The sequence below is a fragment of the Brachypodium distachyon genome, chromosome 2 (assembly GCF_000005505.3).
Source record: "Brachypodium distachyon strain Bd21 chromosome 2, Brachypodium_distachyon_v3.0, whole genome shotgun sequence".
Classification (NCBI taxonomy): domain Eukaryota; kingdom Viridiplantae; phylum Streptophyta; class Magnoliopsida; order Poales; family Poaceae; genus Brachypodium; species Brachypodium distachyon.
This window is the reverse complement of record NC_016132.3, coordinates 26,965,296-27,533,906: the sequence shown is the minus strand read 5'-3', so window position 1 is coordinate 27,533,906 and position 568,611 is coordinate 26,965,296. Positions and strand designations below refer to the sequence as shown.

General features: G+C 47.4%; 31 protein-coding genes, 8 long non-coding RNA genes, 2 other non-coding genes and 2 pseudogenes across 67 annotated transcripts; 20 read left to right on the top strand and 23 right to left on the bottom strand.

Annotated features, from left to right (window-relative positions):
- The first annotated feature begins 23,369 nt into the window (after positions 1-23,369).
- LOC104583184 (angiomotin-like) lies at positions 23,370-24,525 on the top strand. The gene is made up of 2 exons (XM_010234965.1): positions 23,370-23,913; positions 24,164-24,525. The coding sequence occupies exons 1-2, from the start codon at positions 23,370-23,372 to the stop codon at positions 24,523-24,525; spliced, it is 906 nt and encodes a 301-aa protein (XP_010233267.1).
- A 13,843-nt stretch (positions 24,526-38,368) lies between these two features.
- On the top strand, positions 38,369-39,236 carry LOC112270987. Its single transcript, XR_002963737.1, has 2 exons — positions 38,369-38,817; positions 38,909-39,236. It is a non-coding gene; the product is annotated as an uncharacterized LOC112270987 (long non-coding RNA).
- TRNAK-CUU lies at positions 39,056-39,128 on the top strand. Its single transcript has one exon. It is a non-coding gene; the product is annotated as a tRNA-Lys (tRNA).
- An 8,229-nt stretch (positions 39,237-47,465) lies between the features above and the next one.
- On the top strand, positions 47,466-48,176 carry LOC100838898 (metallothionein-like protein 1). The gene is made up of 2 exons (XM_003568587.4): positions 47,466-47,627; positions 47,741-48,176. The coding sequence occupies exons 1-2, from the start codon at positions 47,575-47,577 to the stop codon at positions 47,910-47,912; spliced, it is 225 nt and encodes a 74-aa protein (XP_003568635.1). The 5' UTR covers positions 47,466-47,574; the 3' UTR covers positions 47,913-48,176.
- A 4,822-nt stretch (positions 48,177-52,998) lies between these two features.
- Positions 52,999-54,378, bottom strand: LOC100838587 (60S ribosomal protein L29-1). 2 transcript variants are annotated; one of them, XM_003568586.4, is made up of 3 exons: positions 54,267-54,378; positions 54,038-54,166; positions 52,999-53,281 (listed from the first exon to the last, which is right to left on the bottom strand). In XM_003568586.4, the coding sequence occupies exons 2-3, from the start codon at positions 54,137-54,139 to the stop codon at positions 53,201-53,203; spliced, it is 183 nt and encodes a 60-aa protein (XP_003568634.1). In that variant the 5' UTR covers positions 54,140-54,166; positions 54,267-54,378; the 3' UTR covers positions 52,999-53,200. The 2 variants fall into 2 exon arrangements, with proteins under 2 accessions (XP_003568634.1, XP_010231510.1); XM_010233208.3 differs by having other exon boundaries at positions 54,038-54,163; positions 54,267-54,375.
- A 21,433-nt stretch (positions 54,379-75,811) lies between these two features.
- Positions 75,812-78,001, bottom strand: LOC100837166 (annotated as a pseudogene).
- Positions 78,002-81,544: 3,543 nt separating this feature from the next.
- On the top strand, positions 81,545-83,677 carry LOC100836857 (annotated as a pseudogene).
- Positions 83,678-84,836: 1,159 nt separating this feature from the next.
- LOC100838289 (cation-chloride cotransporter 1) lies at positions 84,837-94,504 on the bottom strand. 3 transcript variants are annotated; one of them, XM_014899093.2, is made up of 14 exons: positions 94,312-94,504; positions 93,958-94,151; positions 91,993-92,142; positions 91,772-91,850; positions 91,255-91,346; positions 90,755-90,869; positions 90,407-90,507; positions 89,838-89,899; positions 89,303-89,551; positions 89,098-89,212; positions 87,865-88,059; positions 87,051-87,451; positions 86,525-86,686; positions 84,837-86,431 (listed from the first exon to the last, which is right to left on the bottom strand). In XM_014899093.2, the coding sequence occupies exons 2-14, from the start codon at positions 94,140-94,142 to the stop codon at positions 85,332-85,334; spliced, it is 3,006 nt and encodes a 1,001-aa protein (XP_014754579.1). In that variant the 5' UTR covers positions 94,143-94,151; positions 94,312-94,504; the 3' UTR covers positions 84,837-85,331. The 3 variants fall into 3 exon arrangements, with proteins under 3 accessions (XP_014754579.1, XP_014754580.1, XP_003568633.1); XM_003568585.4 differs by having other exon boundaries at positions 84,974-86,431; positions 93,958-94,154; positions 94,312-94,503; XM_014899094.2 differs by lacking the exons at positions 93,958-94,151; positions 94,312-94,504 and having other exon boundaries at positions 91,772-91,842; positions 91,993-92,135.
- Positions 94,505-96,433: 1,929 nt separating this feature from the next.
- On the top strand, positions 96,434-100,151 carry LOC100836545. The gene is made up of 2 exons (XR_730601.3): positions 96,434-97,555; positions 99,733-100,151. It is a non-coding gene; the product is annotated as an uncharacterized LOC100836545 (long non-coding RNA).
- Positions 100,152-113,105: 12,954 nt separating this feature from the next.
- LOC100836241 (glycine-rich cell wall structural protein 1) lies at positions 113,106-114,851 on the top strand. Its single transcript, XM_014899095.2, has 4 exons — positions 113,106-113,398; positions 113,543-113,667; positions 113,765-114,359; positions 114,541-114,851. Exons 1-4 carry the CDS (start codon positions 113,326-113,328, stop codon positions 114,657-114,659), a joined length of 912 nt encoding a protein of 303 aa, XP_014754581.1. The 5' UTR covers positions 113,106-113,325; the 3' UTR covers positions 114,660-114,851.
- Positions 114,852-132,584: 17,733 nt separating this feature from the next.
- Positions 132,585-135,984, bottom strand: LOC100835934 (putative receptor protein kinase ZmPK1). Its single transcript, XM_003566295.2, has one exon. It carries the CDS (start codon positions 135,392-135,394, stop codon positions 132,794-132,796), a length of 2,601 nt encoding a protein of 866 aa, XP_003566343.2. The 5' UTR covers positions 135,395-135,984; the 3' UTR covers positions 132,585-132,793.
- A 29,152-nt stretch (positions 135,985-165,136) lies between these two features.
- Positions 165,137-166,350, top strand: LOC100835321. The gene is made up of 4 exons (XM_003566294.4): positions 165,137-165,310; positions 165,397-165,452; positions 165,552-165,798; positions 165,884-166,350. Exons 1-4 carry the CDS (start codon positions 165,229-165,231, stop codon positions 166,129-166,131), a joined length of 633 nt encoding a protein of 210 aa, XP_003566342.1. The 5' UTR covers positions 165,137-165,228; the 3' UTR covers positions 166,132-166,350.
- Positions 166,351-167,539: 1,189 nt separating this feature from the next.
- LOC100837989 (nicotinamide adenine dinucleotide transporter 1, chloroplastic) lies at positions 167,540-172,461 on the bottom strand. The gene is made up of 9 exons (XM_003568584.4): positions 172,000-172,461; positions 171,799-171,894; positions 169,682-169,788; positions 169,476-169,524; positions 169,278-169,387; positions 168,813-168,910; positions 168,630-168,718; positions 168,410-168,504; positions 167,540-168,258 (listed from the first exon to the last, which is right to left on the bottom strand). The coding sequence occupies exons 1-9, from the start codon at positions 172,127-172,129 to the stop codon at positions 168,010-168,012; spliced, it is 1,023 nt and encodes a 340-aa protein (XP_003568632.1). The 5' UTR covers positions 172,130-172,461; the 3' UTR covers positions 167,540-168,009.
- A 6,684-nt stretch (positions 172,462-179,145) lies between these two features.
- Positions 179,146-180,682, bottom strand: LOC112271029. The gene is made up of 3 exons (XR_002963808.1): positions 180,578-180,682; positions 180,444-180,497; positions 179,146-180,370 (listed from the first exon to the last, which is right to left on the bottom strand). It is a non-coding gene; the product is annotated as an uncharacterized LOC112271029 (long non-coding RNA).
- A 5,334-nt stretch (positions 180,683-186,016) lies between these two features.
- On the bottom strand, positions 186,017-193,156 carry LOC100837681 (exonuclease mut-7 homolog). Of its 3 annotated transcripts, none has more exons than XM_024459733.1 (10): positions 192,847-193,156; positions 191,701-192,382; positions 191,531-191,615; positions 191,167-191,254; positions 188,568-188,752; positions 188,161-188,293; positions 187,863-188,035; positions 187,690-187,764; positions 186,567-186,680; positions 186,017-186,473 (listed from the first exon to the last, which is right to left on the bottom strand). In XM_024459733.1, exons 1-10 carry the CDS (start codon positions 192,992-192,994, stop codon positions 186,432-186,434), a joined length of 1,725 nt encoding a protein of 574 aa, XP_024315501.1. In that variant the 5' UTR covers positions 192,995-193,156; the 3' UTR covers positions 186,017-186,431. The 3 variants fall into 3 exon arrangements, with proteins under 3 accessions (XP_024315501.1, XP_010231509.1, XP_024315502.1); XM_010233207.3 differs by having other exon boundaries at positions 187,899-188,035; XM_024459734.1 differs by having other exon boundaries at positions 193,013-193,145.
- A 31,393-nt stretch (positions 193,157-224,549) lies between these two features.
- LOC112271137 lies at positions 224,550-226,323 on the bottom strand. Its single transcript, XR_002964057.1, has 2 exons — positions 226,171-226,323; positions 224,550-225,843 (listed from the first exon to the last, which is right to left on the bottom strand). It is a non-coding gene; the product is annotated as an uncharacterized LOC112271137 (long non-coding RNA).
- Positions 226,324-226,382: 59 nt separating this feature from the next.
- LOC104582701 lies at positions 226,383-229,628 on the top strand. Its single transcript, XR_730600.3, has 4 exons — positions 226,383-226,893; positions 228,317-228,472; positions 228,564-228,748; positions 229,308-229,628. It is a non-coding gene; the product is annotated as an uncharacterized LOC104582701 (long non-coding RNA).
- Positions 229,629-232,286: 2,658 nt separating this feature from the next.
- Positions 232,287-237,195, top strand: LOC100836452 (protein trichome birefringence-like 33). Of its 2 annotated transcripts, none has more exons than XM_014899540.2 (3): positions 232,287-232,924; positions 235,953-236,333; positions 236,488-236,901. In XM_014899540.2, exons 1-3 carry the CDS (start codon positions 232,290-232,292, stop codon positions 236,759-236,761), a joined length of 1,290 nt encoding a protein of 429 aa, XP_014755026.2. In that variant the 5' UTR covers positions 232,287-232,289; the 3' UTR covers positions 236,762-236,901. The 2 variants fall into 2 exon arrangements, with proteins under 2 accessions (XP_014755026.2, XP_003568627.1); XM_003568579.4 differs by having other exon boundaries at positions 232,293-232,924; positions 236,496-237,195.
- LOC100834399 lies at positions 237,103-242,164 on the bottom strand. Of its 2 annotated transcripts, XR_730599.3 has the most exons (6): positions 241,782-242,159; positions 241,521-241,629; positions 241,014-241,122; positions 239,814-240,270; positions 238,198-238,414; positions 237,103-237,423 (listed from the first exon to the last, which is right to left on the bottom strand). It is a non-coding gene; the product is annotated as an uncharacterized LOC100834399 (long non-coding RNA). The 2 variants fall into 2 exon arrangements; XR_002964056.1 differs by having other exon boundaries at positions 238,198-240,270; positions 241,782-242,164.
- LOC112271138 lies at positions 240,271-241,001 on the bottom strand. The gene is made up of 2 exons (XR_002964058.1): positions 240,745-241,001; positions 240,271-240,674 (listed from the first exon to the last, which is right to left on the bottom strand). It is a non-coding gene; the product is annotated as an uncharacterized LOC112271138 (long non-coding RNA).
- Positions 242,165-243,596: 1,432 nt separating the features above from the next.
- Positions 243,597-248,637, top strand: LOC100834096 (CAAX prenyl protease 2). Of its 2 annotated transcripts, XR_002964055.1 has the most exons (9): positions 243,597-244,088; positions 244,202-244,264; positions 244,375-244,566; positions 244,994-245,105; positions 245,304-245,372; positions 246,132-246,194; positions 247,377-247,495; positions 248,045-248,125; positions 248,223-248,279. XR_002964055.1 is itself a non-coding variant. In XM_003566292.4 (8 exons), exons 1-8 carry the CDS (start codon positions 243,858-243,860, stop codon positions 248,417-248,419), a joined length of 1,008 nt encoding a protein of 335 aa, XP_003566340.1. In that variant the 5' UTR covers positions 243,617-243,857; the 3' UTR covers positions 248,420-248,637. The 2 variants fall into 2 exon arrangements, 1 of the variants encoding a protein (XP_003566340.1); XM_003566292.4 differs by lacking the exon at positions 247,377-247,495 and having other exon boundaries at positions 243,617-244,088; positions 248,223-248,637.
- A 481-nt stretch (positions 248,638-249,118) lies between these two features.
- On the bottom strand, positions 249,119-255,043 carry LOC106866282 (egg cell-secreted protein 1.3-like). Its single transcript, XM_024460178.1, has 2 exons — positions 253,809-255,043; positions 249,119-249,541 (listed from the first exon to the last, which is right to left on the bottom strand). The coding sequence occupies exon 1, from the start codon at positions 254,866-254,868 to the stop codon at positions 254,416-254,418; it is 453 nt and encodes a 150-aa protein (XP_024315946.1). The 5' UTR covers positions 254,869-255,043; the 3' UTR covers positions 249,119-249,541; positions 253,809-254,415.
- A 2,200-nt stretch (positions 255,044-257,243) lies between these two features.
- LOC100836765 (lysophospholipid acyltransferase LPEAT1) lies at positions 257,244-261,563 on the bottom strand. Of its 2 annotated transcripts, XM_003568580.4 has the most exons (8): positions 260,919-261,562; positions 260,374-260,493; positions 260,235-260,272; positions 260,010-260,074; positions 259,269-259,337; positions 258,528-258,661; positions 257,717-257,857; positions 257,244-257,568 (listed from the first exon to the last, which is right to left on the bottom strand). In XM_003568580.4, exons 1-8 carry the CDS (start codon positions 261,423-261,425, stop codon positions 257,464-257,466), a joined length of 1,179 nt encoding a protein of 392 aa, XP_003568628.1. In that variant the 5' UTR covers positions 261,426-261,562; the 3' UTR covers positions 257,244-257,463. The 2 variants fall into 2 exon arrangements, with proteins under 2 accessions (XP_003568628.1, XP_010231506.1); XM_010233204.3 differs by lacking the exon at positions 259,269-259,337 and having other exon boundaries at positions 260,919-261,563.
- Positions 261,564-264,687: 3,124 nt separating this feature from the next.
- Positions 264,688-265,646, top strand: LOC100837381 (ubiquitin). Its single transcript, XM_003568582.4, has 2 exons — positions 264,688-264,876; positions 265,009-265,646. Exons 1-2 carry the CDS (start codon positions 264,774-264,776, stop codon positions 265,323-265,325), a joined length of 420 nt encoding a protein of 139 aa, XP_003568630.1. The 5' UTR covers positions 264,688-264,773; the 3' UTR covers positions 265,326-265,646.
- A 354-nt stretch (positions 265,647-266,000) lies between these two features.
- On the bottom strand, positions 266,001-271,068 carry LOC100836146 (protein DEHYDRATION-INDUCED 19 homolog 2). Of its 5 annotated transcripts, none has more exons than XM_014899658.2 (6): positions 270,771-271,068; positions 270,517-270,674; positions 267,918-267,995; positions 267,428-267,769; positions 267,187-267,234; positions 266,001-266,543 (listed from the first exon to the last, which is right to left on the bottom strand). In XM_014899658.2, exons 1-5 carry the CDS (start codon positions 270,844-270,846, stop codon positions 267,214-267,216), a joined length of 675 nt encoding a protein of 224 aa, XP_014755144.1. In that variant the 5' UTR covers positions 270,847-271,068; the 3' UTR covers positions 266,001-266,543; positions 267,187-267,213. The 5 variants fall into 5 exon arrangements, with proteins under 5 accessions (XP_014755144.1, XP_010231504.1, XP_024314887.1 ...); XM_010233202.3 differs by having other exon boundaries at positions 267,501-267,769; positions 270,771-271,067; XM_024459119.1 differs by having other exon boundaries at positions 266,001-267,234.
- A 12,334-nt stretch (positions 271,069-283,402) lies between these two features.
- LOC104583182 lies at positions 283,403-284,425 on the bottom strand. The gene has a single exon (XM_014898396.2). The coding sequence runs from the start codon at positions 284,329-284,331 to the stop codon at positions 283,825-283,827; it is 507 nt and encodes a 168-aa protein (XP_014753882.1). The 5' UTR covers positions 284,332-284,425; the 3' UTR covers positions 283,403-283,824.
- A 9,917-nt stretch (positions 284,426-294,342) lies between these two features.
- LOC104583181 lies at positions 294,343-297,344 on the top strand. Of its 3 annotated transcripts, XR_001406404.2 has the most exons (5): positions 294,343-294,538; positions 294,812-294,927; positions 295,140-295,426; positions 295,519-295,632; positions 297,010-297,344. It is a non-coding gene; the product is annotated as an uncharacterized LOC104583181 (long non-coding RNA). The 3 variants fall into 3 exon arrangements; XR_001406403.2 differs by lacking the exon at positions 294,812-294,927 and having other exon boundaries at positions 294,350-294,538; positions 297,010-297,342; XR_002963501.1 differs by lacking the exon at positions 294,343-294,538 and having other exon boundaries at positions 294,556-294,927; positions 297,010-297,342.
- Positions 297,345-298,188: 844 nt separating this feature from the next.
- On the top strand, positions 298,189-298,800 carry LOC106865381. The gene has a single exon (XM_014898574.1). The coding sequence runs from the start codon at positions 298,189-298,191 to the stop codon at positions 298,798-298,800; it is 612 nt and encodes a 203-aa protein (XP_014754060.1).
- An 18,390-nt stretch (positions 298,801-317,190) lies between these two features.
- On the top strand, positions 317,191-348,891 carry LOC100835842 (serine/threonine-protein kinase TOR). Of its 2 annotated transcripts, XM_003568577.4 has the most exons (58): positions 317,213-317,783; positions 317,904-317,959; positions 318,548-318,886; positions 318,953-319,027; positions 319,643-319,815; positions 320,939-321,037; positions 321,234-321,393; positions 321,533-321,676; positions 321,751-321,923; positions 321,998-322,193; positions 322,262-322,459; positions 325,449-325,601; positions 325,939-326,060; positions 326,138-326,237; positions 326,324-326,419; positions 326,629-326,759; positions 327,732-327,834; positions 327,911-328,093; positions 328,171-328,263; positions 328,367-328,402; positions 329,028-329,129; positions 329,216-329,326; positions 332,251-332,413; positions 332,495-332,616; positions 332,725-332,777; positions 333,099-333,222; positions 333,294-333,476; positions 334,515-334,667; positions 334,737-334,889; positions 334,975-335,046; positions 335,145-335,279; positions 335,358-335,419; positions 335,748-335,845; positions 336,173-336,282; positions 336,360-336,533; positions 336,607-336,672; positions 338,192-338,260; positions 338,339-338,449; positions 338,529-338,669; positions 338,761-338,889; positions 338,986-339,151; positions 339,229-339,443; positions 340,685-340,891; positions 342,044-342,157; positions 342,232-342,423; positions 342,663-342,743; positions 342,823-342,897; positions 342,972-343,038; positions 343,388-343,548; positions 344,932-345,105; positions 345,203-345,331; positions 345,433-345,516; positions 345,594-345,655; positions 345,741-345,813; positions 345,967-346,101; positions 347,835-348,008; positions 348,096-348,361; positions 348,661-348,891. In XM_003568577.4, the coding sequence occupies exons 1-58, from the start codon at positions 317,738-317,740 to the stop codon at positions 348,677-348,679; spliced, it is 7,401 nt and encodes a 2,466-aa protein (XP_003568625.2). In that variant the 5' UTR covers positions 317,213-317,737; the 3' UTR covers positions 348,680-348,891. The 2 variants fall into 2 exon arrangements, with proteins under 2 accessions (XP_024316092.1, XP_003568625.2); XM_024460324.1 differs by lacking the exons at positions 345,203-345,331; positions 345,433-345,516; positions 345,594-345,655; ... (3 more) ...; positions 348,096-348,361; positions 348,661-348,891 and adding an exon at positions 344,202-344,359 and having other exon boundaries at positions 317,191-317,783; positions 344,932-345,070.
- A 137-nt stretch (positions 348,892-349,028) lies between these two features.
- On the top strand, positions 349,029-351,824 carry LOC112271188. The gene is made up of 2 exons (XM_024460325.1): positions 349,029-349,408; positions 350,659-351,824. Exon 2 carries the CDS (start codon positions 350,819-350,821, stop codon positions 351,575-351,577), a length of 759 nt encoding a protein of 252 aa, XP_024316093.1. The 5' UTR covers positions 349,029-349,408; positions 350,659-350,818; the 3' UTR covers positions 351,578-351,824.
- Positions 351,825-352,158: 334 nt separating this feature from the next.
- LOC100832854 lies at positions 352,159-358,097 on the top strand. The gene is made up of 8 exons (XM_003566289.3): positions 352,159-352,528; positions 352,607-352,737; positions 354,924-355,001; positions 355,101-355,145; positions 355,278-355,322; positions 355,434-355,485; positions 356,877-356,973; positions 357,513-358,097. Exons 1-8 carry the CDS (start codon positions 352,213-352,215, stop codon positions 357,676-357,678), a joined length of 930 nt encoding a protein of 309 aa, XP_003566337.1. The 5' UTR covers positions 352,159-352,212; the 3' UTR covers positions 357,679-358,097.
- A 722-nt stretch (positions 358,098-358,819) lies between these two features.
- LOC100832542 (protein NRT1/ PTR FAMILY 2.3) lies at positions 358,820-364,427 on the bottom strand. Its single transcript, XM_003566288.4, has 4 exons — positions 364,238-364,427; positions 363,898-364,115; positions 363,220-363,791; positions 358,820-359,813 (listed from the first exon to the last, which is right to left on the bottom strand). Exons 1-4 carry the CDS (start codon positions 364,362-364,364, stop codon positions 359,000-359,002), a joined length of 1,731 nt encoding a protein of 576 aa, XP_003566336.1. The 5' UTR covers positions 364,365-364,427; the 3' UTR covers positions 358,820-358,999.
- Positions 364,428-375,026: 10,599 nt separating this feature from the next.
- On the bottom strand, positions 375,027-378,580 carry LOC100835533 (probable protein phosphatase 2C 48). Its single transcript, XM_003568576.4, has 3 exons — positions 377,839-378,580; positions 375,899-376,316; positions 375,027-375,774 (listed from the first exon to the last, which is right to left on the bottom strand). The coding sequence occupies exons 1-3, from the start codon at positions 378,040-378,042 to the stop codon at positions 375,371-375,373; spliced, it is 1,026 nt and encodes a 341-aa protein (XP_003568624.1). The 5' UTR covers positions 378,043-378,580; the 3' UTR covers positions 375,027-375,370.
- Positions 378,581-392,489: 13,909 nt separating this feature from the next.
- LOC100835221 (probable protein phosphatase 2C 48) lies at positions 392,490-395,807 on the bottom strand. The gene is made up of 3 exons (XM_003568575.4): positions 395,153-395,807; positions 393,773-394,190; positions 392,490-393,657 (listed from the first exon to the last, which is right to left on the bottom strand). The coding sequence occupies exons 1-3, from the start codon at positions 395,351-395,353 to the stop codon at positions 393,254-393,256; spliced, it is 1,023 nt and encodes a 340-aa protein (XP_003568623.1). The 5' UTR covers positions 395,354-395,807; the 3' UTR covers positions 392,490-393,253.
- A 17,857-nt stretch (positions 395,808-413,664) lies between these two features.
- On the bottom strand, positions 413,665-415,388 carry LOC100831938 (pectate lyase). The gene is made up of 3 exons (XM_003566287.2): positions 414,518-415,388; positions 414,286-414,415; positions 413,665-414,044 (listed from the first exon to the last, which is right to left on the bottom strand). The coding sequence occupies exons 1-3, from the start codon at positions 415,318-415,320 to the stop codon at positions 413,829-413,831; spliced, it is 1,149 nt and encodes a 382-aa protein (XP_003566335.1). The 5' UTR covers positions 415,321-415,388; the 3' UTR covers positions 413,665-413,828.
- A 1,014-nt stretch (positions 415,389-416,402) lies between these two features.
- Positions 416,403-422,369, bottom strand: LOC104582700. Of its 9 annotated transcripts, none has more exons than XM_010233200.3 (14): positions 421,565-422,261; positions 421,278-421,467; positions 420,987-421,058; positions 420,393-420,445; positions 419,767-419,841; positions 419,597-419,692; positions 419,415-419,510; positions 419,233-419,328; positions 419,061-419,132; positions 418,879-418,974; positions 418,697-418,792; positions 418,512-418,607; positions 417,243-417,437; positions 416,403-417,167 (listed from the first exon to the last, which is right to left on the bottom strand). In XM_010233200.3, exons 2-14 carry the CDS (start codon positions 421,454-421,456, stop codon positions 416,662-416,664), a joined length of 1,728 nt encoding a protein of 575 aa, XP_010231502.1. In that variant the 5' UTR covers positions 421,457-421,467; positions 421,565-422,261; the 3' UTR covers positions 416,403-416,661. The 9 variants fall into 9 exon arrangements, with proteins under 9 accessions (XP_010231502.1, XP_014753719.1, XP_014753718.1 ...); XM_014898233.2 differs by lacking the exon at positions 421,565-422,261 and adding an exon at positions 420,531-420,747 and having other exon boundaries at positions 420,114-420,445; positions 421,278-421,345; XM_014898232.2 differs by lacking the exon at positions 421,565-422,261 and adding an exon at positions 420,531-420,747 and having other exon boundaries at positions 421,278-421,345.
- Positions 422,370-429,795: 7,426 nt separating this feature from the next.
- On the bottom strand, positions 429,796-433,296 carry LOC100831630. Its single transcript, XM_010234960.1, has 4 exons — positions 431,937-433,296; positions 430,978-431,122; positions 430,644-430,731; positions 429,796-429,987 (listed from the first exon to the last, which is right to left on the bottom strand). The coding sequence occupies exons 1-4, from the start codon at positions 433,294-433,296 to the stop codon at positions 429,796-429,798; spliced, it is 1,785 nt and encodes a 594-aa protein (XP_010233262.1).
- A 4,813-nt stretch (positions 433,297-438,109) lies between these two features.
- Positions 438,110-452,049, bottom strand: LOC100831328 (phospholipase D zeta 1). Of its 3 annotated transcripts, none has more exons than XM_010233198.3 (20): positions 451,553-452,049; positions 449,807-449,908; positions 448,967-449,085; positions 448,680-448,821; positions 448,380-448,547; positions 448,038-448,211; positions 445,884-446,123; positions 445,681-445,797; positions 444,897-445,036; positions 444,657-444,806; positions 444,398-444,554; positions 443,784-444,317; positions 443,518-443,628; positions 443,103-443,249; positions 442,840-443,037; positions 442,534-442,635; positions 440,269-440,400; positions 439,129-439,194; positions 438,914-438,975; positions 438,110-438,789 (listed from the first exon to the last, which is right to left on the bottom strand). In XM_010233198.3, the coding sequence occupies exons 1-20, from the start codon at positions 451,826-451,828 to the stop codon at positions 438,540-438,542; spliced, it is 3,387 nt and encodes a 1,128-aa protein (XP_010231500.1). In that variant the 5' UTR covers positions 451,829-452,049; the 3' UTR covers positions 438,110-438,539. The 3 variants fall into 3 exon arrangements, with proteins under 3 accessions (XP_010231500.1, XP_014754998.1, XP_014754999.1); XM_014899512.2 differs by having other exon boundaries at positions 449,807-449,903; XM_014899513.2 differs by lacking the exons at positions 449,807-449,908; positions 451,553-452,049 and having other exon boundaries at positions 448,680-448,850.
- A 19,602-nt stretch (positions 452,050-471,651) lies between these two features.
- On the bottom strand, positions 471,652-472,776 carry LOC100831023. Its single transcript, XM_024459906.1, is given in 4 exon segments — positions 471,652-472,104; positions 472,106-472,315; positions 472,318-472,343; positions 472,464-472,776. Coding segments are annotated over 4 exon segments (576 nt in total). The 5' UTR covers positions 472,594-472,776; the 3' UTR covers positions 471,652-471,894.
- A 735-nt stretch (positions 472,777-473,511) lies between these two features.
- On the top strand, positions 473,512-473,608 carry MIR7772 (microRNA MIR7772). The gene has a single exon (NR_127063.1). It is a non-coding gene; the product is annotated as a microRNA MIR7772 (primary transcript).
- Positions 473,609-506,808: 33,200 nt separating this feature from the next.
- Positions 506,809-507,453, top strand: LOC112270734 (E3 ubiquitin-protein ligase EL5-like). The gene is made up of 2 exons (XM_024458798.1): positions 506,809-507,177; positions 507,412-507,453. Exons 1-2 carry the CDS (start codon positions 506,809-506,811, stop codon positions 507,451-507,453), a joined length of 411 nt encoding a protein of 136 aa, XP_024314566.1.
- A 6,499-nt stretch (positions 507,454-513,952) lies between these two features.
- Positions 513,953-515,388, top strand: LOC100830716 (RING-H2 finger protein ATL39). Its single transcript, XM_003566285.4, has one exon. It carries the CDS (start codon positions 514,294-514,296, stop codon positions 514,924-514,926), a length of 633 nt encoding a protein of 210 aa, XP_003566333.1. The 5' UTR covers positions 513,953-514,293; the 3' UTR covers positions 514,927-515,388.
- A 17,368-nt stretch (positions 515,389-532,756) lies between these two features.
- LOC100830406 (pectinesterase) lies at positions 532,757-536,100 on the bottom strand. Its single transcript, XM_010233196.3, has 2 exons — positions 535,107-536,100; positions 532,757-533,630 (listed from the first exon to the last, which is right to left on the bottom strand). Exons 1-2 carry the CDS (start codon positions 536,098-536,100, stop codon positions 532,930-532,932), a joined length of 1,695 nt encoding a protein of 564 aa, XP_010231498.1. The 3' UTR covers positions 532,757-532,929.
- Between the last annotated feature and the right edge of the window lie 32,511 nt (positions 536,101-568,611).

The window sequence follows — 568,611 nt, the reverse complement described above, 5'->3', positions numbered from 1 at the left end:
ATGATCCACACCTTTCTGGAATCCTTAGTAAATGTAGAATCTTTTTGCACTGTCCAATTTCAAATTTGAATTTTTGAATCACAGTCAATTTAAAGAATTGGGTTTTATGCCATTTAATTCATAACTAATTATTGAGAGGCCCTTTTTAAATGAAACAAGTGCCCAAAATTTTGTTTTATTATCCTCTATCCATTAGGAGAGAGAAATAAATATTTTGAATTAAATTGCTTTGCAGATGCAAATAAAACCTTATTTTAGGGTTTAAACCCTAGCTTTTGCTTTTTGTTTAAAACCCTATGCATGTGTTTATTTTTTTACCAAAGCTTAGAATTAGTTGATCACCCAAACAAAATCAACCCAAATCATGACACATGTTTTGCATTGCATCATGGCATACTCTTTTCCATTTGATTGTATTGTATGTTTATGTATGTATTGTTTGTTTTTGATTAGTTTTCTCGGAGAGCGAACTGTGTGATTGTGAAGAGTGCTTGAATACCAACTGCTATCAAGGCAAGTTCACTTTGACCATCATCCCATTATTTTATTATGCATTAGATTTTATTAGTTGCATTGTTAGTATTATTATTGTATCTATGCTAGCTATGATCTCTTCTAGTAGTATAGGATACCCTTGCCATGTTCTCACCACCAATTGCCATCGTAGTAGTAAAATGCTATGCGATGATAATATACGAGGATGGTATTATTACAATGTGATACTATTGAATTACAATATGATTTTTATAGTGTATGGCAAAACAAGTAATTCAATGAACCGTCCTGGGTGGGCTGCTTTGAGGAAGTGGAGATGTATGCGACGTTAGGTCCATTTCTATGGGTCCATTTCTATGAGTCGTCTCGCCATTTTTATGGGAGCGCCTGCGTTGCAACTGAGGAATGCCACCCGGGGTAACCAGAGACTGGACTAGTTTCTTGTTTAGTACCTTCCAATACAACCACATGGTATTATGGGGTCTGCCAGGATGGATGTAAGAAATATGAACCTGGATCCGAGGTGACATCGGTATGTAGCAATGTAGGTTGGAACGCGTCCCTCAGGTGGTTTGGGGGAATATGTTCTGAAAATTCCTATAATCGATGCCGTTGCTACTCCATCTGGAGGACAGCAAGGGATTAACACGTCGATTTCTTGTGGGTAAAGTGTACCACCTCTCGAGAGTGTCGAACTAAGTACTTAACCGTGTCCCCGGTTATGGATAATTTTGAGCAACTAGATATTGGGGCTGTAAGGAAGGTCTCACTCATTCCAATTTCCTAATAAAATGAATGGTTTGAACTGGGTAGAGCATTGATGTTTCTACTCAATGGGCCTAGGTTAATAGAAGCATGGGTGTTTCTATCCCGTGTCCAATAGAATTCAAAACTACTTGTTTAAACGTGATAGGATTGAACTATGATGCTTTTATGCAAACAGCCAAACTCCACATAGCCAAATTATGCATGTACTTTGGTAGGTCCTTTATAACTCTGGTGAACTTGCCAATACATTCAAATGTATTGACCACGTAGTGGCTGCAATTAACAATGCAGGTGGATCTGACGATGAGTGAGTTTCGTCGTTTTGTCGTGGGTCATGTGCTTACATTCCAACATGCTCTCACCTTGGAGTAGTTGAGGCCCTTTTTGTTCTACCCTTTTTCCGCTGCAGTTTTGAAAACAATGTTTTATGATGTTGATACAGTATTTGTTTATGCTGGCCCAAGAGGTCATGCGAGGTTGTAAGTACTATTTATATTCTGGATGATGTGATGTAATAAAGTACTTTTGACCTTTGTTTCTATATATTTCATCATGAAACTGTGTGTGCTAGTGAGTCGATCCAGGGACTAGCACAGTAAGCACAAAGATCGAACCCTCGCAAGGGGGAGGATCGCTTCAGGAGTACTGGTCTTCTCTTCGCGTGACACCAGCTTCTTGAGGAGTACTTGCTGATTCTTCAACAGAGCGGCCTGCTTCTCAAGGATATCCTGCTAATCTTCAATCTTGCGGGAGAGCTTCACAATAAGATTCTTCAAAGAACCATCCGTGCCGGAGCTGGTCTCATACTGAGAGTCAGATGGACGAAGTGCTTGCTTCAGCTGCGGTTGCGACGGGATGGGCTGTGAAGACTCCGGGCGATCAGAAACTGAGGTAGGAGGAAGCACAGACGGCTCTGGATCTTGAGGCTTCAGCGAAAAGTACTTGTGCTGATGCTCCAACTCAAAGCGCTTCTTAGACAACTGCAGGATGATCTTCAAAATCTCTGGGGTGCATAGGGCGGGGCACGCACACGGCTTGTTGAGGCATGGGTGATGGTCTGAAGAATATAGTCTCCAAAATCTTTCTTCTCCCCCTTGAAGATGGCAAGCAGCAGATTGCGGTGAAGACCGGCTATCTCACTGGAGCTGCCTTGCTTGGGAGAGAGAGTGAAATGGAGAATGTCATCAAGAAACTTCACTTCAGGCTTCAACCCAGCCAGTCCTCCATAGGCACCAGAAAATTCTTCTTCATAGAGAATGGCAATGTCTTCATCTGAGGCAGCCTGTTCTTCATGGATCTTGGGTTGGCCATCGAACTCAGCGAGACCAAGGAAATCCTTGAAGTGCCTGGAGGTGCAGCTGTGACTGTCACCATCTGTCATCCAGTAGATGTTGTAGCCCTTTGGGTTGTCTTCAAATCTGCAGACCTTTCTGCCGAAAGTAGCATAGAACTGAAGAATCAGCTCATCATTCCAATTCTGGCAGGTCTAAACAAACTTGAGCAGATGCATATCATTAAGAGCATTCGCAGCAGTCATGACTCCACTCTGATGGCGAACCATTCATCATTGATGTACTTCATCTTGGCAAAGTGGGTTCATGGCAGAAGAATCTGCGCATAGTAGTCCTGCTGCTCAAAAGCCCAAAACCTCCGGTCTTCAGCTGGTCTCTCCTCTTTGTACTTCAGCCCATTCTATAGCCTCATGAGGCGAAGCTCAGCGTTCTTCAGGGCCTTGAAGTAAACCTTCTCTCGGTCAGAGGATATACGCATCTTTGGCTTGGGAGACAACAACTCGCGGTTGTCTTCAGACATAGATTGTGATCTCACAAGCATTCGTGAGAGTCTTCTATCTTCACGATCCTTAGCGATTCCGGATCATCTCTTTTTTGGCGCAAGCTTCAGCAGATCTTCTGGCAGACGGTCAATCTCCATCAGATCATCAGATGCTTGCGCGGGGTCTTTCTCTTCTTCCTTCTTCTCTTCTTCCTTCTCTTCTTCTTTCTCCTCATCACACGAGGAATTTGGGTCGGACGGGGCAACATTCTTCTTCTTCTTAACAACTTTCTTCACACGAACTTCCGACGTTGGCACTGGGGCATCTGCATCAGTTTCTGCGTCATTGGCATGCAAATCACGAGTGGCTTCAGCTTCGAAGTCACAAGTTCTTCCTTCTTCGGCAGAGGCATCGACTGATTCAGTGCGAGGCAACGAGCTGCTGGTGGGGAGTTCTTCAGGACGGGTGAGGTCTTCTTGGTTCTTCCCCAGCACCTCATCTCCTTCTTTCTGTTGAGCGGTGTGCTCAGACAATATTGTGGGGGATGAAGCAGCTTGTCCCTATTCCTCAGCAAGTGAAGTAAGCTTGATAGTTGATGTATCTGGCACAAGTGTGTCAATAGCTTTCTTCAAAAGAACTGCTGCAGATGATGAAGTGGAGGAACTTCTTCCGGCAGGAACTTTGATCTTTAGACCAAACTCCTTGGCAGTCTTCTTCACTTCGGCGATCTGAGACGCCTGACGAGTCATAGTGATCTTCTTTGATGGAACAGTCTGAGGTAAATCCTCACTTTCTTCAGTGTCAGAGGGGGCAGCTGAATCATGTCTGGCTTTGAGACCAATCTCACGACGGGTCTCACGAGCTGCATCCCTCGTCTTCTCATACTCTGTCTTCTCCCGATCAACTTCTTCATTTCCGCCCTGTACTTCAGGCGTTTTCTCGGCAGCTTTCTTCCTTGCTTCACTCTTAGCCTTATCAGCCTTCAGGCTTTCGTCTGCTTGTTTCATCTGCTCAGCGAGCAGAGCCTTCTTCTTCTTCTTCTCAAGCTGAGCTTCAGTTTTCAACGCAAGTTCTTTTTCTTTCTTCAGGGCGATGAGGTCAGCCCTTTTCTTTTCTTCGGCTTTCTTCTCAGCCTTTTTCTTCTGCAATTTAGCAACTTTCTTCTCTTTCAAGGCAGCTTCTGCCTTCTTCTTCTCAACACGTTTCTTTTCAGCACGTTCTTCTTCTTCCAATCTCTTGGCAACACGCAAACTGCGGTTCTGCTCCCATTCTTCAGCCTGAGTCTTGGCAACAATTAGGCCTTCAGCATGGCTCATGAGGGAATCCGGGAGCGTTCCTTCATTGAAAGCAGTAAGAAGAACTGGATCAATGTGAACGACTTGAGAAGGATAAGAAACTTCTCCAGAGGCCATGGCGGTAGCATCAGCAGCATCCTTTGATGAGGAACTAGGTCCAACAGCAGAGGCTTTCTTCGCTTTCTTCAGATCCTTCTGGAACTGTTTCTCTGCGTCTTCATCGGCTTTCCTCTTCTCAGGCATCTTAGCCTTGCCCTTGGAGTCTTCACTGGGCTTGTTGCGAGGCGCAAGAGGAGGCAGTGAAGAACCTCTGATCCTGGATGCTTTGGCTGGACCGCGCAGTTCAACGGCTGGTTCCGAGAGAAACATCGCTGTCTTCAGTGTCTGAAGTTTTCTTGGACTTGGGCTTCTTGGAGAGGTCAACATAGTTGATATCTCTGATGATCTGCAGAGCTCTTTTGTTAAATTCCTCACGGTGAGATCCGCCTTCCTTGCGAGCAATCTTGAAGTTTCCCAGCTTGGGAGCTGGAAAATACAGGTTGGCACTCTCCGCTTTTTTCGTTCTTCGACGAATCTCAGCGGCTAACACATGGGAGTGCTTGCGGATTATGTGCTGGAGACGGTGCTTTCTCTTCATTCTTGTCTCCTCTTCCACATCTTCTTCTGAAGAATAGAAGACAAAGATTTCTTCAGCAGTGGGAGCAGGCACATCCTTGAACTTCTTCACCTTCCCCTTCTTCTCTGCCTTGGGCTTAGACGCCACTTTCTTTCCATGACTTCCATGACTGGGCAAAACTTCACCAGGCCGTGGGGAGTTGATGGCATTCTTCAGGCGCACACCGGGAGAGGGTGTCACTCTCAGAGGCACGGGTTCTTCAACCTCTTCATCTGAGTCCTCAATGTTCACGTTGGGGGAAATCGGCGGTGAGGGCTCAGGCGTTGAGTCAAACTGGTACCGTTCTTCTCTGTCAGAGTCATTGCTGGAGCGGGTTGACTCAGACATGGTGACACCTGTGAAGTAGAGGATACGAAGAATAGGCAAGAAGTACACAATTTCTCAGCAACAAAACGATTTTGACAAAGAGTTTTTAGTTGAAACAGATTCACTACATTTGTGAAGAATGACAGCTCTGTTCTTCAACGAAGAAAGCTACACAGATCTAAACTGAAAAACTACTAGAGAGCTTCAACCTAGATCTGTTTAGCTAGAACTTCAAAAATACGGAGCACATCAATCTACGCAAACATAGCAATCTACAGGAGTAAGGATTCATCTAATGAAGATTTGAAGGGTACCTAGGATGAGCTTTGTGAAGAATCAGAGGAATCACCGAACCCTAACCGCAAAGCCCTAACTAGGCAAGAGCGGTCAATCTACTGCAGCAAACGAGGATTTTAGATGAGTTTGCTACGCGGAATCGGTCTAAGAGGGGAAATGTCGTAGCACGGGGCTTTGACACCGGGGGCGTGCGGACACCCCCTTTTTAGGTTTGGCAGGGGCGACGAGGATCGCTCCGGCGATCGCCGGCGTGGCCGATGGCGTACGTGACCTGTGGAATTCAATTCAAGCACATGCACGCACGTTTTTACCCAGGTTCGGGCCACCCGGAGGTGTAAAACCGTACGTCCTGCTTGTCTAAGCTTGTATTATTGAGAAAACAGCTGCTTACAGGGTTCCCGGGGAAAGACCCCGGGGTGATCTCTTTTTGGCTAAGTGTTTCTTTCTATTTCAGGCCACTGCCTGTGTGCACTACGAGTTGGCTCTGCAAACGAACCAACGAGCTAAACGGAAGAACCTAGCGAACCCACTGAATTGGCTGAACCGAACCGATCCGAACCGAACCGAACCCTTTGACCGTTGGCGGGGGTACTCCTTTTATAGCCAAGGGGATACCACAGATGCCACGGCGCATGGTTTACAAGTGGCGAGCGAGGAGCTAGGGCAACTCCCCCTCAGTGCGCTGGCATGCATGCATGAGCGCCAACCCCGTTGCGAGGGGGCTAGGGCTTAAAAAAATAGGACTGGACAGCCACTGTTTGTCCGACAAGACGGATAACGTCCCTCCTGTCGGCTCATTGAGTGCGCCATGTGGCTCACTCCTTGCTCTGGCGAGACTGCACACTAGGCGCCCAGCGCGCGCCCGCGTGGCGTCGCTGCTCTGCCCGCTGGGCCCCACCCTCACGGGGCGAACCTGCGCCCGGGAACCCCTCCTCCCCGGCAAGTGACTTCTCGGGAGGCGCCCCGGCGGGAACCTGCGCCCGGGAACCCCTCCTCCCGGCAAGTGACTTCCCGGGAGGTGTCCAGGCGGGAATATTCCCCAAAGCCCCGCTAGTCCTTTAAGGCTGGTAGCCCTCCGGGCGCCCTTTAGTTGCCGCCCGGGGTGAGATCCTCCCGAGAACTCGGCGACGAGACCCACACGTCGTGCAACAGTGGTACCCCGGGTGCCACTGGTGCAACAGTAGCCCCCGAGTGTGGGCCGGCAACACCTGTTCCCGGACGAACTTTTCCCAGGTCGGTTGCCGGGCTACGCCCCAACCGACGCGTGGGCCCTGACTCGCCTCGAGCCCGCGTCCCTTTGCCACCCCAAGTACCATGCCATTACAGACAGAGTAGTGGGCGCGTGATTTCCGCCGTAACCTCTCCCTTAAACGGGGAAGTTAAGGCCACTCTTTGCATTATCTCTTGGATTGGCAGTTATCCCAGTGCGCCCGTAGGATGCGGAACCGGCCGAGTGCTATAAAGTTTTTACTGCTGTTCCAAGGGGAAAACACTTTGCTTCCCAACCTTCGTCTTCCAACTTCTTTGCATCTTGCGCCCAAGGGTTCTTGCTAACTTCCGCCTCCGTTCTCATGGCGCCCCCCACCACCAGGAAGGCTCCGAAGAAAGCGGCGGCTAGCAAGAGCGAGGCGGCCGCCAAGGCCGCCGCCGACAAGGATCAGAAGAAGCGGGCGATGAGAGACACGCTAGCCTTCTACCGGCCCGGCTACAACGGCGAAGCGCTGGCCAAGATCCGGCACGCTGTTTCCTCCGGATTCAACGAGCACGGGGAGACCCGGATCCTCCCGGCAGGCGCCGACCACCAGGACAACGACTTTCGGGTGTTCGAGCGCTTCCTCCTCTCCGGGCTGGTGCCGCCGTTCTCCCTGTTCCTCCATGCGCTGATGGAGTCGTACCAGCTGCGGGTGGCATAGCTTCACCCCACATCGCTCTTCCTCCTCTCCACCTTCCAATTCCTCTACGAAGCATTTGTCGGGGTGATGCCGTCGGTGGCATTGTTCCGGCATTACTTCTACCCCTGGATCGATAACGCGAATGCGGTGTCGTCGGGGGTGGTGTTCCGCGCTTGCGACCGGGTGAAGTCCGAGTTCATCATCCGGTCGGGGAAGAAGATCGAGAAGGAGTGGCGAGGCAACTGGTGCTGGGTCCGGGTACAAGACCCCGAGGAGTTCATCCTCTCGCCCATTGAGCTACCTCAACCCCACAACGGCTGGCGGGACGGGTACCACCGCGAAGCCGACCTCCTCCCCATCTTGGAGAAGATCAAGGCTTTGCGGCTGGCGGGGCTCACCGATGTGGACGTGGCATGCACCTTCCTAACCCGGCGCGTGGCGCCGCTCCAACTGCGTTCCCGGCCCGCGTGGATGTACACGGGCTCCGGGGACAGGACACACCTCCACTGCGAAGGCATGGACCGGGAGTCTCTTCAGGTCTGGGTGAAGGGGATCTCCGGCAAGGACCTCCCCGCTACGGGGTTCCCGCATGGGGTTACCTCCCTCCACGCCAACGTTGCGGGGCTCAACGACATCGCCGCATCCTTCCCGCCCTGCAACGAGTGGGGTTAATGGACGACACCCCCATTCAGACCCCGTGCGCCCTCCCACCGGCACCTCGCAGGAAGCAGGTGCTTGAGGAGACGGGGGGCGAGTCGGAGGTCAGCTGGCCTTCGCTGCGGTCGTCGGACGACGAGGTGGGCCAGCCCACCGTTCCCGACATGGTCGTCCCTGCGGACGATGACTTGGAGGACAGCGACGACGCACCCCTGATCGTGCCAAGATCAACGGCGCACGCAGCGGCCGCGGCTCCTTCCACGGCAGCTGCGGCGGCATCCGCCCCAGCGGCGGCCCCCAGCTCCGCGGCGGCAGCCGCCCTAGGGCCGTCCGCCGGCACCTCGGCAGCGACCACACCCATGGCGGTTGCCGGACCTCCGGCGGTGACCCCCCCGGCGGCGACCGCCCGTGACCCGGCGGCCCCCCCGGGGGCCGTCCCCGACGCCACGGTACCTCACGGGCACCCACGGCCCTGCCCGCTCGAGGGGTCTTCCGGGGCTTTGCGCTCCGGCGCAATCCCCCGAGGGCTGATTCGCCGGCGAGCGCCCGCATGAGGGGGAGGGACGACTCCCCGCCCGTCGCGCCGAGCAAGAAGGCGCGCGCGGACGCCGGCAGCGCTGCCGACCCTGCCGTCACTCGCCGGCGGCTCAACTACAGCGGAGGTGGTGCCGGCAACAGGTACGACTCCTTCCTATCTCCTTTGCTACATTTTCGATTGTCAGTTAATCACACAATAGTATCTTCACTTTTCCGTAGGTAGTACTTCATCTTGGGCAAGCCTCTTGGAGGCCCCTGCCGGGACGGACGAGGAAGAGGAAGAGGCTCCCCCCGCGAACCCAACGGTCCCGCAAGGTAACCATCCTGAGTCCCCTTGTCCGTCTTTGGGCAACTTTTAGCTTGCCGCTTCTCACGCTTCTTGCCACTGCAAGCCCAGGCGCATCCGCAGCGGGAGCGGGCGCTACCGTGGTCGATCTCGAATCCGACGTAGAGATCACAGGGGTGGCAGAGGAGCCGTCAGTGGCTCTCGCACCAAGCCCTGCCGCGCCGGCTACACCAAGGACAGAGCGGCCAGGCTTGAGATGGAGCTGGCCAAGGACAGAGCGGCCAGGCTTGGCGAGCTGGCCAGGCTCGAGCGGATGCAGCAGAAGTCGGACCCCGAGCCTTCCCCGGAGCCCCCGGCGGAAGACTCTGGCCACTAGTTGCCGCTGCCTCCTGACGGTCCCTGCTGCTTTCCTGTTTATCTTCCTTTGTTTTTGCCCTGCAAGTGTGGCGCTTGGCGCCGTTTGAACAATTACATTCCCATATTTCATGTAATCATTCGCTACTTAATTAAGCTTTTCAGTTCTGCTTAATGCTTGCTTCTTGTTCCCGGGGCTGCCTCGGGGTGGATCCCTTAGCCTTTGTGTGTTGTGCTTTGTGTTGCCGGGGACTACCGCGCCTCACTCTTGACCAGACCAGAGACCCAGGACGGACCCGCAGTGCCGACCTGGGGTCAAGCAGCAGCGGCGAGCCACTCCACTTGCGGGGTAACTACTCCAAGCCATGCCCTCCCGGGACGGACCCGGAAGCTGCACGGGGAGCGCACTCCCCCTCGCAAGCGTCCTTCTAACACCCTGGACACACGCAGGTTCCAAGGGCACCCTTGGCGAGGCAGCGTTCAGTTATGTCCAGTTCTCAAGGATTTTATCGTTCAAGTTCCAGCACTTAGCTTCTCGTTCAGTCTCGTGCTCGGAACGTTTGCTGGTGATGTGCGCCTGGCACGTTTCCCTTGAGAGAGTCCGCTGGAGGGATGCGGTGGAGATGCCGTGGCAGGATCGCCGTCGGCGACAAGCGCCGACGCCGATGTTCCCACCACGCCTCCACAACAACCCTCGCCTTTGAAAAGAAACCCTTGCTTCCGGGGGAACCTGTCCCGAGGGGTGCGGCGGGGACGTCGTGGCTTCCTCGCCGCCATCGGCGAGCGCGGGTGGCGAGGACGCCACGACGTTCCCGCAGCAGCCCTCGTTGCTTGGGGAAAAAATCTGCCTGAGGGCCGCAGCAGGGACGCTGTGGTGGGCCGGAGCGAACAGCGAACGCCGGCACCGACGCCATCACAGCGTCTCGCGACGACCCTCGCCTCTGGAGGGGTGCGCAGGGACACTATGGCAGTGCACCCGTCGGCGCTGAGCGCGGATGGCATGCACCGCCATAGTGTCTCCGCGGCAACCCTCGCTCCTTGCGGAGATACCCTCCAGAGGGATGCGGCAGGGGCATTGCAGTAGTGCACCCGTCGCCGCCGCGCGCCGATGGAATGCACGACCACAGTGCCTCCGCGGCAGCCCTTGCCCCGGAGCTGCTCGCTAGAGGAGACGTGGCAAGGGCACGGTGGCAGTGCACCCATCGGCGCGGAGCGCGGATGGCATGCACAACCACCGTGTCTTTGCGACGCCCCTCGGAGTGTGCTCGGTGGGGTGATGCGGCAAGGGCGCGATGGCAGTGCACCCGTCGGTGCTGGGCGCAGATGGAATGCACCACCATCACATCTCCGCGGCACCGCCCGCCTTAACAGCCTCTTCCTTGGCTTCGCTCTGAGCCGTTCCATGGCTGGGGCGCACTTTTCATAGGCGCGGGGGAAGGGCTTGCCACCGCGCGTGACGGATCAGCGCAGCACTCGTGGCACCCCTCCCCTTGCAGTGCAGTACAGTCTTCGCCACTCCGCATGGCAAGTTGCTGTGGCACATGTGGCGGCTCCCTCCTGGGTCAAGAGCCTCAGAGTGCGGCGAGTCCCTCGTGGTGCGGTCGCTCCGCACCACAAGGCGCTGCTACATGCCACGACCCGTGGGCGTCCCACGGGTATTACAGTGCGCAAGATTCCAGTTTTCCTTGCAGATTAGATTCTTACCAGGCCCGAGATGGTGCCAAAAATTTCGAAATTCAAGAAAAACACAAAGCAACACGTGTAATCTCCTGCCTCCCAGCCCCCGGGCATGGAAGGGTCGATGCCAAACTTGGATGTGAGCACTTCATTTCCAGACGCAGTAACCGCGTGGTGCACGCGGTGGGGAGGCCGGCAACCGCACGTCCCTGATGCACGTTGCGGGGAGCCTGACAACTGCATGTCCCGTGATGCAAGTGGGGGGAAAGCCCGGCAACTGCATGTCCCGTGATGCACGTTGTGGGGAGCCCGGCAACTGCATGCTCCGTGCCGGAGCGATCCGGCAACGGGTTTGTGTTTTCGAGGCTCCAGCAGCCCCCTGCTCACAACCAAGTATGGAAAGACACTTCCGTGCACCCAAAGCAGGAGACAGAAGGAGAAACACGCAAATAAATGAGGCAATCTTAAAATTTCAGGAAAGAAGTACTTATCTTTATTCACAATAACCAGTGGTTTACACACGGGGGTTGCCCGGCTACACTAGTTCGAGAGGTATCCATTGGCGGCATCACCTGATGGTCGGGCTCCGCCGCTTCACGGGTAGAACTTGTGCAAGTGCTCAATATTCCAGCTATTTGGCACCGGCAAGCCATCTTCGGTTTCCAGCCGGACATCCCCCGGTCTGGTCACCTGTACTACCCGGAAGGGGCCCTCCCATTTCGGAGTCAACTTGTTCCCGGCCTTCGTTCCTTGTATCCAGCGCAGGACAAGGTCTCCGTTCTCGAGCCCCCGGAGACGGACTCGCCTATCGTGATAACGACGGAGTCCTTGCTGGTAGCGCGCGGCTCGCACAGCAGCCTGGCATCTAAGCTCTTCGATGAAGTTCAGATCGTCGACCCTTTGCTCGTGTTGGCTGGAGTTGCCGTACGCGCGTACTCGGGGAGATCCGTGCTTGAGCTCAAGGGGCAGCACCGCTTCTGCCCCGTCGACAAGGGTGAAAGGGGTTTTGCCCATTGCCTGACTAGGTGTGGTCCTGATCGACCACATCACGGGCTGGAGTTCTTCAACCCAGTTTTTCCCGTGGCCTTTGAGCTTGTCAAAGGTTCTCATCTTGAGCCCCCGCAGCACTTCTGCGTTGGCTCGCTCCGCCTGCCCGTTACTCCTTGGATGAGCAACGGACGCAAAGTGCAACTTGGTGCCCATGTCCTCGCAGTAGGCCTGGAACACTGCGCTCGTGAATTGCGTGCCGTTGTTGGTGATGATGCCGTTAGGCACACCAAACCGGCACACAATGTTCTTGAAGAACTTGATGACCGCCTGGACAGTCACCTTCCGCACTGGTTCTACTTCCACCCACTTGGAGAACTTGTCGATGGCCACGAACAAATATTCATAACCGCTGACTGCTCTCGGTAACTTCCCGACGATGTCCAGCCCCCAGACCGCGAACGGCCACGAGGCCGGGATGACATGCAGGGCTGGCACCAGCTGGTTGCTCTTCTTCGAGTGGAACTGGCACACTTCGCACGTTTTCACCAGCCTCTCCGCGTCGGCCAGGGCCGTGGGCCAGTAAAAGCCGTGCCGAAACGCCTTGCCGGCCTGTGCCCGGGAGGCCACATGGTGGGAGCATGTGCCTTGATGTATCTCTTCCAACAGCGCGCGCCCTTCGTCTTGTGGCACGCAGATGAGCTTGACCCCCTTTGCACACCTGCGGTAGAGGTTCCCATCCACCACGGCATACATTTTGGCTTGCCGGGCCACTCGTTCCGCGGTGACTGTCGTCTTCCAGGACGGTCCCCTCCTTCAGGTAGTGGGCGATTTCCATCGCCCAGGGAGGGTTCTCCCTGCCAACACATGCCGCTATGCCAGCGGCATGGACCCCTGCTGTTGCGGGGTTTCCTTCAACTGCCGGAGGGGCTTCCCCGGCAACCGGCTTGGGGGCGACCGAAGGAACCGCTTGCTTGTGGCAAAACACCTCCGCCAGAGTCCCCGCGAACGACCATGGGCTTGATGTCGAGGGCGATTGCCGCCCGCAACCCGGCGAGCAAGCCCTCGTACTCTGCCGTGTTATTGGTGGAGTTCGGGAAATTGAGTTGGACAGCGAACCTCAGCTAGTCCCCCATTGGTGAATCGATGACGAGCCCGGCTCCAGCTCCCTGGAGACTAAATGCACCGTCGAAGTAGAGGATCCAGTGGCCTTCGTCCAGCTTGCCGGGCAGGCTGGTCTCCGGCTCCTCCTCCTCTACGCTCGTCGACATCCACTCTGTGACGAAGTCCGCCAGGGCCGCACTCTTGATGCTCTTCGAGTTGGTGAAGTGCAGATCAAACTCCGACAGCTCCATCCTCCACTCGGCCACCCTTCTGGTGGCTTCACGGTTGGTGAGGGCTCGCTCAAGGCAAAACCCCGACACCACCGTGACGCGGTGCACCCGGAAGTAGTGGCGCAGCTTGCGGGACGCAAGGAGAATCCCCAAGAGGAGCTTCTGTACTTGCGGGTATCTCGTACGGGCGTCGCGCAGCACCATGCTGACGAAGTACACTGGGTGTTGCACGAGTCGCTTGCGCGGTGCTCGGGGGTGGTCCCCAGGTCCGAGGCGGTTGCCGGCGGCCGCGCCGCCCCCTGCCCCACAGCCTCGGTCCCCGGAACATCTTCCTCCCTTTCGGCAACCAACACTGAGCTGACCACCTCGTCAGTCGCTGCTAGGTAGAGTAGCAGTGGCTCGCCCGGCTTGGGGGCAACGAGGACGGGCGGCGACTTCAGGTACTGCTTGAGATCCTGGAACGCCGCCTCGGCCTCGGGGGTCCAGTCAACCGGACCGTTCTTCTTCATCACCTTGAAGAAAGGCAGGGCACGCTCGCCCTGCCGTGACATGAAGCGGCCCAGCGCGACAACGCAACTGTTGAGGCGCTGGACATCGTTCACCTTGCGGGAAGCCTCCATCTTCTCGATAGCTTCTATCTTGCGCGGGTTGGCCTGTATCCCCCATTGTGAAACCAAGAAACCCAGAAGCTGGCCCGAGTCCACACCGAAGGTGCACTTCTCAAGGTTCAGCTTGAGTTTGATCCTGCGGAGGTTATCAAACGTCTCCTGCAGGTCATCAATCAGCGAGTCCCCGCGCTTTGATTTGATGACGATGTCGTCCATGTAGGCCTCCACGTTCCGGCCTAGCTGGGGTCTCAAACATTCACGCAACGCGCGCTGAAATGTTGAGCCCGTGTTCTTCAACCCGAAAGGCATGCACGTATAACAGTAGCAGCCAACCGGGGTGATGAACGTCGTTTTCTCCTCGTCTTCGACTGCCATCTTGATTTGATGGTAGCCGGAAAAAGCATCCAAAAAGCTCAGCAGATTGCAACCAGCAGTGGAATCAACTATTTGATCAACGCGGGGTACAGGGAAAGGATCCTTGGGGCATGCACGGTTAAGATCTGTGAAATCTACACACATGCGAAGCTTGATGGCGAAGGTGTTGACGATGGCGGCAGCCTCCGCTTCCGGGATGGAGTAGGAGAGGCTGGAGAAGCGGTTGACGAAGCTTGGCAACGTCTCTCCCGGCTTCTGCACGACGGTGTGCAGCTCCGCCGTGGTTCCCGGGCACTTATAGCCGCCCTGGAACGCGCTCACAAACTGCTCGCGCAGGTCCGCCCAAGTGGCGATGGACCCGGCGGGCAGGTGGCTCTGATCTTGTCGTCGGCGCGGCTGGCATGCATCCCCAACGTGTAGGTCAGGAGGAAATCCTTGGAATTCACGGTCCCATCGTACGTACCGAGCGCGGGCGCTCAAAACATCCGGGGCCATGTCACCCGCCGCAACTCGCGCGTGAACGCGGTGCAGCCGTCCTCAGGGCCCATGTGAGCATCCTCCTGCTCCTGCGGGCGTTGGCACTCTACCTCGCGCCGACGTCGGCGCTCTAGGCGCTGGCGTAGATCTTCTTGCTGGTGGGCATTCAAGATGCCGCGTGCGTCACCCCGCGTGACAGTGGGTGACGAGTCCGAGGACCCCTCCGGGTCCCCGTCTCCCTGGTCTCCCAGCGGGAGAGGGCTCTCCCCTTATCGTGAGGCACGGGGCACGTTTCCGCGCTCCGGGTTCTGCCCGCGGACGGAGCCTGCCGGGACGCCCTCGCCTTGCGGCTGTTGGGCGGCAAGCGCGAGGAGCGCGTCCAACCCCTCGCCCCATGTCTCATGCGCCGGCGTGCCCTGCTGCGGCTCATACCTCACCATGACCCGTGCGGCGATGATGGCTTCCGCCGGGGTTCATGCGGGAGGCAGCCAGTTTCCCGAGCGGCTGCTCTCCGCTCTACCCCCAGACGCATCGGGGTGCGCGGCGTGTGACCTCCTGGGCGTCGCTCGCAACGCGGCATGCTCGTGGTGCAGCTGGCGCTGCGCGTCCTCGGCCTGCGATTCGACTTGCTGGCCGGGGGGAGCGGCACCATGCCCGCTCGCGTGGCTGGCCCCCTCAGCCGGTTGTCCGCCGACGGCTGAGGAGGTGGAGGAGGCAACTGCGTGTAACATCCCAAATTTTTCAAATTCGGATGTTCACACCTTTACATTTCTTATGGATATCACCTTGATCATATCTTAAAATATTGGTGTTTATTATGATGCATTATTGAAAGTGTTTGAAATGCTGTTTTGGAACGTGATAGGTTGTTAGAAATTGATTCGAGATTTTTCTAGAGTCTAAAAATGTATTCTAAGATTTTATTTGGATTTGTTTAAAGCTTAGAAACATTAAAACTATTTTTTACAAATTTATTTTTGAGTGAGAATAATTTTACTGGACTCTAAATGAAATATATTATTTTACAAAAAATTTGGGAATTTTTCTGAAGCCATTTGATATTTTAAATGATTTAAATGGAATTTCGGGTGAATTATAGATCCTGAAAAGTATTTTATAATCTTTTTCTTTTATTTTTTTTCTCTTAGAATACGCTTTCTCCATAGGGAAACGTATTCTCGGGGAATACGCTTTCAGTCTGCGGAAAACGTATTCTCGGGAGAATACGCTTTCAGTCTCTCTCTCTCTCTGACAGGTGGGGCCCAACTGTCATCCCTCACCTCCGCCGTCTCCAACCGCCGTCCCGCCCCCACCCGCGCGCCTGCGCTCGCGCGCGCCCGCGCCTGGCCACGCCCGCGCTCGCCCCTGGCCACGCCCGCGCCTGGCCACGCCCGCGCCCGCGCCTGGCCACGCACCTCAAATTCCGGCCAAAACCGCCGCCGCCGCCGCCCAACTCCGGCGAGCAATCGCCGGAGATTCGCCGGACGATTCGCGAATCCGCTTGACTCCCCGCGACGCTGTGAATCGCCCCCAAGCCTTCTTCTTTGTTCCCGCGCTTCGATTCTTCGTTTCCGTTCATCTCCGGGAAGATTTGGGTATGAACTTGTTCAAGTTCACTGCAGCTTTTGTTCTTCGGTTAGCTCTGTTTAGGCATCGTTTGCTACCAAACCAATGATCATTATGTGCTCTAGATTTCACCATTGTGTAGAGTGAATGTTCCTCTACAATTTCTATGCAGACATTAGCCGTAGATGGTTCATCTCGTGCTTTGCATCGTCGTCACAAATTGGTATTCTAATCAGTTTCTCTGCCGTATCTCTGCCGCGGCAGAAAGTTGCAGCACCTTTCTTAGGGGGTAGCCTTATTCGCAGTAGTTCCCGTTGTTGTCCGTAGGATCATTTTAGTTGTTTATTTTTGTAGATTGAACTATAGGAACACCCCTTCACATCCATTTCCTAGTTGGACCATTTCAACTCCACCTTCACTAGCAGCACGACGGTAGAAGTTCATATCCTGTACTGTCCTGTTTTAGAGTAGCCACATTCACCTGTTCATAGCTACTGCCTCATATCTCCATAGTTAGTGAAACCAGTGCCATTTGAAATAGTAGATCGTATTCTTGGATTTCTTTGTTTAGTTCTCTGTCATTGGAATAGTTTAGCACCAGTAGCTTTTCTGTAGAAGTTAGTATTCTTTGTCTGTCAGAATCTGACTAGCCACCTTTGCAAGCCAGTAACTTCTAATCTGTTTATCCAATTAACACTATACTGTAACATAAGTTTCATGTCATGTTCTGTACTTTAGCACCTATTACCTGTCAATCCTAGTTGCTATCTGTTAACAGTAGCATATTTCTGAATTTTCAGACTTAAGCCACACTAGCCTTAACCTTAGGCTTTAGAACTTGAATTGTTAATACTATGGTATTACTTAGATGATGTTTAGGTTCTGTTTTTGTATGCTTGTGATACATCCTTTATCCGAAGTTCATTGTTAATACTATGGTATTACGAGTTATATTTGGATTTTGAGAGATGTTTGGAACTATGCATTTATTGTCGTTTCGTTCTACGCGTTAGATTATTCGGATTGCGATTGCGAAGAGTGCCAGGGAGTGGACGACCGCAACAACTTCTCTGATCCAGGCAAGTTACACTTATTGACCATGTAGAACCTATATTTTTGCTTATGCTATTTTGTTTACAACATCATAGGGATGCATGTTAGAGTTATTTCTTTATGAAGTATTTATCAAATGCGTTTTCAACATGTTTAGTTATTCCTAGTAGATTGCTTATAGGATATATTGCCATGCCACCAAATACCATAGGTTATGTATATACATTTTTCCAAAGCATGCTATACTATTATAACGGGACGGGACCCAAACTATATTGCAAAGTACTAAGTGCTCTTTATGAGCGAGTATGTTTTTGGAAAAATGTTTTTGAAACAAAACCAAAATGTTTTATCTGGATGGAGTGGTATGATGGAGGACAGTTGGCTGTCGGCAAGTGTTGTAGCCCCGTAACGGGTACCGCTGTCCAGAAATCAAAGAGTTCAAACCTTCTCATGTACCCAAAGGCTTCATGTGCAACCACTTGCTATTATGGGCTCTGGCTTGGTCGACTAACTAGCAGGAAACCCTTACCTGGGTATCGCCATCCGGAGAGGAGCCAATGTGCTCATATGGGGCGGGCGGTGCCAGAATTAGGTATCAGGGGGCTTCTAGTGAAAGACTTCGTCACAATCTTTACCTGTTGCGCACGCTTGTCGTCAGGCAACACTTTGGACTGATTGTGTCAAGTGGGTAAAGTGTACAAACCTCTCGAGAGTGTCAATCTAATCGATTAGCCATGCCCCTGGTTACGGGCGACTTTGAGTCATTAAGTCAGGAGAAGTGGAGATCTTCAAGTTTTGTTTTCAAAAACCCCAAAACTGTTTTGACTCGATGGAAGGTTCCACAGAATGAGTGCATAGCTAGGTCGTGGAGTGAACATCCACATAATGACCATACTATTGTTCAAACCCTGTTTTATCAAAACTTCAGGATAGAGATTTTCAAAGGAAAATACTATGAGTATTTCGAAACCCCAAAAGCAGCATTTTGCAAAAACAGCCCTAGTAGCCAAACTAGGAAATCCTTCATCATTTCCATGCATTCCTCCTAACCACACAGGTGTGACTTGCAAGTACATTCAATGTACTGACCTGCACCTATCATGTGCAGAGAGTGACGCTTAAGAAGAAGACGCAGGGTCGCGAGTCTACACTCAACTTGCCTGTGGCGTTGATGGGACTCCCTCTTTATCAGTGTGTTTATTTGAACTTCCGCTTGGCTTGTATTAAGTACTCTGGATTTGTTAATCGAACCGATGTAATAGAAATGTGTATGGTATTTCATCAATGGAACTGTGTGTGCTAGCAATTGATCTAGGAACTAGCACAGTTTACACAGAGGTCCGGATCCTTACGGGTCTGGGCTACCACACTGCGACTGCTGCACTCGCGAGGGTTCAGGGTTCTCCTAAACCCGCGACGCTGGTTGCGCGTCATGCGACCGCGTTTGTGCCGCTGGGGCCTCACGCGGGTCAATCCAGGGGTCACCAGCCCGCTTGGGGGGCATGGTGGCAGGCTCTTTCGGCGAAGGAGACGACGCCGACGTTGGTGTAGACGCTGCCGCCGGCAGCCACCGGCGAGCTCTCCTCACGCGACCCCTACCTGGCGTGCCAGATGTCGTAGCACGAGGCTTTGACACCGGGGACGTGCGGACACCCCCTTTTTAGGTTTGACAGGGGCGACGGGATCGCTCCGGGGATCGCCGGCGTGGCTGATGGCATATGTGACCTGTGGAATTCAATGCAAGCACATGCACGCACGTTTTTACCCAGGTTCGGGCCACCCGGAGGTGTAAAACCCAGGCTTGTATTACTGAGAAAACAGCTGATTACAGGGTTCCCCGGGAAAGACCCTGGAGTCATCTCTTTTTGGCTAAGTGTTTCTTTCTATTTCTGGCCACTGCCTGTCTGCACTACGAGTTGGCTCTGCAAACGAACTAACGAGCTAAAGGGAAGAACCTAGCGAACCCACTGAATTGGCTGAACCGAACCGATCCGAACCGAACCCTTTGACCGTTGGCGGGGGTACTCCTTTTATAGCCAAGGGGATACCATAGGTGCCACGGCGCATGGTTTACAAGTGGCAAGCGAGGAGCTAGGGCTACTCCCCCTCGGTGCGCTGGCATACATGCATGAGCGCCAACCCCGCTGCTAGGGGTCTAGGGCCTAAGAAAATAGGACTGGATAGCCACTATTTGTCCGACAAGATGGATAACGCCCCTCCTGTCGGCTCATTGAGTGCGCCGTGTGGCTCACTCCTTGCCCTGGCGAGAGACTGCACACTGGACGCCCAATGCGCGCCCACATGGCATCGCTGCTCTGCCCGCTCGGCCCCACCCTCGCGGGGGGCGCCTGCGCCCGGGAACCCCTCCTCCCGGCAAGTGACTTCCCGGGAGGCGCCCAGGCGGGAACCTACGCCCGGGAACCCCTCCTCTCGGCAAGTGACTGTTGAGAATATGCCCTAGAGGCAATCATGGATGATGTAATTCCCAATGTATTCATAAATATTATTAAGTTGTCCTTGTTTGAACATCTGATATGTATCATTGAATATGTGATTTGATTCTGGAACTATGTATTCATGTTGTTCATACTAAATTGTCCTTAGTCATTGAGGTTGTGCTGGACACATAACCTAGACTAATGTGAAAGTTGGCTGATGACTCGGTTCCACTTGTCATGGGCATGGTGATGTCATTCCAGCTTACACGGACTCGGCTAAAGAGTTTAGCGAGTCGGACTGACCCATATTGAGATGCAACGAGTAGGTCGTTATTTGAATGTCTCAATCAATGTAATTCATAGACCTGAGGTTATCGCACAATCCGAGTTGTGGATTACCAACTTAGGTTCTGTCAAACGTTGTTCCGTAACAGGGCAGTTATAAAGGCAGAGTTCGGGTTGACTGAGAATCAAGCTGTGTGATGTGGATAACCAAGATGGGATTTTGCCCCTCCGACTGGAGAGATATTCTCTGGGCCCTCTCGAGTGATATGATTCGGGAAGCATGGCCATGCGCGACTTGGTTAACTGTTAACCGGGTCGATCGACTAAGAGTTAGTCGGATGAATCGTATATCACAGATCGAGAAGAGAGTTGAACTATTAAAGGGATGACGATTAATCGCCTATAGTTCGACAAGGTATATCGTGAGGCAAAAAGGAATAAGACGTATGTCACATTGGAAGGTACGTCGTCATGACTCGATGGTACTTGGGAGTTGCCACGTTCTGCTAGGAGCCGCTACCGATTGATCGATTGTGAGTCGGACTCCAATCGTGTCCAAGTCGCCATGAGCCTACGGGGTCACACACTTAAGAGCGGGAGCAAGTATTTGGTCGGGTTGGACCCGAACTGAAATTGGGCTGACAATGCGAGTTGGACTCGCAGGGTGGATGGGCCACAAGGCTTGGAGCCCACTTCCACTCGATATATAAGCAGGGGCGTGGGATGCCTAAGGGGCACGGTTTTTCCACTCTCATGCGTTGAGAACCCTAGCCCGATTCAGTTCAACCGTCGTACCGGACCTAGCAGTCCGCCGCCGGAGCTCCTCCTCGCACGTGTGGATACCGGCAGAGGTGCTGTACGTTCAGCACTTCGACGATCGCAGGATTGGATCGGCTGGATCGGATCGAGGGACTGCACTGCATCAAGGCGCCGCATCGATAATCTGCAACTACGCGTCTAGTGGTAATCCTCGTGGCCTGCTACCTCGGCTAGATCTTGGGAGTTCGCGTAGGAAAAGTTTTTGTTTATCTCTACGCGCCCCTTCAGTGACTTCCCGGGAGGTGTCCCTGGGTGCCACTGGTGCGACACCCCGGGCGTGGGCCGGCAACACCTGTTCCCGGACGAACTTTTCCCAGGTCGGTTGCCGGGCTACACCCCAACCGACGCGTGGGCCCTGACTCGCCTCGAGCCCGCGTCCCTTCGCCGCCCCAAGTACCACGCCGTTACAGACGGAGTAGTGGGCGCTGATTTCCGCCGTAACCTCTCCCTTAAACGGGGAAGTTAAGACCACTCTTTGCATTATCTCTTGGATTGGCAATTATCCCAGCGCGCCCGTAGGGAGCGGAACCGGCCGTTACCAAACAGGCGAGTGCTATAAAGTTTTGACTACTATTCCAAGGGGAAAACACTTTGCTTCCCAGCCTTCGTCTTCCAACTTCTTTGCATCTTGCGCCCAAGGGTTCTTGCTAACTTCCGCCTCCGTTCCCATGGAGCCCCCCACCACCAGGAAGGCCCTGAAGAAAGCGGCGGCCAGCAAGAGCGAGGCGGCCGCCAAGGCCGCCGCCGACAAGGATCACAAGAAGCGGGCGATGAGAGCCACGCTAGCCTTCTACTGGCCCGGCTACAACGGCGAAGCGCTGGCCAAGATCCGGCACGCCGTTGCCTCCGGGTTCAACGAGCACGGGGAGACCCGGATCCTCCCCGCAGGCGCCGACCACCATGACAACGACTTCCGGGTGTTCGGGCGCTTCCTCCTCTCCGGGCTGGTGCCGCCGTTCTCCCTGTTCCTCCACGCGCTGATGGAGTCGTACCAGCTGCGGGTGGCGCAGTTTCACCCGACATCGCTCTTCCTCCTCTCCACCTTCCAATTCCTCTGCGAAGCATTCGTCGGGGTGATGCCGTCGGTGGCATTGTTTCGGTATTACTTCTACCCTCGGATCGATAACGCGCATGCGATGTCGTCGGGGGTGGTGTATCGCGCTCGCGACCAGGTGAAGTCCGAGTTCATCATCCGGTCGGGCAAGAAGATTGAGAAGGAGTGGCGAGACGACTGGTGCTGGGTCCGGGTACAAGACCCCGAGGAGTCCATCCTCTCGCCCACCAAGCTACCGCAACCCCTCAGCGGCTGGCGGGACCGGTACCACCGCGATGCCGACCTCCTCCCCATCGTGGAGAAGACCAAGGCTTTGCGGCTGGCGGGGCTCACCGATGTGGTCGTGGCGCGCACCTTCCTCACCCGGCGCGTGGCGCCACTCCAACTGCGTTCCTGGCCCACGTGGATATACACGGGCTCCGGGGACAGGACACGCCTCCACCACAAAGGCGTGGACCGGGAGTCTCTACAGGTGTGGGTGAAGGGGATCTCCGGCGAGGACCTACCCGCTACGGGGTTGCCGCCGAGGGTTACCTCCTTCCACGCCAATGTTGCGGGGCTCAACGACATCGTCGCCTCCTTCCCGCCCTGCAACGAGTGGTGGTTAATTGGCGACACCCCCCCTCGGACCCCGCGCGCCCTCCCACCGGAACCTCGCGGGAAGCAGGTGCTTGAGGAGAGCGGGGGCGAGTCGGAGGTCAGCTGGCATTCCCTGCAGTCGTCAGACGACGAGGCGGGCCAGCCCGCCGTGCCCCACGTGGCCGTCCCTATGGACGATGAGGAGGAGGACACCGACGACGCGCCCCTGATCGTGCGAAGATCAAGGGCGCACGCAGCGGCCGTGGCTACTTCCACGGCAGCATCCGCCCCAGCGGCGGCCACCAGCTCCACAGCGGCGGCCGCCCTAGGGGCATCCGCCGGCACCTCGGCGGTGACCACACCCGTGGCGGTTGCCGGACCTCCGGCTGTGACCACCCCGGCAGCGACCGCCCGTGACCTGGCGGCGGCCACACCGGGGGCAATCCCCGACGCCGCGACGGCCTCGTCGTCGGTTCCCGTGGCGCCCCAGGCCGCGGCACCCCCACGGGCACCCACAGGCCCGCCCGCTCAAGGGGTCTTCCGGGGCTTTGCGCTCCCGCGCAATCCCCCGAGGGCTGATTCGCCGGCGAGCGCCAGCAAGAGCGGGAGGGACGACTCCCCGCCCGCCGCGCCGAGCACAAAAAGAGCAAGCTCGCCATTGGATTCTTCATCAGACGAAGATGATTCTTCAGATTCTTCACTGGAGCTGACAATCTTCTTGGACGATTTCTTGGCCTTGAGTGCAACATTGTTCTTCTTCGAACTGGATCCCGAACCATGGATCAATCTCTTTTCTTCTTGGTCAAGTTCATAGGACACAATTCTTATGACGAGGTGGGCCAGTCTGCCGCGTCCCGAGAGGTCGTCCTCGTGGACGACGAGGGGGAGGATGAGGAGGATGACGCGCCCTGGATCGTGTGCAGATCGAGGGCGCCCGCAGTGGCAGCGCCCACCTCCACAGCGGCCGCCGGTGCCGCAGCGGGGGCCTCTTCTGCAACGGTCACCGGCGCTGAGGTGGCCATGTCGGCGGCTCCCTCGACGGCTCCTATGGCGCCCCGGGCTGCGGCACCCCCACGGGCGCCCACGGCGCCGCCCGCACGGGGGCTCTTCTGGGGCTTCAAGCTCCATCTCAACCCCCCGAAAGACGGCTCGCCGGCTGGCGCCGGCAAGAGGGGGAGGGCTGATTCGCCTCCTGCCACGCCAGGCAAGAGGGCGCACACGCAGGCCGGCAGCAGCACTGACCTAGCTGACGCGGGGGCCAGCGGCGCCGCTGATACGCCTGCTGCCGACCCGGCCCCGATGGAGGTGGCGCCGGCAACAGGTACCGCATCATGCCCTGCTCCTTTGCTTCCATCCCCTTCACTAACTAACCCGGCACCATGCGGTCCTCTCTTCCCGCAGGCGGCGTCCAGCCCACGGTAGGCGTCTCGGCAACGGCGGCCAGAACGGAGGAAGATGAAGATCCTCCTGCAAGCCCGGCAGCCCCGCAAGGTACTCGTTCAGAACCTCCCGCGTCCACCTCCGGGCAACCTAGCCAACACTCCGGATTCTAACCCTTCTATCTGCTGCAGGCCCGACCGTGCCCGCATCAGGAGCAGGCGATGTGGTGATTGACCTGGACCCCGTCGCTGGGGTCGCTGGGATGGCGGAGGAACCGGAGGTAGCTCTCGCGCCGAGCCCCACCACGCCGACCGCCGCAACGGCGGCAACCATTGCCACCCCCAAAGCAGCGCTCGGCGACGCGCCAGCTCCCACAGAGGCTGCCGGGGCAGGCTCTCCGGCTAGCCAGCAAGAGGCAGCTCCTGCCGGGGGTGCGGCAACCTCATCATCCCCGCAGCCCTTCGGCGCAGGCGCGGGGGAGGCTGCGGCGGAGGATCAGCAGAACGTCCGCCGCAGGCAGACGACCCCCTGTCCGGCCAGACGGTGGCGGTGAGCGCCTCGTCGTCGTCGGTCGCTACCTCCAACACGAGCCTCGGTACCCTCGCCGGGGTTGCTTGGAATCCCATCACCTGGGACCCAAGCATCTTCGATAGGAGGCATCGGTTTCTTGACGCCATCAAGGACCAGCAGCTGGCCTTCGTCACCTCCTTCAACCAGGTGAGCGAGCACCACGATATCGCCAAGGTCCAGCTCGGCGAGGTGCGACTGGCCATGGAGAAGGAGCGACAGGAACTCTCTCGCCAGGGAGGAGGCGCGCCTTGCCCGGGAAGCCTTGGAGGAGGTCGCCACACCGGTCGTCCCCGAAGAGGAGCTCTACCGGCGAATGGAGGCTCAGCGCGCCGAGCTCCAGGGAACCCTGGATTCGCTGGTGGCGGCCCAGGCGGAAGCCAAGAAGGAGCACGTGGAGGTGCTCGCCGCGGCTCAGGCTCGGATCGATGAGAAGAGCGACCTGATCAGCAGCTACCTCGGTGAGATCCAAGGCCTGCGCGTCAAGCTGGAGGTGCAGACCAAGGCTACCATAGACGCGGTAATAGCGGCTGCGCGATGGGAGGTAGAGCTCAATTCTGCCAAGGACAGAAGGGCCCAACTCGAGACCGAGCTAGCCACCGTCCGGGAAGAGCTCGTCAAGGCGGGTGAGGACAATGCGGCCAAGGCCGCACAACTCTCAGCGTAGGCGAGCCTCCTCCGCAAGGCCAAGCACGCCGTGCATTTGGTTCGAACCAACCACGGCACGCTGATCGGGCAGCGGGAGCCGGAGACCAAGAAGCTGCTTGGGATCGCCCAATCGCTGCGCGACCTACTGCCGCGGTTCGAACTGCGGGCCGCACGGCTGGACTGGACAGACGTTACCATGCTGATCCCATTCTCTCCGACTTGGTGGGGAAGCTCGCGGCGCTTGACGTGTGGATCTCCAAGTTCTGCACCAAGGAGATCGCCAACTGCGCCCGGGGGGTTGCCGGGACGATCCTTCTGAGGGTGCACCTCCGGCACCCTGAGTTCTCCTTCGAGACGCTGCTGGACGCTTGGTCAGACAGCGAGGACGCCCCCACCCACTGCCAGGCAATGAGCGGGTTCCTCAACGAAGTTGTCGAACGGATGAAGCAGAAGCCGGACCCCGAGCCGTCGCCGGAGCCCCCGGCGAAGGGCGCCGGCCCCTCGTTGCCGCCGCCTCCAGCGGACGCCGCCTCAACCAGTTGCCGGGGCCCCCTGCCGGCCCTCATCGTTCCTTAGTGTTGTTTTCTTTTGCTTCTGTTCCCTACAAGTGTGGCGCCCGGCGTCGTTTAAACAATTAATGTCTTATTGGTCCATGCAACTGTTCACTATGTTCGTTAATTTAGTTCTCAGGTTCTGCTTGATTCTTGTCTGTTGTTCCCGGGGTTGACTTGTGGGGTGGATCCCTTTGCCTTTGTGTGTTATGCCTTGTGTTTCCGGGGACTCGCGCGCCACGTACTCAACCAGACCAGGGACCCGAGACGGCCAAAGTGCCGACCTGGGGCTAAGTAGCGGCGACGAGCCACTCCGCTTGCGGGGTAGCTACTCCCAAGCATGCGCTCCGGGATGGACTCGACAGCCGCACGAGGAGCGCACTCCTCCCGCAAGCATCTTTTCAACACCCTGGCTACACGCAGGGTCTGGGCCACGCTAACGAGGCAACGTTCAAGTTCATGCACTTAGCTTTTCGTTCGTTCCCGTGCTTGGAATGCTTGCCGGAGGGATGCGGCAGGGACGCTATGGCCGTGCACCCATCGGCACTAGGCACGGATGGAATGCACCCCCACAACGTCACCACGGCAGCCCTCGCCTCTTGGACCCGCCTGTTTGAGGGATGCGGCGAGGATGCTGTGGTTGGGCAGCCGCCGACGCCAAGCATCAGAGGCTGCGCCACCACAGCGCCCCCGCGGCAACCCTCGCCTCTGGGGACGCTCTTTTCGTGGGATGCAGCAGGAACTCTGTGGCGGGGCCGCCGCCGGCGTCAAGCACCGGGGGCGGCGCCACAACAGCGTCTCCGCGGCAACCTACGCCTCGGAGATACTCTCTTGGAGGGGTACGGAAGGAACGCTGTGGCGGGGCCACCGCCAGCCCCGGGCACCGGTGGTGGCGCCATCACAGCATCTCCACGGCAACCCTCACCTCGGGATAGCCTGGTAGAGAAGTATGACAAGGGCGCGGTGGCAGTGCACCCATCAGCACAGAGCACTGATGGCATACACCCACACCGCGCCTCTGCGGCACCTCTCGCCTTCGCGGCCTCTTCCCCGGCTCCGCTCTGAGTGGCTCCATGGCCGGCACGCCCTTTTATAGGCCCGGGGGAGGGGCTTGCCACCATGCGCGCCGGGTCACCGCAGCACCCGTGGTGCCGCATCCCCCCTTGAAGTGAGGCCCGGTCTTTGCCACCATGCACGCCAAGTTACCCTAGCACACGTGGCGGCCCCCTCCTGAAGCCGAGGCCTCGGAGTGCGGCGCGACCCTCTTAGTGCGGTTACTCCACACCACAGGGCGCCACTAAACGCCACAGCCCGTGGACGGTCCACGAGTGTTACAGTGCGCTGGATTCCACTTTTACCCTGCACGTTAGATTCTTACCAAGCCCGAGATGCTGCAAAAAAAAATTCGAAATTCACGAGAAATTCACGAAGACACATAGCAACACGGATAGCTCTCCTGCCTACCAGCCCCCGGGCACAGAAGGTCGATGCCAAACTTGGGTGTGAGCACTTCTTACATTCCAGGACGTAGCGTCTGCGTGATGCACGTTGCGGTGAGCCCGGCAACTGCATGCCCCGTTGCGGAGTGATCCGGCAACGGGTTATTGTTTTCGAGGTTCCGGCAGCCCCCTACTCACAACCAAGTATGGAAAGAGACTTCAGTGCACCTATAGCAGGAGATGGAAGGAGAGAAAACACGCAAATAACCGAGGCAACTAAAATTCAGGAAACAACACTTATCTTCATTCGCAACAACTAGTGGTTTACAATCGGGGGTTGCCCGGCTACACTAGTTCGAGAGGCATGCATCGGCGGCATCACCTGTGGGTCGGGCACCGCCGCTTCACGGGTAGAACTTGCGCAAGTGCTCAAGGTTCCAGCTATTTTGCACTGGCAAGCCTTCTTCGGTTTCCAGTCGGATAGCCCCCGACCTGGTCACCTGCACTACCCGGAAGGGGCCCTCCCATTCCGGAGCCAACTTGTTCCCGGCCTTTGTTCCTTGTACCTGGCGCAGGATAAGGTCTCCGGTGTCGAGCTCCCACGAACGGATCCGCCTGTCGTAATAACGGCGGAGTCCCTGCTGGTAGCACGCAGCTCGCACAGTAGCCCGGCATCGAAGTTCTTTGATGAAGTTCAGATCGTCAACCCTTTGCTCGTGTTGGCTGGAGTCGCCGTACGCGCGTACCAGGGGAGATCCGTGCTTGAGCTCGAGGGGTAGCACCGCTTCTGCCCCGTAGACAAGGGCGAAAGGAGTTTCGCCCATTGCCCGGCTAGGTGTGGTCCTGATTGACCACAGCACTGGCTGGAGTTCTTTGACCCAGTGCTTCCCGTGGCCTTTGAGCTTGTCAAAGGTTAGTGTCTTGAGCCCCCGCAGCACTTCTACGTTGGCTCGCTCCGCCTGCCCGTTACTCCTTGGGTGAGCAACAGACGCGAAGTGTATCTTGGTGCCCATGCCCTCACAGTAGGCCTGGAAAACCGCGCTCGTGAATTGCGTGTCGTTGTCGGTGATGATGCCGTTAGGCACACCAAACCGGCACACAATGCTCTTGAAGAACTTGATGGCCGCCTAGGCGATCACATTCCACACTGGTTCCACTTCCACTCACTTGGAGAACTTGTCGATGGCCACGAACAAGTACCCGTAGCCGCCAACCGCTTTCGGCAGCTTGCCGACAATATCCAGCCCCCAGACCGCGAACGGCCAGGAGGACGGAATGACTTGCAACGCCTGCGTCGGCTGGTTGCTCTTCTTCGCGTGAAACTGGCACGCCTCACACGTCTTCACCAGCTTCTCCGCGTCGGCTAGGGCCGTGGGCCAGTAGAAGCCGTGCCAAAACGCTTTGCCGGCCAGGGCCCAGGAGGCCACATGATGGGAGCACGTGCCCCGGTGTATCTCTTCCAGTAGCGCGCGCCCCTCGTCCTGGGGCACGCAAAGCAGCTTGACTCCATTTGCACGCTTTCGGTAGAGGTTGCCGTCCACCATAGCGTACATCTTGGCTTGTCGGGCCACGCGCTCCATGGCAACGTCATCTTCCAGGAGGGCTTCTCCCTTCAGGTAGCGGGCGATATCCACCGCCCAAGGCGGGGTCTCCCTGCCAACGTATGCTGTTGTGTCGGCGGCATGGATCTCTACCGCTGCGGGGTTTCCTTCGGTTGCCGGGGGGGCTTCCCCGGCAGCCAGCTCAAGGGCGACTGAGGGTGCAGTCTGCCTGTGCCAAAACACCCCTGCCAGAACCTTCCGGCGCTCCGCTGCCAATTTGGACAGCTCGTCAACCGTGAAGTTGTCCTTCCGCTTGACGTGCTCAAATCGCAGGCCCTTGAACTTGCGTTCTAGCTTGCGGACCTCATCCACGTACGCTGCCATCTGTGGGCAGTCGTAGTCCTTGTTGACTTGGTTGATCACGAGTTGGGAGTCCCCGCGAACGGACAGGAGCTCTATATCTAGAGCGATTGCCGCCCGCAACCCGGCGAGCAGCCCCTTCTACTCTGCCGTGTTGTTAGTGGAGTTGGGGAAATCGAGTTGGTGGCAAACCTCAACTGATATCCCGTCGGTGACTCGATGACGACCCCGGTGCTTGCTCCCTGGAAGCTGAATGCGCCGTCGAAGTACGGGATCCAGTGGTGCTCGTCCAGCTTGCCCGGCAAATTGGTGTCCGGCTCATCCTCCTCTATGCCCGTCGAGATCCATTCTGCGACGAAGTCCGCCAGGGCCGTACTCTTGATGCTCTTGGTGTTGGTGAAGTGTAGGTTAAACTCCGACAGTTTCATCCTCCACTCGGCCACCCTTCCGGTGGCTTCACGGTTCGTGAGGGCTCGCTCAAGGCAAAACCCCGATGCCATCGTGACGCGGTGCACCTGGAAGTAGTGGCGCAGCTTGCGTGATGCAAGCAGAACTCCCAGCATGAGCTTTTGTACCTGTGGGTACCTCGTGCGGGCGTCGTGCAGCACCGTGCTGACAAAGTACACCGAGTGCTGCACGAGCCGCCTGCGTGGTGCGGACGTTGCCAGTTCGTGGGTGGTCCTCGGGTCCGAGGCGGTTGCCGGGGACGGCTCAGCCCCCTGCCCCACACCCTCCGTCCTCGCGATGTCCTCCTCTCTCTCGGCAACCAGCACCGAGCTGACCACTTCGTCAGTCGCCGCTAAGTAGAGTAGCAGCGGCTCGCCCGGCCTGGGGGCGACGAGGACGGGTGGCGATTTCAGGTACTGCTTGAGATTCTGAAACGCCACCTCGGCCTCGGGGGTCCAATCTATCGGGCCCTTCTTCTTCATCACCTTGAAGAAAGGTAGGGCGCACTCGCCCAACCTTGAGATGAAGCGGCCCAGCACGGCAACGCAACCGTTGAGGCGCTAGACGTCCTTCACCTTGCAGGGCGTCTCCATCTTCTCGATAGCTTCTATCTTCCTTGGATTGGCTTGAATTTCCCTGTGCGAAACCAAGAAACCCAGAAGCTGGCCCGAGTCTACACCAAAGGTGCACTTCTCAGGGTTCAGCTTGAGTTTGATCCTGCGGAGGTTATCAAACGTCTCCCGCAAGTCATCAATCAGTGAGTCCCCGCGCTTCGACTTGATGACGATATCGTCCATGTAGGCCTCTACGTTCCGGCCTAGCTAGGGTTCCAAACACTCGCGCAACGCACGCTGAAATGTTGAGCCCGCGTTCTTCAACCCGAAAGGCATGCACGTGTAGCAGTAGCAGCCGACCGAGGTGATGAACGTTGTTTTCTCCTCGTCTTCGACCGCCATCTTAATCTAATGGTAGCCGGAAAATGCATCTAAGAAGCTCAGCAAGTCGCAACCAGCAGTGGAATCTACTATTTGGTCTATGCGAGGTACAGGGAAGCGATCTTTCGGACATGCACAGTTGAGATCAGTAAAATCCACACACATGCGCCATTTATTTTCCCCGTTGGGCACTACAACAGGATTAACTAGCCAAGTGGGGTACGGTACTTCCCTGATGGCCCCCGCAGCTTTGAGCTTATCCACCTCTTACTTGATGAAATCCTTGCGCTCTTGCGCTTGCCGGCGGATCTTCTGCTTGATGGGGCGGGCGTCCGGGCGCACCGCGAGTCGATCCTCAATCACCCCCCAGGGACTCCGGGAAGGTCCACGGCTCCCAAGTGAACACGTCGGTATTCTCCCGGAGAAAAGTGATGAGCGCGCTTTCTTATTTGGCAGTAAGGTTCGCACCGACGGTGACGGTGCGCTCCTTGTTGTCGACTTGGAGGGGCAGCTTCTTCACCCTGGCGGCCTCCTCCCAGAGCTTCTGGCCCTTGTCGGGGCACGAGCTCGAGCCGGCGCTTCCCCCAGCAAGCTCTTGCAGGGCAGCACGGGCCTTCTTAGTCGCTGGGCCCTCGCCCTGCAACCCTTCACTCCCGGCAACGTCGTCGTCATCACCGGCGGTGGCGGCGGCGGCGGCCCTGACGACCTCGCCAACGCACCAGGCTGTGTCCTTGAGGTCACACCTGATGGAGAGGACTCCATACACGGACAGCATTTTCATCACGCCGTAGGCGCAATGAGTCGCCGTCATGAACTTGATTAGCGCCGGCCGACCAAAGGATCCCGTTGTAGGACAACGGGTGTGCACGACGTCAAACACTACGTGCTCGGTCCTGAACGCTCCCGGGACCCGAAGGTCACCGGCAGCGTTATGCGCCCCAGGGGGCGCACGACCCCTGGGTTTACTAACCGGAGCGGGTCAGTGGGCTTCAGCTGCTCCACCGGCAACTGGAGTTTCTCCACCAACCTGGCGGAGAGGAGGTTCAGCCCCGCTCCGTTGTCCACCAGCACTTTGGTCACCGTCATGTTGTTCATGATCGGTGAAACAACGAAGGGTATGACCTCTGAACCCAGCTGCCGCGCCGGGTGATTGTCGGGGCTGAAGGTGATCGAGACGTGCGACCACTTCAGCGGCTGCTGCGGCTCCGCATCCGGCAACAACGCACAAACCTCCCGGGTGAGGTGCTTTACCGCAGCGTGGGATGAAAGAGCGTAAGCTCCCCCATGGATGCAGGCGACGCCACGAGGCTCCTGGAAGCCCGGCTCGTCGTCCCCGGTGCAGTCGGACTCGTGCTGCTCCTCCGCGCGAGCCCTGTCTCGTCCCCGGAGAGGGCGCTCCCTGCCGGCACGGGCCTGGCCGCGTCCCCCCTAGGCTTCCTCCCTGCCGGCGCCACCGCCGGCAGGCTTCGGCCCCGCTCTGCGGTCGCTCGGGCAATCTCGGGAGAGATGCCCGATGTCGCTGCAGTTCAAGCAGGCGGTGCTGCTTGATACCCTGATGCGGCAGTCCTGCACGTCGTGGGTAGAGTTGGCGTGGATGGGGCAGTGGAAATCGTCGCCCTGCTTGCCTCCAGACCCGCCACCGGGCGAGGCCTTCTTTGTGGGCCTCGTGGTAGCCCCCGACTCCGCAGCGAGGACTAGCTTCCCGCTGCATTGCGGGAGCTCTTCTTCTGTGAACCCTCGCCTCGGCTCGCGGCAGCTTTAGCTGCAAGTTCGGGCGCTAAGCGGCCTTCCTCGGCCATGGCACACTTGTGCGCCAGGGCTTACAGATCATGCGTCGTCCATATCCGATGCATGCTCAGCTTCTCACGCATCATGGGGTCGCGGACGTTGATGGCGAAGGTGTTGATGATGGCGGCAGCCTCCACCTCCGGGATGGAGTAGGAGAGGTTTGAAAAGCGGTTGATGAAGCTTCGCAACATCTCCCCCGGCTTCTGCACCATGGTGTGCAGCTCCGCCATGGTTCCCGGGTGCTTGTAGCCGCCCTGGAAAGCGCTCACAAACTGCTCGCGCAGGTCCGCCCAAGTGGCGATGGACCCCGCAGGCAGGTGGAGCAGCCAGGTTCTCGCTGATCCCTTAAGGACCATCGGGAACCAGTTGGCTCTGACCTTGTCGTCGGCGCCGATGGCATGCATCCCCAATGTGTAGGTCAGGAGGAAATCCTTGGGATTCACGGTCCCATCGTACGTACCAAGCGCGGGCACTCGGAACTTGTGGGGCCATGTCACCCGCCACTACTCGCGTGTGAACGTGGTGCAGCCATCCTCGGGGCCCATAGGAGCATCCTCCTGCTAATACGGGTCCTGGCGCTCCACGGCGCGCCAACGCCGGCACTCCAGGCGCGGGCGTAGGTCCTCCTGTTGGCAGGCATTCAAGATGCCGCGTGCGTCCGCTCGCGTGACGGTGGGTGACGACTCCGAGGACTCCTCCGGGTCCTAGCCTCCCGGGCCTCCCTGCGGGGGAGGGTTTTCCCCTTATCGCGAGGCGCGGGGCGCGTCTCCGCGCCCCGGGTTCTGCCCACGGCCTGAGCCTGCCGGGGCGCCCTCGCCCTGCGGCTGTTGGGCGGCGAGTGCGAGGAGCGCATCCAGCTCCGCGCTCCGTGCCTCGTGCGTCGGCGTGCCCTGCTACGACTCGTACCGCACCATGACCCGCGCGGCGATGATGGCTTCTGCCGGGGTTTGGGCTAGGGGCAACCGATTCTCCGACCGGCTTCCCTCCGCCCTTTCCCGGGGCGCACCCGGGTGCGTGGGGTGCGACCCCGTCGGCGTTACTCGCGACGCGGTGTGCTCATGGCGCAGCTGCCGCTGCGCGTCTTCGGCCCGTGATTCAACTCGCTGGTCAGCACGGGCGGCACCGACTCACGTGACTGGCTCCGGCGCTTGGGGCCGCCGGCCCCCTTAGCCGGTTGTCCACCGACAGCCGAGGAGGCGGGGGTTCAAGGATTGCTGTACCCGTGAGGGTTCAAGGTTTTCCTGAGCCCGCGACGCGGGCTGCGCGTCGTGTGACCGCGTGTGTGCCGCTAGGGTTTCACGTGGATCGATCCGGGGGTCACCAACCCGCTTGGGGGCATGGTCGCTGGCTCTGTCGTCGAAGAAGACGAGGCCTATGTTGGTGTAGATGTCACCGCCGGTGGTCACCGGCGAGCTCTCCTCACGCCCTCCTACCTGGCGCGCCAGATGTCGTAGCACGGGGCTCTGACACTGGGGATGCGCGGGCACCCCCTTTTTGGTTCGGCAGTGGGCGACGGGGATCGCTCCGGCGATCGCCGGCGAGGCCAATGCGGAGCGCTACAGCATGCAATGAGCACGGGCACACGCTTTTACCCAGGTTCGGGCCACCCGGAGGTGTTAAACCCTACGTCCTGCTTGTCTGAGCTCGTATTAACCGATGAACAAGTGTTTACAAGTTGCCGGGGGGAGTCCCTGGGGGCTCCCTCCTTTTGGCTGAGTGCTACTTACTACTTTGAGCTACTGCTAGCGCAGAACTATGAGTTGGTCCGACGAACCCACGAGTCAACCATGCAACCCTCTAACCCCTTTCACCCCTAGCGGGGGTCCTCCTCTTATAGCTAAGGGGATACCACAGGTGCCACGGTTCATGGTTTACAAGTGGCGAGCGGGGAGCTAGGGCAGCTCCTCCTCGGTGCGCTAGCATACATGCAGGAATACTAGCCTTGTAGCTAGGGGTCTAAGGTTTAAAAACTACTTTTGGACAGCCACTGTTTGCCTGACTTGACAGGGAACCCACTCCCTGTCGGTTCATTAAATGCGCCGTGCGCCTCACTCCTTGTCCTGACGAACCTTACGCGTTGGGCGCCCGCCGCGCGCCCACGTGGCGCCACAGCCCTGCCTACTCGGCCCTGCCCTCGCAACGGAAACCTGCACCCGGGAGCGCCCCTCCCGGCAAGTACCTTCCCGGGAGGTGCCCAGGCGGGAATTCTCCCCCGAAGCCCCGCTAGCCCTGCCGGGCTGGTAGATTGCCGGGCGGCTCGTATACTGCCACCCGGGGTGTGACCCTCCCGGGAAGCAGGCGAGGCGACCCGCGCATCGTGCAGCGGTGGTACTCCGGGTGCCACTGGTGCGACAGCTGGGAACCAGTTGGCGTCGCGTGCGACGCACTCTGGTCATGGCGCGACGGTTGTCGCTCCCCTTCAGCCCGCGATCGGCCTCGCTGGCTGGCATGTCCGACATTGACGTCCCCCGTGCAGCTGGCTCCGGCGCTTGGCGCCGCAGGTCCCCTCGGTCGGTTGTCTGCCGATGCTCGAGGGCCTGGCGGTGGCAGCTGCGGCTGCTGTTGGGGTTCTTGCTGCTGTGGGGACCCATGGTCCCCGTGATCCTAGGACGCCCTGGTGGCGTCATGGGACCGACTGCGCATGGCGAGCGGATCGCGCAAGTCAACCCTGGGCTCGTCTACCTTCTTGGGCGGCATGGCGAGCTGACGAAGATGTTGGTGAAGATGATGACGCCGGCGGTCACGCAGAGTTTTCCGCACACCCCCCTACCTGGCGCGCCAAATGTCGGAGCCTGAAACTCCGGCACCGGAGATGTTGGACACCCCCTTTTTGGTTCGGTGGAGAGCGAAGGGGATCGCTCCGGCGATTGCCGGTGACTAAAGACACGAAGTGTCGAGACGAGATTTTACCCAAGTTCGGGCCGCCCGGAGGTGTAACACCCTACGTCCTGCTCTGAGTTATATTCATGAGTTTGAGTTTGTACAGATTTCCGGGGGGTTCCCGGGCTTTGCTACTTGTCCCTCTAAGGGTTGGTCTACTTGGATGAATTCTGAACTAAACTCTACTGGACTCGAACCCTTTGACCGGTGGCATTGGTCCTCCTTTCATAGTCAAGGGGATACCACAGGTGTCGATGCATGCAATGTGACACGTTAACTAAACGCGTGTCAACGCCACAAGTTCTATCCTACTGTTGATTCTCGTTGGGCTTCATGCAGCGCCCAGGCCACTGTACGTGATAAATAAAATGAACCGTAGGGCAGCCGATGTAGCCTTGCTAAGCAAGACTAGACCTTCCGATGTGACTCCTGTCGGTGCATTAACTGCACTATCTTTGTTGTCTTCACTGTTCCGCTGTCCCCACTTGTAAGCCAAAGCCTCAGTAGCCGGGAAGCACCCTAGTACCGTTGCCTGGGCGGTTGTGGGGGCAGTGAGATGTTACCTTGCCGGGACGAGGCTTCCGGGGTAGCTATTGCGGTGGTTATCCTTCTTATCCTGGATCTTGGGCTTGACGTTGTCAACGGTGTCAGAGCTCTCAATCTCTAATCTAATGGTCTTACCAGTGAGTGTCTCCTCGTAACCCCATTGACTATTGTCTCGGGGGTAGGAGGCTTCCCGGGTTCACCCCTCCCTGGAAGTCGTCCTTGCGAGAGCTCTGCCGTCATGACCCACGCGTCCAGCATCAGTAGGACCCCGTGGGCCACTGGTGCGACAATCTCGACTGTCGTAAGCTCACGGCCCCTCGGCACGAGCTCGTGGGTGCGTATCAGACATACTGAAAGCTCACACCGGCCTTGTCCGCCGCTTTCGTTATTCAGAACCATGGGGCGTTGGATCCTTTCCAGAAAATTGGTTCCTCGACTCTTCCTTCGATCACCTTCGTGAGCTCACGCTGGAGTTTTACCCATCTGGTGGTTGGCCGCGACATTCCTCCCGGCTTGGCGAACTGCGTGTCTTGGACCTTCAGCGTTACGACCTCAGCAGTGTATGTAAATTCGCTTGAGTTTCCAAATCTTAAGCAGCTCTTGCTTTACGAGGTCAGCATCTCGGAGTTCTTGTTGCATGGCATGGTTGCCGAGTGCACGGTTATACTGGCGTGCTTTGTATTTCGGTCTCTCCGGATTAATTCCCGTACTCTCAATAGCATTTTTTTTTTGACAGTACCCGTTCAAAGCTACATCGGTTTGAGGAATTCGTTGTTCAGAGTGCCCCATCCCTCGAGATATTGTATCATGTAAGTTCGTATGAGGGCCTGAGGGTGTCGGTGCTCTCCGCTCCAAGACTCGAGTCCTTGGGTGTCAATACTCTCTGCGCCTCCTGGTGGACCAAGTTTTTGTTGGGTGTTCAGGTAATTATGACCTTTGTGTCTACCAGTTTATGTTGATTTACGTTTCCCTTTTGTCCAGAGTTTTGTTGTGCGTATATAACGACAACTGTGACATTTCCGCCTGTTGTTGGTCTAATATTGTGTTTCATGCTCCATGAAGGGAATACGTAACGATGATATGGCAACGGTGCTGCCGCGCACGCTAGGGACCTTGTATATCAATCTGTGTGCTGTTTATAATTTGGATGTTGTTGTTGAGTTGATGAGACGCTTTCCGTGCTTGGAGAATTTGCACGTTTTCTTCAGGGTGATGGTTCTGAACTGATCAATCCGTGTTTGTCTCCTTTTTTGACGTAGTTGTTCTGTAACAAAGTGTTGTGTTTTTGACATTCATTTCAGCGCGTTTCGCATGAACAAAGGAACCAGTGGCGCCGTAAATATCGGCATGTTGGGGAATATCGTCTGAAGACGGTGACACTTAGAAATTATCAGTGGACGAGGTCGGATATTGATTTTATTTCGTTCTTGATCTTGTCGAAGGCTACACGGTTAGAGTCGGTGACATTCACGGTGACTGAGAGAAATTCTTGAAAGACCAGTGTATGAAGCTTAGCCTACATGAAAGGGCCTCGACAAGTGCCCAAATTCATTTTACTAGCTATGATAGTTACGCCAGTGAGGCGTATTCGGCTGATCAGTTCGTGCAGTTTCCGTATCCATGACGGCCCATGTCTCGTGTTTGCTTGTGGAACTTTGATTTGTTTTCTGTTGCCATTAGTGTTGATACGGTACCAGCATGGAGCATCGTAGTGCCACAGTAGCCAACTAAGGTGGTGTTGTTGTAACGTGTTCTGTTTCAAATGAAACATTTGTGCCATTGTGGCTGTGGCTGTTTCACCGGGGGTTTCTCTGGAACAGTTCGATCGCCTGCCCACCCTGGGAACGCACGCTCGACGGGCCCCCGGGACCGCCCGCTCGACGGGCCCCTGGGAGCGCGTGCTCGGTACCTCCGACGGTGCTGTTAGTTTGCGTGTGTGTAATTGTCTCTCCGCAACGCGCGAACATCTACTCGCTTCTGCCAGCATGAAGACTTTTTATTTAGGGTGCTGGTTACATGTTAGTTCGGGTGACGAACACTGGCCTGCCGGCCCAGCCGCCGTGCTCCCAGCTGTTCCGTCTTAAAAAAAGAGAGAAATTTGCGTTTCTTCCGTCGGTGCCGCGAAGCGCACATGACGCGCTCGCCGCGCCCCCAGGGTGCTCGGTACCTCCGCGGTGCTGTTAGTTTGCATGTGTGTAATTGTCTCTTCGCGACACAGACACCTACTCGCTTCTGCCAGCATGAAGACTTTTCGTTTAGGGCGCTGGTTACACGTTATCCCGGGCAACGAACACTGGCCCTGCAGCCGTGCTCCCAGCTGTTCCGTCGAAAAAAAGAGAGGAATTTGCGTTTCTTCCGGCGGCGCGGCAAAGCACGCATAACCAGCCAGTAAAGAAAAATCTAAAGCTTTTTTTTAGGAAATTGAATCCAGAGCTTTTTTTTTCGAGCAATTGAATCGAGAGCTAACCGGTTGGGCTGAGAACCGGGATAAACCCTATGGGCCTGTAGAGGTCACCCGGCCACACTACCACACGAGGCCTGTGGCTGTGCTTCGCTCGAAACATAAATACTTTCTCCGTTCCATATTTAGTGACTCAAATTTATCCAAATATAAATATATCTATGCTTAAAATACGTCTACATACATGTAATAAAAAGTCACTTGACGTGGGAAGGATGGAGTATTGGCTAGGCCAAATCCCGAAGCCTTGGAGAAAATTCTCAAGCTTTTCGAGCCAGCGCAACATCGTCCGTATGCCGACAAAAGCCAAGCCAATGGAAGAAGCGATTGTGAATTGGCTTTAACTAGAAGTACTGCGACAGCATCAAAGCTACCTGTGTTTGTACGGCAAGTACTTGGGGAAGCAATCCTCGAACTCCTAGTATGAATCAATCGCTTCTTCCTTTTGGCTTTTGCTCTTGTTTCATGTGGAGGATTCTTAGGATCGCAAGACGGGGGAGCTCGTGCGAACTCCGAACAGAGCCGACGGAAGCTGAGCTGGTGCTACTGATTGTTTCTGAGGTGGCAGATCTCCAGCGCAGGCGAGCAGCTTGGTATGGCGTGGGTTGGAGGCTCGTGAGCCACTCCGGCTTTCGGGCCATTGGCAAGCCATTTGCGGCACCTCGATCCAATGGCAAGACGAGTAAGTCAAATCTGAGTCTCCGTTGCCTGGCCGGCCGTGATCTATCCTTTTCTAGAAGGGAACTGGAGTTTATTTTCGCATCATCATGCAGGATCCATCCAACTCTGGGGAGGAACTGCCAATCGTGCTGCATCCACTATCGTGCCCAGTCGATCTGTAGCAAGTAGCAGTAACTTGCAGCTCTGCGAGTAATCTAATATAGAAATAGTAAAGCTATTTACCCCGATGTCAACCAAAAGCCCGTCTAGCTCAGTTGGTAGAGCGCAAGGCTCTTAACCTTGTGGTCGTGGGTTCGAGCCCCACGGTGGGCGATTATTTTTAGGTTATTTTGACTTTACCCGTTTGCATGCGTTGGATTTGATTCTGTCAAGTAAATTTGCTGCTCAAAATTTCAAATCCAAGGAACTCCTTTCGGAATAGGGAGCAAGTTTATGTACAGGAAAAGGCTGACAGAGAAAACTGCTCCTGACTCGTGGAAGAATTCCCTATCTTTCTCCCGCACAACTCGATCTGGTCGTTCGATTCCATGCCTTCCACCTGAGATTGAATCGCGCGATTGCCCACTAGCCGCCGCCATAGAATTCCGTGTCTCGTCGTGACGTCGAAGACGGCGGCGTCCTCGCTGTCGCTGCCATGTGCAGAAGCTCGAGGTGCTTCAATGGCGGTGGAAGATCCCATGTCCACCCTGTAATCTCAACTCGCGCCCCACGTATCTACTGGAGCAGCACCCGAAGAAGAAAGCTCTCCGCAGCAAGATCGAGCAAGCCGCAGAAGGTTCGGCATCCGCAGAAAGCATGAACAGCCGTGCTCCCCGGCCATGGTCGTCTCTGTTCTCACTTCTCAGTAACAGCGGCCATCGCCTCTGCTTCGATTGGTGAAGACGAAGCATTTCTCCTTGGTTGACCTCGCCTCCGTTTCCCTGCCGAAGTGCCAAATGATGGCGAGGATTGCACCGTGGATTCTGATGTGCATAGGAAAATCCTCCCATGGTTTCTGTCCCTGGAAAATCTCTCCCCGGCATCCAAACAAAGCATAACCAATTTTTATGTGCACAGGTTTGACAAATCTGTAACGAATCGTTTTTCACCCGACAGAGAAAAGGCGTCTGCCAGATCGATCTTGTCTCCCGGCAGGCAGGCCGGCCGGCCGGGGAACAACGTGCTTGCTTCCTCTACGTACGTCTAGTGTTTTAGCAGGTCTTCAAAATTTAGAGTTTGGTCAACTAGCAGTCGAGGTATGATGGTGATGGCGGCATTGTGTGGATCAATAATAAGGTTTTCTTGACTCATCCACCTCGTCGACGGCGATCCTGCCGGTGGCGTCGAGGAGTGCGGGGACGTTTAGTCGCTACTTGTGGATCTGGTTTTGTGTTTGTGCTTTGCAGGTCTTCTATGCGTGTCAGTTTATTAGTTCCTTTTCCGATCGATGAGACTCGGCCAGTTTCGACCTCATCGTGAAGTTAGTGCGGCCAGGTCTTCTCGGATCTGTCTAGCCGGATCTGGGATGGTCATCCTGGCCGGATCTGGGATGGTCATCCAACCCTCTTCGTCGTCTTGTTCTCCAGGACGGTGGTCTGTTTCTCAGATCACTGTCGTCGACGTCTTCTGGCTCCGACCGGCGACTTCCCGGCTGCTACGTCAACAACCGTTTCCTCGTTCCGACGTGGTTCGAAGGTCCAGAGACAGCATCGAACTTCGCTCACAGCACGCCACCAGCGAGTGCAGGAGGAAGACACTGACGTTTACCTAAAAAACTTGCGTGCAATTTTATTTTATTTTAAAGATGGTTCTGTAAGAGTATTGATTTTAATACATGGCATCGGCCTTCTCCAAAAAAAGTTTTGACAAATCTGTTGGGTTTGAATCAAGGCACCAGAGCTATCTTCTGGGCAGCACTGTAAAACGCTAGAATATTTTTGATTGGCTGGAGGCCTATGAGAGGCTGACGGCGGGGCCCAGTTCTCAGACGCACTAGCTGGCATGAGCTGCCGGACGCTTAGGCAAGGATTGGTGATGGGCAAATCTTTTTTTTTCGGTGGGCAAATCTTCCACCGACAACGATCACCAATTTATTTGGGAACTGGCTTAATGAAGTGGATAAAAAATTTAAAGCTCATATTCGAATGGGAGTTTCGGATTTTTGTTGGGTTATTTGGAACTGCAAAAATGATGTTGTTTTTAATCGATAAGAGTTCCACATTTCTTGCAGCTTACCTACGAAGCCACGCACTGGATTCGGCTATGGGCGTTCCTAGTCCCTGCGCACGAGCGGGAACCTTTGGCTATTGGATGCACCCGGCTGGAGAGGATCTCACGGGATATCTTCAACCATGCTTGCTGGCGGCCTACTCGACGACTTAATGCATAAACTCGCTATGTTTGATTTATTTCGCTGGCTTATCTTTGTATCCACGATCTTCGATCGCTGAATTATACAACTCATTACAACTTTGCAATAACATTGCTTGTGTGCATCACTTGATGCAGAGGCCGAGGACCTCCCCTTTTTGGAAAAAAAAAGGAGCACATACTCTGATGTGAAATTCTTGGTAGCTCTCTCCACGCTGGACAAGTTAATAAGTATTTGACATAATCTTCTACTGCGAATAGATAACATTTTCTATGTCCGGCATAAAAGTAAGTGATCCGCTTCTATATTCCTGACGTAGTGGCAGTGATTTCCTTTTCTCTGCCAAAACACTAAAACAAACAAGTGGGCAGTCCGCATCAAGCCTGCTGATAATTACTCATATGTGTTCTTCTTGAAATGCTGTGAGTAATTATCAGACTGCTGTACAGGAAGACATGTTTTGAAACGAGATGCATGAAGACAAACATTAGTCTTATGCTTCTTTTTGGTATCCACGCATTATATATAGTACTCCGTACCATGGAGTGGAAATAATATTTGCTTGATAATACACATACATAATGACAGAACTAAGAGCCCAGAACTTGACATGAATAATGAGCACTTTTACACAATTGTGAATGATGAAGGCAAACACCAAAAAAAATATGCATGCACTATCCTATATTTGTGATGCCATTAGACTTTGTTTTTTAAGAAACAGAACAAAGTTTCCAGGAAGAAAACAGATTTCCCCAGGGAAACGACCGCCGATCTTTGTCTTGACAGGCAGGCATCAGTTTAGCGATGAGAAGTCTAAAATTCAGGAATTCATCAAAAGCCTCGGAGGAAAGAGGAAGATGGAAGAGAACTAAAGGTTCCTTGCAAATGAGCACTTCTTTGATGAGAGAAGACATCAGCGGTTCAGTGCAAACGAATGCAACCAAGGTGACATGTCCATGATTTTGGTAGGGTGCCAAGGATTAAACCAGAAGAGAGCGAATCGCCTAAATGGTTTAATGCAAGTCAAACCATTTTAGGCGACGATGGTTTGACTTGCATTAGACCCTGTTGGTGACGAGGTCAAACCTGAGATGATGGTCTCGTTGGAAGTCAATCTTCTTGAGTACAGGGTGCTTGTCCATCTCCTGCGGGTGGAAGACACGACGGCTTCGACCGATCGTCCTTCTTCGGATGATTGGCCGTATGACGGGGACAGTGGTCACAATGGTGACCCTGGGAGAGACTACGGGGATCGGCGACCTGCGCAGGGAACGAGGCAAAATTTCTTCAGCTGTTCTCGTGGGCGCGTAGATGAGGATGATTTAGGCGATCATCCGGGTGGTTTCAGGCGTCGGACTGCGGGTGGCAATGTCGACGTGCGGCGCGTGGGCCTTTTGGAGACGGCGCCAGAGTTCAGGCCGGCGCGACTCTGCAAGGTTCTGTCTCCGGATCTCACCCTCGATTGGCGCGCTCCCTCGTTCGCCGTTGTCGATGATTGGGACCCCATGCGGCTGGAGGCAGCCTCCTTGTCCCCGCCCAGCCGTTCCTTGTCTCCTACGCCTTCTCTTGATCTGCCGCCGGTGGACTTTGAGGCGGTGGCTTTCCCTTTGCCTCCGTCGTCATCGTTGGCTACGATGGATCAGTCGCTGCTGAGCATGTTCACGGTGAGCCTCTCGGGTGATGCTTCACTGGTGTTGTCGCCGGTGGCCTCTCCGGTGGTGGATTCCTCGGAGGTGTTGCCTTCAGCTGGTTCTCCTACCACGCCGGTTGGGGACTCTGTGGCGGCTGCGGCCCTGGAGGTCGAGGCCTTTAGCACGCGGGTGCAGCGCACTTCGTCGCCGGTGCTTGCCCGGCCAACGCAGCGCAGGCGGAGGAGGAAGGTGGTGCAGCACCATTCCCCGCGGCGCTACTAGGCAGCAGCGCGCTCTCATACACCGGATGGGCGTGTCACGGGAGGGTGATTGCATTGGGGATGAGGCTCTGCAGGCCTACATCAAGCTATTCGAGCGTCCTCTCTCGGCGGAGCACATCACGGCGATTCTCTCACTCTTCGGGTGGGAGAATGTGGCTCTTCCTCTCGAGGAGGGGAATGAGGTGGCGGTGACTGGATAGCCGTTGGTTATCTAAGTATCGCGGTGGTTCAGTGGGCTTGTCAATGGATGCAAATGTAAGCTTATTAGTGTGGAATGTGCGTGGCTTAAATTCCAGAGCCAAACGCATTCCGGTTCGTCAAGTAGTTGCTTCTTCGGGAACTTGTATCGTTGGATTTCAGGAAACTAAATTGAGTGTGGTTTCACGGTACTTGCTTGATGAGTGTTTGGGGTCCGATTTTGACTCCTTTTTCCATTCATCGGCGGCCGGGACACGTGGTGGAGTTGTGCTAGCGTGGAAGAGCTTGGTCGTTCGCTTGCATACCCGCATGTCACGACTTGTGCAGTTATTGCGAGTGTTTCAGCAGGCCCTAACACGCCTTGGTGGGTTACGATAGTCTATGGCCCACAGGACCATGCTGACAAGCTACTCTTTCTCCAAGAGTTGCGTGACATCCGGGGCCTCATTGTGGGGCCGTGGTTCGTCGCGGGTGATTTCAACCTTATTGTGGATCCGGGGGACAAAAGCAATGAGAACTTAAATAGGAGGATGATGGGTAAATTCTGGCGGGCTATTCGGGATCTGGACTTGAAGGAGCTCTACCTCAATGGACGCCGTTTTACTTGGTCAAATGAGCGTGAGAATGCGACTCTTGAGAAGCTTGATCGGGCCTTCTCCTCCGTGAACTAGGAGACCTCTTTCCCAAATGCCTTTATGGCGGCCTTGAACACGGCGACTTCCGATCATTGCCCTCTTTTGGTGACTTTGGAGGCTCGGCTTGTGAGGGGGAGGCGGTTCCATTTTGAGAGTTTTTGTCCCAAGGCGGATGGATTTCTTGATGTGGTCAAGGAGGCTTGGGACGTGGGGGAGTTCATACTCAACCTGTTCAAGCGTTTGGATTCCAAGCTTAGGCGCACGGCGCGGAAGCTTCGAAGCTGGAGTGACCGGTTCATTGGCAACATCCGGCTCCAAATTCTCGTGGCGACGAAGGTGATACTCCGTCTCAATGTGGCTATGGACTCGCGGCTCCTTTCGCCGGAGGAGAGGGGTCTTCGCAGAACTCTTAAGCGGAAGTTGCTTGGTCTTGCTTCGCTGGAGCGCACCATTGCAAGACAGAGGTCACGGCCCTTGTGGTTGCGGGAGGGTGATGTGTGTACCAAGTTTTTCCATCTTCATGCAAGTCATCGGAGACGGAAGAATTTCATCACCCATCTCCGTGTGGACGGTGTCATGGTGGCGGAGCATGATGAGAAGGCCTCCACGGTGGACGGTTTCTTTGTCGGGTTGCTGGGCTCGGCACCGGATCGGGAGTGCTCGCTTGATCTGGACTTCCTTGAGGTGCCGAGCTACGACCTAGCGGTCCTGGAGCGGGACTTCTCGGAGGAGGAGATTTGGGCCGTGGTGAAGGCCCAAGAACTTGACAAAGCTCTTGGGCCAGATGGTTTCACAGGCAGATTCTATGTGGTTTGCTGGGATATCATTAAGCAGGATGTGGTTGTGGTCTTTGAGGCTTTGGCGCAACGGGACGTGCGTGGTATGGGTGCCATTAACACGGCCTTTATCGCCTTGTTGCCCAAAAAACCGGATGCGCTGGACGTCCAGGATTTTAGGCCGGTTAGCCTTATTCACAGTGCCGCCAAGCTTGTTGCGAAGGTTTTGGCGACACGGGTGGCGCCGATGCTGCCCGGGATGGTGGGCCCGCATCAGAGTGCTTTCGTCAAAGGCCATTGTCTCCATGATAATTTCATGTTGGTCCAGAGCATAGCTCGGCGGCTTCATCGGGCAAAGATTGAGGCTATTCTTCTCGAGCTGGACATCACTAAGGATTTCGATACGGTGGATTGGGCCTTCCTTCTGGAGACAATGGTGCGGCGTGGGTTTGGGCCGAGATTCAAGGCGTGGATTTGTGGCCTCCTCTCCACGGCCACGACACGAGTCCTCCTGAATGGCATCCCTGGTGACTCAATTGCACACAGGAGGGGACTTCGTCAGGCTGACCCACTGTCCCCGATGCTCTTTATCCTGGTGATGCATGTCCTCCATTGCATGATCGAGAAGGCAACAGAGGTGGGCTTGCTCTCGAGGTTGGCGAGTCGTGGCTTTGACCATCGCACTTCTATCTTTGCCGACGACGTGGTCACTTTTCTTCGACCTACATGGAAGGAAGTGGTGGGGTGCTCCACAATTCTCTCGGATTTTGGAGCCGCCTCAGAACTTCGCACCAACCTCGCCAAGAGCTCCGGCCATCTCATTCGCTGCTCTGATGACCAGAGCCAGCTGGTTGGTGATTTTCTTCAGTGGCGGGTTCGGGGATTTTCGTGTGCTTACTTGGGGCTTCCTTTGGGCCTGCGGAAGCAGACGGCGTGCCAGCTGAGACCGTTGGTGGACAATGTGGATGGACGTCTAGCTTCGTGGAAGGCCCTTCTCCTTTCCAAGGGAGGATGACTGGTGCTGGTCAAGTCCACCCTGACAGCGATGCCGGTCTACTCGATGATGTCACTCGACCTTTCGGACAAGATCATCAAAGGGGTGGACAAGATCTGTCGTGGTTTCCTTTGGCGTGGTCAGAAGGACGCTAAAGGGGGGGGGGCATTGTATGGTGGCTTGGGTCGTGGTGTGTTCGCCGAAGCCTTTCGGTGGACTCGGAATTCCAAATCTTCGCATGCTCAACGAGGCCTTGAGGGTCCGCTAGAGGTGGCTTGAGAGGGTGGACGATTCCAAACCATGGGTCGGTTTCAAGGTTGAGACGCCCAGAGGTCTATGTTATCTTTGAGGCGGCCACTTCCTCTTTGGTGGGCGATGGCCGGAAGACCCTCTTCTGGACCGATCGTTGGCTGCATGGCGTCTGTTTTCGAGATGCGTTCCTGATCCTCGTGGGCCATGTTTGCCACAAGTTTTTGCGCACGCGCACAGTGCGGGAGGCTCTGCATGGAGCGTGGACTGGCGACATGGGTCCAGACCTAAAGGGAAGCTACTCTTGAGGAGTTCCTCACTCTCTGGGACTGGCTTCGTGGGGTCCAACTGGAAGAAGGGAGGGCCGACTCTCTTCATTGGAACTGGTCTCGTGGTGATAGTTACTCGGCAAAGACTGCTTATGCGAATCTCTTCACTGGCCGCATGGTTGACCCGTTAGCGGCTGAGATCTAGGGCTTCGGAGAGGTGTCGTTTCTTCGTCTGGCTCGCAGTTCGAAATAGATGCTAGACGGCGGATCGCTTGCGAGGCGTGGGCTTCCCCACCCTGACAAGTGTCAGGAGATGGAGACCATTTCCCATCTACTCTTGGGGTGTGTCTTGGCGAGGCAGGTTTGGGAGCGCTTGTGGGCGGCTTGGGGACACGTGGAGTGGGCTCCGAATGCGGATGCTACTCTGCGGGAATGGTGGTCTTCTCTTCCCTTACCACGGCGAGCCCGGAGGGACTTCCGGACGGGGATCATACTTGTTCTTTGGACCATTTGGTGCCATTGGAATGATGTGGCCTTCCTTGCAGCTTGTCGTGCTTCGCCTCCAGGAGGAGTTTGGTCGGTGGGCGCACGCCGGCCTCTTTAGGGGTAGAGTGTCTATTCCAGCCTTGATGGTGAGTGGTTGGATAGCTAGCACATAGTCTTTTTTTCTCTTTCTTGCCACTTGGTGATGTTGTATTGCCGCTTCGGCGTTGTACTAGCCTTCTGGCTCTTCTTATTTAATCGATGATGCACCCGCTGGGTGGCATTCTTGAAATTTTTTTGAGAAAATACTCCTACAAAGGAAGTACAGTAATTTGATACACAATGCTTTCTCTAAATACGAAAATACAAACATCCTAATGTTATTCCAACTATGCTACTCCCTCCGTTCCTAAACTCTTATCTTTGTTTTTGTTCAAATTTGTACCAAACAACGACAAAAATTTAGTAACGGAGGAAGTATATATACGAAGTGATACCAAATAAGGTGTTTCTTTACTTGAAAGCTAGTTCCTCTGAGGTAAAAGAAATGATGAGGATCAAGGAAGGCCCATTTCTTGCCGGCACGCAGTTGCCGAAGTCAGTAGATTTAAAATGACCTCACATACTGAAGAAGGAAAGGGAAGTTAACCACGCCATTGTTGCTTTAGCAGAAAGCAACCATATCCTAATTAACATCACAGTACACGTTGAAACGGCAGGGCACGATAATTGGTGAAGACTGATTCCAGGGAGCATCGTGGCACGCAAAAACGCCCTTGCCTTGTTCCCTTATAAATAGTGGTGCAGAAGATACATTTGTGATCACCATCTCAAAGCGCCTCTTTATTCCCCTTTCATCTTGAGCTTAAGTACTAGAGAAAAATTAAGGATGTCTTGCAGCTGTGGATCTGGATGCAGCTGCGGCTCAAACTGCACCTGCGGGTATGTATAGATGCTTAATTCTGTGTTGCAGATTACTACGTAGCTGCTAATACCATCTAAGTAATGACAATGCTTTCTCATGATGATCAATTTTCATTTGCTGTGTGGTTCAGCAAGATGTACCCTGACTTGGCAGAGAAGAGCGGCGGCACCCAGCAGGCCACCACCATGATCCTCGGCGTTGCGCCTGCTAAGGCCCAGTTTGAGGAGGCCGCCGAGTCCGGTGAGGCCGGCCATGGCTGCAGCTGCGGCGCCAACTGCAAGTGCGACCCGTGCAACTGCTAAGATGCACGCGACGCGCTGCTGCTTGTGGTGTGTGTTTGTGTGATCTCGACTGAATAAAAGGGACACGGTACATCCGGGGTTGGTTGGTGCTCGAGTCGAGTGTGCAAGGTTGTGTGGTTTGCCAGCTCTTGGTGTGTGTCTCCTTGTGCTCATGTGACTTGTGAAACCATTAATAGTAACCACTTTGTGCTTGTGTGTGTGTGGGCACCTGTGTTTCTGTAATGGTCTATCTGGAGTGAATATATACAAGACAGGTTTGCCTAACCATGCCTTTTCCTTCCTTGAGGTCATCGCGCCAACACGAATGACGAGAACCAATGATCTTAGGACTATCAAATAGACAATATAACTCAGCATGGAGCAATGTACTGCTAATGAACGGTCCTAATCAATACAGTTGGGAAGCAGTAATCGATGGAAAACACTTCCTCAGTTCAGAAGGGAACATGTAGATGGGAAAGTAAACAGGATATATAGACACATGCAGTTAGGTCTACCACAAGAAGACATGCCACAGGACTAAAAACAGAAGCTGGGTTTGGAACAACTTATGCAGACGCTAGCTATCCAGATAAACCTTAGAGAAACAGCTATGAGAATAAGCGTCTGAAATTTGTAGTTGCCTGTTTGGAATGGCTTATGGACGACAAGCTTATTTTCTGGAGTAGCCTACAAGTACAAGCCAAGGCACATGCTGTTCCAAACTGGCCCATATTTTGCACAACCAAAGGAAAAGAGACAGTGACATAAGAGCATCTCCAGTGATTCAGTGAGATACCCCAAAGTCATCCAAATGTCCGTTTCGGCCGAAATGGACATGCTGGCCAGAAAAACATCTCCCAATGGGTTACCCCAAATAGATATTTTGTATGTTTTGTCCGGCCCAATCCCCAAACATCTCCTAAATTTGGGGCAACTTTGCGGTGTCCAGTGTCCGGTGTCCGGGCCCACTTCTTTTTCTCCCAAGCGAGCATCTTCCTCCCGAAGCACGAAGCCCCCGTCGCCCCCGTCCTTTCCCCAAAATCGTTGTGCCTCCAACGACTCCACGAGTCGCCATGGACGGCAAGGGAAGGCTGATTCCAGCCGCCACCCGGCGCGTCTGATCTCCTCCTCGCATCCCAGGCGCCATGGACGCCAAATCCAGCAAGACGCTCGTGGGCTCCGACGCGGTGGTGCGACCACGGCCTCCCCGGCACGCCGCCCGTGCTCCGGTAGAGATGAGAGAGAGGAAGATGGGGAGATGCCGTCTCGACCGGCGGCCGCCGCCCCTGAAATCCCCCACCTGCGCGCGGATGCGCATGAGCGCCTGCGGATCTTGACCGCGGCTACGGCCGGTCATCGCGGGTGTCTTCTTCGGTGGCCATGGGCCCGTGGCTGGTGAGCCGCACGACCTTCGTGGTGGCGATTGCGAGGTCGGGCGCGGGGCCCGCGGCAGGGGAGACGAGGTGCTTGTGTGGTTGGTGCGGCGAGCCGAGGAATCGATGGCCGGGAAGACGAGCGGGTGGTAGGCGCGATGGCCGCGAACTCGCCGGCGGCGGACGCGTCAGCAGGAGAGCAGCTAGGCGGAGGTCGTAGAAGCCGGGGTGGCATCCTGCTGCTCGTTGTGCACGAGTGGCACGAGGAAGAGGAACATGGAGATGGGGAAGAGAAAGATGGAAAAGAAGAGGAGAAAGATGGACAAAAAGATTTGGGAGAGCAGTTTGGGGACATCATTGGGTGTTGGGGGCGGACACGCGGACAGATGTCCGTTTGTTCTCCCAAACAGACAAATGTGTCCATTTTTGGACAAAATTTGAAGACTCCTATTGGAGATGCTCTAATGAGGGCACAGCAGTTATAGTGTGCCATCATCCTTAAATTACCACCATGCTGCATCCTCGTGAGTCAATTGTAGGTCCCTTTGTTTAGGCTACAACTTGTACTTATTTGACTTCCGGTGACCACAAGCCAACAAGCTAAAACAAACACCTCATCTGCAGCTAGCTGGAGAGAAAAAGCTCTAGCCGAATTTGTACTAGAGAGCACAAGCACCTATTTCGGTGCTTCTACTCCTCGCTGGAGCTTGTGAAATATCCCACACCCTTTTACCCTCGTCACTTATTCCGTATTTACATCCAAATGCCACTCTGTGACTCGAATCGTTTTCTTGCCTTATTCCCCTTTCCCTCCCCTCGTTCTCTCCCCACCTCGTCTCCCGAGAGAGCAGCCCAATGCAGCGCTGCCTGCGGATGCCGCCGGCCCGCCTCCCCAGGATCCGTCTCCTCCGCCGGCCCCCGAACTTCTCCTCTGCTGGCCCGCATACGCCAGACCACTGACCGACGCCCAACACCTGAAGCCTCCACGAATACGACGGCGACTTCGTCTCCATGGATGGCTGCGACCCCCTCTCCACGGACGCCGGCCCGTCTCCTCCTCCGCCTACCCACGCTGCTTCCTCTGTTGGCCGACGCCTGAAGGCTCCCCTGCGATTTCTCCATCGAGGCAGACCCGCCCAAGCAGATTTGTTCTCCCATTCCTCCCGATTTGTTCTTAATTTTCCTTTTTGGGAATTTATGATTTCTGCTCTTAGTGTTAATTGTAGCCTGCTCTTTGCTAGATCCGGACCCCGCTTCCTCTTCCTTCCTCGTTCACGAGAGGCAGCCGCGCGAGGGGTCCGGCCGGCTACGCCGCCGTCCGGCCTCGGCCCCTCCCCTTGCATCGAGCTTTTTCAGAGAGTAGAAGAGCACAATTGGTTTGTTTGGTGGATGGATGTTAAGTGTAGCCTGTGGTTATCTTTTTTTTCTTCTATGTAATTGTGTTGAAACAACGACTCACCGATGCTACAATGCTACTCGATCCCTTCCAGCTTATCACAAAATTTCATGTGTATGTTTCATGTAAATCTTGTCAAATAGATAGTATATCACGCTGAAAACAACGGTAAAACTCCTCATTTGCACTTACATAAGCAAACACAACACTTATCAAAATTTACAGTAAACAGGAACATTATAAACATTTCACTCACATCCAGCTGCGGCCAAAATTTCACTGCCACACAATTTTGGGCCAATACCGTCAAAATTAGGTATTTTACATCGAAAACAACTCTTAAACTTGCGATCTGCACTTATATCAGCAAACTCGACACATAATTAAATTTTGCAGCAAACAGGGACATTTCAGACACTCCACACCCATCCAGCTGCAGCCACAATTTCATTGGCATCTAAACGAACAGCAAGTCAGGTTCCAGCTCCAGCCTTCCAGCTCCAGCAGAAAACCAGCTTCTTTCAGCTCTAGCTAGCTTGGGTTCAGCTCCAGCCTAAACAAAGGCAGCCGTAGTGTGCCCGCCACCGCCACCGCCACCGGCACCACTGGCGGATCGCAGCCCCTCCCTCCGCCAGCCGCCAAATCGCCCCGTGGCCACAGCAGCTACAGGAGAACGGGAGAAAGCGATTCTGAGGAGCACCAACATGCCTAATCTCATGCCACTCCGCTCTCTCCCTTTCCTTCTTCAGCAGCGTCTAAGCCATTCAGTTCTCAACACAAGAAATTAAACGCATAGCTTCACGGGGTCACACCCCCACTCTCCCCATACCTTCTTGATAATTTTGCCCTCCCGATTCCGTCTTTGTGAAAGCCTCAGAATTCCATGATCCATCTCTACGAAAGACTCCAAAATTTCCTCCTGGTCGTTTGTAGCCCATTCTAAGCACAGAACGTTCGTATTTGCTGGTGTCTGTTTGGGGGAGTCAATCAATCGTCAAAATTCTGAAATTTTGAGACGATATACCAAACATGTCACTCACATCAGCTATGGTAGTGTCTGTTTGCGAGAGTAAAGAGTGTGTTTGGTTGGTGTGGGAAGGATGGGGTGGCCCCAACCAAATTTTAGGGGTGGCTTCAACTAATTTCATGTTTGTTTAAAAAAGGCAGGGCCGACCAGTTTAGTGGTTGCTTCGGTTAAGAAAAAAGGAGAGGTCCTCTTCCTCTCATCCTCCTCCTCTGCCTTCCATGTGGGGATTGAGACCACCGTCGCACGAGGCCGCCACGCTCGCCTGCCGTCGGGCTCGAGGCCACCCAGCAGTCGACGGCGCCGCCCTGCCCTCCCTTCCCCTACCCGCCGTCAAGCCGCCGCGCTCGTCGTCGGACTCAAGCGCTCGCCCGCCGCCCTGCCCTCCCGTCCTCTACCTGCTGTCCCGCCGCCGCTCGTCCTCCACGACGACGGCGGAGTTGTCGGACTTGGAGGAGACGCGGGCGAGCTCGGGCTCGAATCGCCCGAGAGGAGCTCGAGGTCGCGTCGGGCGGGAGGAGCTCGGGGACGCGTACGACGGCGGACGGGAGGAGCTCGTAGTAGTGGAAAGAAAGGGGACGAGCCACCGGCGCGAGCGGGATGAGACAAGCGAGAGAAAGAAGGGAGCGAGAGGAGGACGACCCAGCATGAGCCGACTGATGCCGCATATCAGGCGACTCCGCCAGCGACTGATGCGCTGTTGGGCCGCTCCGCCAGCGCCTCGCCCGAAACAAAACGCACGGAAAATTAGTTTTGGGCCAGTCCAACCCAAGTGGTGCGGCCCGCTCATGAACCAAACGCCACCTAAATGGGCCCAATTCATAGAATAATTCTAATCAACTACTATCCATATCATAATGATTCGTTGCCTATCGAACGTGTCTGTTGTGTTTATATAATGAATTATTTTCAGAAATATTTTTATGACAATTTTCATTGAATTTTAGAACTTAATTCTCACGAGCCAGTGCCCATTTTTTGCCTATCTGGATTCGTCACCACAGCAACTTAAATGCTTATGCTTGGAACGGCCAAACATTTGGCCATGACCAAACTGTTGGCATAGAAAAAGTGACAACAATGGACATCTTGTGGCCAAGTAAAACATAACCAAAGCTAGGGCTCAAACCAAACATGGAGATCAAAGGGTTACAAGTGAAAGACCTATAGAACTGCTGCCAGCATCCCAAGACCAACCAATGGGAATAAATGTTCGACCTCAAAAAAAAAACCAATGGGAATAAAGAATAAAGCACATAAAAAGCTTGACAGAAGAAAAACACAGGCATAGACAGTATAATCATACATAGCTATATAACAATTTCAAAAAAGCTGCAAATATCATTTCTAATTCAAAAGTTTGTAGCAGGTTGTAGAGATCCAACTTGACATCATGATAAAACTTGGGTAACCAGCAGAGATATCCTTTGATCATACAGAAAACTAGATAAAGTTAAGAACAGTAGATCCTAGCGATACAAGAGACATATCCATCACCAAGAACTTGCCCATCTTACTCCTCAACCTCAGCCTCCCCAACCTTCTTGTTGTGCTTCCTTGAGTACCTCTGGTTCCTCAGGAACTTTGGGTCCATCTAAGAAAATAGCATGCATTGATCAGTAGACAAACATAGAATCAGGAACCTAATCTGAAGGTCGTTTAAACACTATTTGACAGAAAAATCCTATAGAGGTCACTGAAGATCCCCGATTACAAAATCAAGACACCGATAGAAACAAAATGCAGGTCATAATACCTACATTATAGCAAATGGTTTGGGAGCTATGCAATGCATGAAGACAACACTGATCTAACACAAGCAAAGAAATTATCAGCACACTTATATGACATGGCATACATATTGACAAATTACAGGGTACACGCATGGTAATAATCAGATAACGTAAACAATATGGACCCTCGTGCTGCCGTGCTCATACCATAAATCAAATGCTCAAGGGACTGATTAGCACACAACAGTGTGCACATACCACTTTTCAGCGATAATAACTAAACGACGGCAAGAAAAAGTAGAACTAGAATAGCGCCAGTAATTTGCACAAAATACAGCGGCATTCACGGATCACATTGTAACATAGCCCTAACAACCAAATCTAACAGGTGTCCACAGGGAACTTCAACAACGATTATCATACACACTGACATGTCCACAATACCAACGCATTTCAGGCCCAACTAAATAAATTTCCAAGAAGAAACTCATAATTTTGGGCTCCAAAGACTGATCGTTCGTAACAACAGTAAATCATACTAGTAACTACCGAGATCGAACCCTAGATTATAGTTTTAAGTTTGGATCTTGGAGATTGCGAGTAAAGGGGGAACCTACCCCCTTGGTAGAGGTCTGGCGCTGGCGCTTGGGCTTCTTGATGCCGTTCCTGTGCGCCTTGTACGACTGGTTGTGCGCCGTGTGGTTCTTCGACTTGGCCATCTCCGACCTCTGCTCGTGCTGCTCCTGCTGATCAGAAGAGGGAAAGAAAACGGCGAGCGAATCAGTGGCGATGAAGGGGTGGCAGCGCGACAAAGACGGGAGAAGATGAAAGTTTCGGAGCTCCCACCGGTGACGGCGGCGGCGGAAGAAGGACTAGGGTTTGGAGTAGTGGCCTGGCATCGATGGCTGGGATTATATAGACGAACTGACGAAGGGACTCAGAGCCCGTGTATCGATGGGCCGGGATACGGTCCATTCAGGGCCCACTAACCGTAGTATTAACTAGTGTAGGCCTGTGAGGGCTACGTTTCATTGACGTCTTCAGCCGAGCCCGCATCGAGATTGTTTTTTTTTTCTGACGAAAAGAGACAGCGTGATTTTCATTGCCAAAGTGGTCTAGAAGAACTCAACCAAGAAGTAAATACAGTACAAGATTAAAATGAAGAAAAAGAAAGGGCAACAAAAAAAAGAAACAACAATCTAAGGAACTCTCCATAATCTAGCGTCGAGCCTGCCTTTTTAGGGCATCTGCATAGGCTGATTTTGAACCGGAGATATTGTGATATTCGGATTCCTTCGTCTCTTGATCCTGTGAAAATTAATGGACAGGAGACGTTGGCCTGCATTTTTAGGGCATCCACAGAGGCCGATTTTAAAGGATCACTAAGAGTCGACCTGTTGGTCATTTACATCACCGCATTTAATGCTAACGAATCATTTATAGTAAGTTTAAAGACACAAATATTACATGTGTTATTTTGTCGTCGATTCTAGATGACGCGTAGAGTCAATGTCGACTTGGTGTCGGATTGCTGAGAGTGGTAAAGAGTGCAGCAGATGGCAGACATAGCAACTCTAAATGGATTAGGAGTGTTGTAATCTAAACTTTGCTACAAATATACTTGTCTCGATTGTGGTAGTTTTTTTAAAGAGAAAAAAATACATTTTTGTACTTCTATTTGTCGAAAAGTACGCAAGTGGTTCCTCAATTTCTTAGTACACTTTTCACCCTCTAACCATTGAAATCGGACACCAATGGTCCCTCGTCCCATCCAAAGCGGTATTAGTACCACATTTCATGGTTTTGGCCCAAAAATTGTCATGTTATCCTATCAAAATTAGCATCACTTTTCGTTTTATCCCTCAAGTCAATTTGTTTCCGTCAAAAGAAAGAGAAAAAGCCTAAGCTAATGTGGTATTTTGAGGCCAAAATCATGACATATCAGCACTAATACCACTTTGATAGGAGGACCGAACATTGTGATGGGTTCGTTGCATGGAAAACAAAAAAATTTCTACGAGATGTGCGGAAGAAACCCAATATCATATCTAGTAGATGTAAGTAACGAGAGAGATAATGAGCATCATACCCTCGTAGACCACAAAGCGTTACGATCACGGGATCGTTGTTGGCGTAGTGGAATTTTCGATGAGATCAATCTCAGTGCAGAAACGACGGCACCTCCTTGGTATCCACACGTTCAACTTCACGTCGCCTCCTCCTTCTTGATCCAGCAAGCGAGGAGAAGAGGTCGATGAGATTCCAACAGCACGACGGCGTGGTGCTGGCTATGGTGGAGAGCTCCGCGGGCAGGGCTTCGCTGCGCGCTAGAGAGGAGGAGGAGAGGGGCTCAGGGGAGAGAGATCCAGCTGAGCGCTTGGTGTGTCATCTCCCCCTGCCCCTCACCTCTATTTATATAGGGGGTGATGACCAGGGTTTGCCGCTCCTCCAAGAAAGAGCTAGGGCCGGCCAGGGGAGGGAAAGGAGTCCCGGGAGGACTCCCTCCCCACGAACTCCCCACGTACGGTTCTCCACCGTACGGTGGAGTTGTTCCTCTCCTTTCCTAGGCCCCTTAGGGGATAACTAATTAGATTGGTCTAATTAATTACTATAAAGCCCAATTAAATTCTCAGGAATATTCTGGAACTTTCAGAACCTTTTGAGAACTTCCAGAACCTTCTAGAACATTCCCGGTCGATACCGGAAAATATCCCGAACTTTCCTAAACCCTGAAACAGCTTTCTCATATATAATTCTTTATCTCCAGACCATTCCGAAGTTCCTCATGATGTCCTGGATCCAATCCGAGGCTCCGAATCAATATTTGATATCACCATCTATTATCTCATCAAACCCTAGAGACATTAAGCGTTAAGTGTGTGACCCTACGGGTTCGAGAACATGTGGACATGACCGAGACACCTCTCCGATCAATAACCAATAGCGAGACCTGGATGTCCATAATGGCTCCCACATATTCCACGAAGATCTCATCGGTTGAACCACGATGTCGAGGATTTAATTAATCCGGTATTCAATTCCCTTTGTCTCGCGATATATTACTTGCTCGAGATTTGATCGTCGGTATCACCATACCTAGTTCAATCTCGTTACCGGCAAGTTCTCTTTACTCGTATTGCAATATAATATCCTGTGACTAAACACATTAGTCACATGCTTGCAAGCTCATTAGGATGTTATATTACCGAGAGGGCCCAGAGATATCTCTCCGTCACATGGAGTGACAAATCCCAGTCTTGATCCACACAACCCAACAAGCACCTTCCGAGATACCTGAAGAACACCTTTCTGATCACCCAGTTACGAGATGACGGTTGATGTCCACAAAGTATTCTTTTGGTACTAGGGAGTGGCATGATCTCATGGTCTAAGAAAATGATACTTGACATAATAAAAGCATTAGCGATTTAAACTTAAGTGACACCATCAAACGCTATGCTTAGCTTTGGGTCTGTCCATCACATCATTCTCCTAATGATATGACCTCGTTATTAAATGACAACACATGTCTAGGGTTAGGAAATGTTAACCATCTTTTAATCAACGAGCTAATCTAGTAGAGGCGTATTAAGGACACGGTATTTGTTTATTTATACACACATGTATTTAGTTTCCTGTTAATACAATTATAGCATGGATAATAAACATTTATCAAGAACAAGGAAATATGATAATAACATATTTATTATTGCCTAATGTGTTCTCCCTTAGTATGCACCATTGCAAAAGTTCGTCGTTTTGAAGCACCACCGGATGATCGGGTGTTATAAACTCTACGTTCGCATACAATGAGTGTAAGCCAGTTTTACACATGCAGAAATACTTTGGTTAACTTGATGAGCCTAGCATGTCCAGACATGGCCTCGGAACACAAGGAACCGAAAGGTTAAACATGAGTCATATGAATGATATGATCAACATGATGATGTTCACCATTGAAGCTACTCCATCTCACGTGATGATCGGACTTGGTGTAGTGGATTTGGATCATGTGTCACTAAACAACCCGATGGATGTTGATTTTAGTGGGAGTTCATCAGTAATTTGATTAGCATGAACTAATTATCATGAACATAGTCTAATTGTCTTTGCAAATATGCTGTAGATCAATGGACCGTACTACGTTCAATACGAATACTCTCCTAGAGAAAGATAAACTGAAGTCCAATGGAAGCAACTTTACGGACTGGTTTCGTAATGTGAGGATTATCCTCAAAGCTGCCAAAAAGGTGTATGTTTTTGATGCAGCGCTTGGTGCAGAACCCGCAGCAACGGATTCTGCTGACGTTAGGAACGTCTGGCTGACTCAATCTGAGGGCCACAATGCAGTTAGGTGCTGCCTCTTGCTTGGTATGGAACCTGAGCTCCAAAAGCGTTTTGAGCACCACACGCCATTTGCTATGATTGGGGAACTGAATACTTTGTTTCAGACCAAAGCCCGTGCGGAGAGGTATGAAGCCTCCGAAAAGTTCTTTAACTGCAAGATGGAGGAGAATAGCTCCGTTAGCGAGCATGTGCTCAGAATGTCTGGGTACGCCGACTGCCTGAGACAACTGGGAATTGGGATTCCTAATGAATTAGGCATTGACCGGGTTCTTCAGTCACTACCACCTAGCTATAAAAGCTTTGTGGTGAACTACAATATGCAAGGGAGGGATAGGACACTTCCTCAGCTCCTCGAGATGTTAAAAACTGCGGAGGTGGAAATCAAGAAGGAGAATCAAGTGTTGATGGTCAATAAGATCACCAGTTTCTAGAAGGCAAAGGGAAAGAAAGGAAACTTCAAGAAGGGTGGCAAAACTGTTGCCACTCCCGCGAAGAAGCTCAAAGCTGGACCTAAGCCGGATACTGAGTGCTTCTACTGCAAGGGGACTGGCCACTGGAAGCGTAACTGCCCCAAGTACTTAGCAGATAAGAAGGCTGGCAATGTCAAAGGTATATTTGATATACATGTTATCGATGTGTACCTTACTAGTACTCGTAGTAGCACCTGGCTATTTGATACTGGTTCGGTTGCTCACATTTGTAACTCGAAACAGGAGCTGCAGAATAAACGAAAACTAGCAAGAGATGAGGTGACCATGCACGTCGGGAATGGATCAAAAGTTGATGTGATCGCCGTCAGTACGCTCCCTCTACATTTACCTTCGGGATTAGTTTTAAACCTCAGTAATTGTTATTTGGTGCCTGTGTTGAGCATGAACATTATATCAGGATCTTGTTTAATGCAAGACGGTTATTCATTTAAATCAGAGAATAATGGTTGTTCGATTTATATGAGTAATATCTTTGACGGTCATGCACCACTTGTGAATGGTTTATTTCTATTAAGTCTCGATAGTAGTGATACACATATTCATAATGTTAATGCCAAAAGGTGCAAAGTGGATAATGATAGTTCCACATATTTGTGGAACTGCCGTCTAGGTCATATTGGTATAAAACGCATGAAGAAACTCCATTCTGATGGACTACTTGAATCACTTGATTTTCAATCATTTGATACATGTGAACCATGCCTCATGGGTAAGATGACTAGAACCCCGTTTTCAGGCATAATGGAACGGGCGAGTGACTTGTTGGAGATCATACATACTGATGTGTGCGCACCAATGAGTGTTACAACGCGCGGTGGATATCGTTACTTCCTAACCTTCACAGATGACTTAAGTAGATATGGGTATATTTACTTAATGAAACACAAGTCTGAAACATTTGAAAAGTTCAAGGAATTTCAGAATGAAGTGGAGAACCATTGTAACAAGAAAATTAAATTTCTACGATCGGATCGTGGTGGTGAATATTTGAGTTACGAGTTTGGCACGCATCTAAGACAATGTGGAATTGTTTCGCAACTTACACCGCCTGGAACACCACAACGTAATGGTGTGTCCGAACATTGTGATTGTACTTTATTAGATATGGTGCGGTCTATGATGTCTCTTAGTGATTTGCCACTGTCGTTTTGGGGTTATGAATTAGAGACAACCGCATTCACTTTAAATAGGGCACCATCTAAATCCGTTGAAATGACACCGTATGAGTTATGGTTTGGCAAGAAACCTAAGCTGTCATTTCTTAAAGTTTGGAGATGCGACGCTTATGTCAAAAGGCTACAACCTGATAAGCTCGAACCCAAGTCTTCATAGGATACCCTAAAGAAACAATTGGGTACACCTTCTATCACAGATCCGAAGGCAAAGTGTTTGTCGGAACGGGTCCTTTCTAGAGAAGGAGTTTCTTTCGAAAGAAGTGAGTGGGAGGAAAGTAGAACTCGACGAGGTTCTTGAACCTTCTCTCGGATTTGAGAGTAGCGCGGCGCCAGAAACTGTTCCTATGCAGCCTACGCCAGCTAGAGAGGAAGCAAATGATAATGATCATGAAGCTTCGAATGAGACTACTACAGAATTTCGCAGGTCGACAAGAACACGTACCACTCCTGAGTGGCACAATGATCATGTCATGAATGTCATGTTGTTAGACAACGATGAACCTACGAATTATGAGGAAGCGATGATGAGCCCAGACTCTGAAAAATGGTTAGCCGCCATGAAATCTGAAATGAGATCCATGTACAAAAACCAAGTATGGACTTTGGTAGACTTGCCCAATGACCGAAAGGCCGTTGAGAACAAATGGATTTTCAAGAAGAAAACTGACGCTGATGGTAATATTACTGTCTATAAAGCTCGACTTGTTGCAAAAGGTTTTCGGCAAATTTAAGGAGTTGACTACGATGAGACTTTCTCACCCGTAGCGATGCTAAAGTCTGTTCGGATTATGTTAGCAATTGCTGCATTTTTCGATTATGAAATCTAGAAGATGGATGTCAAAACCGCGTTCCTTAATGGTCACATTGAGGAAGAGTTGTACACGATGCAACCCAAAGGTTTTGTCGATCCTAAGGATGCTAATAAGGTATGCAAACTTCAGCGTTCCATTTATGGGCTGAAGCAAGCACCTCGGAGTTGGAATCTCCGTTTTGATGAGGTGATCAAAGGGTTTGAATTTGTCCAAACTCATGGAGAAGCTTGTATTTACAAGAAAGTGAGTGGGAGCTCTGTAGCATTTCTGATACTGTATGTGGATGACATATTGTTGTTCGGAAATGATATAGAACTTCTTAAAAGTGTTAAAGGCTATTTGAATAAAAGTTTTTAATGAAAGACCTTGGTAGGCAGCTTATATATTAGGCATCAAGATTTATAGAGATACATCTGAAGGGGCGCGTAGAGATAAACAAAAACTTTTCCTACGCGAACTCCCAAGATCTAGCCGAGGTAGAAGGCCACGAGGATTACCACTAGACGCGCAGTTGCGGATTATTGATGCGGCGCCTTGATGCAGTGCAGTCCCTCGATCCGATCCAGCCGATCCAATCCCGCGATCGTCGAAGTGCTGAACGTACAGCACCTCTGCCGGTATCCACACGTGCGAGGAGGAGCTCCGGCGGCGGACTGCTAGGTCCGGTGCGACGGTTGAACTGAATCGGGCTAGGGTTCTCAACGCATGAGAGTGGAAAAACCGTTGCCCTTTAGGCATCCCACGCCCCTGCTTATATATCGAGTGGAAGTGGGCTCCAAGCCTTGTGGCCCATCCACCCTCCGAGTCCAACTCGCATTGTCAGCCCAATTCCAGTTCGGGTCCAACCCGACCAAATACTTGCTCCCGCTCTTAAGTGTGTGACCCCGCAGGCTCATGGCGACTTGGACACGATTGGAGTCCGACTCACAATCGATCAATCGGTAGCGGCTCCTAGCAGAACGTGCCGACTCCCAAGTACCATCGAGTCATGACGACGTACCTTCCAATGTGACATACGTCTTAGTCCCTTTTGCCTCACGATATACCTTGTCGAACTATAGGCGATTAATCGTCATCCCTTTAATAGTTCAACTATCTTCTCAATCTGTGATATACGATTCATCCGACTAACTCTTAGTCGATCGACCCGGTTAACAGTTAACCAAGTCGCGCATGGCCATGCTTCCCGAATCATATCACTCGAGAGGGCCCAGAGAATATCTCTCCAGTCGGAGGGGCAAAATCCCATCTTGGTTATCCACATCACACAGCTTGATTCTCAGTCAACCCGAACTCTGCCTTTATAACTGCCCTGTTACGGAACAACGTTTGACAGAATCTAAGTTGGTGATCCACAACTCGGATTGTGCGATAACCTCAGGTCTAAGGATTACATTGATTGAGACATGCAAATGACGACCTACTCGTTGCATCTCAATATGGGTCAGTCCGACTCGCTAAACTCTTTAGCCGAGTCCGTGTAAGCTGGAATGACATCACCATGCCCATGACAAGTGGAACCGAGTCATCAGCCAACTTTCACATTAGTCTAGGTTATGTGTCCAGCACAACCTCAATGACTAAGGACAATTTAGTATGAACAACATGAATACATAGTTCCACAATCAAATCACATATTCAATGATACATATCAGATGTTCAAACAAGGACAACTCAATAATATTTATGAATACATTGGGAATTACATCATACATGATTGCCTCTAGGGCATATTCCCAACAGTCTCCCACTTGCACTAGAGTCAATCATCTTGACATCATATGTCTAGACATCTAATGCCCATACCTCTCATGTGCGCCTCATGCTTAGGCTGTGGTAGCGCCTTTGTCAACGGATCTGCAATGTTTGCATCCGTGTGTACCTTGCATAACTTGATATCACCTTGTTCGACGAACTGGCGAATGAGGTGGTAACGCATGAGTATATGTTTGTTCTTCTGGTGTTGTCTAGGTTCCTTGGCTTGTGCGATAGCACCATTGTTGTCACAATATACGTCCAATGAATTGGACGCGCCCTGAACCACACCAAGATCAATCAGGAGATTCCTGATCCAAACGGCTTCCTTTGCTGCCTCCGAGGCAGCAATATACTCAGCCTCTGTTGTAGACGCAGACACAGTATCTTGCTTGGAACTCTTCCAGCTCACAGCCCCTCCGTTCATCACGAACACATATCCAGATTGCGAACGAGAATCATCTGAGTCGGTGAGATAACTCGCATCCGTGTAACCCTTTACACTGAGTTCATCCTCACCTCCATAAACTAGGAACATGTCCTTAGTCCTTCTCAAGTACTTAAGGATGTTTTTAACTGCTACCCAGTGGCTTTCGCCAGGGTCAGCCTGGTATCTGCTTGTTGCACTTAGAGCATAGGAAACATCAGGCCTAGTACAAATCATGGCATACATGATGGATCCGACTGCCGAAGCATACGGGATCGCACTCATCCGATTTCGCTCATCAGTTGTCGAAGGACACTGAGTCTTGCTAAGCTTTACACCATGGGACATCGGTAAGAATCCCTTCTTAGACGATTCCATGTTGAATTTCTTCAACACTTTGTCCAAATATGTACTTTGACTCAATCCAATGAGCCGCCTAGATCTATCTCTATAGATCCTGATTCCCAGTATGTAAGTTGCCTCACCCAAATCTTTCATTGCGAAACTCCTTTCCAATGATTCTTTGGTTTCTTGCAACATCAAGACATCATTTCCCATCAATAATATGTCGTCCACATATAAGATTAGAAAATTTACTTTGCTCCCACTAAACTTCTTGTACAAACAAGAATCATGATCGCTCTTGATGAAGCCAAAAGATTTGACTACCTCATCAAAGCGAATGTTCCAACTCCGAGATGCTTGCTTCAGTCCATAAATGGATTTCTGAAGTTTGCATACCTTGTCAGCGTTAGCCGGATCGACAAAACCTTCGGGCTGTATCATATACACGTCCTCAGTTAAATTTCCATTGAGGAAAGCCGTCTTGACATCCTTCTGCCATATCTCATAGTCGAAATAGGCTGCTATAGCTAACATGATCCGAACCGACTTAAGCATCGCTACGGGCGAGAAGGTCTCGTCGTAGTCAACTCCTTGAACCTGTCGGAACCCCTTCGCGACAAGCCGTGCTTTATAGACAGAAACATTTCCATCCATGTCAGTTTTCTTCTTAAAGACCCATTTGCTCTCGACGGGTCTTGCACCGTCTGGCAGATCAACCAAGGTCCAAACTTGATTTTCATCCATGGACTTTAACTCAGATCTCATGGCTCCAAGCCATGACTCAGAATCAGATCCCACCATCGCTTCCGAATAAGTTGTCGGCTCATCACTGTCTAACAGTAATACTTCACGAGCACTTTGCAATCTAGCAGATCTCCGTGGTTCTGGCGCTTTTACCGGCATAGATACCACGACCGGCTCAGCCTCTAAGACTGTAGCTGACTCGCCTCTAGCAGGTTCCTCCCGAATTTCTTCGAGTTGCACTGTGCTCCCACTGACTCCCCGACTGAGAAACTCTTTCTCAAGGAAGACACCGTTCCGAGCGACAAACACTTTGCCCTCTTCTCGGTTGTAGAAGTAGTACCCTAAGGTTTCCCTTGGATACCCCACGAAAATACACTTATCCGACTTGGCCGTGAGCTTGTCCGACTGAAGTCGCTTGACGAATGCTTCACAGCCCCAAATCTTAAGAAAAGACAAACTCGGCCTTTTGCCAGTCCACATCTCATGCGGTGTCTTCTCTACCGATTTCGATGGTACTCTGTTTAGTGTGAACGCTGCAGTTTCTAGACAATATCCCCAAAATGACAAAGGTAGATCTGTTCGACTCATCATTGATCGTACCATGTCCAACAAGGTCCGATTCCGCCGTTCTGATACACCGTTCCTCTGCGGCGTACCCGGTGGAGTAAGCTGAGGAACTATTCCACAACTCTTTAGATGGTCATCAAACTCATGGCTCATGTACTCGCCTCCACGGTCCGACCGTAGAAACTTTATTTTCTTGCCGAGTTGATTTTGTACCTCACTCTGGAATTCCTTGAATTTCTCAAAGGCTTCCGACTTGTGTTTCATTAAATAGACATATCCATATCTACTCAAATCATCAGTGAAGGTAATGAAGTACTCATAACCACCTCTGGCTGTCGTGCTCATTGGGCCACATACATCACTATGTATTAGATCCAACAAGTCAGACGCCCTTTCACAACTCCTTGCAAAAGGCGTCTTGGTCATTTTGCCGAGTAGGCATGACTCGCATGTCTCGAACGACTCCAAGTCGAACGAAGTTAAAAGTCCATCATCATGGAGCTTCTTCATGCGCTTCCAACTTATATGACCAAGCCGACAGTGCCAAAAGTAAGTCATATTCAGATCATTTGGTTTTAACCTTTTCACATTTATGTTATAGACTGATTCACTATCAAGATTCAAAATAAATAACCCGTCCAGGACGGGTGCAAAGCCGTGAAACATATCTTTCAAATATAAAGAACAACCATTATTCTTAATATTCGACTCATAACCTTGTCTCATTAAACATGAGGCAGAAATAATGTTTCGACTAAGCACTGGAACATAATAACAATTATTCAGCTCCATTAAGAATCCTGAAGGTAAATGAAGTTGCATCGTGCCGACTTCCAACGCAGCGACTCTTGCTTTGTTGCCGACTCGAATATCAACCTCGCCTCTTGCCACGCTCCTAGTTCTTACCAGCCCCTGCAACGAGTTGCAGATGTGAATTACTGATCCGGTATCATATACCCATGAACTGTTAGGTGCATCAGCAAGATAAATGTCTATAACATTACAAACAAGCGTACCTGAGTTAGAAGTCCCACTTCCACTCTTGGCTTTGTCAGCCAAAAACTTGCTGCAGTTCCTCTTCCAGTGCCCATCCGTCTTGCAATAGAAGCAAGTGGATCCAGCTGCAGGAGATGGCTTAGTCCCTGAGGCAGCGCTCGGGACAGAGTCCTGAGTTTTGCCTCCTGACTTAGCCTTCTTCTTCTTAGTCCAAGAACCCTTCTTGAACTTAGCCTTATTCTGCACCATCAACACTTGACTGGTGCCTTTCTTGAGGTCAGCCTCTGCTGTCTTGAGCATCCCATGTAGTGAGCTTCTGATCCATACCATGCATGTGATAGTTCGAGATGAACGGAGCATATGCACTAGGAAGAGAGTTCAGAACTATATCTGTAGCGAACTCATCGCTTATGGGAAAACCCAGCCTATCCAAAGACTGCACGTAACCAGTCATCTTGATCACGTGCGGACTCAGTGGATCGCCGTCTTTGAGCTTACAGCCAAGCAAAGCTTGAGAGACTTGATACCTCTCGGTCTTTGCCTGAGCCTGGAACATACTTTTGAGGCTTTCGATCATATCGTAGGCCTCAACATTCTCGAACTGCTGCTGCAAGTCCGGTTCCATGTGTGCAAGCATAAGACAGCTAATTTCCGTAGACTCATCTCTAGCCTTACGGTGGGCATTCATGACAGCGACTGTCGCATCTTCATCAGGCTCATCTGGGAGTGGAGTGTCTAGAACATGGTCCTTCTTTTCTTGCTTGAGGACTATCCTCAGATTACGATACCAGTTGGTGAAATTAGTTCCATTAAGTTTATCTTTCTCTAGGATCGACCTCAACGCAAAAGTGGACAAATGAGGAAGGTTGCTAGGTGCCATTGATCTACAACAGAAAATATGCAAAACACTTAAGACATGTATTCATAAAAGAGCAGGAATATTAAACGCTTTAATACTTATGCTCCCACTAGAACCAACATCTCTCCGATGGTTACTAAGTGATTCAGGATCCTAAATAAGCAAAACGACTAGTGAGCTTTAGCATCACCGCTAGCCGCCAAGTGATCTAGGTAGGCAACACCTTGCCAATCGCATCTCATACGACTCCTGTTAGTCGGGTGGCATCACATGCCCCGGCTCCCGACCTACCTCGCCCCGAGCCCCACAACCGTTGTGATGGACTCGTCTAGCTTACCAAGTGCTTCCGCTGTAAGAGTCCGACTCAAACCCACCTAGTTGGAAAGAATTGGTAGCACCTCAATTTCATGAGCCCACTACCAAGAATGTCCAACTTGTGATGGTGCAGCACTTGGCGGGGCGACCGACTAGACCTTCTTTGAGAGATTTAAACTACCAACTATCTAATAGAGGTAAAACTGAGACATAACAATAACACAAATAAAGCAATTATAATGTGAAATGGTATGGCTCTCTTCATGGTGATCTCCATCTCCACAAAGCTTGTAAGTAGACTCGTGCCAATTCTTGTCACGTGCCGCCTTACTCCATGTCGCCGACTTGTACATCGGATTGCATGTCCTCCAGGTTCTCCAAGTAGCTACACTAGCTAGTGAACGGAAATTACATGGAAAATTCGACACGCAGGTCGTTATACAATAAATGACAGCACCTAGGCTCCAGCCGGCTGACAAAAAACGTGACACGCAGATCACGTATGGATTACACACATCACATGCACATAAGCCATACCATTCACAACATCCTGCAAAACAAGTTATGCATAGAAACGATATCTATCGGCGTTGTGAATCTCGCAACGACATCTAAGGCGCTACGACAGGGCGCTACGACATCTGTGTTCCGATTCGACCAAACTCTTTGATCTTCGATCACCGCAACTGGATTTACGTGTCACAGTATACCCCGATGGCGGAAACCGACCGGTAGGGGTATGTCGTTCCACGACCTTAGCAGTATGATCACGGACAACAGATCATCCATATCCCCGAGTATGATTGATCCAATCAACCTTGTACAAAACCGATCTATCTCATAGACCGACCACCAAAACAGCAACTAGATCCAATCTAATGCCTACTGCATATCACATATGCGCGATCAAGGGCCTAATACCAGAAGCTACCGCTCTGATACCACTGAAGGGGCGCGTAGAGATAAACAAAAACTTTTCCTACGCGAACTCCCAAGATCTAGCCGAGGTAGAAGGCCACGAGGATTACCACTAGACGCGCAGTTGCGGATTATTGATGCGGCGCCTTGATGCAGTGCAGTCCCTCGATCCGATCCAGCCGATCCAATCCCGCGATCGTCGAAGTGCTGAACGTACAGCACCTCTGCCGGTATCCACACGTGCGAGGAGGAGCTCCGGCGGCGGACTGCTAGGTCCGGTGCGACGGTTGAACTGAATCGGGCTAGGGTTCTCAACGCATGAGAGTGGAAAAACCGTTGCCCTTTAGGCATCCCACGCCCCTGCTTATATATCGAGTGGAAGTGGGCTCCAAGCCTTGTGGCCCATCCACCCTCCGAGTCCAACTCGCATTGTCAGCCCAATTCCAGTTCGGGTCCAACCCGACCAAATACTTGCTCCCGCTCTTAAGTGTGTGACCCCGCAGGCTCATGGCGACTTGGACACGATTGGAGTCCGACTCACAATCGATCAATCGGTAGCGGCTCCTAGCAGAACGTGCCGACTCCCAAGTACCATCGAGTCATGACGACGTACCTTCCAATGTGACATACGTCTTAGTCCCTTTTGCCTCACGATATACCTTGTCGAACTATAGGCGATTAATCGTCATCCCTTTAATAGTTCAACTATCTTCTCGATCTGTGATATACGATTCATCCGACTAACTCTTAGTCGATCGACCCGGTTAACAGTTAACCAAGTCGCGCATGGCCATGCTTCCCGAATCATATCACTCGAGAGGGCCCAGAGAATATCTCTCCAGTCGGAGGGGCAAAATCCCATCTTGGTTATCCACATCACACAGCTTGATTCTCAGTCAACCCGAACTCTGCCTTTATAACTGCCCTGTTACGGAACAACGTTTGACAGAACCTAAGTTGGTGATCCACAACTCGGATTGTGCGATAACCTCAGGTCTAAGGATTACATTGATTGAGACATGCAAATGACGACCTACTCGTTGCATCTCAATATGGGTCAGTCCGACTCGCTAAACTCTTTAGCCGAGTCCGTGTAAGCTGGAATGACATCACCATGCCCATGACAAGTGGAACCGAGTCATCAGCCAACTTTCACATTAGTCTAGGTTATGTGTCCAGCACAACCTCAATGACTAAGGACAATTTAGTATGAACAACATGAATACATAGTTCCACAATCAAATCACATATTCAATGATACATATCAGATGTTCAAACAAGGACAACTCAATAATATTTATGAATACATTGGGAATTACATCATACATGATTGCCTCTAGGGCATATTCCCAACAACATCAAGGCGCATGATACGGCTTACACAAAGTACATACCTTGACAAAGTTCTGAAAAAGTTCAGAATGGATCAAGCAAAGAAAGGGTTCTTGCCCATGTTGCAAGGTAAGATATTCAGTAAGACTCAGTGTCCAGTTACGGCAGAAGATAAAGAAAAGATAAATAGTATCCCCTATGCTTCAGCCATAGGCTCTATTATGTATGCTATGCTGTGTACTAGACCGGACATGTCTCATGCTGTTAGTTTGACTAGCAGGTACCAAAGTGATCCAGGAATGGAGCACTGGACAGCGGTTTAGAATATCCTTAAGTACCTAAAGAGGACTAAGGAAATGTTTCTCGTTTATGGAGGTGACGAACAGCTCGTCGTAAAGGGTTACGTCGATGCTAGTTTTGACACTGATCCGGATGACTCTAAGTCTCAATCCAGACACGTATTTATTTTGAATGGTGGTGCTGTTAGCTAGAGGAGTTCCAAGCAGAGCGTTGTGGCAGCATCAACAACTAAGGCGGAATATATGGCTGCTTCAAAAGCGGCGCAGGAAGGGGTTTGGATGAAGGAGTTCATATCCGAACTAGGTGTGGTTTCGAGTCCGTTGGATCCTATGGACATCTACTGTGACAACACTGGTGCCATAGCCAACGCCAAGGAGCCAAGGTCTCACAAGAATTCCAAGCATATTAAACGCCGGTTTCACACTATTCGTGAATATGTCAAGGATGGTGACATAAAGATTTGCAAAGTACATACGGATCTGAATGTCGCAGACCCGTTAACTCAACATCTTCCACGAGCAAAACATGATCAACACCAAGACTCCATGGGTGTTAGATATATTACAATGTAAACTACATTATTGACTTTAGTGCAAGTGGGAGACTGTTGTAAATATGCGCTAGAGGCAATAATAAATATGTTCTTATCATATTTCCTTGTTCTTGATAAATGTTTATTACCCATGCTATAATTGTATTAACAGGAAAGTAAATACATGTGTGGATAAATAAACAAATACCGTGTCCCTAATACGCCTCTACTAGATTAGCTCGTTGATTAAAAGATGGTTAAGGTTTTCTAACCATAGACATGTGTTGTCATTTAATAACGAGGTCAGATCATTAGGAGAATGATGTGATGGACAGACCCAAAGCTAAGCATAGCTTTTGATCGTGTCACTTAAGTTTAAATTGCTAATGCTTTTATTATGTCAAGTATCATTTCCTTAAACCATGAGATCATGCCACTCCCTAGTACCAAAAGAATACTTTGTGGACATCAACCGTCATCTCGTAACTGGGTGATCATAAAGGTGTTTTTCAGGTATCTCGGAAGGTGCATGTTGGGTTGTATGGATCAAGACTAGGATTTGTCACTCCATGTGACGGAGAGATATCTCTGGGCCCTCTCCGTAATATAATATCCTAATGAGCTTGCAAGCATGTGACTAATGTGTTTAGTCACAGGATATTATATAGCAGTACGAGTAAAGAGAACTTGCCGGTAACAAGATTGAACTAGGTATGGTGATACCGACGATCAAATCTCGGGCAAGAAATATATCGCGAGACAAAGGGAATTGAATACCGGATTAATTGAATCCTCGACATCGTGGTTCAACCGATGAGATCTTCGTGGAATATGTCGGAACTATTATGGACATCCAGGTGCCGCTATTGGTTATTGATCGGAGAGGTGTCTCGGTCATGTCCACATGTTCTCGAACCCGTAGGGTCACACACTTAACGCTTAATGTCGCTAGGGTTCGATGAAATAATAGATGGTGATATCGAATATTGATTCGGAGTTTCGGATGGGATCCAGCACATCACGAGGAGCTTCAGAATGATCCGGAGATAAAAAATTATATATGGGAAAGCTGTTTCAGGGTTTCGGAAAAGTTTGGGATATTTTCCGGTATCGACCGGGAATGTTCTAGAAGGTTCTGGAAGTTCTCAAAAGGTTCTAAAATGTTCCGGAATATTTCTGCGAATTTAATTGGGCTTTATAGCAATTTATTAGAGCAATCTAATTAGTTATCCCCTAATGGGCCATTAGGGGGAAAGGGGAGGAACAACTCCACCGTACGGTGGAGAACCGTACGTGGGGAGTTCGTGGGGAGGGAGTCCTCTCGGGACTCCTTTCCCTCCCCTGGCCGGCCCTAGCTATTTCTTGGAGGAGGGGCAAACCCTGGTCACCACCCCCTATATAAATAGAGGTGAGGGGCAGGAGGAGAGGACACACCAAGCGCTCAGCTAGATCTCTCTCCCCTGAGCCCCTCTCCTCCTCCTCTCTAGCGCGCAGCGAAGCCCTGTCCGCGGAGCTCTCCACCATAGCCACCACCACGCCGTCGTGCTGCTGAAATATCATCGACCTCTTCCCCTTGCTTGCTGGATCAAGAAGGAGGAGACGACGTGAAGCTGAACGTGTGGATACCAAGGAGGTGACGTCGTTTCTGCACTGAGATTGATCTCATCGAAAGTTCCACTACGCTAACAACGATCCCGTGATCGTTACGCCTTGTGGTCTACGAGGGTATGATGCTCATTATCCCTCTCGTTACTTACATCTAGTAGATATGATCTTGGGTTTCTTCCGCACATCTCGTATGAAATTTTTTGTTTTCCATGCAACGAACCCTTCAGTGGTATCAGAGCTAGATCTATGCGTAGATGTTTTGTACGAGTAGAACACAACTTGGTTGTGGGCGTTGATGTTCATGTTGCTACCTCTTTTGTGCACTTCGGATTTTGCGGGATAGTGGGATGACGCGGCTCGGACCAACCTTACTTGTCATCGCACAAGAGACCGGTTCCGCAATTGACATACAACTTGTATTGCATATGCGGCTGGCGGGTGTCCGTCTCTCCCACTATAGTTGAAATCTGATTTGCAATGGGAGGCCTATATGGTTAATAAGCAATTTGTATATCACCGTTGTGGCTTTTGCATAAGTAAGAACGGTTCTTTTAGTGCAGCCCCTAAAGCCACGTAAAACATGCAACAACAAAGTAGAAGCGTCTAACTTGTTTTTGCAGGGGCATGTGATGTGGTATGGCCAAGATATGATATAATATATTTGATGTATGAGATGATCATGTTTTGTAATATTTCACAACTTGCATGTCGATGAGTTTGGCAACCGGCAGGAGCCGTATGGTTGTCTCATTAATTATTGTATGACTTTCGTGTCAACGTTTTAATTGCCATGTAATTACTTTACTTTATCGCTAATAGCGGCAATAGTTGTACTAGCAATAGTTGGTGGAGGCAACTATACTTGACGCCCGAGGACCTAGGCGACAGGCTGGTGATGATGGAGATCATACCCGAGCTTTGGAGATGGAGATCAAAGGCACATGAAGAAAAGCCATATCATGTCACATTATTTATGCATGTGATGTTTATCCCTTCTATGCATCTTATTTTGCTTAGTTTACGACTTTAGCATTATAAGATGATCCCTCATTATTAATATCAAGATAATAATGTGTTCTCCCTTAGTATGCACCGTTGCAAAAGTTCGGCGTTTTGAAGCACCACGTGATGATCGGGTGTTATAAACTCTACATTCGCATACAACGGGTGTAAGCCAGTTTTACACATGCAGAAATACTTTGGTTAACTTGATGAGCCTAGCATGTACAGACATGGCCTCGGAACACAAGGAACCAAAAGGTTAAACATGATCATATGAATGATATGATCAACATGATGATGTTCACCATTGAAGCTACTCCATCTCACGTGATGATCGGACTTGGTGTAGTGGATTTGGATTATGTGTCACTAAACAACCCGAGGGATGTTCATTTTAGTGGGAGTTCATTAGTATTTGATTAGCTTGAACTAATTATCATGAACATAGTCTAATTGTCTTTGCAAAAATGATGTAGATCAATGGATCGTACTAGGTTCAATATGAATACTCTCCTAGAGAAAGATAAACTGAAATCCAATGGAAGCAACTTTACGGACTGGTTCCGTAATGTGAGGATTATCCTCGAAGCTGCCAAAAAGGTTTATGTTTTTGATGCAGCGCTTGGTGCAGAACCCGCAGCAACTGAGTCTGCTGACGTTAGAAACGTTTGGCTGACTCAATCTGCGGACCACAATGCAGTTAGGTGCAGCCTCTTGCTTGGTATGGAACCTAAGCTCCAAAAGCGTTTTGAGCAACACACGGCATTTGCTATGATTGGGGAACTGAATACTTTGTTCAAACCCAAACCCGTGCAGAGAGGTATGAAGCCCCCGAAAAGTTCTTTAACTGTAAGATGGAGGAGAACAGCTCCGTTAGCGAGCACGTGCTTAGAATGTCTGGGTACGCCGACCGCCTGAGACAACTGGGAATTGGGATTCCTAATGAACTAGGCATTGACCGGGTTCTTCAGTCACTACCACCTAACTATAAAAGCTTTGTGGTGAACTACAATATGTAAGGGATGGATAGGACACTTTCTCACATTGTTTTCCCGTATCAACAATTGAGAGACGAAAAATATATGAAAAAAAAGTTAAGACATCATTTGCATACTTTTGGACATTTTAAAGGATGAACGATACACTTTTCTTCTTTTGTAATTTACTCTAAGTATAAACCATATGCACATTTTATTATAGTCGAACGAAGAATATGTGTAGTCACACAGATAGCTGTCGAGGTCATGTCACCCCAAAGGATCCTCCTGGTTGGTCCAGCTCACGAGCATTGAGGTCGATTCATGGATAAAGTAAACAATTTGATTAAAATGGACGGCAAATCCTCCGTGCTAAGCAGGAAAACAGTACTCCGTATTATCTTCAAAGCAAAAGAGCCACTTCCCGAAATGGCACATCATGCTTGTTGATCATGAAGGAGCGCCACTAAAGCCAGCACAGCAAGACCGTTGCCATATTGAGGAAACTTTTCACGCGTGTTGCGTGTTGCAATTTCCAACTCTTAATTAATGAATCGGTGCTGTCATTTTTGTCAAATAAAAATCTTAAGGAGCAAGCTAAAGAATGGTGACCCTGCAACATGCAACGATACCCAGCAAAAAAAAAATCACTCATTGTGCTGAGCCTCTCTGGCTCTCTGCACTTAATCAATAAACTTGTTATTTTGCCAGATTTTATTTCTTGTATACTCTGCACAATACTTATACTAATAAATGGGTACCAGTTGATATAAAGTAATAATATTAAAAACAAATCATCTAACCCCATTGAAAAATTCAATTGGATTTTCAGGGAATTTTGGAATAAGAGAGAAATAAACAATTGAATTTGAAAAAAAAAAGCTTCTTCCTATTTTGGATTATTTCTTTAGGATTTAACCCTCTTTTTTGAGTGAAAGGTGGAATTTCCCCCTATTCTTTCTTATAGCTAAGCTGTACATACTAATAAAAAGGGATTGGCTAGGGCTCAGTCGGCTGAGAAATAGTATTTCTCAGTCGACCGGCCAGCTCTCCACTGCTACATGCATAATGTCCGATCAGTACTTTGCATGTGTGCGTGCTTGTTATGTGTGTGTCGATCAGTACTCTGTGTGTGTGTGGGCGCGTGCGTTGCGTTGCGTGTGTGTGTGCGCGTGTGTCTGTGTGTGTGTGTACGTGTGTGTTTTAAGAAAAGAAAAAAGGCAACAAAAATAATAGCAATTAAATTTTAAAAATTGCAGTTAAAACTTTATGTGCGATTTAAAAATTGCAGGTAAAACTTTATGCGTGATTCTAAAAATTGCAGGCGAAATTTTATGTGCATTCTAAAAATGCAGGTGAAATTTTGTGTGCGATTCTAAAAATTGCAGTTAAAAGTTTATGTGTGATTCTAAAAAATTACATGTGAAAGTTTATGCGCGATTTTAAAAATTACAGGTGAAATTATGCGCGACTCTAAAAATTGCAGGTGAAATGGGAGGGACATTTTAACAAAAAGAAAATGTTTTTTAAATGAATTTTTTTCACATTGTTGACATACGAATTGCAACGTTTAGAATTGCACCTAAAATTTCTCGTGCAATTTAAAATTTCACTCTTATACTGCTATTTTACGTCTGTGCAAATATATAAAATATGTAAAGTTGAAAAAAGTAAGAGAAACAAAAATTACAAACAAAAACGAAACGAGTTATAAATTAGCAAAAAGGAACAAAAAGCAAAAAAGAAAAACAAATGCCAGGTTGAGAATCAAACCTCCGTCCTCTGCAATAGAGGGACCACACACAAACCATAAGACCAACCACCGTGTTGCTGATGTAACTTGGTCGTTCGAGTACTTATCTATGTTTCTTTCGGCCGTCGGTTGAGAAAACAAATTTCTCAGGTGACTGTTCCCTAGCAAATCCGTAATAAAAATGTGATCGGCTGGACAAAATCAAGTGCAAGCTAGATTATATAGGTGGTTACATCAGTAGGAATTTATCAACAACTAAACACGGCGATCTTGCTTTGTCTGCCATGAGAGAAGGGAGACTTGCAAGATGACGCTCCAGGTTTTTCATCATGCATGCTGACATACGGAGCTTGTGCACGCCGCTTGTTTGATGAAATGGAGCTGTGCGGAGTGATCCCAGACCATGGAGCTCCCAATGTGCTCATGGGGACCTATGTGAGACCAAGGGATTTGTAGTCGGGGACGATGGTGATGTTCGAGATGGATCAGAAGGGAATTGGTCTGGTTGATGTTAACTACAACACATTGTTGTGTGGGTTTCGTGGGGTTGGTGACTTGGAGGGGATCTAGAAGGATATATAGGGAGCAAGATGATTTGCTCAGGGTTCATGCCAAGGGCCAGGACGACAATGTTGCTCATGAAGGTCTTCTGTTTTGCTACAGGTACGTATGAATATTTGATGTTCTAAGTCATACTCCCTCCAATCCATTAAAAGTGTCGCCCATTTGTACTAAGTTAGTACAACTAAATAGGCGACCCTTTTTATGGATCGGAGGGAATAATTCACAAGGGCATATTTGATTATCTTGTTTTACTACTGGTACCTATATATATTAATGTATTTTCTTAATTTAGTTGGCCAGAAAATTTGTTCGGGTGTGCTAGGGTGTATTTGCATCAGTTGATGAGTGTTCTTATTAAGTTGCAGTGCAGGGAAATATCATACAGTTAATGTTTGAAGTACAAATTAGGGTAGATCCAACCTTTAGTTTATTTTTCTGAAGAAAGCCTCTCTGGAGGATAGTAACTTATCCTTTTCTGCCTTATATTGGATTATATTACACTAAACATGCAATTTTTTTAATTTGTTTTGCACCGCAACAAAGGTAATAAGGTATGCACCCCAAAGAAGCCATACCAACAACATCCTTCACTCTCATTAAACCTTTCCAAAACAGAGAATCTCTTGGTTTACTCTCCCCTTGGGACACATACATGTGTACATGTTAGAGCAGAACAATCACCAACACTGCCAATAACATCGTCCTCCAGAGAAATCAGACATTGTGCTGAAGCTTGACATCAGCTGGGGATAAGACGTGACAGATAGGTTGAATCCACTGTCTTGCATCAAGCCTTGTATGTCCGTGCTCAGCTGTGTCGGCCTCAGCTCAGGTAGTGGGATCTCACCGTTGAGGTACTGCATAACTTCTCGCATGCAAGGCCTTGAAGAAGGAAATGGGTGCAAGCATAAAAGTCCTATCTTCAGCACGAGGCATGCTTCACCAATGTTGTAGTCATCATGGAGCCGTGTATCCACTGTTTTGCTAAGCAATTGATTGTTCCAATGTTCTAGGACCCAATCAACCAAGAAAACTTGATTTACCTCTGTATCTTGCTTGATGGTAGGTTTTTGCCCACATGTAACTTCAAGAAGAAACATGCCGAAGGTATACACATCTGTGTAAGGAGATGCCTTGCCTGTGCGTGCTAGCTCAGGGGCAAGGTACCCCATTGTGCCGACCATATGAGTGGTTTGTGGATCAGTACCATGATCATATAATTTTGCAAGGCCAAAGTCACCAAGCCGCCCATTCATTTCATTATCGAGGAGAACATTGCTTGCTTGCCTTGATGTCTCTGTGGGCCACAACTTTCTCCCACTTTTCATGGAGGTAGAGCAAACCAGTAGCAATACCTCTGATGACTTGAAACCTCTGAGCCCAACTTAAGGTGGGCTTGTACTGATCTTCACAGTGTATATATTTGTCAAGGCTACCATTAGACATGTAATCGTACACCAATAGAAGTTCATCTTTTCGCCTGCAATAACCAAGTAGCTGCACTATATTGCGATGTCGCAATCAGCCAATGCTAACGACCTCAGTAATAAACTCCTTCATCCCTTGTCTTGACTCATGAGAGATCATCCTCTTCACGGCAATCTCCTTCTTGGACAGCTGAAGCACCCCTTTATATACCTTCCCGAACCCTCCTTCTCCAACTAGGTTCTTGTTCTTAAACCCTTGTGTAGCATAGAACAAATCCTTGTATGAGAATCAATGTGGACCAAACTCTCTCTCCCAATCCTCGCGCACCTCTCTAAACCTTTGCCATCTTCGCACCATCAGAATGACAAGACTGACGATACAGAGGATCAATGCAGCAGTGGCTATTGGTAGTATGATCACCAAGAGCTTGGACTGGGCCTTTGGTCCAACACGAGGTAGCTTAGGAAGCTTGGAGATGTCGATGGATGGAGCTTGCCTGTTCAAGCCAAAGCTCCATCCAAGAATATAATGGCGAGCGTTCATAAGTTCCGCCGTGGATGAGAAGCCAATATATGCCGTTTCTGTGAGTACTGTTGAGAGGTCGCAGGTTGCAGACAGTAGTGGCTTTAAGGGCTTTGTTGCCACATAAACTGGAGCCAAAGTCACATTTATCCTTGTTTCTTCCTCCTCATAGTCCACCCACAATTGCAATTCCATGCCGCTATTCAGCGTCAAGTTCTTGAAGGCACCACTGGAGTCCTCATAGAAGCCAGCCATGTGAGATTGCAAGGAGAAGGTGCTGTTGATGTCCATGCCAATGTGGTTGTCATTGATGTCTTGCATCTCAGGGTTCTGGAAGGTGTCAAACTCGATCACCAAGAGGTTGTCATTGCTTTTCTGTTTCAGGATCCCAAAGAACTGCATCGGCAGCGCATCTGAGAAATTCTTGCTTGGACCGATGAAGAAGGCCATGCCGTTAGCATTCACGTCGGGATATGTACCGACGATGCTGAAGATTATGGAGACCGAGAAGGATTGCACTTTGCCGCTAGATGAATCACGGAAGTGCAAAGGAGTGGGGTAAATAGCATGCATGACCTTTGACGTTGTTGGTGCCGTCGGACATATCAAGGAGGCTGCCTTGAGTGACCACGGCGCTGCCGTCGAGTGTTAGGCTGGATTGTGTGAAGCCGGAGAAGACGAATTGGTCGTTGCCGGTGGCAATGGTTGCGACAACAACGGTAAGGCCAAACATGGGGAGGAGGAGGGACGGAAGGGACGACGCACGCTTCTTCATATTGGTCGTCGCCGGAAGTTGTTTGCGACTCAGAAGTTGGAGCTACTCAATGAGTATATGCTGGATGAAATGAGGTGTTTCGCTGCCCATATTCAAGTTCGTTTGAGGTTGCACACAGAAGAGTGCTTGATTTTCACACCAAAAAGCTCCCTTCCAAGCCTTGTCATGTTTGTGTTGAAATTTATTATGCCCTGGCCTTACATCAACAGCAGTGGACCGAATCAACTTTTCTAGTCTTCTGTGAAGAAACTTTGCATCGTCCGACTTAAAAGTGAACAGCTACACCTAAAGACCGACTGTTTGACGCAAAGCTTGAATGAGTGTACGGATCTGGACAGCTTGCCCAGAAATTATTGCTCTCCGACCGTGACATGTGGAGAGTGGATACTCAAGAAGTCACTAGGGAATAGGGGTGGATGGAGGAACTTGGCAATTCAGCCATCAGAGTGCCAAGTTTGGGTACAGAAATCCTAATGACATAGCTCAATAGGCTCACATGGGTTTTAGGAGTTCAACATAAAAACAAAAGATCATAATGCCAGGCAACCTCCCGGACAGCAGCAAACTCTTCACTCTCTCCAGATTACAGACCAAGAGCAAGCAAAATAGCAAGCTCAAAGAATACAGAAGTAACCTAGGTGGTTAAGAGTAAATTACAGTGTCGATCCTCAAACTTTTTTGAGGGAAGTTAAACTTGCAATGTTGTTTCATTTAATAAAACTTGCAATTGCAAGACATCATACAAAAACGCACCACTGGACAGGTGACACACACCGGTCGCTCGGATAGGTTTGATATTGACAAGTCAAGTCAAGACCACGGTCCCCTGGCACCCGATCGTGGGCTGTTTGGAATATAAGTGAAACTATTGCGGTGCAAGTTTAAGGTCCTGTTTGTTTGGACTTCTGCTTCAGCTTTTGGTCCTTTTAGCAATCTCAAAAGCAATTCTCCTGTTTACACATGAATTTGAGAAGCATCTCCGGACGTGCTTTTGGTGCTTCTAACTGAGAAGCACCTTTCTCAGCTTCATGTGTAAACGGGAGAAGTGATTTTAAAATTGCTAGAAGCACCAAAAAGTGAAGCAGAAGTCCAAACAAACGAGGCCTAAGGATCATCTTCCTTAGCAGAGCGTTTTTCCCTCCGGACTCCAAAGAACCATGGCTAGTCTTGAGACCAGAAGTAGTAATCCTGTATATAATTTTTCATGGTTAAACTTCCTGTACAACAGAGCTAGCATCCACCCTTGTCCACCAATGCAGTGGCACTTTGCTTTTGCCTTTCGATTATTTGAAATTAAGTTCGCTTTTCATATTAATGTTGCGTCATGGCAGCAATGGCGGGAGCTCCATCAGGGACTTTTGTTAGCGGGCATTTGCCCCTTCTGCCTATTGTCTTATTTAACGAGAGGAGTTGGAGCTCCCCATTATATCGCACGTAAAATTGAAAATTAACAAAGAAGTTATAATTCCTGTTTATATATGTGGTCTATATTTGCAATGTGCTTTTTCTTCGCCCTGGTGTGCAACCTATGGACCGGCGAGCCGACAGAGAGGCTGGACAGTAAGTTTGATCGAGATGCCCTGAAGTTTCTGCACCTACAATTTTCAGGTTCTCTAGACGGCAGAAGTTGGCGCTGGACACAGATGGTAGAAAAACTGGAAAACGAATGGACTCTGGTCCAAGTCGACGGGTGTCTGATTCATACTTATTTACTTGACACAGGACTGCGGATATTGGTTGAGATTCCCTGCCGTCTCTGCCATGCACAACATTAACGTCTGGGGCCAATGGTGGTTGGGCTTTGGCAGTGAGTCGCTGCTTAGTCAACAAACACTCGTTGCGTACGTACGATACTACGATCCTTACGTAATTCTTGAAATCTTACGTGTATCTATCTAGACAATTTTTAGATACATTCGTTTTATTTTTAGACAAATTTGAAACAAGAACTATGCAACGGAGGGAGTACAAACTAAGATTAAGGTCTTGTTTTTCTGCGTCTAATTCACCCGGCTCCTTGATATGCTGGAAAATGTTGCCCAAGCTGAAGGTCAAGACATATGACTTACATTTGGAATAAGGACTCCTTCATCCCTGCAGAGGCATATAAGGCTCAAATTAATCGCTTGAATTTACCACCTGATTTTGGATGGCTCTAGGAATCCTGCTAGTTGAAGCACAAATTTTTCTTCTGGATGCTCCTCATTAATCGCCTCAATACTAGAACTATGCTTCAGAAGAGGTCATTTCAACTCCCATCATATGAATGTGTCTTATGTGGTGTGCCACATTTAAAAACAAGAGATCACCTGTTCTTTCACTGCGCATTTGCAAAATCTTGCTGGGCCTACCTATGTGACAGCTTCACTCACTCCAGTCGCAAATGTTCATTTAAATGTGTAATCACTTAAACAAGCTCAAGGTTCCTTTCTTCATGGAGATTATCATCTTGGATGCTTGGAGCATTTGGAAAGTTCGAAATGATTTCATCTTCAACCAGCGAACCCCCAGCCTCTACAGATGCAGGCAACTTTTCAAAGAAGAGATGAATTTGGTCTTTCATAGAACTAAAAGAAAGAAATACTCCAACAGCCTCTTGGCTGGCTAGCTTCAGATAGCTCTCTCTTGTTTGTTTTTTTGTTTTTTCAACTGTACAGTTACTCTCTTTTTTAATATACATGATGCCTACAGTCCTTGCCCTAAAAAAAAAATTGTTTGCCTGCGTCCATAGATGGCGCCACTGCAGATGCAGAGACTTCAACCTTACGTGGTCGGTTGGTGCCAGTAAGAGAGATGGAGAGGTTGGAACGAGGAGATGAGCTGATCTGTTTCCATTTTTTACCCGGTTTTAGTAAAATCGTTTGATAAAAAAGTTTTGTCAAAACATAATCAAGTCAAAGCTCTCATCGTGACAAACTCAACGATGAAGACAAATCGTAAATCGGCAGACGGTTTGTATTGAAAATATTTTGATCATACGGAATGAGTATTCAATTTTAAGAATTTGCTTTTGGCTGTCTCGTTTACACTAGACTAATGATTTTTGTAAAAGAAAATCTAAAATACCTTAAGAAACTGATACTTTCAAACAAGGTATGAATTTCTTTTCTGGAGGCAATATTTTTCTGTAGGAAAACTTGGTAGACACGCCGATGGCTGAATGAATTGCCAAGTTCCCTCCATCCATCCCTAGTTAGTGAGCATGCGTCTAAGATCATACAGTCATTCAAGCATGCGTCAAACAGTCCATCTTTAGGTGTAGCTGTATACATTTAAGTCGGCTGATCCAGAATTTGTTCAAAGAAATGATTGGGCCTCAGTGCCGTTGCTGTAACGGCATAATAAACTTTCAACACAAACATGACAAGGCTAGGACGGTTGGTGGAGATCCTTTGGACTTGGCACTCCGAAATGTGATCGAGCTGCCAATTTCTCATCATTCACAAGACAGAAGAGTAGACTACGAAAAGGTTGACCTGTAAGGCAAGCAAACTACTCCCAAGTCCCTTTGCACTCTTACCTTAGAAAGATAAAAGCTGGATCAAATCAAAGCTCCGTTCTTGCGGAAACCTAACCAAAAGGCCCAGTGAGAAAACTGAGAGTCCTCTCTGCCGACATCCAGATATATACATGAACTTGCTTATTCCATTTTTCATGGACATGCCCGAGATGAAACCTATCTACCTTTTCCTAGTCTTTCTTACCCTTAGTGTGGCACCACCATCCATCGCCCACCGCCAATTTAGCTGCTCTGGCTTTTCCAATACAAACCTAACCCTTGATGGTGCGGCCTCGGTGACGCCCAACGGGTTACTTGAGCTCACCAACGGCACGGCCGGGGGCATGGGCCACGCCTTGTACCCTACTCCGTTATGCTTCCGCAACCTGTCCGATGGGGCTGCGCTGTCCTTCTCCGTCTCCTTTGTGTTCGCTATCGTCTCCACCTACAAAGACTTGAGCGGCAATGGCCTCACCTTATTCATTGCGCCAAGCAAGAACTCATCAGCGGCGGCGATGCCGATGCAGTACTTGGGCAACCAAACGAACCACATCTTTGCGGTCGAGCTAGACACCTGGCAGAACCTGGAGTTCCAAGACATGAACGGCAACCATATTGGTATCGACATCAACAGCCTTCAGTCCATACAATCCCATGACGCCGGCTTCTACAAGAATGGCACCTTCCAGAGCTTGAGCCTCGATGAGCAAGAGGTGATGCAGGTGTGGGTGGACTACCACAGAGACAGGATGCAGATCGACGCCACGATGGCTCCTCTTGGCATGGCCAAACCTGCAGCACCAACAGTATCAGCCAAGTACAACCTCTCAACCGTGCTCACAGATGTGGCATACATGGGCTTCTCAGCTGCACAAGGCAGATTGCACACGAAACACTATGTGCTTGGCTGGAGCTTTGGCATCAACACTCCTGCTCCAGCTATCAATGTCACCATGCTGCCAAAGCTACCTCCTGGCCCAAGGATAGACCACGATGTCTCCAGGTATTGGAGATCCTTCTGCCAGTAGCAACGGCACTACTCATCCTGTCCGTGGCTGCCCTTGTCTTCATGCTTGTGCGGAGGCATTTTAGGTACGCGGAGCTATGTGACGACTGGGAGGTCAAATTCGGCCCACACCGGTTCTCGTAAGGATTTGTACCGTGCCACACAAGGATTTGACAACAGAAACCTTCTAGGGGTTGGTGGATTTGGAAGAGTGTACAGAGGAGAGCTGCCAAGGTGCAAATCAAAGGTAGCTGTGAAGAGGTTCCAGGCAAGGCATCAAGGAATTCATCGCAGAAATTGTTAGCATTGGCCACCTTCAGAATCCAAATCTGGTACAGTTACTTGGCTATTGCCGGCGAAATGGTGAGCTCCTGTTAGTATATGAGTACATTCCAAAGCAAAGCCTCGACAAGTACTTGCATGGTGGTGAGGCGGACTGCTACTCCACATTAAGTTGGGATCCAAGGTTTCGGATCATCAAGGCCATTGCATCCACGCTGATTTATCTCCACGAGGAGTGGGAGAAAGTGGTTGTTCATCAAGACATCAAGGCAAGCAATGTGCTCCTTGATGACGAGTTGAATGGACGATTGGGTGATTTCGGCCTAGCAAGGTTGTATGATCATGGCGTTGAACAAGAAGGGACTACTCGTGTTGTCGGCACCATTGGTTACATTGCTCCAGAGCTAGCACGCACAGGGAAGGCCACTCCTCTGACCGATGTATTTGCCTTCCGTGTTTTCATTCTAGAGGTCACTTGTGGTCATGTTGGTCGATTGGGTGCTTGAGCATGTGCAACAAGGATCACTGGCTGATGTAATAGATGCAAGGCTTGAAGGGCTCTACCATGTGGGCAAGGCACACCTGGCGCTGAAGCTAGGACTACTATGCTCACACCCATTTGCCAATGCAAGGCCTAGCATGCGGCAAGTGATCCAATACCAAGATGGCTATACTGAACCGCCAGAGCTAATACCAGAGTACCGGAGCTTCCGAGCACTGGCCTTGATGCAAAATGAAGGGTTGGATTCCTACATCATGTCATATCCTTCATCAACCATTGGCACAGTATCAAGCGTTTCAGGAGGAAGATGAGCATTCTGTTTAATAGTGCTAGCTGAAAGTGCTACTTTTATCTATGATGTAGCCTAAATAATAATATATTGCAAGTTAACCAGGCATGGATATGAAAGCCTGTATTTTCTTAACTTCAATAGTCTAGATTTGTTGCCTGATGAAAATTATTGATACGTTTGGTAGAATGGTAAGTACCATCCGAATAAGCTTAGCCTCAGGTGCCGAGCTATTATCGATATAAATTTCATAGTTTTGTGGTTTCTTCATAAAAGTGTTGGACGGGCCACTTGGTGCTTATACCTCTGTCTTCTCTTCCATGCCTACTTACCAGATGATTTCGTCGCAACAGCTACATTGGTTCGACCAGCAGGTAGAAAAGTTGCGGCATGCGTTCTTGTGGACAGGGAAGGATACAGTTTCAGCTGGGTAGTGCCTGGTTGTTTCGCGCAAGGTTTGCTCCCACAGGATCTTCGGAGTCTGGGGGTGCCTACTCTCACTATGCACGGTTGAGCATTGCGGCTCAGATGGTTATGGAAGAGATGGGGTGACACTGATATAGCTTGGAATGGTTTCCAACACCATGATGACAGCTGCTCGGCTGCGCTTTTTCGTGCAAGCACAGCCATTCAAATCGGCAATGGAAAGTGTACTCAATTCTGGCATGATCACTGGTTCCTCACATTCCTCTAAAAGATCAGTTCCCCTTAATCTTCAAGGGAACCAGGAACCGCTCAGCATCAATCTGTGAGGCGGTGCAGAGAAGTGCGTGAATTTCTTCAAGCCAGGATTTAGCCTGTGTTTGGTGATTTGTGACCATGTGGGGGATCGTCAATCAGATTTCCCTATGTCAACCACAGGACAGCATCACCTGGAAGTGGACTGTTGATGGAAAATACACTACCACAAGTATTGCTTACCACGCTCAATTCCTGGTATGATAAGCTCATACCCAGAAATTATCTAGAGCATGCAAGTTCCCCCAAAGGTCAAGATTCCGGCTTGGATCACGGTGCAGAATAAAGCCCTCGCAGCTGACATGCTAACGCTACGTGGTGTCAACTATCACCTGATATGCAGCCTCTGCATGTGTCACTCATGAAAAAGTTGTCATCTCAATAGCTCACCACAGGTGGTTTTAGCAAACACGACCGTGATGAGCCCCAGTAGTGTTTTGACAAAAGAAACACCAGGGGTGGTCCTTTTGGAGACCATGAGAAGACACATGTGTTAGCATCTCGGATACGGATTAAAAGCAGGGGCAATTTAAATAGGTGGTTTAAAACTATGATGTAGGCCAAAATAGTTAAATGTGGAATTAATGATTGTACTGATTTTATCAAGATTAAGCGCAAGACCTAATGCCTAGACTTCTAAAATGCTATGCCCTGACAAAGCTACTCCCTCCTTTCCAAATATCAGGCACATAATTATTTGTGCAGTCAACTCTAAACCTTTGACCACTATTATGCGACAAAGTACAACAATTGGCTACAAAATTTGTAATGACCAAGTATACATTTGTTGTGCTGGTGTCCAGAAAAAGATTGAAGATACTTTAGTTCGCGTACCTAATATGGTGATAACAGCCCAGCAGGATCACATCTCAGGTATATGATGGCATTGTTTTTTTTTTCGAAAAGGAGGGAGTACCCCCGGCCTCTTCATTATGATGGTATTGTATCTCAAGGTATACCCAGGTGGGGCCTTCCAACTTCAGTAGTGGAATCTGCATATCCATTCTGCTATGATGGTACAACAACCAATCTCCCAAAGGTATATATCTAATCAAGTGAAAAATGTGACAACATCTCGTCTGTATCCCCTAACTATCAACATGCGTGGGACGTTCTCCACAAGCAGATCCATGTACTCCATGTAGAAATACGCAGGGTGATTCAGTGGTGGCGGAGGGAGGCTCACTAGCACCACAGCTGCCATTCTGGAGTACCTGAGTATTGTGGAGTTTAACTTCAACATTGTATAGAGGAATTTATCTACCTTTTGTTCGTTCACAACAACTCGCTTCCCATCGTCCATTTGTGGCCGTCCTTCTCTTTGTGTGGTTTCCTTCATCTCAGAAAGGTATGTGCTAATCCTCTGCCGTGCACTTGTGTAAGCCTCTTGGGAGTCATCTGGCTGAGCAACACTGCTACTGCTCTCCACGTGAGATTCCCATGACTTCATAGTCACAACAATGACCTCAGCATGCATTCTAAGATCATACAAGAACTTTTTGACATCAGTCTTTAGCTCCTCAGCGTCATTGTCCTCTTCAGCTATACAGAAGACTTGGATCTTGCAGCTTTCAAAGGTCTCTTTCGTGAGCAGGAGCTGAGACAGAAGAAGCATCAATCCTCCATCTCTCACAATCCAGTAGAGGTCAATAGTCCCATACTGTCTCTGGAACTCATTAGGCCACTCATCAAGGCCCTTCACAATAACAACTGCTTTGTTAGCAATAATGCAGTCATTTATAATACTCACAAATGTCGATGGTATCTCTGTCAGATTCTCACGGCGCCAGATCTCAGGGTATCGCACCACAACAATATTCGGCTTCAAGTTACCTAGGCCCATCGTTTGAACAATACTGCGAAAGCCCTCAGACATTGAAGGTGCTACAATGATCTCCGCAACACCCTCACAGCGTTTGTATTCAATGTACGCTTCCAGCTGATGACAGGCAGTCTTAGCGTCCTCCGCCAGTTCATGATAATCCCCGTCAATAGTTGAGACAAATATGGACATACCACGGCCCTTCTTCTTCATACAATTGGCAAAATCTGCAAGTTTTGGATGGCAAGGGACATTTTCTGGAAGTTTACCCCAAGGGCGGCATAATATCAGAGGAATGGGGTACCAGTTCTTAGGATGAACTTGATTTGCTGTGAGGAGAATAGTGAGTGCTACTGTGTTAGTATAATGAGAGTTTGCAAAATTTACTTATGACTGCTTATTAGCCATGCAGAAAATCATACCTCCTAGCGATCTGAGACTTCGCAGTGCCAACTGAAAATAAGCACTCTTGAACCCATCTCCCCAGTCTCCAGCCTTCCCTTTTATACTCACATAGTAATAGATGAGGCTTGCAAGAGCAAGGGAGATAACAGTGAAAGACCAAGAGATCAAAAACATGATAACTGAAATTTAAGAGAAAAATCCATGTAAGTGGAAAGCCCTATCATAAACACAATGTGAGGATACATTTCAATTATGTCAGGAGAAGCTGGTTCTTCATGTGAATAGAATAACATTCTTTGAACAAAATAATATACTCCCTCCGATTCATATTAATTGTCAAAATATTACATGTATCTAGACGTTTTTTAGGCATAGATACATCCATGTTTGGGCAAATTTGAGACAACTAATATGGATCGGAGGGAGTACAAGTTAAGTATAAATGTTAAAGTACATAAATCAATATTCAGCAAAAGTACTACAGGCATCCCAGGATGAATGTCATGAATAACAAAATAAACTGGTACGGGTCAAGAGGCATACCAATGCAAAGCAATGCACCAACAAGTGAAAGGCTCCAGTGATGAAATTTCCATCGAGGGCGCCAACTAGGAGCATCAAGAAGGTCAAGCAGAAAGCACGACAGGTTCACACCAGCATAGCACAGAAGAAAGAACATAGTGATAGTGGGTGTAATTAAATCTAAGTTCCCAATAATGACACATCCAATACAGATTAATGATGTGAATAAAGTGGCTGTGTGAGGCTCGGCTCCTTCAGAAACCTTAAAGTAATTAAGAACAGGAAGGATGTCGTCATTCGCTATTGCTGCAAGTAACCTTGGAGCTCCTGTCAAACTCTGCAGCGCTGCACCTAAAGTGGACAGGATAATACCAATATAAATCACTGCTGGAGAAGGCCATGCCACGGTAGCAGTAAGCAGCCTGCAAGTATTAAGGATATTTATGGTCTGACCACACAGTAAATCAGTAGCTTAGCAGCTTATGGAACTAAGAAAAAAAATTAAACAGTATTCTACAGCCATGTTGTCAGAACGTAGTTGTATGAAAACAGAATACAGACAAAAGGAGGCTCAACAATATTTGCTTCATACAAAACATGAATATTGAGTGTATAAAGTACATTGGTCAATAAAACTTTCTGTTAGCTCAAGATGAAAAAAAAAGAACATATTTTTTTCTGATTGTAAAAGCATGGAGTACGTAACCTCAAACAGCATCTACCCATACAAAGAAGACAAACGTAAAAACAAGAAAATGACTTTTAATGTGCCCAATGACCATAACAGCCAGAAGAATAGCTGTGGTGGGACCGTAATCAAAGTCAGAGCACAAACCTATCAGTTAGAAGCTCTTCTCTTGTGGACAAGGCTCCAAACAGAAGCACAGAAAACAAGTACATAGCAGTGGTTGCAAGAGTTGCAGATAATGTTCCAATTGGTATTGAACGTTGTGTATCTTTCAGTGAAGCAGATCGATTTGAGCCAGCCATAATTCCAGTGACGGCTGGAAAAAAGAGACCTACCAAAGCACTGAAAAGTATATAAGAATCTATTAGCAAGTTGCATCTGCACAGAGAGAATTGAATAAATTGTCGTGCAGGTCCTCCAACTTATGTTTTCAATAACGTAGATAATTTGATACATCTCAGGCCTTCAACATTGCAAGTTCGACAACAGTTCCTAAACTAATGCAGGTCCCCAAAGTACAAGCAAAGTCCCTATTGCCGCCCTAAGTGAAATAGCATCAAGAGCCTGTGACTTAAAATAAGTTGCTGATGTCGAGGCAGGCAGGTGGATTTCATCGATTCATTAAAGATGGGTGGGAGCTGTGGTGACCTTTTTCTGGCTAGAGACTATCCCATCAAGTAGATTGGAAATTTACTGCTTGGGTCTTAACAACTAGGGTCAATGTTGGTATTATGATTCCTATGAATGGAACGTAGAATGCACTCATCAAGTTTCATTTACCAACTGGGTCTTAACAACTACTACTTCCGTTCCTAAATGTAAGATGTTCTAGCTTTATCCTAAGTCAATCTTCCATATGTTTGACCAAATTTATAGAACAATCTACCAACATCTATAACTCTAAATTAGTTTTATTAAATCCGTTATGATATATATCTTCATAGCATACTTATTTGATATTGTAGATATTGGTAAAAAAAATCTCCAAACTTGGTCAAACTTGAAGAAGTTTGACTTAGGACACATCTTACATTTATACACGGAGGTAGTATGTCAGGAAGTGTTTACCGTGTCACCCTCTAAATAATCTGCTGTCCATGTCAACTTATTCTGTCAGTTAGACCTACTTGACAACTATCAAGTTGTCCTAGAAGTTGGATAGTGACTGAAACATTGATTGAAATTCAGGGACATGTTGTAATTTCTCTAAACAAATGACCATGTTTTTGAGGAAACTCTCGCCCCATAGCCTTGCTCCTATTAACAGGAAATAATGGGAGTGGGGTCATTGCCATGATTGACCAAAGTTTATAGGGGTGAAAATTGTCTAAAATGCCCAGAGTATGCTTGAGATCCATCATAATTATAATATAAGCTTACTTGAAATCCCAATATATAGAACCATTTGGATCAGGGACTCCAGCATTGTTTGTACGTTGATATTCTGAACCCCAGTTGTCTCTGAGTGAAGCTATACTCAACCCGGTGATTCCCTCTAGTTAGGAAAGCCAACATTATAATTGAGCACACAAATGCATAATGATGATGATCCAACATATAACTATATAACACATGTGGTACTTACTCGGAGCATTGTGTCTTGGCGCAATGAAGACGCCAAGATAAATGCACAACAGCGAAAAGAGCACGGGTATTAAGAAGGCAGGTGCAACCTTGTTGATGATTTTGACACCACCGAACACAATAAAACAGAGCAGTATGGTCACAATAACACCATATACTTGAAGGTCATGCAAGCTCGGTGTTGCTATAGTTGCTGTGCCAGCTGTCGCTGTGCCGTTTAATAATGTATTGTTGACCACTGTTACACTCTCTGCATTTAAAAAGGGCATAACTTAGACAAAATATATATAAAAAACTAGCAGTACAACTTAAGAAAAGTACTAAGTATTGTCCTTCCGCTTGATTTTCTCAATTCCTCACATAACATGCACTCAAGCTAGCAATGCAAATCAAAGTAAATATAGGCATTTTCTATGCAGTAACAAAGGTTTGAAGTACAAGGGTCAAAATTTTGGATATTTGGAAATAATAAGCATTTCTCTTCGGCACTCGTGAATATAAACTAGATTTATCCAGTAGTATCACTTGTACCTTACCTTGGAATAATCCGGCAGAAGGAACAGCATCCAAAAAGGTTTCGACAGCACCCAGCACATACCTGAAATGACAGGTAAGTTCAGGAGGGAGGGAGGGACGGAGAGCAACAACATACATGCCAAACTGATAAGTAGCAAGTGATAACTAAGAAAAAATTGTATCATTTGAAACTCCAATAGGCAGCAGTACGAGTTTATATTAGCAACTCAATTGTGTTCGACCATTATTTCCAATCAAGACATTTTTCTTTCTAATATAATTGCTTAATTTTACTTTTATACGGAGATTTCATAAATATTCAACCTTTGGAACCTCCACAAACCAATCATTAATTGGTCGCAGGGAAGGCCAACAAGCATCCAAATATAGCAGAAAAACCTTCAATTTGCCACTTTTATATTTACTTTAAACCATTCCGCTCATCACATACTGACTTAAAGAACTCATATGATGCCAGCTCCAAGCAGCAGGTGTAGAAAACTTGATATCAAATTGCCCACAAGCAAACAAAAGATAAACGAAATTTGAGAAGACCTTCAAGAACTTGGCTACTACAGTGTATACTCACATGGATCCAGCAACCGCATTTCCAAGGAAGAAACACAATCCAATACTAACTCCAACTTCAGGGCCAAGTGCACGACCAATGAGATAATATGGCCCGCCACCCTATGGATCATACAGAATGTATATCAGCTAATTTGTATTTAAGTTTATTCTGGTAGCAGCATCAAACATCAAACAAGTTCTAGAAGTACTTCTAGAAATGAATCTAGATAATTTAACTATACAAAAGAAATTTGTCCATATCCTGCACCAGGTTCCACAAATGAAATTAAGACAATCAACCAGCAAAAATAAGGTTTATTAGGTGTCAATCCAAACTCATCACCAGTAGTTCAAGTGTTCAGCATACCTTCATTGCCCCATTCGTTGCAATGGCACTTAATGATAATCCGGTTAAAAATGTGCAAGCACCACAGAATGAGACTAAAACAAGTGACTGCCATATGCCTGCCATACCAACAATCCTGCAGGAAGGAAAAAAAATAATGGTCAGTGTTGAATAACCCAAAAAGAATCAAGACCGTGAAGAGAGAGACATGCATCACAATTTCTGAAATACCACTCCTATCAAGGCTACAAAAGCGTTCCATGTGCCAATGGGATTAATACTGCAATTGTAGTTAAATATGTCCACATTAGATAACAATACCCTTTACAGAGTCTACAGCAACTTTTACTTGGTTCTACCATGGGTATCAAAATATTACAGGTGGAACTTTGCCAAAGAGTAACAATAACACAATGGTGACTAGCATGTTAGCGTAGCAAGTTTATCGTGCAAAAACCAAATAGGAATGAAACATCGATGTGCAGTAGCAAAAACAAGTGCACATAATACCCAATACTTACCAGGTAAACCGGATATAATAAATGATTCCCAAGATATTCTGCAAGCATGGCACAAAGACACCCATCATGGTACCGAACTTAGGTGCGGTTTCCTGTGTACCAAATAAAGGTGATGGGATTAATAATATAGCTTTTACCAAATAAACAGAAAAAGAACTGGTCAATGAAAATAAATGAAACGATTCACAAAGTTTGGGAGACCAGGCATGAACCTGTTGATATTCCAAGGAAACTCAAACATAAAATTAGAATCAGCACCTGAACTACAGATGAGTGAATATATCTAGAGATGTAGCAAATTGTCAAATAAGATAGGTGAAAGCATCAGCAGATACATCTAGTCCAAGTTATAAACGCCGAATAGATGAAAATGTATGCTATGTATACTGCAGAACTACTATTTTCTGTTCATCAAGCACAAATATACTAATTCCGAATTATTCACCATTAACTAGGAAAAGTGCGGTGAATTACAAAACAGATGACTCTCATCCTAATTGTTAGAAGTGGAGATAACCTTCGGACGTCCAATGGTAATTGCAACATCCTCTCCATCCCTAGGACTCGAAGGGGCCTGAATCTGTTCTCCTGTCATGCTGTCCAGATTCATCAGACACTGATGTTGTCGAGTAAAACCAATAGTTCATAAAGCATATGCTTAATACAAGTCAAAAACTATGTGTGCATAACAAAAGGAGACAGATCTTGAATTCTTAATCAACCTAAATAAATTATTACCTCTTGAGGCCCAAAATATTTACAAGTGAGTCAAAACCAAAAAGCTCAAGCTTTGAATCCCCTCGAGATCCACTGGATGTTGTATCATGATCACTAGAACCTTCTTGCATGCTTGGATCAATAGTCAGATTAGCACCAGGCTTAAGGTTCCTAGAGAATATAAATAGAAGAAAATGTGAGCTCACAAAAATCATAGCTAGACAATTTGTGTTCCTCTAAATCATCTTGCTAGCTATAGTGACCATCGGAAGAAACACCAGAAAGGAAAATTTCTGTAGAAATCATGCCTAATTACTCATAGAATATGCAATCATGATAGCAAATGAAGTAATATCCCAACCAAACTAGCAAGATCAAAAGTAAGAACTGATAAAGGAAAAACAGTAAGTGCTTAAAGTGGTCATATGTGGCATCCATAGCATTCTAAGTAAAGAACGTTAAAAAACACCTATAAGAAGCACGACATGAGATCTCAAAATATGAGTACACATGGCAGTACCAGATGGCAAAATAAACTAGTTTGACTCTAAATATGACCAGCAATTATGGCTTGTTCCTACTATTAACAGGAAAATAAAAGGTACTCAATTTTATAACTTGAACCCAGAAACAACTTCACAGCCATTAAAATCTCCTCAAAACCAAAGAGACTATAGTAATATGAATATTGTCACCAATTTTTCCCAAGTGCTGGTCATGGTCTTACATTGCAGGATATCCCACAAACACGTAGAACTCATGTGAATTTCACGACCCATGGATCGGCCTATCGCCTAGTGGTGAGAGCGAGATTGTTCGTTCTCGCCCACCTGGTACAATCCCCTATGATTGATACAGTGTACCATATTTATTCTATTCACACGAGTGCACGTTAAAGTGGGAAGCGTGTTCCACACTAGGTAAGTACGGTGGCACCTCCAATATTTTCCTAGTATGTGTGCACGTGTGGTGGCGTGAATGGTGGTGGTGTGTGCAGGTTTGTGAGCGTCTACCTTCTACTCCCGCAAAGAAAAAGGTGAATTTCACAATCCCGCTCCTTATGCCTTGAGCTCTAAGTAAAACTAGATAAGAGCAGGTGCATTGCTACAGAATTAAAATATGTAGCAGATGAGTTCTGTAAATGATTGTCCCTTCATATTCCCCAATTTTGTTCTAAATAACATTTATCACAAAATATTTTTCTAAAAAACAACTATCTGAAAATATATGTGAAACCAATCAATTGAAATGTACTCCCTCCGTTCCTTGAAAGAGGGCATATTAGCTTTCGTTAAGACAAGACTTCGACCACAAATTACTATGTTAAAGTATCCTTTATATGACATGAAACCACAAGTGTTATGAAGTACTTTTGATAACAAATCTAGCGATACAGATTTCATGTCATATAAACCACACTTTAACATAGTAATTTGTGGTCAAAGCCTTGTCTTAATGAAATCTAATATGACCTCTTTCAAGGAACGGAGGGAGTAATCAAAAGATTGTGATGCATATATCTACCACATAAAATGGGAGGCCATTAGATGATTCCCTAGCGATGTAGGGAGTATTCTCGGGTAGAGTGAATGGACCACCACAACCTCAGATCTTTGCAAAAGTGAAATAAAAATAAACAATTGAAAAGGGCTATAAGCCTAAAATAGTAGTACCTGCTCTCAAACAGTCCACAACCAATAACATAGTTAAAAATTGATATTAACCTCCCATGACTTCATGGTGATTTCTCGTTAGCTCCTAGCAGCCTACCATCTGATTCCGATTGGTCAGTGAAACACTTCATTTGGCTTAATGACGCACGGTCATGGCAATGCACATACAAATTCAGGGCAACTACGCAAGTATTTCATCACATATAAGTGCAATCTCTACTAAATCCGAAGCCCTTATACGTGTTGTGAATGAAGCAAAAGGGCAAAAAAAATGCTCAGAAAATCCACAAACACGAGATGAGGTCTGCATCACCTTGGTGGCTGGGGCGTTGCTGCACCGTCGGTAGTGGTGGAGGTGGAGGAGGAAGGGTCGGTCTCCATGGACGTCATCTGGATTACAGCGCGGTCGTCCGAACCGACTGGCCTGTAACGTCGCCCGTTGGGTGGTGCTGGCACGGGCAGCCCGTCGTCGGCGCCCTCGATCTCCCCATTCTCCATCCCAGGGAGCTGCTGCAGCGGAGATAATAAGGTAGCGTCGTCAGATCTAGGATTTCGAGCATATGCTTCCCCCCAACCAGCGGCGGGGCAGGGGCGTGGTGGGCTTGGAAGGCGTGGATTTAGATCCGAGGGTCGGGCGGGGGGTGGGCCGTGGTCAATGGATTCTTACCAGGTTCAGCAAGGAGGTGGTGATGGTGAGCTCGGTGGGGGGAAGCCGGTCGCCGGCGGCGAGGAGGGCGGAGGAGTTAACGGGAAAGCTGGGCAACGGTCAGAGGTAGCACGGGGAAAGTGGGCAGAAACGGGTTTACTGCTCCGTCGGTTTTGCGCTTTGCACCCCCGATGAAACGTGGTTCCGGCGTTGAGTTCGGGACACGGTGGAACCCAAGTCGGGTCCTCGTTGACACGGTAGAACCCAAGTAGGGAGTAGGGACGCGCTCCAGATCTGGGTGCCGCTTGTGCCGTGCAGCGTGCGGAGACTGCAAAGCGACGCTGCAACACGCATGAGTCAAGATGGCACCCGCAGGCCACGGGCACGGGTATTGGCCACCCATCCTGCCTGTCGTCCATAACCGACCCATTACCCATATCCATATTCGTGACCGGGTAACAACTTTTGTTCATATCCGTACCCGTCAGAATAGACGCGTACCCACAGATAAAAAATGCCCGTATATTTTTTTGATCGTATGGTTATAAATAGCATTATATTTGACATTTGCTAAAAACAACAACAATTTCTCATACAACAATAGCATATGGTGCACAAAAAACAGCAGCACTTGAAGCATACAACACATATAGTGAGAGGAGAAACTGACAGAAACAGGGAGCACAGGGAGTTAGGGTTTTCGTGGCTGAGGGCCGGCACGGCCCATCAATTTACTGCGTCCAGCAAGGTCCAACCAAGGATTCACTTGAAAAAAAACAAGGCTATTAAGTGTACAGAAACTCTAGAGAACCCACTTGTCAGCCCATCTTACGGATACACGGGTAAACAGGTATGGGTATTAACTCCTCATATCTGTACCCGTCATACCCGCCGGGTACAACTTTTTCCCCATTTACGTACCTACGGATAAAAAATTTGCCCATACCCGTACCCTAATGGGTATCTACTCACCAGGTAAACGGGTAATGGGTACCTGTTGTTGTTCTATAAAACAACAGGAGTACGTGGTGCCAATGCTAAATGGCTCAAGTGCGAGAATAGTATGTAGGGCGTGTACGCCGACCTTATAGCGAGGGTCGCTGTACACTTGGACAAGTTGACACGTCGATATTTTTTGAATAGGTTCAGTCGCCCCTGCGGGCACGACTTAGTCCTATGTTAGGAGAGGCTTCGAGGGGGTCGTTAGCTGGGTGTTTGGGCTGAACTCGTCTTCCCAAATCACCTATGGCGAGAGATCTCCAGGGGCCGCCTCGAACTTGGGCCGAACTTGTCTTCCCAAGTAGCGAGATTGAGATACCCTCGAGACTCTAACCTGATCCCTCTATTTCGAGTCGAGGTCATACTAGACGGTCCGGAACCTCGAAATTAGATTTCCTAAGTCGCGTCCCCGAGGTCGAGTCGAGACTAGGCTCGACTCAAGCACTCGAAAACGGGCTCCTTAGGTTGCTCTAGCTCTCTCCCCTTTTATCTTATTCCAATTGAATGTGTATGATACATGTCCCCCATGGGGGGTATTTATAGGCTAAGGGTCCATGACAAAAGACCATGGCTACTCTTGAGAGAGAGAGAAAGTGAGAGCAAAGTGGTAAACTCATCCCTATACTTTTCTTGGCCCCTACTCAAGCTCCTCTTCTCCTTTGACCATGACATGAGAGGCTTGACTTGTTGACTCCTTTGACGGGCGCCTAGTTGGCATGGCTACGCCTTGTTTGCAATTTGATCGGTATTTAGGATTTGTTGACTTAGTCGTCGCCACGTAGCATTATGGTCCGGCCCATGTAAGAATTTTATTATATTACAACAGTACCCATTGCCATCTAGACGCATGAGCCACTGGCGGCGGTGGCGGCGGAGTGATTGTCATGAGTGAGCATCATGAATGAGTAGTAGGTGTCGGCGTAAAAAGATAGTAAAAACCGAAACCGATTTAGCCAGAAGAGAAACCGAAATTAACAAAACCTGAATAAACCCATAATTTGGGTGGCTAAGTGTTATTAACCAAACTTAGTTCGGTGAATTCAGTTATGTTCCTTGGTTAATCGAGTAAATTGAGCTAATACTAAATAAAAAAACTTCCTAAATGCTCAAAGCGCTTATGCACTTCTTGGGGTCCTCGGGCGCACACAGTTCTGCACCGTCCAATCCACCCTGGGCGAGGTGCACCGTTGATTGAGTTAGGACAGCTCCCCATCTCTTTCCACGTATATACAATAGACCTCATCAGCGCCTGGCTGTCTTTCCCTTTCCCCATTCTTCCCCGATTTCCTCTCACGCTCGTCATCGAGTCTTCTCGCGTGCGATTTGCTGGCGGTCAGGCGATGGGGTTTCGGCGGCTGAAGCGATGATGGAGAGAGAGGTCCAGCACGGAGCGGCTCCTTGGGGGCGACGGAGGTAGGCAGCGGACGGGGCGGAGCTGTCGAGTTCACCATCGAATTCGCCATGGGGTTTGCGAACTCCATCGGTGATGGCGGGTGTGGGGGCTTCTGCGTTTTGAATCGAGGCTTCTGAGTTTTGAGTTGATTAGGTGGTTCTCGATGTGGGGTCGCCGGGCGAGGTAGTGAGCGCTTCACGGAGGGGGTTCCGCATTCTGAATCGGGGCGGCAGGCCGCTTCGCCCTGCCGATGAATTGACCACAGTTAGCGCATCGAGTATATACTATTGCATCAAGTTTTACGGTTAGTTCCTTCTCACATCCTCCCCCAAACCCTCTGATCTATCCTACCCCGTAATATTTTCTGTCGATTTTTGGGGCTCTAGATTCGCGCCATGATTCGATTTGCTGCTGTGCTTTGTTGTAAAATTAGAGCCGAAATGCAGATCAGGTCAAGGTTTTGCTAACTGTTTCACATCAGACTGGTTAATTTGATGGGGTGATAAGTAACTATAGTATCTAAAATAGCTTGCTATTTTTACTTCTGTCATGAGGTATGCTATGCAAGTTTGCATGCAAAAGCACCCTAATTATATCTGCTGCAATGCTCCATGGCAAGGACTCTTTGTGTTTATGGGTGTAAATTCCCTAGGTAATTCATTTATTTGTTGGTGAACTATCGACTTGCGACTTGTTTTCTAGTACGATAGTACCTAATTGTTGGCTTCTGGTTCCTGGATGTCGCATGGCGTGGTGCTGGGAGCCTAGGGAACTGGGTTCGACCGGCAAATCGATCGCGAGAGGTGGATCGTCGACTGCGGGGGCACGGGGCAGAACGAGCTCGACTGGCGCATCGACCACATCGATTTTACGGTTAGTTCCATCTTCAAGCCGGTATCTAGGCATGCGATGTTGATTTGTAGCTCCAGGCCCCGTGATGCCGTGTATTTTGATCCCTCGAACGCGCTCGATTGTGAGATTGCCCTGAGAATCTGAGATTTTGGTTCTCGTGGGCTGTTTTTGTGCACTAGGGGGGCCTTCCGCGCGGGTGGAGGTTTCGCTCTGGCCCTGTCAATTTTTGTTCTTGCAAAGTAGAGCTAAACTGCGGTTTAGTTATTGGTTGTTGGTGTTGGCCCGGTGCACTGATTTTGCCACCGTGCGATGGGGTTGCAGGGAGCTGTTTGCCTGCCCTTGTGTTGTCCTTATTTTGGTTGCAAAAGTAGTAGAGTTAAACTAGGATCGATGCTCAAATCAAACAATGTAATTCTATCTAGAATTAGATGCAACCTGTTTCTGCTGGCTGGCTGTTTGCTTTGTTACAAGTTTTGCTCGGTAGCAGATACTCTCAACATGTTGGGAGTTTTGTTTCCCTGTTTTACTTGATTTTACTCTTCAGTTTAAAGACTTAGTTTGCCGTAAGAACCTTTGTGGTGGTTTCTATAAAAGAAATCGATGGGGGAGCCCATTGTTTCAAAATAAAAAAGATCCAACTTATTTGGTCATTGGGGGAATTGAGCTGTCCATTTTGTTGCTACTCATCTTAGGGTTGTTTGCATGCAAACTAGTGGATACAGTAGTTAAGTTGATTGCAAGTAGCATGAGTGATCTTATGTTTTTGATGAATATGGATTTATGTATGTAAATTACGGGCTATATTATCTTGCATTTTACTTTGTTACCAGGTTTGAATTACCTGGTCGTGCATTTTTTGCATGTAAATCTGATGCAATCCACTGTCTCCAAGGGGGTGCCTCACAGTTCTTGCTTGACTGATTGTGGCAAGCTTCGATTTAGGAATTCTTCAGCTTTTGCTTCACTGACATAGCTCTGCCAAAGGGGATGCAGTGCAATTTTTTAATACAAATGTACACTAATTAAACTATCCCAATCCTCCACCGGGATTGTGCGATTTGTTTTTGGGTTCTAGGCTCTGATTCGATTCACTCCGGCCTGTTGTTGTAAACCCGGGGGAAGTTAACAAGCATTCATTTTCGTTGGGTATAACACAGACACTTTCCACAAGTTGATGTAGTAATCAACTATTTTCTAGTAAAAGTTGTGTCCCCTAGCTAAATTTTGAATTAGAAGTTGCAACACTATTTACCCCTTTTCTGCTTTTTAGCATATAGTTGCTTGATATGGATGCATAGTAGACGATTTAGTTGCTCTTTTGTTTTCGAATACATGTGCCCACAACACCCATAGCATTTTCCTTTTCTGATGTTTTTTTGCTTTTCCTAATAGCATAATAGTTGCTTGACATAGTTGCATAGCAGTCGATATAGTTTTTTTTTCTGTTCTCTAATAATGACAATGTGCCCATAACACCCATCGTACATGCATTTTTCCGATGTACTTGTTTTTCCTAATAATAGCTATAAATAGTTGCTAGACATAGCTGCATAATGGTTGATATAATTGCTTTTCTCTTTTCCTTCTTCTAATAAATGTGCCAACAATATAGTTTCCTTTTCCATATATATATGCTTCATATAGATGCATAGTATAGTCTACTTAGTTGCTTCTTTGTTTTCCGATACATGTGCTCACAACACCCACGATATTTGCATTTTCTGATGTTTTTTTTTTTTGCTTTTACTAATAGCATAATAGTCACTTGACATAGATGCATGATAGTCGATATAGTTGCTTTTTTTCTCTTTTTTTTTCTAATAATGGCAATGTGCCATATCACCCATAGTATATGCCTTTTTCTGATATATTTAATTTTCCTAATAGCTATAAATAGTCACTTGGCATAGCTGCATAACGGTTGATATAGTTGATTTTCCCTTTTTTCTTCTAATAAATTTGCCCACAATATAGTTGCTCCATATAGATGCATAGTAGTCGATTTAGTTTCTTTTTTGTTTTCTAATACATGTGCGCACAACACCCATAGTATTTGCATTTTTCTGATGTATTTTGCTTTTCCTAATAGCATAATATTTCCTGGACACTTGCAGACTTGCTTGACATAGCTGCATAACACTAAGGTTGATACTTGCCACTTAAATTGATTTTGACACTTGCTTCTGTCTTTTTTGCAGCACTAAGGTTGAAAGAAATAGAGCATCACATAATGTGAATGTGAAGCATCATTTTGGGATGGGCAAGCAATTTTTTGATGCATGTTAAAGCAAGAAACGCCCGTTGGCAATTGACCCGGCGGATGCAACAATGCAGAGCTTTTGTTGAAGGGTTGTCTCCTGTGGGTGTGTGCTCTTAATCATGTGTGTATGTTTTGACAAACACAGTGCATGATCCTGACATGCTGTCCCTTTTGTGTTGCTTGTGTTGCTACATGCAACAAGCGGAGGAAATGAAAACTGACATAAGCAGACACAAGTTGCTTGCCTGATCATTTTTCTGCCTAGCTGCAGTACGCCCAGTTTTCTGGAAAACATGCAAAATTTTGTCCAATTTTGTATGTTTTGTGACCTCTAACCCACATGTGCTCTTTGTGCTACCTGATTAAACACATGTGCTCTTTTCTAGTCTGGGGTAGATATCATTTTTCTAGTCTATTTCTAGGGATTTGTTTTGGGGAAACACCGCAAATCCCCTGTGCGGAGTAATTAACCCGTCAGCAACTTTTGTGTTATGTGCTTTTTTTTCGAGAGAAGGAGGCTGGAGTTTGGGGGAGTCAGCTTCGGCAACTTTTGGTGGCTTTTCCCAGGAAGCATTTGTGGCGCTTCAAGACGTAAATGTTGCTTTTTTACGATCTAAAAAGGGCTCTGGAGCTAGCATGTTCTGTGTTGCCGACGGGCGCGGCCGCGCGGGGCATTGCTGGGGAACGCGCGCGGGGCGCAGGGCCGGGGGGACTAAAACTCTTCATATGTAAGCTGTGCATCCTTATTAGGGGAAAAGTGCACGGGCACCCCCTAGTCCCGTCCAAAAAACTTATATTCGATGATTTATTGTTTCTTCCTTCTTAGGTAGTAAGATCGGTGCCATCGATTTTTAAGAGTGTATATATGTACAAGCTAGACAATCAATTATTCGCAATGATGCATGCATGAGCTATATACTCTACTACTCATAATTATTTTCTAAAATAAATACTACTCCTGGCTATACCACATCATGATTTAACACTAATGTAAACCATGAATCATTTAACAACGTTGCTAGTAGTCATATATGTGTTGAAAGTTTTGCTAAAGTTCATGATTTGTTATTGTTTGTTTCTATGGGAGGAGTGGCGCCGTCATCAAGTAGCAAATAGCTCAGTAACATATAACACATTTCTTTCCCTCTCTCGCACGGAACTGAACATAACCCCCCAAACCTGGTCCAATAGGCCCATTTCGCGAGGAAGCGTCCAGATTGTATTGCGGAACAAGAACTCATGTGACGGTTATTTGGTCAATTGGTGTGAAGTGACGCGGTGAGGAAAGCAGACCCACAAAACGTGTTACCAGAAAAAGTACATCCCCAATGTCCATGTTCATTTAAATGGTCAAGATTGCTTTCATGAGTAGCAACCTTTTTATGTTTGGCTATCTAGGACGATAGTCACAGCTTGCGCTAAAATGGATGGAAATTCAATTCAAGATCGGCAGATCCAGGCCGCCGTCCGACTACACTGTTGTACGGTTGACATAGTCGAACCACTGTGCAACTCTTGGGTAGTTTAATTTTACCATCTCTCAAAATATAAAAAAATACCCAATCACTCAACTTTTTTTATGAAAACAGAAGTTTATTACTCCATCCTATTCATAATAACTATATCAGATTTAGTAAGACACGAGGATCAACGATTAAAACTTGGTGTGATGCTATAAACTAACATCCGATGGGTAGAAATGACCCTAACATGTTGGATGGCTCGGTAAAACGGATGCATGAGAGGGCTCCTAGGAAAACCAATCTTGATGTTCTAAATAAATAAATTATGCCTCGCTGGCAATACGCACGGGTTAGAGCATCTCTAGCCGCGCCCCCCCCCCCCCCCAATTGGTGTACAGCGCAGCCGTTTTTAAAGCCGTTTAGGGGGGCACCGGCGCAAAAAAAAATTAGGGTTCCGCCGTGACCCAGCCGCGGCCCCAATACCAACTCCCCAAAAAAATGAAAATAGGCAAAATTTAACTAAATTCGACGAAATTTAACTAAACTTAATTGAATTTAAATAAACATGGACGTCTTCATTACATAATTTTAAAATATAAAAAAACGGGCCGCTCCTTCACCTATGTCTTCGGCTTCTTTCCCTCCGCCTTCTCGGCCATCTTCTCAGCCGCCTCCCTCGTGGCCTCGCTCAGGCTCCATGTCGAGGTCGAGGCGTGCTGCCTTCTTGGCCTCTCGCTTGCTGGCACTCTCCGCCGCCACAACTGTCCGGGGAACTCCTCGGCATTCCTCGTACACTTGCTCCGGCGCCCACTCCGGCTCCGGCTTTGGCCGGACCAATCGGAGGTGGCCGCGAGGCAGCGAGGGCACCCGGCGGGAGGAGAACGATCCCGGTTCGTCCTTGATGCGCAACGCCGCCGAGGAGGCGCTGCGGGAGGACGAGCCGGAGCCGGAGGAGGGTCCGGCCAGGTACCGGTGGCGGCCGGCCGGAGGCACTGCGGGCGTCGGAGTGTGCAGATGGGGGTGGTCGGCAGCGGCGATGTGAGCCAGCAGCGCCGCCATGGGCGCGCCGCCCAAAACCTCCTCCGCCCGTTGATGTTGAAACGACCCGGCAGAGGGCGCTCGCCTTGGCCCTCGTACTGCGCCATGCCGGAGACGTGGCGGTCGGCGAAGAACGACGCCCAGTTGGAGCCAGTGGCGTGGTTCCACCCTGGGTCCTCGCGCTCCTCCGCCGGCAGGCCGTGCCACCAGTGGGCGTTGATGGCGGCGGTGCGGGCACAGCCAAGGGGCACCGACGGCGTGGGGAGAGTCATGCTCATGGAGGGTCTCAGCCTCCTCGAGCATGAGTGTCCGGCGCGGCCAGTCTCATCGCCGGCGGCCGTTGCAAGGAGAGGAGAGGGCGAGGGCCGGTGAGAGGAATGCCGTGCACCGCCGGGGGCAGACCCTTTTTATAGCGGCGGAATGCGTACTGGCGGGTGGAAATGCGGCGAGATTTGGCGTTGGTAAGGTGCGGGGGCGTTGCGGCATTTCAACCGGTGGGCCTTGACCCGGTGAACGCCATTAATTGCGCCGGGCGCCGAGGAGAAGCCGGTGGGAAACCGGTGAGGGCAATTAATAGCCGCTGACAAGGCGGGCCCGCCGGCGCCCCCGCTCACCTCCCGATGGGCTGGGTTCGGCCTGAGGGTGCCGGCTAATATTTTGGACCGTGCTGGCGCAAAAAACATTCTGAAGAGACCGGCTGGGTTGGTTTTTCCACGCCGACGTCCCCCAAGCCCGTTTAGAGGGCCTTTGGGAGGGGGAGGGGGGACCCTGACGTGATAGCCTCGAGGGTGTCCCGATCTTTCGATGAGATACCTAATTATCGATTTGGTAGGAGGTGACGTTGACGATCCGACTACAACCTAGGAGGCAGCGCCTTAGCGATCGATACACCAACTCCAGAAGGTTATTGATCCCGCGGGGGCACGATCAACCTGACCACGAAAGTCTTTGTTCCTGCAAGCAATCGAAGAACAAGCAAGAACAAGATGAAAAGCAATCTGAAATTGCGAATAGGAGATATGAAGGTTCACGAATCTGAATACTCAATATAGTTGGAGTCTTGATGACGGTAAAACAGGTGGTCTAACCGACACACGCGATTACACGAAAGTAGCAAAGGCTAAACTTTATCTAATCAAAACCCCAAGGCTCCATGGGGGGGGGCACATGGGGTATAAATAGGAGGGGAACTAGGTGGTTTTCGGACAGGTCCTTGAGGGACTCCGAAACGGCCTAGGAATCCTCCTAAAACACAACGAAAACATCTAAAAATTGGCTGGACCCTATTACATGGCCTTAGGCCCAATAAAGCAAGGTTATAACCCTCATCTTTGGCCCATAGATACCCATTGGAGGGAGAATCCTCCACTTGGCCGAAATCCCATTGATGAAGAGGATGCGGCCTTCTTCTCATCTCTCGTTATGGCGGTTTCAATGTTCTGAAATCATCACTTGAGCTAGCTCCCGCCACCTTGCTGCCACCTCCATGGTTTGCTGTCCAACGCTGATCCTTGAGGTGCAAGCTAGGTCTTTCATTCCTAAAACACATAAAAGAACCCATCTTAGGCAGCAGCATGTTCTCATTAATATTAAATGAAGTACCGAGGAACGAAAGTACCTGATAATTTAGTTGTCGTGCACGAGCTCTAGTAATTGGTCCATGTATCTCCGGTACTTGAGGTGTATGTGCTGTAGGGGCTGTGGTTGTATCATTAGTTGGGATGTCCTCATATTAAACGTGGGACTAACCCCAAAATCTGCAGGTAGCTCAAGTTTATATGCATTATCAGTAATTTTTGCTAACACCTTAAAGGGACCATCAGCTCGTGGCATTAACTTAGACTTGCGCAAATCAGGGAAACGATCTTTGCGCAAATGCAACCAAACAAGATCTCCAGGTTCAAACACAATTTGTTTTCTGCCCCTATCTCCCGCAAGTTTATACTTAGAATTCATGCGCTCAATGTTCTCTTTAGTCGTCTCATGCATTTTTATTATAAGTTCAGCACGTTCCTTAGCATCAAAGTTAACTTTTTCAGAAGTTGGCAAAGGTAACAAATCAATTGGTGCACGAGGCATAAAACCATAAACAATTTCAAAAGGGCACAATTTTGTGGTTGAATGCAGTGAACGATTATAAGCAAATTCAATATGAGGTAAACATTCTTCCCACATTTTCAAGTTCTTCTTTAAAACAGCCCTAAGCATAGTAGATAATGTTCTATTAACAACTTCAGTTTGTCCATCTGTTTGGGGATGACATGTAGTACTAAAAAGCAGTTTAGTCCCCAACTTAGCCCATAAACATCTCCAAAAGTGGCTAAGAAATTTTGTGTCACGATCTGAAACTATAGTATTGGGCACACCATGCAAGCGAACAATTTCACGAAAGAATAAATCAGCAACATTTGTAGCATCATCGCTCTTATGACAAGGTATAAAATGTGCCATCTTAGAAAATCTATCAACAACAACAAATATGCTATCCCTCCCCTTCTTAGTTCGAGGCAATCCCAAAACAAAATCCATTGATATATCTTCCCAAGGAACATTAGGAACAGGGAGAGGCATATATAAACCATGAGGATTGAGTCGTGACTTAGCTTTTTGACATGTAGTGCAACGAGCGATAAATCTCTCAACATCCCGTCTCATCCGAGGCCAAAAGAAATGATCAGCGAGCACATCTTCGGTCTTTTTCACACCGAAGTGACCCATCAACCCTCCTCCATGTGCCTCCTGTAACAACAAAAGACGAACGGAGCTATCTGGGATGCAGAGCTTGTTAGCACGGAACACAAATCCATCATTAATGACGAACTTGTTCCATGTTCTGCCCTCTTTACAATGCTGCAAAACATCCTTAAAATCTGCATCATGTTCGTATTGTTCTTTTATAGTCTCCAATCCAAATATCCGAAAATCAAGCTGAGATAACAAGGTATAACGACGTGATAACGCATCAGCAATAACATTATCTTTACCCTTCTTATGTTTAATAACATACGGAAAAGACTCAATAAATTCAACCCATTTAGCATGACGACGGTTCAGCTTTGCTTGACTACGAATATGCTTCAAAGATTCATGATCAGAATGTATAACAAATTCTTTGGGCCATAAATAATGTTGCCATGTTTCTAAAGTCCGAACGAGAGCATATAATTCCTTATCATAAGTAGAATAATTCAGACTAGGCCCACTCAATTTTTCACTAAAGTATGCAACAGGTTTTCCGTCTTGTAACAACACACCTCCTAAACCGATTCCACTAGCATCACACTCCAACTCAAAAGTCTTATTAAAATCAGGAAGTTGGAGTAAAGGAGCATGTGTCAACTTATCTTTCAATATGAGAAAAGCTTCTTCTTGTGCAGCGCCCCATACATATGGAACGTCCTTCTTTGTGAGTTCATTAAGCGGTGCAGCAAGGGTGCTGAAATCCTTTACAAAGCGGCGATAAAACCCAGCGAGTCCAAGAAAGCTCCTCACTTGGGTGACCGTTGTTGGAGTTGGCCAGCTTTGAATTGCGTCGATCTTGGCCTTATCAACTTCTATGCCCTGTGGAGTGACAACATAGCCAAGAAACGAAACTCGATCGGTGCAAAAGGTGCACTTCTCAAGGTTACCAAACAAACGTGCATCTCTCAAAGCATCAAAAACAGCACGTAAATGATTCAAGTGGTCTTCTAAAGAGCTGCTGTAAATCAATATATCATCAAAATAAACCACCACAAATCGTCCTATGAAAGCACGTAAAACTTCGTTCATTAACCGCATGAAAGTGCTAGGTGCGTTAGTAAGACCGAAAGGCATGACTAACCACTCATATAGTCCAAACTTAGTTTTAAATGCTGTTTTCCATTCATCGCCTAATTTCATTCGAATTTGGTGGTAACCACTACGTAAATCAACTTTAGAGAACACGGTAGAGCCACTTAATTCATCTAACATATCATCAAGTCTAGGAATTGGGTGACGATAGCGAATAGTAATGTTATTAATAGCTCTACAATCTACACACATACGCCAAGAACCATCTTTCTTTGGTACCAAAATTACAGGAACAGCACAAGGACTAAGGGATTCACGAATATAACCTTTGTCGAGCAATTCTTGAACTTGTCGTTGAATCTCCTTCGTCTCCTCTGGATTGGTACGGTAGGGCGCACGGTTGGGCAGCGAAGCACCAGGAATTAAATCAATTTGATGTTCAATCCCTCGAATAGGTGGTAATCCTGGTGGTACGTCTTGTGGAAAGATGTCGGAATACTCCTGCAAAACGTGAGTAACAGCAGGGGGCAAAGAGGGAGGCATATCCTCAAATGAAAACAAAGCCTCTTTGCAAATGAATGCATAGCAAACAGAATTATTCGTATCTAACTCAGAAATATCGGATTTACTTGCAAGCAAGCATGCACCTTTCAATTTAATTTCATTAACATGTTTCGGTTCAGATTTGCTAGTAGACGCTTGGTGCTTAAATTCTTTAGCGACATTATGGTTCTCACTCTTATCCTTCTCTTTGCTCTTTGCTCTACTAGATCTAACAAGATCATCTTTCACAATTTGTTCAGGAGTCATAGGTTTCAAACCAATTTTCTTACCAGCATGCATAAAAGAATAATGATTAGTTCTACCATGATGAACAGAATCTGTATCATATTGCCATGGACGACCGAGTAACATAGAACATGCTTGCATAGGTACCACATCACAATCCACAAAATCAGAATATGTACCAATAGTAAAGTGTGCACGGACTGTTCTAGTTACCTTGAGCTTACCGCTGTTGTTAAACCATTGAATGTAGTAAGGGTGGGGGTGCGGCCTGGTGGTAAGAACAAGTTTTTCCACCATCTCCGTGCTGGCCAAATTATTGCAACTTCCCCCATCTATGATGATACGAACAGCGCGTTCCTTGATGACCCCTTTTGTTTGGAACAAGTTATGCCGCTGATTTTGTTCGGCGTGGCTCATTTGGACGCTCAAGGTGCGTTGTGCAATCAAACTCAAGTACTGATCAGCGGCTTCAGCTCCCATTAACTCCTCGTCATGGTGGGCAGCGGGGTCTTCTTGCTCTTCCTCGACAATGAGAGCATAGGTAGCTTCGTCAAAATCACTGGCTGAATCATATACTCCGTCTTCACGTATGATCATAACGCGTTTGGTTGGACAGTCCCGCTGAAAATGCCCGTATCCTTTGCACCTACGACATTGGTTATCTCCGGTCCGTCCGGTGGAAGCAACGGACGCTGCTGAACTTTGTGCAGAGGCAGCGGGTGTATTTCTTGTTGCTGCTGGTCCAACCTTTGCGGATGTAGGTGTAGAGGTACTTTGCTTGTTGGTGGAAGTAGTCGGAACAGCCGGACGTGTAGGGGGTGCAGCTGGGCGTGTGGAAGGGGCAGCGGGGCTGCGTGCTGCCCATGAGGAAGTACGACCTGCAGAAAAGTTAGTCCGCGCGTTCGCGTGTCGTCCCTGCACTTCCCTTTCAGCTTTGCAAGCAATGTGAAACAATCGATTGATAGAATTATACTCCTTATAATCAACAATGTCAGCAATTTCACGATTTAAACCACCAAAGAATCTAGCCATAGCAGCTTCCTCATTCTCAACTAAACCACAACGTAACATGTTCTTTTGCATTTCTTGATAATAATCTTGGACAGAATTACTACCTTGCCTTAATTGTTGTAGTTTCTTTAACAAGTCACGTGAATAGTATGAAGGAACATATCTAGCGCGCATAATTCTTTTCAAATCATCTCATGTTGGTGGTATAGCGTTAGGATGTGCAATACAATACTCATGCCACCAAACAGAAGCAAAATCAGTAAACTCACTAGTAGCAGCCCTAACCCTCTTATTAGCAGGAAAATCATGGCAAGTAAATTTTTGACTCAATTCTAATTCCCATGTAAGGTAAGCATCAGGGTCATATTTTCCATCAAAAGGAGGAACCTTAAGTTTAATAGAATGCAGCGAGTCATGTTCCTCTCTGTGAGGTCGTGTCGGTCCCATACCTCGGCGGTTGAAACGAGTTCGGCGATGATCACGGTCGTTGTGATGGTTTACGGCCCCGTCGTGTTTCGTATCCGCGGAGTAGTCGTCGTCGTTCTCCTCAACCTCGCTTGCGAAGGTACCCTTATTAGCGGTCCGCTGGTTGTGTGTATTGTTTCCTCCCGGTGTAGCGATGGTCGTTGCAGCAATTGCCGCCAGTTGCGTCGTGATTTCTGCCAGAGAAGTACTAATGGTAGCAACAGAATTCTGTAAAGATGTTAGCTTGGTATTTGTTTCAATGTGCACGCTCTCCAAGGTTCCAAGTCTCTCATTCGCAACCCGAACGTCCTCATCCAGCTCCTCGTTACGGAGCCTAAGCTTGCGATCAAAATGTGAAATAATGCCCTTTGTGCGTGGAGAGTGGCCTTGTAAATCATCGTCAGAACCTGCCATCGTTAGGAGAAAACAAGAAACAAATCACAAGGAAAAGTCCCTATGCACTACTAGGATGTGGGGTTCCAAAGATCACTCCACTCAACTTTTAATCAAGTTCTTACTCGTTCTTACCCCGCAAACAGGAAGGTGATGGCCAGCGGCGAGAACAAGCCCTCCGAAGATTAGTGTATCGATGCCTCGAGGCAAACCAACCTAGGTGTAGAATCTGTGGAGCTTGGAGGCTTATGTGAGTAGCAAGGAAAAGCGAATAATCAAATCAGCAATGCAAAGTTGAAAATATGCTCAAAAATGCTAGTCCTAGTTGCTGGAGTCGACAAGAACGAATTACAGAAATTAACTAAGCCTAGATACTGAAAAAGGTAGAAAGGAAAGATCAAATGAAAGGTAAAACAAGTAAATCTCTGGGGAATATTTTTTCTCTCTTTTTTTCTTTTCTTTTTGTGGCCTTCTGTTTGGCTTCTTATTCTTTTCTTTTTTTTTTATCCCCAGAAACTCACGCAAAAGAAGTTAAGACCGGAAAGCTGCACGTCGGTCTGTAGGAGAATATTAAAGGCTGTAGTAAGGAAAACTCAGAAAAATATGAGAAAATATGGGTTAGAAGCGTATCAAAACAAGCTTTCCAACAAGTGCAAGATCACTCGAAACGGAGGTCGGACGGTGGAGAAAACTGAGATATACTGCGCTGCCCCGGTGCCGTAAAACGGGTGCAGAAACTTTGGAGCTCGAAAAGTCCACCTTAGAGGCCGAATTTGAGGGTCGTACAGGGCGTTGCCCTGGATATTTCCTGATGCGCCTCGTCGTGAGCTTTCCAAAAAGTCCAAGAACGTCCAAATCCGAGTTGGTATGCAAAAGATACGTCCGTTTTACTGAACACGGGTCAAACCCACCCGAAACTAAAATTCTACTCGGACTCGGGTCCGAAACTGACTCGAACTCTTTCTCTCTTTTTTTTTCCGTATTTTTTTTCTTTCTTTCTTCCTTTTTTTTTCTTTCCCTTCTTTTTTTTTTCACAACTTTCCGAACAACTTGATCTCTAAACAAAAATCGATCTATTATGAAACACTTTCCAAAAGCACTCTTGATTGGACTCGGACTCGAACTCGCGGCTGAAAACTATAACTTGCCGACTCGATGTAGGACTCGGTGTAGGACTCGAAGAGGGACTCGGTGTAGGACTGGAAGAAGGACTCGGTGTAGGACTCGAAGAGGGACTCGGTGGAAGATATGGTGGCGGCGGAAGATTATGGCGGTGGTGTGGCAGGAAGTTTTGGCGGCGGAAGATTGATGAAGGAAACCTGCGTCACACGAAGAACAAGAAAACCAAAAGCAAGTTCGATCTAGTAGAAAAAATCTGAAAAACGATCCAATCTAATCCAGCAACTCGACACGATTAATGCAGCAAAGATTCAACAATGCAAATACTAATGTGAAAATTGCAAGGCTCAGATTGGTTCTAGGACAAGGTAACTAATTCTAATTTTTGTTTGGTTTTTTCTGGACGATAGGTAAAAACAGATCTAAACTACGGATAAACTGGAAAAATCTCACCGAGCAACCTTAAGCTCTGATACCACGTGATAGCCTCGAGGGTGTCCCGATCTTTCGATGAGATACCTAATTATCGATTTGGTAGGAGGTGACGTTGACGATCCGACTACAACCTAGGAGGCAGCGCCTTAGCGATCGATACACCAACTCCAGAAGGTTATTGATCCCGCGGGGGCACGATCAACCTGACCACGAAGGTCTTTGTTCCTGCAAGCAATCGAAGAACAAGCAAGAACAAGATGAAAAGCAATCTGAAATTGCGAATAGGAGATATGAAGGTTCACGAATCTGAATACTCAATATAGTTGGAGTCTTGATGACGGTAAAACAGGTGGTCTAACCGACACACGCGATTACACGAAAGTAGCAAAGGCTAAACTTTATCTAATCAAAACCCCAAGGCTCCATGGGGGGGCACATGGGGTATAAATAGGAGGGGAACTAGGTGGTTTTCGGACAGGTCCTTGAGGGACTCCGAAACGGCCTAGGAATCCTCCTAAAACACAACGAAAACATCTAAAAATTGGCTGGACCCTATTACATGGCCTTAGGCCCAATAAAGCAAGGTTATAACCCTCATCTTTGGCCCATAGATACCCATTGGAGGGAGAATCCTCCACTTGGCCGAAATCCCATTGATGAAGAGGATGCGGCCTTCTTCTCATCTCTCGTTATGGCGGTTTCAATGTTCTGAAATCATCACTTGAGCTAGCTCCCGCCACCTTGCTGCCACCTCCATGGTTTGCTGTCCAACGCTGATCCTTGAGGTGCAAGCTAGGTCCTTCATTCCTAAAACACATAAAAGAACCCATCTTAGGCAGCAGCATGTTCTCATTAATATTAAATGAAGTACCGAGGAACGAAAGTACCTGATAATTTAGTTGTCGTGCACGAGCTCTAGTAATTGGTCCATGTATCTCCGGTACTTGAGGTGTATGTGCTGTAGGGGCTGTGGTTGTATCATTAGTTGGGATGTCCTCGTCATGACGTGCCGGAGAAGGAGGTACGACTCTGCAGGGTTCCAAGGGAAATCACCGACCATGCATGCTAAAATTTGTTTCTCGGCTACGGTCGATCTATAGATGGGTTAATTATTAGGTGATCAGTATGTGCGATGTGCACTTTTGTGTCCAGGAAGTTACTTGCCCGGCCTCGAAGAAGCAGGTAACCTACTTCCTGGACGGGCAGTCAAAGGTGAGCTCAACGATATATGCATATAGACAGTGTGGTTGAAGGAATAAACAAAGATGTTTCCACTCTCGACGTGCAGACTCAACCGCCAAGATCTCCGGAGCAGCTAATTAACACAGCTTTAAACAAGCGCTGACACGGCCTGTAATTAAATAGGCGTGGAACATATCAATTAAAGTTTATTGTACAACTGCCGCATGCAATTTTCAAGCATTCTCACGCAGCCTGTGTCTCGGTGTGTGACGATCTTTCGTTGTTCAAATGTTACTACTATATGCGTACATGAGCTGCAAGCTTACTAATTAGCATTAATTTGTTATGCGCCTCAATTTCTTTTTTATTCAAAAATATCACTGCAATTTTTATCTTCCTAAAAATACCAGCGAATTGTCCCATTTCGATCCATTGTAGTGACATTTTCAGAGAATCTCTAGATTTGCAGCTGCATCTTTTTAATATGAAAATTACTCTAGTGGAACTTTTGAATACACAAGAGTGTAGTAGCATGCATCAAATTAAACTTACAAACTAATGTGGCAGACATGTTGAATTCTTATATTCTTTAGTATTTAGAACACATATATTTATCTTTTTTAACAACCAGAGAGGAGATGTTTAATGCATTATATTACTTGCGTATGAGATACATATATATGACAGTGTCTATTTCTCAGTCGACTTAGAAATAGTTATTTCTCAGTCGACGATCATGACCGTCCGATTACGATTTTCTCATCATTTTTTTAGTTATATTAATCTTGCCCAAATCTCAGTGATTGAATCAGACGGTTGTTAGCATCGATTTAGAAATAGTTATTTCTCAGAAACCTTAGAAATATCAAACCTCCATTTTTAGAGAAACGGTAGATCAATGATCTACTGCAAATATATTTATCCTTTTTAATAACCAGGATAGGTTGGAGTGTTCTCTTCATTATTAAAAGAGATACTTTCCTTCATTTTTTTAAATATCTATGTGTTTGAGGTTATTATAAGTAAAACACTGTCAAATTTGATCGAGTTTTTAGAAAAAAAACATAAACATATGCATCACCGAACTAGTGTCTAAAACTACTATCAAACATATTTTCGTATTGCACTTGTTTAGTTTCGCATATGTTGGTAACTTTTCTACAAAACCAGATCAAAATTGACAAATGACAACCCCAAAATATAGACTTTAAGAAACAGAGGGGTGTACGGTGAAATATCTTGGTTCAACTGAACCGGCTTCAGCAGAACATTAAGCTAAACTAAGTGGGACGCTTGTACTTAAAAGAATAAATTAAAATTGAATATATCAAAATGTTCCGATGTGGTTGGAACTGCAGGATTTCAACACAGTCAGTTGGACCTGGCTATTACCAATACTGCCTACCTGACGCATCAGGCATTTGGTCCCCGCTCACTGAACCGAAGCATCCGTGTTAGCAGGTCCAATATAGTCACCAGAACTAGGCCGGAACCAAACCCCAAGCCAGTTTAGGTATGATTTATGCAACACTTCACAGGTCTAGGAAACAAGTGAAGAGTTGTTGGTTCTTGTATACCAAACACTGGCGCAGACCCTCCATTTTAATATAGACCGGAGCTCCCGATGAGTTCCCAAGTCCAAACCCCCATTGATTCATGCAGCCACAACTCACAGCATGCCAGCATATATATAGCCTAGCATGCATCCTATGTCCCCCAGGAACTAAGCAAGTCACATTCCTTTGTATTCCACGGTTGTTTAGGCCATCTTGCTTGCATATCTTAAGATTTGTAGCCACAGACCCACTCACAGCTCAACTTAACTGCAGCAAGCAGTGCGAGTAAACAGGATTTCTGTTGCCATGGCTTGTTTCCAACTGAGACACATGTGCTTCACAGCAGTGCTGCTCTCTGCTGCCTTCTCCTTTTGCACAGGTAAAAAAACCTTACCTCTGCTTTGCTTAACTTGTTTCTTTTTTCTTTCTTTTTTTTGCGGGTATGCTTAACTTGTTTCTGCTGATCTGCACCATGCATGGCTTGTAGAACATTAACTTTTCTTGTTTCTTTGAACAAATGCAGGGCAGGGAGGTGGTAGTGGTGGTGGAGGTGGGGGCGGAGGATCAAGTATCGGTGCAGTAGTACCAGGGACACAGGATTCAGTCCAGATTGTGGCACAAGCGGCTCTCTGCTTTGACAACAGACCAGTAGTCATCTCTCCTCTTCACTCACTCGGCCTGCACAACAACGTGCAGTGCAGTGTGGCTAAGGCTAATTTTCTGTGCTAAACGTTGCATATGGCAGGTGCTGAACGGGTGCCTGAAAGCGATGGGTATCAACGGCACCGGCACCGGCCCGAACATGCCGCCGCCTCCAGGGTCAACGGCAGTCATGTGCAGCGCCCCGTGCTTCGGGCACGTGACGATGATGATGAGCTGCGTCAACAGCATCTTCGGCAACTTCGTGAGCTACAACCCCGGACTCATGCAGGGCGTCCAGGCCATCTTCCAGATGTCCTGCGGCAACGTCAACGGCCAAGGAGGCCCTGGCGGCCCTGCCGGACAAGGCGGTAGCGCCGGAGGAGTCGGTAGCGCTGGCGGTGCTAATGGTGGAGTTAGAGGCGGCAGTGGCACTACTGCTAACGGCGTCGGCGGTGGTGCGGCTGCTGGTGGAGGCGGCATGGGTGCTACGAACAGCATCGGCGGGCCCGCTGGAGGTTCCGGCGGAGGAGCCGCTGCTGGTGGAGGGGGCATGGGTACTAGTACTACTAACAGCATCGGCGGAGGAGCTGCCGGCGGTACTAGTGTCGGAGCTGCCGGCGGCAATGGTACTACTACCGGCGGCGGTGCCGTGAGTGCTATTGGCAGCATTAACGGTACAAACGTTTCAGCCAACGCAGGTAATTAATTGGTAAGAGTAACATTTTGCGGAGCAAAAAACAAAGTTCAGCTGTGTAAACGTAGCTAGCATGCCTACACGAAATTCTGCTCCATCAGTCCATAAATAATCCCTCCGTTCCAAATTCAAAAGCTACGAGATCAGCCACCTAACATTTTTTTTGCGTCCACGTGTACTTGCAGGCTCGCACGTGGCGGTAAGCAGTCCAGGTCAGCTGGCCAGCAGCGTGGACGGGCCCACTTTCAGTCTCAAGGGCGTCGTGCTAGTAATCTGGGCCGGCTCCTGTCTACTGCTGTTCTAAACTTGATCAAAACAGCGACGAGAACGATGTGCAGCGAGTTGTGAACTTATGAGATTGATTTTGGTTTCAGATAACTTGGTACAGTAGTATTGATCCTTTATCACCATCGGTGAAGCTCTATTATATGTAACCCTGTGTGATCTCCGCGTTCTGATGAATCATACATATGCAAGTGTTGTTCAGCTTTTCCACTGTTTTGTTGTTCATTTCTTCTAACCGAGTCAGTTTTGTCCAGCTACTTGCTTCGTGATCCAACAGTGCGGCACCATGGTGACCGTAATTTTACCAACTGGTTATCACAAAAATTAAAATTTAAGTTTAATTTTTCATAATGACCGGTATTTTTTACCGGTAAATCCATTTACCGTGGAGGCCCGGTAAATGCAGTTACGGTGCGGTACCGTCCCGTAAGCAAAACTAAACCCCGGTGGCACCTACGTACGCCATTCGAACAATCTATTAATTACTAAGTAGGTCCATTACTAACTGGAGAGAATATTTTTGGCTCATCACTTAGCTAAGAAATGTGGACCCCTAAAATCATCTTCCTGTCATGTTTAGTGTTGTAGTAAAATAAAATAAAACACTTGTATAGGTCGGACCGTAAATCCTACGTGACGACCAAGTCAACATTTCGCAAGAGCGAGTCAAGACGCGTACATGACGCGGTCAATCCTACGTGGCAAAATAAGACTAGTCAACGAGTCAAGTCTCTCATGCCATGATCAAAGAGTCAAATGAGCTAGAGTAGGGGGCAAGAAAAGTGTGACGAGAGGGCCCGAAGGAGAGGGAATCGGGTTAGAGTCTTAAGGGTATCTCGACCTCGCTACTTGGGAAGCCTCGTTCGGCCCAAGTACGAGGCGGCCCCTTTTGACCTCTTGCTAAGTGATTCGGGGAGTCTCGATCGACCCAAACACTTGGGCTAACGACTCCCTCGAAACCTCTCCTAACATAAGACTAAGTCGCACACGCAGGGTCGACCGAACCTATTGAAAAGATATCGACGTGTCAACTTGTCCAAGTGTACGACGACCTTCGCTATAAAGCCGGCGTACACGTCCTACTTTTATACTCGTACTTGTGCCATCGAGTTTTGGCACCCCTTACTCCAATTGTTGTCAAGAACAACAACAGTGGCGCCGACCGTGGGGAACCCTCGCCGCAATTGAAAATCTAATGGCCTCGATGAAGCCTACTTCATCGGGTCTCCAACTTGCCGCGAAGTCTACACGGTTGCAAACAAAGAAAGCAAGTGCTTCGGGGGCTCCCGAGGAAGAAGGAAACCTCACCAATCCGGACGTCGCCGCAAGCATGGTCGCCACGACGGAAGTCGCGGTCACCCCTCCACTACCGACCGTCCCGAAAGGAACCGAGGTGCTCGAAGCCGTCGTAGGCGGTCCCTCGACACTCACCAACGTAGTGGCAAGGATCGGCGAGCTGCCTACGGTTGCCGCCCCCGCAAGGAATACGGAACTCGGCATGCCTCGCTCGATGGGCTTCGCGCCACCTTCCCTACAACCGGTGGTGACCCTGCCCTCGGAACCTACAATAGGAAACGATGTGGCGTCGGGAGGATCCGTGCAAGAAAACCAAGGAGTCCCGGCTTGCGACCCCTCCAACCCGAGATTACCTCCACTGGCGCTCGCCGCGATCGCCCAAGTAGCTCCTTGGTATCATCCTTATTGGAGGCTTCTGCCGTAAGGCGCTCTCCAAGTCGCACACACTCAACATCAACCTTGCTTTGTGAGTGCCCCGCAAGCACCCCTTGCTCCTCCCGTCGGGGTCGAACAAGGCAGCCACCAGGTACCACCTCAAGCCGCGCCTCGTGGGGAACGAGACCCCAGCGTGCACGGAAACGAGCAAGTGGCAGAATCCGGAGCTCGTGCCGGCAGCGAAAGGAATTCCTGTCAACGCTCTGACCCTCTGAGAAAACGCCGAGATCATTCTGCAAGCGGCCCCTCCAGCGACGAGGGAGGACCTCACCACCAGAGGAACCAAAAGAATCGGCCGACTTGCAATCCGCTCACGCGGGAGATCCAAGACGCGCCTTTTCCGCTAAGGTTCAAGCCACCCACAATACGGCCGTACGACGGGGAATCAAATCCTCTTCAATTCTTGGATGTCTACTCCACCGCCATATGAGTCGCTGGGGGAGGTCCCGTCGAGATGTGCAACCTCTTTCCGCTCGCGCTCACCAAGATGGCGCAAACTTGGTTTTATAACCTGCGGAAAAACTCCGTGCACTCGTGGGAACGCCTCCAAGAGGTCTTCATCGCCAACTTCCAAGGAAACTTTAAAGAACCCGTGCAGGCTCACGAGCTATATGCTGTGAAACAAAAGCCGGGGGAATCCCTCCGAAGCTTCTTCCATCGCTTCGCGAAGGTACGGAGCCAAATTGCCAATCCGCCATCAATCATCGTGATCGATGCGTGCATGTAAGGCCTTCTCCAAGGAGAAATGAATTGGGCCCTAAGTCGCAATCCTCCGAAGACGACCGAGCAGCTCTATCGGATCTTGCAGGAATATGCTCGGGGCGAAGACGGGGACATTGCTAAGAAGGACACGCCACGCGCCGCTCCCGAAGGAACTCCCTCGTCCGACAAACCCCCTGCGTCCGCTTCGTCTTCCAAGAAGAAGAGGAGGTGGGGGAAAAAGGGCGCGGGTGACCAAGCCCGGAAAATCTTCGCCGTTGAAGGACAAGCACCGTCCCAAAAGACTTGGCAACCCAAGAAGCCACCTCCTCCGACCGAGGAAGGAATTGAAAGATGCCTCATCCACAACTCGGCAAGCCATACCACCGAGGAGTGCAATACTCTCATCGCGGCCCGCGAAGAATTCCAGGCGCGAATGCAAGCCCGGCGCAAGGATGAAAAAACTGCCGAGGCTCCACGCCCCGCCAACATCCTCGTAGCTGACCCAGCACCTAAGGAGGAGAACCTCCCGATTCAGGAACCCGCGCATCACATCAGAGTGATACTCGGGGGCTCCGCCACAGGCCGGGGATCGAAGCGACAGCGCAAGGAGTATGCTCGCGAAGTCAATGTCGTGGGAACCTTCACCCCGACACCACCCCGAAACGGGCAAGCATGCCAATTGCCTTCACCGAGGAAGACGCCAAGGGGATACGCTTCCCGCACGACGACGCCCTCTTCGTGACGGCGATCGTCGCCAATTGTGAGCTCAAAAAGATTCATGTAGATGGCGGAAGCTCCGCCGACATCATATACCTAAGCACTTTGAAAAAGTTGATGGAACCATAAGGGGGATATAAGAACGGCTCGTTGTAGCCATCCCTTTATCCTCTCACCGGCTTCGTACCGGGGAAGTCCATTCAGTCGCCCAGACAGATTAAGCTCCTTACGACCTTCAGGGACACCATAAATCATCGAACCGAGCTCGTGCGTTTCAACGTGGTGGACATGGAAGCCTCCTTTAACGCCATCCTTGGGAGGACTACGCTAAACCGTCTCTGCGCCGCCGTTCATCACAGCTTCTTTTGTATGAAGATCCCGGGTCCGAAAGGCGTGATAACGGTCCGCGGCGAGCAATCTTCCGACAGAAAGACCCTCTACTGCCATGAGACCAAGTGCGCCGAAAAGGGAGAATCATCCAAGAGTATCAATATGCTTTCGAATGCAGGAGCATCCGCGACCGATCGCCCGGAGCGCTACATCCCTAAGCCCCTCCCCGAAGGAGAACTCAAGGGAGTAGGCGTCTCCTGAGAAGACGCCACGCGCACGGTGAAGATCGGAGCCGACCTCCCGAGTAAACTCGAGGAAGAACTCCTCGACCTACTTCGCAAGAATTTCGATCTCTTCGCTTGGTCTCTTTCCGACATGGGAGGAGTCCTGCGCGATGTCATGGAGCATCGCCTCGCCGTAAGGCCCGACAAAGCTCCCGTAAAGCAAAAACTTCGGAAAATCTCCACCCAGCGATGCAAGGTCATCAAGCAAGAAATCACCAAACTTTCCGACGCCGGGCTAATCCGAGAATTTTGGCACCCCGAATGGTTAGCAAATCCTGTCTTGGTGAAGAAGGCCATCGGCAAGTGGCGAATGTGTGTCGACTTTACCGACCTGAACAAGGCGTGCCCCAAGGACGACTACTCGCTCTCTCAGATCGACCAACTGGTCGACTCCATGGCGGGATGTGAGAGGTTAAGTTTCTTGGATGGCTATTCAGGATATCACCAAGTCCACATGGCCAAGAAAGACGAAAAAAAACCCAGCTTCATCACTCCCATCGGCACCTTCTGCTATCGTAGGATGTCTTTTGGTTTGAGGAACGCCGGCGCAACTTTCCAACGCCTCGTCAGCCTCATTCTCAAGGAACAATTGGGGAGGAACGCCGAAGTGTACGTTGATGATGCCGTCATCAAAAGTCAAATTGCAGGAACTCATCCCAAGGACCTGCAGGAAACCTTCGACAATCTCTGCAAGTACGGCGTGAAGCTCAATCCGGAAAAATGCACATTTGGAGTTCGAGGAGGGAAACTCTTAGGCTCCTTTGTGTCCCAGTGGGGGATCGAGGCCAACCCGGAAAAAATTCGGGCCATCCTGGAGATGGAACCTCCTCGCCCGTCAAAGATGTGCAACGCCTGGCAGGAAGAATGGCGGCCCTAGGACGATTCGTCTCCCGGTCAGCCGAAAAGGGTCTCCCTTTTTTCAAAGCCCTGAGGAGCCTCAACAACTTTGAGTGGACCGACGAAGCCCAAAGGGCCTTCGAAGAGCTCAAGACCTACTTGTCGACCCCTCCACTTCTCATGAGCCCAAAACAGGGGGAGCCTCTGCTTCTATACCTCGCCGTGACCCCGGTCGCCGTAAGCGCAGCGCTCGTGAAGGAAGAAGATGGGTCACAACGCCAGGTGTACTACGTGAGCGAAGTCTTGGGAGGAGCAAAGGGTCGATACACCCAGATCGAGAAGATCGCGTACGCCCTCCTCATGGCCTCTTGAAAGCTCTGGCATTACTTCATGGGCCACACCATCATGGTGCCAACTACCTTCCCACTCAAGGAAGTCTTCGGCAACAAGGAGGCCACCGGAAGAATCGCCAAATGGGCAACAGAATTGGCACCTTTCTCGTTGAAACTCACGGCGAGAACGGTCATAAAATCCCAAATCCTAGTTGACTTCGTGGCCGAGTGGCACGCTCCACCAGCCTTGCCCGAAGAAATCACATCCAAGACCGAGCTCCCCGAACCACATTGGACAATGAGGTTCGACGGCTCTAAGCGCCTCGATGGTGCGGGGCCTGGGGTTATACTCATCGGTCCCGAAGGCAAGATCTTGGAGTACGCCGCCCATCTTGACTTCAATGTCACCAACAATATGGCAGAATACGAGGCGCTGCTTCTCGGACTTCGGCTGGCCAAGGCCATGGGAGTCCGATGCCTCCTCATCCAAGGAGACTCCCAACTGGTGATAAACCAAATGGACAAGTCATATCAATGCCTTAATGAAAGGATGAAGAAATACATCGAAGAAGTTCGCGAAATGGAACGGTATTTTCCGGGCATGGAGGCGCGGCGCATTCCGTGAGGAGAAAATCACCTGGCTGACAGGTTAGCCCAAACGGCCGGTTCCAAAGAACCGCTGCCACCCAGTGTATTCTTCGAAGTAATTCGCGCCCCATCCATAAAGGAAGACGCCGACACCCTTGACGAAGCTTCAAAGACCAGCATGGTTATCGACGCTCCACCCTATTGGATGACACCGATTATCCGCACCTTGAAAGGCGAGGTGGACGAAGAAGCAGAAGGCCCAAGCGCCAAAACTCTGCTCGCAAAAGCAAAGATGAACGTCCTCCTCGACGGCATCCTATACAAAAAAGGAGTGGCTGCGTTGCTTAAGTGCATAACTCCTGACCGGGGAGCCGACCTCCTCCTAGAAATCTATTCAGGAATATGTGGCCACCATCTTGCGCTGTAACATCCCAAAAATTTCAAATTCTTACATGTGCATTGCATCCATAAGCATCATGCCACAATTGCATATTTGAATTCAAATTTGAATCACAAAATGCTTTAAAAGATTTTATTTCAATTTAAACCTAGGGTTTACACCAATTTGAGCTTTGGATCTTCAAACCAATAGGGTTTATTTATAAAAGGGGTTTATTGCATAAATAAGCAATCCCATAATTTTTGGATAATTATTTGGAGTTAAAAAACTATTTTATTTAAATAGTTATATAGCCCTAAAGGCATTTATAGGGAAAATGTATTTTTTATATATTTTATTTTGACGGGAAATTACTCCCAAAAGTTGAATCATGATAAAACATGATTTTACAAATTTTCTGGAATTTATTTGGGCCAATTTGGAGTTCAAAATCAAAAGATATCAAAGAAATGAGAAAATGGAAAAAAGAAAAGGCTAAAAGAAAAAAAGGGGAAGAAACCAGACCGGTCCGACCAAATGGGCCGAACCGGCCCAGCTTCACCCGCGCGCGAACTGGACCGAGCCGGCCCAGCCAGCTGCGCGCGCCTGAGCCACTGACGCGTGGGACCCACGCGTCAGGGTCGTCCCCTACCTTGGGCAACCGCCCGCGATCTCATCGTGACGCCCGCGCGCCGTCGCCGCCGCCATCGCCGGGATCTCCTCGCCCCATCCCTTATTCGAGACCCCGAGCGCGTCTTTTTAAAGCCCTGAGCCTCCTCTCTCTTTCCCCCATCCTTGGCCACCGAATCGTGCGTCCACGCTGCCGGATTTCTCCCCGAAACCCTAGCGCCGCCCGCCGCCGTTTTTCCTCCGTCGCTGACGAACCAAGAGGTCCGTGCTCCCATCTTCCGCCCTCTCTTCTTCTACTTCTTCGTGCGCTTCTTTTGACGCGCGCCGTCTCCGTTTTCGTGGACCGCAGCCGTCGCCCGTAGCTCGCTGGAGTTTTGCGGCCGCCCGCCGCCTCGTCTTCGTCCTAGGCAAGCGCACCGTTCGCCCCGAGCCTCGCCAAGCCCGTCTCCATCCTCGCCAGGCCGAGCCGCCCCCGACGCCCGTTTCCCCGAGCCGCCAGCTTCGCCGCCTCCCGTGCCGCGCCGCCGTCTCCTCCTTCTCCGACGAGCGCCGCCGCCGCCGGTAAACCCTAGACCTCCGCTCGTCTGTCCGATCCAGATCCAAGGGCTAGGATTAGATCCCGTGTTTAATTTTAATCGAGCCGGTACGCACCAATGAGATCACGCCACGTGGCACTTTAGTAGAAAATAAAATTTTAATCCCGGAAGTGATTTAAAGGGCACTTTTGCAGAAAAGCCCCTGTATCTTCAAATGCTTATAACTTTTAAACCATTTAGCCAAATTTGACAAACTTTACCTTTTTGAAAAGCTCTCAAGCTATAGAATCGTTTGGTACTGTTTAAATTTAAATTTAAATATTTGAATCACAACCAATTTACAGATTAGGGTTTAATGCCATTTAATTCATAACTAATTAACTAGAGATCCTTTTTAATTGAAACAAGTGTCCAAAAATTTATTTTATTATCCTCTGTCCATTGGGACAGAGAAATAAATATTTTGAATTAAATAAATTGGCTGATGCCAATAAAACCTTGTTTTAGGGTTTAAACTCTAGCTTTTGCTTTTTGTTTTTAAACCCTAATGCATGTGTTTAATTACCAATGCTTAGGACCAGTTGATCACCCGAATAAAATCAACCCAATCATGTCACATGTTTTGGATTGCATCATGGCATATATCTCTTCTTGATTGTGTTGTGTGTTTATGTATGCATTATTTGTATTTGATTAGTTTTCTCGAAGAGCGAACTGTGTGATTGCGAAGAGTGTTTGAATACCAACTGCTATCAAGGCAAGTTCACTTTGATCATATCCTATTATTGTTGTTTTAAAAATACTTATGCATTAGAGTTGGTTTTTTTAGAAATGTATTGATAGGACTATTACTCGTACTTATGCTAGCTATGACTTGACCTATTAGTGATAGGATTTCCTTCGCCATTACCCTTCCACCAATTGCCATCATAGGTAGTTGATTTGCTATGCTATGTTAGTATACGTGGAAGGGAACCTCAATTACCTTTAAACAGTTATTATGAAGTATTTTGGAAACCCGGCAAAAACAACTTTAATGAACCATCCTGGGTGGGCTGCTTTGAGGAATTGGAGATGTATGCGACGTCAGGTCCATTTCTATGGGTCCATTTCTATGAGTCGTCTCACCATTTCTATGGGAGCGCCTGCGTCGCAAAAGAGGAATGCCACCCGGGGTAACCAGAGATTGGACTACTTTCCTGTTTAGTAGCTTCCAGTACAACCACATAGTATTACGGGCTCTGCCAGGATGGATGTAAGAAATATGAACCCGGATCCGAGGTGACATCGGTATGTAACAGTGTGGGTGGGGGCGCGTCCCTCAGGTGGTCTGGGGAATTATGTTCTGAAAATTCCTGTAGTCGATGCCGTTGCTACTCTACCCTGAGGACAGCAAGGGATTAACATGTCGATTTCTTGTGGGGAATGTGTACAACCTCTCGAGAGTGTCAAACTAAGTACTTAGCCGTGTCCCCGGTTACGGACAATTATGAGCGACTAGATTTGGGGCCTGTAATTCCTAAGAAAATGAATGGATTGAACTGGGTAGGAGCATTGATGTATCTACTCAATGTGCCTAGGTTAATAGGAGCATGGGTGTTTCTACCCCGTGTTCAATAGAATTCAAAACTATTTGTTTAAAAATGATAGGATTGAACAATGATGCTTTTATGCAAATAGCCAAACCCCACCCATCCATATACTGCATGTACATTGTTAGGTCTGTTATAACTTTCAGGTGAACTTGCCAATACATTCAATGTATTGACCCCCTAGTGGCTGCAACGTTTAAATGTTGCAGGTGAACCAGGTGAAGAGTGAGGTACGAATTGTTAGGGTTGCGAGTTTACATTCCAACATGTTTCGACTGTGGAGTTGTTATGGGACTCCTGTATCTTCTGCCTTCCGCTGCAAGATTTTATTTTCTGTTGAGCTAACCCATGAGGTTATGCAATATGTAGGGTACTATTTAATTCTGGATCAATACGATGTAATATACATTTGACCTTTGTATCTTGATATTACATCGTGAAACCGTGTGTGCTAGCGAGTCGATCTAGTGACTAGCACTGTAAGCACAGAAATCGAACCTTGTAAGGGGGGGATTGCTTCATGCGCCAAGGGCCACCGCGGCAAAAGCCTTACGCCAGGGATTCTATTGGCCCACCATGGTGCAAGACGCAATCACCATATTGCGGAAATGCGAAGCTTGCTAGAAAATGGCTAAGTCAATCCATGCGCCCGTGACTTCCCTGAAGAATATCCCGATAACATGGCCATTTGCACGCTGGGGAATGGACCTCCTCGGGCTTTTCCCTGCATGCAACGGGGGCTGCAAGTACGTCGTGGTGACGATTGATTACTTCTGCAAATGGATAGAAGCAGCGCCGCTCGGCAAGATCACGTCACAGGCCGTTCAATTTTTTTCCTGGGAAAACATCATATGCCGATATGGCATCCCGCGAGAGCTAACCGTGGACAACGGCAAACAGTTCGACTGTGCGGAATTCATCAATTCTGTGAATGCCTTGAGATCAAGCTGCACTTTCCGTAGCTTACCCCAAAAGCAACGGCGCATGCGAAAGGGCAAATGGATTAATCCTCCAAGGACTCCGCCGAAGGGTAGAGCACACGGTTAGCAAAGCAAGGGGAGCATGGGGAGATGAACTTGCTAGCATGGTCTGGGGCATACGCACCTCCGTAAGCCGTTCCACAGGCCGAACACCATTCTCTTTGGTGTATGGAGCCGAAGCAGTTCTTCCCGCCGAGGTTGAGTTCCGCTCGCCTCGGGTCGAAAGGCTCCAAGAAGCCAACCCAATGGCCTTCATCAAAAATGAAAAGTATCACAAGACAGCCGTCGATCTTGTGGAAGAAGCTCGTGACAAAGCTCTCATGAGGCACGCCGTCTACGAGCAAAGCGCAACACGCTTCTACAACACAAGGGTGCGCTGAACGAGCCTTCTCCTAAGGAAATCTCGTCCTGAAAAAGAATGTCGACCCAAAGCTCCAGCGCAAACTCGACCCTAAATGGGAAGAACCGTACCGCATCGCCACAGTATTGGGAAATAGTGCATACCACCTCAAGAACATGAAAGGGCAAAATCTTGTCCATGCCTGGAACGGCGACAAGCTCCGTCGTTTCTACGCCTAAGGAGGATCTTCAAGGGCAATCCTTGCCGCTCCCAAAAGGAGATCATCAGCGCCCAACCGGCCTCTTCCCTACAAAACTTCAAGAGATCATCAGCGCCCAACCCGCCTCTTCCCTACAAAACTTCAAGGGATCATAAGCGCCAACGAGGCCATGTCTACATAAGACTTGTAAGTGCCCATCGGGCCATACCTTAAGACAAAGAAGCAAGGATGAATAAAGCAAGTCCTTGAGGAAAAATTAGGAGTGACATGAGACACTCACACGACTCATCGTCGTAAAAGAGCCGCTGCCCCTGTGCCGCTCATCGAGGAACGTGAAAAGGCCTCCGTTGGCCTGAGCATCCTCTAAAAATGTCCACGAACATAGGTCGCTACTAGCGACTTGTTCCTTGGTGGATCCTAGCATGCCTTGAGGCCATCCACCAAGTAGAGCCAAGTCCCCCGAGGGCCGGAAGCTCCTTAAAACGCATTTAAGAGGAACCGTAAATAAGCGAGTTATGCATGAGCTTACTTACCTCGGAGAACCATGCTACCCGTGTGCGAGACGTTGCGCGCGGGCCTGCATAATAGTAACCGGGTTAAGGCTTCATAATAATCGCGGGAAAGCATAACTTCCTGAAGTTTGAATTGGGAAAATTCCGCATGAAATTTCTCGAACGGCAGGTCGAAGTGTCCGGATCACTACCGGCATATCGATAGCGACCCTCATAAGGGTAGTAGGACCCATGGCTCGTAACCATGGCCTAAGGCACCGAAGCCAAGTCGTATCCCAACGGCGACAGCAATTGATGACACAAAAGTGTAATCATAGCGAACGATCGTGAGCTGTATAAACTGAGGAAATATAGTAGTTCACAAGAAGGAAATATAGTACTCCGAGAAACACATGTTGAGCCAAGTTAACATTTCCGATAATGTCGACTACATGGTGAAACATGAGAAATACATGCTGAGCTAAGCTAACATTTCCGATAATGTTGACTACATAGTGAAGCATGAAACACAACAAAAAAGCTGCCTTACAACCTCTACCACTAAAAGCCTAAACATGCTGGCCATGAGGCTAAGTCAAGTGGAGATATGCAACATCGCATAAGTAAGCAGCTGATGTACATCACCACCTCCGAGGGCAACGAAGCTCATGCCTCACCATCACCTTCCTGAAGAGCGGGCTCAAGGCAATGCACGAAGCTTCGAGCCCGAGCGCGAAGAGGAGCACCCTGGTCCGCCAGAAACCTCTTCGCCCCGTGAGACATCTTACCCTCAAGCCCGCTCATCTCGGCACCGTCGTCTAGGACTGCCGCAACGCCGATGAAACAAGTCGAGCACCCGTACTCAGGAGGCACTTCTTCACGGTAGGCTCGATGAGCTCCACCTGGGAAGTAAGCACCCTGCTCGCCTCATCCATCGTGCGACACGGAGGAAGGTCCGGCTGGGAAACGCTCCTCAAGCAAATCATCGTCTCCCGAATCTCGGTGGCCTGAGCAAGCAAAAGCGAAACCACCTCGGGACGACGATCCGAAGGAGGGCGAGCACGAGAAGCGAGCATCGGGCCGTCACTCGCTGCAGCCAACTCCACCTTGAGGGAAGCAGCCTCCGCTCGAGCGTGCTCCCTATCAAGGTTGGCCACCACCAAGTCCTCCTCAACTCGACGAGTCTTCGCAAGCTCGTCTGCCTGGCGCTCCTCAGCAAGCTGAGCCCTGGTCTCCATGGCTGCGAGCTCCACCGAAACGCGGGAAAGCTCGGTCTCCATGGCCTCGCGCCGCACCCTCTCCGAAGCCAACTTGCTCAAGCCAAGGGTAGACTTGGACATCTCCATGTCCAAAGCGGCAGAAAGCGCCCCCACCTGACTCTTGAGGGCAGGAAGGGCAGGAAGACGGAGTTAGCCCAAAAGCAAAACCGAAGGACCGAGGGAGACATGTCACGGACGCTCACCAGCTCCAGTGTCACGAGAGGGTCTCTCACCCCATCCTCGGTCGTCGGAAGCTCTCCGCCCCTCGCTTGAGTCGGGGGCTCGCCCTCGGGAACCTCGGGTGCCGCGACCCTTGTACCTGAAAGCAAACCAAGGAAACCATGTTAGAATCTTCAAAGAAGATCGACACCGCCAAGGAGAAAGGCACTCACCTGAGGTAGGAGCATCCTCCTCAGGACGCTCGCGACCAATGGAGAACACCGGGACACCCGCACCGCTCGCACCGGTCGACAACTCCACCATCGGGAGCCGAAACCTTGTCTCGCGAGTGAAAGCCTCAACCTCATGCCTCGAAGGAGGAAGCACGTGCTCAAGTCCAATCTTCCCCTTCATGTGCAGGTCCAAGGTCACCATCAAACGGGATCCGCCGAATCCGCCGGGGCGTAGTCGTAAGAGGGAGAAGGAGTCAGGGGAGCCTTCCTCTTGCATCCGCTCGACGGACGAGGTACCTTGGGGACAGGCGCAACAGGCACCGCCAGGTCCAGCACCGCTGTCCCCATCTTCACCTTCCCGCAGGTGTCCTGCAACTTGGACCCTACCGCCAGCATCGACGATGTCGCCAAGCGGGAGTAGCGATCGCCCACTCAAAGGAGGCGCCCGAACTTTAGATCCTGTCGCATTGGCACCATCTTCCCGAAGCACTTCGCGATGATGTTGTGACATCCCCCACCGCTGATCTTGGTCTCGTAGCCACGGTGCTCCGGCCCGCCGTACGGACCTATCAGCTGCGCAGCCCACAGCGCCGCCCCCTCCTCGGAAAACGTCGCTGAAAAAAGACAAGCCAAAGTTGTTAAGTACCTCCGCAAGGGAAAAACAACCAAGGCTCGAAAGGAAAAAAGAAGCGGCACTCACGTGTGGTGACGGCATGCGGAGGACGGAAAGCCCGAGGAATCCGAAGCTCGGACCTCCGACGACTCCTCATCAGGAGGTCACGGAAGCTCCTCTCGGCGGACACCTCCTTGATCTTGGTCACCTTCCAATGGTCAGTCGACCGAAGCTCGCCGGGGTGCCTCCTTGAGGCCTCCAGCCCCGAGTGTCGAGGAAGATCATCTGAGTGTCGAAGTCGGGTCTTCGAAGCCCGAAGGAAAAACCACTGGGACTCCCACTTGTCGAACAGCTTCACCGTGCTCATCCCCGGCATGAGCAGAAGTCATCTCCAAAGCTGGAGCAAAGCCTCAGGTTCACCGAACCAAAGGCGCTCAAGGTAAAGCCGTCAGGAGTGAGCGATTCCCTCACCTCCACGGTGAAGTAGAACAACAGCAGCTTCATCGAAGGCTCCTCGTGAAGCGCCGTCTCGCACAGCCAACGGAACACGTTTAGCTTCACAATCGCCGAAGGGTGAAGCTGGGCCAACTCAATGCCGTACTTCTCCAAGAACTCCATCAGGAAGGGGTGGACGGGCACACACAAACCGGCATGGAACCAAGCCGAAAACACCACGATGCACCCTGGACGCCACTTGTGGTCGAGCTTGTACTCCTCCCCGTCGGGCAAGACACCGTCCCCCTTTGGAAAGTATCCCGCCTCCTCCAGCTGGACAAGGTCCTCGGGGCTCGTCAAAGACTGGAGAAGGTAGTCGTGAGCCCAACCGCCCTCCATCGGAGCCATCGGGACCACCGGAGGATACCCACGCGGACGAAAGGCGACCTTCTTCTTCCTCGACGGTCGGTTCGCCGCACGCTCCGCCGCGGAGCCCTTGGACGCCCCCCTCTCGGTCAGGACCAACCACCTCACCTACGCAAACAAAGATTCAACAATGGTTAGAAGGGATACGAGAAAATATTCAAAGGGATTAGCAAAAAGAAAAAAGAAAGGGGGAGCCAAGCTCCCTGGGCCGCTCAGCCCGCGCGGGTGCAGGAAGGAGGCCGAGCCTCCCAGCCTTCGGTCGGCCCAAGAAAAAAAAGAAGCTCGCGGAGTGTTCAACGCAGTGACCGCCGCGCCGCGCGTGCCCGCGCCGTGCGCGTCCCGGCCAAGCGCCCGTGCCGCCACGCGCCGCACCCCCTGCCGCCGCGCCACCCGCCCCCTGCCGCCGCCGAGCACCTGTGCCGCCGTGCCGAGCGCGTCTCGGCCAAGAGCCTGTGCCGCTGCGCCGCGCACACCCTGCAGCAGTATCGCGCGTCCGCGTCGCGTGCCCCGCGCTGCTGCGCCGCGCGCGTCCGGACGCCCTGCCACGCGCACTCGCGCTGTGCACGCCCTCGCCGCGCGCCCCGAGCCGCTCTGCCGTGTGCGCGCGTCCAACCACAGTACCACGCATGCACTGAAGGCGCTCGACGGAATGCCTCAAAGGGCTCGCTGGCGCCCAAGGAAACCAAACTCAAGCGTGAGTGCCCTCGCCTCACCTTCACACGAACAAGGAAGAGCCGGCCGGCGTCGAGGGTCTCCCGGGAAGACTTGAAGGCAGCTCCTACACCTCTCTCCGAGGGGCCTCGCGCGCGCGCCTCGTCCCCACAATGCCTCGACGATGACAAGCCTCCGCAGCGGCTCCCTAGCAGCCAAGACGATCGCCGTAATGGCCAAGGCGTGGCTAAAAGCCCCTACAACCACCAAGCCCCGAAGAAATCTCGGACGCCGCCGAAGGAGGCTTCGGGGCCGGAGAAGTCGGACAAGGCCGGTGTGAAGCTCAACCACTGGTCCTTCGTTCCATTTTATAGGCCTCAGGGGGTCCTTGGCATTCGGGCCGGCCAACCCAAGCTCGACACATCGCCGTCCTTTGTCACAGTGCATCAAGACAAGGAGGAGGAAAGATGGGCAAGGGGAACACCTCCTTTCCCCAAAAGGAGACCAGCCTAGCCAAGGGAGGGCGCCCCCCCACGCGGGCCCGGCGTCCCGGCCGAGCCGGCGTCACCGCTGGTGACAATGTCGTCTGCGAAAAGGAAAAGGAGACATCGGTCCCTCGTCCTCCCGTACAGAGGAGGAAGATGACCGAGGACCATCCGATCCAGGGCATCCCTCCGTCCGGAACCGTTCGATTTCACTTAAGTGAAATCTGAACCGGTATCAGGCCTAGGTGGTTCTTGGCCCAGCAGCAGCCCATGAAACCAGCCCGTGTAAAACAAGAAAAAAAAAGAGGAAACCCGCTCGCGCCGCCCCAGAAACCAGCCCAGCTCGTGCCCGTAGCGCGCGCGGCCGGCCAAGCCAGCCCCCGCGGCCGGCTGGGGTGCGGGAAATTTGCAAATAAGCCCATAAATTTGGGGAAATAACAACCGAGCCCTAGGAAATTTTGGGGAGACCCTCAGGGTCCTTGATTTTTGCAAAATGGTCCCTCGGGACACCGGTTTTCTCGCCGAGAGGCCCCTAGGGTCCCGGTTTTTGCTGAAATACCCCCCGAAATCCGATTTTTTTCCAAAGAAAACCAACGAAGGCATGGAATCTCCTCGAAAACAACTCCAGGGCTCCTTTTTTGCAGGAAAGCCATCGAAGTACTATTTCTTCTCGCAAACAGAAGATCTCGGGAGTCTCGCATCGAAGGTTGATCCGAAGGCATTCTCAATGCCTCCCGCTCAAGGGGGCTACAGTTGTAGTAAAATAAAACCCTTATATGGGCCGGGCTGTAAATCCTACGTGGCGATGACCAAGTCAACATTTTGCAAGCGGGAGTCAAGACGCCTACGTGGCGCGGTCAATCCTACGTGGCAAAGGAAGACTAGTCAACGAGTCAAGCCTATTATGCCATGGTCAAAGGGTCAAATGAGCTAGAGTAGGGGCAAGAAAGGTGTGAGGAGTGGGCCCTTAGTCCATGGTGGACCATGGACCAAGTCCTACTTTTCTCACATGGTGCACACAAAAGTTATGAACCAAAGGAGCTACTTTTACCATTTTGCCCCCACTTTTCTCTCTCCCTCAAGGGTAGCCATGGTCATTTGTCATGGACCCCTAGGCTATAAATACCCCCCCCATGGGGGCATGTACCATTCATTCTCACTTGAATAAACTCAAGGGGAGAGGGCTAGAGAGCCGCTTTGAGAGGAGCTCTAGTTTCGGGATCTCGGGAAGCCTCGTTCGGCCCGAGCCCGAAGGAGAGGGAATCGGGTTAGAGTCTTAAGAGTATCTCGACCTCGCTACTTGGGAAGCCTCGTTCGGCCCAAGTACGAGGCGGCCCCTTTCGACCTCTTGCTAAGTGATTCGGGGAGCCTCGATCGACCCGAACGCTTTGGCTAACGACCCCCTCGAAGCCTCTCCTAACATAGGACTAAGTCGCACCCGCAGGGTCGACCGAACCTATTCAAAAAATATTGACGTGTCAACTTGTCCAAGTGTACGACAACTTTCGCTATAAGGCCGGCGTCACGCCCTACTTTTATACTCGTACTTGTGCCATCGAGGTTTGGCACCCCTTACTTCAATTGTTGTCGAGAACAACAACATTTAATGTTAACACCATTATCAAAATAAGCTTTCACAAAATATATAGTTTTCGTTATGACAAATATCCAACGAGAGGATCCAAAGCTTTTTGTTGTTGTTCTTGACAACAATGAATAAGAGGTGTCGATGCTCGTGGGCACAAGTGCGTATATAAAAGTAGGGCGTGTACGCCGGCTTTACAGTGAACGTCACCGTATACTTGGACAAGTTGACATGTTGATATTTCTTTAATAGGTTCGGTCGACCCTGTGAGTACGACTTAATCCTATGTTAGGAAAAGCTTCGAGGGGGTTGTTAACCAAGTGCTTGGCCGAACAGATCTTCCAAGACACTTTTAGCGAGAGATTCGTCAGAGCCGCCTCGTACTTGGACCGAACGCGCTTTCCAAGTATTGAGGTTAGGATACCCCTTCTCCTTCGTGCCCGCGCTAACCAAAGTTAGCGTGGAGACTCGAAACTATAGTCCCCTAAAAGGTTTTCTCGAGGCCGGTCGACGTTTAGTCGAAAGCGGAGCTCTAGAGAAAATGTTAGGGAGAGCACTCTAGCGCTCTTTCCTTGAGTTTATTCAAATTGAGAGTGGATGATACATACTTACATAGGGGTATTTATAACTTAGGGGTCCATAACAAAAGTGCAAGGCTATCCTTGAGAGAGAGAGAAAATTGGAGGCAAAGTGGTAAAAGTAGCTTCTTGGTTCATAAATTTTGTGTGCACCAAGTGGAAAATGTAGGAGTTGGTCCATCCTCATCTCAACATTTTTATTGGCCTCTACTCCACCTCTTTACACACTTTTTACCATGGCATGTGAGACTTGACTTGTTGAATTTCTTTGACCGGTGCTTTGTTGGCATGACCGTGCCTTGTTGGCGTCCTGACCAGTCTTTGAAAATGTTGACAAAGGCATCGCCACGTAGAATTTATGGCCCGGCCCATATAAGTATTTTATTTTATTACGACACTTTTCTTTTTATAAAAGAGACCTGAAGCTAACGTATGTGATCACTCTATTAGATGAAAACATATATGCAAACTCTAAAGCTAATTCGTGTCAAGTAAAATAACGTTGCAAATTTGATGTGTGGGCAAAAAAAAAGAGCCACTCCTCCAATGTACTGAATCAACATAGAAAAAATGACGATAAATCTTGCCGAGACCATCAGACACATCTCAACAACCGCGTCATGGCCGGTCCGGCCATTGGCATCGGACCGTCGCCTCGTGATCTCGTGTTTACCCTATCATCTTTTTCCTAGTCTATTTTCGCTATTCGTGGTGCCTTGTATATTAGGCCCCTAGTTACACTTGTTGTAACTCAAACACTTGATCTTTTGCTAATTACAGGTCCAGTTGTAATCAAACACGCACACAAATTCGACACATGCTTGTGTTCCATAAAATTTTCAACTTAGCATTTGCCATGTTTCATTTAATTTCTCACTTAGCCCTTGCTTGCTACAAGGGATACAGGCGATTTGGACATAATTTGCAGTTAATTTCCCTAAGATTGCACACTGTGATTTTGGACTAAAAGTGCAAAATTAGTGGAAGGTCGTCTGTTCCAACAAGAGCATGTCAGTGATGCAGATCACCTTGTGTGCTCATCATGCGTCCTCGACAGAAACGAGCGCCTGCACGACGGAGCTCATGCTGGGCCGCCGGCTCCTATCCTCCTCCAAGCACGACAAGGCCACCCCGACCACCGCCCTCACCTGCGCGCGGCTAAACTCGCCCGCGAGCCGGCCGTCCACGAGACTCTCCACGCCTGCACCAGAACGCGTCATCTCGCGCACGGCCGGGACGTCCGTGTCCCGTCCACCTTCATCGTCCGCGCCCTGCAGCCTGGCCCCTCTCACCAGCTCCAGCAGCACGACGCCGAAGCTGTACACGTCCACCTTGTCCGTCACCGCCACGCTCGTCACCCACTCGGGCGCCATGTACCCCCTCGTCCCCCTGGTCCCCCGCGACGACATGTCCTTCGTGGGCCGGCCGGATGAGGGTCCGTTGTTGCCAACCCGATCCAGGAGCTTGGCGAGCCCGAAGTCGGCGATCTTGGGCTCCATGTCCCGGTCCAGCAAGATGTTCTCGGGCTTCATGTCGCAGTGGACGATCCGCTGGAGGCACTCCGTGTGCAGGTAGGCCAGCCCCCTCGCCACGCCCACCGCGATCCGGAACCGCTGCCTCCACCCGAGCAGAACGCCATTGCCGCCGCCCTCGAAGAGCCCCGCGGCGAGCGAGCCGTTCTCGACGAGCTCGGACACGAGGAAGCGGCGGGCGCCGTGGGAGCAGCAGCCGACGACCCTGGCCAGGTTCATGTGGTAGATCTGGCCGATCGCGCCCAGCTCCGCCTGGAACTCCTCCTCGCTAATCCAGCGGCGGCCGCTCACCGTCGTCAGAGCCTTGACGGCCACGGGCCGGCCGTCGTCGAGGACGCCCTTGTACACGACGCCGGAGCCGCCGCGGCCGAGGACCCGGTCGGCCGCGAAGTCCCCCGTGGCCTTCTTGATCGCCGCGTAGCTGTACCGCCGGAAGTGGGCCGTGAGGAGGATGAGCTTGTAGCCTTCGTCCACGGGATACACCGGCGAGGAAGAGGAAGCCGCCGTCAGCGGCCCGTTCTTGGAGAAGAAGAGCCACCAGCCCAGCCCGATCGCAGCGGCTTCCACCACGAGCAAAGCCGAGAGGAAACCATAAAGGTACGGCCACACCGGCTTCGCGTCAACGGCGTTCTTCTTGCTCGACGCGTCGGAGACGTTGACGAGGACGACGAGCTCTTGGTCGTTTGGGGCGCGGCAGCCGGTGCTGATGTTGTCTTCGTCGATGGCGAGGCCGGCCCCGTGTGGCTGCCATTGGTGGATGCGGAACCCCGGCACGTGGAAGTCGGCGGGGACCTTGATGTACACGGTGCCGGTCAGGCCGGGGAAAGTGCGGCCGTTGAAGAGGACGCTCTTGAGGTAGCACTCCATGTCGTGCTCCTTGTGCTGGAACCCCACGCACGCGCAGTTTTCCATGCACCAGCGCGTGCACTCCGCCAGCGGGAGGATCTCGCCGGCGTTCAGGTCGTAGCCCCAGAAGTCGCTGTGCGGCAGGGCCACCAGCTTCGTCCCCCTCGGCTGCCGCGGGCACAACTCGTGCGGCTGTAGCCGGAACGCCGGGCGGCAGCCCCGGCTCCAGTCGCGGGTGTCGGCGCGCTCGTGGCCGGGCGCGCACGCGCACGCCGGCGCCGGCGTGTAGAGGCACACGGCGTTGGCCCCGCACACGCCGTGGATGGTGCACGGGTTGCCGAACGCCATCCACGTCACCGCCCACGTGGCGTTCTGCAGGCTGTAGAGCCGGAGGTTGCCGTCGGCGTCCAGCGTGAGCCTCCTCATGACCTGGCCATATTCTCCGGTGGCGACGCCGAGGTCGGCGGCCAGGAAGTTGGCGTTGTCGCTGGAGAGGAAGCTGCCGCGGGCATCCATGGCGGCCACGCGGGTGAAGTTGTAGATGCGGCGGTTGTTGGCGACGTAGTTGTTGTAGGGGTTGGGCCAGTAGATGCTGGAGAAGTTGCCGTTGTCGTAGAATAAGGAGAGCATGGCGTAGTCGCTGAAGCCGAGGCTGTAGTAGCCGGAGCCGGAGGAGACGAGCCGCGTGGTCGCCGTGAGCCGCTGCGTCGGGAGCAGCGTGTCCGTCGGGAAGTCGAAGCTCTGCCACAGCGCTCTCCCGGCGGCGTCCTCCACCACCAGGTTGCCGGAGTCACGGAGCACGGCGCGGGAGGCAGCCGCTGCCGTTGTTGAGGAGGCTGAACTCCACACAGGCTCGCCGTTGAAGTCGGTGAGGACGAGCGGGCCGCCGCGCTTGTCAAGGGCCACGCGGGAGCCCTGGCTGTGGACGGGGTGCGCGGGGGCGGCGGTCCAGACCACGGTGCGGTTCCTGGCACGCGCGAACCAGATGGAGAAGGTGAAGACGGTAGGGGAGACGGCGTAGAAGCCGCAGGCGAAGGCGCCGTTCGGCGACCGAAGGATGTTGGTGGCGTGGTCTTCCACGGCGATCGACGCGCCGCGGGCAAGGCTCTCGCGGGCCGCTACCACGGCGGGTGGGCGTGGCAAGCTGCTGGCAGTGAGCAGCACTAGGAGAAGAAGGAAGCAGCTGGGAGGTGCCGGCGTCATGGCATCAGTAGCCAGCTTAGGATGTTGGTGAGTTGGAAAGTGAACAAGATTACTGTTCATGTGTAGTTAATGACAATTCAAGTCAACTGCTCAAAGCACAAAGTCAGAAGCTGATGAGAGATAGAATTTTCTTGGGAGATAATTACTAGTTCGGCATCAGTAGCAAGATTAGGAATTAGGATGTTGGTGAGTTGGACCGTGAACAAGATTAGTAGTACTACTGTTCATGTCATCATGTGCAATGGCAAGTCAAGTCAACTGCTCGAATGCAAAGTGAAAAGGTCATGAGATAGAACTTGCTGGGAGATAATCAGGCTTCCACAGTATTTTAGGAAAAAAGATGAAGTGGCACTGCAGTTATCGTAAAACTAGGAAGAGTCGATTCTCATGTAGAGAACGATCTTTAGCTCGTATCCCAACACACGCATTAAATTTCTCGATCCCGTGCGGACGCTGTGTCTCGTCCCTTTCTCCCCCGATGTGGTCTGGCAAAGCTGCAGCTCCCCTCCACCTGATGTACCTTGGCCGCCTCCGCTCCCGCTTCACCTGCTGCTGCACCCTGCCCGCATCTGCTTCCCAGCGCACTCCATCTTCGTTGCCACCGCCGTCAAAATCGCCCGCTCCGTCGACATCTCCTGTCCGCTGCCCCTCTCTGCCACTGGACGCGGAGACGGAAGCGAACGCCGCAGAGGGCACGGCTGGGCGTGGAGGAAGCGGATGCACGTGGTGCTGGCGGAGGAACTGGCCCAGGCGCTGCGCTGGCACCGGCCTCCAGCAGGCGCCGCCGCAGACGACGACGTGCGTGTGGGCTGCTACTGGAAGAAGGCCATGACTGGCAGCTTCGCCAGGGTGAACAGCGAGGTCGTCGGGGGCGCCGCCGCCGGGCTGGACGCCGACGGGATGACTCACGCTCCCGGACCGTGGGGGTCCTCCGCCTGCTGCATCCTCCTGAATTTCTACGGTTCATGGCCAGCATTCTCCAATTTCTGATAAATTTCAGAGTTCTTCCTCTTTTGTAATTGGTGCTCTACAGATTATCATCTTCAAATTATTCTTTTTCTCGTACTCCAAGCATCATCATGAATCCATTTTGCCTTTGCCAAGCTCTACAGTTTTCATGGATGCAAGATCTTGGATGATAGTTTGTCTGATATGTGTGTGAGAGAGAGGCAGGAGAAGATGGCAGAGAGAGGCCTGAAAGCTGGAGTAGAAGATCCAAACGGTAAATTTATTACTTGGACTAAATGAAGAGACGATGCGCTGGGTTGTCCGTCCCTTCAAACTGACGTGGCGTTGTTGGGACGACTAGTAAGCGATAAGAATTTTTTCCGTCCAATGCAGCTATGCAAGGCTTGGAGATAGTAATTGTACATGCATCACAGAGGAATTTTGTTGGTTGGGCGCAGTGCCGTTTGAATCTCCACTCTGGAACTCTGAAGATTGAGCTTAAAGAAAGCTGACGAGGAAAGATCGGCTTTTTAAGATCGTATTATAATGTACTGCTAGCTTCAAATGTTAGTTATATATTTGCAAAAATGAAGTTGAGTCAACTCTTAGTTTGCTGATCTGTACGTTGACTCTGTCTATACACAAATGGTCTAGGTAATCTCACACCACACCACAGTATAAAAAACACAAATTTTATAGGATGTGCCTCGCAAACTCTGACACATCAGCCAACGGAAAGGTCATTTCAGATTATTATTTTTAAACAGCTTCGAAAATCTCAATGGATCATGAGCTGAGTTCCAACATACCACCCCGTAAGTTTTCACCATCAGTTGACTAATCAACACAGTAAGTAATGATAGCTACCTCAAGCATCTTGCTCACACTGCAGCTATATGCTACAAGCTACAGGTGGAACAACAATAGCTAAGAGGGCCAATCTACACAACTCTTTTCTTTTCCTTTTTTCTGATCTAAGCTTTGGGATCCATAGTTTGATTCCAGATGTTTTCCTTGGAGTGAAAGTTTCGATCGGAGAGGTTGCCGACCCGGATGATGATATCATGATATAGATGAGGTTGCGGTCGACCCAACAACCGTCCCTGATTTTGTTTGGGCCAAAGCAAGCGTCCCATCGGAGATTCACTACTCCCAACAATTGATGGGCCAAGTAGGTCTCCAAAGTGGTGGAAGTTATAAGAGGTGAACTGCAACACTCCGATGGGTATTTTGGCCGGGAAAGATCTCTCTGACACAAGATATAAAACATATCCAGGACATTCCCCCTTTTCAAAACAAGAAGATACGAAACAAATTAATACACAGACAACGCCTCTTGTTGTTCCAAAAAACAACAAGAGTAAGGGGTGCCAATGCTTGATAGCACAAGTGCGAGAATTGTATGTAGGGTGTGTATGCCGGTCTTATAGCGAAGGTCGCCGTACACTTGGACAAGTTGACACGTCGATATTTTTTGAATAGGTTCAGTCGACCCTGCGGGCACGACTTAGTCCTATGTTAGGAGACCCCATCGTTAGCCGGGTGTTTGGACCGAATTCGTCTTCCCAAATCACCTATGGCGAGAGATCTCTCGAGGCCGCCTCGGACTTGGGCCGAACTCATCTTCCCAAGTAGCGAGGTTGGGATACCCTCGAGACTCTAACGCGATCCTCTACTTCGAGTCGAGGCCGTACTAGACGGCCCGGAACATCGAAACTAGTCTTCCTAAGTCGCGTCTCCGAGGTCGAGTCGAGGCTAGGCTCGACCCCAGCACTCGAGAGCGGGCTCCTTAGGTTGCTCTAGCCCTCTCCCCTTTGATCTTATTCCAATGGAAAGTGAATGATACATGCCTCCCATGGTGGGGGATATTTATAACCTAGGGGTTAATGACAAAAAACCACGACTGCCCTTGAGGGAGGGGGAATGTGAGGGCAAAGTGGTAAACTCATCCCTACACTTTTCTTGGCCCCTACTCAAGCTCTTCTTCTCCTTTGACCATGCCATGGGAGGCTTGACCCATTGACTCCTTTGACCGGCGTCTAGTTGGCATGGCTACGCCTTGTTGGCAATTTGACCGGTCTTTGGGATTTGTTGACTTGGTCGTCGCCACGTAGGATTACGGCGCGGCCCATGTAAAGATTTTATTATATTACAACAGTAGCCCCCTTGAGACGGAGGCATTGGGAATGCCTTCGGGTCAACTTCAACATCGATGGCGTGCTGAGATTCTTCTTCCGACACCTGGATCGTAACTCTCCTTGGGACGAGCCACCAACTAGGTAGGTTTTACAAGGAAACCGGGCCTAGGTGGGCTGCCTTGTGAGATACTTGTAGTTCCTGAAGTTTTCCCAGTAGACTTGAAACCTTCCAAGCATTGCGTTGGGGGAGCCACCGGCTAGGTAACCTTCCTCGAGGAGGAAGATAGACCTAGGTGGGCTTGTTACACAAAACTTATGGTTTTGTGAGTTTTGGCGCATCCAAGGGCTTCTGGGAATTTTCCTGCGGAAAATGAGGGCCTTAGAATCTTCGGTATGGAGAACCACCGGCTAGGCAAGTTTCTCGATGAGAAACCAAGCCCAGGTGGGTTCCCTCGCAAGGTTTCGCCGGTCATGAAGTCTATTCCCGAAGAAACGGACATTTTTAAGGTCTTCCTTGTGAAAAACCATGGCCATGAAGGTCTTTCTTGCAAAATTTCGAGAGCTGGGGACTCCTTTTGCAAGATAATGAAGCTGTAGGGGGTATTATGTGAATTTCTGGCTTTCCGAGGGTCTCGGAGCGAAATTCTCGAGCCGCCAAGGGGCAGCTTGCGATTTTCCGCGTCCTGGGGGGCTTTTCTGTAAAAAATGCTCTCCCTGGCCGTCCAATGCGCACGGGCGCCTGGGCTGCGCTTGGCTTCACGGGCCTCCCGGGCGTGCAGGATGCACCCGACCGGGCTGGGGAGGCTTCTTCTCTTCATTTTTTTAATTTGCGCTCCTTACTGGGCCGAGGCCCACTTCACCACCCGCCCTGCATAACGGTTCGCTGGCTTAAGTGAGGGGATCGGACGGTGGTGGGCACGCCTGAGCCCTAGATCGGATGGCCGGTGTTCTTCTTCTTCCTTCGTACGGGGCAAAAAGGGGGCCGTCCTCCTTTCCTCTTCTGTCGACGACGCCGTCACCATGGATGACAGCGATGGCCACGAGCTTCGCAGGGGCAGCGCGGACCGGTCTTGGGCGACCACCCGACCACCTCTACCCTCTCCCCTGCGCTCCTTTTTGCCTTTCCCATAGGTTTTTGTCTTCGCGTTCGGACAGTGGCTGCCCCACAGCCGGCGACGTGGCCAGACGTGGATGGCTTTGCCCGGACGTCGAGGAGGCTCTTTCGCCTATAAAACGGAACCATGGGGTGCTTGGGGAGCTGTGCCCACTCTCGTTTCCTCCCCTTCCGGTGCCGAAGACGAGTTCGGCGGCATCCGAAGGACGGGACGAGACCGGTGGCGTTTAGGAGCCCCTTGGGAGCGCGTAGCTCGTCCAAGAACTTGCCTAGCCCGCCACGGGTGCTGAGGATCGTCAAAGCTTCATGGGGAACGCGATTTCGCCGGGCGCTGGGCTTCGAGCGTTGCCGTCGTTGTTTGCAATTCGAGCCGCGACATGGTGGTGCTCGGGGTGCTTTCATGTCCCTGCCGAGGTGAGCCACGGCTGTGGATCCCTTCTCGCCACCTTTGGGTGCTGTCAATGTGGGTCTTGGCGCGTCACGGGTTGAGCCGTGGGAGGTCGACGGCGTCGGTCGTTTCGTCAAGCACGTGGCGGGCGTGACCCGAGCGGCGCGAGTGTGCTTCGAGGGCGTTGCGAGCGATGCGCCGATTCATGCTCTAGGAGCTGGAGGCGTTAGGTGGGGGCGCGAGGTGCGTGCGAAGGACGGTGTCGGCGGGGCCACAACGAGCGCAGAACGCGGCGCTGCCGCGACCGGCACGGGTGAGGCCGCGACACGTGCAGCGCGGGGACCGCGAGCACAGCGCGCGGGGTGCGACGCGGGCGCGGTCGGCGCGTGTGGGGCATGCGTCAGGCGGAGTGCCAAGGGCGTCGTGGGTGCAGGGCCGTGTCGGAACTTGAGGAGCAGGGCGAGCCCAAGGTGTCGGTCATTTGGCCGAACATCTTGCGGGTCTTTCCCAGGCGGCCTCCCTTTTCTTGCTCTCATTCCTTTTTTTTTTGCTTTGGGATGGACCGGTGGCCGGGTAGTGGGCCCTTGGACAGCTTCGGGGGGAGCTGGGCTCCCTTTTTTTTGTCTGCGCGTTTTGGGCCGGCGGCCCTGCGCGCGAGGCTTCTAGGCCCTTTCTCCGTAGGCTGAAGCGAACTGGAGGTCGGCGGGAAGGGGGCCGTGGGGGTAGCCGGGCTCCCTTTTTTTATTTTTGCTTTGCCGCTGAGGTAGATCCGGCCGGTTGGGCCGTACTCGGGCTTGGTCTTCGGGGGGATTCTTCCCTTCTCTCTTTTAACGGCGATTGTGCGTGACCTTGCGACATAGATTTTCCCTAGTTGCTTTCCTTAGGAATTTATGGCAACTTATACTAATCTTTTGGCGCCTTCTTGTAGGTGAGATGGTGGGATCCGACGTGGAGCGTCGCGCCGGCGCCGGCAGGAGCGTCGAGAGGGAGGCCTCCCACGGGAGCGGTGCCGAGGCACGGGCGCCAGGGGGCAAGCCACGAAGATCGAAGAAGGTCACACACCCGGAGAGAGGACCTCGGCCTGAGCTGTATCCGGCCGTGCCGGGATGGATTCCTGACAGTCTTCCGGCGTCGGTGACGACCGAGAAGGACTTGTCGGACCTTGTGGAGGCGGGCTACTTCCGCAAGGGTCTTGCCGCGCTTCCTGACGAGGGCGAGCTTCGACTGGAGCCGCAAAGGCGTCGCGGGCACATCGTCGTGGTCACCAGCTGGTTTCACGCTGAACTGTGCGTGCCCGTCCACCTGTTTCTACTGGAGTTCCTGGATACCTATGGTATCGAGTTGGCGCAGTTGCTTCCTTCGGCGATCCTGCGTCTGAACGTGTTCAGATGGCTTTGCGAGACTGCCTTGGGGGAGCCTCCGACCATGAGGTTGTTCTTGTTGCTGTTCACTGTCCACGTGGAGGAGCGCCGCACCCCCGACGAGAGTACTTGGAGTGCCTTTGGGTCGGTCGCCGTGAGGCTCCGTCCCGGCTTCCATGACGAGTTCCCCCTGATGCTGGCCAAGAGCGCGGTGCGCCTGTTCGACAAGTGGGACTTGCAGTGGTTCTTCCATGACGTTTCGGAGACGAGCTTTCGTCACTCCGGTAGGCTCCCCCGACACTCTGGGCCTGGGGGGCTTCGGGATGTCGTCCGTCCCATGGGCACGTCCTTGGTCGAGGAGTGGGAGCTTGCCAGGATCAAGTCTGCTCGTTCGTAGCGTAGCTTCCACGACCTTCTGAAGGAGATGGTGATGGCGGGCCGCTTCATGATGAGGGCACGACCACAAGCGGAGCTGGGGATCCCCTTAGCTTTTCGTCACCCACGCCGCGCGGCTAAGCGTGAGTTTCGCGACACTTGAGTCGTCGCTTGAAGTATTCTTGTTTGCTTGACACTAACCCTGACTAGTGCTTGTGCTTGTTTTTCAGCGGCTTTCTCTCGAGAGAAGGCGGCCGAGTGTGCTTCCCAGATGGTCGGGCTGTAACTCGGTGGAGCATCGGGCCTACATCGATACCTTCAACGAGTGAGGAGGCCACAACCTCGTTGCGGCGTGCTTCGACGACTCGGTACCAATGCGACTAGACCCCAAGTACGGGAAGCTCATCAAGGCCGGCAAGCGGTACTCCCGTCTTGCGACTCCGTTGATGATCGCCGTTGGCTCTCACCTTAGAGATACTTGTGGGAAGGTGAAGCCTCAGGTCGTACTTGGGTTGGGTGTGCCAATGGCCCCAATGCCCAAGATCCCTCGTCCTCCGAGTTCACGCAAGAGGAAGGCTCCTTCTCCTGACCTTGCCGACGTGGCCGAGTCGAGGTCTCCCTTGAGAGAGTCCATGGACATGCACCTAGCCGGGAAGATCGACATTGAGAAGATCCTGCCTCCGTCGCCTCACGAGCGTGCGATTTTCGCCCAGAGGACTGGGCTTCAGCTTGTGGTGGATACTGTTGGAGATATGCCCTAGAGGCAATCATGTGATGATGTTATTTCCTATGTATTCATGAGTTATTTGTCCTTGAACATCATCACTGATATGTATCAATAAATACGTGATTTGTTTGTGAAACTATGTATTCTATGATGTTGTTCTAATGGTCCCTGGTCATTGAGGTTATGCGGACATATAACCTAGACTAGCAATGTGAATCAGTGTGATGACTATGTTTCACAAGTCATAGGGCAAGGTGTTGCCGACTGATAGCATGGACTCGACAATGAGATTGTTGAGTCGGACAGACCCGCACTGAGACACAACGAGATGATTGTCATTTGTTAGTCTCAAGTACGATGTATATGCCAGTCCTAGACCTGAGGTCATCGTATGAGCTTGGGATGTGAATCGGCCTACTTAGGGGTTGCCAAACGCTACTCCGTAACTGGGTGGTTATAAAGGTAGCTTTCGGGTTTGCTGAGAAGCATGCTGCGAGTCATGGTTGATCAAGATGGGATTTGCCCCTCCTGTTCGGAGAGATATCTCTGGGCCCTCTCGAGTGATCAGATTCGGAAAGCATGGCCATGCGACTTGGGTTGAGTGTTAACCCGTTCGGGAATCTGTATCACAGGAACGAGAAGAGACTCGAGCTATCCACAAGGATGACACGCACTCGCCTTGAGCTCGACACACATATCGCGAGGCAAAAGGAATGTTGCATATGACACATTGTATGGTTCGTCAATATACCTTGTGGTTACTCGGGAGTTGGCACGTGCTGCTAGGCGCCGCTACCAACTATCGACTTGAGTCGGTGCCAGTGGACGAGCAAGGTGTTACTCGGGCCCGCAGTCCGAGCTCGTAGTCGTGGCCGACTGACCGCGAACCTGAAGGGTCACACGCTTAAGGGGTGGGAACCGAGTTGGATCGGATCCAACTCGTATCGGGCTTGGACTCCTAATGGGCCTCAAGTGTTGAGCCCACTAGGGACGTCTATATAAGTGGAGGAGACCAACCCGTCTAGGGTTAACTCTAGTTCAGACGCGAGTTAGACTCGGCCGTCGCACCTCCACGCCCAAAGCCTTGCGATCGGATCTAGCAGTCCGCCGCACGGAGTTCCTCCCTGTACGTGTGGATACCTCGGAGGCGCTGCACCTGCGGCGCTTGGACGAACTGTTCGTGGGATCGGCGAGGAGGAGCAGGCTGTTCGACTACTCGGCATCGACGCGCTACATCGACTCTACTTCCGCTACGGGTCTGCGCGTCTAGTGGTAATCTCGTGATCCATTATCTACAGCATTGATCCGGGCGGAAGCGGTAGAAAATTTTATTTTGTGCTAGCGTAGCATACCGCGTTCCCCAACAGATACCTCCTCGGAAGCCAGCGGCGGGGGTGTTCCGGTGTTCTCTTTGGCTCGTGGGCCTGTCGAGGAGGAGCTTCCCGCCACCAGTGAGTGCGCGCGTGTTGAGCGCTTTAATTCCCTTTCGGGAATGTTCTCACGGGGTTTTCTTGTCTTGTTTCAGGTACGGGGCCTGCGGCGCCTGATGCTCATGAGGCCGAGCCCCCCATTCCGGAGGAGGGAGAGGTGCTTCCGAGGACCGAGGGAGGAGTGAGAGACCCGCTCGAAGCGCTGGAGCTTGTGAGTCTGCTTTTCTTGTCTCCCTTCTTGCTAGGTCCATTTTGTCGGTCAGCGCTCATGATTTCTTTTCCTTTGCCAGGTGAGAGGCTTGGTCGAGGCTGTGGGCACTCTTCCCTCTCTCAAGGTTTAGGTCGGGGCGCTTTCGGCGGCCTTGGACGCCGAGACTTCGAAGGCTACCCTTGCCCTGAGTGAGTTGGCTTCGGAGAAGGCACGCTGGGTGGCCGTTGAGACTGAGCTTTCTCGGGAGTCGGCGGAGCTTGCGGCCATGGAGGCGAGGACTCGCCTTGCCAAGGAGGGCCAGAAGGATGCGATCGTGAAGACCCGTTGTGCCGAGGAGGACTTGGTGGTGGCTAGCCTCAACGTGGAGCACGCTCGAGCGGAGGTCGCTTCCCTTAAGGCGGAGTCGGAGGATGCTGGGTTCAGACCGGTGTTCGCCCCTCATGCTCGCACTCCGTCGAATAGCCGTCCAGAGGTGGTCTCGCTCCTGCTCGCCCAGGCTTCAGAGATTCGAGAGATGGTACTCTGTTTGAAGGGCCCTTCTCAGCCGGATCTTCCCCCGTGTCGTACGGTGGACGAGACGAGTAGGGTGCTTACTTCGCAGGTGGAGCTTCTTGAGCCCGCCGTGAAGAGGTGCCTTCTGAGTACGGGCGTTCGACTTGTTTTGTCGGCAGTAGCAGCGTTCCTGGATGGCAGTGCCGGGACGAGCGGACTTGAGGGTGAGATGACTCACGGGGCAAAGAAGTTTCTGGCGGACCAGGGAGCTCCTCTTTGCGCTCTGGCTCGACGCTTGGTGCGTTGCCTGAGCCTGCTCTTCAGGAGAGCGACAGTGGGGCTCGAGTCTTGTTGCCTTTCGAGGCGACAAGGTACTCCAGCTGCTTATTTATGCGATGTTGCATATCCACTTAGGGCATCTCCAATGGTGGTTGATACTAAAATTCTTCTCTCTCTATTTCAATATGTGTTCTTTTTTCTTATTCGTTTCTTTTTCTTGATGGGCCCATATGTCATCTTCTTTTCTGTCTTGGTATCCGTGTAGTACCTGTTACTTCTTCAAGTAACCACTACTTAGATGTGGTATTCATCTCTCCTCCACATTGGTCATTTGTTTCTTGGTACCCGTGTAGTTCTCCTTGTTGAGGATGCTCTTATGACATAGCCTCAAGACTCGCATTTTCTAGGCTTAGACATAAAGGTTGTAAGGCAGCTTTTTTGATGTGTTTCATGCTTTGCTATGTAGTCAACATTGTCAGAAATGTCAACTTAGTTCGGCATTATTATGTTTTCACCATGTAGTCAACATTATCGGAAATGTGAACTTGGCTCAACATGTGTCCTTTGGAGTAATATATTTCCTTCGTGCGAAGTACTATATTTCCTCAGTTTATACAGCTCACGATCGTTCGCTATGATCACACTTTTGCGTAATCAATTGCTGTCGCCGTTGGGATACAACTCGACTTCGGTGCCTTAGGTCATGGTTACGGGCCATGGATCCTAGTACCCTTGTGAGGGTCGCTATCGATCCGGACATTTCGACCTGCCGTTTGGGAAATTTCATGCGGAATTTTCCCTCTTCGGACTTCAGGAAGCTATGGTTTCCCGCAATTATTATGGAGCCTTAACTCGGTTACTATCATGCAGGCCCGTGCACGATGTCTCACACACGGGTAGCATTGTTCTCCGAGGTAAGTAAGCTCATGCATAACTCGCTTATTTACGGTTCTCCTGAAATGCGTTTTAAGGAGCTTCCGGCCCTCGGGGACTTGGTTCTATTTGGCGGATGGCCTCGAGGCACGCTAGGATCCACCAAGAAACGGGCCGCTGGTAGTGACTTATGTCCAAAGACATTTTTGGGTGACACCTGGGCCAACGTAGGCCTTTTGGCGTCCCTTGGTGAGCGGCACTGGGGCAGCGACTCGGTTTTGGGGATCGTCCCTTCGCGACATTTCCGCTCGACGGGGTTGTCCCTTTAGGACGGTGCGTCGTGTGAGTGTCTCGTGTCACTCTTATCAAGGGCTTGTTTTATTGATCCCTCGCCTATTTGGCTTAAGATATGGCCCGATGGGCACTTACAAGTCTTATGTAGACGTGGACTCGTTGGCGCTTACGATCCCCCGAAGTTTCGTAGGGAAATGGCCGGCTGGGCGCTGATAGTTTTCTTTTGGGTGCGGCGAGGGTCATCTTTGAAGTTCCTCCTTAGGCGTAGAAGCGCCGGAGTTTGTCGCCGTCCAGGCATGGATGAGGTTTTTGCCTTCCATGTTCTCGAGGTGGTATGCACCATTGCCCAATACCGCGGCGATGCGGTATGGTCCTTCCCATTTAGGGTCGAGCTTGCGCTGGAGCTTTGGGTCGACGTTCTTTTTCAGCACGAGGTCTCTTTGGGAGAAAGCTCGTTCCCGCACCCTCGTGTTGTAGAAGCGTGCGGCGCTCTGCTCGTAGACGGCGTGCCTCATGAGGGCTTTGTCACGAGCTTCTTCCACAAGATCGACGGTTGTCCTGTGATGCTCTTCATTTTCGATGAAGGCGAGTGGAGTAGCTTCTTGGAGTCTTTCGACCCAAGGTGAGCGAAACTCTACCTCGGTGGGAAGAACTGCTTCGGTGCCATACAACAAAGATAATGGTGTTCGGCCCGTGGAATGGCTCACGGAGGTGCGTATGCCCCAAACCACGCTGGCGAGTTTGTCCCCCCATGCTCCTCTTGCCTTGCTGGCCATGTGTTCTACCCTTCGGCGGAGTCCTTGGAGGATTAGTCCATTGGCTCTTTCGCATGCACTGTTGCTCGTGGGGTAGGCCACAGATGCGAAGTGCAGCTTGATCTCGAGGCGTTCACAGAATTTGATGAATTCTGCACAGTTGAACGGTTTGCCGTTGTTCACGGTTAGCTCTCGTGGGACGCCATATCGGCATAGGATGTTTTGCCAAAAAAAATCTGGATGGCCTGTGACGTGATCTTGCCGAGTGGCGCAGCTTCTATCCATTTGGACAAGTAATCAATCGTCACCACGAGGTACTTGCAGCCCCGATGCATGCGGGGAAAGGCCCGAGAAGGTCCATTCCCCAGCGTGCAAATGGCCAAGTTATTGGGATATTCTTCAGGATCGTCACCGGCACGTGGATTGACTTAGCCATTTTTTGGCAAGCCTCGCATCTTCGCAATATGGTGATTGCATCTTGCACCATGGTTTGCCAATAGAATCCATGTCGTAAAGCCTTCGCCGCGGTGGCTCTTGGTGCAAGATGATGGCCGCACACTCCGGAGTGGATATCTGGGAGAGCTCAGCCCCCGACATGCACTTGAGTAGTGTGGCCGCACCCTTGTTGTAAAGGATGCCGTCGAGGAGGATGTACATCTTTGCTTTTGCGAGCAGAGTTTTGGTGCTTGGGCCTTCCGTCTCCTCATCCACCTCTCCTTTTAGGGCGCGGATAATCGGCATCATCCGAGAGGGTGGATTGTCGATGACCATGCTGGTCTTTGAAGTTTCGTCAGGGGCATCGGCTTCTTCTTTTATGGATGGGGCGCGGATCACCTCGAAGAATGTGCCGGGTGGCAGCGGTTCGTTGGAACCGGCTGTTCGGGCTAATCTATCGGCAAGGTGATTTTCTCCTCGTGGAATGCGTCGCGCCTCCATGCCCAGGAAGTACCTTTCCATCTTGCGAACTTCTTCGATATACTTCTTCATCCTTTCATCAAGGCATTGATATGACTTGTTCATTTGGTTTATCACCAGTTGGGAGTCACCTTGGATGAGAAGGCGTTGAACACCCATGGGCTTGGCCAATGGGAGTCCGAAAAGGAGTGATCGTACTCCGCCATGTTGTTGGTTGCGTCGAAGTCGAGGTGGGCGGCGTGCTCCAAAATCTTCCCTTCGGGGCTGACGAGTACGACTCCAGCCCCTGCACGGTCGAGGCGCTTGGATCCATCGAACCTCATTATCCAATGTTGTTCGGGGGCCCCGGCCTTGGATGATGTTTCTTCGGGCGGGGCTAGTCGTGCATGCCACTCGGCCATGAAGTCGGCGAGGACTTGGGATTTTATAGCTGTTCTCGCGGTGAGCTCCAGCGAGAAGAGAGCCAGTTCCGTTGCGCATTTGGCAATTCTCCCGGTGGCTTCCTTGTTGCCAAAGACTTCTTTGAGTGGGAACGTCATTGGCACCAAGATGGTGTGGCCCATGAAGTAATGACGGAGCTTTCGTGAGGCCATGAGGAGGGCGTACGCGATCTTCTCAATCTGGGTGTATTGACCCTTCACTCCTCCCAAAGCTTCGCTCACGTAATACACCGGGCGTTGCGACCCATCTTCTTCCATCACGAGGGCTGCACTTACGGCGACTGGAGTCGCAGCGAGGTACAGGAGCAGAGGTTCTCCCTGCTTCGGGCTCGTGAGGAGTGGAGGAGTCGACAAATAGGTCTTGAGCTCCTCGAAGGCCCTTTGAGCTTCGTCGGTCCACTCAAAGTTGTTGAGGCCCTTCAAGACTTTGAAAAAAGGAAGACCCTTCTCGGCTGATCGGGCGACGACTCGTCCTAGTGCCGCCATCCTCCCCGCTAGGCGTTGCACATCTTTGACGGAGCAGGGAGACTCCATCTCTAGGATGGCCTGGATTTTTTTCGGGTTGGCCTCAATCCCCCTTTGGGAGACGAGGAAACCAAAGAGTTTTCCTCCTCGAACTCCGAATGCGCACTTCTCGGGATTGAGCTTCACACTGTATTTGCGGAGATTGTCGAAGGTTTCTCGCAAGTCTTCGGGATGGGTATCCGCCACTTGATTTTTGATGACGTCATCATCAACATAGACTTTGGCGTTTCTCCCCAATTGCTCCTTGAGGATGAGGCTGATGAGGCTATGGAATGTTGCACCGGCCTTGCTCAAACCAAAAGGCATTCTGCGATAGCAGAAGGTGCCAATGGGAGTTATGAAACTGGTTTTCTCCTCGTATTCCTTGGCCATGTGGACTTGGTGATACCCTGAATAGACGTCCAAGAAGCTCAACCTTTCGCATCCCATCGTGGAGTCAACTAGTTGGTCGATCCGAGGGAGAGGGTAGTCGTCCTTGGGACATGCCTTGTTCAAGTCGGTGAAGTCGACACACATCCGCCACTTGCCATTGGCTTTCTTCACCAAGACCGGATTGGCCAACCACTCGGGGTGCCAAACTTCTCGGATGAGCCCGGCCTCGGAGAGCTTTGCAATTTCTTACTTGATGACCTTGCTTCGCTTCGTGGAGAGTTTCCGGAGTTTTTGCTTCACGAGCGCCGTGTCGGGCCTCACGGCGAGGCGATGCTCTATGATGTCGTGTGAGACTCCTCCCATGTCGGAGGGTGACCAAGCGAAAAGGTTGGAGTTCTCCCGGAGTAGGTCGCTGAGCTCCTTCTCGAGTTCGCTCGAGAGGTGGGCCCCAATCTTCGCGATGCACGTGGCGTCATTGCCGGAGAGGCGTATCTCCTTAAGCTCTCCTTCAGGAAGGTGCTTAGGTATGTAGCGCTCCGGGTGGTCGGTCGTGGACTCCCCCGCGCCCGAAATCACGTGGACACTTTTGGATGATTCCCCCTTCTCGGTGCACTTAGTCTTGTGGCAATATAGCGTTTTCCTATCGGAAGATTGCTCGCCACGGACCGTGATCATGCCTTTTGGGCCCGGGATCTTCATGCACAGGAAGTTGTGGTGGACGGCAGCGCAGAGACGGTTCAAGGTCGTTCTGCCAAGGATGGCATTGAAGGAGGCCTCCATGTCCACCATGTCGAAGCGCACGAGCTCGGTCCGATGATTAGTGGCATCCCCGAAGGTTGTGAGGAGCTCGATTTGGCCGAGCGGTTGGATGGACTTGCCTAGGACGAAGCCGTTGAGGGGTAAAGTGACGGTTGCAAGGATCCGTTCTTGTATCCTCCTTGGGGCTCCATCAGCTTCTTTAGCGTGCTCAGGTACAAGATGTCGGCGGAGCTTCCGACATCCACAAGTATTTTCTTGAGCTCGCGGTTTCAGAGGATGGCCGTCACAAAGAGGGCGTCGTCGTGTGGGAAGCGTATCCCCTTCACGTCCTCTTCGGTGAAGGAAATGAGTACACTCACCTACTTGGGTGGTGGTGTCAGGGTGAAGGTTCAAACGACGTTGACTTCACGCGCGTATTCCTTGCGTTGCCTCTTTGACCCTCGGCCTGTGGCGGAGCCCCCGAGTATCACCCCGACATGGTGAGCGGGTTCTTGAAACGGGAGGTTCTCTTCCTTGGGCGCAGGGTTGGCAAGGAGGACGTTGGCAGGGCGCGGAGCCTCGGGCGTCTTCTCGTCCCTGCGTCGGGCTTGCATTCGTGCTTGGAACTCTTCACGAGCCGCAATGAGGGTATTACCCTCTTCGGTGATGTGGCTCACCGAGTTGTGGATAAGGCATCTCCCGGCGCCTCCCTCGGTGGGGCGAGGAGGCTTCTTGGGCTGCCAAGTTTTCTGGGACAAGGTTTGCCCCTCGACGGCGAAGATCTTTCGAGCCTGATCACCAGGCGCCTTCTTCCCCCGTCTCCTCTTCCTCTTGGAAGATGATGCGGATGCCTGGGGCTGATCAGAGAGGGAGTCCCTTCGGGCGCGCCGCGTGGCGTGTCCTTCTTGGCGATGTCTCCATCTTCGCCCCGAGCATATTCTTGCAAGATTCAGTAGAGCTCTTCGGTCGTCTTGGGAGGGTTGCGACTTAGAGCGCGATTCACTCCTCCTTGGAGAAGGCCTTGCATGCAAGCGTCGATCACGGTCGTCGACGGTGGGTTGGCGATTTGGCTTCGGACCTTCGCAAAGTGATGGAAGAAGCTTCGGAGAGACTCCCCCAGCCTTTGTTTCACAGCGTAAAGCTCGTGAGCTTGCACGGGTTCTTTGAAATTTCCCTAGAAGTTGGCGATCAAGACCTCTTGGAGGCGCTCCCACGAATGTACGGAATTTTTCCGCAGGTCATAAAACCAAGTTTGCGCCATCCTGGTGAGCGCGAGCGGGAAAATGTTGCACATCTCGGTGGGACCTCCACCAGCTGCTCGTATGGCGGTGGAGTAAACGTCCAGGAATTGAAGAGGGTTGGTGAAGAAGATGTGACATCGACAATGTCCATATTGAGGGACTTGTATCATGGAGATTTCGAGTGTGTGTTGGCGAACTCGTCGGCTAACAAGGACACAGGGGACACGATTTACCCAGGTTCAGGGCCCTCGATAAAGTAATACCCCTACGTCTTGCTTGTCGGATCTGTATTGCTGAGTCGATTACAATGGGGTGCCATAGAGTCTAGATGCACAGAGTTGATGAGTGCTTCTGGGTGACTTGTATCTAAGTTGGATGTGTCTTCTTGGCTCCCCCTCCTGGTCCTTTATATATGCAGGAACCCAGGTCTAAGGTAGAGTCCAAGTTGGTTACAATGTGAAAATATAATCTAATTAATCTTCCTCATCTTGAGTCACAAGATTTGGCATGTAAACTCCTGGAGTTGTAGTAGGCTTCCTTGTGGGGTCCCAGCTGGGTTGTACCGGGTATGCTCGAGTCGAGTACGTGGTTAGTCATAACCACGTCAGTAGCTCCCAAGTGCCTGGTTGAGTCGAAGACTTGACTAGGAACTTTTCCCGTAGAGAGTGGACCCAGTTTGCTGTTGAGCCATCTGCATAGTGCCGCAGACTTGAAGTTTCATCGACTTGTACTTCGAATGAGAAGTATTTTCAACTCAGAGAGTGTCTGAGCTGATGCTTTAGTTCTTGACTGTTAAGTAACAGTTTCACAATATGATTTTGATAGTGGATCAATGCGATGAGTAGAAGTCATAGGGATATATGCTTAATGTGCCCAGATACTCGAGAAGTCGAGTCCAGTTAATCGCTCTAGAGCAAATACAACACTAGTTTTCATCAGCATTCTTGTCCCCGGGCTCGAACCTGGCGACCGGCAAATTTTGACTTAGCCTGCTGGGGTCTTATAGAGTCAAATTCCAGTTTTTAAGTACTCGACTCGTTCGTCAAGATTGTATGTACTAGAAATACGCAGCTGGTACATTTCCAGGCCCTATAGTAAGCCTACGGGTCTTATCTTCATGTAATGAACATGGTTGTAGGGAGCGACCCTTAAGTTAGAATTATTACTGGAGAGATGCAGTCGATGCATTTCCAGGCCTAACTCTCAGGACTTACCTTCGTACAATGAGTACGGATTCGACTGGAATGATGTAGGTGGTACAATTCCAGGCCCGATAGAGATTTTTCGGGTGTTATCTTCATGCAATGAGCATGGTTTGTTGAAATAATGCAGTTGGTATGATTTCAGACTCCATGGAACGATCCATGAGACTTATCTTCATGCAATGAGCATGGATTAACTAGAGCAATGCAGCTGGTGCGGCTCCAGTCTCTTTAGACGAAATCCAAGAGACTCACTGTTATGCGAATGAGCATAAACAACCAAGGTGATGCAGCTGGTGCGACTCAATTGAGTCGATTATATGAAATCGACTGTTTTGTGTCAGGGTAATTACCCTGTTTTTACTGTTGTCAGTAAAGAGCAGACAATAGTTGACTGTATGAAGTCTTTAACTAATATAAACTAAGAGTCGGTTAGTTAGTGACTAGAACGAGAGTCTTTACATTCACAGTCGAGACTCAAGACGAGTTTCAACATTTATGATAAACTCCGTCATCCTGTATGAAAGATAGTTTCGAGTCATGATATTCGAGTCAGACTTCGACATTGATGACGTACCTGTTGGAGGTGAAGAGCCGTTTGTTCAGCCGATGTGACTGGACGCACAGCCTAGCCTAACAGCTAGGCGCACTGTAGGCGTGCGTCAGTGGAGAAACGATCACACTTCGCGTAGTAAACGAGACATAATGATGATTTCATTGATTCTCGCGCCCACGAAGTAAGCAGTTATTTTCATCCTTGCTGTTTCATATTCCGGTTGATGCGGAACATGTGGCCACGAACAAGATCGTGCGTCCCGGATTTTTTGCCAAGGTAAGGATAAAAACAGAGGTAGGGTAAATTAGTTTAACCCTTCTTCCTCCCCGCACCTAGAGCTCAAGCGCCCAAGGTTTTAGCTTCCATAGCCAAAACCCATCGTGTTCCCTGACAAGAACGTCTTTCAACCCAGTAAAACGGGGGAGAGCAAGAAGAGCGCGGAAGCTTGGCCGCTGTCCTCCGTGGAACGCGAGAGGGTGGCCGGCATGCAAGAGGAAGCGTTGCTGTCCCCGCGGCCTGGGCATGTCGTTTTCCCAGCGAGGAGGTAATCCCTCTCCCCATGCATGGAGAGCGAGTGGTGCATACGATTTCATCACCCGCGGCTTAGCATTCCCAGTCCATCATTTCCTTTGTAGCTTGCTTTTGGCCTACGGGCTCCAACTTCATAATCTTTCTTCAAACTCCCATCTCCACCTCGCGTGCTTTGTGATGTTCTGTGAATGCTTTCTTGGTATAAATCCACACATGGGTCTTTGGAAGAGAATGTTCACAATCCAGCGCCAGGGCAAGGATGCGATTGGATGTGTGGACATCAAAACTCAGGCAGATGCCAAAGTCTTCAACCTCCGAGCGAGGGAATCACTCTCTCAATGGAAATTGAGATGGTTTTATGTCATGGATGTGCTGGCCGAAGGGCGTGGCTTCAGTCTCCCGGAATTCTCTGCGACAGCTTCGATGAAGAAGACGACTGCCTGGAGTCATAAGTTAGGCGGAAGAGAGTGCAAAGAGGCCGAGACTCTGATGGCCCAAGTCTTGTCTCTCATGGAGACTCCTCAGCTGAAGGTGAATGGAATTCACCTCATTGCTGCTTTTATCCAGAGAAGAATCCAGCCTCTGCAAGCTCGTGCTCATCCCATGTGGGCATCTCAAGGGGTTCGTGACCCGACCCGGATATCCGTGGAATTTCGTTTGACTGAAGTGTGTCGACGGGCTCACTGACTTGGGTGAGTCAGAGCCAAGCGAGATTGACCCTCCAGTGGCTCCCCATGGACCTGGACCTGATAGGCCTCGGGAAAAGGTAATCATCGAGGCTTCTAACAAACCTTGCAGTTGTGACATGAATTGTTTCTGATCATACTTTTTGATTCCAGGACCCGACAATGAGCCGAGCAGTGTTTCTCCACCGGCAAAGAAGTGTGGCAGAGAAGATGATAATCTGCCGGTACAGACCCGACCGACAGGCACGAGGGACCCGAATATCGAGCCATCGGTGTCTATACCTGCGTTCAAGAAAACCAAGACCGACGGGCCTATTGCGGCTCGTCGTTTTGGCCTTCTTGCTCGATTCGACCGTGGCAGGTGAGCACTTTGGCGATCCTATTTCAGCATTTTAGAGATTTTATTGAACCTCTAAACATTCTTGCACAGCCATACTGGTGCCTCAGTCGAGGGCAAAAAGGCTCCCGAGACTCAATCGACTGGTCAGGACTCGAAAGGGTCGGACCAGCCGACTAAGGAAAAGGAAGCTCACGCCGAAGGAGCCTCAGCGGCTAATCCTTCCGAAACGAGCAGAGGGAGTCACCAGATGAGTCGACCATTCCTCAAGCGACGACTCCTGCATCGAGTCAGCATGTGAACAAATTTGTCTTTTGTTGTTGTTTTTGCCTCCCGGTGGGAGTTATGCTCAAGAAATTACTTGAGACTGCTATTTGTTTCTAGCTGATCATCCGTTTCATGACAACTCTTATTGAAGAGTTCCACGAGATGAAGGCAGAGCAGGAGCGACTCCGAGCAGAGCTGGATCAGTGTCATGAAGAGCTGAAGGAAGCAACTGTCGAAAAGAGTCGTCTCCAGCAACGTTTGGACTCCTGTCTTTCCGCGAAGAAAGAGCGAGAAAAGATTTGGATCGAGCGACTCGAAAGTGCTACTTGATCTGTTGCCGGTGAGCGTTTGTGTCTATCACACAGGGGGCTTTACCTCTGAATGCAAGGTTTTACTGTTTCTCTATCCTTTTGCAGGAGTTCTTGATTCCTCTGCTGAGGTTCAATTTAATAAGAAAAGCCAGAACTTCAATGAGGCTTCAGAGAACGTCGAAGTTATCATGCCGATGCCAAAGGCAAGCTCCGGAAGTGATGAAGATTCTGACCACTGTAATTAGCAAAATGTTTCCTGATGGGTCAGTGCCAGAGTCGTTGAACGGGCTCATCGACTTCTTTACTGCGAGTCAAGATCCGATAGAGAAGTACTGCTAGCACCAGTTGACGACCAACGCTGAGTTATTCTTCACGCTTGCTCTTGCGCATGGCGTCGAGGAAGACACTCTGCGTCGAGTAGCCTCTCAGTCGACTCGATCGATGGCAGGCGACACGATCAGCCTAGGACCATTTATGGGAAAAAGCAAAGAACTGGCTGAGGTCTCGTTGCGGCAACCTCGTAGATCAATCGAGGAGATAAACCTAGCTTCATTTGGTGGCCCAGAGGTGGGCGGTCTCTCACTAGATATATTCGATTCTCTTTCTCCCTTGTGAATCTTCTTTTTCTGTTCTTTTGCTTTGTAAAGAACTGCTCTAGCTGAACCTTTTTTGGAAAGAAATCCAAGGTCTTTACCTCCTCCCTGAAGGAGGTTTTAGGAGAAATGATGAGGCAATTTGAGTCTTTTTTTGCGCAGAGGGAAAAAGGACAATCAAGTCACCCGGTTCCAGCTGCAAAGGCAGCCTCTCCCAACGATGCTCCAGCCAACCCTAGCAAAAAGGGTCGAGCTCAGACGACTCTGTCCCCAGAGCAGTTGCAAGAAGCTGAGGCTCGTCTCGCTAAGTTGAAGCGTGACATGCTGAGTGACGCTCAAAGTAGCAAGGCTAGCCTGAAAGCTGCAACCAACCGGGATGAGTGTGTCTTTGGAGAACTTCGTAACCTGAGCTGTCAAATCCAAGGTATAGATTCTCAAGACTTTGCCTTTCATGTCGATTTGCAAAGTAATATTATCGTCTTCTGTGCAGCTGTTCGCTTTGACCTTGATGATGAGAAGGTCAGAGTGAATGCTGCAATTCAAGCTCGCCGAGCTCATGACCCATCACCCTTTTGGCTGGATCAGTCGAGGAGCTACGACTTGATGTTGTTGATCGAGCGGATCAAACAGGTCAAGACGTACTTCACTTCCTGCCGTGACATGCTAGCTTCGACTCATCGGGCCTTATGGCCACGAGAGAAGGTGCCTCCTGGACTGGGCAGCCTAATGGTGAAGTTTCACGGCAAGGAGAAAATGAAGGAATTGGTTCGACTCCAACTGGTGAAGGGTGCCCAAATTTCCCTCGCATTTGTGTGAGTCAACTGCCCAGAGTTGGATTTCTGGCGAGTTGCCACCCTGCCAGCTGCTCTCACCCAGAGTATAGGGTCGTTCCTGGAGGCCGGGCAAGCGGCCGCGCTACAGATGCTCCGACAGTGGGAAGTAGCCTCGGAAAAAACCATACCTCATAGTAGATAGTCATGTAGTTCTTTTTTTGTAAAGAATATTCTACCGGGTGCGCGGTCAGCGCTCCCAGTGGGAGTAGCCCCCGAGTTCGGTTGCGACTGTGTGTAGTGGTGACCGAACTCAAGTTTGTAATTTGATATCCTTGTATTTCTTAGCGAAGTTGTTCCCCTTCTTTTTTTGGAAATGGAACGATATGACTTGCTAATCAGCACCGAGTCGAATTCTGACTTGTTGAAGTCGAATTTAAGTCGGAGTTTGAGTACTCCCGTTGGGAGTGTCTCGCAATTGAATATAAATAACCGAGTGCGGACTCGAGCGTACTAACCAGCGCAAAGGATTTGCCCTGCTGATTAGCACTTAAGTCTAGTGGGTAGAGATGGATCCTCCGATGCACTCGAGGTTATGCATATCCGTCTGGGACATGCTGAATACCAACTTGCGCAAGCACGGGAGGAGATCTCCTTGCTTAAGTCGGAGAATCAGGCCGCGTCGGGCCGAGAAGATTTTCTTCTTGGGGAAATCGTGAAGCTGAGTTCTGATTTGTGAGGTAACGGTTGATTCGTCTGCTTGAAATTGCTAGGTCAACTGAATTTTGACTGATTTGGATGCGCCATCTTTTGCAGACATGACGCCAGAACCATATGTTGAAACTGAACGCGTAAAGAGTCGTCTTGATGGTGTAGCACGGTCTGGTTCAGTGACCCCATCCTTCTGGTCAAACCGCGACAAGGGTTATACCCTTGCACTGCTGCATGATCGAGTTGCAATAGCTGTGGTCTGCTTGAGGTCCTGCAGCCACTGCTTGACTGAAGTGCACCATAACTTGTTGCCGGATCTTCCTATTCCCGTGGACCTGAAGGGATTGATCGAGAGATTTTGCGAAGGAGCAGTGGTGAGGGGGGCTACGCATGAACAATTGGTGGAGGGGGTTGTTCTAGCCCTCTCGTTTGTTCGTCTTCGCTGCCCCTCATTAAATCTGGACTCCCTGCATTTGACTCCCTCCAGTGTTCCAGACGATGCTCAGCTTGGACCAATTTACGACATGATGGAGAACACGGCACGTCAGCTGGTGACTCTTATGGCTTTGGAGTAGAGTAGTCTTCGATATCCGTTAAAGATATAGGTGTAGTTGCCTTTGTAGTATTTTTACCGGGTGCGCGACTAGCGCTCCCAGTGGGAGTAGCCCCCGGGTCTGTGCATGACCGGTTTGCAGTCATGTGGAGACACAAACACTTTGAAGTCCTTTGTAACTGGAAGCTGCTAGCATCTTTGAAAGAGGTCACACCTTTTGTTCTGTAACTTCTTTGATCTTGTATGAGAAACAGTGTGACCCCAATTTTGCATACTTGGAAATCGCCGACTGTTGAACGATTTTTTTGCTGATGTTCGTTACGAGATAACCCATGAATGTCGGGTGCGTCCAATGAGAAGCTTAGGGTCGATTGGACGCAGCCCCCGAGTGTCGGGTGCGTCCAATGACAAGTTTAGGGTCGATTGGACGCAGCCCCCGAGTGGCAGGTGCGTCCAATGACAAGTTTAGGGTCGATTGGACGCAGCCCCCGAGTGGCAGGTGCGTCCAATCACAAGTTTAGGGTCGATTGGACGCAGCCCCCGAGTGGCAGGTGCATCAATGACAAGTTTAGAGTCGATTGGACGCAGCCTCCGAGTGTCGGGTGCGTCCAATGACAAGTTTAGGGTCGATTGCACGCAGCACCCGACTGTGCGTCCAATGACAAGTTTAGGGTCGATTGCACGCAGCCCCCGAGTGTCGGGTGCATCCAATGACAAGTATTAGGGTCGATTGGACGCAGCCCCCGAGTGTCGGGTGCGTCCAATGACAAGTTTAGGTCGATTTCTCAGCTTTGAGTTTGATGCGACCGTACCAGGGCAGGTAAAAAAAGACTCTGAGTAGAGAGGAGAGTAAATACTTTTTATTGAGTACCGATGGTACAAGAGGGTGTTTGCGGAGAAAAAGGGAAAATAGACAAGAATCTTGAGAGAAAAAATCAAGCAAAAGCCTGGCGCGTTGGCGGCGCAATTGCGTGGCGTTCCACGTCTTGCTTCTTGTGTCCCCTGCTCTAAATTGGAGTCTGAGGTGGAGGTTTTTGTTTTTCATATCCCGCAGTCGAGTTGGTTGAACAGCCATGTCGAGGCGTGGATGAGCTCACTGGTATGTGCTTGAATTGACTCACTCTTCGGCAGGCGTTTTTTGAGTTACACTCCATGGGCTGCGAAACCGGCTTGGTGTGCTCGTTGTTTTAGTGCGCCTGCTAGAGGGGCTCCCGTTGTTGCGATTAGGGGAGCCTAGATAGCCAGTTTTCCTTACTTGATAAAGCCGCTGGCTGAGTCAGCGTTGGTCTCCTTTGATGAAGAGGCCTACGCTTCCTCTATCTTCGAGTCTATACCGCCTGTGGCCTCAATGGCTCTTTTCTTAAGGACGGGATTTTGGTCGTCGTCTGTTAAGAAGTAGGCCTGGCCAACATGGTCCTGCGTGGCGGGTGACTCGGAAATTTTATGGAATTCGCGGTCGCAGTGGTCGGACCGCAGGAAACTTCTGGAGATAGTTATCACGCCGTTGGGTCCAGGCATTTTGAGCTTAAGGTAAGCATAATACGGGACTGCCATAAAGCGTGCTAGCGCGACGCGACTCAAGACCACATGGTATTGGGATGGCCAGTCGAGCACTTCGAAGTCGAGTCTTTCGCGTCTGAAGTTATCGGGTGTGCCGAACACCACGTCTAGGTTAACTTTGCCCAGTGGGGTGGCTGTTTTTCCTGGGATAATCCCATGGAAGGTTGTCTTTGTGGGGGCTAGCTTTGTTGTTGAGCAGTTCATCTTTCGTAGGGTGTCGGCGTAGATAATGTTTAGCCCACTTCCGCCATCGATGAACACTTTGTTTAACATGTAGCCCCCGATCTGTGCGTTGAGCACCAATGCTGCGGTTCCCAGTTGCGGGATGCAGGGTGGGTGATCTACTCTGGAGAATGTGATCTCCACTTCAGACCAGTCGAGGTACTCCGTTGAAGAGGGAGGTGACCTCATGGCCATATGGACCTGCCGAGTTATGAACTTCTGGACCCGATTAGTGGGTTTCCCTTTTTGAATCATGCAGATGTGTTCGACCGGAGTCAGATATGAATTGGCGGCCGTTGTCGGCATTTCTGGTGGCGGTCTAAATGCCACTGGGTGCACTGCGCCGGCAAAACTGGCTGGGCGCGGAGGAGGAGGAGGAGCACCAATGGCGAGAGCTCCTGGTATGGGAGGCGGCAAAGGCGCATTGACTCCTTCGTTAGGGTACGGGTGAGACCTAGGTAGCGGTGAGAAGCCAGCGCTGGCTGCCGGCTGCTGTGTCCTGGCCAACTCAGCCTGTAGTTCCTTGAAATGCCGGCACTCTGCTAGAGGGTGACTTGGCTTGATGTTGCCTTGTTCATCCCTGTAGACGTGAAACTGGCAAGGGGAAGTTAGCTATTGAGATAAGGTGGGTTGGTTCCCTTTTCTCTGCCATTGTTGCTTGCGCTTGTCACACCATCGAAAACCTCCACCGCGATTCCTGTTCAACCGAGAGCCAAACTCTGACGGAGAGGCGGCTGTGATGAAGTCAGGTGGGTGTGATTCTTTGAATGCTCACTTTTTGCGCTTTCTCCTTCGATCGTGACCACGATCGCCCTCTTCTTCTGGAGATCGGTGGCATTCATTGTGAACTGAGTCTTCACCGTCGGCCCAATGATTGGCGATTTCCATCAGGTAGTTGATGGTTGCGAGCCGGACACGACCCAATCGTTCCTTGAGTTCGACTCGTCGGAGTCCTCGTTTGAAGGCGTCTATGGCGATTTCATCGGAGACTTCCTCAGAAGCATGTTTGGTGTTGGTCCAACGCTGGATGTACGAACGGATAGATTCTCCCTCTTTTTGAATGCAAGCTCGGAGTTGCTCGAGGGAGTCAGGTCGTTTGTACGTGGACCTGAAATTGCGAGTGAAAGCTTGGACGAGCTCATCCCACGAGTCAATGTCGTCTCGTGGTAAGCCGGTTAGCCACGTGCGTGCAGGGCCTCTGAGTTGCAACTGCAGGCATTGCATGGCGGTAGTACAAGAACTGCCTTGGCAGCGAATCCCGGTGAGGTAGTCCTCCAACCAAGTTTTGGGCTCTTGAGTACCGTCATACTTGTCTAGATCAGTCGGCTGTTTGAAATTCCTGGGCATCCTAGCTTGGAGGATGTGACGGCTGAAGCAAGGCGCTCCACATGTCTCGGCCTCGAGGTCAGAGTCCGGCGAGCGGTCGTGATACCTGACTCGCCAGTCGTGGTTGGCAACTCGGGGGGACCCTTTGTTTCCCTTGAGTGCGAGTCGCGCTCCCTGCAGCCTCGAGGAGGCGGGTCGAGGTCGTGCTGGATTTCTCCTTCGCGGCGGGATGGAGTCCTGTCCCGTGGCGGCCTTCGGTTGTTGAAATCTTGGCTGATACAAGAAGCCCCTGCCCTATTCAATCCTTCCAGAATCTGTTTGTGAATCCGCGAGCGCGGGTCACTGTCGGGTCATTGGATTGTTTGGAGGTAAGTATTAACTACAAGCAAGGCAGCCTCCGGGGCTTCTGGTATCATATCACCATTGCCGTCGACCGACATGAAGCTTGGAGCCAAGTTTCGGGTCGTGTGGTCACGACGCGAGACGTTTCGTCTGGGGAGGGCTCTAGGAGGGGTGGCCCCATCAGAATCGCTGGGTGATCCCGAGCGAGTTCTTTTGTGTGCCTGGATATCTTCATCCAGTTTCTTCAACCTCTCAGCTTCAAGCTTTTGCTTTTTGACGAAATCTTCTTTCTCTTTGTTGAGGTCGCGTTGAGCCCTGGCAAGAGAATTGGAATACAATTGCAATTCAGCGGCGGTGGGATCCTTCATGAGGACTCCCGACTCAAGAGCTGCCTGGACTCGAGCCTTCTCTGCCGCTGAATATCCAGCCGGTGGATTTGCTAATGCACTCACAGCTGGAGGAGTCAGCTTCGGGGCGACAGGATTTGTCATGAAGACATGAGCGATGGCGCATTTGGGCGCAAGATCGCTGCTGCTATGGCAGCCTTCCCGCTCTGAGCAGTTGCCGGCGTCGACTGGGACGGGGCTTTCTGCAGACTGGGGTGGATTGCTCTCCGAATCGCAGTAGGTTCCAAGGGAAACCTGTTCTGTTTCGTCGGGTGAACCCGACAAGGTGAGGTCGTCATGGAAACTTCCTTGTTCCGAGCGGTCGCCAGCGTCGCTAGGGGCGGGGTTGTTCGCACGCGGGGACGGATCGTCTTTAGAATCAGAGCAGGTCCTAGAGGAGACTTGCTCTGCTTCCTTGAGTGGCCCCGTCGAGCCTGTCGGTGGGTCTTTCTCTGAGGGAGAAAGGAGAAGCAACTCTTCCAGAGTTGAGACAGTCGGACACGGTAGTCGAAGGATACCAGATCGGACGTGGAACTCGCCGAATATGAGATCCAGGCGGGCATCAAGCTTGTCGAGGACTACGGGGTTGGCTTGGAGGCGAGCGGTAGAGGACTCGAGGATCCTCGACTCCGCCTGAGTCGATGATGGTTTTTCTGGATCTGAAACCGCTAAGATCGCGACTCCAACACACGTCTTTCCCACAGACGGCGCCAATGACGAAGATGTGACTTCGACAATGTCCATATTGATGGACTTGTATCGAGGAAAGATTTCGAGTGTGTGTTGGCGAACTCGTCGGCTAACAAGGACACAAGGGACACGATTTACCCAGGTTCAGGGCCCTCGATGAGGTAATACCCCTACGTCCTGCTTGTCGGATCTGTATTCTGAGTCGATTACAATGGGGTGCCGCAGAGTCTAGATGCATAGAGTTGATGAGTGCTTCTAGGCGACTTGTATCTAAGTTAGGTGTGTCTTCTTGGCTCCTCCTCCTGGTCCTTTATATATGTAGAAAATCAAGTTAAGGTAGAGTCCAAGTCGGTTACAATGAGAAAATATAATCTAATTAATCTTCCTAATCTTGAGTCGCAAGATTTGGCATGTAGACTCTTGGAGTCGTAGTATGCTTCCTTGTGGGCCCCCAGTTGGGCTTACCGGGTATGCTCGAGTCGAGTATGTGGTTAGTCATAACCACGTCAGTTGGACTCTCCGTCGTACGTCGTTGGCTTGAACCTCGACGGGAAAGCCGCGTCTTGGATCTCCCGCGTGAGCGGGTTACGAGATGGTCGGCCCTTTCAGTTTCTTCGGCGGCGAGATCCTCCTTCGTCGGAGTCGCTTTCGTCGCTAGAAGGATCACTTGGAGAGTGATCTCGGCGTCTTCTTGGAGGGTCGGAGCATCGGCGAAGGTTTTTTTCACCGCCGGCGAGGGCTCCGAACTCCGCCACTTGCCCGTTTCTGTGCATGCTGGGATCTCGTTCTCCGTGGGACGCATCAAGGGGCGCTTGCGGGGTTGGTGGTGCTTGGTTGCCACCTTGCTCGGCCCCGGCGGCGAGAGCAAGGGGCGCTTGCGGGGCACTCACAAAGCGAGACTGGTTTGGAGCGTGTGTGACTTGGAGAGTGCCATGCGGCAGAAGCCCCCAATATGGGTGGTACTAAGGAGCTCCATGGGCGATCACGGCGAGCGCTAATGGAGGTAGTCTCGGGTTGGAGGGGTCGTAAGCCGGGACTCCTTGGTATTCCGGCGCGGATCCTCCTGACGTCACATTGTTTCCTCTTGTAGGCTCCAAAGGCAAGGTCACTACCGGTTGTAGGGAAGGTGGCGTGAAGCCCATCTAACGAGGCATGCCGAGTTCCGCGTCCCTTGCGGGGTCGGTAACCGTAGGTAGCTCACCGATCCTTACCACCACGTCGGTGAGGACCGAGGGACCACCTACGACGGTTTCGAGTACTTCAGCTCCTTCGGGGACAGCCAGGAGCGGAGGTACGGCCACGACTTCCGTCGTAGCGCCCATGCTTGAGGCGACGTCCGGATTGGTGAGGATTTCTCCTTCCTCGGGAGCCCCCGAGGCATTTGTTTTCTTCGTTTGTAACCGTGTAGACTTCGCGGCAAGTTAGGCACCCGATGAAGTAGGCTTCGTCGGTGCCATTAGATCTTCAATTGCGGCGAGGGTTCCCCATGATCGGCGCCACTGTTGTTGTTTTCTAGAAAAAAACAAGAGTAAAGGGTGCCAATGCTCGATGGCACAAGTGCGAGAATTGTATGTAAGGTGTGTACGCCGGTCTTATAGCGAAGGTCGCCGTACACTTGGACAAGTTGACACGTCGATATTTTTTTGAATAGATTCCGTCGACCCTGCGGACATAACTTAGTCCTATGTTAGGAGAGGCTTCGAGGGGGTCGTTAGCCGGGTTTTTGGGCTGAACTCGTCTTCCCAAATCACCTATGACCAGAGATCTCTCGAGGCCACTTCGGACTTGGGCCGAACTCGTCTTCCCAAGTAGCGAGATTGGGATATCCTCGAGACTCTAACCCGATCCCTCTACTTTGAGTCAAGGCCATACTAGACTGCCCGAAACCTCGAAAATAGGCTTCCTAAGTCGCGTTCCCGAGGTCGAGTCAAGGGTAGGCTCGACCCAAGCACTCGAGAGCGGGCTCCTTAGGTTGCTCTATCCCTCTCCCCTTTGATCTTATCCCAATGAAGAGTGAATGATACATGCCTCCCATGGGGTGGGTATTTATAGCTTAGGAGTTCATGACAAAAGACCATAGCAACTCTTGAGGGAGGGGGAAAGTGAGGGCAAAGTGGTAAACTCATTTCTACACTTTTCTTGGCCCCTACTCAAACTTTTCTTCTCCTTTGACCATGGCATTGGAGGTTTGACTTGTTGACTCCTTTAACCGGCGCCTAGTTAGCATGGCTACACCTTGTTGGCAATTTGACCGGTCTTTGGGATTGTTGACTTGGTCGTCGTCACGTAGAATTACGGTCCATACCATGTAAAGATTTTATTATATTACAACAGCGCCGTAGAAGAAGCGCGAAAAGAGAGACATGCCGCTTGTCGCGTCCACGAGACATTTTGGCATTTGGTTTCCACTTTCCTAAGTGTTCAAATTTTGGAAAATCCACTTAATAGGCAGATGGTTAAAAACGTAAAAATACTGCAAATTAAACATACGCATTGGAGACGGTGGTCCAAAATTACGTTCTATGGCAGCAAGTAAGCATGCCAAAATACTTTGATCCGTTGGTGCACCTTTCTACTACTGCTGCTCCTCGATAGGTATTGGCAGTGGTTGGCTACAGAATAGGCAAAAATTACACGATTCATGTTCGCGTAAGAAGCTGCAGAAGTTGTCGTGCAAGATAGCGTTTGGACAAAGATTGGTTTTCCCGGCACAATTGATTTGGGCAAGACAATTAGGTTCGAATCTTGCCAAGGAATGAACAAATATTTTTCAGCCCTAGAAACTGTTGGTTAAGTATACTAATGGCACAAGCCAAATTATGAAACTGCCATTTCATCTCTAGATACGTAGGAGAAGAAAGTTCAGGGAAACAGGAATAGTTCATCTGTTATAGGAGCAGCATTTTGGTCACAGTTCCAACGGACCTCGGATGTAATTTGTTACTGTACATCTTAATCTGCAACAAAAACTGCACAAAGTTAGACCATGAGCAATTCTTGTGGGCGAACTTAACCAAAAGTGATCGATTTGGCAACCTCTGGAGTAACTGTTGGACAAACAAGGCCGGCTGGTAATTACTTTTGATATTCTTAGCACCAATCTTCATATTTTCTATTCACAGACGGACGATATATATAGAGTCGATCAACCAACACAGCCTGATGCAAAGACGAATACGAGACTGTCCCAAAACGTCACATCTCCCTGCTCAACACACATTAATTTCACTAGGCAATGGCAATATCTCACCGCTCCGGCAGTGGCAGCTTAGCCCTGGTCGTCGTTGCCATTTGCATCCTCCCAGCCTGCATCTCCAGTGAGTATATAGTATCTGTTTTTATTTCATCGCACGGCTACGCAATTGTGCAGAACTTGAAGCTTAATTAATTCCATCGTTTGTAGACAAAATTTCGCTGGAGATTTTCGACAGGGCATGCCATTGCTTCGATGATCACAATGTAAGTCATGTACACCAAGTACATGTATTCATGTAATTGTGGGTGATGGATGGTTGGAGTACTGAAAATGGATGCATGGAACATTGGAACTGAATAAAGGTGTACAAGGAGTGCGCGGAGGAGCTGAGGCTGGGCGTGGAGGGTGCGTTCCACGTGGGTAGCGGGAGCGTGGAGGAGTACTGCGGCGGCGCGTGCTTGGCGGAGACGGAACTCGCGCTGCAGTGCGTCGAGGAGATTATCGCCCACGACGAGGGCGATGGCTACAGCTTCAGGTTCTCCAACGGCGCCTCGCTACCGGCCGTCCAGGCAGCGCTCCACACCAGCTGCAGCTACACACCCGAAAGAGGTTACTTGTGACATCCTCGATCGCATCGCATGGCTGAGAATTGCTAAATGATTTTTGGCTTTTTGCGTGATGTGCGGGCGTGCAGGGACCTTCGAGATACGTGGTGAGCGCACGGAATGCGGCGACCAGGACGGCGCGCACGAGGAGACGCAGCTCGGGTACCACGAGGAGGGCGGCCAGCAGCAGTACCGGGGCGGTGCGTTTGGTGACTACTGCTCCGGCGCCGCTGCGCCAAGCTTGGCGCACATGACGCTCCTTTTGACCATCTTCGTCCTTTCCGCGTCGACACTGCTTGATAATTTCGTGATCGATGATGTGCCGTTCTTGTTCTAGAATCGGATTAAATTATCTTGACGACATATCAGTTGGAAACCTATGTTTGGTGAAACTTAAAATAATTTTCACTATGAGTGGGCGTAAAAAATCAAAACCGACGGGTACAAATATCGGTTGCTAAGTGTGATTAGCGAATTTAATTTGGTGACTTCGGTTATCGTCTTCGGACCAAACTAATACTACCTCCGTCCATAAATAATAGGCATCTTAGCTTTATTTTGACCGAACGAACTACTTCTTTAATATAGGACTAATGTGATCAAATCATCGTCATAAGAAATTACTTTTGTATACGAATACAATTATAACAATTTTGTGTCGCATAAATTATATTATAATGAAGCAATTTCTGTTCAAAAGGTAGTCAATAAAAAGCAAATAGGTCTACAATTGCTGGACCGAGGTAGCGTATATGTAGTCTAAAATCTGTTTTTTTTGACAAGTCATTTTATATATAAGGTGAATGGTATATACAATGGGAATATGTACAGATAAATGGTAAAGGTTTTACAAGGATCACGCCAAGCAGACATTTCTTTCAAACTAGGTTTTGCACACGTATGATGCACCGGGATACGCCTAGCTACCAAACAAAAAACATCAACCAAAGTGTTGATTATAAAATCAGGACTTTTTCCTAACGCAATCAATCTGACCGGAAGTGGTTCAATCTTCAGCCATTTGAATAAGAACATGCCTGTATTCAAAGCAGAATTAGAACAATATAATGGAATGCTTTGTTGGAGTAATACATGGCCACTTGGGCAGTGCTAAACCAATCGGCCCCCATCCCCACTCCCTGATTTACTTTCACGGTGGCTAATGAACTTAGAATGTGGCCTGGATGTCATTTACTGATTTATGGATTAATAAACATACCACACGAATGTGTTGGAAGAATACATGGCCACTTGGGCAGTGCTAACCCAATCGGCCCCCTTCTCTCTGTCATTTATGGAGATGAAAGGACATACAACTTACTTTAACCAATTGCTACAGTGGTGGAAGAATTTTAGGAAGAGTGGACTTTGAATCTAGCCGTGAAAATATTAGAGGTGCGACCTAAGAATGTGAAGAACAGCGCGCTATTTAGACAACTATCCAGAGGAACTGAGGAAGAAGTCGGACACACGAAGAGGCAGAGTAACATGTATAAGCGCAAAACAGATACGTCGAAGCACAACAAAAAGAACAGGAAGCCTACACACAGGTGAATAGCAGGGAAGCGGGACAAATATGACACAACTCTATTGGTCACACAACAATTTATAAGAAACAACAATTCCTCGGACAGCTAAGACCAATAAACGCCTCAATCTGCAAAGATGACAGGACAGGCTAAACCAACTAAATTTTATTAGCACACGGCAATATGAAAACGTGAACTTGGGCAAAAAGATGTGAATTTAGTGAAAAAGGAATTTGCATCAAATCCGCATATGCACATGATACAGTATATCCTCAACTTGTGACGTACCACCCTCCCAGATAAAGGTATAGGGTCACAGATCTCAAAAGTAAAAATAAAAAAATAAAAAAAATAAAAAAAAAAACACTCAGGTAGATTATTCATGTACCTACAAGTGGCATTATTATTTTTTTCCTTTCGTCATCATCAAGCAACACCCACCAATATCACCGTTCATCCACACCTCATATACCTCCCAATGCATGTTATCGAAACTAGTACATACACAAGTGTTAATTCATGTCCTACACTATGATTTGAGCTTTGAATGACAGCTACTTGTTGCATTACCAAAATCTCTGTTATGAGAACCTTCTGTCAAGGTAAATGGCGCCGCTGGATAGGTACTCGATTTCTAGTTTTCTACTCTCGGATGACAGCATGGATAGGACACAGTAACGATACAGTCAATGCTTCAGTGGCTGGGGATGCTGTTCAGATTCTGGAGGGCATAGATCGAGAAGGAATCTGTGAATCATCTCAAAGCTTGTGAAGGTTATAACTGCAGCAGGTGTTGTCCGCAACAGATTTGTGGCACACCCACGGTAGAAGCCAGCTATACCCTCTCCATGATAAACCTTTCTAACACAGTCTATTACCCCTCGATATCTTGCTTCAGAGTGTGCTCCCTGCTCTTGCAACCTTGATCGAACAACCTAAAACGATTATCAGGAGTGATAATAGTCTCAGATATATAACCAAGCCAAGAAGAACTCATGCATACATTGTTCTGCATGCGGTCGTTCACATTCATCAACAAATACGAAGACCGGAGTAGAACAAAGTTGCAGAGAATCGACTCCATACCTCATGAGGATATGTCAAGGTTGAGGCAGCTAGTTTTGCCAGAGATGAAGCTACAGCGACATCGCCAAAACTTAATGCTTCAACAGTAGTATTGTCTGTGAAAGCGTAACACTGTCATATGTAGAAGTAGAAATACACAACAAGCCATCCAGTCTGGCCTCTATCTAGCAGCCACTATCATGCATATGCATTTTTATGTGGAAGAAGATCACTGTAATACCTCGCTCAGCCAGGTAAGCTTTCATCTTCTCATATACAGGGAACTGAATGGCAACATGAGTGATGCCAGCCAAGGCAGGGACGAGTCCACTTTTGAGATAACAAATATCAGCAATTATACCAAACACAGAAATATAAAATCAGCAAAGATGGTTAAATGTGTTATCATTCCATAGAAAGATACCTGTATAGTCCACGGATGCCTTCCTCACGTGCTATTCTCGTCAATGCACCAACTGTACCTTTGTATGGGATCATCACCCCAGATCTTATTCCTTGGGTCTACAAAACAAAATGTATAGCTATTGTTGACAGGAATCCTGGTATCGTAGTGGGATTCGGTGGGGCAATATTTATTGGGGCAGTACTCGGTATGACTGCTCAATACAAATTAGGTGAACCAGGACCAAAAAGTTTTTCATATTTAGAAGCATGTTAGTTAATGATGTTTCCATTACAAACTGGATGTATTCGACTATGTACAGCAACCCCTCAGTCAATTTCATGAACAAACCAGAAACTACCAAGACATTTTGAATAATTGCATATTTATTGGTCATTCAAATTGTTTTGGTAGCAGAAATTTTCTACATGCAGTTGTGTTTCTCGTGTCTATTTCTGCCAATACCAGGTATGAAGCATGCCATACCTGAAACCTTGTCTTAACAACCCAGAGTGGATTTGTTACAATTGTAGTTGCAGCTCCAGCACATGATGCAGCTATAACATTTGCCCCTACGGAGAGTTGATGGCTTCCTTCTACAATATTAACGTATTTATGTATGGTGCCACTTAAGAACTGATACAATATTCTCCTAATAAGTCACTGGAAGGGTAAAACACTAACCGTCGGAAGAAAGTAAGCTTTTAAGCTGCTCATATACAGTAAAGTAGACCTACAATCCATAAGGAAATTGTTAGCTCCATAACAGATATAAGTGCTTCTGGTTAGTAGTAACGACACCATACATGTGCAAGAAAAACATAACAGTAATTATTATAATCATCCTTTCTTTTTTGCATCATTGTAGTAGACTAGTAGTAAATACTCACTGCCCAATTAGGCAAAAGCGCCAAAACCGTCGGGGAGAGACCACGATACAATCCCCGGAAACCTTCCCGCCTGGTAATCTGTTGTAAGCTCCCAATAATGACGCTACCTAGTCAAGATAGAACAGAGAATCCTGTCAAAAAGATAGAACAGAGAACTGATGTAATAAACTTCAGCTTTTTAAGGAAGTAAATGCAAGCAAGAATGGTACAATAGAAAGCAATTCTAGGCCAGCACACATTTGTTATGTGTGCTAAAATTCAAATTCTTAGATGCAAAATCAACAGTAATAAGCATCAATAAAGGCATCATCCATTTACACGACGTTCTCCACATGCATGGTATGAGCTGATGGTGTTCTTATAGTATTGTTAGGCGGAGCTATGCTCATAGCATCACTTAATCATACTTTTCCATCGCTTCACAGCATGCATTCGAGCATAAGTTCTAGGAATTAGGATATGTAATTGTAAGCTCAGCACATCTCAACATTGGGCTTGGAAATATTAATTATGCCATCCTTTAACTATATTGTGCACAACATGAAATAATCCTAACCAATACATATTTGGTTGCTATCTAATGCAAAGGGATATGGTAAAACTTAGGGATGGAAATGAGTCAAGGAAACCCGTTGGGTCACTGGACGGACCCAAAAATCCAGACCAATGGGTCTCTTAGGCGGCCTTGAATATTTGTTGGGGCAGAGGAGATAGGTCCCACAGACCCATTGGGTCTGGTGGGTCGACCCAAGCAACACAGTCAAATGCCTCGAACACAACCCTGAATTTCCCTTCAACATACCGTTGGTAGCTGGATCGAGTTGTTTATGATTGCTTATACAACCAATTGGCAGACTATCTTTTAATAAGATGTAATTTCTCTACATATACATACAGAAATAGACGGATACAAGTAACGGAAGCCTTTTCCTGAATCTCGCCACGATTTTTCTTCTGGCATTTGTTTCATGCGAAGGGATCACGGCGTTGTTTATTGCTTTCTCAGTGTTTACTCATTGTTGGTTCTTTAGGCATAATTTGTATCAATGCATGCCTAAATTGATCCGGCCCATGAGATCCAATGGGTCAAGAGAGCCACATAAGCTACTGTAATGGGTCGGCCTCAGCCTTTAGAAATGGCTCTGTGGGTCACAGTGGATTGATCTACTCAGATCAGCTGGACAATTTTCCAACCCTAGTAAAACTAGCTGCAAAGGGAAGTCCAACCATTAGATGAAAAGCATGTGCACGAGATCAATTACACGCGCCCAGTAACCCCATAGACCCTTTTTCCTGTTCTTCCACACTGACATCGAGATGATTTCTCATAAAATCGCCTTCACAATTGTTCTTTCATGATATTCTCATGTAACATGTTTCATTGTTGAACATCCTGCACATCCAACCCACCTCTTGTCCATTCGTACTGATTCTACTGAAGAGGGAAGATGGCAGGATGTTCTCTTTAATTGCTATTATTTCCATTCTTGAGTACAGAACACTTTTTAAAAACTTTTCTCTTGAAGAGTTTGAAAGGTCGAGCAACAAATACACAGTTGGCAAACTACAGGAAAAATTGTGGAAGATGGGGAAAGAGGTCTGTGGGGGTGGCCTAGATTATGCATGTCTTTTCACTCAACATGCAAGATTTGACAGGTCAAAACTCCAAGCTCAACAACACAAGGATTACCCTCTTAGCCCCCCTGGAGCCAAATCCTGGCACGGTGGCAGCAACCATGCAAGTGATGCATCCCATATGATACAAATGACAAGTGACCAGCAACTCTTAATATGGGACGGAGGGAGTATTACACAAGACACGAGGCAATAAGGTTGGGGATGATATAACTGGGCAAACAAGCGATTGAACAGTTGTAGCATCTTAAACCAGATATACCTTTACTGAAATGGATTCTATCTCAATTCCTTGAATCTTGGATGGTCAAGACTCGACAGACGCCGCAAACTAGTACTACACAACGTCCCCTCCATACAGGCACTCCGTTCTCAACAGTAGATGCATTCAAGCCAAGCATAAGAACTTCGTATCCAGAACAGTCTCATGTAGCAAGAAACTGAAGCAAAATTCGCAATAGTTCCTCTGAAGAAATGCTCACCTCCTATTGTTCCAGGGGCTAGCTTGGGCCAGCCGTGCACCTGGAACCTCGTCTTGATCACATCGAGTGGGCACACGAAAGTCGCCGCTATCACACCTGCGCACAAGCCCCAAATCCAGCACTTCCTTCACATAGATACACACCGCCAAACCGAAGAAACCCACTAGACCATAATGGATAAGAGCTGTCGCGCCAAATTACCAGCGGAGGCGCCGGCGACGGCGTTGGAGAGAGCACGGAGGGAGGTGGCGGAATGGTGGTGGTGATGCGAAGAGGACGCGGACGGCGGCGAGGTCGCCGTCGCCGGCGAGGTCGAGACGTCCACCGTCATCTCGCGCGCCTCCCCGATCTGCGCCTGCGGCGGAGGTTCCACGGCTAGGGCTTCCCCCTCCCACAACAGAAGCACCGGGCTAGAAAGCGCGACGGCGCGGCCGATCGCATCGGCAGTCGCGGTCGCCGGTGGCCGTGGGCGGAGGCGGGGGGCGGCGTCTAGGGTTAGGATTCGGGATCTGAGGAAGCGGGAGGGGTGGTGGGGGCGGGCGGGCAGGAGGAAGGGGGCTATACGTAAGCTGCTCGCTTCCTTCCTCAGCAGAAGACAGAGCTCGCTCGCTCGCTTCGTTCCCTTCCTTCCCTTCGTCTCGTCTCACGACATCTTCGCCTGCGCTTCACATATAGAGGACACTCACTCCTTCACATATCCTGCTTCCAGCCTTCCAGGCGAGGAGGGTTACAACATGCCCGGGGGACCGAGGGACCGGGAGGGGGTGGGCCGGGGACCGTTCTTGGTGTGGCCTCCTTTCACCGACGTGTGGGACCAGAATATATGCTTCGGCCCACGTGTCACTGTCAGGGTTGGACAGGATTAAAGTCTGCATAATTGCTTTGCCCTTCGTCCCTCGTCGCCGGAGAGCACCGCCGGTTGCGGTGGCTGCCTCTGGCCCCAGGCGGCTTCACACGGCTGTCAGGCTGCGTGTCCTTGCCACCGGCTGCCTGAAATGGTGGGACCGCGTGTCATAGGCACGGCCCTTACGTGTGCTTGTAGTGTAGAACAGCTAGCTTCGCGAGGTAAAGCCACGTTTCCAGTTCAAGCCCGTCAAGGGACACGTCACTGTCTGTGGGCCTCACTAAATCTGGACCCCCGTTTCTATAGACACTGGCTTCGCAAGTGGTAGCTGGCGTGTTCTTGTGAGCTAGGCACACGGCGATGTCCGGTCGCCGCTTATTGGAGGCGTGGTGGCACCCTGGCCATTCGTCGCGGCGAGCTGGAATTGACTGGACGGTTCCGATGGGTTCATGGATGAACACGCAGCTGCCTCCGTGGGGCCAAATGGGAATCTGACGTTCGCATTTTCTTTTCTTCTCCCATTCTTATCCTTATCAATTTGCATATGATCTCTATAAAAAATTATTCTGTATTGTCACCACGTTTCATTCAGCCAAGCAAACAAATTGGAAGTCTTTGGGTCGCATTCAACTTTTTTCTATTGTGTCAAACCTGTTACTCGCTCCAAGTGACTTCTTTCTTAATTTAGTATTCTCTCCGTTTTATAATTCTTGTCTCAAATTTGTCAAAAATGGATGTATCCATTCCTAAAAAATGTCTAGATACATGTAATATTTCTACAAGAATGATGGAACGGAGTGAATATCGTTTAAGTTGGTTTGCCACGTTAGGACAAAAGAAAAGATTTTGTATACTACTCCTTTCTAGTGCAACCACGATAAGTATGTATGAACAGAGTGAGTAGCATAATTCTAGAAAAACCAAATCGACCCTTAGTTACATACTCTCCCTCCTTTATAAAATACATGTTGTATAATTTGTTGACCGAACTTTCTGAACTTTGACCGATCATATAATAAACAAAACGTATCAGCATCTGTGGTGGCAAATGAGAATGATCTCCATGGTATCTTAGTTTGAAACGTACATGCTGATACATTTTGCTATATGATATAAGTTTGGTCACACTCTAGGAAATTTGACATCTTATATTTTAGAACGGAAGGAACTATATACTTACGGATGCATTATACATAGCTTAATTTTAGTCTTCAAACGTGATCTACACTTCAAATTTCCTTTGTTTGAAGTGCAAGAATGTGACAGGTTTGCATTTGCTAGTCAAAAATTTGCGAGATTTCATAAATGTATTTTTATACATCTTAGACTTGATTTTTTTTTGTGGTTATTTGGATCACCTCGCTCCTAGGACGGCTCGAACGAACCCTAGCTGTCGGAGGAGGCCGACGGGTGAAGCCCGCAGATGGCGGTGGTGGGGCTTTCGCACCGGGTAGTTCTGGAGCGAGAGGGGGCAACACGGGCCACAACAAGAGCAGCCGCACAGGTTGTGGCGAGCGGCACGGGCTTTTGAGCCCTATCCTCGCCTGTCGGAGGGGATGACCCCAGGTAGGGTCATGACGACACATATTAGCCGAGATAGCGATGGCAAAGCCGGCACAGGCAAGTACGTCGGCATCCTTAAGCCGAATTGATAATAGACCGGCATACCAAGGGTATGTCGGCATATCTATCTTGTCTTATGTGATTGCAGGATAAGCACAAGTAGTTTGATCTCGACCAATGCCGAGATGCGTCAACGATCTTATACTGAGCACATGGCGCAAAGTAAAGCAGCGCCCCCTGTAAGATCCCGGGACCGGAATTATACAATTTAGCCTCAAATTGCTAACATTTGCATAATTCAAGCCTCAGGTGCTTAACCTACGATAAACACCTCAATACATACATGCATTAATGTGCTCATCGCAGGATTTTGCAACATGAATATCATTACCAAAACTCTACAGAAGAGAGTAATTACAAAGCTCATACAGGGAGCAGAATAACAATTATTACAAAAAGAGGACACATGTCCCAACATTACATCATTACATCATTACATCAGCGGAAGTCGAATTATGTCCGAGTACAGACAAGAATACAGCATGGCCTGAAGAGGCTGGAAGCTGGAAGGAAACCCGCCACGAGTCTCAGAACCCTTATCTGGATCTCCTGGCTAAATTCAACGTCGTGCTCCCCGAAGAAGCTAGCAGCTCACCTGCTCTGCTGGAACCTCTAAAGAAAACAACGTTGCAAAGCAACCGAGTACAAAGTACTCGCAAAACTTACGGGGAGAACTAAACTAAATATGCAACAAGTCTCAAAGAAGGGATATGGTGGGGTTATGCAGCAGCAACAATATCTGGAGAGACACTCTAATAACAACATCTAAGTAGAGGATGAGAAGCGTCTACTAAGTGAGGTGATTAACCTATTTACTAAACACCAAACAACACAATCCTCATATCACCCCCTCAACACCCTGTGAGGAAGCAATCCAAAGGACACTCACACTTAAGCAGTTTAAGCATATCCATGATTAAGGCTAATTACTACTCAAGTTTTTGAGATTAAGTTGGTTAAGTTCTCTATGATCAAGTAATGACCAACCAAGTCGTCCATAACCGCGGACACGGCTTTCCGAAAGATTTATCCCTGCAGGGTGTGCCAATTTACCCGTACACGTTCGTCCAACCCTTGTTGCCACTAGAGTAGGAACACACAAAGACGTGTGTCGGCAGAATTGGGCGACACGACGTTTCCAAACCCCACAACTAATAAAGGGGACCACCCAACTGAGTCTAATCCGAAACGAGAGCCCGGCCGAAGCGTCGTACGGACTTAAGAGTTGTGAGGATAGATGGTAGTGGTTCAGTGTCCGCAGAATGACCACTCCAGACTAGTGCCCCAATCCTATATGTATGCAAAGTACCAACAAATCTCCAAACACAACACCAGTGTGTATGCGATATGCCAAATGGAACGCCCGAACTATGTGGCTCCTGGAAGAGCTATGAAACGAGTACTAAGCCGAGGGGGAACCCATATATTCTCCCACGAGCGGTTAGTGCGAAGTTTCTTGGGTCGGCGAAAACGAGAACTCAGTCCTTAGGTCGGTGCCAATGGGACAAAACAACAATGCGTTAGCACGGCCTCCCATCGTTGCCTTGTGCAGGTAATAACAAGTCACAGTTTAATAATCGCAATTAAATACAGAAAGTAGCATGTGGATGTAGCAATTGTGTAACCCCAAGTAAGGACACTAGACTAGCAAGCTAAGCAAACTTCGAATGACCAACTAGGGCAATAACAAACATGTGACATGGTAATAGGCATTTGAGTAGAACTGACTAAAGCTATGCAATCCTAAAGGCACAGTGATACGAACTGAGAACGTAACTTAATGCAAGAACGAGAGAGAGGTATTGGGTATAAACAACATGTTCAAGGAATGGCTGCTTGCCTGGATTCTCGGTCGCTGGGCACTGAGAGAGGGGATCCGAAGAAGTGTGGGAACCCGGATCGTCGATGGAGTAAGTCGGAGTCGCTAACGTAAAGAACCAAATCACCGAATACACAAATAAGGTAACAATCAATAGGTGCAATGCACAATACAACATGAAATGGCATGTGACATCATGATGCAACAATATGCAAGCGAATTGATTCCATTAGCAACAAAGTTAGCCATTAGGTGACTTAATTAAAGTAAACAACAGCTTTAAAGGACTCAAATGGCCTAACCAAGAATGCTACTGTGTTCTACCAGTTACAGGGATCAACTTTGATGTTTACATTAAATACAGATGAGCTACCAGTTTTAAAATAGAGACTAGACAAGTTCATACGTTTGAATTTTGAAATTTGAAACCCCAAAGTGTAAATCTAATTGCACAGTTAAATTCCTTGCATTTTTCTAATTCCAAAACATATATGGTTCGCTCACTTTGGTTTTAGCATGCATTTACTAGGATTTAAACAAGATAAAACAACTTCTGGAATTCCAAAACAAAAGAAAACACACAGAGAACTAAATCTACTCGAGCGCAGCTAGCCTGTGCGGCTGACAGCGGGCCTAGGAGAGCTGACGAGGCAGGCGCGCTGCGCTGGCTGCCCGCGGTCACTGACCAACGGGTCCCACTTGTCAAGGTCGGTCAAGAGGTAAAAAGGTTGGTTCTACCCTTGCAGCCGAGGGAGATCGAACGGACGAGCAAGGTAACCAGACGGGCTGCGGATCGGATCTTGCTAGATCTAGGGCACAAACCCTCTTAAACTAAAGAGGAACGCTGGTGGCTCGCGGGCGCGTGCGGCGGCCACGGCAGCGACTCGTCGGCGGCGACCACGCGTCACGGCGGAGCACAAGGCGATGCCTTTTCTCGTTCCAAGTTCGAAGGGGAGCAAGTTGCCTCGAAGGACAACACACAAGCTCCGCTGGAGCGCTGGCGCGGCATGGAGCAGAGCTCGCCGGTGGCGGGTTCAGGGCACGTCGCGGCAACCTAGGGCTACGATGAACTAAAACGGGCGCGGAAAGGAGCGGGAGAGAGAGAAGCTCACCCTGAAGCCGTAGGAGGAAGCTGACGGGGATGCGATGGAAGGTTCATCGGAATTTCGCCGGAGAAGTGACGGCGGCCGGAGTCGAAGAAGAGGAGCTAGGCGACGACGTAGGCGATCTCGATCGATTCCTTGCGTCCAGAAGAAGAGCAGCTCCGGGCAAACAAGGTGACGCGTGCGGTTCTTCTTGGTTCGGGCTGGAACGGCGGCGCGACGTGAAGGCACCTGCGGCTCGGAAAAGGGGGCGACGACGGCGCGCAGAAAGGGGGGAGGAGAGCCTACCTAGGGTTTCTCCTTGAGCTAGGGTTGAGAGGAGGTGCGGGGCTTGCTTAAATAGGCGGCGCGGAGCTTCCTGTCGTTGTCGACGTCGACGTGGCGCGGGGAGGCTCCATTGGTCAGGAGGAAGAAAGCAGAGGAGGACGAAGCCCCTATGAGAGAGATGGCATAAACTGGGAAAGGCGCCTTCGCGGCTAGGAGGCGGAACACGGGCGCCCGCAGAGAAGTGGGGCCGTGGGGAGGCGCGTTGCTGGGCTGCGGCGCTGCGCGGGGAAAGCTAGGTCGAGGCTGCTGGCGCGCGCGAAGGAAAAGGTGGGGCGAGGTGGCTGGGCCGACTCGGGCCGAAAGGTAAGCAGGTAGGTTTTCCTTTTTCTCTTTCCTTTTCCTTTTTCTGTTTTCCCTTTTGCAAATATCTTTGGATTCAAAATTCAAATAACATTTTTGAAGAGCTGAGGAATAGGAGAATTTAATTATGGTACTAGTATTTGGAAAATATTCAAATGGGAATAAAAGATTGTAAAAACCATTTGACTCTCTATTGTAAAATATAGGAAAAGGAATTCAAACTCAAAGAAGGGAATGATGATTCATATTTGAATCTTCTAGCAAATTCAAACAACAAGTTGAATTGTAAATTTCAAATTTATGTGAAGCAAAGAAGAGATGACATGGCATGGATGCAAAAGTAAAATGTTATGCAACAAGAAATAAATTACAAACAAGTCCAACAAGGGCTTAAATGTAAAATGTTGCTCTTGGGCTGTTACAACTTTCCCCACTCAAAGGAATCGCGTCCCGAGATTCCAAAAGAAGGAAGGGAAGGAAGTGGAATACTCGTTCCGACGATGGTCTTCGCGTTGCGATGGTTCATCCTTGAAGAGCTTGACGGTCTTGTCGAACAGCGATATTCGGCTTCACGAAGGATGTGAACCAAACGCTCCGGATAGAAAGGTCAAGGACTAGATATAGAAGCGAAGCAGAGCATAGGACAAGTGAAAAACGAGTACCTTAGAGAGGTTGGAGGAAGGTTGAAGCAAACAAGAAACTTGAAAAGGTGAATGTATCGCGGAGCGAACATGTCCTTGATACCTGAACGATGTGCACCTCACAACAAGGTAACACGAAGAAAAGATTGGTCACCGGGTGCATATACCAAGACTAATGTCCTGATTTTAGTGCAACTGGGTGGAAAAGGAGAGGAGTGCCATGAGCATCTTTGAGAAACAAATCTCTTAGACCTTGATGATTAGGAACAACGATGCATCCTTACAGAACACAGTTCCTTCGTCATCAATCGTGAAACTCTTGGACACGGAATTACCAGCAGTAATCTCATAAATGAGCTTATGGGCAAGGAGAAACAAAAAGTGGAGCATTCCGAATTTTGTCTTCCAACGTTGACATAACAATCAGGTCGGCAAGATAACCTTGTGGAATGAGAGCAGGTTGACAAACCTTAAACATGAGGTTGTTGCAAAAAGAATTGCGACTAAGGCGTCAGCCATAACAATAGCTTTGCCCGAAGTGTGAAATTGTCAAAACAAAGTCTTCGATGTTCTCAATTCAACGTCACGGTCTGAGATTAAGATCATGTGGTGAAAACATACTTGAGGCTTTGGTTCTCGAAAAGGATTTCGCAACGGTTGCCGAGCAAGTAATGTCACTAGACTTTGAGAGAAAGAAACAAGTGCAAGAATTTAAGATCATGAGTCGGATAGTTGTATGTTCGTGAAAACGAAGTTAGCGAGACGCATACGCCACAACTTTATGATCTTGTAAGAGAATGGCGCCTAGACCTTAGTGAGAAACATCTCAAAATATCCAAAAAGAGCTTGAAGAGTCTAAAGGATCTAGAACTAGAAAAGGGTATCAGAGTTAGGTTACCATTCTAGGAAAACTGTGGGTTAGGAAGCTTATCTTTCAAGATATGGAAACTCATCGCACTGTGAGGTCCAAAGGAAACAGTTATCCTTCTTGAAGATAATAGCGAAAGGAAGGCGACCTTTGGGTCTGATATCGGCCGCCTCATCGTCCGCGTCTGATATCGGACCCTCCACAAACTTATGCACGTCGGCATACTGGATGAAGGAGTAGGCCCGTTCTTAACGTCTCGCAATGAGCTCCGGGTCCGAAAGGAAGGGCGAGCCGACATGCATGGACTGCAGCACATCAAGGTTAATGCCGTCGTACGAGGAAAGTATGAACGACAGTGCCTCGTCGGCGCCGACACGAGCGGCCGACTCTCGCCACTCGCTCAGCCAGTCCTCCACCCCCAGGAGACGCTTGGCTAATTCCGGGATGCCACTCGGAGCTTCTTCTCCCGGCCACAGAGCTCGTAAGGCGCGGATGCTAGCATTAAGCATGTCGACCCCGAAGGACTTCAGTGGCTTGACGTGGGTCCAGATGCTGATGAGGTAGTCCTCCACATCGTACTCCGAGGGCAATGCCTTGGCTGAATCCCTTTTTCCGCGAGCTCTGATCACGGCAGCTTGAGCAGTCTCGGTAGAGTGTGGGAAATTTTTTGACAAGGACAAAGAAGAAATAATGAATCTCGGCATACCATTGTTGTCGGCTTAGTGATCAACGGAAGAGATTTGAGTTAAGGCAACTTACTGGCCAGCAGTCCATCTATCTTGCCGAGATCCTTAGCGCACAGGTTGAGCGTGTGGGCGCTCTCGGCCTTCTCCTCCTCAGCAGACTTGGCTCGAGCCTCGGCTTTGGCGACAAGATCTTTACATTTCTGCACTTCGCCTTCCAGGCGTATCTTCTCGTCGGCTTGAGTGGAGAGGGCCGAGGTAAGTTGAACTACCTCGGCCTTGTGCGCCTTGGCTTGCGCTTCAAGTTGCGCCCTCAGCCGGGCCACCTCATCTCGGTGCTGGTCCTCCAACCGAGTTTTCTCCCCTGTTTGAAAGACATTAATGACAAGAGTCCAAGATTGAAATGGATGCAACACGAGATAATGACTAGGTCATACCTTGCACTTCCGCGACGCGCTTCAAGAGCTCCGACACTTGAGCATCGTTCCCGGCTGCGTATGAGGGCACATATCAGTCTTCACAGTACATAGATAGTTGAACATAGCTTTTATGTCGGTGGAAATATACTCACTCTTGTTTTGCTGTTCAGCCACCAAAGCTTTGTCCTTTGCCGCCAATTTCTAGTGCGTTGCGAGCAGGACTTTGAAGGTGGCGTTGCGCTTATTCATGCAGCTCTGCAAGAAGGTGATCCACAGTTAGTTCTATTACAGTGACAAGTCAACAGTTATCAGCTTCAGGCCGACTATTCTAAACTCGGCCTGGATCTCGGGGAATAGTGTTTGAAGTTTTTAAGCTTCAGGACGGCTATTCTAAACCTGGCCTGAATCTCGGGAAATAGTGTTTGACGTTTTTTAAGCTTCAGGCCGACTATTCTAAACCCGGCCCGGCCTGAATCTCGGGGAATAGTGTTTGAGGTTTTTTAAGTTTCAGGCTGACTATTCTAAACCCGGCTTGAATCTCGGGGAATAGTGTTTGAGGTTTTTTAAGCTTCAGGCCGACTATTCTAAACCCGGCCTGAATCTCGGGGAATAGTGTTTGAAGCTCCTAAGTTTTGCAGAGTGTTTGAGGCTTTCTAAAATGAGCTTCAGGCCGACTAATTCCTACTCGCCCTAAACCTCGGGGACTAGGAGTATGCATACTAGAGATAGAGTAAAAAACTTCAAGGAATTTTGTGTACCTCGGCTGCTCGGCTGGACTCGAACAGGGTGACCCTCGTCTGGAACATCCGGGCCGCCACCGATTCCGGAGTCGCCGCCACAGGTGGTGGCCCCACCAGAGCGTTCTGTTGCGCTGCCTGGATGGTGCCAGAGTTCACCTCGTAGCTGTTGGCGCTGTTCCAGTCCATCATGTACTGGCCAAGTGACCCTAGCTATGCCCGCTCGCTGTCCTAAGGGGAACTCCTTGAGTACCCCAGACGGATGGCGAGCCGGAAGAACTCGGAGGTTGTTGTCCCGCCGGGATGGCGGAGCTCCTGGTCTTCTTAGGTCGTGCAGCCACTAGTTGAGTCGCTTGCGGCTGCGGCGGCGGCGGCGGCGAAGTTGTTGTTGCTTGGGGTCCTTGGGGTCCTTGGGGTTGTGTGGCCGGCTGTTGAGAATCCATGGCCAGCGGCTGTGGCTGCGTATTAGGCGCTGCTGCCAAGGGAGCAGGCTCGGTCGCCGAAGTCCCGGCCACAGATGTCCCGGCTTGTGCGACGCTCGAAGCGTCGATGCCAGGGCCGACATCCCGGACGGGGGATGTCGGATCTGCGGCGGTCTCGGTTTCTCCCGTGGCCTGAGTTGAAGGCTCTGCACGTGGAGACGAGGCTGCTGGAATCTCCGACGCAATGCAGGTCTGAGACTGTGTAGCCGTTAGGGCCTCCCTGCAAGAATGAAAGTTTGTCACCTTCATGACGATTAAGAAAAATACCGACATTGGAAGATCGAAATGCTATAAATCTTACCCGGCGACCATGGGCTTCGGCTTCGGTTGCCGCCCAGCGGTTTTCTTCCGCTTCAAGGTCCTGGAAAGGTCGGTCTCGGCGATGCGCTTCTCACCGGCCGACACTGTAGCAGCAGCTGGACCCAACGCCACAGCAGGGGCTGGATCATCCGAGTCAGTTGTTCCCGGATCAATGCAGGCATGAATATTTTGGTGATAAGTATTCTGATATCTATGAGAAGATGTCGGGAGTCATTACCTACGGCACGACAGGGGCCGGCATGAGATATCGGCATGTGGTCCTCTGAGTCCGGGTCCTCCTGGTCAGCTACCAAGCGCTCGCTTCCGAAGCGCTTATCCGGCAAATACCCGTCCTCATTGTGCTAAAGGGTAAATCTCTGCACAAAGTATAAGGTTGCGCCGATATAAGTCATTGTCGGATGGAAGCCGGCATAACAATCATGTCGGATGAAAATCGAAGACATATACAAATAAAGACTTGCCGGGGGCGCACGGTTCTTCCGGCTGAACGGAATCATGCCCTAGCTCCAGTTCTCGGACAGGTTCGTCTTGGCGATCGCTTTAACTCGGCGCCGGACTTCGAGTTTGTCCAGCCTGATGGTCGAAACCCGGTTCGGGTCGAAATGGCCTCTATAAAAACACATCTTGTGTGTTCGGCGTTGGAACGGGCATACCCGCCGCAACACAAATGTCGCCAGCAGGTCATCGGCCGTCATCCCATTCTCCTTGAGCTCGATGATGCAAGCATGAACCTCATTGATCTCCTGAAGAGAGTCTTTGGGGTCATATTTCCAGTTCTTCTTTTCCTCTGGTGGACCGACTACGAATCAGGGCAGGTTGATCCTTTTGGTGTCGAAGGAGTTCTTGATGTAAAAGAAGGTCTTGAGCCATTTCTCGCAGGACTCAAGACCTTGGATCCGAGAGAAGATGGAACCTCGGCGGGGTATAAAGGTGGCGGCGGCATTGGGTCATGGGCTTAGCGGCGCCGAGATTGTCCTTATCGGGAAGGACCTGGGGCCAGAACATAAAGTACTTGGCCCACAAGTCAACAGAGGGCCAGAGGCCGAGATAACTCTCACAGCAGCTGACAAATGCCGAGAGAGTGAGGATGGCGTTAGCCGGAAGGTGGTGTGGCTGGAGGCCGAAATAGTCTAAGAACTTCCTAGTGAAGTCGCTAGCCGGGAACCCAAACCCGCGTTTGAAATGAGCAACGAAGACGACACACTCACCGGGCTCAGGTGTTGGCACGACCTCATCGCCGGGGATCCGGCATTCCACCCCCTCCGGGATCCGCCAGGTGCGGCGGAGCTAGTCGATGTCCGCCGGCGACACGTCGGAGCCCTCCCATCCGGCGCGCTCCGAGCCAGTGTCCTCCTCTGCGTGCTGAACGGCGGGGTCGACGGCGGCAGCATCGCGGGAAGAAGAGGCCATTGCTCGAAAACAGATCTAGGTTTGGGGTCCGGCGAGGAGCTAGTGGCGCAGGACGCAGGCGAGCAAGAGAACGGCGGCGGAGAGCCAGGCAAGCGCGCGCAAGGGTGCAGCGGCGAGCTAGGCTGCTGGAGATTAGGACAAGCGGTGGCAGAAAAGCTTCGAGCTCGCAGCAATGGCGGGGCGCGCGAGAGCAGAGGGAGAGCAAGGGTTTCGGGGGAAAGTGAAAGCTATTTCACCCCGTCCCCCTATTTATAACGGGGGCGCACTAATGGGGCGCGGATCTTCCGTGCCCACGATCCCCGTGGCCAACGGTAAAACCACACACGATCATGGGGGCGTTTAACCTCGTAAACGGCGCACGCGCACGATTACTGGACGACGTGGCGTAGTAAATCCCATCGAATCCGGGGAGATAAGGCTTTGCGTGGAAACTGAAATCCCCCCTCTTAATGGCCTGCCAGTTTTCCTGTCTGATGGGACGACACGCTCGCCTCAAAAGGCGCGCCGGCAGTACTTCTGGTCTTATCTTCCCGTTATCTAAGCGGAGCGCAGTGTATGAGCGACAAGTGGCATTAATGTCGGCACAAACGGGTTTTCTATTGTCGGCCGCGATGAAGAAAGGAATCTCGGCTCAAGGCTGAAAATACCGCGCCGACTAAATATGTCGGAATTGCCCGATCTTGGCTAAGAAAGCTCGGGGTTGTCTCGGCATTTTCCTTGGCTCAGCCCTACTAGGCTTTGGTTGCCTGAGTTTTGGAAAACTGTCGTGGCCCGACATCTTTTCCTGTTGAACCACAACAGCTTCAGGGACTAGTGTCGGGGGGATGACCCCGGGTAGGGTCGTGACGACACATATTAGCCGAGATAGCGAGGGCAAAGCCGGCACAGGCAAGTACGCCGGCATCCTTAAGCCGAATTGATAACAGGCCGGCATACCAAGGGTATGCCGCCATATCTATCTTGTCTTGTGTGATTGCAGGATAAGCACAAGCAGTCTGATCTCGGCCAATGCCGAGATGCGTCAACGGTTTTATCCTGAGCACATGGCGCAAGGTAAATCAGTGCCCTCTTTATCACGGGAAAGCAGTCGTTACTCACGTCGTGGTGCCAGGCGACTGCACAGTGACACGCCAAAAAAGGACCGATGACGAAGGCCGGCGCGTGGCTACAGTGCGCGCCGCCTGGCGCTACGAAAAGTAAAGCTGTTTTGTCCCCTGCCGTGCAACCTCAAGGGAACCATGGGGCGTACCCGGCGAGCCCCGTAGAAGATAGGGTTTGCTTTTGGTCCACATGTCAGTGTGACATCGGCGGCCTATAAATAAGGACACCACCCCTCCTGGGAGAGGAGTTCTTCACTCAGTCATTTAGGGTTTTCCCCTTCTTCTTCCTCCTCAAGAAACAGCTCAAGGAGCACCATTGTAGCCCTCGGTATCTCGAGTAATACTACAAAGTAGGAGTAGGAGTTTTACCTCACTTGGAGGGTTCCGAACCTGGGTAAACCGTGTGTGTTCTTGTGTTGTGCGTGGTTCTAATCACGTCCTCCCTCCTCCGGTTCCTCCTTCGTCCATCAGCCTCAACATAAGCCATCCTATGGCATCTGCCGTGACACCACCACGACATCGTCCCTGGGGTGGCTAGTGGTGGCTCATCCAGCATCGCCGCCGCCTGCAATTCCTCGTCACGCCCTATCCTCTGTCACATTGTCGTCAAAACTGCTTTCAACGAAGCAGATGATCAAATCTAGATTGTTTTGACATACTTGTGGGACCAAACTTAGACTTTGGCCATATTTGGTAGACCAAAATTATAGCTTTTTCCTTATGAAACGCCGAAAAGGAAACGGAACCATTACAAATCTCAAACCAGCAAACAGATAATTTCATTTCATTTCGTGAAACGAAGCCAAGTACATTGGACCATCCAACTATCCAAGACAGGATGATCTTGTGGTGAAACCATCCTGAAAAGAATGCATTGTTGCAGAAGCAAGCGTTGACTTATACAACATGTGTCTTTTTTTTTCAAGCTTATCACAGATTGATACCCTGCCTCACCACACTGGCCACACACCACTATTCCCCTGGATATCGATTCCTTGCAACGGAGATTGCAACATGCAACTAGAAATGATTCCCGAATGCGTAGAATGGAAAAAAAAAGTGGAAGCAACAGGATTATATTGTGAAGCTGAAAGCTGAAAAAGGACAGAACCATGGCCTTTCTTTCTAAGGATGTCCTAATCTTTGTTTTTCCCACTCACTAAGAATTGTTGGTGTTGCTAATGCCACGTAACAGTGAAAGATAGCAGTGCAGATAGGAAATTATCCATAATTACATGTCTCCATCTAGCATAATGGGCAACTTTGCCTTTATAAGCTGACATCACTTTCACCTAATAAATTTCTTCAGATGTCTAATCATTACGGAAATTAGCTAACCACAAAATAAAACGGGAAGCTGGGAATCTGCTCTAGTGCCGTGCCGGCAGAGTCCATGTCAACCTGTGCCGTGCCGGCAATTTGCTGGGATATTTCAGTGTGAACGATCCAACAAGAAAAAACAATTACTTCCACAGAACAACAAAATTGTTTAGTCAAGGATTAGTTATGCCACCTTTTTTCTATTAACCTATTGCACAATGGAAGGAAACCTCGTAAGATATGGATGGAAAACAAAGAAAGCAGCAGCACAAGTACTTGAAGAAATCTCATTCTCCAGCCTTTAGCCAACTCCAAGCATGCTGTGCAACTCAAGAGACTGTCGCCCATCACTAATCCATAGTTTCACTATTCAACACCAAAGAAAAGATACACCTCAACTGGTAGCAATTGCACTAACTTCGATGCGAGTATGCGACAGGGGAGAGTGTCGAACCATATTTACAAGAGGAATTGCTAATGGGTCACAGCAACAGCCAGTGCACTGAAATCAGCTAGGATGAGAGACAACTATGGAAGAGGCTATCAACAGGTTGGTTCCTTAGAAGATGAAGCTGACCAGTAGGTGCTTGTATATGTCAGAACTCAGAGGTACTTTGCTCTCCGCACAACCTAGTTCTAGAACCGTAATGGACTACACGAACGGTTCACTCGAGACACCTGACAAAGAAAGTTTATTTTATCACATAATGTCCAAGGTTAATTTTATACACACCTATTCTTTGTCTCTTGATGTTTGAAGCGAGAACTTACGATATGTGACTTCCATTCAACTTGGCGTCCCTCGGTGACACCAAACTGAGGTTGCCCCCTGACATGATGGAAAATATGAACAAGGACCACGGCATCAAGAGCAGCATACTCTTTCTGCAAAAGGAAGCATGCCGATCTCTATATTAGTAGCCACACTTTATGTCCATGATAAACAATAGTATGCCTTATCAAGTACTCCCTCCGTTCCTAAATTCTTGTTATGATTTTAGTGCAAATTTGAACTAAAACCACGTCAAAAATTTAGGAACGGAGGGAGTACACAGTACTAACAACTTTCAAGTTACAAGGTAAAGCATATTTTGACAATCTGAACTCGCACTTTTGGTCGAGGTAAGCTTAACTCGAGACCAAACTGAAAATATTGCTTGTACATAAGAAAAGAGGTACCACGATAACTGACAAGCTCATTTTTCCAGCAAAAACTTGTATGGATTAGACTTGTATGACATAAACCCTACCTTCTATGTCTTCATGTAAAAACTGTACTCCCTCCATTTCGGTATACCGGGCTGATCTCTCAAATCATCGTAACCAAGGCAGGTCTCACTTAATGGCGTTATTAATGACAGGCTAAAAGGAAAATCGCATTAAATCGGGATTACCCACTCAAAAGCCGAAGCAATTAACTGCTTGTGCGCTTTTTTGGTTTGCATGGCAACAGATGTCACGATTTAACTGGGAAGGTCCTATGTAGGGGGGAGAATTAGGATAGTATTTAATCAGGAAGTTATGACGCGGTGGTATTCCTTCTTCCTGTAATCAATGGGCGTTGCTGTTTGTGGAGTAAACAAGGCGGGCGCTCGTTTGGTACGAGAAGAATCGGGAGATCGGCCGGGTAAACTGGAATCACGAAATCAGCGAGATCAGCCCGGTAAACCGAAACGGAGGGAGTAGAAGTTAATAAAGGGCGCACTACCATGTTCTTTGATTGATTCCTTAAAAAAATGTCCTTTGGTAGCAGTCTATTCTTCTCGAATAGGCCAATTTTCCAACGGCATATATCAAATTAATCCTTCTTATTTATGCAACCCAGATGTGTGTGTGAGAGAGAGTGAGAGAGAGGGGGAGAGAGAGAGAGAGAGAGAGAGAGAGAGCAACAGACCTGATTCTGGCTGAGAGGCCGCTTCTCCCAGTTGCTATTCCGGCGTGTCTTGTTCAAACCAGCTCCTAATATTTTCTGGCAGCATTAGGTAATAGAATAAAGAATATATAAGTGAGATAACTTGTCATAAGCTTTACTCTAAACTCAGGAAATGGTCAAAATCAGTTGGATACCAGTTGACCGGGACATATTTGTGCTATCATGAATACCTTTGACAACCCAGAGAGACCACCAGTAGTTTCTTTAAACAGCTTCTGGATATCAAGCAGCATCTCATAGGACTGAAAACATTGCAATTCTCCATAGGACTGTGACAGTTGATGGAGATCGCATTGCAGGTTATAGCCTTTGGTTTTCAATGGCAAAAAGGAAGTTAGTTCTTCTCTAACAAGCTAAAAAATAAGGAAATGTCCTTGCAAGGAAAACAAGAATATGGGAAGTCTGGAGTGTTTGATCACGTTAATGCAGTACCCAGCTTTAGTAGGTTAGATGAACACATAATTCGCCTGAAGCAGCAGTCCAATGCTTTAGGATCATCTTCGTACAGCTTAATCAGATCAAAGATGAATGCTTTCTTATCTGATGCAATTTGGATGATAGAGACCTGACCATGTACGAAATCTGTCAAGTGAAGAACTAAAATATGCAGAAAGATTAAACGGTTATCCTCTAGCAGTGAGGACTCAAAATATCACGAAACTTAATTGCAACATTGTATTCCCAAAAATTGTCATTGGAAAAAAATTTAGCACCCATATGACATGATGGCACCAATTGGCATAAATTACATCATAAGCTTACAGTAAATTTGGGAGGGGTTGGCAATAAACCAAGCAATCATGGAGGCTGAGAGCAATTTAAACTGAGGCATCACTTACCTTATTAGGTCTGCTGCCTTTCTCAAAATTAGGTTTCCATTCACAATCCACGCCAATGATTTTACAAGCTTCAATATAACTCGTTGCATTAAGTAGTCCTTCAATCTCATCAACCCAGACAATTTCTTCTAAAATCAATGTCTTCAGGTCCAAGTAGTCAGACCGACAGAAGACTTCCTCAGGGACTGCGTCGTGCATAATTAGTGGAAAGAACTCAGTTAGGTTAAACAAATTAGGGTGAGGGTGCGATGCTACACAGTGGGATGCCATCAAAACTGCATAAAAAAATAACACTTGGAACATTAAACCAACAGGACTAAATGGCTCAACTACCACCACACTTACATAATCCGCGTCTGCCAGGTTCCCTTAGATAGTATTATCTGAAATCAGGATGCATAAAATCCAAAGACCATATCACTCTCATTCCGATGACTTGTAGGATAACTATGCATTCACCATCAGCATACTTGTAGAACTGGAGGATGGAACAGCCCCCAACCCCAATCTCAGGTCGTATGGGTGCTTGATGGACGATGGCAGGCCAGGGTTTGAAGCCGCGGCGCCCAAAGCAAGAGATTTTGGAAAGAACAAGGAAGCTGGGACATAAATTCACTTTAGGTTTAATTCCTTGCTTGATTCTGTATAACGTCTGGGCCATAATATAGCGTACAGATTACAACTGACTTGGAAAAGATGAAGTCCTAACCTACTTTTGACTAATAGATTTGGTAATAGCAGAGAAAACTTCTACAGGACGAAAATTCTACCATATCCAGTCTGACTCCTTCACTTATATTTAAACTTCCTAACTTGTCTCAATCCACAGCTCCTGTAGGATTCTTGGACTTGGTACAACGCTGGTAATGTTGGCCCCACATAACACATGCGATCTCATTATCTTTTAGGATTGGTGCTGAGGTATTCTTAAAAAACAGTTGGGAAGCAGAACTGAGCCAAGATGATACGGATTGGCTCGGCCCTTCTTCTCGTGCCAAAGATCTTACAATTTTTTCCAATTTCCATTGGAGTTCTTTATCTCTTTTAGGAACACATAAGAAAAATATGACTCTTCCTTTGTTGGTACTGGTAACTACACTAATGATAAATATTTGCTCTTCTTTTCGGATTGGTTCTCGATTGTACATCTCTTGATGCATTTTTCTATTATAAATGATACACTTAAAAGAAAAGATAAACCTAGTTAAGATGAATTGAGTAATTAAAATACATGCCAAACTTCTAGGATTATATCATTTATGAATCAACTTCTCCATAATTGTAATACTGTAGTGCCGGATGTTAGCCAACCGGACGTAATACAAAGTTGGCACATCACATGCATTAAACTTCCCTATAATATTTTTCTTTCCTGTTGGATTTTAAACTATACAACCTACAGTGAGAAATTAAACCTCAAGGTCATTAATCTGAGAGTACACTACCAGAAACCCCATTTGGCTCCTGAGATCCAGTGAACCCTATAGTTCAAACATCATGAAAATCATGTTATGAAGTTCCAAAAAAATCTGAATTTTTTTTGTACTGTTAGTATAGATGTATACTACATATCTGTACATTTTCGCGTAAAGATTCATTGATTTGTGGTCTGTGTAAAAATACCAAATCTGGGGAGGAAATGGATACCTCAATAGCGCTATTATACATCCCTAGATTTGGTATTTTTACACAGACCACAAATCAATGAATCTTTACACGAAAATGTACAGATATGTAGTATACATCTATACTAACACTACAAAAAAAAAATCAGATTTTTTTTGAAACTTCAAAACATGATTTTCATGATGTTTGAACTATAGGGTGCACTGGATCTCGGGAGCCAAAAATCCTACATGCTTTAATGTACAATTATCAAAAACTACACCGCAGACCTACAGGTTTTAAGGTCGATCTGTCTGAAGTACATTGCCCACATTTTCTCATCATCTTAGGCTTTTCAGTGAATTGTTTCGTGCATAAAAGCCAAGAGGCCCTGAGTTCAAGATCCGACTTATGCGATACTAACAAAATATTGGTTACCCATTCAAGTCAATGTCTTAGGCCTAACAATGCCTAGACATGATGAGGGTGGGTGTTGAAGTATATAACCCACCTTTTCTCATCGGCTTAAGCTTTGCGGTGAATTGGTTTGTGCATGCAACTCAATAAACTGAACTTATCATTTGGTCAGACCACCTGGGCCCACAAGGTAGCGTCTTGAATTGTGCAACCGATGCATGCAGTAAACAACGCATTAGATGACTAGACTACCGACTCATCACACGTGGATTAGAGCCTAGCCTGTAGGTTAGTGATAAAGCTGTTCCGCGATTTGGAGTTCTTTGAATTGATCCTTAAATCAGCAACTTTGCGGAGTTTATACATTAAACCTGTAGTTCTGCGAAATATACTCTTAACTCGATCGTTCTAGTGAGTAACTGAGTACTACTATATAATCCTAAGGAGATATCATTGGAGTGTCTTTTAAACACATAATGCAAGTGTAGAGGCTGTCTTAAGTGTTTACACAAATGAATAGTAAAATCTAGATCTATAGCTTACTGCTGGATTAATGACATCATAGGTGTCAGCTTACCCAAAGAATTGGCATAACCTTCAAGAGAGTATCGTTGGCAAAGCTCATCAACCTTCTCCATATAACCAGCTTCCATAGCTAGATATACCTGTGCAAGAGTTATCAACAAGAAAATGTAAGCATCTAAAGTAGCTAAGGATCAGCTCCCCAAAAAACATCATCTATGCCCCACACCTAACAGAAAAAAAAATTCTCCTACCCACTTCATTGCATGAACAAGGATAATCCTGTATATGAACCTAGGCCTTAATCAACTGAATTGACCTTCTATTGACACAAATATCATCAGTCAATCATGATATAAGGCATGTAAGAACAAAAGCATGTCCAAAAGGCTGATTGTGATAATGTGGACAGAAGTTACCAGGTACTCCATTAGTTTTGTTTCCTTCTTGGCACGGACTTCTGCAACATCCCAGCACCCTTTCTCCGCCAGCTTCTTTAGTGAACTGCAAACACAATAAATTCACAATTCTAAAGAAAAGTAAATAATATAGTCTACAACTAATTTCCATTGAGCGACAGGAAAGTCACCTCTCTTTATACAAATAATTAACATCTGGGAACTCTTCTGTAAGGTCATATTGTTTCACCAACTCATTTGCACCTTTTAGCATTTTAATATCTAGATACTTCTGAATCAGCACAACTATCATTTCTTTTCCCATGAAAGCAGCCCACTCCTCTGCCTCCTTGAATTGATTACTTCCCATAAGTGTTATGAGAAATGACTCGTCACAACATTGGATGGAAAATCGCGTTATCAGGGCCACAGCAGTCACATAAGATTCTGATTTCATAAAGCACTGCACATACTGTTTGAGATGTTCTCTTGTTTTCTCTACATCTCCAAAATCTAACTTTGAACCATACAAAGCATGGGCCATATCTTTCAACTCAATATCAAATGTCTCAAGAAGCTTCACCAATATGCGTTCCTCATGGGGTACAACAGAAGCAAGAATGTCTAGAACAAGTTGTGCAGCAAGACACTTTGCATCAATGAAGTCTTCCTGTACCGATTCCATCGACTTCAAATGCCTCAAAGAAGATATCAACATATGGCTGAACCCTTCAGCATGACTATGGCCCAGCAAAGGTACAATGTACATGCATTGAACAATGTATGTGAATGGGCCGGGCTGAGGAGCATTATGCAATGCGCTTTTAACCTGCTGCTGAAGGATCCTGAACTTCAGGGTTGCTTTGTGGGTTCCTAAATTAAAGCTTACAGGAGGTCAGGTATGAAAAGCATAAACGAGAAGATCGAGGATCAAGTTGACATGAAAGCAAAAGGCACATAGTAATCTATGATGGAGTAGACAAGTACAGCTTTTCCTTACCTAAGCATAAATTGTATAAAGTTTTAAAAGCAAGAGAATCAAGACCCTGTGCTATAGCAGAAATCATATTGCAATAATAAATTTAACCTCATCCCAGTCATACATTCACAGGATCTACTCTGAACTAAATCTGAAACGACCAATGTTCAAAATGTGATGTTTAATTTCTACCACAAGTTATGTTTGTTTTGGAATATTCTGTTTCCGTAGCCAAACAAAACTAATTGCAGCGGGCCTTAGAAAAGAAAAGACCTTCAACAAAAAAAATGTAAATATTGAACCACACAAGTACATTATACACGAAAACTTTAGGATAACATGAAGGAAATAGGTATACCATATAGGTAGCTGTCCTTCAAAAGATACATAAAAGTAGCCGCGGAAACATGTGACAGATCTGAAAATGAGTGTAAGCATATGGAGCGATATTCACTATTTTGACTGCTTTCATAGTCTTCCTGAATCACTGCCTTGAGACAACCCATACTTTAAATTATACCTACCCTGTGCACCAACTCCTTCTCCGCGCTCTCTTTTGGGGATCAGAAGATTCCTGGTACCATGAGATTCTAGGGTTTGTGGCTTCGAAGGGGGGAGAAAATGTTGGGAGGGGGGCGGAAGCGGAACCGAGAGAAGGACTAGCTCACTAGCGCCACGCCAGCACGTGAGCCTGGAAGAACCACGGCTTGGTCGGTCCTGATCCGACCCCAGGTTTCCGTTTTCGGCTCTCTTCTTTTCCGATGGGCTGCTCGTGTCCGTGCAATTTTCGCATCCGGGCGTGTCGGTTTCGGTTCATCGGGTTCTTAAATTTCGGTTCCTGAGAATTCATGACCGGTTGGTTTTTTGAAAAAAAATCATGACCGAATGGGAAACGGCGTCGTGGGGGAATGGCTGTCCGACGGGTTGCTCGAACCTGGAGACGGCGTGTGATGGCTGACGGCTGGCGCCTAGCAGCCAAGGTTGCAGCTGTGGGCTAGGAATCGGGAAGGAAGGGTCTAGACAGGTAGGGCTGGGCATCGGTTGAAAACCGAAATTTCGGATTTTGTAATTCGGTGTTTTCCATATTTCGGTCAACTTGTTGCCTTAATCAGCAAAACCAAAATTTTGGTTAACCGGAAATTCGGTTTCGGTTTCTGGTTTACACCGAAGTCGTTGATGTCAGCAAGGCAGGCGGACAGCGATGAGGTCCGGTCGTCGAGAGCAACGGCCGCAGCAGTTCCGGCGGACTGGGACGGGTTCCGGTCGTTGAGAGCGGCAGCAGCTGCTACTCCGGCAGATAACAGCGCTGGCGTCCTCCCGGTTGCACTACTAGAAATCACAAGTTTCCCTAGGGTAGATGTGTTTCCCTAGATCCGATTTTAGTTAGTCTAAGTAAAGTAAAGATGCAAATAGTGTAGGTAAAGAAAATTTGCATCCAAAAATAAATATGAAGTAAACTTTACCTTGAGTTTATTTGACCCCGGGAAAAGAATGCCACCTGGCTGAGGAAAAAAAGCTCATGGCGGGCAATTTGCTTCCCTTTTCGGGTCCATCCCACGCTTTTTCATCGTCACGCGCGCGATGCTTTGCAAGGGGCGTGCAATGCACGGGCCCAGTCGACAGCGAGAGAGTCGAGCGAAAATTTTATGTTCTGTGGAGAAGGACCGCTCGGGTTGCTTCTCTTTCCCCTCTCGCAGTCGTCCTCCTCTCGCAGCCCTCCTCCTCTTGCTGTACCCACGCCGCCCCGCCCTCCTCCTCTTGCTGTACCCACGCCGCCCCACCCTCTCCGGCCAGCCCCGCCCTCCCCCTCCGCCGTACCAGCGCTGCGCCACTGTTCCCTTCTGTCTCCGCCCCTCCTTGCCATACTCGCAGTCTCCGCCCCTCCCCGCCATATCCGTGCCACGGAGAACTGCCTCCTCCGCTGTCAAGATGGGCGTGCCGCCTGCGAGGATGCGGTCGCGGTGACCGTTTCTGGAGGGATTCGCCGAGGAATCTTGGTAGCAGCGGGCTCCCTGTGGTGGCTGCCCCTTGACCACCCCCCTTTTGGTTCGTGCTCTCTCATCTCAATTTTCTCCAGCACTCTCTCTCGCCCTCTCTAATTTCTAATTTTATTTGCTATGTGTCATGATCTATCTGTCTTTGTAACGATTTCAGTCGATTGATTTGGTTGTCTGAAGCAACGATTTGCTTTTGCTAGCTGTGATATCTCAATGATTTGTGAAATCATGAAGTTTTTATCAATTGATATAGTTCCGTCTGCTACATGTGTTATCTAAATATCTTATAAATTGTAGGAGCATTGTTTGTGTGGCACATGCTCAGTGGCAGACCTAGAATTTGGTCATGACGGGGGCTAAATTTCAATGGCCAAAGTATATAACTAATTTATTGATGCTCTTGTATGTATTTTGAAGGAGCAATTGTGTGAAGCCTGCTGTTCAGAAGTAAATGTTTTGAAAGCTTGGTGTTTCTGAAGCTTGCTGTTCAGAGGTATGTATAATATAGATACAACCAAGTGCAGTACTAATTATAGCATTATTTTGCTTTGTCTAATTAATTTGTACATCGATTCTTTTCAGAGAAATACAAGTTTTTGCTGGCCATATTGAAGGAATAAAGAACAAACTGGTCTTCTATGCTACAAAGCAATCAAGTAAGCATTCCATGTCTTCTGAACAATTCCGTGACTGGATGTACAAAGGTTGGGATGAAAGTGGAAGGCATTCTCAGGAATGGATTAGAAACACCAATGAATTTGTGAATCATGCTTTTGATGGGGTTCGTAGTGCCAAGTATGGAATTCGCTGTCCTTGTGCAAAATGTTGCAATGATATTAGAAGAACAAAAACTTTGATGACCTCTCACCTCTGCCAATGGGGTTTTATGCCCAACTACTATAGATGGACATCTCATGAGGAGCAGCCTAGAAGTGAACCTTTAAATCATAATACAGACCCTGCCAACACTTTAGAGGAAATGTTGTGTGACTTTGGGGATTCTATGCATGTTGATAATGATGATAATGTAGAAGCCGAGCCTACACTTGATGCCAAAGCCTTTTATGCAATGTTAGCTGATGTTCAAGACCCCCCGCATAATGTAACAAAAGTATCACGCTTTAGAGCAGTAAAAGAATTGATGGGCATCAAGTTAGACTTCAACCTTTCAGGAGAATGCATCAATAGAATACTAAACCTAGTAGGGGGCATTCTGCCTGAGGGTCACACATTGCTATCTTCTTTGTATGATTGCAAGTCTTTGTTAAGTGGTCTGAAAATGCCGTATATTAAAATAGATGCATGCATTAACCATTGTATGTTATACTACAAAGAAGATGAGAAAAATGTAGTGTGTGATTTCTATAAGGAACCAAGGTATAAAGAAGTTCCATCTGATGTCACTCAAAGGAAGCGTAAACCAATCCCAAGGGCTGTCTTTCGTTACCTTCCATTGATTCCAAGATTGCAAAGATTGTTCATGGAGCCAGAAATTGCAAAGCATATGAGGTGGCACATGGAAGGCATGAGGGAAAATGCTAACATCATGGTTCACCCAGCAGATAGTGAATCATTGAAAGGTTTCAATGAGGATGGATTTGCAGACGATCCCAGGAATGTGAGGTTGGTAATGTGTACGGATGGCTTCAATCCATTTAGTTTTGGGGCAACAACATACTCTTGCTGGCCAGTATTTGTTGCTCTCTTAACTTACCCCCCCGGTCTTTGCTTGAAAACGGAAAACATATTCCTTTGGTTCAGGCAAAAACTTCAATGTGTACATGCAGCCTCTAGTTGATGAGATGAAAGAGGCGTGGAGGGGGGTATAAACCTGGGATAGTTTTCGCAAGGAAAATTTCAATATGAGGGCAGCCTTCCATACATCTGTGCATGACCGTCCTGCATTTGGAATGTTTGCCGGGTGGTCTACCCATGGTGGTTTGGCTTGTTATGAATGTGGGGCAGATCCACAAACAACTTGGCTTGATGATGGACACAAATGGACATGGTTTGATAGCCATCGTAGATTTCTGCCATCTGACCACATGTTTCGAACCCAGAGACATGCCTTTTCCAAAGATACAACAATACATGATGTAGCTCCACATAAGTTAACAGGAGAACAAGTCTTTGCTTACATGAATGAATGTAAGGAAAATAACTTTGCTAGTTATAATGTCACACATAATTGGACACACATTCCATCCTTGTGGGAGCTGTCGTACTTCCCAAAGCTTTTGCTTCCTCACAACATAGATGTTATGCACACTGAAAAGAATGTTGCTGAAGCTATATTCAATACCGTTCTTGACATTCCTGGTAAGACTAAGGACAATGCTAAAGCCCACCTTGACCAAGCAAAGCTATGTAGTAGATCCAAGTTGGATCTTCAAGAAAAGCCCAACAACAAATGGGAAAAGCCTAGAGCACCATTTTGCTTGACTAGGGACCAAAAAAAGGAAGTCATGTTGTGGTTTAGTAAGCTCAAATTTCCAGATGGATATGTGGCCAATATTAAGCGAGGTGTTAGCTTAGAGCAACTCAAGATACATGGCCTCAAAAGTCATGACTACCATATTTTTATGGAGCGGCTGTTGCCTGTCATGATGTGAGGGTATGTAGATGATGCTGTGTGGGAGGTTTTAGCTGAGCTCAGCTATTTCTTTAGATTGCTTTGTGCAAAAGAAATCGATCCTGATCAAATGAGAAATATGGAGGCAAGCATTCCAGTCATAATCTGTAAATTGGAGAAGATATTCCCACTGGGGTTCTTTGATTCTATGGTGCATTTAATGCTGCACCTCCCTTACCAAGCTAGAGTTGGAGGGCCTGTTAAGTATCGTTGGATGTATACTTATGAAAGGTATGTTCCTTGTCATGCATTTTCATCGAATTGGTACTATCATTTCCTAGTAAATACATTAACTCGCAGCATGTACATGTAGGTTAATAAAAAGGGTTAGAGCTAAGGTTCGTAACAAGGCACGTGTGGAGGCTTCAATATGTGAGCCCTATCTTGTTGAAGAGATAGCAAATTTTATCTCTTTATACCTCCCTGATTATGTGTCTACCTCAAGAAATCGCCCCCCACGTTATGTGCAGTCTGACCTTCCTAGTAAAAAGTACCATTTCCTTGTTTAAAGAAAGAGGTTGGAAAACTGGGAGGGGGAGTCTAGGACATTATCAATTGAAGGGTACAAGACAGCAATGATTTTTCTCTTAACAAACATGGAAGAAATGGATGACATTGTCAAGTAAGTGATATTTTTCACTAGTTCCTTGCTCATCAACAATTGTATACATTGCCAAGTAAGTTCCTTTACAGTACCAACATTACCAAATGCAAGCAATTCGAACTTGAACAATGGAGACGTCCTCGACCACCAACTCAAAAAGAATTAGACAAGCTAAGGCGTAATGGTGCTGGTGTAGGCAAACTAGATTTGCTAGATTGGTTCAAAACCCTGGTAAGGATCTAAAATTGAAACATCTAAAATTAAATTGTATAATACATAAACTTTACTAATAATATGTTGTGTTGTACAATTGTTGCAGTGCATCAAGAATGCCTCTACTCATCCCGAATTACGCAAAATTTCACGAGGTTGTAGTATGCGAGTGAAATCATATGACATGTATGAGGTCAATGGGTATAGATTCCGGTCAGACAAATATGAAAAATCTAGAGGAGACCTTTCAACTACTAACACTGGGGTACTTGCACTTGGAGTTGATGATGCTACTAATAGAGAGCTAGAATACTACGGTTTATTAAGAACATTGTAGAACTGAAGTTCGATGGTGATGATGAATTGGCGATTGTGATGTTTGACTGTCATTGGTCTCACCCAACTAGAGGAATCAGGCACTTGAATAGATTTGGACTAGTTGAAGTTGCACATGAATCCAACAATCCAGCAAATGAGCCTTTTGTTATTGCCAACCAAGTATCCCAAGTATATTTCGTGCCTTATTCTTGCACCTCTTCCAATCTTAATGCTTGGAGAGTTGCGTACAAGGTTCCACCGCTAGGCAGTCAGCCAATTCCATCAATTGATGATTACATCGAAGCACCAAGCGCTAGTGGAGATGTCTTTCAAGAAGATACTGATAATGCAAATGGTTTTGTTGCCCACCTAGGAGCTGATCTTGATAACATGACTGTTAGTGGTTCGGATGAGGTGGTTGATCCAAGTGAGTTATCTGACATAACCACAAGGCACGGTGTTTCTGGTACAAGGGCAGGGTGGCATGTGGTCGAAGAAGAAGAATGTCCTGAAGAGATCATAGAGCATATTGAAGAAGATGTTGATGATTTTTGAACATTATATGTTCTTGTATCCCTTCTAAACAACCTGTGTGCTTTTATTATCCGTTGTGAACAATCTGTATGCTTTTATTATCCGTTGTGTACAATCTGTGTGCTTTAAGTATCCATTGTAAACTTCTGAATGAATGTGTTCTTGTATCCATTCTCAACAATTTTAAGTATTTTGGATTGTGTTTCTTATCTTACTGTACCTCTATCCTTATTTATGCATTTTCATCCCTATGTTAATATGTGAAAAAAATTGCAGGACGACACTTGGGAGAATAGCAAATCGCTCTGTCCTCACCGTTCAGAACCCAGCTCCTGCTGAGAACAGTGGTAATGGTAATGTTTCTTATGATGGTTACATAAGAGGGCTTTCAGATCTGCCACCTACTATTCAAAACAAGGAAGATCGTCCATTGATTCGACCTATTGGGAAGACGTAAGTTCTGTCAACTTGCACAATGTCATATCTGCTTACATGCATGTTGTTTTCTTTGTAATATAGCATGTATGTGCCTTCGTAGGCATTGGAAGGATATCCCTAAGATAAGGAAAGGAAGACGACCTTCAAGTGTCCTTACATGTCTTCTCAAACGTCATCATCCGGGTTATTGATTATGAAGGTAAGCAAGTACTTGCAACAACATGGGAGCACTATCAGGCAGTAAAGGACAATCTTCTTCATTCAGTTGCCAACAAAGTTCTAGATGCTTTTTGGGTAAGATGATAATCAATATTCATGATTTTTTAGCACTCCTGAATGCTATCCTTAATTACACACATTTTCGCAGCTGAGGTACAACTATGAAGATGATTACGAAGACATGGCAAATCAACATGTTGGAAGGTGCTGCAAAGGCCTATTGACAAGTATCTTTTATTATGCAAGAATACAAGCAATAGTTGACCACTTTCGGAGCATCGAGAACACCAATATTAATGACAGAAATAATTGGCTGGAAAATACTACTTGGAGAAAGATGAATATTTGGCACAAAGGCCAACCTGGTGCAGCAAGGCTGCTTGGGCTACTCTATCTGAAGAATGGTCAACTCCAGAATGGGTTGAGAAATCAAAAACAGCTCGTGTCAATCGTACCAAATCCACCTTCAAGACACACAAAGGTGGCTCGAATTCTATGACAACCATTTGCCAGAAAATGGTAACCAGCTAACTAAACTTATCTCTTCTCAATGATCGTAATCACCATTACATATAGCTACTATTAACTAAATCTTCTCAATGCAGTCTGAACAGAAAGGACATGAAGTAAACCAGATTGAAGCTTGGGTCTACACACATAGAGGAGAAGATGAGAACAATCCTGATATTCTTAACACATCAGAATCTACGGCATGCCTGGTACGTGCTTATGGGCCCTATTCTGAACATGTAGTTTGTTTAGATTGGAGTCAATTTAAATTTCTGAATCATGTGTTAGATTGCATAGGAACGTTACACAAAAAAGACTAAAGAGTTGCATGGTCCAGAGTTTGATTGGAAGAAAAATCCCATCAGCTCTAGAGCCCTGCATGACTGCTCTTTGGGGAGGCCCCATGGTAAATGGGCGCTTTTCAATGGGGTTGTTAATGACACCGACGTAATTGCTGATGTTAGAGGTGGTCTTACATCCTCAGCAGCCTTTAAGCGTCGTCGTTCAGAGCAAATGGCAGATGAGCTTAGAAGGGAGCGTGAGAAGTCTAAAAGGGCAAAGACTTATGCCAACAACATGATGTCATGGGGTATGGGCATGTATGACCATTGCAGTGGCGTACAAAAGCTTCTTAAGGTGCTCTAAACCTAATATCAATGATTCTAGTTACTAAAATTGTCACTTTTGCAAACTGACCACTTGTTCCTTGTTTTTCAGACTTTGGCTACTAAGCAAGGTGTGCCCATCAACGAAATTCCACTTCTTCCACCTCCACCACCTGCTCTTTCACCATCTTCGCCTTGTCGGTCTCCACTTGGATCTCCAAATCACGTATGTAATCATCTTTCTCAATCTGATAAACAAAGAAATAGCTATTTTCAAAGCCCATCTCTTGTGGCGCAAATTTCGAATGGCAACCAAAATTCTCCAGTCTTGTGTGCTCCAGAACAAGCAAATAATTCTTTTGTTCAGGTATGTCTTCTGAAATAAAACCCATCCCAAAAATGTCATAACCGAACTTTCCAAAAATTATCATTGTGGGCATCTTGATCAGTGTTATATAGTTTAGAGTATCAAAACCGACTACACATCATGTAAGCAATAATCTGGTGTAACAGCCCAAGAGCAACATCTTACATTTAAGCCCTCGTTGGACCTGTTTGTGATTTAAATATTGTTGTCGTGACATTTTACATTTGCATCCATGCCATGTCATCTCTTCTTTGCTTCACATAAATTTGAAAATTACATTTTAACTTGTGGTTTGATATCTTGTTGTTTGACTTTGCTAGAAGATTCAAATATGAATCATCCTTCCTTCTTTGAGTTTGAATTCTTTTTCCTATATTTTACAAATGATATTCAAATGGGTTTTGTTTTTAAACCTTTACCCCATTTGAATATTTCCCAAATAGTAGTACCGTATTTGAATTCTCCTACTTCTACTTCTCAGCTTTTCAAAATGGTATTTGAAATTTGAATCAAAAACTATTTGCAAAAGAGAAAACAGAAAAAGGAAAAAGGAAAAAGAAAAAGCTTACCGTCCCTTACCTTTCGGCCCGAGTCGGCCCAGCAGTCCCGCCGCCCGGCGCAGCCCCGCTTCTCCGCGCGCGCCCGCGTTCCGTTTCCCCGCAGCGGAAGCGTAAACTCCCAAAGGCACCATCTCTAACAGTCTTCTTCCTCCCTCTGCTTTTCGTCCTTCTGCCCGGTGGGCCCCGCGCGCCACGTCGACGCCGATAGCGACAGGAGCTCCACGCGCCCCCTTTATAAGCCGCACCGCGCCCCTCCTCGCAGCCCTAGCTCAAGGATAAACCCTAGACGGGTCCTCCTCTTCCTCTTCTCTGTGCCGCCGCCGTTGCCTTCTTCCCGGGCCGTGCACACCGTTGCGCCGCGCCGCCGCCTCCGACCGAACCGCGACGAACCGTGCGCGTCACCGGTTGCGCTTCGTCGTCCTCTACGCACGCGTGCAAGGAATTGGACCGGGATCACCTACGTCGCCGCCTAGTTCGTCTTCCCCAACTCCGGCCGCCGCCACTTCTCCGGCAAAATTCCGGCGGATCGTCCATCGAATCCTCGTCAGCTTCCTCCTACAGCTTCGTGGTGAGCTCCTCTTCCTTCTGCTTCTTTCCGTGCGCTAATTGGTGCTTCGTAGCCTCGTAGCACGTGCACGCGCTCCGGCTTGCCGCCGACGAGCTGTTGCTCGTCGTCGTGCCGTCGATTGGCTAAGGACCGTGTGGTGGCCTTCGTGCCATCTAGATCCTCTCCACGTGCTACTGTTTTTTCCACCGCTAGTTAGTTCCTCTGCTATGCCGTGTGGTCGTCGCCGGTGAGCCCTTGCCGCCCGCAAGTTGCCAGTTTTCGTCGGGTTAAAAGGGTATGCGCCCTTTCTATGTTAAGATCTGATTCACAGCCCGACTAGCCGGTTGCTCTGTCCGTTCGCCCAGATCTGCGCGTCGCGGGTTCGATCCCTCGTTGGTGCGGAATAAAAACCCCAATTTTTGGAGTTTCGCCGGTCACTGACACGTGGGCCCCATGGACCCACCTGTCAGTTGCCTGGTGCATCGCTGCACCCGGTGGACCGAGTCCATGCGCCGGATCCGCGTGGGTTTTTCCTTTTGGTTTTTGTTTAATTGCAGAAAATTGTTTTATCTTGTTTAAATCCTAGTAAATGCATGCTAAATCCAAATTGGGCAAACCATATATGTTTTGGAATCAGAAAAATGCAAGTAATTTATGTGTGCAATTAGATTTACACTTTGAGGTTTGAAATTTCAAATCAGTCCCATATTTGAAATTCAAACATAAGAACTTGTGTAGCTCCTAGTTTAAAATTGGTAATGAATTTGAACCTTCTGTAAAAATGTGAATTAATCCTTGGAACTTTTACTTTATGACCATGTTACTGTTTATTATATTTGGGCAAAGTGTAACCACTGTTATCATCCATCTTACTAGCTAATGGATCATCTATTTCACTAAATGCCTAAAACTCTTGGTTAAATTGTTGCATCATGATGTCACATGCCATTTCATGTTGTATTGTGCATTGCACCTATTGATTGTTACCTTATTTGTGTATCGGTGATTTGGTTCTTTACGATAGCGACTCCGACTTACTCCGTCGACGATCTGGGTTCCCACACTTCTTCGGATCCCCTCTCTCGGTGCCCAGCGACCGAGAATCCAGGCAAGCAGCCATTCCTTGAACATGTTGTTTATACCCAATGCCTCTCTCTCATTTTTGCATTAAGTGACGTTCTCGGTTCTTGTCACGATGCCTCTAGGGTTGCATAGCTTTAGTCGGCTCTACTCAAATGCCTGTTGTCTTGTTCCTTATCCCATTACCATGTCACATGTTTGTTATTGCCCTAGTTGGTCATTAGAAGTTTTGCTTAGCTTGCTAGTCTAGTGTCCTTACTTGAGGTTATACAATTGCTACATCCACATGCTATTTTCTGTATTTAATTGCAATTATTAAACTGTGACATGTTATATTACCTGCACAAGGCAACGATGGGAGGCCGTGCTAACGCATTGGTGTTTTGTTCCATTGGCGCCGACCTAAGAACTGAGTTCTCGTTTTCGCCGACCCAAGAAACTTCGCGCTAACCGCTCGTGGGAGAAGATATGGCTTCCCCCTTAGCTTAGTACTCGTTTCATAGCTCTTTCAGGGGACACATAGTTCGGGTGTTTCATTTGGCATATCGCATATACACTGGTGTTGTGTTAGAGATTTGTTGGTACTTTGCATACATATAGGATTGCGGCACTAGTCTAGAGTGGTTATCCTGCAGGCTCTGAACCGCTACCAGCTGTCCATGCAACTCTTGAGTCCGTACGACGCTTCGGCCGGGCTCTCGTCTCGGATTAGACTCAGTTGGGTGGTCCCCTGGATTAGTTGTGGGGCTTGGAAACGTCGTGTCGCCCAATCCTGCCGACACACGTCTTTGTGTGTTCCTACTCGAGTGGCAACAAGGGTTGGATGAACGTGTACGGGTAAATTGGCACACCCTGCAGGGATAAATCTTTCGGAAAGCCGTGTCCGCGGTTATGGACGACTTGGTTGGTCATTACTTGATCATAGAGAACTTAATCATTTTAATCAACTTAATCTCCTAAACTTGAGTAGTAATCAGCCTTAATCATGGATATGCTTAAAATTGCTTAAGTGTGAGTGCCTTTGGATCATTTCCTCACAAGGGGTTGAGGGGGTGATAAGAGGTTGTGTTTGTTTGGTGTTAGTTGTTAGAAGATCACCTCACTTAGTAGACGCTTCTCATCCTCTACTTAGACGATGTCATTAGTGAGTCTCTTCAGATATATTGCTGCTGCATAACCCAACATATTATCCATCTTTTGAGACTTGTTGCATATCTAGTTTAGATCTCCTGTAAGTCTTGCGAGTACTTTGTACTCAGTTGCTTTGCAACGTTGTTTTCTCCAGAGTTCCCAGAGGAGCAGGTGAGTGGTTACTTCGTGGAGTTCGACGACGACAGCTTCGACATTTAGCCGGAAGATTCCAGAGCAGGGTTCTGTGAACTTGTGGCGGGCTCTCCTTTCAGTTTCAGCCTCTTAGGCAATAATTGCAAACTTGTCCGTACTCGGGCCTAATTTGCTTCCGCTGGTGTAATGATGATTGTGGACATGTGTCCGTGAGTTGTAATAACTTAGTATTTCGCTCCTTGTATGAGCTTGACTTAATCTTGCGTCTTAGAGTGATGTAATGATATCATTTTTGTTCCAACCTGCGGTGAACACATTGCGTGTATGTTGTGAAGTGTTCATCGTAGGGAGGCGTTGGGGCTTAATTTATGTGCGAGTTAGCATTTGGGGCTAAATTGCATAAATTCGGTCCCGAAGTCTCACATCTGGTCAGCATAGCATGTGATAAACACAATATACAGAGTGATTCGGGTTTGATATAAATAATAAGATTTCAGAAAGTAGATGACATGATCAGAGTAGAAGCATGTGAGCATCATAATTAAGAGTGTGGTTCAGCTCAGATGCAAATAATTAATCAGGTTCTCACTGGAGCTTGTTCAGTATGGACTTTTCCTTACTCATGACATGCTCTCTGCTAAATGCACAAAACTTCCTTAACCTGTAAATATAGTTCACTTTTGATGTACATAATCAGGTTTCACAACCAAGTCTCATCAAGTTTTATCTGACACACAACAGTTTTGAGCGTTTTATCTGACTGACAACAGTTATGAGCTTTTGATGTAAAAGATAGTTTGATTGTAAGCCAAAGAATTGAATCTAGCTTCAGCCTGCATTGTATAGGGTAGTTCAGTACGAGCATGCTTGAATATATTGATGCTACCACATAATTACTCCAATGCATCCGAACATATGAACAGAGTGAGTACATGTAGAGTTGCTTTTAAGTTAAAGGTACATACTGACTAGATATCTAATGAGGTGTTGTTAATTACTACCGTTGTATATATTGATGTTACCACATGATCGTCGTCTTATTTTCAGGAGCACAATGCCAGCTCAATTTTTTCTGCCAACGAGCCTGCGCATGCTGCAGATCAAGATGCGTTTGGAGGTTTCTTCAATGAGATTGCAACAGGCGCAATTACGTTCTCACCACTACTCATGAGTAGCCATAGCAACTGAATAGGTCTTGGTTATGAAGTTTTTTGGAGTAGCAAAATCTAGCTACCTACTGATATGTGACAATAGTTGATATGGGACAATAGCAGACATATTGTGTCATATTTTTTGGCCATAGCTAACTCTAGCATGCATGTACTGATCTCATGTACTGATCTGTCACGGCTGTAATCTGATCAGACATGTTATTTGAACGAAGACTGAGAATGAGTGAATATAATGTCTCCTGTGAAGTTTCTGTTGGTTATTAATTTCTGCCCCATTCGAATATATTTGAATTATGGTCATTTCAAATTCAAATATTGTCAATATGAATTTACATATGGTCAAGATGAATTCCATATGGTTCCCTAGAGTGTAGTTTTGATCTAACTAGGTAAAGTCCTCTAGGGGAAGATGATGATGTGGCAAATCTGATTCAAATATTGGTCACACACCTTTCCCTAGAGGTAAATTGATCCTAGAGATCATAACTTTCCACGTTGGCACATAGCTGTCATGTGATCTCTTTACCTAGAGTTCCAGCCATTAGGGAAAGAAATATTCTCTTAGAGTTGTACAAATGCCCTTAGGTAAAGCCTTATTTTCCTACCATACTATACCTATGGTTCTTTTCCTAGTGCGGTCACTAGGTAAAGTTTTTACATAATGTTTTTATGATAAACCTGTGATTTTTGGCAGTGTTGTCGAGGTGGAGGCATGGGGCGGAGACTGCGGAGCGCTTGGCCGCGGTGTGGTACGGGGACTATGGAACGTAAGAGAGGGAGAGAGATCGACAGAGCAGGAGGCGTTGGCTGCCTGATCGATTAGTAAATTAGGTTTTCCTTAGTTAATTGGCCCATGGGCCACGCTGGGTGCTAGGTGCCAGGCCGGGGGTGCAGCCTAGTAGCCCACTGCTGTTAGGTACTGGCCCATGGATCGATCGGTTAACTCGGTTAACCGATAGAAAACCGAACCGAACCAAATAAATTCGGTTAGCTACACTAGAAACCGAAAAAGACAGCCAAACCGAGAAAAACCAAGGTTTCGGTTTATTCTGTTTCGGTTTCGGTTTCGGTTTTCAGTTTGCGATTTTTCTGCCCAGGCCTATAGAGAGGGGCTAATGGGCCGGTAGGACCAGTAGGCTTTTCTTTTTACATTTCGTTTTGTTATTTCTGGTGCCGAAGGGTCAAATCGAATTTTTCAAACTAAATTCGGTTTTTCGGCTAAAAAAACTAAATTCGGTTTTTTTATTCATGACTGAATATATTGATTTCCGTCTATTCGGGTTTGCTCCTGGTTGTTGCGGTCTGGGTTATTTTTTCCCTAGGTTATATGCCTACCCGTACTTGTATTAAATTACTTCTTCTTTCTTTTTCTTCTTCTTTCATGATCACCAAACATCACATAATAAAATGATACAATAATTCTACGTAGATGTTTCATTGTAGAAATCACAGGGAATTTTTAATTTTTAACTGAGAAACATGAATAGATGTCAAATGACCCTTACGCATTTGACAGCACTATGTTCCGAATAACAAACAGCCTCCTCAGCATTAGCAGAAGTATGCCCTAATAAAGCCATCTTATACGACCGTCGCATTTTGGCATCAGGATTCATGAAGGCTTGTTTTGAGCATTGTCCGCGGGAAGCTAATGTGGTGGCACATGAGTTAGCTAGGAATAGTTTTCGTTTGAAGTTATCTTGTTTTTGGGACGATGATCCCCCTAGTTTTATTTTGCCAATAAAACTCGCCGAATGGCTTCCCCTAAAAAAAAGCATCATGAAGATTTCTGATGAATTAATCACGATACTCAGCCGGTAATGACATGAAAGTCCCACCCATCAAGATGAACTCGACCTGCAGAAGTACATTCAAAATATGCACTTGGCAGTTGGCACACATCAAACCATATCATCCATTTTCCTTCCTTCTCCAACTACTGGCCCAGATATTCGAGCCGGAAAGAGCCGCCTCCGAACATAGCCTGCACGGTGCCGGCGGCGGTGGGGCCTTAGGAGATTTCGAGATGGAGCCGTTCATCGTGTAGAGGCTCTGATCACAAGGGCTTCATGGCAGATCGCACGAGACAAGACAGGAAGGTGGGGGAGAGGGTCGACGGGCAGAACATGTTGTTCTTCGTGAGAAGGCGTCTTCCTCCAGATAATCGCAAGGGATGCCTTGCCGGAAGGTGTCACGGATTCATCGTCGAGCTCGTCGGCGGGAGGCTGCAAATTGCCAGTGAGTTGCAGATCCGTGGTCGTGTGCTTCAGTCGGTGGAGGCCGTGCGCCCGTGCCGTGTGATTTGGCGGCTGTGGCGGGAAGATATCCCACCTTGCATCCTGCTTGTCCATTCTAGATCCAACGGTCCTGAACAGAAATTTTCGGATTTGCACCAAATTCCCATTTTCACCTGATACATTGCCTAGCATCCCAAGGACAACCAGATGGGAAAGATGCAATTAGGGATCGACCTGATCTGAAGAACTCCAAGAATATCTAACATGTCTGCCCTATTAAACAGAGGCTATAAATGTAAATGTAAGGACCACAAACATCCCACATATATCCTGTGAATTCCTTGGATGGAAACATAGCTATTCTACTGTATATATACCTGATAGATAGCAAATGGTCCTAACATAGATCAGCCTGGCATGAACTAAGCTCTAATAAATGCAAACTTCTTTGAGGACCCTTTCCCCCTCACCTAGCAATCTAGCATATATAGATCATCAAAGGAAACACCATGAATACCCACCAAAGCACTACATGGAAATTCTCCCGACTGAATACCGCAAGTTCAGAAACTTGAGTTTGCAGAATCAAGTTTATGGCGTCAGGTCAGAAACTTGTGTACATAGATATCCATGACATGATTCATAATATAACACCTAGTATAAGCATACAGTTCAATGTGACTAAAAATTAAATGTATAGTGAATCACAACATGTCAACAACCTATAACTCTAGGGAAGATACGGAAGTATGAAATAACCGAATTTGCCTATAATTGTTCAATTCCTCAGTAACCACATTTTTTGTTTAGTCATCTGCATTTTTATACAGCATACACATGGGCACGCACTCTTTTTACAGCAAACACAATGATCAAATTATTACCTTGCTTGGAGGGCGGTGGGTGGCGGATGGCAGCGGGACTGGTGGCGGATGAGCCACGGCGTTAAGTGGGCATGTTCGATTCGATCATGTAACATGTTAGACTATGTACTATTTTTTGCCTCGACATTCAATTGGTATTTTTTCTATTGGAAGACAGTCACATTATTTGAACAATGCGATTTATGCTGCCCTGGTTAGATAAACTGGTGTACTCATGCTGGAGTTTTGGGTCAGTGAGATCTGTTATTACTTCAAGGTTAAATAGATTTCACCACCAGATTTGTATAAGAACAAATAAAATTGTAGAGTTTGTAAACAAGAAAGTTTTATATTATTGCAATACGGATTCTGAAGCCGTATACAAACAATTCAATTTCACATGCGGCTGAAAAATATTTGGAATATGATATGAGCTTAAGTAGTAAATATGTGACCAATTAACAACATTAAGTATGAGTGACTGACTGCAACAGATGCTTGAGACGTGCCACAATCTATTTCCAACGACCAGCATAAGTCATCGACCAAACAGGTGTATCAAAATAGCTGCTCAAAAATAAACTGAGCACTACTTGTGGTATTAATCCACCTATACAAGGAAATTTGACCTGCTGGGTAAAGGAATTGTTACTGAAAGCAAGATATTGGCGGCTCTTCTATTCTCAGCAAATGGTTCTAAATATATTATGGTCGTTTCAATGTAATTTGTGAAGCAATGTTGCAATGTAAAGCATTTCTGGAGCTTATCGATATATATATGCAAAGAGAAAAATATGGAGAACAATATACAGGAAGACACACTGAACAATTAGCACGAAAAAATGTTGATATTTCCTGATAGTGACAGAAAAAGTCTACTCAAAAGATAAGGCATGAACTGGGGAACATGAAATATACAATCTGATGGGATGATAGTGGTCGTACGTATACAACATACTTACTAACGAGAACTAAACCATTCGAAATGAACTAATGCAAAATATGGAGGCATCGAGAACATCATCATCTCCTTATTAGCAAGCTGAAGGTAATGAGTCTAGGTGTAGTTTCTTCTTTGCCAAAGAGGATTTAATTCTTTCAGCTACAGTCTTGTAGTTCATATGTGCGCTTAACAAACAAGCAATTGATAGTTATGAAAATAAATATGGATTCTAAATTGACATTTTTGCCGGATTTTTGGTTGAGCTATTTGAAGCATTTGTGTTGGCACTGTCCTCGTTGGTAGTGGACCTATCATAGGGGAGTGGTTTATAGGTTACTCAATCAGGGTAACCAAATAGAGTCAAAATGGTGAGTTGCATGTAACTAGATTAGTGTCAACAGAAGGGGGGGGGTCAGAACTCATGTTGTATATAGCCTGGTAGTCATGAATAGTCAGGAAATATATTTAGTAACTTAATACTATGTGAACGATTAAGCAGTACTCACATGGGTGTCTGTTCCAGTTGACTGAACTGATGTGTTGCTTGATCCAGAACTAAGTTTGTCGAATTCAAATATATTAGTCTTCCTGTGAATTGCCGTTACAGCGTTTACTTGGAAGGTGATTTGCCCATAGTGAAGGCTTTTTCATTCACAGTGAAATCAAGAGTAAATTTTAGGACACAAGGGCCAATATCTCAGCGGGTACAACAAATGGGCGAGATGATGCTGTGCGTTACAACTTCAATCCCCTTTCCAATAACTTGCCCAGCAATTGCAGCAAAGAATACAAACTCAACCTCTCCTGTTGTATCAGCACCAATAATACGCACTTCGAATTCAAAGAATACATGGTTTAGTTAATAATAACTTTTTTATTTATGTATAAATATGATTGCTTACCTAGGAGTAGCTGAGGTGCAGCTGCATTTTTTATTGCTGCATACAAATCCAGTTCGAGATTGATATGCCTTTCTGCGACACATCTGGCATGAAAGGAACCACCATTGTTCTGATGCCAATTTCACAATTGTGGCAGTGCTTACCATACTCTTCCCCTATTAGAAATAAGTAAAGAAGTTAACGGGTATGCAGTAGATGTTATGAACTAATGTTGGGCGACGTATCTGGTGAAAACCTTCATTCGGTGCAAACTTCATAAAAACCAAGTTTAAAAGTTTCAAAAAAGTTCTACAAAAATACCATATGTTCGGAGTGTGATGTTTCTACAAACCTGCAAAATTTCAAGTTCAAAGTCAAAATCATTTGGAAGGAATTAAAAAAAAAGAGAAATTTACGATTAATAGTGTCAAACATTGAAAGATCACTATTCATGCAGAATTTGTTTTTTTCGCTGCGACCAAATGCCATTGAGTTTGGACTTGAAATTTTGCACATCTATAAAACATCACTATTATAACATATGTAATTTTCGAGAATTTTTTGAACCATTTTCGATGGAGTTTTCACAGTTTGCACCGTAGAGGTGGTTTTCATCGAATATTTTGCCTTTGTGCTGAATTAGCTCACAAGAAATTCATTAGGATCTGTGGAAACCAGGTAGTCAATGCTAACAGTCTCAAGTTACGCCTTAAATGATATGTTATAGTGATCATCATTTTCTGTTATCAGTCTAATAGCAGACATTTGTAGACCAAAACTGTACATGAAGGTAGCATGTATGAAATATGTAATTAATGGACATCTGGTGTGTTGTGCAAATGCAAGGGGAGAATTATTTTTGTACCGAGCGCAATATTCTCTCTTCTCAGGAATATCAGGCTTGATGTAAAGGTTGGCAGCATCACTGCAGCTTATTGTTTGAATTATGTGACGCTCTTATGTACAATAGAAGGCAATGTGTGAATTTATTTACTGTTAGAAGCATACCTATGTAACTCTTCATCAATGTACCAACCACATTGATGACCATCATGTTTATAGCATTTGAGAGCATACTTTGAAGTTTATTTGGCATAAAAATCTAGTTTTATTGATCAAATTTCTCAATTAGAGAGTACAAGTACTTGCAAATACATTGTATGAGCTACTTTACAGCCTGGGGCTCACATTTGCAGGATGGGTGCGATTAGGCACCATATTTCTTCTCCAAGGCTTACGTGTGGTTCATTGCCAAGCTCTATAGCTGCTCTTGGACCTGCTGGCGACAATTACAGAGAAGACAGGGAGCAATACAAAAGAAAGTCAGATCAGCCAGGGATCAACTTGAGAAGAAAATACAGAAGTTTGAAGACTGGAGTGCCAAAATCTCACCTGCCCCAAAACACACACGGCTGTAACACCAAGAGGGGACTTTGGAGAGGAGGAAGGCCATCACAGGGGGGAGAGGGCTGGAGACTGAAGAACACGGCGAGGCGAGAGGAGAAGGGAGGATGAAGAGGCAGCACCGCTGATCTGCAACCTCGCCCCCGATCTTTGCTGAAGCTCTACGGCGCGACAACAACTCTGCCCCATTCTTCAACCTCTGCTTCCACTACAACAAGCTTTTTCCCTTCCTTTGTTCATGTGCTTGGTGATGAAGCTTACATCTCTACCCAACTCTTGCTTGTTGCAATAATCTCACTTTATTTACGTTTCAGAATAGTAGAACTAATTAGTCTATCTCCTGTGTGTTTTCTTTTTGTCTGCAAAAATCTGAGATCCATCCAATCCTTTGTAGTTAGTTAATCTAGTTTCTAGAGTTCAGTTTGTTTTGCATTATAAATGAGTGTATCCTTTGCTCTGTGCTATGATCTTTTTGCATGAGAAAAATCATAAAATTCAGTTACTGTTCACTAGATTTCAGAGTTTAACTAGTGCTTATAATCTGTCCCATTCTAGTTACTTTTCTCCTATCCAATTCTTAGATGTTTACTTGTGATCATGTTGAATCTTGCTTTTAGTTTTGCTGTTCTCATAAAAAAATCACCAAAAAATATTTTCTCTTTGTCATCTTAAGTTTGAGAAGCTCTGTCCCATTCTTGCCACTTGCTTCCTTCCATTTTCATGTTTTTGCTAGCTCTATTGCTTGACCTGTGTGCTTTTTTTGTTAAGTGAAGTAGTGCAGCTTATTTTTCAGAATTGCATTCTTGCCAAACTTGCTTGTGTGAAACGGTACTCTGTTTCAGTTTAGAGGCATTTAAATTTGCGCACCCAAAAAGCATTCTCATTTGATCTAGCTGTAAGAAACTGCTAAAAACTTGTAATTTGGTCCCAGTGTAGTGTAAGAACGACAACCCTATACTTTACAGTGATCACACATCATTAATATTCTCAATGGCAATCAACCGACATGCTACCAGATATTATTTATCACCATTTTCCTTCCCAACTTGGCACTTACAAAACCCGAACAAACACATCACAAGACACCGGCATGTAGTAGAAGGCATTGAAACTGACCGAGAAGAACGAAATGAATTCACCGTCACACATCCATGAGTGCCCGTGCAAGATTTCGGCGTCGTCACCAAACCAGAAGTGGACAAAAATAGCATCATTAGGTCGGGGACGAATGCAGTAGCAAGACTGATGAAGACGTGTTCACAGGAAACGCTCCATGGGGTCCACACTATTGCACCTATTGGTGTGGATGAAGCCACGAACCAACTTACTTGGCTGTACAGCTCGAGGAAATAGCATGTCCAATGGGATCAGACAAGGCCATCTCTCTACTACTCAAGTTACGTGGTCCAAACAGTTCCAGTGATGGATATGCACAATGGGTGTCTCCGTACAGTTTATATAGAGGAAACTTGACTACAGACTCATCTTGGCTTTCCCATAATCCACTTCCCCATGATGCACCATTGAAAACTAAAAACTACCGATTAACTAGCTCAACTACACTCATAACACAATTAGCAATTAACCCCTATAAGTAAAAGCGATGAAAGCCATTGGGCTGTAGGCCTCCCCACAACTGATGCCAAATGTTACTAACCAATACTCCATCAAAATTTAAAACTACTACTCCCTCCGACCCATATTACTTGTCGAAATATTACATGTATCTAGATGCTTTTTAAACATGGATACATCCATATTTGGACAAATTAGAGACAATTAATATGGGTCGGAGGGAGTAATTATTTCCTCTCATTTGTGCACTACTAATGTCTTTCAATAAAAACAAAGCTAGCTTTCTCCAATTCTGCTACTTACTACCTATATTTTCACTTGTTATTGTATTTTCTTGATGGAGACAGCTGTTGCGACTCAACTACTGATGTCAATTGTGATCCGTGTGGTGGGCAATGTAAGATCTTTCCCCAAATGGATCTGTATCTGTGATGCAACATTTTTGGAATTGTCTTTGCTGCCAGGATGCTTGGTATTTTATTAATGTTGTAACGAGTTCGGCGATGATCACGGTCGTTGTGATGGTTTACGGCCCCGTCGTGTTCCGTATCCGCGGAGTAGTTGTCGTCGTTCTCCTCAACCTCGCTTGCGAAGGTACCGTTATTAGCGGTCCACTGGTTGTGTGTATTGTTTTTTCCCGGTGTCGCGATGGTCGTTGTAGCAAGTGCCGCCAATTGCGTCGTGATTTCTGCCAGAGAAGTACTAATGGTAGCAATAGAATTCTGTAAAGATGTTAGCTTGGTATTTGTTTCAATGTGCGCGCTCTCCAAGGTTCCAAGTCTCTCATTCGCAACCCGAACGTCCTCATCCAGCTCCTCGTTACGGAGCCTAAGCTTGCAATCAAAATGTGAAATAATGCCCTTTGTGCGTGGAGAGTGGCCTTGTAAATCATCGTCAGAACCTGCCATCGTTAGGAGAAAACAAGAAAAAAATCACAAGGAAAAGTCCCTATGCACTACTAGGATGTGGGGTTCCAAAGATCACTCCACTCAACTTTTAATCAAGTTCTTACTCGTTCTTACCCAGCAAACAGGAAGGTGATGGCCAGCGGCGAGAACAAGCCCTCCGAAGATTAATGTATCGATGCCTCGAGGCAAACCAACCTAGGTGTAGAATCTGTGGAGCTTGGAGGCTTATGTGAGTAGCAAGGAAAAGCAAATAATCAAATCAGCAATGCAAAGTTGAAAATATGCTCAAAAATGCTAATCCTAGCTGCTGGAGTCGATAAGAACGAATTACACAAATTAACTAAGCCTACGTACTGAAAAAGGTAGAAAGGAAAGATCAAATGAAAGGTAAAACAAGTAAATCTCTAGGGAATATTTTTTTCTCTTTTTTTTTCTTTTTGTGGCCTTCTGTTTGGCTTCTTATTCATTTCTAATATATTTTTTATCCCCAGAAACTCACGCAAAAGAAGTTAAGACCGGAAAGCTGCACGTCGGTCTGTAGGAGAATAGCAAAGGCTGTAGTAAGGAAAACTCAGAAAAATATGAGAAAATATGGGTTAGAAGCGTATCAAAACAAGCTTTCCAACAACTGCAAGATCACTCAAAACGGAGGTCGGACGGTGGAGAAAACTGAGATATACTGCACTGCCCCGGTGCCAAAAAACGGGTGCAGAAACTTCAGAACTCGAAAAGTCCACCTTAGAGGCCGAATTTGAGGGTCAAGGAGCTGTTAATTTTAGAGGATGCGCCTCGTCGAGAGCTTTCCGAAAAGTCCTGGAACGTCCAAATCTGACTTCGTATGCAAAAGATACGCCCATTTTAGTGAACACGGGTCAAACCCACCCGAAACTCTAATTCTACTTGGACTCAGGTCCGAAACTGACTCGAACTCTTCCTCTTTTTTTTTTCGTTTTTTTTTCTTTCTTTCCTTTTTTTTCTTTCCTTTCTTTTTTTTCACAACTTTCCGAACAACTTCATCTCTAAACAAAATTCGATCTATTATGAAACACTTTCCAAAAGCACTCTTGATTGGACTCGGACTCAAACTCGCGGCTGAAAACTGTAACTTGCCGACTCGATGTAGGACTCGAAGAAGGACTCGGTGTAGGACTCGACGAGGGACTCGGTGTAGGACTCGAAGAGGGACTCGGTAGAAGATATGGTGGCGGCGGAAGATTATGGCGGTGGTGTGGCAGGAAGTTTGGCGGCAGAAGTTTGATGGAAAGCCTGCGTCACACGAAATCAAAAGACAAAACCAAGTTCGATCTAGTAGAAAAAATCTGAAAAATGATCCAATCTAATCCAGCAACTCGACACGATTAATGCAGCAAAGATTCAACAATGCAAAACTAATGTGAAAATTGGAAGGCTCAGATTGGTTCTAGGACAAGGTAACTAATCTAATTTTTTTTTGGCTTTTTCTTGATGATAGGTAAAAAACAGATCTAATTTAGGGATAAATTGAAAGATCTCACCGAGCAACCTTAAGCTCTGATACCACGTGATAGCCTCGAGGGTGTCCCGATCTTTCGATGAGATACCTAATTATCGATTTGGTAGGAGGTGACGTTGACGATCCGACTACAACCTAGGAGGCAGCGCCTTAGCGATCGATACACCAACTCCAGAAGGTTATTGATCCCGCGGGGGCACGATCAACCTGACCACAAAGGTCTTTGTTCCTGCAAGCAATCGAAGAACAAGCAAGAACAAGATGAAAAGCAATCTGAAACTGTGAATAGGAGATATGAAGGTTCACGAATCTGAATATTCAATATAGTTGGAGTCTTGATGACGGTAAAACAGGTGGTCTAACCAACACACGCGATTACACGAAAGTAGCAAAGGCTAAACTTTATCTAATCAAAACCCAAGGCTCCATAGGGGGGGCTCATGGGGTATAAATAGGAGGGGAACTAGGTGGTTTTCGGCCAGGCTCTTGAGGGACTCCGAAACGGCCTAGGAATCCTCCTAAAACACAACGAAAACATCTAAAAATTGGCTGGACCCTATTACATGGCCTTAGGCCCAATAAAGTAAGGCTATAACCCTCATCTTTGGTCCATAGATACCCATTGGAGGGGGAATCCTCCACTTGGCCGAAATCCCATTGATGAAGAGGATGCGGCCTTCTTCTCATCTCTTTTTATGACGGTTTCAATGTTCTGAAATCATCACTTGAGCTAGCTACCGCCACCTTGCTGCCACCTCCATGGTTTGCTGTCCAACGTTGATCCTTGAGGTCCAAGCTAGGTCCTTCATTCCTAAAACACATAAAAGAACCCATCTTAGGCAGCAGCATATTCTCATTAATATTAAATGAAGTACCGAGGAACGAAAGTACCTGATAATTTAGTTGTCGTGCACGAGCTCTGGTAATTGATCCATGTATCTCCGGTACTTGAGGTGTAGGTGTTGTATGGGCTGTGGTTGTATCATTAGTTGGGATGTCCTCATCAGTATGTATGAAGATTTCTGCACGCAAGCAAATGTTCCTGTCAAAAAAAATTGATGACTCGTTCAGTGGTGTCCTTTGAACGGGTGGTGCGGATACTGCCGATTAACCGGAATCCGGTGGAGTTGCATGGTCGGGCGATGAGTTGAAGTTGGCTAATGAGGCACTCCCTTTACTTTGTCCTAAGTGCCACTATCATTGGGAATCTAGCAAGAGATAATAGGAAGGGAATTAAACGTATGAGATAAATGGTAAATTAAAAATGGCGTTCTACTATGGGAGCATTTGCTATGCAATCAGGAAACTGGTGCAATCGTGCAAACAAAATAACGCGAGCCATCCGATCAAAGACCCATGGCGGAGATGCACCTACGGACCTCCCACCCCCACTTAAGTTGATCTTTGCGGAAAAAAACCCACGCCTAGGCTTCATTTTTGCGAAAAAAAACCCTCTCGTCGATCTCCTCGTTCTTCTTCCCCAACAGATGGTTTCTTCTTGTATCGATCTTCTAGGTCGCCTCGGTGCGTCTTGCTGCCGCCGGCCGGCCACACGACACTTGGTTTGTCTATGCGCCCATCCGCCTATCCTGCACAGCAAGGCCCCCAATTTGATCTCTAGTTCTCCAAAGAGAAGAGTTCAACGTCACAGCGACCTGCAGCCCTCTTCTTCCCTGTCTCTGCCTCCGTCTCCACTCAGAAGAGCCCAACTATCAATCTACGGTACTCTCTCAGCTAACAGCACAAAAACCAATGCATGCATAGTGGGGTTCCAACTCATAAGGGCACAGACTTTAACCATTAGGTTCCATGAGATTTGATTCACTTATGAATTTTACCTTCTGCACTAGCTAATGTTCAAAAGATCCCTGCAGATTATGGAAGCTAGCAATGGTAGTAGCGTGCCTGCACATGCGTCTGGTGACCAATCACATGTCAACTCCTCACTGAATAATAAGGATGGCTTCAGTACACCCAAAAGAAAAACAAGCATACCCATATGTGTGAGTTTGTACTCACTACAATCCATGCAATAATTTTTAATTAAGAACGATATGTAATGTGGTACTGATCAACTTGTCTTTTTATGTTGTTCCGGTGTTCAACCATATGTGTGAGTCTGATGATGATGTGAAACCAGTGGTCAGGATGACATTTGATGATGTTGAATCCGTGGAAACTTTTTACAAGTCATATGCACATCACGCTGGTTTCGGAGTTCGTAATGGGCAGTGGAGGCTAGTAGATGATGTAGTTATTTGGAAGCGCTTTTTATGCGCAAGGCAAGGATATAAGTCAGAAAAAGGTACGAACACTACTAATCCCTTGAAAACTGGAAAGAGGACCGTCGATCCCTCAAAAAAGGATAAAAGTAAGAAAAAACGTAAGATGAAAGAATCTAGACGTGGATGTGATGCTCGCATTTTTGTCAAGAAGACCAGTGACAACAAGTACAAGATAGCTTCATTTGTTGAGCATCACAATCATGGACTGGTGACACCTAGCAAGCATCATCTAATCAGATCCAACCGTCGAGTCAATGAGAAGGCAAAAACCACTCTTTTCTCATGCCACAAAGCAAGCATAGGCACTTCACAGGCATTTAGATTACTTCATGTCAATGCTGGTGGTTTTGAGAATGTGGGATGCACGAAGAGAGATCTGCAAAATTACTATTGTGACTTCAAAAATAAAATCAACAACTGTGATGCTCAAATGTTTGTCGACCAACTTGGTAGAATGAAGGAACTCAACCCAACATTTTACTTTGATTATGACGTGGATGAAGATGGCAGGATGTTGCATGTTTTTTGGGCAGATGCCACCGCGAGGAAAAACTATAGTCATTTTGGTGATGTGCTTTCTTTTGATTCAACATACACCACTAACCACTACAATATGATTTTTGCACCTTTCACCGGAGTCAATCATCATATGCAATCTGTTTTTTTTTTGTGCTGGGTTTGTAGTAAATGAGAGAATTGCATCTTACAAGTGGTTATTTGAGAGACCTTCCTAAAAGCTATGGGAGGGAAAGAGCCTAGGCTTATCATAACTGACGAGGATGCCGGCATGAGGGAGGCTATGAGTGTTGTTCTTCCAAATACCAAACACAGGTTGTGCATGTGGCATATTATGAAAAAACTTCCCGAAAAGATAGGTCCCCACTTAAGGGAGGAGCCCCTGTTTTGGTTGAGGGCGAACTCATGTGTGTGGGGTTCAGAAACAGCAGAGGAATTTGAGTCAAAATGCCAATCTTTGATTTCTGATTTTCAATTGGAGGACAATGAGTGGTTGGCTACTAGGTACGTTCGCAAGTCATGGATTCCGGCCTACTTCATGGACATATTCTTGGCGGGGGTTCTTAGAACTACGTCAAGGTCAGAGAGTGCAAATTCATTTTTCAACCGTTTTATTGGTCGGAAGCTCGCACTCGTGGAGTTTTGGCTTAGGTTTGACACAGCTTTACAATGTCAGCAGCAAGAGGAGTTGATAGCTGACAACACAGGCATGCATACAACACCTGAGATTTTAACGTCATGGGGAATAGAGAGGAAAGGCAGCGAGCTATTCACACATGAGGTGTTTGATGAATTCCAAAACGAGGTAGTTGCTGCTAGAGAGCACTGCGATGTACGGGGTGCTGAACTTGTAGATGGGGTGAAAATTGTTTCCATCACCGATGCTTCGAATAAGGTCAGAGAAGTCTCTTGTAACACCTCAACCATGGTAGCAAAATGTTCTTGCATGCTATTTGAGTCCTTAGGAATCCCATGCCGCCATATTGTACGCTTCTTGAGGGGTGCGAAAGTTGAAGCCAGTAATGAATTGCCGAGCCACTATGTCCTCAAAAGATGGGAGAAAAACTGCAAAAGGTGACATACATATATATAAGGTGGTATTTTATATTAACTAATGACTGACATGAACTATCTTGCATGGATTGTGTGTATGATACCGAAGGCAATCTACTTGGAGAGAAGCCAATCGATTCCGTTGATGCAGCTAAGAGAAGAAAGATTTTAGATGCAATCTATCTTGGATGTTCTTCGCTTCGTGGGCTTTAATGACACTTGGCGAGGATGGGTGAGTTCCATCCTTAGCTCGGGCACCTCGGCTGTCCTCCTAAACGGTGTTCCTGGAAAATTCTTTCATTGCAAGAAGCGGGTTCGACAAGGCGATCCGCTCTCTCCTCTCCTCTTTGTTCCGGGCGCTGACCTGCTTCAAGTCATTGTTAATAAGGCGTGCGACCTTGGGCTCCTTCGGCTTCCAATTCCGGTGCATGATCATCATTTTCCCATCATTCAATATGCGGATGACACTTTGATGGTTATGGAGGCGTCCAGTCTGCAACTTCTTTGTCTGAAGGGCCTTCTTGAGACCTTTGGTCAATCTACTGGTCTCAGAGTTAATTATTCTAAGTCTTGCTTGGTCCCTATTAATATCTCCAATGATCGTGCTAAGGATCTTGCTGGTGTTTTGGATGTCAAATCGGTAGTTTCCCTTTCACTTACATTGGGCTTCCACTTGGTATTTCCAAGCCCAGATTGCAACAGTTTATGCCCCTCATTGATAGAATTGATCGGCGACTTGCTTTATGCTCCTTCGCTCTTTCTTTTGGTGGTAGGCTCCAAGTGGTCAAGTCGGTTCTCTCTGCTCTTCCTACCTACACTATGGGAGTGTTGCAGCTTCCCGAGGGAACTAAGGCTGCTATTGAGAAGAGGTTAAGGATTTGTCTTTGGCAGAAATCGAAATTCACGGGACGCTGCAAGGCCCTGGCTAATTGGGACATGGTCTGTACTCCGAAGAGCAAGGGTGGCCTGGGCATCATGAACCTCTCGACGTTCAATCAGGCGCTTCTTCTCAAGCATCTCTACAAGCTCTATAATCGACAGGATATTCCCTGGGTTCGCTTAGTGTGGAACTCGTACTATGGTAGTTCAGTTCCTCATGGTGGGAATGCTAGAGGTTCCTTTTGGTGGCGTGACGTTCTTCGGCTCAGCATTGTCTTCAAGGAATTTGCTTCTGTTCAAACTAAAGATGGCAAGTCGGCTCTTTTCTGGAGAGATGATTGGGGCCATGGTATTCTCGCCACCCGTTTTCCCCGTTGCTTCTCATTCGTCAAATTTGACATCCTCTCTGTTAGGAATGTCAAAACTGCAGTTGACATGCTGTCTCTTTTCAACCTGCCACTTTCTGTTGAGGCTTTCCATGAGTTCGAGGGCATCAGAGATATCATTCGCTCTCTTGATCTGGTTGATTTGGAGATGGATTCTTGGAGTTGCAACTCGGGGAGTGCTGACCGGTATTCCTCACAGATGGTTTACAATTTCTGTTTCCGTAATCTTCCTCACGACAGAGCGCTCGGATGGATTTGGAGAAGCAATTGTGTCCCGAAGCTCAAAGTTTTCCCTTGGTTGCTTCTGAATGATAGGCTCAACACCTTCGACATGATGGACAGAAGGCACTGTAATAGGTCCAATATCTCTACCTGCCGCCTCTGTTCAGTTGGTATGCTTGAGGACTGCAACCATCTTTTCTTTAGTTCTCCCTTTAGCGCCCGTTGCTGGAACAAGATTGGGATTCAATGGAAACTTACGGTGGATCTAAAGGACATAATTATTCATGCTAGAAATTCCTTCAGGGGGCCGGCTTTCATGTTGATCTTCACCTGTGCCACTTGGCATATTTGGAAGCAGCGCAATGATCTTGTCTTCGATAGGGAACCCTATTCTTTTAGACGATGGTTCATCTGCTTTAGGCAAGAACTGGTGTATCATTATCCTAAGCTTAAGGAGAATATCCGGCTTGCCATCTCAGATTGGCTAAACCTCATAGATAATGTAACTTGGGCCTCTCTTCCAGTGTGCTGTGTCTTGTGTAATGTGTCTTGGGGCTCTCCCCCCTTGTTATACACTGTATATATATTTCTTTTTTAATATATTACTGTCAGAGCCTCTCCTACAGTTTCTTTCAAAAAAAAACTCTGATGAAGGCATGGACTTCCTCACAACTAATTTGCTAAACATGGAGGCACATCTATCTCAGCTTGCTCCTGCTGTACCCATTACTAGGCAAAAGGAACAAGAGGAATTTATTGGTTGTACCATTCCGACTGAAGTTGTTGTCCTCCCGCCAACTGATATTCGTACTAAGGGAAGAAGCAAGAGAATAAAGGGACATGGGGACATAGGTAAAAAGAATGAAAGTAGACACGAAAAGAAAAGGAAGTGCAGGACTTGCCAGGAAGTTGGTCACGATAGTCGTAATTGTCCGGAAAAAAAACTTGTCAATTGAGTTTGCTTAGTTTAATTATTATTTCAGTTTCTGTCATATTTGTGTTTTAGTTTGCATCGGATTTTAATTTCAAACTGGCTTACCATTATGGTTAAAAAGCACTACTCAGATTTTATTTGTTGTGGTCGATTTTGGTTCACAATGTAAAGTAAACTACTGTTCTATGTATTGAAAAATGAATTAGTCTCTTGAACAAGAACAGAGGAACCGTGGTGCTCTACTGTTCTGTGTATTGAAAGGCATAACCTCAAGTCTCAATTCTACATGCAGTGGTCACTGCTCTACTCGTCCATATGGAGAGAGAAAGCGGGAGGAGGATGCAGCGAATGGAACTACTTGTTGTTCTGAACGTAGAGAGAAAAGAGGGATCGGGTGCAGGCCTGCACATGACATTGAGCTCTTCTCTTTGGAGAAGAAGGGACCAGATCACTTGGGGGCCTGCTGTGGAGTGTACGCGAGTCGTTCAGTCGGTAGGCGCAGGGACGAATCCGGTGAGGCCGACCGGCCAGCCGGCGGCGGCATGCAAGTCACACCGAGGCGACCTAGAAGATCGATACAAGAAGAAACGATCTGTTGGGGAAGAAGAACGAGGAGATCGACGGGAAGGGGTTTTTCGCAAAAATGAAGCCTGTGTGTGGGGTTTTTTTTCGCAAAGATCAACTTAAGTGGGGGTGGGAGGTCCGCACGTGCATCTCCGCCACAGGTCTTCGATCGGATGGCTCGCGTTATTTTGTTTGCACGGTTGCACTGGTTTCCTGATTGCACAGCAAATGCTCCCACTATGGTGGGGTTTTCGCAAAAATGCTGGGGTTAATTGTTCATGGTGTTATGATTGTATTGACATCATTCGTGTGGAGGCCTAGAGCCGAAGGGTTTCATCAGTTTTACTTAGAGGGGTTAGTTGCTCATGTTGTTATGAGTAGTTGAGCTAGCTAATGGGTAGTTTTCAGTTTTCAATTGTGTATTCACTTTCACAAATATTTGGGAAGCTGAATACGTCTACCAACGCTGCTATCTTCATCCATTGACTTCATAGATTACACCACCAACAGCTTTCACCAATAGAACCCAATAGATTCTTTTGGCTATGACATTGCTAAGTTCGCATCTCCATTAGAAACCTCCCATTGCACCTGTGGGTGCACCCCGTCGTCGAGCACATCGTTACTCTGTATTGTGCTCTAGAGTGTGTCCAAAACGACTTTTAATCAATGAGCGACCTAGCATCATACATGGGCACAAAACACAATCCCTATTCCTAAAACCATTCTAATACACCTTCCTATGGAATTTCAAGATAGTCCGGCCCATAGAAGGCTCTATACGTACCGCATACTCATTGACACCCAAAGATACAACTCCACCACCTCAACCTATTACCCCTACATGCTAGTACCAATAGCCACAAAGTATGAATAAGGTTATAACCCAGATTTTGCAACATGTTTTCTGCTTCAAACTTGGTCGATAAAAGCTTAAAGAGTATCCTGACAAACGCTTTCATCGCCACAGAACTACAACAGGGTTACATGGATGTATCTCCTAATATCACCTGAAATATAAATTTAATGCACCAAGTCCATCTTAAAGCAAGGTATTTAAATTCCGACCAGTAGCGTGTTACGCTGCCTTCTTCCACACGTGAAGCCATGTGTCTAAAAATAAATCTCAATCCAACCCTCATGAATCCTTTTGGGCCCCTCCACATTCAGCCATGGTCACTTGATTTAAACTCCGCGGTTCAGCTGATTGATCAACATACCCCAATCACCTTGCAAAAGGTTCCTCCAAACTTCTGCACGAAAATATAGTACAATACCTTACGAACCCATTTCGTCGAGTTGAAGTTCCAGTAGGTGTTGCAGAACTAGATAACACTTCAGAAACATACAGTTGTTTGGTGTGGTGCTGCAACGTTAATAAAATACCAAGGATCCTGACAGCCATGACAATTCCCAAAGATACAGATCTATTTGGGGAAAGATCTTACACGGGCCACAGCGCACCACACGGATCACAATTGACATCAGCAGCTGAGTCCCAACAGTTCGTCTCCATAAAAAACAATTAAGAGATGTAAACATAGGTAGTAAGTGGGAGAATTGGAGAAGGCCAGCTTTGCTTTTATTGTTAGACATTACCAGTGCACAAGTGAGAGGCAATAATTAGGAGTTTTCAATTTTGACGGCGTATTGATTAGTAGCCATTTGCCCTCAGGCCTACCAATGGATTCCGCCAGTTTTATATTTGGGTTTATTGGCATTATTCTTGGGGAGGCCTACAGCCAACGGATTTCATCAGTTTTACTTAGAGGGGTTAATTGCTCATCTTGTTATGAGTGGCGGAGCTAGCTAATGGTTAGTTTTCAATGGCACATTGTGTGGAAGTGGATCATGGGAAAGCCAACATGAATCCGTCGTTAAGCCTTCTCTATATAAACTGTACAGAGTAACCCTTTGTGCATATACATCACAAAAATTGTTTGGAGGACATAACTTGTGAGTAGTAGAGAGATGGCCTAGTCTGATCTCATCGGACGCTATGCGGGCGGTACAACCAAGTAACTTGGTTCGTGTCTTCATCCACACCAATAGGTGCAATAGAGTAGACCCCCTGGAGCGTTTCCTACGAAGACGTCTTCATCAGTTTCGCTAATGCATTCGTCTCCGACCCGATGATGATGTGTTCGTCCACTTCTGGTTTGGTGAAGACGCCAAAATCTTTGTACGAGCATTCATGGATGTGTGTCGGAGAGTTCTCGTTCTTCTTGGTCAGTTTCATTGCCTTCTACCACATGCCGTTGTCTGGTGATGTGTTTGTGCAGGTCGCATAATTGTCAATTTGGGAAGGAAAATGGTGAGAAATAAGTATCTAGTAACATTTCGGTTGAGCATGCATGAAGATGCCTATTACCTCGTGTTTAATGTTTGAGTGTGTTTATTTCCGTAAACAAAAGTTTTTACTTCCAACACATCGCAGTTGTCAATATTATGTTGGTGAATCCTATTTTGGTTTGTTTTTTTAGATGGGTTTGTAAGTCTTATTTGAATGGATTCGTCAAATTTTTGGTCCATCATAACAAATTTGAGTTTATTGATGATCTTATCCAATTTGCCTACTTTCTGTTATAACTATAATTCGGTAAAATACGTTTACTCTAAGGTTTGTCTTGCTATTGGCAAGCTTTTGTAACATAAACCTCTTCTGGCAAAAGTGCATATGTCGATTAAAAAAAAGTAAAATGCATGTAGTAATTAGAAAATTCGACAAATGTTGAGACTAAGGACATTTATCTACCCAAAGACAGATTTACCATGGTCTCCTGGTCTTATATTTAAGATGTCCTATCTCTGTTGTTTTCTTACTTTCAGATTGTAATCTCTTTATAACAGATAAAAATCTAGGGAATAAAATGAAATGGAAGAAACATAATTACACATGGAAATCTAACTTCTCTAAATTTATACAGCTGTCTTCAGATTCAATAAAAAACACTTCAGCCTGTTGCAATAGCAGTACCCGTGAAAGGAAAATATTTTTTTAATACATAATTTATGTATCTAATCAGTTGTAGCATGATAAGGGCTTCATATAAATGGCAAGTTCCTAGAATATTGCAAAATGTGTTAGGACCAGTTCTTTGTAAAGCTCTAATCCCATGAATTTGTTCACTGCCTGCATATTTATGGACACATTTAGTTGTACAATACAACACAATGGTGATACTCAATGGAACAATAATACCACGGGGCAAGCAGTACCAAACACAACAAAAGCATGACAAAAAAACACTTCTCATGCAAATTACCTGGACCTCCAAAATTACCTGAAAGAGGCAAGTCATGTTTACATTTTGTGCAACCAAGACGGGAATTGGGGCTAAAGAAGCTGCTCAATTTCAATGCTTATCGTGAGGAACAATCTAACGGGAAGAATAAGCGCCAACCACAGGGCAGGAGAGGCGCTGGAGTAGGGGGCAGAGGATGCCACGGGAAAAACTACCTGTATGTATTGCCACCCCTGGGACACGCTGTCGTGTGTCGACCGAACAACGGAAGAACACGGGAGGCTTGGAAGTCTTCCTCGCCCTTTAGCCGCCGCCGCCGTCCGCGGTCAGAGCCTCATCCGCCCATCAACCGTTGCGCTCCCGTAGGTCACAGCGTCAGCCACCGCTTCGATTGGGGGCAGGGGGCTGGGCTGCTCCCTGCTGCAGGTGGAGAATTGCCGACGAGTCCTGGGAGTTGGAGAGCTCCTCGCTATGGCGGGCTAATTAGGGGCAAAAGATCCGGTACATGTATTAATTCTGCGTGTTAACAAAAAATGAGAAGATAGCGTGATTTGGGGGAGTTGGGCCGTGTTGTACTCTTGTGAGTCTCTTGGGCCTGCAAATCGTTGCGATGCGGTGCTGCGTGGGCCGCTCGGTCGATCGGGACTCGGTCGGGAGAGTGGATTGGGATCGATCGACTGGCTCGTCATTCGTCGCCTCGTGCAATCGCCTCTGGTCTATGGAGCCTGGCGGCGGCGCTTGGGAATTAGGGAGCGGGGCCAGCGCCAGCGCCCAACGGGGAGCCAGTGTGCCACCGGGGGATTCTGGAAGAGAGGGGGAAGCGTAGATCGGAGGAGCACTGACCATTGTGCGGAGGAGGGACGGCGGGCGGCCACGCTGCACCGGCCGCCGGCGGGGATTCCACGACTGGTCTGCTGCCTCGCTCCCAGGGCGCTGGAGTTAAGTCCGTATAACCCCTCAAATTTTTTGAGAATGAGACTATTTCATCCCTTAACTTCAAAACCGGATACTTAGGGCGTGTTCGGGAACGCCCCCGCTTCTCAGAAATCCATCCATCCCGCTTCTATTTCGTGCTCCTGCTTCCGATCGAGAGCGAGAGGTGTTCGGGACAGCTTCTCGTTTCAACTGGGCTGGAAGCCATGAAGGAGCGGAGGAGGCCGGGTCGAGGCAGGAGCGGAGGAGGCCGGGTCTTGGCAGGGGCGGAGGAGAACGGGGAGGAGGAGGAGGAGGAGGAGGAGAAGGACTGCCGGCTGCTGCTATGGCCTCGTCGGTGTGGGGGTCCTTCGGCCCGGCTGCTGCTCCGGTGCGGGCCGCGTCGGACGGAGACGGGGACGGAGATGGGGACGGAGGCAGGGGAGGCTACCGGAGGAGATGGGGACGGAGATGGGGACGGAGGCGGGGGAGGCTACCGGGGATGGGGAAATAGAAGGTCGGGAAGAGAAAATTTGGGGGCACGGGAAGCGTTTTCAATCGGCGGTGGCACGTCGACTGCTCCGCGTTTTGTGAAGGAATTTGTCTGGCTTCTTAAATCTTAGATTTTTTGTGTCCGGGGCTGTTTCATGGTGGATTTACGGGAAACTAGAATCCAAAGGGTTGCCGAACACGTCCTTAACCTCCTAAATTTTGCAAAACCAGACAAATAACCTCCTTAGACCAACCTAAGCGGTTTTTCTAGACATTTTTGTTGATGTGGTGACTGACAAATTCTATGTTGTCAGTTTTACCCACATGTCGGTCACCACATCAACCCCGACTGTAACCCAACCCGCGTGGATCCCGACCAAGGACTGTGTCGCCCCGATCACTGGGTCCAGGTCGGTCAATGCTGATCTTTTTTTTTTGCGACCGACATGTGGCCCCACCTATCAGGATTCAAGCAAAAGCACCAGTATAAGCAGTTTTGGGGCTTACTGACTCAAAAGGTGTGGTTTTGCAAATGGTTTTTCATTAACTGTGGTTCCGCGACACAGCTGTCCCAAAAAGTGTGGTTTTGTGAAATTTACTCTTATTGTTGCAATGTATCTTTATCAAAATTTTGCTGCTTTATACTCCCTCCGATTCTAAATTCTTGACTCAAATTTGTCCAAATATGGATGTATCTATTCTTAAAAGGCGTCTAGATACATGTAATATTTTGACAATAATTTAGGATCGGAGGGAGTATGATTTTAATGGTTTCTATATGATTATATAATTTACTTTTGCATGCCATGGTACCAGTATAAGGACAATAAACTGTTAAAGTGTTAACAAGAAGCAAACATTCACTTTCACAAAAAGGTTCTTTGTCCTTGTTCATGCTATTCGTCCGTTCATCTTTTCCGTGAACTGAATAAACCCACTTCTGTGTGCCATATGAAGGTGATTCTGAACAGAGAATTGGAAACGTGCCCAATTTTCAGCAACCTGAAGGCATTATCCCTTGGTGAATAGTGTATGGTTCCGGACTTCGATCCATTAGTTTCCCTCCTACAGGATGCTCCAAATCTGGAGAGGCTTTTTCTTGAACTTAAAATGGTATGTACATATACTGCTTTTATATTGAGTTGTATCTTGTATGGATTAACTTGGACATATTTCATAAACATTTATTTTGTTATGCAAAAAGGATCATGTCAACAGAATGGTAACGGAAGATAATATCAGACCAGAGGGTAGATCATTTGCTTGCAGAAACCTTACAATGGTGAAGATACACTGTCCTAAAGGTCATGTTGGAGTTCATGTGTTGGCACAATTGTTCATGGCTAATGGGACACCAGTTGAGAAAATATATGTCCGTCCCCGGAACTTGTGAGTCATATATTCTTTCCATATCTTAGAAATGTTGTATATGAGTTATATGAATACTATTCCCTCTTATTCTAAATTCTTGACTCAAATTTGCCCAAATATGAATGTATCTATTCTTAAAAAGCGTATAGATACATGTAATATTTCGACAACAATTTAGGATCGGAGAGAGTATTTGGTTAAATGATAAGGCTGTTCTCTTCAAACTTGGAGTTCGTTTCTATAGCATGATCTTAATCTATAGTACAAAGTAAACTTATCTTACTGACATTTCCACCAGTCCTTCTCACCAAACCTTAGTAGTCTGAAATCAGAAAGATGCCATGTAGGAACTCTAATTCTGGTAGTAAGATGGTATATCTGATTACTTAGCTTTTCATTTACTCTAATATATATGCATGGATCTTATCTGTTAATTGCAATCAGCACTTTGTAGTTTACATATTCAAGGGACTAGACTTTACGCAGTCATACACTGTTCATGCAGCATGGATCATGCATAATTATTCCGTACTTTGGAACTGTGGAAGGCTCTCGTAATGTAACGTTGCTCTTGCAGATGATTCTCAGTTTATCCCGCGACATAGACTATGCCTGCAGAACTGACGGAAGCTTCAGACACTTCTCTTCGATTAGCTTGGAACTATGTGTGGCTATATGAAATCCGGAAAATAAATGGTTTTCCTAGTGTCACAAGTTAAAACTAGAACTTATGTAGTTTCGTCCTTAAGCTATCCATATTATTGTTACTGGTTATTTTGTTTCCAAGAATCCAGGTTTGAAAACTATGACAACACTCTGTTACGTTTGATAATACTTGTCGAAATCTTAGATGTATGTAGACATTTTTTAAGAATAGATACATACATTTTGGAGCAAATTTGAGACAAAAATTATGAAACGGAGGGAGTAATTATTATGTCAGCACTCTGTGTCAGCTTCATCTCCTCGTCTCTTCATTCCATTTCTTTTCCTTCATTTTTCTTCTTCTAAAAACCCTGTTGAAAAAAGCCCACGTTTCTTTGTAGGAATACAGTATGAACCATCAAAATTGTGTAAAAATGTTTTCGTTTGTAAGCATGATGAGCTAAAATAGCGAGTAATTGCTTTGGTTAGTTTTAGCTCACCGTATTTGTTTTTCTATGCAATAATCAAATGAAAAACAAAATTTGTCATGCACGTAATAACAATTGCACTTGTGAACATATTGGGCGACGTGCCATTTTGAGCTATAGAGTCAAATGGTTGAAATGTGGGCCGTTTTGAATCACCCATCGATGGACAACCAACAATTATCAAATATTACGAACCGAGTGTAGTAGATCACGTGATCAGATTTCTCGTGGTAGAACCGGCTCTTATACAATATTCCTAAAAAGAAAACTCTTATACAATATTCCTAAAAAAACTATTATTCAGTATCACCCATAACATGGTTGCCCCGCTTGATTTTGTAATTTGGTTATGTGTACTGGTAGGACATCATGCACTACACAACTAACTTGCCAGATGAGTACAAACAACCGAGTGGTGATTTGCTCGGTTTAATCTGATTCACACGTACTAATATCATGTGCACTACCTAGCAGGGGCGGAGTTAGGGGAAAATACCCCCTTGCACAACTTTGATGTTCCCACAAAATTAGATGCAATTTCAACAAAAAAAATCCATGATCCTGGTGTCCTGCTGGTGCTAATCCCTGGTATCAAAAACTAGGTAAAATTAACACTAATTTTTTTACCTGCTCCGCCCCTGCTACGTAGCACTCCATCCATCCCACTATATGTGGCTTGTTTCATTTATTTTGACCAAACCTTTGACCGGCAATTGTTCCATATACATGTGGCTTATGTGATTTAAATAATAAGTATATGTATAAGTAAGTACCTTTAAATATGAATGCCATAATGTTTAATAACGTACTTCATCTGTTCCATAATCCTTGTCGAAATATTACATGTATTACTTTTTAGTCAATAGCTTGGTCGAGCAAATCGTGATGCAATAAAAGAAGCAGTGCAGGGCCATTAGTTGCCTTCGAAATTCGAATCCATCAGACGATCATTTCTGGTACCGAGCTGTTGAGACTAAGAAGAGACTACACCGTGGATAAAAGCAGAAAGCGAGTGGCATACCGGCATGACAACACGGCTGTTGCAGATCACGTACGCTCGTAGCCTCGTAGGTTTTCACCTGTTGTCGAGTACTCTGCTATCTGCTCCATGGATGATGGACGTTTCTGGCGGGAATGTCCTCCCAACAACATACAGGAGGGTAGGACATGTATTTCCATAACTATATGGCATTTTAGCCAGGGGTGGCAGCTCCTTTTTTACTAGGATATATGGAAAAGAAAGAAAGGACTGATCTTTTAATCTAGCCTTCAGAAGTGGGGCATTGAATCTTCAGGCCACTCATCACATTGGGTGGTTCCTTGCACAACACAGATAGGCGCTTCATGTTTTTCCCTTCAAGGACAATGCAAACCAGTAACTCATGTCAATGAACAATCAGTCACCCGCTTTTGCCTCTAAGCGTCTCCTAATCAATCCATTCATGTAGTGCTGAAGTGTGAGCAGGAGAAGCAAAATAAGAGAAGAAATAAAATAATAAATAAACATAAGAAAGGTGAGAACACATGAAGAGATGGAAATGATGCCGGCCTGTTGGTCCAACCATCGGAACAACCCTTCTGACATGGCCTAGAAGGACATCTGATGATCAATCTCAATGGAATTATGTGATGGCCGCAGCTCTTTCCAGCTCTCTTGGCTTAGAATCCAAGCAAAAGGTTGGTTTATTAGGATTACTGTGTGAATCACCAACTACACTTGTTCTGCAAGCCTTGGTGTGAATTAGCTTTAATTGGTAGAGCCTGGTACACTGGTGGAGACCAAATTCATTTCCATCCTGTATTTCAGACTACTACTCTTAAGTTAGTTAGGATGAATTCTAACTCTCAGGTTTTTCTCAGAGGTAGGTACCCCAAAGAACTACTAGAACAAAAAACTGCCAGATGTTTTCGTCTATGTGAAGTAGAAAACTAGAAATATAAGAAAGAGAATAAGTCAATTTGTTTTGCACATCAATATGTGATGGAACATACAGTTGCATACGTTTTATTTTCGAAACAAAGTTTGCTTTTTTTTTAAACAAAAAAAAACCGACAAAGACTATTTGATATTTTGGTTGATCCATGTACATATAGGATACAGATTGCAAGAAAGGTACTCCGTACTTAATTAGGTTCAGACTCAGCAGAGCCAGTGATGAAACAAGCCAACACGCTTGACATGATACGGTCTTGTTGGTGCATGCATATCAGTACAACGCTTCTCCTCAGCTACTGAACAGTTGAGAATCGGCAACATTCGGTTTTCTCTTGATAGTGATTGTAAGATTTGGGATTTATCCAGTCAGAGTTGAGAAACAAACATCCCTTCTGATCTGCGCACGAACAGTTTCTAAGGTTTTAAATTCTTATCAGTCATCACCACGACACCAACCGGAGGCACTTGTGAGACAGCGACCACAGAACGCATGCATATAAAAACTTATGTGGGCAACCAGTCCATCCTACTACTCTATAGTTCGGTACTAGAATCTTTGTTTTGCTGCCATCAACATCACACACTGAAACTTGCGAGCAAAAGGAGATCAAAGGAAGAGACCATCATATCAGCTGGGGAGATGAAGGCACCTCTGCACCCCTCCTCACCGGCCTCCGCCGCCTTCTTGTGCAAGAAGGCGCGGTTGTCGCCGTTGCTCCTGGTGTCTCTGCTCTTCATGCTCCTCTTCTCCTTCCTCTACGGAGAAGAGCTCACGGCGCTCATCAGCCAGCAAGCTCGAGCTTGGCCACGCCTCAACATCCACAACGACGACAGTGATCATCAGCCCGTGGCACCACCGCCGCCGGCCCGTCACAACGACGACAGTGATCATCTACGGAAGAAGAAGTGGGAGGGGAGGCTGCCGTTCGCGGTGAACGATGAGGACGAGGACGAAGAGTGCGAATTGTTCTCGGGGAGCTGGGTGTGGGACGAGGAGGCGCACCCACTGTACCGGGAGGAGGACTGCCCTTACATCCAGCCGCAGCTCGCCTGCCAGGCGCATGGCCGCCCGGACAAGGCCTACCGGTCCTGGCGCTGGCAGCCGCACGACTGCACACTCCCAGTGTACGTCCTTCTTCATCTTCTCGTTTCCGTTATTAATTGCTCGATCGCCACACTAGGACTCAAAATCTCCCTAGCTACATGCGCGCGAAGCGAAACTGTCCCAACAAATAAAAAATTGGTCCAGTTCGCTCGACCAAACAAATCCTGCAACTTGCTATTTTCAGCTACCCAACACTCTTCTGAGTAAAGCATCGTGCTTTGGAAGATCTCTGTGACTACAGAAACAGCGTAGGCTTCCGCAGAATTTGCTTACCAACAACATTCCTAACAACTACTCCCTCCGTCCCATATTAAGTGACTCAAATTTGTCCAAATATGAATGTATCTATGTCTAAAAAACGTCTAGATACATGTAATAGAAAGTCACTTAATATGAGACGGAGGAAGTAGATTACTAGAAACGTTATGTACAAGATTCTATGGTCTCATCAGGTCAAGAATGCTGATCAAAAGGTGGCCACAACGTCTTGGCGTCTCGGGACGCAACTTCTCCCGTTTGAGTAATGATATTAAGGTGGAGAATTCATCCCCGGTGATCTCTCTCTAAAAAAACATCCAAGCTTTATTGAAAATTTGTCATGGAAGTTTTTTTTTATCTAACCAACTCCCAAAATGCTAGAAGCGTGCTTTCATTTTTCTGAAGGAAACTTGCTAAATGCACGTACGTTTTTGTGAATAAAACAAATTACACCACTCGCTAAAGATAAATTAAACTAAAAATGACTATTCTATATTACTGGCATTTGCAAGTAATTTTATGCCAACTTTGATGTCAAACATCATCTCTATCTGAATCCTTAAATTTAATTATTTGCATTAAAAGGAGGAGAGAATATTGTTTTACAATTGAAGTAGTGGGGAGTGAGGGACCACCACCAATTAACTCTTTCATAAGAGCAAAACCATATACTCCCCCGGTCCCGAATTAACTGACTTCAAGTTTTACTGGAAACTTCTAATATTTGAGGAGTTTTTGGTTCTCTTAAGAGTGAAGTTTTTGATATTTGAGAAGGAGTTTTTGGTTTTCCGACGAAGTGAAGTTTCGAAATTTTAGATGGGATTTCAACAAAGGTTGACAAACTTTCAGTTTTCTAGGAACAAACTTTTTTTTGACAAACTTCTAAATTTCTGGATGGACTTCCAATTTTTTTTTGACAAACTTCCACATTTTACAGGATGGGATTTCAATTTTTTGGATAAACTTTCAGATGTTTTCATACACACTTCCATTTTAAATTTTCAAAATTTGAAGGATAAACTTCCCTTTTTTTGACAAACTGAAAAAAATCTGAAATAGACTGAGTTAGGCTGCTTTGCATCACAAACTTCTAAATTCTGAAATGGACTAATTAAGCTGGACTACATCGGACTTACCTGAAAAGAAAGGAAGACTACATTGGACTGTGCTGGAAAGCATCGACATCACGCGGCCATGCCCATGGCCCAAGTGCTCGAGAGGGCAATGCGGGTGCCCGCCACTCTTTTCTCGATAGCCCAAAGGATGCCGTAAAATAAATTGTTCAAAGAGGTTCAAAAAAATTGTTCAGCGTATTCTCTTTCTAATAGCGAGACATGATTTTTTGCACTCCATCGATGGTAGAGACCTGTGGTGACAGAAGCGACCAGTCGTGCGGAGCGCTTCCCAAAAACCTTATTCGCCCTCTCCCGTACAGGATCGCAAAGGCGACAGGTTCCGGAGACCTGCTCTCCCGTACGCTGGTGCACGCCGGCGTTCGGGATGGAGTAGACTACGACAATGGTGCAAAAGCAAGAGACAGGCGAAACCCTAGCTCGGTTGTGTTGCGTACCGATTAAGGGACGGGACGACTGTATAAATAGTCACGCAGGTATAGGACGGTTCGGATTAGGAAACCTGAACCGACTATACAAAATCTGCACATGTCCTCGCGCGTGTGACAAAAAGATAGGAAGCCCGGTCCCGCACCGACACGGCACGGCTCGGCTCCAACTCGATCCACGAGGCAAGCGGAGGAGGAGCGCGCGTGAAGATTTGTCTTGCTCACTTGCTTACTAGGTGAGAAGCAACATACCTTATATGTTGCTCTCACTCACTTTAAACTAACAAGGTGGGACTATTCCCACTTCTCTCATCCTACTTCATGAATGGGCTTTTAAAGTTTTCAAAATTATTAAAGTTGGGCCTTTGGGCTCATCAGTCACACCCAATTCTAACAATTTCTTCTCTAGAATATGTGTTTTCTCTTTCCATTCGATTTGAACAAAATTTTGCATTCTAGTCGTGCACACACACACACGTGTATATATAGCACACATGACCTGACACCTCCATAGCCATGATATTCACTTTTTTTTAAGAAAGAAAATACCCATTCATTCCGGTCAACAAAATATGCATGTAGGTCACATGTACTGAACTCACTGTAGTCCATTGGGTGGGAGCCTGGGGGAGCCTTAGGGCGTGTATAATGGGGTAACGTCAGTTTTTTCTTAACGATGTCACATAAGATAAAATCTGACGTGGAAGAGAGAGAAATGGAAAAAAAGGCACAAGCCTTCTCTTAATTAAGAGATGATCTCTTCACAAGAATGATAAGGGAAAGATATGGCAAATTTCCCATTGTACTAGATTTTGTCTTTTCTTAGCATTTATTTAGTTAATTTTATTCATCTAAGCATTAATTCTAAGATATAACACCAAAAGATAACTCATTGTACAACATGTTTTGTTGTCTTTTCTAAATGACATGGAACACCCAACATAAGGCAGTCTTATCGACCATTATACATGCCCTTAGGTCAGCGACTCAGCGGGAAATCTGTTGGGGCAGCGGGTCCATGTGGACTGTGGTGCACATCGCCTTTATCTGCTAGAGTGCAGAACGCTGTAGGGTCTAGACTGTACGATTTCCGTTTCATGCCGTCTGCGCCGCAGGTCGCTGTCTGCGGAGTTTGCAACGAGTAACTCGATGGACTGATCTTTATGTAATTTTCGAATGGGAACAATCTAAAGATGTTTGGGGGATGCAATGCGATATATGCAACACAGGTTCAACGCGACGCTGATGCTGGAGACCCTTCGGGACAAGCGGATGATGTTCGTGGGCGACTCGCTGAACCGCGGGCAGTTCACGTCCATGGTGTGCCTCCTGCAGTCGGCCATCCCGTCCGCCGACGCCAAGTCCTTCGAGATGTCCCCCGACCAGCAGCACACCGTGTTCACCGCCAGGGCCTACAACGCCACGGTGGAGTTCTACTGGGCGCCCTTCCTGCTGCAGTCCAACGCCGACGACGCCGTCGTGCACCGGATCTCCGACCGCACCGTGCGCAACGGCTCCATCGCCCACCACGGCCGCCACTGGAAGGGCGCACACGTCCTCGTCTTCAACACTTACCTCTGGTGGTGCTCCGGCCTCCGCTTCCGGATCATGTATGCTAAACCGAAATATCCTACTTTCTCTGTTCGGAAATAAGTGATTCGGATTTATCTAGATTCAGATACATGTGAATTTAGACAATCCAAGTCACTTATTTCTACATTATTCATGCGTTTGCAAGCTAATGGATGATGATTTCAACCGAAGCAATGTAGGAACGGGCCGATCGAGGAGGCGGCGAACACGGAGTCGACGGTGTGGGTATCGACGGAGGAGGCGTACGGCATGGCGTTCCGGGACATGCTGCAGTGGACGAGGGACAACATGGACTTCAACAAGACAAGAGTCTTCTTCACCAGCATGTCGCCCACCCACGGCAAGAGCCAGGACTGGGGCGGCGCGGCAGGGGGCAACTGCTACAACGAGACGGCGATGGTCCAGGACGCGGAATACTGGGGCACGGACAGTCGCCGTAGCGTGATGCGGGTGATCGGGGACATCCTCGACGGCGACGGCGCCGACGTGCCGCTCACGTTCCTCAACATCACCCAGCTGTCCATGTACCGCAAGGACGCGCACACCTCCATCTACAAGAAGCAGTGGAACCCGCTGACGGCCGAGCAGCTCGCTGACCCCAAGAGCTACGCCGACTGCGTCCACTGGTGCCTCCCGGGCCTCCAGGACACGTGGAACGAGCTCCTCTACACCAAGCTCTTCTACCCTTGATAATCACTACTAGGTTGCACTACTAGCTAGTTACCATTCGAGATCGACCTTCAGGTAGAAAGAAACTGTCAAGAGAGTAGTTCAAGTGGTAAATGTTTACTAGACGGAATTGCGCGCCTTGCCGCGCCGGTTCTTTTTTTTCTGTAAAGAATAAGCATTTTCAGAATACACTGCTACAAAGAATACACATGTTTCTCTGAAAAATCCACAGAACGACACCACCTTGAATCAAGGGACATCAACAAAACTTTTAAAGAACTTCTTCAATGATGACATGATAATACACCAATTCCTAGTCTAATAATGACTCAAGACTTCCTTGGGCATATTCAGCATCCTTTGAAAATGCTACGGAGTTGAGAAATCTCTCCAAATATCTCGTCCTCTTGTTTGAACCTCCCTCGGCTCCCTCGTTTCCTGCAAATAAGATAGTCAAATTCAGTACTCCTTCTGATCCTAAATTCTTGACTCAAATTTGTCCAAATATGGATGTATCTATTTTCAAAAAGCGTCTAGATACATGTAATATTTCGACAACAATTTAGAATCAGAGGGAGTAGCACCTATTGAGCCACATTATGAGAGAGAGAACTACTGTGTTGTGCAGCCTGAGAGGGCAGACTTAGTGTGTTGTGGAGCGTTTATAAATCAACTTCACGGATAATAACACATGCCAACTACTAAAATGAGGGAAAAGTGAATCATTCGGTTCCTTACAATTAGAATATCAGTGTAAGAACAGTAATTCAATGAACGTGCACCAAAATGGCCATTTAGAATGGTAAACTCTTTAAATCAAGGTGAGGCTACACATGATTGCACGTACTTGAGAGATAAATGGACTTAGCAATAAGTGTAATTATTCAGAATAGGTAGGCAGCAATTCAGGGGGTGTTACCTACCACCTAGGTAAGTGCCTTTAGTATACTCGTAATAGCTAAACTTGTAATACTTCTTCTGCACAAGAAAACTATACTTATCATACTATGATACTGATATGCATGCTCACTAATAGCCTGGCATGTTTGAGCCTGATGTTAGCATATGAGCCCATATGCTGGAGGTCAATCAAAGCTAAAATTAACCCAAAAGATTACTACATCTTAGAAATTTTAAAAATTGCAGAAGGATAGGCCAGGCCTCACAGTGTAGAACATGTTACTCAAAACAACTTTGAAATTATGGAATTACCAGAATTTCTTCTAGGAGTTGTTATGTGAATTGGTCGACTGGAGCAATATACACCGTTTATTTCAGTCATGACATCCGGCTCCGTCATTATCGTCTCCAAACCTAACAAATTCATAGTATGATCAGGCATCGACCTCCCCTCCTCCCGGTGATTTTATTCTCTTTAGTATCATGCATCAGTGTGACCTATAGCGGTGGCATTTGGAGCAGCTGAAATCTGTGCATATAGAAAAATAATCAACTTGAAGATTTCTCTATCTACGATAAATTACTATACTACATAAGTTTGCGAGTAAAATACACTGTAGGTCCTAAAACTATTCGAGGTGTGCCAAGTGAGAACTAATTCTTTCAAAGTGCATATTTTTGGATCCTAATTCTTTGTAAGTTGTTCACGCGTGGTCCTATTCGAGCCCGAGCCGCTGCTGCCCGGCCAGGTGGCAAGTTGACTGCCACACTAGCTAAATGTCGGGTCGTTGGAAATTGCAAATAGGCCCAACCTTTCAATTTTACTCATTCCGCGGTCCTTTCCCCCGATTCTTCCTAGCCTGCCCGAAGCAGAGGTGACACGGAGGGCGATTCTAGGGTTTCCCCTCCGGCGAGCTTTGAAGGGGGGCGGCAGCACGGGCGGCTCAAGCGATGGGAAGAAGAAAGAGAGAGAATGAGAAAGAATTTGCCAACTGCGGTCTCTATTCTTATAAGGGGGTTTCTGCACACTTCGGGACCACATGAACGGCGGGAAAACTACCGCCCAACGACCTTGGCTGACGTGGCAGCAGTCAACTTGCCACCTGGCCGGTCAGCAGCGGTTTGGGCTCAAATAGGACCACGTTTGAACAACTTACAAAGAATTAGGATCCAAATATGCACTTTGATAAAATTAGGACTCACTTGACACACCTCGAATAGTTTTAGGACCTGTGGTGCATTTTACAAAGAAACCATTACAGTGACTTGCTATTTAAAGATACATGGTGGAAGAATTTTAGATATTAGCCATGAGCTTGCAACTCGGGCAAGCTTGGCCATATCACAAATAGGAAAAGTATGAACAAAGGAGAAATATCCCAATTTGTTCTATGATCACCAAAGACAGTAGTCAACTCAAATCTGGATGGAACTCTGTGATGGTGAATTGGTGTTCAACTATGTGAAAAGATTTATACAATCAGTTAAGGAAAGACACAAGATCTAGTGCTAAAAACCAATTGTAATAATTTTGTATGTGCAGTGCATATACAAAAGTATTCTTGTGTGTGTAGTATATATACAAAAAAAAATATTATCATGGCTCTGTACCTGATAACAATCATCAGAATATACCTCAACAGAGGAGAACCAACCATACTATAATACGAAAAAGAACAACAAAAGACTAAAAAGTATTTGATATAATTTTATCATCTGATAATTGTCCCGCTAATTAATATGAGGATTGCAGACTATGAAAGGAAACATACTATTTTTTACCCCTGAGTTTTTTGGTTGAGGAGAAAATGTGAGGTAACTTCCAAGTATGGTTGGAGTTTGGTAGATATTGTAACCACCCAAGACTATATAACATCAAGTCTAAACTGCTAGAAACAGGGAAGTAGGATCATGAGTGAGAGACATACTTTAATGTAATAGTAGACCATAAACATTGGCATAAGATCTGCTATGGGTATTTGCCTGACACGTTCATAAAATCTCAATCAATTAATTGGCTATAATGATAACACGACAGTTTGTATCAGGGAAAAAACTGTCCTCTCAACTTTGATCCGGTATCCAGTTTTCCTCTAGATCAAAGCAGGAGAGCTCCCAATTTCCACAACCTACGCTGCAGCACATATATACCAGTCTTCCCTAGCAAAACATCAACTGACGAACCACGAAGTAGTGACATCTCTCGACATATCTCAAAACAGAAATAGTTGATACCAAATGCAACTGCACCAAGAAGCATAACAGTAAACCCAATCTTTGGCCGTCCAGGAAAACGAAATAAAATAACTACCCTAGGTAAATCAAGGATGGTTGCAATGACACGCTCTGCTCCATGCTCCAATTCTCCATGAAGAAAAAATGAACCTAATATTCAGATTAACACACATTATGAAGATATAAGCAACAACCTATTAAACAAGAATCTAGGTAAAAAAAGAAGGGAAGAAGAGCCATCAGAATTCCAACCCAACTTTGGTGAATGTAAGGTCATACAAATTCCATGTATAGCATATCCACCGGGTTCTTCAATGGGCCCATACTTCGCAAATTTAGTCCTCAAATTTACAATACTAAGCATGCATGGAGTTACAGTTTATCAAGCTCTTTTCTTTACTGTATTAGCCAAGTACTGTAAATAATACACTCGTTTCAGGTGTTCATTGCATTGAACTTTGGTAACTACAGATTTAGTAGTACACTAAGGCCCTGTTTGTTTGGACTTCTGCTTCAGCTTTTGGTGCTTCTAGCAATCTCAAAAGCACATGAAGCTGAGAAGCACCTCCGGACGTGCTTCTCGAGAAGCACGTCCGGAGGTGCTTCTCAGCTTCATGTGTAAACATGAGAAGTGCTTTTGAGATTTCTAAAAGCACCAAAAGCTGAAGTAGAAGCCCAAACAAACAGGGCCTAAGTTCTCCAAGAAACATTAACATCAGAAGAAAAATTAATAGACTGTTGCCGGAAAGGTCGTTGCTACACCCTACAATTTCTCCATAATTATGCATAGCAGGAAAAAAATTAGGATGTCAAAATAGACTACTCGTGCGTGTAGAATGGCCAGGATGGATCTGCTATCAACAAAAAAAATATCAAGGTAGGTGCTAGCAAACCTTGTTCAGATTGCGATGGGTAAGCCAGGCGATGAATCCTCATGCAGTCTGATGGTAGCTCCAATTTCTTGATTCCAGCTCCCAAGTACAAAGAAGAAACCAACAAGGACTGCCACCAAAAGTTAATTTCACATTTGGGCTGAAGACACCTCAAAATTTTGTAGTTGTAAATTTGCAATCGTCCCTTACTTTGCAAATTTAGTTCTTGAATTTAAAATACTAAGCATGCATGGAGTACAGTTTAACAAACTCTTTTCTTTATTGGATTAGCCAAGTACTGTAAATAGAACAAGATTTATAAGTAGCACACTAAGTTCTCCAAGAAATAATAACATCAGAAGAAACATTAATAAACTGCTACCGGAAAGGTCGGTACTGCACCCTACAATTTCTGCATAATCGCATAGCAGAAGCAAAATTAGGATGTTGAATTAGACTACTCGTGCATGCAGAATGGTCTGGATGGATCTGCTACCATACAAGAATAATGTAGATGTTCCTGCAAACCTTGTTCAGATTGCCATGGGTAACACAGGCCATGAATCCGCGTGCTTTCTGATGCTAGCTCCAATTTCTTGATTCCAGCTTCCAAGTATAACGAAGAAACCAACAAGAACTGCCACCAAAAAAATTAAGTTCACCTTTCAGCTGAATAGCCCTCAAAATGTTGTAGTTGTAAATTTGTAATTGGTGTGGATAAAAGAAAAGTGAAAAGAGAACAACAGAGGACGAAATCAAGAAGGGAGACATATGCCTGTGAAAACTTACCAAGTCATCCTTTCACCCACGTGCAGGCGAGGCTGGAAGCTTCCGCTTGGGATTCCGGGTCATCTTGTCGGTTGCAGCGTAGAGGCGGCTGTCGGCGTCGACGCGCGTGGGGAAGGCGAGGTCGTTGTAGGCCGGCTGACCTCGGGCTTGAGTTGAGGAAGCCGGAACAGCGTATACGGCGACGCGACCTAGGGGAGCGGCGACCGGCAATGGATAATCGTGCAGGGGCAGTGAGGGAAGCGAGCGGCGGACGGCGGAAGAAAGGCCAAGGCCCGAGGGCAGCGGCGCCGCCGTTGGACGCGAAGAGGGGGAGGCTGGCGGCGACGGGTGCGGGTCTGTGCGGGTGCGGTGGCACACGGCCGTAATTAGAACGCATACGAAGTTAGGAACGGCGACCCATACGAAGTTATGAACGGTGACGGAAGTGGCCACGTAACGCAAAACCGACGGCCGGTCGAAGTGGCAACGTAGCAGCAGGCAAATGGTGAGAATTCTTCGCCCTTCCATAGGGGTAATAGATAGATGTGTCCGGCCATGTCCATGTGTCTCGTTCGTCGTTCTGGTTCATAACCTTGAGTACTGCAAAAACAACGTCGGAATCTGCCTACTCTAGTCCTTCGTTCCAAATGCTAGGTTGCGGGAGATCATCCGATTGGTTTCCCCTGTTTTTAGGCGAATGTTTTTTTTAGAACAACGATCTCTCTAAAAAAAAATCAAATAAACCAAAAAGTTACAGAAAAAATAAAACTTAAACTCAGATTATGTGTTGCGCCGATCTTGATATTTTTCCAAGTCTTTACTGTTAGAAATTGCAGGAAACCAAAGCTGTAAGAGGTGGACTAACCTCTTAGGAGGCTTTACGGAGACACATGAGTTGTTTACCTCAAAAAGGTGAGTAGGTGACATGTGACCGGAGATACACCCATCACAAGAAAGACTACAAACCATTAGATTATCACCAAACCAATGAGAAGGAGAACCAAAATCACGAATTTACAAGCTATAAGAGAATCATGAAGTCCGTATGATAGAACATAAATGGAGAGAGGGGGCTTTTATTCTGCGCAAGACACCACGTCCACCGTCAGGACATCATCAACACAACAAACCTTACATCGTACTCCCTCTGTTGCTAAGCAGGCGAGGGAACAAGATAATGTTTTCCTTCATGCCAAACAGCCCTGAGTTCCTCGCATCCTGGCCCTTTACCTGCTTGATTGCTCATATGTGATTTGTGGCCCATTTTCTTCCTATTATGCCCAAATTTTCGTGGAATCGAAACCTTTGACATGTGTAACCCAAACATTGCTCAAATTTCGGAGCTATACCGCCCCCACCCCATCTCTCGGCCTCACATCTGGTGGAGGAAGGACTAGCGGCCGGCCCCGATATTATTCTTCTCCACCCCGCTCGCTCCATCCTTCCCGGACAACCCTTACTTCTATTATTTGTCCACCGGTGAATCGCAATCCTTTGGTCTACATGGTTATATGAATAAACTTTAAGGAAACAATCGACCGCCACCTGCTGGCTTGCTGGCCCTCTAATATGACACGCATATATATATCAATGGTAATGTTCGCATTCTATGTTAGAAGGTCAGTCAAACTTCTAAAAGTCGAAGTTAACAAAAATTATAGCCTTACATGTGGACAAAAAAGAGCATATGTAACAACAGAGAGTTGCAATATGAAATACATTTGATAATAACAATATTTGTTTGGTGTTGTATATATTGACTTTTTCTACAAATTATAACAAAGTTACAAATTTTGACTTAAGACAAAACTTAATGTAGAAACAGAGGAGTGGAAAGCTTACTGCTGACATGTTCGGAAAAATTGCATCTGAAGCTGCTATCACCGTCACTTTCCGCTTCAACGACGTCCTGGACAGATTCCTCGTGCCAGCAGTAGCAGTAGCGAGACAACGCGAGCGAGGGGAACACCGTATCAATTCGTCGTTCGGAGCCTTCTTCCGCCCGAATTTCTGTGTCTGTCGCTCTTCTTCCTCTCGCTCGAGTAAAACCAGTTCGCCGGAGCTCCTTTTCAAAATAAAAAAGGTCCGCCGGAGCTAATGGCGACGCCGGCGTACTCCCAGCCCGCCTCGCCGCCGGTGATACCCGGAACAGTGGCAGTGGCTGCGTGCTTTGCCATGGCCGTCTCCTATGTCGCCGTTCTCTACGCCCCCACGGTCCTCCTCCGCCTCCCGCCGGCCACCTCGCTCCGCGCCTTCTTCCACCGCCGCTTCGTGTGCGCCGCCTTCTCCTCCACCGCCTCCGTCCTCGCCACTGCGTCCCTGCTCCGCGTAAGTGCCCCCCTTCTCTCCCCTCCCAAGGTTCCAACCCCTTCTAAACCCTAGCTTTTGGTATTCGGACGGGATCCCCTAACCAGCCTGGCTACCTCCTACTCTCTTCCCAGTTATGGAGCCCCAGCAACACTTCTAAGGCCCTCGCGGTGTTTGGCATCCGTCATGATCACTTGGTAATCAAAGCGATATCTCTAGCATCATCATTTATTTTTTCTGTCTGTAGTAATAGAGTAAGAAGTGTTGAGTTATTTATACTTGGACTGAAATGCTGGTGCTGGATCAGCTTGAGGCAGTAGTGATTCCACTTCTCCTTACATCCCTAGTGTATGCTGGATCCTTCGTCGCAAGACTCTCGGTTATGTCAAGCTGGTGTGGCAGGGATGATGGTGAGGAGGGCATCAGCTGCACAGAGAAGCTTGCTCGCTGGATGCAAACCTCCTTGCAAGATGTAATGGTGTGGCGGAACTACATAGTGGTTTGTTCTGATTCCATTTCATACTATTGTTTCACATTCCTTAGCACATGTTTTGGAAATTTCACAGAATAGTACTGTAGAAGGGAACGAGGGTTGTTGATTGAGCATCTACTTGTACGACTAAATAATCAGCTTCCATTTCATGTCTGCAAGCTGTAGCCTTCAGAATGCAAGCAGATCCATGAATTAATGATGATAGGGATCAAATAAGCCATGCAACACAATTGTATCTCATGCGGAAGGCCAATTATTGGTGCCTAAAACTAATTTGAAACACCAAGGACGAGGAGTATAATGACTTCTGTTGCCCATGGCCCCTACTGGCTCCCTTCTCCATCTGCCACTGTATTATTGTTACCACTGAGCAGTGAGAACAAAATGTCATTTCTATTTTGATGATGTTATTTGAGGATGATCTTTTGGCCAGGCACCATTTACAGAGGAGCTGGTTTTCAGGGCGTGCATGATACCTCTTCTTCTGTGTGGAGGATTCAAAATGTCTTACATTATATTTCTGAGTCCAGTCTTCTTCAGCTTAGGTAAATAGGTATAATATTGCACCAAATTTTCACTCGAGAACCAACCTGGCACATATCCTTTAGCTCATGTTATGTCATTTGTCCTTTGCTAACTTGCAATTGATGTATCAGTTCAGAACTGCTGCATGACTGCATTCAGTTTTACCTGTATGTTTATGGTCAGTCTTCTTAATAATAACTGGGCCTTTCTGTTGACAGCACACTTAAACCATTTGTTTGAACTACACCAACAAGGATGCAATTTTGTGAGATCTTTACTGATTGTAGGTATTTTTCTTGCACTGTCTGGTTTTCTCCTTTAATGTAGTATAATCTTCCTGTAACTTTATTGCCACTGTCTGGAATTAAGGAAAATCGTAATATCTTAGTTCATCAGTTTGTTTCTGCTAGTGATATAACTGTTCCTTTTAGAGTGCCCCAATGTGTTCCATATGGCTATACCTGTAAGGCTGTAAGCCTGTAACTTCTTGAATTTGGTTTTGGTACATTTCAATGTCCTACCAAAATGAAGCAGTCATTCGTATCAGCACCTCTGTTATTTCCTTACCTTTTATTTAGTCACATCATAATCTCAAAATTCTCCTGTTAAACATTGCAACATCATTATATGCATTATTTATAGTGTGAGTAACACTGCTTATGTCCTATTGTCCACACAATTACTTGTACGTCAAATAGTGTGCTATCGATATTCTATTATGCTATTTACTTCTTATTCTTTACTTCTAGTACCGATTTACTTGCTTGCGCAATAAAATTACAGGCGCTAGAGAATCGTGATTGCTGGTACAGGTTATATTCATTAAATTACATGGACATGCTCTGACCTTTCGATATGCTCATCATATTACAACACATAGTCTTCTCGTTGTCTGTAGTTCTACTTCTATGCCTCTCTTTTAAAAAAAATTGCTCCACTTGTTCAACTTTGTTTAAGAGATTGTGTAATTACTTTGTTTGACCAAATGCGAACACCTTTTGCTTCACTTGTTTGATTTGCCATAACTTCTTCTCTTCCATTCTCAGGTATCCAGTTAGGCTACACCGTAATTTTTGGGTGGTATGCAGCTTTTTTGTTCATCCGGACAGGTCTTACTGTTTCCTTTTTTGTTTGAAATTAGAAAATTGTGCACTTTTTTTACAGCTATATTGTTGATGGTTGCTGTTGTGTCTTCCTTTATGTACTCCTTTTCCAATTGGATCTAACATTTGACATTTCTAATTTTTCCTATTTAAGGAAGTAGCTTTGCTTGTGGTTAGTCCTAGTTCATGCTGGCTCGAATACTAGTCATAACTCATAATAGCGTTCAAAGTATGGACCTCTATAATGTTCTGAGATTTGTAGTGCTTAGTCCCATATTGCTAAAGCAAGGTTGGTTTAGTCCCATATTGGTAAGGCTAGCAGCGAGGAGAAGGGAACATATAAGGTCCTATTCTTGCCCTTCCTTAACTTGGACGCATGGCATGATAGAACTATGGTTAAATACAGACTCTGTTGCGTACATTCACGTGCTTCTTGTGAAAATTTGCATGACTGGCTAGGACATGGCGCCACATGGCAGACCAAGTCCATTTTATTTTGCTAAACTGTGCTTCGGTCTGGTAATTCAAATAGAATGCGATTTAAACATTTGAATTGGAGACATAAATTGGGTTGATTCTATGAATTACTACTTGCGAGTGGGCGATTGAACTAACTTATATGACCAATATGTTATGGCTCTTGATTATAGCAGTTTCTGTGAGCTAATGCTGAGTGCATGAGGAGTTGAGGATCAGGAAACGACCAAGAATGTGCTGGACCAAATTTTCGCCTTGCATTCCTTCTTCATCTTTGTTAATTGTGCCTAGAAGCTGCACTGTTACACTACTAAACTTAACCGTCCCTTCTTGTTGTGGACCGAGGAGTTAGAATAGCCAAACCATTGCTGCAGAGATCCTCTGCATGGAGTGACAATAAGCTTGCTGGGTAGTGACTTCCACTTACTGCTTGATGTGTCCTCTACATCCGGGGTGTTCAAAAACTGCATTGCTTTCCTTTTGGCATGAACCCTGCAAGTTGTTGAATTATCCTGTTGAAGAGGTTACAATGGGGCTGGTGCCAAAAACAAAGCATTACAGATGCAGCGCGTGTTCACATGGAATTCGCTTCCCCGAAACTTAACCTAGGAGTACTATTTTGATTCAATCACCCATTATTAATTGACAGAGTTAATCTGAATGGAAGCTTGTAATTCAACCGTTTTAATTGCGTTCAATTTAAACTAACAGTGATGCATGGTTCAACAAGAAAGAGGGTTGGGAAGCGGAGTGAGTTACCGTTGTCCAGATCGACCACAGACCCAAAAGGAGTGCAAAATCGAGGAAAGAAGGGTGCTAACTGCTAAGAGGTGGGAAACCTAGCCCTGGATTTCTTTCTTCCGGAGGACCTAGAGATTTATGCCGGACACTAAAAGTAGGCTTATATGTGTAGTGCACTATATGACTTGAAGTCCTGCAGCATGCCTTCGTAAATACCCTGTTTTGTAGGCCTGACTAGTTTATTAGTCAGTGAGTAGTCAGCGACTAGTCACCTAGCCAGTTGGGAGGCGACTTGACTTGACTCGTCGACTTGTAAACCTTGGTTGTATGGTTGAGAATGTGCCACAAAATGTATTTCCCTTGAGATTCTAAAATGCTTGGTTTGCTAAATAGTGATACAAAAGAAATTTTGTAAAACTACTCGGTAATATATGGTTTTGATAAATTTACTCAAGTACTCTTTTCGCTTATGGCTTGTGAGCTGGCTTAAAAAAAGCATGAGATTTTACTTGTATGAAGTGCCATTATGTGCCATTGGTAACGGGTAACATGCTGAATGGTTTAGCTAGTTCATATGTTTGACTGGAAGTGTATTTTAGTTTTGTCTTATTAAATTTGTCATATTGATCAACTTGCAGGTAATCTTGTGTCTCCTATTGTTGCTCATATATTTTGTAACATGATGGGTTTGCCTGTTTTCTCATCGACGCAAACAAGAGGTGTGTATATAATGTTTTCTCTGAAGAAAAGAGAGTCATGAAGCTGTAAAATATGCCCAACTTCTTACATTGGGTTGCCTGGTGTTTTTTGTCCCAGGAATGGCTTCGCTGGCATTTCTGGTGGGTTCAATATCCTTCTTTTGTGTCCTTTTCCCTGCTACGAGTCCAAGACTATACAACACACGATTAGATGGATGCAGTTGCTGGCATGGTTACTGCAGATGGAGCGGAATCGGTACAGAACAGCATGTAGGCAATATTACATACTTCGTTCCTGTGGCTGAGATGAAGTAACTAGAAAGAAATGAATTACCAATGGGGCAATGGATTGTATATTTGAATGACCGTTAGGTAGGCACAAACTTCTAAAAGATCTTTTCCTCGTTTCTTTCACTATTGTAACATATCGGAAGCAGGTAGTTTGCCGTTCCCTTGATAGCATCCAACTTTTGTTTCGCTGGAAGGACTTATCGGAAGTTGCAATCCTATGGCATTTCAAAGTTCAAAGTATATATGGTCTCAAGATGTAGTTTAATTCTATAGAATCTGCTTTGAACCGTGCAAAGTGCAGAATACATTTTTACAACATGCAAGTTTGTGTTGTATTTGGCGACTGTCCCAGGCTGCGGTACACTGCAGTGCCAAGGAGGCCTAGTGTGCCATGAAGACTGTCACTCCGAGAAAGTTTGTTTGGGCTACTTGCAAATATGCCAGGCATAAGCGTAGGTCCATTGTCATCTTTCCACTTGCATTAGAGGTCACCACAAGGATGCTCCCGGAACTATGGCACATGAACAAAAAGTTTTATGCCCAAATTTAATGCAAATATTTGGTCTGTGTCGTGAATAGACTTGATATGAATATGCTGGTAAAATAACACTCCGTATAAATATTGATATTCAAAATATTGTTCATGATAACTGTGCTGATTTTTTTTTTCACCCGACCAATCTAATAACTTCCAATTTGTCATGAATAAAAGTGGAGTAGAAGTTTGGCATCATAGATTCTATAAAACATAATCCTTTTTTTTAGAACAGAGGATATACCTCCGGCTTCATTAAAGGAAACCATGAGTGTCTTACATAAATATCCCAATAAAACAGTGCTGGAAATACCTCTGGACACAACAGACAACTCAGCATTTTAACAGAACAGCTGCAGTGCCGTTGCTCCCACCATGAACAGCTCCCTAATGAAGCAAATTCAAACTACTACAACCTCAGACTACAGCTAAGAAACCAGAGAGAGCTAAGGCGTGGATCCACTGCATGACATCTCCTATCGCCACCTGAAAGCTTATGTTGTCAGATGAAGCGACACCGGAGCCCAGCCCAACGAGCGATGGAAGACTTCAGCCGAGACTCGCCACAGCTGCCGCGAGCCGCCATGAAGCACCTCCTTCAAATCGCCTTTCTGCAGACCAGCCCAGTAATCAATGGTTGAGCAAATTACAAACATGACAGCAGACGGATCATTCGGCCATTTGTTCTGAAAACAGGCATCGTTGCGTGTTTTCCAAATGATCCAAAGTATAGCCGCTACCCCAACTGAAATCAGCTTGCGCACACGCCCAGTGAATTGCAACAACCAAGTATCGAACAGATCATGTACTGAGCAGGGGGTTCGCAAGAAGTTAAAGCAAACCTGAGCGACACGCCAAATGAAACGGGCTAACGAACAGTGGAAGAATAAGTGATCAATAGTCTCTTTTCTGGCACAGAAAGGACACAGATCACTCCCCCTCCCCCCTCTTTGTTTAAGCACATCCCTAGTCAAGATACTCTCCTTGCTAACAAGCCAAAGGAAGACCTTAATCTTTAAAGGAATTTTGATTTTCCATAAGAAGCTATAAGGAAAAGGAACCTTTGCTCTTTTCAGTGACCTATACAAAGAGCCAACTGAAAAAGTGCCGCGGGCCTCCAGTTTCCAAAACAACTTATCTTTTCTGGCAGACAGAGAAACTAAACTACAGCTACTCTTAAGGGCCTCCCACTGTCTGAGAGTGTCACCCACCAGCGTGCGTCTAAATCTAATAACATTCCATCCTTCAGTGAACACTCTATGCGCAGAGATATCAGTACTAAAGGTAAGATTAAACAATCTGGGAAACTGAACGGCAAAAGGTTTACCTCCCCACCAATCATCCTCCCAAAATCTGATTCTCTTTCCATTACCAACTATTCTTCTACAAAAACTCAGGAAAATGTCTCTAACATGCAAAATACCAGTCCAGAAATGTGAATCTCCTTGCCTGGGAGATATTTGAGATAGTAGCTTGCCTTTGCAATACTTCCTTCTCAAAATTTTCTGCCACAGGCCTGAGGAGTTCTCAAGCTTCCAAATCCACTTACAAAGCAAACAAAAATTCATTGTTTCCAGATCATTCACACCCAAACCCCCTTGATTTTTTGGTTGACAAACAGAAGGCCAATTAACCAGGTGGATTTTCTTTTGATCTACCCCTTCCTGCCACAACATCCTTTTCCTAAATAAGTCTATTCTTTTAATCACCCCTTTAGGCATTTCCGGAAAAGACATCAAAAAATTAGGAATGGAGCTCATGCAGGAATTGATAAGAACAATCCTTCCACCTCTAGATAACATCTTGCTTTGCCAACTGGCAAGTCTTCCTTCAACCCTATCCTCTATTGATTTCCACTCTTTATTAGTAAGTCTTTTAAAACTCAAAGGCACCCCTAAGTATCTAAAAGGGAAAGTACCCAATTTGCAAGTAAAAATCTCTTCAAGCTGGCATCCTATGTCTATTGCATTCCCCAAACAGTATAAATCACTCTTGTGAAAACTAATCTTAAGTCCAGACATCTGCTCACATTTCCGGAAAAGACATCAAAAAATTAGGAATGGAGCTCATGCAGGAATTGATAAGAACAATCCTTCCACCTCTAGATAACATCTTGCCTTGCCAACTGGCAAGTCTTCCTTCAACCCTATCCTCTATTGATTTCCACTCTTTATTAGCAAGTCTTTTAAAACTCAAAGGCACCCCTAAGTATCTAAAAGGGAAAGTACCCAATTTGCAAGTAAAAATCTCTTCAAGCTGGCATCCTATGTCTATTGCATTCCCCAAACAGTATAAATCACTCTTGTGAAAATTAATCTTAAGTCCAGACATCTGCTCAAACAAACAAAGTAAAAATTTCAGATTTCTTGCACTTTCTAAATCTGCATTCAGCATAAAAATAGTGTCATCTGCATATTGCAGAATGACACAACCACCAGGAACTAAATGGTCTGCCATGCCCTTAATCAAATCTTGCCTTTTAGCATCATTGACTAACACAGTTAAAGCATCAACAGCTAAGTTAAAGAGAATGGGGGACAAGGGATCTCCCTGCCTCACCCCTTGATAAGTTCTAAAATAAGGCCCTACCACATCATTTACTTTAACTGCCACCTTACCTCCCTTAACAAAGCTCATTACACACTTTATCCATTCACAGGAAAAAACTTTTTGTTGCATCACTTTTTCCAAAAAATTCCAATCAACCTTGTCATATGCTTTCTCAAAGTCAACCTTAAAAACGATCCCAGGCAAATTAAATCTATACACCTCATTCAGAATTTCATGTAAAATAACTACTCCATCTAATATATATCTTCCTCTAATAAATGCAGTTTGCGCCTCATCTATGATCTCATCAGCAAGCTCAATCAGTCTATTGTTTCCAACTTTAGTTAAAAAATTTAAACTGACATTCAAGAGACAAATTGGCCTAAATTTCTGGATAATATCAGCATCTGGTGTTTTAGGTACCAGTGAGATAATTCCATAGTTTAGCCTACTCACATCAAGATTACCTACAACCAAATCATCAAAGAGATCTTTCAGAGAAAATTTAATAACATGCCAGAATCTTTGGTAAAATTCAATGGGAAAACCATCTGGGCCATGTGCCTTATTCTTTTCCATAGAAAAAACCACATTTTCAATCTCATCTAAAGAAAAAGCCTCTAACAAGCGTTTATTCTCAGCTGCACTAATTGTTCTTTCAAAATTAAGAGAAACAGAGATGTCAGATGGAGTCCTACTGCCAAATAACTTTTTGTAAAAGTCAGTTATATGAGCAGTCAGCACAGCCTGATCTGAGACAAGAACACCCGCAATAAGAAGGCTAGAAATTCTATTTTACCTCCTTCGACCACTTGCTTTAGCCATAAAAAATTTGGTATTTCCATCCCCAAAAAGAAGCTCCTGCTCTTTTGCTCTCTGCCACCACTTTACATCATTTTCTTTATCAATTTCTTTCAATCTATATTTAAGAAAACCTCTGAACTCCCAATCTGGAGCAGTAAGACCAAAAGTCTCACTAAATCTATCAATCAAGTCAATTTGAGCAAGTATTTCTTTTTTCTCCTTCTTATACAAACCTTCTACATTTCTATTCCATCCTTTCAACCTTCTCCTAAGCAACCTCAGTCTAAACTGCCAAGCATCTAAACTACTGAGATTACTCGCATCAATAGTCCATACCTCTCTAACAAGAACTTCTAATTCAGGTCTTAAAAGCCAACACAATTCAAATTTAAAAGAAGCAGCAACAAAACCACCACTCCCAGTATCAACTAATAAAGGAGTATGGTCAGACAATTCTCTCACCAAAGCACAAACAGATACTAATGGGAACATTTCTTCCCAATCTATACTCATCAAGCATCTAACTAATTTCTGGAATAAAGGATCCTCATGATCATTCGACCATGTAAACATCCTATTTCCCAGTTCCAGATCAATCAAGTCCAGGCTCTCAATTACCGCATTCAAAACATTAGACCATCTGCCTAGCCCCCAGGTTTATTCCTCTCTCCAGCATGACTAATAATATTAAAATCCCCCCCAATGAAATAGGGACCAGTGCAAGCTCTGCAAAATGTGACAAATTCCAAAAGGAAAGCTTATTTTCCATCAGGTTGAGCATCACCATACACAACTAGGAAAGACCACATCATTTGACTTGGTTTATGGAACACCTCTACCTTTAAAATATAAACACCTTTCTCTACTGCAACAACATCAAATTCAGATTCTCTTACTCCAAACAAAATACCTCCAGATCTTCCAGCAGCAGGCACCCAGTTCCAAATAAACTGAGTCCCCCCCCCCCCTGAATGGACTGGATCAAAAAAATCATCAAAGTCTACTCTAATTGTTTCCTGAATGCCCACAAAATCTAGCTTATGTCCAAACTCTCTAATAAATTTTCTTTTACTATTCCCCCCAATCCCCCTACAATTCCAAAATAAACCTTTCATAATCAAATTCTCCTGGCTCTCCTACCCCTACCCCTAGCAACAGGTTTTACACTAAAACATTCAGAAGCTACCCCCTTTTTCTTCTTTCTGGCACTATGAGCAAAAACTCTGGGAGATAACTCACCCTCATCCTCATCAATAGTAAATCATCCAGTTCCCCTACCAGTTCCTGGAATTGGTCAGTCACAACAGCAGAGGGCTGTTCTGTCAATATCTCATGAACTGGTGATGAAGAGGTCTGTGCTGCCTGCAAATACATATCTAAACCTACTCTGTTCTAGGCATTTAATAGCATCTAAAGAAGCAGAAACACTATTCAAATTATCACCTAAATTCACATTCAACTTACTAGCAAAGCTAAATAAATCAGCATGAGAAGATTCTAAAACTGAGTTTGTAGTATGCATACCTTTGGGTATTTCCAGGTTCCTCACTCTTGCATTACGAATAGCTCTATCTTCCACCTTGTCATCAGTTGTCCCCAGCCTCTCCAATCTCAAGCTTCTTCTCAGGTCCCCTTCCTTGGCATCTTCTTCTTCACCCCCAGCTTCATTCTCAGCTCCCAACACTTCATCTCCCTCCTCATCAGATTGTTGAATTTCCATCAGAGCCAATGGGGCACCTTGAACACCCATTACTTTAGTAGCAAAGGAAGCTCCAGATCCATCCTCCCCACTCAGACTTGGTAAAGATTTACTGCCCCCTCCATCAGAACCATAATCCTGTTTTTTTTAGGGAACATAATCCATTTCTGAACGGAGGCAGTGTCAGGAAGCAATTGATCTACAATACATGATAAAGCTTTGCTCGTGGAAGAGCACTAGACACTCCACATTTAATCTTTTGAACCTCAGCTGGACGTGGACACGACACACAGAACACACGCCGAAAAACACTGCAACGTGACGTACGTAATCTAACAATCGAACGGCAAACCAAGTCCCTTCCTTCCCACCACCGAAGAAGCAGCCACGGCACCGGCGCCAGTGGGGATTATACCGTCAAGAGCACGGTGATCAGGCGCGCGGCGGCGCTGCCGTGTGGTGCCCCTGGCCGTCGTCGTCGCAGTAGCCCTTGAGCATGTCCCCTTCCTCCGGGGTTAACCCGATGACGGACAGCATGGCGTCGGCGGCCCAACAGAGCCGTTCGATGGCGCGGACGGCGCGGCAGCAGCCAGGACCCAGGTACGCCTCGCCGTTGAGGAAGAAGAGGACGATCTCCCCCGTGCACGACCTGATCTCCATCAGCGATTCCCAGCAGTACTGCTGCTGCCCCTCGCCGCCGCCCAGCCGCTCCGCGAGGCCCGCTGCTGCAAGGAAGACCGGTCCTTCCGCCGCCGCTGTCATCACCGTTGTCGTCGTTGGTGGCTGAGCGCCTGCCGACACGGTGTCGACCGCGAGCAACACCACCGCCAGGAGCGACACGGGGAGGGAAGCGCGGGGAGAAGCCATGGAGGACGGTGATGCCATGCTCCTGAATCTTGGTTGGCGATATAGTGGGCGAGAACGATGCTGATGAATGGGTGGACATCGTGTATGTTTATACAAGAGGCGAGTAGTAACGCTCAGGTAAGCGAAAGGGTTTAATTAAGTTTCAACTCAGAACGTCGTGGGAGGGCCATGTTAGTGACCCTAATCAATACGGCGACGGGGCTCGGGGGAGGGCAGCCGGCGGTGGCCAACCCTAGGGAGGAGAATACTAAGAGACCTGTCGCTCGTTCAGCCCAAAAAAATCATATTCATTCCTATGACACATGCCCATCAAACCATCTAACAGGTGTTAACGAAAATAAACCAATCATCTTCCTGTGCTTATTTGTGAAGGAGATCGAGGTGCTAGTTAGGCATCCGTCTAGTATAAATAAACATCACTGCTTAAAAAGACCGGTTAATTTTTTTAAGCAACTATCTAAATATCTTGCATTGTACATACTCATCGCTGGTCAATTATCTTGTAATCCCGTTGTTCTTTTCCTTTCCTCTCACTATGATTCCCACGTGATGCTTTGAGATTAAATATAAAAAGTTTTGGCTTTGTCCTGAGTCAAACTTCTTAAATTTGACCAAATTTATTGAATAGTAACATATAACGCGAAGTATCTGGTGAAAACCACCTCTACGATGCAAACTGTGAAAACTCTAAAAATTTCAAAAAATTCTCACAAAAATCACAAGTGTTAGAAAAGTGATGTTTTATATATGTGTAAAATTTCAAGTCCAACTTCAATTTTGTTTGGTAGCGGTGAAAAAAACAAATTCTGCATGAATAGTGGTCTTTCAGTGTTCAACACTATTCATTTTAAATTTCTCTTTTTAATTCCTTCCAAATGCTTTTGATTTTGAACTTGAAATTTTGCAGGTTTGTAGAACATCACACTCCCAACATATGGTATTTTTGTAGAATTTTTTTAAAACTTGTAAACATGGTTTTTATTGAGTTTGCACTGTTTGCACCGAATGAGAATTTTCACCGGATACTTCGCCTACATATAAAATATTAAATAAGTATACCGATCTGAAATTTTAAATGAATATACATATGAAATATTGTGTCAATTTTAATAAACTAATTTAGAGTTGAACATGTTGTCAGATTTTTCTAGAAATTAAATTAAATTTTAAGAAAATAATATATGAAAGTGGTACTTATTGATCCACTCTTTCGTGGTTGGAAAAGATTGCTCGGAGCTTTAGAGCATCTCCAATGGAAGATCTCAAAGTTATCCTAAATGTGCTTTTGCAGAATATGGACATTTTGGCCCCTAAAATCAACCTCAAACGGCATAGCCAAACAAACAAAGTGTCTTATTTGTCCGGCCAGCTCCCCCGAACTAGCTGGTGATGAGACATTGGTCGGGTGTCCTCTTCTAGTCCGCTCCGGACCCACAAGAGGATATGGGAAAGGAGAGAAGAAAAGAAAAAGTAAAGAAAAAATAACAGGAAAGGAACTCGAGGGATGTTGTTGGATAGGGACGAACACGGGGTGGACACGTGTCCACTGCCTCCGATATGGACAAAAATCAAACATTTACAGACAAAATGTGGGGATCTACTGGATATGTTCTTAGTAGCCCAACATACCCGCGAAAAAGCAAATCAAGTGCATAAGAGATGCGGCGCATCACAACCCCACTGCCGAGTGCAGCTTCCTGAGTACGGATATGGGTATTCAACAAAACTATATTGGTCACTCAAAAATGGAGAAATGCCAGACCGACGAGGCAAAAAGATGAAGTAGTGCACAAATTTTAGACTTCATCCCATCTCGACCTACCCAGTGTTACTGTGCAACCAGTAAGCACCATAAAATGTTTCAACAAGCTTAAGAAACAGCTTTAAACATGTTGACAATGCAGACACACAATAGCCCACATCTTCAGCAAACAGCTTGTTGGACAGAAAAAGGAAAAACTATCACATTTGGTTGACAAATCGTGCGTTTGTCGGGTAATAAATTTGGTAAAATAGTGGCAAGTCAGAAACATATTTCAACATGAACTGTGATTCGAAGGAAATGGCACATTGGCTGATTTCTCCCCTTGATTCCTAAGTACTAATTCCTTCTGGACTAAATGCCTAGTTGATTCTTGCTGCAAAATTGTGTGGTCATCTACAAATGGTCCTCCCTTGATGAGAAAGGTTAGGGACAAAACTTCGGTTTTTGTTTGTCTACAACAATAGTATAGGCACAAAAAGCAAAATTAACAGCACACATCCAAATTAGCTTTGACATAGTAAGCCTGCAGGGAAGACCAAGTAGATGATTCAGTTTTCAGAACAAGCAGTATTTAAAAAAAAACCATGGACTGACCATATGGAAGGGTGTATGCTTGCCTCGAGTAAAATAAGTTGTGTGAAAGCCCAAGTCATGTAAATTTATAGCTGACATAGTTACTGAACCACAACAGTTAGTTGGTTGCTTTTACAGTTAAAACTCCAGAAAATATTCACAACGGCCTCTCAAGCCCAAGGATATTACACAACACACCAACTTGTATGTATGGTTACAGCCAAGTCACTTAATTGTCAGTATACTGATTACTGAAATGCGATGGTAAATACATTTCAATCATCTTTCTGATGTAATGCACGAGGTAGACTATTACCATTCAGTGCCTTATGATACACTCTCTTCTCTGCTAACCCAACATCTGAAAGAATTAAGTTTCCCTGAAAATGGAAAGTCAAAGAGTATAACATCATTATAAGGTAGTTACATTTAACACAAAATATAAAAGATTTCAGGGACTATGATGGATTAACAAGAAATGTTGAAGGTGAGCGACCATTCCAAAACTTACTAAAGACGAATGCATACCTCTGCTGCCATTAATTTCCGTACATTATTTGCGTACAGCTTTGGATCTTCCTTTTCTTGCTCAGAAGGATGGTACACAGGCAAATGGACCACCTCTAGATAATTCGCAAATTGACAAAGGAGCAGAAACACATGGCGTGCCTGAAAGTTTCAGACACGTTAACTAATCTTAGTAACTTGTAAATGGAAAGTACCCTTTCATGTAATTAACAACTGATGATATCTGGACTTCTGCTAGAATCAGTTGGACGAACTCCAGAAAAAGTATATCATGTAACACTAAATAATCATTATGGTTGCACCTTACAAACATGACAAAATTTATCTACCAAAAATCTACGCCATCATAAGGAAACAAAACACATGGCTCAATAACTTCAAGAAAAATATCAAATCTCTCCTTAAAATTCCATTACGAACACAAAAAATAACACAGGGACAAAAGGGTAACTACATGACAGTCCACTGACGTCCTAACTTAAGTCATTAGTCAGGAATGGAATGGACTGACCAGATGGAAGTTAGGCTTGTAAGATTCTAAGATATCTGTTAGTCATTTTGACCATATTATTCTGTTGGTACTCAAGTTATAACATTACAGTCATTTTGACACGCAGTATTTACATACCCCGCATGGGCTGATGATATGAAAGTTCAGACTGTAACGTCTAACTTAAGCACAAATGCAATCAAAACAAAATGATGCCAGTCAAATGTTACTATGTTTGACCACGCATAGAACATGTTTTCCCATTGAAGGAGTTTGGAACTGACAACTACAAGTATGCACAAATTGGCGATTGATACTCACCCCAGACATAGAGTCCCATGCTGGACTAAATCTCTTGTACGGATATCTTAGAATGACTGGCTGTACTGGTGCTTTTGCAAGAAAGGCACCCGTCTTGAATGGAAGGAGATAATCCCCATTTGTAGTTGTGCCCTCTACAATGGAATACGGTCAAGTGTATAACTAAGATAAACAAATAAAAACTGCATTTCAAAAGAAGATACATGTTTGCATTATAACTTATTCCATATGTTTGGACCACAATAGATAGTTCCACAATTTTAGTTTTGAGTAAAATAATATAAAAGCAATAAATAGGTTGTACTGAATTTGAACAGATATATCATGAAATGCCCTTTCTATAAGAAAAAGACGTAAGAAAATGCAAACATAAAGCTATAGGGCCCTGATATAAAATCATATGAAACAGGTGATCAAGCAATCGAAACTCAAAGAATAGCCAAGATTTACAAATAAAATACCGATTCAACACACTGGTCTTAAATTAAGACTGGATTTAATCCCAGAAAAGAAAAACAAGATCCAAACAAGATATGATCACATAATATGTACATTTAAAAGATTTAGTGAACAAGTAAAAGTATGCTCCTAAGTCAAATAGAAAGTATTCCACAAGAAAACAAAAAATATACAGGTCATGCAAATATGCATTTCACAGATAAACTATAAAGTAGGAAATGGTTAGCTACTGTTCAGATGAAAGTTTAACAGAAGAAGAAAGAAGTGTTATTATACACAAACCAGGAAAGAGTAGCATGATTGGAGCATCTTTTTGTTGGTTAGCTCGCTGGATTCTTTCAGTTACGGCGCCTGTGTGGTTTAAATTAGAAAGCAGACAAAAAACAATATGGATTGAAGTAGGTTATGCTGTAAATCTGCTTAAAGTATATGTATATTTGAAGGGACCCAATACTGAAAAAAAAATCTTCCAATATCATCTCAGAATAGTTTAAGCTAGTTAGCTATCATCACACTTAAGATGATCACATCCAAATTATCTAAGGATGATGTCACAATAATGTGAAATGTATCACGGTCATGCAAAGATTTGTTTGATCTTTACATTTACTTAACTCTAGAAATATCAAGGGCTAAATACTCGTGTATATTATTTAGATTACCTTCCAAATCCTTTTTCCATGACTTCCCTATTTCCAAACTTCAATGTGATATTTCCAACATAAAGTTATCGATCGTTTAGTCACTACAGTGGTTCTACTAAGATATATTGAACAGATTAATAAAGCTAGTCTCTTGCTCCTGCCCCATCAATTAAAACTTTATGTGGCAATCACATGGAATCTAGTCATCTACAGTAGGTTAATTCCACTAAAATTAACTAAAACAATTGTTCAAGAATGGCAGGACCATATAGAAACGGACACCGCTATGGCTATGGATGAGATTTGCTTGTGGACACTCATCAGTTCATGAAGATATAATATATCAGTATAATAATAATCACAGTAGACATCAATATACCTGAAACACCTTTGAAATCCGATGCTTTAGACTCCCGCTGAACAAAAATACAGCCAAGGCATTTGCTGCATGATAATACAATAAATCATGTTGTGAACTTATTTACTTAAAATACAAACAATATATATTCAAACTATCTGCTAAAATAGAATGATGTAAAGCTATTTCCTAGGCAAGAACTTTAGAGAAAAAGATGAGACCATACACAGTAGAGAATGCCATTACCTTACGAGACCAACAAGGGGCAATCTGGCCACTGATCTCTTCAAGAAGGATAGTCATGTATTCATGTCAAAATCAATCCATTTTTAGGGCATGATTTAAAAAAATGAATATAAAAACATTACACCAGAACTGCATTTACCTTCGCAACAAAACTTGGGACAGAAGCTGACATGTGATAAAGAATATCCACATATGATACATGATTAGATACAATTGCCCCTGGTCTTTCCATATTTTTACACTGGTCGAGGGGCTCATCCTGAAAAAAAAAATCATCCAGTTGGATATACAACAGGCACCAAAGCAATGCATAGCTACTACTATTTTAGCAACAAATGTTAAACCCATGATCACTAATTGTTCTCTAATTGCTAGCGATATTTGCACAGGAAACGAACACACCTCATGATCATGTCATTAGTGGAAACAGCAAGCAAGTATTCACAGAAGTTTACAGTATATAGATAAAGATATGATAGGCTGACAGGATGGGCATAAGCATTATCCTCAGATATGCATCAAACCATCAACTCCATCAGACTACACAAGGGTCACAAGAATGATCAATTTGGCCTCACATAATTTGAACTGTCACACCATCCTATTCTTCCACTGCAGAGGTATCAAGCAAGCAACAGAAAATAGACACACCGCGCTGCGTCTTAGAGAACTAGAAATGGCTACCTCGGCATTGGGGAAGCGTCGGTCGTACACGTTGATCCAGTAAAACCCAAAGACGAACATCATGGCGCGTGAGAGCGCGCGGCCGCACCGCACGACCCCCTCGCGCCTCCAGCCGTTGAGCCGCGCGTACCCCTCCCCCTCGCCGCCATCCCGCTCCTCCTCCACCCAAAGCGTGCACACACGGCACACGAGATAGTAGGCGAGAAGCACGAGCAAGCCGGCCACGACTCTGAGCGGGAGGAGCACAGCCGCTGCGACGGCCAGCCGCGCCGCCTCCACAGCCCCCACGGGACCGCGGCCCATGGGCCCGTACGCATCCCGCCGCGCGTACGGAGCGTACCTCCGGTCCAGCTCCTCGAGGCTCTCCTCCGCCATCGGCGCAGTAGTCGTAGAGGCGGCGGAGGGCGAGGGGTAGGGCGCGGGGAGGAGCGGCTTGGCTGCGATCTCCTCCTCGGTGCGGATGCTGCTGTCGAGCTCGGAGAGCGCGGTGGCGTCGTCGACGGCCATGGAAGCGGAAGCGAAGGGAGAAACCCCAAACCCTAGCGAGCGATAAGGGTAGCACTAGACCGGCATGACGAGAAGAGAAACGCCGAGATTGAGGAGGAGATGGGGCGTGGAGGGATTGATGGTGGCCGGGGGGTGGACTCAGGGGTAAGACGGCGAGACGGGGGCCGGGGAGAAGGGAGGAGGAGCGTCCGATTTGAATCGGACGACAGGGACCTGCGGTGGTGACTAACCGACTAGTACTTGCTTTGCGTGGGTGCCCTTCCTGCCGTCGAACTGCTGCTGATGACCAGCGTTCTAGCAAGATCTCGCAACGTACGGTACTCTACTTTGTCCGGTGTCCGGGGATAACGGGCTGACTCTTTCTAGGTTGTTCTTTTCCAATTCAGCGGGTTTTCTTTTGTTTTGTTTTTCTGGCTTTCTTTTGTGTTCTGGACCCTGGAAGAGTAACCCACCTTCCGCTTCTAAATACACCGTATGCCATGTTCTAATAAGTCAGATTTCTTAAGATATGATCAAGTTTATTTAAAACTGTACTGCCATTTGCAATATTAAATACAATGCATTATTAAGATACATATATCTTAATAAATTAATTTAGAGTTGTAGATGTTGGTTGATTTTTCTATAAACTTAGTCAAATTTTCAGAAAAAACAACTTAGAACAAAGATAGAATACTTTATACTTAGGAATGGAGTAAATAATAGATATCATTCTGCAGTTGGAGGAGTAGCCCACTAAAAATTTCAAAAACAGTAGATATTGTTCCGGACATGACGAGAATAACCTACTGATTGTGTTGAATTTGTTGTACAACCTCGGCCAAATGATCGCAATCGTACACACAATCACATAGGTGCAAGATCGGTAGATGAACACTGTATTATAGTAGAAACTGCTCTTTTATTAATTTTCAATCTCAACAATAGTATAACAGTGTTTGGCTCTTCCTTTTATAGATTAGATGATGATGGAGAAGTACCCACTTAATATGTTATCTTCACCATGTATCCTAGCTTACAATCTTTACATCCGTCGCATAGCTTTTCATGCCAAATACGTACTCTTGCAAACTCTTGTCGTCGTAATTTGATGGTCAATAATAATGTAATCAACCTCGTTGTTCCTATGTTTCCATGAACAAGAAGAGGCCTACTTGCAGGAAACAAGAATTTTAAGGTTATCTATAATTATACACATTGAGGAATTTACAAAGATAACACAATACTTTTGCTATGCAAAAGAAACTTATACTATATAAAAATTCATAACAACTCCTACAACATAAATCTTATCTAGACTAGAAGTGTTCGCGCTCTGCTATTTTTAGAAACAATACTTACAGTATGGGTAATAAAATTCGCTCCATCTTTTTATTGTAAAATAATAACAACAGAAAATAGTCCGGGGACATTTCACTCTTCGTCTATGACGCCACAATCAGTTTTTTTTCTCTAGTGTACTTCATCTTCTTTTGCACGGTGGAAAAATCTCATATAAATAAATAGAGGGATCCCATCTAGGGTTACTAGAGACGGCCAAAGGAGAGGTGGTGCCATGGGTGCCTCACGTTCCCTGATGGTGCGCCCTAGGCCCTGGGCGCATGGGCCCCTTGGTCGTTGTCTGCTTCCGCAAGCCTCCTTGATTCACTTTCAAACGTTCCAGTATTTATTTTTTCTGTGATTTTTTTCTTGCACGAAAAGGTTACTAAAATATAAAAAAGAATTTTCTGCTGAGGGCGATTAAAGCAAGTTTGTCCAAAAACTCAATAAAATGTTGGTAAAGAATATATAAAAGATACAATAAATTTCAAAAGTTTCTGACCTGTCAACGCCTACTTGACTGAAACGAAACAACACTCAACTTGGCTCATAAGTAACTACTAGTATTAATTTACTAGTTAAACCTAATAAAACTTACAAAGTAAGTCTTGTTAGGTACTTAAGGCTAGTCATAGTGGGGACTAACATAAACTAGTAACATGCATATGTTAATAGTCTATATTACTACTTCAATGGTGGGTAGTAACATATTTGCGGTAACATAGAAGTCTCATTTATTAGCTTTATAGACTTATAGTATCTTGAGAAGTGATGTGATGGTAACATATCTAGTTATCCCAACACTCTTTTTTCTCATTAATAACATGACACATCACTAAAATTGTTTAGTTGGCATTTCAGTTACCACATTTGTTACTCCCACTATGAAGAGTCTAAGTACCCATCCTTGATATGGAGATGGACCCTCCTCAGAAGTAAGATCCTGACGAGGCTACTAGGATGATATTTTTGTACTAAATCTATCATTCTGGCCAGAAGGAGTACATGTTTACCCACGGCTGCGGTACTTTGTTTGGGCGCCGGGATGACTCTTATTGAGGCCATTTGTATTTTCGCTTATTCGAACTTGTATTCCTACAATGTCTACCGATGGATTGTCATAACTTAAATTCAATATCGGAATTTGTAATATTGTTATGGATCGGAGGGAGTACAATTAAGGTTTATAAAATTAGGATACAACTGATATTCTTTTTTTTTTTGCGCAAAGATATTTCTTGATTTAGACTGGTTCAGTTTACCAATCAATGTCCTAAAGTCTGACGAAATCCAGCCCGAAGAGCTTCTCCTGTAGTTCGGGAGTGAGAGTTCAGTGCTCATGTCGGTCTTGGCAAAACAGAACGGATCTTCAAATGTGCAGCCCGGGCCATGGATTTTTTTTTTCTTTGCTAAATTTAGTGTTTTGAGATTTAACTTTGGTCTCTTACCTTGGTAATCTTAGCGTGGGAGTGTAATGGCTCCAGCACTGGGCATCGGCACGGACGGAGAATTTGGCCATGGATTGCGCATGCGCTGAACATTCAGGCCAAATTGAGTATACTTCTGTAATTTGTGTGTTAGGAGCTGAGAGAAAAACGAGAAGCACTTGTTACCAGAGAAAAGAAGGCGCCGCCCTAATCTGTCACGACAGGATATCAGGAGATTATTAATAGGAAAGTTAAACGTGATTTTTTCCCGCGAGAAATTACTACTCCCTCCGTTCAGGCTTTCCGTTCGTCGCTTGACTTTGAGAAAACGTAGCGGGCGAGTTTCCTCCCAGCACTGGCCCCCTGGCTGTCGCTATCTAATTGTACGGAGTACTGTACTAGTGTACTACTACGTCGGTTCAGCCGGTTCAGCCGTTCGGGCTTTCCGTCCGCCGCAAGACTATGAGAAAACGTAGCGGGCGAGTTTCCTCCCACCCCTGGCCGGCTCGCTATATATACGCCTGCACAGAGGAGGCCAGCAGCACCATACTAGATCCCGTCCTACGAGCGAGCGAGCGAGCGGCTGATCAATCCTGTCAAGATGCAGATCTTCGTCAAGACCCTGACCGGAAAGACCATCACGCTGGAGGTCGAGAGCAGCGACACCATCGACAACATCAAGGCCAAAATCCAGGACAGGGAAGGTATGCGTGTGTATTCCATCAATAATCCCCATCTCCTTACCATCGATAACCCCGTCTTCTTCGATCGATCGAAGTTGGAAGTACGTAGAACAGCAAGTTGATTGATTATGGTGCATTTCTTATCGATTTCAGGCATCCCTCCGGACCAGCAGCGCCTCATCTTCGCGGGGAAGCAGCTTGAGGACGGGCGCACCCTGGCGGACTACAATATCCAGAAGGAGTCGACGCTGCACCTGGTGCTTCGCCTCCGCGGCGGAAGCAGGGGCCACTACATCATCAAGGAGCCCAGCCTGCTGCAGCTCGCGCTCAAGTACAACGAGAAGAAGATGGTCTGCCGCAAGTGCTATGCACGCCTTCCCTTCAGGGCTACCAACTGCCGCAAGAAGAAGTGCGGCCACACCGACCAGATCAGGCTGAAGAAGAAGTTTATCAACCAACTGTCTATGTGAAGATGTATCGGTTGGAAACACAAGGGGGAGTCGTCGTCATCGTGGTCCGCGCGCGGCCGAACAAGTTCTTCTGATTCCGAGTCTGTTTTTTCCCTTAATCATCAAGTTCTAACTAGCACACATGCATGGTTCTGGATGTGGGTCTATTGAAACTCTATCAGTACTGGAGTAGTTGTTATTTTGTTTCGAAAACCCCTTTACCACTTTTTACCACTTCTTATGAATATGAATTGTGAAGGGATCGACCATGGAGTTTTAAGGGATCTATGGCCCCAACTTTTTATGTGTCTGACATGTCTACAGATATTGTGTCTGTGTTCATCGATCGTTGTTCACCTTTTGGATCGTCTAGAAATAATACGGTACTGTTTATTTCCCAAGGATAGCGATCCCGGTCTTTCTTGCCAATTGACGCATTACTCCATTCGATTCGGAAAAAGTGTCACCCATTTTATACCATCGGAGAAAGTACTCTCTTTAGTGATCTTGGTCTCGGCGGCAGTACTCTTACCATACAGCACTGACCATTCCCTCCATTCCATTTCAATGTGCCACAAGCAAAATACATACATAATAACAGTTTCATACAAGAATAGGATGACATGCGAACACAACAGTGTATTATTTTTGGTGATCTCGGCAGCGGTACTCTTACCATACAGGACTGACCAAGAATAAATGTTAAATTCCCTCCATTCCATTTCAGTCCAATGTGCCACAAGCGAAATACATCAGAACAACAGTTTCATATAAGAATAGGATGAGATGCAAATACAACAGTGTATTATTACATTGATGAGACATAATATCCTACAAGGCGAGCAGCTCCCTCGGTGTATATGCACAATGCCACTACAAGGACTGTCCTCATTTATTCATATGGAAAGCTGCAATACAAGACCTTCCTCCTCAACTCTCCCATTGCAACTCTGGGCAATGGAGAGGGATAAACATACATGATTACATACATACACATAACTGGATGGACCTCCAGTTGATCACGAAGGCTTGTGAGCCGCAGCAGCAGCATGAACAAGGTTTCAGCAGTGCAGATAATTCTCTTGTTGTTTGTGCCCTTAAGTATGGTAGCCACTTGCAAGGTCGATCTCCCCTTACAAGCTATCCTCATCAAATATAGTCGAGAGTACAAGCCCACGGGCAAATTCGCTCCTTTGAACCCTCTCTTTCTGATCCTTCTCAGACAGAGATGTTTCAGCTCTGTAAATTCACCACAGATGTTTCATCAACCATTGGACACTAAAGAGGTTACTATACAGGAAGAAGAATTAAAGTTTCAGCTCTGTAAATTCACCACAGATGTTTCATCAACCATTGGACACTAAAGAGGTTACTATACAGGAAGAAGAATTAAACTACAGAGTCTGTTCCATATTATAAGACGTTTTGGCAGGCTATTTTTAGCTTGCGAAGACGTCTTATAATCTGAAACAGAGGGAGCACATTTCAAAATTCAAAAGGTTCGACCTTTCTGCAAACTCAGAAATTTAAAATGTCAGTTTAGAAGAGCATTGAAAGCTCCCCATATGAGGCTAAACAATAATGCAGACAACTTGCTGTGCAGCAATGGATTGGTCCATTTCATGCTTCTGGCTCTCTAAAAAAAGCATTCACACATGTACTCCGGCATGCAAATTTGCAACAACAATTAATCCAATGGGTAGCATGTCCGTAAAACCATAAGGCCCATGATATCGATCATTAAGATCTGACAAATAGATGGATAAAGTATTACCACAGATATGGCACTTGATTAGATAAGACTAATTGTTTAACAATCAACTGATGCTAAATAGAGTGCCGTAAAAACCAACTGATGCTAAACACAGACATAATAATGTACCTAAATAAAGCAAAGCACATCTTAACATCAGAAAAGGGATTGAGTAATCTGCCAAAGAAAAATTGGGTTACTTGGGTGGTCAACCATGAGGGGTAATCTACTATACAATCGATACAATAATAATAACTAACTGACACCAAAGGATTTGCAGTTTTATTCATGGCTGGAGGGCAGAAAGGGGTAATGGTCATGCAAAAGGACTGGAAAATAACTAGAATGTGGAAAACTATCATCCACTAACCAGATACAGTAGTATCGTGGCAAAGAGGGGGTGGAGTGAGGCGGCAGAAAGAACAAAGCTTGAGGTGACATACCTCTCTACAGTCTTTTCATCTGGGAATTTATTTAGCAAAAAGGTTTTGTCAGATGAGTCGGAATGAAAATCTTTTGATGGTTCAGCCACAGGCAAACTACAAATTAAAGACGACAAAAATGGATCTGGGGCTGCAGCAGGAGGATTAGATACATAGGATGATCCACCAAGAAAGGACTCTAAATTGCCGTCTCTTAAATCCTTTCTCAACAAAGACAGCAAAGAATGGGACCCAGATGATACTTTTCGGACTCTGCGCCTGCGTTGCATGTATAATTCATTAAGGAAAGTAATTAGTAAACTGTGTTCCTGCAAAAATCATATATTTTCGACAAGAAATATTGTGAAATGCTAAACTGTAAAACCACACATGCTCATTGGCAGCAGTAGTGCAGTACAGTGCGAAACAAAAGGATATCTTGAAGTAACTTCCATGCTGCATTGTCAGGTGACCTATCAAGTCCATCCCAACCCTTGTAGCACAGATGGGGCATACCTGAAAGGGCAGTTCATGAAATTCCATGAGCGCTTATTATTTGAATTCATTATATATGCATGATCCCACATACACAGGAAATAGAGCATGTTAGCACTGTGTCCATCAGGTCCTTGAAATAAGAAATGCAACTAAACTGCAAAATATCCCTAATACAAGTGAAAAACTAAGGGAGTGTTTGGATAAGTGAAATATAGCACAACAGGAGAAGTAAAATTCACCACACCTACAAGAAACACGAAAACTACTGGTATCGATCTAGGCACCTGAACGATATTTAGATGTTTCTACTACCATATGGATGTTAAACATCAACTCTCAGCAAACCAGCAGACAAGCAATTTACCTTGACTGGGGAGGCAGAAATTTTCATTTACAGGAACCGGTAAGGAAAAAACAGACAGTTGAACAACAACAATTTGAAGAAAAGGAAATTAAAGATGAAATTACCTACATCAGCATCAAAATAAAATGACATCACTTAAACCTCATTCCACTGATATTCAAGCACTGTTGTAACTTACAGATCGAAGAAAAATTATGTCATAACTGTTTTTTCAGCAGCCCAAACAATATGAACAATAGCAAGACAGTAATGAAGCTTTCGAACCAGAGGAAAAGCAATGACCCATTCTAAAATATGACAAATTTTCATAATCCAACCATCACCCCAGAATAGTTTTGCCCATTTACATTCTGCAAGCAATAACTGGTGAATCAGAGGTGTACCAGTGATAATCCAATAAGTTGTATTAATTTCACCATGAATCATGAACCAGTGTAGCAGCATAAACCATAATACCACTCTTCTACTTCCATAGATAACTCTACTCCCAACACCAAACTAAAATATTCAGCTTGACAATACTTTCACAGTTTCACTTGATCAATTAAGAACCATGGACTATGAACTCTTAACTACACAATATACAAACATGACCTCGAACAATGCAACAAATTAATAGAGATAGTTGCACGACCTACTTTGAAGTGAAGGATGAGCTTTTACAATCTAGAGAACTTATAACTTTTAATCCAACAGAAGAGAAGCAGAGAAATTTGGGGACCCTCGTTGGAGGAGAGATAACGCATGTCACCTCAGAGAGCCCGAGACAGAACAAGAAGGTAAAAACTTGCACAGCTGATTGCATTGACCAGTCATAACACACGATATTTCAGCTCTGGTCATCACTGATTCACTCCGAAACAAACAATATCTAATAAACCCAGAAGGAACAACATCCAAAACAAAAACAACCGGAAGACAGAGTCAACTAATACAACAGATTAAAAAAAACCAAGTAAACTCCAAAATCAAAACCAACTACTTCCCATCAAACGTAACTTAAATTAGATGCTATGATTGACACAACTTCTTTCTATCTCCATTAACCTCTCTACGCTTTTTTCACCACATGCCCACATCCCTTAGCACCACCTGTAGGTCCTAAGGACTTTAGAACATAATTCAAATAAAGTACTCCTCCGACCCATATTGCGTGTCCCAGATTTAGTACTCCCTCCATCCAGAAATAAGTGACTTGGATCCAAGTCATTTATTTCCGGACAGAGGGAGTACAACTTTGTACTAAATCCGGGACAAGTAATATGGGTCGGAGGGAGTACATAAGGTAGCCAAACTAATTAATTTAGCTTAGCATTGGTTGCTAATCTTAGCATTGATACTTAAAAGCCTTTTTAATCTTAGCATGTACTCTCACACATCCCTTAGCATGGTGCTAGACAATTTCTCTCACTTCAGGTTTTCTCAGCACCTACTCCCTCCGTTCCACAATACACCTCATATAGATTTGTGCACTTGGACCAAGGAAGCTCTCGTTTCTAGTGTCTGCTCATTCCTATTGGATCAAAATTAAATGGATGTGAGTAGTTATTTGCTAGGTGCAGGAGCCAAGAGAAAAGTGAGGTGTATTGTGGAACAAATGAGAAAAAACTATACGAGTTGTATTGTATTGTGGAATGGAGGGAGTAGGGATGTGAATGCTCTAAGAATCCAGCAAATAAAGACACCTATTGGAATGGCGAATCAGCCCCATCCTGCAATTCCAACGAACAATACCATAAAAAGGTCTCGTTCAAAGAAGTTGATTTCTAGATTTCACACACAAGACACTCTAAAATGAACTTGATGTTTAATTTACAACCAAACTAACACAGGAATAAAAATGAATTTCCCAGCAGAACACTCAAGTGTCTCACATATTCAGCAAGCAACAAACCCATTCCACGTCAAAATAACCAGAACAATGTATATTCACAACCACTAAAACCTGCAAGATGGATGTAGTGGTCGTAATTGCACAATATAAACGTCTCTGCACTCCAGCGTGACATACTCGAACAACAAAAAATTAGTATCTCTACAGTCTACACAAACGTAAAAATGTCACGTTTGGGCTAAAACGCCTCAAAGGCTTGAACCCAACGAAGCTCATCAACGTGTATTATCAGATATAAGGCGAGAGCCCTGCAAAAAAAAATATAAGGCGAGACGACATACCCCACTCTTGGCTTCGACGGCGTGCTCGTCGTCGATGTGGCAGCACAGCCCGACGAAGTCGAAGTCCTCGCCACAAAAGGGGCAGTTGTAGGCCTCCGCGCCGCGCGCCTCCACCTCCTCCCCGCCGGCGTCCGCCTCGTCGAACCCCATGTACAGATCTGAGGACCCAACACAGTCATCACGCATCGACCCCAACGTGAAATCCAAAAACAAAAATTACCCAACCCAGCTCAGCGGCAAATTCAGAACCGTACCGTAGCGGGACTGCAGGCGCCTTGCGGCGGAGGAGGAGGAGGAGGAGGAGCGGCCCCACGCGTCGCCGGCGTCCATGGCGGAATCGAAACCCTAGCTCCGCTTCTCTCACGCTCGCGCTCCCCTCTCTTTTCCCCTTTTGGGTGGTGGTGTTCGCGATGTTTTTTTTTCCTGCTCCGGTTTTCTTTGTCCTGTCTTCTCTTTGCACTGCTTCTGTCTGTGTGATGTGATTCCGTGCGCGCGCGCGCGTGCGGTGTTCGTTGGCCTTCTCGTTTCGCTTTGGGTGGGTGCGAGCGAGTGCAGTGATTGGGCAAATTATGGAACGGGAAAGTTGCGATGGATGCAACGGGTCTACTGTGAGCCAGCAGTGGGAATGACTCAGTGCGCCGTCGTTGTCAGAGATTTCTGTGCTCGCCGGTAAAATGGCTCTTTTTACCGAGTAAAACGCTTCTGGTATCTCTGCCCAAGCTATATAATCCCCACAACAATATTCACAACAACCTCAGGGCTTTAAAACAAGATCTTGGTGCGATTTTCCAAATGGAACTCACTACATTGGCGGCGTGGAGCATCTGAAAGACACGTAACGACTGTATATTCAATGGGATCACCTCATCACTTTATAAATGTAGAAAAACTTTCAAGGATGAATTGAACATGGTTTTTCATAAAGCTAAGAGAAAGAGCTACCATGGCCTAAAGTCATGGCTAGATAGATTTGGATGATCTTTTCTTTTTCGCTCGTAAATATTCAAAAAATTTATTAATACATGCATAGGCCTTATGGCCTAAAGCTTTCTGTAAAAAAAAATTAAACCGCTTCTGCATCTTTTAACATAAGAGGGGCATGGGCAAAGTCACTATTATTAAGAACATTTCTTGATACGAAAATAGAGATTAAACTATAAACGAGAGACACGAATTTTAACGTGAAAACTCTTGCGGGGAAAAACATGGACGCATGAAGGCGCAACTTCATTATGTTAGAGTATTACAAGCACGAGACGACCAGCCGTCTTTTAGGTGCGACTACATGGGGTATATATAACAAGCAATAAACATGAGTTTTAGTAGGACAAGGAAAACGAGTTCAACTCGTATACCAACACAAGGCCCAAACCTATCCTGCTACGTCTAGCAGAATTGGTAACGGATCTGGATCATATTTCAACATTTCTCTATGTCTAAAAAGGATTAACAAAAGTCACCGGCGTCAAATAACCAGTATTATTAGGAACATTTATGTATATCTAAAAAAGATTAACAAAAATCATTGGCGACATTTGACACCAATGAATACATGTTGGCTTTGCCCCTGAAGAGGAGGAACAATATTGTCAAGGGGTTTTCTAGCCAAACAAGTGGAGAAGAATACCTAGATAATTGAGCTAATTCATGAGCTACCTCATTTGATTCGCGGGCGCAATGAAAAAAAGACTTCGGTGCAATTCGAAGCAAAATAATAACAATCTTCGAAAATCGCCACACCACCTCCTTCATTCATAACCTCGATCACTTCCATACTATTTGAATTGACTTGGAGGCGATTATACCCTGTCGTCGCAGCCAACTCTGGACCAAGACAAATAGACATTGATGAGGAATCCCAACCAATGATACAACCGCAACCCCTAAAGCACCTACACCTCAAGTACCGGAGATACATGGACCAATTACTAAACCTCGTGCGCGCTAACTCAATTATCAGGTACTTTCGTTTGTTGGTACTTTGGGCAATCTAAATGAAATATGATGCTGCCTAAATCAGATGCTTTTATGTTGATTAGGAATGAAGAACCAAGCCACGGAACGGGGGATTGGAGCGAGTCAAACTTTGAGGATGACGGCATGCATACGAAAGGAAACGGTGTAGCAACTACCATAAGAATAAGAGAAACTGCAGCCACTTAAGTCGTGGGAAGAGAGGAGATGCTTGAACTGCCCCTTACACTTCTTATGGGCCAAGGCATTGTAACAGCCCAGCCCATTTTAGGATATGAAACCCTAGCCTTCTTTCACCTCCCACTCCATATAAGAGCAGCCACCACCCTCTTTGGCTAGGTGGTTTTGTTTAGATAAGTTAGCCATTGTTGCAACTTCAGATTCCCACTAGTGTCGGCTTGATCTATTGGAGAACCACTATCGGAACACGACCTTGTTACTCGTCTCCTTAAGACTATTGTATTTCATCTATATTTGCAATTTCAGATTGCCTTATCTCGATTCTTGCTTATTTTTGATTGCTAGCAGGGATTGGAACTTCGTGTTTAGGTTGATGGCGCCTTCGGTTCCGTCAATAACCACAGGAAGTTGGTTCAGCGATTGCTAAGGCGCATCGTTGTGTGCACGGTGTAGTCAGGTCATGAGAGTCAACCCCGCCCAAATCGTAGTTATCCTTCTCACTGAAAGATCGGGCCACCCCAAGCAGCCAAGGAGCGCATCAGACATGGCCTCGACAACCAGAATAGTCGAACATCATGTGATTTTTTGATTCGCCGATACTACAAACTCACCTTTGCGATTCCGAAGAATTGCCTCAATTGCACCACCAAGAGTTTCCATATCAAGGGCAGAATCACGTTGAGCTTACTAATATCCAATAGAGGCTTTTCCAGCCTTGTTGCCTAATGGACGATTTCTTTCCTTTTGCTCGCGCGAAATTTTCTGCATCCATGCAAATAGACATCGCCGACCTTCTTGTAAGCTGGACAGGTTCACCACGAACAACATGTCGATGCTAGCTCCCACGAGAGATACCAAGTCACTGTAGCGATAAAGATCCACCAGACTAACTATGTGTGTTCTTCCGGAAGCAATTCAAGGACCACCTAGCCCGAGTGATCTACTTCACACGCTCGACGGATAATTTCATACGGTCCTAGGTTAATTCATACTTAGTTCGCGTGAGGACAAGTAAAGAGCAGTGCATCGCATCATCAACACTGGGCACCGTGCGTGAGCTTGGGTTCTTTTATTACTCTTTCTATTTCATAAAACAGTTTATATAATTGATTTTCTTATTTATTCTTTAATATAACTCATTTTTCTATAGGCACTCGCCCGGGGCGAATAAGTGTTCACACTCTTTTACTCTTAGACCCAGATAAATGACTAGACACTGTAAAATGAAAGTTGTTTTTGTTCAAGTGCATAAATATATATGAGCTGTTTTAAAGGGACCAAGATGAAATGGTCTTGGGTTTTAAGGGAGTGAGCAATTTGATAAGCAAAAAAGTTGACACTAGAGTCCAGGATTGAAAATTTTGGTGCGAAGTTTTAGAATCCCTCATGGGACCCACGAGTCAAGAGACATGCTCCCGTGAAAAGTGACAGTGGGTCCACTTGACTACTTTATTTTCTTCGGGCAATCTAATTGAGGGACGTGCCCACCGTTGTCTTACCGTGCGGCGCGTCCCCAACCGTCTGATCTTTCTAATCCTCTGCAGGTCCTTTCTTCTCCTCGATCTAATCTCTCTTCTCCTCCCGATACGAGCGCAGGGCATTGGCTGCTAAAGAGAAGAGCATGCGAGGGCGCCGGGGTAGCGGCTTGCTGCGGCTCCGGCGAAGGGCGCGGGGCGGATGCGGCGGGCGTAGGGGCGGCGTTGCGGCGGCCAGTGAAGGGTGCGCGCGGTGGCAGCAGCGAAGGAAGCGAAGCAGGGGCAACGACGGTGGAGAAAGGCGTGCGGTGCAGCTCGGCCAGGCTCGCTCTCAGACCCTCCCGCGCGGCAGTGCTGCCACTGCTTGGCTGCGCGTTGGCACTGCATCCTCCTCGTGGATGGGGTTGTGCCCGCCATGTACAGCGGGCACACGAGCAGGTCCCGATGCGAGAGCGGTCATGACGGCCCGCTGTGGTCGATGCTCTTTGGCGAGCGAGTCGTACTCGTATGCCGGGTGGTGCCCAAAGAGGAAGTTCGTGGCGTCGGTCCGTTCTGCGCCGTCTTGGCGTGCCTGCGACTGATGGGTGGAGAGTCGGTGGGGCTGCTTGCTTGATGACGGACGACGGCGAGAACGAGGAGCGATCGGGGGTGTTGTATGTGTCTGGCCGCTTGTCATGATCCTAGTGGACCTAGAGAAGGGTGCGCGGCCACAGTGGCAGAGCCGGACGAACGGCGGCTGGGGAGCAGGCGTGGCAGCTGCGTCGGCGGAGCTAGGTTGCGCGTGTGGTGCATAGTATATGCAATTTGTGTACTGACCAGTTACCATTTAACATGGGACGAAAATTTCGTGTACGTATTTGTCATGTCGTTGCTTTTTTTTACACAATTGTCATATTTTTACCCCAATCACAAGTCTTTATTCAACCGCACTTTGTTACCCTGGTAATTATGTGCGACTAACCTGGCGAGAAAGACCAGTTAACCTGGTAAGCACGCCCAGTTAACCTGATAAGTATGTGTGGCTAACCTGGTGATTATGTGCGGCTAACCTCATAAGTACCAGCTAACCTGGAAAGCACGCCCAGTTTACCTGGTAAGTATGTCCGGCTAATCTGGTAATTATGTGCGGCTAACCTGGTAAGGACCAACGTCCAGCTAACCTAAAATGCATGCCTATTTAACCTGGTAAGTATGCCCGGCTAACCTGATAATTATGTGTGGCTAACCTGATAAGGAAGGCCAGCTAACCTGGTAAGCACATCCAGTTAACCTGATGAATATGCACCGCTAATCTGGTAAGTGGGCACGAATAATTCGCTATGCACAGTTAACCTAGTAAATAGCTAACCTGATAAATAAGTACAATTAATCTGATACTAAGTAGACATAGTTCACTTGGTATGTATGGATAAATTATATACATTTTAGATCGATTAAATTTTTATATGGTGCATAAAATATGTCTAACTTAGTAGAAAAAGACTACCGCGTTGTAAGACTGCTAGACCGCACTATGCTCAAATGGATGGCGTTGGAGCCGCTGCGATCAGCTAGCTGCGTGTGGAGAGACGAAAACAAATCTCAAACGAGTACATCGTTTAAGAGATAAAACATTTTCAAATTTTGAATTTGTTAAAAATCCAGATGTGTCATAATTTTATCTTGTATTGCATGCATGCAACCCACTCCATCAATTGCTCTGTGCCATTTTGTCTTCTCGCATATTTTGTCTTCTCGCATGAGGTATATGTACATAAGCGCTGTAACGTGAATAAGGCTGCTGTCCGCTAGGGCGATGATGGGCCGCTGCATTGCACGGGCTGTGCGGGGCGCCTGGGCCGTCGCTGCATTGCGTGCGTGGGAAACGGGCGCACCGGGGAAACGGGCGAGCGGTCCTCCGATGGGGCGCCTGGGCACGATCGTTTCGTAGTTCGGTCCTATTTTCTTAGGATTGGTTCATCAACTAGAAGCGGTTCCACAAGGAAAAATTCTTAGCTATCTTCTTGCAGCGCTTAGAACCAAGTCTAAGAAAAAAAAATTGCCCCTAGCACCGACTTTTTACTCGCGTTGCACACGCTCTAAGATGACTCCACGAGGACATCATCTTGGTCACCTATAGTCCCTAGATGACTTTCAAATACGGAGAAAGGGAAAATATGTGCCATCGACTCTTATGTAAGAGATGATTTATTTTTAAATAGCTTCTTTCACTTATCAAATTTCGTATTTCCATCATGGTTTTTTAATTTAATTTTGCCAGTGCAAGATATGAAATTAAGAGATTATATGCTCCCTACGATCCAAAATAAGTGTTTCGGTTTTGACTAAGCCTAATTCTGTAACTCAAGCCTCGTAAAGATACTTCAGACAAGGGGAATGCATATTAGTTTGTACAAGTCCTGGCTTGTACAATCATCATCGTCTAGTCGGATAGATTGCTTTGAGATCCGAAAAAGATGCCAGACTGACTCTGTTTGGAAAAAGCTAAAACATCTAATAAAAAGGAATAAAGGGAGTGGTAAACTAAAAGAGTTCCAAGCGACCAATGTCTAGCAATTCTTCGATTAGATATCTAATGTACTCCCTCCGGCCGTAATTACTTGTCAAAATATTACATGTATTTAGACTTTTTTGCACATAAATACATCCGTATTTAAACAAATTTGAGACAAGTAATTCCGGTCGGAGGGAGTACATTTTATTGTTATACTCAAGCATTCTCCTCCTATCCACGCGAGTTCGCTAAAAAAGAAAGAGAATATCCACGCGAAAAGAAAAGGGCCGATGACAAGAGCGATACAAGAGGCGATGCAAATGCAAGAACTTGATCGCCTTAAAGAGACGGCAACATAGGAGGAACCCGAACAGGATAAAGAACACTGAAGCAGCAAGTCACGCCGCCTGGGACGACCTGCTGTACGGAAGCTAACGACCTTCTTGAATTCTGATAGATCGATAGGCTTGAGTACACTCTCCAAAATGGTGCTGCCTGTTAGCAGGTTAAAGTAACAAGAGGAAATATCTCCAATTATAAACCATCTGGGATGTAAAATACGGATTACTATATCTCTTTTTACATCACAAAGCATAGAAATTCATAGAGTTTAATCTCACCAAAAAAAAGATATTCAACTTAATCCTAGAAATAAATAAGGTCAGTTACGAGGGGGGCAAAGCAGAATCAGAATCGCACGGCACCAACAAATTTCACTTGTTTGATCGATCAGCTGGAAAACAAACACCTTTTGGAATGCCTTGACTGATGATATCGCCCCAGGCATGTGCGTACCAGATTCAGCCTGATCCTGATGTGGCTCAATCGCTCAAGGGAACCCTCCGGAGAGCCGGAAAGCTAGCGACATTGCCCTGCCCAAGCAGCGTATGTCCCGTTCGTCCTTTCCGTCTCGCTGTCCTCCAGCAAAGAAGATCACACACACCCCGTCGCCCCCTTGCTTCACTTCAGATCCGTCCGTAATCTCTTCGAAAGATGCCTACACCTCGTATTCGGCCGGGAAAGCTGGTCTTCACCTTTGTCGCTGCTCCATAGCGTCTGTCTCGTGCTAACGTGGCAACCGAACGACACGAAGAGGGATTTTGTTTTTTACATCGACACCAAGAGATGTTAGGAATGCACGGGAAGGACTGGGGACGACTGCAAAGGCCGGATGGCCTGCCAGCCCGTCCATCGTCCAGCAGATCAGTACGCGCTCTTCTGGGCCGCGGCCCAAGGCAAAGTTAAGGCAAAAACTGTGGCAGGCCGCAGAACAATGTGAGAGGGGCTTCTCAATAAAAAATGCTTACAAAAAAAAATCTTACAGAAAAAAATGTGAGAGGAAATGCAATGCAAGTAGCTTTCCGGAGCCCGGCTATTGGAGGGCCTGAAACTCAAGCAATGGTGCAAACATTCCAAGGAGCGTCAAGTCAACATTATGAGTGTCAATGCAAGAACGTGATGAGCATCTACAGCAGATCCCGTAAAATCATAACCGAAGAAACGCAAGTTCAGTCTATCGAACTCGTGTTTTTCGGTACCAATTTGATCCGGCCGGAACAGAATCCACAAACTGGACATAGAAAATGTCTTATGTGCCCGTTTATGGGGTCTGTTCCATCCGACGTCGCGCAAAACCCTAAAGTTAGGCATTTTAGAAATGGGTTTCAAAGATAATAATCCAAATTACCCATCAAATAGCCATCAATTAGTGCACGATTTCAGCAAAAATTAGAAAAAGGTTCCAACCATCAACTAGGCAAGATTTCAGCAAAAATAGCCCAAAATCAATTAGCAAGCAACAAATCAATTAGCCATCATTTCAAACAGCAACAAAGAGCCGCGCGGAGGGAGGAGGGAGCGGCGAGGCCGCGCGGCAAGAGGAGGGAGCAAGGGCGAGGGGTTGGGGCTCCTGCGGCTGGGGGAGGAGGGAGCGGCGGGGCCGCACGGCATGAGTAGGGAGCAGGGGCGAGGGGTTGGGGCTCCTGCTCTGGAGGGAGCGGTGGGCGGGGACGCCGGCCAAGGGAGGAGGCGGGCATGAGGGCGGCCAGAACAAGGGTCAACGGAGGAGGAGGCGGCGGCGGCGGTGGCCAGATAAGCTCTGGAGGGAGCGGTGGGCGGGGACGCCGGCCAAGGGAGGAGGCGGGCATGAGGGCGGCCAGAACAAGGGTCAGCGGAGGAGGAGGCGGCGGCAGCGGTGGCCAGATAAGCAGGAACAACGCAACTTCCGGCTCGGGAAAAAATGTTGGGCTGAAACTTCAGCCTACCAACCGTTTTTAGGAGATGCGGTTTCGAGAAGTCACGCGTGGGAAGCTGGAGATATAGCGCGGTGGGAAAAGTTATTCGGTTGACCTGGTTTTTTTTGCCGATTTCGCAAGTATAGGGCATATGTTCGGGTTGTTTTTTCCGATCAAAACCTAAACTGACAGTAATTTTTCAGATCGGGCCAATACATGGATCCCACAAAATAACCGTCGGTTTACGATTTCGGACGAAAAATACGACCTGATTAGATAATTTTTATTCAGGAAATCTGTAGAAAGTTTTTCGGATCAACCCCATATCTCCCTCCCTACACACAATATCTCCTGTTTCGCAGGAGAACCGAACACACATACCCCATCGCCTAAGAAATGGTTGGCGCGCTGAAATTTCAGCCCGTGCCTTTCCTTTCTCTGCCGGCCACTGCCGCCTCCTCTCCTTCCCCGCCTTCAGGCCGCCGCACGCCGCATCTAGCCACCGCCCCGTCCTTCCACACCTCAGGCCGCCACCGCCTTGTTGCTCACCTCAGGCCGGCCGCCGCCGCCCCCGGCCCCACGAGCTACTCCTTTGGCTGGTGGCGGCAACGCCCTCGCGAGCTCCTCCTCTGGCCCGCCGCCGCCTCGCTCCCCTCCTCCAGCCCCATGCGCATCCCGCCGCCCCTGCTGGTGGTCCTGGTCGTGGTCGGGTGAACAGAAGGAGAGATACGAGGGAGAAGAGAAGGGAAGAATTTGGCCGTGGTCGAGGAAGAAGATGGGGGATTTGGGGTAGCTCGTGATACAGGGGAGAAGAAGAGGGAGGAAGAAGATGTTTTTGTCACCGACAGGTGGGTCGTCTCAGGTGTCAGTAGAACTACCAGGAAATATAAGGTTTGGATTTTACGGTCCGTCCGGTTCAATTTGGTACCGCAAACAAAGACGCACACACGTTTTTACGGATCGAAAATTCCAAATATAAGGGAGAGATGGTCTAATGTATTTGGTTCCAGAGCCAAGTTGAATGAAACGGAACGGTTTCATTTTAATAGGAATGGAATGGAATGGAACGGCTCCAGCACCTGTGTTTGGTTGGAAAAAATGGAAGAGTATTGTTTTTGTTTGGCTGATGGAATTAGAGGGAATAGAATGGTTCCTCATCTTCGAATGCTTCTTCCTCCTGTGTTCCTGTGCTCCTGTGCTTGATAAGCTCGCACATCTCCTCAGCCTCTTGAGTCTTGACGAGGAAACCCTGAGTTGGGATTGCATTCGAAGGCCTGCTCGGGGATGGAGAAGGGGGTACGCAAGGGGGCCGTGCTGGTGCTGCGTTCCGCCGCTGCCTTCACAACGCGCTGCTGCTCTGCCGTCTCGCCGTGCCGCAGCTCCGCCGGCTCCCCGCGCCGCCGCCTTGCTGCATGCTCTGTTGTCTCGCCACGCCGCCGCCTTGCTGCTCGCCAACCATAAGGACAGAGACGGACCCACATATTCGAGAGAGAACCGAATGGTTCCTTGGATTTAGAGGAATCAGTTCGTTAAGCATCTAGCAGGAATATTCCTTTTTCTGTAACCACGTGGTTCCATTCCACGTTGATATATTTCATTAACCAAACACAAACTCTAGAACCATCGCAATTTCTGAAACCATTTCATGACATTCTACCCTATTACCCCAACCAAACACTGCTAAACATGGGAACCCGAATCTCGGGCAGGCGAGCAGCGAAGTCACTCCGCCTGGGACGCTCTGCTGCACGGAATTATGGAATCTGACGACCTTAATTCTGGCTCGCGGGAGATCGATAGGCTTGAGTACACACCCTCTACAATTCATGCATGTACAGCATAGCTCATCTGACGTAGTGACGTGCATGAATGATCGGATAAGATTCAGCCTCCCGATGAGGCTCAAATGATCGTTTCCGTCTTGCTGTACTCCAGCAAAGAAGATCGCACGCACCCGCTTCGTTCGCTTCGAATTCGTGTCTCGAAAAGATGCCTACACTCGTATTCGGCCGCGAAAGCTGGCCTGCACCTTTGTCGCGCCGCTGGCGCGCGCTCTATAGCGTCTGTCGCGTGCTAACGTGGCAACCGAACGTACGTACGACACCAAGAGGAAATCAACAGACCTCGGTCTCCACAGTTTTCCCTCTGAAAAATACAATTATTCGAGTTTGGAATCGTTACGCGTCACGTCATGCATGATGGGCGCGAGGGACGACGGTGATTAATTATGCGCCTATTATGCAGGGGACCAATTAATTACGCCGGTCAATACATAGCGGGCAGTTGGCCATGCATGGCTGCACTGCATTCTCAGTTCTCCGACGTTGGGATAACCAGACAGACGTGGACGTGACAACGACGGAGTACATACTCTTTGCAGCAAGGCTGCTACGTACGGTGATCTTGTCGTATCTCGCAAGTTTCGTTTGTAACGTGATTTTTGCATGCCTTACCCTATGTTTATCTACCAAAGGCTTAATTAGACGTGGACCATGCATGGTACTCACTCTCGTTCTAAATTATTGACTCAAATTTACCTAAATATTTTGATAATAATTTAGGACCAGAGGAAGTATAACTTTTTTTGTTTTCTTAATTAGCAATATGGCCACTTGATTTCATGGACCATGGACAAACTCTAGTGCGAGGCCGATGCTTTAGGGCCTCTAAATAGAACATCTTTCAAAGAATTTAGCAGGATTTCAAACTCTAAGAATTTATCTACACATTTGGCCTTTCGGGCCACAGTCCTGAAAATTCGTTAATATTATATTCTTACTTTTTTTTCTATAAGAAATAGCAAACGGTTACACTCTCTCTTGGAAATTTGTGTTGTGTCTATGACAACTAGCTAGCTAGGTGATTTCTTGACCATGCATGTCCAATGTTCCATGTACTCCGTACAATTTAAGGTTCTTTTTAAGTTTAATTTGTGTTACTGAAGACAACACGTTTAAGGTACAGTATGGAAAACTCCTTGATCGTAGTGGCAACACACATGGATTTTTCCTGGTCCTCTTCACCAACGACACGACAACAATGGAGCGGTTCGGCATCTGTGCATGTCACTTGGTAACGTTGTGTCCAACGATCTTATGCTGTCACTTAATTGTTAGGATGTGTGGCTCATATGATCTCAAAACATTTAAGGTTTAATCTAGCATGTAGATATGTGATTATTTGAATGATTGGTCTCTTCAGTTTCCTCCGGAACCATAGAGGAACATAGAGCTAGATACCAACAATGGTGAAGTTAGGGAGCGACGACTAGATTTTGATTCCATTAGAAATCTTTGTTTGTTCACTCTATTTTATTTGTACGATTTATTCCGTCCATTTTATCACTAAAATTGAATAGTTTGTACCATCTGATATGTGCATCTTCCAACTCCGGCGTTCAAAAGGGCCTTGAATCTGTAATCTTTATCGCCGGGGAACATATATGATTCTTTCGTGACCCAAGCTAGTGCCGTGGGAGGTACTGCATCTCAGTGGAAGAGTAACATGCAGAGTAGCCCCCTGGCCCTGGAAGTTCCCAATCAACAGCAGCGGATTTGATTCGATTCCATGACCTACAAGAAGGCAGCTATACATTTTCCCATTCCTTTTTCTTCTTTGGTCAATCAGGATAAGTGCACCCACTCTGCGTGCGTACGTGCTATATCGTGATCAGCTTCTGTTCTCCCTCGCGGAACTAAAAGAGAAGTAGTAAAAAAAAAATTAAAGGAAAGAAAAGTAGTAAAATAAACAGCATGTGTATGTCCAGCCTCCAGCGTTCAGTCGTTCACTTGTCCTGCATTTTTGTTTGTGTTGTGAGAGAGTTGACCGCAAGAAGCATAAGGTACTTATCTTATGTTTTTGTTTTCCGGAAACGGGACAGCGTTGCGTCTACATACATTTATCATGATAGAAAAGCATCTTTTGTTTTCCTCTATCAACTGCTGCTGTTGGCTTGCACGCACGAGACATGCCATGTTATAGGAAAGATAACAACTTTAAACAAGCTGCTCCGTCCAACAAAAAATGTTCAAATTTTGTTAAACTTTGGATGTATCTAGACATGATTTATGAGCCTAATCTGGAACCAAACATTTCGTGAGTGCATTGTAAAGATATATATAGGTGCTTTGCTAATGTGAACTGAGAATGCTTTAAAGAAAACCATACCTATATATACAAAGCTTGATTAAAAAAAAGTTAATTACTAAAATTACATAAAACCCCTGCTTATGCCGTATAAGCGTGACAAGAACCGTGAAGGGGCGGCTAACACATCTATCTTCCCCACGTAAGCTCTGGTGCCTCTACCGACTAAAATATTTGGCTGCCATGTATATATGTCTGGTAGCACCAATGCACCATCCACCGTTTTATAAGCTTCCTCGCACAAAAAAGAACGATTTTTATAAGCTAAGAGTTGCCCATTCTCTGCATCTTTGATTCTTGCACACTAATTATGTTAACATCCACGCTTACTTATATGCGCCTAATTCATCCACCGCTTGAAACGTGGGATTTCAACTTTCATATTTCCACGGAATTAAACTTTACCTTCTTTTCCGTAGTGGACTGGTGAATTTACAATCCACTTACTGATCCGTATAGGATTCATAATATTTCTGTAGAATTTACAATCCACTTACTAATGCTTTCCAATTTCCAAGGTCTTTCTCTAGTGACACTAGACTACTCCACTACGCAATGCGATGGGGAGAAAAAGGCTCGCTGTTTTACCTTCTTTTTCCTTAGTGGACCACAAACACGATTCATCAAGCCTGTATTGCAAATTGCAGCAGAAGTACAGAACTTCTAAAGGCAGACACGATCCAGACGGATAGTTCGTGCTACAATTTACTACTCCTCCTCACAGGTTCTGCATGGAGACGCGAAGAGGGAACGAGATTGCGTGATAACTTGAGCTAGCCTTTGCACCAACCGGTCGGTGGGTCACTCAGGCCACCGCGGCCGGCAACCTGGCGGCGGCGACAATAGGTGGCGCCGCCTCTTCGCCGGAGACAGGGACGATCCCCCCGCCGCTGCGGGCCAGGATGGCCCGGTACATCTCCACGAGCACCTTCTCGTCGTACTCCTTGAGAGGGCGCGGCCGCGCGAATGGCTCCGCGGCGGCGCAGAAGGGGGCGGCGCCGTAGCCCACGGCGGCGGAGGACGCCAGCCGGAGCATGGCGTTCACGTAGGCGTCCCGGAGCCGCGCCAGGAGCCTCCGCGGCGACAACGCGCGCAGGAGCCGCCGCCCGAGGCCCCCCCGGCGCCGCACGCGCCACCCGCGCCGCCGCCGGCTTGCGGGCGCCGGTGCCCCGCCTCCCCCGGCGCCGAGCTCGGCAGTGGCGAGGGGCGGGCGGCGCTGCGCGGCCGCCGCGTCGAGGCGGTCGTATCCCCGGCGCTTCCAGTAGGCCTTGATGCCGCCCTTGTGGGTGCCGTTGGTGGAGGCGCCTGCCATGGCTTACTGGCTTGGGTTGGGCTTGGTGTGAGATGCTGTATGGAAATGGTGGGTTGTGATGGACTGCTGGGACAGGGGGCGTAGTGGACGTCTGCACTTATACCCGTTATATAACTTTTTCTCAGCGTAAAATAAAACTTTACTTATAGTGCCTCTGTAGATTTTAGGACTATCATAACTGCCCCCTCTTTCCAGATATACATGACGTGTTTCGATTAATTTAAAACAAAGTTTTGAACAACAAAAAACTGCTGGTGATCAAATTGGTATCACTTATCTTAATTGGCATAAAATTGGTATCATTTATCTTAATTGGCATAAAATTGTTACGGAGTACTGTCATACTATGCCCACATATTAATGTGATTGGTAACCGTTGGTCAAAGAGTACATGGTTTGGTACATCAATTACTTCTCTTATTATTCTGGAATTAATTTTCCTCTGCAGTAATCTTTTTTCTTCAAATCTTTTTGATCTCTCTGAATCTCTGATCGTATCGGATTCTTTCTCATAAGGATCTTGGATGACTCTAACTCTTGTGATTGTTTTTATACTGTAGTAGTAGTAGGAGTACTGTCCTTGGATCATTAAATTGGTTGTCAAATTCATATGAAATACGTGTTTACAAGAGAATGCATGAATTCAAACCTCATTTTTATCATCACTCTATTTTCTTTGAGAATTCCATTGTAGCCAATATGTATGTAAAAATTATGTGTTTATTTTCTTTGAACCATCAAAATTTATAGTGTTGTCTGTAAAACTTTATGGTATTCGCTCTATTTCAAAATATATGGCATATAAATTTTGTTGGCTATTAAAATTTTAAAGTTTATTTTTGTTGCAAAAGACATCAACATCTATAGCCTAAATCAAGATCACTAGATCCATTATGAATTATATATCCATAGTGTGTCGATTCGATAGCAATTAATGTTAATGTATTTTTGTTATAAAAGTGGTTCATTTAACAAAAAACATACGACTCATATTTTAGAAGGGAGCGAGAAGAGTATGTAACAAGTTATTTGTGTATTCGTTTCAGTTTCTACCATGGCCCTCGGAAAGGACTTAGACCATGCATGCTGCTTCCCTGAAGTGGTGCTGTCGCCTTCATACTTAATTAGCCGGCCTGTTTTGTTAACACGTCGTCATACATGCATGGTATGTACTCCTGTACTGTATCACTATTTCTCTTGTGCTGATATCCTGAGATTAGGCATTTCTATCGTACCACATCATTTTTTCTTTTCTCGGGATGGTACCACATGATTTATCGTCACAGCTGAAATCCTTTTTCTTAATACACTTAGTACTAAACAGAGTAATGATGTAGAGAGCTACGCGTGGTAATTGAAAATGTGTTTCGATGTCAGACATTATGTGTAGGGAGCCAGGTCTAGTCAGTTTCCCCATCGTAAATAAATTTATAAAGTGCTCACTTAGCATCTCGATCGTAGTAAGCTGTGCATACAAAATGCAGTTTGAATTTGTGTTTGGCTCAAACGTCATGGATCGTGTCAGGCAAAGCCGTAACGGTGGTTGCGATCATATGATTAATTAGCCCACTAATTCTGTTAACACGTCATACATGACGCAGCTTGTTGAGATTAATTTATTTTTGGTATTTTCGTGATCGATGCACCGTACGTGTATACATGCTACATCTGTATCCGTATACTATGAATTATAATGTTGCTTCATCTTTTTGTGACTCCTCATAATGTGCTAGCTGGCCAAAGTCAAACTTTAGCCAGAATAGCTTGATTGTCCGCACTGAGGAACATCACATGGCCAAAAGCACCATGAGTCCATGACGATATATATCCTCGAAAGAATTGAACAAGATAATCATATCCTCTCGATCGATACTCGAGTACTGCTACTACTGTATTTTTTTGGAAGGGCAGTCGACAGTTGAATGAAATCCTCGGTCATCCGCTTAGCCACCGCATCAGATCACGGCCTGATTTAAAATGAAAGGGTAGAGGTCAAGGAGACAACGATCTGTGGTCACGCACAAGAGTACAAAACCCGTCTCTGGGAGAACAAATTAAGCATCTCGTTACCCCGGAAGCAGGGGCAAGATTAAAAATGCTGCTACGAAACCGTCCATCCTAATCTAGCCGTATGGCAAGGCGACGAGCCGACGACACGAGAACCCGGCATGGGGAATACGGGATCCTGGTGGCATGGGCATGATGTCCGGTCCCAGTTTGGCACCGCATGGATCCAGCGGTGGCCGCCATCAATGGGGGCGTTGCGTCTGCGACTGCGAACCTGTGCCTGCGCTTTTACGCGCACCCATGTGTTTCACTGTGTGCTTTGCTGGTTGGTATATTCATTGCGTGGAGCTACTCCGCCAATCACGATCGATTTGGGCTTTGCTTGCTGCGTTGGAAGCTCTCGATTAGGAGCAGTCTGCTGAGTGCCAGGTGCTGCTGGTGCGGAATGGTATGACCCTGGAGACTGAAGAGTCCAGTTTAAGCCAAGTGATCGCTTTTGAATTGATCGATCGATCGGCTCGCAATCAGCATGAGCTATTTTTTTTAGGAAGATTTTGATTGTCCACGTGGTCTCTGCATGAAAATAATGCAGACAGTCCAACAGAAACATCAAACATCCGTAGCTTATCACAGGGTTTAAACGAAAAGCATAGAAACCAGATGCACAACATATGACCATAATCCGAATAAGGATTTTTGGTTCCCGAGATCCAGTGCTCACTATAGTTCAAACATCGTGAAAATCATGTTTTGAAGTTTCAAAAAGTTCTGATTTTTTTGTAGTGTTATTATAGATGTATACTACGTATCTGTGCATTTTCGTGTAAAGATTCATTAATTTGTGGTTTGTGTAAAAATATCAAATCTGGGGATGCATAATAGCGCTATTGAGGTATCCATTTCCTCCCCAGATTTGGTATTTCTGCGCAGACCACAAATCAATGAATCTTTAGGCAAATGAATTTTGCAAATCTCTCTGTGCATTAGTGGTAATTGTTGTTTATTTTTAGAAATTGACACCAATACAACTAACTGAACTAAGCTGACCCCAACGCTCTTCTTGGCTGGCTTCGCCCGGCTTCATGGCGGTGGCGCAGGTTGCACGAAGAAATGAATCAATGATGGTGCCCATTTGCACGTATAACTAACTTACCAGTTCCCACGAACCGTCCTCTCTTGCAATCTGGGCCAAAACGTCTGTAAAGCCAGACCGTGGCAGCACAAAGATCCATTAGAGGCCCGGTGGCCCAGTTTGGCACTACGCTTGCGGCCTGCGGCTCTCCCAGGTTGTCACTTGTGAGAGATTTTCCTCCCGACTCAGCAGCAATCGCACCATTCACTCGGAGAAAAAAGTAGCCGAACATTGTTACGTTCCCTCTTCACTATCGATTGAATTCGAGCAGAATTGTGCCGATACAAGTCTGGAGGTAGGGAATTGGGGAATAGTTCGTAATACAGATAAGGCAGGAAATGGACGGAGGAGGGATTTTGAAGAAATTTCTGGCCGGTCTGACCCATTTAGCCAGGTCGGCAAGCCAAGTAAGCGCCACAAACCACGAATTTGTATTTTTGACCTTCGGTGCTCAAGCATGCAAGTTGTAACCCTGAAATTTAGCAGTTTGCAAATACAATGACTAATTTGCACAAGCGTGCCGCACAGTTAATAAACCAGCGATGCATTTTTCTATTTTCTAGAAAAAATAGGAAATGGGTCAGGGAATGTGTTAGAGAGGGGTTTTATTCATGATGAGCACTTGAGCAGCAGAAGTTGTGCCTCCTCTCGCACTTTCCAGAAATCTTAACCCCCGACCATCTGACGTGCCACACCCATGGAGGCGGTAGCAGTTTGGGTTGTCAAAGAAACCAAGAAGGTGTTATTGGAGGGAACCAATCTGAACAGTCTCCTGCCCAAAGAGATTCTGAGCTCCAAAATTTCCGTCCTCCAAACTGACAAGTGTTAGAATTTGGTGGGCCTGATCAGTCCAAGCTCAAGTTTTAATAACTTCTAAATATCTCAAAGGGCCATTCATGAAGTGGGATGAGGAAAGTGGGAAGGAAATAGTCTCATCTTGCTAGTTTAGAGTGAGTGAGACCAACATATAAGGGATGTTCCTTCTCACCTATTGAGCAAGTGCGCAAAGGGAATCCTCACGCGCACTCCTCCTCTCGCCGCGCCGCGCCGCACGTTTCATGGATCGTGTTGGTGCGGGGCCGGGCTTCTTATCTTTTTGTCATGCGCGTGAGTATTTTGGATTTTGGAATTTGTTACGGACGCGTGCAGTTGTGGAGTCGGTTCAGATTTCCTAAACCGAACCGACCTATACCTGCGTGACTATATATACAGCCGCCCCGTCCCTCCGATTGGCACGCAACACAACCGAGCTAGTGTTTTGTCTGTGAAAGATCGAGTACGTCACAGGGGGGGGTGAATGTGACCAGTTTTAATTCTTTCTTCGAAATATGAAGACTGAAGATTGAAGACAGTCACTGTACTTCAACACCAGAGATTACACTTAGCAATTTTTGGAGTAGCAGCGGAAAGAAGAAAGATGAGCAAGTTTATAGCAGCAGCAATGAAGACAAAACACAATGAATCAGTTATACTTCAACAGAGAGTAAAAGTTGAGGAACGAAATCACCAGGATTTGATACGGGTGCGGGTGGCCCGATCTTTTGATGAGATTGATAACTCTCGATTTGGGGTAGGAGGTGACGTTGACGATCCGACTACGGCCTAGGAGGCAGCGCCTTAGCAATCGATACACCAACTCCAGAGGGTTATTGATCACTCGGGGGCACGATCAACCTGACCACGAAGGTCTTTGTTCCTGCAAGCAATCGAAGAACAAGCAATAACAAGATAAATAGCGGATGCAATCTAAAATTGCGAGTATACTATATCAAACCAATGTCTCAACGAGACGATAAGTTGGAGTCTTGACGACGGTAAATCAGGTGGTCTAACCGACACACGCGATTACACGAAAGTAGCAAAAATGGTTAAACTTTATCTAATCAAAACCCAAGGCTCCTTAGGGGGGCTCATGGAGTATATAAAGGAGGAGGGAGAGATATTTTCGTCCACCTTGAGTAAGGAGGCCGAAATCCAACTCTATCTCTAACTTTCCTAACAAATTACAACTCTTTAGGAAACAGAAAAACAGATCCGTCAGCTTGTTTTGTCCTTCACGGTCAGCACGAGTCGAATCTCTTGATGGGGCCAGATCCGTTGAAAAGGTCTTGTAATTACCTTTCCAACAAGTACTTGTTTGCTTGATTTGGACTCCGGATGCGGCCTGGGTGATTAAAACAAATTCGGGTCTCCTGGTAGCTCGGACCCGAATCGGATTCAACTTTAATTCGTGATATCTTTCTCTAGCAAGCTCCGAATCATGTGCCGTTTGATTTGTTGGAAAGTACACTTGAAATCCTTCCCTCTCAGCTGTATGAATGCTTGATTCTTGTTGGCCCACCCGTTCGCCTCCATCGTATCTCATCTTGACCTTGGACTTGAAAACTTCGACAAAATGCCTACCTAATAAAACGAGACAAGATAGTAGTAGCTCCGCCTTTCATAAGTATGACAATGAAAACAATTACTACTTGAATTCACCTGATTATAAATCTTGTCAAATATTATAGAATTGAGGGTACCAAAGGTCGTATCCATGGTTAGCATGTCCATATCAGGATTGAAGACACAAGGATTTGTTTTCCGAAGTTCAGATTGTTGGCACAATCCTACGTCTCCGTTGAGGAGGCTGAGTCACATAAGACTCGCGGACACACAAGTCCACCCAATTCTCCTGAGCTAAGACCTAAGTCTCGCCCAGTTACTCGTGGTAGATATTGAGGTGATCTCCGGATTTTCATAGACTGGTTGATGTCAAATCACAATCTTTGATTGCTCTTCAACGCTGACTCCCAGCCGTCTAGGTGATGCCAATCACCAAGAGTAACAAGTTTCAAGTGCTCGGCTACAGAGGGGATCCCATTCTTCACGCTCAGTTCAGCTCTAAGGGTTTATCAGGTGTTCTTCAAAAACAACTCACTGGGGATCACCACCGAACTCCTTCGGGGTGGGTCGTCTTATATAGCCTTGGCCACGGCTGATCTAGCCGTTGTGACTTGTTGGATAAAGTGATCCCTGAGACCCCAGCTCACACTTTATCACTTTGTCTCACAACGGTTAGATTAGGTGTTCAAGTACGAAAGCGACAGATTTTTCAAACACATTTGAAATCAGAGTGAAGACTTCACGCGAAAGTTTCTGTGAAGCCTGAAATGCTTCATTCTTCACTCCGACGAAAAACACTCACATAGAAAATGGTTTTCGCCTAAACTGAACATGAAGAATAGGTTTCACCTGAACCAGCTCCACACTTCAGACCCTCCTTAATAGTACGGCGTTCCTATACTCAAGTGAAGAAAAGCTACAGAAATATCTATGAAGAATGCTACGCTTCATGTTCTTCACCTTTCTTCACTGAGTTCTTCATACTTCAAGCGAGTACTTGTACTTTAATTTTTAGGGGTCATCGATGCTGGTTAAACCAACTCTTCTGAGGAACTAAAACCTGAAACACTCCGTGTAACTCATTAGTTGCTCAACCATGTTGTCATCATTCATCAAAACCCATACAGGGGTAAGGTTTCCCTTTCAGCCTGTCTCTCGCTTTTGCGCCATCGTCGTAGTCTACTCCATCCCGAGCGCCGGCGTGCACCAGTGATCGGGAGAATAGGTCTTCGGAACCTTTCGCCTTTGCGATCCTGTACGGGAGAGGGCGAATAAGGTTTTTGGGAAGAGCTCGGCGCGACTGGCGGGTGCGCGTCGCGCCGCTATCTTCTTCGTCAACAACTTCGTCAAGCGAACGCAACAGCAACGGCTTCCTCTCCACCGCAATAGTACATACATTGTGATTCGATCTGTTGTTTCGTTATGATCTGCGAGTTCATATTGCTGTTCGTTGGGCTGTTTAATACTTCTAATATTTTTGAGATGCATCTGTTAGTTGCTACTGTCGTCATGATCTATATTATGGAATTATTCATTGAATTGTTATTCTAGAAATTACTTAATTTTCTAACAATCCAAAAACCTTATTGTAAACAATTTCCTGATTTAAATATGGGTTTAGCCGATGCATTGAAGCCGGATAAATTTTCCGGGACATACTTCAAGAGATGGCAATTAAAAGCCATGCTCTGGTTGCAGACTCTGAAAGTATTCTGGGTGACAGACGGCAAACCAGAGGGAGATTTATATGAGGAAGCTCAGAAAAATTTCCAGGATGCCAATGTTGACTTTAGAGGATGCATTCTGAGTGTTATTTCTGACCGTCTTTGTGATGTGTATATGCACATAGATGACAGGAATGAGCTGTGGGATGCACTGAATGCTAAATTTGGTACAACCGATGCAGGTAGTGAACTGTATACCATGAAGTCGCTGAACAAATACAAGATGATGGATAACCGTTCTGTAGTTGAATAGGCGCATGAGATACAGATCATTGTGGGTTTGTGTGAAGATGACACGCGTCTTTGATTTGGTGCGGTGGCTTGCAGGAACCTTCCAGTGTGTGTGCGCTGGCATCCAGCAACGGCCATTCTCGAGCTTTCTTTGCTCAACCTTTGTCCGGCAGCCGGCCCTAACAATTCCGGGGTCATTTCGGCCGTTTGGTTGTGTGCCGCTGCGGCAGGTTTCGAGGTTTGCTGGTTTGCGGAGGCTCTGGCTTGGTAGCGACGGCGGTTCGTTCGCCGTTCGATTTGTTGGCAGGTTGTGTCATTTGCTGGCCGGCTGTGAAGGTTCTCAGGTGCGTTGGCCCTTTTTCTGGTGGTGGTGGGTCTGTGCTGCTTCGTCTTGTTCGTCAATATCATGGTTCTTCTAGCTTGCCGTCGTTCTTCTTGGTTGCTGGTGTTGATTCCGTTTCAGTCCTTTTTTGCTTGCTGGTGTGTTGGCCGTGGATTGTTGCGGCTCTAAATTGGTCTCTGTGCTTGCTGCAGGTTCTCTGGAAGGGCTAGAGTGGAGGGAAGGAACTCTGTGTTAGTCATTTCCCAATCGGCAGAAGAATTCCTCAAAAGAATAAAAGATGATGGGGACTGGGAAGGCACATGCATGTACATTTGTTGCCAGTCAGCCTTCAAGCAACTTTCTACCAATCAGCATCAGTTTGATTCCCATCAAGAATTGGGAACATTTAATTAGTGAATGAAGACTCTCACAAGGATATGAACGGCAACAGTGAGGGCTTAAACTCTCGGTCTAAGTAAACCAATGAAAGTGCATACAGGGCTTCATCAATCCCCTCCTTCCAAAAGTTCATCGAAGGCTAAAACAACAATCTCCCTTTTAACTTACTTTTTATAATAATGATAACAGATTTTGGCAGTGCAATTTTACATAGTCAAGTAAATATTGAGGCAACATCCATACGTGTACGTGTTATTGTTGTTGTGGTGGCGGTGAGTTGTTGTGATTCAGTTTTGAGTCATGTCTTTGTGTGCATGACGCGTGTTGCTAGAGAGCGGCTATTTGTGCGTGCGCTGATCTTTTTTATTGCATTTTCTCTGGATGTGGCCTCGAGAAGTCGTGGTCGTCAGGTCGAAGCAATCTGGTATATCGTGTTCTTCTTCTCGAGGATACCACTGTGGCACCCTGTTCTTGCATGTTTTCATGAGCTTGGTTCTTGAGGTTGACCTTGCTTCTCGGTGGACAACCGATGTCTTTTTTTTCCTGCTAAATTAGCGGTGCTTAACCTTTTGGGCCCCCTCAAAGTTAGCTTCTTTTTCTTCTAAATATCACATGAAATTGTCACCAAATCATTTCAGTTTTGTCCACGGCGCGCCGAAGCACGGGATCACGTACACATCAGAGAATACAGTGAAAAAAAAGTACAGGCTAAGGGCTACGTAAGCCAGTCACACATTCGTTAATCATGTATGGCTCTCGATTGAATATCGTGCATACACATTCACAAGTCCCCTCGGCGCAGCGAAGCGCGCGTCCACGGCTAGTGTCGCGCAATCCCGACGAGTTCAACTCGTAGCGGAGACTCCTAACGCCAAATTCAGACGCCTTCTTGCTTATCTAGAGCTAGCAAGATTCCGGCCAGATACACACGGAGTATATGCAATTTTAGGCTAGCGACAGTGGGAGTAAGGTAGATGTAGCGTGGTGTTCCGAAAATTTTCACTTGGAGACGAGTGAGAAGAGACGATGAGTTGACCCTGTCCTGGCCGATGAGCCGGCTATTAGGCCTACGGTTCCTCTTAGGCCTTTGCTCAACCTCCACGAGAGGCCGATGATGATCCCTGCGGCCATTGCCGGCAGCCACCGTGTTCGGGGTGCCCGACGTAGCTGTGCTCGGCGTCGCCGCGGTTGGTGCTGCACTGACTAGAAGCACGCCCAAGTCCGGCCGACACCTTGGACATCTTGAACTTCACCTAGAGGTTCTGCGTCAGCAGGGGCACCCAAACATCTGTGTCCTATTCCGGAATAGAGCGCGCGAGTGGATCACCTTATTACCCCGAACGAGGCGATCACCAGTGACACCACCCACCGGCAGCTTCACCGTCCACGGTGGCCATCAATTCACAGGGACGGTGAGAATCACGGTGATCGAGCGCGCCGCCGATGATCGGGGCAAGCATTGATTGCATGCTGCTTCGGTAAGGTAATAGACTAAGCTAACCAAGAGAAATGATCCGCGTCCATGAATCATAAACTACAATGACGATCACATGATCCCTACAAAACTTCACTCGGATGACGAATCGATCCACTAAATCCAATCCTCAACGGAAAAAACAAACAAACAGGGCCATAATTGCGGTTTTGCTTCGGCTCAGTCGCCTGAGATCCTATTTTTCTCAGTCGACGTCTATGAACCATCCGATCATCTTTCAGATTCGCGCTAGGTTTCTTTGTTCTGTTCAGGCGAGCGGTTCCTTTTTTGGTCTTGACTTCGGGTTGGGCTGCGGCGGGCGAGTATGGGCCTTTTCGCTTCTGTTGACCATCTGTGTGTCCGTCTCCCCTCTGCACCCTCGTTTCTTTCTCTTTGCGCCGCAGCTGCTGCATCCTGTTCGTCCCCGCCGCCGCTGCCCTCCCCCGCCCCTCCCCCCCAGTGGCCCAGTCCCCCGTCTCCCGTCGCGGAGTTCTGATTCGGAGTGCGAGGCGCTCGGGGTTTTCCGCACCCAGGTTCGCCCCTTCGTGATTATGTATTTTTTGTTCTAGGTATGTGTTGTAGACGGCGCAGGGGGAGGGCCTGGGGCTTGGTGGAAACGGCAGGGTTTCGGAGATGTTTTTTTGTTGTTCTGTTCATGTATAGCGCACGCGCTTGAGTTCGGACGTCAGGGATTTCAAAGGATCACCTGTTTGCGTCATCTATGTATCGATTTGTGATCCCCCCGTTCGTTTTCCTCGATCCATCAGATTGCGCTGTCTTTTGATTCTGTCTACGGTTGATTCTAGTATGGCAGGTTTTAGTAGAAGGGCTAAAACCACCTACACGAGCTTTCGGCAGCATGAATCATGAAATTGGAGGGGGTACCTTTTGGAGAATATTTTAGGAGAAGTGCTAAAAACAGGTCTTTTATCAGCTTTAGCACTGCCCCTTGCACCAGCAGAGTTTGTGCATTTTTGTTATACCCATGAGCACCCATCTAAGTGTTCGTTTGCGTATAATTAATTATTATAGGTTCAAGATAGCACAGCTTTGTTTACCATCTACTTTCTGCTACTTTGTTACCATCTACTTTGCTGTCATCTGCTATTTTCTTACCATCTACTTTGCTGTCAGCTTTGCGGGGAGGAGGACATGAACTGATCACTGCTACGACCCCTGACTGAAGTTCTATCTGCTTGTCATCTGCTAGCTTGCTTTTGGCCAGGCCCTGTGATTTTCTTATGTTCTATGTCCTGCGCCCTGACTGAGGCACATGAAGAGTTCTGTTGTGTATTATTAATTGTTATACCAAAGCTGTGCACCCATATGTGATTTTCCCTTTCTGCTTGTTTGTCGTCTGTTATTAGATTCAGCAAAGCACAGCATTCTCAAAGCAGTGGCAGCAAATACGATTTACATAGGTTTTCTTTATTATATTGCAACTACAATTTTCTTTTTTCATGTCTTGCCAATGTATTAGCTCTAACAGATTTTTTTTACAAAATATTTTCAGTCCTCTCCTGAAGTTCAAATAATTGATAAGCAGACCATCTCAAAGGAATTACAACAAATACAAATAAGAGGGAGAGCTAATACAAGAAAAGCAAACCAGCCAGCACTCCTAAATGTTAGTTTTCTTTTTCTAGCTAATCATTAGCGATATATATTTTAAATTTTTTTAACTGTGCATGCTTGTTTATTTTTCTATCATCTTCGCTGCCACAATTTGTTGCAATTGTGAGTTTTCAAAGTTGCAATTGTGAGTTTCGACTCTACAATTGTAAATTTGGTGTTCTAGATTTTTTTTTTGTAAATTTGGCTTTCCCTCAAGAAATTATTGGAGTTTTCTACACCTTCAATTTTTCTCTTTCTCTTTTGACAACTGCAATTTTTTTTACAAGTATTTGTTTCAATAGGGATTTCCGCTATTTGTTTCATCTGCAATTAGTGGATTTTTTTATTACAACTGCAATGTTTTATTTGAACTTTCAGGTACAACTGCAATTTCTTCTGTTATTCTAGTACTCCCTCCGTTGCATAATTCTTGTCTCAAATTTGCCCAAAAATGGATGTATCTATTTCTAAAAAGCGTCTAGACATGCAATATTTCGACAAGAATTATGGAACGGAGGGAGTACATTACATCTGAGATTTAATGCAATTAGTTTCACCTACAATTAATTTTGTTATTCTAATAGAATTTTCTGCAATTTTGTTTCACCTGCAATAACTGGAGTTTTTTTACTACAACTGCAAATTCTCATTGTTCTATCTGCAATTTTCGAACGAAGGCTCATTTCTACACTGTTTTATCACTGGATTTTCTGGGATTTTTGTTCCACCTGCGATGTATTGCAATTGTAAGTTTCCAAAGTTGCAATTGCAAGTTTCAGCTCTCTACAATTGTGAATTTGGCTGTCCCGGAAGAAATTATTGGAGTTTTCTACCCCTGGAATTTTTCTCTTTCTCTTTTCACAATTGCAATTTTTGTTTTCCACTTGCAATTTTTGACAAGTATTTATTTAACAAAGGGTTTTCTGCTATTTGTTTCATCTCCAATTAGTGATTTCTTTATTGCAATTGCAATTTTTTATTTGAATTTTCAATTACAACTGCAATTTCTTATGTTCTTCTAGTGCATTACATCTGGGATTTAATGCAATTAATTTTACCTGCAATTACTGGGATTTCCAATTACAACTGCAATCCCTCACCTGCAATTAATTATGTTATTCTAATAGAATTTTCTGCAATTTGTTTCACCTGCAATAACAATTGGTTTTAGTACAACTGCGAATTCTCATTTGTTCCGTCTGCAAGTTGCGAACGGAGGCTCATTTCTACACCCTTTATCACATGATTTTCTGGGATTTTTGTTCCACCTGCAATTTATGCATGTGCGTTTGTTTCTTCGTCCGAATCTCAGCATTTTTTCAGAGTATTGTGATGCATGTGCGTTCTTTTCTTGTCATAATTCTTGATCTCCGTCCCTCTCTTTTGTCAGCTGTACACCAACTGGAGTCACTGAGAGATGAAGTTTTGTCCTTTTTTTTTACTCACACAAGGAGATGCAAACACAAGGAAGTAAATGCGCATGTTTAGCAGATCAAAGCCCTCAGCCCATGGACAATAATAATGTAGTGTGGTGGAACTTCTTTTTGGTGTTGCGGCGTATGGGAGACAGCCTGAAGCTTCTACGTTCTATGCTTATTTTTTTTCTCAGCAGGATTTTTTGTGTTTTTCTCACATTTTTGTTTCAGTACTAAAGGAGAGATAAAAAGTTTACTCAGAATCTATGCAAACTGGTTATCATGTGTGATCCCAATACTTGTATACGCATATCAGTGTTACTCTTTAGTTTTTTTATTCTGCTGTCGAGTATGGTAGGAGCAGATCAAACGCACGATACTGAGAATCCAATAGGACACATTCCACAGGGAACAACAGGGGCGCACCTATATGATCATGTGATTTAATAAAAACAGGAACATAGAAGCCCATATTGAGTTAAAAAAGCCCAGGAGGGTGCAGGACATAGAAACAATTTTAATAGAAACAGGAACCAAGAACCCCATATTGAGTACAAAAGCCCAGGAGTGCACATGACATAGAAACAGGAAACTAGAAGCCCATATTGAGTACAAATGCCCAGAAGACCGCAGAACATAGATATACATGAACAAGAAAAAGAAAAGACCAAGCCCACGAGCTGGGCCTAAAACGGGCTCGACTGAGAAATTACAAATTCTCAGTCATTCGTTGCTTTTCCGTTGTGTTTCGATGTACATGATCATCGACTGAGAAAGAAGTCGTTCTCAGTCGACTGAGCGAAAGGCAGACCCCCGCGGGCTTCTTCTTCGGTGTGCACCTGCCGCGGGCCGCGGCTAGCTGCATGCTTCTGTGGCCGGGAATCGGAGCAACGCCTGGGCGAAGGCTGTATCTATCAATCAGAGACGGAGACGGAGAGGAATGAAGACGCGTGGGGAAGAAGCAAAATAAGGAAATTTACGCAGTCCGATTCCCTGACCGAGTACGAGCACCTACCTGTTTGCTCGCTAGTTAAATTCACGGCACCATCCAATCCTTCAGCCCCCGATTCCCAAACACGCGCGCCCCTGCAAACCCTCGCAAGAAATCTTTCTCGATCTTCCTCTTCCAGCGATCGATCGATTCTCCCTCGAAAATGGATCCGGCCGACGAGATGTTCCAGCTCTGCCGCTTCGACCTCACCCCGCTAGAAGCCGTCGCCTACTACCTCCCACGCCTGCTCTCCGGCGAGTCCCTCAACGGCGCCGAGCGTCTGATCCACCGCGCCGACATCTACGGCGACCTCGAGCCCAACGACCTCGCCGCCGCCTTCCCGCCGGCGCCCAAGGCCGAGCGCACGGGCGCCCGGTTCTTCTTCACGCTCTGCAAGCGCCAGAAGGGCAGCCGCACACGCAGCGCGCGCTCCGCCGGCGCCGGGACGTGGACCTGCCAGAGGACGTTGGACGTGGTGGATCATGCCGGCGTCAAGAAAGGCGAGATGAAGCACCTCAGCTTCAAGAAGGGGATCAAGAAGGAGAAGGAGTCCACGGGCTGGGTCATGGAGGAGTACCACTGCTTGTTGCCGGAAGCTGTTGTGGCCGACGGGGAGATGGTGCTCTGCAAGATCCATCTCTCCCAGCGCCCGAAAAGCTCGCCGGGGATCCGCCGCGTGTCTCTCTGGGAGTCAAGAACAAGAAGATCAGCCGGCCCCAATGCCGGTAGCAGATCAAACTCATCAAGAATCCGCCGCTTATTACCTCCAAAGTAATCAGGAACAAGAAGATCAGCCGGCCCCAATGCCAGTAGCAACAACAATGAAGAGGCCAGCGCCGGTTGCCGCCGATCATCTGCGATGCCCCAAGCGTGCGCGGGTTGCTGCTTTCATGCCGAGCCTTGCCGACGGCGGCGATATCGACCTTCTTGCGGGCCTCGTAAGCGCACAAGAACAGGAGCCCGCGGTGGAAGCTGCCGAAGAAGGCAACATGATGGAGGACCGGTTGAGCTGCACGGTGGAAGAGCTTCTCGGCGGAGCAGCAACAGATGAGGAGTTCTTCGACTTCACGGCCGTCGAAGCAGAGCAGCAGCAGGTCGTCGACTTGCCGATCGTCGCCAGTCATGAGAACTTTGACTTGGGCTTCGACTTCACGGCCGTCGAAGAAGAGCAGCAGATCGTCGATTTCGACTTGGACCTTCCGGTGCTGGATGAAGACGCACTGAGCGAGATTATGCTCAGCCGGGACGAGGACGACGTGCCGATGAGCTTAGTCCTAGGCTAGATTTGACAGGAACCCTAGTTGATTAGCAGCAACTGTAATTATCACGATGTAACGACTCTTGTCAAACTACTCCAATGTGATAGTAGGATGTTAACAGTTCAATTAACTCGTCCTTGCACGCGACGTTAATTCCCAGTTATTTAGTTTGCTTCCTTTGCTAGCTCATGCAGTGTTTAGGAGTGCTGCTGATCGATTCTTGCCCGTGCACGTGATCGATATATTTTGAACCTGATGACCTTTGTTCGCCTGCACTAAATTTTCTCCAAAATTTTGGCCCTATTTGCACATGTGTCAAATATTCCGATCCTGACCATGCAAGATGCAGTTCTTTTTCATTAACTAGCCGAAATGACTGTGCGCTGTCACCAAACGCATGTGGTGGATTTAGCTAAATCCATCATTTTATTTTCCATCTTGATTCCTCTTAAATGATGGATCTGTTATTTTCCATAATGTTCACCCATCCTTTTATTAATGGCCAGACGCATGTAAACCAAAAATCTATGAGGCTGCATTAACACAATCTAAGCGGTCTGACGCCAACGGGTAGACATTATGTCAAAGTTTTGAGTAGCATATAAACTTCAATTATGACTCATACAAATCATGAAATCAGGGATTCCATTACTGTTCCAAGAGCAAATGTTTACGTAAACTTTTGGAATTCCCATTGCAGAAAAAACTGAATTCGTTCTCCAATTTGCATATGAGGGTCACTGGTTTCGATTATCAAGTTAGTTTAGCAGCAGAGGAAGGGCGTTGAGAGAGAGACAGACCATAATCCCTGACAAGCCTGTCTCAGGGCACGGCGTCTGAACCGACGGCCAGCAACAGGAGGAGGTGCAAGAAGAAGGGCGCTCGCATCCTCCTTGACCTACCATTGCCAATGGAATCACAAATTATCATACGGCTTAACAATCCAATCAACTATTTTTTTTTTCTACCAGGAAACAGTGGGAGAAAGAAAGGGAGGGGAGCCGGCCAGCAAGGAAATCGAGGGAAACTTCCAACATATTGGAACTGGAAATCGAGGGAACAAGAAATTCACCTTTGCGGAATCGAGGAACGGCGGCGGCGGACGTGATTTGGCGATTGCTGCCTGTTCTTGCTGCTCCGTTGTAAAAATATCCGCCTCGCCGAGCTCCACCACGGCGTCCTCATCAACCTCCTCGTTGGAGGACAGCAAGAGCAGGTCGGCCAGGTCGGCCTGCCTGAAAACTCAGGACTCAACTAGTCTCCCCCGCGGGGACTCCCGAACTCGAGTAGCGGCGCGCGGCCATCGGAGTATCTGCAGCGGCGCTGCCGAAGACGTCGGAGCAGGAACAACGACAGACGAGAAAAAGGAAGGCACCGGCGGAGCTCGGGCAGGCGAGGCAGCGCGTGGCCGGACGACGGCGGAGCTCGTCTGGGGAAGGTGGCCGGGCTGCTGGCGCTGGCGAGCTGAGATGGATAGGGGAGAGACCAAGAGAGCGACAGAGGAGAAAGGAGAGGCGCCGGCAGAGATCGGGCAGGCAAGGTGGCTCGCGGCCGGACGCTGGCGGAGCTCGGCTGGAGGAGGTGGCCGGGCTGATGGCGCTGGCGAGGCGAGAGGGACAGGGGGAGAGAGACAGAAGGGGAAGGGAGGGACAGAGGGGATTTTTTTTTCATGAAGGGGTAGGGGACGCGGGGGAGACGAACGGGCGTTTGACAGATGACGAAAATGCCTGGTGGGGCAACGGTCCGTATTTTTTTAGACAAGTATAGATAAAATCTGTGTTTCGTCGAAAAAAAAATGCAGTTCTTGTCAAAAAGCCTTTTTCGGTGCTTTTGATTATATGCAGAGCAACTAAAAATGTATGCGTTGCGGGGAATATTTCTGTGAGTCAATAATTTTCTATATCTAATTAGAAGCAACCCAAACGCGTGGTGAGGAGAACGGTCCGTATTTTTTAGATAGGTATAGATAAAACCCCTGTTTTGTCGGGAAAAAAAAGACGCAGTTCTTGGCGTTCTAGTGCGTTGTAGATTCTTATCGAAGACTTGTATCATTTGATGATGCCATGTGAATCGCTAGAAACATGTGAAGTGTATGGCTAACCCAATAACGAAAGTTTCGTAAGGGGACTGGAGCAGGCTACCATGAGACAAAAGATCCTCTTTCTAAAGAGATTCGATTCGGAACTCCAAAAAACCCTTTTCGGTGCTTTTGATTATATGCAGAGCAACTAAAAATGTATGCGTTGTGGGGAATATTTCTGTGAGTCAATAATCTTCTATATCTAATTAGAAGCAACCCACTACTTGATTTCTCTAAACATGCTAGCATGCCACATTATCACATAATTAATTTGTTCACACCTGTTTACTGAAAAACTCATACTTTTGCACATGCATGTATGTTATTTCCATCAAGCTATTCCCGCTAAGCGAAGAATGTACAATTTTATTATATGTTTTTAATTTTGAATTCTTTTTTATGTTAACTAAAAAATTTCGCAACAACGTGCGGGGTATCATCTAGTTTGCAAGTGCTGGTGTCGTAGTACCTAAGCATTCACTTCTGCAGGCTCCATCCAGCTACTCTGTTATGGTCTAAATGACTACCGAAATTGCATTGTACGTCCAGAATAAACCTAAAAAAACATGATCCTAAGCAGATACTTGACATGGTCCGCCTCGCCCAGGCCCATCGCAAGGAAAACGAAAACCGAGATTTGCTTTATCGGGTATCAAACGGGAACTGTTTCGTCATGAAAAATGTGCATTATCTTGACCCAACAGATACGACTGAATGTCTTCTTGCCACGTTTGAAATGCTAAGGTGCTTGAGATAACGAAATTTCGATAGTAGGCTTTTCTCCAAATGAATTCTGAAATGGAGAGCTAATCAACACAGGTGCCTAAATTTCGACCGTAGGCTTCTGGAGATGCTTAATTTGAGTTTAGCTCTTATTTTAGTTATGCATACGCTATCGGGTGTCTCCGAAGAGGCAATAACGATCATGATCATGTTCTGTCCATCGATGATCACTTCGGTAGCTCTTCTTGTAGAGATAACACTGACCAGGATGGTGCCATTGTGAGAGGTTTTCCTTTCCTGCAGTCTTCTCGACTGTGAGCAAATGTTCCAATATGTCTTTCAAATGAAAGTTTTGAAGCTATATATATGTGCAATTCTGTTATTATTAATGTTGTTTGAGATGCACCATTTTGTATTTATAGACATACTAACTGGTCACACGCGCTCCGCCGCGTCGGTGAATTATTTTTTTAATCCAAAGAACCGACAGAGCACTAAATTTTTAGCCCACGGAACGGGCAGAAGCACGGAAAGAACGAAACTATGTTTCCGCCTTCGTCCGGAAAGAAGACACCGGGGCACTTCGTCTGGGAAGACGCAGCTCACTGTGACAAACACGCCGATAGGACGCTAGGTTCCATGTACCCTGGTTCGCGTGCGATACACAAAGGCACGCCAGCACAAAGGAGTAGCACAAGTCGTCAGCGGGGTCCTATTTCTGTAGTGCCCAGCGGGGCTGGAAAACGTGGAGAGCAACGCCTATCATCCAAGCAGCTGCCGCCCATCTAGCGCGCGTTCCCTGCCTTGGAGGACCACCCATCACACTACGCGACATCCGCAAAGTGCCACGCATACGGAAGTATATCCCCAGAGTAGTCTATATAAGAAGGGCGAACAACTGGCATACGTGCACTCCCATTCTACCAACCGTCGTGCCAACAACCGCCCTCTCCATCGCACGCTAGCCAGGAAATTCGACAGTAACATCATGGACTTTGTGGCGCTGGATAAGTGTCAACCTCGCCGTCTTTTAACTGCACCCACTTACTGGGCCAACGTTTTCCACCCACCTCACCGTCAGCCGAAAAGCTGACACGGCCTGTTTGCCCGCAGTCTCGTCGATTGTGTGTGCGCCACGACGGATTGTCCTGGCGGAAGCAACAAAGTAGCTAGGCATGGCCTCCGCCGCATACCAGACAGAGGAAGCCGGGGGCGGCTACACCTCCACAGTCTGGATGGAGCTACCAACGAGGTGCCATCCAGAATGCACCGAGAGCATCACCGCAAATGGACGAATGTCTACCACCGCCATCGCAGCAGAGGAAGACGCTGCTAACTCCATGATCTACGTGCTAAGGAAGAAGCTAAAGATCCAGTTCAACGACGCGAATCTGCATCGTTTCATCCACTGCCATCGCAAACATAGGGTGGTTCGAGCACCTTGGGGACCATGAGAAGCACATCGATGCGCCAAAGAAGGCCAGGTTGATGGAGGAAGGTTGGGGAGAGGCTCTGGCGGACCTGAAGGCCATGCATGATGCTTGCACAGCGCTACCCTCGCACGACGGAAACCCCGCTCGATGCCCCCGAGATCCATAATGATCATGTGGAAAAGATCCGTCGCGTGCGTTCTCTGAGCGCACTGGCATACGAGCGCTTCGACCAAGGCACCGCAAAGCTCTCCGCGACGCGTCCAAATGGTAGCCCCTAACTTGTTCCCGGTTTGCACCAATAAGGTTACCTGGGCTGTGTCTGTACTGTGTTTCCTAAAAAAAAACACCGATGTCTTTTTGTTGTGGCTGTCACTTGAAACATCACGTTGTTCGATGTGTCTTGGCGCCGTTACCGAGCCGAGCACCAGGCCGCCATGAACGAAGAAGAAGACGAGGACGACGAAGGCGGCGAGGACGACAGGAACAACGACGGCGAACAAGATGATCTGGCCAAAAGCGACGACAACGGTGCCGCCGAGGACGACGGAAGCCGCCTCTAAGGGTAGGGATAAAATGCACTACAAGAGGAATAGCCCATAGAGACACTATTTTTGGTTCGTAGAGACACTATAATTGTCTCTACATAACTTTAGACACACTTGGTACAGTGTCACAATACTGCCACTATGGACAGTGTCGCTATGTGTGATGAGACACTAATAAAATGCATCTATTGTTTTAGACATTTCATAAAGACACTATAATCTGTACATTCAATACGACATTTCGTAAAGACATTTTCTCGCAAAAAGGCGATGTCTCGCTCGACCCCTCCCTGGCCCGCCCACGCCCTGTGTCTTCTTCCTCCTCTAAGAACACCACCACGTCGACAAGAAAACAGGGGAATCGGCGCCGCCCATCTCTGGTGTTGCATGACAGTTCTGAAACTCGCTTCCAGAACGATGACCACATGACCGTCACGACTACACAAGATCCTAAACCATCCCAAAAAGAAGGGGAGGACGGTGCAAGAAAAGAAAAGGAAAAAGGCCACGAAAGGCAGAGACCACACCGTGTCCCCGCGTGCTTGACACCTACTCCAACCATATCTACATCCAAAATGCCAAAAAACGGTGCTCTCCAAGGGACAGAGAAGATGCTAGCAAGGTAAAAGAAAAAAAATCGGCTGTTGTGGCAACTGTTCTTCCCCGCCCGCCAAGGCATCAACCACGTTGGTGCCTTGGCAGGCAGGGAAGGACTGGTACCCATGTAAGAGGCCAGCGGATCTGACGGCCGAACTGTTTTACGGTGGTCGCAATGTCCTCACACAAGCGAGTGGGACTAAAGGAACTCACCACGATCTAGGAATCCGAGGGCGGCCACGGCAAGGAAACAACGCACATCAAGGCAGAAGCAACAGCGAGCGTGTATCCAGGACGAATAAATGACATCACATCACATAAAACTCACCTCGGGCACGTACGGGAATTCAACATCGTGCACGAGCATTGGCTGCAGTCCCAACTTGTAACTCCCATCCGCGCAGAAAGGAAGCGCGTGTGGCAAGCGATCGGTACCAGCACCGGACATCCTGCGAGGAAGCCAAGTTGGCACACGCCACACATTGAAGGTTACTCTCCCTATCTATCCCTTCTTGCCAACGACGCTGCCACATGCCGACGACTACAGGTGGGACTCAACGGCTCGGTAGCGACGGGTGAAGGGGGGAAAACTAAACAACGAACTCAGTGCCAACAATGACCTCATCAAGTCACGCTTCCGGGGACTTATATGATGAGCCCCACGCGGAGCACAAATCGGCAAACAACAAGGCGAACCTAACTAACCGGCTCCTAAGATGCACACCGAGAGAAAAACACCAGAGGTGCCAATGAAGCTTACACTGTTCAGCAGAATACAACACGAACCTACGCTAGAGAACACCGATGGCATTTTATGCCCGCGAGTAGACAACCGGGAAGCGACAACAGGCACCCACCTGCACGCGGTCATACACGCCGAGTGACATCCTCCCTACAACAACATCACTAACACGATACGAACGACACGCTCTTACCCAGTAAACCACGCGCACCTACACTCGTGCACACGTCATTACAACAACACGTGCACAATACACTGCCTTGCGCCCACAAGATCTAAGATCGCTCCTTTCCCGCTTAATGGGTAGGAAACGCTCCGCTATACACGAATGCAGTATCACCCATTCGATCACCACCCGTCCCAATACCAAGGACAAACCTAAGCTCACCAACGCCGCCATGAGGCATTATCAACATTACTCACCATGAACACGTGACTGGGAGCATAGAGACTCCCCAATTTGCTTAAAGAAAATGCCCTCCTGTACCGAGGAGTCACCAAGATAGCGCCTTAAACTTCTTATTACACAACAACACCAAATACCGACAACAACGCAAGACAACCCGCCAATGCAACGCGACACCCCCGCACACCGTGCTTCTAGCAAGACTCATACCATGTACGCCGTGACCTCACAAAAGGCACATGTCGCCTCCGTAAGCGCACGCTTGGCCTGCTCCTCAACCGCGACAGCATCTCCAAGCACCCCACACACGACATGAGTCGTTGTTTCTGAATACATGTCAAAAGCGGAACATCAAACTGATGAGGACATCCCAAGTAATGATACAACCACAGCCCCTACAACACCTACACCTCAAGTACCGGAGATACATGGACCAATTACTAGAGGTCGTGCACGACAACTAAATTATCAGGTACTTTCGTTCCTCGGTACTTCATTTAATATTAATGAGAATATGCTGCTGCCTAAGATGGGTTTTTTTATGTGTTTTAGGAATGAGGGACCTAGCTTGGACCTCAAGGAACAGCGTTGGACAGCAAACCATGGAGGTGGCAGCAAGGTGGCGGGAGTTAGCTCAAGTGTTGATTTCAGAACATTGAAACCGCCATAAAGAGATGAGAAGAAAGCCGCATCCTCTTCATCAATGGGATTTCGGCCAAGTGGAGGATTCCCCCTCCAATGGGTATCTATGGGCCAAAGATGAGGGTTATAACCTTGTTTTATTGGGCCTAAGGCCATGTAATAGGGTCCAGCCAATTTTTAGATGTTTTCGTTGTATTTTAGGAGGATTCCTAGGCCGTTTCGGAGTCCCACAAGGGCCTGGCCGAAAACCACCTAGTTCACCTCCAATTTATACCCCATGAGCCCCCCTATGGAGCCTTAGGTTTTGATTAGATAAAGTTTAGCCCTCTTTGCTACTTTCGTGTAATCGCGTGTGTCGGTTAGACCACCTGTTTTACCATTGTCAAGACTCCAACTTATCGTCTCGTTGAGACATTGGTTTGATATAGTATATTCGCAATTTTAGATTGCATCTGCTATTTATCTTGTTCTTGCTTGTTCTTCGATTGCTTGCAGGAACAAAGACCTTCGTGGTCAGGTTGATCGTGCCCCCGCGTGATCAATAACCCTCTGGAGTTGGTGTATCGATTGCTAAGGCGCTGCCTCCTAGGCCGTAGTCGGATCGTCAACGTCACCTCGTACCCAAATCGTGAGTTATCAATCTCATCGAAAGATCGGGCCACCCCGTCCCCTATCACAAACCTTGTATGTCATATCATGAAGTATGTCCAACTCAACAAGCGTTCCTTTCCAACCCTGAGTTAGCCTAACCACTGAAAGATCGGTATGGTCGACTAGAGGGGGGGGGGGTGAATAGGAGACTAACAAATTTTAACTTTTCTTTTTCTTGAAAGATAGAAACACTTAATCCTAGGGCTTTCTAGATTCTCTAAAGTGAATGCAACCCTAGTATTAAGTGCAATAGCCGAAGCACTAGTCAAAGCAAAGTATAGACAATGAAGTAAAACAAGTAAGTAAAGGGGCAAGTATGATACCACACGGGAAGACGAATATTTCACCGGAGTTCCACCTATTGGGATCGGTGGACGTCTTCGTTTGGAGGAGGGCTGTACCACAAAGAGAGAGACGCCACGAAGGCTCACTCTATTCTCCAACTCAGCACACCACAAAGGTGGGATGAGCTCTCACAACACCACAAAGGCGAGGTGAGTTCCACTAATGGTTTACTTGAAGGCGAACGCCGAACCTTTACAAACAAGGAGAAGGACACGAATCCACAACTAAATTGGAGTCTCTTTCCCAAATCCTCAAACACCTCCTCACAAGATTGGAGTGCTGGAAGTTCTAGGGGGTAGAACTTCCGCCCTGCTACCGGCCTCCTACCGCTTTACGCCGTAGGATTCCAGTAGCGTTTCAGTACCAGACCGGCACTAGGGCGGAACTTCCGCCCACCGGAACCTTCGGCTAATTAGGCGGTAGTACCAGCTATCACTGAAAAAGTCTGAAAGCCAAAGCAGGATAACGACAACTCTCAACTCAAAACTGGGTTTAGGCTTTATGTGGGCGCAATCTAGTAGATTTGTGTACGTGAAGTTGATTCACCCAAAGCTTTCCCAAATGGACTCCCTCTTTATAGTACGGATTTTCCTACTACTCAATAAAATATAAAGGCGTAAATCCTTATACGCTTCTTTCCATTTTTAGGGCGTTGAATCGTGTCACAACACCAGTTATCAAATCTGAAAACACTTGACGCACGATTAGTTCACAAGTTATGTTGTCATTAACACCAAAACTCATTAGGGATCGAAATGTCCTTTCAATCCCCCCCTTTTTGGTGCTTGATGACAACACAACGATTTGCCTGTCAAGATCAACATGCAGCAAAATCAGGTTACCTGTCAAGTGAGCAAAAGAGTTGGGCACACAAGGAAACCACGCCGAAGAGAGTGAAACAAAAAATAGGAAAACATAACTCATGCCACATCATACCAATCAGAGAACCACAGCCGCTATGAACCAGTGCGAACGGCTCAGCGACCATGATCGGCGGAACCAAAGGCATAGAACCCGCACCAGGAGGAGGGAGGTCGATGGCACGATCTAACCAACCAGAATAGCACATATAATACAAAAGGAAACAACAAGCCCAGACACCAGAAAAGAGGAAACAAAGGGACTCCCTCTTTATAGTACGGATTTTCCTACGACTCAATAAAATAAAAAGGCGTAAATTCTTATACGCTTCTTTCCTTTTTGAGGACGATGAATCGTGTCACAACACTAGTTATCAAATCTGAAAACACTTGGCGCACGATTAGTCCACAAGTTATGTTGTCATTAACACCAAAACTCATTAGGGATCGAAATGCCCTTTCAATCCCCCCCTTTTTGGTGCTTGATGACAACACAACGATTTGCAAATAAGATATGACAATAAATCTTAGAGCAAAGGGATATAAAATATAGACGGGCTCCCCCTAGATATATGCACCATTTAAATTTGGTTTTGGAACGCAAAGTGCACATACTCTAGGATCAACGCTCCCCCTAGATTTTATAAACCAACAACTCAATTGCAAAGGAACAAAGATATTTCAATGAACACTTTCTTAAGATATGAATAATTCATTTAAAAGAGATAAAGACCATACCTACTAGAGGCACATAAGTAAGAATGAATCACACAATGAGCTTATCTTTGCAAAGAGATCTTGTGATGGAGCAAATCTAAAAGGGCACAAATAAACAACATCTCCACACAAGATAGGTGAGACAAGATATATAGAGGATAACCACAAAGCATAGAGCAAGTCATAATGTGGCTAGTTATTACAATCATGCATAAAGTTTAACATGTCTCACAAAAAGATAACAAATGCCACGAAGGGCATTTCACACACATCAAGTTCACAAACTTAGTTCTCATGCAATAAAAAGTGCGATAAAGCCTTGCAAATCCCCATTCTACTTCTACTCCTAACTAACTCTCTCCCCTTTTGGCATCAAAGACACCAAAAAGGGAAAAACGTCCCAAGGAGCAAGCACAACACAAGGGATCACTCATCATCTTCATCATCGTCAAAGTCATCATCATCATCATCATCATTGGTGCCATTGTCTTCCTCTTCTTCTTCCTCTACCTCTCCTTGTTCTTGTTCTTCGGAGGGGCTCTCCTCTTGATCCATCTCTTCAATCCATGTAGAGGTGTGCTTGGACTTCCAATTCTTGAAAGGAGTAACAATCTCCTCACTACCACTAGGATACGGGATGTCCAATTTGCGACAAATGGCCTTTTGCACACGGCGATTCGCCTTTGACTCAACACGGGCAGCATACATCTTCTTCTCAAAATCCTGTTGGATGCAAAACATTTGCTTCATTTTGCGGCTCATGGCCTTCATCGAACTCTCTTTATGCTTGCTAGAACGAGTGCGGGGGACAATCTCAAAATCTTACATCATCCGCATCACTCTCCTCCGCTTCTTCTTCTTCATCAAATCTTGATTTATTATGCTTCTTGATCATCAACCTCTTAGACAAGTGCTTGGACAACGGTGTATCATCAGGAATGTTGGCTTTGTTGATGAGCAAAGCTATGACATATGGTGCATAAGTGGCTGACCGTTGAGAGTTGACAAGTCCATTCATCTCATGCCAAAAATAGTCCATGACATCCAATCGCTCATTGTCATCCTTCTTCCTATGAGTCCAAATCATAAGATCACCAAGAAAACCATGCACATCAATGTTTCCTCCTTTGACTCCAATGGTCTCTCTATAGATCCTATGCATAATGTCATACACAGGTAAGAGGTCTTTTGACTTTCCAAGGTCAGCTCTCCCTCCAATGTAAAGTGGCTTCATTTCTTTCTTATCCATAGGATAGTCTGCCCCATGAACTCGGAAACCAATAGCAATCTCATTTCCATGATCTTCATAGCCTAGGATGGTGGCAAACTCGGCCCAATTCCTCTTGTAAACATGCTTTCCTGTGATCCAAGTGATAGAACGGTGCTCATCTGTCCCAAAGTGCACTGTGGCATAAAACTGAGCAACAAAGAAGGTATTGTAGTCTTGTTGGAACTCCATGATGTCAAGGAGACCAAACTTCTCACACAGTTCAAGAGCCTCCTCAAAATACTTGTTCCGACGCATATGAGGATGTTGATGGCACATTGAGTGACAAGCTTGAAGGTATCACCTGAGGTATAGAGCTCGGCAAAGATTTGCTTCTGAAATGCAGTATAAAACCCATTTGGAATGAATTCACCCTCAGCAATGTCCTCAGGATACGGATTAATAATCCTTACTTCCTTGAACTCATGAGTGGAGTACTCCTTGATGGACTGAATATGTTGCTTGCCGGTAGACTTGGAGCGGGACTTGCGGCTGGTTCCTGAATATTTTCCTCAATGATCTGATCCCGCTGAGCTTTGGTTGGTTTCTTGATAGCTGAGTGCCTTCGCTTAATGCCTTTGCCTTTATCACCTTGGCTAGAATTAGCTCCACCTCCTGTGAATAAGATAACAGATGCAAGGGACAGGAGATAAGCACAAATTCAATAGGGAAAATGGAGTGAGGAGCATGAAAATTGCAGTAGTATTGATATCAGTTCAGAAACAGGCGGAGGCTCCGCCTAATTAGCCGGTGGTACCGCCGAGCGGTAGTACCGCTAAAATAAGCGGTAGTACCGGTGATACGCAGCAGCTAGGGTTTGGGTTTGAATCCCAAATCTGAACCTAAACCAACTCTCATGGCAATGTTCATGCAACTCAAGCACTGAAGAATATCCAACACCGATTCTACCAATAGCTAGTTCATCTTCTCTCTCCTCATACCTAGGGTTCCAAAATTAGAACACTAGAGAAGGGAAAAAGGAAAACTTACTGGACTTCATGGTAGAGGAGATCAAGGAGAACAAATTCCTTGGAAGAGATGCGAGATTAAGCGGTAGTTCCGCTAGATCCAAGCCTCAACTTGGGAGAGGACTTCACTGTCGGCTGGCAATGGAGGAGGGGGTTGGGCTCGGGCTCAGTGGGGAAGAAACCCCCACCTGGTCGGCCCCACCCCTTAGATATCAAGGGGGGCGGTGACAGTTGCCTCCCGCGGACCGGGAACGCAGTCATCCAAGGGACCGGGCACCGCGCACGATACCATCCCGGGGACAATTGCCTCCCGCAGATCGGGGACGCAGTCATGACCGGGGACTGCGCACGATACCATCCCGGGGACTGGACGTGCACGCCCTCCAGTCACCTGACACGCATCCACTCCCAGCAGCCGGCGTGTGGACCCTCCTGGCAACAAGCGCGTGCCCCTCGTGTATCGCACACCCGCTCACCACGTCGACCAGGCTCCGGGACACCCCCGTTACGGAACACTCGCCCACTCCGCGGAACATACAGCCTGGCGCTCAGAGCCAAAACAGAATCACGCGCACCAGAACAATCACCACCCCGGACACCCGACACATGACCGCGTTGCAAGCGACCAGGTATGGGAAAAAGGGCAAACAGACAAAGACAGAGGCGAAAAAACCCAGGAAGGAGCAGCGCACAACGAAAAGGCATAGCACAAAACGAACAAAGCACGGACCTCGAGGCGAGCAGCAACAGCCAACACCCCGTGAGAACGAAGGTCACGACCCCGGAACGCAACACCTACACGCAGTGAAAAGGAACCAGATCAACAACAGAACAACCAAATGCAAGAACACACGACAGCCATCAGAACGGCCAGCCACACGAACAGGCATCGTAAGGACGAAAGCATAGCAAACGCAAAACAAGAAGAACACGGGCCTCAAGTTGAGCAACGACAGCGAGAACCCCACAGAAAACCAACGTGACGTCCTGGAACACATGACCTACACGAACAAAACAAGCGGCGGACCAACGTCACGCTAAAACGCACGACTGCCACCCGAACGGCCCCCGCATGAACGAACGCATGGACGTCCAATAAACGCAGAACAACATCAAACAGAAGCAAAACAGGAAAACAAGAACAAACACAGCGTGAGAGATGAACCAATGTCGACACGGCAGTAACATGAGACACGGCAGAAACAGGAGACATGGCAACCCAACCGAACCGCCTGAAGCCCAAACACGGCGACGGCAGGACCAGGGTGGCAGTAACTAGAACCACCCGCACCGATTCACGAGGAACAAAACCAGTGATAGGACAACAGGACGCAAGAACCCCCAATAATGTGCACTGTTGAGAAAACGCAAATTACATGGGCAGCTGCTGAGGTGGCGCGGTGTGAGGGCGAGAAATCCTTCCCCTTTCGGATTGAGAGTTATAAATAGCATTTGTGCAACCAAATGCACTGTAAGTTTGCTTTTATAGTGCTTGTTTGGGTTCATTCATTTTTACTTTAAAGTTGGTTCTCGTAAGAGTTGGTAGATTTAATATATGGTCTCGGCCTTCTCGTGAAAAAATAATGCTTGTTTGGATCACATGTGTTTGGTTTTTTTGGGCTTCCGAGTAGGAAACATTTGGTTCTTGTGAATTTTGAGCCAATAACAATACATTGGTTTGCTCAAAAGGTTAGCACCTATTGACGCTTTTATAGTCTGTATATGCTCCTTGGGTTATTCAGGAAGCCAAACTTGCTACCTTAGCACCTGTTGACGCAGATCAGATTATGTGCAAACGGTAGTCACTAGAGACACATCAGAAGCCTTGGCTAACAAACATCCCACGGTCGGTCGTCTACTGGTTTTCCTAGCATTGAAAGGTGGGAGCACTAGGATGAATGTTCGGGAACAGTTTTTACCTTTCTTTAGAGATTGGTGAGTTCTTGATGGTGATGTTAGAAAACCTTGAAAATTATGGGCAACAATTATATCAGAAAATCCCAGAAATTAAGTGGAAAAATTCGAGAGTAAAAAAAAAACTGGAAATTCAACATGAACTCTCTGAGGCCAAGAATTGAAGCAAGACCCATGCAATATTCTCAGAACCTAACTGCTACAATTTGGATCGTGGAGATTTGGACAAAGTCCTCGGTTTGCTACCATTTCGATGATGGGGTTTTCATGAAGTCCTGGCTTTAGTGGGGTTTGGACAATTTTTGAGAGCCCCTGACGGAAGATTTTCCTACAAGGCAAAGGATTTTCTCTTGACGGCAAGAAAGTTTCCGAGGATTTCTGATAAATCTAGGATGTTCATGTAAATTCCTCGTGGATTTCTGATAAATCTTGGAACATCAAGAAAAATCTCAGGACTTCTAGGAAATCTTGCGATGTTGAAGAAAAATCCCGGGGACTTCCAGAAAATCATGGAATGCTGAGGAAAATTTGCTCTATTTCCATAAAACCTTGGGCATCAAGAAAATTCGTTGCGTCTTCCTATAAATCCTACGATGATAAGGTAAATTCCTTGGGATTCCCCACAAATCCTAGGATGATCAAGAAACATCACTAGTACTTCTACTAAACACTAAATGACCAAGAAAGTTTCTTAAGATTTACAGGGAACTCATTGCACGAATCAAAGCTTATGTAAGATTGACTCAAATACATTATCAATGACTCTAGATCAAGGGGACCTCTGGTCGTAGTAAAATAAATCTCTTGTGTGGATTTGCTCTTGAATCCTACATGAAGATGACCAAGTCAAGAAAAAGCACCTCTTAGCCAAGGTGCCAACTAGGAGGGGTCAAGCCACAAGGCATAGTCAAAAGAGTGAAGAAGTCAAGCATGGTCAAATGGAGAAATGACCAAAAAACAAAGAGGAAAGAGAAGAGAGAGCTTGAAACAGGAGTTGCAAAGCAGAGATGATAAAGCAAATGGTCCACCGTGGACCATGAACCATCCTTTAATTTCCATCCACTTGGTTCAACACAAAATATGTAACCAATTTCCTTTTGTACCATCAATTTGTTGTCCCACCAAGGGTAGCCATGGTCTTTGTCATGGATCTCTAGCCTATATAAAACTCTCATGGGACATGTAACCCTTCGCTCTCACTTGGAATAGAAAAAGATCAACGGGACATGCCCATCGTTTTGGTGAGCTCTGGTTTGAGTTTCAAAAAGACCCGTTTGGTCTGAACATAGTACTTGGTCGCGCTCCATGAGGCGACCAAACCAATTCAAAAAACATCATTATGTCAACTTTGTCGGGTGAGTCATGTGTAGGACGACATTTCCTCATATATAAGAACTTCGTACACACACCTTTTGCGCTTCTGATCATCGTGCATTGGTGCCTCGGCCCTATACATACTCGGTGTTGTTCGAATGCAACCACATAAATGATTTGGTAGTAGATCATAGCAAATTTACAACGGTAAATGCTTAAAGCCGTGACTACGATTAAGAAAAAGATTACACACTTCGGAAACAAAAAAACTTACTTTGCAATGCCAACCACACAACGTCTCATTGGACATATTCAGAAACCCCCTCACCTCAGCAGCAGCAATATAACATCACTTGGAAACGGACATAGGCAAACACGAGTTTGCCACATGAACATGTGCAAATGTGAAACATGAGCGTTCTTGAACTTGTCAGTGAATACACACAAGTAAAATCAGGTTACAACCATAGAGAGTCAAATGGGATGTCAAACATTTTTAATCAATCAACTTATAGCACAAATTACACTACAAATTTCTATTTTGTGGTTTCAGAGTTCCGTTGCAATATAATACGACTCTTTGCCTTTCCTAATATGTATTTTGAAATTTCGTGGCATGATATAACGATGCCTCGTTAGTTGCTAAAAATTGTAAACTTTTTCACTACCATTTTAGGAGGCCTCTAGTGTTTAATGTTTGGGCGGCACAAATGAATTTGGTTAGAGCATCTCTAGCCGATACACTATATTTGATTCCTTATCTCTCCTTACAGGGGAAGAAGTGTGAATGGTTCCTTGCCTATTTTCTACCCATTCCAACCGATTCCTTCGATTGGTTCCTATATACTCCCTCCTTCCCAATTATTTGTTGTTTTAGAGTAATCTCGAATACCAAGGACTCCACCGAGCATACGTACGAGGTAAAATCGCATATGCGATTCCGGATATGCAAGTGGTTTTCACGCCGAGGGATTCACACCAATGGTAGTCTGCCATGCATGCATGTGCTGCCCAGTAGGCTGCATTTAACCTGCCATGCATGTTGACCAAAAGATGCATGCCTAGGCTGTTTACCTCCCCGAGGCCAGCGCTCGGTGTTTCATAAGCTAGCGCATGCACGAGACCATTAAATACCAGCTAAAATGACACTTATTATCGGAAAAATTAAAAAAACACTAAAACAACGTTTAATTTGGGAAGTTGAGAGTATATCTCAGTTACCTATACTTTATTATTATTTTTAAGTGATTTTTAACATATGCATTTGTAGATTCTCCGTCATGCATCATAATAAAAGAAGACAGAACTACATGACAAACATTGGCTATTGTACCAATTTGAGCGCACACCTAAACATAATATGAGTGCATACCTAAACATATTTTGCGGCGACCTGTGTGCTGAATCTGTTCCTTCGGGCCTTGAGAGACCAACAAACCCTCTTGATAGGTCCGCCAAACCTATGCGCAACTCCTCATGTTTCCCAGCGCATGCATATTGGATATGACGTCATGTGCATTTAATTGTGTTTCTAAAAATTCAGAAAACTATATATCCCAAAAGGAGTGTCGTAATTATGATCCGTTTTTACCATTGCGTCTATTGCGATGAGAATTTATAAGTATTTTGGCTAATATTTATTTCAACAAGCAACTTTAGTGTTAAAGTTCGTAGTGCTATGTTGCAACTCAGTCACATTGATAGTACTATGATGTTAATGTCTTCCGTGCTGTCATTTTGATATTTGTGGTGGCAACATTTGCTCATGTTGCCATCTTTGTATTCTCACTGCTGATATTTGCTCCTTTAATGGTACTTTTGGATCATCACATACAACTAATTTGGCTCATATCCGGAAATATTGTCAGTTTTGGCTTCATGCTATCCAATTTGCAATTTCGTGTAATCAACTTTGGTTCATGCATGAAAGATGCCAACAAACCATGAGTTCCCCACCGACTGGAAACCCGAACCCTCTCCCCCATGACCAATCTCCTTTGCTTGCCGAGTACGTAGATATTGTGGGATGTTGATAGGACATGCAAGTAAGAGAATGTTAGGGGTATTCACAGGCAATATGTGTGGTATGTCGATAGGCAAATTGCATCATTGTTATAGAAGTTATCATACTAGTAGGCAAGTCGTATGCGTAGGTAAAGAAATAATAAAACACTATTAGCTGGAAAAACAAGTATACATTACCTTACTTTACTTTAACACAAGTTGCTTCTGAAACAATATTCCCATGTGAGGTTTAGTTTCAAAGAGCTTCATGACAAGAAACCTAACACGTAAACAAGATTAAAGTGCGAACGACAATTAGAAAGTTATGGCTTTTTTCACACGTAAAGGAGTTTGATGAAAAGAAGTAACCGATGCACATACTTTCTTGCACGGGCACACGAGGACCGGTCCTTCCTTTTTGCCTGTGCGGACCAGCTACTATCTAATTAAGATACCTCTGTCCATGATTTATAATAACCGCACATATATTTAGATCATCAATTTAATCAACTAAATATTTACTTGAAAAAATTATATTCAAAATTTTTTAACATTAGATTTGTGATCGAAATAACTTTTACATTTTGGTATGAAAAAACTTCGCAGCACTAGAACCATCAGATTATTAGAACCAAGCAGCACCCAGGGCGGCGAGGTCGAGGCCTCAACCTCAACCCCCTTCTCCTCCAGATCCGGCGACCACGTCCTCCACCCTCCTGCCCGCCAGAGCTTGGCTGGGCGCGGGGCCAGAGGGCCTGCCCAGGGGCCAGGGCGCTGTGCCGCTGTGAGCTTTAGCAATAGTAGGCCAATAGCAAAACCCCTGCTTTTACTTCGAGCAAAAAACCAAAATAAAAAGAGCAAACCCCAAAAAACCAACAAATCTCCCCCGCGACGCCGCATCCCAGCTCCGCGCCGGCTCATCCTTCTCCGACACGCCGCCGCCTCTCTCTCCTCCGCGACGTCGTCTTTACGAGCCCATGCGCCCGGCGCACCCTGCACAAGGCGCTCCTTGGCATGCGGCAGCCGGCAGCCGGCAGGGTGTAGCGCCCTAGCTTCGCCTTCCTGCTTTAGAGCCCCGTCCCTCGCTCCGTCTCGACGATTCGATCCCCACGCGCAGCAGCTCCCCCCACCCCGCCTTCCTGCGCTGCCTCTCCAGCCGCGCCCCTCCTTCTCTCAGTTTTCCCCCACCCCACTATTTTGTTCTCTGCCTCTGGCCGCGGCGGCGGCTCTGGAGGCGCCGTCGAGATGAAGCCCTCGCCGCACTTCCCGGAGATAGGGAAGAAGTCCAAAGGTACCCCTCCTTTCCCGAAATCTTGGTTTCTCCATCTCCCTCGCGCTCCTGGATTGTTCAACGTCATTTTGCCGGGGATTTCTCCTCTGGTCCTTGCTAAAATCAAGCTTTGGCATGCAGATTTGGTCGCCAAGGACCACAGTTTCAACATCGGGGCCTACATATCATCCGGAGCGGTTTGTTCCTCGCCTTCTCTTGTTCAGATTGTGAGGTTTCAGTGTTGTGGTTCCGCCTTAGTCTGGAGCTAGGGTTTTGGTGGTTGTGCGGTCATATCTTCTTGCTGAAAGCTACATCAATCAATTGCTACTGTTGCTATTTGCTGGTATTGATATTGGGAATGCGCTTTAACCTAATCGAGTTATTTTAGTAGTAATGTATGGATTAGTGTGATCAGGGCCTGGAGTACTGTAGTTTTGTAGCTTCCCAACACGTTTATACTTGGTGGAGTTGGTGCTGCGCATCCACAAAGCTGTTTGGCTGCTTGATATAGGATGAATGCTAGAAACACATGCTGATTTTATGGTGGAAATAATGCGAAGTGAATAGCACATATAGTATGTTTTTGAAGTTGTTGGTAATGCAACATTAACGGCCTTCGTAATTTGGTACCTTTGGGGTTTTGGAGGTTTAGCTCCATGGGATGTTAACCTTCAGACTTTGGTAGTTGACATTGTTCATTTGTTATGTTGACTGCCACGTCGCTTCTCTTCATATTAAGCAATATACTTTTCTAGATTGATATAATTTGTAGTGAACTGTAATAGGATGCTATTTCTGCTGCCCTGCGGAAACATGTTGAGGAGGAAGCTCGAGACCTCAGCGGTGAAACATTTCTAAGATTTATGGATCAGCTCTATGAACAGATATATATTTTACTGCAAAGTAACGATGTTTCTGAAAATTTATTGGCTCTTCGTGCTATCGATGCTTTGATTGATATGCCGTTTGGAGAAGGTGCTTCGAAGGTTTCTAAGTTCGCCAGCTTCCTGAGAAACGTGTTTGAAGTTAAACGCGACCCTGAAATTCTAGTTCCAGCAAGCACGGTGCTTGGTCACTTGGCAAAAGCTGGGGGAGCAATGACTGCAGAGGAAGTTGAGCGACAAGTAAGTTATAATTGGTTACAAATTTTTGAATATATGTTTTCAGTTTTCTAACAAGTACCTTTTCAGATTAAAACTGCTTTAGGGTGGCTTGGTGGGGATCGAGTGGAGTATCGTCGCTTTGCAGCTGTCCTTATTCTCAAAGTAAGTTAACTAACCATCTTCTATAGGCATTATATGTTTTAATCACGATCATGATGGTAGACAAATTCCTCCTTGCGACATTCCTTTTGCAAATATTTTTATTATCCTGAACTTGATAGCGAGGTTCATTTTGTAATGTTCATTGAATATGGGTTAAACATAAATAATGGAGCTCCCATTCCGCTCCTTTTCTGACCAAATAGCGTCAAGAAATTGGGCTCCTAAATCCTGCTCCGTGGCATGCAGTAGCAATCTTTTTGTGGTACACTAGATTCAGTATTAACAGGTGCGGCAATTCTGTAACCCAGTCTTAATGGGCTTTATGTGTGCTCGGTCTATCAAATCATCCAGTGAATAACCTGTCTAGTTTAGGTTTAGTGTGTTTTGAGTCTCTTGGATTGCTATACTCGTACACAGTGAATGAGTCAGTTCACTGATGAGAGGTTGAGTGGTGGCTCTCCAGAAAGGAACCCTATGTACCACTTGCACCCTGGGGTGTTGCACTTAACCAATTAGTTAATTCTATGATGGCATTAGTTTTGCTTAATACTATTTTTCCACATATACTACAATACAATACAATTTCTATAAATTGTGTCCCTTGTATATTTGTAGGAGATGGCCGAGAATGCTTCCACACTTTTCAATGTCCATGTTACTGAATTTGTTGATGCTATATGGGTAGCACTGAGAGACCCCAAACAGGCTGTACGTGAACGGGCTGTGGAAGCGTTGCGTGCTTGTCTTCATGTTATTGAAAAGCGCGAGACGCGGTGGCGTGTACAGTGGTAAGCATAATTTTGTCTGGGACCATCATTTCTAGTAACTCACTGTATAGTACAGTTAAGAGCATTGTCTATGGTTCCAATCCTTCATCTATAATCTTCTCATATTTGCGCCAAATACTGTAGTCCATATTTGCTTGGGGTGATTATTCATCCACTTTGATTAGTTAGGGATATTTTTTTGGCAAAATTAACAAATGGCATTTTCTTATTTTCATAAACTGAATCTGAAACTCGAGAAGCATACAGCGAAACCAAAAAATTAAATCTGGTTGTTTGGGTATTTTGTTTGTGAAGACTACCAAGAGATTTGAATGTTTATGCTTTGCGCATTTGATGCGTTCTTTGATTGTGGTTGCATATTCAGATCCTATTGCGGCTGCTACTGCTGTTCCCTTGATTTACCCTATTGGTCAAGGAATCTTCTCTGTTGATCAATCAATTACTAAACTGAACTAAATAATAGTGCACCAGTGAAAAAAGATCGCTGCTAGTATTTCATTGAGATGTCATGGAAAGTCTAGCAATTTCAGCCTAAGTTCCACTGTAACCGATTTCTGGAAGGCAAAAGACAGAAACAGAATATGTGAAACATATCAAATTTGGGAAATCAGAAATATCCTGCCACATTTGGATCTTAACAGTAGCATGCTTCACTAATTCTACTTGCTGACATGTGTGCCCTGTTTATGCGTAGGCATTTCAGCTTGGCAGCGTATGCTGGCAAGAGAAGTGCGGGTATTTACTAGTGAGTCAACCTGTGTCTAATGGGTGCATGAGCTTTCTGCCATATGATTAATCCGAATTTGGGGATATGGTCTCTGAATTGAACCGGTGACTTGACTAGCTGGCGTGATTAGCGATTAGAGTTTCTACCATGCTCTAATTAGTGATGAGTCCTTCTCTTAGTGTTGCAGAAGCAGCAAGTACTCCCCTACTCTGATTCGCAGTTTGTGTACCGGTATTTTCCAGAATGTATAGCACTGTTATCTTTGTTCTGTCTATTATTGTAGCAAATAGTCGTGACTAATTGGCATATCTGTACTGTTGTGACTCAACTCGACCATGTGAGCTAGTACTTTTGCCATTTTGTCTAGCTTACAATTTTAGTTGTTGATTTTACCAGGTATTACCGCATGTGTGAAGCAGCGCAGGTTGGACTTGGCAAAAATGCTTCTGTTCATAGCATACATGGCTCATTATTGGCTGTTGGGGAATTGTTGAGGTAACTTAAGAGTTCTGAAGTTTGTCAGAGTGTATTTTTCTCCTGGCTATTTCCTTCTATTTCTTTGACTATCGAACACATGTCTAATTTTGTCGACATTGTTTTAGCAAAGCAGCATTGAACAATTTTTTTTCTTGTGGCAACAATGCACAGCTTCTCATCCTCTGATTCTATTGTTGCATGAAAAATATTGCAGGAACACTGGAGAGTTTATGATGTCTAGGTACAGAGAGGTGGCTGATATAGTCCTCACATACTTAAAACACCGGGATCAACTTGTTCGTCGCAGTATAACATCACTTCTTCCTCGAATTGCCCACTTCCTGCGCGACAGATTCGTGACCAACTACCTAAAGGTTTAATGGTTTACGCTTCCACAGTTCTTGAACTAAAATATGTTCTTCTCTTTTGTACCTTTTACGTATCTTTCCTTGTATCAAACTTGCCATTTTCTAAAACCATGTCATAGCTTGATGATATTATTCTTATTCCCAGATTTGCATGGATCATATCCTCTTTGTTCTACGTACACCTGATGAGCGTGCTAGTGGGTTTGTTGCTCTTGGAGAGATGGCTGGTGCTTTGGGTGCTGAACTTGTGCCCAGTTTGCCCTTAATTTCCCCACATTTGCATGATGCAGTATGCTTCAGAACCTATATTGTACTCTAGTATTTACTTGAACTGTCCTGCTTAATGGCGTTTTTAATTCGCAGATTGCTCCTCGCAGAGGACGGCCATCTCTTGAGGCAATTACCTGCGTAGGAAGCTTTGCGAAAGCCATGGGTCTTGCAATGGAACCTCATATTCGTGGTGGACTTCTAGATGCCATGTTTTCTGCTGGTCTTTCTGAGAAACTTGTAGATGCACTTGAGTCTATAAGTACAAGGTATGCTTTCTTGGTTTGAATTCTTGTTTTATTCTGTGTTTGATATGATAATGCTACCTTCCCATTTTTTACAGCATCCCGTCTCTACTGCCAACAATACAAGAGCGTCTCTTGGATTGTATATCTCAAGCACTTCCTAAGTCATCCACGAGGCCAGGTGCTACTGTTAATCGAACAACCAGGTCAAGCAGTTTGCAGCAGTTTGTGGATTCTAATGGTCCAGTCCATGTCCAACTTGCACTGCGGACTCTAGCAACCTTCAACTTTAAGGTTTGAAATCTTCCGTAGAGCTCTATGATTGCTATTGTCTCTGGACTTCAAATATGCAATGGTTTCAGGGTCATGAGCTCCTGGAATTTGCGAGAGATAGTGTCACTCTTTATCTGGAAGACGAGGATAGCAGTACCCGAAAGGCTGCTGCAATATGCTGTTGCAGATTAGTTGCACACTCTTTTTCTGCTTCGTCTACTTCACAGTTTAGTTCAAATAGATCAAACCGGATTGGAGGAGCCAAGCGTCGTCGCCTTGTGGAAGAGGTCTGTTTCAAACTTCATTATGTGTTCATTAATTCTGTAACATGCACAGCTAAGCTATCCTGTCTGATGCTATTACTGCTTACTAGACATGCCTGTTATAACATGTTTTTCTGGGAAGAACGTGTAGCTGTGGTGAACGCTTTGAAATGCCGTATTATTAACTGTATGAATAATGTTTTGGTGATAGTTTTGTAAGCTGTATCAACAACAGATACAATCCGAACTCTCAGTTCCTATGCAAACATCTTGTGACATATCTTTCTTGATTGGACTTAATATAATAGCTTCGGAAGCATGTGGTGAAGTACTTTTCCTGATTGTAAAATTATTGAAGATTTATTTCATGCTGCTTCAGCTTTGTCACATTAAGTAATATATCTATACTTTAATACTGCCTAGTGCCGACACCACATTTTAACTACTTCCTGTAACATTATACACGAAGACTTGTTGCATTTGAGGTGAAGTACAAAATGTGTAAATTTCTCACATCTGACAAAAGAAAATAGATATATTACTATAAGCTACTATAAGCTATTAGCTGAAAAAGCTGAAGCAACCACCTTTTTCGAAGTTAAGCTGGAATGGTCATAGTCTATTTGTGTAACTCCTTGATTCATATAGTCCAATTTGAAGAAAATATTTGAACTGGTAATAGCGTTTTGAAGGGCCTTCGAAGTGCCATATGAAAGATTCAAGCCTTTGATGACCATATACATATGTTGCTTTGAAGTAGTAAATTATTATTCTGCTCTACAACATGTGAACACCTGTCCCTTACTCCTTCAAGAATTAAGAAAATATGTCAACATCTATAGCTTGGGCAGTGTGGTGGAGCTTGATCATATGCCTTGCTCAACACTCTCTTATAGGCCCATGGTCCCATCGTGCATACGCTGCCATGCTATCAAGTGAATTTATCCTGTCTGATGGTCGTGATCTGCAGAACATCTTAACCAACCCCATCCCATATACTCTTTCTAGTTTGCAATTTTTGTCCAAGCCTTACCATGCGAATGGTCCAAGCTAGTGCCCCTCGTATGGCCCCTCCAAGGGGACATCAGATCTGGGAAATAGCTAATAAGATCAACCTTGTATGCTTCTGTTGAATAGCATACTACATCCGTTGAATCCATTTTGTAGCAATAAAGAAGGTGTAGAGAGTAGAAGTATTGCCATAAGCCCATAACTATTGATTTCTTTAATGAACTTGCATACTTACATTGTGAAATGACTATTTCTATGGTGGAACTATATTGTGAAACAGAGTGCATTCTCGTCAAAATACTGTTGGTACCATCAAAGTTTTTGTTCGTTGTTTTTAAGATGCAGGGGGTGGTGTTTGTTTGTTTCTTTGTGTGTGTGTGTGTGTGTGTGTGTGTGTTCTGAAGGGGGCAACCTCTAAAGGCTGATGTGGACCCAACTTGGATGGCTATGGCTACATGTTAGCTCTTCCTTTTTTCTTTTGCTCTCTATCTCCGTCTCCATCCCCATTTAATCCCCTATCTCGAACCCTAAACTTTTTGGTTTGTTTCATAGTTCTAGGACCAAATATGGAATTCAGGGCCAAAAGTGGACCTTTTCTAAATTAATAAACTAATGGGTCATTAGCCAATGCTACCTAGTATCTTAAGTTGCACTGATTGTATGCATGGCTATATGAAAATTAAGACTAAATAGGATTGTTGTTATTTTTGTAATACCAGCTGAGTAATTTATCAAATAGAACATTAGAGTTTGATATTAAACAATTGCATGATATGCTGTATGAGGAGCAGAGAGAGCAGTAGTAAGGTAGAGGGACTTTGCACCATAGCTATTTTGTACAGTCGAGACTTCTAGAATATTATTCCTGTTCTCATAGGTTGTAGGCGTTTGCTAACTTACCACAATACAAGATATGTGATTGCTTTACAAATACCATGAGATTAGAAGATTGAGAGCCTCTACTTGCCATTGCTTTAACAAATCACCAATGTACTTAGTTACTGCCTAACTGCTTCTATTAACATATATCATTAAATATACTTAGTTACTGCCTTACTGGACAATTGCAAATCAGTAGACTAAAACATCACAAGCAACCTAAATGAAGCAGAACATTGAAGTTGGGCCTTCTTGAGGAGGTGGCAGGTTCGTAGGGTCATGGTCCTGATGCAGCACAAAGTTGTGGAGGAGCAACTCCACCTTGCTGCTATAATATAAACAGCACAAATGTTGAAGGAACCACTTCAACGTGCTGCGCTAGATATCGCTCTAGGGGCGGGGAACTGCCAAGAGTTTACTCCAAACTCTTAACACACAAGATCTAATCCAAGATCTAAGACAAAGAACATAAAGTGCTCTTTATTGATAGGTAGTGGTACATAATCTGCCCCAAGATAGAGGTGTGGACCTCTATTTATAGGTCTCATGAGCCTGCACTACTTAGCTCTACTTAGAACTAGAAGCTTCTAGGGAACACTACTCAAAGCTAGGAAAATATCCTAGTTACAACTTATAGTAGAATACTCTAGAAACTACCACAACACCTATGGCTAAAATACAAGTTACTTAGAATATAGCAGAAGTGTGTAGAAGCCTTGAGAGATCTGACTTCTACTTTTATTTTATTTTGATTTTCTCTACTGTCCCTCATCATCATGGTGGTTGGCTGCTGCATTGAACCCAGTAGAAAGGAGCTAGTGTGATGGATGGTGGACGTGGTGGTGTTGAGTGAGTGTGTCGGGTCAAGGCAAGTGTGTGTTCATCAGGCTACATAGAGAATCTTGGACGTTCACACAGACATGTCATTACTGACTAACTGTGGTTGTCAATCATGCTCCGATCATTGGTCTTTTACTGTTTGACACACACTTGATATTTTTTTTTTCAAACTTGGACTTGGTACGTATAGGTTGTCCACTCTTATGTTCTTATGTCACTGTTATACTGTACATTTTGATTTACAGAATATTGACCATGTTGACATTCTTGTGTTTCCCTGCAGATAGTCGAAAAACTTCTTATTGCTGCAGTTGCTGATGCTGACGTTGGTGTTAGGAGTTCAGTCTTCAAGGCTCTATATCGGAACCCGACCTTTGATGACTTTTTGGCCCAAGCTGACATCCTCACTTCAATTTTTGTTGCCTTAAATGATGAGGTACACTGTGTTACATGTTTATCATGTAGAGTGGGTTATTAAATACTTAGATATATTACCAGATGCTTTCACCATATCTGGTTTAACTTATCCTTATTGTTTCTTCTTTTATGAAAGTGTATTTTTTGTAACAGGGTCTTTATGAAAGTACTGTTTAAATACAAAAACTTTGCAATAAAAAATACCATGATTTGCAATATCTATGTTAGAACACAAATATTATGTTATTTACTTTGCACTTGTCCAATTCATGTTTCTTTCGTGTAGAGTAAGAAAAATTCTGAAAAGGATGGACTTTGCGATCGTTGACGATTTTCTTTTTTACTCTTTGTCGTAGGAGTATGGCGTCAGGGAATTGGCAATATCAGTTGCAGGCAGATTATCTGAAAAAAATCCTGCATATGTACTGCCTGCCCTTCGTCGCTATCTTATACAGTTGCTGACCTATCTTGATCAAAGGTTTAGAGCAACCTAAACCAAATCCATATCATGTTGCCCCAGCTTCATGCTTCTGAATATCTTTCTGCTCTTTGCAGTATGGATAGTAAGTGTAGAGAGGAAAGTGCTAGATTGTTGGGTTGCTTAATTAGGAGCTGTGCACGGTTAATACTTCCTTATATTGCTCCAATTCACAAGGTTAGTAACAGATGAGATCAGTGATACTGTTTCTTCTGCTAGTCTCTTAGTCTTACTCCGTAGTTCCATATTGTTTTTTTTTTCAGGCTCTGGTGGCTAGACTTTGTGAAGGAGCAGGGCCAATGGCTAATAATGTGCTTGCTGCAGGAGTGCTTGCTACTGTTGGAGAACTGGCCAAAGTGGTATGTCTTTCTCCGTCATGTGATGTTTGTTTCATTTCAGCCCCTCTGCTTTTACAAAAGTTCAAACTAAGCTAATCGTATCTTGTGATAGAGGATCCAATAAGAACTTCTCTGAAAGTAGACGGTGCAATGGGCCTTTCTCCTGCCACTTACAGTTTACTTCAAACTTTCATTGCTTGACTTGTGATAATTTATGCTCTGCATGATAGGGTGGTTTTTCAATGAGGCAGTATCTTCCTGAGCTAATGCCTCTAGTCGTGGATGCTCTTTTGGATGGTGGTGCTGTGAGTAAGAGGGAAGTGGCAGTAGCAACCCTTGGACAAGTTATTCAAAGCACAGGGTATATTCCTTTTTTGTTCTCTCATTTACTACCTATACACTCCATATTATGTACAACATATTACCTGTTACATTACATACTCCCTAAATTGTATCAAAAGGACATGGGTGCAACTACACCCAGCTAGTAGTACGGAAAAGCCTCCTACAAAAGTCATGGGCCTCTCTGCAACAACGGTCCAGGGCGAACGCAGAACCACCTCTTCCTGGGATGGCCCTTCAGTCTTGTCTGCTGGCACAAATTCAGCACGCAGTGGATCGCCAATGATGACCTTGATCAAATGATGCCACCAACGGCAAACTGACTTTCAGCAGCCTTTCTTCATGGAAGTGTTCATCAGTGCAGCTTGGCCATTTGTGAATAGCGGAACTGACATATTGATGCCGTGTTCGCCTAGTATTGCGTCCTGGAAACACCTATTTAGAAGACGGTTAAGCTTCTTGCCCTTTAGATTCAAGGAGTCCAGAACCCCTCTCTGTATCTGGATTGATTCTATTATTGCTTAACCTCCTAGCTTGTATATAAGAGCTGGATGCATATTCCCCATATCCTCTCGCGAACATTTCCCCTATTAGTTTATAAAATTTATGCTGCGGCGTACTCCCTACACTAAGTTAAATAATTGGAGTCATAGGCCAATTCTAGATTTGGCAGGCCACATGGGCCTAGTCATCTTATAAGCATTTTATATGTAACACTCCGTAGGTATTGAGTCTTCCTCCTTTCCTGAAAAATTCACTCTTATTGGGTGGTATCCCTTTGTGTTTGAAATAGTTAACTTCTATTCCTGCATTGCGTGCGCTAAGGATTTTTGACCCTTGATAATAATTTACTAATATGTAAGATGGTTGCATCATAGCGTCTATGTACTTGTTTTCATATATGTTGCAGTAGTTAATTTCATTATAATCTTTATATATTGCTGCGGCTTGGTCATCACTAGTATTATCTGTTTTTTCATGGATGCATCAGCTATGTTATTGCTCCCTACAATGAGTATCCTCAATTGCTTGGCTTACTCTTGAAATTGCTGAATGGTGAATTGGAATGGTCAACCAGACTGGAAGTGCTGAAGGTATTTTTTTGACCAATCTTTGTTGTTTCATGAAATTCTATACCCGTGTTCAATCAACAAAGCAATGTTTTTCCAGGTTTTAGGGATTATGGGTGCATTGGACCCTCATGCACATAAGCGTAATCAACATAATCTACCTGGTCAACATAGAGAGGTTCTACGGCCAACAATTGAGACTGCACAACATATCGTTTCCATGGAAGAGACACCAACTGATTTCTGGCCATCTTTTTCAGCATCTGAAGACTACTATTCGACAGTATGGTTTATGTTAGTTTTATTGGAAACATGAAGGATTCCTGTGTTAGCCAATCTAACCTTAATCTCTATTGCTAGGTTGCAATTAATTCTCTGATGCGAATTCTCCGAGATCCTTCACTTTCAAGTTATCATCAAATGGTTGTTGGCTCTCTTATCTTTGTTTTTAAGGTAAAATATTTCTGCTTTGAATAGTCTTTTTTGTTTCAACTTTTTTTTGGCAGTGTTACCACTTTAACATCTTTTGTTTTCTTCTTGATACATTTCGAGCTAGTCAATGGGCCTTGGCTGTGTTCCTTATTTACCAAAGGTGAGAGACCCAATTTCCTTTAATTTACTGCAAGTCCTTTGCATTTTATAGCAGTCTGGTTTCGTTTGATTCCTCATGTTTGTACAATCCTGATGTGACTCATTGTCTCTGATTTACTCCGATGCACATACATGAAACATTGTGGCTGATACTCGGACATGCATGCCCTTGATTTTTTTAATTTTCTGACTGATTCATGTTACTTCTGGAATCATAACTGATTTGGGTGAAGAACCAGTTTGTTGCATTAGTCGAAGTCCTCTTGTCCACGAAACTAATTGATGATTTGTGGGGATTTGCATAGTTTTGACAACAATTTTAGATTTCAATTTTAATTACCAGATAACCTCTTTATGTCACTAGAAAGTTGTACCTGGCAATTGTTTTCAAACAGTATCAGTCGTTTTTCCAAGATTTGCTTGATGGGGCCTATTCGTTTTAACAGCTACTGTTTTCCTTTGGTTGACTGAACTGCAATCAGAAAGTTTAACTCTTATAGTTTCAAGCTTTCAGTTATATCGGGTTTGGGTATAAGGCAAATGATCTGGCCCACTTGTCTCTTTGTGGGAGAAGTTGGAATAAATGTTACACATAAATTTCTGACACTCTCTCTTTTGATTGGAAGGTTCTCCCTGAGCTATTCCGTGCTGTTCGCATGTGCGAGGATGGTGGTTTGAAAGAGTTCATAACCTGGAAAATTGGGACATTAGTATCTATTGTTAGGCAGGTAAGATGAGCCTTCTATCATTCTTAGAAGATGCTTTCTGTTGAGGTTGATATCTAGCATATCTTTTAAACATTACTTATTTCCAGCACATCCGGAAGTATTTACAAGACATACTATCTCTTGTCTCCGAATTATGGATCTCCTCGTTCAGCTTGCCTGCACCAAAGCGGACCATACAGGGTCCACAGGCTTCTCCAGTAATATACTCCTCTGTTACTGTTATTATTTTGTTCTGTTGGTAATTTAATACGGGCTTCATACCTACAGCTTATAACTTCTCTAGATGAGGTATGGTGACATGCTTGTCATGGGAAAGATAACAAGAACAGTAAATTGCAAATATCTTCAGTCTTGTCTTAGTGGAAACTTGATTTTCAACTCCTGTCGTCCCACCTACATTTTTATTGGGAAAAGTCTATTGCCTACCTAAAGTATTTTCTTGTCTCACTTTATCCCTAAAAGTATTTTGGTTCATTTAACCTCCCAAACTATGACCTTCGGGCTTGGTTTCACTTCACCCCTGAGTGATTTTGGATGGCATTTTTTCTTAGAGAAGGTGAAAAGCTTTGAGTCCCAATGCACTGATAATACAATTTTGTACAAGCCTAAGGCTATGCTATTACAACCAAGCACCCGCGGCAATGCCACATCCAATCGACGAAAATTTGACTAATACAACATATGCATAACAAACAAAACCTTGTCCTAAACATCATCCATGCCTGTACCCAGGATGCAGCACACCGGCTGAAATTTCCGTCACCTGGAAAGAGAATCTAGCTCCCCAAAGGTCAGAACCAGGCCACACCAGCTTTTTAGAAAGGATAGCTGTCCTGTCAATCATGAGTTTCATATCACCACTAGGGACGTCAGCGCCATCCTGATGTGACCTCACACCTCACCCCCACTAAGTAGGTCAGGTCTAGCGTGACCCGAACAATGGGAGATGATTGATAGTCAATCCCTGCGCCCTGAATGCAACAACCCCACAAACCGCTGCACCCCTCATCTGCAATGGCCATCTGCCCACCCGACATGCTGTCTGTCCCATGACGCAGACCACCTCCACTCGGATAGGCCAGTTGGAGTCTACCCAACGCCGCAAAAGCAACTAGCACAAGCATCGTGCCGTCAGGATGTGACAACGTGAGTTCCTCCGTGGTCAGAACACAATGCCAAAGTTGCAAAACTTGCATGTTCAAAACTCCCCAAAGAACATGGCTCCCACAACCCAAGACGCATGCCCCTGGATCTAGCCCACTTCTGCCCTAACATCGGCAAAAACGGTAGTGATGACACACTCTCGAGAACATCAAGAGCCGTGCCCGTCAACAACCTCTGTTGCCCCCCCCCCCTCCCCACCCACCAATAGTTACCGAGTGTCGCATGCTAGGGAGTATCATTCGTGCTAACCAAGGTCTTAGCATCGCTGCACAAACCTAGAAGCTGGCCCGTGGCCCGGTGTGCAGACTGACCTAGGTCCACGGCACGCAGCAATATCTTCACGTGGTTGACATCCCGGGGCCATGACAAGTGCCTAGATTCATGGATGTCAAAAGGCGGATGATGTAGCCATAGCACAATGTCACCAGCAAGGTAGATCCACTAGTGCCCGTAGAAGAGTGGGAAGAGCTGTGTGCAAGGTGCCGCTTCTTCCTGAATCAAGTATATTCGATATGGCCATCCTTTTGGCAGGAGGTCCAATCCAATGAGGACGGCAACATAGAGAAGGGCCTCTATCACCACCTGTGGGGCCGTTGAAGGACATGGGGCACTCAAACAAAGAGCAGGCGGTGTAGAAGTTGGTGGAATAGGCGGACAAGCAGCTACCACAAAAGGGAAGTAGTCGAGAACCACACGGACGAGTCTATGCCGCACATCTCTGGGGCTCAAAAAGAGCGATGCAAGGTTGATGGCAAAGAGCTGGTGCTCTGGGGCTCAAACTTAGCAGAGACGTGTCGAGAACTCATACACCTGCTGGAACTCCATATCAACACGGACAGCCACACGTCACGGGCAAGCGCGACAAGCTGACAACGAACAGTTCGAAGAGAATCCAGCTGACACCATACGGCCGAGCTCTGAGTGAAGAACTCGTAAACTGTGGCATCGCCATCCTGAAGAGAGTTCTCCTGGCGAACCACTACAGACCATTGCCGGAGGGCTCGTAGCACTTACGAAGGTGAGTCCACATCTCGAAGGCCGAAGACACTCAGAGGAAAAGTATGGCAGGACACTGGAGGAAAAGACAAGACAACAACATCTCAGGCATCATCATCAACTCAAGTGCAGGTGGTCAGCAAAACACGGCATGAGTGTAAAGCCTCCCAGTAGTCATTGACGGCCTGATGTTGTGCAATATCACCAGCAGCCTTATCAGTAGCACTCTTATCAGCAACAGGCATATCACATGGCGCAGAGGCTACATAGGAGCAACTGGAGAAGGCGTACAAGGGACCTCCCCAGAGAGGACGCAAAAGTCTAGGCATGTGCGAGATGAAGTAAGTGTAATTAACAACGTCAAAAATCACCGGGCAGCAGGCAGGGGGAAACGTTGCTCTGTGACGACGACATTGTACTATTCTGATTTTTTATACCTTCACGGTAGTAACCTGATCAAGCCAAATTAGGGAAAAGTATATGGGGGTGGTTCCACCAAAGCTGCAGCAGCGGAGGCTAGTGGCGGTGGAGGCCGGTGAGATACGGTGAGGCAGGCGAGCAGTAGAACCGATGGCAGGTTGATCTTGGTGAGGACGGCAGCAAAATGCTGGGTACTAAAGAAATCGATCAACTGGAATTGTTCAGGACGAAATCGATAACGTGTATAACTCTTAACAGGTTAAGTATTCACCATGTGGTATTGTGAGTTCTGTTATTCTGTATAGTTTAGGTTGTCTCTTGGCTCTTGGTTACCTGTTGATAATTGGGTCCACCCAAACTGATTCTTTAGCTGGGCTGAGTGACTGTTTTTTCTGACCATCGCTTGTGAGAAATCCAGCTTAAATGATATAATTCCCATGTATTCCTATAACTATCTGTCATGTATCACATAAATTTCTTGATTATTGTGACTCTGATGTTTCATATCATGATATTCTTATTGACTATGTTGCTTCTCCAGGTTCTTCATCTTGTTGAACAACTGTGCTTAGCATTGAATGATGAATTCAGAATGTATTTGCTCCATATTTTACCGAGTTGTATTCAAGTCTTGGGGGATGCTGAACGCTGCAATGATTATTACCATGTTCCTGATATATTACACACACTTGAAGTTTTTGGCGGTATGTATCCATCTCCTACTTTATTTTTCATGTTCTTAATGTATATTTGATCAAAGTAACATCTTGGGTTGCACCTTTTAGGAAATTTGGATGAGCACATGCACTTGGTTGCTCCGGTGCTTGTTCGTTTATTTAAAGTGGAGCTAGTTGATATTAGACGGCGTGCCATTGTCACTTTGACTAAGCTTATACCTAGGGTGCAGGTTGGTTGATGTTCTAATCCAGTTTGACATCGTCCAAAAACATCTTGGTTTCACAAGCTCCTGTGCTTTTTTGTTGCACATGATGGATCTTTGAAATTTCTTGTGCAGGTTGGTACTCATGTGTCTGCTTTGGTTCAGCATCTGAAGCTTGTTTTGGATGGGTAAGATTTATGGTTACTGGGTTAGAAAGGACTTTCTATTTTCTGTATATTTCTTGGATACTTGATATTTTTTCCTTTTTGATTATTATACTCCCTCCGTCTCATATTAAGTGACTCAAATTTTCCCAAATATGGATGTATCTATGTTTAAAAAGCGTCCAGATACATGTAATAGAAAGTCACTTAATATGGGACGGAGGGAGTAGCATATTTTATGACCACAACATTATCTCTACTTTCCAAAAAAGTTTATCATATTTTATTCCTTCTGTGTTGTGTGTCACTTTTGTTAACTTGACCGTTATTTTCCTCTTCGACTAGGAACAATGATGATCTACGGAAAGATGCTGCTGAGGCACTCTGCTCACTCGCACACGCTCTTGGAGAAGAATTTACCATTTTCATACCATCAATACGCAAACTTCTTGTGAAGCACCATTTGCGGGTATCTTATTTCAATTTATGATGAACTTTTTTTATGGCTTGGTCTAATATCCACAATTTGTTTTCGTACAGTACAGAAAATGGGATGAGATTGAAAATCGATTATTAAGGCGAGAGCCCCTCATCTCCGATAACATGTCTGTACAAAAGTACACACAGTGTCCACCTGATGTCATTAGCGACCCCCTTGATGATGTTGATGGCGTTCCCTCTGAGGAAGCTGATGAAACACAACGGCAACCAGGAAGTCATCGAGTAATATACTTTGCTGTTTCAACTGAAAATTTATAGATTTTCTTAATTTTATTCTGCTTCTTGTTAAGTGTTGTTTTCGTTGTTGTTTTCACCATTTAGCCTAGTTTTAAGACATCAAAGCTCACTCTTGTCCTTAAAACTGTTTGATTTTTGTGAAGACTGTCATACCTGGGAAGATCTTGGTTCTTTATCTGAAATCATAAATTCCTAATGTTGTATTGTTCAGTGTTCTAAGCTGGAGCCGTAACAACCGTACATGCACCCTCTTAAGCATTCATGGTAGCTGCGCGTGTCAATGCCGCAAACCTGCATATGCTTTTAACTGGGGAATGATCACTTTGCTAATCGCTTACTGCTATTTAGAAACAAAGACTGGAACTGCTTGAACTTGACCATTCACTAGAACAGCCAATTATGTCATTGAAAAGTCATCATATTAATGAGATGCACTTCAGGATTTGCAACAACTTGTGTTTCTTTGAGCTGTCAAATACTCCCTCCGAGCACAAATATAAGTTGTTTTTACGATGTAAACTTTTCTCTAACTACATCTTGAGGCACACCAATCTCATTCCCTCCTATGCAAAGGCTGAGATGCGAGCTGTGGCTCTCTTGACAGTAGAGGTTACTTGGCTCTGATCTGCTAGGGGGTCAGATATGTATATAGTCCACATATATTATCCTCATTGTATAATGGATATATACTGGCCTGTGGCCTCATGGGAATACAAGTTTCTGGAGGGGACACAGCGTTGGCAGCTAGCTGGTTAGGTAAATAAAAAGAATGTTTGAACCTCTGTGAGTAGTTTTCTAGGGGCTGTGTTGCTTGCCTTTTAGGCTGCTGTTTGTGCGGTTCTCTTCTATTTTCTTTGTTTGTAGCCACTAGGTAGCAGATTCTTGTATTTGATGGTTTGCTTCTCTCAGAAAATGATTTAGAAAAACCATTTAGTTTTATTCTCCTGCTCATCTCTTTCATGTAGCTCTAGTTTTTTTCCTTCCACTAGTATATTTAAAAATCTAGGCTTCTGGCTACGGCAGGTCAATGATGTTCGGTTGAGAAGTGCTGGCGAGGCTTCTCAGAGAAGTACTAGAGATGATTGGACTGAATGGATGAGGCACTTCAGTATTGCACTTCTCAAAGAGTCACCATCACCAGCTCTACGTACTTGTGCAAGGCTAGCTCAGCTTCAGGTGAAGTAGTTGTGATTCTTCATAATGTGTAAGTCATGCTGTGAAGTATTTTCTGACATAAATATCCAGCCCTCTGTTGGTCGCGAGTTGTTTGCTGCGGGTTTTGCAAGTTGCTGGGCCGAAATGACCGAATCATCCCAGGAGCAACTAGTGAGAAGTCTCAAGACAGCATTCTCATCTCAGAACATACCTGCAGAAATTCTTGCGACGCTGTTGAACTTGGTTAGTTGGATCTTCATTTTGTTTTTACAAATTTCATCAATTGTTTCCCTGTTTCATTTATTAATTTGTTCCCTTCTATAAGTAGGCAGAGTTTATGGAACATGATGAGAAACCCCTTCCAATTGATACTAGACTGCTTGGCGCACTTGCTGAGAAGGTTAGTTGTATTATTGTTTTTTTGTTTGTCTTTGGCATATCTGGCTGATCTTCATGAGCGTGGGTGTTTGATTGATACTTCTGTACTATTTTTTTCAGTGTCGAGCATATGCCAAAGCCCTACATTATAAAGAAATGGAGTTTGAGGCTGTATTTTCCAAGAAGATGGGGGCAAATCCGGTTACGGTGGTTGAGTCACTTATTCATATTAATAATCAACTACACCAGCATGAGGTTGATTCCTGTGTCATATGAAAGGATTAAAGTCTTATCTCTTATAGTTTTTAAATCCTTTTTGTTTTATTTCTACAGGCAGCTATTGGAATATTGACTTACTCACAACAGCATCTAGAAGTTCAGTTGAAGGAATCCTGGTATAGTTAACAGTTGCATGGGCCTATTGTCCCATGCTTCTTTGTTTAGTTGGACAAAGATTTATTTTTTTACATTTTGCATGATCCCTATCTGGCATTTTTAACTAATGGCTCAAAATGGTAAATATGGTTGAGAACTTGCTGCAGTAAGATCCATCATTAGTAATGTTTTCAGTCACAGTTTTTATGATCTCTATGACTATCTGGCATTTTAACTAATGGCTTGTCTTTTGATAAATATGGTTGAGACTTGCTTCAATAAGGTCCATCATTAGTGATGCTTTCAGTATCTTGTTTTAAAAATCTGGTTAAATATGGTTTAATGTAGGTATGAGAAATTGCACCGTTGGGATGAGGCCCTAAGGGCATATACTGTGAAGTCATCTCAAGCATCTGGCCCATTACAAAACTTGGATGCTACATTGGGTAGGGCATTCATGTACTTTTTGTTGTTTCTTCTGTCTTACCCTCATTGCGAAAGACTTGTCACTTTCAGAATCCTGAGAAATGATTTGCTGAGATATCCTATTTACTCCCCAGTCACCCCCACTTGAGTACTTAATTATTTCTTATGGTGCATTTTGGTCATATTCTATACAAAAGATGATCGAATTGATTCCACTGGTCAATAGTGCTAAGCAAAAGATAAAGGGAGTATTATTTTTGCGTAATATTTATTAAAGAAATCTTTCTAGTATATGTAATGAAGGTAGCTGTAATGAAGGTAGCTAAGTGAAATTCATGATATGTTAGGGCGGATGAGGTGTCTAGCGTCCTTGGCTCGTTGGGAAGATTTGAGCACATTATGCAGGGAGCAATGGACTGGCGCAGAACAATCTGCTCGGCTGGAAATGGCTCCAATGGTTGTGTATATGTGTTCTTATCCATTTATAGGTAACTTTAACATGTAAATTTATTATCATTTTTCTTTTTGCTTCAGGCTGCAAATGCTGCTTGGCATATGGGTGAGTGGGAACAGATGTCTGAATATGTTTCTCGTCTGGATGATGGGGATGAAAACAAGCTCCGGTTGTTGGGTAACACAACAGCTAGTGGTGATGGAAGCAGTAATGGTGCTTTCTTTAGGGCTGTTCTTTCAGTTCGTTGCAAAAAGGTAGATTATTTTCCCAGTGTGAGCTCTGGTTACAATTTTTCCCCACAGTTTGATATATGTGTTCCGTTTGCAGTATGAAGAAGCTCGTGTATATGTTGAGAGAGCTCGGCGGTGTTTGGCAACTGAACTTGCAGCATTGGTACGACATGTAGCATTGTATAATACTCTTTCTTATGATTTCAGTGATTAAACTTTCATCTAAATTTCTTTTTAATTCTGTTATTCATATTATAGAGTTATTTTGTGTACCTTGGTTTTAAATACTTGCAACACTAATTGTTGTTTATGCTGTGATTTTGCACAACGCAGCAAGCCAGCAACCACAAACTGGCTCTCATTCAACTGAATTGCTAATAGTAAAGACCATGTTTAGATGTTAGGCAAGGGGAGGGAAGTTCTAGCGTTGGTTGGCATGGAGGCATTTGCTGTAGATAAACAATCTTGCTTTTAGTCCACAAAATTCTTCCCCGAGGCAGAGTCAAATTGCTTTCTAGTCTGGGCAAGCAAGCCTATTGCCAGCAAGGGAGCCGAACTCATACTCTTGCATAGCATCTTTTGCCCCCAGTGTCTTCTGCCGTGTCAGCCGCCTGCAGCTCCAAAAACTGTGTGAGTTCCCAGCCGCTAGGGGGACCACCCAGCTTGGCACAGAGTTCACCTTGTTATTCCATGCATTAATTAATACAGTCATATAGTTCCCTTGCAGTTCATTGTTCTGTGTTCATATATTGATGAAAAGCACTAAGATCACTTGTTGTGCATTGCTGAAATGGAGAGTTGATTACTTGGGTCTGAGGAGTTACCGCCAGAAATGGGATGGTAACTGAAAAGCTCATTCATGGAGGTCTGCCTCTCTGGGCCGTAGCTCAAGTAGATTAATCTTACCCTTTCCTAGCTGGCAAAATGAACTATATATCCAAACATAGCTAAAGCTGCAGTTTTCTGTCCCTAGTGAGAATGACCATGTAATGGAATAGCAGTAGACTGAATGAAATGCTGCATATTGTGTAAAAACCTACAGGCATGCTTGATTTTTTTTTGAAGGATGAGCAGCATGCTTTTCCAGAGTGTTGGAAATACTTGTCTCATCTGAACTATTATATATTTAATGGACGCCTTAATTGTTTTCTTGCTTCATTCATAACTCAACACCTTCTAAAATCATACCTTTCTAGTTAGACATGACCTACCCTTGGGAGTTGGGAGATAGTGTTGTAATCAAAATATGAAAGCTGGGACTTGTTCTGTCAGTTAGTCCCAACATAATAAATTCCTTAATGATGTTTACCCATGTACACATTTTTTATACTAGCATTCACTCATTTGAAACCTGTATTGCTCAATGATATATTGGTAAATGTTCTTTTTATCTCTCTTTATTTATAATCAATAAGAGGGGAACCTTTGGAACTCCATACATTGTGTAAATTATAGATGCAATACCTTTCTTTACGCTTCTGTAGTGAATTATTGTTGGCACTTGATGCACTTCTCTGTTTTCAGAACGTCTTTCTCTAATTCTGCCTCAAGAATTAAATTGTTTTACATACATTAGTGGTCTGCACTTCAAGAAGTTTGTGTTTTCCACCAAATATTTTCTGTGGCAATTCCCTTTCCCCTCTTTTGCGTAAGCCCATACTTATATGTTGTGAACTTGGTAGGTACTTGAGAGTTATGAACGTGCTTATAATAACATGGTGCGGGTTCAACAGCTTTCAGAACTGGAAGAGGTATTTTAATTTTGGTTTTATGTTCTAAAGAACGTTAGTTACTGGTTTTGATAACAAAACGGATGTTGTGTAATTCAGGTGATTGATTACTGCACTCTTCCCACGGAAAGTCCAATTGCTGATGGGCGAAGGGAACTTATTCGTAATATGTGGAACGAGCGCATTAAAGGAACAAAACGGAATGTTGAGGTTAGCTCTTTGTTAATAAATGCTGCATTCTAGCTTGTACTATGGTCATTTTCCTTATTGACTTTAAAAACATTCATAGGTGTGGCAAGCTCTACTTGCTGTTAGAGAGCTGGTTCTTCCTCCTAATGAAGACAGAGATACCTGGATAAAATTTGCTAAACTTTGTTGGAAGAGTGGACGTATCAGTCAGGCTAAATCTACTTTAGTCAAACTCTTGCAGGTAAAAATTGTAGTTACCACTAATCAGTGTGTGCCTGTTTAACTAATCAGTCCTCCCTATAAAACAAATAGTTTCCTGTTGCTGTATGCAGTTTGACCCTGAATCTTCTCCTGAATTGACACTTTATCATGGGCATCCTCAAGTAGTACTGGCTTACCTTAAATACCAGTATGCTGTTGGAGACGAGCTGAAACGGAAGGATGCATTTTCTAGGCTACAGGTAAGCTTGTTATCACCCTTGTCCTCTAAAAACACATTGCAGCAGTCTTATACACTCAAGTGTTTATACTGGTGTACATTTTGTTTGTTGGGATAGGATCTGTCTGTGCAGATTGCTACTGCCACAAATAGTTACCCTGGAACATTAGTAAGCCAAGGTGCTGTGTCAAGTGCTGGAGTACCGCTGATTGCTCGTGTCTATTTGACACTTGCTAGCTGGAAGAGAGCACTGTCACCTGGGTTAGATGATGACGCCATCCAAGGTCTTAAAGTCTTCAGCTATTTCAGTCACTGCTTGTGTTCCTTTTTATTTCAAATAATTATAAATTTCTTCTTCCAGAAATATTGGTTTCGTACAAAAATGCCACACTGAGTGCCAAGGACTGGGGCAAGGCATGGCACTCGTGGGCTTTGTTCAACACTGAAGTCATGTCCCGCTATACTTTGCGAGGCCGGCCAGATATTGCTGGAAAATATGTTGTTGCAGCAGTAACTGGATATTTCTACTCTATTGCATGTGCATCTACAACCAAAGGTGTTGATGATAGCTTACAGGTAAATCTGCTCTTTTCTGTTTTTTGTTTTGCAAAATAGATTATGAGCAAATGCTGTATGAAATATATCTCATCCCAGTGCATCCTTAAAGTGCCTTCTACCTCGCTCTTTCTAGTGTCAAGACTGGCAAAAATTCAAGGTAAAATACAACCAATAGTCTATGAACGCACAACAAATGATCACTCGAGTCCACAAACTCACAAAACAACACACACTTCTTAAACTCGTCTTAGTGCTACACTTTAGTCTGAAAACGGTTCGGAGGACTAACAACGACCACGTGGCCGTCACGTCGGCGAAAGTATAGACCACCGGTTGGATAGCGCTAACTATTGGTTGTTTTCTTGCAAAGTTTGAGTCCGGCATCCTGCTGTTGTTCCTCTTCCTCGTCGCCATCCTCACCCACCTCTGCCTTGATGTGGCCATCGCCGATGCGTCGTTGTCAGTGTCGGGCGTTGCTGGTGTGGCCTCTGATGGCTGCAACGGCAAGTAGGAAGGAGCCCGTCATGCTAGTACTCGCAACAAACTGCTGCCCGTGGTTGCCACCATCTCCCCGACGCACCCGTGCACGCATTGCCCTTATGCCTAGCCACCATTGGCGTTGACCAGTACCCGGCAGCATCTCGCTGCTGATGACATGACCGGTACGATGGCGACGATAATGGCAAGCTAGGGCTAGGGATTTCTTGGGGAATGACAGGGAATCAAAAGGGGAATTGGGGCAGAGCACCTAGGTATTTAGCTGTCCCGGGCAACTTTGCAAAAGGGACCCTCCAGTTTCTCTTCTTCAAATCGCGATCCAGCCTTTCTCTGTTTTTACCCTCCTGAACCGTTTTTGGACTAGTGTAGTACTAAGATGAGTTTAAGGAGTTAAGTCACCTATGTGAGTTCGTGGACTTAAATGTTCTCTTGCTCCGAGTTTATGGACTAGCGGTGTATTTCTCTCAAAATTTGAAATATTTTTGTGCCTGTTAGTCATATTTGCACTATATTTACAAAGTACTGAAAGGTGATCAATGTGGTTCATAGCCATAACTTCTAGAATGGCCAGCACAGCAGCGACTCAGATTTGGTCTAAATATAAACTGCTAATGAACAATTGAAAAATAATTAATTCTCTCACATCTTCTCAATAGCATGAGAGTACTATGCCACTAAGTCATAGTTGCATGAAACATTTTTTATAATACCTTGCTTCTTGAATAACATTTTTAGATGATTATGTTTATATACTTTTGTAGGATATCCTTCGTCTCTTGACTCTTTGGTTCAATCATGGGGCTACTTCAGAGGTTCAAATGGCATTGCAGAAAGGCTTTTCACTTGTGAAGATTGAAATGTGGTTGGTTGTGCTGCCCCAGATAATTGCAAGGATCCATTCGAACAATCGAATTGTTAGAGAACTGATACAGGCATTGCTAGTTCGAATTGGAAAGGGGCATCCGCAGGTTTGCATTATTATTCTTAGCTTGAGAAAACTTTGGCTATGATTTGGATGTTCAACTAGAGTATCTCTGCTGCCTTCTTGTGCGGTTTACTAGGTGTCTTCATTGCTATAGCCACCGCAACAGAATTATAATTGTTGGTTTGATAACTGACACAAGAGTACTTGTCTCCATATCAGTGATCTAGGGAAACAATTAAACAAATTATAGAAGTGGAGTTATAGTGGAGAAAGGAAAAATGTGACCAGCCAAGCACTACCACGCGGGCATTGGTTAAAGAAAGTATTCACTCCGTCGAATGAAGTCTGCCTCATGGGAGTCAAACCCTGGTGGTTGGGTTGGTGCCCGTCCACCGCACCAACCTTCAGCAATATTTGGGCCTTGTTGCATCCCTCACTTTTAGTTCGGCCCACACTTTCAAATTTTAATCGTGCTAACTTTGTTTTTGCTGATATTTTGAGGACGGAATTATAGTGGAGGGTAAATGGAATAGTATTCTAAAGGATAAGAAACATTATTTTTTTTGAATAGGAAGCATTGTTTTGGGACATTCTTTATCTGTTTCCCAGTTGCATTAGATCACTGCAAAGTTACTACTGTATTATTTGGTTTTGCTAGTTGTTGTAGGCTTGAAGGTTTGTTGTTTCATGGGTAACTCAAAGTTCTGTAATTAAAAGAATTACACGGGTATATGTTCTTGTATTTTATGTGTTTAAGTTTTTCATTGAAAAAGGATAAGTTTTGTGTCCTCAAAAAGCAAAATTAGTGGTTAAAAATTGTGCTTCAGAGCATTACTTTTTCTCTGGGGTGCACAAATGTTTTTTTTTCATGAGAACTTACACACACAAAGGACACGAACATGTCTAAACATATTCAGACTATTTTTTACACTTAAGATATTTTTAACATTTAATGTTCATCCGGGAGCCATTTTCTTCGTTCCTGCTTTAACTTTGTCCAGGATTCCTTATGCTTTTTCTGGTGAAATGCGGTTGGGTCTTGTATGCCATTAACTAGCTGCTTTCTGGTGTTTTTCTTGTGATAATAAATCTATTCTTTATATTGTCCTGTGTTTTTTCAGGTTTTCAAATTTCCTTAGCTTAGTGCTTCTAATTGTAAATTCCATTGTGGTAACTCCTTTGACATCTTAAACAGGCATTGATGTATCCTCTTTTGGTTGCTTGCAAATCAATAAGTATATTAAGACAACGCGCAGCGCAGGAGGTTGTTGATAAGATCCGTCAGCACAGTGGAGGTCTTGTTGATCAGGTTAGTCATCCACCTGTTAAGATTTGAATGAAGTCACATAGCTTTCCTTATTCTGTTGATGTTGGTTGTTTCAGGCACAGCTTGTTTCAAAAGAACTGATACGAGTTGCCATTTTGTGGCATGAGATGTGGCATGAGGCTCTTGAGGAAGCTAGCAGGATGTATTTTGGTGAGCACAACATCGAAGGAATGCTTGCAGTACTTGAGCCATTGCACGCAATGCTTGAGAGGGGAGCTGAGACAATAAAAGAGAATACTTTCATTCAGGTGGTGTCCTTACTAAACTTTATCGTCCAGTTCTCATCAGATTATATCTTGACATAAATCTACTTCTCTTCCGTAATATTTTGGCTGGGTTACTTTCATGAGACAATGCACTGTATCAATACATTTTGGTTAGTTTTGAACAGTAGACCACTTGGTGCTTTGATTCCATTGAATTAGCAATGCTTAATATTGAATTTGCGTAAACTGTTTAATAGCTTATGTTATGAAAACTTATCCAGGCTTATGGACATGAATTACTGGAAGCCCATGAATGCTGCCTAAAATATCGCGCTACTGGAGAGGATGCTGAGCTAACTAAGGTTCATAAGACTGTCAATACGATAGCTTAGGCATTGTTTCTCCTTGAGTAATACTGAGCATAACTTATGTCTTCTGTAGGCATGGGACTTGTATTACCATGTTTTCAGAAGAATCGATAAACAGCTTCCCAGTCTTACAACTCTTGATTTGCACGTAAGCATGTTACATTATTTTTGGCCCGCGGTTTTACTTTTCCTCACTGATTGAACACCTAATGTTTCTTTCAGTCTGTTTCACCTGAGCTGCTGAAATGTCGAAAGCTGGAGCTTGCTGTACCAGGAACTTATTCTGCAGGTTATTCAACTAGGACAGTTTATTTTAGTTCTCTCTGGTTCTTAGGGAAACTCGCACTCTGCTCCTTGCCTCACTGAGTCTACAAAACCCTAATAAGATGTACACAATTGTGGTTTTGGATTGTGCCATTAACATGCTGTCCGCACTGAAATTTTGATTATCTACTACATTGTGTTATATTGTATGAGCAATATCTCCTGTTTGTATATGATTTGCCCCTGCTGGAACAATGACAAATGTTAAGTACTATTTAGTTGGCACGACAAGACAATTTGTTTGGATATCTCAAAATTATATCTTTGGGTCTGCATATTAGTATTCTAACATTAAGAATGAAACTGCTCTCCAGATTCTCCACTCGTGACTATCGAGTATTTTGTTCCACAATTGATTGTTATCACATCCAAACAAAGACCAAGGAAACTGACAATTCATGGAAGTGATGGGAATGATTATGCATTCTTGCTTAAAGGTCATGAAGATTTAAGGCAAGATGAACGTGTTATGCAGGTTTGTGTTTACATTACAAGTCCTTTGTTGCACTGTTTAGATGGTTGTTTCGGTGGTTTTATCTTTATATGTTTCGCAAGATGGAGTAATCAAACATATCTTTATATGTTATGCCCATAAATAGTTTTGTCCTCCACAATCCCCTTACTGAGGCCTGCTCTTTTTTCCCCATTTGAACAGTAAACAATTCCTCATCAGTCATCACTATTGCTCTTGTTTCGTATTTTGAGTCTGAAATAGTCAGCTTGGGAAGCACCACAAATCCAGAACGAAGACTGTTCTCATGCCCATGTTTAGTTAACTAACCTGATCTTACAAGATATGTAAGGTTGAATCTAGACAGCAGTACACCAATATGCATCCTGGGCTTGGCTGAAAGCCTGAAATTGCACAAAATGTACCAATTTAATATAAACAACATTTCCCTGCCAATGCATTATGGTTTTGAAGTCCTGGTAGTACTGATGTGTTATGGTAGATGAGCTAGGGACGTCTTGGTCTGTGATGAGCTAGGGTCGTCTTAGTCTGTTAATCTGGCGTCTTCGCCAGGGGCGGAGCCCAATGGGCCGACCCCGATGCACAGGAATACGAATCCGAATTTTTTTCTAACAGCAATTATCATCTAAAAGGGCCTGAGCGTGAGGTTGGCCCAGGTGTGGTGCATCAGGGGTGGCCCAATTTCCTGCCGGCCTGCAACTGCACGAGCGCGTGGCTCGACTGATCGATCGGTCCTGGGATCGATCCAGCCCGGAAGGAACGGAATCCCCACTTGGCGGAACTACTCTGTTAAAAACTGAATCCGTATTCGCTGGTATGTGCAGAACGTCTTGCACCTTTTCGCCTTTTTCCCAAGACGGCACATGGGCACAGCGAAGCGGCAGATGGCAACGACGTGACGATGATGTATATGGCCGACACAGGCATATCCCCCTGTTCTGCCTGGGTGTAGCCTTGCATCGGCCCTCGCCAACGAAGACCAAAAAAAAATCAACCTCAACTAAACTTTTTTGTTGGTTAATTTTCTAATCTTTGCAGTATACTTTTGCAACATGGTTATAGATGAAATCCAGTCAAGAATATAGAGTTTGGCAAAATGCGGGACATTGGCTAGGGTTTATGTATCGATCATTAAGTTTTTGTATTTTATAAATTGCCATCTACTAAGTATATATATGTCCAATATATGGCACTTATATTTAATAAAGTATTGCTTGATTTTATTTTATTTTGCTACGTAAAAGTGGTGCATCGGGGTGGCTTGAGCTCCAGCTCCGCCCCTGGTCTTCGCTAGCTACGTGAAAAGCCTTAGATATTACCGGCTACAAACTTGTTGTGCAATTCAATGTTCCATCTTGTATCTAAATCTCTTTCCTCTTCATTTAGCTTTTTGGTCTGGTGAATACTCTCCTGGAGAACTCAAGGAAGACATCAGAGAAAGATTTGTCAATCCAAAGATATGCTGTTATTCCTTTGTCTCCTAACAGTGGTTTAATTGGATGGGTTCCAAATTGTGACACACTTCATGCTCTGATCCGTGAATACAGAGATGCAAGGAAGGTCTGTCTGCCTCAATAATTCATTTCCTTCTGAAAGAGGATAAACGTACTCTGCTTCGAGGATATCTGCAATTAATATTCGGTTTTTCTTTGTCCAGATTTTCTTAAATCAAGAGCACAGACTTATGCTGGCGTTTGCCCCTGATTATGACCACTTACCCCTCATTGCAAAGGTGGAAGTATTCGAGCATGCTCTGCAAAATACCGAAGGAAATGACCTTGCCAAGGTACTATGCCGTTCTTTTCTCTATGGGCAATAAATGGAACATGCCAATCTAAGTGCTTTTTGTTGACAATTTTTAAATCTATTTCAACAAAATTGTGACAGGTTCTCTGGCTGAAAAGTCGAACCTCTGAAATATGGCTTGAACGGCGTACAAATTATACAAGAAGCCTGGCCGTTATGAGCATGGTACAGTTATTGCTGTATTCTGTTTTTTCATATAGATGTTCCTTTTGCCTTAAGATGCTGAAAAGGTAATTTTCCAGGCCGGCTATTTGCTTGGTTTAGGAGATCGTCATCCAAGCAATCTTATGTTAGATCGGTATAGGTACGTTTTTGGAGCTATTCTTTAAGCAACCATATGTAATCTTGTGCAATTGTTTTTGTTGTCATTAAATACATTTTTTCTTCAGTGGGAAAATTTTACATATTGACTTTGGAGATTGCTTTGAGGCGTCAATGAATCGGGAAAAGTTTCCTGAAAAAGTAAGTTGGCCTTTTCCTATGCTTTATTCTTTGCTCATTACCTTACAATTGATGCCATATTTTTGTTCATTGCCTTAACAGTGTAAGATTGCTGCTGAATGGACGACTTTTTAACATTTTTGTTTGCTACTTTCGCTTGCAAATATGCTGTAGGTACCGTTCCGCTTGACTAGAATGCTCGTGAAAGCCATGGAAGTTAGTGGCATTGAGGGTACTTTCAGAACAACTTGTGAAAATGTGATGCAAGTCCTTCGAACAAACAAGGACAGTGTCATGGCTATGATGGAGGTAAGGAATTCCCATTCTTATATAGACCTAGCACCTTGCCTAGACAAACATTTTTATTTGATAACAATATTTTATGAGACTTGTTCTGTTTTTTAAGATCTCCAGCAGCTCAACCTATGTGCAGTTTTCTGTTTACAGCAGTTTTTATTCGATTAGAATCTTGTCAGATTCTTATAATAGTAAGCAGTATGCCAAACTCGGATTTTTCACAACTAGTCGCACCCGCACCTGAGTTTTCATATTTTTTGAAGAAAAAACAGGGACATAGCTTATGTTGTATCCTGGACACCCACATAATTTCATAAAAAAAAATTACCACATATGATGCTTGTTTCTTTTGTGCAGGCCACAAATAGTCATAATATGTAGCCTAACCTGCATCCATGATTTTTGTTTTTACATTTTTGGGAACTTAGAAATATTGAACTTTTGCCTCTTATCTAAACTTGATAATTGATTGATACAAATTAATGATTGGACATGTATTTGGAGTTCCCTTTTTGTTCGTTGACTATATGACCACATGAATATAGTTCCAAAACTAATTAGGTGACCAGTTCGTTCGACCAATTGGTTAAACAGAACCAAAGGTCAGCCGATTGCTTGTTTGCTCTAACCAGCTCAGCTACCAGAACCTAAAAGGAACCCAAACATCCACACAATCTTGATCAAACTGGTCGATAAGAATACCCAACCTGACCGGACAGTGCTGGATAAACCTCCTAGATGGGCCTACTAGCCTTACTGTTCGCGTTTTCCTACCTTGACCATGGGTGATTGGAGCTCCATTCAAGAAGTATTTTTGTTAATGAAGGAGGAAAGCTGACTCGACCAGATCCTTTACTGGGGCATAACAACATTTTTTACTGGAAACCCTGTAGAGTAGTACAGATCCTGACTGTCTACGAGAGCAAAAGGGATGTCTCAGAAGCAGTGAAGTGGATCTTGAGAGGGTCCGTGGTTGAAGCTTTGCTTGGTATGGAAAGCCTGCATTGTTGGATGCGCAGATGCAGATATGGCCACAGATGTTGATAGTAGTTCAATAATGTTAACAACAACAACAATCAAGGTTCAGGCACATGGATTGCAGATTTCCATGCAGCCCTGTTGATAGTAGTTCAATAATGTTAATATTTTAACATTTTCAATAAGGTATATTGGGAAATGGGCACATGTCCAATTCATTTGATAAGTGACCTAGTAATGCATCTTATGGTTATTGTACCAACCAATAGAAGGCCTACTCCACTTGGCTAGGCACTGCTAATATGAGCATAACATGCTGCATAGGGAGTTAGGGTGAGATAAACAAAGATATCTATTCAGGTCGCCTTTCTCATGTCTTCACATTGGGAAGCTAAAGCCTCCAGTTTGAATCCCAGCGATACATAGGTTTTGTTGGTATTGGATCCAAAGAAGAAACTGACCAGGCCCACGCCAAGCTCTGGTTCTATTTTCCTGGCTGGACTGCAGTCTGATCTAAGCCTCTGCTCTGGATTAAAGGCTTAGGGCTCTGTGGTCTTGTAGTATGGTGATTTTGGTGTTGATCACGGGTTCTGGTTAAGTGCTGGAACTAGCCCGCTACGGGAAAAACGGGTTTGGAACCAGCTCCCAGCCACGCATACATTTTTTTCCTCAATTATTCTGCTCCTTTGTGTTTCATCTCTTGTACCTAACCAATATCTTTTGCTGCATTTCGTTCCTGTTCAATCTTTAATTCACACTTTTTTCAGGCATTTGTACATGACCCGCTAATCAATTGGCGTTTGTTCAATTTCAATGAAGTCCCTCAAGTTTCAAACTATGGAAATGCTCATACTCAACCAGTTGTCAGTAGTGAAGAAACTGCTCCTAATGAAGAGCTTATGCCACCTCTTCGGGGAGCCCGTGAGAAGGAACTGCTGCAGGTTGCCTTCTCTTTTCGTGCTTGATTGTTTAATTGTTCTGTTTTAACCACATCCCCATAGTGGTGACCATTTATGTTATTCGTGCAGGCGGTCAATCAACTTGGTGACGCTAATGAGGTTTTAAACGAGCGCGCTGTAGCTGTCATGGCACGGATGAGTCACAAGCTAACAGGGCGTGACTTCTCATCTGGGTCAGCATTGTCAGGAGCTGGCAGCTCCAACCAACATGGCAATGAACATTTAGCTTCGGTAGATGCTCGGGACGTAGAACCTGGTTTATCTGTGAAGGTTCAGGTTCAGAAGCTTATACTTCAAGCGAGTTCACATGAAAATTTGTGCCAGAACTACGTTGGGTATGCATTAAGATTTACCATTTATAATCTTAAACATGGACTTTATGCTCTTAGGATAATATTGAGATAGTTCATTTGCGTGATTTAAGAAAAGGTCCTCAAAAGATCGTATTACATTAGTAGTGTAACATGTTAACATGAAAAACGTTGATGACCTTTTGTTCAAAAAATAAATAAAGGTAGCACTAGTTGCATATGAACTTAGAATGATATTTCTATTCCATCCAGTTTTAGCAACTTTTGTTCCCATTGAGTTTCGGCCATGTCTAACTGTCGGTTGTCTTTATTCTTCTTGACAGGTGGTGCCCGTTCTGGTGAACTCCTGCAAAGGAATCTCATGTAGATAGTGTAAATACCGTGTATATAGGTTGGGGTGTGCTGTGACGTAAGGTATCCTGACGTGTGCAGTATTGTAAGTAATCACATTTGTTTTTGTTTTTGTTTTTGTTTTTTGACAGTTTAGTCACATTTGTTAATGAAAGCTGTCACTGGCCCCTTTTCGCATTGGTGGAATTACCCCGGTTTGCAAATATTAGGTTAGTAACTTTACACGGTCTCTCAGATGCTGAAAAGAACACAAAGGCTAGACAAATCAGTGTTTCTATCTTCCAGGCATGCTTGAGCATAATTACTCTGATCTTAGCACAATATTCCCTAAGGAAAAATTAATCGCCATTAGTAGGGTTCAAAGAGTTTGTGTGTTTGATTAGAGACATTTTCTTCCACATTGGATATGTTCCGTGTGTGTTTGTCCATAATGCCAAACTTGGTTGCTGCCAAGAGCAAGCAAGAACAAAAAAAAATGGTATAGGGGAAAAGTCAGAAGCATTTGAGCTGTATTGTACCGCGTGGGAGTAATTATTCTTGTGTTATTTCGTCCTCATTGTGTTTGCCATGTGTAGGGTTCAAAGAGTATCACAAGAGTTTGTGTTTGATTAGAGACATTTTTCTTCCACATTGGATATGTTCTGTGTGTAAGTCCATAATGCCAAACTTGGCTGCTGCCAAGATCAAGCAAGAAGATAACTTTTCGGCATAGGAGAAAAGGTAGAAACGTTTGAGCTTTATCGTACCGCATATTCTTGCAGTGTTGCTTCGTCTTATTGTGTTTGTATATATTTTCATTCCTTAATAATGAAATGAAGTGAAGCTTTTGCGAGCGCTCAAAAAGGTTATGTGTTAGATTTAGTTTTCCTTTTGCCCTATGTTTGGCTTAGTAAGATAGTATATATATCTTGTTTCCTCTGTTAAAAAAAATCAGGTTATTAAGGTTACTTTGGCTCTGCGGAATGAGAAAACCTGAAGTCAAAACAAAAGCATACGTTGTCACATCACGTTAGGAAGGAGATTCTAGTTATGTTATGTGAAACATCTTTTTAGCTTATGAAAACCCCACACCCATCCTAAATGATATACTCTCTCTTTTCACCCAAGATAGACAAAACTTTGACCAAGAATTATTTTTTGTATGCGTCATTTAATACTTGACAATTAATATCTACATATCCGCCTTAAAAAATTCTTGTCAATAATTATGAATTTTTATCATTTAAATTGCATATTAATAAATGTATTATTGGTCAACATCTTGTCTTAAGGAAACCAAATACGCCAATCTTTATGAAAATATATGCTATTTTCTCAGGTCTTAGGCCTCACTCGTTTCGTAGGGTTTTCACGGGAAATCCAACGAAGTGAGAAATCCATAGGAAAATTCACTGTAGATGCATTTATTCCATATGAAACAAGTAAAATGATTCCTTGGTAATTTCATTGGATTACTTTGTTTTGGAGGAAAATGAATATTAGGGCCAACCTCTTTTTTTCCATAGGAATTAGTTTGGACTATTTCTACCCTACATCAATCCTATGTTTTTGCTTTCTCCTCCGAACCTAATAAACAAGACCTTACTCCTTCCGTCCATAAAATAGCTCATTGTTCTCTTGGCTCCCGCATCCGGCCAATAACTTACGTATTTATTATTCAACCAATATGAGTGGTCAGTGTAACTGAGAGATGTCTTGATTCAAGTGTATAAATCTATATGAGCTATTTTACAGAATCTAGAGAGTAAATTTTAGCACTCGATTTTCTGGGATGATGCTTGGCGGACAACCGCCCAAAGAAAAGCTAGCGGACGAATTTCAATAGCCCATTTTTGGCCATTTTTTGTCACTTTTTCAACTTTAAGTTGCTTGAAATTTTGCTTTTAAAATTATATATTTTAAATTTTTGGTTTCACTTTAACTTGTCGATTTCGGTCTTTTCATTTTTGACTTTTTATTTTTATTTGCAGAAAAATAAAAACTCACCTGACGGCAGTTCTCCCTTGGCAGCCGTGATGGCTCTCCCGAGCGGCGCGGGGGGATCCGACCACGGGAGCTCGGGGGCGGCGTGCCCGGATCCGGCCGAGGGATCCGGCCGAGACAGTAGCACGAGGAGGGAGAGGAGGAGGCATGCGGTGGCGACGAGTAGGGACAGGAGGAGGTGCGTGGCCACCGAGGGAGAAGCCGCGACTGAGAAAAGGAGGAGGCGTGCTTGATTCATCCGCCGTTTGGTTACTGAAAAGGCCAGTTTCTGCCCTATATGTAGTGTTCGAGGGGGGCAGTTCGGATCCAACTCCGAACTCCCCTCTGCCACTACTGTCGCCACAATCCCCACCGCCACCGCCGTTGCCCACTAGCTCCTCCGCCCGCCGAGCCCACTTGGCTGCCCCTCCCCACGGCCACGGAAACCCTAGCCTGCGTGCCACTATTGACGAGGAAGAAGCGTGGCAGCGTCGGGCAGAGGGGGCCTGCAAGTGGGGAGCCCACAAGTGGCAGAAGTGGGCCTCCGACAACGACCGCGCGGTTGAGCTCCACCCCTACTTCCTCACCTCCGGGGAAGGGAGCTCGAGCGAAGCCCAACGCATGCCGGTGAGGGAGGAGGGGCCGCAGTTGGCTCCGCCGTTGTCTTCTTCCTCGTCAGAGATGGAAGTGGAGGTCGGCGGTGGCGAGGCAGCGGGGGCGGAGGAGGCTGAGCACGACGGCGACAAAGCGGGGTTCGAACCCGAGGAGATCGAGCGCACGAAGGAGGCGTCAAAGCTCTCCATCGCGGAAGGACGCACGCTGGCTCGCCAAGGAGCAGTTGAAGTTGGCAAGGGCCATCAAGCGCTCCACCGCCTTGTCCTCGTCTCCGGTGAGGGCAGCTTCCCCGTCATCGTCCGAATCCGGTGAGGGAACCGAAAGCCGGCAGTGCCAGCAAGGAGCATTTTGTTTTTTTAGGTGATTGCTCCTCTATTTAGCACTTAGTGAATGTCGAAGTAGTGATGTACTCCCTCCGTTCCTAAATACTTGTCGCTTTTTTAGTGCAAACTCTCACTAAAACAGCGACAAGTATTTAGGAAGTATTTAGGAACGGAGGGAGTAGTAGAACTAGGTAATGTCAATCTGCGATCATGATGAATCGATGGAATGTGAAGAACCAGCCCTCTATTTAGTGCGAATTTCGCGCCAAGTTTCGATTTGATCATTTGTTCAGTTTCGGTATTCAGTATCTGTTGCAGTTGATTCGAACTCGGCTATTTCGGATCGGCCGAATTCGGAATCTGTTAGAGTTGCTCTTAGACTCATCTTGACATTGCTGAACTGTGGCGCTGAACTTGTTTATAATCTGCAACGGGAAAATGCACGCGCAAGAAGAAAAAAGTTATCTAGCCAAACACAAAAATAGATAAGACCAAATTAAAAAAAATTGGATTATCATAATCCACCTCAGTGCCAAACACTCTTAGCCGCTAAGCCCACGAGCACACCAGCAGCACTGCCAGCACACGACCGGTGGCCGCACGCCGCCACGCACCGGCCCAATAATGCGCGGCGTCGCCTCCCCCGTAACGCTCCGGCCCAGGGCATCCCCAGTGGTCCGATCAAAATCGAACGCGCCAGGCACGTCCACCTTCCACCGACAATCCCTCGTCCCTCCCCGCCTCCACCTCCGGCTATCGCCGGCGCCGGTGCCCTCGCAGCCGCCCATCAGCCGCAGTCACCGCCTCATGCCTCCTACCGCGGCCGCCACCACCAGCGAGGCCGGCTCCTTCACCGAACTGACCTCCGCTGCCGACTTCGCCACCATCGCCTCTGCTGACGGCCGCATCTCCGTCATCGGCTTCGGCTCCCTCCTCTCCGGTGAGCACGGCTGTAGTCCCGTCAATAATCACTCCGAACCCAAAACATAGGCTTAAGTTTCGAAGTCCCTCGTGGCAGAGCGGAGTGCGAGGAGCACGTTCCCGGAGTTGGAGGGGTTCCGTGTGGCGGCGCTGCGAGGGTTTCGGCGCGTCTTTGCCCACGCCGCTCCCATCTTCTTCGACCGCGGTATCGCCATTGAGGCCACTAAGGCAACTATTCGCACCTATCTTTAGTTCTTTGTATATGCTCCTGACAGTAAATGTACTCATCTTTGTTCACGCCTTTCATTTCACAATTCCTGTGTAGTTCCGTTTGTGGTGTTATTTTGTTGTAGCCTGAATGCTCTGATCTTTGGAATTTCTGGATGACCTCGGGGTGCATCTGGCCTCTAGTGATCTAGTCTTATGATAGTACCGCTGCCCTTTTAGGAGCTTTTGGTTAGTAACTTAGTACTTTGTGTCCTATATGCTAGCTAGGCTAGTTCGAGGCTGTTGGACTTGCTTATGGGAACATCGTGTGGAAAAATTGAACTGGGGACACTGTGAAGTTTGTACAATCATTCCTGTGGTTTTGTTTTGTCTATGATATTCCTATAGTCAGATTGTTTATGCTCACCTCTTTCATAGTTCCACTTTAGGGAAAAGGAAAGTTTTCATTTAAAGCTAGAGGCATTCAAAAAACTGGCAGTCATACAAGTTAGTAAAATTTTGGAGTTGACTGTGTATGGCTTTTATTGTTACAAACTTTTAAAAATTGTTATATTGACAAAACTATTGGACTCCTTTTGCAAATTATATTCTATAGTATCCCTGCCTGATATTAGCACTTGTGTCTTATATGACCGATTATCACGTTTCACAAATCACGGACATGAGGTGTCAAATCAGTAGTTTGGACATGTTTTAGAGAACATGATGTTGGATTGGCCCACCTTGTGACATTGTCAGAATGTTGGACTCCCAGTGCTTAAATACCCTTACAATAACTGATATCATCATCATCTTGTACATGTGCAACAACCATTCAGATAGGAGTTGTTGCCAAATGCTACTCTATAAAACTGGATCATCGTAAACGAGCTTTAGGATTCATTATACGCAGACTGTGAAGGTTGAGCAGTTGAGATTAACGAATTAGTATTTACAATATGTGAGAGCCGTTCTCCCTAGAATTTTTTGTAATTAAGAAGAATAGTTAATTCTTGGGCAATACCTCTGTTGTACAATGGTAGTTATCCCTAATCCCCTAATCCCAATTGATGTAGAGTAATGCACTGCAAGATCGAGCTATTATATTGATGACTTGCATTATTTACCTCGAGTTCTATCTGGTATTGTGAGGTAACAGAATGAACCTTGATAAATTGTTTAGGTTTGTCCTATATAATCTTTACGTCTGATCGGGCCTTCAGGATCCTATGATGGTCTAGAAACCGCTATATGTCTTGGACCAAAAAGGCGTTTCTAAGTCGTGGCCAAGCATAGATTGATCTACATGGTTATATACTTAAAGGTTGGAATAATCTATTCTGGAAGGATCAGTTGCTAACTCAATTCAGGTTATGGTCTGTGCAGGTTTAGTGCCCTACTGGATCGAGGTATGGTGGGCTTTGCACACATATTAGACACCTCAAAAATCCTAGCATTAGCAGCAACCAGCATGAGCTAACCAGTTGAAAGTCGAAACCATTGTTGTGCACTGGTGATGGTACAACCACACAGTGTTCCACCTGGACGTGTGGATATGGAAGAGGCACCACTGCTACTGTGGTGCTTATCGACAAATATCTGCAACAAATACGAGAAGGTTTGTTGGAACATGTGACCTGCTGGGACAGCAAGCAGTTCATGAGAGGTTCACGAGTTCAAGCGACAATTTGGACAGATGCTTAGTTGCTATTACCACTGTGGACCCACGCTTTTGGATCAGGCTATTACCACTCAGTTTTCAACTGCACTGTGTGTGTAGCAGTAACAACCCGTGCTCTTACACTAGCTTTGGTTCCTGGTTGAGAGGTTACATTTTTCTTTAACTTTGCGCTGATGCAGCCTACCGTCTTCCAGCAATTCCCTCCCTTATCAGTTGAGATTGAAAATGGCAACTTGTTTTGTGGAGAGCGAAAAAGGAGGAAATCGTGTTGCATTTACAAAGTCGAGGCATGGAAGTAGGTTTAGGAATTGGTTTCTGGTCAAGCAGGTTTTCTGAAGCATGTGCATTCTTCCTTTTGCTGTCTATGACCACGGAGAAAAATAGTGTTTTATTGAGATAACAAAAAGGATGATGTTGGATTTATATGTTTGAAGATGTAGAGTCTTGTGTCATGTGTGCACTTCTGCCAGGAAGTTGCATTTCCATAAAATTCTATTTTTCACCTGAGTATTGGGCTCTCATGTAGGAGTTCTCAAGCTTAAGCGTGGAGCAATGTGAGGGTGAAATGATAGTTGTCACTGTGTTTGAAATCAAGGAGGAGGAGGTATTGTGTTTACTCTATTGTAACATGCAACTTATTGTTCATGAGGACGGAGCTTTTATGAGCTTTCTAGTCAGACGTACTGAATTAAGATATCTGCAGGTGCCAGCATTCATTGAGAGGGAGAATGAGTTCAGATTTCTTGTGGTGCGTGACCAATTAATTCAGTGCATGCGTCAATTTGGTGACGTTATCAGTTTCTTCATCTCAAGCCTGAAGCTGTTCCAGTCCTGACTTATAATTCGGGTTAATTTTGTTTATGTCTATGTGTGTTCTCAGGTGGTTCCTGAAGGACTAGATCAAGTTCCTTTTCCAAATCCTGCAGTAAGGGTTTATATTCTGTGACTGAAATTTTAGCTTAATTTTCTGATTGATCTTTGCTGCTGATTCATGTAATGGAATAATTGTTATTCTTTCTGGGATTTATTGCCTCAGGTTGTCTGTGCACGCTATAGCGACGAAGAATATTTCCAAGTGAGATGCAAAGGTCGAATCTATGTCACTCAATTTTCTTTCAGTTCTGCATTTCATTTAATGACATGCTACTAACTCTATAATGATATTGATATCTGTGTTATGAGCATCTCAGTTTGTGTGTTTGAATATTGATGATACGGTAGGATGCATTTTTTTTCCATGTTTTGATAAAAAGATTGTTTGTCTTGACCTGGCATCTCTTTAAGTCAAATGATACATTTTAGTGGTGACATCTCTTTCACCATCTTGTGTCCAATGGCATATTGTTCTGTTATGTAAGCTATGTACTACAGTATTTGATAAAAGTAACTATAAAAAATTGTTGCATGTTCGTCTTAATTTATGATATGACTTATGAGAATGATTTTTACTATGGGATTCTTTTAGATATATTATAATATTAAGTGCCTTTGTCATTGTAATTGTGGACCAGCTAGGGTAAGATTATATAAATTATCATGGGCATGGCTCTTGGTTAATACAATGAGCTATAAATCGTTTACTAGTCATAGTAATATTTTGATATTTAAGATAAAATTATTTTAGAACTGGTTCACAGTACACGTAAGACTTCCCATCCCAGGATCATGTTCCCCCAAAAAATATTCAGGACACAGAGGAATCGTTGTAAACTTCAGAGTGCAATTAAGAAAGACATGTTTTAATCTTGTTCGAATAGTGAATGTGTATGATGATGAATTAAACTTTAAGCAACTTTTACGTTAAAGTGATCCCTCTTATGTGGATACAAGCTGAAGCTGGAGTAAAGTGACGCACTGGGTGTCCTCAAACTATTTCGACTATTTTCGAGAGTAACACTTAGGCTCTGGTACTTTGAAACCTATCATCTGGGCCCCGAAAGTACAATCAGTGATTCACTTGGGTCCTAAGTGCATATTTGTCGTCCAACCCTGCAGTGCTGGCGTTTGACCAAGTCCGCACTGTACATGCTCCATAATTCCATATAGGTCAGCCGAAGGGCCCTGAATGTTTGCAGTTAGATCCCTGTAGCAGTTGGAGTCCTTTTTTTTTTTGAGAAAAAGCAGTTGGAGACCTCATTCGAACTCCAAAATATTTCCCAACAGATCAGGGTGGGAAGAATTGACATCAAACGCTAGCAGTGCAGGATTAAACAGCCAAATACACACTTAGGACCCAAGTGAATCACTAATTATGTTTGAGGACCTGAAATTTATGTTCCAAAGTACCAGGACCTAAGTGTTACCCTTGAAATAGTTTCAGGACCGCTGTTGTACTTCAGTGTACAAGTTGTTTACTTTTAGCTAATTGCATGAAACAGCCCTGACCGTAATCTGATTCCTAATTCCATTGATAAAATATGATTCCTAAACAGCCCTGAACAGTAATCTGATTCCTAAACACTAGCTATTCTTTCTGCAGGAAGCAAGGAGATATATAACCAACACTACGGACGATACAACATTGATAAAATATGGCGGGATGATATTCTGCCCTGTCGCCTATATCTTAGGCATTGGTAAATATCAAGTGCTTTTTAATGATATTATTTGCTCCATCTCATGGTTGCTTCCTCCTTATTTGTTCTCCAATAACCCCACGGTTATCTTGTGCAATACTGGCACTGTACACCACTACACGCATTAACTCCACCATTGCACCGATATTATTGTAGCCATATACTCCCTCCGTCCCATATTAAATGCTGAAATATTACATGTATCTAGACGTATTTTAGTATATAGATACATCCATATTTAGGCAAATTTGAGTCACTTAATATGGGACGGAGGGAGTATTTGTTTTCATGGTACAGCACATGAATGACATCTCAAAGCAATGAGCATTCCTTAAGCAAAATGATATCACTGCTTTGTGTCATCTGGAAGCAAGATTTTACAGTATTTATGAAGCTAAAAGGAAGTATTGCTTTTAACATTCTAGTCATCCAGCAGCAACGCATGTTCTATAGCTGTCACTATCAGTTTAGCTAGGCGTGCAAAAGCCTGATCCATTCGATATTACAGGCACGACTCATAGTTCTCATTGTGCTTGCAGTGTTCTTGCGGCAAAAAATCTCGGAGAAGCAGCATACAGTAGCTTCTTAGACCACACCTATCTGGGTGACCGGAAAACCACAATAAGGGAATACTTGGCCACGACGGGAGCTGGCATCATGGAAGAGGAGCCTCCTGAATCCCTAAAAAGCCGCTACGGCGGCTAAGAGCATCTTCAATGCAAGTTGCTTAGGGAGGTGCTTGCACAAAATAAACCGGTTTTTGTCTAAGCATGTGTTCTACAGGACAGGTGCTTAATTAGACACCTCTAGTATAGAAATAAGCACTGGTGTTTGAAAATAAACCGGTTTAATTTTGTAACACTATCTTAAGCACCTTGCATTGAAGGTGCTCTAACTGGGCTACGATTCTCACAAGTCACAGACACAGCCAAATTGACAGTCCATATAAATGGGGACGTGCTAAATAATGTACTCCCTCCGTCCCATATTAAGTGACGCAATATTACTTGTATCTGGACGTCTTTTGGATATAGATACATCCATATTTGTGAAAATTTGAATCACTTATGATGTGAGGCAGTACGATGATTCACTGCAAAAGATGTAAGATTCCGGCTTTTCTCTTTGGCGGACGTACTGCACGCGGCATGTGTGATTGGCGACCCTATTGTGAATTTGTGATCGATGTACACTCATAATTGTGACTCTTTCCCAACATAACAGAGACCCCAGCCACAGATGCAGAAAATGAGTACAAAACGCATCTTTTTCTTTCTTTGCCGGTGTCTGTCGTTGATTCTCGTACATTTCGGTGGTGTGAAAGGCGGAGAATTTCCAGTGGTCTGTCAGCCAACAGTTTCGCCCACCGTCCGTCCTAGGTAAATATCAGGCAGCGTCCCGGTCACGAGCCAAACTGGATGTTCTGCTTCAGCCGTTTGGGTGGTGGCGACGAATTTGAAGGTGTGGCTAAGTTTACATAACAAAAAATCATGTGCAATAAAACTATACAAATGAAATGGTGGAGTTATACCTTTGAGTTCTAGAGTTCCAATTAATTTTGATTTTTTAATATACCTGTCATGATGATGTATGCTGATTTTTCTTAGGCAGCATATTGGCATCAAAGGCACACTTAATTAAATTCTCTCTCAAAAAAGGCACACTTCAATATGCATCCCCCCCACCTGAGCGCCTCTGTTAGCACCCCACAAGTCGGCGACCCTGCGTGCTGCTGTAGCGCCATGGCACGCGGTGGCGCTATCTCTCCCCAGCGGTGGTGGAAGGATCAAGGAGACGGGACCAGTGACTGGGGAGTTGCAGAGACAGGAGGCGAAGAGACGTGGGATTCTGGAACTGGGAATGTGATGGCTTATTGCCCAGCAAGATTTTCTCACGGCACGGGTTCACAAAACATACAAGAAGCATATATCCCTAAAGAACATAAAACAAGCATCTGTTCATCTAGCTCTTAATGATGATTCCACAAATTAAGCATGCAAATACATCAGGGAGCAACTAGTGTTCGTCACTTGCCGATGTTCTGGTACCTGTAGAGCTTTGCGCATACCAGGTAGTAGCCGAAATTGACGGCGACCAACGCGGTGAGCAGCCAGTAGAGGTTCTCCAACTTGGAAGCATTCATGTTGTCGGGCAGCCACGTGGTGGCTCGCTGGACGATGTTGATGACGGCGGTGCTGAGGTAGAACCCGAGCGCGACGATCATGGCCATCATGCCCGTGGCGGTGTTCTTGAGCGACGGAGGGAACTCCTGGTAGTAGAGCGTCACCTGCGCCGGGAAATGCAGCGCCTCCCCTGCCCCGGCCACGGCGAACGGCAGCAGCAGCCACATCGCCGACAGCGGCGACACCCACGCCGGGTTGCCTTCCTCGCCGTGCGCGCGGACCGTGGCGGTGCGGCTGCGCTCGATGACGGCGGACGCGGCCATGCTGGCCACGGTCAGCGCGTGGCCCACGCCCACGCACTGCAGCGGCGTCGGCGTGTGGCCCCGGGTGAGGCGCTTCCAGAGTGGGAGGAGGATGCGGTCGAGGAGGCCGAGGAATATGACCACGGAGATGAGGCTGCCCACGAACATGGACCCCGCCGGCACGGTGAAGCGGCCCACGGCCCGGTCCATGACGAGCGCCTGCAGGACGGTGAAGTTTATCTGCACGCCGATGGAGATGCTGAGCACCACGGCTGAGCTCCACAGCGGCAGGATGCGCAGCACCGTCTTGAAGTCCTCCACCTGCTGCACCGTGCAGATGCGCCACGGCCGGACCGCCCGGCCATCCGCGCCGTCCACGTCGCCGTCGGTGATCGCTGCAGCACGGTTCAGAAAGCTGCACGCCAACGAGCAGATGCAATCATGCAGATCAGTGTGGAAGTCAGTGTCCTTGTCCGTTAGTTGCCGTGCTTTCTCGTGTTCTACAGACACCCCGTATACATCCAAATGCCGGGGTCGGACGTCCGATCGCCATCTTTCATTTTACTATCTCACTGTCTTATCTCATTATCTCCGTTTCATAACTCTTGTCTTAAATTTGTCCGAAAATTCATGCATCTATTTCTAAAAAAAGTCTAAATACATATAATATCTCGACAAAAATTATGAAACGGAGACGGCAGTACGTGCCACGTGGTGCTTTCAATTGCTACTCTCTGAAACGTTCTAATCGACCCGCTAGTATTCTGGAATCGCTGCCACAACATCGTTTATCTTTGCCGTAGCATTTTTAGGAATAAATCTTTCTTGTTTTTCATAGGACCAAGAGCAAATCCTATGCGTTTTTCAAGTCTGGATTGATAGATTTAGATAGCCCTTTCTGTTAATATATTGTAGCAGGATTTTGCCTCTGCACGTTCCTCAAAAAAAAGTTGCTCAGCTGAAATTTCAAAGGTTTGACCAAATTAATTAAATGCATGTGAAAAAAAACGGGAGGGAGTAATCATTCAGGCTCTGTACCCAACTCATCACAAAGATTAGTCAGCTTATACGAGTACTGCGTAACTCGTCAGAAAAAATTGATACCCTTGGATTTATTCGAAAGATCTTTTCAATAGTAAATATACTTCCACCGTCCAACAACAAAAGATGTCTTAACTTTTACTAAATTTGAATGCATCTATATACTAAGTTATGTCTAGATACATCTAAATTTTGAAAAACTTGAGACATCTTTTGTTGTACGGAGGGAGTACGATGTTTTAGATTTGAAGTCAAATTTCTTAAATTTTGACCTAGTTTATAGAAAATATACTAACATTTGCAATAACAAAAAATCATACTATCAAAGTGTATATCATACCAGATTTAATAGAACTAATTTAGAGTTGTACTCCCACCAATCCATAATAACCAGAGGAAATAGATGTTGGTAGATTTTTCTATAAATTTTGTAAAGCTTCAAAAATTTGACTTATAACAAAATCAAAACATCTTATATTTCAAAACCAAGGGAGTGACAATTTTGTATGAACTAGTCAACTTGTAGTGAAAGAAATCATAGTCAAAACTAAATCTTGAAATACTCCCTAGGTCCGGATTTGCATGGCCATCTTAAAAATGGTATACGCAAATACACAGTAAAACAATAGAAAGGTTGATTCAATGCTGAAAACCACTAGTAGAAAGGCCAATATCGAAGCAAAACACTGCGTGCAAGAGAATTAATGTTGATGTAGAAATCACGATAATTAAGTTAAGAATGAGAGTTGCTATTGTAATATAGTTTATCTTTGCAGGTGTGACTTATTTAATCATCTGAAATTTCGAAAATATTGACATGTTCGCGTCACATGATCTTGGAATGTACCACTCTAGTTCAAAAAATGTGACGTTTTCGATAATGATACGGTCTTAAAGAAAATCTAACATTGACCAATAATTTATACTCCCTCCATAATTCTTGTCTCAAATTTGAACAAAAATAGATGTATCTATTCCTAAAAGGTGTCTAGATACATGTAATATTTCGACGAGAATTATGGAACGGATGGAGTATATCAGATCTATCATAGTATATCTGTAAAACCTAATTAAATAATAATAATACTGTAGAAATATTTTTCGAGACAAAAATATACATATATATACTTGATATATAAATATAAATATTTAAAATGATAGTAGTGTCCAAAGTTTTGAAATATTGGACTGAAGAAATTTCTAAGAAATTACCCATTTTTTTTGTAAACTGGAAGGAGTAATCACTTAGTTCTCTGGCCGAGCACATGACAATATATTTACATATATACAGTTCATTGTGATTTGATCTTCTAGTTAATTTGCATGTACTAAATCCCCAAAATATGCCTTTTCTATTTATACAAGCTATCATTTTAATCTTAAAAAAACAATTAATGATTGGAGCGAATACTCTGGGAAGGCTAGTGATTTGGAATAAAGTGCTGGTGTGGTGTACGACCGGTCCTTGCGCGCGATCGATCCTTCGAGATCACCAGAATATAAATTTGAGGCAAAAGGCGCGATGATGTTATTTGTTTATTCTTCTTTTTGGCGGGAGGAGGCGATGGTGTTAAGCAAACAGCATTTATGCTAGCGCCGATGCAACCACAAAGCCACAGATAGATGCTGTCTAAATTTAGTCACATACTCAATCGAATCCGCATAAGAATACAACATTTCTGTATTCTGGCGTACTAGCTAGTTGCTGAATTATTACGTGGGCGAATTGCCTGCATGTGTGCCGGCATTTATTTTACATACCTTATCTGCTTGTTTCTTGTCCATTTGGTAATCCGGAATATAATTCACGGTCTTTATGTACTTCTACCTTTTCATATTATAAAATATATGGTTTTTGTCATATAAGCCAAAAAAATTAAGGTTTAAGGAAATTGTAAACATATCTATCCCTAATCCCTATCCCTAATCCCTAATCCCTAATAATCCCTAATATAATAATAAAAGCAGTAAGGTTTCCTTCGTCGTCGTCCGCCGTGCATCAATTTCCGTGCCTGTCTTGATTTTTCGTGTCTCCTTACACTCCATCGAACCTTTCTTTTCCTATTTCCACAACGTTACCTTTCCGGGCTGCCACCGCCGACTCAACTGCCCGCGCAGCACCTTCCTGCAGTGATACACGTCGGCGCCGGATTAGATTCTCGTGGAAGAGACGAGTAAAGGGGTCCAGGGCTGACCGGCGCTATCCACCCCGCGCAGTTCCTCATGAACTGCGCCACCGCGTGCTTCGTGACCTTCTGACGCCAACCACGGCCGGCGGGCAGCGTGGACTGGATGCTATGTCCATGGCCGCGGCTGCTAGCATCGACCCCGAGATCATTTTGATTGATTGTCCAATTATATTGTTATGTTTTGTATAAACATGAATTTTCGCGTGCACATGTTTAAGAGGCCGTGGTAACGCACGGACAGTGTACTAGTCAACACTTATAATACTACTCTCTCTCATCCCAAATTATTGTGGTAGTTCTAGTTCAAATTTGAATTAAAACTACTACTCCATCCGACTCATATTAGTTGTCTTAAATATGCACAAATATGAATATATCTATATTAAAAAACATCTATAAACATATAATATTTTGACAATTAATATAGATCGGAGGGACTATAAGAATTTAGTATCGGAGTGAGCAGTTATTATCCAGCCCACCGCTGGGACAGGGTCCGTCCAACACTCCTAATTATGTGATCTTATCATATAGATGACATGATTATTTTATCAGCATGCATATACAGGTAGAGTCAAGTTTCTTAATTACCTAAAGCTGTCGGTCGGTGCAAGGTTGCCGTCGCTAATAACCTCGCCGTCCCCTTCACTGCTACTGGTACTACGTATGCCGTAGTAAAACTTCAACTCCTCTGACGCCACAAGGTTGACCTTCCTCTTTCTTGTTGCGGCGACGACCACCCTGGCAAGCCCTGTGAACGGGCTACCTTGAGCGGCGGGCTGCCGGTAGTAGCGCGCGCCGAGGAGCAGGGCCCCAAGGCCGACGACGCTGGCGGCGCAGGAGACGCCGAAGCCGAGGCTCCAGGACACGGTGTCCTGGATGTAGACGATGACCGTTGCGCCGAGCACGGAGGACGCGTAGAGCATGATGAAGTACCAGTTGAAGAAGACGTCGCGGTCGGCGGAGGCGTCGAACTGGTTGGCGCCCATGGTCGCCTGGTTGAACCGTGCCCCCGCCGCGCTCAGGCACAGCAGGCACACGGCGCCGTACAGAGCCGCCATCTGCCCGGTCGATGCCTGATCGCACGGCTGCCCGGCGCCAAACTGGCAAACCGCCGGCCGTAGGGTGGGGATACTCGCCGTAAGCGTGAACATGATCAAGGACTGCACCACGTACGTATATATCAGTGGATCACGTCACGTCACCATCGATGTACATGTACAGAGCGCGTGGAGGAAGGAACTATCTAGGTAGAGTCAGTGTGGTTACCAGGACAGACAGGGCCATGGCGACGGCGACGATGGGGTAGCAGCCGAACAAGGCGTCGGCAACGATGGCGCCAGCCACAGGGGCAACGCTGATGGAGCCAGAGATGATGGTGGAGATCTGCGCCGCGTCGACGCTCGGCACGTTGTACTCCTTTATCAGGTAGACCACCATGTTGGACAGCGCGCCCCCAGTCGCCAAACCAAGACCCAGTATCGCCACTGCATGTCCGGCATAACACACACAAGCAAACAAGAATGTGTAATTAACATGCCTCATATGATCCACACTCCAAAATCACACACACTCATCGAGCAAGCCATGGAGAAAGAGAGAGAGAGACCTGCAAGGAAAGGGAAGGTGATCCATCCTCCCTTCCTCTTCTCGGGATCTCTCGGTTCCTTCAGGGACTCGTGATCGAAGCCGAGGTGGGACTCCTGCCGAGACTCCAGTGACCCGTCTGCCTCCATGCTGTCTCTCTTGTTGCTTCTTCCACGCACACTAGTAATAATCGAGCTAATTCATGATCAGCGGCACACACATCTCCCCATTATATAGTTACACATAAGAGATATCTCTAGCAGCCCGTTTGGCAACCAATAATTCATTTCGTTTGGTAGAAATGAAATGAAATCCAATTTTTGATAGGATTTCATTTGGTTAAATTTGAATTCCGGGTTCAAAAATCATGTTTGTCTACCACATGAAATTGTAGAGTGAGACAATTTTAGAGAAAATGATGGCTTTTAGAAAAGAATTGAGGTTAGTTATAGTGTAACTCCATGAATTTGAGATTGGATTCTTATGACCAATTCCGTGCCACCCAAACAAGTTGGTTTCTGGAATTCAAAATGAATTCCAGAATTCTATGCCCAAACGATGGGTGACAAACGAGCTGTAGGAGATCCTTTTGTTGGAAATATGCCCTAGAGACAATAATAAATTTGTTATTATCATATTTCTTTGTTCTTGATAAATGTTTATTATCCATGCTATAATTGTATTGACAGGAAACTAAATACATGTGTGGATAAATAAACAAATACGGTGTCCCTAATACGCCTCTACTAGATTAGCTCGTTGATTAAAAGATGGTTAAGGTTTCATAACCATAGACATGTGTTGTCATTTATTAACGAGGTCATATCATTAGGAGAATGATGTGATGGACAGACTCAAACCTAAGCATAGCTTTTGATCGTGTCACTTAAGTTTAAATTGCTAATGCTTTTATTATGTCAAGTATTAGTTCCTTAGACCATGAGATCATGCCACTCATTAGTACCAGAAGAATACTTTGTGGACATCAACCGTCATCTGCTAACTGGGTGATCATAAAGGTGTTCTTCAGGTATCTCGGAAGGTGCTTGTTGAGTTGTATGTATCGAGTGGGATTTGTCACTCCATGTGACGGAGAGATATCTCTGGGCCCTCTCGGTAATATAACATTCTAATGAGCTTGCAAGCATGTGACTAATGTGTTCAGTCACAGGATATTATATTGCGGTATGAGTAAAGAGAACTTGCCGGTAACAAGATTGAACTAGGTATGGTGATACCGACGATCAAATCTCGGCAAGTAATATATCGTGAGGCAAAGGAAATTGGATACCGGATTAATTGGATCCTCGACATCAAGGTTCAGCCGATGAGATCTTCGAGGAATATGTGGGAACCATTATGGACATCCAGGTCCCGCTATTGGTTATTGATCGGAGGGATATCTCTGTCATGTCCACATGTTCTCGAACCCGTAGAGTCACACACTTAACGCTTAATGTCGCTAGGGTTTGATGAGATAAAAGATGGTGATATCGAATTATGATTCGGAGTCTCGGATGGGATCCAAGACATCACGAGGAGCTTCGGAATGATCTGGAGATAAAAATTTATATATGAAAAAGCTGTTTTAAGGTTTTGGAAAAGTTCGGGATATTTTCCGGTATTGATTGAAAATATTCTAGAAGGTTTCAGAAGTTCTCGGAAGATTCTGAAATGTTCCGGATTATTCCTGAGAATTTAATTGGGACTCTATAGTAATTAATTAGAGAAATCTAATTGATTATCCATGATGGGCCTAAGCAGGCCCATTATGAGAAAAGGAAGCCTTTGGTGGAGCTCTCCACCACATGGTGGAACTCCACGTACGTGGGGAGGCTGGGCAGAAGAAAAAAATCCTTCCGGGACTCCCCTGGCCGGCCCTAGCCTCTTCTTGGAGGAGGGGCAAACCCTGGTCACCATCCCCTGTATAAATAGAGGTGAGGGGCAGGGGGAGAGAACACACCAAGCCATCAGCTGGATCTCTCTCCCCTGAGCCCCTCTCCTCCTCCTCTCTCGCGCGCAGCAAAGCCTTTTCCGCGTAGCTCTCCACCATAGCCACCACCATGCCGTCGTGCTGCTGGAATATCATCGACCTTTTCCCCTTGCTTGCTGGATCAAGGAGGAGACGACGTAAAACTGAACCTGTGGATACCAAGGAGGTGTCATCGGTTCGGCACTGAGATTGATCTCATCGAAAGTTTCACTACGCCAACAACGATCCCGTGAACGTAACGCTTTGTGGTCTACGAGAGTATGATGCTCATAATTCCTCTCATTAATTACATCCAGTAGATATGATCCTGGGTTTCTTCCGCACTTCTCGTAGGAATTTTTTTATTTTCCATACAATGAACCCATCACCTTTGTATAACCTCAACCCGTAAAGCAGGACGCCTGCTTTTTTTCGTTGTGTGTTTCGGTGTCTGGTACTCTGGTTCCACCCGGCCGTGACCATTTCATCAGTAACATGTCCAGAGCCATCCCGGTAGATTGGAAGTTGTTGGGACAGTAGGCGCATTAGGATTGAGCATTGAGCAGGCAGCCGGTATGTAGCTTTCTGGCGCTGCTGGGAAAGCATAGATCACTGAATGATTGAGCAATGAGCACTAAATGACTATATAATCATATCGCCACACGTAGATATTGGCGCCAACCCGGATCAAGCAATGTGGAAGGCAGATATGCCGCTCACCAGTCAAAAATGGAATTATATATGTGCTTACATGCGTATGTGTGTACATGCAGGCCTGAGGCCTGTGGAATTGTGCTTGTTCACTGTTGAGAGTGCGATCCCAGTATAGCACGCACAAAAGTTGACGGAAATTAAAGTGTTGCAACTGCTTATATCGCACTAGTTAGATAGCTTTATCTGATCCTGACACATGGACGCTCTTCTTATACGAGATAAAGGCAAGTGAAGGTGAAGCAATTGCTACGAGTAGTTGATTTGTTTAGTGAAAGGTTATATGGCACGTTGGAAAATTAAGCAATTTCAAGAATACAAATTAATGATTAATTCCGTAATATAAATCATGACGACGGTAGCAACTAGCATGTGCATCTCGAAATATACTAAAGATATTCAACGGCACAATCAATGGTAGTATAATCTTGCAGATCATAACTAAACAGTAGATCGACTTACGGTGTACGTACTGTTGCGGTGGAGAGAAAGCCGTTGTTGTTGAGTTCGCTTGACGAAGTTGTTTACGAACAAGATGGCGACGCGTCGCGCACTCGCCGGTTCGAGGAGGTAGACGACCCGTTGTTGCAGAGAAGCGAGCAGTTGCGCAGAGCGCTTCCCAAAAACCTTATTCGCCCTCTCCCGTACAGGATCGCAAAGGCGAAAGATTCCGAAGACCTGCTCTCCCGATCGCTAGTGCACGCCGCGCTCGGGATGGAGTAGACTACGACGATGGCGCAAAAGCGAGAGATAGGCGAAACCCTAGCTCGGTTGTGTTAAGTACCTATCGGAGGGACGGGGCGGCTGTATATATAGTCACGCAGGTATAGGTCGGTTCGGTTTACGAAACCTGAACCGACTCCACAAAATCTGCACCTGTAACAGATTCCCCTCGCGCGCGTGACAAAAAGATAAGAAGCCCGGCCCCGCACCGACCCGGCACGGCTCGAACTCGATCCATGAAACGCGACGCGCGCGCGCGACGAGGCGAGAGGAGGAGGAGGAGCGCGCGTGGGGATTTCTCTTGCTCATTTGCTCAATAGGTGAGAAGCAACATCCCTTGGTCTCACTCACCTTAAACTATTAAGGTGGGACTATTCCCATTCTCACTCCCCTCATCTCACTTTAGGAATGGCCTTTGAGATTTTCAGAATTTATTAAAACTTGGGTTTGGACTGATCAGACCCACCAAATTCTAACACGGCACATGCAGAATCAACGATTGAGACATACTCTAAGGTACGTGTGAGGACTGAGGATATATATTTCCAAATGGACAAGACCAGGAAGTGCACTGTCTGAATTTGACTATTCATTTCCTTGACATCAACAGACAATACCAGGAAGCACATACTTGGGCCATTAGGACGTCTATTATTGAATCACAAGATCATGACGGCCTGCGTTGCCACCCCTCTCAGCTTCGACAATAAAATGATAAGATATTAGGAACGACACAATTATTTGTAGGCACGAGGAATGAAAGTCAAATATGCATGAGATCAATTGGTTAGTAAGGTAAGCAACACTAAATTTGTTATGGATTTTACGGGGAAAGAGCATAACAAAACAGCACCATTGAATTTGTACGGATATAACTGTTGCCTTTGAGGGATGACCATAAGACAACTGGATGGCTAGCCCCTATATTGTCCGGGAGACCAATTTAGATAATCTTGAAGATACATACATATAGAAGAAATGTTAATACTTATCAGTATGAAAGCTTATTAGTGTAAAACAAGGCGTTTACTGCATACCACAATCCTCTGTAATGTTATTTCTGTAAATTTTCTGAATTTTGTCCAAAGCTTAGTAAGCAGATTTGGCAGATCCATTTGTTTTTCGCTTTCTGAGAACATCTAGTCAACTGTGAACTGTGCTGATTTCATTAGTGAAATCGGGAGGTTGCTCCTTTTCTCTAAAACAAATTGAAGTTAAAATTGTAGATCTTCAAATATATGCAGCCTACTGGTAAGCAAAAATTTAATCACTGTACAATCATACAGATGGCCGGAGGGAGTATTTTCTTTATTGGTGATCTTTCATGCATGCATGACGGGATGCAGCAACACACACTAAGTGCCCGTACATTGAAACGGAGACATAAACATTCATCTAAGCTTTTGCCATCCCCACAGAGCATATCTTTGACTTTTGAAATGGTGGATTTTGGTGGTTTGCATATGGGTTTACAGGGACATCCGAAATCCAGTGAGCAGTCCAAATGTTTGTGATTTCCCCATAACCAGTCCAATCTGTCTTCTTTAATGGGGTCAGTATTTAGAATCTAGTCAGCGTACTGGAGATGTAGTCATGTAACGTCGGAAGGCTTCGTACAAATGAATTGATTCCTCGGCAACAATGCAGATCAAAGAACAACTTCAAATCCTTCTAGAGCAAATATCCTATATATTTCTAAAAAAACTTGGGGAAACATCCTACAAATAAAATGATGAGATGCAATTTAAAAAGACTTTTGAATGCTTCAGTATGAAATGAATATTACGCACGCCGAGACAGTGGAGCCGGTCCCCATTCCAAATAGACCACTAATTAGCCTCTGCACATGATATGGGAAGGACGTGGAGTTGCACTTGCATGCCATTTTGCAGCGTTGTAGAAGCTGTGTATTGTCCAACGGAGACATTGTTAATTAGGATTAATCCTACCACACCACGCACAGAAACAGCTACTACTGATGAATAATTAGGAGTATCACCTCTATCAGCGAGATCAAAAGTGCAGAGACAATACCTTAATAAAGATATGACTGAAGTAACTTGAATCGGATGAATTTTTTTTATCTGTTCATGTAGTTCAACTGGTTCCTGGTTGGGTTTTTTTTTTTCGAACTGGAATTCCTGGTTGGTTTTAGTTTGTGAATTGGTGTCAAAATCCTACCAGCTAGAAAATGCATGTTCCCTCTACTGTTGGCCTCTATAAACTGACTGCCTCCCTCTACTGTTGGCCTCTATAAACTGACTGCCAAGGTTTTCCAGTTACCTTCATAGTTGATAGCATTTGGAAAACCAACAATATCTAGTAACAACAACAGTTCCATGCACGCCAAAATTACTGTTGCCAAGCATGTAAAGCTAGTTTATTGTCAATATTTCTACTTATCTAACTAATTAGGAAACTGCAGTTGGAAAAGGAAGCTATCAATAATATTACTTCTCCAGAAGAAAGCATGATATCGACAGACCTCCACCACGGCCTAAAAGAAAATCTAATTCTCCATATCCTGGCTGTCTCAGCTCCGAAACACCTACCAGAGAAGTTTCAAATGATAAGTCAACAAAATCAAATACAAGCTTGACCAATAGCAATGCTTAAACGGTAAGAAATGCAACTCTTCAGGTAAATAACTTTGTAGTACTACTACTGTATATATGTTCTGGTTGGAGTTTCTGTTTGTTATTTCCTCAATATCTGCAATATATGTATTACTATGTTTCATTTTCTCTAACAAGAAGCTTACTTGCATTCAGAAATTTCAATGAAAGGAGCTGTCAAGTTGCTCGGAAGTTCTTAATCTTTTAAAGATGATGCACCCTCTACCTCAATTGCTTCTAGCAGCAAGTGCTCTTTAGACATAGTAGTACACCCGGCCCTGCCAGTAGTACCCCATCTCCATCGGCATAGTGTTGTCACCACAACATGCATATCGCTGACCATGTCCTTGTCAATGGAGTCATCCGGATCGCCGGTCCCAGCTAAGATGTACTCCGTATATCTGATGCTATGTACTCCTGCAAGCAGGCCAAGAAGAATCAATCAAACACATTAAAATTTGTACTGTTTGGTTCTCATATACAGGGAGCTCCAATGGAGAGACAGCCGGCCGTACTTAACAGCGTGATGGTGTCGCGCTAGGTAAAGCCCCGACGCGCGAACGAATCGAGTCATGAAGTAGTGCATTCGGGGCCGGGACATTGACGTCGAAGTAGAAGCTCCCAGCGCTGTCTCGACGGCCGGTGTGCACGGGTAGTTTGGCCCGCCCACCAGGAAGGGACCTTTCCAATGATTCAGTAAGGCGTCCCTCTGCGACTTACCACTGCGCGCTCGCTTGGGCGGCCGGAGCAGCTGAGGAACACCGCCTCCTTCAGTTCCAGCCACCGGTACCGCCCCCTTCGGATCCCGCCGCCGGCTCGCATTTGGGCTCCGCCACCTTCATACCCACGAACACCGTGGAGATGTACCCATCCCTATCGCGAAGACCGCCGCCACCGCCGCGACGCCACTCCCCTTCCATCGTCCCGTGCCACCGTGCCCGTCTCTCCGGCTCCACCGCTCTGCGCTGCCTCCGGCGCCATCGAGGTGGGGACCTGAGGCCTGGGGAACTGGGGGGTTGGAACCGTCCACCGTGGCCGTCTCGCCGGCTCCGCCGCCTGACGAGGTGGGGACGCGAAGCTGTCCATCTAAAGGTACGAAAAAACAGTATCTATGAACGGACGGAGAAACAAGATTTTGACCAATAAATTTTTTATTGATGTGTGATTTTTCATACATGAAATTTATATCAATGGATTCATTTTTAAAAGTTCTTACTAATGATCATGATTTCGTATCATATAACTTACATATTAATAGAGTAATTCTTGATCAAAGATTTTTCTTAACGAAACAAAATACGCCAACATTTGTGAAATGGAATCAATATCCTACTATGAAAGGGCGATTGATTGATTGACTGAAGGCTGAATTAACTGAATCGCCCATGATAGACTCCTTAGATCCTCCACGGCGGATACATTTCTGTCGACCAGGCATCCCGCGAGCCGCGTCGATCGACCGAGCAGCAGAGGACACAGTTGGCCCAGATGCGGGAGAGGTTACGTTGGTCCCGCTTGGTCCAGCCAGCTCACAAGGCCCAATTAACATGAGGGCTTCGATTTTGCTACAGGAGCAGCAGCTCTTTAGGACGAAGCCCACCAATCAACGGCTGGATTTCGCTCAAAAGGTAGATCTGACAGCCAGCAATGCTGAGGGCGCGAGAGGGCAGGGAGAGGTTCAGTTTTACTGCCCTAAATAAGCTAGGAATAACCTTACGACAGGGAAAAGCGATCTCTTGATATCACGAACCGACATGTAGTACACAATCCGTGTGTCGATGAGGTCGTTTGATGACCTAATGTGTCGTGGTGGCCACCAGAGCATAATCGATGGTTACCAACTCTTCGTCTGAACCGCCATGCTCACCAGTGATCTCGTGAAGAACATAGAGGGTTTTTTTTTTGAGGAAAAAGAACATAGAGGTTAGAAGGTGTAGGATCGTCGAGGAGACATGCGTATCCTAGTGCTTTGGAAAGAGCAGTAGAAGCGAGGCGGAGTCGAACTTGGCTACCCTAGCTAGAATGGACTTGGCCTTTATGTTAAAAAAAACTCAAGGGCCACCAAAGCGGCTAGCCGATGGATGCATCAAAAAATGTATTAGAGCATCTCCACTCGGCTGCCCTAACGGCCCACAAATGAGTTTTGGGGCCGCCAGTGCGAAAAAAGGGACCAACAAGTTGGCGTGGGACAGCGACGACGGGCGTCAGGCTAACGAAAGGGTCTGCGTACAAGATAGCACGTCGAGTTCTATCAAATAACAAAACCCACTAAAGTAATAAATTAATAAGCTAATGTGGTATTTTACAAAGTCACAATACTTTAAATTGTTTGCAATAACTGCAGCTTACATCAAGCCAGGCACGAAGGCCACAAAGATTTGAGCCTATACTCAACTAACAGCAGTCAAACATGTCCGACTCGTCGACGCCATCCGCCGAAAGACTTCATCCGACCCAGCGTTCGATGCGACTCCGCCGTCACGCCGACTATGACTACACGATATGTGGCCTGCAACTTTGAGTCTCTGTCCTAGTCTACCACGCGGCTAGACACTCAGGGGCTACTCCCACTCGGGGGCAACTGACGTGGTTATGACTAACCGGGTCCTCACCTTGAGGATACCCACTATGGCCCAGATGGGGGCCCATATATAGTACCAGGAACTCAGGTACCTAATCTTGTGACTCAAGATAAGGAAGTTAAATTAGGGTTTATCTTTCTGTTGTAACCGACTTGGATTTTACCTGAAATCTAGCATCCTGCATATATAAAGGACTAGGAGAGGGAACCAAGGAGGACAAGCCGCCCCTGACGTACTCGCCAGATCCAATATGAGCACCCTAAACTTTACGGCAACCTCTGTAATCTCAACAATACAATCTCCGACGAGCAGGCCGTAAGGGTATTACCTCATCGAGGGCCCTGAACCTGGGTAAATCCTTGCCTGTCCTTGCTTGTCAGCCGACGGGTTCACCAACACACACGCTTAGCTTTCCTAAATACAAGCCCCTCGATATGGGCATTGTTGAAGTCACCCCTTCGTTACTCCTCGACCCGTGCGTGCCAGCCAGCGTTGCCGCCGCGCGGCCATCTCCGCCTCGTTAGGGCCAAGCCTGAGCCGGAGTGGGCGCCGAAGGCGGAATACGAGCGCCGCGAGAATGATGACCGGAAGAGTTCCCAAGCCTGCGTGTGGCGGAGCGCGCCAGCAAGGAAGAGGTCGACGAGCCCGCGCCTGAAGCGAGGAAGAGGCCAAGAAGGAGGTTGCCAAGAAGAAGAAGGCGGCCAAGAAGGAGGTTGCCAAGAAGAAGAAAAAGGCCGGCAGTGAAGAAGGAGCATATTTGTTCCAGATTTTCAATTTAAATAGAAGGGATCCTAGAGGTGGTTTTAATATAAATTCGAAAAATGTCCAAACGAGAAGAACATTTGGTTTGCTTTCACAACTTGAGTCCGGGAATACCAACAAGCAACGATCACTGGGAACTGCTATACGTCCGATAAAAGGTTTACGCTCTACGTATAATAATGCATGTCCATATTTGTTGCGTGGTCTTGATGCAGTGTCGTATGGAGATTGCACAACTTCCATCTTACGTAAAGCCTTTCCGACACAGGCGACACTTACACAACCCACTTGAAAAGGTAAAATGCAGACAATTCAGACAGAACATAAAAGTCCACCGCGGAATAAGCCCCATTGGTGGATAGGAATAGCCGAATAGGATAGGGAGACGCAAATAAAGCTCGAGAGCAGATTTTTTGCTCCGGGTTGCAATCACACCCGAAATCTGAGCCGCCCACCTTGTTTTTGGGATCTGTGCCCCTGATTTTCGGTTTTCAAAATACATTTGCAATACATGGCAGTGGCGTACGTGGGGACCACGCACGTGGGATTCCAACCCCCCCTTTCTTCTTTCTTCTGTCTGCCCTCTGCACAGCAATGTCGCCTCCCTCCCCCCCCCCCTTCTCTCTCTCACCCAACAGCCCATGGTGGCCGGAACAGGGACCTCGACCGGTGCGGGACGGCGGCGTAGCAGGAGATGGAGGCGGCCATGGGCATGTCCAGTTCGACATCGAACGCGCCCTGGCTGGGTATTCTCTCCCCCTCGGCCATCATGTTCGAGCTCCCCTGCCGGAGTTTCGAGCTCGGCCACGGCGTGGCCATGATCCGTTGTCGTAGTTCGGAGCTCGTCCACGGTGAGGCCACGGTCAGCAGGACGCGGACGTGTGGTGCCGCCGCCCCCCTGCCCAGGCACAAAAAAGCCGCCAGGGTGCCGCCACCCCCACGCCCGGGCACGGCCGCGCCGCGCCGTCGTCGCCGCCAGCCCGCACCAGCCGCCCCCATCCCCCCACCCTCTCTCTCATGGCGGAGCTCGTCCATGGTGCCGCCGACATCTTCACCGAGCTCATCTTCACGGGGTCCGGCTCCGACAACGTCCAACCGCATGTCTTCCCCAACTCCGGCATCCAGCCGCTGGAATCTCGAGAACGGCGGCTCGTTCTGGAGCCGGCTGAACCCCGACAACATCCATGGCGCAGGAGGAGCAGGCAGACGGGTTCTTCAAGTCGAAATGGACAAGGGCGGAGTGGACAAGGGCAGAGCTGCAGCGAACGGGAGCAGCAATCGGCGGTCGCCACCGTTGGACGGGAGCAGGGGAGAGAAAAGTGAGAGAGAAAGGCGGAGGAGGAAGATAGCGTGGGGGGAGGTGGGGACAGAGAAATCGGGTGGTGGTGGAAGGGAAGCAAAGCACATGGTGGGCCCAGCACTGTTAAAGAATACAAAATTAAAATGGACATACGGATCCAAATACATATAAGAGAAAGATAGCGTTTACGAATCTCAACGTGCTTTCTAAGGTGCAGATTCAGGGTCGCACCCAGGTGCAAGAGGACATTTCTCACTGGGGAAATTAAAGAATAGTAGCCGGAGAAGCAGACCACGAATCACATAAATGGATGGCTAAGCGTTAGCAAATCCATAATCTTTACGTCCCCTAGTGGTTCTGATACTTGTATCGGCTGGCATAAAGGAGAAAATAGCCAAAATTGATAGTCCCTGCCACATCCACGACCCAGTACACATTGTCCAGCGGTGTCCTGATGGCAGCAATGGGGGAAGAAAAGAACAGGAACTGTTCACGATGGCAAAGAGTGGAAGAAGAGGCAGATCGCCGAGCAGTCGTCGACAGCAAAGCCCCGCCGCTTGCGCCTCCAAGCTCGGACAGCGCACTCCACAAGGCGCTTCGCCGCCTTCTCTCTGTCCACCGTTGCCGCCACAATCCGCACAGCCTCTTCGTTGGAGATCACATCCCATACCCCGTCGGTGGCCAGGATGACGAACTGGTCCCGATCACTAATCGTTCTCTGCGTCACCTCTGGCGCCGAGATGACGCCGTAGGCCTTGACGCAGTAGTCGCCGAACGCCCGCGACATGGCCAGCCCCGGCGCCTCTCGGTCCGGCAGCCACACCCGGTGCACGCCTGGCTCGTCGTCCAGGCAGTGCACCCGCCCCTTGCACTGCATGATCCGCTCCTTCTCCTCTGCCAGATCAGATTTGAATTTGACTCTGTCAGCAATGCTCCTCACAAGATCGAATGGCCAGAATCAAATAAACAAGCATGCATGATGCATGTGCCGTCCTTGTCTAGCTAGCAGCGTACTTACGAGGCAAGTTGGGCTTGAAATCGACGGTGAGCTGGACGGCGGCGACGCTGCCATCGTCCGATGTGGTCGCCAGGACGGCCCGAGAGTCGCCCACGTTCACGATCACTAATAGCTCACCCTGCTTGATGACGGACAGAGCGGTGGTGCCGCTGTTGACGGCGTCGAGGCGTCGGTTTCGTCGGAGCTCTTCGTCCACGGCGGCGGCGGCGGCCAGGTAGGACTCCCTCCAGAGGTCGAAATGGCAGTCGGAGAGCTTCTTCTCGCCATCGATGAGCGACGCCAGCGCCATGGCCTCCTGCCAACGGCACAGCAGCGACGCCGGCAGCGACTCCCGGACGGCTTTGGAGACGTAGTGGCCCCACTGCCCGTGCCCGTCGAAGATGCCGCAGAAGATTGTGTCCTCTTGGCACCCAAATCCCTGCAGGCAGAGTCAGCAAGGAGAAGGCAATGAGAAAACCGAAGTCCTGTGGAAAATGCAAACATTTATGTTGCAAAATTCAAGCGAAGCTCATGTTTTCTAAGGATCTCGTTTGGCTTTGCTGGTGCAGAAACACAACGAAACTAAAACGTAATGTTTGTTCACGGGTGTGGTTATTTCTCGATCACTTGATTTTAAACAAAAAACGTTAGATCTTAGTTGATGTATCAGCGCCGCTACATTAAGATCCGAGGGTCATCCCTCATTTCTCCCACGTGCTATCGTTCAATTAAAATTCGATGGCAAAGAACATCGACTGATCTCTGACAAAAAAACTTCTGACTTCTCAATCGCAAAAACGTTGTTTTATTTAGATATTTGTTAACCGACTTGTTTTGCATTACAGTGTACATTACGCAGGATAACTAGACATCTAAGATTCAACCGTGACATCACAGAAGATAACTAATTGGATCAACCAGTCAATCATGATAACTACTTCCTCCGTTTCATAATTATTCTTGTCTCTCAAATTTGCCCAAAACTGGATGTATATATTCTTTAAAAAAATCTAAATACATGTAATATTTCGACAAGAATTATGGGACGAGAGAGTAGAAAATTAAGATTCTCTCACTCTAACTTTCCAATAAAAAATGTGTGTATCGATTCGATGCAGAGGTCGGGGCTTCCACCCTTTTCGAAATAAAAAATTTGGAAGGCCAACCTTTAACTGACTTTGCAGCTTGCTTTTCCAAATTAGTGCAATCTAATTTTCTTATGGGAGATGATTAACCTTTTTCCTGTCACAATCAGTCAGTTAAGTGTTTAGCTATCGAAGTTACATTGGATTCAGATACCAAGAAACCAAACACCTTTTTGCTCCAACAAATCGAGACACGTATCATACTACATTTTTTGGTAGAGAGAAGAGAAATCCCTAGAAGCCAAAAGCAAGCACCATATCCAAGAACCTTTTCTACCATATCCAAGGACCTTGTCAGGACATGCTCCAAAACTTGCTACAAAACCTATGTCTATGACTAGGCCGGTTAATTGGCCTCCTGACACGTATCTGCTTAAGGCCCAATGTAAACAATCTACTGATCAAAACATCAGAAAACTGATTAGGTGAAGAGCGTAAGAGAAGCCTATAATTTAGTACACGTAGGGTCAGCAAGCTGTTTGATTTCTTGTGTGGTCAGAGATGACCGAGAGGACAAGCCAGCGACTAGTCTTAACGCTGTACTACTCTCTCGTTTGTAGACTTTTTTTTCCTAGAATAGAAGAGAGACAAGGCCAATGAAACGAACCATGCACAACATCTTGTACTCATGATTATGAAACAAAATAGTAGAAATGACTATTGGAGCATCTGTTTGTTGAGCGCTCTCAAATACTACGATGACAATTGAGCGGTGGTACAGAATTAGGCAAGTGCTCGGGGCTCGGGCATATGATGGAATCTACAATTAGGCAAAGTAGAAGGAAACAGAGCAGCAACGAGCTTAGCTAAGCTCACCTCCCAGACGATGGAGCAGTCCTGGTTTGTGCCCTTGTCGCCGCGGCGGGAGCATGCGGCAGCCAACGTCTGAGAGCCCTCGCCCCACAGAGCCCCCGACGTCCGCAGCACCGTCCCGTTTTCCTCCTCGTCCGCGCCCTTCTTCTCCCTTCCCAGAGACATCGAACGGGCCAGCCCCTGCAGCAGCGACGAGATTTGCCGCATTCTCGCTGCCCAACAAAACAACTCACCACACGGTTCTGCTGCTGCACGCACGTATGCAACACCTTCTTGTGCCCCTGCTCGATCTCTTGATTATTTTCTCGGCGATTGACACAGGTGGGCGAGAACCGAGGAGAGACCGGCCATGGCGATGGAAATGGATCTTTCCTGTTTGTGGGAGTTCCTTGAAACGAGCTTGGACTGGAAATGGATCGTGATCAGATCAACTTGGAAGGAAGAACGACGTACTATATATAAGAAAGGGGAAGCAGGGATTGGGCTGCAGGCGCCAAGGAGGGAAAGAAGAGGTGTGAAGCGAAAGCTCGTGAGGGAGCTTTTAAAGCGGGGGAGGAGACGCGGGGAAGAAGAAGTGAGCTGAACTGAATAAGAGGTGGGAGGAAGAGCCGTGGTTGCAGGGGAAGCTACAGCATGCAGACCGGCCGAGGAGGCAGACACGCGGGCCGTCGCTTGCACAGCAACACAGAGATGCTTCTCTCTTCTTCCCCCCCTAGGAAGTAGGAACAACGGGACGGATAGGCCCTCGGGGACTCCGCGTTTTGCTTCTCCAGCTTTTCGGTGATGTGGATAAGTCCTCACGTATTGCCGTTTCCGTTCTGGAATGCGCGATGCCACAGGGGTATCATGGGCAATGGCGTGACGCCAGCCCGAGAAAATGGCTTTTATTTAATGGGTTTTGCTAGCCCTGCCACGGTTTGGTGGTAACGGCTTACATGAACCTCCTCCTCTCGACAAAAAGAACAAAGGGAATTACTTGCGGGCATGACTATAGATTTTTTTTTTAGGCCGGCATAACTATATATTTGACTAGGCAGGCAGATCATCCTATTAGCAGACAATGGTATTTTGGAGAAGCCGGGGTCATGCCCTATTTTTCCAACAACAATTCACCATCTCTTTTTTTCTTCTCAAAGAAGGTGATGAGTCGTGATGCATTCTTTCATCCAAGTCACACATATCAATCAGCTTCAATTTTACTGTTCTGAAACGAGAAATGATAGCATACTTGTGTTCTGTAAGGCAAAAACATATTTGGTGTAATGAATTTTTTTCAAATCTTTCTTTTCTCCCCATGGCTGATCGATAATGGCATGATCCAAAATTAATTTTTACTTCTCGGAATTCAAATTCAACATTCCAGAATGTGTTCTGCGCTGGTCAAACCACATCATACTTCAAAGTTCCAACTTTGCTACACATACCAAGAGGATGATTCTGTATAGTGGTCAGCACTGCCAATATTAAAATCTATCCATGCATTGTTGATATTTTTGTTTATGCAATTCCAACAAATTAACAAGAAAAAGAGATATAGAATACCCAAGATGCCAAAATTTCTTTGTTGTATCGGTCGCCGATGATGAATATAGCGTGTATTTTTTTTTGAGGAATATAGAGTGGGAGTAAACAAATACTAATTGTTAAAATTTTGGTTATAATCCAGTTTGCTCTATTAATGATGTTCTCTATTTTATGAAATCAAATATTCTTTTATTTGCGGAATCAAATCATAGTAGCACCAACTTGCAATTAATAACACCACAAACTGAATCTGCATAACTGTCAGCATTAACAAATACTGAAAGGTACGCATAAACTATCGATATGTTTATTTTCCTATCCAATTCCAACAAATCAGCAAGAGAAGAAGATAATTTATCAAAGAGGCCCAAATTCTTCAAAGCTGTCCCACCCACGAGGAGGATTGCATCATGCGTGCACTGAAACAGAGGACAGAGAAAATATCCTTATGTTATTTATTCACCTAACGAAAGGGATCGAGTCATCGAGATGCAAAATACCCCAATACTAACTTGTACTCCATTATTGGGGAGGGAGTACCGTGCACCCCAGACCGTTGATTTAAGGGGATAGTTTGGACATTTCTATTTTACTAATGAAGTACAATACGGACTTTTATACTGGATGGGGTAGAATAGTAGAATCCTTTCTCATTGTCAACGCCTTCCCAATAGTGCGCCCCGTCGTCGGCGCCTCCCAGATATCGCCGCCTGCTAATCCGGTAGTGCGCCCGGCGCTGCCGCCTTCCCGATCGGCGCGCACCTGACCCCGTTGCCTTTTCCGCCCATATCCTGATATGGACATAGCTACCATGGATACGACCATTAGAACCTTAATTGTTGTAATTGTTGGAGTATTCAATAACAATTATAATCATGTGAAATCAATTATTAAATTTGTTCAATATATTACTTGCAAAGAGGCAGAGCTACTATATTGTATGATCTTATTATGCAGGCGTCTTATTGAATTCTACAAGTCCAAAGTGAAAATGAGGTGCGATAGCATGCAGCGGGTGACGCAAGGTGAAGCCTATCAAGTCTACCTTCCAACAAATCAAACGGCACATTTCGGAGCTTGTTAGAAAAAGATATCACGAATTAAAATTGAATCCGTTTCGGGTTCGAACTGTCAGGAGACCCGAATTTGTTTTAATCACTCAGGCCGCATCCGGAGTCCAAATCAAGCAAACAAGTACTTGTTGGAAAGGTAATTACAAGAACTTTCCAACGAATCCAGCCCCACAAGGAGATTCGACGCCTGCTGACCGTGGCGGACAAAACAAACTGACGGATCTGTTTTTCTCTTTCCTAAAGAGTTGTAGTTTGTTAGGAAAGTTAGAGATAGAGTTGGATTTCGGCCTTCTTACTCAAGGCGGACGAAAATCTCTCTCCCTCTCCTTTGTACACCCCATGAGCCCCCCTATGGAGATTTGGGTTTTGTTTAGTTAAAAGTTAGCCATCACTACTACTTTGTGTAATCGCGTGTGTCGGTTAGACCACCTGTTTTAACGCTTTCGGAACCTCAATTTATCGTCTCGTTGAGACATTGGTTTGATATAGTATACTCGTAATTTCAGATTGCATCTGCTATTTATCTTGTTCTTGCTTATTCTTCGATTGCTTGCAGGAACAAAGACCTTCGTGGTCAGGTTGATCGTGCCCCCGCGTGATCAATAACCCTCTGGAGTTGGTGTATCGATTGCTAAGGCGCTGCCTCTTAGGCTGTAGTCGGATCGTCAACGTTATCTCCTACCCAAATCGAGAGTTACCAATCTCATCGAAGGATCGGGCCACCCCCCGACCCACATCATATCCCAATCGCGCGCAAGCCACCATCACTGCATGCATGTCCGGCCGCCGGGCTGCTCCACTCCTGTAACCGCATCGCATCGCCGTTCGTCCTGTAATTAATCAAGATGATATGCTTTTCTTCTTCTGGACGGCGATGTGTCAAGTCCAGAGCTAATTGTTTGAATTTAATTAGTTTGAGTGAAACAATTCGCCTAGGCTCTACAATTCCTGCACATTGATTATCGTCCACACAGTTTCTCCACTCATCAATTTCACAAGGAAAAAATCGGAGCTAAAAGTTTATAACGATTGAAATTAATCTATTTTCCAATACCTAGAACTGAAGAAAGGGCATGCAAGAACTAGCTAGCAATAAACCCAGATTGAAATCGACAAAACAACAAACAATTCACTTGCATGTCCGTGGAATATTGGTGGAGATAAGAAGGCTCCATGACCGTCCGAGGGAGGCATGGGCCGTGGTGTGCCGGTGGCGGAGGATCCACGCAGGGGTTGTCACGGTGTGCAGCGGCACGCACGGGCCCTCGGAAACAACATCTCCATCACATCGCCATGCCACTGCACATCTCAGAGGTCAGAAGCCATTGACGACTGCGTAGAACAAGACGTTAACTGCCCTCCAGATTTACGAGTTTGCCCCTGTAAGCCAGATACTCCCTTGTTTTCACATACGGTACTCCTGTTCAATCGGACTGGAGTACAACTTATGCTGATCTGTTGGATTGAACAAAATAAACGGTCTAGATTCATTTAGGATGCCGTAAAAGAGCTTTACTAGTAACAACAGTAGTTTCCTTCCAGGATTATCTTCTCGTCTATATAAAATCAAATGCACAGCATCTAAAAAGAAGGAAGACAGCGTCAACCATTTCGGCTATGCTATTCACCGGCCAGCGCATGCCGAGAAACAGCAAAGCTGACATGGACCGACCCTCCGCCCGGCTGGTGCGCCAAGATGTGTGGCTGCGATGCGTGGTCACATGGACGTGGACGGCTGGACGGCAGTCTCCACGCTCCACTGTCTGCACACAGCGCTGGCTGCCTGGCTGGACTCACCGACGGGGTGACACTTGGCTCCGCATGCTCAGATATTTCTCACGGTTGGGGAGATATCAGATTCTCTCGGTGGTAGGTTCTCCGGAAATGATGTGTGATGTACTGATGTTGAGGCCCCTAATTATAAGTTGAATTATTGTTCTCATCGATAGCTTTGACATTGATTTGACTGGCGATCCTTCCTCGATTGTTGCTTGCACTGACGAGAAGATGATGTATACGTGGACCTAGGTTTTACTATATCAGGCACTGTTTACGCACATGGTTTTTTCTGCATGTGTTGATCGGATGATTTTGGAATGGTGCCGAAAGTAGGGAGGGTGCATGGCTAGGAGTGAGATGGTCAGATGATTTTGGATAAATATTTAATCTAAAAATTCATGACATAAAATGCAAACTAGGCAAGCGATACATACTATACATGTATGACATTCAGTATACCTGGCCGGCATTATAACGACGTGGCACCTGATAGGTGCCACCCACCTAAAGGAATCCCATCAAACGGTCTTAACAGGATATTTTGGGCTATTTTAGATGGTCTGCGTGAAAAAATGTGGTTCTGTGATGTGATTAGTCACAAGTGAGGTTAGATGAGACAATTGTCCAATATCTGTTTTTTTAATACTCTTTGTATTTTCCAAATATCTACATTTGGTTAGTGAAATAACCTATATCAGTACGCATAATACTTCGCATGCCTGAGCTCTCGCTGACACAATCGATCGTACACAACACGAAAAATAAAATTGCCCAACTCAACTAATTAAGTTGCATCGATGGGTAACGAATTGATTTTTCTCAACACGTAAGCATGTCACATCATCACACAATTAACTCATATTTTTTTCACATACATGCATGCTACTTTTCATCGAGCTATTTCCACTAAGTGAAAAATCAATTTATAATCTATCATACAATTCCATTATACATTTTCATTGGATACTTTTTTGCTGTTACTTTTCACTCATGTATGTTCTCAACAACGTGGGCTCATGTGTGTTAACTAAAAATTTCCGCAACAACGTACGGGGACGCGTGAACAACGAGCTGCAAGTATTGCTGTATACTCCGTAGTTGATTAATCGATGACGTACGTATCGCTTCCCTGTTTCGTTTTCCTGTCGAAATCGGAAGAGCAAGTCAATCAGTAGCTGTCGTGATAAGCACGGGGCGTGGTCGGTAGTTGTTGCAGACTGTAGCATGCATGAGCATGTGCATGCACCAGGGGCCTGGCATGCATGCACGCGATCAGATCTCGATGATCCGATTTGAGCGTCCACTCTAGTCCAAGCGCGTAAACAACTGCAGTCTGCAATATACATTGACATGGTCACAACGTGCTGCACGCCATACCAACCAATACATGCACAGTGTTCTTCGTACGTTCCCACTTTTCCGGGGGAAACTGAACCCGAAGTTCGTGACACGTAGTACGTGCTGGCTGCCGCAACTCATTACTCCTGCATAGACTGCGAGTGGGAACTGTCCAGAAGCGCTGCATGCACGCGCCGACCGCCCGGTGTGTATAACTCGTTTCTAGATCACGACCACTGTACACCTCTTGTCCCAGATTCCCTGAATTAATCCTGGCATGCATGCATGCATGCAAGGATCCTGGTGCAAGAATACGAAGAATGAATTATTTTTTTGAAAATATCTATTTTAATGAAAACAAAGAAAGTATATATTTGTTTCCTTTAACTTCAAAATAGTATACATTTGATCATTGAATTGGTAAAGCAGGATACTTTTGGTCTCTTTTCCGGTTTTGAATGTATTTCTTACTTCGCATGCCTCGATGGCATTAAGTACCTTCCATAAATGGTCCTTGAACTTAAAGTCGTATACATTTGGTTCCTCAACTATTCAATATGACATCTGACGTTGAAAATTGTTAGAAAAATCATGTCACGTGAAGTCAAAACCAAACAAAACTGGAATAGCGACTAAAATATCTGCTTTGGCCAATTGAAGGACCAAATGTATTTCATTTTGTGTTGGTGGACCATTTCTATACTTCGTTGTTAATTGAAGACCAAAAATATGCTTTTTTATCAAAGGAAAAATGAAGAAAATGCAAGAACTCAGTGTGTTTTTATTTGAATTACAAATAAAGGCACATCACATAAATATATTATCTCCAAATTTACACATGAATGGAAGGGGAAAAGACAAACTACTACACGTTGGCATGCGCTGCCGTAAATCAATTAATTCATGGGTATTCGCTTCAATACCCATTATTGTTTGTAAAAAGTCGAATATATATACTATGTATTCTGTATATAATTTGCATTTGATGTTACGAATAAATGACAATAAAATGATCACATGGAAAAAAAATGAATACCATAGAACCATGGGTAGAATTTTTGGGTGAAAAATCTTAGGTGATAAAAAATTGAATTGTTGAACATGCCACTAAAATAAATTGCTTGTGAGTTGCATGATGCTTATGGTGATGTGGACACCTTGCATGTGTAATTTGAAAAGATTAAATGCATCTTACTGGAGATGTGCATGGTGAGGTGGACGATGATGTGGACATCTTGCATGTGTAATTTGCAAACATTAAATGTACTAATTAGTGGGGATCAACTTTATAAATTATATAGATATGTATTTATGTAAAAGGGATGTTGGGCTAAAACTGAAGCGTATTTAAGCATTGAATCTAGAAATGCACCCGCCCATCTCTCTCCTTCCTCTTCCGAGTTGGCCAGTGACCCAAGTAGGATTTTCAATCACTAAGGCTGCGTTTGGCATTGTGGTGGATTCTCATAATCCATTTCTCACCCGCTTTTCACTATTTTTGAGTTTTGCTAATCAACTTTTCACTACTTTCGTGTGTATTTTTTCATATAAAATAAGTTCAGCGTAACACAGTTCACCAATGCCAAGCTAGCCTAAAAACCGAACATCTGCTTGATACTCGTACTCTCATAAGACCTCGATTGACGCCTGCACCTCGCGCCTCCTCGTCTCCTCCTAAATCCCAAATATCATGTGCTGAGATTAAAAAAAAAGCTAGTTTTTTTAGCGGACATAAAAAAAGCTAGTGATTGCTTCCTCATCTGCTTTGCTCCTCGAAATCCACTTGTTAGAGCGCACATCGACTTGGCCCAGCTACTCACAGATGAGCTGGCGTCTTAAAGGCCCAGGTCCACTGGAGTCCACAATAATTAAGGCCTTAAGTCTAATTAACTCAACCCAAAAGACCGATCTTATTACTTATAGATGATATTTGTTTCACCTTATATGTCGTACTCCTCCAGAATCAATTTTCAACGATACTAAACCCAACACTGCCTGGCCGCTGCTCCGCGCTTCGGTTCTTCCACTGTTTCACGGCTGCCCACACGTACTACGCAGTCTGTGCACAAGACGTCAATGCCTCGATGATCACTCGATTATAGACGCAAGCAAAATGCTACTTTTGACTAGCGAAGTTTTGAATACCCACGGTAAAAATCCTATGACCGCCCCTGCTTGTCGGTGACAATAGCTAGTTGATCAAAAAAATTATCAAATGGTCAAAAACCAAAACCGAAGAGGGGTTACTGGAAAGAGAAAAGTCATGAGAATGTTGATGAACAGGTTTTGCGCGGCGAATCTTCTCGGTCGTGCCATCGTGGAGTACATATACATGACAAAGACACATTCAATGATTAAATCTTGTCCACGAGCTAGTGAAGCTTGGTCGACCTTTTGCCTTCCAAGATTAAGAAACCACATGAGTAATAGCGACACTGATCATGACCAATCCATAATGTCCAATTACACATACGTAGTTCACCTAATTCCAAGTAGTTAAACCGCTTAATTGTGTGTCATGCTTATGGTAGATCCGTAGATATATAGATGCATGCATGTTCCTTTCCGAAGATGTGGTTCACAAAACTTAACCAAATTCTCGATCAAGTTGCAACTGAGAGCCGTCAAAAAAATCAAGTAAGGACTAGTATATAAAAATCTAGCGCATTGAACACAAGATCTATCTGCACGATCTTGTTCGTGATTCCCAGTGCTTGGGCGGCTCACATCACTCACCAGGGTTGAGCAACCAGTTTTATTTTCCTCTTTGCAAAATATAAAACACATAATTATGTGTACAGTCAATGCTCTAGAATAAAATTTTGACCACGATTATAAGACTAAGTATATACTATGAAATAAGCATCCAAGAGTAACTAGCACAATAACCATGTGTTGCCACAGCTTATGTGTCATGTGTAGCACCTTTTGTCTTGAGTCGTCCAGGGATCATCTATTTTTTGATTGCCAATTTGCTAAATCCTTCTGGAAGCCTGGAATTACCTCTGTCCAAATATTCAGATTGAAGGTATTAATGCCACAGCTGATGTGGCAGAAATTAAAAGAAGACTAAATGTCCCATTCAGCATGGATATCATTATGCTCGCAGCTTGGGGGATACGGAAAGTTAGAAATTACTGCATTTGCAATGGCATTAGACCTAGCTTATTCAGAAGCAGGAAAATTTTCATGGAAGAGATGAACTTAGTCTTCCACAAAGCCAAAAGAAATAGTTATTCAGGGCTTCAAGATTGGATTAAGAACTTTAGATATGGGCCCTGTGGGCTTGTATTTGTAATTGATTTTCTTTCTTTGTGAATAAATTGTAATTGATTTTTGTTTTCTTTGTTTTTTCTTGCTGCATTGATTCTTAATAAAAGCACAGTAGGTATTTTACCTACTATTTTACTCTAAAAAAACCATTGTTGATTTGGATTAAAAAAAATGTGCACACAACATAATTAAAGAGAATGATTCTGTTTTCTCAGGTCATGTAATTCACATTTTTTCTTATTCGCTGATATTTCACTAATTTGTACCAAATTAATAAGTGATGGTGCGATGGACCACCGCTACCAATTGAGTTTTTTGTAGGAGTAAAGATGAAGATATGGAATATTGGTATGTCATTTTTTTCTACTAACTTTACAAACATATCTTTGTTTTTTTTTACGAAACAATCGCAGCGAGCTACTTATTGCCTCGAGAGAAGCAAATCCAAGAGAAAATACACAAGAAAATACAAAGAAAGTGAACGAGAATAAAGGAGAATTTAGTCCACTAGGAAGAAAGAAACCAAAATAAAAATAAAAAAGTCAAGGTACATCGTCTGGTTCCGAAACCAGTTCGCCTAGACCGACGCCGGCCTGGGTCCAAAGGGCAGCGTCCTACTTGATGAGGATGCACACTGCAGAGGGTCGGAGAAGTTTGTGCTGGAAGATTCGCCGGTTCCGCTCCTTGTTTTTTCGTTCCTTAATCTTTTGAAACATTTAGTAAATATATGGGTTGTTCTTAAAGGAAATTTGTTAGGATATAAAAGATATACTTCTTTTTGTGTTACGGATGGCCATTGCCGAAGAAACATTTTGCAAATTGCTTCACCTTTAAAATTAAGACAATCAACAATGGGCTGAGATGCATGCCGCGAACATGTGAGCGAGGCAGGCAAGTGCTCGTGTGCTTAAAAAGAAAAAGGTATTGTAAGGGCTTGTGTGGCGGGTGACTCGGGTATGAGTCATAAAGACGGGCAGTGCCGACAAAATAGGTATGCAGGTTGCAGGCTCTCCAGTTGGCAATGGCGGCAAGTGATCAATCAGTCACTGCACCATGCATGCACGATCGGAGACGGATCTGAAATTCTCAATCCATTTCTGTTCCTATCCTGTCTGCTGTGCTGTTGTTGTACTACTGAAGTACTGATGCGTCGCCCGACCACGATACTCTAAAACCTAAACAAATCAATTCCGGAGACGAATGGGTGACAATAGCCTGAAAGATTTGCTAGAGGCCGTACAACACAACATCTTTCGGTGATAATTTTGGTGCGCCGGTGCAGTACAAGTATAAACTCCAGATTCAATGAAAATTAGGCTGGAATTTCCAAAAGAAATATCTTATCATGCAACTGGCAGGAGGACCCAGTTGGTGGATGAGTCCACTAGCAAACACATGAGTGATGAGTGAAGCAAGTGTGATTCTTCTACCCGACCACCCCACTACGCAGCTGCTTTCTCCCCAGGCGACGCCAACATTCTTTGCCTTTCTGACGTTGCATCTGTCCTTTGTGGTTTCCAGGTCATTGATTGCCCTCAGGCCTCCTCCGCCAACCCCAATCGGTCCCTTTTATATCCGACTCTCTCATCTATGTCTCCCTCTCTGTACGTTAAATTTTCGTACATACAAAACAACAGATATATGCATTAATAGAGCTGGATAAGCGGGTAAATTGCGCCGGCGGCTCGGCCGGTCAGTTCGACTCGTGGAGACAGTTCCACTCGACTCGTTCGTTAACAACTTCAAATTAAACCACATTTGGTTCGAGTTAGCTCGCTAAACTTATTAAACTCGGTAACAAAATTATATGCTCTGTAAATTTGACTATCTCAATATATATTACATCTATACATACATAAGAGGTAGCATGATGTAAAAATGAAGTGCATGCACCACACAGTCAGCAAATCCATAATTCACACACTTAACGTTACACTTCACATGATTAATAGTCCAACAGTTCAAGTCTCTAACATATATTAACTAAACATTACTAGTCTGCAAGACTGCAACGTAATATAAAGTTCAAAATACATTAGACGTCCATACAATAACTTAACGGTCCAAAATATGTTACTCCCTCCAGCCAGAATTACTTGTCGAAATATTACATATATCTAGACGCTTTTTACACATAGATACATCCGTATTTGGGCAAGTTTGAGACAAGTTATACCGATCAGAGGGAGTAGGTGTCTTTATGTTCTAGGAGCTTGGGATTATATAGACTAAGTTAATCGAGTCTAACGAGTAATTCATTGATCGACTCATTAAACTCGTTTTCGTTAATGAGTCCATATAACTCAGTTCGACCTGCTAGGCTCCGAGTCCGAGTCGAATAACGAGCTATTCGTTTAACTCGCCCTATAGTTAACCGTTTACATATGAAAGAAATTAGGATCCAAGGAATTAAGAGCGACGCTAGGTGTCGGCCGGCTAATCCTCACGTAGGATTGCACGGTCTCCCTATTTTTGGGACGGCCCATACATGCATAAAAAAAATTCAGCATGCAAACATTTTTTTGTGTGTTTGCAACATCATTCTAGCATATAATTTTTTTCCTATAAAAAATATGCAAAAAACATTGCAACATCTCAGATGTATTTATGATCAATTTGTCTTATGCATGCAACAAATTCTCATTAATTGCAAGAAATGTTGTGAAAATATGTCACAACATATCCAATATGAAAAATGGACGTATACAAGAACTGAAAGCATGTTTGCAACATTTGCAATAGACTCACATAATCATTACAACATCTTATATGTGTGTATGAGAAAACTTTATACGAGCCTGCAGCATATCGAAACAACCTTTGCAACATCAAAAAGACTTAAATTGACTAAAGTTTCACCAACAATTAATGGAGGCACCATGATTTCACCGACTCAATCTCGCTGGTCACGGATCCGGCTACCTGGAGCCTTGTCAGAGCCAGATTGGGCGACCATACATCCATTATCACTACCTCACAGTAGACGTTTGCCCGAACTATGTTAGCCGCACTTTGCTCAAATGTAGTTAATTTTGGTTTTTAACCGCACTTTTGGCACTCTAACCGCAGATTTTGCCAATAAAAGTGCGTCAAATACTTTTGTCAACACGAGTATATTCAACACTTTTAAAATACAACGAATATGAATTTTGACGCACTTTAAAACCAAATTGACACAGTTGGAATGTGCCGGTTATCTACCGTGACGTGCAGTGTATCCATGGTTGCACCGCCTCCTTGAGCTTTGTCCCAATGAAAATAACCTTTTCTAGATAGCTTCATCACGAGATCCTTCATGGCACTAGGAGAAAGAAAAGACAACCGAGAGAGGGGATGGAGAAGAAGATGGGGTAAAAAAAAGGAGAGAAGAATCGAATCTATGGTGTTAAAGAAAGAAGATGACACGGAAAGAGACCAGAGAGAGAAGAGAGAGAGAGAGTTACAGTGTTGCACGGAATCATTTCTCAGAAATTAATGCTTCCAAAATATATCGTGGTCGAGGATTATAGTGTTGTGTGCTTAGGGCATTCACGGTATGAAAAAGCATATGCCTATATGGCTCTATAGATGCCTTTAATAAGGCTTAGATGTTGCTTCAATCCATTGTACTGCCATATTTTGGGCTGCCTCAGTTTAGAGGCAACTCTTATCTTGTTGGCAGTCTCGAAATGCTATATGGCACACTTGTTAGCAGAAGTGCTAAAGTAATGGTTACTTTTAAAATGTATCAGAGTGGACACAGATAGTAGGCCACAGGTTTAGATGCATATTTGGCTCTAAAACATGCGAATGCTCTTTAGCAAGAATTGCATGAGAAATGATTCTCCGCTGATCCGTACAGGTGCAACGTGGTGACACTCAGGGTACCCTTTGATCCTCAGTTCAAACAAATGAACTAGTTTTTCAAAAAATTGTGTCATTTTAAAACTTTAGTTCATTTGGTTGAACTAAGTAGCGCAAAGTATACCCCGAGGGTCACAAAGTTGCAGCTCTACTGATCCGTCAACCTCCCAGCTGCTCAGACTGCTTAGGGCAACTCCAGTCACACGACCCAAATGGACCACTTTTTGTGTTCGTTTTTATCCGTTTGGGTCGCGGGCCGGACAAAAAAGGCCTCCTGTCCGGACTTCGTCCGTTTGGGTCGTAACCTGCATCCAGTGGGGCGACCCATTTTTTTAAAAAACCAGAGGACAAGAATAAAAGATACCCATTTCATATATATAGTAGTCCAAAGTCCATACATATAGTTAAAACTTACTACTAAAAGACATAAAAATATACTCTCTCCGATCCTAAATTGTTGTCGAAATATTACATGTATCTAGATGCTTTTTAAGAATAGATACATCCATATTTGGGAAAATTTGAGTCAAGAATTTAGGATCGGAGGGAGTACTACATATGATAAAGGAGATCATCTACTCGGTCCCACTCCAAGTCGATGATCTCCTGCTCCTCCAGCTCCGGTGACCAGGCGGCCATCTCCTCGTCGTCGTCGCCCCAGTCCTCCTCCTCCTCCTCCTCCTCGTTGACCTCAGGCACCGGCAGAGGCGGTGGCGGTGGCGGCACGCCCCCATCCTCGTCGGTGAGGGTGGAGATGTAGAGCGCCACGCCGAGGCCAGGCCAGTGGCCCCACTCTCCGCGGTCGCTCTTGAGCAGGGCGGCCTAGAGCATGGCCTCCTCCTCCTCCGCGGTGCGCAGCACCGGTGCCACCTGCTCGCCCTCCTCCTCCTGCTTCACGACGGCCAGGGTCGGAGCCGGAGGTGGAGGTGGAGGCGGTGTTCCTCGCCGGAACGCTGGCGAAGTATCCCCGGCGGCGGAGATCATGCTCCACTGTGAACCACGCGTCCACCAGAAGGGGGACTCCTCCGCGTAGTTGGGGTCGTCGTGGAGGTCCTCTGGGAGCGCGGCACGGCGGCAGAGGATCTCTAGCCGGCGAGCTCAGCTGCTCGCCGGGACAGGGGGCACCGGAACCCGGTCGGGGCGCAAATGCCACCCGTGCGGGAGGTGAACATCGGACCACGGCACAGGGATGAAGTGGTCCCAGAAGTACGACACCTCCCTGACGTCGACGGAATGCCGGCCCTGGCGGCACTAGGCGAAAAGGCGCCGGAGGAACCGGCGCCACGCGGTTGCGATGGCGGGCTCCAGAGGAGGAGCCCGCCTCGTGGTCGTGTCGAGCCGGCGGCCACTTCTTCGGCGCCCTCGCTTGCCGAGACGGGGTCTTGGCGGTGGTCAGCGGTGGGCTAGGGTTTTGGCCGGGGAGTGGAAGTGAGTGAATTGGGGATGGGGACGGGGCTGGTCCCCCATTTAATATGATCGGGACGCAGTTTCTTTAGACGCTGCCAAGTGGGGCTGGAAGGCGAAAGGGCTTGACCCTGAGCGGACGCACGGACCGAGCGGCGCTCCATTTCTCGGTCCGTGGGGACACAAATCCGGCAGAATGCGTCTTCGTGGACCGAAAAATGGACGCCCGTCCAAATGCGTCGTCCCGCTGGACCGCGCATTTGGTCCGTTTTCCGCAAACGGACCGCGCCGGTCCAAATGGGTCGCCCCGCTGGAGGTGACCTTAAGGAGCCCTGGCGGTGCTCCATATCTTTCCCCTACTCCTCTTCATCTTTGCCGTGAAAAAATACACAAAAAGTTACATGCGGGATTTTCATATTATAGAATTAAAAAATCTTTAAAATCAATTTGGATCGGATGTTACTGGATTCTGGAGGCCGCACAATTATTCTTCGATGCCCGACCAACGGAGTCTCCTGAGTTACATTCTGGAGCTGGAACAAAGTCCACTCTACCGTGCTCACACATCACTGCCCATTCGCCATCTCTGTATCACTTGTCAACTTGTCCTGGTCTTTTCCCCCCTCTGGTGCTAAAAAGCACGGAAGAAACACGCGTTCAGTTCTTTCTCAAGCCAATGCCCAAATCCATTGTCGTGAGCTTGCTGGCTCGGTGCGTCCGGTGGCCGTCGACGTCAAAACTAATTCCGACTGTTGGGTCATACACGCAGACCATACTTTTGGCAGGCATATGCCGCCCAGAGGCCAGTGTTAACCGAGAGAGCGTCATACACGAATAAAATGAGGACAAAATACATCCCGTTCCCTTGGGAATTTTGCTTGTGGCTGTCGTTGGTTCTCGTACAAACATTTTGGCAACGCCCAACGTTCGAGTGTGTGTGTGTGTGTGTGAAATCTGGAGAATTTTCGGTGATCGACCAGCAAGCGGCTTGCCCATCGTACGTCCAGTCCAGGCCAAAAGGCCAATCGTGCAGCGTCACAATCATGAGACAAACTGCGCCTTCTGAATTCTGATTCCTGCGATGAGTCTCAGACTGACAGCGACACAAGGAATGTGAATGTGTTCTTGCTTTTTCCTCATTCTTCCTTCTGACGTCGATGCACAAAGCCCACGGTTCTGTTCAATCAGGACGGCGGCGAGTGGAAGAAGAGGCAGATTGCGGAGCAGTCGTCGACGGCGATGCCGCGCCGCTTGCGCCTCCAGGCCCGGACGGCGCACTCCACGAGGCGCTTCGCCGCCTTCTCCCTGTCCGGCGTCGCGGCCACGATCCGCACGGCCTCCTCGTTGGAGAGCACATCCCATACCCCGTCTGTGGCCAGGATCACGAACTGGTCCCTTCCGCTGATCCTCCACTGCGTCACCTCCGGCGCCGAGATGACGCCGTAGTCCTTGACGCAGTAGTCGCCGAACGCCCGCGACATGGCCAGCCCCGGCGCCTCTCGGTCGGGCAGCCACACACGGTGCACGCCCGGCTCGTCCCGCAGGCAGTGCACTCGCCCCTTGCACTCCATGATCCTCTCCTTCTCCTCTGCAAAATCAGATTTCAATTTCACTGTGAGCACTAGTAAGAATGGCCGGAACAAGAGCACGAATGTATGTAACTCTGCCCGTCTTAATTTGCTTCTCAGGACACAACGACTTACTTGGCAAGTTGGGCTTGAAGTCGACGGTGAGCTGGACGGCGGCGACCCCGCCGTCGTCCGCCGTGGTCGCCAGGACGGCCCGGGAGTCGCCCACGTTCGCGATCACTAACAGGTCGCCCTGCTTGACGACGGACAGCGCCGTGCAGCCGCTGTTGACGGCGTCCAGGCGCCGGCTTCGTCGGAGCTCTTCGTCCACGGCCGCGGCGGCGGCCAGGTAGGACTGCCTCCAGAGGTCCAGCTGGTAGTCCGAGAGCTTCTTCTCTCCGTCGATGAGCGACGCCAGCGCCACGGCCTCCTGCCACCGGCGCAGCAGCGACGGCGGCAGCGACTCCCGGACGGCCTTGGCGACGTAGTGGCCCCATTGGCCGTGCCCGTCGAAGACGCCGCAGAAAATACCGTCCTCTTGGCACCCGAATCCCTGAAGAGAGAGAACAAACAAGCAGAGATTTAATTCGAGGCTCTGTCAGTCTCTGTTGTTTTCTTATTACTGGAGTAACTATATGGTTTGTGGCGAATATGAAGTGAAATTCAAGTGGCTGTCAAAAAGAAGAAGTGAAATTCAAGTGTTTTAGAAAGGCCTCAGATGTTTTTGTTAGTGCGCAAACCAGCAAGACTAAAATACGGAGAGTACTGCTTTCTGTCCCCACTGGTTTGGCATTATGTGTGTAATCCAGCTTTCTTGACTTGTTCATGATAATTGGAGCTTCAAGATTTCGGTGCGACATGATAGATGGTAACGAACTGATCGAACCAACCGGCCTTTTTTAGCTGGTAGGTCATCGTGTTGTCCTTGCTGCTCTTCTGGCTGGTCTTGTTTGCAAATCGGAAAAGGCAAATTATCTCTTCTTCAAAAGTAGTGCAATCTTTATTTTTTGTTGTGAAAAAAAAATAGGAAACATGGATTCAGATACCAAGAAACCGAACACCTCCAACAAACAGAGACACCTAATCATTCATTTTTTGGCAGAGAGAAGAGAGACCCCTAGAAGCCAAAAAGCAACCACCATATCCAAGAACCTTTATGAACAAAACCTATGTCTATTGTACTGGTGGACTAGTGGATGAAGGCAGTACGTAATCCAGTGAATCATGGCCTCATATTTGTCAAGCTGTACCGAATAGGCGAAGAACACAAAACGAGCTGACGCAACTCACAAAAACAAAAACAAAATTCTCCGAAAAAAATACAGAAAATTGATTAGGTAAGCAACTGAGAGAACGACCCATATTTTAGTAAGTAGGCAAGTGCAGGGAACTGTTTGATTTCTTCTGTGGTCAGAAATGAGTACAACAGCCAAGTCCATTTTTTATCTCTAGAACACAGAATCAAGCAATGAATTGAAGAAAAGAAACAGAGCAGCAGCGAGCGAGCTAGCTCACCTCCCAGACGACGGAGCAATCCTGGTTGATGCCCTTCTCGCCGCGGCGGGAGCACACGGCGGCAAACGTCTCGGAGCCCTCGCCCCACAGAGTCCCCGACGTCCGCAGCACCGTCCCCTTCTCGTCCCCGCCGCCTTTCTTCTCCTTCCCCACGGCCAGCGACCGGGCCAGCCCCTGTAGCATCGACGAGATCTGCCGCATTCTCGCTAGCCAACACAGACCCCGCCTCTCGGCTGATTGATTCTACTAGTTTGACGCGAGAGCTTCTTCTCCTTCCTCTATTAATTCCTCGGTGATTGGTGGTGTTCACGGATAAGAAGAGAGCAGAGACCGGCCATGGCGGGCGATATGGATAGAGGAGCTGCACGCGCGGTGTCTTTAGCTTAGGAGATGTCCCGATCGACCGTTTCTCCTGGATCTTTCTTGTTTCAGGGTGTTCCTTTGGAGTGAAGAGACGAGCTTGGGCTGGATATGGATAGGATCGGATCGACTTCACCAAGGAAGACAGTACAGAAGAAGCTAGGCCGGGCAACCAAAGAAGGAAGGAGGGAGGTGCGAGTTGTGGTGTGAGGTGGAGTGAAAGCTTTGGAGGGGGCTTTTAAAGGAGAGGGAGAAGCGAGAGGTGGAAAGAAGAATTGAAGCAGAGCCAGAGGTGGGAGACTGGGAAGGCGACCGGAAGAGGCGTGGGTGCAGGCCGCGGTCCGTCGCTTGCACAGCAACACAAAGATGCTTCTTTGTTTCCCTTGGGAACGGAACGGATAGACCCTCAGGGACTCTCGTACGTGTTCCTCCGCCTCTTTTTCGGTGGCGTCCATTTCTTTGGGATAAGTCCTAATATACAGGTGCAGAGTTTCAATGTTTTGGAAAGTGGGATGAACAAACCACCCTTCAAACTTTAACCTGGTTTAGTGCTCACTGAAGCTTTCACAAGAAATGTTAAATCATGAACATAAGGGATGCTAGGGATTGCGGACCTGTAAAAATTCTTCAAGCAGCATGGGGCTAAAGTGTTTGTACACGTACCATGGAGCCAAATAGGCGTTTAAGTCATAAATTATAAGAAGACGAAGCTGTAATTCACCATTCAAAATGGACTTTTTTTTCTTTACAAAATGAAAACGGCAGGGGTATCAAACACGATACTACCGAGTTCGAGACTATTCTAAGCAACGAGCTCGATACGCAAGGCATATATGCAGCTGGACACGTGAACATATATCAATCGCGCGTAATCATATCCTGAGTTGATTCGTCCCACATTTGATTAGCGATAACAGCTAGTGATTGATTACGCGATCGCAGGGAATGCGGAGCAGGTGTGCATGTCGCTTCTGGCGATGAAAGAATGGATTAACTAGGAATAATACAACGCGGCGTAGCGATACTTAGCAATACTCAATCGATCAAGGACGGGCCAATTATGCTCAATCGATCACATACCAAGACTCTGTCAGACATTTTATTTCCGGTGACATAAAAAATAGTGCACGCGGAACATGCGTCACGCACCTGCATGTGTATCCCATTTGAACAAAAATGGAAATATCTTTCTAGCAACGTGCAGATATTGCAGAGATATATGTGAATAGTCGAAGGGGATGATGGGAAGCCAGCGAGTAACCATCGATCGGGCATCTTGTTCCGTTGAGCAGCACAGCACTGCGCCAACGCATGTGCCTATGCTTGCATGTGTAGGAGTAACTCAATTTCGTGATCAGGCCAGGACCACTGCGCTGACAGCGTGACATTTATGTCTAAACAGCACAGCCGATCAACACTGACATGGCTGTTAATGTCCTGCATAATTTTCAGTTAGGTGTATCCGTTGGATCCATTCGATTCTTGTAGATAATCGTATAACAAAATATCGCCCTTGCACTCTTGCCACCAGTAAGGAGCCCCAAAAAAATCAGGATTTTTCTTTTCTCGGTTTTGCTATTTTTAATGCGACTGAAAAATAATTATTTCTAAGTCAATGCTAACAACTGTTTGATTCAGTTAATGAGATTTCTGCAGGTTTGATATAAGTATAAAGGATGAGAAAATCTTCATTGGCTGATATGATTGTCGGCTAAGAAATAACTATTTCTAATCTACCAAAAAATATTCACTCTCTTCTTCTTTTACACCCAACGATTTTTGTAATAGTTATCAGAAAAAATCGGGAGATGGGTTCCCAAAATTTTGATGGGGTAGATGGACTTCCAAAGGACCTCCATGACCTTCCAACAGATTTAGGATAACCTTCCACATTTTATGAACATGTTGTTTAAAAAAAGCAGACAGATGGCCTATTATGGAGAGCTTTCAACAAAATGACACGTGAACTACCAGCAAATTTAGGACGGATTAAAAAAATTCAATTTACAAATAACATGCAACCGGGGTTTCAATTTTGTTGACTCTGTCCGATAAAATACATCTAGTAGTTTTACAAGTCTGGCCTAAGCTGGAAGATTGACCCATCCCGGTAATGGAGGCCACGGATGGATGTCTCAAATTGGTTTGGGTAGCCACATACCCTAAATGTTACTTTTTACGGAAGCATAAGCCTTGTTTGGCACCGGTGTATTTTTAGTCACAAGTGGATTGGATATTTGAGGGGATTGAGTGCTCACCCAATACTCTCAAAGCCTCTTCCACCAAAACACTAGTATGAGATTTTTTTTAATTGAGATAATAACACGAGAGGTCCAACTACTTGAGAGGTGAGAGCATTTTAGTCCAAGTACTTGTGAAGCAGGATAGACTAGTTTTTAACCTTGTGATGCAAATTTATTAGAAGATCACATACACCGGTCAGGCGTTGACACCTAGACTAGTTGGCCGAGTTGGTTTGTTTTATGTGTGCAAAAAGAACCCTTGCAACTATTACAGTTTATTTTGGAAATCCCTTTCCTCTCTATCTCAAATCCACCCCCGCCAGCGCCACCCAAATTCCTAACCCTAGATTACCGCCGGCGACCAATCGACCAAGAGGTGGCAGCGTGAGAGCCAGCAAGTGGTGAGAGATAGTGAATGTGGGCGAATCGGGGACGGAGCGGCTTAACTTCGGGCGAATGGGCGGCGGCGGCAGAGGCGGCGAAAGTCGTGTTCTGACTAATGCTAACTACTGTGCACATCATCACAAGGTTTAGGACTAGTCGATCCCACCCACAAGTAGTTGGACTAAACTGCTCCCACCTCTCAAGTACTTGGACCTGTGGTGTTATTACCTCTTTTTAATTGATGAAAAACTGAGGTGTTTTGCGGGAGAAATTTAGAAATCATCCCCTTAAGTCAATGCCTATCAAACAAATTATTTGGGGTTTCTAGTGTTCTTAGATTTGGGAGAATAATACTCTACAACCACTAGAAAAAACACTTGTGTATTAAACAAGAGGCTTTTGGGATGTGAGACGTGTTATAATGTCTCACACTTAGTTTAGTTCTCCGAAATGTCAATTAAAAGGAACATAGGAAGTACAAGACTCCAGGACAACAAATTTCAGATTTGCCATTTTTTAAACTGGGAAATTCATTTCACGAACTTTTATTTTCTCCTTATTTCGCAATGATTTATCACTATGAATTTTTATTATTTTTGCAATATGTTTCCACTATGATTTTCAGTTTTTAATATCGTTTCTATGTTTTTTGTTATAATATTATCCTGTGTATTTTTTTTATTGTTGTTTCTTAGTGTTTTTTCATCGAATAATTTTTCCAACATTTTTACTAATCCTTTTTTTTTCTCTTCGTGGGACCCAGGGACCAAATAATATACTCTTCACATGTCGAACAGTGTACTCTTCATTGTTTATGAACAGTGTCCTCCTCACTGTATAAATGTATAATGCTTGTGCTAAGACAAAATTCGTCTGGATAGATCCAGAGAAACTTGAATGACTGAGGTATTGGGGCATGCACGCACAGGCTTAGTGAGGATTTTCCATTTCCCCCACACAAATTTTAATGTACAAGTATCAAGTATGCGAAAGTTACCAAATCATAAATCATCTACTAGACAATTTCTTCTGAATATTTTATTTTAGTATGACAATGCAACTGGCAAGCCACCAGCTTGTTTTTGGGCCATTTGCAAGCTTCCATTAATTAAAACTATTGTCTTGAACTTAGGTGGAGTCGAATTTTTGAATTTTTACTACTAAGAAGTTTAACAATGTTTATGATCATATAATTTTTTGAATTGATCATTCCACCCCTGACAAACTTTCACGACGCTCACTCATTCTAGACGCATCCGCCTTAATTATAGAGTACGTGCGTGACAGGAAACCCATTCAATCCTGTCCACAAAGCTAGTTTTCTTAGCTTGGGCTGACATTTGCCCTACCAAGATTAAGAAAACACATGGATAACAGCCACCTTAGCTAGCTAACCAATCCAGAATGTCCACTGTCCACTGTCGACCAGCGGGTCACTTAATTGCAAGTAAAATAACACCTGCAGAGGCATACTTACGGTAGATGGATAGGTGTCCATTTTCACAATAAGTGGTTCACAAATCTTGGGGTGACCGAATTCTCGAACAAAGCTTGAACCAACATTCATTATATATATCTTATGCATTAACTACCAAATCTAGCTGCAAAATCTTGTTCGTGGCTACCAGTGCTTGGGCGGCTAAGAGCACTTGAATAAGCCCTTTTACTAATTAATCGTGTTGCTGTCTTATCACAGAGGTTTTGGAGTCATCTTTTCATTTTCTTCGAAAGGTTTTGGGGGTAATCTAGGATCCTGTGAGCTCTAGATCACATATTCTGTTCCACGTAATAATTAAAGTTGCGTTTGATAGCAACCTGCAATCGAGCGGAAGGATGCAGCATATACAACGGACACGAGTTTTCTAACCAAGAACATATATGTTTTTTCTTTATTTCGATATTTTCTCTAAACTGTGTTTTATTGTAAACAAAAACTACAGAGTATGTATCAAATCTTTCTTACACCTTTCCGCTATTCTTGGCAATATATTCCTCAGGCTTGGGCAGCCTTTAAGGACATGGAAAATGGTCGATAATATTGTCTTATCTTATATATTTTACGTAATTGTATAATAGGTTAGCTCTCAGTGCCATATATTATAATTAATGTTTATATGAATAAAATTATTTTAATAAGTTAGATAAAATCAAATCTAGTACATTTATCTTATCATTGGCTATCTTTCCTGTGAAGAGATCGTCTTTTAGTTAAAACTTAAAAGAAGTATCATGGCGTTCTTCATTCCTCTTTTTTCGACATCCGCAACTATCCCACGTGGCATCATTACGAAAAGACTGACATCATCCATGTACATTTCCTAAGGCGCATTGCCCTTAACAAACAACCGTTAGGGCGGATAAAAGTATTGGTACTTTTCCCCTGTATGGCTGTATCTATAGGAGTATATATTGTGGGTGTAGGTATTTGTTCCCTTTAGAAAGTTTGTATACTATTAGTACATCTAAGTATAAAAGTGCATGCAAAAATTTATACTCCCAGCCTCTACGTGGATTCATGGACACATCCATATACATTGTTTTTGCTGTGTACAACACTCTTGATTTTTATAGGGTGTGGCTATTTATCGGACGCCTGAATTTTAAGCAAAATGCTTAACGGAGATCTAAGTGGGACACGTGCCCACTTGGTCTTATCATGCAGCGCCCGTTGGTCCATACGATCAAAATTTCCTCCCGATCCGCCTCTGTTCTGGAACTCCTCGATCCCCTTCTCCTGATAGCAGGCTCTTCTTGGTTCTCCTCCCGATTGGAGTAGTGCGCAGCGGCATAACCCAAATCCTGAGGTGCCGAGCAGGGAGGCCATGGGCGGCGGAGCAGCGTGCGCCGGCGAAGCAGGGAGGCCGCGGTGGTGGAGCAGTGCGCGTCGACGTCGGCGGAGCGGGTGGTGAAGCAGGGCGCGGCCGCATCGTCGGAGCGGGGCGCGGCCATGGCGGCGGAGCATCGTCGAAGCAGGGCGGCGCATGGCGGCCGAGCAGACGCTGCCCGCAAACCCTGAGCAAGGGGCGGGCTCTTCGGCAGCAGTGCACCGCAGCCACAGGCGAAAATGCGGTCGTGCCTGACGTCACACATGGCTATCACCACGTCTCACTCCTTCGACATGCTCTCCTCCTTCTCCTCCCCGCCCTCCGCCCCCGCGTTCCGGCGAGACCTGTTCCCCGTACATGACTCCCCAACTGGATTCCTGCGAAGCCGAGTTCCCCATTCCTAGTACACGCAGGGTGTTCGACGTTTTGTCTCACCCAAATGATCTTGCATATACCACTGTTTGTTTATGCCATCTTCAGATTAAATATCATACATGTATACATTTGTTTGTTGTATGAATTTTGTGAAGTCGCAGTTTGCTTGATCAGCTTACCGTCGTGTCAAAAGGCCACTGCTGTCATGATCGTAGGAACAAATGGAGTTGGAAAGATGATTTTGTTTTGTACCGACTAAGGGTGAAACCGGATCGGATTCGGACGGATAATCCTCGTACCGTATCCTATTCCATATTTTTTATCGGATTCGGAAACGGTGCGGATATGGATTCGGACACGAAAACGGAAACGGTACGGTAGCGGAACGATGCCGGATCAGAAACGGATAATGATGAACGGATAGTGCGTGCATAGTAGTAATAACAAAAAAGTTCATAGCCATCATTTATATTGGGCCTAGACCCCAAACCGCGGCTAATATCACGAGAAAACACAGTAGAAGTAGGTTGGGATATATGTTGATAAGGGCTTTCTTGGGATGGGCAGCCTGGACTAGTGGGTTGCATATAACATGTTGGTAAAAACGGATAATATCCGACTTATTAGGGTCGGATTATCCGATTGTAATTTCGGATAATCTGGTATCCGCCGGATAATGCTCGTACCATATCCTATGCCATATCCGGTCGGATAATAATTTCTCTTCCCATATCCTAAAAATTCGGATTCGGAAACGGATTCGGACGGTAATTATCCTAACCATTTTCACCCATAGTACCGACGATCCATACACTTCACTGTGATTTTCCTTCATCCATGGAATGTGTTTTGTCTCTAAATAGTTGTTTTCGAAAGTGACATGTAGAAACAATTGCCATAAATTTTTGCCCCCAACGACCACGTTATTTGATCATAATTGCCACGTTGTTTATGACCGCTCAAGTGCCATGTGTCTTTTGTTCACAGCTATCAGATTATTTGATCATAGTTACCATTTTGTTTACCACTGCTCAATTGTCATGTTTTTTTCACCTAGTTGCCATGTTCTCTTGTCCTGGTTGCCATGTTATCTGGTCCTAATTGTCATGATGCTGGATCATGGTTGCCATATCGTGCACTACTAACCATGTCATGAGTACCTAGTCGTCATGTTTTTCTGTCCTGGTTGCCATGTTATCTGGTCCTAATTGTCATGATGTTAGTTTATGGTTGCCATGCCGTGCACTATACTAACCATGTCATGACTATCCAGTCGCCATGTTCTTTTGTCCTGGTTGCCATGTCATCTGGTCCTAGTTGACATGATGTTGGGTCATGGTTGCCATGTTGTGCATTACTAACCATGTCATGATCTGACTACCCAGTCGCCATGTTCTTTTGTCCTAATTGTCATGTTGTCTTGTTCTAACTGCCATGATGTTGGGTCATGGTTGCCATGCTGTAATCATGCCATAACTATTTTTTTTTTTGAGAACTCATGTCATGACTACTAAGTAACATGTGGTGTACTACCTAGGTGTCATGTTGTGGTCCTACGTGTCGTAGGAGGAAAAAAACAAAAAAAAAACAAAGCGGTTACACGCTTCGGCTGCGCATTTGTTTGCGTGGGCCACGCGGGTGCTTCAACTAACGTGGGCTTTGGTATCGAGCACGAGCATCTTGGGCCAAGTGCAATATACGCTAGCCACGCTGGGGCATCGGTCGGGAGCAGGAGCGAGCGCGCATACGCTAGCCAAGCTGGCGCTTGCTGCGTGCACGCGGGGCCGGGTGAAGGCGCCGCTGCCAACCTTAAGTGGGGCACGCCGCCCGGTAGTGAGGTCCAATGCTTAAATATTATCAAAGCCGTCGTATTAGCACTTGAGCGCCCTAGTTCCTCATCTCCGTTGTTCGTTTCGAATCTCAAAGCAAAAATCAGCTCCGATGGCTAAGCAATCGACGGATGCCTAACTACAAAATCAGACGGCTTGGAGAGAATTAGCAAAAGCGTTTTTATACTCCCTCCTTTCAATTAAAGTGTCGTTTTAGGTTTTAGGAGTACTATGCATTGCACATAATTAATTTTGTAATTATGGCTGTGTGGATCAGTAGATTTATCCTCCTTTTCAGAAAATATGAAATTTCTTTTAATGCATCTCACGCTTATATAAACCTTCCGCTCCACAGATACAGTGCACCAAACCACGAGTCCCCCTTTTGGAGAGTCGGCCACGACGTGCGCGACAGAAATGCCAAGAACATGTGACGAATAGCTAGGTAAGTGCCTGTGCGTGGGGGATGACACTGGTATGACTCATAAAGATGGGCACTGCCACTGCCCACTGCATGCCTACCTGATCGATGCGCCGGCAGGTTGCAGGCTCCCCAGTTGGCAATGGCGGCGAGTGATCTGATCTGGGTATGCATTATTGCACGACGGACTGATGATCGGGCAGGACATAAAGCTAGCAGATGTTCTTTAGTAATCACCGTCATTCAGATCAGTCTCCTTCCTACCCATGCCTATTTATCCATCTTTCTGTCATCTCCTCTCTGCTGTTGCTGTAACGATGCGTACGTCGGCCTGCCATGATTCATCCACTAGCTGCCCCAGTCTCGGTCTTCAGCGGCACGCAGATCTCGAATGATTACAAGCTGCTTTTGTTTCTCGACTAAAAAACATCCGATCGACGCACATCAGAGAGGCTGATCGATTATAATTTTGACATATATATGCCGTTTAATAATGTTTTAATATCCAATACCCTGCTTTCGGTGGCACTGTCGTCGCACGGGTGCATAGTAACTAAGGGGTACGAACTCCGGCCGGATTCAGTGAATTTAATTAGCTACTGGAATATCCAAAAGACACAAGTTAGCGATGCAACTTGCAGGACGAGGATCGAAATGGTGGATGAGTCCACTAGCGAAGAGATGAGCCAAGCAAGTGCCCGTGATTCAATTAACCAACCAGAGACTGCCCACCATCCAGGTGAAGCAGATCGTTCGGCTTTCTCCCTCCAGGCGAGGCCGACATTCTTCACCTTTCTGACGTTGCAATCTGTCCTTTGCAGTTTTTCATGGCCATGGATGGACCCCGACCAACCCCAGTTGGCCCTTCCGCGTCTCAAATCAATGTTTCTCGAGAAGTCTTCTGCATTGGTAATACTTTGTTTGTCGTCCTTGCCATCAAAGTTTAGTTTTCCCTTGTCGTTTACCAATTCGTGCGTAACTTTTTGTACCTCCATTCGAAAAAACAGAAAAACTAAAGCACTTCCTATACCTTGAAAGCAACGGATCTAAGATCTTAACTCATCTTTATATATGTTTTTTTAGGGAAACTCTACTGCAAATATATTAATAAAAACAAAAGTTATTTACCAGGTGGATAAGAGAGAGTTATCATGCCAAAACTAGATTCAGTTCTCCCTTAAAAATCTGCATGTCGTTGAAAATAAACTCATTGCAAATGCTCCAACACACCAGTGTTGTGATCTTCATATGAAATGGGACACCAAGGCCATTCCTTAGATCCATAACATCCTGATGCACATTATTATGTCGATCAAATCCTGGACATATATTGTTGAACTTAATCCTAGCGCCCATTGGTTTAGATAGCTTTGCTTTCAGTTTTAAATAAGTTGTCAGTGACGCGAGCCTGTTCGCTCACTGACTTAGTCTGTTGCTTAGCGTTTTATTAGGCGGCTGCATCTGCTTTGTGGGATGGCACGAACTCCGCGGGTGTAGCAGCACAGCCGGCACGATCGGGCAGTCATGGGATGGCATGGCACTAAGCTCGGGCGTGGCCTGGTTTTTAAGATCGTCAGTTCAGGACGTTACCTGCTGACTGAATAAAAAGAAAGGGAAAACGGAAAAGCTGCAATTCAGTACGCAGCGCAAAAACTTCGTGTGTTTTGTGTTCTGTAGTTCTTCCTCCTCGCGTGTGTGTGTTCCAACAATTGGTATCAGAGCCGTTAGGTTCTGAGGAGTCGCCATGTCTGCCGATGGCGAACGCACTAGCCCGGCGGCGGCCATGGGTGGTGACGCGCGCTCCGTTGCTCTGCCACGATCACGGCCACGTCCCCAGAGCCGTGGGCGGAGCAAGGGGCGCCGTGGAGGCAACGAAATCGTCATCCACGAGCGCACGGTGCGGGAGCGCATCGTCCCGAGCGGCGCCATTGTTTGGCCGACGCTCACCCCCACCAACTAGGTCTAGTGGTCCCTGGTCATGCAGATGAACATGGAGGCGAGCTACATGTGGGATGCCGTGGAGGGGCATCCTGCGAGCGTCCGGGACGACAAGCTGGCGCACGCGGCGATCCTCCGCGCCGTGCCGCCAGAGATGGTGAGCACGCTGGTGGTCAAGAGGACGGCCAAGGAGGCATGGGATACAGTACGCACCATGCGCCTCGGCGTCCAGCGCGTCCAGGAGGCTACGGCCCAGTGCCTCCGGACGGCATTCGAGAAGATCGAGTTCCACGACGGTGACACACTGGAGGCCTTCGGCATGCGCATCACCACACTCATCAACAACCTGCGCACCCTTGGCGACACTGTGGAAGAGGTAAAGATTGTGCAGAAATTCCTCCGGTGTGTGCCTGCCCAGTACATGCAGATCGCCATGTCGATCGAGACTCTCTTGGACCTGAGGACGCTCTCGGTTGAGGATCTCGTCGGTCGCCTATGCTCTGCTGAGGAACGCTACCTTAGTGGGCGCATGGATGGCACCGGGAGGCCGCAGCTACTGCTTACGGAGGAGCAGTGGAACGCGCGACAGAAAGAGCGCACTCAAGGCCAAAGCTCCGGTGGCAACGGCAATCGCCGCCGTGGGAAGCAGCAGGATCACAGGTGCGGCAACAACAACCGCGGCGCCCGTGACGGCAAGAACCAAGACGGTGGCGCGCGAGATGGCGCGCAAAGCGGTGAGCGCGACATGTCCGCTGTCAAATGCTACAACTGCAACAAATATGCCGGCCACTACTCCAAGCACTGTCCTGAGCCTCGTCGCGAGCGCAAGGAGAAGGTGAACCTGGCACGTGCAGATGGGGACGACTCCGAGCCAGCGCTTCTTCTCGCCACGGTGTGCGCGCCTACCACGACTGCGACCTGCGACCGCGTCGAGCAGGTGCATCTCAACAAAGAGAGATCCCAGGGCAAGGCGCTGAAGACCAGCGAGAGCCACGACACTGCCTGGTACCTTGACATGGGTGCCAGCAACCACATGACCGGGCGGCGTGACATCTTCTCCGAGCTAGACACAGGCATGTACGGCACTGTGAAGCTCGGGGACGGCTCCGAGGTGCAGATCGAAGGGAGAGGCACGATTCTCTTCCAATGCCGGAATGGCGAGCACCTAACCTTGTCGCAGGTTTACTACATCCCGCGACTACGCAGCAACATCGTCAGTCTTGGCCAGATGGACGCGATTGGCTGTGACACGCGCATACGGCACGGCTTCCTCAGTCTACGTGACCCTGCCGGCCGGCTCCTAGCCCGTGTCCAAAGGAACAAGGGGCGCTTGTACGTGCTGCACCTGTCGCTGGCCAGGCCGGTGTGCTTGATGGCTAGCGGAGACGACCCGGCATGGCTATGGCATGGTCGCTATGGCCACATGAACTTCCACTCACTGCGGGAGCTCGCACGCTCTGACATGGCAACGGGCATTCCCCTTGTCGAGCTAGTGCACCAGGTGTGTGATGGCTGTGCGCTTGGAAAGCAACATCGCCTCCCATTCCCGCAGGCGACGACGTACCGTGCCGACGAACTTCTGGAGCTGGTGCACACGGACTTGTGCGGGCCAGTCACGCCGGCTACTGCAGGAGGGAATCGTTACTTCCTCTTGGTGGTGGACGATCACTCACGGTACATGTGGCTGGAGGTGATCAAGACCAAGGCAGAGGCTTTCGCCCGCTTCAAGAAGATTCTGGCACGAGCAGAAGCTGAATCGGGGCGGCGTCTTCTGGCGTTCAGGTCAGACCGAGGCGGCGAGTTCAACTCGATTGCTTTTCGCCAGTACTGTGATGATGGAGGTATCAAGCACTGCACGACGGCGCCGTACACGCCTTAGCAAAATGGCGTCGTGGAGAGGCGCAATCAGACAACCGTGGAGATGGCTCAGTGCCTGCTGAAAAGCATGGGCATGCCGGCCACGTTCTGGGGAGAGGCGGTGCGCACGGCTGTGTACCTCCTCAATCGGGCTCCAACACGCAGCGTCGACGGCATGACTCCCTATGAGGCATGGCATGGGCGCAAACCTGCCGTGCACCACCTGCGCACGTTCGGGTGCGTGGCGCACGTCAAGCGCCTCGGCCCCGGCATCGACAAGCTGGCGGACAGATCAACGCCGATGGTGTTCATGGTCTACGAGGATGGAGCCAAGGCGTACAGGCTCTATGATCCGGCGACAAACAAGCTCCACGTGACTCGCGACGTCATGTTCGAGGAACGGAGGAGATGGGACTAGACGCCAGGGCGCGCCGCAGACGCGCCCGCCCCGGATGAACACTTTGAGGTCGTCTACAACGACGGCATCGGCGAGGGCGGGACGACGCCTCCTTCGCCCACGCACGATGCCACCCCGTCTTCTCCAGCCGTCGCTCGCACGACGATCACGCCGGATCCTCGAACGCCATCACCTGGATCCGTCGAGGTCGGCTATGCCACGCCGCTAGCCGACGACCACGAACGGCACGACCTGGATCACACTCTGCCACACTATCGCAAGGTAAAGCATATTATGGCGGAGCTTGACGATGGGATGGAGCATGCAGGGCTTTGTCTTGCTGCTGCAGAGGAGCCATCCAGTGTCGATGAGGATTTGAGCGTGCACCACTTGCTGGAAGAATGCCATGGACGCAGAGCTCACTGCGATTCACGGCAATGACACCTGGGAGTTTGCCAAGCTCCCGGACGAGCACCGCGCCATCGGCCTATGCCGGGTCTTCAAGGTCAAGAAGGACCCGGCTGGCAACGTCATCAAGCATAAGGCACGGCTCGTTGCGAAGGGGTACGCGCAGCGGCAAGGCGTGGACTTCAACGAGGTGTTCGCGCCGGTGGCGCGCATGGAGACTGTGCGCTTGCTGCGGGCGCTCGCGGCGCACACCGGCTGGTCCGTCCATCACATGGACGTGAAGTCAGCCTTCCTTAACGACGACTTGGCAGAGGAGGTCTACGTCCATCAATCTCCTGGCTTCATCGACGACAAACACGGCAATGAAGTGCTGCGCCTGCGCAAGGCGCTCTACGGACTATGCCAAACGCCACGTGCCTGGAATGCCAAGCTCGACGCGTCGCTGGCATCCCTTGGCTTTGAGCGGAGTCCACACGAGCCTGCTGTGTACAGAGGAGTTCGGGGACGTCTATTCGCCTTGTCGGCGTCTACGTCGACGATTTGATCATCACCGGCACGAACGGCAACGACATCACAGCGTTCAAGGAGGAAATGCAGCGCCTCTTCGACATGAGCGATTTGGGATTGTTGTATTACTACCTAGGCATTGAGGTGGTACAGGCAAATGGCGCCATCACCTTGTGCCAGAGTGCCTATGCCGAGAAGATCGTCGAAGCAGCCAACATGAAGGGCTGCAACCCCTGTCACACGCCGATGGAGAGCCGGTTGAAGTTGTGCAAGGGAGATTCCGGGGGAGCCGTGGACGCTACACGGTACCGGAGTATCGTCGGGAGTCTCTGCTACCTCTGCAACACGAGACCTGACATCACCTATGCTGTTGGGATTGTGAGCAGGTTTCTGGAGGCGCCTGCAGCACCGCATTGGGCAACGGTGAAGCAAATCCTCCGCTATGTCGCTGGCACGGCACGATATGGTTGTTGTTACAAGAGCGGGGGAAGTGCGGTGCCTGAGGTGATCGGTTTCAATGACAGTGATCATGCCGGCGACGTCGATGACCGGTGAAGTACCACTGGAGTTGTCTTCGCACAAGTGCGATCACATGGGCATCGCAGAAACAGAAGATCGTCGCCCTCTCATCTTGTGAGGCTGAGTACGTAGCGGCGGCATCAGCAGCGTGTCAAGGCGTCTGGCTGTGCAGGTTGCTCGACGACATCCTCGGCAACAAGCAGTCGACGGCGAAGCTGCGGGTCGACAACATGTCGGCGATTGTTCTCAGCAAGAATCCAATGCATCATGAACGGAGTAAGCACATTGATCTCCGGTTTCATTTCCTTCGTGAATGCATTGAGGGCGGCAAATCAGTCACGTCAGCATCGATGGACAGCTTGCCGACATTTTAACCAAGGCGCTGGGCCGAGTCAAGTTCATAGAGATGCGGCAGAAGCTCGGCGTCATGGAGATCGACAGTGGGCGCAAGGCTTAGGGGGGGATTTGTTGAACTTAATCCTAGCACCGGTTGGTTTAGATAGCTTTGCTTTTAGTTTCAAATAAGCTGTCAGTGACGCGAGCCTGTTCGCTCACTGACTTAGTCTGTTGCTTAGCGTTTTATTAGGCGGCTGCATCTGCTTCGTGGGATGGCATGAGCTCCACGGGTGTAGCAGCATGGCCGGCACGATCGGACTGTCATGGGATGGCATGGCACTAAGCTCGGTCGTGGCCTGGTTTTTAGGATCGTCAGTTCAGGACGTTACCTGCGGACTGAATAAAAGGAAAGGGAAAATAGAAAAGCTGCAATTCAGTACGCAGCGTAAAAACTTCGTGTGTTCTGTGTTCTGTAGTTCTTCCTCCTCGCGTGTGTGTGTTCCAACATATATATCTCCAGCATCTCAATGAGAAGGGGCAGTGATAGAAAAGATGATCTCTTGTCTCCAGCTGAATTCCCTGGCAGAGGACACATGTGTCTGCAGGCAAATGGAAGTTTTTTTTGCTGCAGCATTGCCCTTGGTGTTGAGCCTGTTGATGATCAAAAGCCAGGTGAACACCTTGTGCTTAAGCTGGCAGCAGGAGTTCCAAATGCGCATAAATATGGAAGGGATATCAATATGATCAAAGAGAAGATCATATGCCTTGGCAGTGCTGAAATCATCCAGATTACCAGGGGGCTTCCAACTATCATGATGCTGGCTGAGATCCAGTGTGTCGACCACTGCAAGCATCAGCTGGAATTGATCAAATGCAATGGTAGATAGTGGGATGGCAAACAAGGTGATCTTATCATTGTAGGCAATAACATCATGGACAGAGATGTCTTTGTTATGTGCAAACGAATAAAGTTGTGGCCATTCCCGTCAGAGCAGGGCACTAGTCCATTTATCATTCTAGAAGCTGACGGTATGTCCTGATTGGATGGAGCATGATGCAAGTGTGTCTTAAAGTCTTTCATAAGCTTCAGATTGTCTCTCCACCAAATTGACGTGACAGCATGTTGTCCAAGAGAATCGGGGCTAAGAAACCCTGATCCTGAGATCCGAAATAACCAGAAAGCACCCGGCCACCCTCCTCCTTCCTCACCGCCCCCGGATCGCGCCGCCGGTCAAAGCACGTGTGGCCACGGCGGCGGCGGGGCCTGGTCCTTGTGCGCGACTGCAACTTCCGTGGTGGCATAAGCTCCCGACGACGGCACGGGCCAGGCCTTGGTGGCTAATCCTTGTCCAGTCTACGGTCCCTGGTGGCAGCGGTGGATGTCCCTGGCCGCGTCTTGGCGACGGCACCGGGCTGCTCGGACCGTGTCGGTAGCAGAGGTCGTCCCTAGCCGTGTCTTCACGGCGGCGCCAAGCTGCTTTGTCCGCGTAGACGACGGGGGCGGCTCGGGCCGCGGCGGTCCTAGCGGCAGTGGCCTGGCCGCATCCTTGCTCGGTTCGGGTGCAGCTGTTGGTGCATTGCGGCTGCGGCTCTCTTTGCCTTGCTGGTTTTTCGACAGTCCGCGCTTCATTGGCTTTGAAGATGGCGAGGCACCCGTGGTTCGGGTTTGGTACTGGGGAAACCCTTGGTCGGCTTGCCGACCACGACTGCGGTGACGTCCCTGAACGTCTCTCCCCTTTAATGAGGCATCATCGAGGTACCCCACAACACCCCCGCTCTAGGTTCCCGGGTGAAAACCAAAGTCTTCGGACTGGGCGGCAGCGGCGGTTGCAGCGTCGCTCTCCCCTTTGGGAGCATCGTTGGGGGAACGCTATTTCTGAGGGTGAGGGGATCTTGGTCGGTGGCTAGGTGCATGCTGGTATGGTTCTGGTTTGCATCGTCGTTGCCAAGCCTGACAAATTCAATGCGTCGTTCTCTGTCGTGAAGATGGTTGATGGAAGATGGTGGCGGCAGATTTCGTAGCGTGCGCATGCGGCACACGCTGAGAATTAGCTTGACCGGTTGTGTCTTCGTGGCCTCCGGATTTAGATGTTAGGGGTGATCTCGTTCAGGGCATGCGGTTCCGATAAAGGCTACACCTTCATCAGGCTAGCAGGTATAGCATTGTGGCTTTGAGATGTTCGATCGATGTATTCATTTTGGCAGGCTTGTTTAAATAAATCAATAAAATATGGCTGTGTGCATCATTTTGATGCAGAGGCCGAGGGTTTCAACCTCCTTTAAAAAAAACCCACGTTGTCCAAGCGATGAACCACTTGGATAATATAATTCCTATAAGAAATGAACCCATGGCAGGTCAGCATGGTTCAGAAACTTTTGGATGTTTTTCATAAGGAGAGCTCTGTTTTGAATGGCCAAGTTTTTTACACTAAGACCCCCCTCCTTTTTTGGTCTACGGACCATCTCCCAGGCAGCCAATAGGGGATTCTTCTTAGTGATGTCTTGCCTTCTCCAACGATAGTGTCTTCTGTATTTGTCAATCTGTGTGATCACTCCCACATGTAGGAGAAAGGTGCTCATGTAGAATGTGGGGAGTGACGAAAGGACATAGTTGACAAGCTGCAATCTGCCACCATAGGAAAGCATGGATAAGAAGCATGTAAGGCTCTTCTAAATCCTTTGGATGAGAGGAAGGAATTCCTCAATCTTGTGTTTGCTTCTCCGTATATATGTACATACTCCGTACAATTTTTGGAGGATCCCCAATTAGCAACTTGTTCATGGGTGCGTGTCTCATCTTCTATGTGCTTGTAGCCACGAAGACTTTTACAGCCAATGCGCTGGAGCATCTTACGTGAACTGGAAACCAACGGCACCACTGGTAAACTAACAAGGGTCCGCCTATGGCTTAGTCGACTGAGAAACACAAATTCTCAGTCGACCGATCCTATGCGTTCAAAGTAATGATCGTACGGTCGAGAAGGCGTCGACTAAGAAAAACACAATCTCAAAGATGATCGTACGGTCGAGAAGCCGTCAACTGAAAAAAACACAATCTCAGATGACTGAGCCCAAGCAAGTAAAGGAGTAGAGTATAATACTGCACTAAGGATAGGATCTGCAGTATTTGACGTCACTAACTGCCCTGCTAAGGTAGGTCGATAGGGATAAAAAGATTGAGCAAGTGTGTTACTCGCACATATCACTGTATCAGCAATTCGCATATATCCATCCACTTCTACATAGAAAAATATTCATAAGAGGCCGAGACACATGCAGCAAGAAAAATGAACGCTCGTGGTATAAGAAAACAACTCGTGCAGCAATCGAAAAGGCGAGAACATGTTTGTTAACGGAGTTCCGCTGAGCCTACATCTCCAGAATCCCTTACTCGGGTGCTCCTCCGGTCCTCCCGATGTATTAGGCCTTTCCAAAACTGAGAGTTAGTAGGTTCACCTAGCGTCTGAAAATTGATATGCATGAGAATGAGAACACGGCGTACTGTTGAAACGTACTCAATTTTCTTGCTTCGACTTCACAGTGTAACCAACGCCCGTCCACTCTGGGCATTATATTTGCCCAGGCTCAAGCGGTGAACTCCCTTGGATGGGCATCTCCAAGGGAAGCCCCTAAGTCCTCCCCAATTGTTCATTTGGGGGTCTTTGGACCAAAACAACTCAATGAAAATCCACATTTGTTCAAAACTTGTCCAACTGTCCCATTTCTTTCCTAAATTTGAGAAGAGAATAGAGAGTCATCATTTGTGCAAAACGAGTCATCCTTTGTGCAAAACTTGTCCACTGGCCCACATGGCTCACATGTCAAACACTCATAAGAAAGACAAATGGGGGTTCTCATTGGACAACTTTATATTTTCTTCATCCCCATTTATCCAAACGTTAATTCAATATGTTGTGCGTCATTTGGAAACGCATGAATCTTCTCATCCCAGAGCAACAAGATTACTTGGGCAGCTTTCTCTAAATTCATATGAAAGATAAAAATCATCTAGAAACACAAATAAATTCTATTGAAATTTAAAATTTAGATCCACACAGTTCATAAAAAATCTGCAGGCATGCCTAAAAAAAAAATGCAAACATGCGTGGGATCAAACGGCCGGGCTACGTGCCAGTTGCCACATTGACGTTCCCCATCAGCTAGTGGTACTACTATAAAGTTATAAATGTTCAGAAGTGTAATAAAACGACCCAATTTTATTGGACCTGCCTAACATCAAGAGGAAGGAGCCAATCGATGGATTCGAGGAGCGGTCTTTAGCAGAGAGAATCCCTGTTGCAGGAGAGAGCCCCTGCCTCGGCCGTCATCTGCTCGACCATAGAGGCGGACTTTGCAAAACTAGGTGCGTTAACCTCAGGCCCCGGCCCGCCCGATGCCGTGAAGAAGGCACCGTTGAGCATCAAATCCCCTACCGACTTCCACCTCCAATTCCTCCAGTCGTTCTCCGCCATATCGTCTTCGCGTTTGGTCACCTGCAGGAATGAACCAATTGCAGCTCGATCAGTTGGTGATCAGATAAGACGGGACAGGATGAGAAGTTAGAGGGTTTATGCGATCGATCCAACGGCAGATCGAACGGAATGAAAATATACAACACTCCCTCCGATCCATATTAATTGTTTAAATTTGCTCAAATATGGATGTATCTAAGATTAAAAAACGTGCAGACAAATGTAATATTCCGACAATTAATATGGATGGGAGGACTATTACTTCTTTATTGTGGCCAGCACTGAATCGGTTGCCCAGGCTAAGGATGTTTGGCGACGCACTGCCACCGATGGCATACATCCCCCATTTTACGTAATCGTTGTTGACGACGTGGAACACCCCATACCGACACCTGTCAAAATATGGGTTCATCATCGCATCCAGCACTGAAACTCCAAACAGATTATGCAGCAAAAAATGAATAAAATGGCAATGCACGCAGAGTATATAATACCTTGGCATTCTCTGCACAAGGCCTGGACCAAACCGATTGAGCGTGACAGTGACCCTCATGGCCCTGTCGTCGTCGAAGGAGTCGCTGTGGCCGAGGAGCATGGCCTTGTCGTGGTTAGTAAAGAGGCTGTTGGACACGGTGACCCCCGTGGAGGCCCTGGTGACGTCGACGAGCCCGTCGGCGCAGTCCTCGAAGCTGCAGCGGTCGATCCACACGTCCCTGGCCTCGCAGACGCTCACGCCGTCGCCGTCCGACTCCGACCTGCCACGCGGGCCCCTGGGCTTGGGCCTGCAGCCGCGGATCGTGACGCCGTGGATGATCACGTTGCTGGCGCCGTCCACCGCGAAGCACGCGCCGCCCTCGCCCACGACGACCTGGGCCCCGCGGCCGTCCACGGTCTTGTGGGAGCCCACGACGAGCTCATGCTTGGGCCGGATCGTCATGTCGTGCGCGAAGACGATCCACAGAGGCCCATCCTGGGTGAGCCCGTAGCGGAGCGTGCCGGGAGCTGGGCTTGACGGATCGTCGTCGCTGGGGTCCGTGACGACGTATGTCGGCCCGTTCTTGCCGCCGATCGCGTTGCGGCCGAAGCCGATGCCGCAGTCCGCGAGGCGGCGCCGGTTGTCGGCCCAGCGAGGGTCGCTGCGCCAGCAGTCGTCCACCGGGTTGCCCGTGCCACAGCTCCCAAACAACGTTAGGCGTCGGTGTAATGTTGTTGTGTTGGAGGCGTTGATCTGTGACGACGAAGTGGAAGAGATTGATAAGATGGTTGTGAAGAAGAATAGTAAGAAGAGAATCGTCATTGTTGGCCTGAATGAAGATGCTGATGCTGAGATGATGCTACATATAGAGAGCTACTTTGGAATTTAGCAGAAATTAAGGTCGGAATATTTAAATATTAGAGTGATGGAAACAATTAATACTCCTATATGGCAATATATGACGGCTATTTCTCCATCCATTTTAGGGAAGTGCCTTCTCATTCCTTTTTAAAGATTTTCTATATCCTGAGCGCGTGATGTGTTTGTCAATAAATACTGATAAGATCTCAAGCGAGACCACCTTTCAAAAAGAAAAAGATTTTGTACGAGACCAATTAGGTATGGCGGATTTCCTTGGTCCCAACTTCCAATACGGTAAGACACAGAGGAATATCCAGTTTTTCACCCAAATGGAAGCTTTTTTAGAGGAGATAGATTATATTATACAGTACTATTTTCTAATGCCTAAACTCTCTGTTTTTTAGACGGTTGATGCAATCATCGATGCTGCTGGCTGTTGACATGTATCTATCGTCTATCACTAAAGGATAATCCGTAACGTTAGATTTGATCTGTTGTGGGTTGCAGGATAATGCCGAGGTTAATTAACACACTTATAAAATGGAATGTAAGAATGACGACCTTAGAAACAAGGAAAATAGAAAAACTGAAAGTACAGATGGGTTTTCTTCATCAAGAAAAGGACAGCAATACGGCACGGTGTGCGCATCATCATTGACTTAAGAAGCGACCCTGCATATTGGAACCTGCTGCAGACAGAATGTGCATTGGAGGGGCATGCATGCACACAGAACCGCAAAAATCCTAGTATACGAGATAGTATAGCATTAAATTCCCAACACAAGTAGAATTCTAGCACCAATGGTCCAGAAGAAGCACGAAAGATGTGCATCCCAGCTCTAGTATCCTGTAGGCAAAAACTTGGATACTGGTGGATAGAATAACCCCACAAAAGATGATGATCACCTGTTAACTGAAATCATTTCTTTTCATATACTCCCTGTATTTGTATAAGAATCTATACAAAACCAAGTCACTTATTTTGGTACGGAGGGAGTAGCATGTATCAGCATATGGTCTTATACAGGTATGAACATCAGAACTATATAGGTAAACAATTCATTGACAAGTATTTAACATTCATGCATATGTGTCAGTAGCACGTCAGATGCTGTAAAAATGTTAATGTATCTACACTTGAGGACTGCTCCTACTTGACTCTATCTACACTCAATGACGAAAGGTTATAGTTGCCATTTACACCATGTACCGTTTGTGTTTCTCCTACTGAGACTGAGTAGCCGGTGAATCATTTTCCAGCTAGAGTAACTAACCTCACTCATCTAGATAGCCACTACCTATCTATAAGAAAGTGGAAAGCCAATCCGGAGGATCTTTGAAGACCATGTTGGACACCTTTTTGTGCAAAGCATATAGTGCCAATTGACGAGCAGCTTGATTGGATTCTTCCGAAATTCTCTGGGCCATGAAATGTATGGTTTTCAGGCTCAGTAATTCATTCAACTGTTCAACATCTGGGGGTTTATTCTGAGAGGCGCATAGCCCATCGAGCAGATAGATCAGATGAGACTCCAGCAAAATAGTAGTTGGTTGATAGGACAGAGCAATTTTGATCCCTTCGCAACAAGCAGCTGCAAAAAGAAGATCTGGCTCTGTGCGCATTATCGGAGCAAAAGATCTTGCAGTGATGAATTTTGCCGTGCTGCCATCCCTAATTAAAACCCCTACAGCACTCCTAGTTCCATCCTGTGCAACCAAAGAAGCGACGTTCAACCTGAGGATCCTAGTGTTTAGCTCGTCTACTTCTGAAGTTTTCTTTCCTTTGATAGCCACTGTAGGCGGCAGCACTGCAACAATGACAGAGTTTCATGCATAAGTAGTTTTCATTCCATTTAAAACACAAGCTTTAAAAGAGATCTCACCTTCTCTATTCTGCATCAGCATCTGTTGAGTGAATTGCTCTGACCCTGAGTGGCACAGAGATTGTACTCCGACTGCAGGTGTACCTTGGTTGTTCTGTTGTAGCTCCTGTGGAGAGATAATATTCTGCATCAACTCCTGGGGAGCCATTTGCTCTGATACAGGTCTACCCGGAGATTGTTCTGCAAATGCTTGTGCTGGAGCAAAAGAACCAACAGACAAAATGTTAGAGAAAGATACCTTCCAAATTTTTGCAGCGATATAATTGATTTCATCTTCTCGTTGAAATATTATCTCATGGCCATGGGAGAGAGTATTGCCAGAAAAAAACTAAAGAAACTTTGTCTGGTCCTGTGCCTGTGATCTCATAGGATGCATTTTTACTGTTGCTTGACATTCTGTATATTCAACTAGAAAAGATAGATAAAGAAATAGTGTATATCTGAACATAAACTCATAATTCCTGTAGATTGAACATGACTGAAATTAGAGCAAGGTTGAATAAAAGTGCTTAGATAGTAATTAGGTGTCTACATATATTTGGTAAAATAGATTCACTTTGTTGTATAGCATACATGCCCAATTGCTTATCCACTCTTTCAGTTAAGTAAGCAGATGGTAAAACCGTAGAATAGTACTCCCTCTGTTCCATAATTCTGGTCAAAATATTACATGTATTTAGATGACTTTTAGGATAGATACATCCATATTGGGCAAATTTGAGACAAGAATTACGGAACGGAGGGAGTAGCAAGTTCCATCTTGTTAATCCCAAACATCCCAGGCTAGATAGCAAAAGGTCGTACTTCAATCATTAGTTGGCAATATTTTCAGTATATATCATTTACAAATAAACAAGTAGTGACAAATATTTCCTTGTCATGTCAAGATTTCAAGACAACAGACTTGTGACTTACTATGGTAGTACAAAGCAAGCAACTCTTGTCACTTATTTTAACAAGCAAAACTTACAAGTCATCAGAACTCCATTGTTTCATTGTTAATTCGTATGTCAAGAAGAAGTGACATGACAAACTAATGATGTAAATGGGGCAAGAAAACAGGAATTGTTAAGGAAGTCTAGAATTATCCCGCAATGAAACATATGCCGAAGCATGAGTTGTTGAGTTAAAAGAAGATATTTCATCAAGTATTCCAGCACGTCTGTTAAAAAAATATTGGTCACTACACGTGAGACATGACGATCCGTGTAGATAAATACTACTTAAGTGGCAAAAATGTAGATACAAAAACGTGGAACATATACTAACCACCATTCGAGTTTGCCTGCAGTGGAGGAAATGTTGCAGTGTGAATCCTTGATCTAGAAGCAGACAACTGAGTATGCATTGTACCATGTCTGAGCACTACACATGAGACAAGATGATTAGTGTAAATACATACAAGTCGTAACCTAAAACAACCTACAGTAAACAAATTGTAAGAACTGACTAACCATCATTAGAATATTCATGCATTGGAGGAAACGTTGCAGCAGGAATCATTGAGCTAGGAGCAGATGACTGATTAAGCATTGCAGCATGTCTGTAATCTGCACACATGAGACTCGATGATCAGTGTAAAGACATACTAAAGCAACAAAATCGTATAGCAAGGAAAGGGAAAGCATTTACTTACCAACATTAGAATTTGCTTGAATAGGAGGAAACATTGCAGCAGGAATTCCTGAGCTAGGAGCAGATAACTGAGTACGCATTGCAGCATGTCTGTACTCTGAACAGATGAGACTTGATGATTAGTGTAAAGGAACACTAAAGCGACAAGATTGTACAGCAAAAAAAAGGAAAGTATTTACTTACCAACATTAGAATTTGCTTGAGTAGGAGGAAACATTGCAGCGGGAATTCTTGAGCTAGAAGCAGATAAGAGCACTGCAAACATGAAAGAAGATGATTAGTGTAACGATTGACTTCAGTTTTTAACTTTTAAGTGAAGAAAATGTACAGAAAACAAAAGCAACAATTGACTAACCATCATTACTATTTCCATGCATTGGAGGAAACGTTGCAGCAGGAGTCCTTAAGCCAGAAGTCGATAACTGATTGACCGTTGTAACATGTCTGTAATCTGCACAAATGAAACTTGATGATTAATGTAAAGGCATACGGAAGTGACAAAATTGTATAGTAATCAAACAGGAGGCATTTACTTACCAACATTAGAATTTGCCTGCTTTGGAGGAAATGTTGCAGCAGGAATTTGTGAGCTAGAAGCAAATAACTGATTGACCATTGTAGCATGTCTGTAATCTGCACACATGAGACTTGATGATTAATGTAAAGGCATACGGAAGTGACAAAATTGTGTAGTAATCAAACAGGAGGCATTTACTTACCAACATTAGAATTTGCCTGCTTTGGAGGAAATGTTGCAGCAGGAGTTTGTGAGCTAGAAGCAGATAACTGATTAAGCGAGGCAGAATGTCTGAGCTCTGCACACATGTGACATGATGGTTAGTAGAAATACACAGTTCAGACAGAGGTTAAACACCGAATTTAGCTATACCACTACTATCAGGTTCGTGGGTTGCCAGCATATTTCTAGAATATGAACTTGAATTGGGCCGTTGCATATAATGACCTGCAAAAGGACGACATAGATCATCCACCATAGAAACACATACATCCATTCACCTGGATCTATTTATAATTGAATACGAGTAAATATTAGATGCATGACGACGAGCAGTAACGACAAATCTAGTCAAGCAGTAGTATACAAGTAGATAGGAGTATTGACTGCAGAATACTTGGTGAACTAAAGTTGGTAAACTTAGTTCGTAATAACAAATGTTAATCCTATTTCAGAAATCTTTACAGTAGTTAATAAGAGTTCGAGAAATAATGAATTACCTGAAAGATATTGTGACCAAGAACTACATGTTTAATCTTGATAATCATGGCAGTAGAAAAAATAATCCTTGTGACTATCATCTTGATCATATATGTACAGTCATACATTCACAACAAATACAGTAGTGTGAAGGTAATCTTAAAAAAAGGGAAAAAAGAAAAGGCTGTCTATGAGTCATCAACTTGTAATTCTGAAAATCGTCAGGTAAATCTGTAAATGGCATTCACCAAAATGCTCAATAACATTGAAAAGGATTTGTTAAAGTTAAGGCGCTAAACCTGCATCTGAAGTAAGATTTGGTGGATTCCTAGCCATCTGAGGTGCACAAAGTCTGCAAACGATAGAAATTTTGTATAACTTTTATGCAGGGATAATAAGCTCAATTAATAAAATACCCAGCTAGTTGAATAGCATACCCAACATTTAAGAAGCAACACAGACATCATTCTTTTGTAAAATAGAAGGTGGTTTCATGTTTTCCCAATGTGATGATGCCTCGCCAACGTAAAGAACTTCCATGAATGAATCCCATAAAAGATGTTCTTGTAACACAGGACTAAACCAAACCTTTGAACCAAAGAACGACACTGAACAGAAACTAAAAGAAGCATGCGTTCCAGTAGTGAAAAATTTCTGCACAGGAGATTAAAGAAAATGAACCACGTGCTCGATACATTGTAACTCATTCCGACTAAACCATTACATCAGCAACAAAACTGCAGCGGAGACCATATGGAATTAACTAGAGCAGCCTAACATAAGATATTTAAGACCGTTTCTTAGGGTAGAAATATCGAACAGATTGCGGGTGGGATGGTGGGAACTCGACATGAACAAGAAGAACGAGTCCCTGCAAAAATTGAAGTACTAACCTGCTATTTGTTGCCTCAAACCGAGCGAATCGCGCACAATGCAGGATCCACGAGTCCTCGTCCCCCGACGATCTAGTGGAGGAAGAGAAAAGAAAACCATCGCAAGCAAGGACGCGACCAATTAGTCCCAGAGGAAGCGCGAGATCAGTAGTTGAGAAAAATCAGAGCGAGAATGGCAAGAATCAGGGCAAGAAGGCGACCGACTAGGCCCCGGAGAAGGGAAACAGGAAACATTGCAAGAATCAGAACAAGAACTGGACCGATTAAGCGAGATGGCACCAACAACCGCACCTTGGCTGCATCGACATGATCGCGGCATGGCGAACCTTGAGGCAGTGCGCGTCACCGGATGCTCCGGGGATGGTATCCAAATATTGAAAGAGGTCATCTGGCCTGCGGCTGTTGATGAGCTCGAAGACGTAGTCCGGGTCGAGATGGCGGGGCCTGTAGTCGGAACCTAAGGAGCCCATCACCTGTACGCCTGCGCGCGCGAACAGAGAACCCGGAGTAACCAAGAGAGAAGGGAATGGAGAAGCAGCGGGGACGGAAGAACAATGGTGGAGCAGAGAGAAGCTTACTTCAATGGCGGTGGTCGGCGGTTTCTAGGCGAGAGAGGTAAAAGGGGGAGGTTGTGAGGTCGGTGGGCGAGGAGAAGCCAAAATGGGGGCGCGCGGCGACGCAACACCAGGTCTCTCCCCTCTTGTAGGCACGGGTTGGAATAGACGCGAGCCGAGCTGAGCCGAGCCGATCCTTCCGAAAACTCGTTAGTTCCCGAGCCGAGCCGGACCAAGCCTTCCGAAAACAGGCTCCTTTTCGCCAGCTCGGTGTAGCTCGCTAGCCCGACGACGACATGAGGATCTCCGCAGTCCGCACGTGCCTCAGCCTGTGCGACATGAGGATCTCGAGGCGGCGGCCGCGGCGGCGCGCTCGTGCCCCGTGACCCCCGTCGAGTTCGACCGCGGCAGTGCCTGCCGCCCGGCATCCTCTCGCGAGCACGATCATGCTCCTGGTCTCATCCTCCTCCTCGCTGCGGCTGACGTCGTGAACAGGCGGCGAGTCGGGAGGCGACGCCGCCGCAAGGCGGCGGAGGCTGCAGCAGCTCCCATGGATCCGGCGGCGCGGCTGAGCGGGCACGTGACGTGCTTCTCGAGCCAGCCAGAGGCCTAGGGCAGGAGGTGTCTGGGGATTAAACAGAGTGGAGGTGTCTGGAACTCTGGATAGGCCAATGGGCTGCAGTGTAGAGTCAAGGAGTAAAAAGAGAAAAGAATGGGTTTACGGTTTATCTTTACTCGTCGCCTTTAAGACAACGCCCTTAAGACAAATCATTCGAGACTTTTCATCACTCGTTGATTCTGCACAAATCATTGAGACGAAAACGATTATGGATTATATAATCTAAGATAAATAATAGCACATCATTCTTTTTACTCCCTCCGTTCTTTAAAAGAGATCATATTAATTTTCATTAAGACAAGGATCTGACCATAAATTACTATGTTAAGGTGTGATTTATATGACATAAAATTTATGTCGCTAGATTCGTTATCAAAAATATTTCATAATACTTGTGGTTTCATGTCATATAAATCACACATTAGCATAATAATTTATGATCAAAGTCTTGTCTTATCGAAACCTAATATGCCCTGTTTCAAGTAATGGAGAGAGTAACATATGTTGTTTTTTAGTCCATAGCAACGCACATGTATTGTGCTGGTCTTCTATAATCCGTAAGAGAGAAAAGAAGGTGTCTGGATAGGCCTAATGTGGAACACATGTATCGGCGACAGTTGGTCAAGCAATGTGCCATCTTGCATAATTCGGGAGCTAGCTGTATAATTCAAGCATCCTCATCATAATGTATGTTAAATTTTCTTCGCACTTCGGCCTATCGAAAGAAAACAGTTCTAGATCTAAAACTCATCTTTTGCGGCAATTGAATTTCCGCCATGACCCTCTAACTTTTTTGACACACTGGCACATACAAAATTGAATCCGTCTAACATGTCAACCCTGACATCCACATCTCGAGGTGCCAATTGAGCGGCAGCTGCCTCATTGTTCAACACCACAACGATAGAGGGCGATCCAACCTCAATGAGACAGAGTGGCTTCTTCGGGAACTAAGAATTTCTCTAGATCCGAGCTATGTGTGCATAAACTAGAAATAAGCAAAATTTGTTACATGACCCAAACTAGTGTAAGAAATCAATATACGTTCCAATAACCAAAACAAATTATAATTGATTATGATGTATAGTATCTAATAACTATATAGCCATTCTAATTTACATCAAGACATTGTAAGGTACTGTAAGATATCATAATAAAAAATGATTATGTTGAATAGCATCTAAAATTTGAACTCTATCTAAGCTATTTATAGATTATAAAACATATACAAATTTGAACCCCATTCACTACAAGGGAAAAGGGTTTTTTTGACAGTGCACTTCTGTCATGTAATGTGCTCTAAGCGTCACGGAAATGATCTTGGTGACAGTATTCGAGCGTCACGCAGAACGTCATGGATTCAGCGTCATAGAATCTCCGGCATGACGGTTTGCATTTCGAGCGTCACTGAATCTGGCACATTACATGACAGTTTCCGAGAGCGTCATATATTGTAGTAGTCCGTGACACTCTATGTTCGTCTTGGATGTGTTGAAATTAGGTCATGAATGAGAATATTCGATGACACAAATATGGTTGGGTGTCATATATTTGATTAGACCATGACGTTTTAGAACAATGCCAAAAGTGTATGATCCCAATTTGTGTGACGTTTCCTGGCTGTCATGGTATGAAATTCAGATTATTTGATTTACATCGCAATTTAAATTCAAATAGCTGAAATATTTATAGAATATGATCTCACAGCATATTCATATCCAGAGCAGTAATTTCATGACATGTATCCAAAACAGTAATTTTTAATATAATGCAAACTCATATCCAGATCAAACAATACTTTCACTGAATTAAATATCACAAAGCATCAATAAGTCTGATGCCATCATCAATTAACACAACTTGCACCCAATGGAAAATAGAACCTGAACTAAGTTCACATCACAGAAGTACTATTATTAAGACAACCTAAGAACCAAAAGATAGCTACTGGCATAATACTATACTCTGCAACCCAAAAGAACCATTTCAGATCTGAACACACAATCAAGTGCTATTGATCTCAGATTTCGGCTATGGGTTTGGTATTGCACTTGAGGTTGCTGAAGCTTGAGCCTGTTGCCTTAAGAGATATCCCAGAACTGCATCCATTTCTTGTTGCTTCTTTTCCAAAGCACCATTTTTCTCTTGCTGGCTATTTTTCATATTTTCAATTTCTTCTTGATGCTTCTTTCTGATTTCTTCTAGCTCTTCCTGTTGTCTTCTTCTTAAATCTTCAATCTCCATTTGTTGTGTTTGAAGCCTTGAGCTGAACTGCTCCTGCTGCCTTTCCTGTGCCTCTCCTGCATCCCTCTCTTGTGTGTGCAACCTTTCTTGTAGCTCCTGTATTTTCCTTGCTGAAGCAGTGGGAGGCCTCCTCAAGCTTGCTGGGAAACCAAGGTTTGCAAGGAAGGTGCTTGACGAGCTCGTTTCCCTCAGAACTCTGCCACAATTTGAGTGTCACTTTTGGACGTTGCACCATCAGATTGACACTCCATCTGTTTTGCTTGCATAGCAGACTGCAGAATAAAGTAGATCATTTAGAAGTAAAAAATGTCTTCATATCAACCTAACCAAAGTCAGCAGAAACCTCTCTTTTACTTTATGCAAGTACAATAGCAGCAGCACTGCAATGAAATGAACTAATAGATAGTACCAACAGTAGCAGTGCAGAGAAAATAACTTGTAGATAGTAGTAGCACTGCAAAGAAAGTAACCCGTAGATAGTAGTAGCACTGCAAAGAAAGTAACCTGTAGATAGTAGCAGCAGCAACGGCAGTGCCAACACAGCAACAAAATTAAATAATGAATTTATTAGTAGCAACAGCGATGAAGAACACATGCAGAAGCAGCGGCCTCTTTCATTCAAATTAAGTCGGGTGTGACAACTGTTTGTAAACATAATTATGTAAAAGAGAAGAAACTTACATGAGCTACTGCTGCGTTTGCACTCATGGAGCCATCCTTTTTAGTGTGGCTTTCTTTGTAAAAGTCTACGACATCTGGTTCTTCATTGTTGTACTTCGCCTTCTACAAAATATGGGAAATGTACTATTAACTATCTGCACATTCATAAATTGAAATAAGGCAAAGATTGAGAGAATAGAAATATTACAGAAAAGGTGAGGTGGGCCACATAGCTCCTAGACCCAGTACATTGATGTTGCCTCACGCCTTCTCTATTCTGTTTGTTCTTTGCACAAAGTCTCTACATAAAGGATAGATATGCTAAGTAATTACTTCATATAGCGATATAATTATTTCTGCTTGTGGTTTTTGCAGAACAAACCTGGAAATCTGGATTGGACCATCTGTTGCACAATAATTCCCAATTATCTTGGCTCATCTTTGGTGGGACGTTTGCTAATCTTTTATTAGGGGAGACCTTCGTGAAGTAGTCACGCTTTAGCTTGTACCGGTGATTGCGAACACCCTTCTGGATTATCCTAGTGCATACATCTTGTGCAAGTTCACTGTCCTTATCCATGTCAAACTTATTCTGCGAAAGCGAAATGAGATGGAAGTATGTTTAGGGAAAAGTACCGGTTGTATGCGTAAGTAGTAAACACAATCTTGAAATGTGAAGAACTCAAGGAAATAAAGACTTGATCATATGCAAGCATGCTTAGACAGAACAATTACATATATATAAAATTTTGCAGCTCATAATTAAGTAGTTTTGTGTGTTCTCACCGCAACAGACTTAATAGCATTTGGAACTACATTTTTAAGTTCTTTATCTTTGTATTCCTTCCAGTGCCGCACAAGAGGCATATTTTTTCGGATGTGAATACCACACTCAGAACTTAGCTTCGAAGCTTGGTTTGGGTCTGGTGGCCTTGATTTTCCTTCTTTAAATTCAATGTGCATCTTTGCACCACCATTCCTTCTGGAATAGTCCTGCAGACCATGCCCCATAGTTTCTCGACGTCTACCTCTCCTTTTGTTTAGCAAGATGGGCTGTGAATCTACATGACAGGATAGAATATGAAATTGGAGGATACTATACATGGAAATAGCAAGTAAAATTAATTTCCTAGTGCATGCTTATACCTTGTGTTGTTGCTGGAACAATGTCATCACTGATTCCTTGACTATCATTAGCTGGTGTACCCACTGGTGAATTGCTACCTCTAGAATTACAAGGATCAACATGGGACCTGCTTGTAGGACTTGGTCTGGGTTGATGAGGCTGAGCTTCAGTTTGACTGGTTGGGTTGGTCAGCAACAATTTTGCTGTTGATCTTGTAGATCTTGTTGATGTGTGGGTTGCGGTGCTCTTGGATATGTTACGCTTTGTATGAGGTGGCAATCTTGAAGACTTGGCTTTCTGGTAGGACAACGTGACCAGAGATTAATGAACCAATATTAATATTTAAAGATAACACACAACATGTATATTAGCAACAGACAAACTTTCAAAGTGGTGAAATATGCATGTCTATACCACCTTTGCTCTTGGCCTTGCATCTGCATTTGGTTCATCCTCTTCATTTGAATGTTCTTCATCATCAGTTGGATCATAATTAGATGACTGATCAGTGCTATCCTCTTGAACATCTGCATGACGAGGAGTACCATATACAATGCTCCGAGCAAGCTTAGTTATTTCAGGTAAAGTAGGAATGCCCCTTGATGCCATCAGAATGTTGTTTTGCCTCATTCTCTCCCTCCTAGCCAACTCATAGGCAGGTACTTCTTCACTCATTGCAACTGTTCTACAACCAAGATTGTAACTAGGTGAAAATGGGAAGGACTGTCAGACCTAATAGCAATATAGTAGAATTCTAACAGAGATAGTCTAAGAGGTAAGAACAAGAAGGGCTTGAGGATTTATGCATGAGCATGGGTACTGTCAGTACCAACAAGGCAACATATACATGAAAATCTTGTGCAATCCTATTGCAAATCAACCAAATTATCATGAACCCTAGATCATAAACCATAGCCTTTTCGCACAGATAATGAACCAGATAACTTTGCAACCCAATTGAAACTCTGTACAGATGAACAATAGTATTAATTTTGCCCCCAAATCTTGCTGTAAAATTTTTTCGCCCCCAAATCCTTTTCATAGATGATGAACCGTAGCATGCTGTCCACAAAACAAGAACCCTCGATGATGAACCCCATGCTCCCTGAAATCATAAACCCAATTTCGTTGTCCCCATCCCACCCCACCCAGCCCCCAATTGAAACAGCACACATACGAGCAGTACACTTAATTTTGCCCCCAAATCAATAGATGAGGAATCATGGTTGCTGTCCCCGAAACAAAGTCATGAACAAACTTCTTCCCCCACACCGTACAATTTTTCCCCAAAATGGTGAATCCTAACATGCAAATCAAAGTGGGGGAGAGAAGAGACTGCAGTGACCTGATCACAGGGGAGAGCACGACGTCAAGCGCTATGCCGGGGAGGGGGTCTGCCGTCGACTGGCGCTGGCGGCGGCAGGGCCTCAGGTCCAAATTGGATGGAGCGGAGAGAGATCGAGGGAGGTGGGCACAGAGATGGAGAAAGAGGGGATACAAATTTCTTTTATATGGCTGCCTGTATGTACAGCTGACGAGTGGGGACACTCCGCACGGAGTGGAGGGAGCGAAAAATATTTTGACGCAATTGCGCGCGGAATGGGGAAATTGCGCGCGCTCCTAAAAAAATAAAAACTGCTCGTGGAGTGGAAATAAAATTATTTTGGCGGGACCTGTGCAGGGACTTTTTGGATTTTGGAAATACATAAATAAATGGAAAAAAAAACGACCCATTAAAAGATCGGAAATACAACAATATAGATCGACCGATTACAAGATCGGAAATACAACAAAACTTTTTAAAATCTTGGGAGACTTAAAAAAAATGCTTTTTAAACATAGAACATACCAATTGAGATCAGAAAAGTCTTAGAATTGAACATCATTTCTAGTATTCCCTCTGTCCAACAAAGGATGTCTCAACTTTAACTAAATTTAAATGCATCTATACAGTAAGTCATGTCTAGATACATCCAAATTTTGACAAATTTGAGACATCTTTTGTTGGACGGAGGGAGTATGTTGTTTGATCCATGCAGAAAAAGTCTAGATCATGTTGGATAAATATTCACTAAAAAGATCACAGGCTCTTGTATCTAAGAGACATTCAATGAGATTGATCAATTACAAGACAATATACAACAAAACGACTTTTTCGCCAAGATTTTGGACCAATACTGTGAGTTGTTGCAAACAAATTAGATCCTTTTGACCATATTTAGGTTGATCTCTATTTTTTCATGAAAAATTCCAGAAAATGCTTTTTAAACAAAGAGAGTAGCAAATGAGATCAGAGAAGTCTTGGAATTGGAAATCATCTCTAATATGTTGTTTAGTTCACACAGAAAAGTCTGAATCATGTTGGATAAATATTCATTACAAACATCACAGGCTGGCTATGGTATCTAAGAACATTCAGTAAGGATCCATTACAAGACAATATACAACCAAACCTTTTAAAAATCTTGCGAGACCTTTTCACCGAGAGTTTGGACCTATATTGCGAGCTGGTGCAAAAAAAAAAGATCCTTCTGACCATATTTGGGTCGATTCTATTTTCTTTGATGAAAAATGCCCGAAAAATGCTTTCTTAACATAGAAAGTAGCAAATGAGATCATAAAAGTATTAGAATTGGGAATCATCTCTAATATGTTGTTTAATTCACACAAAAAAAAATTAAGTCATCTTGGATAAATATTCATTACAAAAAGTGTGCACTATGTTTAGTTCTCTTTTGCTCCGGTAAAGAGGTAAAATCTGGCGTTCCCTTACTTTGACAACAAAATGTTTACAGCCCAACGGTACAACACGCTATCTCGTCTCGCCCATTGAACTGAGGTTACTGGTTCGACCCCCTGTGCTTACTCATGGACAAGTTTTCAATTTTATTTTACTGCATCGCGGTCCCGCATCAGCTTCTCCTTCCCCGGCGACGTCAGCACCTATGATGCCAAGGGCAGCCACAGGTCAAAAGCCCCCTGCGTCCTCCTCGTTTTCTTTGTGAATCACATTGACAGAAACATTATTTATGCCAAGGTTGAAGCAATTGCTCATAGGAATATCAATAAGCCTGTAACATCCTCCAATAGGAACCTAAGCAAAGCCTGTAATATTCAGTTCAGTTCATATGCAGGAGGAGCTGAGCCGACAACAACCATCACAGGAGCTCTTAGCTTCTCTTGTACACATCTCAACTAGATGGAACTGCAATAGTGCCTTTTAATTTATATTCAGAAACTTTAGTAAAGTAAAGCAGTTCAGTTCAAGAAACTAAAACTGAAACTTTACCAAAATCTATCAACCTACTAACTTTAGTTTCCTAAAACTGAAAGCTGTACATATGCTGTTACAAATTTCACTTGAACCTGATGTTGTACTGAAACTGAAACTTTACTGAAATCAGTTTACTGAAAATTTCCTAAGATGCTAGCCTAGTATTGTGTTGAGAAAATATGTCAACAATTGCCCCAAATTTACTTTTGTAGGAATCTGAAAAGAGAAAGAGAATGCTTGGAAAAATCCAGCAGACAACAATTCATCATTTAAACGTCATATGGCTTACAATCACTACAAAGATCGAATTGTTCGATGTAGATAACTAATCCCTAGTCATCATCACTTTCATGCTCTGAATTGTTTGCTTCCTCACCATCACCAGCAGCTTCATCATCATCACTGCTGCTGATTTCTTCATGCTCAGTAGCCCCTACATCATCCATTGTTTGACCATCAGCATCACTTGTAGCTTCATCATCAGGATCAGATCGTTGTTCGTCATTTACTTCTCCTTCGACATCCTGCACAATAAAATTTGACGAGGAGTTGTCTTCCTGATATGCATCTTGGTTCCCTTGATCAATATCTTTGCCATTTTCGCTTTCGGGAACATGATAGACATGTCTAAGTGTGTACGTCTGCAACACTTTCCAACTTTTACCAAACCTTGTGTCATCCATGTAAAACACTGTTTTTGCTTGGCTTGCCAAAATGAATGGGTCATTCTTGCAGATGCAGAGGTATTAACACTTTTAAAATAGCCATCATCTCTCAAGCCATTTTTCTTTGTATCAAGATCAAACCAATCACACCGGAACAGAAATACCGATCTATCGCCATGCTTGTTTTTCAGGTACTGCAACTCAAGAACCTACTTTAGCACACCGTAGTACTCCTTCTCTACACCATTATGATCCGGTGCAATGGTTAGGATCCCAGAATTTTGAGTTCTTCTGTTTTTCTCATGATCCACAGTATGGAACCTCACACCATTGACATTGCAGGCAGAGTGGACAAGCACACGCTCGTCTGGTCCAAACGCAAGTGAGTGTAAATCATCAGAAACCTCCGGATCTCCCTGAGAATATAATTTTTCAATCTGTTCCAAAATGGTACCGTGTTACTTATGCACAAGTTAATAATTTAGAATAATTACTTCATGCAAAAAATAACATACATGCTTCCGAAACCAGCGAGGGAACTCCTTCTCAACCGTCTCGTCAATGTTATTGACACCCCTGCTTAGTAGTTCTTCTCGGCAAACACTACAAAAACACAAAAAAAAAATTACATATCATTTACGAATGCTACGGTATTTTGCAGTATTGACAAAAACCAGGGGCGTTTAGCAGTCGCAGCTTTTGTTTCGAATTATATAAATTTAGCAACCGTAGTACTCTCATAATACTTAAAAAAAACTGAGCTACCAAACGGACATACTTCTGTGCAAGATGGAAAAGGGAACTTACTTAACATACTTCTGTTCTTCGGTACAGTTGTCAATAACATACCATACCATTTTTTCATATTCCTTTTCAAAATATTTGAGTCTGCAAGCCCCAAAGGCTTTTGCAGCAACTGAAAAAACTGGTAATTCAGCAGGATCAACAACTCTCTTCCCATCCCTGTTCCTTTCATCTTTGTTAAATCTTGTTTCTACATCATCATTCAAAAATCTGGAGCAATAGATCATGCATTCGTCCACGACGTAGGTCTCTGCAATTGACCCTTCCGGTCTTGCTTTGTTTCTCACCGTTCCCTTTAGGTAACCAAGTCTACGCTCCACCGGGTACATCCAGCCATAATGGACAGGGCCCCTTTGAATTGCCTCGTCGGGTAGGTGAACTGCTAGATGAACCATAACATCAAAGAAAGCAGGGGGAAAAATCTTCTCAAGCTTGCAAAGGATGAGTGGAATTTTATCTTTCAATCGATGCAATACATCAAGCCTAAGAGTTTTGGAGCACAACTGTTTAAAAAAATTCCCCAGTTCAGTAATAGCTTCATAGATGTCTTGTCTCACAAGCCCTCTAAGCCCAGCTGGTAGGACACGCTGCAGCAGTATATGGCAGTCATGGGTCTTTAAATCATGTACTTTACATGCATCAAGATCCACACATCTTGCTAGGTTAGCAGCATACCCATCTGGAAATTTCACATTGACCAAAAACTGACACAACTTCTTCTTATTTTCCTTACTCAGCGTGTAGCAAGCAGCAAGCAGGTGGCTTCTCAAATCCTCCCTTTCCATCTGTTCTCATGTGCAACTTTTTCCTTATTCGCAAATCTTCCAAATCTTTCCTAGCATTTGTGGTATCCTTCGATTTTTTATCAATCTCAAGAAGGGTACCAAGGATATTATCACATATATTCTTCTCAATGTGCATTACATCAAGGTTGTGTGGTAACTTGAGTTTTGACCAATATGGCAGGTCATAAAAGCTCACTTTTTGACTCCAGTTTGGTGTACCTTTCTCTGCGCGTTTTCGCTTCTTAAAATCTGGATGCTTCCCAGGTTTGTAGTCTTCAACTTTCCCTAACTTCTCCATCACTTCTTCAATTGTGAATTTCCTAGGTGGCCCTCTTCTCTCAGCCTTCCCATTGAAAAGTTTGCTTGTCCTAAAATGATGGTTAGTGGGAAGGAACCTTCGATGCCCAACATATCCAAATTTGTTTCTCAATGACTGCGAGCAAGGGTTCTCATCGCAATGCACACAAGCATAAAACCCTTTTGTGCTACGCCCTGATATAGTGGCAAGTCCTGGATAGTCATGGATGGACCAAAGAATTGCAGCATGGAGAGGAAATCTTTTTCCTGTCAACGCATCAAACGTGTCTACACCTTCCCAAAGCTTCTTCATATCTGCCATCAGTGGCTTCATGTAAACATGAAAATCTTTTCCAGGTGATTTTCTTCCAGGAATAAGCAAAGCCATCATGAAATTGGATTGGTCCATACACATCCAAGGAGGGAAATTGTATGGAATCACAAAAACAGGCCACATACTGTATGAACTACCCATTCCAAAAGGGTTGAACCCATCTGTGGCAATACCTAGCTTCAAGTTGCGTGGATCTCTAGCAAACCAACCATACTCACTGTCAAATCCTTTCCAAGCTTCACCGTCGGCCGGGTGCCTCATAACATCTTTATCAACAACCCTCTTCACCTTATGCCACATAGCCATTTCTGCAAGAAACTTTGACGCGAAGAACCTTTGAAGCCTTGGAATAATAGGAAAGTATCGGAGCACCTTCTGAGGAACTTTCTTCTTACCATGCGTGTCTTTCCATCTTGATGTCCCACAAGTTGGACAATGATCGTGATTTGCATATTCCCCCCAAAATAATTCACACTCATACTTGCAAACATGGATTATCTCATAATCCAGTCCAACATCACGAAGCACACTCTTAGCTTCACTGTATGATTTTGGCACCAAATTTCCATTAGGACGTGCCAGATTGAACAGCTTAAGGAACCCATCAAATGCTGCATTTGTTACCCGGTTGTAGGACTTCACATGGAGAAGCTTGATAATGAATGACAACCGAGTGAAGTTTGTGCATCCATCATAAAGCTCTTTCTTTGCTTCTTCCATCAGATTTGCAAATAGGTTAGGCTGACCATCAGCTTGCCTTCCAGATCTGTACAAGTCATCTAACAAATTTGAAATATCATCACGATTTCCTTGATCGTATCCATCATCATCTGATTGATATCCAGCATCCTCAAAATTATGACCATCAGCATCCTCCTCAAAATTATGACCTTCATCATTAATCAACTCTTCCCCATGATGGACCCACCTTGTGTATCTGCTGTCCATACCATTACAGAGTATGTGTTCCCTCACCTCCGATTGGCTGAGGCTTTCTAGATTGAGGCAGTGACGGCATGGGCACAATATGTCATCAGTTTTGTTGAAGTGTTGCTGAACGCATGACATAAACTGGTCAACACTGTTTAGGTATGGTGTGCTGAACTTTTTCCCATGTATCCAACTTCTATCCATTATCTACATTAAGAAATATCACAGAATTAATAAGGGACAGTTTACCTAGCTGTTACAAACATAAAACAAATATGTTCTTTCATCTAAAGAATCAACTTGTAGAAGCTGAAATAAGCATCAGAGAATCAACTAAAAGCTACACACTTTACTGCTCCTTAGTTATTGTTTTAAGGCAATTATACTTCCATTTTTCTTCAAGTGATTGATACAAATATTTATTGTAAGTGATTGATATAAATATAACAACTTGACACCTGGGTAATAGGCAACAATATTTTTCTAAAAGTTCATAGCACACGTATGCATGTCTCAATTTGAAGAGCTGAACTAAAAAAATTGGGCAAGGCATAAACCACATTTCTGTGCAAATACAAGAAATATATCAATTAATCATGGGTCATGAATCGAATGACCTGTTCCAAATTATATCTTGCATGGTGGGCACAATATTTAGTCTTCGTATATGTATCTTGTCATGCAACTTAAATTGCTATTAATTTATCACTAGAATTTATTCCCAGTTAATTTATTTATATCTTATCTTTCTGTTGGCTTTCTTTGCAGGTAAATGTTCGCCAGGATTTTTTAAGTTACACAACAGAAGGTAGTAAGGAAAAACATCAAGAGTAATGATGATACGGAGCTCCTGTGCCATTATCCACATGAACAGTAGCTAGATTCCAACTAGTTACAAGAAAATGTTAAGAATTTTACATGTTTGACCATTGCACTGTGTATCCTTTTTATTAACGTACAGCTCAATTGTATACTGTAAACTACAGTTGCTCTTCAGGAATAAAGAGAAAAATTTCTAGTCAAGAACAGAGGAGAGCCAAATTCCTATAAGAACACAAAGACAATCAAACTTATCTACCGAATTGACCAGTGCTGCCAATTTCATTCAGAAATTTATGAATGTGTGGTGTACACACACACACTTATGAATGGAGCTCTGACGCACCTGGTCGCCGTGCCCCCTCACAGCAGCCCCTTTCACCTTGCTTCTTTCTCCGCGCACAACCCTCCCCTCCGCTTCCAGCCAAGCCTGGCCTCCTTTCCTCGCCCCGCCGCGTGCAGCCGACCGTCGCCTCCTCTCACTGCAGCGCTGCCCCGCCGAGTGCAGCCGAGGGCCTCCCCACGGCCCCGCCCCGCCGCGCACAGCCCTGGGCCGCGCCTCCCCACCCCGCCGCGCACAGCCGAGGTCCTCCCCTCGCCACGCCCTTCACCAGTTCCCCTCCCCCGGTAGCTGGATCTGTACGAGACAGGAGAAAGGGATTTCTCTTGGACAGCAGGACGTGGGAGAGAGGTAATTGAAGACGAGAACAATTTGGTGATCAAAGACGGGATTGATTTGGTCAAAAGATCGTTAAGATCAATGACCAGGCCGATACTGTCGTGCATTAGACCAAAACCGTCACCTAAATACACACTGCATTCTCAGCCCTGGCCGAGATAAACTATGACGGTCAGCGCAAACATAAGTACGACAGTTTGTCCAATAACGTCACATGTCGTGTGGGCCCCACTTGACTAATTAGACGCCATGTCCAGAGCGTCACCTATTCTCTATTTCTATGACGGTAAAGCCAAGTGTCAAGAGGATTTTTGTCATGAAATACGGTTTCTCTTGTAGTGATTTAAACTATATAGATCCGATAACTATATAGCCATTCTAAAATTTGAACTCTATTTGAACCTTTACAAATTGAATGTCGTAGCATGCCAATATTAATGAGACCGGGAGGAGGAGGAGAAGGTGGTGCAAATCTAATGTGATGGCCTTCTAATGTATCATTAGACATATCATCTTCCACACCTAAAAAAAAAGACATATCATCTTCCATCTCCACCACCAATTACCCTACCTACAAGCAAAATAAGTTTAATATACCAATAGCATTTCCAATGAAATGAACAATGAGCGGGCATAGCATTTTATGTGCACATAGCAATGACAAGGCATGACCTGCTAAATTAATTTTTTTTGTTCTAGCTTTAACAAGCTAAAAAATAATATGTAAAAGATAACCAACCCGATAAATAAACAAACTGTAATTATCTAGTCAACCGTTAGCCACATTAACAAAATACAACAAACACACACAAAATTTGTTTTTGTTATTTCTCCATTGTAGAGATGAGGTATACCTATTGTACAGAAATTTGTGTAGGTATAACAGGTCGGACTCTTTCCTTTTATAAATGTTAGCAAAACTTCTGAGCTGCATTGTTTCAAGTTTCATCATGAAGTCACCCACATTCGTGGTTAGAAAAATTACATTTGTGCCCGCATCATAACCTCTGAACATCTTGGTGTAAGGAAGTCAGACAGTTGAATGTTTTTCTGCAGCACCGATGCCACACCAATTTCCGACTTCCACTCCCATATTGGGTTGTAAAGTTATAAAAGAATTGTCGAACCTATTTTAGTATCCTATGTCTGGATGATTTGAAAGCGATCATAGTGGAAATGGTCGGCAAAACAGACTTCAGCGAATTTCTTGACCGCAACAAGACTCTTATGTTTCTCAAAATCAAACTCAAGAGTATCGCCTACACGAAGCAACCAACACATTGGATTCCACACCAAAATGCTGGAGCTGGTCGGATCAATCATTGTAGCCTCCACGGTTATTATATTTCCGCACATATCAAATCTTGATTCATAGATGCAAGAGTATATACAAGGTGGTGGTGCAGGTCAGTGTATGCCACGAACAATTTGAACGGTCTCAGCAAGCAACCACCATGCAGATAGCCAGCGGGGCTGCAGCGCACACCACCGCCACGTTCAACACGATCTTTGGTGCGTCGTCACTGAACAAAGTGGGAAAGAAACCTGCCGCCGCCGGTCAGTGAGGGTGACACACAAGAAGACAGCTAGACACACCTAGTTGACGAAGACGAGCTGTGACCGCAACCTCGAAGCACTTACCTCGGGGAGGCGAGGCTCTGTGACAGGCAAAAGGGTGCGGCGGTGATGCGATCGGGCGGGTCAAGCAACGAAAAGAAGCAGGGCACACCGTGTCGTTTCATGAAGAATCTGAGGAGCGGGGGTCTCCGGTGGCGATCTGAAAATGCTAGAGGAATACAACATCGTGAACGATGCGATACTAGCATTTGAAGACGGAGGAGGGGCGATACTGCCATAGTCGTCCTCCCCTCTTATGTGACTCTGTCATCTACATGCGCGAGTTTCACATCGTCCATGACGCAGGCTTCCTCAGCCACTTTCGCTACCACAAGAGAAAACTCCCGTTCCTCAACTTCTTCATGAAGCAACACAGTGCACCTTGCTTCTTCTCATACTCTTTACACCCGCCCGACCGCATCGCCGCCACACGATTTTGCCTACCGCATAGCCTCCAAAAATGTCACCATGAGCTCGCCTTTTTCCTCAACCAGGTGCAGTGAGAGGTCTTCTTGTGAGACCCCTGACTAACCAGCGGTGCTGTGTTTCTTTCCCACTTTCACCGGGATTCAATGACGATGCATCAAAGATTGAACGCCAGGGTGATGTGTGCTAATAGCTACGTTGGCCATCGGTATGGTGCTTGCCCGATGAGCCCGTTCAAACTGGTGGCGGTGTGCGATGACCCGCACCAGAATCATGCATACACTTGCGTATGCGAATCAAGGTTTGATATGTGAGAAAATATGATAAGTGTGAAAACTACAATGATTAACCCGACCGGTACACTACTCCCTCCTATCCATAATAAGTGTCGCTGATTTAGTATAACTTTAGTAGAACTTTGTACTGAATCAACGTCACTTATTGTGGATCAGAGGGAATAGTAGATTGGATGGGAACACATAGTGTTGGTTGCTTCGTTAAGGTGATACTCTTAGTTTGATTTGGAGAGACATAGTCTTGCTGTGATGAAAAAGCCGATTCAAGTCTGTTTTGCTGACCCTTTACACTTCGATCGCTTCCAAATCATGCAGACATAGGATACTGACATTGGTCTAGAAATCCTTTTAGGACTCAGCATCCAAATATACGGGAGTGGATGAAGAAAATTGATGTGGCGATGTCCAAACATGGGTGCTGTTCAAAACCATTCAACTTCAGACCCCTTCCGTTCCATATTAAGCAACTTTCTATTATATGTACGTAGACATGTTTTAGTACTCCCTCCGATCCTAAATTCTTGTTTCAAATTTGCCCAAATATGTATATATCTATTCTTAAAAAAGTATACATATAATATTTTGACAACAATTTAGGATTGGAGGGAGTATATAGATACATCATTATTTAGACAAATTTGAGTCACTTAATAATCCCATATTAAGTGATTTTCTATTACATGTATCTAGACATATTTTAGTATATAAATACACTCATATTTAGACAAATTTGAGTCACTTAATATGGGATGGAGACGGTAGCACTGTTGCTGGAAGAAAAATGTGTAACCAAACAATATTCGTGTTTAAGAGGTGAAGGAGGTCTTGATCTCGGCAAATATATCATCATTCATAACTTTTTTTCTTCAGGGACCCCAGCATTCATCAGTTCATGATAATTATTTGCCCCATATTTATTTGTCTTATCTTGACTTGTACATACACGTTTCCAGTTTGACATAAACATCGGAGCATGAGAAGATTAAACAGAATATTGCGAGGCAAACAAGATACCGTGATACATAATATTCGAATGTACTTATTCAGTTGAAGACAATTTAAAATTAACACGTACAGAGATGGCTTCTTCGAGAAAAACATATTATTTGCATTGGAAACAGGGTCACTTATCACCTACTCCGTACAAAAGAAAGCTGCGTCTCAAATGAACTACGGAGTATCTAAATTCCTAGTTTCTTTGCTTTGAGAAAGAATTTGAGAAGGGTGGCAACCCTTGCCCAAAAAGAAAAGAGAGTTGTCCAGTGAATGAACTATATCTGTAACCTGATTAATGAAAAACTATACTTGTAACCTTACTGTCGTGGACGTATATATTCCTCATTTCCTGTGAAACATCTACAAGCTGGCCCATGTATTATGTACAGCCAAGGCAGCAGTGGGGTATCTTTTCCATGGAAGACAACCTAATGGAAAACTTGTGGAGACGTGTAATACTCGCTTTCACTGAAATATGGTCTCAAGTCCTCTTGACACATGAAATCCAAAGGGAAAGATACAAGGTGCCCCCTGACCAACTGCAATCTGTCCATAGGATCAGTACTTTTGAGATCACCATCCTGGTAGGTTTCTAACTTCTCTTGTGCGACCCCCAGATCAATTGTAGTGTGGCCAATTTTTTCCCTCCAATGAGCAATACTTTGCCGAAACTGCGTCCTGCATGGCCATTATGTTTCAGAGAACGCAATAATAGGCAGCTCTCCTGTGTGTTCTCAATTCTGTTTCAGAGACCACAGCAACTCATTTAAAATACAACTGAAATGGGATACTGAATAAATACCTTGAATGGATGAGATCGTTGGGAACACAAGAGAATACATCCTGGTAAATCATGGTATTTGTCTGCCAGGCATGACCAGTTAATTCAATTGTAAGTATAAAAAGATATGAACAAAATAATATGCAAACATCGTGTAATTTATAGAATGATTAATGATTGAAAAGGCAACATCCTAATATAAAATGAGGTGTAGGCACAACATTTCTGTTTCTCACCTTGGCAGTGGCCATCCAGATATTTTTGAACGTTGAATCATCCATAGGATCCATAATATGGCTAACCTGGAAGTGAAAATGACATATTGTGAACAACCTGAATGATGCACATGATTTTCTTGTCAGCTACAATAGAGAAGACATCCTCATCAAGCATACTTGTGACATACCAAATTCCGTATCTCATGTCAGACAATAAATAGTGGCTTCTATCATCGTTGTACTGAGTTACACAGTTAAATTCATATATAACTTTGTCACTGGGAGTAAATGGAAGAACTTCGATATTTTTCCCATATCCTGCTGTAGCCATGAATTTTAAAAAAGCAACCTAAAGGGGCTTGGATGGGTAGCACAAACCAACAAATTCTCCATGGATATTGGAAATGGTTTCTTCTAATTGCAACTACCTAAATGGTTTTGACAACTTTGCAGTGAATTCCATTACGAAGATTCAAGGGTGTGTTTGACAAGAGAAAAGCTCAATCATGTGTTGTAGGTGTTGCTCTCGTGTACCAGCTGGTTGGGGTCCTGAGCTTTGTTACAACTGGGGCAGCACAAGGATCCGATATTTTTGCACCAAGAAGCTCGAGTGGATTACAACTTTAAGAGGGAGTTCTATGTCCCGGGTGGCGTGCTAGCTCCAGACTCCTTAGGCTTTTCGGAGGCTTCAGGTGTGACCATTCATGATTCTTGATTTGGTTGTTTTTTCAGATGCAATAAACGATATAATAACAATGTGGTCTATATGCATCTTGTATTCAGAGGCCAGGGGTAATAAAGCTTCCATTTTCTAAAACAAAAATCCTAACATCAGTATATTTTACCTCCATACATCCCTAAAATCAATGTAATTTAGAATGTCCATAGTAAGAAACATAAAACTTTTAACAAAAAAATACAGATATATTTAGATCTGGCTCATGAAACTGATATTATCAAATTAGTACATTTACTCTCTTTTTTCTGACAAAGTATTTCTACATCATGTTAATAAATTCTCAAATAACATATAAGTTGAAAATATTAATTTTCGAAGGTGTGTGTTCGAGACCATGTCAATGTCCAAAATGTCTATTTAGGATGGAGGGAGTTACCAAGTAAGAAACAAAGAGTCGGAATGATAAAAATAGTACAAACCTCTCCACGATGAAGGCCAAGGTGCTCTGCCCAGAGAGAAAGACGTAGGCTATGAGAGAATTTACCAGCTTCCCAATGTCTTCCATCCATTTTGGAATTAACAACTTCTTTATCTTCAATGACCACAGCAATCTAGCAGTAGCAGAAGAAAAACATCATATAGGCCACTTCCATCACCGATGTACTACTTAATTATCACTAACTGAACATTAGTTGATAATAAGCCATTTTACGTTGACTGAGTACAACTAGCAGTAAGAAAATTACTTCCTATGAAAGCAAAAATTAACACTCAGGTCAGCAGCCAGGCTACTCTAGTGATAGGAAGCTGGAATGAAGTGTACTTTTAAACACATGGGATCACGTAGAAGGTCCACTGGTTATTGCTGCACAGAACTAAATGTGGACAGGTCGTGGAAGGGGCTTCCGCTTCCATTTGGCAACCTTAACCTTGGGAGGGCTGTTTTTTCCGCCATGACTTCGGTGACTATTTGCAATGTGCGTAACAGCCTTTTCTGGGATGATGCGTGGATCAACAGTCAACCTATCCCCTTACTCGCCCCTGATCATAATCACATAGAAACCATCCCCACGTGTTCCATATGAAGCGCACAGTGACAGAAATTCTTGTCCACACCAGATGGATCGCCAAAATCAGACCACCTCTGAACAAATTGGCTTTCATCAAGCTTCTAACACTGTGGAAGCTACTTGTCAGACAACGATCTCAACAGGGTCACCAGATTGTTGGCAACTGCACCCTCCATTTCCATTTATCATGCCAACTATCTCTTTTCAGTGGGCAAGTGCGATCTGGAAATCATGGGCTCCCTGCGGTGCAAAATGTTCATCTAGCCATGCGGTGCAAATCGTTTAGCTAAATGCAGGCTGCAACATATTGCTTCTTGTGCCTTCTGTCACATCTTGAGAGAAGACATCAATCACTTACTGTCTGCAAGGTCATCAACTGTCGCAGGTTTGAGCCTAGACAATATATGACAGGTACCCACCTCGGTTACATTGGCATACACGGTGTGGAGGGGGCACGAGTGAGAGAGGAAAGGCAACTGTAGTGAAGTTGATGAAATTTTTGTCTCTCAGGAATTAGGGTCACAACTGGCATAATTGCTGCCTTTTCTCTCTACCCCTGACCCTGAGGTCCTATTTATAGAAAAAGAGGGATGATGGCTCCAGATTACAGTTTTGCCCCTCGGCCTTCAACATGCCATAAACGTTAATTTTTGGTCTTCACAATGATTCTTAAAAGAATATCTTATGATACTATGCTGAAAGTATATTCCCTGGAGAATACCAATAAGGTGTAACCTTGCTCCTCCTCCCTCGAGTTCACCCTTATAAGGCAGGAATGATATGACGAACCTGGTGCAGCATGTACCCCTGATGGTCACCCTCTGCTCCGCGCATACCCCTCGGCATCAGCAGAGCACACACTCGCATTAGGGCATGCCAGACAGCGAACATGATGTCTCACACTAGGTCACTTGAGGTAACGCGCGGCAGGGGCGGAGCCACGTTGGCCCATCAGGGTGCACATGCACCCGGGTCCAAGAAAAGCTCCTTGCAATCAGCCCATAAAAATCATTTGTGCACCCGGTTAGCCCGTGTGCAGTGCAACCACGTGGCCCAGAATTGCCCTTGATTCTCCTTAGCTTTTTAGGGAATTGATGTACACACTAAGTGATGCACCCCAACCATGTTGGCCCTAGCCATGCCCATGGCGTTTGGACTCTACTCCAACATCAACATAATCTGGTCTTAAGACACTCCAACAGGTAACCTTCAAAGCCGACAACCAACGATCGGGTCGGACCTCGAGGGCTGGTGGACAAATTCAGATAATGCTCTCCCTCAGGTGAAGAGAAAAGGATTTGGCAGTCATCTCAACCTTGTAGCTTGGTTGATATGGAAGTAAAGAAATAATAGAGTCCTCAATAGACATACAAGTAACCAAAGCTGAGAGCAGGACTTGGTGTCATGCCGGTTAAAGAGACTGAGTGAACTGGGGGCCTGGGATTGCTCCTATGCTAGCAGGGGTTCAGGTATCCTGGGCTGTTTTTCTTGTGTTTGTATTGGTCATGGCCTTCGGCATTCTTTCTAGGCATATAAAACCATCTCCTCTACTTAATATATTTACACGCACTCTTCGGAAAAATAAATAAAGCATGCATCCTCTACATTGGTGAGTCAGGACTATTCTAGTGACCGCATTTGATCTTATGAAAAAGGAATCTGAGAAACTCATACCTCAGAATCCCTTGATCCAAGCAAGCTTCTATCATTTATGTTAGCTGAGCCAATCAATGCAATACGATCATCAATTATCATCAACTTGCTGTGTACATAAATCTGTAAGGCAGACCGTATTAGAGGGGAGGGTTGTCCTGAATATTTAGCTACTTCTGTAAAGATATAAAGAAAGCATCATGGCGACCAGAACTACATCAACATAGGTCTGTTCCACTGTATAAATTTATGGAAGTCAGAAGGACAAGAGTCAAGATCCTAAAGGGAAACAAAACATGCTCCGAAACTCAAACAGATTCACTTTACCTGGCTAGTAACTAAGGGACCTCCGTCAGATAGTCTGCCATGTGCTCTAAGACCATGAAAGGAGATATAGTCATGCGCTTTAGGACCAATCACATCATACAGATTCTGAAGAATTGAATTAGGGCCTCTACAGATAGTCCGGTACTGCCAGTGCATAATTGCCCTCACAGATGCAGCTCCACCATCATCAATGCCTCCCTGCCATGAGATTATTTAAGCAACAAAGCAAAAAGACAATCCTAATTTTTGTAGTACGAAATTACCTGAAAACCCGGTAAAAGAGGTATAACGATGATTGCCTTAAAGCGCTTTTTCTCTCTCTCGGCACGAAGTATACGCCTGTACAATGCTTCCAGTACACGGTTTTTAATTGTGTCATCTCCTGAAAGGCCTGATATGAAAAACTGATTCTGAAAAGGCCAACCAAAAGGATGTTTTATTAATTTGATGGTAGTCTCATGGTAATAAATTACAAGCGTCCATGCAAAAAATAGTAGTTGAATACAAGCTTAAAGAAACTGAATCATAGTCATACTGAAATAAATCACCACAGATACAGTGAAATAAGAAAGTAACAATAACACGTGGTGAACATAAGTTTATGATATTATGCAGTAAAACTTACTAACAGTTAGAATTGAATTTAGATGTTCAAAATTTCAAACAAAGAATGCAGACCTCAATGTATACGAAGTGTTCTGCCTTTTCAATCAGAGAAAAGTAGGCATTGTGGATGCTTCCTTCAATTTGAGTTGTTCCAGCTGACCACTGACCAACACTTCTAATAATCTGAGACAAAACATAGATGCAATTATTTATTGCAATTGATACACACGGATCCTCCTTCTTCTATGAAATAATTCAAAATTCATTGGAATTGATATACATGGATCCTCATTCATCAATGAAATAATTCAAATACTGCAATGTACCAAAATACTGACCTGGCAACAACAAGTTGCCCTCAGACCAACTTGTCCAATGTCAAGTACTGAAGCAAGTTGATCTCCTCGCTCTTGCATCTCCCACCATTCTGTATCCATGTGATGCCTTTCTTCTTTCAGTGAATCAAAACGCCTAATAGGTGCAGACTCAATGGAACTGAGATTATCTACAAAACCTCTCATAGGTAAATCCTGACGAGAAGCATCAATTTTTGCCTTTCGGTTGAGCAAAGGCTGTTTAAAGCCTGTTTTATTGGGATTATCTGCCTGGTTAATGTCTAAGCCAGTCACCGCTAAATCTCCATCGGGCAATGCCTGAGGCTCAAGCTCTTGAGGTAAAAGTAATGGAACATCCTGACATGATGCACATGATGCTAAGGAGGCTGTCCTTTTTACATCAACATTCTCAACATGATTTTGTTTACCCTTGGCCTCACCATTTGTTTCTTTACCTCTGCCCTTGTAATGTGGAATTACCATGTGGTGATGAGGCATCAGCAAGGGAATTGCTTGCTCATTTGGAGCTTTATTCCTCTGCAAAAAGTGACATCAAATTTACAATAATGAAGGGAGAGACACTCTCTCTAATGAGCAAATCAATGGAGCAAACTAACCTTTGCATAATTCCAGCGCTGAACAAAATGCCTTGCTACATCCCGACAAGGTGGACCGTAGAGAGCACACTGGACATCATGCCAAGGCATACGGGGATATTTAGTACGGTCCAGTTCATCTTTTGCTGTGTCCTCCCAAGAATTTGGCTCAGATTCCCTTATATAAAGAGATAAAATTTAAGAATAATGAATAGTCATTTGGAACTTTATCCTATATATCTAAAACTATGTGATAAAGATAAAAAAAAATTGTAGTTACCTGGGGTTGTAGTAGTCCTTCCCAGGCCATATCACAGGAGGGACATCCATAACTTTGTGCTCAGGACTATCATAACGACCAAAACACAGATCAAGACCTCCAATGTAGCATACTTGATTATCAACAATCACAATTTTCTCATGGTGTGACCTTGAAGTCAAGAAAAGTAGTTAATTTCCAGAATTAAATAACCTTCTGATAATACTAGCGAAATATATATATGTATAAAGTCCTCCATACCACAAGTATACACCACTAGAGAAATGATCAGGGTACCGCAGAACTTTTACATTCTCATGAATGTTAAGTAACCTTTGTTTACTGTACAAGCTGTTGATTTTCAAGGCAAGAGCGACTTCCTTGTACATAAGAATGTAAACCTACAAAAAAGATACACAATCCAAATTAACATTATCAAGTTTTATCAAACATCAGATAATTGATGCTAAACAGTTTAAGCCACATAGCCAGCTTAACTTCTTAAATACTAGTCCCGCTAGTTATCTAAAAGCTTTCAGTTTGGACATGCGTAAATCCATGTTGTTACTAATCCAAGCAGCCCCCCCCCCCCCCACCCTCCCCCTTGATCCGTAACAGGTTGAGGCACCCACTAAAGTACACTCAATCCAAGCAGGGCCTCAGTGGCCTCAACCTCAAAGGAAAGGGGCTGCTCATCACTTATATTACATGCAAAGGAAGTGAGCATGAGAATACATTAGAAGCGAAGAGGCTAGGATGCATAGATGTTTTTCCTTTTACGTACTGCCTAACTTGTGGGGGCATTTCTGTGGTCCTGTTTGATCTTCTGCAGTCAAACTGAACCCTTAAAATACCAGAAGAGTAAACCATCTTCGGATGCTGAGTATAACGTGCAAGTATATTTCCAGAGGGTGTATGATATAAAAATTCACAACTCATGAAATTGACATATATAACTACAAATAGTGAGGATGATTGTTCACTGGTTCGGTAACAGGTTCTTAGTATTTCCTGATTAAAAATAAATAAAAAGATACTACAATACCTGCACACCCTGCTTAGCTCTTGCTTCCAGTAGAGCATCAAGCCTAGATGACCCATGATGTTCGAATGGACGTCGGAGATACAGTTCGGGGCAGAGCCACCAGCCGGTAATAAATATCTGAATAAATTTTCAATAATCTTAGACTTACTTAAGATCAAAGATAATTTCCAGTCAAGTAACTATTGAAAAACTAAAAGGCGAACCTCTGATTTAGCATGCTCAATAGAGGAAGCAATTGCTTCAAATGCAGCTTGCCCATCTATGAACCATTGTGCCATACTCCCATCTTCCAACAGGCCCCTTGGTGGTGCAAATGAACCAAAACGATGAGGGTAACACCAGCCCTCCGGTGGTTGTCTAGCAGCATTTATTGCAGTAACCCAATCCTTAACCTTACCAGAGCTTCTTGTTCGCAATTTGATTGTCCGTCCACCAGAAGACACCTTTCTCCAATGAATGGCACTATTCAGATTTGACGGAATAGAAACGAAAAAAGGCTAATGCAGTAATGCTGTATCAAATGTGTACTGTCAAGCTGATTAGGAGTTTGTGGTACTTTGATCAGCTAAAATCTATGCAATTTAACTACAAAAGTACTGTGTAAAAGAAATAAAAGTTTCTGCAGCATCGTTTACACAACGGCAAAATGGCATGCGTGCACCAAACATATCAACTTAACAAATTGTTTGTGGGATAACAATGAACGTCGTAACAGATTGTGCCAAACTAGTCTGACAAACTAACAACTATCAGATGATAGCTACAACTCAAGGTTGAAAGTCTCCCACTAGCAGCTAAATGGTATCACCCTAAAAAGGTAACAATTGACAATATGATGGTTTTCATACAAGATTCAACACTCAACTGTATCAAGATGTTACAATATATACATTGAGATTCTATACTTCAAAGAGATGCATGCCAGTGTAAAGAGTAGTCAATGTTACACAGAAAACAGAACAATAATTCAATAAAGTTTTACAAGCATAAGTTGGAATAGATCATTATATTAAAGCAACAAACCATACCACATAGGCAAACAGTAAAAATCTTAGCCTTAGTGCCTACTAAGGCTCTGTTTGACATTCGGCACTATTTCAAAGCAATATAATTCGGGGAATCTAACTAGGGCATGTGCCCACGGGTGTCTTACAGTGCGGCGTGGTTCTAATGGGGCTGCCGTATAAGTAATGGAAGGCAGGACTGCATGTATTAATTGCTATATACATCTTTTTTTCAAAATGATTTATCCCGATGAAAGATCCGTTTTCACAGTTGAGTACGTCTCAACGAGTGCTTCAAAACAAGACCACGTTGTATTGTGTTTTGACGATATTGTTTCGGCACCATCGGTTACCAGATTACATTACCATGTTTACCATTTTAGTTGTGAACGTTTACCATATTAACAATCGGTCCATGATAATATACGGCTATCAAGCAAAAACATGCATTTAGACATTGCGATGTTATGCAAACTCATAAAGCAAGTATTGAAGTGTTTTAACAAGAGATGTCCTCAGATCGTAGGTGCATGTTGATGCCCAGCAAACTGGTAACCAAGCGATGTTAACCTGATAAACATGTGACTATAACCTGGTAAACAAGTGGCTATAACCTGGTAACCACGTAGTCATAATCTGGTAACAAGTGATAATAACCTGGTAACTTTTGACGGGGAAAAAAGTCGTCAAAACATATCAACATGAGAACTAGTTTCGTAGATCTCAGCATGATTAAGCTAACTGTGAAAACGGATCGTCAATCGGGTTCACGGTTTAGGAGATAAAAAAGTTAAAAAAAATTCAAATGGACAAAATCATGTAGATTTAGCTGGGTGGACAGGCGCCGCATGGAAGTGCTACGGTGGGCACGGTCGCTAGATAGTCCTGTCCATTATAATTTTCTACTTTTGGGTAACATAATTATTTGATAGCATCTTTTTTAGAGCTGTAACGGCAAATTTTAAGTATAATTTAGAAAAGTATTATTGTAACTAACTAGATTTCCAGGCAGCACTACACAACACAACAACCACAAACTGTCCTTGAGACAACATTCCCACATTGTAACTTCTTCAGCTGCTTACCACATTTTGCAGCAAATTCTGTGGTACTTCTGGGAGATGCCTAGACATACTTGAGATTACAGAACTAATAAACTTGGTAGGTATGAGATACTGAGACCTAATTTTTTTGGACTTGTGGCCTAAGTCGCTTCTAGGCTAAGTTATAGATGTTGTAGAATGGTACAATATCGTGATACGAAATTTCCATAAACTTTGTAGGAATCATAAGTCATACATGTCAATATAATATGCTAAGTGAACCCAGGAGATCATAAAATGGAAAAGCTACCTGGAATCCAAAATGCAATGGGTTGCGTTCTTTAATCTCCTTGGCTAGAGAGATTTGACCTTCTCCATTTATATCCATGTGTGGCAATGCATCAAAAATAATGACATCCAAAAGCTTTGGATCAAAAGGATCTTTGAGTAATGCCAAGAATCCGGGCTTCAGCACAACCCAAACCTATTGGAAGAAACAATATTCAGTTGAAAAGCTCTAGTAAAATGATTATACAATAGCAAAATATAAAGCTGAACTTGCCATAATAGAACTGCAAGAATTCTTTTGTTTTTCGAGAAAACACTTTGTGCCTCGATGCATTGGTAGAACTGCAAGAATTCTGCTTCATACCTTTTGCCAGTTGCTCTTGCAACAGTTAAACAATCCACATGAACAACATTTCTCTTTACGGCCCTTCTGAATTTTCGGCAAGTGGCCAATCGAAACATAGTCTTCTTTTAGCTTAGGTCCATATTCAGGTAAAAATGACAAACATGATACCTCCAAAAATTTGCAAACCTGTATTTTCGAAAGGGTTTCAGTCTTTGACATAAAACTAAGCAGATGGTTCAAAATGGGTTATTCCGATTGGTTTTTTAATTCTTAATTACTGCTGGAAGTGATACGATGAAATGTACAAAGCCTTTGTACCTCACGTGAGTTGACAATATCCAAGTTTCCAAAGAAATGGTTCAGGTATTCTTGCATGGCAACTTTTGCTCGGTCAGAAATTGAATGTTGGCGTCCGAGAGCTGGTCGAATGACGGGCAAAACAGCAATTGAAGGAACATTTCTGCCACAACAGGTTCAATGTCTTGCTTACTGCATGCATGGGATAACATATGGAGACTCAACTGCTCTAAACCAACATTTGTGATATGACAAAGCATAACTATACATCAGTCACTACCACATCATCAATATATAAAGATGTTTACCTATTTCTGATGGAGCTTTCATCAGGCTGTGAAGGAACATTTACATCATCCACTTCATCTTCATCATGTACTACCGGCATATTATCCCCAATTCCCAAATTTTGGAGCCATTCTTTGACCTTCAATCGCAGTATATAGAAATCAACTCAGTACTCTAGGCTTCAAATAGATTATTTCCATTATACTGACACTTATCCAAGTGTTAGTCGGTTCAAAATGACAGAACTCGATGAAAGAAAGGAAGGAGGCGTGCAAGTCCAAAATATGAGTTTTAAGGATATCATGTTTGACAACTAGACAAATCAAAACTTGAATAACTGTTCCGTTACAAACCGATTAACTGATAAAACATGTCTATCCACATGCACTAAGCAGGCTAGGATCATAGTAAATAAACTTGTTTCTCATCTGTTATCTACTTGTAACATATATACCAGTTCCAAATTGTTTCTAGTTTCCTTGGATGATTCTCTTCATGTCAGAAACCATGTAATAGTCAAAAAAGACGTCCATTTCACTGAATATAATCGGTGTACTATCTTCACTCTTATTGCCAAGGATGCAAACATTCCTCCTTCGCTTGTTGTCACTTATTTCATATCAATACTATTATCACTTGGGCAAACTAAATGGTCCAATTCAATTATGAAACAATAAAATTACTCCACTTAGGATGTATGAAAATATCATTATAGAGTTTGTTACTTTTTCTCATTCATGAGTTTAATGTGTACACCTAAAAAAAGGTGCCCAAGCTCTATAAACACATATGCTATCCATTATGTATTGAATTCTAGTTTTATAAAGTTGACAAGAATCATGATGGTCTGTATAACCAACCTGTTCCTGCTTCTCATGGAATTCTTCAAGAAATTCACGTCGCTTCAATGCAAAGTGCAGATAGAGGACCTGAGAAGCTTTCTTAAATAGACGCCACCTAAACTGATAGAAGAAGTGAAAATTATTCAGTGCACGTATGACACATTTGTATTTAATGGAATAATAACACCAAAAAAGGTAAAAGAAGGGAATAGGCATCACAACTAAATAAGTGTCACCAAGTACAAACGCTAAACATGACAAGTAGAAAGAGTTAGGACACATGTATTCCATGAGCTTTTTCCTTTTTTGTCTGTTTAGTGTTGATTTATGTGTAAACATGTGCACCCATGCCTTGTAGTCTTATGTGTTGTATTAACTGTGAATTGATTGCCAACTTGCACTCAACATAGTTCCCTAGTGCATGTTAAGGTGCATGCATGTCAAAGTGTCATGTAAAAGGAAACGGGAACTGTTTTGATAACCTGTTGAAACCATGTAAAGCATACACCAAATTTCCCCGCAAAAAAAACCGAATACATACACCAAATTACTAAGGATAGATTTCAGTAAACACTAGACAGTTAATGCATACTGTAACGGGTTAAAGTGATAGCAAATATACTAATTTAGGACCCTTCCATTACTACACAAAATTGATGAAAATATCAGTTGTTTAGCTCAGCGTCTACTTCAAGTGAAATTTTTATCTTCCAAATGAGATCAAGTTCTTTCCTAATCAAATAGCCTTATAGGACTAAATAATCATCAAATGATTCTACAGCCAAGAATGATCATGTTTGTCCAATGACTAAGAACAAAAACCTGCCTGCTGACATGAAACATAGAAGTTAAAAGGTAAACAAAGAAGCTTGCCCATACAAATTGCACTTTGTATGTCATGAACAATCTCTAGTCAATCAGGATAACAATACCCTATTCGAGGAATGTTATTAAGTAGCCCAATTCATTAAAAAAGTGCATTTGTAACTTCCTGTGACCAATTGAAAACCAAGAAATTTCCACAAAGTTTAAGGAAGGATTTCATCAAAGATAAGTAGTTTGTTAGTGAGTAGTGGCACACTGTTGCACACACGCAGAGAAGGGCAGCTCTTGACTGCCTAAATTTCATATGGACATCCAGCTATGGGGCACCAAATGCCCGGTTCATGAATATGCTGAACCCAAACCTGGCATTGCCAATTTGCCTGGAATGTTGATTTGAGAGCAGAACTGTCCACAAGTAGGAACTGGAACTATGCTGATCGGTATCACATTTGAGTGACCATAATCACCCGATGTCCATACTTGGAGGCCTTGTCTTCCAACAGCAAACCACGAAGACTAAGCTATAGCCAGTTAGGCACACCTTACAGTTTCGAATTATGTAAGTCCACTAGTCATATCATTAATCAAAAACAATCGAACAATCAATTCAAATGCTTGTGCCACACTTCCTACGTCGGTTGGCTGGCCGCTAAAATCAGCTGAACACGTGACCGCCTAGAACCAAACCGAGCAGTTTGTGCAACAACTAAAAGCATTTGCTACACTTACAATAGGGTCGTCCAACTAAACTGGAAGGTCTAACTTGATCACGGAGTTTACCCACAAAATGGATGTAGAATTTCGGAATAATCAGAAACAAGTGATACCGAATTCACACGATTTCCGAGGATTCCCAGATGAGTTCGAGATCACCCATTAAAAGTTCAAAATGTCCGGAATCGTAAACCAAAGGAGGTGGGGGCGGGGGGATCCGCGGACCTGCTTGTAGTTGATCTCGATGGTGTAGGAGAGCAGCATGGGGGTGATGTCGCCGGCTTCGGGGCGCGACACGGAAAAGATGGTCGCGCGCGGGAGCTCCTCGAAGACCCGCGTCGCCTCGGACAGACGGAATGACGCCGACGCCGCCAGAACTTCCGGCCGCGGCGCCGGCCCGGGCACTGACGAAGACGATGCGTCTCCCTCGGACTCGTGCTCCGGCGGCATCCGCGCGTACCGGTGCCCATGGCGCTCCGCCGGCAGGCGCTCCACGTTCATGGAAGCTTCGAGAAGAGGAACAGCTCGGACGGGGTTGGCCCGATCTGGTTGGACGGGGAATTTTTGCGAGTTGTTTTCTTGCTGGCGTTCGATCGATTTGGTGGTTTCCTTCGGGGTGCGGGAACTGCGAGGAGAAAAGGCAGGGGACTTGAAAGGATGTCAAAGTTTTTGTGTTTTGGACTTCAGATTGGGACAAATTTTAGGAACGCAATCGAAAGAACACAAAATGTTTATGGTTTGGACCTTTGGGGAACGGAGAATCGCGGGGAGAATCATGGAGCATCTGGTGTGGGACCAGCTTGTTCGAAGGCCAAGGACCAAGGTGCGCCTGACGCGTAATTCTTCCATGAGCACCGGGAAAAGACTGAAGAGGCAGTGTAATTTTTCTTAAAAAAATGCCCGTGTACTTTTTTGTAAACATCCCTTTTTAATTTTTTGTTACATTTCTGTCCGGCTGTTTGGTTCTCCACAAAATTTGGCCTACCATTGGCAATCTATATTATTTTGTCATTTGTTTAGTTGGTTGCCAAAGAAATCTTACCAACTTTTGTTTTTACCGGGAAAAGCAGCAGGAGAGTCTCCTGCTGCATATTCAAATAAAAATAGAGTTACCGTTACAGCATGGATATGTACAAGGGAATAAAACTGACAGGGCACATCAGCCCCCACGAACCCAACTTAAAAGAAAGAAACTAAAAAAGATCGAAGTTTGTTCTTGCTTTCTTCTTTGGAGATACGGAATAACAAGAGCTCCAGATCAGTCTTGAGACGGGCCTGCCAAGCTTGTTTGGATGGAGGGACGTTATCGAAGAGCAGGGCATTGCATTCCTTCCATATGGACTAGGCAGCAAGAGAGAAGATTTCCCAAAACAAGCCTCTGTTCCAATTCATATATGCAGCTTGCAGGCGGCCACAAAGAGGGAGGTGTAGGTTCCATGTAATGTTCAGATCATCCCAGCACGATTGACTGAATGAGCAAGCAAAAAATAGATGATCGAGCGTCTCTTCAGGAGCTAAAGGGCACATCATGCATTCCCAGCCAGAGTTGATGTTGAAGTGTCGGCATCTCAACATGTTTCTTGTATTAAGCCTGTCAATGACCAAAAGCCACATGAAAACCTTATGTTTCATCGTGCATTTAGATTTCTAAATCTTCACCATGATAGGATGGGTATCTAACGGCTCAAAATAGTGCTGATAAAATCTACTACAGAGAAGCCTTTTTGCCAGTGATATTTCCAAATATCGGGAGTACCAACATCAAGAGCAATCTGAGCAAGGCTTTGCTGCAGAAGCTCAAACTCCTGGAATGCTTGGGCCGACAGAGGAGCTTGGGCAGGCTCAAGACAAAATCCTTCACCGAAATGTCCTCCTGAACCGAAAAGGAGAATACCCGAGGGTATATATCAGCAAGAAGATCTTTCCAAAACAAGCAGCTCTCCCCCGATCTGACCTGACAATTTGAAATTGCTCGAAAAATAGGAGTGAGCTTCAGAATGTCCTTCCACCAAAAAGAACCACAAGGAGCAATGGCATGTGGAATACTATTCCGATAGTCAACAAATTCTTGCCAACTTCTTCACATTCCTCTTCACGAAACTTGTCAGCTTTTTGGAGTCAACAAATTCTTAACCAATTAGGCCCTCTTTGGATTGAATGAACTTCAAAGGATTTTTGTAGGATTTCAGCGCATAGGAATTTTCTTAGATTGCTTCTTTGGTTCAAAGGAATCGGTCCTTTGGAATTCCTATGGATTGCTTTGCTACACCCCTGATCCTATAGGAATTCTAGCAAGAGGTTAGACATCTTGGAAAAAAATTCTTTGCGACTATGACAACTATGGCATCCAATACTTTCATGCAAAATTCCTATATTTTACCATCGGTGCAACCAAACAACATCTAATATTGAATCCTGAGTTTTTAAATCCTATAGGTTTCATTATGCCATGACATTCCATTCCTCTATTTTTCCTATCCCTCTATTTTAGGATTCCTTTGATCCAAAGAAGCCCTTATTTGGCTAGACAATAGATGACAAATATTGGTATGGCACAAATAGTCAAGAACCAAACACACGCAAACTTATTTGCATGCTGGGTCTCATGTAATGATGCAGGTGTTGCTTGTGTGGATGAGTGGATGCCTTCATTGGGCCTAGCAATTTTCCCAAATCTTTGAGCCTCTCCTTGCAACAGATGAACCGACATACTGCCAAGTCCAGCGCCAAAACGGTTGATGTCCTTTTTCCCGATACGCCAACTGGCTAGTGGCCACTTTCCCGCACCGACACATGTCAACAATCCCAATGCAAGATCATATGGAAGCCATAACTAGATGCTTTACGCATCTCGTCAGAAACTCAACCAGCTACTCACAAAATAGATTAGAGACCTAATGAAATACAAAACAACTAAAAATATATAATTCCAACACCATAACAAGGTATCAATAAATAACATGCATATCAGCATGTGACATCAAGAAGTTACCACGGGTTTCAATCTACACCAATTGTGACGGGGTGAAGTCGGTAATGGAGACAAAGTTGGTGTTGTCATCAATGGAGATGAAGATGATGATGTGACAGTGCTCCACGCAAAGCCGAGGAGTCGAGGACGTTGGAGGCGATGATTTCCCCCAAGCGGAGTCAGTAGAGACCGTGGGGGTCTTCCCTAGTGTGTGCTGATCAATGCAAATAATAGTGTTTTGTCGAGGTTCTCCACAGGGAATGGTTAAGCAACCCAAACTTTCTCAAATCTAGACTCACAGGTTTTGGTTTGTTTCAAATCTAAAAGAATACTGAACTTAATCTGCTGTTTTTGTATTCTTTGGTTTTACTGCTCAAAAACTGAAAACAGAGTTTCTGACAAAACTGAAAACTGACACTGATAAAACAAAACTTAACAGCAAAGGAAATTACACAGGAAAGATCTTAGAAAGAAGTAGGGTTTAAGACAAGGAAGAATAGCAAGAACAAGGTACGGGCAAGAGGTTGGAGCAGGTTTTAGACAAGGAAAAGATCTGGGAGAAGGCTAGGAGCAGATCAAGCAGGCTAATCAGCACAGAATAAAGGTAAGTTCAGAAGAGAAACTCAGAGAAGAGAATTTTAATCAAACATCTAGAGAAGAGCAGGACATGATGATAGCTTTTCAAAGATAAATCTACACACAAACACCTAGGAACATGATAGACACATAGATCTAACAAGAACAAACACAGATCGACAGATTAAACACAATAACTACAAAAGTTGACAGGAACAGTGAAAATAGCAACACTTAGGCAACAACAAGCACAACGATTAAGCTACTAGGACTACTTGGAGATGATCTATTACATGGAACACATCACAAACATCACAAGGAACAAGTTTAACATGTACATAAACAAGTTTTACACAACATAATTTTAGATCTGAGGCAAGGAACACAACTACTCTATAACAGACAGTAGGGGAGGAAGAAGAGAGGGATTTGAGCTGAGTTACAAAGATTTGCAGAGGGAAGAACAACAGAGGAGAGAGATAAGGGATAGATTTGTGGCCTAGAACTATGAACACAGGTCAGGATTGGATCTTGGATGCCATGGAAAGGTGCTCTCTTCTTTTTTGATCTCAATTTTTGTTGTTCCTCTAGCTTGGAGATGGGGCTGGAGGGAGAGGCTTCGAGAGAGAGGTGCATTGCACTTTTATACTCCTGTCTCCCCCACACACAACAGCTGCATGAGGCTGTCACCTCACCTTTTTAGCATTATGCACTTAAGTCCTTTTCTTTTCTTCCTTGCAGATTCTTGCGTTTTGCTGTCTTTTTGCACTTGGGCTCGGCTTCTAAAGGCTTCTTCTCTGCTTTTTGCTGCTTTTTTGCACTTGGGCTCGGCTTCTAAAGGCTAGGCTTTTGTTTCTTCTCTTTAGGTCCCTGATGCTTGCTGATGGAGATATAAGGTGCCTTTTCGCACCAAACCTGCATTTGAAAGTTAAAGTGCTGTAAAATGGCAAATTTGGGCATATTTGGTTCAAATGAATTCAAATTCAAATTCAAAATGCTAAATTCAAACATGATCAGTACCAATTTGATTTCAAATGTTATGTAAAGTGAGCACTGATCATACCCCACACCTGAATTTTTGCTTGTCCTCAAGTAAAACAGATCCCAACAACAACAAATTATAGCTTTGCAAGTTTCAGAAACAAGTTAAAATAGTTTGCAGGTTTCAGTTTTCTGTCAAAACATCTTTATAAATTGAATATCAAACTTCCGTAACAGTGGCCCACGGGGTCCCACTGATACAGGACGCGTGAGTCGCCAGTGACGAAGCCCCATCAGGAAGGACTCCCAGGAAGCTTCCCTCGAGGAGACGACCCCTAGTGAAGCTAAAGCTAAGGGCCGAGTACGAAATGCTCCCCGGCACCCCGGTCCCGGGCAGCCGAAGGAACGCCTCCCGGCAACTAGCCGGTGCGCTAGCCGGGAAGGTGCACCCCAGCAACCCACACTCGGGCATGCAGGCGGGACCCGCAGAACAGTGAAGACAGGACAAGACGGTGGGCGCAGTGCATTTAATGCACCGACATGAGTCTTATCAGCAGGCCTAGGCTTGCTTAGCAAGGCTAGAGCGGCTACCCTGAGAACCATTTTTTCTACCGTGTACAGTGGACCGGGCGCTGCATGGCGTCCAACGTGGATGAGCAAAAGTGTATTCCGTGTGGCTGTGACACGCGTCTAGGCAACGTGTCACGCTGCATGCGTTTGCACCTGTGGTATCCCTTGTATATAAAAGGAGGGCCAATGCCACCGGTGAAAGGGTTCAGCTCAGTTCGAACCCGAGTGAGTAGAACATAGCACAACGTTCACCTAAGTAGCCAACCCGGCTCCCAGGGTGATCTGTACGCTCTCAAACTTGCGAATACAACTCAAAGCAGGACGTAGGGTATTACACCTCCGAGTGGCCTGAACCTGGGTAAAAACTCTTGTGTCTACACTTCGTGTCCATCGCCACACCGGCGATTGCCGGAGCGATCACCTCGCCCTCCACCGAACCAAAAGGGGTGCTCGGCATCCCCGGTGCCGGAGACAGTACTCCAACATCTGGCGCCAGGTAGGGGGGCGTGCAGAAAGCTGCGGTTGACCGCCGGCGTAATCATCGTCAACACCGGCTTCTTGGTCCGCGACATCTTCAATGACTAGCTCGCCATGCCACCAAGAAGGCAGAAGAGCCCCGGGTCGACTTGCGCGACACTCTCGCCATGCGCACTCAGTCCCATGACGCCGCGCGCACGTCACAAGCACAAGGGGATCAGGGGTCCCCTCCACGGCAGCAGCAGCAGCAGTCGCAGCTGCCACCTCCACCTCCTCAGCCGTCGGTAGACAATCGGCCGAGGGCGCCGCCGGAGCCAGCCACGGGAGCAGCCACAATGCCGCACAAGCCGGCCAACGAGTCCACTCGTGGGCCGAAGCCGCACAGCGGCAGCTGCGCCATGAGCACAGCGCGTCGCGTGCGACGCTGATGGAGTCTCGCCCCAGTCACCCGAGGGCACCGGGTGACAGGGCGGAGGGCAGCCGGTCGGAGAATCGGCAGCCTCCCGCCCAGACCCTGGCGGAAGCCATCATAGCCGCGTGTGTCATGGTGCGCTACAAGCCACCACAAGACACGCCCGTGCACGAACCATGGAGTGCGGAGCTAGACGCGCTCCTTGCACTCGCCGCCTAGCAGCCGCAAGGCGAGGGCGCCCCGGCTGGTTCATGACGGAGGCAGGACCCGGGACGTGGAGATGCACCTCGTGTCTTGGGGCACGGAGAACACCCTTCCCCACTAGGAGGGCAAGGAGGCGAGGATCCCGTGGGATCCTCGGATTCGTCACCGACCGTTACACGGGGTGACGCGCGAGGCGTCCTGAACGCCCGCCAACAGGAAGACCTCCGCCAACGCTTGGAGCACCGGCGCCGTGGTGAGGCAGAACGCCAGTGCCCAGAAGAGCAAGAGGATGCTCCCATGGGCGCCGAGGATGGCTGCACCGCGTTTACTCGCGAGCTGCGCCGGGTGACGTGGCCCCGCATGTGCCGAGCGCCGACGCTCGGGACATACAACGGGACAGTGAACCCCAAGGATTTTCTCCTGAGCTACACATTGGGCATGCACGCCATTGGCGCCGACGATAAGGTTAGGGCTAACTGGTCCCGATGGTCCTCAAAGGATCAGCGAGGACTTGGTTGCTCAACCTACTCGCCGGGTCCATAGCCTCCTGGGCTGACCTGCGCGAGCAGTTCGTGAACACGTTCCGGGGCGGCTACAAGGGCCCGAGAACCATGGCGGAACTGCACACGGTCGTGCAGAAACTGGGGGAGACGTTGCAGGACATCACCAACAGGTTCTCTAACCTCTCCTACTCCATCCCTGAGGCGGAAGCGGCCGCCATCATCAACACGTACGCCATCAACGTCCGCGACTCGAAGATGCGTGAGAAGCTCAACACACACTGGATCCAGACCACAAGGGATCTCTACGCTCTCGCGCACAAGTGCGCGATGGCCGAGGAAGGACGCTTGGCACTCGAGCTTGCCGCCAAAGCAGCGACAAACCCACCGGAGGGCTCCGGGAAGAAGAGCTTCCGGAAACGCGGCGGGAAGCAAGTGCTTGCCGCGGAGCCGGGGGCTCCCCAGAGGCCCGCCAAGAAGGCGGCGTCGGCAGGAGCATCGGGCAGCAAGCCGGCAGCGGCCGTGTGCTGCCCCATCCACACCAACGCCACCCACGACGCACAGGACTACCGCACTCTCCAGACCATCAAGGAGAAGCGCGAGGAGCGCCGCGTTGTCGGGGATTGCTTCAACTGCGGGGACATCGGGCACCTCTCTCGGGACTGCCCGAACAACCCTCGCGACGGAGCAGGCCGGGGCGCAGCCGGCAGAGACAAAGGAGAACCCGCGGGCGGTCGCGGTCAGGCACGCAGCGGCAAGGACTGACCTCCCCGGGGACGCGACAGGCCTCGCGCTGAGCAGCACGGGGATGTCTACAGCGACGATGACGCCGACGAGCCCGGCTTCCACGAGCCTCGCGATGTCGCCTGCATCCACGGGGGAGCGTATGCTCTCACGTCTCACGCTGCCGTGAAGCGGCTCACGCGTGAGGTCTGCGCCCTCCTCCCCAGCATGGAGGCACAATAGCCGTTGAGGTGGTCGCATGTGCCGATCACCTTCAACTCGGACGATCACCCGATCCGTCCCTTGGGTTCAGGGGTGCTCCCCCTCGTAGTGTCGCCGATCATAAACAACGTGACGGTGACCAAGGTACTAGTGGACAGCGGGGCAAGCCTCAACCTGCTGTCCGCCAAGCTGGTGGAAAAGATTCAGCTCCCCTTAGAGCAGATGAAACCCACCGACCCGTTCCAGGGATCAACCCCGGAGTGGTGCAGCCCATGGGGCGAATCACGCTCCGGTGACCTTCGGTTCCCGGGAAGCGTTCCGGACTGCACGCATCATTTTTGATGTGGCTCACATCCCGTTGCCGTACAACGGGATCATTGGTCGGCCAGCGCTGATCAAGTTCACGGCGGCAACACATTGCGCCTACGGCGTGATGAAGATGCCGTCAACATACGGCGTTCTCTCCATCAAGTGCGACCTGAAGGACTCTTGGTGCGTGGGCGAGGTCATGAAGACCTCCGCAGTGGTGGGTTCTGATGACTACGACGTTGCCGGGAGCGAGGATCCACTTGCGGGTGAACAACCCGCACAGCAGAAGGCGCGAGCCACTCCCGGGCAGGATGCCGGGGGCAGCTCCAGCTCCATCCCGTGTAAGCAAGGGCACGAAGCTGAAGGAGGAGAGCACCAAGGTCAAGAAGGTGCCCCTGCTTGCCGGCAACGAGGCACGCATCGTCTCCATCGGTGCAAGCCTCGGCGACAAATAGGAAAGCGCCCTCGTCGCCTTCCTTCGGGAGAACTCCAACGTGTTCTCCTGGGAGCCGTCAGATCTTCCCGGAGTCCCTAGGGAGGTGATTGAGCATCGGCTGGCGGTGCGGCCGGACGCGCGGCCCGTCAAGCAGAAGGTTCGCCGGCAAGCACAATGAAGCGATCCTCCCCCTCACTAGGGTTCGATCTCTATGCTTATTTGTGCTAGTCCCTGGATCGACTCACTAGCACACACAGTTCAAGATGTAATACCAAGATACAAAGGTCAAAAGTACTTTATTACATCGTATCATCCAGAACTTAAACTATACTTACAAACTTGCATGACCACTTAGGCCAGCATAAACAAATATTGTTTAAAAACCTTGATAACATCGTATCACAAAATTGCAGCAGAAAGGTAGAGCAAAAGGGCCTGATCTACTCCCAGAGGAGAGAGCATGTTGGAATGTAAGCACATGACCCAAAAAAAAACATCGACGAACCTCACTCTTTGTCTGATTCACCTGCATTATTAATTGCAGCTACTACGTGGTCAATACATTTGAATGTATTGGCAAGTTTACCTGGAAGTTATAATAGATCCTACCAAGTATATGCAATTGAGGTATAGTGGGGTTCAGGCTTTATGGCATGGTAACAAAACATAGTTTATCTTACTACAAGTGAATGTTACTATATTGTTAACTAATGTACACGGGGTAGAAACACTCATGCTCCTATTAACCTAGATCACATTGAGTGGATTACATCAACTGCCCCTACCCTGTTCAAACCATTCATTTTATTTAAGAAGTTGGAATGAGTGAGACTTTCCTTACAGCCCCCATATCTAGTTGCTCATAATTTTCCGTAACCGGGGACACGGCTAAGTACTTAGTTTGACACTCTCGAGAGGTTGTACACATTCCCCACAAGAAATCGACATGTTAATCCCTTGTTGTCCTCTGGGTGGAGTAGCAACGGCATCGACTTCAAGAATTTTCAGAACATGTTTGCCCAGACCACCTGAGGGACCGGCGCTCCCACCTACACAACTACCTCAGTACAATCCCTCGGACCTGGGTTCACATTTCTTACTCCATCCAGCCAGAGCCTATTTAGCTTGTGGTTGTACTGGAAGCTACTAAACAGGAAAACCAGTCCAGTCTCTGATTATCCCGGGTGGCATCCCACATTGTGACGCAGGCGCTCCCCGAATCCACGGAAGAGACGTCCATGGACGATCCATTCCTGAATCCACAGGAACTTGACTCAAAGGGACCCATAGAAATGGACCTAACGTCACGACATCCGAATACTCAAAGCAGCCCACCCAGGACGGTTCATTAGGGTTGTTTTTGCCAAGTTTCCAAAATACTCCACATCATCAATTCACATTTGATTGAGATTCCCTCCCACGTATACTAACATAGCAGGGCAAAGGTAACCCTATAACTAGTAGGTCAATCATAGCTAGCATAAGTACGAATAATAGTCCTATCAATGCATTTCTACAACCAACTCTAATGCATAAGTATTTTAAAAACAGACAATATTAGGATATGATCAAAGTGAACATGCCTTGATAGTAGTTGGAGTTCTAACACTCGTCACAATCGGAAGGTTCGCTCTCCGAGAATACTATACAATCAAACAACCATACACATACATAAACACACAATTCAAACATGACAAAAGAATGTATGCTATGATGCGATGCAAACATGTGACATGATTGGGTTTATTTTATTCGAGTGATCTACTGATCTTAAGCATTAGCAATTTATATGGATTGCATTAGGGTTTTAAACAATTAGCAAAGGTTGGGGTTTAAACCCTAAAATGAGGTTTTATTGGCATCAACCAAATATTTATTTCAAAATATTTATTTCTCTGTCCCAGTGGACAGAGGATAATAAAACAAATTTTTGGGCACTGGTTTCATTCAAAAAGGACCTCTAGAGAATTTGTTATGAATTAAATGGCTTAAATCACTAATCTGTAATTTGAATGTGATTCAAATATTCAAATTTGAAATTGGACAGTGACAAAATATTCTATATTTCCTAAGGATTCCAAAAAGGTGTGGATCATTAAATTTGGCCAAACAGATTTAAAGTTATGATCATTTGAAATAACAGGGGCTTTTCTGCAAAAAGGCCACTTTATTATTCCGGGGAATTAAAATTAGATTTTCATTTTATTTAAGCAGTGACACGTGGCGCGTTCTCATTGGTGCGTACCTGTTCGGTTTAAGTGAATTAATCTGATCTGATCTACACCGTTGAGAAGAAATGGACGGTCGGGATCTCACCTCCGGGAACTAGGGTTCCGGCGAGCTTCTCCGGCGGCGGCGCGGCTCGAGCGGGCGGCGGCGGGCGTCTCCGGTGAGGCGGGCACGACGGGGAGGTGCGCATCGGGTGCGGGTTGGCCGGGCGGGGGCGGGGACGCGGTCGGCGGTGCTCGGGGACGGCGCACGCGTCGCCTAGGACGAAGACGGGCGCGGCGGCGGTCTCCGGCGCGGTTCGGCGTCGACGGGGGCGGGGCTGCATGGCACGAAACACAAAACGGAGTGCGTCACAGGGTGCGTGCGAGAGAGAGAGGAGAAGAATGGGGAAACGGCGACGAAGATGGCTCACCGAGCTCGTCGGCGTGACGCGTAGACGGCGATGGCGCGGGTGTGGCTCCGGCGAAGAATTCCGGCGGCGTGGGCGCGTACGAGCGGGGGGGAGAAGAGGGAAAAAGGAGAGGAGGGGGAGAGCTTTATAGGGACGCGCGCAGCTTGGTTCGGGAAGGTTAGAATCCGCGGCGGAGACGGCGCGGCAACGAAGAAGGAAGGCGGCGCGGGCATTGCGGTGGCGGCGCGGGCTTTCCTTCGGGGAAGAACGCCCTGACAGGCGGGCCCCGCATGTCAGCGGCTCGGGCGCGCGCGCGAGCGGACCAGGCTGGCTCGGTCGGTTCGGTCGGGCTGGCTCAGTGGGTTCTGGGCCGGTTCGGCCCAAGCGGTCGGACCGGTCCGGTTCGCCCCTTTTTTCCTTTTAGCCCTTTTCTTTTTATGTTTTTTTCTTATTTCTTTGATATCTTTTGATTTTGAACTCCAAATTGGCCCAAATAAATTCCAGGAAATTTGTAAAATCATGTTTTACCATGATACAACTTTTGGGAGTAGTTTCCCCTCAAAATAAAATATATAAAAATACATTTGCCCTATATATGCCTTTAGGGCTATATATCTATTTAAATAAAATACTTTTTCAACTCAAATAATTATCCAAAAATTATGGGATAGCTTATATATGCATTAAACCCCTTTTATACATAAACCCTATTGGTTTGAAAATCCAAAGCTTAAATGGGTGTAAATAAAGTCATTTTGAAGCCCTTTTGAGATTCAAATTTGAATTCAAATATGCAATTGTAGCATGATGCTCATGGATGCAATGCACATGTAAAAGTTTGAAATTTTGGGATGTTACACACAAGAACGCAAGGACTTCATCCAGCAGGATGTGCAGAAGCTCAAGTTCGTAATATAGCTCGACTTCGCCAACTGCACCAATAACACGGCAGAGTACGAGGGACTACTTGTCGGGCTACACGCGGTGATCGCCCTCGACATCAAGCGTTTGGTTGTTCACGGAGACTCCCAACTCGTGATCAACCAGGTAAACAAGGACTATGACTGCCCACAGATGGCAGCGTACGTGGAGGAAGTGCGAAAATTGGAGTCCAAGTTCAAAGGGCTTCGATTTGAGCACGTAAAGCGCAGGGACAACTTTGTTGCGGATGAACTGTCCAAGTGGGCAGCGGAACACAGCAAGGTGCCTCCTGGGGTGTTCGTGCAGAGGCAGTCGAAGCCCTCTGTCGACCCCAAGGCAGTTGCCGGGGAAGCCCCTCCGGCAACTCAAGGTGACTCTGCAGCTGCAGGGGACTATGCCGCAAAATTGGTGGCATATACTAACTGGGAGCCACTACCCTAGGGGATGGATATTATTCACTACCTCAAGGACGGGACTCACCCAGAGGTAGACGTTGCCGCGGAGCAAGCTAAAATGTACGCCCTGGTGGACGGAGAACTCTACCGGAGGCGTCCTAATGGAGTCATGCTCCTCTACGTGCCCCTGGAGGAAGGGCGCGCGTTGCTGGAAGATATACATCGAGGCACATGCTCACACCATGTGGCCTCCAGGGCACTAGCTGGGAAAGCGTTCCGGCATGGCTTCTACTGGCCGACAGCACTAGCCGATGCTGAACAATTAGTCAATACCTGTGAAGCATGCCAGTTTCATGCCAAGAAGAGCAACTAACCAGCGCAAGCCCTGCAAGTCAACCCGTCCTCGTGGCCGTTTGCGGTCTGGGGGCTGGACATCGTCGGCAAGCTACCGAGAGCAGGTTGCGGCTACGAGTACTTACTTGTGGCCATCGACAAGTTCTCGAAGTGGGTCGAGGTGGAGCCTGTCAGAGCCGTCACGGCGCAGGCAGCCATCAAGTTCTTCAAGGGCATTGTGTGCCGGTTTGGTGTGCCTAAGGGAATCATCACCGACAACGGCACGCAATTCACTAGTGCGAGGACATGGGCACTAAGATTTACTTTGCCTTTGTTGCTCATCCGAGGAGCAATGTGCAAGCTGAGCGAGCCAATGCAGAGGTGCTGCGGGGGCTCAAGACGAGAACTTTTGACAAGCTCAAAGGCCACGGGAAACACTGGGTTGAAGAACTCCAGCCCGTGCTGTGGTCACTGCGGACCGCGCCGAGTCGGGCGACGGGTCAAACTCCGTTTGCCCTCGTCTACGGGGCAGAAGCTGTGCTGCCCTTCGAGCTCAAGTATGGGTCACCTCGGGTACGCGCGTACGGCGACAAGAGCCAACACACGCAGAGGATTGATGACCTTACCTTCATCGAGGAGATTCGATGCCGGGCTGCTGTACGAGCTGCAAGCTACCAGCAGGGACTCCGTCGTTATCACGACAGGAGAGTCCGTCCCCAGGGGCTCGAGGTTGGAGACCTCGTCCTGCGCCGGATACAAGGAACGAAGGCCGGGAACAAGTTGACTCCAATCTGGGAAGGCCCTTTCCGGGTAGTGTAGGCGACCAGACCGGGGGTTGTCCGGCTGGAAACCGAAGAAGGCTTGCCGGTGCCCAATAGTTGGAACATTGAGCACCTACGCAAGTTCTACCCGTGAAACGGTGGCGCCTTACCCACGGGTAGACGGGCAAGGCCCGATCGTAATCCGCTAGCACAAAGTTGAATAAAGATAAGTGTTACATTGGTAAATATTGTGCTTTGCTGTCTGTGAATGCTTCTGTCTCCTGCTCTAGGTGCACGGAATTGTCTCCTCATCCTTGGCTGTGAGCAGGGGGCTGCCGGAACCCCAAAAACCAAGCTCGTTGCCGGGACGCCCCGGAACGAGGCCTAGCAGTTGCCGGACCTGTCCGCAACGTGCTACATGCCAGAGAGGCACCGTGGAAATGTAGAGATGCTCACACCCAGGTCTGAGGTCAACTCTTCTGTGCTCGGGGGCCAGGAGACAGGAGGTTATCCAGTTTATATTGTTTTTCATACATTTCGAATTTTTTTGCTATGTACCTTGGGCATTGCAGGAATCTAACATGCAGGATAGTGATGAGGCGAAGGCACACGGTGACGCTCGTGGGGCGGTCACGGGTGTCGTCGTCTTGCGAGTAAGTTGTACATATATGGCAATTACTTCGAGGCTTGATGCCGGAAACTGAGACAGGGCCAGTACCTCCACGCGGCGACTGGTGATCCTGGGCGTGTGGAGGCAAGAACAACGCTTTGGCTATTTAAGGAGACCAGGGCAAGTGCAACACCAGCAACGGGCAAGAAAACAAGAGATGTCGCAGAGAGGCGATGGTGGTGCATCCCTCTGCGCTTGTCGCTGAGGGTGTTCCCACCATCGCGGCCCTGCCACATCTCTTATGGAGCGACACCAGAAATGGCGATGCAGTGGGCGAGGGGCTGTGGCGGTGCATGCCTCCGCGCATGTCGCTGGAGGGTGCACGGCCACAGCGTCCTTGCCACGGCTCTCAGCAAGGTGCTACAAGTCCAAAGAGAACGGGAAGCTAAGTATCTCATTTTGGGTCCTTGATTTTTTCCCCTTTAGCAACGCTGGCTTGCTGAGGTAAGCTCGGTCCCTGTGTAGCCGGAACGTAGGAAGGACACTTGCGTGGTGAGGACGCCCCCCGCACGTGGCTCATGGGTCCGTCCCGGAGGCGTGCACGCTGGGGTAGTTAACCCGCAGGCGGAGTGACTAGCCGCTGCTGTTTGGTCCTAGGTCGGCACCGCGGGTCCGTCCCAGGTCCCTAATCTGGCCAAGCATGAGGTTGGCGAGTCCCCATCTATGCAAGGCTAAAACACGAGAAAGACAGAGCCCCTCCCCGGCAAGCTAGTCTTAGGCAAAGAAGCACGTAAAAGTAGCATTGGATATATATTAAAGCTTGGGCAAAACAAGTTGACGAGTAGCACTGATAATGACAAGGGAAATCTAACATAAAAAGTTCTAAGGAAGGGAACTACGTGGGAGGTGCTCCCGGGGCGGCTGCGTCGGTGTCAGGGGCATCCTCGGCATCGGGGGCTTCTCCGGCAACCTCTTCAGCAGCGGCTTCGTCCTCGTCGACCTTGCCCTACATTCGTGCCACCATCTCGTCCACGACGCCCTGCACCGCCTCCCGGTGGGTCTTGGCCTCTTCCTCGTTCGACCAGGCGTCAAAGACCGACTCGAACGGGAAGTCGGGGTGGGCGGAGTGGACGCGGGTGAGAATCTGCCCGGCAACTTGCTCGGCCGCAAGGCCGACTTGCCTGTCCCCGAAGGCCGTGACACAGCTCTGTAGGCCGCTCAGCCGGCCGATGAAGTTTGCGACGAACGAAGTGAAGCTCCCCATGTCTGCCCCATCGAAGGAAGCCACAGGGATGTCGAACCCCTGTAGCGCCACCACCGTCGAGTTGGCCAGCTTCTTCAGCCTGGCCACCTCCCCTGTCCTGCGGGCCCACAGCTCTGCGCACGCACCGCGAGCCTCCTGGGTCTGCAGCTTGTGCTCGCGGCACTCGGACTTCAGCCTACTGATCTCTGACGCCTTCTTGGTGTTTTCCTCGTTGATCAGCCGGAGTTCCTGCCGCACCATGTCGAGCTCGCCCTGAAGGGAGGAGCTGGCATCTTGGGCGGCCTTGAGCTGCCTCGCAATCTCGCGCTCCCCGGAGTGGGCCTTGTCCTGCAGCTCCTTCTCCCGGCGCCCTGAGGCTTCGGCTGCTGTTGCGGCCGCCGTCTCCAGCTCTCCGACCTCGCGGCGGAGGCACTGGATCTTCAGGGAGTATCCGAACAGTAAGTCCGTCTTCTCCCGGAGACGCCCTTGGAACGAGTCCAGAGCCGCCTGGTGCTCCTCCTCGCTCTTGACGTGTGTGGCCTTCACCAGCTTGAGCTCCCGCTGGTGCTCTTGCTGGAGATCCCACAGCTGCTGGAGGACCTGCGCCTCCGGCACCCCTTGCACAGCAAGCGTTGCCCCGGCTTGCCGCGCCTGCTGGAGCTCCTCCCGAAGCCGCTGCAGCTCGGTGCGCTGCTCCTCCGCCTCCCGTCGCGCTGCGCCCCGTTTCGCCACTACGCAGGCGTGGTGCTGCTGCGCGTCGTTGAAGAAATCGACGAACATCCGCTACTGCTGCTGGATGTTGTCGATCACTTGGTGTCCCTGCTGGAACACGCTGGGGTCGAAGGTGATCCGACCCCAAGTCCGCACGGCGAGCTCCCCTGCTCCCAGGCTGAAGGTGGCTCCGATGGAGGAGGAGGACCCCGCCGCGACTGTCTGCGACCCCGAGGGCGTGTCGGGATTTGATGGTGCTCCCCCGGCATGGCCGAGCCCCGCTGCTCCCTGCTCGTCCGAAGGGGCGAGCTTTGGGCTTGGGGGCTTCTCCAGGGCACCACCGCCCACCCCGGCTGGCGGAGGCTGCTCTGTGTCGCCGCCTCAGATGGCACCCCCTGCATGGCATCACCTGTAGCAGCAGTCACGGCCCCCGCAGGCGCCGTGACCGATTGCTGAAGGGCTCCGACGGAGGCAACCTCCGCCGGAGCATCGTTGTCGACCTCGCCAGTAAGGTCGATGACCTGCACCTCTGTAGGCGCGGACGCAGCCGGAGCCCCTCCGGCAGCTGCACGAACGGCACCTGCGTCAAGCATGGGGATTGGCACGAACAGGTAAAGGAAGTGTTTGAACTTGCACGTCAGCAACCGGGAACCCAAGGGTCCCCAAGGGCCACTGCCGCCGTCGCAACCGCTGTGTCAGCAGTGTCTTGGTCGCCGCCGCCCGATGCCGGGCGAGGCTTCTTGGTTGGGGCTGCCGGCGACACGTGGGCCTACCCCCTCTTCCTTGACGAACTAGAAAACACAAAAATAGATTAGTCAGGCACAAAATAATTTTGCAAAATCAAAGCTGTTCTGGACAACATTGGACTTACCCCGCCGGCTTGAGCTTGAGCACCCTGTCCGCCAGGATGCTCCTCGCCGGAGGGCTGCTTCATGCGGGGGTAGCTGTCGGAGTTCCCGGGGTGGTCGGGGCGGCTGCTGCAGCCGCGCCACTGCCGTCGGAGGCCCCAGCCCCTGCGTCGCCGTGAGGCTCCTGGAGCTGCGGGCTGGCCTCCCGCCTGCCCGCCCGCTCCGCCGCGGACCGCGTCACCAGGGGGACGTCATCTTCCTCATCGTCCTCCTCTGGCACAACTTCTCCGGCTGCCGGGGGAACGTCGTCGTCGCTGAGGTCTCCCCCGACGCCCAGCGAGGAGTCGTCGGAGTCCGAGCCGTCTGCCTTGGCAGAGGCCTGGCCTTGGCCCCCTTTCCCCGAGTCGGTAGCCGGCTCCTTGCCCTTCCGGGACCTAGGCTGCGGGGGTGAGGGTTGCACCGAGGGGTCCTCCACGATCCCCCGCTCATCACAGGGTGGGAGATCCCGGGCTCCCGGGTTTGGGATCCCGGTGTGGAGCGAGTGCGCTTTAGGCGGGAGCAGCCGGTAAGGTTCGTCCTCTCCGGTGATACCCTTCACCCCAGAACTGCACTTCCTCCAGGAGGAGGTCCGTGCGCTGCAGCTGGGTCCGGTCACCGTCCCCGGTGTACATCCACGCCGGATGCGAGCGCCGCTGCAGGGGGGCCACGCGCCTCCCGATGAAGAGGCGCGCCCCATCCGTGTCCGCGAGCCCGGCCTCACGGAGCGCCTTGATCTTCGCACAGATTGGGGCCAGCTCCGCGTCCATCTGGTCACGGAGCGTCCAGTCGTCAGAGCCCTTCGGAGGCCCGAGGGGCTCCTCGTGGAACTCCTGGAGCTCGTCGGTGTGCACCCAGCACTAGTCGCGGCGCTCGTGCTTGATCTTTTTCTTCCCCTGCTTGATGAATTCCGATTTGATCCTGTTGCGGAATCGGAACGCTACCCCTGAGGACAGGGGAGCCTTCTTCTCCACCCTCGGGTAGTAGTAGTGGCGGAATAGCGCCACCGACGGCATCATCCCCACGAACGCTTCACAGAGGTGTTGAAAACAGCCAATGTGAAGAACGACATGTGGTGAAGCTGCGCCATGATGAGCCCGTAGGTCTCCATGATGGCTGAGAGAAAGTAGGAGTGCGGCGGCACGAACCCGGCAAGGATGAACCTCCTGAAGATCCGGAAGTAGCGCCCGTCGCGCTCCGCGCCGACGGGGAGGACCCGCGTTGGCCCGTGCTCGTTGTGCTTGGTGGCCAGCGCCAGGACCAGCTTGTCGACTCCCTCGCCGTTGTACCCGGGGGAGAACAAAGCGAACATGTGCCCGACCGTTTCGCTCGGAATAGTGGAACTATAAATGCGGCCCAAGAGGCCAGGTGCTAGGGGGTTTCCCCCTTGGGACCCATGCGTCGGATAGGGCGTAGCCGGGCAACCGACCGAGGATAGCACTTGCTGAAAGCTTCAAGGCTGCCGGTCCACGCCCGGGGGCTACTGTCGTACCGGTGGCCCACGGGGTCCCACTGATACGGGACGCGTGGGTCGCCAGTGACGAAGCCCCATCAGGAAGGACTCCCGGGAAGCGACGAGCCCGGGAAGCCTGCTTCGAGGAGACGACCCCTAGTGAAGCTAAAGCTAAGGGCCGAGTACCAGATGCTCCCCGGAACCCCGGTCCCGAGAAGCCGAAGGAATGCCTCCCGACAACTAGCCGGTGCGCTAGCCGGGAAGGTGCACGCCAGCAACCCGTGCTCGGGCATGCAGGCGGGACCCGCAGAATAGTGAAGACATGACAAGACGGCGGGCGCAGTGCATTTAATGCACCGACAGGAGTCTTATCGGCAGGCCTAGTCTTGCTTAGTAAGGTTAGAGCGGCTACCCTGAGAACCATTTTTTCTACCGTGTACAATGGACCGAGCGCTGCATGGCGTCCAGCATGGCTGAGCAATAGTGTATTCCGTGTGGTTGTGACACGCGTCTAGGCAACGTGTCACACTGCATGCGTTGGCACCTGTGGTATCCCCTTGTCTATAAAAGGAGGGCCAATGCCACCGGTCAAAGGGTTCAGCTCAGTTCGAACCCGAGTGAGTAGAACATAGCACAGCATTCACCTAAGTAGCCAACCCGGGAACTCCCCGGGTGATCTGTACGCTCTCAAACTTGTGAATACAACTCAAAGCAGGACGTAGGGTATTACACCTTCGGGTGGCCCGAACCTGGGTAAAAACTCTTGTGTCTACACTTCGTGTCTATCGCCACGCCGGCGATCGCCGGAGCGATCACCTCGCCCTCCACCGAACCAAAAAGGGGGTGCTCGGCATCCCCGGTGCCGGAGACCAATGTCCGACAAACTTTTCAATCATTTCCGGGCATCAAGTATTGATCTAGGATGAATGAGTAAAGGCATAAAGGCATTGACTTCCAAAACAGAGTACTAGGCTGAGCTTTGTTACTAGAGTTCACAAAAAAAAACAAATGCAAAATGTGGTTCAACCACTTATTCAGAAATTTGTAAATTATGGCACAGCCAATTATTTGCAGACACTGTGACTTGAGTCACTTATTGAAAGCTTAAAACACGTGGCACAACCACTTATTGAATTTGAAAACTTTTGAGAACTGTGGCAAAGCCACTTATTGCAGCAATGTGACTTTTGTCACTTATTTGTGGACCATGCCACTTATTGAAATTCAAAAAGATAGCAGCAACTAGAGTAACTAAGCTCATATGACACAAATTTCAAATATCACAATCACAGGATCATGACATCTACTTAGTGACAATAAACTTTTAGCTCAGAAAAGTACTAAATATTGAAATTCAAGTCTTCAAATCTCATTATACCCGTACATCCGTGTGTGTGGAGTGAATGATTTAAGCTCTGCCGAGTAAAGTTATGTATATTCCCTCCTAGCCAAGCCAATTCTACCTCCCACTAAAAACTGGTTCACAAACTAGAGTACTACAATGCACGACCATAGCATTTGGTGGATCCAAACTATTGATCATTTGCGGCTGAGCATTCCTTTGATCAGAGTGTCCAATTGGAACACACGATATGAAAAACACAGGAATAGGGAAATTGCAAGAATTGGATGTCATGTCATGTGGATTTCCATATGAACCTGAAACACGAATATTGTGCAATAAAGCCGTTTGGGTGCTTCACTTGAATTTTACAGGAAAGTTTTTTCAACAGAGAGAGAAGAGGAGAGATAAAGATGCATATCGCATTGGAGTTTTCAAAGAAAATGAAAAACATGAGGTTTAATTGTTTTGAATTCTCCAAACATGGAGAAAGAAGCATTCATATAAGAATTCTGGACCAATCCTACAATCCAAAGGACATCGTAGAAAAATTTATTGTAAAATTCATTTCCTATGAAAAATCCTTTGTTCCAAGTGAGACCTAAGTCGTACCGTGCCGTACATAAGTGTTTCCGTGCAGGGTGTTTAGGTAACAATCACGCAAGTGTTATTAAGCGTTTCAAGAAGAAAAAACATGAGCAGTATTATGTTCTTGAACTGCACTTTGTTGTTTATCTAAACGCAAACAGTCTGACTAGTCTTCGACATCGTCGATCGTGGAAAACATTAACTGACATGTGGTCCGAGTTCTTAAAAGAGGGCTAAATAAATAAAGAAAACACCTGCGAAATTAAGGCGGCCACGACCGCACGAACAGTGGTCAGGACCCAACCCAACCCAGTTCAGGAGAGCTTCACGTCACGAGGTAGATGGGCATCATGGACGGAGTAACTCCTCCGGCGCCACAATCGAGATTGACGTCCCTGAGGCTGACACAGGGAAGAATGGCAGAGGCAACGCCGACCTCGGCGCCGGCCATGTGACCGGACCGCATGGGCGGCGCCGCCCAGCACGTGCACCCCGTGGCATCGTCGTCGTCGGCCAATTACAGTGGCCGAGGCGCCGAACGCAGTAGCTGTACTGCACGAGGACGACAAGGCTGCATTGGCGGCCCATGCCGTCGGATCGGAGGGTGGGCATTTGACGAAGAGGAGCGCCGCGGAGGCCGCAGAGCTCCACCACCGGCGGCACTGCTTGGGCTTGCTCTGCTGCTGCCTATGTTGGCGCTTCTTGGAGATGGGCTTCTGGAGCTTGAACCGCGCGGGCTCTAGCGGCTGGCCGGCTGCTGATGGCGCTGAACTGCTGCCCTCTTTGCTTCGGTCTGAGAAATGTCAGCAAAACAAGTCTCAAACTAGTACTCCATGGAGTATTAAGCTAACTTGATGTAGAGATTTGGAGATGGATACGGAATTAAGAGGAGACTGACCTGCTGGGAGAAACAGAGGAGTTGGGGGTCGAAGCCTTAGTCGCTGAAGTGGTGTTGCGGCTCCGCCTCGTTGGCAAATATTGGGAACGGGAAGAGGGGCGTCGCCACCGTCCTCTTCTTCACCATCGCTAATCCCCCGAAGAACCAGCCAACTGATGAACTGCTTTTTCTTTGTACTCTGGTTTGGGCGAATATTTCTTTGTACCCTTCTTCTTGGGAGCAATAAACTGAGCAGTTCGATCAAATAGTACCGGAGAGCAGGTCCTGGAGTCCTGAATTAGATATGAGCTGAGGACTCGTGGGAGCTGATGACTGTCACAAGCCGTTGTTTCCCACGCGCGTGGCTGGAGTGCTTTTCAACTTTCATGCATGGGCTACCCTTTCTTTGCCTCCTTCCCTTTTTTTAATTCAGAATTGCCGCTTCGTCTTTTTTTTTGCGGGTGTGCCGCTTCGTCTTTTCAACTCCTGGTCATGGTGGCTGCATCGTTGCGCGTCGCGGGCTTGCTGACAGTCTGACACAAAGTTACTGAAGGAAGTGCTGATGCTTAGCGACCCAGTGCTGACTGTTGTCTGATTAGTACTGTATTGTCCATAGATTTTCATGCTCTGCTGTGACCTAATTTTGCGACATAATCAAGATGCAAATAATGAGTCCTTCGGAGCAACGTACGCAAAATAAAGGGAGTACCAATGCTAATGTACTACACTAACCTTTTGGGGAACACGAGATCTCTGTCCAGTCAAACGGAGACAATGGTTGGCTTGTGTTGTGTGGTCGTGTGTGGATCATGGATGCACCTCTTGAGGGCCGCGTGGCCTCGTGGGTCGACATGGATGTACGTACCAATGATTCGTGACTTCCTGGGATGGGCTAAATGACAGGAATCTCTCATGGGCAGTTGGGGCCAGCAGCCTTGTTATCCACGGAGTAGCACTGAGTTGGGCTGGATACCAAGGCCAACTCCAGCGGGGCCACCTATTTGGCCCGGTTGCGTCTGTTCGGGCCAAACCGGACCAAAGCGCGGTCCAGCATGACGATCCATTTGCGTCTGGAGCCGCTTTTCGGTCCGTGGAGACGCACTCCGGACGCAAGTCTGTGTCGGATTTAGATCTCCATGAACTGAGAAACGGAGCACTACTCGGTCTGCGCGTCCGCCCGTGGTCAAACATTTTTGCCTTTCGGCCCACTTGGCAGCAACCACGAGCCCCGTCCTAGTCATATTAAATGGGGACAAGCCCCGTCCCCATTTTCCCCACCCACCCACTTCGCCACCGACCACCAAAACCCTAGCCACGGCCCCCGATCTCTCCGCCGACCACCGCCCTCGCCGGAAGCAAGTAATGCCGCCCAAGAAGCTATGGTCGCCGGCGAAGCACGATCATGAGGCTGGTTTGTCCTCGGGGGCGTGCCATCGCCCCCGCCTGCCATTCCGCGTCATGCCGCCAGGGACTCGCCGCGCCGATCGCCAGTACGTCGGCGTGCGTAAGGTGGAGCATTTTTGCAAGCACGACATCCCCATGCCATGGTCCGATGTCTACCTCCCGCATGGGTGGCATCTAAACCCCGAGCAGGTTCCGGTGCCCCCCGTCCCGACGAGCTACCGAGATTGCCAGGTCGAGATCCTTCGCTTCCACGCCGAGCTCCTCGAGGACCTCCGTGACGACCCGGCGTTTGCGGAGGACTCCCCCTACTGGATGCCTGGTTCACGGTGGAGCACGACCTCCGTCGTCAGGCCTACTACATCGGCGTCCCAGCGAGGTGCATGAAGTAGGAGGAGGAGCCGGTGGCGCCGGTGCCGCGCACCACGGAGGAGGAGGCCATGCTCGCGGCCGCCATGGTCGAGAGCAACTGGGAGGACCTGGGAACGGCCCTATGCGTCTCCCAGCTCATTGACGGGGGTGGGGGGGGGGGGGGGGGGCGCCGCCTCCGCCTTCACCGGCGCCGAAGGTGAAGGAGGAGGAGGAGGACTGGTTGACATGGTCCACCTACGAGGACGACGACTTGGAGGCCTGGACGCCGGAGATCATCAACGTGGAGTCGGACTCTGAGTAGATGATCTCCTAGTTTTAATTATTATATGTATTATTATTATATGTAGTAGTTTCAATTTCATGTTATAGTATTTTCATCTATATATGTAAGTAATTTCATCTACTATATATGAAATGGCTGTCTTTTGTATGTCCCTTATTTTGTGTGTGTGTGTGTGAAATGAGTCGCCCCGCTGGATGCCCATCCCAACCCAAACGGACGAAGGCCGGACCTGGGCCATTTTTTTGTCCGGTCCACGACCCAGACGGACCAAAACGACCACAAAAAGTGGTCCGTTTGGGTCGCCCTCCTGGAGTTGCCGTAACCATTTTCTTCTACGGCCGTTAATTAGATTGGCTATGCTTTAATTTGGGTGGTTAGTTTTCATGAGTATTTTGGGTGGGCTTGGAATACTGTTGGCGTGAAATCGGAAAATAAGTGTGGGTCTACTGTTTCTACCAAATAAGAAACCAAGCCTTGTGGAGAGAAAAAAAATGCACCACCCATTTCCACACGTTCCCAGGCACCTTTGGCGGCTCGGCACTTCGAAACGAGGGAAAGCATGGATCCGCGTCTGCCATCTAGCATAAAACTTAAGTATTTTTTGTGAGAGTTTTAAGGTGTCTTTGTTGATGCGTTGTCTCGGTGCGGACGGTAGGTCGTATAAAATAAGAGTAAATTGCACAAAGACACATATCTAGCGGATATCTAGCGGCTCTCGTAACAAAAAATATGAACCCAAAGGTTTTTAACTGATACCCACAACTTGTACGCTAATGAGTAACAAAAAACCCGAAAGCGACAGATTTGCCCAAGTTAATCGCCCGTGGCCCACATGTCATACACAAAGCATAATTTCTGGATCAAGAGCAATGAAAATGGCTTGAGCCAACACACGAGCCAAGCCGAGCCGGCTTAGGATATCCCGTTCCCGTGTCGTCATCCCCCGCCTTCGCTTCCAGGTCCCACGCTGCCATCCTCATGTCCTCCATGACGCACGCAAACACAGAAATGTCGGGCGGGCAGGTGGCGCACGCGCCGGAGCTGGGATGAGCGCGAGCAGTGCGCGGGCAGTGCGAGCGGCGAGGGCGGTGCGGGCAGCGCCGGCGGCGAGCGGCACGGGCCTCCTCCGGCGCTGCAACCTCGCAGACTCCGCCGCCCTCCTCTTCCCCTTTCGGCGCGCACGCGGGGGCAAGGTCCGCACGTCGAGCCTCTTCTTCCTTGTGCTCAGTGCGCACGCGGGGGTGTCGGCACCGGCAGCGGGGACGGCTAGCGGCGGTAGCTAGGGCGGCACGTGCCCGCGGAAGCAGCGGGGGCAGGCAGCGGCGGCGGCAGGGGCTACAATCCGTGGAGGCGTCAGGAGCGGCCCGCGGTGGGGGCAGCGCGCGCCGCAGAGACGGCTGGGGCAGGCGGCGACGGCGCGGGGGCAACCCACGGAGGCGGCAGGGGCGGCAGCGAGGGCGGCACGCGCCCGCGGAGGTGTCAGCTAGCTCTTGGCTCTTGTGCGCGCTAGAGAGCGCCTCCGCAGCCTCCATGGTCGGTATGGCCGCGAAGCAGCTCGCGCCGGACGACGGTGTGTTGGAGCGGAGCCCGCTGCTGGAGGACCCCATGGCGCTGCTGCTCCGGTCGCTGTGGCCCGCTATTTATTCTGCACCGGCGACTCAAATCGCACTGCTCCTCCACACCCAAGCGCTGTTGCGGCGGGGGGCACTCGCAGGTCACAATCGGAGCTGGGGAAGATGGACCGGAGGGAGGGAGGAAGGGAATGAGCTGCGAGCAGTCGGGATTGAACCACGAGCCACATAATTGGCTCGTGTGTATGACATGTGGCCGACGGCGATTAACTTGGCCAAACCAGCCACTTACGGGTTTTCTGTTATTCATTAGTCTTCATGTTGTGAGTATCATTTAAAAAAACTTGGGTTCGTGGTTTTATGTTACAAGAGCCGCTACAACTTGGGTTCGTGGTTTTATGTTACAAGAGCCGTTACGTATGTGTTTCTCTGCAATTTACTCATAAAATAAAGTTCTTCTGGTTTCATATTGTGGATCGTGTATATCTTTCACAATGTCCACAATGTGTTGAACGGCTTTTTTCTCACCTATTGGGGTTAGTGACTCTTCAAAACCTCTAAGACAACTGGTTCAGCTTAAATAGGTTTGATTTTCGACGATTGTTTGCTATTTGGAATACTGAGGAATATCAAGATGCAAAAGACATAGTTAGATATACTCATTTTGAAAGACTTGGCTGAGTGTGGCTCTTGGTTTTACAATGGATTCTTTGTGGTTGTGTTCATTTTGATAAATTTCAAGAAACCACGGTTCTTGGGGCATGTTTTTCATGGACTCACACATTTTGGTAATTTGCTCGCAAAACCACACTTCGTTGGGTAAATTGTCTCAACTTACCCAAAACCGATGTTTAAACCATTTTGACAGTTCTCCTTACAGGTGGGGCCCGTTGTCAGTTACCAGATCCGCATACCCGTTAGCCCGTCTTCTCTTTGTGATGTGGCTTCTCCCTGAACTCGCCGTGACGCCGTTTGGATCAGCGACCTCGCTGTCGCCCTCCTCGTGTGGCCTCATCCAGGGACGGAGCTAGAGGAAAAATTGACCCGTGCACAAATAGACTGAGAGTATGCTTATTGTGCTAATTTATGTTACCATGGTGCACTTTAGTTAAGTAAATCTGGTGCACATTGTAAATTTTTGACACAATTGCTAGTAATTTTTTTTGCAACCTGGTGACTGTGCACCAGGGAGAGGCTCCGTAACTACGCCCCTGGCCTCATCGCCGGCGGGCCCCGCCGTCCGGCCACCTGCTCCCCGCCTCACCCCTCGAGCCGCGCCCTCTTCTTACCATTCTCCCCCTCCCCTGCAACCCCGCTCTTCCCCTGCACAAGACGCAGCACGGTGGCCGGCAGCTCGACAAGCAGCAGCACCACAGCAAGGGAGGAGATGCTCGCACAGCTCGCAGCACACGGGGCCCATCGATTGGACCGCCAGTGAGGCCGTGAGGGGTACATGAAGCCCAAGAAGAGGAGGGCTGTGAATATATGCATGCGAGGTCCCGCTGCACACTGGCACCAGTGCCCGCGCTGCCCGCCCCACCACAACGGCCGTCGCGCTGACCCGCGGACGAGAGGTAAAGGCAACGGCTTCATCGCCCTCTCCCTCGGCCTGTCCCTCGTGGGCCGTGGCCCCTGCCTGCACGAGGAACAGCAGCCTCGGGACTCCCGACCACCCCGACCGCCAGCATCTCCCCCAGCACCGCGCCGGGTTTCCGAGTGCATCGCCACGGCATGCAGCGCACCGCGCTCTCCGTCGTCGCCAGCCCCCTCGCCGACACCGCCCTTGCCATCACTGCCAGGCCCGCCGGGTGCGCCATAAGCTCCAGCAACCCTTTCGCGCACCCGCATAGATGGTCCATCACCACTGCGGCCAGCTCGCATGACGGCAGTGGCTCGCGTGGAGGCTACACGCGGCCGACGGCGGCGACGTCTCACGCGCGCGCGCTCGTGTGTGTGTGTGTGGGGGGGTGTGTGGGAGGCACTAACGGGTCGGGTCGGGCTTATGCCAACGTGACACCTGACAGGTGGGCCCACCTGTAAGAAAACCTGTCAAAATGACTTAACCTTCTGTTTTGGGTGAAGTGAGACAATTTGTCCGAAGAAGTGTGGTTTTGCAAGCAAATTACCCAAATGTGTGGCTTCATGAAAAGTCTGCGCCAAGAACTATGGTTCCTTGAAATTTACTCGGTGAATCAAAATTCAACTTCTTGTTCTACAATAAGTTCTAAAATTGTTATGTCTTGAAATTTTTTAGTCACCTGACAGAATGATCACACACACAAAGCAACTGTCCGCACATCAGTTGGTCGTGCAGATCACCGTGCAGCGCGCACGGTTGATCACACAACCGACTGTCTCTCGCATAGCTTTGCAACTTGGTTTGACCGATCGTATATTAAAATTTAAAGAAAACAAATGCATATATCGATGCTTGTCGGGGGAATGATCACGGGTAGGGTTATGACGACACACATTAGTCGAGATAACGAGTGCAAAGCCGGTACAGACAAGTATGCCGGCGTCCTTAAGCCGCATTGCTAACAGGCTGGCATACCAAGGATATGCCGGCATATCTATCTTGTCTTATGTGGTTGTAGCATAAACACAAGCAGTCTGATCTCGGCCAGCGCCGAGATGCGTCAACGGTGTTATCCTGAGCACATGGCGCAAAGTAAAGCAGCGCCCCCTTTATCAAAGGAAAGCAGTCGTTGCTCACGTCGCGGTGCCAGGGGGCTGCACAGTAAAGCACCGAAGAAGGAACGATGACGGAAGCCGGTGCGTGGCTACAGTGCGCGTCGCCTGACGCCAGGAAAAGTAAAGCTGTTTTGTCCCCTGCCATGCCACCCGGAGGGAACCGAGGGGCGTGACTAGCGGGTCCCGTAGAAAATAAGGTTAGCCTTTGGTCCACATATCAGTGTGACATTGGCGGCCCATAAATAGGAGTACCACCCCTCCCAAGAGAGGGGTCCTTCACTTAGTGATATAGGGTTTTCCCCTTCTTCTTCTTCTTCCTCCTCAAAAAAACTGCTCAGGGAACACCATTGTAGCCCTCGATATCTCGGGTAATACTATAAAGCAGAAGTAGGAGTTTTACCTCAAGAAGAGGGCTCCGAACCTGGGTGAACCGTGTCTGTGTGCTTGTGTTGTGCGTGGTTCTAATCACGTCCTCCCTCCTCCGGTTCCTCCTTCGTCCATCGGCCCCAACATAAGCCATCTTATTACATCTGCCGTGACACCACCACGACAGTTGGCACCCACCATGGGGCCAGCAGCGGCGCTGGCTGGAGTTTCCATCCGGACGGGAAGCTTCTTCATCACCGGAGAGCGTGTGGTCTCCGATTTGGTCCAGAGATTCGGCTCTCTAGACTTCATCGACAACAACACAGGCTGCTTCAACAACGCGCCGCTTCCCTGCGCCGGCCGCTTCATCAACTTCGGCATGCATGAGTTTTATGTCGCCACTGACAATCCTTACAGGTACCCCGGGCAGGTGGTGGTGGCCGAAGATCCCCCCGCCGTCGGCACGGTTCGCGGCCGGCATGTCGACTGCCCCGCTGACTGTGTGAAGGTCATGGTGACGGCTCACGGTGGCGATGCTGGCAAGGGCACTCCAGAGAGTGGCGAGGCTCCCAAGAAAATCAAGCAGAACGGCGAAGTTCCCCATTGAGAAGCCGGAGAACATCGCTGCTCAAGTCGGCACGTCAGCTGTGCTGGCAAAGCCGACTCAACTCCAGGCCGCCATCGAACGGCTGACCACGCCAGTGGCATCAAACGCTAACCCGGCCAGGCTGCAGGCTGAGTTGGAGTTGGAGCGCCAGAAACTGTTGTAAGAAGCTGTCGACATGGCTCGTGCTCGGCAAGAGCTTGATATTTCGCTCCGTGAGTATAATAAAGCTCATGGTCTCAATTCTACTGCATTGCCTAACCCTAGCCGAGTTGGGGAAGTACGTAATCGTGGCAGAAACCTGAACGCCGAGATAGCTAGAGATGGCAGGGCGATACCCGCTGTGTCGGCAAGTTTTGCCTCGGCATTTAAGCCAAAATACAGCACCCCTGTTAAGAACCTCAGGGCAGCCGAGGCTGCAGCAGAAGAGTTGCCGAATCTCACGGGAGAGGTGCTCCGATTGCAGCAGTTGCGTGTGAAGGAGTTGCTCCGCACAGCTAACGAGCAAAACGAGGCATACATGAGGCTGCACGGCAAGCCCGGTGCATCTCAAATCATTCACTCGGCCGCGGGCGCTGATGGACGAGTTGACAAGCAAGCATCTTCGCCTGGAGGCAAACGAGACAAGAGTGTCAACTCAAGTCGAGACAAGCGGCTAGAGCGTTATGATCCGGCCCTGGCCGAGAAGCAAATGGTTAGAGAGTTGATGACGGCCAAAGGGGTCTTCGTCTCGGCAACAATCGCCGAGACCCGCAAGAGCGTCGCTCGGCTGGTCATGGACACCAACCTCGGGGTTCGGCACCCAATATTGCTACAGGTCTGCAGGGTGTTGGGCGCAACCCCCTGTATCGAGCTGAAGATCGCCGGCAAGGCCGTTACGATGACGGGTACTCGGCCGTGGGAGATGAAGGCTATCTCAGCGAGAACGTGACAATGTCGGCCCGCTCGGAGCCCGAATGGGGAACGGGCGAGTGTCGCCACTGGATGCCCGACATCGGCTCGACAGAATCTATCTGTCGGAGCTTCTGGAAGAACAAGGCCCTCCGGGACCGCGCTGTTTCGCGCACCGGATCATGAGAGAGACACCAGCCCAGGGTTTCCAACTGCCCAGGGGTACGAGAACATATGACGGCAACATTAAGCCGGAAGATTGGCTAGAGGACTATGTCACTGCAGTGCATGTGGCAGGCGGCAATCACAGATGGGCGGTACGTTATGTACCCCAAATGCTGGTAGGGCCAGCCAGGATCTAGCTGAACAATCTGCCAGAAGGCAGCATCAATTGCTGGGTAGACTTTGAAGAGGCTTTTGTCAGTAATTTTACCAGCACCTACTAGAGGCCTAACCGCCCTCAGCAGCTGTCCATGTGCAAGGAAAGGGACAATGAGACCGACCGGGATTACCTCACAAGACAGAACAACCTCCGCAATTCCTGTGAAGGGATAGTGGAGTCGCAGGCAATAGCGTGGTTTGCCCAAGGATGCTGGCATGGCAGCATGTTGTGGCAAAAGCTGCAAAGAGAAATGCCGGCCACTCTGTCCGAAATGATCATGAGTGCCGTCATGTATGCGCTCGGTGACCCGACTCAGCCATCGCTGATGCAGGCAGAACCGCAAAGAGAGCAACCAACATATAATCCTGCCGGGGCGTTCCGGAGGAATGATCATCAAGATCACCGCAAAAGATAAGAGATGACAGGCCGGATTACCGGTATGGGCCAGCCCATGTCGCAGCTATTCAAGATCAACCTGATGTCGGCTCTAGCCAGCGTCAGAAGACTGGAAATCAGCAGTGCGCCATGAAGGGAGAGCAAAACAAGCCCTGGCAAGATAAGCAGAAATACACGTTCGACATGATGCTGGATCAGCCTTGTCGTTTTCACACGACTAATCCCAGCAAACCGGCAAATCACACAACCCAGCAATGCAGCTGGATGCAGCGGGCCGAGAAGGGTGAGGCAAGTCGGCTGCCCCCTCCTCCGCCGCTCACAGACGCCAACGCCCAGATCCAAGGACCCCCTCCGGCGAACAATGTTGTCAATCAGGTGGAAGACCAAGGCATCCCGGAATATGTCGGAAGAAATGAGTACAAGGAGCATCACCAGAGCTACATGAATCTTCATCACGGAGCCGACCAACAAGCAGAGCTAGCGCAGGCGGGAGATGGAAGTCAATGCTGTTATGCCGGCGGTGCCGAAGTTTATGTACTGATCGGAACAGGAGCTCAGCTGGAATCAAGCGGATAATCCCAAGGTCATGCCGTATCCTGGTGGTTATGCTCTGGTGGTTGACCCGATAATCATTGGGCCTGACATTAATGTCAAGTTCACTCGGGTTCTCATTGATAATGGGAGCAGCATAAACATCATGTACCGGGACACGATGCTCAAGCTCGGCATTACTGATAACATGCTTGAGCCTAGCCGGACTACCTTTCATGGTATTGTGCCGGGAGTGTCTTGTGCCCCGGTACGCAAGATCCGAGTTGACGTCTTATTCGGCACCAGGGAGAACTGTCGAACCGAGAACTTGGTGTTCGAAGTGGTGGACCTCAGCAGTCCGTACCATGCGCTGCTTGGCAGACCGGCATTGGCCAAATTCATGGCGACAACCCACATTGGCTATCTGAAGATGAAGATGCCGGGACCGAACGGTACCATAACCATTACCAGCAACTACAAGCGTTCGATGGAGTGAGAGGCGGCAAGGTCTGCTTTGGCCGAGTCACTAGTTATCGCTGGCGAGAAGAGGAAATTGCAAGAAGCCGTTGCATTGGCTTAGTCGGCACAGATTGGCCTGCCAGCTATGATCAATCCCCATGGAAGTGTGGCTTTTCAGGCAGCCAAGGAGACGAAGAAGATCCTGGTCGACAGTGAGTTCTCGGACCGCACCGTCATCATTGGTGCCGGCATGAACGCGAAATAGGAAGGTGAGCTCACCAGCTTCCTCCGTGAGAATCGGGACATCTTCGCATGGTCAAATCAAGACCTGCCGGGTGTGCCGAGGGAGTTGGCTGAGCACTCATTGCATGTCAGGCCAGACACAAAACCGGTGAAGTAGCCCCTTCGACGCTTCGCCGATGACAGAAGGAAGATCATATCGGAGGAGATATCCCGGCTTCTAGCTGCCAGCTTTATCATGGAAGTGTTGCATCCCGACTGGCTGGCAAACCCGGTCATGGTTGAGAAGAAGAAAGACAACCCGACTGCTGCCAAGGTGTGGCGCATGTGTATCGACTACACCAGCCTGAACAAGGCATGTCCTAAAGATCCTTTTCCATTACCTCGAATCGATCAAGTGATCGACTCCACTGCCGGGTGTGAGTTGCTGTCTTTTGTAGACGCGTACTCTGGTTTTCACCAGATACCGCTGAACCCTAATGATGAAATAAAGACATCCTTTATCACCCCGTTCGGGGCTTATTGCTATCGCACTATGCCGTTTGGTTGGAGAAATGCAAGCGCTACTTATCAAAGATGCATGCAGAAATGCTTGCACGACCAACTCGGCAAAAATGTGCAGGTATATGTCGACGATGTCGTCATAAAAATAGAGAAAGCGCCACGCTGCTGGATGATATCCGGAAACATTTGCAAATCTGAGAAGATTCTGAAAGAAGCTAAACCCGGCCAAATGCACATTCGGTGTGCCGGCGAGGAAGCTACCCGGGTTCCTGGTATCGAGCCGAGGTATAGAAACGAACCATGTGAAAATCGCCGCCATAGAGAGAATGAAACTCCTGAAATGTCTCAAAGATGTGCAGAAATTCACTAGATGCTTAGCATCGTTAAGTCATTTCATTAGTCAGCTGGGTGAAAAGGCAATGCTCTTATACCAGCTGATGAAGAAAACCGACAAGTTTGTGTGCACACAATAGGCAGAAGTGGCCTTCCAAGAGCTGAAGAAGATGATTTCTACGACACTGATATTAGCCTCGCCAATGGCGCAAGAGCCGATGTTGTTATATATAGCAGCAACAAACCGAGTCGTCAACGCTGTCATAGTGGTGGAAAGAGATGAAGACGGCAAGTCGGTGCAGAGGCCGGTATATTACCTGACCGAGGTGTTATCGTCATCTAAACAGAATTATCCCCACTACCAGAAGATGGCATACGATGTTTTTATGGCGGCAAAGAAGCTGAAACATTATTTTGATGCACATCAGATCCGGGTTATATGTGAAGCACCCATCTCGGAAATCATGAGCAATAAAGATGCAATCGGCCGGATAGCAAAATGGGCTATTGAGTTAGCATCCTACACGCTGCAGTACGACATACGAGATGCCGTAAAGTCTCAGGCTCTGGCAGATTTCCTGGTGGATTGGGCCAAGATGGAATATGAACCACCGCTACCTGAAACTAGTTACTGGAAGATGCATTTTGACGGCTCCAAAATGAAAAGTGGGCTTGGTGCAGGCATAGTTCTAACTTCGCCAAAGCGCGACCAACTTAAATATGTGTTGCAAATTCATTTTGCAGCGTCTAACAATGTCGCCGAGTATGAGGAACTTGTTCACGGACTGAAGATGGCAAAAGAGATTGGAGTTCGCCGGATTCAATGCTTTGGCGATTCCGACTTAGTAGTCCAGCAAGCCTCTCGCAATTGTGAAGCGACCGCCCCTTTACAAATGTTCGATCTCTGTGCTTTAGTGCTACTCCCTGGATCGACTCACTAGCACACACAGTCTCAAGATGTAATATCATAGAACAAAGGTCTCAATATTACAACGTATCATCCAGAATATAAAAGGGTACTTACAACTCGCATAACCTCACGGGTTAGCTGGAAATAAAACAACTGTTTAGCAGTGGAAAACGGAAGGTACAAGGGCACATCAACACCACGGTGAGAGCGTGTTGGAATGTAAGCTCGTAACCCAAACATGCAGAACGTACATCTTACTCGTCGTCGGAGCTTCCTGCAACATTAAACGATGCAGCCACTAGGGTCAATACATTGAATGTATTGGCAAGATTCACTAGGAGTTATACCAGAGCCTACCAAATATATGCAAAATGTGGCAAAGTGGAGTTCAGGCTATTTGCATAAAAGCTTAGTTATTGAATCCTATCTTTTATTCAAATAGAATTTTATCACTATTGGACACGGGGTAGACAAACCCATTCTCCTATTATCCTAGAGCACGTTGATGTGGATTCATCAAGTGCCCCTAACCTGTTCAACCATTCATTTTATTTAAGTTAGAATGAGTGAGACTTTCCTTACAGCTCCACATCTAGTCGGTCAAATTGTCCGTTGCCGGGGACACGGCTAAGTACTTAGTTTTGACGCTCTCGAGAGTTTGTACACATTCCCCACAAGAAACCGACGTGTTAATCCCTTGCTGTCCTCAGGGTAGAGTAGCAACGGCATCGATTACGAGATTTTCAGAGGTAATTCCCTAAACCACGAGAGAATCACGCTCCCCCTACACGGCTACCTCAGTACAATTCCTCGGGTCTAGGTTCATACGACTTACTCTTGTCTCGCCAGCGCCCATATAGCATTGTGGTTGTACTAGAAGCTTCTAAATAGGAAACTAGTCCAGTCTCGGTTACCACAGGTGGCATTCCACATTTGCAACGTAGGCGCTCCCCGAATCCACGGGAGAGTCGTCCATGGACGATCCATTCCTGAATCCACAGGAACTCGACTCAGAGGGACCCATAGAAATGGACTTGACGCCGCTAATCCTCAAAATCTTCAAAGCTGCCCACCCAGGACGGTTCATTAAATTAATTGTTTTGCCTTACATCTAACAAAACATTTCATATCGCCAAAGGCTTAACAATATCATAATGTAGTTATTTCCCCCACGATACTACCATAGCCTAGCATTCAACTACAATCGATGGCAATTTGGTAGCAAGGTAATGGCGAGGGTAAACTATACTACCTGGGATTTATAGCTAGCATAGAAGTACGAGTAATATTCCTGATGCAACTAATAAAACATCTAGTGTATAGTAAAAATATTTAGGAGAATGATCAAAGTGAACTTGCCTGGTCCAAGGTTGTGGTAGTTCTCGCACTCTTCGCAACAATAATGATTACACTCCACACAATCTAAAATAAAAGGAACACACACAATAAACACAACATACAATACAAAAGCCATGCCATGATGCATATGCCATGTTGATGCACACAAGGGTTACTTCTAAAGTACAAAGTTTCGTTCCTGTTTTGAAAAGCTTTTCAAATGATTTGGATAGATTATACAACATCAAAATGGTAATTAGTATGCATGATACATGGATAGGGTTTAAAACAAAAGATTGTGCGGCTTTGCAACATAGAGCAATATTTAACTTGTATGCCATGATTATACACAAAATAATTTCTTCTCTGTTCCTCATGGACAGAGAACAAGTTTAAATAATTTTATAGCAAGCTAACATGCTCAAAACTATTTTGAAACAATTCATTTGAAATTTAAACCGTAATCCACCATTCTGTAAATAGCTACTGTCTAAGTGATTCAAAACTGAAATTAAACAGTGCCAAAATATTCTACACGTTGTGACGATTCCAGAAAGGTGCGGAACACAAATTTTGGACAAACGGTTTGAAAGATATAAAGGTTTGAAGTTGTAGGGTCTTTTCTGCAAAAGTGCATTATCCACTTCGGCCGAAATAAAATAAAACAAAAGCCCTGCCACGTGGCAGCGCGGGATTGGCCCGGGGCTAGGGTTTCGGCCGGCGGGGTTAGCTCGTCGGACGGCGGCGGCGGCGGGCGGCGCGGGCGAGCGGCCGGGGCGGAGCCGGTCCGGTTCGGTCCGGTTCGGCCGGTTTTCCTTTTCTTTTATCTATTTTCTGTTTTTGAACCTCAAAATTGATTCGGAGTTCCAAATCACTCCAAATAAAATGCAAAATTTTTTGTAAAATCATATTTTCATATGATCTAACTTTTGGAGCAAGAATTTTCTCAAAATAAAATATTTAAAAATACATTTGCCTATAAAATGGCTTTTAGGACCCTTAGGCTATCGAATCAAATTATTTTTTTCAAAATACTTTCAAAATCAATTTTATGGGATAGCTCTATATATATGCATTAAATCCCTTTTTACCACAATACCCTCGTGGGTTAAAATGCAAATACTCAAGAGCAAGATCAAAGCCCAAAATCAAATAAAAGCATTTTTGCAAAAGGGTTTTCTGGGCAAGCTTTAGGGTTTTGAAAGTGATCAAATATCAGGGTGACATGATGCTTATGATATGCAATGCATATAAAGGGTTTTGGAAATTGGGATGTTACAAATTGGGATGCATTGGATGCCAATAGGGCGCTATAACGCTTTCATGTTTAGAAGATTAGTGGCCACTTCGAAGGGTGCGAGTTTCATCATATACCGTGGGCGGAGAACGAGGCATCAGGCGCTCTGTCGAAGCTCGGATCAATGCAACAGGCCATCCCGGCTGGTGTGGCATTGGAACATTTACGCAAGCCATCCATCAAGCCGTCACCCGAATTGGAGTCAATATTTATTCCGGCAAGCTCAGAAGCTGGCGTCACTCCAATGGACATTGACAGCGACAGTGGTTCTAGTAACCCGGGGACTGACCGCCCTAACTCGGCTGAAGCAATGGCGGTTGAGCCAATGGAGATAGACGAACTAGTTTTTGTCACTCGTCCTGTGCCGGCTTGGGCGCAACCGATAATGTCCTACCTCGAGGATGGGAGTCTCCCGGAAGAGGAAGTGTTGGCAAGGCAAATTCAGAGAAGGGCAAAGGCATGCACTATCATCAATGGCAAACTGTACAAGAGAAGTGTTACTAACGTCTTGCAACGATGCGTTGAGCCGGCAGAAGGACAAGAAATACTCCGGGATATTCATCAGGGGGAATGTGTTCATCATGCATCCTCAAGAACATTGGTGGGCAAGGCATTCCGGCACGGTTTCTACTGGCCGAGTGTGCTACAGGAAGCAGAAGACATGGTCGGGAAATGCAATGGTTGCCAGAGGTATGCCAGCAAAATTCATATGCCGGCATCGGAGCTCAAGACTATCCCAATTACTTGGTCGTTTGCTGTTTGGTGTTTGGATATGGTGGGACCCTTCAAGCGGGCGCGAGGAGGCATGACGCATATCTTGGTCATGGTTGACAAGTTCACCAAATGGATCAAAGTGAAGCCGATATGGAAATGTGACGGCAAGATCACGGTGTCATTTTTGAAAGACATGATCTTGAGGTACGGTTACCCGCACAACGTCATCACGGATAACGGAACAAACTTCGCAGAGGGGCCTTTTGCACGGAAAAGAAAATCCGGCTGGATATCGCCTCCGTGGCACATCCTCAGTCCAACGGACAAGTTGAAAAAGCAAACGACATGGTTCTAACCGGCATAAAACCTCGGTTAATTGAGCCACTGGAATGCACTCCTGGATGCTGGCTAGATGAACTTCCAGCTGTGCTTTGGAGTCTCAGGACGATTTCAAATCGCTCCACAGGCTATACGCCCTTTTTCCTAGTATACGGGGCGGAAGCTGTCTTACCAGCCGACATTGAACATGACTCTCCGCGAGTGACCATGTATACGGAAGCCGAGGTAAAAGAGGCCCAAGAAAATGATGTCGACCTGCTCGAAAAAGCACGGGAATTGGCTTTATCTCGGTCGGCATTCTCTCAACAACACCTAAGGCGTTATCACAGCCGGAAGGTAAACCTGCGGGTATTCCGGGAAGGAGATCTTGTGCTCCAGCTTGTGTAGCGTACAGCCGGCATGCATAAACTGTCGCCCCCACGGGAAGAACCCTTCATTGTGAGCAAAGCGCTGCACAATGTTTCGTCGCACGGTGCTACGACACCAGGGGCATGCGGCCACGGCCCCCTTTTAGGTTCGGTAGGGGCGTCAGGGCAGAGCCCCAGCAATCGCCGACACGGCCGATGGGGCCCTGTGGGACCGGCGAGATGGAGTGCTAGTGGTGCGCGCTAACCCAAGAACAAACACACGCACGTTTTTACCCAGGTTCGGGCCACCCAGAGGTGTAAAACCCTACGTCCTAGTTCTCTGAGCTGGTATTAGTTTGGAATTGAGTGCTTACAAATTGCCGGGCAAGTTCCCAGGCTTCCTCTCAGTGACTAGGTACTCCTTACCACGCTTTGCCAATGCTGGAAGCTATGAGCTGGTCGAACCCAGCCCCGATGTCTACTGGAGCCAACTAATCTTCTGCCTAGCCCTTGAAAACGTCCCCCCCTGACCGTTGGCATGGGTCCTCCTTTCATACTCAAGGGGATGCCACAGGTGCCATGGTGCATGAGCTACAAGTGTCCAGCGGGGAGGCATACAACTCTCCCCGGTGAGCTGGTGGCATGCATGGATGCCACCTCCGCTGCTAGGGGTCTAAAACCCTGGAGTAGGATTGGACAGCCACTGTTCCTTTGATCGGACGGGTAACGACCCGTCGGTCGGCTCGTTTACTGAGCCGTGCGCCTTACTACTTGCCCTGGTGGGACCGCGCATCCCACGCCCGCCACGTGGCCTCGTGGCGCTGTCGATCTGGCCACTGGGCCCCGCGCCTGAGGCGGGGGCAGGTGCCCGGGAACCCCCTGTCCCGGCAAGTCGACCCCGGGAAGCACCCGGGCCCAGCGCACCCAGGAACCTCCCCTGGGAAGCAGCTTCCTAGGAGGTGCCCAAGCGAGAATGTTCCCCGAAGCCCCGCTAGCCCCTTCCGGGCTGGTAGCTTGCTGGGCTGCTCATAGACGCTGCCCGGGATGAAATCTTCCCGGGAACTCGGGAATGGGGCCCACGCGTCGCGCAGCGGTGGTACCCCAGGTGCCACTGGTGCGACAGTAGCCCCGGGCGTGGGCTGACATCACCTGTTCCCGGAAGAGTCCCCCCCGGTCGGTTGCCGGGCCACGCCCTTAACCGACGCGTGGGCCCCGATTAGTCGCGGGCCCGCGTCCCTTCGCTGGCCCGTGTACGACGCCGTTACAAACAGAGCAGTGGACGCGTGATTTCCGCCCTAACTCCCCCCCTAAATAGGGGAGTTAACGGCACTCCGCGCATTACTCCTAATGATTAGGAGTTATCCCCGCGCACCCGTAGGGTACGGAACCGGCCGTTACCAAATGGCCGGGTGTCATAAAGTGACCACTGTTGCCAAAAGGGGAACAAGACTCTGCCCCCATCGCCTCCGCCTCCATCCCCTTCCGCATCTCGCATCCCTGCGCTCCTGCTAGCTTCTGCCCTTGCTTTCCATGGCGCCCCCCACCACCAGAAAAGGGAAGGAGGTCCAGGTCTCGAAGAGGGCTGCGACGAGCAAGACCGAGGCGGCAATCAAGGCGGCCGCCGCCAAGGACCAGAAGAGGCGGGAGATGCGCGCCACAGTCGCCTTCTTCCGCCCCGCTGCAGCTACGCTCCTGGCCCGCGTGGATGTACACGGGTCCCGGGGACAGGACACACCTCCAACAGGACAGCGTGGACTTGGAGACCCTCAGGACATGGGTGAGGGGGATCTCTGGCGAGATCTTCCAATCAACGGAGTTCCCGCCGGGGATTTCCTCTCTTCACGCCGGCGTCAAGGCGCTCAGCGACATCGTCGGCGCCTTCCCGCCCTGCAACGAGTGGGGGTTGATGGACCACACCCCCCACCCGGGTCCTGCAAGCTCCCCCGCAAGCACCCCGCGAGAAGCAGGTGCACGAGGAGAGCGGGGGCGGATCCGAGCCCAGCTGGCCCTCCCTCCAGTCGCTGGACGACGAGGCGGGCCAGGCGGCTGCGTCCCCGGAGGTCGTTGCCGTGGACGACGACGCCCCTGATCGTGAGGAGATCGAGTGCGTTTGCAGCGGCCGCAGCCACCTCCTCGACGGCAACGTCCGCCCCGTCAGCGGCCACCAACCTTGCGACGGCGGCCGCTTTAGGGGCGCCCGTCAGCACCTCGACGGCATCCGCGGCAACAAGGGCCGCAGGTGTCTCGGCGGCGGCCTCCGCCTCAGTGGCGACTGCCAGCACTGTGGCGACAGCGGTTCCGGGGCGCCCGCCGGTACTCCGGCAGTGCCAGCGCCTGCAGGGGTCGCTGGTGCCCCGGCAACAGCCTTCGCCCCGGTAGCGTGGGCCTCTGCGAATTCGGCTTCTAGCGCCGCGGCGGCCTCACCGTCGACACCCAGAGCTCTCTGGGTCACGACGACTCCGTGGGCGCCCACGGTGCCACCTGCTCGTGGGGTCTTCCGGGGCTTTGCGCTCCGGCGTAACCCCCCAAAGTCCTCCTCGCCGGTGGGTGCCAGCAAGAGGGCGAGGAGTGATTCCCCGCCCGGTACACCAAGCAAGAAGGTGCGCGCCGGTGCCAGCGGCGTCGCCGACCCCCCCGCCGCAGGGGTCGGCAGGGACACGGGCGTGCCACTTGGCGACCCAGCCCCCACGGGGGCAGGGCCGGCAGCCGGTATATCTTCGTCGCTCCTCTGCAATTGCAACTTTTGTCAGCTAAACTTATGAGCGTACCTTTTCTTTTTCTTTTGCAGTGAGCGGCAGCTCGCCCGCGGCAAGCCTCTTGGACGCTCCCGCCGGCACAGGCGGGCCAGGGGAGGCTTCCCCGGCACGCCCGGCGGCCGCACAAGGTCACCGTGCCGGTCACCCTTGCACGCCTTCAATAGCACCATCCTTCGCCGATCCTCATGCTTTTCGTTGCTGCAGGCACAAGTGCGCCCATGCCCGGAACGGGCACGACCGCGGTCGATCTTGACCCGGTCGTCGAGGCCATGGGGGCGGAGGTGGAGCTGGAATCGGCTCTCACGTCCGGCCCCGCTGCGGCGGACACAGCGGCAGCAGTGGACACCGCCGCCGCCGTGACTGCGCCCGACGACGCGCCCGTAACTGCGGGCGCGGCCAGCGCGGGCTCACCCATCGCTCCGCAGGGGGAAGCCCCCGCCGGAAGCAGGGAGACTTCTCCGGCCCCGCGGTCCCCGGGCGCGGGCGCAGGTGAAGTTGCCGGGGGAGGACAGCAAGACCCCCGGGAGCAAGTTGGCGACCCCGCGCCCAGCCCTACTTTGGCAGCTGGGGCTTCATCGTCCTCGGTACCGACCTCGGCACCCTCGCCGAGGTCGCTTGGAATCCCCTCACTTTGGATCCGAGCATCTTCGAGCGGGGGCACCGGTTCCTGGACGCCGTCAGGGACCAGCAATTGGCCTTTGTCACCTCCTTCAACGAGGTGAGGGAGCACCACACCACCGCCAAGAATCAGCTTGGCGAGGTTCCTGAGGCCATGGAGAGAGAATGGCGGGAACTGTTCCGGCTGCGCGAGGAGACGCGCCTCGCCGAAGAGGAGGCGCGGCTGGCCCGGCAAGCCCTGGAGGACGCGCGGGAGCCGGTGGTCCCGGAGGCCGAGCTCCACCAGCAACTGGAGGCCCAGCGCGTGGAGCTCCAAGGGAAGCTCGACTCGATGTCGGCCACCCTCGAGGCGACCATGAAGGAACACGCCGAGGTGGTTGCGGCGGCCCAGGCCCGGCTGAACGAGAAGAGCGTCCTGATCGCCAACTACCGCGGCGAAATCCAAGGCCTCCGCGTCATGCTGGAGGTGCAGGTCAAGGCCACCGAGGACGCGGCAAGAGTGGCGGCTCGGCACAAGGCCGAGCTCAACTCTGCCAAGGACAGAGCGGCCAGGCTTGAGACCGAGCTAGCCGCCGTCCGGGAGGAGCTCGTCAAGGCCGGTGAGGTTAATGTGGCCAAGGCCGCAGAGCTTGAGAAACTGGCGGGTCGCCTCAGCAAGGCTAAGAAAGCCGCGCACGATGCTCGACTCCATCACGGCACGCTGATCGGGAAGCGGCAGATCGAGACGGAGAAGCTGCTGAAGATCGCCCAGTCGCTGCGCGACCTGCTGCCCAAGTTCAAGCTGCAGGCGGCGGAGGTGGACGGGACGAATGTCACGACGCTGATACCCTTCTTCTCCAACTTAGTGGGAAAGCTTGGGGCGCTCGACGTCTGGATCGCCAAGTACGGCGCCAACGAAGTCGCCAACTGTGCTCTGGAGGTTGCCGGGACAATCCTCCCGCGGGTTCATCTCCGGGACCCGGAGTTTCCCTTCAAGTCCCTGCCGGACGCTTGGTCCGACAGCGAGGACGAGCCCACGCACACCCAATCAGTGCGCGAGTTCGTTGACGAGGTCGTCGAGCGGATGTAGATGAAGCCGGAGCCTGATCTCCCCGCCGACCCCCCGGACGAAGACGGCGACAACTAGTTGCCGCAGCCCCCAGCCGAGCTCGTTGCTCCCAATGTAGCTCCTCTAGTTCGCTTTCCTGCAAGTATGGCGCTTAGCGCCGTTTGAACAATCATCTTTTGATTAGTCCATGTAATCATTTAGCACTTGGTCAATCAAGCTTTTTAATTTGCTCAATTTTTGTTCCTTGTTTCCGGGGCTGCCTCGCGGGGCAGTTCCCTTAGCCTTTGCGTGTCGTGCCTTGTGTTGCCAGGGACTCGCGCGCCTCACCCTTGACCGGACCAGGGACCCGGGACGGACCCGCAGTGCCAACCTGGGGCCAAGCGGTAGCAGCGAGCCACTCCACTCGCGGGGTAACTACTCCAGGCCATGCCCTCCCAGGACGGACCCGGGAGCCACACGGGGAGCGCATTCCCCCCGCAAGCGTCCTCCTAACACCCCGGCCACGCGCAGGTTCTGGGGCCGCACTTGGCGAAGAAGCGTTCAATTCTTAGCCAATTAGGTTTTTCGACATGTTCGTTGTTCCCGGTGCTGTCTAGCGGGGTGGCCCTTTTAGCCTTTGCGTATTTTGCGTTATGTTGCGGGGGACTCACACGCCTCACCCTTGACCAGACCAGGGACCCGGGACGGACCCGCGGTGCCGACCTAGGGCCAAGCGGGAGCGGGAAGCCACTCTACTTGCGGGGTAACTACTCCAAGCCGTGCCCCTCCGGGACAGACCCACGAAGCCATACGGGGAGCGTGCTCCCCCCGCAAGCATCATTTTAACACTCCGGCTATGCGCAGGATCAGGGGCTACACCCACCGAGACAGTGCTCAATTTCGGCGGTAAAGTGCAGCTGGGGCACTGCCTTGGTAGGAGCCCACCTTGGGTACCTGTTCAAGGGAAACGGTTTCTGAGGGGTGCGGCAGGAGCGTGGGGGTAGGATCGCCGCCAGCGGCAACCGCCGTCGACGATGCTACCACCACGCTCACGTGGTAACCCTCGCCTTCAGGGACGAACCCTGGCTTAGGAGGACTCCACCCCGGGAGCAGCCGCAAGACGGCTATAACGTCCTCGCCGCCAGCTGTGCCCCACCACGAACGGCGGGCACGGGTGGCGAGGAAGTTATAGCCTCCCGACGACAGCCCCCGCAACCGGGGAGACCTGGTTTTTTTGGGGAGCTTGTCCCAAGGGATATGACAGCCCTCGTTGCCCGGGAGCAAATCTGCTCGAGGGCCATAGCAGGGACGCGGTGATGGGCCGGAACGGGCGGCGGGCGCCGGTACCGGCAACATCACAGCGTCCTCGCAACGACCGGCGCCCGAAACAAGGCTCTCTCAAGGGGAAAGCGGCCGGGTCTCTATGATAGTGCACCCGTCGGCACAAGGCACGGTGGGTATGCACTACCATAGAGTCTCCGCAGCAGCCCTTGCTCCTTGCGGAGGTGTCTTATGGAGAGGCGCGGCAGGGGCACTACAGCAATGCACCTCGTTAGCGCCGGACACTGATGGGATGCACCTCCACAGTGCCTCCGCGGCGACCTTCGCCCAGGAGCCACCCACTTGAGGAAGCGCGGCAGGAGCACGGCGGCCGTGCACCCGTCGGCGCAGGACGCTGATGGCATGCACTACCCCCGTGCTTCCGTGGTGCCCCTCGGGGCGGGCTCGATGGGGTGATGCGGCAGGGGCGCGATGGCAGCGCACCCGTAGGCGCTAAGCGCTGATGGGATGCACCACCATCGCGCCTCCGGGGCACCACCTGCCTTAACAGCCTCGGACCTGGCTTCGCTCTGAGCCGTTCCATGGCTGGGGCATGCCTTTTATAGGCGCGGGAGGGGGGTTTGCCAGCGCACGCCTTTTATAACCGCATGTCCAGTGATGCACGTTGCGGGACGACCGGCAGCTGCATGTCCCGTGCCAGAACGAGCCGGCAATGGGTTTATGTTCTCGAGGCTCCAGCAGCCCCCTGCTCACAACCGAGTATGGAAAGACACCTTTGTGCACTTAAAGCAGGAGACAGAAGAGGGAGAAACATGCGAATAAACAAGGCAAATTCAAAACTCAGGGGCGAGACACTTATCTTTATTCACCATAACTAGTGGTTTACACACGGGGGCTGCCCGGCTACACTAGTTCGAGAGGTATGCATCGGCGGCATCACCTAAGGGTCGGGCTCCGCTGCTTCATAGGTAGAACTTGCGCAAGTGCTCAATATTCCAGCTATTGGACACCGGCAAGCTGTCTTCGGTTTCCAGCCGGACAGCCCCCGGCCTGGTCACCTGCACTACCCGGAAGGGCCCTCCCATTTCGGAGTCAACTTGTTCCTGACCTTCGTTCCTTGTATCCGGCGCAGGACAAGGTCTCCGTTCTCGAGCCCTCGGGGACGGACTCGCCTGTCGTGATAACGACGGAGTCCCTGCTGGTAGCGTGCGGCTCGCACAGCAGCCCAGCATCGAAGCTCTTCGATGAAGTTTAGATCGTTGACCCTTTGCTCGTGTTGGCTGGTGTCGCTGTACGCGCGTACTCGGGGAGATCCGTGCTTGAGCTCGAGGGGCAGCACCGCTTCTGCCTCGTAGACAAGGGCGAATGGAGTTTCGCCCGTTGCCCGACTAGGGGTGGTCCGGATGGACCACAGCACGGGCTGGAGTTTTTTGACCCAGTGTTTCCCGTGTCAAAGGTTCTCGTCTTCAGCCCCCGCAGCACCTCTGCGTTGGCTCGCTCCGCCTGTCCGTTACTCCTCGGGTGAGCAACGGACGGGAAGCGCGGCTCAGTGCCCATGCATTTGCAGTAGGCTTGGAACGCCGCGCTCGTGAATTGCGTGCCGTTGTAGTGATAATGCTGTTAGGCACACCAAAGCGGCACCCAATGCTTCTGAAGAACTTGATGGCCGCCTGCGCGGTCACCTTCCGTGCTGGCTCCACCTCCACCCACTTGGAGAACTTGTCGATGGCCACGAACAAATATTCGTAACCGCCAACCGCCCTCGGTAGCTTGCCGACGATGTCGAGCCCCCAGACCGCGAATGGCCACGAGGACGGGATGACATGTAAGGCCTGCGCTGGCTGGTTGCTCTTTTTTTAATGGAACTGACACGCTTCGCACGTCCTCACCAGCTGCTCTGCGTCAGCCAGGGCCGTGGGCCAGTAGAAGCCATGCCGAAATGCCTTGCCGGCTAAAGCCCGGGAGGCCACATGGTGCGAACATGTGTCCCGATGTATGTCCTCCAACAGTGCGCGCCCTTCATCTTGCGGCACGCAGATAAGCTTGACACCGTTCACACGCTGCGGTAGAGGTTCCCATCCACCACAGTGTACATCTTGGCTTGGCGCGCTATCCGCTCCGCGGCGACGTCATCTTCCGGGAGAGCTTCCCCTTTCAAGTAACGAGAGATTTCCTCCGCCCAGGGGGGAATCTCCCTGCCAACGCATGCCGCTATATCTGCGGCATGGACCCCTGCTGCCGCAGGGGTTCTTTCAGTTGCCGGAGGGGCGTCCCCGGCAGCCAGTTGGGGGGCAACTGAAGGAGCCGCTTGCTTCTGACAGAACACCCCCGCCGGAGGCTTCCGGCGCTCTGCTGCCATCTTGGCCAGCTCGTCAGCAGCGAAGTTATCCTTCTGCTTGACGTGCTCGAAGCGCAAGCCTTTGAACTTTCGCTCTAGCTTGCGGACCTCCTCCACGTACGGCGCCATTTGAGGGCAGTCGTAGTCCTTGTTCACCTGGTTGATCACGAGCTGGGAATCGTCGCGAACAACTAGGCGCTTAATGTCGGGGGCGACCGCCGCCCGCAACCCGGCAAGCAGGCCCTCGTACTCCGCTGTGTTGTTGGCGGAGTTAGCGAAGTCGAATGGGACAGCAAACCTCAGATGACCCCAGCGCCTGCTCCTTGGAGACTGAATGCACCGTCAAAGTAGAGGACCCAGTTGTCCTCGTCCAGCTTGCCGGGCAGGCTGGTTTCCGGTTCACTTTCTTCTACGCCCGTGGACGTCCATTCCGCGACAAAGTCTGCCAGGGCCACGCTCTTAATGCTTTTGGAGTTGGCGAAGTGGAGGTCGAACTCCGACAACTCCATTCTACATTCGGCCACCCTCCCGGTGGCTTCACGGTTGGTGAGGGCCCGCTCAAGGCAGAACCCGGACACCACCGTGACGGGGTGCATCTGGAAGTAGTGGCGCAGCTTGCGGGACGCAAGGAAAATCCCCAGAAGGAGCTTCTGCACTTGCGGGTACCTCGTCCGCGCGTCGCGCAGCACCGTACTAACGAAGTACACCGGGTGCTGCACCAACCGCTTCCGCGGTGCCGAGGTTGCCGACTCGGGGGTGGTCCCTGGGTCCGAGGCGGTTGCCGGGGGCCACTCAGCCCCCAGCCCCGCAGCCCCAGTCCCCGGGACGTCTTCCTCCCTCTCGGCAACCAGCACCGAGCTGACCACCTGGTCAGGTGCCGCTAGGTAGAATAGCGGCGGCTCGCCCGGCTTGGTGGCGACGAGGATGGGCGGCAACCTCAGGTACTGCTTGAGTTCCTGAAACGCTGCTTCAGCCTCGGGAGTCCAGTCGACTGGACCCTTCTTCTTCATTACGCTGAAAAAAGGCAGGGCACGCTTGCCCAACCTGGAGATGAAACGTCCCAACGCGGCAACACAGCCGTTGAGGCGCAGGACATCTTTCACCTTGCGGGGGGCCTCCATCTTCTCGATAGCTTCTATCTTGGTCGGGTTGGCCTGTATCCCCCTGTGTGAAACGAAGAAACCCAGAAGCTGCCCGGAGTTGACACCGATGGTGCACTTATCGGGGTTCAGCTTGAGCTTGATCCTGCGGAGGTTGTCGAACGTCTCCCGCAGGTCATCAATCAGCGAGTCCCCATGCTTCGATTTGATGACGATGTCGTCCATGTAGGCCTCCGCGTTGCGGCCTAGCTGGAGCCCCAAACATTCGCACAGGGCGCGCTGGAATGTGGAGCCCGCGTTTTTCAACCCGAAAAGCATGCATGTATAACAATAGCAGCCAACCGGGGTGATAAATGCTGTCTTTTCCTCATCCCCGACCGCCATCTTGATTTGATGGTAGCCAGAGAAAGCATCCAGAAAACTCAGCAAGTCACAACCAGCGGTGGAATCAACTATCTGGTCGATACGGGATACAAGGAAGGGATCCTTGGGGCATGCACGATTAAGATCAGTAAAATCTACACACGTGCGAAGCTTATTTCCTACTCTAGGCACTACTACAGGGTTAGCCAGCCAAGTGGGGTACAGAACTTCCCTGATTGCCCCGGCAGCCTTGAGCTTGCCCACCTCTTGCTTGATGAAATCTTTGCGCTCTTGTGCTTGCCGCCGGATCTTCTGCTTGACGGGGTGCGCATCCGGCCGCACCGCGACCCGATGCTCAATCACCTCCCTGGGCACTCCGGGAAGATCCGACGGTTCCCAAGCGAACACGTCGGCATTATCCCGGAGGAAGGTGATGAGGGTGCTTTCCTATTCGGCGGTAAGGTTCGCACCGACGGTAACGGTGCACCCCTTGCCGCCGGCTTGGAGGGGCAGTTTCTTCACCTTGGCGGCCTCCTCCCGGAGACCCTGCTCCTTGCCGGGGAGCGAGCTCAAGCCTGTGCCTCCCCCGACGAGCTCTTGCGGGGTAGTGCGGACCTTCTTCGTTGCCGGGGCATCGCCAGCCGAGCTGTCGTCCCCGACGGTATCCTCGTCGCCAGCGTCAGCTGCAACAGCGACCAGGACGACCTCGCCCACGCAGCAAGCCGCATCCTTGAGGTCACACAGGATGGAGAGGACTCCATAGACGGACAGCATCTTCATCACGCCATAGGCGCAATGCGTGGCCGCCATAAACTTGATCAGCGCTGGCCGACCAAGGATCCCGTTGTAGGGCAACGGGGTATGCGCCACGTCAAACACTATGTGCTCGGTCCTGAACGCTTCCTAGGACCCGAAGGTGACCGGCAGCGTGATGCGTCACAGCGGGCGCACGATCCGGGGTTCACCCCCCGGAACGGGTCGGTAGGCTTCAGTTGCTCCACTGGCAGCTGGAGCTTTTCCACCAGCCTGGCGGACAGGAGGTTAAGCCCTGCTCCGTTGTCCACCAGCACCTTGGTCACCGTCATATTGCTAATGATCGGCGAGATGACAAAGGGTATTACCCCTGAACCCAACTGTCGCGCTGGATGATCGTCGGCGCTGAACGTGAACGGCACGTGCGACCACCTCAACGGCTGTTGCGGCCCCGCATCCGGCAACAGCGTGCACACGTCGCGGGTGAGGCGCTTCACCGCGGCGTGGGATGGGGAGCGTAAGCTCCCCCATGGATGCAGGCGACGCCATGAGGCTCCTGGAAGCCTGACTCGTCGCTGCCAGTACAGTCGGACTCGCGCTGCTCCTCAGCGCGCGCCCTGTCGCGTCCCCGGGGTGGGCGTTCCCGCCCAGCGCGGGGCTGATCGCGCCCCCCATGGGGTTCATCCCTGCCGGCACCACCGCCGGCCGGCCTCGGCCCCGCTTTGGGGTCGTTCGGGCAGTCTCGGGAGAGATGCCCGATGTCACCGCAGTTGAAGCAGGCGCCGGCGGCGCGGCGCACCTCATGGCGCAGCTCCCGCCGCTGCTTGATCCCCTGCAGAACGCGGTAGCTCTGCGCGTCGTGGGTGGAGTTGCTATGGATGCGACAGCGGGGCGCGTCGCCCCGCTTCCCGCCAGACCCGCCACCCGGCGAGGCTTTCTTTGCAGGCCTCGCAGCAGGAGCCCCGAGTCCGCAGCGAGAACTTGCTTCCCGCTGCGCTTGCGGGAACCCTTCTTCTGCGAGCCGTCGCCAGGGCTTGCGGCAGCCTTAGCTGCCAGCTCGGGCACTAGGCGCCCTTCCTCGGCCATGGCGCATTTGTGCGCCAGGGCGTACAAGTCCTGCGTTGTTCGGATCCGGTGCGTGCTCAGCTTCTCGCGCATCTTGGGATCGCGAACGTTGATGGCGAAGGTGTTGATGATGGCGGCCGCCTCCGCCTCCGGGATGAAATAGGAGAGGTTGGAGAAGCGGTTGAAGAAGGCCCGCAACGTCTCTCCCGGTTTCTGCACGACAGTGTGCAGCTCCGCCATGGTTCCCAGGCGCTTATAGCCGCCCTGGAACGCGCTCACGAACTGCTCGTGCAGGTCCGCCCATGTGGCGATGGACCCGGCGAGAAGGTTGAGCAACCAGGTTCGCGCTGATCCTTTCAGGACCATCAGGAACCAGTTTGCCCTGGCCTTGTCGTCGGCGCCAGTGGCATGCATGCCCAACGTGTAGGTCAGGAGGAAATCCTTGGGGTTGGCGGTCCCGTCGTACGTACCAAGCGCGGGCGCTCGGAACTTACGGGGCCACATCACCCGCCGCAGCTCACGTGTGAACGCGGTGCAGCCGTCCTCGGGGCCCAGGGGAGCGTCTTCCTGCTCCTCTGGGCGCTGGCGCTCTACCTCGCGCCTGCTCCTCTGGGCGTACGTACCAAGCGCGGGCGCAAATCCTCCTGCTGGCGGGCATTCAAGATGCCACACGCATCGCCCCCCGGAACGGTGGGCGACGAGTTTGAGGACCCCTCCGGGCCCCCGTCTCCTTGGCCTCCCTGAGGAGGGGGAGTGTTCTCCCCCCGTCGTGAGGCGGGTGGCGCGTCTCCGTGCTCTGGGTTCTGCCCGTGGCCGGAGCCTACCGGGGCGCCCTTGCCTTGCGGCTGCTGGGCGGCCAGGGCGAGAAGCGCTTCCAACTCCTCGCCCCACGTCTCGTGCGCTGGCGTGCCCTGTGCGGCTCGTACCGTACCATGACGCGCGCGGCGATGATGGCTTCCGCCGGGGTTCGTGCGGGGGGCGGTCGGTTTCCCGAGCGGCTGCTTCCCGCTCTGGCCCTGGACGCCTCCGGGTGCGCAGGGTGCGAACTCCCAGGGGTTGCCCACGACGCGGTGTGGCCCTGGTGCCGCTGCCGCGGAGCATCCTTGGCCCGCGACTCAACTCGCTGACCGGCGCGGGCGGCACCATGCCCGCTCGCGTGACTGGCCCCAACACTGGGGGCAGCCGGTCCCCTCGGCCGATTGTCAGCAGACGGCCGAGGAGGCGGTGGAGGCAGCTGCGTTTGCTGCACCCTCGAGGGCTCGGCGTTCTCCTGAGCCCTCGACTCGGGTCGCACGTCGTGCGACCGCGTGTGTGCGCTGGGGCTTCACGCGAGTCTATCCATGGATCGCCAGCCCACTTGGGGGGCATGGAGGCTAATCTCGTCGGCGAGGAAAGCAAGGCCGACGTCGATGCCGACGCCGCTGCCGGCGGTTACCGAGAAGCTCTACTCCCGCGCCCCCTACTTGGCGCGCCAAATGTCGTCGCACGGTGCTCCGACACCGGGGGCGTGCGGCCACATACCCCTTTTAGGTTTGGTAGGGGCGTCTGGGCAGAGCCCCGGCGATCACTGGCACGGCCGATGGGGCCCTGTGGGACCGGCGAGATGGAGTGCTAGTGGTGTGCGCTAACCCAAGAACAAACACACCCACGTTTTTACCCAGGTTCGGGCCACCCGGAGGTGTAAAACCCTTCGTCCTGCTTGTCTGAGCTGGTATTAGTTTGGAATTGAGTGTTTACAAATTGCCGGGCAAGTTCCCAGGCTTCCTCTCAGTGACTAGGTACTCCTTACCACGCTTTGCCAATGCTGGAAGCTATGAGCTGGTTGAACCCAGCCCCGATGTCTACTGGAGCCAACTAATCTTCTGCCTAGCCCTTGAAAACGTCCCCCCCTGACCGTTGGCATGGGTCCTCCTTTCATACTCAAGGGGATGCCACAGGTGCCATGGTGCATGAGCTAAAAGTGTCCAGGAGGGAGGCATACAACTCCCCCTGATGAGCTGGTGGCGTGCATGGATGCCACCTCCGCTGCTAGGGGTCTAAAACCCTAGAGTAGGATTGGACAGCGACTGTTCGGCCACCAAAGCTTTGTGCTGCGCCGCAAATTTCTGATGCGCTGCAAGCAGAACTTTGAAGGTGGCGGTGCACTTATTCATGCAGCTCTACAAGACGGTGATCCACAGTTAATTCTATTGCAGTGGAAAGTCAACAGCTATCAGCTTCAGGCCAACTACTCTAAACCCGGCCTGAATCTCGGGGAATAGTGTCTGAAGTTTTTAAGCTCCAGGCCGACTATTCTAAACCCGGCCTAAATCTCGGGGAATAGTGTTTGAAGTTTTTAAGCTTCAGGCCGACTATTCTAAACCGGGCCTGAATCTCGGGGAATAGTGTTTGACGTTTTTAAGCTTCAGGCCGACTATTCTAAACCCGGCCTAAATCTCGGAGAATAGTGTTTGAAGTTTTTATAGTTTTGTAGAGTGTTTGGGGCTTTCTAAGATAAGCTTTAGGCCGACTAATTCTTATTCGCCCTAAACTTCGGGGACTAGGAGTATGCATACTGGAGATAGAGTAAAAAACTTCAAAGGAATTTTTTGTACCTCGGTAGCTCGGCTGGACTCAAACAGGGCGACCATCGCCTGGAACATCCAGGTCGACACCGACTCCGGAGTCGCCGCCACAGGTGCTAGCCCCACCAGAGCGTTCTGCCGCGCTGTCTGGATGGTGCCGAAGTTCACCTCGTAGCTGTCGGCACTGTTCCAGTCCATCACATACTGGCCAAGCGACCCCCAGCTATGCCTGCTTGCCGTCCTAAGGGGAACTCCCTGAGTACCCCAGACAGACGGTGAGCTGGAAGAACTCAGAGGCTCTTGTCCCGCCGGGATGGCGGAGCTCCTAGTCTTCTTGGCTTGTGCAGCCGCTAATTGAGTCGCTTGCGGCTGCGGCGGCGGCGAGTGGCGTTGCTGTCGCTTCGGGTCCTTGGGTTCCTTGGGGCTATCTGGCCGGCTATTGAGGAGTATCCGTGGCCAGCGGCTGTGATTGCGTGTCAGGCGCTGCTGATGAAGGAGCAGCCCCGGCCGCCGAAGTCCCGGCCGCAGATGTCCCGGCTTGTGCGACGCTCGAAGCGTCGATGCCAGGGCTGACATCCCGAACGGGGGATGTCAGATCTACGGCGGTCTCGGTCTCTTCCGTAGCCTGAGTTGAAGGCTCTACACACGGAGATGAGGCTGCCGGAATCTCAGACGCAATGCAGGTCTGAGACTACGTAGCCGTCAAAGCCTCCCTGCAAAAATGAAAGTTTGTTACCTTCATGACAATTAAGAAAAATACCGACATTGGAAGATCGAGATGCTATAAATTTTACCCGGCGACCATGGGCTTTGGCTTTGGTTGCCGCCCAGCAGTTTTCTTCCGCTTCAGAGTCCTGGGAAGGCTGGTCTTGGCGATGCGTTTCTCGCCGGCCAACACTGTAGCAGCAGCCGGACCCGGCACCATAGTAGCGGCAGGATCATCCGAGTTAGCTGTTCCTGGATCAATGCAGGCATGAATATCTTGGTGATAACTGTTCTGATATCTGTTCTGATATCTATGAGAAGATGTCGGGAGTCATTACTTACGGCGTGACGGGGGCCGGCATGAGTGATTGGCATATGATCCTTTGAGTCCGGGTCCTCCTGGTCAGCTGCCAAGCGCTCGCTTCCGAAGCGCTTATCCGGCGAATGCCCATCCTCATTACGCTGATGGGTAAACCTCTGCACAAAAGTATAAGGCTGCGCTGGAATAAGTCATTGTAAAATGGAAGCCGGCATAACCATCATGTCGGATGAAAACGGAAGACATACACAAATAAAAACTTACTGGGGGCGAACGGTTCTTCCGGCTGAACTGGACCATGCCCCAGACCCATTTCTCGGACAAGTTTGTCTTGGCGATCGCCTTAACTCGGCGCCGGACTTCGAGTTTGTCTAGCCGGACGGTTGAAAGCCGTTTCGGGTCGAACTGGCCGCTATAAAAACACATCTTGTGTGTCCGGCGTTTAAGCGGGCATACCCGTCGGAACACGAATGTCGCTAGCAAGTCGTCGGCGGTCATCCTGTTCTCCTTGAGTTCGATGATGCCAGCATGAACCTTTTTGATCTTTGGAAGAGAGTCTTTGGGGTCATGCTTCCAGTTCTTCTTTTCCAACGGCGGGCCAACTACGAATCCCGGCAGATTGATCCTGTCGGTGTCGGAGGAGTTCTTGACATAGAAGAAGGTCTTGACCATTTTTTGCAGGACTCAAGACCTTGGATCTGAGGGAAGATCGAACCTCGGCGGGGTATGACGAGGCGGCGCCGCACTGAGTCATGGGCTTAGCGGCGCCGGGATTGTCCTTATCGGGAAGGACTTGGGGCCGGAACATGAAGTATTTGGCCCACAAGTCAATAGAGGGCCAGAGGCCGAGATAACTCTCACACAGCAGGTAACAAATGCTGAGAGAGTAACAATGGCGTTAGCCGGAAGGTGGTGTGGCTGGAGGCTAAAAAAGTCTAGGAACTGCCTAGTGAAGTCACTAGCCGGGAGTGCGAATCCACGTTCGACATGAGCAACGAAAACGACACACTCACCAGGTTCGGGTGTTGGCACAACCTCGTCGCCGGGGATCCGGCACTCCACCTCCTTCGGGATCCACCGGGTGCGGCAGAGCCAGTCGATGTCCGCCGGCGACACGTCGGAGCCCTCCCATCCGGCGCCCTCTGAGCCCGTGTCCTCCTCGGCGTGCTGAACGGCAGGGTCGACGGTGGTGGCATCGCGGGAAGAAGACGCCCTTGCTCAAAAACAGATCTAGGTCTGGGCTCCGGCGAGGAGCTAGCGGCGTAGGATGCAAGCGGGCAAGAGAACGACGGTGGAGAGCCAAGCGAGCGCGCGCAAGAGTACGGCGACGAGCTTGGCTGTGGGAGCTAGGAGGAGCAGTGGCAGAGAAGCTCCGAGCTCGCAGCAATGGCGGAGCACGCGTGAGTAGAGGAGAGCAAGGGTTTCGGGGGGAAAGTGAGGGGTTTTCACCCCGCCCCCCTTATTTATAACCGCGGCGCACTAAGTGGGCGCGAAAGATCCGCGCCCACGATCTCCGTGGCCAACGGTAAGGCCACGCATGATCGTGGGGGCATTTAACCCCATAAACGGCGCACGCGCGCGATTACTGCGGGACGTGGCGCAGTAAATCCCGCCGAATCCGGGGAGATAAGGATCCGTGTGGGAACCGAAATTCCCCCTCTTAATGGCCTGCCGGTTTTCCTATCCGACGGGATGACACGCTCACCTCAAAAGGCGCGCCGGCAATACTTCAGGTCTTATCTTCCCGTTATTTAAGCAGAGCGCAAAGTGTAAGCGACAGGTGGCACTAATGTAGGTAGAAACGGGTTTTCTACTACCGGCCGTGAGGAAGAAAGGAATCTCGGCTCAGGGCTGAATAAGCATGCCGACTAGATATGTCGGAGTTGCCTGATCTCAGCTAAGAAAGCTCGGGATTGTCTCGGCATCTTTCTTGGCTCAGCCCTACTAGGCTTCGGTGGCTTGAGTTGTGGGAAACTGTCGTGGCCCGACATCTTTTCCTGCCGGACCGCAACAGCTTCGGAGACTAGTGTCGGGAGAATGACCCTGGGTAGGGTCATGGCGACACACATTAACCGAAATAACGAGGGCAAAGCTGGTACAGGCAAGTACGTTGGTATACTTAAGCCGCATTGCTAACACCACGGCATACCAAGGATATGCTGGCATATCTATCTTGTCTTATGTGGTTGCAGCATAAACACAAGCAGTCTGATCTCGGCCAGCGCCGAGATGCGTCAGCGGTCTTATCCTGAGCACATGACGCAAAGTAAAGCAGCGCCCCTTTTATCAAAGGAAAGCAGTAGTTGGTCACGTCGCGGTGCCAGGCGGCTGCACGGTAAAGCACCGAAGAAGGACCGATGACGGAAGCCGGCACGTGGCTACAGTGCGTGTCGCCTGACGCCAGGAAAAGTAAAGCTGTCTTGTCCACTGCCGTGCCAACCGGAGGGAACCGAGTGGCGTGCCCAATGAAACATATATAGTTGGGAAGCCAGAGAGCATGGATCGATGAAGGTGATAAGTCAACCTGTGTGGCTTTGTGCAAAACCAGGGATTAAAATTACAAGATGTAGAAATGGGCAAAGTCAGCGTCACTGAGCAACTTCGCGATCGAGGGAGGAAGAAGATTTTTTGGAAAAAAGGAAAATCGAATGTTGGTAAAATGAAAGCGTGAATGGTCCGTACTGGAATCTCTCGTCTGCGTTGTCCGGCCGTTCACCAAACAAACCGGACTATACTTTCTTTTTCAGAAAGGTGCAACGCTTTCTCCTCCCTCTAACCAATTGTTTACTCCACCAGTACAACAACTAACCTTTCACTAAAGGATATCATTAACTACATGCAGGTCGAGTTGCTTGTGACTTTGTGAGGCATGGCAAGTTTTATCCCGGAGAAGCCGACAGATGCAGGGCCGATTTGCTTGTCGCTCCCCGCTAGCTAGCGTACCTACGATTAAATGGCAACAACGAGGAAGCACATCTCAGACATTGCACTTGTTCCCTCGTATATGCCTTTTGCGATGGCCAAAGAGGTTTTGTTTCGTTCTGTTGCGAGTCGCGACACAAGTAGAAGCACAACACATCTTTTTTTTGCGGAACGTACAAACAACATTCCAATTAACCGTATCCACGCCAAGTCACCGCAAACCATTCATGAACCCAGCGGGCCAGCGGGCGTCGTGGTTTCACTGCATGGCCGCCAGCGGCACGTACACGCACGCACGCAGAAGTAGCCTTTGAAGCTCCATTCGGCCATCATCAGCTAGCCCAACAATAACCCCGACATGGCGATAAGTGGCCGGATGCCTTTTCCATGCGCTGCAGCTTCCATTCTCTGATTATCTTTGTCGCTTCCACGCCCACAGATCGACAAAACGGTTGTCGATGGCGCCGTCCGTCCAGCGTCCCCGAGAGCCAGGCACACGCGCGCGCACACTGATTCACACTGGATAGGTACATGGTGAAACAAAAAACATGGCACATGCATCCACGTAGCCGCAGGCCAATGGCTGCCGCCGCACGGGCAGCTTCGCACGTGGTGCCTCGTGACATCAACGTCCTCGTCGTCTTTCCTCATCTACTTCTACCTCTGGCGATTCTTCTCGCGCAAGGGTGGGCTGCGGAGCCGGAGTTCACCGACGCGTCGTACTCGCCCCCGGCTGTGTCGCCCAGGCCCAAGGCCCGGAACAGGCAGGAGCTGGAGCGGGCCATCACAGCATTGCCCGCATTCGTCCACTGCTCCGATAACGGTCACGGCGCCGTGGTTCAGGCGGTGGAGTGCGCGATATGTATCGCGGAGTTCAGCGACGGCGAGGAGGGCCGGCTCCTGCCGCGGTGCGGGGCTGCTGCTCCGGCACCGGTCGTTCCACGCGAGGTGCGTCGACATGTGGTTCCGCTTCCAAACCACTTGCCCGCTCTGCCGCCGCAGCGTGCTCGAAACAACGGAGTCGCAGAGTCAGCGATTGGGTTTGGATACAACCGACACGGTTTGCCCAGTTTGATGGCCGGCCGGGCCGCAATCGACGTCAGGATGGCCCAAGGTCACTTTCAGCCTTTCAGGTTACCCTGCGTTTTGATGTTTCCAGATTTGGAAGATCCCTTTTTACAGAAAAGGGAAGAAAAGATTGGCAACACCTACACACTATGCTGACGCAAGATCAGCTATTTGTTGTTGTTTTTGGACGATTAGTCCAGAAAAGGTCAAGACTAGCTATTTAATGCCCTTCGAGTAAGATTAGCTACTCCTCTCGATCCATATTAATTGTCTCAAATTTGCCCAAATATGGATGTATCTATGCCTAAAAGACGTCTAAATACATGTAATATTTCGACAACTAATATGAATTGGAGTAAGTATTTAATTCCATGTACTAGCTCCGTAGACGTGCTTGATGTTGTTTTGAAGTTCTTGTCGTACAAATCACATGAAGAGGTTTGTGTGTGTGAGCTGCAGCTGCACGCGGCATTTCTTGGAAGAAAAACGGAGAGGTGATTCTGATCTATTGCTGGCTAAGAGATAATCTCTTCATAACAAAAATGCAAACAAAATTTTCCATTGTTTTTAATAGATGTCATATTTTCTTTATATTTATTTAATTAATGTTATTTGTTCAGGCATTAATCGCAGGAACTCACTGCAAATAACACATTGTATGCTCCCACTGATCCTAAATTGTTGTCGTGATTCTAGTTCAAATTTGAACTAAAACCACGACATGAATTTAGTATCAGAGTGAGTATCATGTTTTACTTTTTTCTCTAAATGATGTGAAACACGTGAGAAGATGCAAAGCAGTCCAGCTAAAATCCATTCAAATATTCTTCCAAACAAAATTGAAAGTAACCTCCAATTTTACTCCATAAAAATGTTCTTCCATACATATAAAAAATCATTTTTGAAAAAAACTGAAAGTTGAGAAACTGAAAGGCAAGAAATGTTGAGAAAACTGAAAAGGGGGGAGGATGAAAAAAAAAAGTTGACGAAGAGCTTACCTTGCGCAACCAGAGAAGCCGTGCTATTGGCAGAACGAAACACCCGTTGTGATACGTGAAGACCATGAAATAGGTATTTCCGCATTTCTGTATTGGTTTGAAATCGACGATCCATATGCATACCCGCTGTAAGCGCTGTAAATAGGTACAACTGTCGTCCCTGGGCATCAGCCGAAAATTGTAGGCGTCCGTGCACGCACGTTAGCACAGACCTGCAAAGTAACAATTGCAAATGAGCTCTTTTACAGTACAACTTGCTAGTACTAGAGGGGAGTAGTATTGGACTAAATCAACGGCTTAAAGAGTGGTTACACTAGTAGTTTCATTTTGGGGTTTATAGAAGTAAAAAAATTTGACCGTATTTGTAGGAGTAATTTCGTCCTGATGACAATGGACATCCTGAGCCCCTACTCACATAAAAAACTACTACGGAAAAAAAGATCATGTCCAACGGATCGATCTCAAGCAATACTAGACGAAGAATCAGAACAACGCCGAATCGATCTCTGCTTGCCGGCCACCCGCCGGCACACGTCCCGTCAGCTCCATCCTTGCCAGCCAGCTATTGGCGCCGATTGATTTCTCGAGGTGGTGGTGAATTCTCTTCATTGAGTCTTTGTCCAGACCCAACTAGAATGCATGCACCAGCATACGGAAGACATTCTTCAGCATCATTTCCTCTTTTCTGGCACTTTTGTCGGATCAAAGTTGTCCCCCTCTACTAAATCATGCTTATGTGATGCTAAGAACAGTGGGTTATTCTTTTGTTCGTGGGCAAGAAAGCCACTAAACTAGCGACCTAGCATGAACTCAACAAGTAACGGAATACGTGGGCAATATTTGTTTATTTTTTCTTTCCTATTTTGCACAATTCTGATACGGGGATATGTTTGCTTTTTCCCCTTCATAATTTATCAAATCTAAACCTTTAGATTAATTGTACGAACGGACCGTATTTGTCTGTCCCTATAGTAAAAAACCTCTTGCAAATACCCATGTAACGGCAGAGAATTAATCAAGGGATTAGCATCTCATAGCACGGATCCAGAGCGCACTGGATCATGCACCTGGTCGATAATTTGTTCGGTCGCAGGTCTATCTGCATGCTCCAGGCGCAGCAGGTGCATCTTGCAGAACTGCTTGACCAAACTCCCAGCTCTGTTCTGCTTTCTGCCATGCCCTGTTGCAACCTAGGTAGCCGATCCCAACTTGTCGGCGCAAGTGGATTGCTATCTTATCTTATCTTATTTTCGCTCCTTCGCATGTGCCTCCCTCGGATCGTACCATTTCGTACCTCGAGTCATTGACCCGCCGTATATGCTTAAGAATTCAGATCAAGTTGCTCCTCTTTTTTTTTTGGAAAGTATCAAGTTGCTCCTGGGTCCTAGTTTTCTCTAACCCCGCAGTACTGCCGCCGTCACCGTCTGAACCGGCAACGCGACAAGAACGAGACGAGACGGTCGTACGCCGGACGACAACAACGGCTCGCTTTGGCCTGCCTCTGTACCGCTGGACGAATGCATGGATCTGCATCGCTAGCTAGCTAGTTGCCGGCCGTGACAAAGACGGCAAAGGAAAAATGAGCACGCATGCAGCTAGCTAGCAGGGCAAGAACTTAACGTAACTCCGGTACACGATACATTCTGGTCACACATATTCTAATTCGCCCCGAAAATCTCTCTAATCTTTTGACCGATGCACCATGGATCGACCGATCACTTGGAGCACACTCGATCGATCGTCTTGCCGGCCGTGACTATTGACCCGACCGGACAGGCGTGCTGAATAGTGAGAGCGACAACGAGTGCGTTTTGATGTCTTCTCTATCGACGGGACCCCATGATTTTGTTTGTGACCGAGGCTGGAGAGTTTGGTCTCGAGTAAAATGCACCGTCTGTACTGTAACTATACTGGGTGTGTCAAAGTCAGTTCTAATTTTATCAAAGTGTATATTTGGATCCTAATTTTTTGTGAGTTGTTCACGCATGATTTTAATCGAGCCCGAGCCGCTGCTGACCGGCTAGATGGCAAGTTGACTGCCACGTTGGCTAACTGTGTCTGAGTTGCTGAAAAATGCAATAGGTCCAACCTTTTTATTTTGCAATTTCAAATGGGGTGGGGACAATCGGGGAAAAGACCTCAGGATGAGTAAAATTGAAAGATTGGGCCTATTTGCAATTTTCAGCGACCCGGCAATTAGCCAGCGTGGAAGTCAAGTTGCCACCTGGGAAAAGACCTCAGGATGAGTAAAATTGAAAGATTGGGCCTATTTGCAATTTTCAGCGACCCGGCAATTAGCCAGCATGGAAGTCAAGTTGCCACCTGGCTAGTCAGCAGTGGTTCGGGCTCGATTAGGAGCACGCGTGAACAACTTATAAAGAATTAGGGTCGAAATACGTACTTTGATAGAATTAGGATCCACTTGACACCCTAAATAGTTTTAGGACTTACGGTGCATTTTACTCTTTGATCTTCCTCAGAACTTTTTCTTCTCCTCATCTTCGCCATAGTCCCTCCCTTTCTCCTCCTCGGCGCGTCGCCGTGTTTGGCCTGCACCTTCTCCTTTCGGTTCCATCCTGCGCTCTCAACACAAATCGACTGAACCTCCAAAAGGTTCCTGGCAACCAAAGAACAGCAAATGCGAACATCTATATGTCTCTTGAAACATTGGTGGCCGTAATTCCGTTGCAATTTATCCATATTAGTTATTAGCGGTGATGAATGTTTGGATTGAAGTGTGCTAGCGTATAGTAGAATGGATTAGCCAACGCATAAGGAGAAAAATGAAATGGGAACTAGTTTAAACCACAGGTTATATATTGAAGTATTAAAAGCCACTATGTTCGTTCATACAGGCTAAATATCTCAATTGGTGACATTAACTCCTAACGCATCGGTTCGGGGCGTGAAAATGTCTTCTTCTTAACATGATACCCAGGGGGCGGCTTATCAATTGCAGGTCGTGTATTTTTTTTAAGATAGAATAACTGATTAAAAAACAAGATATTCAGATAGATGTACACGTGGGAAGGGAAACAAATATTTTAGAGATAGAATGAAATTCTACTTTGCTGAAACTGCGAAAAAATGATAATGAATTTAGCCGTGCAAATGCACGGATCACTCGGCTAGTTGGTGCATGTACAGCTCGTTTGGCACCCATCATTTAGGCATAGAATAGTAAAATTCATTTTGAATTCAAAAAACAACTTGTTTGGTTGGCACGGAATTAGCCACAAGAATCCAATCTCAAATTTCATGAAATCATACTATAACTAGGCTCAATTCTTTTTTAAAAGCCATCATTTCTCTAGAATTGTCTCTCACTCTTCAATTCCATGTGGTAGACAAACATGATTTTTCAACTCGAAATTCAAATTTAACCAAATGAAATCCTATCAAAAATTGCATTTCATTTCATTTTGATCAAATGAAATGAATTCTTGGTTGCCAAACGCCGAATTCCAGTTTGACAGTTCTTTAGCCAGTGGTCTAGAGAATAAACTAGGTTTTTAAGTTGGTTCAGTTCACATGCATACTCATTGACAACAGAACAATATTGCATTGTTAATATAGAGTCCATGCTTTAATATTATCAACCCGTCAGCATTGAAGGGGGACCAAGCAGGATCTGTTGAGTTTTTATTTCCCACTTGATACCAATTAAAAACTTAATGTATTATTCATGCATGATCTTATTGTCAAACCCTATTGGAAGCTATCTTGCCCAGCCACTAATATATTGACACATCAGCAGGACAGGTGATGAGCTGGATTCTTCACGGACAGCCCAACGTTATGTCAACCACTAAATAATTGACAAATCAGCAATACCATAAGACAGGTCAGCTTGCTTAGAGAGAATTAGATTAATTAGATGAAGGATAGTCAAGACTTGTTTCCATTGTCTTCAAATAGAAAAAGGCAAACTTAAGCAGTTTCTATGACTATATATTTATTTTAAATATGAAATAAAAATGTTTTTATAAAAATAAATTAGAACAGTACAGTGACTTAATTTAACAAGACATCTTATCAGTTTGTTTGCCTCATTCAGCTAGTTTTATTAATTTCGCTCTCTACTCTAGTTAAGTAAAAGCTAACGTTGAAGGAAACTACTATTTCTACAAGAACAATTCATAAACATGTGTTACAAAAAAATTTGCATATTCTTCTTTGCATCAACTGAAATCCAATTTCTTGTAATACAAAATCAACATTTTGTGCTGCATCCTATGCAAAAATTTGAAGTTTTGGGTTCATCTTTGTGTTTTTGGTTGCATAACTATAAATTGAGTCTTCAATATTAGACTTAAGTTTAGTTACCTTGCGATCAATATTGATGTTTTGGTTCATTTTTCTTTTAATTTTTCTCAATTTATATCATCTTGAATGTTTTTTCCTTTGTATTTTCCATTGTTAAGTAGTCCGAATATTAATGATTCATCATCTCCAACACTGTGTAGAGTGGAAAAAAAAATTATGTACAGGTTTGGATAGCCCCCGTAACAAAAGTCTCCACCGTTTTAATTGGTTTTGCTTGAGGAACAACTCTACCAACTCCCATCTCCTTGCCAAAGCACCGCAAACGTCCTTCTCTCTTGTATACTTTATTTTTGATTTGTTCTAATGTAGTCTACTTTCAACATGCTTCCTATTTGATATTCTTTTAAAAAAACCATGTATATTAGTCCTAAAATATTATCTATTTTGCATAGTTAATGGACAAACCAAGTGGTATACGAACAAGTAAAAGTTTACCAATAAAATTTGAGTGAACGCTATCCAATTTAGGCAATTTCTATTTCCTCTGTTCTTGTATAGTGAGTGTCCACATAGTTGGAGATTCAACCTTGACCACTAATTAGACCAATAGTATTTATTTTATGTGACACAAAATTATACAGTTGAATTTGTATTTGAAAAACGTTTTCAACATTCTACTTTTTTATGCCGCATAACCCATGTTTCATTGATGAATTGATGGTCAAAGTAAAACATTAAAATGCGTGCATGCAAACTGTTCAGTATAAAAGGACAAATACAGTATGTTCTATGTTCTCCCATACTCCATCCATTCCATAATCTACCATTCGTTTCTAAAATAGATGGTACCAACGTGTTTAAAGGTCTAACTTTGATAATTAATTAGATCAATACTATGTGATAAAAATAGCGCCCATCAACCTTGTATCGTGGCAACAGGTGAAAGATATGATGTTCGGTTCAGCGGGTTAGCTATGCTAAAGCAATCATGTCATCATGTGCGTGATGTTGGCTTGGGGAGCATCATCCCTTTTCTTGCTTTCTTTGTGGTCTATTAGGAAGGAAAGAAAATGTAGAATATTTCAGCACAACCTTCTCTCACGGACGCAAATTTTGGAGGACTTAAAAGGACATGCCTACAAAATCAATCACCTAGGCCTTGGAAAGCTCTCATCGGGTTTCGATGATGTATGCTGATTGTTTCTTGTGTTTTTCTCTATACCCTCCGGATCAAATTGATTTCAACCAATGAATAACACGCCGTGTTGTCTCATAAAAAATGGTAAATATAACGAAAAAAATGCATAACTGAATCATAATTCATTTGTCACCACACAACAATCCAACGTGTGTTGTAAGAGACAACCTAGCTAGTATAGATTACAGCTAGAACCAGATGAACCGCCCCAGTCAAACCATCTGGCAATTAACAAACTCATCACCACTGTAGTATTATACCCCTCAAAGAAAGCTCAAGAGCCAATGTTACCTCCCTCCTCCACCCTTTTATAAACCCCCACTGTGCTCAACTTTCCTGCACCACGTTCACTCATCCTCTTCCGTGCTTCTTCTTCTCTATTCTTGTTCCCTACTACCCTTTTTTCCTTGTTCGGCCTGCATTCTACCATCTTTCGGAGAATTTATTCCTCTCTTAATTCGAATTGATCATCAGCGCAGAATTAAAGGACGCCTTATTAATTTTGCAGTAGAAAAGATTTAGTTTGTGCGGTTTATGCACACCATTGGCAAACTCCCATCTGCTGTTCCTCTCGTCCAAATCCATCTTCTCGCAACAGGCGCCGCCATGTCAACAGCCCAGCAGAGCGGCAGCCCGACCCATGCGGCGGCGGCGGCGGTGGAGACGAGCAGCCACTGGGCGCCGCACGGCCCCGTGCTGACGGCCTGCCTCGTGAGCATCAACCTGCTGATGATCCTCCTCATCTTCTTCTACTTCTGGCGCTTCTTCTCCGGGAAGCGAGGGCCCTCCTCCCCCGGCGAGGGGGAATCGTCCTCGGCCGACACGTCCCCCGCGACCTCGCCGCGCGCGTCCTCATCCTCCAGGCGCCGGCGGGAGGACATCGCGTCTTCCCTGCCCGTCTCCGTGTTCGACTCGAGCCGCGACGCCGCCGACAGGGACGGAGACTGCGCGGTGTGCATCGTGGAGTTCCGCGACGGGGAACTCGCGCGCCTCCTCCCCCGCTGTGGCCACCGGTTCCACGCGGCCTGTGTCGACGCCTGGCTGCGTCTCCACGCCACCTGCCCGCTCTGCCGCGCCAGCGTCGTTGCCCCCGCGGGGCCCGACGCCGCCGCGCCCAAGAACGGCGACCCCAAAGACGACGGCGCGGCAGATGAGTGCCCGGTGTGATCCGAACGGCCGGATCGATGAGCCTGCGTGGGCTGGATCGGCAAGCTGGAGGAGCACGTAACGGCGGAAGGCGACACGGCATCTTTTCGGCGGCGGCGTTTTCCCTTAATTAGCGGACTCGTGCTGGTCGATCGGTGACGGTGAGGCTTCGTCGTTTCTCGATCGATCGTGTTTTGCTGTGTTCTTGTGTTATCTCTCTCTTCTGTTTTGGGGATCGGTCTCGATCGGTGGCATGGCATACATATTTAGATCAGTCCTCTATGTATGTGTGCTCTCATCATTGGAATTGTAAGATTGGAGTAGTAGTATATAGTACTCCGTATATTACATTAGACTCGCGTGCGTGTGTGACAGATTATGCAGTGTAAGATTGTATGGAAAACTTATGCTTTTCGGGCGGTGAATTTCGTCTGAATCACGTGTGCCTTGACGTGCATCACGACGGACAGGGAATAAACCGTACGTAAATCGCCCAAACTTCACGATGTATGTTGGATCGTTCGGTTATGCTTGGAGCACTTTGGAAAACTAAACTGATGATCAAACTAACCAGTAATGAAGATATGGCATGAGCAATGGGCTTTTCACCCACGTAGAACTCCAGTTGAACTCGTCTGGAATGTAAGGGAAGAATCAAGAAAGAAACAGACTCCATTTTGGAGCTCTTTAGAGTACAGAAGACCGACGACGACTTTGGGAACTGTACATCGTTTCCTTGCAAGCACCCAACGAAACCACCAAAATATCTGAAAACATGTTGCAAACCCCTGACCTTTCCACATATGTGCAGCCACAAATGTAGGATGCAGGTGCCAGCTCCATGGACGATGGATGTGGTCCATGGAGTCACTCCACTGCACTGCACTGCATGGAAACAGTATGGGCACCGGCAAGCGATAGATGGATCACATCTTTCTGTTCAGGTCACGTTTCTTGCCTCTCCAGCTCATCACAGCCACAGTCACAGATAAGCCTCGGGGCTCACAGCTAGCACCTGCCTAGCATCGCCCTGAAACTTGCTCACTTTCCCTCGGCAAATCATGCACGCTTCCAATGTTAAGACAAGGACAGCATGCAGCCGCGCAATAAAAAAATATCGGTCAGTTGTGGTCAGTTGTACCGTCCTCAGATCGTACCGTTTTCGTACGTCGTCGACGGCGACGTGGTCACACCACGCGAGCAAAATAGAAAAGAAAAACGGAGAACAAGCTTCCGCTCGTCGCCTCCCAATTTTCTAAGGCGAAAAGACGAATTCAGGAGAATCCACCGATACCGGCCGGCCCCGGCGCGAAAGCTACGGCCGCATATCACGTACGGCGGCGACCACTGACGTGGGCATCTCGATCTCGACTATATCTTTGAGGGGAAAGATGGTCGAGACTTGAGAGATGCCAAAACAAGGGGCATCTTGCACTTAATGTGCCATGTGGTCGTACAATCGGGTACGGCAGCAGCAGCATCTGGAACCGTGGACGTGGATTAATTATTAGTCGCTGCACAGTGTTTAATCACGAGTTGCATAGTCTTTGGCCATTTTGGCCTTTTGGCGATGCTGCTGGCATTCATGATTGGTTCCCAATCAGCAACCACACGTTGTGCCCAGGACGAGCGAGATATTTTTACCCAACATCGAAAGCAAATTGTTGCTGGCCTGGCCTGGCCCCTGCTCGGTCACTCGTCGGTTGTGGTCAATGCCAACATGCCGCCGTTACATCAAGGCTGAGTGGAGCTTGTCGCCAACGTTGGATTGAACGAAGGATGAGCGATGCTGCGCATACGAGAATTTTGTACCAACTTAGTTAGCCATGCCGTTGCAATGCAGCTTCTGTGAGAAAAAACAAAGAAAAGAGAGTCTGCATGCAGCTCGGCATTGCTGAAAAAAATTAGTCACTCCGTCCCATATTAAACGATTTTCTATTACATGTATATAGACGTTTTTTATTCATAGATATATCCATATTTGAGCAAACTTGAGTCACTTAATATGGGACGGAGGGAGTACTCGGCAGAGAACGGGTTTGGTTTTGGATGTGGCCGCGATCCTGCGTCTGCACTCGCAGAGACGTGTTGAGTTGTATTTCAAGTCGGATGGATCAGATTATCAGATGCTCTTAGCCAATAGAGTCTAGCTACCGCTCAGTCGACCGAAAATTCAGTCGGCTGAAAATTCAGTCGACGAGTTGGTATGGGCGTAGGGCATGCCGATCGATTTGTTTCCGATTGATTGTTCCCACAGACCCGTTCCGTTAATTGTGGGCTGTTTTATATTTGGGCTGGACTGAAATGGGCTTTTATTTGTGTGACAAAACAGTTGGGCTTTTATTTCTGATATGGGCTGGATTTTTAGAAAAGCATACTAATAGTGAAAAGAACTCTAAAAACATACCTAATGGCTAGAAGGTGCAGCTGCACTATTTGGCACGAGCGAGCGCACTCAGTCGCGCGTCGTCCGATGAAGCTCGCGCTATCGAACCGTTCACCCACGCCCCGACCAGGTGTTTTGGTCGACCTCCCACTACCGCATCCTTTATGTCCCTCCCGTACTTGCCATCGCTTGGGTCTCCTCGCCGCTGCATTCTCTACCTCCAACCTCCAGCCAGTGCACTATCTGTTGTTGTCCGCCTCCTCGCATCGCAGCGTCTCTCCTCCCCACAGCCACCACGTCTCCCTCCTCCTCGCAGCCCCGCAGGTTCCCTTCCGCTCCTCGCAGCCTTGAGTTACAAATTGGGGAGAATTAAAGAGATGAAACGGAGAGCTGAAAGGCAGAATCGGTCCTTGGGGTGAAGAGAAACAATTCCCATACATCAATTTGAGGAAAAACTTAGGGGAACGAGAGAATCGAAGAAGAGTTCGAGCTCTCCGGAGGTAGAAGCCAACAAGGAAGACGACCGATTAGGTCGTTGTCCACTTGATGGGCTAAGATGGGATGTATGGCCCAGAAGGAAAGAAATTTAGTGGGCTCTAGGAAAGATAGGAGAGGGGAGGGGGGGGGGGGGGGGGCAGCCCAAGGGAAAAGATAGGGTGAGGGGATACGGGCTCATTCCACTAAGAAAAAAAAGGATATGGGCTCACGGTTAAGTTCTCGGTCGTAATTTTACTTTTCTTATAAAGTTGCTAAAATGTGAAACTAGTTGCTAAATATGGTTAGTTAGTTGGTAAAATATAGTTGCTTTTCGATCCAAAATTGTTGCACCTATCCAAAGTTGCGAGAATAGAATGCAAAATTGTCAGCTTTACAAAAAAGTTGCTAGTATAATAGCAAAAGTTGCGAATTGATATAGAGTGAAAGTTGCTAGAGCAGAGCAAAAATCGTCACAGTATAGGAACCAAAGTTACTAGTACGAGAGGCAAAGTTGCCATCACACAAGAAAAAGTTGCCAAGAGCCACACCAAAGTTGATTTTGATTAAATGAAAGTTGCTAAAGTGGTGAAAGCTGTCGACATAGGATTCAAAGTTGCTCGGTATAGGAGTCAAACTTGCTAGTATGAGAACAAAAGTTGCCTCTATGTCATTAATACATGCTACCATGTTAGTCAAAGTTGTAGCATACGAGTCAAAGTTGCTATTATGTGAGTCAAAATTGCCGACATAAGATGCAAAGTTGGAAGTATGAGAGTCAAAATTGCTATTACAGAAGCTGAAGTTGCTGATATGAGAATGAAAGTTGTCAATATAGCAGTCAAAGATGCCGGTAAAAGAGTCAAAGTAATTCGTATGGAATTGAAAGTTGCTACTATAGTATCCAAAGTTGATAGTATAAAGTCAAATTCATCAGTATAAAAAGAACACCAAAAATATTTCGCAATTGAGTGAAAGTTGCAAGAGGGGAGCAAAACTTGCAACCGTTATGAGAGCCAAAATTGCTCGCACAGAGCAATAGTTACTAGTATGAGAGTAAAAATTGCTAGAACAGAAGACATAGTTGTCGGCATTGAACACAAAGTTGCCAATAAATTTTGCAAAACTTGTTTGCGTTGGAGAAAATTTTGCTAGAGATGAACAAAAACTTCTACCTGGTGAGAGTCAAAGTTGCTAGTATGAAGCGATAATTGCGAGTTATGAGACTCAATGTTGTAATATATGAGTCAAAATTGTCAGTATGAGAATTAAAATGTCAGTGTCAGAATCAAAGTTGCTAGGATAAGAGTACAAATTGGTGGTATATGAGTCAAACTTGCTAGTATGAGAGTCAAATTGCCACTCATTAGCGAAAGTTGTGACCGGACACACTAACAAGGTTTGTGATCGAGTAAATATTGCTACCGGGATGTGAATCAAAGTTGCTAGTACGTAGCGACAGTTGCACTTATGAATGCCAAAAGTTTAAGTATAAGAGTACAAGAAAGTTACACAAAACACAAGAAACTTGCATTGTTTATATAAAAGTTGCTCTCCGAAAAATATTGGTTAAAATATGCCCAACATGGATCTAGGTTTGAAGATCTCGTCGTGATAAAGCCAACAGTGAAAACAGATCAGAATTCCGACGCTCGGTTTGAAAGTTACAGCATTTTGAAAAAATGAACCAAAATTAATGCACCTCGTAACTGCTCCAGTTGGAGTTCATGCAACCCCGAAAATAGCAGCCCGAACAATAAATAAATTCCACTAACGATGTCCCGTGCTGCCGCTCCGCTGACCTCCTTAGAGCATCTTCAGCAGGGCCTTTAAACAAGGCCTCTATCTCGTTTTAGAGGTTTGGGGCAAAAAAAAACTCTTTAGCAGGGACCCTACTAGAGCTCCTATTCTAGGGAGGCCCCTAGAAACATCTTTCAAGCCCCCATTCCTCAGGGCTCCCGAGGGAGGCCCCTATTCCTCTCTTCCCATGCCACGTCACCATCCCTCTCTCCTCTCGCGCGTCCATGCCACACTGCCGGCTGCCACTGCCGCCCCGCGCCTCACTGGCGACCGACCGCGGCCGCACCTCGCCGACCCTGCCCCTTGCCTCTGCAGTGCCGCCGCCCCTGCCCCCATCTCCTCCTCCTGCCTCGCGCCCCCGCCACCCCTGCCCCTCGCCTCTGCCCCCATCTCCTCCTCCTGCCTCGCGCCCCTGCCGCCCCTGCCCCTCACCTCTGCAGTGCCGCCGCCCCTGCCCCTCGCCTTTGTAGTGCGCTCGGGGAAGAAGACAGAAGAAAGAAGAAAAAGGAAAATGTCCCACTGACAGATGGGCCCCATATGTCAGTGTAATGGAAAAATTAAATAGGGGCTAGAATATAGGGGCTCCTGCTGACGATGGAATTGAAATAAAGGCTTAAAAATTTAGGGGAAAGCCCCTAAACAACATTTAGGGGCCTTCATATAAGGGCTACTGCTGAAGATGCTCTTAACCAGCCCACGTGCATGCGCTCGGCCAGCCTAACGGGCCAACGGCCGCTACCTAGACGTGTCCAAAAACATATGGAGAAACTCTAGAAATTGCACATGATTTTTTTTGAGCAATTTTAAAATTGCACCTAAAATTTTCTATGTGCAATTTTAGCCGTCCAAATATCCAATTGCAAATTTTAAAATCCAAATTTTCACATGAAGAAATATGTGCAGTTTCAGCCGTCCGAAGAGGCAATATCTAATTGAACAACTCAAAAGTCCAAATTTGCATGCAAAAACATGTGCAATTTTAGTTGTCCAAGGTGCAATATCCAGTTGCATATTTCAAAATCCAAATTTGCAAGTAAAAAACATGTGCAATTAACATTTAATTTTATGTGCAATTTTAAAATTGCACCTTACTTTAATCTGCAAATTTTAAATGTGCAACTTGATTTTCGGCCATCTGGCATTAAAATTATCATTATTCTCCTCCCTACGATGAATAATATTAAAATCACCCCGGACCACCATAGGTAGAGGTTCAGATTCACACATCCTGACAAGCTCGGCCAAAAAATACGGCTCATGAACGTCTTGGGCCGCTCCGTAAACCAGGACCAGAACCCACTCAAAGGCATCAAATTTTGAGCACTGGTGAAATTTAACATAATAGTCTCCCACATCAACTCGTTTGACTTGGTGATTAATTGTACTAAATCCAACCAAAATACCCCCAAAGCGACCATGCATGAGGCAGTAACACATACCACTCATAGTCTGAACCACTTGCCAGATGTTTTTAAAAAGCGCCAGTAAAATTCGAGCCACCTGTTTCAAACAAAGCAATAAAGTCTAGTCGATGTTCGCGAATATTCTCCTGAATAAGGCGGTGCTTGGCAGGGTCACGAAGCCCCTCACAATTCCGAAACAAACCCTTCATTAGGAGAAATTTCGTCGTTTACACACTCTCTCACTACGACGGACCGCTAAAAGATCGTAAGTGTTTTTCTTACGGGTTCGCTACGGGATACCCCCAGGAACCAGATCCGTATGATCAGGTGCACCCCCAAGAGTATCCGCATCAAAATCCATGCCACCGACTGGAGACCAACAACGAATGAGGGTCACCATCCGCATCACAAGGTGTAATATCCTTTTTAAGTACAGTAGTCACCCGTTCCAATTCAATTGATTTAAGCAAATTAACAGAATTTTGTTGAATATTATGTGACTCCCCCAAAGGAATCCCTAATCTACTAGCTCTAGCAATAATCTCAGAATCTGAAAGAGCAATAAAAGATAAGGAACTCGCAGTGGTACCTGGAGTAGGAAGAGGATCAGGTAACTGAGCGCGACGAGTCGCACCCTCCAATCATAGCATGGGGTTGAGCACGGATGCGTGCACTGGATCGAACTCCAGTCGTAGCAACATCCGCAATCCCATCGAAGGCGATCGGCTCATCCAGCGTCAGCGTCGAACCCCCCACAGTGGACCCGTTTGGTCCATGTGTGGGAGAGAGAGAGAGGCACCGGAACAAGGGCGGGCGAGAGAGGCGGCGACCCCGTAGCCGCCTGCCATGAGGGCCCCACCACCGGACCACCAACAAGGCAAAGAGAACCCGTCATCTGTTGTGGGCACACGGGAGCACCAGCAGCCGGCGAACCCGACTGCCCACCAAGGCGCGGGGTCACGGACCAACAATAGGCACCTCCTGTCGTGGGAGTCCGACACAAAGCAGAGTCGGACCCACAGTTGGCCTGAACAGTCCCTGCCGTCCTGCCAACATCACGCCACCCCCAGCCCGTGCAGCCAACTGAGGAAGCAAGACACTGTCACTCTGACGACAAAGCCCAGGCGGATGATCACAGAGCGGTGCAGATAAGGAAATTTTCTCTTCCTCCTCCACCATATCAGCCCATCGGGAACGAGAAGCCGACACATAGGACCGCGGACCCGATACCAAAGAAAAAGAACCGAAGCAGATAGAAGGAAGGGCCGATGAAGCTAACTGCATCCCAACAGGGGCTGCACCTCCCCCACCCGTCCCGAGAAGCGTTTAGGACCGAACACATAGTGTTCGACGTGGCACACACCCCATTGCCCTACAACGGGATCCTTGGTCGGCCAGCGCTGATCAAGTTCATGGGAGCTACGCATTGCGCTTATGGCATGATGAAGATGCCGTCCGTGTGTGGAGTTCTCTCCATCAGGTGCGACCTCAGGGACGCGGCCTGGTGCGTAGGCGAGGTCGTCAGGGCCGCCGCCGCAGCTGACGCCGGCGATGAAGACGCTGCCGGAGATGACAGCTCGCCGGGCGATGCCCCGGCAGCAAAGCAGGCCCGCGCTACCCCGCAGGAGCTTGCCGGGGGAAGCGCAGGCTCGAGCTCACGCCCCGGCAAGAGACAAAAGCTCCGGGAGGAGGCCGCCAAAGGTGAAGAAGCTGCCCCTCCAAACCGGCAACAAGGAACGCACCGTCACCATCGGTGCGAACCTTACTGCCGAATAGGAAAGCGCCCTCATCACTTTCCTCCGGGATAATACCGACGTGTTCGCTTGGGAACCGTCAGATCTTCCCGGAGTCCCCAGGGAGGTGATTGAGCATTGGCTCGCAGTGCGCCCGGACGCGCGACCCGTCAAGCAGAAGATTCGGCGGCAAGCACAAGAGCGTAAAGATTTCATCAAGCAGGAGGTGGACAAGCTCAAGGCTGTCGGGGCTATCAGGGAAGTTCTGTACCCCACTTGGTTGGCTAACCCTGTAGTAGTACCTAAAGCAGGGAACAAGATTCGCATGTGCGTAGATTTTACTGATCTTAATCGTGCATGCCCCAAAGATCCCTTCCCTGTACCCCGTATCGATCAAATAGTAGATTCTACCATTGGTTGTGACTTGTTGAGTTTTCTGGATGCTTTTTCCAGCTACCATCAAATTAAGATGGCGGTCGAGGACGAGGAAAAAACAGCGTTCATCACCCCGGTTGGCTGCTATTGTTATACATGCATGCCTTTCGGGTTGAAAAACGCGGGCTCAACCTTTCATCGCACGCTGCGGGAATGTTTGGGGCCCCAGCTAGGCCGCAACGTGGAGGCCTACATGGACGACATCGTCATAAAATCGAAGCGCGGGGATTCGCTGATTGATGACCTGTGGGAAACATTTGATGACCTCCGCAGGATCAAACTCAAGTTGAACCCCGAGAAGTGCACCTTCGACGTGAACTCCGGTCAGCTTCTGGGTTTCCTGGTTTCACACAGGGGGATACAAGCCAACCCGAGCAAGATAGAGGCCATCGAGAAGATGGAGGCTCCCCGCAAGGTGAAAGATGTCCAGCGCCTCAACGTCTGCATTGCCCGTTGGGACGCTTCATCTCAAGGCTGGGCGAACGTGCCCTACCTTTCTTCAAGGTGATGAAGAAGAAGGGTCCGGTTGACTGGACTCCCGAGGCCGAGGCAGCGCTCTGGGAACTCAAACAGTACCTGAGGTCGCCGCCTATCCTCGTCGCCCCCCAAGCCGGGCGAGCCGCTGCTACTCTACCTAGCAGCGACTGACCAGGTGGTCAGCTCGGTGCTGGTTGCCGAGAGGGAGGAAGATGTTCCAGGGACTGAGGCCGCGGGGCAGGGGGCGGAGCGGCCCCCGGCAACCGCCTCGGGCCCGGGGACCGCCCCCGACCCGGTAGCTTCCGCGCCGCGTAAGCAATTAGTGCAGCAGCCGGTGTATTTCATCAGCACGGTGCTGCGCGACGCGCGGACAAGGTACCCGCAAGTACAGAAGCTCCTCTTGGGGCTTCTCCTTGTGTTCCGCAAGCTGTGCCACTACTTTCAGGCACAGCACGTCACGGTGGTGTCGGGGTTCTGCCTTGAGCGAGCCCTCACCAACCGAGAAGCCACCGGGAGGGTGGCCGAATGGAGGATGGAGCTGTCGGAGTTCGACCTCCACTTCACCAACTCCAAGAGCATCAAGAGTACGGCCTTGGCGGACTTCGTCGCGGAATGGACGTCGACGACCGTGGAAGAGAATGAGTCGGAGACCAGCCTGCCCGGCAAGCTGGACCTGGACCACTGGGTTCAGTCTCCAAGGAGCTGGCGCCGGGGTCGTCATCGAGTCGCCGACAAGGGACCAGTTGAGGTTCGCTGTCCAGCTCGATTTCCTGAACTCCACCAATAACACGGCGGAGTACGAGGGCTTGCTCGTCGGGTTACGAGCGGCGATCGCCCTCGACATCAAGAGCCTGGTTATTCGCGGGGACTCCCGGCTCGTGATCAACCAGGCGAACAAGGACTACGACTGCCCGCAGATGGCACCGTACGTGGAGGAAGTCCGCAAGCTAGAACGCAAGTTCAAAGGTTTGCGGTTCAAGCACGTCAAGCGGAAGGACAACTTCGCTGTTGACGAGCTGGCCAAGATGGCAGCAGAGCGCCGGAAGCCTCCGGTGGGGGTGTTCTGCCAGAAGCAAGCGGCTCCTTGAGTCGCCCTCGAGCCTGCTGCCACGGACGCCCCTTCGGCAACCGAAGGAACCCCTGCAGCAGCAGGGGTCCATGCTGCTGAGATAGCGGCATGCGTTCGCAGGGAGATCCCTCCCTGGGTGGTGGAAATCGCCCGTTACTTGAAAGGGGAGGCTCTCCCGGAAGATGGCGTTGCCGCGGAACGAGTAGCGCGGCAAGTCAAAATGTACACTGTGGTTGATGGAAACCTCTACTGCAAGCGTGCAAACGGGATCAAGCTCATCTGCGTGCCGCAAGACGAAGGGCGTGCACTGTTGGAAGAAATACATCGGGGCACATGCTCACACCATGTGGCCTTCCGGGCTTTAGCCGGTGAAGCATTTCGGCACGGTTTCTAATGGCCCACGGCCCTGGCCGACGTGGAGCGGCTGGTGAGGACGTGTGAGGCTTGCCAGTTCCACTCGAAAAAGAGCAACCAGCCGGTGCAGGCCCTACACATCATCCCTTCCTTGTGGCCGTTCGCGGTCTGGGGGCTTGATATCATCGGCAAGCTACCGAGAGCGGTTGGTGGTTATGAATATTGTTCGTGGCCATCGACAAGTTCTCCAAGTGGGTAGAAGTGGAACCAGTGCGGAAGGTGACCGCCCAGGCGGCCATCAAGTTCTTCAAGAGCATTGTGTGCCGGTTTGGTGTGCCTAACGACATCATCACCGACAACAACACGCAGTTCACGAGCGCAGTGTTCCAGGCCTATTGAGAGGGCATGGACACTAAGTTGCACTTCGCTTCCGTTGCTCATCCGAGGAGTAACGGACAGGCGGAGCGAGCCAATGCAGAAGTGCTGCGGGGGCTCAAGACGAGAACCTTTGACAAGCTCAAGGGCCATGGGAAACACTGGGTTGAAGAACTCCAGCCCGTGCTGTGGTCAATCAGGACCACACCTAGTCGGGCAACGGGCGAAACTCCTTTCGCCCTTGTCTACGGGGCAGAAGCGGTGCTGTCCCTTGAGCTCAAGCACGGATCTCCGCGAGTACGCGCGTACGGCGACACCAGCCAACACGAGCAAAGGGTCGACGATCTGAACTTCATCGAAGTACTTTGATGCCGAGCTGCTATGCGAGCCGCGCGCTACCAGCAGGAACTCCGTCGTTACCACGGCAGGCGAGTCCGTTCCCCGGGGCTCCAGAACGGAGACTTTGTCCTGCGCCGGATACAAGGAACGAAGGCCGGGAACAAGTTGACTCCGAAATGGGAGGACCCCTTCCGGGTAGTGCAGGTGACCAGACCGGGGGCTGTCCGGCTGGAAACCGAAGACGGCTTGCCGGTGCCAAATAGCTGGAATATTGAGCACTTGCGCAAGTTCTATCCGTGAAGCGGCGGAGCCCGACCCTCAGGTGATGCCGCCGATGCATACCTCTCGAACTAGTGTAGCCGGACAGCCCCCGTGTGTAAACCACTAGTTATTATGAATAAAGATAAGTGTTTCTTTTCAGAGCTTTATGCCTTGCTTATTTGTGTTTTCCCCCTTCTTTTGTCCCCTGCTTTTGGTGCACGAAAGTGTCTTTCCATACTTGGTTGTGAGCAGGGGGCTGCTGGAGCCTCGAAAACGAATACTCCGTTGCCGGATCGATCCGCCACGGGGCATGCAGTCGCCGGGTTAACCGCGACGTGCATCATGGGACATGCAGTTGCCAGGTCTCCCGCAACGTGCATCACGGGGCATGTAGTTGCTGGGCTCCCCGCAACGTGCACCCCCGCTAGGAAATGGAATGCTCACGACCAAGTCTGGCATCAACGCTTCCGTGCCCGAGGGCTGGGAGGCAGGAGTACTCGTGTTGCTTTATGTATTTTCATGAATTTTGAATTTTTTTTGCTGCACCTCGGGCCTGGTAAGAATCTAATCTGCAGGAAAAGGTGGAATCTTACGCACTGTAATACCCGTGGGGTGCCCACGGGTCGCGGCATGTAGCAGTGCCTTGTGGTGCGGGGCGACCGCAACACAAGGGACTCACCGCACTCCGAGGCTCTTGACTCGGGAGGGCGCTGCTACGTGTGCCACAGCAACTTGGCATGCAGGGTGGCGAAGGCGGTACCGCATGTCGAAGGGAGGGATGCCACGGGTGCTGCGCTGATCTGTCGCGCGCGGTGGCAAGCCCCTCCCCCACGCCTATAAAAAGCGCGCCCCAGCCATGGAACGGCTCAAAGCGAAGCCAAAAAAGGGGCTGTTAAGGCGGGCGGTGCCGTGGAGGCGCGATGGGGGTGCATCCATCGACGCCTAGCGCCGACGGGTGCACGGCCATCGCGCCCTTGCCGCATCGCCCCATCGAGCCCTCTCCGAGGGGCGTCGCAGAGACACGGTGGTGGTGCATACCGTCAGCGCTCCGCGCCAACGGGTACACTGCTGCGGTGCCCTTGCCGTGCCTCCTCAAGCGAGCGGCTCCTGAGCGAGGGCTGTCGCGGAGGCACTGTGGTGGTGCATTCCATCGGTGCCCGGCGCCGACGGGTGCACTACCGCAGTGCCCCTGCCACATCCCTCTAGAGGACACCTCCGCAAGGAGCAGGGGCTGCCGCGGAGGCACTATGGTGGTGCATGCCATCAGCGCCTCGCGCCGACGGGTGCACCATCATAGTGTCCGTGCCGCGTTCCCCTAAGAGAGCTCCACTATAGACGCGGGTCGTTGCGAGGACGCTGTGATGGCGCCGGTGCCGGCGTTCGCAGTTCGTTCCGGCCCATCACCGCGTCCCTGCCACGGCTCTCGAGCAGTTTTGCTCCCAGGCAACGAGGACTGGTGCGGGAACATCGTGGCATCCTTGCCGCCCGCTTTCAGCGGTGGTGGCGACGAAGCCACGATGTCCCTGCTGCGGCCCTCAGACGGGTTTGTTCCAAACAGTGAGGGTGACCGCGGCGTCCCCGCTGCTTTCCTTTGTCAGGCATTTTGCAGGGATAACGGGCCAGGAGTGCGCCTCCGGTGAACGCTTCAGGTGCGAAAATGAACGAAAAGCTAAGTGCTGACACATAAATGGCGAACCCACTAAGAACTGAACGTAATTGAACGCTGTCTCGTCAGGTGTGGCCCCGGATCTTGCGCAGACGACGCCGGTGGACACGCGTGCGTTGGCCGATGCGGCGTTGCAGCTAGCCACGGAGAACGTGCCCAAGACGTCAGCACACCTGGACAAACTCGTCGACTCCGTGGACGTCAAGAACAAGCCCCTGGATCTCCAGCGCTGCGTCGAGGATTGCAACGAGAGGTACTGCATATAGTACGTCAAAAGCAAAGAAAGAAAGAAAGCAACAAATTCAGATTCATTCAAAAGAGTAATATTGTGATGTGCTTGATTTGGGCGTTGGCAGGTACGCATCAGCCGCAGAGTTCCTGAACAAAGCATCGTCGAAGCTGGACGCGGGCTCGTTCGACGAGGCGAGCGTGTTGATCGGTGATCAAGTTGTGCCAGAGGACATGCCAGAGGGTGCCCCAGGGCTCACTGTGAGCAACCAGAGCATCGATGCCATCTGCAGCGTCGCCGCAGCAATCACTCGGTTGCTCCTACAACACTAGGAACCGGCCATATGTAAATGAATGCAATACCCATCCATATGGGGGTGTGGTTGCAGGTTTAGTTTGGATCATCCACCTGGGATTTTGGGCATACTAATTTGATACTGACAATCACCGGTAGAGCTTTGCGTAGGACAGCATGGACCATTCCTGATGTACTCCAATTTTTTGAGAGGGTTCATGATGTATAATTGAGAAGCTAGAATAGTTTATATGGAAACTTAATGGTTAGCCCGTGCTCACATGCATGAGCAAGGCTGAAAGAATAGTTTGCTTGTTTGTTTTTTAACATTTACACACACGTAAACTGTTTGCACTGGAGATTGTTGTGCAAAATTATATATTCTCTGTGGTTTGTGAGAAAATAAATTAGTGAAAAGAAAGCTGCTAGTTAAATCTAGTATGACACAAAAATACAGTTTTCGCTTGCTGAACTAACGCATTGCAGATGTGTTAGCGACGGTCCTCTAAACATAGGGTTCGATGCTTACATACCGGTAATAATTAAGTGGACGGCTTGACTGCACTTAGTCCAGCGATTAATGATGGTAACTCTTGCTACCCAACGAAATAAATTTGCGTAGAATCTAACAATCTCAGGGGAGTTATCGGTTAAATCTATGTATCAAGACATTATGGACTGTATTTATGAGAAAATATATTTGGAAACTTAAAAACCTCTAAAGTTATGATTTTTATGTAGTTTTTTGACCGTCATGTTTTGTTACCGAAATATAATCTTGCCAAAAGGAATTGTATGAAATGTAGTTTTTCCTATGCCGAGGGTCCATTCAACATTTATTCATCTCTTGTCCTTTTGCTCAAATTGTTTGGAAAATTATTTACTTCGCTTTTAGTTTGCCCACTTATTATTAATATGTTTCGGAATTGATTGAATGGGGTTGACAAAAAGACTAAGGCTAACATAAAGGTGGGACTATCTGCTGTTTGTTGAGCAATTTAGAAGTGTAGGAATGATATTTTTTTTAATAGATCCACAGTTGTTCACCTTTTGAGGTTATCTACGGAGCCACTACGTCGATCTGATTTTGGTCCTTCCTCTCCTCAGGGGACAAGTGAGAGCTTTTGACTTCTGGGTGCACTAGCTTGCAAATGGTCGCAGGGGATATATCAAACCAGGCGAGCTGGCGGCTTGTTGCTAGATTACAAGATGCATAGATGACATCGGGGCATTTCCTTTTATTCGCTTATTTTCTCTATCCACTCCGTGTGGCCCGTGATTTGTTTACTAGATGTTATAACTTTATTACATAAAATTGATGTGTGCATCGCTTAATGCAGATGCCGGAGAGTTCCCCCTTAAAGAAGGTAAAAAGAAGTTGGCTATATAAAAAAAAATACTAGTAAAGACGACATAAATTGGTTGGCAAACGAAATGTCGCACCAGTTGCACCCGAGGTACCACCGTTGCGAGACGCCTGGGCCCCGTCTCCGAGTTCCCGAGAGGATTTCATTCCGGGCAGCAGCCACGAGCAGCCTGGCAAGCTACCAGCCCGGAAGGGCTAGCGGGGTTCCGGGGAATATTCCCGCCTGGGCACCTCCCGGGAAGCCGCTTCCCGGGAGGGGGGGTTCCCGGGTGTGTTTGGCCTAGGCGCTTCCCGGGGAGCGACTTGCCGGGAGGAGGAGTTCCCGGGCGCGGGCTCCCGCCGCAAGGGTGGGGCCCAGCGGACAGAGCAATTGCGCCACGCGGGCGCGTGGCGGGCGTCGGGTGTGCAGTTTCACCAGGGCGAGGAGTGAGGCGCACGGCGCATTAAATGAGCCGACAGGAGGGGCGTTACCCGTCCAAATCAGGTGAACAGTGGTTGTCCAATCCTACCTTTAGGGTTTTAGACCCCTAGCAGCGGAGGTGGCGTCCATGCATGCCACCAGCTCACCGAGGGGGAGTGGCATGTCTCCTTGATCGACACTTGTAATGCATGCACCACGGCACCTGTGGTATCCCCTTCAGTATAAAAGGAGGACCCCCGCCGACGGTCAAAGGGTTGGAAGGTTAGACGGTTGGAAGGTTAGACAGTTCGATGGTTCGACGATTCCACAACTTGACGGGTAGGTGCACTCACACTCAGCCATTAGCTGTAGCCTAAAGCAGTAAAGGGCACTTAGCCAAAAGGAGAGGGTCCGGGACTCTTCCCCCGGCAGCGTGTAAACACTTGATCTATAGTCAGTACTAGTTCAGACAGGCAGGGCGTAGGGTTTTACACCTTCGGGTGGCACGAACCTGAGTAAAAACGTGCGTGCATGTGTTCTTAGCTTGCGTGCATCCGGGGTGCATCACTTTGCAGGTTACGCAGGCCATCGGCCACGCCGGCGGTCGCCGGAGCGATCCCCGACGCCCCAGCCGAACCTAAAAAGGGGGCGTGGCCGCACGCCCCCGGTGTCGAAGCCCCGTGGTGCATAGGTTTGAACGTGCGATGATGTCTTTACTATTATCGGAAGGAGGCATGCGCAGGGTATTTAACATCCAAGGGTTTGCTAATTTGAGATTTCTGGTTGACATTCTGCGATTTCACTGGTCGTGCTTGTTTTAGAACAGGATTTCGCTGGAGTAAAAAAATCTTTCTTTGCAGAATGCTAGCTTACTCTTGAAATTTGCATTTCGTTTGCTCCATTCCGAGGACCTTCCTTGGAATAATTGGCTATTAGCTCACTGGCCACATCCCTTCAAAGCCACACCACCCACTTCCCACCTTGCTAAGCTCATTTTACAGCATATTGGTTTGTTAAGATCGATTATTTCTTGCAAGGTTAGACCAGGAGCCTCCCCTTTCTTCTGGCTTGATTGCTAGATTTTAGCTCAAACACTAGCTTCAGTTTTCCCTGCTCTTTCACCCACCATACTAAACCAAATGCTTCAGTTTCAGAGCATGGCTTGCGGAATCGACTGACTCTCGCTGCTGAGGCAGAACGCGATCTTTTGCTTCTTGTGTTGCAGGACGTTGCTCCTGATGATGCTCCCGATATCAGGGCTCTAAAGGATGGGTCACCGCTCTCCACAAGAGGCGCCTACCTCGCCCTTTCTGCTGCCCCCAAGGACCCTAACGCTGATTGTATTTGGCAAGCTTTCATCCCTAACAAAGTAAAGGTCTTCGCTTGGCTCCTATTCAGGGATCGACTCAACACGTGGCAAAATTTGCATCACAAATTCATCATTCAATCGGCAGCCTGTGCAAGCTATGATCATGGTTCAGAAGACCGCGAGCACCTGTTCCTCTCGTCCCCTCTTGCGCTTCAACTCTGGGATACGCTGGGTATTCCGACTCTTGGAACTTCCTTCAACGTGCTATGGCATTTCCATCCTCCATTGGATCTCAGCGCTGCTATTTGGCCTTCCGTCTTACTTGTTATTCAGTGGAGGATCTGGAAATCTCAAAATGCCAAGGTCTTCAATAATGAGGTTGTATCCTCACCTTATAACCTTGTAATGTTAATTGAGGACCTAACCTTATGGACTTTTAGAATTAGAAAAAGGGATACAAAAATAGCCGCCGGTCTATGGCGTGACTATTTATCATCCCGTTTGTAATTCTCACTATATTCAGGTGGGGAGCCCCCCGCGTGATTGCCTAAAAAAAATAAGAGTGTGTCATGGCTTTAGATACAAATTACGCAAGAGTAAGAGATGAAACAGAGAGCTAAATGGTAGAATCGGCCGTTAGTGGCCTGGGTGATGTGAAACAATTCTCATGTTTCAGTTTGAGGCTAAACGTATAGGATGAGACGAGAGAATTGTAGGGGTGTTCAACCGGCGGCGTGCACTTACTGGAGCTGCTTCTCCTTCTTGAGGTCGAATGCAAAGAGGAAGGCGGTCGATTGGGTCGGCTGTGCTGGAGATGCTTCGTTGGCACGGGTGGCTCCTCCTGCAATCGTTGCATCAGGCCTAGTTCTATCGATCGCTACGCTAATCGATCAGGAACACGAACAGACGCTGCATCTTGCTTTTTGCCGTCGCCGACTGCCGACCCTACCTAGCGAACCCAAGACGTGCAGCACCGCAGCAGGTGGCCGCACCATTCCAGAGAGTCGTGGGAACTGTCGTGCGACAGCTAGCAGCACTGCAGCAAGAGTATAGCGGCAAGCCAGTGACTTGTTTTTCGGCCTTTCTCTGAATCAAGGTTTGCTTGTTGCTCGAACTGACTTTTTTCTATGCGACCCACAGTTCAAAGACCCAATGGTGGAGCCATCGACAATCAGTCGCGGTCTTTCTGTGCAAAGCGAACGAATCGCAAAACCCGACGCATCCCGATGCATTTCTTGATCTAACAGACTGAACAGGAGGGATTTGTCCCGTACTTGTCTCGTGGTCCCATACCCCCCACATGTAAGTGATGCAAGACAGACAAATCATCAAACTACAAAATAAAGTGGGCCAAATGATCAAGCTTGCCACCCAACGAGGTCCAAGCCTTGGATCATGGGAAGTGAGGTCGCATAGATTTGTTCCGCTGGAGCAGGCAGCCCCGTTCCGGAGGACAAATGGGCAGACAAAGCATCACAAAGTTAGGCTCTGAACCACAATTATAACTTTCCATTCGGTACAAGTTGATCTCATCTGTTTTACATAAAGATCTAACACAACCCCAACTTAATCTCAAGCCACTACATATCTATAGCAATATATAACGTCGATCTATACGGTTCAAAGTACCAGATGGTACACTCGATTTGATCGATCAGTGGTCGAACCCGCTGGTGAAGGGCACGCCGGTCTGCGGCAGCCAGTTGTCCCCGAGCACCATGTTGTTAACGGTGAAGTTGCCGGCGTCGGCGCCATCGCCCAGCACGTGGTAGCCGGGCCATTTGACCCTCCGGCTGGTGTCGGCGCCGGGGCCGGAGTTGTTGTACTCGGCGTAGTAGAGCGTGTCAAGCGCGAAGTCCCCCGACCAGGGCATCCACCCGGTGCCGTCCACGAGCGCGCCCAGGTAGGACTCCATGACCACCGTCCGGGAGAAGTTCTTCCAGGGCCTGCCGAGGTAAGTTACCGTTGTAAAGGCAGCGTTGGCGGCGAGCTCGGGCGCCGCGGCGAGCCTGCAGCCCTGGATGGAGGTCCCCGTGTTCTGCTCCGGGTTGGTCCGGCCCTGCGCCGTGACGGTGTTGCTCTGGCCCTGCATGGGGAGCCGCGAGTAGAAGTCGCAGTCCTGGAACACCACGGCGGCGTTGCCGAACACGTAGTCCACGGTGCCGTAGATCTCGCAGCCCCGGTAGAACTGGCGGAGCGAGTGCGTGTACAGCGTGTCCTGGTACGCCTCGAAGCTGCAGCTGTAGAAGGTCGACAGGTCCGCGCTGGAACGGAGCGCCACCGCCTGGTGCTTCGCCGGCCCCGCCGTGTTCCGGAACGTCATGTTCATCGCCACGAATCCTTGCCCGTGCACCGCTGCACCATGTCGAACGTGTACAATCGAAATGTTAAAAGTGCTTATTACCGGCTTTTTTGAGATGTTAATTCTTGACAATTTTTTAGACATGCTAATTAACGGAAAGCGGTGGACGTGCGCGCGTACGTGTTACGAGCAACTAGTACATGGACCATGATGCATGGTGATGCACTGATACGTCGAGAATGACACGCGAGACGAATTCGAGATCGGAGGCGGACCGACTCATTAATTCCGTGGCGGCCGGCTGGTGTCTTGGGACCAAATAAAAGTGACATTTTTAGGTTTCATCCCCCTTATCCATTTGCCAGCAAAGAGCAAGCCTAGTGCCACTCCCATTTAGTTTTTTAATAGAAGTGCAAGCTCACAAAATGGTCACTACTCCGTAGTTGCTAGTTAGGCAAGCACTTGTTTGGACCATATCAAATAGAATCATTCCGATTAATTGATTTGAAATCTTAAAACTGAGCAATACACCAATGAGCTTTTGAAAAATGGAATATGAGGCATGTTTTTGCTATTTAAAGCCATCTTGTGACACTTGAAGATTGCAAAAACCGAAGTTATATGTAAAATGTGCAAACCAAGAGTTTGTACACTTCTACACATAAAGTTGCATAGTATTCCCTGTGTAACATTACACTTCATGGAGTGAACCTAACTCACTTGGTTGGAAAAGTGGATGTACAGTCCCACCATTTAGGTTCAAATCCTCACGGATGCGAATTTGATTAGGTTCCTATTTATACTGTATGGGCCTCCTTCATAATTTCCTTCCAAGTACTTGGTAGGGCGAAATTTAATTGGTCGTTGTTGATGACGTACGAAGGTCACGAACCACCGGTTGAGTTTTTTACAAGAGTAAAGAAAATATAGTGAAACTAGGATGAAAATCTTGTGTAACCGGAATTGTTTTGAGTAAAAATTTAAACATTTCAAATTACATTACATTTCATTCTAGCTTCACTTGAGTGTCACGTTGGTTTATCCTATTTAATAACCAAAATAAAACATTAATAAATTTGTACATCTCAGTGAAATCAGGATAAAACTAGAATGAAATGTCAATGATACTTGAAATATACAAACTTGACTAACTACATTTAAATGAGACCTTTACCGGTAGGGCTCCATACCGACGGCCTTTGCCGGCGGCCCCGAGGCCGGGAAAGCCTTCGGCAAAGGCTTTGCCCGTGGCATTTGTGCCTTTGCCGGCCTCAGGCAAAGCGAGTTTTTCGTAGTGTTTACTTTCACTTGGATTTTTTTTCCATGATGGTGTTTATACCCTCTTCCAGAATTTATAATGTTGTCACTTGTGAAGTTCCAAACAATAAATGTTCAGAGGTTTATAATTGTTTGACTAACGGCGGTTATATCTCTAGCTAGTTAATGACGTACAAAGTTACGTGTCGATGGTGGAATACCCTCCTAACGCGCGTACTCATATAGTTTATGCATTATGCTTATGCACTTACCTACGGTGGCCGACTGGAAGGTCGTCCAGCCGTCGACGACGCTCCGGTTGCCGGTGATGACCGTCTGTCCGATCCCTTCGCCGATCATCATGATGTACTTCATTTTCTTGGGCACCACCACGTTCTCCTCGTACACACCGGTGAGAACGTATATGAGGTAGTACCCGCCGCTGCCATTGAGGTTGGTGGGTGCTGCTGCGACGGCATCCCCGACGGTCGTGTAGTTCCCGGCGCCGCCTTGGTCCACCGTCACCGCCCTGTTCACCGCCACCGTCCCTTGCGGCCCCTCGATCGCCATCCTCCGCACCATCACCTCGTCCCTCGCGTCAAACAGCCCCCTCCTCCGGCTCGGGGGCTTCGTCCTGTGGCCCTTGTGGCCGTGGTGACGTTTCTCGGCGGGCTCCTCCTTCACCCACGCCCTGGTGAAGAGCGACAGCGAGAGGCTGTAGAGCTTGGTGCCGTTGTCGATGGGGGACGCGAGGCCGCCGTCGCCGCGGTCAGACCACGCCCCGGACGCGGCCTGCAGCCCGTCGATGCAGGTCTCCTGGTTGGTCAGGATCGCCGAGAGCAGCGTCTGCACGTCGTCGGCGCCTCGCGTGTCGAGGAGCGCGTCGTCGGCGGTTGTGTCGTTGAGCGCGGCGCCCGTGGCGGAGAGGAAGTCGACATTGAGCCCGGCCAGGAGGCGGCAGTCCTGCAGCGCGCCCACGGCGCTGCGGGAGAGGTGGCGGTGCCGGGCGAGGTAGCGGTCCACGAGGCCGACGAACTTGGTGGCGCTGGCGAGCGACTTGGCCACGGAGAAGCGGCCGTACGTGTAGAGGTCGCTCGTGCCGTGCGGCGGCAGCACGGTCCGGCAGAAGGTCGGGTCCGTCGTGGCGTTGCACGCGGCGGACGGGGACACCGGCGTGGACGGGGGAGCGTCGGAGGAGGAGCGCGAGTGGGACAGCAAGGAGAGCAGAAGGACGACGGCGACAGCTGCCGAATAGTGGACCGTCATGGTAGTATGACTAGCGAAGCTAGTTGCTAAACGATGTGTGAAATGTTTTGGCAATTAGTTGAGGTAGGCTATGCGAAGCGAGGACAGGTCTTTTTATAGGTCAATATGGGGGATCTTGTGGTAATTTGATAAGAATGAAGGTCAAGGGATTATGAACTAGGATCAATGCGTGTGTTTCTAAAAAAAAAAAAAAAAGGATCAATGCGGGTGACCAGGCTGTGAACTTCAACTGACTACCGAGCATGCTGCTGAGTGAGCCAGTGAGAGGGGCTTTTTGCGTCTCCGAAAATCGCGTGCGGAGAAAGCATATGCAAGTGGGCAGCGAATGTGCGTGTAGGCCAAGCACTCTCGAGCTAGAGAGGCTATATGGGTCATGGACGCACATGTTTGGATAGACAAGGCATTAATCGATTGTTTGGGTTGGTTTGGTCAGGTTCAATGGCGATGACTTGGTTTCTTTTCCTTTTCAACCAAGTTTAACGGACTTGGATTGACCTAACTCTCGCTTTCCCCGAGAAATTTTGGTGCTGCTTGCACTGCGCAGGCGCATTTTGCTTGATAGATTGATGCTAACATATAGCACGCAATCACAACAACAAGCGCACACGGAGATCTGCTAACAATGTTTGGCGACATCACGAACATATATTTCGAGGCAGACAAATGTTGCCGGCTTCCTGCATGTTGCTCTCGTTAGAAGCAGAGAGAATATGCTAAGAGTCAACTGCTCCCTCCGTCTTATACTAAGTGACGAAATATTACATGTATCTGGACTTTTTTTGAGGCAATCACCGGGGATGGGGGATAGTATCCCCACCTGATTATATTACTTAAGAGGTATGATTACAAAAGGAGTGAAAAATAATCACGCCACAAGCCGGCGGCTATCTTTTAAACAATGCATCTCAATCTAAAAGTCCATAGCCTCGCAACAGACTGTGAGTACCATTTCTGAGGAACAACAAAACTGTAGTGCCTAAACACAGAACATAGTCGGACAGAACCGAACTAGAGAACTACCACCGAGAAATGATCTCTAGCAAGTACGAGAGGAGTGTCTCCAACGTCGTCGAAGGACAAACCACTGTCGACTCAACACTAGTTGCCCACCACCCGCATTGTCGAAAGCCGACGTGATCCGAGCACCAGCAAGTCAACGAGTGTTGCTATCAGTGAATCTAGTCGAAGGGGCATCACACAGCGTGAGTACGCTGCAGACATCAAACTTGCCGGCTGTGGAGATATGCCATCATTGCAAGTTGGTCTAGCACCAGCAATCGAAGGGCGCTGCGACACCGAGTCCAGATCACAAACACGAGCCTTGGCTGCGAGCTCAAGAGCCATCATACAACCCCGAGGACCGCGAAGTGAGAGTGCAAACTGTGCCGACGAAGGGCAACGGACAACTGAGAATTCACCAAGAACATGAAACTCGCGGACAGGATATAAACCACTGCAACGGGGTAGCCTCAACCTGAAATGCTTGACCGGGAGCCATCGAGGAAGTGACGCTAGCAGCAACACAAGGACAAGAGAGGCAGCTCTGTGACACTACGTGGTGTCACCGCCAGATTTTTTTTTTCTAGCAAGGCCCGCAACAACGACGGGAGGCCGATGGAGTACAAGGACTCCAAGATGACACCTCCAACAAGGGAACGTTATCGAAGACAGCGTTGTCATCCGATCTGAAGACCAGATCTACAGTTTTCACCGGGAGAACAATGACCAGCTAGAGGGATGTGATAATTGGAATTCTGAGACCACGCCTCCAAGGAGGTGAACGATGCTACAGCGTCGCCGTGGCTGCCATTGACACGAGGTCAAAGCAAGGATTTCTCCCAAACTAACCCACCGAAATCACCAACCCAAAAGCACATCAGCAAACCGAACACCATAGGTCCATACCTTGCATCACCTACAACTAAGAAGGAACGATGTCTTGCGAGCCGCGCCTGCGATTTATCTGGTGTAGAGGAGCGCCGCCGGCGCCATAGAGGTCCTGCCAAGCCGCAACACGGCGGTTCAGGGGCAGAGAACCGGCACCAGCGACTTGTAGAAGTCCTGGCAAGCCCGGCCGAACCCGCGCGTGCTGCACGTCTGCAGCAGTCAATCCCACTGCCCGACAATAACCCAAGCTGCCGCGTCCGCAAGCAAATCCTTAAAGGATTAGCTAAAGCGGGAGTTTCGTGTATCAAGCAAAACCTTACCACCCTTCCTCATAAGGATGGCGAGCCTCAGCATGATCGACGACTGCTCGACTCGGGTCAAAACGAGCGCGAGAAAAACCCTCGCAGAAGGAGTCAATCTCCTCGTCGAATCGCTAGCCGCCTAGCCGGCCATAGGGAGGACTCTCCTGATCCAGACCACGAAGCGTGTGGAGCACTAGGCTTCAGTCGTCGGATTCGCCGAACCAGGATGCCAAGAAATTTCAAGCCACCTTCTGACCTAATCAAATATGATGGCATGCACGAGCCTAGAACCTGGTTGGAGGATTACCTCACCGGGATTCGATGCCAGGGTGGAACTCGAACCACAATTATGCAGTATCTTCAACTCCAACACAAGGGTCCGGCTCGCACCTGGCTGAACAACTTGCGGGACGGCAAGCTTACTTCGTGGGACGAGCTGGTACAAGCTTTTACGCACAATTTCAAAGCCACGCATAAGAGGCCAGTGTCTCTCGAACAACTCCGGTCGTGCGTTCAGTGCGAGGGAGAGTATATCCGCTCCTATATCCAACGATGGACCAACTCGAAGCACGCCTCTGAAGAAATCTCAGACGAAAGCGCCATAGACGCATTCAAACGAGGTCTTCATCAAGTCGAGCTCAAAGAAGAATTGGGTCGCGTTCGACCCTCTACCATCGGATATCTGATGGAAATGGCCAACCGATGGGCTGATGGAGAGGACTCAGTTCGCAATGATCGAGGTCAATCCCCAACCAGTAGTGTAGATCACGCCTTCGAGAGACGAAGGAAACACAAGGGTCGCACGTATGAAGAACTAGCCTCGCCTGATCTCATCGCAGCGACTTCCCACGTGGAGGGTGACCGCAGCGGCAAAATCTGCGAGCCTAAACCTCAGTGGCGACGCAAGGGAGGACAACTTACGCTCTCTCAGCAGTTGATGGCCTTTTTCCCGTTCCACGTTTACAAAGATGAACAGGGCAACATCAAGCCTAGCCATCCCTGCGGGAGTGCAGACGATTCAAGGAGTTACACCTCAAGCTTACCAGAGCACAGCAAACAAACTCACAAATGAGTTATCCCCATTACCCCGGCAATAGAGTCAACATGACGTCACCGGCGACTCTGGCCATCGGAGCCTCATCGGCCCCTGTACTACAGACTAACCTGGTCAAGGTAACGAACCACTCTTCGGAGCAAGCACTTGCTGCTGTCGAGTCGTATCCAGCCCCAGCAGGCAACGTTTGCTTGATTCAGAAGAGCAGGCCAACGAACAGGGTCCAGAAGCTAATAACCCGACAAGTACATATGGCCGTGGCCATGCCACCAGCAGTGCCACAATACCTTGATTGGTCTAAAACACAAATCAGTTGCTCTCGAGAAGATCACCCTCCCAGGGTCCCACGACTTGGACACGCTGCTCTGGTACTCGAAGCCCAGATCGGTGGGTACGTGATGAACAAAGTATTTGTCGACGGTGGAAGTGGTCTCAATCTCATTTATGCTGACACCCTCCGCGGGATGAACCATTCCGTGACAAAGCTTCCTGCAACGGACACCACCTTCCACGGCATTAGACCGAGCAAAGCAGCCACGCCACTTGGAAGAATCAGCCTGGATGTGGTATTCGGCTCACCAAACGCCTAGCTGCAGGCTGAGCTAGAGTTGGAACGCCAGAACCTGCTGCAGGAAGCTGTCGACGTGGCTCATGCTCGGCAGGAGTTTGAGATTTCACTTCGTAAGTATAACAAAGCTCATGGTCTCAATTCTGCTGCAGTACATAACCCTAGCCGAGTTGGGGAAGTGCGTAATCATGGCAGAAACTTGAATGCCGAGATAGCCAGGGATGGCAGAGCCATGCCTGTTGTGTCAGCAAGCTATGTGTCGGCACTAAAGCCGAAGTATAGCACCCCTGTGAAGAACCTCAGGGCAGCCGATGCTGCAGCAGAAGAGTTGCCGAATCTCACGGGAGAGGCACTGCGACTGCAGCAGTTGCGTGTAAAGGAGTTACTTCGCACGACTAATGAGCAAAACGAGGCGTACATGAGGTTGCACGGCAAGCCCGGTACGTCTCAGATCATTCACTCGGCCACAGGCGCTGGTGGCCAGGCCGACAAGCAAGCGTCTTCACCTGGTGGTAGACGGGATAAGAGTGTCAAATCCGGCCGAGACAAGCGGCTAGATCATTATGATTCAGCATTAGCTAGGAAGCAAATGGTCAGGCGGGTTGATGACGGTCAAAGTGGCCTACATCTCGGCCACAATCGCCGAGATCCATGGACGCCCGCCTCAGGGTCCGGCGCCCAATACTACTACAGACCAGCAGGGTGCCGGACATAACCGCCTGTATCGAGGTGAAGATCGCCGACAAGACTGTTACAATGACGGATACTCAGCCATTTGAGATGAAGGATATCTCAGGCGAGAGCGTGACAATGTCGGCCCACTTGGAGCCCGAGGGGGAAACCGGCAGGTGTCGCCGCTAGATGCCCGACACCGGTTCAACATAATCTATCTGTCGGAGCTTCTGGAAGAGCAAGGCCCTCCGGGACCGCGTTGTTTCGCTCACCGGATCATGAGAGAGACACCAACTGTGGCGACCCAGACCCGTAAGGATCCGGAATCTCTATGTATTCTGTACTAGTCCATGGATCAATAGCTAGTACACACAGTCCAAGATGAAATACAAAAAAACATGTCTTTTTATTAACGATAAACAATAATCTAGAGTACGTATTTTATAATACAGAGTGGAAAAATCAAATTGAACACCAATGAGTCCATCAACGCCACAGGTTTGTTGAGTATAGACCCGCGACCCTGCGTAACCTTTCTTCATTAGTCAACATCTGCACATGATAGGTGCAAGTCAGTACATTGAATGTACTTGCAAGTAGATACCTGTGTGGTTAGGAGAAATGCAAGTACATGCTTAAGGATAAGTCCTAAATAGGCTTCTACGGTTTCTTTTGCAAAAAACCAGTTTTGGATTTTGAAATACTCATAATACTTTTTCTTTGGAAAACTCTAACTCTAGAATTTTGTAGAAAATAATTTTTGAAACTAATATGTCAAGTGGAAATCTGCACCACAAGACCTAACTCTGTGATCTGCCATTAGTGCTTCGATGACTCACAAAGATTTCCCTTACTATGCATTCTGGGTCAAACTGACACTCACATAATAACCCTCTGACTCATTCTGTGGATACTTCCATCGAGTAGAAACTCATTCTGTGGACACCATCGAGTCAAAACAGTTTTTGAGTTTTGAAAACAAAACTTAGAAGATCTCCTCTTGACCAGACTTAGTAGCTCAAAATTCGCCCGTAATTAGGAGCATGGCTAATCGATTAGATTGACACTCTCGAGAGGTTTGTACACTTTACCCACTAGACACAATCAGTCCAAAGTGTTCCCTAACGACAAGCGTGCGCAACAGGTAAAGATTGTGACGAAGTCTTTCACCAGAAGCCCGCTATACTTAATCCTGGCACCGCCAGCCCCATATGAGCACATTGGCCCCTCTCCAGATGACGATATCCAAGTAAGGGTTTCCCGCTAGTTACTCGACTAAGCCAAAGCCATAACAGCTGGTGGTTGTACATGTAAGCTTTTGGGTTCCATTGGAAAAGACTTGAACTTTTTGATACTGGACGGCGGTCCCCACCGAAAATCCTAAGCATCTGCGGAGCCGAACTGGATGCTGCCCTTGTCGAGAACCAAAAAATGGTCTCAGACATACCACTCCGCCCAGTGGAAAACATTTTTGGGTTTTATTTTGAAAATATTTTTGCAAAACATATACCGGCTCAAACCGAGCATTTAATACTTTGAAAATAGTTTTGGGTCCCTCCCGATACAATAATGTAGCAAGCACTTTGTAAAAACATACAAGTAATAACTTATGGTAATTGGTGGCATGGCAAACAACCTGTAGACATACTACATAGGTCATAACTAATATTTTGCAAACGCATTTTGAAAATACTTTATAGAGAATAAGACCTACACATGCATTCTTACAATTTGCAGAACAAAGTAGCATATGCAAAAATATAGGATTCTAAATGATCAAAGGTATCACTTAACTTGCCCTCTGTTGATACAAACTTCTTCTTCACGACGCTCAGTACAATCACACTGCGAATCATCTATCGTGAAGAACAAATAACAACAATAACCACATTGTTCGATAACTCCAAATAAATCCAAATGAAGAACCGAAACTGATAATCAACGATTATCTTTATTGCTAAAGCATAGAATCTCTAAGTTGTTTGGGACAAAATAGAAAAAGGAAAACTAATCTAAATGAGTTGAAGACAAGGACATGTTTGATCAGATCATAACATGTGATAGATGCAAAGGAAACTAGGATTAGAAATAAGAAACTTGGATTAGAAATCAATACAAAAGGCTAGGATTGAATTGGAGTTGAAACGGTGTTCTGGCTGTTAACAGATACAAACTTCTATGGATCGTGCGATACTATAGATGAAGATGAAAAGGTGCACAAAGGGGTTCAGAATGTGGAGTTTGATGTATTATTGTCAAGACAGAAAGAATCGTCTAATTTGAAGCAATGGATCAAAAGATAGAGACTTTGGAATACAGCTAATCAATGTTTCAACACAGATAGCATGTAACAGTGTTAACAGATAGCAACTTCGGTTGGCGATGCTCTAGTGTAGATGATACAGAACTTGTACAAAAAGTACACTGATGTGTATAACATGATGTATTAGATAATCTGCCGAAGGTTTGAGACCAAACGGATCTATGGAATATTCTACACGAATTTCGAAACATGGCTAATCCAGAAGCAGGATGCTGTGAATAGCAACTTCAGGTAAAGATTAACTACTGTAGATAATCCAGACGGGGCATGAAAAATGATCTAATTTGTAGAGCACAACGAGTTCTAATCATAGCAGAAAGAATCGGCTAAATAGGATGTACGGTTGACAATCTACAAGCTACCGAAGTAGGCTAATCAAAACAGACTGCAGCTCGAAAACAGAGCAAGAAAGCTCAGCTTAAAATTTGGACGAGATAGAGTCTGGGATGGTTTCAATCTTGTTGGGATAGATTACTTGCCGTGTGGGTCACGAATTGGCGAAGAAATCGCGGAGAAAAACGATTCGGAGGGTGGAATTCGAGGTGGGGCGGCCATGGACGCCGGTGAACTCGAGCTCGAGCTCGGGCTCGGCCTTCGCAGGGCAGCGCGGGCTAGCGGCGGGGATACGGGGCTGCGGCGGAGCTTGGCGGCGGGAGGGAGGGCCGAGCGGCAGCAGCGGCCGGAGCCGGCTATGGCACTGCAGCCAGAACAGGCGTGCCTGTGCGTGCGTGAGGAAGAAGAAGAGAGAAAGGAGAAAAAGAGAAAAGAAAAGCAAAGAAAAGGAAAAAGGAAAAAGGAAGGATGGCCGTTGGATGGGGAATGGATGGACGAGATTAGAAGATACCCCTTCGGTACTTAAGGGGAAACGGGTTTCATGGGAATTCGCCTCCATGCAGAGAAAACGTACTCCGCCGAAGAAAAAGAAAAAACAAAATAAAGAAATAGCTTTTCTGGGTTTCTAAATCGCCAGAAAATCAAATAAGGCAAATAAAATACCAAACAGATTCGGAAAAATTCCTGAAAACTAATTAGCTGTTTAGAACGCAATAAAACTAATTTCCTCATGGAATAAAATATTTCAAATAAGTTTTTAGTGCTTAAGAACCTCAAATAAATTCCATTATAAATCCAGAAAAATATATCTACGTTCCAATAAATTGCCAAATGGGTATGTAACCCAAAATAAAACTTATGCGTACCAAATTAAATGTTCTCCAACTTTATAATCCAGAAAGTCACATTATTCCTTCTCATTAACAAATAAGCAAGTGTTGGAAAAATCATATAATTGGTTTTTAACGCCAAACCAAGAACATGCGTACTTTTGAAAATGTTTTCTCAACTATAGGATTAGAAAAGTCACGTTATTCCCACTCTTAATAAATATTGGAAAATCATCTTCATACGAGGATGTCATGTTACCCTCTTCTCTTTATTTGATTATTTACTTTGGAAATGAAAAGGGCATACCAAAATAATAATCAATCAATACATGAGTGAAATATTAAATATGTTTTCCAACTATATACTTGGGAAAGTCATATTATTCCCTCTCTTTAACATTCAGTAAATGTTTGCAAATATTCCAAATTGATTCAATAATTCCAACGATGCGCCCAAATGGTGATGGCATCCAAATTGAAAATTTGGGATATCATAAATCCTTTATCAGATCCTTCAAACAGGAATAGGATTTATTTAGTATCTTGAAATCCCATGTAATAATATAAGACGCCAAATGGATCAGAATTAAATACTCTTAACTTGAAAGAAAACCTATCAACCATGTGATATAATTTGGTTTGTCATATTAATCCACTCTTTTGTGATAAAATTCAAACTTGGTGCGAAAACTTCAAACAAGTCCTTAAAATTTTAAATTTTTCAGAAATTCTCAACCAAAATATGTTCAAACCAAACAAATTGGATAAAATAATTAATATTAATTAACATTCCAAAATGGGAAAATTTTGGGATGTTACACCAACAGAGGGGCACGAGAACATATGACGGCAGCACAAAGCCGGAAGACTGGTTGGAAGATTATGTCACTGCAGTGCATGTGGCAGGCGGCAATCGCAGATGGGCAGTACGTTACGTACCCCAAATGTTGGTAGGACCAACCAGGATCTGGTTGAATAATCTGCCGGAGGGCAGCATCAATTGCTGGATAGAATTTGAGAAAACTTTTGTCAGCAACTTCACCAACACCTACAAGAGGCCTAACCGCCCTCAGCAACTGTCCATGTACAAGCAAAGGGAATAACCTCTGCAACTCCTGTGAAGGGATAGTGGAGTCGCAGGCCATAGCATGGTTTGCCCAAGGGTGCCGACATGACAGCATGTTGTGGCAGAAGCTGCAGAGGGAAATGCCGGCCACTTTGTCCGAGATGATCAAGACTGCGGATATGTATGCGTTGGGTGACCCAACTTAGCCATCACTGATGCCGGCAGAGCAACAAAGAGAGCAGCCGACATACAATCCTGCGGGAGCATTCCGAAGAAATTATCATCAAGATAATCGGAATAAAAGAAGGGACGACAGGCCGGATTACTGGTATGTGCCAGGCCATGTGGTAGCCATTCAAGATCAACCTGACGCCGGTCCTAGCCAGCGTCAGAAGACTGGAAATCAGCAGTGGGCCAAGAAAGGAGAGCAGAAAAAGCCCTGGCAAGATAAGCAGAAGTACACGTTCGAGATGATGCTTGATCAGCCATGTCGTTTCCACACGACCAATCCCAGCAAGCCAGCAAATCACACAACCCGGCAATGCAGCTGGATGCAGTGGGCCGAGAAGGGTGAGGCAAGTCGGCTGCCCCCTCCTCCGCCACTTACAGGCGCCAATGCTCAGATTCAAGGACCCCCTCCGGCGAACAATGCTATCAATCAGGTAGAAGACCAAGGCATCCCGTAATATGCAGGAAAAAACGAGTACAAGGAGCATCACCAAAGCTACATGATTTTGATCACGAAGCCAACCGACAAGCAGAGCCAGCGCCGTCGTGAGATGGAGGTCAACGTTGTCATGCCGGCAGTGCCGAAATTCATGTACTGGTCGGAATAGGAGCTTTGTTGGAACCGGGCTGATCATCCTAAAGTCATGCCGAATCCTGGTGGTTATGCTCTGATGGTCAACCCGACACTCATTGGGCCTGACATCAACTTCAAGTTCACTCAAGTTCTCATTGATAATGGGAGCAGCATAAACATTATGTATCGAGATACGATGCTCAAACTCGGCATCACTGGTAACATGCTTGAGCCTATCCGGACTACCTTTCATGGCACTGTGCCGGGAGTGTCCTGTGCTCCGGTCGGCATGTCCGGGTTGATGTCTTATTCGGCACCAGGGAGAACTGTCAGATAGAGAACTTGGTGTTTGAGGTGGTGGATCTCAACAGTCCATATCATGCGCTACTCGGCAGACCGGCATTGGCGAAATTCATGGCAACTATTCACATTGGCTACCTCAAGATGAAAATGCCGGGGCTGAATGGTACCATAACCCTACAAGCGATCAATGGAGTGCGCGGCAGCAAGATCTGCTTTGGCCGAGTCATTGGTCATTGCCAGGGAGAAGAGGAAGTTGCAAGAAGTCGGCGCAGATTGGTCTGCCGGTTTTTGAAGGGGCGCGTAGAGATAAACAAAAACTTTTTTTACGCGAACTCCCAAGATCTAGCCGAGGTAGAAGGCCATGAGGATTACCACTAGACACGCAGTTGCGGATTATTGATGCAGCGCCTTGATGCAGTGCAGTTCCTCAATCCAATCCAGCCGATCCAATCCCGCGATCGTCGAAGTGCTGAATGTACAGCACCTCTGCCGGTATCCACACGTGCGAGGAGGAGCTCCGGCGGCGGACTGCTAGGTCCAGTGCGACGGTTAGACTGAATGGGGCTAGGGTTCTCAACGCATGAGAGTGGCGAACCGTGCCCCTTAGGCATCCCACGCCCCTACTTATATACCGAGTGGAAGTGGGCTCCAGCACTTGTGGCCCATCCACTCTGCGAGTCCAACTCACATTGTCAGTCCATTTCCGGTTCGGGTCCAACCCGACAAAATACTTGCTCCCGCTCTTAAGTGTGTGACCCCGCAGGCTCATGGCGACTTGGACACGATTGGAGTCCGACTCTCAATCGATCAATCGGTAGTGGCTCCTAGCAGAACGTGCCGACTCCCAAGTACCATCGAGTAATGACGACGTACCTTCCAATGTGACATACGTCTTAGTCCCTTTTGCCTCACGATATACCTTGTCGAACTATAGGCGATTAATCGTCATCCCTTTAATAGTTCAACTCTCTTCTCGATCTATGATATACGATTCATCCGACTAGCTCTTAGTCGATCGACCCGGTTAACAGTTAACCGAGTCACGCATGGCCATGCTTCCCGAATCATATCACTCGAGAGGGCCCAGAGAATATCTCTCCAGTCGGAGGGGCAAAATCCCATCTTGGTTATCCACATCACACAGCTTGATTCTCAGTCAACCCGAACTCTGCCTTTATAACTGCCGTGTTACGGAACAACGTTTGACAGAACCTAAGTTGGTGATCCACAACTCGGATTGTGCGATAACCTCAGGTCTAAGGATTACATTGATTGAGACATGCAAATGACGACCTACTCGTTGCATCTCAATATGGGTCAGTCGGACTCACTAAACTCTTTAGCCGAGTCCGTGTAAGCTGGATTGACATCACCATGCCCATGACAAGTGGAACCAAGTCATCAGCCAACTTTCACATTTGTCTAGGTTATGTGTCCAGCACAACCTCAATGACTAAGGACAATTTAGTATGAAAAACATGAATACATAGTTCCACAATCAAATCACATATTCAATGATACATATCAGATGTTCAAACAAGGACAACTTAATAATCTTTATGAATACATTGGGAATTACATCATACATGATTGCCTCTAGGGCATATTCCCAACAGTTTTGACCAACCCTGATGGAAGCGTGGCTTTCCAGGCGGCCAAGGAGACAAAGAAGATTCCGGTCGACATGGAGTTCCCGGACCGCACCATCATCGTTGGTGCTGGCCTGAATGAGAAATAGGAAGGCGAGCTCACCAGCTTCCTCCGTGAGAATCGAAACATCTTCGCATGGTCAAATCAAGACTTGCTAGGTGTGCCGATTGAGTTGGCTGAGCACACATTGCATGTTAGGCCAGACGCAAGACCGATGAAGCAGCCCCTTCGACGCTTCGCCGATGACAGAAGAAAGATCATATAGGAAGAGATATCCCGGCTTCTAGCTGCCGGCTTTATCATGGAAGGCTATCATGCAGATGAGTGCGTTGAGTTCTGCACTGATTGGTTGGTGGACCGCAAACCCATAGGGGTCCCCGAATCACGACATAAGGGGAAGCTAGAAGGTGAAGGTGGGCTTGGCCGGAAGGAGCTTGACGTGCATGCCTGCCAAAGAATGGACGACTTTATAAGAGCACACACAGTGGTGCTGCAACTCACGCCAGAGGTCAAGCCGTTCATCGACATGCACATCTAAGAACTGCGAAACCTCAACCCTAACACGGATGATGATTGGATCCGGCGAAAACACAATTCTACATTCGCCATGTGGCTCAAGGATCTTTGGTATCCGAGGGCTGCGGCGAATGAAGATGAGAAGATTGTCCAGAAGTTGTCACGGCTTCCCGACCGCAATGTCCTGACATACCAGTCGTACGCAATGAATGGGTATACGTACTACACCAAGGCTCAAGACCGTAAAAGTACGTACCAAAACAGCGGTATAGTGCTCGTAGCTGAGACGGGAACCGACAGCGAAGGCCAGACTGAAGCGTACTACGGCGTGGTCGAAGAGATTTGGGAGCTTGACTACACCTTCACCACCATCGCCATGTTTCGCATCAGATGGGCACGCGATGTCAGGCATGAAGATCATAGGTTCACAACAATGATTCTGCCAAAAGAGATTTCCTGTCATCAGGTGAACGTCAAAAGAATCTCGGCACTTCTTGAACCATGGCAGTTTGCTTCCAAATGCAAACAAGTCTTTTTCGTAGAAAACCCGATAGTGAAAAACCATGTAGTCATGGGGAGACGTAAAAGGAGCATTGTTGGGGTCGACGGAGTAACTTCACAACAAGACTATGAAGGTTTCCCCGATCCCACGGCCAGGCAAGAAGAAGAGGTGGCAAGACAGACGATCCAGACAAGAAAGAAGTCAAAATTAGCCACATAAGACGGGGCCTACGCCAGAAGCAGCCACGATGAGGTCCAAACGTATAAGAGGAAAGAAAAGACAACAAAGAAGAAAGACAAGATTGTCCAATAGTTCACTATTTGTGTAATTTTGATCAATTATGCTCGTTGATGATTTTCGATGTAATTTGAATTCTAACTAGGTTCGAATGTAAACTTATTCAAATTTGAAAACAAATGCCGTAAATTTGTTCGCAATATTTTTCTACCGTGAATGCATATTTTATTTGCTCGTTTCAATTTCGAAAACAATTAAGAGATAAGGATTTTTTTAAATCTTATTACATGTTATTTTCATTATAAAGGAGAAAAAAAAATTAAAGCCCGCCCGGGTCAACTGAGCGTTTCGGATTCGGGCCCAGCTAGGCGAACCCGAGAGCAGCCTACTACTCCCTCCATTCCAAAACACAACTCAATAGATTTTTCTCATTTGTTCCAAAACACACCTCATTTTTCTCTTGAAACCCGCACCCGGCCAATAACTAGTCACATCCATTTAATATTAATCCAATATGAGTGGTCAGGCACTAGAAATGAGAGCTGCATTGGTCCAAGTGCATAAATCTATATGAGTTGTGTTTTGGAACGGAGGGAGTACCTACTAGGCTAGACCGGACCCGGGCCCACGGGGCTGTAATCTGAGCCCACAAAGAACAGTATAGGTACCGGGCCCACGGCCAGGCAAGGAGCACATGAGACAGGCAAGAGGAATATTCGGAAGCTGATGGGAGAAGGGAGGAAAGCCTTATACGCTGGTCGAATCGCTTGTAAACTAGCGAGGTGGGACTAAACTCCCACCTCGCCTCGCGCGGAGCCCGCAGAAGGCGACCAGTGGCGATGATTTCCTGGAACCCGCCACTGGAAGGGGTACCAGTGGCGGTTATTACATGGAACCTGCCACTGGAAGGGACACTAGTGGCGGTGATTTGCGTGAAACCCGCCACTGTTGCGTGCTACCAGAAAAGGAGGCAGAAAAGTTTTTTTAGCCCGGCCGGTCAACTAGGCTTTTTCGGGTTCGGACCCAGCCAGGCGAGAACCCGGGAGCTGCCTACTACCTACTAGGCCAGAAGAGCACGGGCTCACAGGGCTATAATCCGAGGCTCCCAGTGCACACATAGGGTACCGGGCCCACAGGCCAGGCGAATGGGAGTAGAGGAGAGAGCGGCATTTGATTTTATTCGGAATCTGCAATGGGAGGGGGAGGAAGCTATTTATGCTGGTCGTATCGCTTGTAAACTAGCGAGGTGGGACTAAACTCCCACCTCGTCTCGCGCGGCAGCCCGCAGAAGGGGTACCAGTGGTGGTGATTACAGGTAAACCCGCCACTCGAAGCTGGCACCAGTGGCGGTGATTTCGCTGAAACCCGCCACTGGTGAATGCTACAGGACTTAGGGATTTCCCAAATCATGTCCAACTCACCAGCGGCGGTGGTTTTCCTGAGACCCGCCACAGGTAATGATTTCAGAATGCACTATTATAATCCTATTATATTCTATGCGTTCCAAAAAAAATATAGCAGTTGTACTTTTGGGTATAATATTGTTTGTTTCCAATACAAGTTTTAGACATTAATTCATAGTATTTCATAATAATTTCTGTGATTATGTGTGGTTTTGGTGCTAATTTAATTCCATAAAATTCAATTTTCATCAAAATGAGCTAAAACTTGGCATGGGAACACCTTTCAGTCTAAGGAAGCCACATGGAAAAAATCAAGCTCAAAGTTGTTATAATGTTACAATTTGGATGTTGGTTTGGAAGGTATCAGAGATATCTACCTAAACGATCCCAAAATGGTATTCTTATGGGCTTCATTTGGAATTTTGACACCAACCTTAATATACAGGCATATTGTTGTGTGACAAGCCTCCATGCCAAATATCAGACCATTCTAAGCAATTTTGTAATTTATAACAATTTTTAACCATAGTAAACACTACAAAAGCATAAATATTTCATATTCAGCGATGTATTTAGCATTGAAATCTTTAGTGAGACAAGAAATAATTATTATACACTTGAAAGTACAGGTGCCATAATTTTCAAAGAGACACATAATATAATAAGAATATAATACTAGAACCATAATATTAACCAGTGGCGGGTATATACAATATCACCGCCACTGGTGCGTGGAACAGGGACCCTCACTCTTGTTCCAATTACCAGTGGAGGTGTTTTCATATACCCGCCACCCGAGGGTCGCCAATGGCGGGTATCTCCTGTACCAGTAACACTATGAAGGGTCGCCAGTGGCGGGTATCCGCGAAATACCCGCCACCGGTGATGTATCCTATATATATTACAGCGCGAGAATTCGCGATATTTTCGAATTCGAGACACGCGTCTTTCCCAGACAAGCAGCGCTCACGCCTCCCTCCCTACGGTGAAGCCCTGCCCGACTCCACCACCGCCACCGCAGCCGCAAACCCTAGCCGCCGCGCCGCTGCCATGTCACAGAAGGAGACGACCGGGGGGTCGCAACGGACGACGAGGAGGAGGAAGCCCCTCGCCTCGCAGGACCCCCCGCTGGCGCCAGATCCGGATCAGGCGGCACCGCCTTGCCGCCGCCCGGCCCGCATCGTAGGGGACTCGGCCGGGCCGCCTCGACGCCGCCTCCTCCACCCCGGCCCCGGCCCCGGCCGCCTCCGCCCCGGCCCTCGCCTCCGCCGCCGACGCCCCCACCATGGCGGCCGTCCCAGCCGCCGACACCACCGCCGTCACCGCTCCTGCCGAGGTAAGGGTTAGGGTTAGATTTAATTTTCTGTTTATGTTTAGTTAGGGTTTAAAATCTTATTGTTTATGTTTAGTTAATTTTAAAATCTTTAGTTCTATAGTTAATTAGGGTTGAATCTTGTTGTTTTCTTAATTAGGGTTGAATCTTATTGTTTATGTTTTGTTAGGGTTGAATCTTGCTGTTTTTTTTAATTAGGGTTGTTGTTTATGTTTGTTTAGGTTTTAAATATTATTGTTTATGTTTAGTTCTAGCTATTTAGGGTTTATATTGTTAGTTATGGTTAAGTATTGATGTTATTGCCGTTTATGGCTTAATGATACATGCATGTGATCCCGACCATCGTGTCGGTTGATATGAGGAATGTGGCGGCTATCGTGCTGGGTCGTTGAGAAGGGTCCGGCCATCGTTCCGAGGAGGTATATGTGGGTGGGAGTTTTTTTATGCAGGTATAACATTCGGGTAGACTCATTTGTTGTTTTACAGCAATGGTCATGCCGAAATTTTCTTGTTTTACAGCATAGGTCATGCCGATTTCTTTTATAAGTGTTGGATAGGAACCTCAGGCTCGCGTTGAAGAGGTGCCTATGCAACCACCGGTTGTGGAGGAGCGGGGGCATCTTCCTCGAACTCGGACATTGCCATGAGCGAAGAAGGAGCCGAGGAGCAGTTGTTCCTTGAAGGAGCCGAGGAGTAGCAACTGCTTGAAGGAGCAGCTAACGAGGAAGAAGCACAGGGTGCGACGTCTCAGGCTACGGAGTCGACTACTTAGTCGAAGTCCAAGCGGGGGGGCGAACAAGGTGCCAACGGAGTCGTGGGTCGTCACCAAGCTAAATAAAGAAAACTACCCGGAGGAACTGGTGGAGGCTGCAGAAAGATTCTCACACATGCAACGCCATCATGCGGGCACGCGCTCGGATCTATCAAAAATGGAGCGACGTCCTGGAAGCTGTGAAGCATGACTGTTACGAGGCGTCATGGAAGCAGTTCGTGCCTGTCAATGATGACATCAGGAGACGGTTGGAGTGGCGGATGCACCAAGTCATGAGGAAGGGCCAGAGCACGTGGCAATATAACTGCAGGAATCTCATCGGCAAAGACTGGAAGACAGAGGTTAACAAGCACTGGAAGGGGATCTCGGAGGAGGACTGGGAGAGGTTCAAGGTGTGGGTTAGGTCAGAAGAATTCAAGGCCAGCCAAAAATGGTACAAGGAGCTTCGTGAGAAAAGGCCCTTCGACCACCGCCTCGGCAGTCGTGGACGCCCCGGAAAGGAGAAGGTGTGGGCCAAGGAGGACGCCGCATTGGACCAAGCCGGTATACAGCCGAGGGTCCCAACTTTGCTTCGCGGTGAGCGCTCCAGCAAATGGCTATGGTCGTCCATGACCGCAAAGCAGTGGGCGGGCCTGGAGCCTATGTCAGAGAAGCAAGAGGCTACACTCGTAAGGCCTCGTCCTGACATCTTCTTTTATCGGTTGGGCTTCTTATATAAGATTAACACCGAGCATGTTGTTTTTTGTATACAGGGTGCAATGGCAGAGTGGGAGTCGGATGGCTCCCACTCGTCTATCAAACAACAATGGGATGATGCCATCAGCTACGCTCTGCAATGAAATGAACATGGAGGCCATATGCGAGGTGTCGGTTCCGGGCCCTTTCGCAGGCAGATGGCGAAAGAGCAAGTTTCCCGCAAACGCAGAAGGGCGTCCAGCAAAGAACAGAGCTCACAGGAATTAGATGAGAAGATCCGGGTGTTGGCGAGTGAGGAGCTCACGAAGCTCATGCGGCATGCAAGGGACCAGCGTGACGTCGACAACTTCATCGATCACGGTGTTTTCCTGCCGGCGCCCATCCAACCAACCCCAACCACACCGGATCCATCCCCGCTACCCAATAAGAGCACCTCATGCTCCGTCACCGAGTGCCAGCTTGATCCGCTTGGGCCACCCGACGAGAACCTCACGGTAAGCGTCTTCCCGCGCTACGAAAAATAGTGAAATACCACTATCATGCTCCAATCTATTAATGATGTTGCCGTGTTTGTCATGCGCAGAAGGGCGTCAAATGCTGGCTACACATGCCGACGGTGGGAATCTTCTAGGCGCGCGCGGGTTGCTGATGCCGCGTACGACCGTGGTGCACTACGTGACCCTGCGAGATGACATGATCAGGGTGTAGGTGGTCTCCGTGCTCAAGGGCTTCGAGGACGAACCGGTCCCTTATCCTCCGCACGAAGAGGCGACGACCCTAAGGGATTGCGTCAACTCCTACCTCATCTGGCCTAGGAGGTTGGTGGCCCTCGCTACGGACCCGTCTCCATCTCCGTCGCCCTGCCTCGGTCCGTCTCCACCCGCCTGGCACCTAACGTCTCCATCGCTGCTTGGCGCCTCACCCGGTCCTTTGGACTACGAGCCCGCGGAATGAGACTTCTCACCTGCGGGGGAGTGCAGCGACGACAATGCAGGCCAAAATCCTCCGTCGCCGCCCAAACCCGAAGCCTGAAGCCATCCGCACCAAGACCCGTCCCTCAGAGAGCCGCAGCACAATCGGCTCCGTTGGAGCGCCGTCCAAGTGCCCCTGCTGGGATGCAGGTCCCCCAGAACCCGGACAGTTCTGATTTCTTAGGACGCAGGAAAAACAAAAAGGGGACAGGCGGCAAGGCAAGCAACGGCTCCTCCAAGGAGGGGAAAGAGTCGTCTTCTACGGGAAGACAACCAAAGAGAGCGCCGCAGATAGAAGGGATTTGGGAAGAGCGACCAGACATTCTGAAGATGCCCACCCACCCCCGTGTTGGAGATAGATTGCCTAATAGGTCTTATTTCATGGACAGGCAATTCTCCCAATTTTTGTTGTTCCACCCCGGACAACCGAAGGTGTCCCAGGATGACCTGTATCGCCTACCACGGGAGATGCAAGAGCTCCATGAAAAATACATGAATGTGGCTTCATCAGTCGCAGACCTAACAAATCTGGAAATCAGGGTTTGAGTGCCAAAGCATTATGGCTTCTTCGACTCCAATACGGGGGAAATCCAGAAGGAAAATGACGTTAGCTTCGGCATTGACTTCCTCGACATGTTTCACCTCTTCAACCACAAGTGCCTCAACAACACCATATTAAAACTATGGTGTGTACACTACACGAGGGAGGCCTATAGGGTGAAGCAATATGGGATGGCCGTCGCCGACCCCCTTCTCTTCAACGCCACTTTGCTTGGTCCAGACCCATTGTTGGCCAAAAGTAGAAGGTTGGCGATTGAATACCTCACTCAATTCATCTTGAAGCACAGAGACCGCCATTTCGTAATGATATTGTACCATCTACAGTAAGTTGTTTTCAATTTGCCTGAATACATAAATCTTTTTCCGTCAGAAGACTTGCTTGTTATATTATTTGGCTAATACAATGTGCGTCTTTTTGTGAAACAGCGGCCATTGGGTGACAATCGCCATCTGCCTCGATATGGGAGGGTCACATATTTTGATCCACTAAGACGCAAGGGGAATGAACCACAACGCGACTTTGGGCCGATCAAATATGTCATCGACTCAGCCTATCGCGACGCGGTGAAATGGTACGGGATGACTGGCTTCAGCCGCAATCCTGACGCTCCCCTCAGGAACAATTTCAACTTCCCCTGCGAGCAACAGCCTGAAGGATCCGTCTACTGCGGTTACTACTGCGCGCAAACTATTCAACAGTTCATCAACGACTTCTAGCCGAAGGGAAAGAAGACCTTCAAAGAAGTGAGGAATTGGTTTCTGGCCAACGCCGAGTTAGGGCACAACTCAGAAATTCTCGTGTACGAGATCCAGAAGGATATCGGCGAAATCCTCCACAAGGAGGTCCTCAAATCGAGCAGGGATTACTACGGTGGCGGGATTGTCGCCAAAAGTGGCTAAATTTTGAGGAAATACTTTTATTTGTGGCTCATTCTTTCAAACACTTTGTAAACATGCATGTGACTTGAATGTTTAACTCGTACGGAACTTTGTAATATATTTGCTGCTATTCTGTTTCTTTTGTGTTGTATATTGTGCTGCTGTATTCTTACTATTATTTGTGTTGTGCTGTATTCCTGCTATTTCTGTGCTACAGGAATATTTATTTTTACAAATAATTTATTTATTTATTTTCAGGGAAAAAATAGTACCAGTGGCGGTTATAAACCACCGCCACTGGAAATGGTTCCAGTGGTGGTGGCAAAAGACCGCTACTAGTTTTGTTTTCAAAAACCAAAAACTGTTTTGACTCGATGGTATCCACAGAATGAGTTTCTACTCGATGGAAGTGTCCACATAATGAGTTAGGGTTACTATGTGAGTGTCAGTTTGACCCAGAATGCATAGTAAGGGAAAGTTTTGTGAGTCATCGAAGCACTAATGGCAGATCACAGAGTTAAGTCTTGTGGTGAAGATTCCACTTGACATATTAGTTTTCAAAAACTATTTTCTACAAAATTCTAGAGTTAGAGTTTTCCAAAGAAAAAGTATTATGAGTATTTCAAAATCCAAAACTGGCTTTTTGCAAAAGAAACCGTAGAAGCCTATTTAGAACTTATCCTTAAGCATGTACTTGCATTTCTCTTAACCACACAGGTATCTACTTACAAGTACATTCAATGTACTGACCTGCACCTATCATGTGCAGATGTTGACGTATGAAAAAAGGTTATGCAGGGTCGCGGGTCTATACTCAACAAGCCTGTGGCGTTGATGGACTCATTGGTGTTCAATTTGATATTCCGCTGTGTAATAAAACATGTACTCTGGATTACTGTTTATCGTTAATAAAAAGACATGTGTTTTTGGTATTTCATCTTGGACTGTGTGTACTAGCTATTGATCGAGGGACTAGTACAGAATACACAGAGATTCCGGATCTGTACGGGTCTCGATCCACTACAACAAAACATAGTTTAAGTAACACAATCATGTAATACATTGAAAAATATGTTACAAACTATTTTATAGTAACACATTATATGTGTTGCATGGATAGACAATAGCACATATTAGATTAGATCTAAGATGTGTTACAAGACCATTGCCATAGTAACATATAAGTGTGTGGTTGTCCGTATGTGTAACAAACTATAGCTACTATAGGATCGTAGTAACATAGAAACATGTGTTTGTCCATATGTTACAAGTTGTAGCTACAGTAACACATAATTATATGTTAGTACATAGTGTTACAAGCTCTTTAACTCGGATGCAAGTCATTCACTCCGAGATCATACAGACACTAGAAAAGAGCCACGCCCCTCGCACGTGCCAGCAAACCTGTGTCTATTCGAGCAAGGTTTAAATTTGAAATAATTTTAATGTAAAACATTGGTCGTAGCTCCTAGTATAGGCCGAATATGAAGTTTAGTAAATTTTATCAACCAAGAGCCAAACGAATGTAGCAGGGGCGTGGCATCGTTGAGTGGTGGCGTCGTACAGGGGGCAGAGGGTGGTGGATGTGGTATCCCTTCTCTCGTTGCTGTTTGTGTTGTATTAGAGGGTCGACAAGGTGGTGGCGCCATATAGGGGAGGGGGGACGGTGGTGGATGATGGGCCCTAGATGACGGGCAGCAAAGCCAAACAAAATCGACCCAAAATATAAATGACTCCACCAGACTACCACTAACCCTATGAAACAAACCGAAAACGAAAAGATACACAACGCCTAGGATAAGTATTCAAGAAGGAACGCCGCACGTGCATCGATGGTGACGAGTCCAACGTAAAATCGAACGCGTGGTTTTCATCCCCAAAGCAAAGCTTCGAGCCACCACTTTCAACAAGGTCACGACACAGGCGCACATCAACATTGCCTGATCCTAGATCAAGTGTTTCCATTGGAATGCGCGGACTTGTCGTCAAAACTGTCAGTACCATCATCACATCACGACCCTAGGCCAAAAGCCGAGACCCCAGATCGGCCATCGCAGCCCGACAAGTCTGCAAACCCGTCAAAGCACGACGCTTCCACCACCATCCAGCAAAAAAATATGGCACTCAGCCTCATGTACCACAACCATAGGCAACAACACCACCACCGTCCCCACTGTAATAGTCAGGATCAGGACCACCTGCATCGCCGCCAAATGAATCACTGCCATAAGGAGCCAGCTCCCACCTCCTTGCCGCCTTTTTTAGCTTGGCCCTGGAGCATCACAGCCGTGAGGAGCACCAATGCAAAGGCAAAACAACAGGCTCCCATGGCCGTCCTCGAAGCCCAGGAGGCTGGCCCTCCTCGTTGGAGCCGCCTCCATGCGCCCCCTCGACCTCGCTCTCACCGGCACCGGCACCATCGCAGCATCCCGTACGGCGGCGAGAGGAGGAGCGCGTAGAAGGGAGGGAATCGGCCGCCCGGATCCGTCCGTGATTATCGGATCTGCAGTTAGTATTCAAAAGTACTAATTATCTTCCCAATCACAATTGTATAGGAGAGAAGAATGAAAGACAACAGGTGCAATTATGAATGTAACTATATAATTGTTTAAAATAAAAATCCTCATGGAAACTGCTTAGTTCACATTAGTTCAAAATAAACATTTTATTTAAAATCTTAAAACTAAAGAACAAAACGTGTAACCTGTACATAAGCCAGGGGATTTTCCACCAAATATATAATTTTGGCTATCCCGCCGCGTCTTCCCTCCACTCCTTTTTCATTTTTTCGTATCCCGCCCGCTCCTGGCTATAAACACCGTCCTAACCCTAGACGCGCCCTCTCGTCTCCCCAGCATCCAGCCCCCGCTGCCATCTGTTGTAGAATCTACTATTTGATCGATTCGGGGTACAGGGAAGGGTCCAATTAGGAGATGCACGATTGAGATCAGTAAAATATACACACATGCGTAATTTATTTTCGCCTTAGGAACTACAACATGATTTGCTAACCAAGTAGGGTACAACACTTCCCTGATTGCCCCGGCGCTCTTGAGTTTCTCCACTTCTTGCTGGATGAAGTCCTTGCGTTCCTGTGCTTGCCAGCGAACCTTCTGCTTGACGGGCCGCGCGACTAGCCGCACCGCCATCCGATGCTCAATCACCTCCCTGACGGCTCCCAAGCGAACACGTCAGAATTCTCCCGGAGGAACGCGACGAGGGCGTTTTCCTATTTGTCACCGAGGCTCCCACCGATGGATACGGTACGTGCCTCGTTGCCGGCATGCAGGGGCACCTTCTTGACCTTGGTGCCCTACTCCTTCAGCTTCACGCCCTTGCCAACGCGCGGGCTGGAGCTGGAGCTGCCCCCGGTATCCTGTTCGGGAGCGACTCGTGCCTTCTTCTGTGCGGGCTGTTCACCCGCAAGTGGATCCTTGTTCCCGGCAACGTCATAGTCTCCGCCACTGCGGAGGCCTTTACGACCTCACCCATGCACCAGGAAGCATCCTTTAGGTCACACTTGATGGAGAGTACCCCGTACGTTGACAGCATCTTCATCACGCCGAAGGCGCAATGGGTTGCCACCATGAACTTGATTAGCACCGACCGACCAATAATCCCGTTGTATGGCAATGGGCTGTGAGCCACGTCGAAAACGATGTGCTCAGTCCGGAAGGCCTCCCGAGACCCGAAGGTCACCGGGAGCATGATTCGCCCCATGGGCTGCACCACTCCGGCGTTGATTCTCCGGAACGGGTCGGTGGGCTTCATCTGCTCCAGAGGCAGCTAAGGTTCTACACCAACTTGGCGGACAGGGGGTTAAGGCTTGCTCCGTTGTCCACCAGAACCTTGGTCACTGTCACATTGTTTATGATCGGTGACACCATGAGGGGTAGTACCCCTGATCTTAAGGGACGAATCGGATGATCGTCCGAGTTGAAGGTGATCGGCACGTGCGACCACCTCAACGGCTGCTGCGCCTCCACGCTGGGGAGGAGGGTGCAAACCTCACGCGTAAGCCGCTTCACGGCGGCGTGAGACGTGAGAGCGTATCCTCCCCCGTGGATGCAGGCGACGTCGCGGGGCTCCTAGAAGCCGGGCTCGTCGGCGTCGTCACTGCAGTCGTCCTCGCGCTGCTCGACGCGAGGCGTGTCGCGTCCCTGGGGAGACCGGTCCTTGCCACCGCAGGCTTGACCGCGACCCCCGTGGGTTCTTCCTTGTCGTAGTTAAAGCAGTTAAAGCAGGCCCCGGCAGCGCGGCGCTCCTCGGGGCGCTGCTCGCGTTTCTCCTTGATGTTCTCGAGAGTGCGCCAGTCCGGCGCGTTGTGGGTGGCGTTGGTGTGGATGGGGCAGCGCGCGGCCGCTGCCGGCTTGTTACCTGATGCTCCTGTCGACGCCGCCTTCTTGGTGGGCCTCTAGGGAGCCCCCGTTTCCGCGGCAAGCACTTGCTTCCCGCCACGCTACCGGGAGCCCTTCTTCCCGGAGCCCTCGTGTGGGTTTGCCGCCGCCTTGGCGGCAAGCTCAGGCGCTAAGCGCCCTTCCTCGTCCATAGCGCCCTTGTGTGCGAGAGCGTAGAGATCCCTTGTGGTGCGGATCCAGTGCATGTTCAACTTCTCAAGCATCTTCGGGTCACGGACGTTGATGACGTAAGTGTTGATGATGGCGGCCGCTTTCGCCTCTTGGATGGAGTAGGAGAGGTTGGAGAACCTGTTGGTGAAGTCCTGCAACGTCTCCTCCAGTTTCTGCACCACCGTGTGCAGCTCTGCCAAGGTTCCCGGGCGCTTGTAGCCTCCGTGGAACGCGTTCACAAACTGCTCGTGCAGGTCAGCCCAGGTGGCGATGGACCTGGCGGGCAGGTTGAGCAACCAGGTTCGGGCTGATCCTTTTAGGACCATCGGGAACCAGTTGGCCCTGAACTTGTCGTCGGCACCGATTGCGCGCATGCCCAACGTGTAGGTCAGGAGGAAGTCCTTTGGGATTCATGGTCCCGTCGTAGGTCCCGAGTGCTGGCGCTCGGAACTTGAGAGGCCATGTCACCCGGCGCAACTCGCGAGAGAACGCGGTGCAGCCGTCATCGGCGCCCATGGGAGCGTCTTCCTGCTCCTCTAGGTGCTGGTGCTCCCCCTCGCGCTGGCACTGGCGCTGCAAGCGCTGGCGGAGATCCTCTTGCGGGCGGGCGTTCAGGACGCCCAGCGCGTCACCTGGCGTGACGGTCCGCAACGAGTCCGAGTAGTCCTCGGGATCCTCATCCCCTTGTCCTCCCGATGGGAGAGGATGCTCTCCATGCCCCGAGACGCGGGGCGCATCCCGGGTTCTGTCCCCAGCCCGATCCGGCCGGGCCGCCCTCACCTTGCGGCTGTTGGGCAGCACGCATGAGGAGCACGTCCTGCTCCGCCCTCCACGCATCATGCGCTGGCGTGCCTTGCGGTGGCTCATAGCGCACCATGACATGCGCAGCAATGATAGCTTCCGCCGGGGTTTGGGCGAGGGGCTGCCGATTCTCCGACCGGCTGCCGTCCGCCCAGCGCCCTCGGGTGTGAGGGTCGTGACTCCGTTGGCGTCGCACTCGACGCGTTGTGGTCATGGCGCAGCTGTCGCTGCACGTCCTCAGCCCGCAATGAGCTCGCTGGCTGGCACGGGCGACGTTGAGGTCACTCGCGCGGTTGGCTGTGAGAACCCGGAATTAACTTCCAGACCCTCCCTGTGTTTCACTTCATCAGTTCAGGATCAAGCTGATGAACACAGACAAAATGAGTACCATTGCACAACAAAGTAAAGATAAAATAAACTTTATTATTAATATGCCAAAATAATACAAAGTGCAATGACTCATGACATTATACAATCAGAAATCAGTGGAAATAAAATGCGGAGAGACTCAATCTCAGCCACAGGCAGTCGAGGTAGTCCACGTGACCTCACATCGGGATCCTCCTAGTAGTTGTAGTTGGCATCCTCATCTTCATAGAACTCTAAATATCAACAAAAATGCAATGCGATGAGTACATTACGTACTCAGCGTGCCCCCTCGGGAAACCTGAATAACTACATGTACGGCTTCAAAGGAAGGCTATATGGTTCTTTTGCATAAAAGCGATTTTATTTGAAATACAACCATATTTTTTAAGCATGAGATCATGAGCTCATTTGTAGGCGTGCGTGAGTTGTGGACTGTAAGTGAGTATTTCGTGAAGCGTTGGCCTAGGGCCGTGTAACCGCATCGCAGTAACTCTTCTTCAATACACCTGCTCCGGTGTATTCTAGAAAAAAAAAGGACTCTACAATATATATGCTCCTTTAGTGACAATAATTAGCTATTGTGTGAGAATATACACAAGAATAAAGCAATCTCGAATGCACCTAGCTTCTATTGACAATAAGGTATCATGGGATATATGAACATATACAATGCATATGCACTAAGAAACATGGCAAAGCTATTGAACATTAATTAAAGAAATAGCATCCCTACATTAGCACTTACAGGAACAAGTAACAACTAACATGTATGACTAGAAAGCAAGAGGCTAGCCATGGATAAGCATACCATACTAATTAAGCCAAGTCAAACTACAAAAAAGTATACTAAGTATTCTATATTAGACAAGCAATAAGAAAATGGGTGCATATTATTTCTATCTATAAATACAACCAACAACATGGTATTGGAATTGTACAAGCATATATACTCTGTGTAATACAAGCAAGGAATATATGCAAACATCAAAGCATGGCATATGAGCAATATGCAGAGCACCGAAACACCTAAGTATATATACTGTTGGAATGGTACCATAAGATAAACAATAGTATATACATTAACAAGCACTTCTATACACTAAACATGGTATTCATATGGAAACAATAATGTTAAAAACAAACTAGCAATCCATAAATACTCAGAGAATTATCAACAGTACTTGTAAGCATACAAAATCTATATAAATAACTAAAACAACTATCATGGCTGTGCATAAACAAAAACACAAGCAAGGATGCTACTTTTTATAAATCTGAAAACTAGCTATCTAGGCATGTGTATACAAACTTCAGTAACATTTTTATAGCAATACAATTTATCACATGCTCGGAATACTACAAGCAGTCCACGGCATAGATCTAATCCGCAGATATAGAAGATGGCAAACATTTGCAAGAATGACCATTCTATTAATGTGTGCAAAATAATATACATCTAGCAAAAGAAAATATAAATATGGTTGCATTCAGTAACATGTTCAGAATACTCATAAATGTATCTAAAATGCCACACGATGCAGTTTAATGCAATGGAATTCATGCATATGAATCTCTGATCAAATTAACCGATGAACTAGGATGCGAACAATGCTTTTTAAATAATAGAAGACTTGTCCAAGAATGGAGATGCAGAAGTGAATACCTAACTAACAGGTGTGCAAGTAAAAGTAACTACAAACATGACTTAAACACATTTATGCAGATTTCAACAAAGCAAGAACATGTGTGATCAAGGTACTACTGCACATGAAATAACAACCTCTTGCAATCTCAAGATCCTGAACTCTACAGAACATGTGAATCTAATTGTATGCAAGGAAAATGAATGCTAGAACATAATAGACATTATAGATGCAGCAAGTTTCAGTCAGAGAAAATAAATGTAGCAAAACATATCAAATCACCCAATTTGGCTCTAATCAGGATCGGCCGATTTTAGTTTCTGAGTCCCAACCCCTAAGTGATTAATCTAGGACATCTAACCAGTACTAATGATGTCCAAAGATGGTTACTAAAGCAAGGAAGCAAGATGTGGTCGGTGGAAAATATTCAGAAGTCCAAGAAAGAGGATTCGGGGCTGTTGGATCAATTGGTTCAGAATTCCAATTGAAATTTGTGGATGGGCTGGGTATAGAAGCATTCACAAGGATCATGGTTGGATCAGATTCTCACAAAATCGATGAACATCAGTAAATCAAGGAGAGACGAAATTGGTGGCTGCTGTAGTTGATCAGAGGAAGACTTCGCTTTCCTTCTTTCCTGGTTCATGCGGCTTGGTCTTCTCTTCCTTGCATGTACTGCTCCTGATCTCTGGCTGCTCTCCCTTGTAATTGATTTCCTCCCACGCTGCACCATGGGAGTCCTTTGGTTGGAGAGTGGGGAGGGAAGGGGAATGGCTGTGCGCTGGGGGAGAGAAAGAGTGAAACCGCTGCTTTGAGAGGCGGGCATGCATTGGCGTCTGGTCGTTCTAGAGAAAGAAGGCAGGTGGCAGGGAGAAGATATAGAGGCGAGACAGATGGAGAAAAGACGCAAGTTTGTGTTGGGGTGGTTCAGCCTTCGGTTGGGCTGGGTCTAGACGTGAGATTGAGAGAGAAAGAGAGAGAGAGTTAGGCTAGGAGGGAATTTCAGCCCAAGGCTAAACAGAAAAAAAGGAAATGCTTTTCCTTTTATACAAAGCTAGGAAATCAGATGAACTTCAAATTAAATACCAAATCAAATTCTGAAAATGCCAGGAAAAATTTAGAGATGCATTGAATATGGAGAATTAAACCAAACAAAATATGGATCAACTAAGAGCAAGTATAAATAATATTTATATTCCAGTCGGTGTTAAGTCAATTTAAAACCAAAGAATCGAGAAATTTCCAGTGAAGCTTTGTTTAATTCAAAGAAATTTTCAATTAGTCATTTTTAGGAAATAGATTTTGGAAGTCCGAAAATCTGTATGTTACACTGGCCCCGGCGCTAGGCACCGCAGGCCCCCTCGGACGGTTGTCCGTCGACGCCCGAGGAGGTGGGGGTGGCAGCTGCGGTTGCTGCTGCTGCCATTGAGGGGACCACCTTGCGATGCACACGTGGCGTCGTGGGATCGAGTGTGCATGGCGAGGGTGTCGCGCAAGTCGACCTGGGACTCGTCTGCCTTCTTGGGTGGCATGGCGAGCTAGTCGTGGACGATGTGGCTGACGAAGGAGGCGATGGCGAAGCCGATGGTGAAGACGATGACGCCGGCGATCACCCGAAGTTCTCTGCAGGCCCCCCTACCTAGCGCGCCAGATGTCGGAGCACGGGTCTCCGGCACAGGGGATGCTGAGCGCCCCCTTTTTGGTTCGGTGGAGGGCAAGGCGATTGCTCCGGCGATCGCCGATGTGACGAAAGACACGAAGTGTCGACGCATGAATTTACCTAGGTTCGGACCACCCGGAGGCGTAACACCCTACGTCCTGCTCTGTGTTGTATTCACGAGAATGTGTGTGTTTTCAGGTTGCCCCGACGAGTTCCCGGGGGAGCTACTTGTTCTCCTAAGAGAATTTGCTGTGAACAGGAGCAATACTCCTTGCTACTAGTAACTGTGGGTCGCACTGGAACCCTTTGACCGGTGGCATTGGTCCTCCTTTTATAGACAAGGGGATACCATAGGTGCCGATGCATGCAGCGTGACACGTTTTTTACACGCGTGTCATCGCCACAGGAATTACATTACTGTTGATCCACGCTGGGCGTCATGCAGCGCCCAGGCCACTGTACATGGTAGATAAAAATGGGTTACAGGGTAGATGCTCTAGCGTTGCTCAGCAAGACTAGGCCTGCCGATGTGACTCCTGTCAGTGCATTAAATGCACCGCATCCGCCGTCTCGTCCTGTCTCCACTGTTCTACGGGCCCCGCCTGCATGCCTGAGCGCGGGCGGCTGGGAGCCCCTTCCCGACTAGCGCACCCAGCCAGTTGCCGGGGCAGCGTTCCTTCCACTTCCCGGGACCTGAGTTCCCGGGTATCCACCGAAGCGGGTGCTTCTCCTGTTCCGGCCCTTGGCTTTGTCTTTGCCAACGACCGTCTCCTTGGGGCGGGCTTCCGTGGCCTATCATTCCCGGGAGGCCAAACTGGCGGGGCTTTGTCACTCGCGACCCACGCGTCCCGTATCAGTGGGACTCCGTGGGCCACTGGTACGACAGCTCCCAGACGGTCGGGATGAAGCGCTTGTCCGGCAAGTGCCCGTCCTCGTTGCGCTGGAGTGTAAATTTCTGCACAAGAATATAAGATGGCGCCGAGATAAGCATTATCGGTTAGAGGCCGGCATACAATTATGTCGGAAGAAAATCGAAAAAAGCAAGTAGACAAAAAGCTTACCAAGGGCGCACGGTCCTTCCGGCTGTATGGCACCATGCCCCAACTGCTCTTGGCCAGGTTGGTCTTAGCGATCGCCTTGACTCGGCGTCGAACCTCAAGTTTGTCCAACATGATGGTTGAAACTCGGTTCGGGTCAAGCCGGCCGCTATGGAAGTACATCTTATGTGTCCGGCGTTGGAGCGGGAAAACTCGCCGGAACACGAATGTGGCCAGCAAATCGTCTGCCGTCATCCCATTCTCCTTCAACGCGATGATGCCGGCATGAACCTCATTGATCTCCGGGAGAGAGTCCTTGGGATCATGTTTCCAGTTCTTCTTCTCCTCCGGTGGACCGACTATGAATCCCGGCAAATTAATCTTGTCGGCGTCGGAGACGTTCTTGACATAGAAAAAGGTCTTGAGCCACTTTTTGCAGGACTCAAGACCTTGGATCCGACGAAAGGCAGAACCTCGGCGAGGTATGACGGTGGCGGCGCCGCATTGGGTCATGGGCTTAGGGGCGCCGGGATTGTCCTTGTCGGGAAGAACCTGGGGCCGGAACATGAAATACTTAGCCCACATGTCAACGGAAGAGCAGAGGCCGAGATAGCTCTCACAACAAGTGACGAAGGCAGAGAGTGTAAGAATGGCATTGGCAGGAAGATGATGAGGCTGGAGACCAAAATGGTCCAAGAAATGCTGGACAAAATCGCTAACTGCGTTCAATGTGCGAAACGAAGACAACGAACTCACCGGGCCTAGGTGTCGGCACGACCTCTTCGCCGGGAATCCGGCACTCCACTTCTTCCGGGATCCGCCGGGTGCGGCGGAGCCAGTCGATGTCCGCCGGGGATACGTCGGAGCCCTCCCAACCGGCGCGCTCTAAGACAGCGTCCTCCTCAATCTGCTGAACAGCGGGGTCGAAGGCGGTGGCGTCACGGGAAGAAGATGTCATGGCGCAGAAACAGATATGGGAGTTCTAGATGGAGAAGCGACGACGCGAGGCGCGAACAAGCACGGAGAGAGCAACGGAAGCGCATGCGAGCGTGCGTGAGGATGCGGCGGTGAGCTTGGCTACCGGAGGCAAGCAGGGGCGGCGGCGAAGGAGCTCCGAGAGTGCGGCAATGGTAGACGCGCACGAGCAGTGAAGATCCTAGCGTTTCGGGGGAAAGTAAAATGCTTTCACCACGTCTCCCTTATTTACAGTCGGGCACAATCATGGGCCGCGGATCTTCCGGACCCACGATCCCCGTGGCCAACGGTAAGATGGTGCCGTAATGGGACGATTACCCCCATAAACGGCGCACGAATGGTTACTGCGCAACGTGGCGCAGTAAATCCTGACAAATCAAGAAGAGATAAGGCAACGGGTGGAAACTGAAACCCCGCTCTTAATGCCCTGCCGGTTTTCCTGTCCGATGGGACGACACATTCGCCTCAAAAGACGTGCCAACAGTGTCTCCATCCTTATCTTCCCGTTGTTAAAGTGAGGCGCAGAATAGGTGCGACGTGTGGCATAAATATTGGCAGCAAAGGGTTCTCTATTGCTGGCCGGGATTAAGAGGGGAACCTCGGCTCGAAGCTGAAAATACCGCGCCGACTAAAAATGTTGGCAGTGCTAAATCTCGGCTAAGAAAGCTCGGGATTGTGTCGGCATTTTACCTGGTCAAACCCTCCTAGCCGCTGAGTTATTTAAGATTTGGGAAACTGTCGTGGCCCGATATCAATTCCTGTCGGACCGCAACAGCTTCGGGGACTAGTGTCGGGTTGATGACCCCAGGTAGGGTCATGACGACACGTGTTAACCGGGATAGCAAGAGCAAAGCCGACTTAAGAAAGTACGCCGGCATTGTTAAGCCAACTTTATAACCGGCCGGCATAACAAAAGTGTGCCGGCATATATATCTTGTCTTATGTGATTGCAGGATAAGCACGAACTATCTGATCTCGACTAGGCCGGGATACGCCAACGGTCCTATCCTAGTCACATGGCGCAAAGTAAAGCAACGCTCCATTTATGACGGAAAAGCAGTCGTTGCTCACGTTGCCGTGCCGGACAACTGCACAGTGACGTGCCATAGAAGGACACAAAGCAGTATTGTCCCCTCCCGGACAATCCAGAGGTGTCGTCGCACGGGGCTCCGACACCGGGGGCGTGCGGCCACGCCCCCTTTTTAGGTTCGGCAGGGGCGTTGGGGATCGCTCCGGCGATCGCCGGGGAGGCCGATGACGTACGTAACCTGCAAAGTGATGTACCTAGAATACACGCAGGCTAATGACACATGAACGCACGTTTTTTACCCAGGTTCGGGCCACCAGGAGGTGTAAAACTCTACGTCCTGCTTGTCTGAACTGGTATTGACGGTAAATCAAAGGTTTACACGTTGCCGGGGGGAGAGTCCCCGGGTGCTCTCTTTTTGGCTAAGTGCTCTTGGCTACTTCCGGATACTGCGAGTTGCGAACTGTCAGTCCGTCCAACCGTATGATCGTCGAACTGTAGAGAAAATGTGGAACCATGGGCATACCCGGTGGGCCCGGTGGTAGCTAGGGTTTGCTTTTGGCCCACATGTCAGTGTGACATTTTTGGCCTATAAATAGAAGCTCCACCCCACATGTGAGAGGGGTTCCTCACTTAGACATTTTAGGAGTTCTCCTTCTCCTTCTTTCTCCTTTGGAAACAGCTCAAGGAGCACCACTGTAGCCTCCTATGTCTCGGCTAATACAAACAAGGCAGGAGTAGGAGCTGTACCTCATCAAGAGGGCTCCGAAC

Bases quoted from the DNA above. Each gene is read 5' to 3' on its own strand.
- LOC104583184 (XM_010234965.1), top strand. From the start codon at position 23,370: ATGGATCAATCTCTTTTCTTCTTGGTCAAGTTCATAGGACACAATTCT. The intron at 23,914-24,163 runs GTACCGCATCAT...TATCTGCTGCAG, and splicing joins GGAGGTGGCGCCGGCAACAG to GCCCGACCGTGCCCGCATCA.
- LOC100838898 (XM_003568587.4), top strand. From the start codon at position 47,575: ATGTCTTGCAGCTGTGGATCTGGATGCAGCTGCGGCTCAAACTGCACC. The intron at 47,628-47,740 runs GTATGTATAGAT...TGTGTGGTTCAG, and splicing joins GGCTCAAACTGCACCTGCGG to CAAGATGTACCCTGACTTGG.
- LOC100838587 (XM_003568586.4), bottom strand. From the start codon at position 54,139: ATGGCCAAGTCGAAGAACCACACGGCGCACAACCAGTCGTACAAGGCG. The intron at 53,282-54,037 runs GTAGGTTCCCCC...CTATTTTCTTAG, and splicing joins GCCAGACCTCTACCAAGGGG to ATGGACCCAAAGTTCCTGAG.
- LOC100838289 (XM_014899093.2), bottom strand. From the start codon at position 94,142: ATGGAGAATGGGGAGATCGAGGGCGCCGACGACGGGCTGCCCGTGCCA. The intron at 89,213-89,302 runs GTAAGTACCACA...TTTCCTAACTAG, and splicing joins GCCAAGACACAATGCTCCGA to AGGGAATCACCGGGTTGAGT. The intron at 88,060-89,097 runs GTAAGCTTATAT...TATACTTTTCAG, and splicing joins TCTATATATTGGGATTTCAA to TGCTTTGGTAGGTCTCTTTT.
- LOC100836241 (XM_014899095.2), top strand. From the start codon at position 113,326: ATGGCTTGTTTCCAACTGAGACACATGTGCTTCACAGCAGTGCTGCTC. The intron at 113,668-113,764 runs GTAGTCATCTCT...TGCATATGGCAG, and splicing joins TCTGCTTTGACAACAGACCA to GTGCTGAACGGGTGCCTGAA. The intron at 114,360-114,540 runs GTAATTAATTGG...GTGTACTTGCAG, and splicing joins AAACGTTTCAGCCAACGCAG to GCTCGCACGTGGCGGTAAGC.
- LOC100835934 (XM_003566295.2), bottom strand. From the start codon at position 135,394: ATGAACAGTAATCTTGTTCACTTTCCAACTCACCAACATCCTAAGCTG.
- LOC100835321 (XM_003566294.4), top strand. From the start codon at position 165,229: ATGGCAATATCTCACCGCTCCGGCAGTGGCAGCTTAGCCCTGGTCGTC. The intron at 165,311-165,396 runs GTGAGTATATAG...CATCGTTTGTAG, and splicing joins CCTCCCAGCCTGCATCTCCA to ACAAAATTTCGCTGGAGATT. The intron at 165,453-165,551 runs GTAAGTCATGTA...AACTGAATAAAG, and splicing joins ATTGCTTCGATGATCACAAT to GTGTACAAGGAGTGCGCGGA.
- LOC100837989 (XM_003568584.4), bottom strand. From the start codon at position 172,129: ATGACGGTGGACGTCTCGACCTCGCCGGCGACGGCGACCTCGCCGCCG. The intron at 169,388-169,475 runs GTTAGTGTTTTA...TTAATATTGTAG, and splicing joins AAGCTTACTTTCTTCCGACG to AAGGAAGCCATCAACTCTCC. The intron at 168,911-169,277 runs GTATGGCATGCT...TTTGTTTTGTAG, and splicing joins TTGTTAAGACAAGGTTTCAG to ACCCAAGGAATAAGATCTGG.
- LOC100837681 (XM_024459733.1), bottom strand. From the start codon at position 192,994: ATGGGTTGTCTCAAGGCAGTGATTCAGGAAGACTATGAAAGCAGTCAA. The intron at 186,681-187,689 runs GTCTGTTGCTCT...TTCCTTTTGCAG, and splicing joins GGCCTCTCAGCCAGAATCAG to AAAGAGTATGCTGCTCTTGA. The intron at 186,474-186,566 runs GTAAGTTCTCGC...TTTCTTTGTCAG, and splicing joins TTGAATGGAAGTCACATATC to GTGTCTCGAGTGAACCGTTC.
- LOC100836452 (XM_003568579.4), top strand. From the start codon at position 232,440: ATGAAGGCACCTCTGCACCCCTCCTCACCGGCCTCCGCCGCCTTCTTG. The intron at 232,925-235,952 runs GTACGTCCTTCT...TATGCAACACAG, and splicing joins CACGACTGCACACTCCCAGT to GTTCAACGCGACGCTGATGC. The intron at 236,334-236,495 runs GTATGCTAAACC...GAAGCAATGTAG, and splicing joins GGCCTCCGCTTCCGGATCAT to GAACGGGCCGATCGAGGAGG.
- LOC100834096 (XM_003566292.4), top strand. From the start codon at position 243,858: ATGGCGACGCCGGCGTACTCCCAGCCCGCCTCGCCGCCGGTGATACCC. The intron at 245,106-245,303 runs GTAAATAGGTAT...TTCTGTTGACAG, and splicing joins TCCAGTCTTCTTCAGCTTAG to CACACTTAAACCATTTGTTT. The intron at 245,373-246,131 runs GTATTTTTCTTG...TTCCATTCTCAG, and splicing joins GAGATCTTTACTGATTGTAG to GTATCCAGTTAGGCTACACC.
- LOC106866282 (XM_024460178.1), bottom strand. From the start codon at position 254,868: ATGGCATCACCGTCCTCCATGGCTTCTCCCCGCGCTTCCCTCCCCGTG.
- LOC100836765 (XM_003568580.4), bottom strand. From the start codon at position 261,425: ATGGCCGTCGACGACGCCACCGCGCTCTCCGAGCTCGACAGCAGCATC. The intron at 260,273-260,373 runs GTAAATGCAGTT...TCCTTCTTGAAG, and splicing joins TCCCAAGTTTTGTTGCGAAG to AGATCAGTGGCCAGATTGCC. The intron at 257,569-257,716 runs GTATGCATTCGT...TTCCATTTTCAG, and splicing joins GGAAATTAATGGCAGCAGAG to GGAAACTTAATTCTTTCAGA.
- LOC100837381 (XM_003568582.4), top strand. From the start codon at position 264,774: ATGCAGATCTTCGTCAAGACCCTGACCGGAAAGACCATCACGCTGGAG. The intron at 264,877-265,008 runs GTATGCGTGTGT...TATCGATTTCAG, and splicing joins CAAAATCCAGGACAGGGAAG to GCATCCCTCCGGACCAGCAG.
- LOC100836146 (XM_010233202.3), bottom strand. From the start codon at position 270,846: ATGGACGCCGGCGACGCGTGGGGCCGCTCCTCCTCCTCCTCCTCCTCC. The intron at 267,996-270,516 runs GTATGTCGTCTC...CTGCCCTTTCAG, and splicing joins CCGTCGAAGCCAAGAGTGGG to GTATGCCCCATCTGTGCTAC. The intron at 267,235-267,500 runs GTATGTCACCTC...TTTCTTTGGCAG, and splicing joins GATGAAAAGACTGTAGAGAG to ATTACTCAATCCCTTTTCTG.
- LOC104583182 (XM_014898396.2), bottom strand. From the start codon at position 284,331: ATGGCAGGCGCCTCCACCAACGGCACCCACAAGGGCGGCATCAAGGCC.
- LOC106865381 (XM_014898574.1), top strand. From the start codon at position 298,189: ATGGATCCGGCCGACGAGATGTTCCAGCTCTGCCGCTTCGACCTCACC.
- LOC100835842 (XM_003568577.4), top strand. From the start codon at position 317,738: ATGAAGCCCTCGCCGCACTTCCCGGAGATAGGGAAGAAGTCCAAAG. The intron at 326,420-326,628 runs GTATGTCTTTCT...TCTGCATGATAG, and splicing joins TTGGAGAACTGGCCAAAGTG to GGTGGTTTTTCAATGAGGCA. The intron at 329,130-329,215 runs GTAAGATGAGCC...ACTTATTTCCAG, and splicing joins TAGTATCTATTGTTAGGCAG to CACATCCGGAAGTATTTACA.
- LOC112271188 (XM_024460325.1), top strand. From the start codon at position 350,819: ATGCGGTGGCGACGAGTAGGGACAGGAGGAGGTGCGTGGCCACCGAGG.
- LOC100832854 (XM_003566289.3), top strand. From the start codon at position 352,213: ATGCGCGGCGTCGCCTCCCCCGTAACGCTCCGGCCCAGGGCATCCCCA. The intron at 355,146-355,277 runs GTGCGTGACCAA...GTGTGTTCTCAG, and splicing joins ATGAGTTCAGATTTCTTGTG to GTGGTTCCTGAAGGACTAGA. The intron at 355,323-355,433 runs GTAAGGGTTTAT...TTATTGCCTCAG, and splicing joins TTCCTTTTCCAAATCCTGCA to GTTGTCTGTGCACGCTATAG.
- LOC100832542 (XM_003566288.4), bottom strand. From the start codon at position 364,364: ATGGAGGCAGACGGGTCACTGGAGTCTCGGCAGGAGTCCCACCTCGGC. The intron at 364,116-364,237 runs GTCTCTCTCTCT...CCGGACATGCAG, and splicing joins CACCTTCCCTTTCCTTGCAG to TGGCGATACTGGGTCTTGGT. The intron at 359,814-363,219 runs GTAATTAAGAAA...GTTGGCGTGCAG, and splicing joins GCACCGACCGACAGCTTTAG to CTTTCTGAACCGTGCTGCAG.
- LOC100835533 (XM_003568576.4), bottom strand. From the start codon at position 378,042: ATGCGGCAAATCTCGTCGCTGCTGCAGGGGCTGGCCCGTTCGATGTCT. The intron at 376,317-377,838 runs GTGAGCTTAGCT...CTCTGCCTGCAG, and splicing joins ACTGCTCCATCGTCTGGGAG to GGATTTGGGTGCCAAGAGGA. The intron at 375,775-375,898 runs GTAAGTACGCTG...CTGATCTGGCAG, and splicing joins TTTCAAGCCCAACTTGCCTC to AGGAGAAGGAGCGGATCATG.
- LOC100835221 (XM_003568575.4), bottom strand. From the start codon at position 395,353: ATGCGGCAGATCTCGTCGATGCTACAGGGGCTGGCCCGGTCGCTGGCC. The intron at 394,191-395,152 runs GTGAGCTAGCTC...CTCTCTCTTCAG, and splicing joins ATTGCTCCGTCGTCTGGGAG to GGATTCGGGTGCCAAGAGGA. The intron at 393,658-393,772 runs GTAAGTCGTTGT...CTGATTTTGCAG, and splicing joins CTTCAAGCCCAACTTGCCAA to AGGAGAAGGAGAGGATCATG.
- LOC100831938 (XM_003566287.2), bottom strand. From the start codon at position 415,320: ATGACGATTCTCTTCTTACTATTCTTCTTCACAACCATCTTATCAATC. The intron at 414,416-414,517 runs GTATTATATACT...ATATTTTGACAG, and splicing joins CTTGTGCAGAGAATGCCAAG to GTGTCGGTATGGGGTGTTCC. The intron at 414,045-414,285 runs GTAATAGTCCTC...TCATTCCTGCAG, and splicing joins GTGCTGGCCACAATAAAGAA to GTGACCAAACGCGAAGACGA.
- LOC104582700 (XM_010233200.3), bottom strand. From the start codon at position 421,456: ATGGGCTCCTTAGGTTCCGACTACAGGCCCCGCCATCTCGACCCGGAC. The intron at 421,059-421,277 runs GTGCGGTTGTTG...TTCCTCCACTAG, and splicing joins ATCATGTCGATGCAGCCAAG to ATCGTCGGGGGACGAGGACT. The intron at 419,842-420,392 runs GTTTAGCGCCTT...GTCCTTTTGCAG, and splicing joins AAATCTTACTTCAGATGCAG to GTCATTATATGCAACGGCCC.
- LOC100831630 (XM_010234960.1), bottom strand. From the start codon at position 433,296: ATGGACAGCAGATACACAAGGTGGGTCCATCATGGGGAAGAGTTGATT. The intron at 430,732-430,977 runs GTATGTTATTGA...GTGTTTTTGTAG, and splicing joins GAATATGAAAAAATGGTATG to TGTTTGCCGAGAAGAACTAC. The intron at 429,988-430,643 runs GTATGTTATTTT...TTTATTGTGCAG, and splicing joins CTCGCTGGTTTCGGAAGCAT to GATGTCGAAGGAGAAGTAAA.
- LOC100831328 (XM_010233198.3), bottom strand. From the start codon at position 451,828: ATGAACGTGGAGCGCCTGCCGGCGGAGCGCCATGGGCACCGGTACGCG. The intron at 444,318-444,397 runs GTTAGTTTGCTC...CACTTTTTGCAG, and splicing joins AGCGCTGGAATTATGCAAAG to AGGAATAAAGCTCCAAATGA. The intron at 443,629-443,783 runs GTCAGTATTTTG...GTTTTGTCTCAG, and splicing joins GGGCAACTTGTTGTTGCCAG to ATTATTAGAAGTGTTGGTCA.
- LOC112270734 (XM_024458798.1), top strand. From the start codon at position 506,809: ATGGCTGCCGCCGCACGGGCAGCTTCGCACGTGGTGCCTCGTGACATC. The intron at 507,178-507,411 runs GTGCGTCGACAT...CCCTTTTTACAG, and splicing joins CACCGGTCGTTCCACGCGAG to AAAAGGGAAGAAAAGATTGG.
- LOC100830716 (XM_003566285.4), top strand. From the start codon at position 514,294: ATGCACACCATTGGCAAACTCCCATCTGCTGTTCCTCTCGTCCAAATC.
- LOC100830406 (XM_010233196.3), bottom strand. From the start codon at position 536,100: ATGACGGTCCACTATTCGGCAGCTGTCGCCGTCGTCCTTCTGCTCTCC. The intron at 533,631-535,106 runs GTAAGTGCATAA...GACATGGTGCAG, and splicing joins CTTCCAGTCGGCCACCGTAG to CGGTGCACGGGCAAGGATTC.